The following is a 458,571-nucleotide window of genomic DNA, read 5'->3' as shown; positions in this document are numbered from 1 at the left end:
TCGATGGGGGGTAGGGCGCAGACTATAGACATAATAAAGAAATATACTCAACCAGCATGTTAGAAGGTTATTCCTGCTCTGGAAAATATAACAATTAGGGCCGGGTAGGGGAATTGTGAGTGTGGGATTGAAATGGGACAGATTGCAGTATTAAATAGCAGTATTTAAACAGCTGTTCCGAGTTACAATGAGCACTAAAGGGAAGAATAAACATAAGTCATCCTAATATTTTAAATAATCAAGGTGTTGTTTCACTTCACAACCTAGAAGGGAAGTTTTTCGCTGGCACTCTTACAGGCTTGTAACAAAAATAGTTTTGAATAACTTTGTAACATCCTTCGAATCACATCACAGTGGGAGCTGTCTATAGTACTTGTTCATAGGACCAGGGACCTTTCCACTTACCTGTTTTCTACTATCCCCTAATAATCTCATGACTAAAGTGAGTTAAGATTGCAAGAGAGTAACTCCTGTAATCCCAGCACTTTAAGAGGCTGAGGTGGGAGGATCACTTAGTCCAGGAGTTCAAGACCAGCCTGGGCAACATAGCAAGACCTCGTCTCTACAAAAAAATTAACAATTATCTGGGCATGGTGGTATACACCTATGGTTCCAGCTACTCGGGAGGCTGAGGCAGGAGGACCACTTAAGCCCCAGAGTTCAAGGTTAGAATGAGCTGTGATCACTCCCCAGGACTCAGCCTGGGTGACAGAGTGGGACCTTGTCTCTCAAAAAAAAAAAAGTAAGGGTGACAGTATGTATAATGGAAAGAATAGAAAAACTCAGTAGTGATATAAATAGTCTGTGCAGTCAAGGGGCTCATAGTGTAAGTAGGAACAAGTTAACAGAATTAGAATTAGGGAGAGACAAACGAGGGTGGTCGGTAACCATGATGGCAATTCAATGTGAAAAGTGCTCTGAGAAAGGAATGCACAGGATGTTAGAGCGGCACAAAACAGGGGGTATGGCTGTCTCTACTCATGGGGGATTGGTTCTAGGACCTTCTGTGGATACCAAAATTCATGGATGTTCAAGTCCCTTATATAAAATGGTATAACATTTGCATATAATGTGCACACATCCTCTCATACACTCTAAATTTTCTCTAAGTTACTTATAATAACTAATATGATGTCTACGCGTCACTTCATTCACATGGATTCAATGGCATGCAGCAAATTCAAGTTTGCTTGTTTTCTGAATTTGAGGTTGGTTGAATTCACAGATGCAGTACCCAGGGATATGGAGGGCCAACTATATTTAACTCTACTTGAGGGTCCCCAGAGGAGGCTGTCCCTTGAAAATACAGGGCTAGGCTTGAAGTCAAAGTGGTCAGTTAACAAGGCCAGAAAGTAGGAAGGGCATTCAAGAGCACTGTAGGCAAAAAAAATAAAAAATAAAATAAATAAATAAACCTGAGCTAGTGATGACACGGTAGTTAGGGAAACGTAAGCAATTGGTATGACCTTAGTGCAAGTTAGGAACAGGGCAGTGGTGAGAAGGTGAACAGAAGGCAGAGGTCAGGTTGTACTCGTAAACTATGCTAAGGAATTTGGACTTCATTGTGAAGGCTCTAGAGAAGAATTTTTCTTTTCTGATTACAAAAGTAATACATGATCATGAAAAGGAATTTGGAAAACAAAAGTATAAAATCATACTACATACAATTCATACATTTTTAAAAGGTTTTTCATTTAAAAAAATTTGCCATTCATACTATAAATAAGAATTTATATCCAACTATTTTCACCTAACCTATAAGCCTTCTCATATTTAATTAGTAGTCTCAGAAAATATAACTTAATTATTTGTCCACACCATAATTTCTTATCTGGTCCCGTATTATTGGACATACAGGTTGTTTCCATTATTCCACTATAATAAGTAATACTGCCACTTCTGTGCACAAAACTTTTTCCACATTTCAGATAATTTCCTTGTCTGATATTATTTTTAAGCCGCTTTATTCATACTGCTGTTGTTTCAATGTGTATGTCTGCCTTCAATATGTTTCTCTTATCCCACTTACCTTATATTTTTAAAAAGTTCTTAACTAATTCAAAGGACAAAACTTTTTCATCAGTGAGACTGAATATTCTTATGTTCATTAGCTGTTTCTATTTCTTTTGTGAATTATTCATGTATCTTGCCTTTTATCCATTTGTATAAGCCATTTATTTTTCCTCAGTTTTCTTGCCTTCTAATTTTATAACTTTTAGGACACAAAAACACTTTAAATTTTTATAAATTCAAATGATCAATATTTAATTTTTTTTCCATATTTTAGGATGATTCTGATCATGAGATCTGGTCAATATACTTGTTTGTTTTATTTAATGTTTTAATCCATCTGGAATTCATTTAGGAATATGGTGTAATGCAAGGATCTCAAAATTAATTTTTTTCATATAGCTAACTATTGTCCTGGCCCATTATTTCCCTATTACTTTATGACATCACCTCAATTTGTTAAAATTTTTTAACGTAATAGTATTTGTTTCCAAGCTGCGGTTTTGCATTCGTCTGTCCTTTCATCAGTACCATAATACTCTAATGATCATAGTTGTATAATCTTTTGTAATCCAGAGGGCAATTCTCCCTCTCAATACTCTTTATTTCTCACATATATATTATTTCTAATTTTTTTTTTTTTTTTGAGACAGAGTTTCGCTCTGTCATCCAGGTCTGGGCTTGCTGCAACATCTGCCTCCCAGTTTCAAGCAATTGTCTTGGCTCAGCTTTTCGAGTAGCTGAGACTACAGGAGCGCACCACCACAGCAGGCTAATTTTTGTATTTTTTAGAGAGACAGGGTTTTGCCATGTTGGCCAGGCTGGTCTTGAACTCCTGACCTCAGGTGATCCACCTGCGTTGGCCTCCCAAAGTGCTGGGATTACTGGCGTGAGCCCGGCCTATTTCTAATGAATTTTATAATAATTTGTATAGTTATTCCACTTTCCCCTAAACCTTATATTTAATAAAAAACTAATGCATGGTTATCATAACAAACACAAGTAATGTAATACAAATGTAAACAAAATATATAGTGTTAGAATTCTTCAGCCCACCCCAATCTTTCCAGACTTAGCCACTATAGCCCAGATATTTCTTCTTGTATATATATTCTGAATTTTTCCAAATTTCTTTACTTTTCCATTGATGGAAAGGGAGGAAGCACCCTCCTTTTCAATCCCCATGAATGCAATCTGTTCTCTTAACCTGTATAACTCCAGAAATTCTTAGTCCCCTCTCTCAATATTTCTAAGTACCGAGGCGTGTTTTCTTTTCCACAAGATCATCATCACTCTCATTGCCACCTCTTGTTCCACACTGCTCTGGTGTTCTCGATCAACCACCTCAACTCATAACCACTTCTCTAGGCCACAGCCCCAGATCCTTCTGCTTTGACCCCAAACACAGACATAGTGCCTCCCTTTATCCCCCAAATCACAGCTAAGACATAGCTGTCATGTTTAACAGAAATTTAAAAGGATTGGCTGGGCGCCGTGGCTCATGCCTGTAATCCCAATACTTTGGGAGGCTGAGGTGGGCGGATCACCTGAGGTCGGGAGTTTGAGACCAGCCCCACCAACATGCAGAAACCCCATCTCTACTAAAAATCAAAAATTAGCTGGGCATGGTGGCGCATTCCTGTAATCCCAGCTACTCAGGAGGCTGAGGCAGGAGAATTGCTTGAACCCGGGAGGCAGAGGTTGCAGTGAGCCAAGATTGCACTGTTGCACTCCAGCCTGGGCAAAAAGAGTGAAACTCAGTCTCAAAATATAAATAAATAAATAAATAAATAAATAAAACAAAGGATTTAGCCTGAGAAGATACACACAGAAAACTTTTAACTTGATATGAGATAAACTTGCTCCTATGGTCCCCCAGTAGAGGTCCGTACTGGCTATCTCTTGCCTTAGGCCTTACCCCAGCCCCTTAATGACACTTCCAAGCACCTTCTCATCCCTTCCATGTGAGGGTCACTTCTTGCTGGTTCTCTTTTCTCTAGTACAGGGCCCAATGCGATCAGCCAATGAAATAAAAATTGCCCTTGAACATCTCTTAAATAGCCTAAAATACACAGTATATACGTTTTTGTATATATAATTCTGTAAAAGTATTTTTTTATTCCTCTAATTCTTACTTACTTATTTGGTAGTGATGAGCTCTCACTATGCTACCCAGACTGGTCTCGAACTCCTGACCTCAAGCGGTCCTTCCACAGCCTCCCAAAGTGCTGGGATTACAGGCGTAAGCCACTGCCCCTCTAATTCTTTACCATTAAAGTTTCTCATCAGGCTTCAGTTGTTCACTTTCTTCCTCAAGGAAACCATCTTGTCTGGTCACTTAAACAACAAATTTCACTTTTTTTTTTTTTTTTTTTTTTTTGGCGAATAGTTGGGAAACCTTAAAATCATTCAGATGTTCTTTTCAGGACTATTGGCACTCTGCCTCAGGTGGGTATATACTGCCTTAGTAATGTGTGCTATTTAAATGATTGCTTCTCTTTCTTTTTTAAGCCAATAGTTGAATTCTTTTAAATTAAATGCCTGTGATGTGACTACCATATAATCTTTGCAGAAGACAACCTTTACACTAGCAGATGGAATTATTAACATTTCAGTCTGAAAGCATCTTGACTTAGGCTTCTCCAGGAAGAGTAGGAAAATAGACACTGCCAAACTGTCCTTCAAAAATGTGCTCAAGGAAAGGAGGGAGGCCAGTGTAACAGGAACAGAGTGAGTGGTGAGGAGAATAATCGGGGATGATGTAGTCCCTACCAAGCATATGATGTAAATCATGACAAGGATTTGGGCTTTTACTCTGAAATGAAAGGGGAGTAGTTACATGGTGGGTTTTTGTTTTGTTTTTTTGAGACAGAGTCTCACTCTGTCACCTGGGCTGGAGTGCAGTGGCGCGATCTTGGCTCACTGCAACCTCTGCCTCCTGTAGCTGGGATTACAGGCGTGCGCCACCATGGCTGGCTAATTTTGTAATTTTAATAGAGATGGGGCTTTACCATGTTGGCCAGGCTGGTCTTGAACTCCTGACCTCAAGTGATCCGCCCATCCAGCTCCCAAAGTGCTGGGGTTACAGGTATGAGCCACCGCACCTGACCTACATGGTGGGTTTTAAGCAAAGGAGTGACATGATCTGACTTATATGTTAGCAGGATCACTCACATTGCTGTGTGGTGAATAGACTGGCTGGGGGTGGGGAAAATGTACCGTCTGTGTGGAGTAGCGGAGATGATGAGTGTCATTCAAGTCTTGAGAAAAGCTGCAGTAGCAAGAGCCAACCAGAAGATGGAGGAGGGATCCTGGGTGTTTCTACATGGAGTTGATCTATCTGAGGGTGCAGGGGCTGACTCTAAGATGCCGTGGTGTATCTCCCCAATTCAGGATGGAAAGTGTTTACTGCAGAGGAGTCTCAGTTGAATCTCTCTCTCTGGAAATTGCTCTTGGCTGAAGGTGGCTGCCTCATCCAAGGGTACAGCTCCCTCCCAAGAGACAACCTGCATCCAATGACTAGTTAAGGAGCGGTGTAAAGATTTGAGTAACTTTGAAGAGCCATCCCGTGGCCTCTGTTGCAACTGCATCACAGTCCAACTTCTCCCTCTGCCCAATTCTGCTTTCCTCACTCCCTTACCGGCATTCCCAAAAGCAGTCCCCAGTAAACCTGTACACAACCTGTGTTTCAGAGTATGTTTCCATGGGAATCTGACCTAAAACAGAGATTCTGGTGAATGACATAAAAGATGATGTCATTTCTCTACCTAAAACCCTGCAAATGGCTCCCCTGTTCTCTCACAGGCAGACCAGAGTCCTTACAGTGACCTGCAGGCCATTGTCATCTGCAGGCCGTTGTCATCTGCAGGCCTGAACCCTTCTAACCTCATCCTCTGTTCCCCTCTTCTCATTCAGTTTGCTGCAGAACAATCCTGGCCTCCTTTCCATCCCGTGAATAGGACAGGCACATTCTTTCCTTGGGATCTTTGCACTTTTTCTGCTCTTCTTCCAGATATTTTCATAGCTCACTCCTCCTTCTTTAAGTCAACGAAAATGTTGCCTTTTCCATGAGGCCTTCCCTGTCCCTTCCATTAAAAAACCTTTCTCCACCACTTCCAATCTCTATTACTCTATTCTGTATCATTTATCACTCTTTTTTTTTTGAGATGGAGTCTCACTCTGTCACCCAGGCTGGAGTGCTGTGGCGTGATCTCGGCTCACTGCAAGCTCCACCTACGGGTTCAGGTCATTCTCCTGCCTCAGCCTCTGGAGTAGTTGGGATTACAGGTGCATACTACCACGCCCAGCTAATTTTTGTATTTTTAGTAGAGACGGGGTTTCACCATGTTGGTCAGGCTGGTCTCAAACTCCTGACCTCATGATCCGCCCACCGCGGCCTCCCAAAGTGCTGGGATTACGGGCGTGAGCCACCACTCCCGGCCATGTGTCACTTATCACTCTTAAACATACTGTTCAATTTACCTCTTTATTTTGTTTATAGTTTATTGTCTTACTGTCTACACAGGGCAGAAAGTTTCCTTCCCCTTTTGTTCCCTGATGTATCCCAGAACCTGGAGGAGTCACTGGCATTTTGTAGGTCCTCCATAAATATTTATTGAATGAACAGTGAATGAATGAGTGAATGAATGAATTTGGGAATCTTTAGCAAGTTGACTGCAGTAGAACTCATAAGGTGAGATTACCCAGGCGTAGTCTGTAGAGCGATGATGAAGGGAGACACCAACATTTAGGGTGTGAGCAGAGGAAGAGAAAATTATAAAGGACATTGACAAGAACCCAGACTACAGGAGGAAAACAGGAGGATGTGTCACCCAAGACAAGACGTAAGATGGCAGAGAGAGTGCAGACAACAGCATACAATCTGGCCAACGTGGTGAAACACTGTCTCTAAAAAAAATCAAAAACAAAAATTAGCCAGGCGTGGTGGCGTATGCCTACTGACAACATATGAAGCAAGATCAAGGCAGCAATGTGTCTGCCGATTTGAGAGTGGGCAGGTAACTAGCAGTTTTGAGGAACAGGTAGGGCAGAAGGGACAGTACTGTGAGTTGAGTAGTGAATGAGAAGTAATGAAGTGGAAATGGTGTGTGCATTACTATTTTGAGAAGTTTGGTCATGACCATCAGAACGCGAAAGAATGGGAGCTGGGAAGAGGGCTCCGATTGAAGAAGTGTGTGTGTGCATTTAGATGGGAGAGATAAGCCTGACTTGAGTGTTTTAAATGATGTATGGAAAAAGCCAGTAACAACCACAAAATTTGTAATCCAAATCAGGACTTTGAGAGAAAAGAGGGGCAGGACACATGCTAAGATGGATAAATGTCAAGACAACAGGAACTATCTGCAAACCAGACCATATAGTCTCCCTGTCCATACTTCAAGTTTTCCATGCAAGTCATTTATCCTTACACTTAACAGGCTATTTTTTTTCTGACGGTAGGTGGCAGTAAAGAGCTTGCCTCTTTTTGCCTCTTTTGGTTTGGTTTTGTTTTTGAGAAAAATTTAATTAGAGATTTTGGATGACAACTAAGATGGTAAAGGTTAGCTCCACAGGCTTAAACTAGGCTTAAAATAGGAGATTTCAACTTAGATTTTACTTTGGGAAAATTCATACACGTTTTTGTGAAGAAGAGTATCTCTTGGTTCTCAAAGAAAAAATAATTTTTGAGTAATTATAAAATATGTTGCATTTCCACACTGAGCCATTTTATCTTTAAAATGATGAACTTCTGTCTTCTTCTTAATACGGAATAATTTCCATTAGTTTTATCACTTTTTTTTTTTTTTTTGAGACAGAGTATTGCTCTATTGCCCAGCCTGGAGTACAGTGGCACAATCTCGGTTCACTGCAACCTCCGCCTCCTAGGTTCAAGAGAGTCTCCTGCCTCAACCTCCCGAGTGGGATTATGGGTGTCCGCTACCACGCCTGGCTAATTTTTGTATTTTCTTTTTTTTAGTAGAGATGGGGTTTCACCATGTTGGCCAGGCTGGTCTCGAACTACTGACCTCAATTGATCTGCCTGCCTCGGCCTCCCAAAGTGCTCGGATTACAGGTGTGAGCCACCGTGCCTGGCCTGTCGCTTCAGTTTTAGCACATGCATTGCTATATGCACACATTTCTTATTTGTGTATATAAATTTTCAGTCAAGTCTAGTTTCAATAGACTTTGAGGGACCTTGCTATTGAAGATTACAAACATTTTAAAAAACTATAGGCTAGGCGCCATGGCTCACGCCTGTAATCCCAGCACTTTAGGAGGCTGAGGCAGGCGAATCACTTGAGATCAGGAGTTCAAGACCAGCCTGGCCAACATGGTGAAACGCCATCTCTAAAAAAATAACAAAAATTAGCCAGGCGTGGTGGCGCACACCTGTAATCCCAGCTACTCAGGAGGCTGAGGCAGGAGAACCACTTGAACCTCAGGAGGCGGAGGTTGCAGTGAGCCGAGATCACACCACTACACTCCAGCCTGCTGGGCAACAGAGTGAGACTCTGTCTCAAAAAAATACAAAACAGCCGGGCGCGGTGGCTCAAGCCTGTAATCCCAGCACTTTGGGAGGCCGAGACGGGTGGATCACGAGGTCAGGAGATCGAGACCATCCTGGCTAACACGGTGAAACCCCGTCTCTACTAAAAAAAATACAAAATCTAGCCGGGCGAGGTGGCGGGCGCCTGTAGTCCCAGCTACTCGGGAGGCTGAGGCAGGAGAATGGCATAAACCTGGGAGGCGGAGCTTGCAGTGAGCTGAGATCCGGCCACTGCACTCCAGCCTGGGCGACAGAGCGAGACTCCGTCTCAAAAAAAAAAAAAAAATACAAAACAAACAAACCAAAAACCTATGACACATAACAGCAAATTTATTGTTATCACAGATAGGACTAGAGAGGCCCAAAGATAGGAAGTTTTAGGAGTTCGGAATGGTAAAGTGAATGAGCACACCTTATTTAGGGAATCTTGGCAGAATCTAATGTCATAAAATTTAAAATTCAGAAATCTTTGCCAGAGAAAAAACAGAATTAAAATATTATCTGCAGGTCCAGCAAACAAATTTGAATTTAAAACTCAGATTTGCATTTATTAGCTGTGTGGCCTTGAGCATGGCAAGCACTTTACCTCTGGGTCTCAGATTCCTAATCTGTGAAATGAGACTCACAGGATGTACTTCAGTGGATTGTTTTGAATATTAAATGAGAAAACATATTGCTAAAATTTATACATGTTATTTTCATTCTTTTCCCTAAACATGACTATGAAGACATCCAGATTAAAATGAGGAGTATGCGGCCTTAACCTTTGGAAAATATATCCCAAATGATTAAGGAAAAATATTAATTTTAATAATTGCTTTAAAACAGCAAAACCAAAAAAGCCTTGGACATACCTTAACTCAGTAATTCTTCAACTTTATGTCTCAGATCCAATATTCTAGGCACTGCTTGACACAGAGAGCAGTTTTCCTACAAGGGAATTTGGGGACAGAGGGGGTTCTTTGCATGTTTGGATAAGTGCTAGAATTCAAATTCCTTCCCCTGAGAGTCCTCTGCCTTTTTCATTTAATGAACTCGGTTACTTTCTTTGCTTCCTCTTTCTCTCCTTGTTAGCATAAAGCAAACGCTGAAAGTAATCCACAATATCAATCATATCAAATATCATGGAATGTGGCCTCAGTCCTGGAAGAGGTCTACTCCATATAGGTGATTTGGTACATTACAGTAGATTATAGCAGCTGAAAGATATCCTTCGGCCAGCCGTTGTCAAAACTAGAGTCACTGATGAGATCACAAATGAGAAGCATTCATTGTCTCTATAAGACTTCCTAAAATGCCCTTATGACTAAGGGAAGTCCCGGCTTTCTGCCAGTATCACAGACTAATTTGTTCATTAGGTGGTTGACTCCTTGGTTCTTGTACATTTCAATGGCTAAAGTTTGCAGTGAGTTTGAGAAATATAAAGAGAGGAGTATGGGGAGGAGAGCTGACAGCAGGTGGGTGCTAGAAATGATTAAGACCTCCAGAAGTGAAAAAAATGGGTATGATATCACCATGGAAATGAGGTTTACCTATTGCAAAAATTTGCTCAAGTTGTATAGCATTCACTCATTCATTCTTTCAACAAACATTTACTCTGTGTCTATGCATGCCTGGAACCATCAAGGTTACAAACGAGAACAAAATAAGCTTGGTTCTTGTCTTCACGGAGCTTCCATTCTGGTGGGGGAAGGTACACAAAGAACGAACACAAGTAGGTTTCCTCCTGAAAAGAATAACTGGCAGGTTTGCAGGCATTACCATGTAATTTCTTTTTAAAAAGAGACCTAAAGACTTCTTCAGGTGTCCAAAGAGCTAAAATTTTAGAAGTTCAGAATGGCAAAATGAAAGAGCACACATTATTCAGGCAATCTTGGCAGAATCTCATGTCATAACATTTAAAAATCAGAAATCTTTGTAAGAGGAAACACAGAACCAAATTACTCTCTGTAGGTCCAGCAGACAAATTTGAGTTCAAAACCCAGATTTGCATTTTTACAATTATTTACTTTGGTAAATTACTTACAATTCACTAAAATTATAAATAATTATAGTAAAACAAACAAACAAAAATTAACAATGAGCTAGCCTCCCAGTGTCGCTCAGCAGACCTCATTGCTAAATAAGTAATCACTGCTATCCCTTCCTCTCCAGCAGGCTCCATCAACTTGTTCTGCATTCAGAGACTGCTCTTGGGCCCTTCCCATACGCGGCTCACGTTTGAAATGCCTGCCCCTGGTGCCTTAATGCATCTGACGGGCGGCCACACAGCCCCTCCATCTGGCTCAGTTTCGTGGGTAGATAGGGCAATGCCGATTTGTTTGCATTCTGCCCCAGGGGCTGATTACAGTAAAGGCTGTCCATAGAGCTCTTGCACACCTAACAGGAGGCTTGATGACAATAAAACCAAGAATGACCAGTGACTGTGTGTAAAATGAACTAAGATGAGGTGTATTGAAAGCAAAGAGGTCAATTCAAAGGAGCAGAAATAATCGACAGTAATCAAGGAAGAAAGCAGCCATATCACTGGGAAGGAAAACCTCTTGGGACACTCAGTATATTCAATACGATGAAGTAATTCACCCTGTGACATGGACAAAAGGAGCTTTCCATATTGGAATGGGCAGTAGGATTCCATAAAGTAAATCATGTTTAAAAGAGACACTCTTAAAAAATGAAATAGGTGGCCGTAATCCCAGCACCTTGGGAGGCTGAGGAGGGTGGATTGCAAGGTCGGGAGTTCAAGACCAGCCTGGCCAACATAGTGAAACCCTGTCACTACCAAAAATACAAAAAATTAGCCAGGTGTGGTGGTGGGTACCTGCAATCCCAGCTACTTGGGAGGCTGAGGAAGGAGAATCGCTTGAACCAAGGAGGCAGAAGTTGCAGTGAACCGAGATCACACCATTGCACTCCAACCTGGGCAACAGTGCGAGACTCTGTCTCAAAAAAAAAAAAAATTAAATAGGTTGTTCTAATGAGCCGTTGTTTAAAATCCTAAGTAAAATTTGGTCTCTTTCTCATTAATGCTTAATTGTCTTCAATCACCCCAGTCCTACTTTGAGTATATACTAACTCCCTTTTAAGGACAGATCTAGACTTTTCCACTTTGGCTCATCTGAAAGCTTTCTAAAAGGATTATTCCTTAATACTTCTTTTTCACAACTTAATAGGGTGATTTGGGTTTACGCACACGGAAAGAGATTTCTCCGTACCCTCCTCTCCTCTGATTTTTAAATCTTGTTCCCCTTGTTCATTCTGTATGTTGAGATGTGATCTTGCTTTTAGGAGATCAAAGAAAAAGAAAAACAAGTTTCTCTCACATGTTTGTCTTCTCTTTAACAATCCACATAGTTTTTATATTGGCCCAAGATACACCCTTAAAATTCCTCCAAAGCTTTTAGTCTTTGCAGAGAAGTTTTAGACTGTGTGCAGAGAAGTCTTGTGCCAAATTGCAGAGCCTGTTTTATAAGAAATTAATTTCAAATGCTATCAGAGAGGATGGCGTTATGTTTTCAAAATGATGCTACATTAATTCAGCAAGAAAAGCTTAGAGCCATTCTGAGTCAGAGGACAGGATATTTTGATCTTAAAGATAAAAGGGTAATTCCAAATAGCTGATTATGCATAGGGTTCATTATTCATATTGATATAAGTATTATGGGGCATTTCCTCTGTGATGACAGGGCTAGATTCTACTCATACACACTAATAAACAGTTTTTCCTCCTGGTTTGTGTCTCTTTCCCCTGATGAACTAGTGTTTGGAAACCAAAACTATAATTATCTTCAGTGGAGATGGCAATTGGATACCCCAGAGAATATGTCTAATCTTTATAAGGTATTTAGCAGTGAAAATGGGGTTTTGCAAAAAGCCAGAAGACTTGCTTTGGAATCCTAACTCTGTCACTTACTAAAATTTTGACTTTAGATAAGCTACCTAATTTCCCTGAGCCTTAGCTTCCTTGTCTGCAGAATGTGAAAAATAATGACTACCCCATAGGATGAAAAAAAAAATTAAATCTAACACCATATGTGAAAGTACTAAGCATTAGTCAGTCCTTAGAAAATGTTAGTCTCAGCTGAGCACGGTGGCTTATGCCTGTAATCCCAGCACTTTGGGAGGCTGAGGCAGACAGATCACGAGTCAGGAGTTTGAGATCAACCTGGCCAACATGGTGAAACCCCGTCTCTACTAAAAATACAAAAAAATTAGCCAGGCGTGGTGGCGCATGCCTGTAATCCCAGCTACTCGGGAGGCTGAGGCAGAAGAATCACTTGAACCCAGGAGGTAGAGGTTGCAGTGAGCCGAGATTGTGCCATTGCACTCCAGCCTGGGCGACAGAGCAAGACTCCATCTAGAGAAGATGTTAGTCTCCCCTCTCGTCTGTGAGCAGGAGGAATGAAGAATGTAAAGAGGGTTATTAGCTACTGCTGTGTCACAAACCACACGAAAACTCAGGGCCAACACTCAGCACTGATTTTTTTTGAGGCAGAGTCTCACTGTGCTGCCCAGGTTGGAGCGTGGAGTTCAGTGGTATGGTCATAGCTCACCACACACTTGAACTTCTGGATTTAAGTGATCTTCCCCCTTCCGCCTCCTGATTAGCTAAGACAACAGGCATGCCACCATGCCAGGCTAGTGTTTTTGTTGGTTTGTTTTAGAGACAAGGTTTCCTATGTTGCCCAGACTGGTCTGGAACTCCTGGCCTCAAATAATCCTCCCACTTCGGCCTCTCAAAGCGCTTGGATGATAGATGTGAGCCATGGGTGCTGGCCTCAGTGTTCATTCTGGATCATGCATCTGGGATTGGCTGGGGTGACTCTTGATATAGACTGCGGGTTGGCTGGGGTGCCTCGTCTTATCTCATTCTCAGGTCTATGCAGAAGGGACAGTTCCTACCTGGGGCAAGTCCTTCTCATGGGAGAGGCAGACACACAGGAGGGTTGAGCAAAAGCATATGGCCTCATAAGGCCCAGGCTCAGCAGTGGATGGTGTTACCTCCACTCATAGGCTGAGCCCAATATCGAGTGGTGCACCTCCAGCAGGAGGTGCTGCAAAATCACATGGCAAAGGGCATGGATACAGGGACTGGGAAGGATTGGGGATGACACGCAATTTCGCAGAGAAGCAGACATAACTCCCTGACCTTATGGTAGGGTACCGTGCTAGGTTAAGGCCAGGCTAATAAAATGCAAGAAACTGGCATCCTGTGAGCTGAGGGGGCAATGGAGAGGAGCATGCAGTCAGAAGGGACAGAGAACAGAGTGGATGGGACAGTAAGGGTCGACAAGTATGGCAGGCTCTGGAATGTCAGACAAAATAAATGACGATGAAAATAACTGCTCTGCTGTAACACATTTATTGCACGACATTTACAAAGAGGCAGAGGGTGCACACCTGGTTCCTGAGAACTGTGAGCTACATACATTTTTTTCTTTTTCTTTTGAGACAGTATCGCTCCGTCACTCAGGCTTGTGGTGGTGCAATCCCAGCACACTGCAGCTTTGACCTCCTGGGCTCAAGTGATCCTCCCACCTCAGCCTCCCAAGTAGCTGGTACTACAGGTGTGTGCCACCACAACTGGCTAATTTTTTATTTTTTTGTAGAGATGGGATCTTGCTTTGTTGCTCAGGCTGGTCTTTGAACTTCTGGTCTCAAGCAATCCTCCTGTCTTGGCCTCCCAAAGGCTGGGATTACAGGTGTGAGCCACCGTGCCCAGCCTTGAACTACAAATTAATAGACTCATACAGATTTTCTTGATTGGCCTCAGGGAGGACATTAAGGCCCCTCCCTGATCCCTTGTTTTACTCTCTGATATGATTCAAAGGAAAAAATGAGCTTCTGGAGGGTGTAAGCCAGGCCACTTTTGGACCAGACCGAGGGTTTGGTGGTAGGAGGGAAGGAGCCACGTCGGCATTTCTCTGCTTGAATTTCTCTTGAGCTGCCCACAGGCTTGCGGGGATAAGGCCAGGCTTGGGGGCGTCTTCTGTCTTCTGCTTAAAGGAGATTTTGGTTCTCTAAAGGCAAACAGGACCATGGTGAGGCCGAACAGAAAGAAGTCTGTAGGCCTAGGCCTGCCTCTCCCATTTCCTTGCCCACAAATGTCGCCCAGAGCATCTGCTATGCAACAGGAAAGACTAAGGAAGCCAAGACTAACAGGGGGTGGATCACAAGACAGCATGATCAGCACTATGATCAAAGTAAATCCGGGTGCTATTGGAACCCATGGGGTCTGGGAATGTAAAGGAAGGCTTTGAAGAGGACGTATGACCTGGAAGGTAAGTTTGAGAGTTGAACATAAGTTCTAGATCCTGAGAGAAAAAGGTAGAATGTTTTATGAAGATTTCAAGCCCAGCTCACCAGCACAGGCAGTGAGAAAGAAGAACATTAAGCTCTGATAGGCAAGAGGGAGGTTGAAATGATGGGTCCTAGACTAACTGGATTAGGGAGAGAAATGAGAAAAAGAAATGGCTGCGTGTGCAGGAGGAAGAAGAGGAATCAGTGTGCTGGAGGCCTTTGAGAGGATGAAGATGAGGGGTGAATAATGCAAGAGACAAGCTAGAAGGATGGAAGGTTGCAGTGGGAATGAGATATTTGAATCTGAATTCATAACCTATGTCTAAGTCTATCATATAACCTTGACGTAATTTTGCATTTGTGGTTCAGAATTGACTTAATCGCACCTCCATTATCTTTGCACTTCCGTACTCAGCACTTCATTTCATGTCCCTGAAATGGCTGAAAATCCATTATGCTAAGACGCCCTTATTTTGAACCCTGCCCCCACAACCTCGGTGACTGATCAATCACAAATAGCTAACTCATAGCTTTTCTCACATGGTTGTGCAGATTATCACATCTTTCAACATCATTATATTATGACTTTATAATATCTTGACATTCAAATTGTTTAAACATATTATTAAAATATTCTGGTTTTAAGTTTGGCTGGGCACAGTGGCTCATGCCTGTAATCCAGCACTTTGGGAGGCCGAGGTGGGCGGATCATGTGAGGTCAAGATTTCAAGATCAGCCTGGCCAACATGGTGGAACGCCATCTCTACTAAAAATACAAAAATTAGCCAGGTGTGGTGAAGGGCAGCTGTAATCCCAGCTACCTGGGAGGCTGAAGTAGGAGAATCGTTTGAACTCGGGAGGCGAGGAGGCTGCAGTGAGCTGAGATCGCGCCATTGCACTCCAGCCTGGGAGACAGAGGGAGACTCTGTCTCAACAACAACAAAAAACATTTAATTCAACGAATGATTGTTAAGTACCTGCTGGGACCAGATACTGAGGCAGGCCCTGGGATCTAATGGTGAAAAGGATACACACAATGCCTACCACGCTAAGGCAGTGGTTTGGGGGATGACAATATTAAGTGGCGTGGCAGTAGGTAACACAGATAAAGGTGGAGCTACTCAGATTCATGATAACCCCGAAGTACCACAGGGCTCCACTCACACAAGTATTAAAGCCCCTGTTCAGGGGATATTAACTTTGATGTTGTTAAGATAAATAAAATAAAGCAGATACAGCTGAAGTTTTCTTTTTCTCCTTCCCGATTCTGTTCCCTTCTCTTCCTTCCTCCCTCCGAGTTGTCTACCTTAACCATGTTTGTGCGTGTGTGTCCATTCATCGAGATGCGTAATATTACATAGCTGACAGGCTCATTAGCACTCCCAAACCTCCCAAAAGTTGCACTGAATAAAAATACGGTATATGTCGTGATTCTCAAATGGAATTTAACCACGCAAGACTAATGACATGAAAAATCGTTCATTATTGTACTTCAACTATAATGACGTTACTAACCAACATCCAAAACAGGCACCCTCTAATAAAAAATGGTAATTACTTGTTATTGAATGTATTTGTCCAATAAACCTCTTTTTTTTTTTTGAGATGAAGTTTCGCTCTTGTTGCCGAGGCTAGAGTGCAATGATATGATCTTGGCTCACTGCAACCTCCGCCTCCTGGGTTCAAGCAATTCTCCTGCCTCAGCCTCCCGAGTAGATGGGATTACAGGTCTGATCCACCACACCTGGCTAATTTTTGTGTTTTTAGTAGAGATGGGATTTCTCCATGTTGGTCAAGCTGGTCTCGAACTCCTGACCTCAGGTGATCCACCTGCCTCAGCCTCCCAAAGTGCTGGGATTACAGGGGTGAGCCACCATGCCCAGCCATAAACCTCTTTCTTTTGTAAATTGCCCAGTCTCGGGTATGTCTTTATCAGCAGCATGTTGCTGCTGATTAATACTGTAAATTGGTACCAGAAGTGGGGTGCTGCTGGAAAGATACCTGAAAAAGTGGAAGTGAGTTTGGAACTGGGTAACAGGCAGAGGTTGGAACAGTTTGGAGGGCTCAGAAGAAGACAGGAAAATATGGGAAAGTTTGAAACTCCCGAGAGACTTGTTGAATGGCTTTGACCAAAATGCTGATAATGATATGGACAATGAAATCCAGGCTGAAGTGGTGTCAGACAGAGATGAGGAAATTGTTGGAAACTGGAGCAAAGGTGACTCTAGTTACGTTTTAGCAAAGAGACTGGCAGCATTTTGCCCCTGCCCTAGAGATTTGTGGAGCTTTGAACTTGAGAGAGATGATTTGGGGTATCTGGACCCATTCACTATCATGAAAACGGCATGGGAAAGACCCGTTCCCATGATTCAGTCATCTCCCACCAGGCCCCTCCCACAACATGTGGGAATTATGGGAACTACAAGATGAGATTTGGGTGGAGACATAGAGCCAAACCATATCATTGACCTGCTGGCACCATCAAATTTTTCTGTGTGATGAAATTTCAGCTCACTTTTAGGTGTCTTTGCCTACAATCATCATGGGACCCTTTCTAACTATACATTGTACATCACATACAACACCTGCATCTTTCTCTGCCACACATATCTGCTGAGATCTGCATTATGGCTGAATTAGCCGATATTTACATGCCAACGGGGTATCGATATTTTTCATCTGCTGCTTTCTACACGCAGGACAAGGTTTATATTACAGGTCCTACACTTTCCTAGAAACCAGAAACATCAGTGTTATGTTACTATTTACAGTGATAGCAACAGCATTTATAAGTTGTGTCCTACCATGAGGACAAATATCTTTTTGAGAGGCAACAGTAATTACAAACCTATTGTCATCTGTTCCATACATTGACAACAGCCTGGTGCAATAAAACTGAGGCGGCTTTTCAGTTGACAAGGCACCCTCACACCATTCTTCACCTTCCACTTCATCTTACCTTTCATTATCTTGGACCTAGTAGCCATCTACCTTCTATTTCTTCCCGAGACAGGATCCAACTCCTGTCAGGAGTTTCATCAGATTCTGACAAAATTCCATTCCATCCCTACTACACAATCGAAAATATTTTGAGTCTAATTCTCCTTCTACTATTACTACTTATATTACTTATATTTCACCTGACCCACTAGGAGACCCAGGTAATGACACTGTGGCAAACCCCCTCAACACACCACCCCACATTAAGCCAGAATGAGACTTTTTATTTGCCTATGCAATTCTATGCTCTATTTCCAATAAACTAGGAGGGGTACCAGCCCTGGTCTTCTCTATTGTTATCCTAGCTATTGTCCCAATATCTAAACAGCAAAGCATAATATTATGGCCATCGAGCCAATACCTGTTCTCAGCATCATGCACTCTACCCATGTAACAGACCTGCATATGTATCCCTGAATCTAAAAGTTGAAATTATAAAAAGTAAAAACATATACATACATATATGTATACATGTACCTACACCTATGCAAACAATATGTAGTATCAGCTGGGCATGGTGGTTTATGCCTATAATCGCAGCACTCTGGGAGGCCGAGGCAGGCAGATCACTTGAGGTCAGGACTTCAAGATTGGCCTGGCCAACATGGTGAAACCCTGTCTCTACTAAAAATACAAAAATTAGCGGGGCATGGTGGTGGGAGCTTGTAGTCCCAGCTACTTGGGAGGCTGAGGCAGGAGAGTCACTTAAACCCGGGAGGCAGAGGTTGCAGTGAGCCAAGATCGTGCCACTGCACTCCAGCCTGGGTGACAGAGTGAGACTCTGTCTCAAAAAAATAAAAATAAATAAAAAATATATCTATCTATCTCTATATAGAGATAGATATATGTAGTATTATTATTTTTTAAATTCACCTGAATAGCATACTTTATATATATTGTTCTACATACTTGGTCTTCTCACTCATCATTATATTTCTGATGCTTGTCCTATTTGATATATGTAGACCTAATGGGTTCCTTTTAACCACCATCTAAGGTGAGATTGCACCATTGGATTAATGGGTCACAGTTGATTTTTGCATTTTTCTACTGATGAACATGTATATTTTTTATCCTCTAGGCTCAATTTAAGTGCTTTACAAATCCTCATTCATGCATCTTTATAACAGGTAGTAGTTTTGCCCTTCTTATTTTACAGATGAGGAAACAGACACAAAGAAGGTAAGTTACCCACTCAAGGTCACACAGCTAGTAAGTGGTGGAACAGGACTCCAACCCAGCTCACCTGTCACATCAGAATCTGTGTCCTAAACCTGGGCTTGCTGCTCCTTTGAGGTATTTCCACTGTTCACTGTAATAGTTCTGTATACTTATTTTCGTGTCCACTGCCATGTGCACACAAAGTTTTCTTTCCAGTTATAACTAGAAACAGCATTTCTGGATTCACATACTATCTTTCATCATGGTGAGTTTTTACAGTGTGAATTAGAGTGGGGAATAAAGTGTCATAGGAACAATGCTGTGACTTTGAAGGAATTCGGAGCAGTTAAATAGTTAGTTCAATGTTTTATCCAGCTCTTAACTTTAGGCTCTTTTCCGTTATGGTAATCATCTGAGATGAGGTTAATAGAGTATGAAACTACTTTGAGAGAAGACAGAAGACAGAATGGCCATGTCACATAAGTAACTCTTCTGAATGGTTCATCTCAATGTACTTCATTTATTTATTTTTTGTTTTGTTTTTTGAGATGGAGTCTCACTCTGTTGCCCAGGCTGGAGTGCAGTGGTGTGATTTCGGCTCACTGCAACCTCCGCTTCCCGGGTTCAAGTGATTCTCCTGCCTCAGCCTTCTAAGTAACTGAATTATAGGTGTGGGCCACCAGGCCTGGGGCTAATTTTTGTATTTGCAGTGGAGACAAGGGTTTCACCATGTTAGCCAGGCTGGTCTCGAAATCCTGACCTCAAGTGATCTGCCCTCCTCGGCCTCCCAAAGTGCTGGGATTATGGGCGTGAACCGTAGTGCCTGGCCACAAATGTACTTTAACACAGCTGCATGTTGCTGTGTGATCTATTTTGGAATTGTACATTTTTTCTGTATAATTTCAGCCCATATATCTAACTCATGAGTCTGCTAAACCACTGAGCATCATGAAAAGCAAAAAGCAGATTCTGTAGGATGGCCTAACTCAACAGTTCCAAACACACTTTTGCACTGTTACGAGCTTTTGGTTTTATAAACTTGCAGTATATTTGATGTAGGTCTCTATATGTTTGTGTAAGTCAGCTATAAATGCCAAGATACACTTAATATCTTACCGTTATGTCATTCTCATTCAGATGTAAAGTATAGCAACCTCACTTGTTTCTGCAGTAACCAAGGACACTCATTAAATTTTAAAAAGTTATCTTACATGTGAGATATCCCCAATGCCGTTACCCATCAAATGGAAATAGAATTGAAGGGCTTTCGGTTAATCCTTCCTGAAGACCTTTTTGCTTTGGCTTAGTCTAAGACAGCAAACACATAAACTATAACACGCCCCTCAGAATTGGTAAGATCCATGCTGCTCTTTCCCCATCATTGGTCCATTTCTGGGGGTTCTTCAGGGACACACGAAAGAACCTGTTTGTGTGTCTGGTTTAAAGGAATCCCGCCTGCGTGGGCTTGCGTTTGAAGGCTGGTTCTCAGGTCACTGGTTGAGCAGTTCTAATCACATCTCTGCGAGCCGTGTTTCCTCATTGTAAAATGGGGATACCGCCCACCTCATTGATGAACTCGTTCATGTATATTGATTCAGCATCTACTGAGTACCTCAAGTCCCTATTCTCAAGTCGTTCGCAGTCCAGTAGGGGAAATAGATATATTTAACGATATGGAAGAAATCTTAATTTTTAGCAGGTTGCAAGAGGCAGTTTTGTTGGATGAATGTTTTGATATTCCCTTTCTGAAGCTAGGGCTCCACAACTTGTTAAGTAATTGGTGCATTGTGCTGAAAGAAACCAATTGTACTGTGTGAATTACGAGAAAGAATGCATCTGTTCCTGGGAGGCAGGGAGGGAGGGCAAAAGGGATCCGGTCCTGTAGTGGGGTCGGGTGGAGGAACACCCTCAGTTGGTGCGGGCAGACATGTCCAAGGGAACTTATAAAACTGTGGGTGATATAAAACCCTCTTCCATCACCCTTGTAAAATCTCCAGCAAAATCTACATTGGCCACTAGTGCTTTAGGTGTAAATAAGATTCTGGAGAATTCAAAGGCAGCCAGACATCATAATCATACATTATGCAAAAGTGGTTTCCAAACTGCAGGTCAGGATTTTTCGGTGCATGTGAAAGCAATTTGGTGCGCCATGCCCGGCATTCAACAAGGGAAATAGAACAGCATAGAAACTTCAGGGCACCTTGCACATTGTAGAGGTAATGACGCTTTCTGAAACTTTTGTATGTAGGTCCTCAGTTGTGGAATAAAATGTTTTTCTTTTTGTGGGTCATGGTCAAAAAGAGAGAATCTTGGTATTATAATACATTGTGCTGATTACAATAGTAATTTTTTTTTTTTTTTTTTTTTAAGACAGAGTCTCTCTCCTGTCACCAGGCTGGAGTGCAGTGGCACGATCTCAGCTCACTACAACCTCTGCCTCCCGGGTTCAAGTGATTCTCCTGCCTCAGCCTCTTGTGTAGCTGGGACTACAGTCACCTGCCACCATGCCCAGCTAATTTTTGTATTTTTAGTAGAGATGGGGTTTCACCATGTTGGCCAGGCTGGTCTTGAACTCCTGCCTTCAGGTGATCCGCCCACCTCAGCCTCCCAAAGCGCTGGGATTACAGGCGTGAGCCACCACGCCCAGCCTATAATAGTAATCTTCATGGCTCACTTTGCTGTCACAGGTCCCTAGAATCCTTATAAAAGGGGTCTTGGTTCAACAGTTCCCTGGGTTGAAGACTAGCTTCTACCTCCTGTTTTCTCCATTTCTCTGTTTTGAAGTCCTTTGGATCTTCCTTTTGCATCCTTGCAGAGCCTCTTTGGGCTCCTGCCTTGGCCCAGCCTACCTTGCTCAGAGGGTTGCCTTTGATGTGACCAGAACTCCACTCCACTTCTGCCAGCCGAACTCCCATGTGGCAGGTGGGAAATAGCACTCTCTTGTTTTTGTGTGGATCAAGTCCTTTGCCTGCTCTCTGCTCCTACAGCTCTTTAGCCTGGCTAATTCCTACTTATTTTTCAGGTCTTAGCAGAAATGGAGAATTTACCGTGAAGCGAATGAAGTTCAAATTTCAGGGTCTGTGCCAAACCCTTACACCCAATTTAGTAATCTGGTATTCATTTTCTTAGGGTTGGATAAGTCTGAGGCCTCATGAAACCTGATTCCACTTCTGGGTGTCAGTTTAGAAAACCTCACCTCTAACTCCTTGCAGTGTGGATGCTGATCTCCTACACATGCCCACTGGTCCCCTACACCCCACTCCTAGGACAGCCCTGACCACACTCTCCCTATAGGCTTACCAGTCTTCACCCTGAAACTCACATAAAGGAATTATGCCTGTCCTTGCTGGTGAGTGCCAAGGTGCCCTCATAGTAGACAGTAAATAAAAATGTGGTAAATGTCTGAACTTCATAAGTTGATTTGGGGAAACAATGCTTTTTATGCCTCCCAAAGTATTCCATAAAACTGCTGACAGGGGCTGGGCACGGTGGCTCACGCTTGTAATCCCAGCCCTTTGGGAGGCCGAGGCAGGCGGATCACTTGAGGTCAGAAGTTCAAGACCAGCCTGGCCAACATGGTGAAACCCTGTCTCTACTAAAAATACAAAAATTAGCTGGGTGTGGTGGTGCGCACCTATAATCCCAGCTACTCAGGAAGCTGAGGCAGGAGAATCGCTTGAACCCCAGAGGTGAGATTGTGCCACTATAGTCCAGCCTAGGCAACAGAGTGAGATGCTGTCTCAAAACAAAACAAAACACCAAACCAAAACAAAAAACCCTGCTGATAGCAATGAAGAGGAATGAGGATTAGCCATGAAGAAAGTTCCAGAACACTGACTTCCCCTGCCCTGGCCTGTGTTTGCAGAGTGCTGCTGTTCCTGATTGTGCTCCATTTCTGAGAGGTTAAAGGAATTTGTGTCAATTCCACCAAGTAAAGATAGCTTAATTGTCTGCCCCACAACCTAGGGATCTCTCAGGAACAGAGTATTTTTATTAGAAAATCCGAAACAGGCCAGGCGCAGTAGCTCAAGCCTATAATACCAGCACTTTGGGAGGCCAAAGCAGGTGGATCACTTTTGGTAAGGAGTTCAAGACCAGCCTGGCCAACATGGTGAAACCCCATCTCCACTAAAAATACAAAAATTAGCTGGGGGTGGTGGTGCGTACCTGTAATCCCAGCTACTTGAGAAGCTGAGGCAGGAGAATCGCTTGAACTCGGGAGGCGGAGGTTGCAGTGAGTCACAACTGTGCCGCTGCACTCCAGCCTGGGCAACAGAGTGAGACTCCGTCTCAAAAAACAAACAAAACAAACAAACAAAAAACCAGAAACAAAAGATATAGCATCTCCTCAAACTTAAGAGCTGTAGAATTTGTCAAGTTTTCTTTTGCGTAGAGTTCATGATATTACACGATTTGCCTTTTCCTTTCCTTTTCTTACTGAAGCCTTCAGTTAAAGCAGTCCGACTCTGATCTAGCCCTGACCCAGTTACTTTTGCTCAGGTGAGCCCTGGGAGCGCTGGGGTCTCCTTTCTGTTCTTTTTCCCCTTGTGGATTATCCTTCCTAAAAATGGATGACAGTGGTTGAGAACACAGGCTCTGAATCAGACTTTCTGGGTTCAAATCAGTTTCCTCCATTTATGGATTGTGTGACTAGGAACTTGAGCAAGTGGATTGATGGGCTAGCGAATCAAGTCAACATCAGGAATGTTGCAAGCCTGCAGATGTTTTCTTGGTAGCTTGAAAGTGGCTTTGGTTGGGAGAATTTACTGATTAGCTTGAAATTGACTTTGATTGGCAGTATTTACTAATTGTGTGACTAGGAACTCGAGCAAGTGACTTGTTTGGCTAGGGAATCAAACCGACATCAGGAATGTTGCAAGCCTGCTGATGTTACATTGGTAGCTTGAAATTGGCTTTGACTGGAAGCATTTACACCATGGAAATTGGCAAATGCTGCAAATCAGTGCCTCCCCCTTTCCCCAACCTGGGCGTTACATTTACCAGCACATCAAGCTCAGTTTCCTCATCTATAAAATGGGAGCAATAATAGTACCTACCTTGTGGAGAATTTTGTGACAGTTTCATTGTGCATGGTAAATACTTCGTGCTTGTGAGCTGCTCTTAGTATTTCCCTCATTTTACAAGGTCCAGTGCCTTTCTGTTTCCTGTGCCCCATTCTGACACAGCTTCAAACACAGGACCAGCCAGATCTAGCATGTGCCTTGGCAATAAACTTGTTTTTTATTTTTTTATTTTTTGAGAGGTAGTCTTGCTCTGTTGCCCAGGCTGGAGTGCAGTGGCACAATCTCAGCTCACTGCAACCTCCACCTCCCAGGTTCAAGCGATTCTCCTGCCTCAGCCTCCCAGGTAGCCGGGATTACCGGCGTCTGCCACGATGCCCAGCTAATTTTTGTATTTTTAGTAGAGACGGGGTTTCACCATGTTGGCCAGGCTGGTCACAGACTCCTGACCTCAGGTGATCCACCCGCCTCAGCCTCCCAAAGTACCGGGATTACAGGCATGAGCCAGTAATAAAGTTAAAAAAGAAAATTACTTAGCTAGATTAATCTTCAAACAACCAGCTCATAACTGATAGGAAATGTGTGGTCTTATGTTGTTTATAAGGCAGACACTGGTGACACATGTTATAAAATTAGAATTCTTCTAAATCTAGCATTGATTACTTTTTTTATATATATGTCATTTGACTGGGTGTTAAAATTTCTTCTTTGAGATTTCTATTATTTTTCTCCCAATTAAGGCAAAGACTGTAAGGATAGTTTATTACAGCATTTGGTGGTTCAGTAAACAAATATGTTCTAAAAAATCTAAATAGCTGTGTTGAAGTAAAACATGTGTCCCAAATTCACATGAATTATAGGCAAGTTAATACCTTGGCGAGCAAATAAACTCTTGGTAATATATTGCTGTCAGCTGAGTGCTAAATATATAATATATATTATAAATATCTGACTCAATTTGATCATGAATGAATTAATCACTTATGTGTATTTAAATATAATGGCCAAGCTTAAGCTCAATATTCTCTTAAATGAGTTCATTTACTCTCAATAGGTTTGGGGGCCTTTATTTACTGACAAAATAGATTCATGATTATTGGAATATGTGTATTTTTTTGAATTTTTATTTTTTTGAGACAGGGTCTTGCTCTGGTGTCCAGGCTGGAGTGTAGTGGCACAGTCATGGCTCACTGCAGCCTCAGACTCCTGGGCTCAAGTGATCCTCCCACCTCAGCCTCCCAAGTAGCTGCAACTGTAAGCACATGCCATCATGCCTGGTTATTTTCTCCTTTTCTGAGACGGAGTCTATCTCAGTCGCCGGGACTGGAGTGCAGTGGCATCAGCTCACTGCAACTTTCACCTCCTGGGTTCAAGTGAGTCTCCTGCCTCAGCCTCCCAACTCGCTGGGATTACAGGCGGGTGCCACCATCCCTGGCTAAGTTTTGTGTTTTTAGTAGAGATGGGGTTTCACCATGTTGGCCAGACTCATCTTGAACTCCTGATCTCAAGTGATCCACCCACCTCAGCCTCCCAAAGTGCTGGTATTATAGGCGTAAACCACTGTGCCGGGTCTGTGGCTATTAAAAAATTTTTTTGTTTGAGAAGATGGTGTCTCCTTTTGTTGCCTGGGCTGTTCTTGAACTCTTGGGCTCAAATGATCCTCCCATCTTGGCTTCCCAAAGTGCTGGAGTTACAGGTATGAGCCACTGCACCTGGTCAGAATACGTATATCTTCATCTAACTTTACCAGCATTTAAAAGACAGAAAGGGAAAGTGTTATTAATGCACAATTGATCACAAAACCATCACAGGTTCTGCAGCCAGGATGAGTTTATATGAGAATTCTTCATCCGAGAAGCTTAGAAGTTCATCTCTTCAAAGGGTTGCTCTCTTCAGAAACAAGTGATAACTCTGCTTTGATGATGTTTACAAAATACCACATGTCAACATTTAAGAAGACAATGGTTTTCAAAGGAACTGGAAACTCCTTTCCTGGATTGAAAGGGCAGAACTCTATGGTCACTGAGACTCCTTCTCCCTCAAGATGCTCTGATGTCAATAAGTACCTTCTTTGCCTCTGGGAATTCTCTCCTTTGCAGTAGTAAACCTTTTCCAGGCCTTTCTCTATCAGTGGAATTGCATCTGGTCTTAGCAACAAGTTTCAGGAAAATTAATACACATAGGTCCCCCTTCTTTCTCAGGCATAGGGACATCCCCAGAGGATGCAGGACTGCTATCGTGAGAGTGGACTGGTGGCTTTTTTGTTTTTGGTTTTTTTTTGAGACAGAAAAAAAAAAAAACAGGCTGTTTTTTTTTTCTTTTTCTGTTGCCCAGGCTGGAGTGCTCTGCTTCCTGGGTTCAACCGATTCTCCTGCCTCTGCTTGCCAAATAGCTGGGATTACGGGCCCATGCCACCGCACCGAGCTAATTTTTGTATTTTTGTATTTTAGATGGGGTTTTGCCATGTTGGCCAAGCTGGTCTCAAACTCCTGACCTCAGGTAATCTGCCCACCTCAGCCTCCCAAAGTGCTGGGATTATAGGCGTGAGCCACCACGCCTGGCCGGACTGGTGGCTTTATAAGAAGAGCTTCTCCCACTCTTGCCTGCTCCTGATCCTTCAGCATGCCAGAGTTGGGCTTCTAGAGTCTCAGGTGGTCAGTAACCTTGTTACTAATCCAGCTTGTGCTCAAGTAACCTTGGCCCCACTGGAAAGGTTTGTCTCCACCACTGCTGATGAGATCAATCTAGGTGGGAGGGAGACAGTGGCTGTCACCCTGGCTAAGCATCTGCAATTTCCTTCTGACCACAGCCCACCACCTCTCCTGCTCATGAGGCTCCTGTCCTGGACCTCCCGGGCCTGAGCTCTCCTGCCCATTGTGTGTTCTGGTTTGCAGGATTAGGCTTCTGCTATGGTCTCTGCTACGATGTGTATATTTGTCCCCTTAAGAACTCATGCTGAAACCTGATACCCAGTGTGGGATTATCGAGAGACGGGGCCTTTTCAAGGTGATTGGGTCATGAGGGCTCTACCCTTGAGAATAGATTAATCCATTAATTAATAAATTAATAATTAATAAAGTAATGGGTTATAAGAGTAGGACTGGTGGCTTTATAAGAAGAGAAGAGAGACCTGAGCTAACATACTCAGCCACTCGCCATGTGATGCCCTTAGCTGTCTCAGGACTCTGGAGAGAGTCCCCACCAGCAACAAGGTCCTCACCAGATGCGGCCCCTCAACCTTGCACTTCCCAGCTTCTGGAACAGTAAGAAATACATGTAATTTCTTATAAGTAACTTAGTTCCAGATATTCTGTTATAAGCAACAGAAAATGTACTAAAACCACTATTAATAAAACAGTCTCTACTGCAAATTCTTTTCTGGAAAGTGCTAGCTCTCCAGACTCAATATAGGAACCCAGATTTTGCTCTAGCAGCAGGTCCAACATGAGGCTGGGGCCTGGCCCTGTGAGCCTTCCCAGCGGCTTTGTCCCAGCTACCTGAACATGTGTTTTCATGCTTTCCCATTTCCATGTATCCTGTCCCCAGGATGGCTGCCAACCTGCCAGGATTCTCCAGCACCACCCAACAAGATGCCCTCAAACTCTTCTGTCGTCCTCCCCAACTACTCACTGTTTTCATCTGAACCCTGAGTATCAACTATTTTCCCACCTCCTCCAAGCGGGGAGCATAGCAAAGTGGTTAAGAGCCTGTGCTCTGGCACTGGACAGCCTGGTTCCAGCTTCACCTGTTACCACTTAGGTGACTTTGGCAAGTCACTTGATCTCTCATGCCTCACTTTGCCATCCTTAAAAATGGGTTTAATTCTAGTGCTCACAGGTTCGTCATGAGCATATATAAAGTTACATTTGCAAAGTACGTAGAAGACGGATTGGCACCTGGTAAACTCTATATAAGGATTTGATCATTGTGTTAGTTTGCTAGGGCTGCCATAGCAAAGTACTATAGACTGGGTGGTTTAAACAACAGAAATAGATTTCCTTACAGTTCTGGAGGCTGGAAGTCTGAGATCAAGGTGCCCACAGGGTTGGTTCCTTTTGAGGCCTCTCTCTCCTTGGCTTGCAGACGGCTGTCTTCTCTTCATGTCCTCAAATGGTCTTCCCCCTGTGTGTGTCTGTGTCCTCATCTCCTCTTCTTATGAGGATACCAGTCATATTGGATTAAGGTCCATGCTAATAACCTCATTTTTACTTTATTATCCCTTTAAAGGCCCTATTTTCAAACACAGTAGCCTCCATTTATCTGTGGGGATACATTCCAAGAGCCCCAGTGGATGCCTGAAACCATTGATAGTACCAAACCATATATATGTGTGTGTGTATGTATATATACACACACACACACACATATATATCTACCATGTTTTTTTCTATACATGCGTACCTGTGATAAGAGATTAACAATAGTAGCTAATAATAAAATAGAACAATTTTAACGATATGCCAGCATCACTACTCTTGTGCTTTGGGGCCCTTATGAAGTAAAATAAGAATTATCTGGACACAAGCACTGTAATACCACAACAGTCAATCTGATAACTGAGACGGCTCCTAAATGACTAACAGCATGGGGTATCTACAGAGTGGCTATGCTGGATTAAGGGATGATTCACATCCTGGGTGGGACCGAGTGGGATGGCATGAGATTTAATCATGCTACTCAGAATGGAATGCAATTTAAAATGTATGAATTGTTTATTTCTGGAACTTTCCATTTAATATTTTTGGACTGCAGTTGGCCATGGGTAACGGAAACTATAGAAAGTGAAACTGCAGACAAGGGTGAACTACTATATGGTTGTATTATGAGGTATTACAGTTTAGGACTTAACATATGAATTTGGAAAGGAGGCACAATTCAGCCCAAAACAATAACTAAATGAATAATTTGTGCCTGGACACTGCCAAGCTCCTGCAGCCATTGTTACAGACTGAGGGTTTGTGTCTCCCTAAAACTCATCTCTGGAAACCCTATCCCCTAAAATTCGACGGGGCCTTTGGGAGTGATTAGGATTAGATGAGGTCAGGAAGGCAGCAATAGTGCCCTTGTAAGAGTCCCGAGGCGGTTTGCTCCCCTCTGCTCTGGGCTGCATGAGAACACAGTAAGAGGAGGGCCATCCACAGCCCAGGAGAGGCCTCACGAGAAGCTATGCTGGCACCCTCATCTCAGACTTCCAGCTTCCAGAACTGGGAGAAATACATTTCTGCTGTGTATAAGCTACTCAGTTGGCCGGGCGTGGTGGCTCATGCCTGTAATCACAGTACTTTGGGAGGCCGAGACGAGAGGATCACAAGGTCAGGAGTCCAAGACCAGCCTGACCAACGTGGTGAAACCCCGTATCTACTAAAAATACAAAAATTAGTTGGGCATGGTGGCTTGCACCTGTAATTCCAGCTATTCAGGAGGCTGAGGAAGAGAATCACTTAAACCTGGGAGGCAGAGGTTGCAGTGAGCCAAGATCGTGCCACTGAGCTCCATCCTGGGCAACAGAGTGAGACTCCATCTCAAAAAAAAAAAAAAAAAAAAAAAAATGCTACTCAGTCTATGGCATTTGTTTTTTATAGCAGTGTATACCGGCTAAGACCATGCCCTTTTGACTGTCCATGGCTGGCCCCGCGATGGCTGTCTAGAGTGATTTCTCTCCAGCATTAGCCTGGGACAGCAACTGGACATCCTTCACCAGCCCCGCCAGAGTGACAGCAGTCGGCTCTCCCCCTCTTTCCCTTCTAGGTCCCTGCGTGACCTGGCCTTGTAGAGGAGGGGCCCAGCCTTTGGTATCTTGGTCCAGTGCTTACTCATTTAAAATTGGCAGAGGTGAAAACTGGAATATAGCAGAGAAATCAGCTCACCACAAAAAGACAGCACTACTTGTTACTATAGTTGAGGTTTAAACACAGGCTTGAACTGCATGGGTCCACTTACATGTGGATTTTTCTCCACCTCTGCCGCCCCGGAGACAGCAAAGCCAACCCCTCCTCTTCCTCCTCCTCCTCAGCCTACACAACATGAAGATGAAGATGAGGATGAAGACTTTTATGATGAGCCATTTTCACTTAATGAATAGTAAATATATTTTATCTTGTTTATGACCCACCTTCCTTCCTTCCTTCCTTCCTTCCTTCCTTCCTTCCTTCCTTCCCTCCCTCCCTCCCTCCCTCCCTCCCTCCTTCCTTCCTTCCTTCCTTCCTTCCTTCCTTCCTTCCTTCCTTCCTTCCTTCCTTCCTTCCTTCCTTTCCTTTCCCTTCCTTTCGTTTCTCTCTCCTTCCTTCCTTCCTTTCCTTCTCCTCTTCCTCCTCCTCTTCTTTCTTTCTTTCTCTCCCTCCCTCCCTCCCTCCCTCCCTCCCTCCCTTCCTTCCTTCCTTCCTTCCTTCCTTTCATTCTTTCTTCCTTTCCTCTGTCACCCAGACTGGAGTGCAGTGGTGCAACCTAGCTCACTGCAGCCTCCAACTCCTGAGCTCAAGCTATCCTCCCATCTCAACCTCCCAAAGTCCTAGGATTACAGGCATGAGCCACCATGCCTGGCTCTCTTTCTTACAGTTTTCTTAATAAAATTTTATTTTCTCTGGTTTATTTTATTTTAAGAATACAGTATATGATACACAGGACATAAAAAATTTGTGTTAATTGACTGTTTATATTCTTGGCGAGACGTCTGGTCAACACTAGGCTATCCATAGTTAAGTTTTTGGAGAGTCAAAAGTTATATGTGGCCGGGTGCGGTGGCTCATGCCTGTAATCCCAGGACTGTGAGGCCAAGGCAGGCGGATCACCTGATATCAGGAATTTGAGACCAGCCTGACCAACATGGCAAAACTCTGCCTCTACTAAAAATACAAAAATTAGCTGGGCATGGTGGTGTGTGCCTGTAATCCCAGCTGCTCGGGAGGCTGAGACAGGAGAATTGCTTGAGCCCAAGAGGCGGAGGTTGCAGTGAGCTGAGATTGAACCACTGCACTCCAGCCTGGGTGACAGAGCAAGACTCCATCTTGAAAAGAAAAAAAAAAAGAAAGTTATAAGTGAATTTTTGACTGCTGGGAGGAGGGAAAGGGGCTGGTACTCCTAATCCCTGCATTGTTCAAGGGTCAATTGTGGTTAGAAACAAAGTCAAGTCCCAGCCACCAGAGAGATATTTAATGGTTAATACTGGGTTAATACTGTGGCCCCTTCCTAGACCTTGAATGTTTTACCAAATAAGTGTTTCGACCTCCAAAATGACTTTTGCCCAGGCTGGAGTGCAGTGGCACGTTCTTGGCTCACTGCAACCTCTGCCTCCTGGTTCAAGTGATTCTCCTGCCTCAGCCTCCTGAGTAGCTGGGATCATAGGTGCGCACCACCACGTCCAGCTAATTTTTGTATTTTTAGTAGAGAGTTCTGCCATGTTCGCCAGGCTGGTCTTGAACTCCTGACCTCCTTCTGCCTCAACTTCCCAAAGTGCTGGGATTACAGGTGTGCGTCATCATGCCCCGCCCTTCGAATGGCTTTTATCATCACCTCTTGAAATGGCAATTTTGAAGTTTGAGAGCTTTCATTACAGACTTGACCTGCTCTTCTGGTGCTGATTATGGGAAGGTGCTGTCTTCCCGGCATATCATGAGTTATCTTCATAATTCAGTTTCTGCAGCGAGGGGGTCTTAGCTTGTATTCCTGTATAAACAGACTGTGATGTTGATGTGTTATGAAACTGAAGTGTGATGGGCACCCAGTTACTAGCTGGTAAGCGTTGCTATCTCTCCTTCCCTCCATGCATCTTTGGTAAATGACCAAGTCTTATCTGAAATTCTGAGTCTTTGTGTGGTCTCATTCCCACAATAATTACTATTTACTATTAATTAATATTTACCTACTTACTGAGCATGTGTTATGTCCCAGGCATATGTTAAATACTTATGTTATTTCATGAATCATCAAGAGCTGCCTGTGAAATAGGTGTTATTATCCTCATTTTACTAGATGAAGAAATGAAAGCTTTGGACAGTGGCAAAGCCAGTAGACGTCAGAGCCAGGATTTCAACCCAAGCATCTCTGATTCCAAAGCCCAGGCTCCTTGCCATCCTGATTTTTGGTTTTTGGCCTTGTAAATGCCTCCTGGCTCAATTTCTATTTATCTATCAAGCAAGGTGTCTTCTTTCCTCTTGGATTTTCTTCTTCCTATGTAATTTTTTTTTTTTTTTTTGAGACAAAGTCTCACTCTGTATCTTAGGCTGGAGTGCAGTGGCATGATCTTGGCTCACTGCAACCTCCGCATCTGACGTTCAAGTGATTCTCCTGCCTCAGCCTCCCAAGTAGCTGGGACTACAAGTGTGCACCACCATGCACAGCTAATGTTTGTATTTTTAGTAGAGACAGGGTTTCACCATGTTGTCCAGGTTGGTCTCGAACTCCAGACCTCAGGTGATCCGCCTGCCTTGGCCTCCCAAAGTGCTGGGACTACAGGTGTGAGCCACTGCGCCAGGCCGTAATTTTTAACTAAAGGAAGCTGTGCCAGTGTGGATCTGCACTTCCAAATGTTACCTGTCAGTAAGGGCTAAGATGAAACAACTGATTATTTGATCAGGAGAAAGGTATTAGAAAAGCAGCATCAAAGGCCAGGCACAGTGTTTCATGCCTATAATCTTAGCACTTTGGGAGGCCAAGGCAGGAGGATCGCTTGAGCCCAGAAGTTTGAGACCAGGCTGGGCAACATCACGAGACCTTGTCTCTACAAAAAATAAAAAACTTAGCCATGGTGGCATGTGCCTGTAGTCCCAGCTATTCGAGAAGCTGAGGTGGGAGGATTGCCTGAGACTAGGAGGTACAGGCCGCAGTGAGCCACGATCCTGCCACTGCATTCCAGCCTGGGTGACACAGCAAGACCCCATCTCAAAAACACAAAACAAAGCAAAAAGAAATAAATAAAGAAGAGTGACATCAGCTGCATAGCACTGGATTTATCCAAACCAATGAATTCCTTTATTTTGCCCCAGGGATTGGTTTATATGTAAAATCAAATTGAACGAAGTCTAATTTAACTGAAAAAGAAAAAATGAAATAAAACGCACTAAATGATAAGAATTTTACCAAATGATTTGGAAAGAACAGCTAGAGAGAGAAGGAATACTTGTATGCACACCTGGCCATGGTAATAATAGGTCTCTTTTCTCATGGAAACACTTCAGATACTCCCTACCCCTAATAACAGGCCTTATGCGTGAACTAAACAGACCGCGTTACCTTCGTGTTTCATGGGACAATGTTTCTTTCCTCTTCAAGCTGTTCTTTCACTTCTTAGCAGCAGTGGCCCTCCCCTGGCCTCAATTACCACAATTAAACCAGTACACAGCTACACCGTGTGAAGGTGCACTTACAGAATGCAGGTGCTTTTTGATTTTTAAATGGCAAGAAAATATAACAATATTACGAAGTCAACAGTGTGCACATTCTAGCCTGGGAGACAGAGCAAGACCCTATCTCAAAAAAAAATAGTGTGCTTTCATGGTTTACTAGTAGCTGCTTTTTTCCCCCCTTTTCTTGAGACAGAGTCTCACTCTGTTGCCCAGGCTGGAGTGCACACTATGAGTAATTAGTGAGTAATTAATAATTTTTATTAACAAGTGTGTTTTGCGGGTATTGACCATTAGTGTTCTTCTAGTTGAAGTACAACGATGGTTTTTCATGTTATTTGTCATAGTCCGTGTGGGAATAGTGGCATATTCTATATTTCTGTTAAGTGTCCTTTTGGTTATAGGGTTTGTAGGTTTCTCTTCGAAACCTTCTCCTATTTATGGGGGCCTAGGGCTGATTGTTAGTGGTGCTGTAGGTTGTGGTATTGTGTTGACTTTTGGTGGGGCTTTTGTGGGGTAGATAGTCTTTTTGATTCACTTGGGTGGCTTGATGGTTGTTTTTGGCTATACCATGGCGATGGCTGCTGAGGAATATCCTGAAACGTGAGGGTCAAGTATTGACATCTGACGGGCTTTACTATTAGAACTATTAATGGGGTTGGTGTCGGTTTGGTGACTAGTTGAGCATGATAGGGTGGGGGTCATGATGAATTTTAATAGCGTAGAGAGTTGGATGATTTTGAGGGGGAGGGGGTGGGGTTGTTGTGTGAAGATTCTGTGGGTGTGGCTGCCTTGTATAGTTACAGGTGTTGAATAGTGGTAGTTGCTGGTGGATCACTTTGTTAGTATTTATGTTGCGATTGAAATTATTCGGGGTAATGTATTAGATAATTAGGAGTAGGGTTAAAAGGGATGGGATAAAAAAAGCAAGAAAGTAGAGTTTAATTAGGCCTTTTTGAGTAGAGATGGAACAGAGGCTGAAATTTGGGTTTGTGAAATGGTCTTTGTTATACACCTTTCTAGTCAAATTAGGTCTAATAGTAGTGAAGCCAGATTTTGGCTTGTGGATAGGTTTGAGCTGGGGGTTGTATGGTGAATTGTGACTGAATAAAATCCTAGTATATTGGAGAAGTTGAATGTCTGCAGTGGATATTTTAGTTTAAGGTTATTAGTTATGAGATTAAGCTCCATTGCTAGTAAGAAGCCTAAGGTGGTCACACCTAGGGCTGTGAGCTTCAAGTGGAGTGATATGGTTGTTTTGGGGCGATGAAGCAGGAATAATACTGTTGGTGATGAGGAATCCTGCGAAGATGCTGCTAATTGTTAGGTGTTTAATTGAGTTAATTAGGAAGGGGTTATTTTTGTTAATAATAACCAGAGTCATGAAGCAAGCTTGCCCTATTAGAGCGAAGAAAATAATACGGGTGCTGTAGACAGCTGTCAAGGACGTGGCAATAAGCATAACAGAAAGGGCTCAGGCATTGGTGTATGATGTATTTGTGGTTTCGATGATGAGGTCTTTGGAGTAAAAGCCTGTGAGGAAAGGCATACCTGTAAGTGCGAGGCTGCTGATAATAAGGGAGGAGGAAGTGAGGGGTAGAGCCTTGAATAGGCCTCCTATTTTTCGGATGTCTTGTTCATCACTGAGGTTATGGATGAGGGACCCTGAACATATAAATAATATAGGTTTGGAAAAGGCGTGGGTGCAGATGTGGAGGAATGCTAGATGCGGCTGATTAGTGCCAATCGTGACTATTATAAGTCCTAACTGGCTCGAGGTGGAGAATGCTATGATTTTTTTTTGATGTCATTCTGTGTTACAGCACAGATTGCTGTGAATAAGGTAGCAATACCCCCCAGACATAATGTAAAGGCTCGGATTGATATGTTATTTTCTACTAAAGGGTAGAAGCCGATGAGCAGGAATACTCCTGCTACAACTGCAGTGCTAGAGTGGAGTAGGGCTGGGACTGGGGCTGGGTCTTCTGTGGCAGATGGGAGTCAGGGATGGAGGCCGAATTGAGCTAACTTTCCCGCTACTGCCAAGAGAAGGCTAATTAATGGAAGGGAGTTGGGGGTAGGGTGTAGAATAAATGTTTGTTGAAATTCTCATGTGTTGGAGGACAAGAGGAATCATGCTATAGCGGAAATAAAGCCAATATTGCCGACGCGGTTGTACAGAACTGCTTGGCTGCTGTATTAGCATCTGCTTGGCCGTACCATCGGCTGATTAGTAAGAAAGACATGATTCCTACGCCTTCTCATTCAATAAAGAGCTGAAAGAGGTTGTTGGCGGTAGCCAGAATTAATATTGTGATAAGGAAAATAAGTAAGTATTTGAATAATTGATTTAATGTTAGGGTCTGAGTTTATATGTCATATTGAGAATTCTATAATAGATCAGGTAACGAATAGTGTTACTGGGACAAATATTGTGGAGAATTAGTCTAGCCTGAAGCTTAGTGAGAGTTTGAGAGTTTGGATTATCATTCAGTGTCAGTCTGAGATAATGACTTCTTGGTCTGTGCATATCAACATTGTTGTAGGGATGAGGCTAACAATGAAGGCGCATGTGATAGATGTTTTTACGTAATTTGGGTATGAACCTTTTTGGCGGGGGGTTGGGTAAGGTAATGGGAATCCGTAAGATTAAGGGGATTAGGGATGTTATAGCAGTGGAAGAACACATGTTTGTTGCTTTTATTTGGAGTTGCACCAGTGTTTTGGGCTCCGAGGACCAACGGATGACTCGAATCCTTTAAAAGTTGAGAAGTCATGTTGTTAGGCATGGGGGCATGAGTCAGCAGTTCTTGCATCCTTTCTCGGTAGGTAAGAAGTTGCAGGCTTCTATTATTAGATCTACAATCTAATGTTTTGGTTGAACTATAGCTATAGCATGCAAACCCCATAATAATTTTAGGGTTTAAGGATAATAGGAAGATAGACACAAGATGTATAAGTATTAATGTATTTTCTCATGTAAAGGAAGGTTTAATACCGTTAATATAATATGCAAGTGTCCCTCGTTGTGTTGTGATTAGCATATTTAGGGAGTAAGGGGCTGTAACTAGTATATTAAGTCCTATAAGCATAATAGTGATATTAGATCAGGAGAATGAGGCCATAGTCACAAAGAGTTCTACTAGATTAATGGTACGGGGTAAGGTAAGGTTAGTAAGATTTGCTAGAAGTCATCAAAAGGCTATTAGTGGAAGCAGTGTTTGAAGGCCTTTGGTAAGTAATAGGGTTTGCCTATGGACCCACTCGCAGTTTGAATTTGCTAGGCAGAATGGTAAGGCTGAAGCGAGTCCATGAGCAATTAGGAGGGTGACTGCACCTGTTAAGCTTCAAGAGCTCTGAATGAGGATAGCCATGATAACAAGTGCTATGTGGCTTACAGAGAAGTAAGCAAAAAGTGATTTTAGATTAGTTTGTCATAGACAAATAGAGCTTGTCAACTATCCCTCATAGGGACAGTATGAGGAAAGGGTATGCTATATGTTCTGTTAGGGAATTGAGGATAAGAGTAAGTCGTATTATACCGTAGCCACCTAGCTTTAGGAGTACTGCTCCAGGTACTATTGAGCCCGCAATAGGGGCTTCTATGTGGGCTTTGGGGAGTCATAGGTGAAATCTGTATAAAGGTATTTTTACTATAAAACCTATGATACAGGCTAGTCATATAGGATTGTCAGATCAGGAGGCTAAGAGCTCTTGGGTAGTAAGTATTATTACTAGCATGTTTAGTGAACCTGAGTTATTTTGAGTATAAACAAGTGTTACAAGTAGAGGAAGGGATCCTACTAGTGTGTAAAATAAGAACTATGAGCTTTCATTGAAGCGTTCTGGTTGGTTGCCTCAGTGGGTGATGATAATTAGGGTAGGAACTAGTGTGGCTTCAAAGGGGATATAAAATATAATTAGTTCTGTGGCTGTGAATGCTCTGATTAAAAAAGTCAGTAGGGAAATCAATATAGAAATATAGAGCTTTTTTCCTGGGGGTGATTCGTTGGACAGGTGATAGTGGCTTGCTAGAACTGTAAGAGGCGGTAGACAGGCTATTAAGATCAGAAGGGGTGACATCAGTGGGTCAGAAGAGAAAATTAATGAGAGGTTGTACAGGTTATCGTTGAATTGGTTAAAAAAAATAGTAGGCTGGGCTGGGCGCAGTGGCTCATGCCTGTAATCCCAGCACTTTGGGAGGCCAAGACGGGTGGATCACGAGGTCAGGAGATTGAGATGATCTTGGCTAACACGGTGAAACCCTGTCTCTACTAAAAATACAAAAAAATTAGCCGGGCGTGGTGGCGAACGCCTGTAGTCCCAGCTACTCAGGAGGCTGAGGCAGGAGAATGGCACGAACCTGGGAGGCTGAGCTTGCAGTGAGCCGAGATCACACCACTGCACTCCAGCCTGGGCAACTGAGCAAGACTCTGTCTCAAAAAAAAAAAAAAAATAGTAGGCTGATGAGGCTGATGAGCAGGCAGTGAATAACCATGTTGATTCAGATTACAGAATTTTTAGAGAATCATGTCATTGGTAACAGTATAATTGTTGGAATAATAATTTTTAGCATTGAAGTAAATTTAGATTTTGTATGTAATCCAGGCCCTATGTGTTGGAGATTGAAACTAGTAAGGCAAAGCCCACTGTGGCTTCGCAGGGAGCAAATACTAGGAGGACGACTGGTTTTATGGGTGCTAGAGTGAAATGTATGTTTAAAGCTATGAGAGTATTTATGATAACTATCGATAGCATTATGCCTTCTAGGCATAGCAGGGATGATACTAGGTGGGATCAATAGACTAATATCTCTGGCAGTGATATGGTGTATGCTAATAAGGGCATTTGGTAAATATGGTCTATCACAATCTAATGAGTAAAAATCATTTATTTTGACTTAAACTGTTTACTGATTCATCTCGGTCTAATCCTTTTTGGGCTCATTCGTAAGTCAAGCCTAGGATTAAAATGGTAACTAGTATAGGGACCGTGCTGATTATTAGTGTCAGGTTGGTTGTTTGAAGGGCTCATGACAGGGGTAGTAGGAGAGCGATCTGTGAGTCAAAAAGGAGGAATGCAATGGCTACTAGGAAGAATTTTACAGAAAAGAGGAGGCAGGCGGAGGCTACTGTGTCAAATCTGCATTCATAGGGACTGGATTTTTCTATGTAAGTATTACGTTGTGGGAGCCAAAATGCGATTATTATTAGTAGTAGGGCCAGTAAGGTGTTGGTTGCTAGGGCTAGTGTCAGGTTGACTACTCTCTTTTGGATATTATTGAAACTAATTGATTGGAAGTCAATGGTACTGTTTACACTAAAAGAGTAGGATCCTCATCAGTAGACAGAGATGTGTAAGAATAGTCATTCTACGTCTACAAATCAGTCAATATCAGACGGCGGCTTCAAAGCCAAAGTGGTGGCTGGATGGAAAGTGGAATTTTAATTGACTGAGGGGGCGGATAGTGAGAAATGTTGATCCAATGATAACGTGAAGTCCATGAAAGCCTGCGGTTGTAAAGAACGTTGAGCCGTAGATTCTACTGGAACAGTAAAGAGGTTGTGCAGTGGTTCAATCTCAGCTCACTACAACCTCCGCCTCCCGGGTTCAGGCAATTCTCCTGCCTCAGCCTCCCAAGTAGCTGGGATTACAAGCACGCGCCACCATGCTGGCTAATTTTTGTATTTTTCTTAGAGACAGGGTTTCACCATATTGGCCAGGATGGTCTTGAACTCCTGAACTCAAGTGATCTGCCTGCCTTGGCCTCCCAAAGTGCTGGGATTACAGGCATGAGCCACTGTGCCTGACTTTGTATTTTTTCTTTAAATGAGATATGGAGGAGATGAGAGCCTTTTGGTTCTATTTTTTTTTTTTTCTTTTTTTTTTGAGACTTTTTTGAATTTCACTCTTGTTGCCCAGGCTGGAGGGCAATGGCGCGATCTCGGCTTACCGCAACCTCCGCCTTCTGGGTTCAAGCGATTCTCGTGCCTCAGTCTCCTGAGTAGCTGGGATTACAGGCACACGCCACCATGCCTAGGTAATTTCATATTTTTAGTAGAAACGGGGTTTCTCCATGTTGGCCAGGCTGGTCTTGAATTCCCGACCTCAGGTAATCTGCCTTCCTCTGCCTCCCAAAGTGCTGGGATTACAGACGTGAGCCACTGTGCCTGGCCGAGACAACAGGCAGGGTAGTGGTGTTGTCAGGTGGACTGATTCAAATTCAAATTCAGTCACTTAGTAGTTGTCTAACATCTGGCAAGTTACTTAATTTGAATTCAGTTTCTTTTCTTTTCTCTGTTTCTCTTTCTTTGAGACAGCATCTCTCTCTGCTGCCCAGGCTGGAGTGCAGTGGCATGATCTCAGCTTACTGCAGCCTTGACCTCCTGATCCCATGTGATCCTCCTGCCTCAGCCTCCTGAGTTGCTATAACTACAGACATGCATTACCATGCCTGGCTAATTTTTAAATTTCTTGTAGAGATGGGGGTCTTGCTGTGTTGACCAGGCTGGTCTTGAACTTCTGAGCTCCAGCAATCTGCCCACCTCGGCTTTCCAGAGCACTGAGATTACAGGTGTGAGACACTGCACCCAGCCTAAACTCAGCTTCCTCATATTTATATGAGGAACATACATCTACCAAATGGGATAAAGAATATCATAATTCAATTTTGTAAGGATTAAAAAACTTAACTCCTGGCTGGGCACAGTGGCTCACGCCTGTAACCCTAGCACTTTGGGAGGCCGAGACAGGCAGATCATCTGAGGTCAGGAGTTCAAGACTGGCCTGGCCAACATGGTGAAACCCCATCTCTACTAAAAATACAAAAATTAGCCGGACATGGTGGTGCGTGCCTGTAATCCCAGCTACTTGAGAGGCTGAGGCAGGAGAATCGCTTGAACCTGGGGTGTGGAGGTTGCAATGAGCCGAGATTGTGCCACTGCACTCCAGCCTGGGTGACAGAGCGAGACTCCATCTCAGGGGGGAAAAAATAAGTTAACTCCTTTGCTCAAGACTTGGCACATGTTTGCACTCAACAAATATTGGTTCCCCTGCCCCCTTTCCTTGGTTACTATTTCAGTCTTCTAAGGGTTCATTCACACCCCTAAGGAGAAGCACTTAGTGTCAAGAAAGGACTAGTAGTAACTTTCATGCCTTTATTCAGATAATACTTTCTGATTGCTATCATGTGCCAGATGATATGTTTGGTGCTGGGAATGAGTAAAACCTATAAACCAAATGGTATCCAAGACAGGTCTCAACCAATTTAGAAAGTTTATTTTGCCAGGGTTAAGAACACACCCATGACACAGCCTCAGGAGGTCCTGATGACATATGCCCAAGGTGGTCGGGGCACAGCTTGATTTTATATGTTTTAGGGAGACATGAGACATCAGTCAATATATGTAAGATATACATTGGTTCAGTCCAGAAAGGCAGGACAACTCAAAGTGGGGAGGGGGCTTCCAGCTCCTAGGTAGATAAGAGACAGACTGTTGCATGCTTTTGAGTTTCTGATTAGCCTTTCGCTGAATAAACAGTTTACAGCAGGGGTCTCCAACTCCCAGGCCACAGACCTGTATGGATCTGTGGCCTGTTAGGAAACAGGAGGTGAGCGGCCAGTGAGCATTGCTGCCTGAGCTCTGCCTCCTGCCAGACCTGTGGCAGCATTAGATTCTAATAGGAGGGTGAACCCTATGTGAACAGTGCATGGGAGGGACCTAGGTTGCTCCTTATGGGACTCGAACGCCTGATGATCCAAGGTGGAACAGTTTCATCTGAAACCATGCCCCTCACCCCACATGCATGGAAGAATTGTCTTCCACAAAACCAGCCCCTGGTGCCAAAAAGGTTGGGGACTGCTGATTTACAGGAATAGTCACTTATGCCTACTCTGGCTTAGTGAAACAATAGGGCAGAGCAAGCAGATCGGATGTGCATTTGTCTCACACGAGTAAAGGGATGACTTTGACTTCTGCCTGTCCTTTGTCCGCAAGGAATTTCCTTGTGGGCAAATTGTGAGGGAGTGCGTGGGGGTTGGGGGACTGGTGGTGGGGGTGGTGGTGTGTATGTAACTATCTTATTTAGGAATAGAGTGGGAGACAGGTTTGCCCGAGGCAGTTCCCAGCTTGACCCTTCCCTCTGGCTTAGTGATTTTGGGGAGATTTCTTTTCCTTTCACAGCCAGAACCCCGGGCCTCAGAGGGTTTATGGCATCGTGGGGGAGACAGATCTTCTTTGAGTCATCACTTACACAGATGTCAAACTGCAACCATGACAAGGGCCTCAAAGGAGAGCCTCACAGTGAATAAGAACCTAGAGATAGATTGGACCTCGTCAGAGAGGTCAGAGAAGGCTTGAGTCTTCAGTGATGCTTGAGTCAAGATCTACCAAATCAGTCCATCTGGCAAAGAGAGGAGGGAAGAGTGTGCCAGGCAGAGGAAGCTGCAGGTGCAAAGGCCTTGTCCAGCAGGGAGCATGGCTAGTAGGTGGGCTTGAATCATGGCCGGTGGGGATGGAGCACAGGGTTCTCCGGGGAGTGAGGTGTGAAAGGGATGCTGGAGAGTAAGTAGGAGTCAGGGCAGGCAGGGCCTTGGAGGCCACCCTGGGTCACTAGGGAATCTTTGAAGTAAGTGGTTACAATACCAGCATGCGGTTAATGATCGTATGTGGGTTTGAACATTTACAAGTTAGTACATTATGTATAGCTGAAACTGAATCAAGTTGTGAGGGTTTGCCTAGAAACCAGATGGAGTGCAGGATGGTACTAATGTGTCGCTGGCTTGTCCACACATCAACAAAAGCATTAAAACTGGGCAGACGCCCAGCTCATCCTCTACCTTTGCTGCTCTGGGCCTACATCCTGAGGATGGCAGAGCACATCCTGTGCCACCCAGGAGATGCGGCTGGAAGCTGGGGGTTAGAGGGCATCCTCTGATCTTTCATGAAAACAGCCCATGGCAGGGCATGGTGGCTCCCACCTGTAATCCCAGTGCTTAGGAGGCAGAGGTGGGCCAGGAGTTCAAGACTAACCCAGGCAATATAGTGAGACCCTGTCTCTACAAAAAAATAAAAATAAATTAGCCTGGCATGGTGGCGTGCACCTGTAGTCCCAGCTACTCAGGAGGCTGAGGCCGGAGGATCGCTTGAGCCCAGGGACTCAAGGCTGCAGTGAGCTGTGATGGCGTCACTGTACTCTGGTCTGCACAACAGAATGAGATCCCGTCTCAAGAAAAAAACAACAAAACAAAAAACCTCGCCCATGACCTGGTGTCTTACCCCCTGAAGAGCTGAGGAGAAGTAAGTGTGAGTAATTCTGTCTAATGGATTGCTATCATCCATGTTCTTCTCAGTGTTACAGAACAGGGATCCTGATCCAGACCTCGGGAGAGGGTTCTTGGATCTCACGCAAGAGAGAATTCAGGGCGAGTCTGCAGTGCAAAGAGAAAGCAAGTTTATTAAGAAAGTAAAGGAATAAGAGAATGGCTACTCCGTAGACAGAGCAGCCCCGCGGGCTGCTGGTTGCCCATTTTTATGGTTATTTCTTGATGATATGCCAAATAAGGGGTGGATTATTCATGCCTCCTCTTTTTAGGCCATATAGGGTAACTTCCTGATGTTGCCATGGCATTTGTAAACTGTCGTGGCGCTGATGGGAGTGTAGCAAGGAGGACAACCAGAGAGGTCACTCTTGTGGCCGTCTTGGTTTTGCTAGGATTTAGCCAGCTTCTTTACTGCAACCTGTTTTATCAGTAAGGTCTTTATGACCTGTATTTTGAGCCGACCTCCTATCTCATCCTGTGACTTAGAGTGCCTTAACCATCTGGGAATGCAGCCCAGTAGGGTTCAGCCTCATTTTACCCAGCTCCTGTTCAAGATGGAGTTGCTTTGGTTCACACACCTCTGACATCAGATCAGTGTTTCTTGTTATTACTCTTATTATTTTCATCTCAAATCTGAAGAGTCACCAGAACAAACTTCCTTCTGCCCTTTGGTTTGCTCGCTCCCCTGGCTCCCAGCAGCAGGGGGGCTGCTGACAATGGGCAGATTTGTGGTTGAGTTCCATGGGGGCTGGAGCTGAGGATCAGAGGCAAGCCCTTTTGACTCATGTCGTGGGGTCCCAGCGTGAAACTGCTCTGTGATTGCCCTGGAACTCAACACGCCAGAGCTGCCACAGGGAGATGGCAGAGGCTGCTTGGTAGCTGAGAACAAGAGAGATGCCCTAGGAGATGCTCAGAAACAATCCGAGGTTCAGAAACAGGGCCAGAGCCCCCAGGGATGTGAGCAGAGTGGCCATCGGTGTTCCAGCCCCAGTGTATTAACACCTATGGGCTGGGTGACCTGGGCATCTGAGCTTGCATTCAGAGGTGTCATAGATGAGCCCCCTGGGGCCTGTGCTGCAGCTCCCTCCTCAACGGTGGTGTCTGATGACAGGGTTTTGCAGCAGGCCATCTCCTCCATCCATTCCTGATGGTCAGAAGGCAGGAGAGCCTGAGAGGACAGCATCTCCATCATCACATGGGAACTCCCAGGGGGATCCCTCACTGTCTCCCCGAAAGACACAAATTCCACAGAGTTTGCGCATCTTGTTCACAGGGCCCCACCTGCGTGGTGCTGATGGCCTATTCTCCATCCAGATAGCTGAGGATCATAGTTTGTACTTTAAAATGATGTCAAGCATGCTCTTAAAATGCCCCACTAGCGATGCTAGTTATCATTAATGTAATGTTAATGGTATTTAAAGAGGAGTAAAAATTTGAGCAAAGTGCCAAAAAAAAAAAAAAAAAAAAGGTAGGATTCCTGATTGCAAGTCACAAAACCCAACTTTTTATTAAAGTATAACATACACACAGAAAAGTGCCCAAATCAAAAGTGTACAGCTCCAAGAATGTTCACAAACGGAACGCACCCAGGTAACCGGCAACCAGATCAAGAAACAGAACATCCCAGAAGCACCCAGCACCTCATGTCCCTCTTCTGGTTACTCTCTTCTTAGGACTGATCTCTACTTGCAACCACAAGGATGAGTTTTGGGTTTTATACTTTATATAAATGGAATCCTATGGTGCATTTTTGCCTTATCTTGTTCACCACTAGGTTGGTGAATACACTCCAAGCTGGGGGTGGAGTTGCAGCTCATTCTCATTGCAGTCTGGGATTCCATTGTGTGAATATACCCTAATGTGCTTATCCAACCAACATGGGCATTTGGGTGCTTTCCCGTTTGGGGTTATTATGGAGAGAGATTTTGTGAAGATTTAGGGCGTTTCTCTGGATGAACACATGTACGCACTTCTGTTGGGTATACACCTAGGGGTGGGATTGTTAGGTCATATATATTTACATCCAACTCAGGCTATTTCATGAAAGAATAAGGAATGTACTGGAAGGAGTTTGCTGGCTTAAAGAATTGACAGAAAACTAGAAGGGAGATCTGTAGGAAGATAGGTGGAGGCAGAGACAGCTCAGCAAGTCCAGTGAGTGGAGCAGAAATGACATTCCCAGGACCCTGCCATCCCTGGACATTGCTACCAGTGGACACACCATCCCTTCAGCCTGCCAGCCCTAGACAACTGCCTTACTGGATGACTACCAACCCCGGACCACGGTGACTTCCTTGAAATGAGTCTCAGCATCCCTTCATTTCTGTGTCACATTCTCCAGGCTCATAGCCCCAAGCAAGGGTCCAGGTAGTCCACCCCAGGTCAATGACCACTTCCCGACTGGTATGGGGCTGGAAGCAGGGTGTGCCTGAGAGACAGGGAATACCTCCCTTCTTCAGCTTCCACGGTGGGTACTACACACCACTAAGGTTATATCTAAGGCATGATGTCCCTGCTATAGGAAGGGAGGGGAGATGCTGGACGGTTAAGCTGAAAACACAAAAATGACAACTGTCCTCACAGCTGCACTCCATAATGCAAGCAGGCTTTATTCCATTCATCTTCCACTGACAGAGTGGGGGAGCTCAGTGACATGTCTGTGGATCTCATAGCTCATGTGCAGAAATCTGCATCTAAGAAGAGGGAGCTAGGCCAGGTGCGGTGGCTCACGCCTGTAATCCCAGCACTTCGGGAGGCCAAGGCGGGCGGACCACTTGAGGTCAAGGGTTAGAGACGAGCGTGGCCAACATGGTGAAACTCTGTCTCTACTAAAAATACAAAAATTAGCCAGGTGTGGTGGTGGGTGCCTGTAATCCCAGCTCCTCGGGAGGCTGAGACACGAGAATCGCTTGAACCCAGGAGGTGGAGGTTGCAGTGAGCCGAGATGGCGCCACTGCACTCCAGCCTGGACGACAGAGCAAGACTGTCTCAAAAACAAAAAAAAGAAGTGGAAGCTGGGTTCACGACCACTCTAGGAAGGGTGACCCATCTCAAAATGACATAGGTCTGGAAGAGGTGCAATAAAAGGACAGAAAAGCATCTCATAGGGGGAGGTAAGGAAGAGAGGAGGAAAAGGAAAAGGAGAGAGAACAAAAGGGAGCCTGAATCTGGAGGGACGGGACATGTAAAAACAACGCAGAGAAAGTTTGGTGGAAGAGGAAAGCAGCATTTTTTTGACCTGATTTTGATGCTCTCTGTGCTGTCCTACTTTCTCAGCTTCTCTGATGTGCTTTTGTGACTTGTGCTTTGCTTCATCGGGTTAATGATGTTGGCGTGAACCACAGAATAAAGAGATCCTGGTCATAAACTGCACTATCAAAGGATCTGAGGTCTTAGCGTCACATCCAGCATACAATTCTGCTCTAGTTTGAGCATCTTAACAACACTGATACTATCAGTGAGCTGATAATGAAACTCAGAATGGGTTTTAACAAAAGAAGCAAGGAATAAAAATGTCCTAAATCCATTTACGAGGGCAGCAAGTCATTAATTGATCTGAAAATTATATGTGCCTCTTTGCAGGCAATTTTATTCATCTAACAGAACCATGGTCTCTTTGAAGTCATCCATTCTTCCCTATATTATACCATGGCATTTAGTACATTTATTTGTTTTAAATGATAATCAGAGCTTTCATCTATGTCGCATCTCTGTTTCCTCTCAGACAGAAAGGCAGGATAATTACCATTAAGCCCAATTTGCAGGTTAGAACATTTCATGCACACAATGGCCTGCTCTGTATCACACAGCAAGTCTTGGTCAGAACTAGGGAGACAGGCAGTTTCCAAATAAACAGAATAGAACAAACTTAGGCAAAGAGCTCTGCTCCCACAGTGTATTCTCCTCTTTCATCGGGGTCATATGAGTTTGGTTTAGGTAGGGCCTTCAGGTTGATCTTAGACAATCCAAGAGCTAATTCATCAATGTCTAGCCTTTCCTTGGGGCATCCATGAATCACCTTCCTTAAACTGCCAGAATTCGGCTTCCTCCTGGTGAACGTGGGAAGTGAAGTGTGCCATGGGTTGGTGCAAAAAAGGTGTTTGCTTCACGGTGTGCAGTTAAGATAGTTTGCAGGTCTCCCTACCTGCAAACAGGTAGACCTGGAAGGTAGCACAGTTCAGGGGGCTAAGGGAACTCTGGGGCCGGGTGCCTGCCCTCAAACCCCAGTTTTTCTGCTTACCATGGGTAACCTTGGGCAAACTACATAAACTTTTTGTGCCTCAGTTTCCCCTCACTCTAAAACAGACATATGGCCGGGTGCACTGACTCACACCTATAATCCCAGCACTTTGGGAGGCCGAGGTGGGCAGATCACTTGAGGCCAGGAGTTGGAGACCAGCCTGGCCAACATGGTGAAAGCCCGTCTCTACTAAAAATACAAAAATGAGCCAGATGTGCTGGCCTGCGCTTGTCATCCCAGCTACTAGGGAGGCTGAGACATGAGGATCATTTGAACCTGGGAGTGGAGGTTGCAGTGAGCTGAGATTGTGCCATTGCATTCCAGCCTGGGCAACAGAGCAAGACTCTGTCTCAAAAAGATGAATAAAATAAAACAAAACAGACATGCACTTATGGTATTTATTGTTGGAAGATTAAGTACCTTAATGCACACCAATGCTCAGATGACTAGGGGGCACACAGGGGGCTGCTGTCACCATGACTCACTCCTGCAGAGGAGGGACTGCCCTAGTAAAACCCCAGCGGGCCCAGCGCTGTGTCCAGAACAGGTGCTTATATTACTGCAGCCCACAATGGAACTACTAAGTAGGAGCCAAAAGAGGAGGGAGCAGGAAGAGGTGGCATTTGGAGAGGGGAGACCGCACCCACAGGTCTGCTACAGATATCAACGGCATGGGGTACTTTTACAGTCAAGTTGACTTCAGTGTCTGCCCACCATCTATCTTTGCAGGACCACTGAAACAAGGGACATCCACCATGGCCCCGGGAGGATACGTTAAGAAAACCATTCCACGGCTGGGCGCGGTGGCTCACGCCTGTAACCCCAGCGCTTTGGGAGGCTGAGGCGGGTGGATCACAAAGTCAGGCATTTGAGACCAGCCTGACCAACATGGTGAAACCCTGTCTCTATTAAAAATACAAAAAATTAGCTGGGCATGGTGGTGCATGCCTGTAATCCCAGCTACTCAGGAGGCTGAGGCAGGAGAATCGCTTGAACCCAGGAGGTGGAGGTCGCAGTGAGCTGAGGTCGCACCACTGCACTCCAGCCTGGGCAACGGAGCAAGACTCTGTCTCAACACCACCACCACCACCACAACAACAACAACAAACAAAAGAAAACCATTCCAATCCTGTGGGTCGTCTTTTCACTAGGATGATGGAAATGCAGGAACTAGAGAACCTCTGCAGCTGCTTTCTCCAGGAAAGGAGATGAGAACGTTATATGTTTCAGTTGGCCAAAATGCTCTAATTTGATACTGAATATTGCAAATAAAAGATATTTAGGCATGTTTTTTTTTTAAATAAGTTATCCCCTGAAATGTATTCATATGATATAAACTTGGAAATTGATGTTTAAAAATTTTAAACTCTTAACTCCAGACTTATTTTTACATGGCACATTTGTTATTTGGCTATAAAAATTTTGATTTTCTTTGCCAATAATGAAAATAACATGAAAATGAAAAGGAAAAAAATGAAATTGAATGCCACGAAGTAAACAGATGAAAACATAAGACAAGCCCTGGCCACCATTGGCTGGGCAGGGATGGGTGCTGGTCTCACTCCCTAAGGCTTAGAGCATGCATGGTCTCTACAGGGGACTTCGAAGGTCAGAAAAGGAGGCGTTTTCATCACACATGAAGTTAGAGAATGGTACAAAAGAACTTCTTCTCGCGAAAGGGGTTTTCTGACGCAGGCACTGGAATGATGAGAGGGTCTTCCCGCACGTGAGCTTCACAGTAGGCCAGGAGGTCCGCAGCTGCCTGGGAGACCTATGAGGGCACAGAGCACAGGCATTTGGTTAAAGGCCCCTTCGCAGGGTGGGTCCAGGGAAGAGGTGTCCACGTAGAGTGAGGATAAGCCCTAGGATAGGCTTTATAGTGCGCACAGCCTATGACAAGGTCATGCCCAGGCTGGAGGGAGGGTTCGTGCAAACCCAGGAGACTGGTTCGAAGTGTGCCTCCAAGAAAGGGAGGCTGCCCTTGCAAGGCAGGTCAGCATGGAGACAGGAATAAGGGATGGCAGGAGGCTCAAACAGCCTTGCTATACTTTTGAGTAGGTGAGGAGTGGAGGCTCCAGGACAGTAGTCTCACAATGACTTTGCTAAACCGTTTCTGGAAGAAGAAAGCAGAACGCAGCCCCTGGCCAAGCCAGTGTGATCATATTTATTATCATTATTAGTGGTTTTATTGCAATCCACTCTTGTGACCAACACAGAGAGACACTTCATCCTCCTCAACAGAACTCATATTTAGCTATGTTTTAGAAGCATACATGTTTTATTTTTATTTATTTTTAATTTTTATTTATTTATTTTTTGAGGCAGAGTCTCACTCTGTTGCCCAGGCTAGAGTGCGGTGGCACGACCCCCGCTCACTGCAACCTCCATCTCCCAAGTTCAAGTGATTCTCCTGCCTCAGCCTCCCAAGTAGCTGAGATTACAGGCACCCACCATGTCCAGCTAATTTTTGTATTTTTTGTAGAGATGGGGTTTCACTATGTTGGCCAGGCTAGTCTCAAACTCCTGACCTCAGGTGATCTGCCCTCCTCAGCCTCCCAAAGTGCTGGGATTACAGGCGTGAACCACCGTGCCCTGCCAGCACACATGTTTTCACTTGGGGTGGCCGCTCCCCTGCGGCGAGAGGTTCTCCTGACCAGAAAGTTCTTTCCCCTGCATTTCTTTCCAGGCTCATCTGAAGCCTGCTGGTGCATGGCAGTTGTACATCAAACTGTCCCCAAGCTCAAGCCCAGAGGAAGAGCAGGTTGCGAGAGGGCGGAGTGCAGACAAGCATTTGCTAACAGGGAGAGGCAGTTCGAGCTTATTTTGTTCATGGTCTGTGTCATGTGCTTGGCAAATAAATGGCCTGTGCATTAATTCATCCTGCCAATTAGGCTGTTCTGCCTGCGAGTGTTTATTAGAGGATTACAGGCAGGGGTAAGTACATAGCAGTCAAATGAAATCCTTTTAGTACATTCGATGTCTACATCTTCCCTAGAATGATAAAAATGTTCCACAGATGAAGAAAAAAAATGTTTAGAAAACTCCAGCTACACAGGCCATACACATTCCCTTCTGGGTTTTAAAAAATTGGCTCATCTTTCAACATTTTACAGAGATTCTTCTGATTTTCAGCCCAGACCTAACCGCTTTAGCAATGGCTAGGAATAATTTCAGCAGAGATATACAATGAATCAACTAAACACATCACTCAAATAAATCAACTTGAAATTTAGCAGATGAATCAATGTAAATCCTTACAAAGCCTACATTTGTTAAGAATGTGGCATGGAGAAATGAGTTCCTATAAACATCAGGCTTCTAGTTCTACCCCCTCCCCTGAGCCAGCTGTGTGTCCTCGGGTAAGTAGCTCAACCTTTCTGAGCTTCACTTCCTTCATTTGTAAAATTCAGGAGCGTTGGAGAGCTCTAAGGTCCCAATTTACTCTAAAATGTCTATGATTCTACCTTTAATAGCATGGTCAGTATTTAAGATCCTAAAAATGTGTATGTTGGGTTTAATAGGAGTGTTTGAAGTTTGCAGTGGTTTATAGGACGCCCATATAGGAATTTCCCAGATGGGTGAGGCCCAGGGGAAAACTGAATCTGTGGGAGGGGGGGTCTGTGAAGCCATCACAAGGAGCTAGAGCGCAGGCTTAGGGAAACAGACTCTGAGGCCCACAGGGCTGTGATGGACACAAGAGAATGGAATCACATGGTGAGTGTGCAAACTCAGAGCCGTTGGGCTTGGGAGATTGAGCCCTCCCTTGCTGCCACCTTCTAAGGAAAACCGAGTGCCCTCCCCAGCTGCTGGAGTCATGACCTTCTTAGTTTCCACTCCTGGCTTCTCACCATGCCCAGAGATGCAGAAGCTGCTGAGGTCTGGGGTCTCCCTCATGGCCACCATGTTAGGACAGCGACTAAATTCATCCAGTGGCCCTTCTGGCAACCCCTGGGCAGCACATACAAGGGCTGCAGTGTTGGAACAACCACATTGCTCCTCTAGGAGCCACTGTCCTCTTGGGTTTGCTAGGTCTGGACCCCTGACTCCAGTGAGCTCTTCTGGGAGCTCCGTTTATGAATGGCTCGGCTGGACACAGTGGCTCACCTGTAATCCCGGCACTTTGGGAGGCAAGGCGGGTGCATCGCCTGAAGTCAGGAGTTCAAGACCAGCCTGGCCAACATGGTGCAACCCCGTCTCTACTAAAAATACAAAAAATTAACGGCGTGGTGGTGGGCACCTGTAATCCCAGCTACTCAGGAGGCTGAGGCAGGAGAATTGCTTGAACCTGGGAGTTGGAAGTTGCAATGAGCTGAGATTGCACCACTGCACTCCTGTCTGGGCAATAAGAATGAAACTCCATCTCAAAAAAAGAAAAAAATAAATAATGTCTTGCCTGACCATCATGCCCTCTCCAGTTTTCTAGTTTTCACTCTTCCCATTTACTTCATTTTTTCTGGGCATGCTCCAGTTTCATCTGAATTCTCTATAATCCTCTTTATGTCATTCAGGAAGGAAGTATTCACTATTTACCCTTTAGCTAATGGAAAGGATGCAAGGGAAAGCACAAGGCCCTCTAGAAGATCTCACTGTGATCTCAAACATGATGTAGTCACTATAATAATCCATGTGTGCTGAAATGTCACAAAAGAACACTTGCACGCCACTGTGGATCCATGATGAGAGGCCAGGAGACGGGCATCTGATAACCTGTCCAGTCCCACACAGTAGCGGACACCTTGGTGAATCTGCCCCCGTTCTCCAGAGGGCAATCACTGGACTTCTGGGCCCAGAAACATGATTTCCTGGCACACTCAGAATGGATCATCTCTTGTGGCTGGCTCATATTAAACAAGCTCAGGAGGCAGCTGGATAAAACCATAATACAAATAGAAGCTAACATTTACATTTACTGATCGCTTCTCAGGTGCCAGCACTGTGTTACATGCAACAGATGTACTATGCCATTTAATTCTTCTGATAAGTACGATTCTAGCCTGGGCAACATAACAAGACTCTACCACAAAATGAAAAAAATAGCCAGCCACTCCAGCCTGGGTGGCAGAGCAAGATCCTGTCTCTTAAAAAAAAAAAAAAAAAAAAAAAAAAGCACAATTCTTTATTTATAATTGACAAATAAAAATGGAATATATTTATGGTATACAACATGATGTTTTGATACATGTATACATTATAGAATGGTTAAATCAAGCTAGCTGACACATCCATTACCTCATATACTTTTCTTTGTGGTTAAAAACATGTAAAATTTACTCTTTTAGCAATTTTCTTTTTTCTTTTGAGATGGAGTCTCTCTGTCATCCAGACTGGAGTGCAGTAAGGCTATCTCAGCTCACTGTAACCTCCACCTCCTGGGTTCAAAGAGTTTTCCTGCCTCAGCCTTCTGAGTAGCTGGGATTACAGGCTCCTGCTACCATGCCTGGCTAATTTTTAATTTTTGGTAGAGATGGGAGTTTCACCATGTTGCTCAGGCTGGTCTCAAACTCCTGACCTCAGGTGATCTGCCCGCCTCGGCCTCTCTATAATCTGTGCTGGGATTACAGGCATGAGCCACTGAGTCTGGAAAGCCATTTCAAGTATACATTAAGATAAGTATACTTAAAGTATACTTTAAGATAAGTACTATTCTTAAAGCCACTTTACAGATGAGGAGACTGAGGCACAAAGGTTAAGAAGGTCACCCATCTATTAAGAGAGGAAACCAGGGCCGGGCATGGTGGCTCATGACTGTAATCCCAACAGTTTGGGAGGCCGAAGCGGGCAGATCACGAGGTCAGGAGCTTGAGATCATCCCGGCCAACATGGTGAAACCCCATCTCTACTAAAAATACAAAAATTAGCTGGGCGTGGTGGCCCATGCCTGTAATCCCAGCTACTCGGGAAGCTGAGGCAGGAGAATCGCTTGAACCAGGGAGTCAGAGGTTGCCGTGAGCCCAGATCACGCCAGTGCACTCCAGCCTGGGGACAGAGAGAGACTCCATCTCAAAAAAAAAAAAAAAAGAGAGCGAGAGGGAGAAAGCAGCAGAATTTGAAGCTAAGCTATACTATACTACAGCCGTCCCCAACCTTTTTGGCACCAGGGAGTGGTTTCATGGAAGACAGTTTTTCCACTAACTGGGGATGGGGGGACGGTCTCAGGATGATTCAAGCGCATTACATTTATTGTACACTTTATTTCTATCACTATTACATTGTTATACATGATGAAATAATTATATACAATTCACCATAATGTAGAATCAATGGGAGACCTGAGCTTGTCTTCCCGCAACTAGATGGTCCCATTTGGAGGTGATGGGAGACAGTGACAGGTAGTCAGACACAGGATTCTCATAAGGAGCTTGCAACCTAGATCCCTCACACACACAGTTCACAATTGGGTTTGTGCTCCTGTAAGAATCTAATGCGGCTGCTGATCTGACAGGAGGCAGAGCTCAAGCGGTAATGCAAGCAATGGGAGCACCTGTAAATACAGATGAAGCTTTGCTTGCTCACCTGCTGCTCACCTGCTGCTGTGCGGCCCGGTTCCTAACAGGCCACAGACTAGTACTGGTCCATGGCCTGGGGGTTGGGGACCCCTTTTCTACTCCACAGAATCTACACTTGATACGGAATCTATAATCTACACTGTATGCAGAATCTATACTCAGCCGCCATACTACAGCGGTTGCTTTGTTAATTGACAATGAGACCCGTAATTCTCAAGTGGCCTGGAACGTTCTCACCTGCCCAGCCAGCGCACAAGAGGAGAGATCCTTGTGGAACAACTACCTGGGAGCTCACAGGACCAGAAGAAGGAGCGTCTTCCACCTAGAGTGTCTTAGGTCGTTTCATTTAACTTAGAGACAGGAAGTGTCTTCAGCTGGGACTCACCCACTGTCCCCGCACCCTGAGAAGTGCGGGATGGACACGGTCACTGTGGTCTCCAAGACACCCCTTCCTCTAGGCTGTGACCTGCCAATCCCCTTCTGTCTACACATACAATCCAGCTAATCAGAAGTTGGCTGGTTAAACTGTCACGACAGCTTTCTTCCCCTTGATCAGTTTACCTGTCCAGGTGGTTATCAACATCCAACATGGGCCAATTCGACTCTTTCAATTCTCTGGGAGCAACCTCAAGGGGGCGCCTCACTGTGGAAGCTGCATTATCAACCAGTACATCAAGTACATCATGACCAAACATTAAAGGAGTGGGCTCAAAAAATGTTGGGGCTTTGGGGAACAGCTCAGTCAAGGGGAGGTCAGCTTGGGCCCACGTTCCACTCCACAGCGGAGTAACTTCTTCCCTTACAGCCCAGTGTCTGCAACACCCTAACAATTATGCTGTTAATAGTCTGGCCTTGCCAGGTCTAAGCAGGTCTAATCTAGGAATTTTTCTGTCACCTCCCAAAGGTGATGCTGTACTTGATGCCACAATTTTTCTTGCAAGAAAATGAGTTGTTCTTAGGTTGCTTCCTTTTGTTGCTTTAAGATCACAGTTGCGTTTGCTGTCTGTGCATCCATGCAACAGAAATGCACACATAATGAAGCCAGTATTAGTGCCGATCAAGAAGTGCTCAGTTTAAGCGCGAATGTGTGGATCCGGGTTGGTTCCATGCAACATTAATTTCCTAGGTGCACACAGAATTACTGAAATGTAACACTATGAAGAATGGCCCACTTACGCACAGGTGCATCTAATAGAGCATAAGTCATCTTACAGCAAAATAGTCAAGGGAGTTTTCTGCCTTCATCACCCCCTCTTTTCACATAGTGTCCAGAGTCCTATATAACCTGTATAACCAAAGTATCTTGGGTAACCCCTGAAGTTTATTGTTAATGTGATCTGAAAAGATAAATATAGGTAATGACCATCTTAATGAGCCTGATACATGAAAGATGGCGTCCCAACAAATAGCTCAGCATCCAGGTATTAATTAACCTAAGCCTGCTCCTTCCGCTGAGAGGGAGATTTTCTTAATCAGCCCTAGATTGATGTTTATGGTTGGAGGTTTCCTTCAACACGCACCAAATAGGGGTTGCAGACACCGCCAGATCCCATTAAACATCTGCCATCTTTGGAACATAAAGTAGACAATTTTCTTTCAAGGAGAAAATCTTATTCTGGTAGAAAATTGAAAATTCCTTTACTGTGTATGCTTTCTCATCAAGCCTGAATTCGGCTTTCCCTCAAGTTTGCTGTGATGAAATGCCTGGAGCATCTCCGTGCCTCCCCGTCTTAGTATTGAACTGTTAGAGTTACAAGACAACAGATGTTGAAAAGAATCGGTAGCTTGGGAACAACTGTGGAATTTTACCATCACATTTCAGAGTAAAAGAGGTGATTAAAGCAGCCCAAGTTAGCACATAATCCTGTTAGTTGCACTATAATTACAAGCTTCAATGATGGGAGAAAATGCCGCAATTACCATAGTCACATTCCGTGACAAGACAGATGACATAATTATTATTCTGGCTGTGACACCCACTGCATTTATCCTTTGCATCTGAAGTAGACAGACCCACACCTATTTCTAAGCTGGTCTAGTTAACAGCACTACTGGGGATCAGTTAAAAGCACCTAGGTTGGCTTTGCCTGTTTCTCCTTCTACTCCAAAAAACAAAGCAGGATTACAGTTAATGGCACAGCCAGGTTGCAGCCAGCATGGTGTAATGGTATATTTTACAAGGTCAAATTTGGTGCACACACTACTAGAAGATATCATATACTGCTTATCCTCAGTGGGATCCTCGGGACATTACAGGTATATACCCCACCTCTAAATTCTCAGCAAGCACTGCCGGGTGATTTCTTGTGCTTTTTTTTTTTTCCTCCTAACATTGGGAAATATTTGAGACCCACACACCAGTTCCTAAGGGCAATCTCTAGATACTTTCATATTATAGCTTTCAGTGGATCCCAGTAACTACTTCATATTATTCCTGCTCAACGTGGGCAATTCTTACTTGTTGGTGGATGCCTGTCTGGGGAGAGGCTTCCGCCCAGTGGTTGGGTCCTAGGCCACAGGCAACATCTAGTTGAGAGTGGGTTAGGTTATATCTGAAGGTGGAAACCAGAGAGGGGAGAGTGGGTGATATGTATGAATAAAAGAATAATTCAACAGAGTCCGTCTCTGAATCCTTAAGTCAAATGTCCGTAACAGTGGACTAGCCACTGTTAACTACTTTCAGCATAGGCTTTTTTTTTCCACATCAAAAGTTGATTGCACATTGGGAGCTAAATCTAAGATGCTTGAAAGAGAGTTGTAATATTACCAAATTAACTTAAGTAAGAGTTGTTCTCACATGGCCTTCAGCACAGGAATATTAGAGTCAGAGGTTGCAGTGAGCTGAGATCACGCCATTGCACTCCAGCCTGGGCAATAGAGCAAGACTCTGTCTCAAAAAAAAAAAGAAAAGGAAGAGAATTTGCTGGGATTTTGACTGGGATCACATTGAATCTATAGATCAAGTTGGGAAAAATTGCTGTTTTAACTATATTGAGTCTTCTTATCCATGAACATGGACTATCTCTCCATTTTATTTAGATGTTCGATTTTTTTCCCTCAGAGTTTTATAGTTTTCCTCATACAGATCTTGTGCATATTGAATATATCTGGTATATTTTTGCTCATCTTTTTACATTCAACCTGAGTCACTTTATTTTAGGTCTATGTGTAATGTGAAATATATTATTTTTAAAGGTTAAATCTGATAATCTAAATTAGTTTTCCCACTTAACACTTATTATTAAGATAGACATATTTGGTGTTGTTTCTGCTGTCTTATTTTGTTTTTTGAAACTTTTACGTTCTCTTTTGTTTTCTAGTTTATGTGCCATGGTCTTTATTTCTTGTTCTCCAGTAATTAAGAAGTGTAGGCTGGGCACGATGGCTCACACCTGTAATCCCAGCACTTTGGGAGGCCGAGGTGGGCGGATCACTTGAGGTTGGGAGTTTGAGACCAGCCTGGCCAACATAGTGAAACCCCATCTCTACTAAAATTACAAAAAATAGCCGGGCATAGTGGTGCGCACCTGTAGTCCCAGCTACTTGGGATTGCTTGAACCCCGGAGGCAGAGGTTGCAGTGAGCAGAGATTGCTCCATGGCATTCCAGCCTGGGCGACAGAGTGAAACTCTATCTCAAAAAAAAAAAAAAAGCATTTAATCTTTATAGCCTTAATATGTTTATAATGTTAATCAATTTCAGAAATGAAGTTATATTGATTGATTCACATCTATGAAATATGAAGAAATTGGCTATACTGGACAGTTATCATGCATGTTTTCCCCTAGCAACTGAACCCCTTCACTGGTTGGAGGAGTTATCTACTTTATGAGTCCTTGTGTGGGGAAACAATTCTTTCTCTTAATAGATCTGAAAATGTCAAATACTCACCTTCCCAGAATCTCTTGCATCTTCGCACATATGACTCTGTTTCTATCTGACACACATGTGCCAGACTTCGACTTATGATCTGAGGGGGAAGACATTAGGAGCTTTTGTTCTGGTGGCAGTGGCACTGGCTAGAAGGTTGAGTTCCTGGCTCAGAGTGACAGTGGTACAAACTGTAGCATGTAGTGCTGGGTGGTGATTGCCGCAGTTCCCTCCTCAGACTGTTCTGCAGTGTGTTTTTGAGTGCTGTTCCCAGAATATGAATCTTAAGCCCACTTCTCTAGACTTCCTAACAATTTTATAAGCTCTTCAAAATCCCTTTAATAAATTCCTTTTATAATCAACTTAGATGCTTATCAACAGTGGACTGGATAAAGAAAATGTAGCATATATACACCATGAAATACAATGCAGCTATAAAAATTAGTGGAATTGTGTCCTTAGCAGCAATATGAATATAGCTGGCAGCCATTATCCTAATTGAATTAATGCAGGCACAGAAAACCAAATACCACATGTTCTCATTTATAATCGGGAGCTAAACATTGAGTACACATGGTCACAAAGATGGGAATGAGAGACACCAGGACCTACTTGAGGGGTGATTGAGGAGGAAGGTAAGGGCTGAGAAACTACCTATTGGGTACTATGCTCACTGCCTGGGGGATGAAATCACTTCTACACCAAACCCTACTGACATGCAATTTACCCACATAACAAACTTGCACATGTACCCCTTGAACCTAAAGTTAAAGTTGAAACTAACCAACTAACTAAATTCCTTTTATATTTACTCAGCCAGGGTAACCTTCTGTTATTTGTAATAAAGACCCTTGGACTGACAGGTGGCCATATTTACACTCTCCTCTCTTCTCCCTCCCCCATTTTAATGTAAGTATTTTCTAGGATTGTCATAGTCTACTGCCGACAAATGTTTATTTTTACATCGTATGGATTTCTGAGAAGAATGATAAAAATTACATTTTGTAAGAGCGGTCACCATAGTTATTATTATTTTTTTAAGACATAGTCTCGCTCTGTCGCCAGGCTGGAGTGTAGTGGCGCAATCTCAGCTCACTGCAACCTCTGCCTCCCGGATTCAAGCGATTCTCCTGCTCAGCCCCCCGAGTAGCTGGGACCACAGGCGTGCACCACCATGCTCAGCTTATTTTTGTATTTTTAGTAGAGACCAGGTTTCACCGTGTTGGCCAGGATGGTCTTGATCTCTTGACCTATGATCTGCCTGCGTCGGCCTCCCAAAGTGCTGGGATTACAGGCATGAGCCACCACGCCCGGCCAGTTATTCTTAATTCTAAGTTTACATTGATTGAATAACCCTGCAACTTCTTTCCTACCATGCCATCCCTGTGTGGAAGTTATTTCGATTCAGTCAGCTGGCTGGATCCCATGTTACACACATGTATGTGCAGAGTCCAGAGGAGGCAGGAGACCACCCGGGCCATGGTGCTGGCAAGAAACCTGAACAGAAGGTCATCTCTGAGCAAGTCAGAGTCTAAAGAAACAGTGTGGCAGTTGGCCCGGCACAGTGGTGTGCCTGTAATCCCAGCACTTTGGGAGGCCGAGGTGGGCAGATCACCTGAGGTCAGAAGTTCGAAACCAGCCTGGCCAATACGGTGAAACCCCATCTCTACTAAAAATACAAAAATTAGCCGGGCATGGTGGTGGCAGGCGCCTGTAATCCCAACTACTCAGGAGGTTGAGGCAGGAGAATCACTTGAACCCGGGAGGTGGAGGTTTCAGTGAGCTGAGATCGTGCCACTGCACTCCAGCCTAGGCTTGTGACAGAGTGAGACTCTGTTTCAAAAACAAACCAACAAGCAACAACAACAAAAAAACACTGTGGCAGTGACTAGAAGAACCCCAAAGGTCCTGGGAATAAAGAACAACCACAATGGGCTGGTGCAAGCTCTTCGTCAGGCTCCCAAGGTGAGAGAATTGATTGAGCTCAGGAGTTTGAGACCAGTCTGGGAAACATAGCGAGACCCCCATCTCTACTAAATTTTTTTTTAATTAGCTGGACATGGTGGTATATGCCTACTTAGGTTCGCTTAGGTTTGACAGCCTCTCAGGGTGGAACTTTTGAAATACGAGGCAGTACACTGCCTAGTCGTTCCTATGGAGTTCGACATCAGCCTCACTGGTGACCTAGTGTTCTTTTTGCTGCTGCTACTGATGTTTGTGCATTCCATAAGCTGACACAGATGGACAGAGGTCCCTTATTTGGTACCTTCAGTCCATGGAGTAAGAAAGTTGTCTGATACCCAGATCTGAAGGCTATTAAGAGTAAGAATTGAGAAGACTGACTCTATCACACTGATAAAGAATTAAACAGAATTCTGACCCAGAAACTATAACTTGGCAAAGACCATTTGGATCCCAGTGATGGATATTGGAGGCAGATCACCTTTGGGAGGTAGAGGCAGGTGGATCACTTGAGGTCAGGAGGTATCAGACTGATGTCTCCATGATGAGTGAAATCATGAGTGTTCTGTCTTTCAACAGTGCTCTAAAACAGGGGTCCCTAACCCCCTGCCAGGGACCAGTACCAGTCCATGGCCTGTTAGGAAACGGGCTGCACAGCAGGAGGTGAGCGGCGAGCGAGCAAGTGAGCATTACTGCACGATCTCCGCCTCCTGTCAGATCAGCGGAGTCCTTAGATTCCCATAGGAGCGTGAACCCTATTGTCAACGGTGCATGCAAGGAATCTAGCTTGCATGCTCCTTATGAGAATCTAATGCCTGATGATCTGTCACTGTCTCCCAATACCTGTCCTGTCTAGTTGCAGGAAAACAAGCTTAGGGCTTCCACTGATTCTACATTATGGTGAGTATGTAATAATAATAGCAATAAAGTGCACAATAAATGTAATGCTTGAGTCATCCCCAAACCGTCCCCCACTGCCTGTGGAAAAACTGTCTCTGATGAAACCAGTTCCCAGTGCCGAAAAGATTGGGAACCGCCGCTCTAAAAGATAGGAGAGACTGGGGAAAATGGCTGTGCTATCTAATGAGAACGGGGATGCTACCAGTGCTGAAGATCTGGGCGTGAGTGGTGCCTTGACAATGCTATGAAGGGTGCCTCAAGCCCAATCTCATACAGACTCAGAGGGAATGCTGATATTTATCTGATGGACATGAAGCCCTCCAGCACAGCAGGTCCAACAGCACGAAGACTTGTTGATTCTGAATGCTCTATAGTGATGGAAGCTGGATTTGGAGATAACTTTGTCTTGAAAGCGTTTTCTTAAAAGTATTATTATTATTATTATTACTGAAATAAAGTCTTGCTCTGTTGCCCTGGCTAGAGTGCAGTGGTGAGATCATAACTCAAAGCAGCCTCTGTCTTCTGGGCTCAAATGATCCTCCCGCCTCAGCCTCCTGAGTAGGCACATACCACCACGTCCAGTTAATTAACAAAAAAAAAAATTTGGTAGAGATGTGGTCTCGCTTTGTTTCCCAGACTTGTCTCAAACTCCTGAGTTCAAGCAATTCTCCCACCTTGGCCTCCCAAAGTGCCGGGATTACAGACGTGAGCCACTGCACCCAGCATAAAAAAATGTTTAATTGGCCGGGCGCGGTGGCTCAAGTCTGTAATCCCGGCACTTTGGGAGGCCGAGACGGGCGGATCACGAGGTCAGGAGATAGAGACCATCCTGGCTAACCCGGTGAAACCCCGTCTCTACTAAAAAATACAAAAAAACTAGCTGGGCGAGGTGGTGGGCGCCTGTAGTCCCAGCTACTCGGGAGGCTGAGGCAGGAGAATGGCGTAAACCCGGGAGGCGGAGCTTGCAGTGAGCTGAGATCCGGCCACTGCACTCCAGCCTGGGCCACAGAGTGAGGCTCCGTCTCAAAAAAAAAAAAAAAAAGTTTAATTATAGGACTATATGTTTATACAAATATATGTGTACATATATATACATATAGGTGTATTTCTATAAAACATATATGACATAAAATGCATCGTCTTAACTATTTTTAAGTATACAGTTCAGTAGTATTAAGTATATTCACATTCTTGTGCAACTATCAGTACCATCCCTCTCCAGAACTTGCAAAACTGAAACTCTGTTTCCATTAAACAACTCTCCATTCTCTCCTTCCCCCAGCCCCTGGAGACCACCATTCTCCTATCTGTTTCTATGAATTTGACTACTCCAGGTACCTCTTATAGGTGGAATACAATATTTTGTCTTTTTGTGCCTGGCTTACTTCTGTTAGCACAGTATCCTCAAGGTTCATTCATGTTGTCACATGTGTCTGAGTTTCCTTCCTGTTTAAGGCTGAACCATATTCTGTTTTAAGTATATACTACATTTTGTTTATCTATTCATCTATTGATAGACATTTAGGTAGCTTCTATGCCTTGGCTATCGTGAGTAAGCTGCTATTAATATGGATGTACAGATTTCTCTTCAAGACCCTACTTCCAATTCTTTTGAGTCTATTCGTAGGTGATACATGGATTGTCTCACCTGATCCCATTTCTATAACATTGATTTGGGCCCAGAAATCTTCATAAGTAGGCAACAATGAGGAAGGGGTCCCAGGTTGGGGAGAACAATTGTTCTGAGAGACGGCTAACCACAAACAGCCCCTTGCACAACATCCTGTTCCCTCACTTTGCACGTAGCCCCAGCAGCAGGACTGTAACTGCACGAAACCCCTCCAGCATGACCCTGTAAAGCCTCCTTCCAGCCCTTGCCTTTTTGAAGACAGTCCCTTTTCTGCTGTGCTGCCCGTTGATTCCTTGCAATGTACTTTCCCTCTAATAAATCTGCTATTTTTTTTTTTTAAACCTATGACTGCCTTGGCAAATTCCTTTAGCACTCATGATCCTGACTGTAGTCATCACACCTGCAACAGGCCCTGCATCAAAACAGGTGACTGAGCTGTTCCATGTACATCAAGCCCATCCTTCAGTGCCTCCTATGACTCAGATCGTGTGTGGATCCAGCCACGTGCAAGACCCTCAGCCCCTGCTCGGGAGGACCTTTTGACTGAGCAGGAATTTTCTCAGAAGCTTTCTTATGGTCTTAATGTATATTATCATGTGTAAATTAACATACTTATGCACATCTGTAATGTGCATAATTATCTCCTATAATGAAATATAGGAGATAGAAATATAGAAATAAAAATCTCCTATAATGAAATTCAATTGAATAAAATGAAATAAGTTTGCTAAAGAAAAGCAGCACATATTTGCATTACATTTAAACTTCTGCATAATTGAGAATATATATATGTTGCCATGGACATAAATGGCCACTTGGTTGGGTAGAGAATTCACTGTAGATGCTGTTTCTCCTTGGGCTGACATCTTCAGAACTGTGGTGAAGTGTTGTCCAGACTGAGATTTTCCTCCTTTGTGGGTGAGGCACTGTAGTGTAGTGATAGCACCCAAGGTTCTGGGTTTGTATCCTTCCTTCATCAAATGGCAACTCTGGACCTCTTTTCTTTTCTTTTCTCTTTTCTCTTTTGTCTTTTCTCTTTTCTCTTCTCTTCTCTCTTCTTTTCTCTTCTTTTTTTCATTTCTCTTTTTTGAGATAGAGTCTTGCTCTGTTGTCCAGGCTGGAGTGCAGTGACATGATCCTGGCTCACTGAAACCTTCTTCTCCTAAGTTCAAGCAATTCTCCTGCCTCAGACTCCCAAGTAGCTGGGACTACAGGTGCTCGCCATGACACCTGGCTAATTTTTGTATTTTTAGTAGAGATGGAGTTTCACCATGTTGGCCAGGCTGGTCTTAAACTTCTGACCTCAAGTGATCCTCTCTCCTTGGCTTCCCAAAGTGCTGGGACAACAGGCGTGAGCCACTGCACCTGGCCTGGGCCTGTTTTCTTGTCTGTGAAATGGGTATTCATAGCACCAACGTCTCAGGGCTGGTGTGAAAATTCAAGCTCCTAACACATATTAAGAATGTACCCAGGTTGGGTGTGGTAGCTCACGCCTGTAATCCCAGCACTCTGGGAGGCCAAGGTAGGAGGATTGTTTGAGCTCAGGAGTTAGAGACCAGCCTGGGCAACATGGCAAAACCTAGTTCCAGTTACTTGGGAGGCTGAAGTGGGAGGATTGCTTGAGCTGGGGAGGCGGAGGCTGCAGTGAGCCAAGATCACGACACTGCACTCCAGCCTGGGTGACAGAGTGAGACCCTGTCTCAAAAAAAAAAAAAAAAAAAAAAAAAAAAAGAATGTAATCAAGGTTAGGGGTATTTGTCCTAACTGACTGCTTCTTCTGCCTATATTCTTTTCTTTTTTTCTTTTTTTTAGATGGAGTTTTGCTCTTGTTGCCCAGGCTGGAGTGCAATGGCACGATCTTGGCTCATTAGATTCCTCATGACCTCCTTCCTTGTTTACTGAAGCAGTGTTTGAACGCCTCCCAGGTTCAAGCAATTCTCCCACCTCAGCCTCCTGAGTAGCTGGGATTACAGGCGCCCGCCACTACGCCCAGCTTATTTTTGTATTTTCAGTAGAGATGGGGTTTCACCATGTTGGCCAGGCTGGTCTCGAACTCCTGACCTCCGGTGATCCGCCTCCCCCTCGGCCTCCCAAAGTGCTGGGATTACAGGTGTGAGCCACTGCGCCCTGGCCTCTTCTGCCTATATTCTTAACGGGCTCTTTATTAGTAGTATTGTTTTTGTTTTGCTTTTTGCTGTTGACTTATTTGTTGATGGGGAGATCACTCTTTCCTTTTGAGATTAAGACCCTCAGCAGTATTTGTGTCTCAGTGTCGATCATTTCTCTCACACTCTTTTCTGGAATATGGCAAGCAGTTCGGACCTGCAGATTCAGGTCTTCCTTTATTTAATGAAGTCGTTTCATGTTATATCCTTAAGAGTATTTTCTATTCCATTTACTCTCTCTGCCAGGAACATTCGCATACAAATGTGGGAATGCTGTTGTCAGTCTGGATTTCTATCAGCTTCTAATTGCTTCGATCTGACATTCCATCTGTTTCTTTTGTTTCCTGTGCACCTTTCTGAAGCCTGTCTCCAGGTCATCACTGCGGTTTTCCACAGTATGTGTGACACGCTCCGCTCTTTCCAGCGGTCCTCCTACCTCCCTCCAATTCTTTCCTTAGCTTTTCCACCTTCCTTTCCAACTCATTAGTTTCATCTCTTCTGTTTCTTTTTTTTTCTTTTTGAGATGGAGTTTTACTCTGTCACTTAGGCTGGAGTGCAATGGCGCAATCTTGGCTCACTGCAACCTCTGCCTCCTAGGTTCAAGCAATTCTCCTGCCTCAGCCTCCCGAGTAGCTGGGATTACAGGTGCCCGCCATCATGCCCAGCTAATTTTTGTATTTTTAGTAGAGACGGGGTTTCACCATGTTGGTCAGGCTGGTCTCGAACTCCTGACCTCAGGTGATCCGCCCGCCTCAGCCTCCCAAAGTGCTGGGATTACAAGTGTGAGCACCGTTCCCGGGCTAAATAAATTTTTAAAAGACAGGGTCTCACTCTGTGACCCAGGTTGGAGTGCAGTGGTGCAATCTTGGCTCTCTGCAACCTCGACCTCCCAGGTTTAGGTGATCCTACCACATTAGCCTCTAGCTAGGACTACAGGTACATGCCACCACACCCGGCTAATTTTATCTATATCTATATCTTTTATTTTTTTGTAGAGATGGGTTTTTGCCATGTTGCCTAGGCTGGTTTTGAGCTCCTGTGCTCAGGCAAACCTGCCTTGGCCTCCCGAAGTGCTGGAATTACAGGCGTGAGCCACTGTGCCAGCCTTAAAATACTATATAATACTACAATAGAAAATTGGGTAAAGGGTAGGAATAGCCAATTAGCAAAAGAAGAATTTAACATACAAAATTAGTTTAATTCCAGTAACAGTCAATGAAATGTATGTTAAAATAACGAGGCGTCAGCAATCAAGAGATGGTATGACATAAAGGTTAAGAGCGAAGGCTCTGGAGACGCACTCCCTAGTTTCCTATCCCTGGGCTCTCACCACTTGCCAGCTGCTGAATTTTAGGATAGTTAATTAATCTTTATAGACCTCAGTTTCCTCCTTTATATAATGGAGTACCCACTTCATTGGACTGCTATGAGAATTGAGTGAATTTAATGTGACTTGTTCAGAACAGCACACAGTAAGCACTCAGTAAGTGTTGGCTACTATTATTATTATCTTTTAAATTGGTATGGCATAATGAATGGCGTTTTGGGCGAGAATGTGGGAAAACAGCCATACATGACTGATAAAAATATAAATTGGTATCCCTTTCCATAGGGAAATTTGATATTGATTCAAACACTTTCTTGTGTATACAGTCATGTGTTGCTTAATGACGGGGCTATGTTCTGAGAAACGCCTTGTTAGGTGATTTCATCATTGTAAGAACACCACAGAGTGTACTTCCGCAAACCTAGATGGTCTATCCGATTACACACTAGGGTATAGCCTATAGATTACAGGGTATAGCCTACTGCTCCTAAGCTACAAACTTTGGAAATGTTAATTAATTAATTATTTTGAGACAGGGTCTCACTCTCATCCAGGCTGGAGTGCAGTGGCATGATCAGGGCTCACTGCAGCCTCAAACTCCTGGGCTCAAGCAATCCTCCCGCCTCAGCCTCCCAAGCAGCTGGGACTACAGGTGTGCACCACATCCAGCTTACTTTTTTGAATTTTTAGTAGAGACAGGGCCTCACTCTGTTGCCCACCCTGGTCTCAGACTCCTGAACTCAAGTGATCCTCCTGCCTTGGTCTCCCAAAGTGCTGGGATTACAGGAATGTGACTATACTGAATACTGTAGGCAACTGTCACACAATGGTAAGTATCTGTGTATCTAAACATATCTAAACATAGAAAAGGTACGGTAAAAATACAGTACTAGAATATCTTTTTTGTTTGTTTGTTTCTTTTGTTTTGAGACGGAGTCTTGCTCTGTCGCCCAGGCTGGAGTGCAGTGGCGCCATCTCGGCTCACTGTAACCTCTGCCTCCCTGGTTCAAGCAATTCTCCTGCCTCAGCCTCCCGAGTAGCTGGAATTACAAGCCTATGCCACCACGCCCGGCCAATTTTTGTATTTCTAGGAGAGACAGGGTTTCACCATGTTGTCCAGGCTAGCCTTGAACTCCTGACCTCAGGTGATCCTCCCATCTTGGCCTCTCAAAGTGTTAAGATTAGGTACTTGCTTATTTTTTAAATTTTTGAAAAATGCTGACAAATATAAAGAGGATAATTGGAATGATCTATAACCACTACCTTTTGATGTTTTTCCATCTATATTTGTTTTACATTTATTATAAAACTGGGGCCATAATGTACATTTATTGTTTTTTTATAACCTGGTTTATCACTGAACAGTATATTGTGATCATATATCCAGGCCAGGAAATATTCTCCTAAAATGTCATTTTTAATATCTATTTTCCCCCGATGTACAGTAATTTATTTAACCCGTCTCCTATCCTTAGACATTTCAGTTATTTCCAAGTGTGAGTCTTTTTTTTTCCTTTTTTTTTTTTTTGAGACGGAGTCTCAACCTGTGGGCGTGGGAGATCGCACCACTGCACTCTGGCCTGGGCAACAGAGAGAGAGAGAGACTCCATCTCAAAAAACAGCAAGAACAACAACAAAAACAAGTGCCATTGTAATGAACAGAGAAGTAGTAGTATTTTCAAAACAAGCATTAAAGGCCTCTGAAAAGGATATGACTTTTTTACATTCTCACTTCAACCCACCAGATGTCCTGCTTCTTTGTTGGAAGCGCTTTAAGTAAGCTGCATGCTTAGAGATGTGCTCAGCTCACTCTTGTTAATTTATGGTTTGAAAGAAATTATCAACAGAATAAGGAGAGTATATACAAGAAATATCTTGAAGACTCGTAAATTCAACTTTTGTGTCCTTGCATTTCCTGACTATTTTTTTGATTATTTGTTCTCCTTTCTTTTAAGCATCAGATGATACCCTTTTTAAAAATAGCTCTTTCTCTTCTTCTGTTTTCTCCAAATTTCTCTTAGTTTTTATGAAGGAAGATTGTTAATAACTGCCAGTATCTGTCATGACACAATCCTTTCTTTCTTTTCTTTTTTGAGATGGAGTCTCACGCTGTTGCCCAGGCTGGAGTGCAGTGGTGCGATCTCAGCTTACTGCAACCTCCACCTCCTGGGTTCCAGTGATTCTCCTGCCTCAGCTTCCCGAGTAGCTGGGATTACAGGTGCCCACCACCATACTTGGCTAATTTTTGTATTTTTAGTAGAGATGGGATTTCACCACGTTGACCAAGCTGGTCTCAGACTCCCAAAGTGGTGGAATTACAGGCTTGAGCCACTGCGCCCCGCCACAATCTCTTTTCTTTGATGTCAGTATCTTTCTGCACTATTTCACTCTAAATGCAGAGGGTCCCTGACGTCCGATGGTCTGGCTGAATGATTTTTTCAAATTGACAGTGGCAGAAAGCAATATGCATTCAGTACGCTCCTCCACTTACCAGGGGAGATCACATCCACATAAACCCATCGCTAAGTTGAAAATATCATAAGTTGAACTTTCAATTTATAATAGGTTTATTGAGAGGTAGCCCCATTGTAAGTCAAGGGCCATCTGTAGCCAGTTCTCCTGCATTTCTTGGGCTTCAACTTTGAGTGCATCCATCGCCTGAAATTCCTCTCTTCTTGCACTCATGTTTTCACTAGTCTATAGAACACAGGCCCAACAATATACAGATCTGTCAACACTCAGCAAATAAAGCTTGCGCTTGCAAAGTTAATCTCAGCTTAAGGGCAGCCCTTGTAGGAATTGTGAGCACACCCACCCCATGGATGTTGAAATTATCTGCCAGGGCAAACGAGACTGGGTAGAATGTTCCTTGGCCAGTTTTCCTTGGCCATTCCATCAGTTCCTCCCAGTCCCTGGCTGAGAGTTGGGCTTGCTCGAGGGTGTCTGTCCACCCCAGAGCCGCTTGAGTCACAGACGTAGGATTGATCCAATGTCAGCAACTTCCCTTTCCTCTGGGGCAGGAGAATCAGGGCACCCTGAGGGATGGCACGTGGAAGGCAGCGTGGAAGCCCGCCTGGGAGCCTGTGTCCCGGCTCTGCCTGGGAGCGCTGCGCTTCACCCTTGGGAGAACGACTTCTCAGTGGCTGAACTCTGCATTGTGGCTGTGCAGGCTGGCTTCAGGAACTGTTTTCTCCAGCGAGGCCTCTTACACTCTGCTCAGCTCTGACCTGCCACAATCACTTGTCAGATTTTCTCTATTTAGTGATCACTGTCATATATGTACTTTTTTTTTTTTTTTGAGACGGAGTCTCACTCTGTTGCCAGGCTGGGGTGCAGTGGCATGATCTGGGCTCACTGAAACCTGTGCCTCTCGGGTTCAAGCGATTCCCCTGCCTCAGCCTCCCAAGTAGCTGGGACTACAGACGTGTGCCACCAAGCCTGGCTAATGTTTTTTTGTATTTTAGTAGAGAGAGGTTTCACCATGTTGGCCAGGCTGGTCTCGATCTCCTGACCTCATGATCTGCCCGCCTCGGCCTCCCAAAGTGCTGGGATTACAGGCGTGAGCCACTGTGCCCGACCATATACGTACTTTTCTAATAGAGTTTTAGATTGTTTGAACTTCTGATGGGTGAGAAAAAGAATAAGGCTATGATGGTATTCTTTCCCTGGGAACCCATATAGTTTCCAAAATTCATCTTTCATGTGCTCTTTCTTTTTTAGAAACCTGGGTATTATTTTCCAAGCTTTGTGCTTTTTGTGAGGCAATACAGGTTCCATGGTGAATCCTCCTCATGCTGGTGACAACCTGGAGAACATTACTTGTTTTTAGCTGCTGCTAAGAGTTTGCAAAGAACACATATGTTTGTTGAGAAATGCTTTGATGTGCTTCTAGGCAAGATGGAGAAGAGTCCCACGGATTGGGGGTGGTAATTTGGGAGAAGGGCCAAGCAGCAGGGGGTTCTCGATAAACATTAAATGAATGGAGGCAGGGAGGAGGTCTCTGAACCACACTGTTTGTGGGTTTAAGGTCTTGCTATGGGCTTTGTGGTGTAAAGCCTCAATCTATATCCCCTACTAAAAAAAAGTCTATATTTGCACTTGAGCTTTTGTGCAAATGGGGACAAAGAGAACTTCAAGACGATAATGAATATTTCAGCTACGTTTTTCCTCCACGAATCGTGCAGACCTCTCTGAATTGGCACTATTACTCTTTCTTTCTTTTGCAACCCCAGAACTGCTTAATGCAGTTATATTTTCCTTTCTCTTCCCAATGACAGATCTCCCCTTTATTTTCCTAGGCGGCAAATGCCTTCTTTTCCTTCCTTCCTCCTTAGAAACTCTTCTGAGCACAGTAAGCTACAGAGCCTGGTGATGGGCCCTACGGTTGGCTACACACTGTGCCATCCCGGGGGCTCCCTTTTGGTTTCCTGCTGGTACCTGCCCTTGCCTGGGATGTCCTCTCTGGGTTCCCATCTGCCGTGCTCTCACCTGGGAGCCAGCTCTGTGGGCCTAGGCGTTGCCATGATTCCTCCCATGGACCCTCCAGCTGGTTCCCATGCAGCCTGCCCCCCCATCGTGTGCACATTCACCCACTCCGCATTCTCACCATGCGGTCAGTATGGGCCTAGCCTTCTCTTCTTCCCTGGAAAATCCATCTCAGTGTTTTCTTTCTTTTTTTTTTTTTTTTTTTTGGATGCAGTCTTGCTGTCTTGCCCAGGCTGGAGTGCAGTGGTGCAATCTCGGCTCACTGCAACGCCCGCCTCCCGGATTCGAGCAATTCTCCTGCCTCAGCCTCCCGAGTAGCTGGGGCTACAGGCGCGTGCCAGCACGCCCGGTTAAGTTTTGTATTTTCAGTAGAGATGGGGTTTCCCTATGTTGGTCAGGCTGGTCTCAAACACCAGCTGGGTGTGGTGGCTCACGCCTGTAATCCAGCACTTTGGGATGCCAGGGCGGGTGGATCATGAGGTCAGGAGTTTGAGACCAGCCTGACCAACATAGTGAAACCCCATCTCAGTGTTGTCATCTGTCCCTGGTATTTCTGACATGTGTGTGCAAATTCAGTGGATTCTAAAAACTGCTCCTCTCCTCCTTCCCCAGGGTTGCCTTCTGTCATTTCCTGTCCAGGCTCCCTCTTTCCTTCCTCCTCTCTGGCAGTTAACCTTGCACCCATCCCAGAAAGGCCACTGCCTTTCCCTGGTGACTTCCTCTTTCTTCCCTCCTCAAGGCCCTTGACAGCTCCCCTTTCTTTCCACATTCTTATAGTCTGGCTGATACCAAGATGCACCTTTTTTTTTTTTTTTTTTTTTTGTCAAGCGTTGCATCACATAGATTTTTCTGCAAAGTCACACTGTGCCCGGAAACCAGGGATGTCTAGGGCTGAAAACCATGTGTGAGCTTCACACTCATTAGGGTGACTATTAATAAAAAAACAGACATCACTAGATCATCAGGGAAATACAAATTAAAGCTACAGCAAGATATCACGTCAAACCTGTTAGGATGGCCATTATCAAAAATACACAAGATAACAAGTGTTGCTGAGTTTGGAGAAAAGGGAACGCTGGTATGCCATTGGTGGGAATTAAATTAGTACAGCCATTTTGGAAAACAGTGTGGATGTTTTTCAAAAATTAAAAATAGAACTACCATACGATCCAGCAATCCCACTACTAGGTATATAACCCGAGGATATGAAATCAGTATGTCAAAGAAAGATCTGTGCTTCTGTGTTCATTGCAGCATTAGTCAAAACAACCAAGTTATGGAATCAGCCTGTCTAACAACGAGTGAATGGATAAAGAAAATGTGGTGTATTTACACAATGGAATACTACTGAGCCCCAAAAAAGGAGGAAATCTTGTTATTTGAGAAAATATGGGTAACCCTGAAGGATATTATATTAAATGAAATAAGCCATGCACAGGACAAATCCTGCATGATCTCACTTATATGTGGAGTGTAAAAGAGTCAACCTTATAGAAATAGAGAGTACAATGGTGGCTACCTGATGCTGTGGAGCGGTGAGATTAGAGAGACGTTGGTCAAAGGACACAAACTTTCAGGGCTGGCTGCTGTGGCTTAGGCCTGTAATCCCAGCACTTTGGGAGGCTGAGGCGGGAGGATCACCCGAGAGGAGGAGTTTGAGACCAGCCTGGCCAACATGGCGAAACCCCGTCTCTACTAATAATACAACAATTAGCTGGATGTGGTGGTGTACACTTGTAATCCCAGCTACTCAGGAGGCTGAGGCAGGAGAATTGCTTGAACCCGGGATGCAGGGCTTGCAGTGAGCCGAGATTGCGCCATTGCACTCCAGCCTGGGTGACAGAGCAAGACTCCATCACAAAAAAAAAAAAAAAAAAAAAAAAAAAGGAAAATTCAGCTAGAAGAAATAAAAGAGATTTATTGCACATCGTGGTGACTACAATTAATAACAAGGTATTGTATACTTGAAAGTTGCTAAGAGAATAGGTTTGAAGGGTCCTCACCACAAAAAACTAAGTATGTGAGAGAATACATATGTTAAATGGCTTGACTTAGCCATTCCACAATGTATGCCTATGTCAAAAACTTCATGTTGTACACCATAAATATACACCATCCCCCTTGGTACTGTCGTTGTGATAGTGAGTGACTTTAATTTTTACTTGTCAATTAAAGTAAATACATTAATTAAAAAAAAACAACAAAAAACAAGTACTGGTCAGGACGTGGAGAAACTGGAATTCCTATGCATTGCTGGTAATGATGTGAAGTGATGAAGCCTCTGTGCAAACAGTGCGACAGTTCCTCCAAAGGTTGAACATAAGGCCGGGCGCAGTTGCTCTCGCCTGTAATCCCAGCACTTTGGAAGGCCAAGGCAGGCGGATCACCTGAGGTCAGGAGTTCGAGACCAGCCTGGCCAACATTTGGTAAAACCCTGTCTCTACTACAAACAAAAATTAGCTGGGTGTAGTGGTGCACGCCTGTAATCCCAGCTACTCGGGAGGCTGAGGGAGGAGAACCGCTTGAACTCAGGAGGCAAAGGTTGCAGTGAGCTGAAATCATGCCGCTGCACTCCAGCCTGGGCGACGGAGTGAGACTCTGTCTCTCAAAAAAAAAAAAAAAAAAAAAGTAAAAAGGTTGAACATAGAGTTACCATATGATCCAGCAATTCCACTTGTGGGTACCCACAAGAACCAAAGTAAAGACTCCAGGCCGGGAGTGGTGGCTCACGCCTGTAATCCCAGCATTTTGGGAGGCCAAGGTGGGTGGATCACAAGGTGAGGAGATCGAGACCACCATCCTGGCTAACACGGGGAAACTTCGTCTCTACTAAAAATACAAAAACAAAATTAGTCAGGTGTGGTGGCGGGTGCCTGTAGTCCCAGCTACTGGGAAGGCTGAGGCAGGAGAATGGTGTGAACCTGGGAGGCGGAGCTTGCAGTGAACCGAGATCACGCCACTGCACTCCAGCCTGGGTGAAAGAGTGAGACTCCATCTCAAACAACAACAACAACAACAACAACAATAAACAAAGACTCCAACAGATACTTGCATACCCATGTTCATAACAGCATTATTTACAATAGTCCAAAGGTGGAGATAACCCAAGTGTCCATCAATGGATGAATGGATAAACAAAATGTGGTCTATCCATGCAGTGGAATACAACTCAGCCCTGAAAAGGAATGATGTTCTGATACAGGCTACAACATAGATGGATCTTGAGGACAATAAGTTGAGTGAAATAAGACAGGAACAAAAGGACAAATACTGTATGATCCCACTTATATGAGATACCTAGCGCAGTCAAATTCATAGAGGAAAAAAGTAGAATGGTGGTCACCAGGGATGGGCAGGGCAAATGGGGAGTTGGCACTGAATGGGTACAGAGTTTCTGTGTGGGAACATGAGAAGGTTCTGGAGATGGATGGTGGTGATGGTTGCACAATATTGTGAATGCACCTAATACTGCTGAATTGAATTGTACATTTAAAAATGGTTAAAATGATAAATTGTATGTTATATATTAATGTTCAAGGTTGTCCAAGCAAGAAAAACAACAACAACAACAAAAACCACCCATATGTGCTCATGCATCTCTGGCACAGATGCAGTTCCTAGGTTCAGCTCTCTCCTCAGGTGGCCATGGCATTCTCTCTTCAATGACAACATTCTGTTTCCACCAACTCTGCTTCTGAACCGAATCTGACACAGCTGTCACTGGCCTACTCCCTGGAATTACCACAGGATCTGAATTAGCCTCTGGCAGGCCCTCTGAGGAATCTTGCATCCATGCTTCCATTACAGTCAGCACAGCAATATGGTGACCTATCCCGTTTTTTTTGTTTTTTTTGTTTTTTTTTTTTTTTTTGAGATGGGGTCTTGCTCTGTTGCCCAGGCTGAAGTGCAGTGGCACAATCTTGGCTCACTTCAACCTCCACCTCCTGGGTTTAAGTGATTCTTCTGCCTCAGCCTCCTGAGTAGCTGGGATTATAGGTACGCGCCACCACACCTGGCTAATTTTTGTATTTTTTAGTAGAGATGGGGTTTCACCATGTTGTCTAGGCTAGTCTCGAATTTCTGACCTCAGGTGATTCGCCTGCCTCGACCTTCCAAAGTGCTGGGATTACAGGCGTGAGCCACCGTGTCTGGGCTGCCTATCCCTTTGATTGAATACCACCTGAGTAACTGATACGGTTTGGATCGTGTCCCTGCCCAAATCTTAAGTCGAATTGTAATCCCCAGTGTTGAAGGTAGGGCGTGGTGGGAAGTGATTGGACACGGGGGTGGTTCCTCATGAAGGGTTTAAAACCATCCCCCTTGGTACTGTTGTCGTAATAGTGAGTGAGTTCTCAAGAGATCTGGTTGTTTAAAAGTGTGTAGCACTTTGGGAGGCCGAGGCGGGCGGATCACGAGGACAGGAGATCAAGACCATCCTGGCTAACATGGTGAAACCCCGTCTCTACCAAAAATACAAAAAATTGGCCGGGCGTGGTGGCAGGTGCCTGTAGGCCCAGCTACTGGGGAGGCTGAGGCAGGAGAATGGCATGAACCCGGGAGGCGGAGGTTGCAGTGAGCTGAGATCGCGCCACTGCACTCCAGCCTGGGCGACAGAGCGAGACTCCGTCTCAGAAAAAAAAAAGAAAGAAAGAAAGAAAAAAAAGTGTGTAGCGCCCCCCCGCTTCTCTCTCTTTCTCCTGCTATGTAAGATGTGCCTGCTCACCCTTCACCTTCTGCCATGATTGTAAGTTTCCTGAGGCCTCCCCGCCCTCCGCCCCAAGAAGCCAAGCAGATGCCGGCATCGTGCCTGCTGGACCACCTGTGGAACCACGGGCCAGTCACACTTCTTCATAAATCCCCCAGTCTCAGGTATGTCTTCACGGCAATGTGAGAATGAACTCATACAGTAGTAACTCATTTGTCTTTAACTTTCCTCCGTCTTTCAGTGACAGCGTGTGTGCCTAAGTGACTCTTGAAGAAGCGTTCATTCGTGAGGACACCCGGTCCCCGCAGGGGCTCCTGGGGTGGTGTTTGTGGCAGGTGAAGATGCTATTGCAGAATTTATCTTCCTTGCCGGAAGAGAACGCCCGGGCAAAACAGAATTGCCTTATAGCCCAAACTGGGACCCACGGTCTTTTCAGGCCTCTGGCCGTGGGGCTTGACAGTTGGATTCTAACTTCTCTCTCCCTAGTGCCTCCCACGTTTACTCTCCATGTTCTGTTGCTTTTCTTGGTGTGTTTGCCTCCCTGATCCCATCTTTGCTGTCTGCTCCACACTGTACCCGATTTCTGCCCCTCCTTGCCTCTCCTGATTACTCAGAGCTTCAACTACCTCCTCGCCTCTGACAACTCCATCTATTGCTGACAGGTTGGTGCACCTCAAACACCTGTCACCTCATGGCTCCGGCTTCTGCACCTGTGTGCATGGCACCCTCCTCCCATAGCTCTCTTCCCAGCACAACCTGCAGCTCTTCCAGCTGCCCAGCTGCTCCACACGAACCGTGATTAGCTCACACTGGCCTTTCCTCCTCCACTATCAGCTCAGAGCCAGCCACAGCTCACAACTCCGAGAAGTCTTCCCTGATCCACACGGAGGAGACTGTCGCCTTCACATGTCTCTCCCAGGACCCTGCAAGTATAGATTAGGTGCCCAGCAACGGCTTTCACCACAGTCCTCATCCTTTTCCTGTCTGCACTGCTGGAGCACGGGATGCCTGCAACATTCATTTGAAACCTCTTTCTACACTATTGGGACCCGCTCTGTCTTAGAATTGTTTCTGGGTGCTAACCTTGCTCCCTCCTCTAGCCTGGAGACCAAGGACTGACATCTAATTTGCAGTTGGTATCGGTATGTATGAGATGTAGATGCTCTAGTAACATGGGTCCAGTGATACCGACTTACATCACGCTGGATTCCTTCCTTGCTTCTTATACCCTCATGTCACTTTCTGTGCATATTTTCTGCCTCCTTAGAGAGGTTGTACCCCCAGAGCTCCAGGGGAAAAAATAACTGTCCACACAGAGGCTCGTGTGTCTGTGGCCTTGGGGAACACAAATCAGGGGTCTCAGTTGGGCATCTGGGATTCAAAAAACACAGAATCCATGGCAACGGGCGACTCCTGAGGGCGGGGTCAGGGAGGCTGGGCCGATAGAAGGCTTCAGGAGTCGCCCATTGCCATGAATTCTGTGTTTTTTGAATCCCAGATGCCCAAGTGAGACCCCTGATTTGTGTTCCCCAAGACCACAGACACAGGGAGCCTCCTGGCATCAGGCTCCTGACACCAGAGTTGGGGTTCCTTTCAACTCTATTACAGTGAATGAGTGCCATGCTCACGCACTCATTCAGAGCCACATGCTTTGCCTGGCCTCCTGCTCACCTCTGAGTGGCATCTGGAGAAGACGTGGCCTCATCTTGCTTCAATCCTCCGAGCGTGAAGAGACCTGCACTCATCAGTGAAATGAATACAACGGGAGGTGTCTGGAGCCTTTCTTCACTTTCCCCAAAGGAATATTTGACAAACCCAGGCAAGGTTCAGAGCTCCACCCTCAACAATAATCCTGTCAAAATATCCGATGTTGTTGAACCTCAGAGGCACTGTATCACAGCAGAAAAGCGATTGATCTCATGGCTAAACTCTCTTTCTTGCTTATTGGCACGACAACAGAGCTAAATAGAGCCGAGATGAATTATGAGTCTATTTTTGGTGACTCCTTGTGGAATTCATGCACACTGTGTGTTTTGCATCCTTTGAATCCTTGGGCACACTTAGAACTCTGAAGCAAACACTCATTTGTAAATGTTACAGCTGCCAAGGTTGGCTGGATGCTGTGCTGGGTGACGTGTTAACTCTCACAGGGCTGCTCTGGAAGCAGGAAGAATGTTTTGAGCTGAGCTTCGGGCGGAGGGTGGGGCTGACGCACGCATGCTTACCTTGACCCTGTCCATACAGGCTTCCATCTTTAGCTGTTCCACAGCTTTCCTGGCTTGGGAGATGCTAGTGGTGCTGTTATTAGACATGCCCTCTTTTATTCTACTGCCCCTAGAAGTAACCAAATAGAAGAGTTAGAAGAGCTGCTTTTCCAAGGGTAGGGGACCCACCTCCCACCACCTACAGCTTCTCTGTCCAAGCCGGGGGGCATCTGGGAGCACGGGCAGCATTCGGTAGAAAACCCTCCTGGGACAAGAGAAAGGAATGCCTCATTCGAGTAAGAGGAGCAAGACATGATGCTTTTGTTTGGAAAAACTTTCTCAATCCCGGGGAGAGTAAGAACAGAAGGTTCCAGAGCAACTTCTCCATCACCCCCACCGCTGCCACCACCATCACCCCCATGACCATAAGTAATGCTTGACATTTGTGTAGTGCTTTGTGAATCATCAATCACTTTCACACACATTTGGTCATTCATTCCTCTAGCGGCCCATAGAGTTGGTAGGACGATATTAATTTCTGTTTTGCAAAGGAACAAAGTGCAAAAATCAGAGAAATTAAACCAATAGCCAAAGGTCCTACAGCCAACATTTGTGGATCCAGAACCCGGACTTAAAGCTTCGAAGCCTAGCTGAGTGTCTCAAATGGCCTCTTCTAACAATCTATGACTCAAAACACACATTTCTAATGAATAAAATTGCTTTATTAATTTTAATTTGTTGTCCTTCCAAAAAGTTTACAGACTTTGTGTTGGGAGTTTGTTTGCAACAATAAACACACACACACACGCACACACACACACACACACACTCTCTCTCTCTCTCTCTGTCACCCCTATCCCAAGCATGTATTTGTTTTCTAGAGGGAGGCGGAAGAAATTCTCCCTAACCCAACACACATGGATGCCCGTGACTAAGACCACCGTAGTGCTACCTGTTTCACAGAAAGCATGTGCTACACACATCACAGTTGCCCCGTCTAATAAGAATCTGCTTCAAAGGAAGCCTAACAACTAAAGCCTGAGAGCTGGGGGACAGGTCACTGTGAGCAGAAACACAAGTGACACTGGTTCCCAAAGGTACAGATGAGGTGGGAGGAGGCCCTGGCCATCATCTTTTGTTTCTGTTTATATTTTATTTCGGTTTTAGGTTTTTTTTCCCACCTCACAATTGTTGGACTTTATTGTATTAATTTACTTCAGTATGTAAACCATCAATCATACTTTCAAAGTTAAAATGATGCTAATTGATATTCTCACAGGCATCACTTTCACTGCCCATTCCAATCCTTTTCTCCCCTCCCACCTACCTCTTATGGGCAACCAATCATATTGGACTCCGGTCTATTCTTTCCTATGCTTCTTTTTTCCTTCCTTCCTTCCTTCCTTCCTTCCTTCCTTCCTTCCTTCCTTCCTTCCTCCCTCCCTCCCTCCCTCCCTCCTTCCTTCCTTCCTTCATTCCCTCCCTCCCTCCCTCCCTCCTTCCCTCCCTCCCTTCTTCCCTCCCTCCCTTCCTTCCTCCCCATCACATTGGTCTACTTTCCTATGCTTCTTTTTTCTTTTTTCTTCTTCCTTCCCTCCCTCCCTCCCTCTCCGTCTCTCTTTCTTCTCTCTCTCTCTCTTTCTGTCTTTCTCTCTCTCTCTTTCTTTCTTTCTTTTTTCTTTCTTTCTTTCTGATGGGGTCTCACTCTGTCACCCAAGCTGTAATGCAGTGGCGCAATCACAGCTCACTGCAGCCTCAAACTCCTGGGCTCGAGTGATCCTCCTGCCTCAGCCTCCTGAGTAGCTGAGACTACAGGTGTGTGCCGCCATGCCTGGCTAATTAAAAACAATTTTTTTTTTTTTTTGTAGACTGGGCCTCACTATGTTTCCCAGGCTGGTCCTGTGTTTATTTTCATAGAAAGTAAGCAGTTACATGTGTATTTTATTCTTTCTCCTTTCTTACACAAAAAGATAACGTGTGTGTGTGCTTTTAAACTTTGTTTTTATATTTAACAATACATTTTAGAAAGCACCACATATTAGTTCATTGATATGCAAAAAAGATCTTTCTTATAACTACATAGTACTCATTCTTTCTTATAACTACATAATACAGTACAGTACTCCATCGTGTGGATATACTGTATATTTTTCAATCCATATATTTATGGGCATTTACATATTCTCATATTGTTGTGGGTGTATCTTCAAGGTACATTTCTGGAATTACTGGGTCAAAGGTAAATGCATATTTACTTTTGTGATATATTGCCAAATTCTTTTTTTTTTTTTGAAACAGAGTCTCGCTCTGTCACCCAGGCTGGAGTGCACTGGCCCAGTCTCGGGGAGGGCTCTGCACTGTGTGTGAGGGAGTGTGTTGGTGAGTAGGAGTGTGTGAGTGTGGGGTGGGGGTGAGTGTGTGTGAGAGTGTGTGGGGTGTGAGTGTGGGACAGAAAGTATGTGTGAGGGTGTGGGTGTGGGTAAGTGTGACTGTGTGAGGGTGTGGGGTGGGGTGCGTGTGATGACAGAGTGTGTGTTAGCGCGTGTGAGGGTGTGAGTTGGGGTGAGTGTGTGTGTGAGGGTGAGGGGTGGGTGTGTGTGTGTGTGAGACAGTGTGTGTGTGAGCATGTATGAGGGAGAGAGGTGGGGGTGAGTGTGTGTGTGAGGGTGGGTGAGCGTGAGGGTATAGGGTGGGGGTGAGTGTGAGTCTGTGTGAGAAAGTGTGTGGGTGAGGGGGTGGGGGTGTGTGAATGTGAGGGGTATGTGTGTGGGTGTCAGGGTGTGGGGTGGGGGTGTGAGTGTGGGAGGGTGTGGGGTGGGGTGAGCGTGAGCGTAGGACGGTGTGGGGTGGGGGTGAGCGTGAGTGTGGGAAGGCATGGGGTCGGGTGTGTGAATGTGGGGTGGGTGTGTGTGAGTGTGCATGTATGTGTGAGAGTGTGGGTGTGTGTGGGTGTGTGTCAGGGTGTGGGGTGGGGTGAGCATGAGTGTGGGAGGGTGTGGGATGGAGCGAGCATGAGTGTGGGAGGGTGTGGGGTGGGGGTGAGCGTGAGTGTGGGAGGGTGTGGGGTGTGGGTGAGCGTGTGTGGGAGGCTGTGGGGTGGGGGTGAGCGTGAGTGTGGGAGGGTGTGGGGTGGGGGTGAGAGTGTGGGAGGGTGTGGGGTGGGGGTGAGCGTGCATGTGGGAGGGTGTGGGGTGGGGGTGAGCGTGAGTGTGGGAGGGTGTGGGGTGGGGGTGAGCATGAGTGTGAGAGGGTGTGGGGTGGGGGTGAGAGTGTGAGAGGGTGTGGGGTGGGGGTGAGAGTGTGGGAGGGTGTGGGGTGGGGGTGAGTGTGTGGGAGGGTGTGGGGTGGGGTGAGAGTGTGGGAGGGTGTGGGGTGGTGTGAGAGTGTGGGAGGGTGTGGGGTAGGGGTGAGCGTGTGGGAGGGTGTGGGGTGGGGGTGAGCGTGAGTGTGGGAGGGTGTGGGGTGGGGGTGAGCGTGAGTGTGGGAGGATGTGGGGTGGGGGTGAGCGTGTGGGAGGGTGTGGGGTGGGGGTGAGCGTGAGTGTGGGAGGGTGTGGGGTGGGGGTGAGCGTGAGTGTGGGAGGGTGTGGGGTAGGGGTGAGTGTGTGGGAGGGTGTGGGGTGGTGTGAGAGTGTGGGAGGGTGTGGGGTAGGGGTGAGCGTGTGGGAGGGTGTGGGGTGGGGGTGAGCGTGAGTGTGGAAGGGTGTGGGGTGGGGGTGAGCGTGAGTGTGGGAGGGTGTGGGGTGGGGGTGAGCGTGTGGGAGGGTGTGGGGTGGGGGTGAGTGAGTGTGGGAGGGTGTGGGGTGGGGGTGAGTGAGTGTGGGAGGGTGTGGGGTGGGGGTGAGCATGAGTGTGGGAGGGTGTAGGGTGGGGGTGAGCGTGAGTGTGAGAGGGTGTGGGTGGGGTGAGCATGAGTGTGGGAGGTTGTAGGGTGGGGGTGTGAGTGTGGGAGGGTGTGAGGTAGGGGTGAGTGTGGGAGGGTGTGAGGTGGGTTGTGTGAATGTGTGCATTGGATGTGTGCTGTGAGTGTGGGTGTGTGGGTGTGTGTCAGGGTTTGTGGTGGGGGTGTGAGTGTGGGAGGGTGTGGGGTGGGTGTGACTGTGGGGTGTGTGTAAGAGTGGTGGGTGTCTGTGTGTGTGAGGGTGTGTGTCAGGGTTTGGGGTGGGGTGAGGGTGAGTGTGGGAGAGTGTGGGGTGGCGGGGTGTGTGTGTGTGTGAGGGTTAGGGTGTGTGTGAATACAGGCATATCTGAGAGCATGTGGGATGAATGTGTGTGTGAGTGTATGGAGTGTGAGTGTGAGAGTGTGTGGGTGAGTGTGTGTGTGTGTCTGGAGTGTGTGTGGGTATAAGTGTGAATGTGTGAGTCCTTGAGGACGTGTGCGCGGGTGCACAGGTGGGGCATGTGGCAGGGAGGGTACAGCTAATGTTACCAGCGAAGCAGCAGAGCCGACCCTCAGCCCCGTCAGGCCCCTGCAGCTGCCGTCTCCTCTCTCCCTCCCAGGCACTGTCAAGATGGCCCTGATCCCCCAGCCCTTCCTCATTCTTCCGCTGTTCAACAAGAAGGGCTCGTTTTCTACAGGCCCTACCCTCTCCGCCCAGGAGACTTCTGGCTGGAGGCTTCCTGTGGGAAGGTCCCGCCAGCGCGCTATGCTTTCCTTGTTGTGTCCAGGAGATGAAATAAGAGGGTGGGGGACCCTCTGGGGGTTCCATCCCTCCATGGCCTCCCTCTCAGGCCCTCCCTCTGAGGCCACCCTCCAACCCGTGTCTGCCACCCACAGCCCGGGCCCCTGGACCTGGCCCCCAGCGGGGGCTGTGCTCTCGGACTCCAGCCTCTCCCTTGGCCCCTTCTCTGCTGCTTCCTCCTCCCCTGGCTCCATATTTAGCCTCAATAGCATGATCCAACGCCTCCACCACTGTCTCCCAAGAGCTGTCTGCTTATCTGGCCCTTCCCTCTGTCCCTAAAACCTGCTTCGGTGTGGACCCAACTCCTCCCCTCTCCACACTCACTGAGGGGCTGCTCAGCACTGCTGGAGAGACCCCCACTAAAGTCTGCCCTTCAGACAGCCACACTCCAGCCTTTGCGAGGCCCTCAGAGCTACCTGGCAATAGGACCCCTTGCTCCAAATCATCTCCCCTCTCTTCATCCTCCTCTTCCAGTCTTCATAACTTCCTCATCACTTCTGACCTTTGCTCCTCAGCAGAGGACCTCAGCCCCTCTGTCTACACAGAATGGCCATTAGGACAGGACCCTCCTTAATGTTCCCCACCCCACCTACTCCACTCCACACCCACATCCATCTTTGTTTCCACTCAGGGCAGCAGCTCTTCCTCCACAGCAGGGGCTGTAGGACACCACCCACAGTTGCCCCCACTGGCTGCCCTGCCGGCAGGGCCGTCTTTCCTCTCCAGGGGCTAACAATGGCAGACTCACTTTCTCGTCTCCCTTGCTGTCGGGCCAGAGCACGTGTGTCAGGAACATGGCTGTGCTTTGGTCAAGGATAGGCTGAGGTAAACATCCAGAGTGACTCAGCAAGTTTAGAGCGCAGGCGTATAACTCCACTTGTTATCACAGCCATATTGCCGTTACATGGGAAGGCCCATCATTTGGCTGTAAGCCACTATTGTTTGTAAAAGGTATTACTGCCCTGCTGACATTGTACAGGCATGCTGGTGCCCAGAGAAAGAGAGCCAAAGCTGTCCATTTTGCAGCAGACGGGGGGAGCCAGGGCATAGCACAGCTCAGCTCGTGCCCAGAGAGAGAAAGAGTTAAGCTGCTGACCCTGAAGGCAGGGGAGAGCCGGCCATGCAGCTGTGTGTGGGAGCTGGCTGCTGAGATGAGCCACAGAGCCAGAACAGACAGCCGAGTCAAGGGGGACAGTGTGAGAGAGCTAGTGTGAGTCAGCTGCTGATGAGAGACCTGCTGGATAAAACTACATTTCGCCTGCTTATAGCCCCACGAGTGTTCTTTCAGCTGTCTGCCCATCTGCCCACTCTCCTCGAACCTCAGCATGGGCTGGAACCTGACCCCAAGCAGGGCATTTGGTATAGTCGTGAGCCTGACAATGTGACCTTGTCCTCCTCAGTGGGACACTAGGGGAAATCTGCAGGGACTCATAGGGAGGGTTCTCCTCCCTGATGGAGGGACAAGGGGAGAAAGCTCTGTGTTTGACCACCTTGACTGAGTTGTGTTTGCAGCTGCCAGAGCCATATAACCACTGGGGAATCAACCAAGGACAGGGTCAGGAGGCTAGTGGAGAAAATGACCTGGATCCTTGAGCTGGGTGGTCCTCGGAGGTCTATTCCTGATCCTTGAAATGAGAAAACGTACTCCTCATGGTTCAGGCCATATTTGTTGGGTCATCTGTCATTTGCATCTTCTCAGCCAAGGCTAACACTTCACAGGGGGGTAGACCAACCCCTTCCTGAGGGATCTGCCCTACACTCACCCCTCCGTCCTGTAATGTCCACGTCTCTGGGCTCTTCCTCCTCGGAATATGCAAATATATTTACGCAGTTTGCACCTGACCATCTTAAAACAAGCAACAACATCAACAGTCTTACCTCCCTGCGATCTTCTGCATTCTTGCCTAAGAAGGTGGAGAGGCCGGGCACAGTGGCTCACGCCTGTAATTCCAGCACTTTGGGAGGCAGAGGCGGGGTGGATCACTTGAGGTTAGGAGTTTGAGACCAGCCTGACCAATATGTTGAAACCCCCTGTCTACTAAAAATACAAAAATTAGTCAGGCATGGTGGTGGGTGCCTGTAGTCCCAGCTACTTGGGAGGTTGAGACAGGAGAATTGCTTGAACCTAGAAGGCAGAGGTTGCAGTGATCCGAGATTGCAGCACTGCACTCCAGCCTGGGTGACAGAGTGAGACTCTGTCTCAAAAAAAAAAAAAAAAAAAAAAAAGAAGAAGAAGGTGGAGAGGTAACAACAGATTCCCATGAGAGGCCCCTCAGTAACTAAAGGAAGAGATTCTAATGTAAGGATGAAAAGCCCTCTTTCGAGAGCACTGAATAAATAGGCCTGCTCCACAGTCTGCTCTGCCGCCCTCAGCTCACCCTGATACTGTTTCTAGGACAGTCACTCTTGTTGCCCTCAGTGATCCTTAAGTGATTTCGTGTGTGGGTGTTTGTGTTTTCTCTTCCCAAGGGGCTGCTCTGGCTTCTCCCAGCACTGTGGCCCTGCACGCCTGGATGTCCGTATTTTACAATCTCCCAGGCTGATTCTGGCCTGTACCGAAGGTGGAGCACCCCTGCTGGCCGTGAGCCGCTTCCACTTCGTGATTCTTTGGTATCCACCAAATTACCTTGCACGAGACACGCAGGGTGTCTCATGTACCTTAGGGGCTATCTCAACCAGTCCTTTTTGAATTTTAATGTGCATATGTATCACCTGAGGATTTTCAAATGCAGATTTTGATCGAGGGGCTCTGGGGTAGGGGCTGAGATCCTGCGTTTCTAACGAGCTTCGTGAGGCTGTGGTCCACGGACCACACTTTGAGTAGCAAGGCTCCTAATCACCGACTGTTGGTATTGCAGGGGAACATGGAGGTCCAGTTCCAGTCCTCTTATTTTTCAGATGAGGAAACATATTCAAGGAGGTTAGATAACATAGTTTCCCAGAGCTCCTCAGCAGGAGAGGAAGGAAGCACTGCTCCGCCACTGCTCCCGGCTCATTACACCTTGGCCTAGTGGCGCTTAGGATTTCATTCCCCACACTTGGTCTGTCCTGCTGTCCTGGAACAGACTCATCCTCTGGGTGATCCTAACCTTGCTTAATCTGGGAGTGAGATGGCAGGAAGGAGCCCCTTCCCTGAGGTGGGCAAAAAACTGAGGAAATCCCTGGTGGGGGAGAAGGAAATGGCTTTTGCCAATGGCGCTCAGACAACCACATGCTTTAAAGATAGAGCCCTGTGAGAAGGTTTCGGAGGCCCTGCTTCTCCTACCTGGCCAGGTGCCCTTGAGGCTTGACCTGAATAACACCCCTGCCTTTCTGAGACTGTCTGGACGCCGTACTTCCATGGGGACTCAGGTACGTCTCCCTGCACAGACATTCATGAGCTTGCACATCTCACCTGGACCCAAGAAGAAAAATGGAAGTAGGGACAGAGAAGAGCTGCAACAAATCTCCACAGGCACACTGACTACCGGCGACGCCGGCTGCCGGCGACGCGGGCTGCCGGCGACGCGGGCTGCCGGGGACGCTGACTACCGGGGACGCTGACTACCGGAGACGCTGACTACCGGCGACACTGACTACCGGCCACACTAGCTACTGGCCACACTGACTACCGGAGACACTGACTACCGGCCACACTGTCTACCGGTGATGCTGGCTACCGGTGACACTGGCTACTGGAGACACTGACTACCAGAGACACTGACTACCGGCGACACTGACTACCAGCCACACTAGCTACTGGCCACACTGACTACCGGAGACACTGACTACCGGCGACACTGACTGCTGGCCACACTGGCTACCGGCCACACTGACTGGGCTCTTGCTTTCTAGAAGATGAGGCAAGGGGGAAAAGGGACCACTTGCTTAGGGTTGGCCCCTGGGGCCACGTGCTCACACAGCTCTTTCTTTCCAGGTACACAGGAATGTGCTTATGCACACAGGTTGCACCAGGGGTTTCTTGAGATGCAGCAGGGAACCCGTTGTAGGGGTCTGTGGTACCCCCACCAGGGAAATAAAGGAAAATCTTGAGTTCCTTCAAGGGAAATTCCAAGCTAGCCATGAGAAGTAAATAAATGACTTGATAAGCAAGAAGGTAATAGTAGCTTAAAACAATAGCCAAAGAAGCTAGAATTACGAGATGTTTGGTTTCCCTATGGAAACTAAAGATAACATCTTAACATATGTGTCTGAGTTGTTTTTCAGAAACCTGGCCCCCTACTGAATGAATCTGCTGGCACAGATACCTCAGATGAGGGGGAACTGAGGACTCAACTCTGACCGCCGCTCTTGGTTCTAAATTTCTTCATGGGCCAGGTGCGGTGACTCACGCTTGTAATCCCAGCACTTTGGGAGGCAGAGGTGGGTGGATTACTTGAGATCAGGAGTTTGAGGCCAGCCTGGCCAACATGGTGAAACCCCATCTCTACTAAAAATGCAAAAAAAATTAGCCGGGTGGGATGGCGTGCGCCTGTAATCCCAGCTACTCAGGAGGCTGAGGCAGGAGAATTGCTTGAACCCGGGAGGCACAGGTTGCAGTGAGCCGGGATCATGCCACTGCACTCCAGCCTGGGTGACAGAATGAGACGCTATCTCTAAATTAATTAATTAATTAATTAATTTCTTCCTGAGGGGCCTGGAGGGAGTCCTGCCCACAAACCAGAGCTAACATTGTTTTTTGCTGACTCCAACACTTAAAACAAAGCTTCTTTTCCTTAACTAATTGCAAATCAGAAGATCTTTAAATCTATCCATGACCTCTATGCGCTGGCTTCAAGATACCCGCCCTTTTCAGCCAAAATCAGTGTGTAACCGCCATGTGTTGATTTTACAATCTTACTTGTAACTTCTGCTTTCCTGAAATGTACCCCCGACTTAAAAAACCCTTACCTGCAAGCCACTGGTCAGGATTTGAGCATGAGCCGCCGAGTCCTCCTTGCTTGGTGCCCAGCAATTAAACACCCTCCTTTCTTCCACTGCAAAACCTCGGTGGTCTTACCACACTGGGCAAGCAGACCCCGGTTTGCTCTGTAACATTCTTTTTTTTTGAGATGGAGTCTTGCTCTTTTACCCAGGCTGCGAGTGCAGTGGTGCGATCTGGGCTCACTACAACCTCCACCTCCTGGGTTCAAGCGATTCTCCTGCCTCAGCCTCCCGAGTAGCTGGGATTACCGGTGCGTACCACCATGCCTGGCTAATTTTTGTATTTTTAGTAGAGACGGGTTTCACCATGTTGGCCAGGCTGGTCTCAAACTCCTGACCTCAGGGGATCCACCCGTCTTGGCCGCCCAAAATGCTGGGATTACAGGTGTGAACCCCTGCGTACGATCATGCCCTGTAATATTCTGATGGGCTGCATCTTGCAGCACACAACTCAGTAAATGCAAAGTTGGGGCTGGGAGACCAATGAAAGGTGGTTCCATCCCCAGTGCTTCTGATCTGACTTGACTTGGGGCACAGTATTTAGAATTTCTGGAAGACGGATGGCATTGTGCCTCTGTAGCCATCCTCCCTAACTATGACTTCTGTCCATGAGCAGTTGATAAGTATCTGTCAGTAGAATACTGCAGCCAGCCTACAGCTATCCCTGAGCCTGAAGGGACCCAGCAGCTTAAACTGAGGATGGGGAGGGAGTGAGTGGTCGACCTCCTTTCATCCTTGCTCAACAAGGAGGCTCACCGCGATAGCGTCTCTTTTCCCACAGGGAAGCATACAGCACAGTTCCCCAGCCAAGGCCCAGCAGCCCTCGGCGATGGCTCGGTTCTCCTCCTCTGCTCCCCCAACAGGGGCGCATCCACTCACATAGGGGATAACAGGAGGTGGTAAAAGGTTTCTAAGGGCTCCATGTCTGCCATGGAGGGTGGGAGAAGGGGACAGGACAGTGATGGCTGCTAGAAGAAAATGACGCTGTGAGGACCTGGCCACCATCAAGGATCCTGAGAACTGAGTCTCACCCTGGCCCCCACACACGCTCCTGGCGAAGACACCTGCTGTCCCCCTGCCCCTGCACAGGTAAGTCACTCTCCTTACCTGCTGAGAGGCAGCCGTGTGACAGGCCCGGGAAGGGGACAGAGGCTGGCGGCGGCAGCAGCGGTCAGTCGTCAGATGAGAGGTGAATTCAGAGCTGCTGCTTTGAGGTCACCTGAAAGCACAACCAGAGATGTGTCTGGAGATGTGGGGACCCCCTGACATTGTTCCCAGCGTCCCCATCCACCCCATCCCATGGTTCCCCTCTCCTCAAGCTCAGCAGCCTTCCCCCAAAGCCTGGGGACTCCATATCAGACCTTGGGGAGATGGGGAGCTCAAGGCAGACAGAGAACCCTCAGATCTGACCCAGAGCAGACTGGAAACACAACTTCGGGGCCACAGGCCACCCCAGGCCTCACCAGACTGCTCCCCTGGCCCCCGCAAACCTGCATGCCCAGTCGCTCTGCCACCCCCAACACGAGCAGCCCCAGCTCCAGCCAAACCTCTGTCAAATGTGTTTTCTTCTTATAAAAATATACACCTGGCCGGGCACAGCGGCTCATGCCTGTAATCTCAGCATTTTGGGAGGCCCAGGTGGGCAGATCAATGAGTTCATTCCCCAAGGGTTTACCGAGTGCTCTGCCCTACAGCATCCATCTCCGAGGGATCCTAATGAACTTGGAGCAAAGCTAAAAGCCCGGCAAGAATAAGCTGACAGACCTGTTTGCTCCCCTGGCTAAAATGGAATCCAAATTCATTTTGGCTTCAACTTCAGGGGAGATGGTTTGAAGTTATATTTGGTGCATTTTTCTCAGCCTGTGCTATGGTCTGAATGTTTCTGTCCCCCCGCCCCCCAGATTCCTATTTTGAAATCCAAAGCCCCAAAGTGATGCTATTAGGAGGTGGGACCTCTGAGAGGTGGTTAAGTCATGAGGACGGAGCTCTTATGAATGGGACTTGTGACCTTGTAAAGAGCTCTGACAGAGATCCAGGAATGCTTCATGTTTTAGTTTAGTTGTTTTTTTTTTAATTTGTTTGATTTGTGTGTGTGTGTGTGTGTGTGTGTGTGTGTGTGTATATATATATATATATATTTTTTTTTTTTTTTTTCCTGTTGCCCAGGCTGGAGTGCAGTGGTGTGATCTCAGCTCACTGCAACTTCCGCCTCCCAGATTCAAGTGATTCTCCTGTCTCAGCCTCCCAAGTAGGTGGGATTACAGGTGCCCGCCAACACGCCTGGCTAATGTTTTTTTTCTGTTTTTGTAGAGACAGGGTTTCACCATGTTGGCCAGGCTAACCTTGAACTCCTGACCTCAGGTGGTGATCCACCCACCTCCCAAAGTGCTGGGACTACAGGCGTGAACCACCGCACCCGGCCTTGGTTTTGTATTTTAATATAACAGTGCTTCTTATACTTTTCCACCACATTCTGGGGAAAACAGACCCACTGAGGCAACTGGCTCCACTGACTCTGGCTACCCAAGGCCCCACCCAGAGGGCTGAGGTGCTGGATCCAGGCAGAGCACCTGTAGGCTGCACCCACACTCCCCAGCCCACTGTGGGGAAGCCGTTCTCTACCATCGTTTCCCCAAATTTGGTTGGGATCAGAATCCTCTGGGAATGTAATGAGACTAAGGCCCTGCTCTACCCACCTCCATGACCTTAGAGTGCTGTCTTAGCTCTCTTGGGGATTCTGATAAAACCACTGCTCTATCGGCAACCAGAGCTTCTCAGACTTTGCTGTACATCTGAACCACTGTGGGGGACTTTCAAGGATCCTGATTCCAGCTGGATGGAGTGACTCATGCCTGTAAGCCCAGTGCTTTGGGAGGCTGCAGCAGAAGGATTGTTTGAGCCCAGGAGTTCAAGACCAGCCTGGGCAACACAGTCAGACCCCATCTTTACAAAAAATTAAAAAATTATCTGGGTGTGGTGGCACATGCCTGTGATCCCAGCTATTGAGGAGGCTGAGGCAGGAGGATTGCCTGAGCCTGGAAGTTTGAGGCTGCAGTGAGCTATAATCATGCTACTGCATTCCAGCCTGGGCAACAGAGACCCTGTCTCAAAAAATCCCAAAAATATAAAATTAAAAAAATAAAGATCTTGATGCTCAAGTCAAACCCCAGGCCTTTTAAGCCACAATCTCTGGGGGAGGACTGAGGAATCAGTGGATGTTGAAGCTTCCCAGGTGATTTTTTTATTTTTATTTTTTGAGACAGGCTCACTCTGTTGCCCAGGCTGGAGTGCAGTGGTGTGATCTCGGCTCACTGCAACCTCCGACTCCCAGGTTCAAGTGACTCTCCTGCCTTAGCCTCCCAAGTACCTGGGATTACAGGTGCATGCCACCATGCCTAGCTTAATTTTTGTATTTTTAGTAGAAATGGGGTTTCACCATGTTGGTCAGGCTGCTCTTGAACCCCTGACCTCAAGTGATCCCCTTGCCTTGGCCTCCCGAAGTTCTGGGATTATAGGAGTGAGCCACCACACTCGGCCTTCCCAGGTGATTTTAATGTGCAGCCGTGTTTGAGACACGCTGCTCAAGTGTGCATCTAGCTGGAGCGTCCCACACTTTGGTGTCCCATCAGATGTCGTGTCACCCGGATCTCAGGCTCTCACTCAACAGGACTGGCTGGGGGAGGCTGGGGAGGCTGGGTGCTGCTACTCACAGCCTGGTGGGAGGCATCAGCTGCAGTATCCCCGGGAGCTCATTAGCAATGCAGAATCTCAGGTCCTACCCAAACCTATGAAGTCAAATCTACAGGTTTGTTGTTGTTGTTGTTGTTGTTGTTGTTGTTGTTGTTTTTGAGACAGAGTTTCCCTCTGTTGCCCAGGCTGGAGTGCAGTGACGCCATCTTGGTTCACTGCAAGCTCCGTCTCCCAGGTTCAAGTGATTCTCCTGCCTCAGCCTCCCGAGTAGCTGGGATCACAGGCGTGAGCCAACATGCTCGGCTAATTTTTGTATTTTTAGTAGAGACGGGGTTTCACCATGTTGGCCAGGCTAATGACAAACTCCTGACCTCAAGGGATCCACCCGCCTTGGCCTCCCAAAGCGCTGGGATTACATGTGTGAGGCATTGCACCCGGCCGAATCTGCATTTTAACCCAGGTGATTCAGGTTTGCGTTAGAGTTTGAGAAGTTCTGAGCTAGACCAGCAGGGCCCAGTCCTGCCTTATGCAGTGTCCAAGATGAAGAGCCTGGCTGAAGACACGTGAGTCAGTCGTAACAGTGGTGGGCAGCAGAGTTGCTGTTCTCCTGACCCTTAGTGTTATTCACAGCCCCGTCAGCTTTTTAGATTCCTCTTTTAGATGATTTACTAACTCTAGAAGCTCTTTGAGAGGCCACACATCAGAAAAGACACTATCAATTTATCCTTGTCCTTCTGGCATTTGCATAGCATCTTCCATCCAATGCTTGAAACGTATTTCAGATGTCAACCCACCAGCCTACCCCGGGAAGTGGTTGTAGACACCTTCCCTGTATCATTGCTAGTTCTCAAAATAACACAGGTTGTTGGAGTTGATGGGAATTTAGCTCTTGACTGGATTCCTTTGTCCGGTTGCGGGAGAAAGCTGTTTTTTTGTTTTGTTTTGTTTTTGTTTTTGTTTTTGTTTTTTTTGAGACAGGCAGAGTCTCACTCTGTCACACAGGCTGGAGCGCAGTGGCACGATCTTGGCACACCACAACCTCCACCTCCTGGGTTCAAGAAATTGTCCTGCCTCAGCCACTCAAATAGCTGAGATTACAGGCATGTGCCACCATACCTAGCTAATCTTTATATTTTTAGTAGATATGGAGTTTCAACATGTTGGCTAGGCTGGTCTTGAACTCCTGACCTCAAGTGATCTGCCCACCTTGGCCACCCAAAGTGTTGGGATTACAGGCATGAGTCATGGCGCCTGGCTTTTGTGTGTGTGTGTGTGTGTGTGTGTGTGTGTGTGTGTGTGTGTAAGAAAGAGAGAGGGTCTTGCTCTGTCACCCAGGCTGGAGTGCAGTGGTACAATCACAGCTCACTGCAGCCTTAATCTCCTGGGCTCAAGTGATCCTCCAACCTCAGCGTCTGGAGTAGTTAGGACTACACCCAGCTAATTTTAAAACTTTTTGTAGAGACAGGATCTCACTTTATTGCCCAGGCTGGTTTTGAACTCCTGGTTCAAAGGATCCTCCCACCTTGGCATCCCAAAGCACTGGGATTACAGGCATGAGCCACCTCTCCTGGCTGAAAGCTGCTTTTTAATAGCACTAAATTTTACCGTGATGTTTTCAAAAGCTTTTCTTCCCTCTCAAAAGAAGAAAACATATTCGTCTTTGAATAAATTGCTGTGTTTCATTGTGAGGTGGTGGGAAGACCCACTGGCTGGCCGTGAGCGAACTGGGAGCCCTCAAGGCCAGAGGCCTTGTTTTTTTGGCTTCTGTGCCCCAATTGCCAAGATAGGGCAGGCATGCCGTAGCCAGTCCATACAAACGTGACTCTCATAGGCATGAAAGAATAAACTGAGGCTTCAACAGTGACTTTAATTCCCCATGGCTGCTGCTGTTTCAGTTCTTAAATGGAGCGAAATTAGCTCTGGGTTGTGACGGGTAATGACCCAGAGTCACACAGATGTACTGATGGCTCCAACAACTTCCTTATTTTGAGAAATAGTGATGATACAGGGAAGGTGTCTAAAACCCCTTCTTAGAGTATGGGATAGGTTGGTGGTCTGACATCTGAAATCCATTCCAAGCAATGGATGAAAGATGGAGCTACTAGAATTAATTAAATCATCTAAAAGAGGAGCCCCCTAGTGGTGCTCGGCTTTGAGGCACAGGTGTGAGGTCTCTGCTCTCACAGAGCTTACTGTCTGGTGAGGGGTGCCATGGACTACTGGAATCACCATGCTGACTGATGAAAATTCTTATGAGAGAGGCGCCCGGCTCTCAGTGTATAACCAAAGCACTTGACCTGGACCGTAGCATCTACGTTGCTTTCTATGATAGATTCTGAAGCCGTAAGATGGAATGAGACTTGCCTGCCCTCAAAGAGCTCAGGTGCTGAGGGGGAGATGTATAAATAAGCAATGATCGTATTGTCATGGGTGTATGTGGGCTGGCTGTCCACAGAATCCGTGCTCCTCTTCCTCTCACAAGAATGTCATGGTGGCAGGGCAGGTGGCCCCTGGCTAGATTTTCCCCAGGGTCGCTTGCAGCTATGTGTGGCTTTGTGACTCACGTCTTGCCAGTGGAGATGCCGATGACGAATGAGTGGAAATGATGGGTGCGACTTCCAGGCCTGGGCTTTCACATCCTATTTGGGGACTTCTGAGCTCTTTCCCATCACACGTGGATGTGTCTGCAGCTTAACTTCAACAAGGGCAGGCAAGGACAGTGGCCTGAGTGGTGCCTCCAGGTGTGGTCCCTGGACTGGAGGCATCAATGTCCCCTGGGAGCATGTCAGAAATGCAAATGCTTGGGCCCACTCAGACCTACTGAATAGAAGCTCTGGGGCTGGGCGCGGTGGCTCATGCCTGTAATCCTAACACTTTGGGAGGCCAAGGTAGGTGGATCACCTGAGGTCAGGAGTTTGAGACCAGGCTGGCCAACATGGTAAAACCGCTTCTCTACTAAAAATACAAAAGTTAGCCGGGCGTGGTAGCAGGTGCCTGTAATCCCAGCTACTTGGGAGGCAGAGGCAGGAGAATTGCTTGAACCTGGGAGGCGGAGGTTGCAGTGAGCTGAGATGGCGCCATTGCACTCCAGCCTAGGCAGCAGAGTGAGACTCTGTCTCAACAACAAAAAAGGAGCTCTGGGCGTGGGAAGGGGCTTAACAAGGCCTCCAGGTGGTTCCGATGCTCAAGAGAATCTGAGAAGCACAGTCCTGGGAGATGAGAGAGAAACAAAACAGAAGGAGCCCGTGTCCCCAAATCTCCCCTGGAGCTGAGCGGCCCCGTTAGCCTGGCTTCTTACTTCTGGGCTTGTATGAGAAAGTGAAATACGTTTCCCCACTCTTTAAGTCACTATGCTTCTGGGTTTCTTTGTCACAGCAGCTTTACATCTCACTAACCGATACAGTATTTCAACAGACGTTAGTATACTGGATGACCGCCTTGAAAATGCTTTTAAACCTGAGACAGAAGTACTCATTTAAGAGCTTCTATTTGGGAAACTCAATACAACGAGGCACTCAGGTCTAACAAGGATTCCACCTAGTGAAACTGTGTTTATTTCTAGGGTCTAACATTTTACCCTAAAATTCTGTTAGATACCAGGCCCACAAGATAGCACTGCTTTTGCTCCAATGTTCAGGCTGGGTTCTCCTAGCATTCAGCGTGAGCACTGATAAGATTCCACCCTTTCAGCTGTAAGATAAATTGGCTTTGACTTGTCACAAGAATTTCACTAACTGAGTTGACATCTTGGCGTTCCTCCAAGAATGGAGGTCACGTTCGCTTCCACACCGGGATCTAAAAGGGAGGGGAGGGGAGGGCCGGGCGCGGTGGCTCACGACTGTAATCCCAGCACTTTGGGAGACGGGTGACTCGTTTGAGGTCAGGAGTTCCAGATTAGCCTGGCCAACATAGTGAAACCTTGTCTCTACTGAAAATACAAAAATTGGCCAGGTGTGGTGGCAGGTGCCTGTAGTCCCAGCTACTTAGGAGGCTGAGGCAGGAGAATTGCTTGAGTCCAGGAGGTGGAGGTTGCAGTGAGCTGAGATCGCTCCGCTTGCACTCCAGCCTGGGCAACAGAGCGAGACTCTGTCTTAGTAATAATAATAATAATAATAATAATAGGCAGGGGAAGTCCTAATTCACCTTGACGTGATAATCGCTGCGTCAGCAAAGGGCACAGGCTTTCTCTCTGTGCACATGGATGTGTAAGGTGGCATTTTAGCACCACATGACCAATTCTGCTGTTTCTCAGTCATCCTAGGCTGGAGCTGAATGTCCTGACCCCTGAAGGGAGTGCCCTCCCACCCAGACACCCAGGGCTCTATGTCTGCAGTAGGAACACGGTCCCCCTCGCAGGGGGATGACTCTTCCCCACTCCGACTTCAACCACTTTGCAAATTAAATACTGTGATAGGCAAGCTTGATGCATTTTACAGTATGGATCTCAATTACTTAATTTACATCTTGAGTGCCTGATAGCATCCAGCTGATCTAATAACACCTAATCACACAGATGCTAAACACGTCCAGGGATTGGAAGCTTTGGGCATGGCACGGGTTGTAATGGACTTGAGAGACAACCACAGTTTCTTAGGAAGAGAATGTGGGATCTGAACGACGCTGGGGCCTGCTGGACACCTGTCACCTTATCTGGTTCTTTTTAAGGTCAAGAAAATTAGAGAAGGTTGGCAGACCGCGGTTACACTTAAGGGACATTTGACAAATTAGTGCAGAATAAACAGCAGAAAGAGAAACTAGATCCACCTTCCGTGGGACCGTTCACGCCACCCACTCCCTCACCCAGCTGGCCCCCCAGACACTCCCTGACCATTGCTTCGGCCTTGCAGGTAGAAAACAAAAATCTTAATCGATAGAAGATGTTAGAAGTCTACTCATGGCCTGAGGCTTTTAATCAGCCCTCACTGACTGCGATGTTAATTCTTTCTGACTTTGGGGTTATTCAGGTTACTTAAACTGGACCACGGTGTTGACCGGCATGTACGGAGGAACATAAATCCATGTCCTGTGTGTTTGTACAGTCTGTAAACCTTACAGTCTAGAATGAATTCATTTTCATTCGAGTCTTATCGCAGCTCTACCGAAGTGGACAGTTCACTGCAAGGGGGCCGAAAAGGCAGTTGAGAGATGGCGTGGCTGGGCCATGTCTCAGCTTCCTAGAGCTGCAGGAACAAATTACTATAAACCGTGTGGTTCTAAGCAACAAAAATGTATTCTCTCACAGCTCTGGAGGCTGGAAGTCCAAAATCAAGGTGTTGGCAGGGTCATGCTCCCTCTGAAGGCTCTAGGGGAAAATCCTTCTTCCTCATCTTTTCCTATCAACTGGTAACCTCTGATAGCACTTGGCATTTATTCCTTGATTTGTTGACATCATTCCAATCTCTGCCCCCATCTTCACATAACCCACTTTTCTGTGTCTCACTGTGTCACCTTTGCTTCTTTTTTTTTTTTTTTTTTTTTTTTTGAGACGGAGTCTCGCTCTGTCACCCAGGCTGGAGTGCAATGGTGCAATCTCAGCTTACTGCAAGCTCCACCTCCTGGGTTCACGCCATTCTCCTGCCTCAGCCTCCCAAGTAGCTGGGACTATAGGTGCCTGCCACCACGCCCAGCTAATTTTTTGTATTTTTAGTAGAGACGGGGTTTCACCATGTTAACTAGGATGGTCTCGATCTCCTGACCTCGTGATCTGCCACCTTGGCCTCCCAAAGTGCTGGGATTACAGGCGTGAGCCACCACGCCCGGCCCCATCTTCACTTCTTATAAAGATACCAGCCATTGGTCTTAGGTCCCACTCTAATCTAATCCAGTATGACCTCAACTTAATCATATCTGCAAAGACCCACTTTCCAAATAAAGTCATATTCCAAAGTTCTGGGTATATATGAATTCTGGGGGCAAACTCTGAACTCAGTATAGTCAGGAACCCAGAAATGTGGCTACAGGTCTGTGCTCACTGCTACAAAGAATCGGATTTTGTTGTTGTTGTTCTTTGTAATACCTACAAGAAATGCCTCTCTGAGAATTGTATGGTGTTTCATGGCTGTGGGAGAGGAATATCTTACAGTGATGGGTGCATGAACTGAGAAGCAGAATTTACAACCTATACTCACCTCAATTTTTTTATTTATAAAATGAGAAAATTGATATCCAGCCAGCTAAGTCATTTGTCCAGAGCCATTAAATAGCTAATAAGTATGAAAATAAGATGAGAACCCCATATCATTCATTCATTCATTCATTCAACACATACTATGTCAGGCATCACACTGAAGAAATGAGGAAGTGGGTGGAGCTGGAATATGATTCCTGCTTTTTATTTATTTGTTTTTGAGATGGAGTCTGGCTATATCACCCAGGCTGGAGTACGGTGGCATGATCCTGGTTCACCACAACCTCTGCCTCCCAGGTTCAAGCGATTCTCCTGCCTCAGCCTCCCCAGTAGCTGGGATTACAGGCATGCGCCACCACACCCAGCTAATATTTGTATTTTTAGTCGAGATAGTGTTTCACTATGTTGGCCAGGCTGATCTCAAACTCCTGACCTCACGATCTGCCCGCCTCAGCCTCCCAAAGTGCTGAGATTACAGGCGTGAGCGTCTGAGCCCGGCCCGTGATTCCTGCCTTCTATTTATTTGGAGATAAAACTAACAGCAGCAAACTCAACGATCAAATCAAGGTGCCACCACGGACGTCGGTAAAGGGTAGAGGAGCCAAGAAGGAGAAGATGATCAATTCTTCTTGGGGAGGGAGGTAAGGATAAGGTTAGGAAGGGCTTTATACTTAATTTGAGCCTGGGAAGATGAATGGGACCCACTAGGCGCTGTCAGCAGAGAGGGCGAGTTCGAGGCAGAACTCCCACGCAAGTGTGGTGGTACAGAATGGGCAAAGACGGAGCAACTGAAAACCAGGCTGGCACTTTCTGGAAACCCTGGGTGGTCCCTTATTCCTGGAGCCCAGGAGGACAGGGAGCAGACCAGGAAGGGCCTTGAGTGCTACAAGAGTGTGGGGCTAGTATCATGTAGGCAGGTGTCATCAAATGAAGGGTTATTTAACAGAGAATTAAAAAGATTGCTGTTACATTTTATTTTTTTGATTGACAGTTAGGGGTGGGGGGGTCTCACTATGTTGCCTGGGCTGGTCTTGAACTCCTGGGCTTAAGCGATCCTCTGGCCTCAGCCTTCCAAGTAGCTGGGATTGTAGGTGCGCCACCATGCTCTGCTGTTACATTCTAGAAAGATCACTTCAACCTAGTGTGGAGAATGGATCAGAGGTGAACAAAATAAGCAGACCAAGGTGGGAGGATCATGAAGTCAGGAGTTCGAGACCAGCCTGGCCTGAATATAGTGAAACCGCGTCTCTACTAAAAAATACAAAAAGTTAGTCAGGCCTGGTGGCATGTGCCTATAACCCCAGCTACTCCGGAGGCTGAGGAAGAGGAATCGCTTGAACATGGGAGGCAGAGGTTGCAGTGAGCTGAGATTGTGCCACTGAACTTCAGCCTGGATGACAGAGTGAGACTCCGTCTGAAAAATAAAAAGTAAAAAATTAATAAAAATCAAGCAGACCAATGAGGGAACCACGGGAGTCTAGATGCTGATGCTCTGGTAGGGAGACGGGGTGGAGGGCCAGGTGGTGAGGAGGGTGGAAGAGCCAGGGGATGTGGTTACGATCTGGATGCTGGGGAGGTGGGAAAGGAAGGCACACCTGGGCTGACCACCAGGGAGATGGTGCTGTGCTGTTCAGCACACTTAGAAAAAAGCAAGTGGAATGGGGTGACCGTGAGTTCACATGGGGCCAGGCTGAACTTAGGAGGCCTTTAGGAAACTGAGAAGCACATGACCAGCAGACGGGAGGACTGATAGAGATGGAGTTCACAGGGAGTTAGAGCAACTCATGACTTGCAGGGGTAGCGGAAGTCCTGGCTGTGGGAGGCTCATGGGCAAGGGGGAGCATGGGTCAGAAGGCTGGGCCCTGTGCAGACCCTTGGCCCAAAGCAGCATGCGGGGGCGGGGCGGGCAGAGGAAGGAAGCCCCATGCTCATCCGTTCTTCCTTCCCTCCTTCCCTCCTTCTTTCCTTTCTTTTCTTTCTTTCCTTTTTTTTTTTTTTTTTTTGAAACGGAGTCTCACTCCATCACCCAGGCTGGAGTGCAGTGGCGTGATCTTGGCTCACTGCAAGCTCCACCTTCCAGGTTGAAGCAATTCTCCTGCCTCAGCCTCCTGAGTAGCTGGGATTACAGGTGCGTACCACCACGCCCAGCTATTTTTTTTTTTTTTTTTTGTATTTTTAGTAGAAATGGGTTTCACGATGTTGGCCAGGCTGGTCTTGAACTCCTGACCTCAAATGATCTGTGCACCTCGGCCTCCCACAGTGCTGGGATGACAGGCGTGAGTCACCGTGCCTGGCCCTGAAGGTTTCTTTCTATGTTCTTCAATCTGCACTTTTCAGATTTTAGTGCCAATAAAACTAATAAATTATTCTTTCTAGACCAAATAGTGAAATGGTGCTAAATGGAGAAGTGACAGATGAGCTATGGTGTCACCACCGACATCAGATTACGCAGCACGGATGGACAGTGTGGTGTTCAATGAGGTTGGCCATCGCTGCTGGGTGCAACATGGGGCCTACTCTCGGGAGGCAGCCGTCTACAGCGGAAACCATGCAGACAAGCGGTTCTGTGAATTATCTGAAGCAAATGCATTGTACTTCGCAGACTCTGTAGTAGAAAACCACCAGCACGAATTTAGTGGGTCACGCGCTTTGATCAGGGAGAATGAGTTCTCGGCAGTTCATCCATTCACTCCTCCCAGCCTGACTCTCTTTCATGCCATCCCATCAGCATGGTTTTTCAGTCATCTTGCTAGGGTTAGGGTGCCGCCTCCAACTTCAGAGCAGAGCCACACGAGCAGCTGTCATGAGGCCAGCCTCCCTGCCTGGGTCCTGGAGGCTTTCTCCTGCCCAGCACAGTGCCCAGCCCCCTCCCCTCACTTTGGTCCATTCTGATGTGGGACTTCAAGACTGTCCAAGAAAGATGAGGCGACTCCATCCTCTAGGACCAGCTATAGGAAATACTGTTTCTTTCTTTCTTTTTCTTTTCTTTTCTTTTTTTTTTTTTTTGAGGCAGAGTCTCGCTCTGTCACCCAGGCTGGAGTGCAGTGGTACGATCTCGGCTCACTGCAACCTCTGCCTCCTGGGTTCAAGCGATTCTCCTGCCTCAGCCTCCTGAGTTGCACCCACCACCATGCCCAGCTAATTTTTGTATTTTTAGTAGAGACAGGGTTTGACCATGTCAGGATGGTCTCGAACTCCTGACCTCGTGATCTGTCCACCTTGGCCTCCCAAAGTGCTGGGATTACAGGTGTGAGCCACCGCGCCCGGCTAGGAAATGCTGTTTCTAAAGGCTGCTGCCAGCTGCTGCCAACTATGTTTTATCACTTCCCATTTCCTTTTTAAAAAATACCAAATTCACATCAAAATGCTTGAATTAAAAAAGTATTGAGGTTAAATTCACTTACAATAAAATTAATCATTTTTAAATGAACAACTCAGTGACATTTAGTACATTCACAATGTTTTGCAAACACCACCACTATTTAGTTCCAAAGCACTTCCACACCTTCAGAATAAAACCTCATTCCATTAAGCAGTTCTGTCCACTTACCGTTCCTCCCAGATCCTAGCAACCAACAGTCTGCTTTCTGTCTCTACAGATTTACCTATTCTGGACATTTCACACAAATAAAATCACAAAATATGCAGTCTTTTGTGACTAGATCCTTCCTTTGTTTTCTTTTTCACTTGATTTTTTTTTTTTTTTGAGATGGAGTCTTGCTCTGTTGCCCAGGCTGGAGTGCAGTGGTGCCATCTCAGCTCACTACAACCTCCGCCTCCCAGGTTCAAGTGATTCTCCTGCCTCAGCCTCCCGAGTAGCTGGGATTACAGGCACCTGCCACCCCACCTAGCTAATTTTGGTATTTTTAGTAGAAATGGGGGTTTTGCCATGTTGACCAGGCTGATCTCGAACTCCTGACCTCAGATGATCCAATCACCTCGGCCTCTGAAAGTGCTGGGATTACAGGTGTGAGTCACTGTGTCTGGCCTCTCAATTTTTTGTTGTTGTTCTTGTTAAATAGAGACAGGAATCTCACATTGCTGTCTAGGCTTGTCTCGAACACCTGGCTCCAAGTGATCTTCTTACCTTGGCCTCCCAAAGTGCTGAGATTATAGGCATGAACCACCATGCCTGGCCAGCTTTTTTCACTCAGCGTAATGTTTTCAGAATTCATGCATGTTGTAGCATGTATCAGTATTTCATTCCCTTTTATGGCTGAAGAGTATTCCGTGATGCAGGTGCACCACATTTAGTTTATCCGCCCATCTGCTGATAGACACTTGGGCCGTTTCCATCTTTTGGCTATTGTGAATAATGCCACCATGAACATGTATTTGAGTACCTGTTTGGAACCATTTTACATTCTCATCAGCAATAGCTCCAATTTCTTCACATCCTTGCCAGCATTTGTTATTTTCCACTTTTTGGGTTATAGCCGTCCTCGTGGGTGTGAAGCGGTACCCTCTTTTAGTTGTGATTTGCATTTGCCAAATGACTAATGATGTGGAGCATCTTTTCATATGCTTGTTGGCATCATTTACTTTAAAAAAAGAGTCTTAACATTAAATGTTTTGAATTTTGTAACAATTCAAGTTTTCAGAAAGGTTGCAAGTACGGCATAAAGAAAAGTTTCCTGGCCAGGCGCAGTGGCTCACACCTGTAATCCCAGCACTCTGAGAGGCCAACGCAGGCAGATCACTTGAGCTCAGGAGTTTGAGACTAGCCTGGACAACATGGTGAAACCCCATCTCTAGAAAAAAATTAGCCGGGCGTGGTGGCACACACTTGTAGTCCCGGCTACTCGGGAGGCTGAGGCATGAGAATTGCTTGAACCAGGAGGCGGAGGCAACAGTGAGCCGAGATCACGCCATTGCACTCCAGCCTGAATGACAGAGCGAGACCCTGTCTCAAAAAAAGGAAAAAAAAAGTTTCTTGAACCACTTGAATTGGAGATGTCAACCTAACTCCCTGTCAGCCCTGAATACTTTTTATTTCCTACACAGAAAGACATTCTCTTACGTAACCATGATACAGCCATCAAAGTCAGGAAACTATTATTGATACGTTACCATCATCTAACCCTCTAACCCTATTCAGGTTTCATCAAATGTACCAGTAATGCCCTTCATAGCAGTAGAAGTCAGCTGAGAATCACACGCCACATGTAGTTCTTATGTCTCTTTAGTTCCCTCCAGCCCTTCCTTGACTTTGATGACCCACAGCACCTTCCAAGATGGCGGCCGTTATTTTGTAGAACACCCCTCAATTTGGGCTTCTTTTCTGTCTCCTCATTAGATGCAGGTATTATCTTTTGGCAGGAATATCACAGAAGACAAACTGCATTCTTCTCATTGCATCCTATCCAGTAGCCCAAGATGTCACCTTGTCCCATTAATGATGTTCATTGTCATCACGTGATTAAGGTGGTGTCTACCAAGTTTCTTCACTGTAGAGTTACTTTTTATTTTTGTGGTGAATAAGAATTTGTGGAAAGGTACCTTGAAACTGTCTAAACTTGTTCCTTATCAAACTTTCAATATATCCAATTATTGGCTGCTATTAGGACGCCCTCAGGGTTTTCTGGTTTATTCAGTAGGCTACAATTCATTACTATCAGTATTTATTTTGATGCATAAATTGTCCTGGATTTGGCCAGTGGGAGCCCCTTCAAGCTGGTTCCTGTGTCTTTCTCGAATGTCTTTATCATCTTTGACTAATTTCTGGCTTTCCTACTGTTGCCTATTCAAGGTGCTAGAATAAGCCTCCTGTTTCAAATTCCTACCAAACTGCTGGTTTCCTCTTTCTCTCACCCTGGCCATGTGTCTCTGTCAAGATAAAAAAGCACTGCCAGAGGCCGGGTGCGGTGGCTCATGCCTGTAATCCCAATACTTTGGGAGGCTGAGGAGGGCAGGTCACCTGAGGTCAGGAGTTCAAGACTAGCCTGGTTAACATGGTGAAACCCCATCTCTACTAAAAAAAAATACAAAAATTAGCTGGGTGTGGTGGCCCATCCTGTAGTCCCAGCTACTCGGGAGGCTGAGGTAGGAGAATCACTTGAACCTGGAAGGTGTAGTTTGCAGTGAGCTGAAATAGCGCCACTACACTCCAGCCTGGGTGGCAGAGTGAGAATTTGTCTCACAAAAAAAAAAGAAGAACTGCAAGAGAGATAAAATGTAGTTACCCACAGGGCAGAGATTCTCTCTCTCTCTCTCTCTCTTTTTTAAAACAGGGTTTCACTGTGTCACCCAGGCTAGAGTGAAGTGGCACCATCACGCCATCATGGCTCGCTGCAGCCTCCGACTTCCTGGGCTTAAGTGATCCTCCCACCTCAGCCTCCTGAGTAGCTGGGACTACAGGTGTGTGCCACCATGCTGGACTAATTTTTATTATTTTTTATTTTTTTGTAGGACAGGGTCTTGCTATGTTGCCCTGGGTGGTCTGGAACTCCTGGGCTCAAGTAGTCCTCCCACTTGGCCTACCAATGTGCTGGGATTATAGGTGTGAGCTATTGCGTCCTCCCTGGACAGAGATTCTTGAATATGTAGTGCCCAGCACCAGCAGGAAGTCAGTGAGTAGATTTGTTCATTGGTTGGATGTATATCTGTGACTTAGGGTCCATAAAGATCTTTTGAAGAACTGGGCACTAATCCCAACTTCGCATTAGACAATGTTGCCAAGCAGGTGGGTTGTTTTTTAGCATATTTGAGAAGGGGGAAGAGCCCACTAACTTCCTGGGCAAATGTGGGCAAATTACCAACCATTCTGGGTCTCAGTTTCAACTGAGGTTGCCTGAGCATTGCCAGTATATATGAAGAGATGATAACAAGATGAAGTATTGGCCAGGTGTGGTGGCTCTTGCCTGTAATCCCAGCACTTTGGGAGGTTGAGGTGGGAGGATCGCTTGAGTCCAGGAGTTCAAGAGCAACCTAGGCAACATAGTATGACCTCGTCTCTATAAAAAATAAATAAAATTAGTCAGGTATGGTGGCGCATGCCTGTAGTCCCAGATACTCAGGAAGCTGAGGCATGAGAATCGCTTGAGCCTGGGAGGTTGAGGTTACAATGAGGTGAGATTGTGCCACTTGACTCCAGCCTGGGCGACAGAGTGAGACTTCGTCTCAAAAAAAAAAAAAAAAAAAAAAAAAAAAACGGAGAGAGAGAGATAGAAAAAGAAAATGAAGTATTTACAAATATAAGGGTTGGCGCCTCATTGGTTATTAGATGGAAGACAGCCCCTCTTTAGCCCAGGACGATGTCGAAGATTGACTAGACATTCAGACACACAAGACGATGACAGAATGTGCTCTGATCTCTTCAGAAGGACAGGGACAGAGGCCCCGGCTTGCCAGCAGAACAGTGCCAGGCTGCCTTGTGTGAGGAGTCCTGGAGAAGTTCTCACAACAGAGTATGTAGCATCCAGGAGTTATCTTAGCCCTATGTGATGGTCACGGTGCAAGCAGATGGGGCCTTCACAGGGAGGGGCAGGGTCCGTGTGGGAAGATGCCCACCACAGGGGCAGTATCTCTTGTAACAGTTCGCAGGGGATGTGCCTTCACAAGCATCACTGTCTTGGTTCGCTGGGCCGCGACAACAAAATACCATAAATTGGGTAGGTTTTTTTTGAGACGGGGTCTCACTGTCACCCAGGCTGGAGTGCAGCGGCACAATCGTGACTCACTGCAGCCTTGACCTCCCAGGCTCAAGTGATCCTCCTGCCCCAGCCTCCCAAGTATCTGGAACTACAGGTGCACACCACTGCACCTGGCTAATTTTTGTATTTTTAGTAAAGGTGGGGTTTTGTTGTGTTACCCAGCCTGGTCTTGAACCCCTGGGCTCAAGTGATCCACCCACCTTGGCCTCTCAAAGTGCTGGGATCACAGACGTGAGCCATCATGCCTGTCCTGGGTAGCTTTTAAACCACAAAAATGTATTCTCACAGTTCCCTGAGCTTAGAAATTCAGGCTCAGGGTGCCAGCATGGTCAGCTTGTGATGACGGTCCTTTTCTGGGTGGCAGACTGTTCACCTCTCACTGTGTCCTCACCTGGGGGAAGGGGTAAAAAAGCTCCTCAGGCTTCTTTTATAAGGGCACAAATCCCATTCGTGAGGACTCTGCCCCCATGATCTAATCACCTCCTAAAGCCCCAGTACTACTGCACTGGGGATTAGGTTTCAACACAGAATTTTTTGGGGGGCAGGTCACAAACATTCAGACCATAGCAGTCACCAAAATGCTGAGAAGTTCAAAGCATGGTGTCTACATCAGATATTTAAATTCCATTCCTAGCTACTCCCAGTCCATATGTAATTCACCAGTCAGGGGCCATTTTTACCGTAAGCAACGTTGCCTGGCAATGTAGTTGACATGTAGCATCTTAACTGGTTTACAAGGTGAGGCAGGCAGAATAACGGCTTCCCAAAGTTATCTGTGTCCTACTCCCCAGAACCTGTGAACATGTTATGTTACATGATAATGGGGGTTTTCGGTTGCAGATGCAATAATTAAAGTTGCTAACTAGCTGGCCTTAAGACAGGCAGGTTATCATGGATTATCCTAGTGGACCCTATGCAATCGCAAGGGGCCTTGTAAGTGAAAGAGGGAGGCAGGAGAGTTGGTGTCAGTCAGAGAGAGAGATGAAGATGCTACACTGTTGGCTTTGAAGGTGGAACGGGGCCACCAGTGAAGGGAAGTGTCCAGCCTCTAGAAGCTGGAAAGGGCAAGAAGGATTTTCTCCTGGTGTTTCCTGAAGGAACACAGCTCTGCCAACATCTTGGTTTTAGCCCACTGAGATCCATTTTGGACTTCTGACCTCTAGAACTATAATATAATAAACTGGTGTTAAGTCACTAAGTATGTGGTAATTTGTTACAGCAGCAATACATGGTAACAGAGCTAGGTGGTTGCCAAGGTTGGGTTCTCATGCAGTAGAGGAAAAAGTTTTGTGAACCTTTCAAGCAGTCCTGACATACAAGGCTGGCCTCTTGCTCCTCCTCCAGCCTCATGTCTGGCTCTCCCCATCTTTCATCCTGTTTCATGCACATAGAACTCCTGTAGCTCCCCAAACTCATGTGCCCCCTATTTCCTCACCTTTCTTTTGTAAGATAAACCCCCATGTTGTCACAATGTACCTTTTTACACACAACTGAGTCCAGTTAACATTTTTTGAGGATTTCTGTGTCTGTGTTCATGAGGAACATTGATCTGCAGTTTTCTTACAATGCTGGGATTGCAGGCACCCACCACCATGCCTGGCTAATTTTTGTAATTTTTTTTTTTTTTTTTAGTAGAGATGGGGTTTCACCATGTTGGCCAGGCTGGTCTTGAACTCCTGACCTCAGGTGATACGTCTGTCTCAGCCTCCAAAGTGCTGCCATTACAGGCATGAGCCACTGCACCCTGCCCAGTGCCGAAAGATTTTTGAATCCTTTACCTGACAATGCAAAAAATAGAGCCAGTGGTTATAACTTGGTTAGAAATATTGAGAGGTGAATCCATAGTTCGGGGCTCATGACTCTGGCTGGACATCCTGGACCTCCTACTGGCCAGTTTTGAAACAGGTTCACCTGTTCTTACAGAGAAGATGCAGGAATCCCTCCCATTTTTTCGAAGTCTGCTCAGTTGCCTATTACCTCTCTCAGAGAGAACCGGAAGTGAGAACAGATAACAGGGTGAGAAGGGCGGCAGGGCTCATCTGGAGTGGGAGAGGAAGTGGAACGGATGCTGTGTCTTGTCATGATGCTCATCTGCTCCTAGTGGACTGCTGGGTATTAATTTGGAGGCAGTGCCTGGTGTTTCCTGGCTGTCCAGGTGAGATAATGTGGAGGTTATGTAGCTGCCTGGACCTCCTCTTTCAGATCAACACTGACAGAATCGAGGGTCAGAGAGTCTACGAGGAAACAATATGTTTTGCTCTGATTCCCACTTCCCTTCCCAACTCCTATCTTCTAAGAGACTTGCAGGCCGGGTGCAGTGGTTCATGCCTGTTATCCCAGCACTTTGGGAGGCTGAGGTGTGCGGATCACCTGAGGCCAGGAGTTCAAGACCAGCCTGACCAACATGGTGAAACTCCGTCTCTACTAAAAATACAAAAATTAGCCAGGTGTGTTGGTGTGCACCTGTAGTTACAGCTATTTGGGAGGCTGAGGCATGAGAATCTTTTGAATCCGTGAGGTGGAGGTTGCAGTGAGCTGAGATCATGCCACCACACTCCACCCTGGGCGACAGAGTGAGACTCTGTCTCTGTCTAAAAAAAAGAAAAAAAGAAAAAGACTTGAGAGCTGCCTCCCTACAAACACATTCTGAGCATATCTCAGACGTCTCTGTTAGAAGGGAGGCCACACAACTATCCTCCCCTAGTGGAGACGTCTGCACAGTGGCAAGCTGACTGGTAGAACTGGAATGCAGTTTATGCTCTGCTTGAACAAGGGTAATCAGAAATGGAATCAGTGCAAGCAAAATTTAGGATTCGCTACTTCCGTAAATAAAAGCATGAATAACAGGGGTCTCTGAAATGTAAGGTCACAAACTTAGTTTGGGGCACTGCAGGTGTTTGCAGAATGGCAGCCCTAATGATTATGCTACAAATGGGCTTTCAACCACCTGTCTGGGTTACCGCTTCCTCCCTTGCAAAAAAAAAAAAAAAAAAAAAAAAAAAGTTGAATCCTATGTTGAATTGAATATGAATATGAATTGCTCTAATTCTGCGCAGAAAATGGACAGATATACTTGTCTGTAAAATTGTGGGCCAGCCTCAGGTACTCTGGAGCCCTTGCCTCAGAACCCTGACTTCAAGGAAAGCTAATCTGCAGGGTTCACTGGGTGAATTGATTTATTACTATCATATGGATAATGTGAGATTCTTTAGCCACTTTGGGGAGCCAGCCTCTCCAGAAGCCTTTCTCAGTGGTGCCCACAGTTACAGCCCAAGGGCTGTGTTCACAAACTGATTCGTGTGCATAAGAGTACTGCTTCATTGCCATTGCCTAACTTTTTAATCTTTTTTTTTCTTTTTGACAGAGTCTCACTCTGTCACCCAGGCTGGAGTGTAGTGGCGTGATCTCGGCTCACTGCAACCTCTGCCTCCTGGGTTCAAGCAATTCTTCTGCCTCAACCTCATGAGTAGCTAGGATTACAGGCATGTGCCACCACACCTGGCTGATTTTTGTATTTTTAGGAGAGATGGTGGTTCACCATGTTGGCCAGTCTGGTTTCGAACTCCCGAGTCCAAGTGATCCTCCCACCTTGGCTTCCCAAACTGTTGGGATTACAGGCGTGAGCCACTGCGCGCCACCAGTGAGTTTTTAATCTTCTTAGACAGAAAAACTGTCCACTCTTATCATTAAAAGCAGCATCAGCTGGGTGTGGTGACTCACACCTGTAATCCCAGCGCTTTGGGAGGCTGAGGTGGGAGGATCACTTGGGCTCAGGAGTTCAAGACTACCCTGGGAAACATGGCAAAACACGGTACCCCCCCCAAAAAAAATATGCTGGGTGTGGTGGTGTGCGCCTGTAGTCCCAGCTACTTGGGGGGCTGAGGTGGGAGGATCACTTGAGCCTGGGAGGTCGAGGCTGCAGTGAGCCAAGATAGCGCCACTGTACTCCAGCCTAGGTGATAGAGCAAGACTCTCTCAGAAAAAAACAAAAAGGCAAAAGTTTTGTTTTCCCTTCTTGGGAGACATCTCTCAAACCAGGGATATTCTTGAAAAGAGCATGAGCAAGGAAACTGCTGGTGATACAAGTTTCTCTCTTATCTTGCCTGTTAACTTCAATAGATTTGAGAACAGGCTGAAGAGGGAGGAAAACTTCAGTGATTGGGATTCTAGATGAAATATCAGGACTGACTCCTGATAGGATTATGGTCCAGGTTAACCAAAGAACCAATTCCTTGAATGTTGGAATCTAACTTTTTATATTATCTTTATTATTGTTGTTATAAAACAATTCTTCATCTTTTCTGTTGTATTTTTCTCAGATTGCTTTCAGGAGCTGCCAGAAAATAACACTCAAAGTTTAAGACTCTGGAAGATTTTGCTTTCCCTAACTCACATTGATGCATTAAGTGCGTAATTTTAGCATTCCCTATAGATCTTGTTATACCTTTAAAATAATACCCTTTGTTTTGGAGAACACTAAGTTAGAGTTAGCAGGTTTCTTGTTTAGGAGAGGAGTTCAAAAATATAACCTTTAACAAGTTGAAAAATAAAATATGAAATAATAGGTGCTTTCTCTTTTTGTGCACACCTATATTAAGAAATTTCCTTTCACAGACAGCTACCTTAATCCTTTTAAAACTCTTGTTGAAGGTCGGGCGCGGTGGCTCACGCCTGTAATCCCAACACTTTGGGAGGCTGAGGTGAGTCACCTGAGGTCGGGAGTTCGAGACCAGCCTGACCGACATGGAGAAACCCTGTCTCTACTAAAAATATAAGCAATTATCCGGGTGTGGTGATGCATGCCTGTAATCCCAGCTACTTGGGTGGCTGAGGCAGGAGAATCGCTTGAAGCTGGGAGGTGGAAGTTGTGGTGAGCTGAGATCATGCCATTGCATTCCAGCCTGGGCAACAAGAGTGAAACTCCATCTCAACAAAACAAAACAAAACAAAACTCTTTTGGTGCAGAGGTTGGTCCTAGTCGGAACTTAGTGGGGCTGGAGACAGTTATCATCTGCTGATGGTAAGCTGCCGTTGGCAACAGCTTTGCCTCGTGAGCTGGACTTCTGGGTGCTGAATGTGCTGTTTTAAGCATTTGTACATGTAGAAGTCTAAGGAGTTGCCGGTTGTTCTAAAGACTTTTCACCCCTGGCATTAGTAGCTTCAACCTCTTTCTGGATGGACCAGCCCCAGTTAATGTTAGCAAGGAAAGTACACGTCACACGCAGGAATAGTAAGCCAGTACCAGGTGTCTGCTCCTTCTCACCTAGTCACTGGCAGGCAGGCTGCCCCTGTCCTTGCTCCTACAGGTATTTTGTGTCTAGTGTTAATTTGGGGGGCTATTCCTCATTGGTCCATCACCTTGGGTTTAAAAAAGGAGGCTCTGTTTGGGTCACCTAAGACCTGGTCTTAGTAAGTCCCCTTCTGACAAGATGGTAATATGCTGAGGATTAGCTAAAAAAACAAGTCTATATATGCATATTTTTTCTTTTTTTCGAGACAGAGTCTTGCGCTGTCACCCAGGCTGGAGTACAGTGGTGCAATCTTGGCTCACTGCAACCTTTGCCTCCTGGGTTTAAGTGATCCTCTCACCTCAGCTTCCTGAGTATCTGGGACTACAGGTGTGTGCCACCATACCTCGCGAATTTTTTTTTGTATTTCTAGTAGAGATGGAGTTTCATCATTTTGGCCAGGCTGGTCTCAAACTCCTGACCTCAAGTGATCTGCCTGCCTCAGTCTCCCAACGTACTGGGATTACAGGTGTGAGCCACTGCACCCGGCAAAAAAAAGTTGTCTGATATTTGTGTGAGAAGTTAGGATTTTATTGTTCTTATTTCCCTTTGCAGTTCTGCAATTCCACTGCAGTATTTTTTTTCTTTTTTCTTTTTTTTTTTTTTTGGAAACAGGGTTTGCTCTGTCACCCAGGCTGGAGTGCAGAGGCATGATCACGGCTCACTGCAGCCTCAACCTCCGGGGCTTAAGTGTGCCTCCTGCCTCAGCCTCCTGAATAGCTGGGACTACAGGCATGCACCATCGCATCTGGCTAATTTTTGTATTTTTAGTAGAGATGGGGTTTTGCCATGTTGCCCAGGCTGGTCTCGAACTCCAAGGCTCAAGCGATCCTCCCACCTTGGCCTCCCAGAGTGCTGGGATTACAGACATGAGCCACTGCACTTGGCCTCCAGCACATTGTTTTAAAAAATAACTCAGCTGTTATGAAAAGAAATTAGAAAATAAAATGAACTTTTGTGGCCTGTAAATGATGTGTAAGATTCTATAAATAAAGCTATATTCTATAAAAAATAAAATGAAATAAAATCAGCATTTAATGGTACGAATTTCCCTTTAATCACTGAGTCCCATCCATTTTTACATAAATTCAAAATATTTTCTAATTTCTCTTTTGATTTCCTTTTTGACCCACGGGCTATTTAGAAGTGTGTTGTTAGATTAGGTGAGGTTAGATTCTGATCTCAGCTTAATTTTTAGTCTTTGCAACTCCAAGAGACGTGAGCAGTGGTATGAATCCTAATTCTGTTCTCAAAGCTTTTGCTATGTTATTTTCATGCTGTCCTAAGCATGTGCAGTTAAGGGGTGAGGCCGGAACTTCTGTGGTTCATAGAAAGAGTTAGATGAGGCTGGGCACGGTGGCTCGTGCCTGTAATCCCAGCATTTTGGGAGGCTGAGGTGGGCAGATCACTTGAGGCCAGGAGTTTGAGACCAGCTGGGCCAACATGGTAAAACCCCGTCTCTACTAAAAATGCAAAAATTCGGCCAGGCGCTGTGGCTCACCTGAGGTCAGGTGGCTCACCCAGCACTTTGGGAAGCGGTGGCTGGTGGATGACTTGAGGTCAGCAGTTCGAGACAAGCCTGGCCAACATGGTGAAACCCTATCTCTACTAAAAATACAAAAATTAGCCAGGCGTAGTGGCTGGTGCCTGTAATCCCAGCTACTCAGGAGGCTGAGGCAGAAGAATCGCTTGAACCTAGGAGGCAGAGGTGGCAGTGAGCCAAGATCGCACCATTGTACTCCAGACTGGTAACAGAGTGAAACTCCATCTCAAAAAAAAAAAAAGAAAAAACAATTAGCCGGGCGTGGTGGTGCATGCCTGTAATCCCAGCTACTTGGGAGGTTGAGGCAGGAGAATCACTTGAACCCGGGAGGCGGAGGTTGCAGTGAGCCGAGATTGCGCCACTGCACTCCATCCTGGGCAACAGAGCAAGGCTCTGTCTCAAGAAAAAAAAAAAAAAGAATGAGATGATCCACTTCTCCCACTCTCTCCTCTCCAGGGTTTCTGCCACACCCTCCAGTTCAAAAGGGCACCTTTTCCTGTTTCCCTGACCAGAAAGACAGGGTTTATCTTGGAGATTTAGCCTGTATGCAGCCACCACTGCACAACTCTGAACTGGGGCCCGTTCTTGGGGCAAAGCTGTGAGAGAAAGGAGAAAAAGAAAAAAAAAGGATCACAGGGTTCCCTTTCCCCAGTTCCTCTGGCCAGCCGTGTGGGGTTTCCATCAGAACATTCGCTACCGGCCTGGCCACCACTGCAGCCCCGCTCCTGGGCCCACTCAGGGCAAAGTCGAAAGAATAAGGAGTAAACAAATGTAAGGGACATTCCCATCCACACAGGTCACTTCGTGGCTTCTGCCTGTCCTCCGCAATCCACATGCTCTTGTGTGATTCTTGAGTCCTCAGGGAGTTGCTTTTTATGTTTTTTCCAGTGTTTTTGCTGCAGTCTGCAGGAGAGACAGACTGTTGTGGGCTTGCTCCATCCTAGGCTCTCTGTGTGCTACTCCCTCTGCTGAGAACGCTCGTCGTTTCTTGTCTGGTGAGCACCCATTCCACTCCCATACCTTGCATCAGCTGTCCTGACCTCCAGGGCTTCTTTCCCGACCACTTTCTCCTTTTAAATTCAGAGCGGAGGATGCCTCCGCCACAGCAGCCCCCCTCATCGTGCTGTCTGTCTGTCTCCCCAGCAACTAGCAGCTGGGGTAGGAGAAAGACCTCCTCTTCCATGCACATCTCTGTATTCCCAGCTCACAAAAAGCTGATGGAACAATGATTATTTCTATTATCTATCTGATTCTCTACTAAAGAGACAGAATGGACATCTAAAAATAATAATCACAATAACACAAAAACTCCACAATGTTTAAAAGCTGTGAGCCGAAGACAGAGGGCCCTCCAAGCCTTTGCCTGGCCAGAGTACAGGTGAAAAGAACGTGCCTGAAAAGCGTGGCTCTAGCAGTCCCTTTGAAGATCATCTAGTAGTTCAGTCTGTGTGGCCAATTCATTTTTTTTTTTTTTTTTTTTTTTGAGACGGAGTCTCGCTCTGTCACCCAGGCTGGAGTGCAGTGGCATGATCTTGGCTCACTGCAACCTCTGCCTCCTGGATTCAAGCGATTCTCCTGCCTCAGCCTCCCAAGTAGCTAGGATTACAGGTATACACCACCATGCCTGGCTAATTTTTGTATATATATATATTTTTTTTAGTAGAGACAGGGTTTCACCATGTTGGCCAGGCTAGTCTCAAACACTTGACCTCAAGTGACCCATCCGCCTCAACCTCCCAAAGTGTTGAGACTGTAGACGTGAGCCCCCGCGCCCGGCTGCCGGTTCCATTTTGACATGATGTTGTTTCAATAGAAAGGCTATTTTTACAAAGTAGAAAGTGACAGAGGAAAATTATACTTTTCAGTTTTCCATTTCATTTTTTAACTGAAGAAAAGACAAAAGCTGTCACATTCCAGCTTCTAGCATTATTCAAGAAGAATGAACTTTCTATAAACATTCCTCAGGCAAACCATTCATTTTCACATTCCTGAAGAATTAACTTTTTTAAGAAACAGGGTGACTTTGTTCCAAAGTATCAAGGTTTTGCTTTACATAGTGTGTAATTTTACTTCTCATTTCATTTGCTTCTATGAGATTTTTTTAGCACCAAGACAGATCAAAGAAGGTTTCCTTGTTGTCTTTGGCTCCACTACCATTTCCTCTCCCAGCTCCTCGGCCAACTGGTTATTTGCTTGACCAGGAGTGCTATTTGCAAACAGGCTCCTGAATGCTGGGAGAAGATGGTTGCTGGTAAATTGCAGCTTGTGGGAAAATCTGCAACACACAGCTGACTTTCTGGAATGTGGGGAACAGCTGACCTGTAGGTCCAAGGAGGAACCAAAGCCTGCTGAGGACCCCCACTGAGGTGCTGGTGGATGCGGGCAGCTGCCAAGCTGAGGAGGAAGGGGTTTGCAAGAAGCAGGTCAGAGCCCCAGCATGGCAAAGGGGCTCTGGGGCCTTAGGGGAGGGAACGAAGATTGATGTCTTTTGCAGGCCGACCCTGTGACAAAGCCACAAGAATGATATCCCTTTCTCTTGCTTTCCCCGTTTGCCCTGGAACAGTACTTTTCTTCCCCATTTTCCCAGCCTTCTTTTGCAAACTTCCCGGCATTAAAACACAACAACCACCACCAAAAAAACTTTATTTTTTAGAGCAGTTTTAGGTACATAGCAAAGGTGAGCAGAAAGTACAGAGTTCCCATATAACTCCTGTCCCCAAACAGGCACAGCCTCCCCCCGTGAACATCCTGCACCAGAGTGGTCCGTTTGTGACCATCAATGACCCAACGCTGACACATCATTATCCCCTAAAGTCCATAGTTTACGACAGGGCTCACTCTTGGCCCTGTACATTCTACGGGCTTTGACAGACGTCTAATGACATGTGCTCACTATTATGGTGTTACACAGAGGAGTTTCCTGCTCCACCTACTCATCCCTCCCCGACTCCAAATTCAGAGCGGGGGTTGCCTCCGCCACAGCAACCACTGACCTTTATTCCGTCTCCATACTTCTGCCTTTTCCGGGATGTCATATAGTACGTAACCTTTTCAGGCTGATTTCTTTCACTCAGCAATACATACGTAAGTCTCCTCTATGTGTGTCATGACTGGATAGCTCATTTCTTTTTTAGTACTGAATACTATTCCATTGTCTGGACGTTTCACTGCTTATTTATCCATTCACCTACTGAAACACATCTTGGTTGCTTCCGAGTTTGGGCAATTATGAATAAAGCTGCTATAAACATCTGTGTGCAGGTTTTCGTGTGAACATAAGTTTTCAACTCAGGAAAATTCCAAGGAGTGCAGTTGCTGGAGCATATGGGAAGAGGAGGTGTCGTTTTGTAAGAAACTGCCAAACTGTCTTCCAAAGTGGCTGTTGCATTTTGCATTCCCCACAGCAATGAACAAGAGTGTCTCTTTCTCCAGGTCCTGGCCCGCTTTGTGTATTCTCAGGGTTGTGGATTTTGGCCATTCTAAATGGTGTGTAGTGGTTTCTCCTCCTTTTTATTTGCATTTCCCTAATGACATGTGATGTTGAGTTTCTCTTCAAACGCCATCTTTGTATCTTTGGTGAGGTGTCTTTTCAAAACTTTTGCTCATCTTTAATAGGATTTTGTTTTGTTTTGTTTTGTTTTCTGTTGAGTTTTAAGAGTTCTTTTGTATTCTGAGTAACAGCATTTATCAGATATGTCTTGCAAATGTTTTCTCCCTATCTGTGGCTTGTCTGCTCATTTTCTTGACTTTCCCAAGCTTTTCAAAGCTCATAGGCAGGGCCTGGACTAGAGGGAGGCTAGTGAGGGACCCAGAACACAGAATTTAAAGAGGTGATCTATCTCAGGGCCTTGCAAGTGTGATGCGAAACGGCCGAGTGCCTCTTTACATTCTCACCTAATTCTGGCCCTGCCAATGTGGTCAGACCTCAGCAGCACTAATGTCCAGCCCCACCGTCTACTGAGCAAACTCGTCACTCTCTGATAGGACCTTTTCCTTGACCATTGCTGCCAAGACAGCAGCTTCATAAAGAACAGCAGGCCAGGTGCAGTGGCTCATGCCTGTAATCCCAGCACTTTGAGAGGCCAAGGCAGTTGGATCACTTGAGGTCAGGAGTTAGCGACCAGCCTGGCTAACATGGTAAAACCCTGTCTCTACTAAAAATACAAAATACAAAAATTAGCTGGGTATGGTGGCGCACGCCTGTAATCCTAGCTACTGGGGAGGCTGAGGCAGGAGAATAGCTTGAACCCAGGAGGTGGAGGTTGCACCATTGCGCTCCAGCCTGGGTAACAGAGTGAGACTCTATCTCAAAAAGAAAGAACTTAGAACCCAAATTAGAGACTGTCTTTGGGACTGGGAGACTTTCTCATGACAAGAGGAGGAGAAATGCACCATCACTACGCACAGACCTGAGGGAGGCTCTGTCACTTTGCAGCATGACTTTCTGAAAGCTGCCTTCTCTCTCCTAGCCTGGAGTTTTCACACCGTGGAAGAGGTAAAATGCGCTTATCCCATGATATAGTTTTTTCGTTTTGGGTTTTTTTTTTTTGTTTTGTTTTTTTTGAGACAGAGTCTCGCTCTGTCTCCCAGGCTGGAGTGCAGTGGCGCTATCTCGGCTCACTACAACTTCCGCCTCCTGGGTTCAAGCAATTCTCCTGCCTCAGCCTCCCGAGTAGCAGGACTACAGGTGTCCACCACCATGCCTGGCTAATTTTTGTATTTTTAGTAGAGACAGGGTTTCACCATATAGGTCAGGCTGGTCTCAAACTTCTGACCCTGTGATCCATTTGCCTTGGCCTCCCAAAGTGTTGGGATTACAGGCGTGAGCCACTGAGCCCGGCTGACATAGTTTTAGATGAAATGAGATCATATGAGTGAAGGGTTTGGAAAACTGTCTAGTATGGCTCAGGGGCCATAAGGAAGTGGCAGCTCTGACCACCACGGATGCACGCAGGAACCAGCTGCCGCAGTGAATCTGCGCTTTAGACTTGTGCTAAGACCGTTTACAACAGCCTCTCCCCAGGACACTGTTGGAAACTGCAAGTCTTCTGGGGATGTTAACTTCATCAGAGAGGAAGACTGGAGTATACTGAACTCTTTGAAAGGAAAACCAAGTTCCTTAGTTTCAACCATGAGACTGGATAGTATTTTGTGATATCAACCAATATTTCCCCATTCAAGGAAGGGATGGGTGTGATGGGTTAAAAAAACAGACATGGGGTCGGGCGCGGTGGCTCACGCCTGGAATCCCAGCACTTTGGGAGGCTGAGGTGGGCAGATCACCTGAGGTCGGGAGTTCGAGACCAGCCTGATGAACATGGAGAAACCCCGACTCTACTACAAATACAAAATTAGCCGGGTATGGTGGCGGGTGCCTGTAGTCCCAGCTACTCGGGAGGCTGAGGTAGGAGAATGGCTTGAACCCTGGAGGTGGAGGTTGCAGTGAGCCGAGATCGCGCCACTGCACTCCAGCCTGGGCGACAAGAGCGAAACTCTGTCTCAACAACAACAACAAAAACAGACATGGCCCAAGGGTCTTTCCGGTTTTTGTTTCCAAAAGCCTAAACCCCAGAGATGAGAAAGAATTCAGAGAATAGGAGGACAATGTCTTGGCCAGAAGCAGGAGGAAGAAGAGCGTTGCCCCCAGGACCCGAGAGTGACCCTCTCTGCAAGCTGGGGTGGTTGGGGGCCACAAAGCCTTGTTAGGAGATGGGGGAGGGGGATTACAAGACCCTAGAACAAAATGGCCATTGGGTGCCCTGAAGTGGAGGAGGTCATGGGCAGTCTCGTGGAGAGTTTTGTGCCCCCAGGCAGGACCCGAGACCACCAACAGCAACCAGCCTGAAGAGTCCACACCCAGATGATGGTGGCCTAGGGGTCACTCAGCAGACAGATACCTGGTCCTGTGAAAGTTCTGGGGAAACGCTGAGGCAACCCCAAGCAAGCCAACCAGGCAGAATGCATGCTTCCATTTGAGTTTTTAAAAATGTAGAAAAGTCACTTTTCCCACATATCCGAATGTGTGGATTGAGACTCGCATCAGCCCTATTCACTTTGATCCATGGGTGCTAGCCGTGGCCCTTTTTAACCGCAGCGTCCCTGCAGCAAGTCCAGCCTCCTTTCTCTGTGTGGCTCCTCTCTCGGTTTGCCATTCCCTTCACTTTTGTATTTGTAGAGTCTTTAGCTTCCTTCGGTTCTGAGCACGACCCAGGAGACGGACACGCATTTCCTCTCCGACAAAACTGGCACTTGTTCTCCTTGGAAACGATAAAGTCAAACACTTGCTTGATTTTTTTTTTTTTTTTTTTTTTTTTGCTTTTTTGTTTGTTTTTAGAGATGGGGTCTCACTCTGTTGCCTAGGATGGAGTGCAATGGTGCAATCACAGCTCACTACAGTCTCAAACTCTTGGGTTCAAGAGATCCTCCCGCTTCAGTCTCCTGGGTAGATGAGACCCTAGAAGCGTGCCACCATGCCCCTCCAATTAAAATTTTTTTTTTTTTTTTTTTTTTTTTTTTAAGACAGGGACTTGCTTTGTTGCCCAGGCTGGTCTTAAACACCTGGCTTCAAGCCATCCTCCCACCTTGACCTCCCAAAGTGCTGGGATTACAGGTGTGAGCCACCACACCAAGTTGGGATAATTTTTCTGAAATGTCAAATGCAATTACAAGAAACAAAAAAATTGGTCCCAACTTCTCCTGTATGGTGTGAAAAATTAAAGAATTTCAATGCAGTTGCCTTTACTCTCAGGGACCTAGGCCTCTTCCACTTGTATGCTTTTGCTTCCCCTATTTTATTTACTCTACGCCTCCTTGACTCAGCACCCACATCTTCTTGTGAAAAGCCATCTCTGCCTATCTTCAAGGGTTCATTCTGAGGCTACCAGCCTCTCAAAGCCTTCTTTCTTTCTTTCTTTCTTTCTTTCTTTCTTTCTTTCTTTCTTTCTTTCTTTCTTTCTCTCTCTCTCTCTCTTTCTCTCTCTCTTTCTTTCTTTCTTTCTTTCTTTCTTTCTTTCTTTCTTTCTTTCTTTCTTTCTTTCTTTCTTTCTTTTCTTTTCTTTCTTTCTTTCTTTCTTAGATGGAGTCTTGCTCTGTTGCCCAGGCTGGAGTGCAATGGCACAATCTCGGCTCACTGCAAACTCCACCTCCCAGGTTCCAGCGATTCTTCTGCCTCGGTGTCCTGAGTAGCTGGGACTAGCATGCCCACATGCCCGGCTGATTTTCATATTTTTAGTAGAGACAGGGTTTCACCATATCGGCCAGGCTGATCTCGAACTCCTGACCTCAGGTCATCTGCCCGCCTAGGCCTCCCAAAGTGCTGGGATTACAGGCATGAGCCACCGTGCCCAGCTCAAAGCTTTCTTGAGCTGGCTAGCCACCTTGGCCCGTAGACTTGAGCACTTCCCTTCATTTCTATGACACTTCTGGGTTTTTATTGTCCTCATCACATTATTCACCTCTACTTATCCTTTCTCATGTTGGCTGAAATGAGTTATTTCCAATATTTTGTCTTGTACAATGATGTTATGAGCATGTCTCTTGCACGAGAATTGTTCCAGGGTAGATACTACAATAGGATTAGAGTTGGTGAGTAGAGATGCCACACATCTTCACTTTTACCCTTCCCTGTCTGTTAAAATAGAATGAGAGTAGCCTCCATTCCCCATAACTTCACACACACTAAACACACACTCACGAAAGAGGCTGGTCATCTTTACTCAAGATATTCAAGAATTCTCTTGTGGGGCTGTTTCAGAAAGATCCCCAAATTGTCAGCACCTTAAAACTGCCAGATACACATCTTCAAATGCCGTAAGTACTTAATGTTTGCTGCTGAAAGCAGCAGTCTGTGATTCAACTACTTGAATAATCAAGACCAACAGCCTGATGATGCCACGGTCTCATCGCTTATCAGATGCTGTCATCAAGGCCGAGCAGCCAAAGCCGGGTGTTTTGTTTGTCCTGGGAATTCTGATGAGAGCCCACAGTTTGCAAAGCGCCAGCCAGCACAGCCTGAGACAGCAATTCAAGGAGGCCCCTGGAGCAGGCTCGCCTGTCATACACGAGGCCTGTCCAATGGCTCAGGCTGCCCCAGGAATGACCAGAAAGTCACCATGGGAGTGTGGACGCAGCTCAGAATGACCGAGACAAGGGCCTGTAGGCTCGAGGGACACGGGCTGTGGGAGAGGAACTCTGAAATACTACTGTAGCTGGTGTTAGAAAAAAATTAATTGGGTGGCCAGAGGCTGAGAGGGCTGTTTTGCCTAGGATTCTAACCTAAGCAGACTAAACCCAACTCAGTGTCAACGGTAAAATGAAACGTAAGTCTAACCAATCACAAACCACCGGCTAACTTCTAATGAGAGACTCTCCTTTTTTTTTTTTTTTTTTGAGACAGAGTCTTGCTCTATCACCCTGGCTGGAATGCAGTGGTGTGATCTCAGCTCACTGCAAGTTCCGCCTCCCAGGTTCAAGCGATTCTCCTGCCTCAGCCGCCTAAGTAGCTGGAATTACAGGAACACACCACCACACCCAGCTAATTTTTGTATGTTTAGTAGAGATGGGGTTTCACCATGTTGGTCAGGTCTCCAGCTCCTGACCTCAGCAAAGGAAGTATTTATTTATTTTTGTTTTGTTTTTTGTTTTTTGAGATGGAGTTTCGCTCTTGTTGCCCAGGCTGGAGTGCAATGGCACCATCTTGGCTCACTGCAACCTCTGCCTCCTGAGTTCAAGCTATTCTCCTGCCTCAGCCTCCTGCGTAGCTGGGATTACAGGAATGTGCCACCACGCCTGGCTAATTTTCTATTTTTCAGTAGAAATGGGGTTTCTCCATGTTGGTCAGGCTGATCTCAAACTCCCAACCTCAGGTGATCCACCCTCCTCGGCCTCCTGAAGTGCTGGGATTACAGGTGTGAGCCACTGTGCCCGGCCGAGACTCTCCACTTTAACTGATCAAATATTTTTCCTTTGTCTCGCTTCCAAGAAAACCTTATAAATGTTTACGCCTCACACCCCCTTAGTGGAGCCCTGAACCTCTTACAGTTCGATGCTCTCCAATTAATGAATCACCCTCTGCTCGGATAAATTCTCTAAAATTGTAATGTGTCTAGGTTGATCTTTCCACACCGGTTACACACTGTTCCACCAGCTGAGAACCTCTGGGAAGCGCCGCCCTGGAGCATGCAGCCCTGAGGGCTGATGGGCATCGAAGCCTTGAGAGGAGGCCCGGTGCCTGGACCCCAAAGTGACTTCTGTATTAACACTGTTTGCATGCCCAGTATAGCTTACTTTTTTCTTTTCTTTCTTTTTTCTTTTTCTTTTTCTTTTTTTTTTTTTCAGATGGAGTCTCACTGTGTCACCCAGGCTGCAGTGCAGTGGTGCTATCTTGGCTCGCTGCAATCTCCTCCTGGGTTCAGCGATTCTCCTGCCTCAGCCTCCCAAGTAGCTGGGATTGCAGGTGTACGCCACCACGCCTGGCCAATTTTTGTATTTTTAGTAGAGATGGGGTTTCACCATGTTGGCCAGCCTGGTCTCGAACTCGGGTGATCCACCCGCCTCGGCCTCCCAAAGTGCTGGGATTACAGGTGTGAGCCACCACTCCTGGCCACTTTTTTCTAATTCCTACGAGTGGCAATACGTGGATGAGTTCTCAGTTAGCCAAAAGATGGCAAGAATACTTCCTTATGTGCACACCTCAAACAGCAGAGTTTAAGTGAAGCCTGGGAGGGCCTGGAGGTCACCAGCAGAGGGCGGTGTGCCGAGGCTTGCTGCTTCCCAGCTGAACAGCACCTCATACAGAGCGAGGCTTAGTTGACATGCCTCCCTCCCTCCCTCCCTCCCTCCCTCCCTCCCTCCCTCCCTCCCTCCCTCCCTCCCTCCCTCCCTCCCTCCCTCCCTCCCTCCCTCCCTCCCTCCCTTCCTTCCTTCCTTCCTTCCTTCCTTCCTTCCTTCCTTCCTTCCTTCCTTCCTTCCTTCCTTCCTTTCTCTCTTTGACAGGGTCTTGCTCTGTCAACCAGGCTGGGGTGCAGTGGCACCATCATGGCTCATTGCAACCTTAAAATCCTCCTGGGCTCAAGTCATCCTCCTGGCTCCTTCCCGAGGAGCTGGGATTACAGGCGCACACCACCATGCCCAGCTAGTTATTTTATTTTTTGTAGAGACAGGGTCTCGCTAGATTGCTTAGGCTGGTCTCCAACTCCTGGGCTCAAGTGATCTTCCCACCCTGGCCTCCCAAAGTGCTAGGATTACAGGCATGAGCCACTGCACCCAGCCACTGCACCCAGCCACTGCAACTAGCCACTGCACCCAGCCACTGCACCCAGCCAACATGTTTTTCATCTGTGTGCAAAGACTGAATACCCAGGCTGCAAAATGAGCTCCCAGAATTGAATTAGAAAATTCTGCCTTACAAGTACAAACAGAGAAGTGGTTCTGGAGATGTGGTTTAACCGACTGGAAAAAGTATTTTTCAGACTGGAAGAGTGGATGAGGAGCCGCGAGACTTGCTTTTAATCATATTTCTATTTAAAAGAATTATTTTTATGACTTTGAACAAGGTTTTTTCTCTCTGCGTTTTAGTGTTCCCTTTTGTAACTGTCTGTCATCTTCCTGCTCTAAAACGATTAGAATTAAGTAAAATGCCTCAGCTGCGAATAAAACCAAGATGACAACTTGGTACATTCATAGAATATTAGAGATTGTCATCGGCCTTTGTTGAGATTAAGTAACAACTTAATGGCTCGATTCTGAAAAAAACAAAAGAAAAAAGAAAAAGAAAAAACGTAGTTATGTAGTTTTCATTCCAGATTAGAAGCATGGATGAGACCGACTAACTATTCAAAGACAATTGTTTTTAAAAGAGGAAGGAAGAACTGATCTTGAAGGCTGTCACCCACAGACACTGCTGACCATTCAAAGGATCTCTCTACGGTGGTTATTCGGACTTTGCAGACAGGCTGATGTCTGTGGCTCAAGTACGCCATGCATGGAAGAGAGTATTTTGGCAGCAGTGGGAAAAAAAAAAAAAAAAAAAAAAAAGGGCTCATTTAAAAAGCCTGGAAATAATCTGGATACTTTCCAGGAAAAATGACACAGAGTCTGACGCAGTTGCTGTTGTTGTTTTAATGAATGACAGCCTGCTGCTGGTCCCTGCGATATGGTTGTTCATGGAGACTTGTCCCTGAGCAGCAGAGCTGGCAGTATGAATGGCAGGCTGGGGATGGAGACAAGCAGGGATAAGTTCCACTTCTTCCCAGCAGCCAAAAAAAGCCACAGATGACAAGATCTGCCCTCCGTGCCAGCACCCCTTCACCTGAAATGATAGAACTTCTCATGTACCATATGGCGGGACAGTGCTGGCAACCCTCTGAGCAAGACAGTCTGCCAGGGAGGCTGGCTCTGGTTATTTCTCTTTTTATTTTACTTTAAAACTTAAAATTTTTTTAATTTTTGAGATAGGGTCTTGCTCTGTTGCCCAGGCTGGAGTGCAGTGGTGCAATCATAGCTCACTGCACCCTTGAACTCCTGGGCTCAGCGATCTCAGCCTCTCAAGCAGCTGGGACTACAGGTGCATGCCACTGTGCCCAGCTAATTTTTAAAATTTTTTGTAGAGACAGAAGTTCACTTTGTTGCCCAGGCTGGCCTCAAACCCTTGGCATCTTGCAATCCTCCCACCTCGGCCTCCCAGAGTGCTGGGATTATAGGTATAAGCCACTGCGTTTAGCCTGTTTCTCCTCTCAACCAGAAGTCACCCGGTGGTGGGTGAAGAAGCACCTGGATGGGAAAACTCCAACCAGGATAAGGCCATAAAAAGCAAGAAAAATGTACACCTGGCCCAGCTCATGGACAGTCTTTATAAGCAAATAGGGAAGGATAAAAAGACCAGTATCTAAATGTAAGAAGCAGAAAAATAAAGCTCTGGTCCTAGGAAAGGTTCGTGGTGGGAGATGGGAGGATTCAGGGTGGCATAGTTAGTCCCACTGGTCACTAACTAGTCCCCACTCCTCCAGGGAGGGTGAGGGATCAACCAGTCTCAAAATTACCCTCCACCCCTGCACCAGGAAGACTCACCCACTCTAAAGCTTCCCAGTCAATGCCCTTGTGTCACAGGTGGTTACTGTCTGGGGCCAGTGGCATGGGCAGTAAAAAGAATTTACCAAGACAGTCAGAGGTAAAGAAATGCAGATTTATTAGCAAAAGCATGGAAATATGTTGCAAGAAAGCAACAGGCAAGTCAGCAAGAGAGGAGCTGACTGGAGGAGACAAAGGCTTGCTGGGGATTTATAGGACGGAACTTGTTCTGTGTGCTGGAGAGGGCTAAGTGCAGTACTGATGATGTCAAAGCGGCAGTGAACTAATTTGCATTTTGCTATCAGCCGAGGGTCTGGTGATATCTGGGTACAGGAAGATCGTGAGTTATTTGCGCAGATGGGCTATGTGTCCTGGACCACGAAGAAATGCAGACTGATAGCTTATCTGTATTTTCTTTCTGCTTTCCCTTGCTCCCACCAGCCTGGCTCCTTGTTCCTAATTAGGACTGCATAGTAAGGCTGCCTTTCTTTGCTGGCTGGGTGCGGTGGCTCACGCCTGTAATCTCAGCACTTTGGGAGGCCGAGGCAGGCGGATCACCTGAGGTTGGGAGTTTGAGATAAGCCTGACCAACATGGAGAAACCCCATTTCTACTAAAAAATACAAAATTATCCAGGCGTGGTGGCACATGCCGTAGTCCCAGCTACTCGGGAGGCTGAGGCAGGAGAATAGCTCGAACCCAGGAGGCAGAGGTTGCAGTGAGCCGAGGTGGTGCCATTGCACTCCAGCCTGGGCAACAAGAGTGAAACTGTCTCAAAAAACAAACAACATCAACAACAACAACAACAACAACAACAAATAAATACTTCCTTTGCTGAAGTTAGCAGCTGATAGACGAAGGCAATACAAAGCAAGGTATAGACAGTGAATAAATTTAGAAAATGTAGCAGAACATGGCATTGTTAATGAATCATGGAGTACCAGAAATGGAAGGATTTTGCAAACCATGGTTCCAACGGTTTTAAAGCACAAAATTTAAACATTTAGAAGTCAGGTCCCTTCTAAAGTCAGTCAGACAAATGCAGTCTCTTACAGCCTCGTATGGTTTGGATATTTGTCCCCTCCAAATCTCATATTAAAATGTGATTCCTTTGGGAGGCTGAGGGAGGCGGATCACCTGAGGTCAGGAGTTCAAGACCAGCCTGACCAACATGAAGAAACCCTGTCTCTACTAAAAATACAAAATCAGCCAGGCATGGTGGTATGCACCTGTACTCTCAGCTACTTGGGGGGCTGAGGCAGGAGAATCGCTTAAGCCTGGGAGGTGGAGGCTGCGGTGAGCAGAGATCATGCCACTGCACACCAGCCTGGGCAACAAGAGCAAAACTTCGTCTCGGAGGGAAAATGTGATTCCCAGTGTATGGAGGTGAGGCCTGGTGGGGGGCATTTTGGGTCATGGAGGTGGATCCCCCATGAATGATTTGGTGCCCTCCCATGGTAACAAATGAGTTTTCCCTTTATTAGTTCACAGGAGAGCTGGTTGTTTAAAAAGAGCCCGATACCTCTTCCCAACTCTCTTGCTCCCTCTCACCATGTGAGATGTCTGCTCCCCCTTCACCTTCTGCTGTGAGTGAAACCTTCCTGAGGTCTCCCCAGAAGCAGATGCTGGTGCCACACTTCTTCAACCTGCAGAACTGTGAGCTAAATAAACCTCTTTTCTTTATCAATCACTGAGCCTCACGTATTTCTTTATAGCAACACAAAACTGACTAATACACGGCTGTATTTTCAGTATCTGTTGCCTCAGAAGATACATAATGACGAAGCTGTGATTAATTCAGTAACACACTTAAATTCATTTTTATTAATCCCAAAGGCGTCTATGCACACTTGCAAATTAATTAGCAGGACACAAACACGTGGCGGTCTGCAGTTGCTCTACACAGGTTTGTGCACCTGTATTCAGAGACCCCTTGCAGTGGCTCTGAAGCCCCAGCTTCCACCTTGAGGAAGCTGAAGGGCAGAAGATGGAAGGCAACTTAACCTCCGTAACCAACCAGTTAGTGTTTGAGAACCTGGTATTGCTGCACTGCCAGGGGACACCCAGGTAGTGGCCAGGAACCTTCCTCTCGCTGGACAGGTGAGCCCAGACTAGTGTGGGGAGGAACTGGCTCTCTCTCTGCAGAGGGAGAATATCCTGAGAGACGGGGCTGGGCTGTTTTCACCGTGCTTCCTCGTGCCTGCCCCTCCTCTGACCAGCCAGAGTTATCCACACTGCCTCATGGGGAATGAGGATGATTAAATAGAAGTGCAAAGAGGAATTTTGCTTTTTACTTCCAAAGTGGGTTCTGAAAGCCTTCCTCAGGAACAAGTTTTAGATGCCAAAGCTTTTGATTTGTTTGAGGAAGGCTCTTTGGGGACTCAGAAAAAAGGAACCCCAAAGGCACCAGAGTCCTGCGGTGAGGCCTGGGGCAAGGTCTAGGGGAGCCCCGTGTAGAGGAGGGCAGCTGGCGCTGAGCAGCAGGCCTGCATTCCCTCCTCTCTGTGACATGGGGAGCAGTGCCTGCAGGAAGCCATGGCCACGCAGGGGCATGGCGCCCACGCTGAGGCCTCCCGTCAGAGACCTGCATATCTCCACGGGTCCTCCAGCAGGGCACTTGCCTGTGCCCTGAGATGTTGTTCAGCCTCAACCAAATTACTCCATACAACAATCTCATGTTAAGACCAGAGATCCGATGAACCCTCAAAGGAGGGTGGGGTCCCCAATACTGACAGGTGATGGTATGCAGATGCCCCAGCGTTGTGCTTCTGTACCTGGGAGGGACACATCGGAACTGGATTCTGGGACCCTATTTCCTTGTAAGTGCATTTTGGGTGTTTCCCTGCTAGCCCAGCCGTGCTTAAGAGGCAAGAGGATGCCCTAGGAATGGTGTGGAGTTCGAGTGGAAGCCCTGGGTGCCATCCTTGCTCTGCTAGGCACCTAGTCCTGATGGTGACTCTCCTTTGAACCACAGTCTCCTCATTCAAGAATGGGGATAAAGATCCCGCCTCCTGGCATTTCTGTAAAGATCAAGTGGACAGGGTACATGAATGCTTTTAGCCAACTGCAAAATGCTAATCAAATGCTAGTGATTACTCCTTTGAAAATCCAAGCACAGCCTGCAAAATACTTGGAATATAAATTGAGCAGACATATCGGGAGTAGTTTCAGGTTATGCTTACGTGTCCTTTATTTAAAAAAACGATACTTAAAACACCACCTAAAAATTCCTCTGACCACTTATTTCAGTCAAACGCTGGAAGATGGGGGATTCTTTACATTAAAGAATTAGAACGAGGCTGGGCACAGTGGCTCACACCTGTAATCCCAGCACTTTGGTAGGCCAAGGTGGGGGGATCACTTGAGGCCAGGAGTTCAAGACCAGCCTGGGCAACGTGGCGAAACCCCCTCTCTACAAAAAATGCAAAAATTAACTGGGCGCGTTGGCGCGTGCCTGTAATACCAGCTACTAGGAAAGGCTGAAGCATGAGAACCTCTTGAACCTGTGTGGTGGAGGTTGCAGTGAGCCGAGATTGCGCCACTGCACTCCAGCCTGGGCGACATAGCAAGACCTTGTCTCAAAAAAAAAAAAAAAAAAAAAAAAAATCAGAATGAGGAAAACAATGGTGAGGTGGAAACAGATGTTTGAACCCAGGAGAATTTTCACTGCATAAGGATGCTGTGGGCACTTACACCAGATGTCTGCCCTTCACTGCCTGGCCAGGGTGGCACTTTTAAACCATCTGATAATGGAGAGAGGCGGCACAGTCTGTATGGGCACACAGCTCAGTCTGCAGCTGACGCCACGTGTGGGCGCACAGGGCCCGAGGAGCTGACCTCTGCTCTTGTGGCACTCCCAGTCTGGCACAGACTTGAAGAGACCACCGAAAAGGAGCCCAGGCCAATGGCCTGCAAAGCCACTTCCCTCCACTTGGCCAAGAAGAGCTTCCCGGAGCCTAGCTCCTGCCTGCTCATCTGGCCAGCTTCATCTTCCAATGCTCCTGTCTCCCCATAAGCCCCAGCTGCTGGACTGCTGTTTTTAAATCCCTCCCAGGCAGGAGGAACAGAACAGAGGTGAGTAGGCAGGTGCAGGCCCTGGAGCCCGAATCTGCTCCTTTCTAGCTCCTGAACTTTGGGCAATTCCCTTCACCTCCTGCTTTCCTCCCTTCAAAATAGAGGAATGGCTGTATTGGTTTCCTATTGCTGCTACAACACATTAAACTTATGGCTTAACACAATGCAGTTTTATTATGCTATAGTTCTGGAGTTCAAAAGTCTGAAATGGGTCTCAATGGACTAAAATCGAGGTGCCAAGAGAGTTGTGGGTGGAAGCTCTGGGGAGCATTTGTATTTCTGCCTTTTCCAGTGTCTATGGCCATCTGCAATCCTTAGCTTGTAGCTCCTCCTGCATTTTATTTTAAATTTTACTTTAAGTTCTGGGATACATGTGCAGAACGTGCAGGTTTGTTACACAGGTATACATGTGCCGTGGTGGTTTGCCGCACTTATCAACCCGTCATCTAGGTTTTAAGACCTGCATGCATTAGGTATTGGTCCTAATGCTCTCCCTCCCCTTGCCCCCCACTCCCTGACAGGCCTCGGTGTGTGATGTTTCCCTCCCTGGGTCCATGTGTTCTCATTGTTCAGCTCCCACTTATGAGTGAGAATATGCAGTGTTTGGTTTTCTGTGCCTGTGTTTGCTGAGAATGATGGTTTCCAGCTTCATCCATGCAAAGGACAAGAACTCATTCTTTTTTATGGCTGCAGAGTATTCCATGGTGTATATGTGCCACATTTTTTTTTTTATCCAGTCTATCATTGATGGGTCTTTGAGTTGGTTCCAAGTCTTTGCTATCATAAATAGTCCTGCAATAAACATACGCGTGCATGTGTCTTTATAGTAGAATCATTTATAATCCTTTGGGTATATACCCAGTAATGGGTCCTCCTGCATTTTTAAAGCCAGCCCAGCAGCATCCCCCATCTTTCTCTCAGACGCTCCTATCTTCCTCTTACGAGAACCTTTGTGATGACATTGGGCCCTCCAGGTGTTCCAGGATCACCTCCCCATCTCAGGATCTTTCCCTTAATCACGTTTGCAAAATCTTTTTTGCTGTGTAAGATTCACAGATTCACAAGTTCCAAGGATTAGAGGGTGACCATCTTTGGGGACCATGATTCTACCTACCACAGTAGTCTTCAGGAATAAGTAGTTCATACAACATAAGACACTTAGAGCCTGGTCTGCAGGAAGCACTTCATAAATGTGAGCCAGAATCATCCTCACTTGCTCAAACAGAGTCCCCAGCCTGGAAGGCTTTCGCTTTGCACTGGCTGTGCCCTGATGCTTCCATCTGGCCAAACCATGAGACCTCCTTCCAGAGGCCATCCCTGTCCTTCTGGGCCGGGCTTGGTGTCCTGCTGTGTTAAGGTGGGAGCTGTTCTTAATTCCACGTTGTGTGCTTTTAAAATTTTTATTTGAGAAAGGGTCTTACTCTGTTGCCCAGGCTGGAGTGCAGTGGCACGATCTTGGCTCACTGCAACCTCTGCCTCCTGGGTTCAAACGATTCTCCTGCCTCAGCCTCCTGAGTAGCTGGGATTACAGGCCTGCGCCACCATACCCAGTCAATTTTTGTATTTTTAGTAGAGACGGGGTTTCACCCATGTTGGCCAGGCTGGTCTTGAACTCACTATCTCAGGTGATCTGCCTGCCTTGGTCTCCCAAAGTGCTGGGATTACAGGCATGAGCCACCGTGCCCTGCCCCGTGTTGTGTCATAATCGTCTGTCTCCCTCACTGGATTGTAAATGCCTCAGGAGCAGGGATAACCTCTGACTTATCTTTGCATTCCTACCCCGAGGATATGGCACACAGTCGCTGTCAAATGTCTCCTGGATGGTTCACGGGTGAAGGTAGGTCTGTGTCCTTTGGGGATGCCCAGAACCTCAGAGCTGCCATTGCTGCCTGTGGGAGGGGAGCAGTGGGGGGGAGCAGTGGGGGGGAGCAGTGGGAGGGGAGCAGTGGGAGGGGAGCAGTGGGGGGGAGCAGTGGGAGGGGAGCAGTGGGAGGGGAGCAGTGGGAGGGGAGCAGTGGGGGGGAGCAGTGGGAGGGGAGCAGTGGGAGGGGAGCAGTGGGGGGGAGCAGTGGGAGGGGAGCAGTGGGTGGGGAGCAGTGGGGAGGGGAGCAGTGGGGGGGGAGCAGTGGGGGGGGAGCAGTCGGGGGTAGTCTCTAGGTGGGGGTCTTGTGCTCCGGCAGAGGCAGCTCTTCAGGGTGGTAGCTGGTTTTCCCACAGAGAAAGCTGTCTTTCACCCCAAGCAGGGGAGGACAGATCCACGCGTTCAGCCTGGGGGGAGACCTGGTGTTGCAGGCACATCGTGCTTACGATGGTCAAACCCTCACAGCCCCACGAGGAGAGGGAGAGGGGGCACAGGACACAGGAGCCTGGGGATGCTTAGGAAGGTTGGGGGGAATCAGATATCAGGAAGAAGGACCCACAGAAATCACCTGGTTCAATGTCTCTCAGATCTGGTGGCTGCAAAACTCAAAGACTCATTCCCGGACCCTAGCCCAGACCCACTACATCAGAATGTCCAGGGGGTGACGCCCACAAGGGGTATCTTAAGAACTGCCCAAAATGTATGCAGCCAGGTGTGGGAACCACTGCCGCATCTACCTTAGACTGTATACACAGACTGTGCTACAAGTAAATGGTTCTCAAAGCAGGTGTGTAAAACAGAAGGAAGGATACACACATCATTCAATAGACTCATTGTGAAGCTGCCAGACCACACATCAAGGCGAATACATAAGACAGTCCTTGCCAAGCTGAGACTTCGAGCCTGCCTGAATCCCCGCAGGGTGGAGTTGAAGGCGGCCTCTCTACTTCATCAGCCCCCAGGCCTTCGGACCTGAGGGTCTCTGATCCAGTCTCTTGGGGCCACCACACGCTGTACGGCTCCAGGAAGGGTCAAACTGCCCGGGGGGTCAGAGCTCTCCCTCCCTTTTGTTGCTGTTTGGTGCCTGGCGGGTCAGAGGTCACTGGGCCCAGAAGCCCTAGTCCCTGGATGGGTGGAGCACCCACAAAACAGCCAGGCTGTGAAGAGGCCCACTTTGGAGTGAGAAGGGGATACCGCTCGCGTGTCATTTTGCAAAAAGAATCTCTGTCTCTTCCTCTACCTTGAGTTACACTAGCTCCTTTTGGTTAATGTAGCTTTCTTATATGCCAGGGGTGAGGGGAGGGGAGAGCCAAAAACTTATTCTGTCAGGAAGGCAGTTGGGCATAAATTAATCTATAGGCTGAGTGCAGTGGCTCATGCCTGTAATTACAGCACTTTGGGAGGCTGAAGTGGGAGGATCACTTGAGGCCAGGAGTTCCAGACCAGCCTGGGCAACATAGTGAGACCCCATCTCTACAAAACAATTTTAAAAGAATTTAGCTGGGCATGGTGGTGGGCAACAGTCGTCCCAGCTACTTAGGAGACTGAAGTGGAAGTTTCACTTGAGCTGGGGAGCTGAAGATTGCAACGAAATACCATCACATCACTGCACTCCACCTGGGCAACAGAGAGAGACCCTGCCTCTAAAAGTAAACAAATAAATAATTGGCCTGGCGTGGTGGCTCACGCCTGTAATCCCAGCACTTTGGGAGGCCAAGGTGGGTGGATCACCTGAGGTCAGGAGTTCTAGACCAGCTTCGCCAACATGGTGAAACCCTGTCTCTACTACAAATACAAAAAATTAGCTGGTGTGGTGGTGGGTACCTGTAATCCCAGCCACTAGGGAGGCTGAGATGGTGCCACTGCATTCCAACCTGGGTAACAGAGCAAGACTCCACCTAAAAATATAAATAAATAATCTGTGACTCCACCAACACGCTCACCTGCTGGCTCCACGTGCATCAGATGAGCTCATTTGGGAGGTCACCTTAACCTCGAATCAACACAGCAGGTCCTCCCACAAGCAGCCTATTTAAAGTGCGAGCCACCCCTTCCCCGGAATTCCCTACCTCCCAGCCTTGTTTTATTTTTCTGTCATGCACTTACTATATCTTAAATGCGTATTTATTCATGTACTTGTTTAAACTACTTTTGATTTTCTGACTTCTTATCTTTGGTCTGATTCCTCCACCAGAACTTCTACGAGGGCGGGGATTTTTCACTCCCCCCGCCCCGCCCGCAACTGCCTGCGTTTTCGTAGCCCTAGAGCTTCGAAAGTACGGTGCGGAAAAGCAACGAAACACAGTAAGAACTGTGCGGAAAAGGAGAGAAAACCAGACCGCAGGGGGATTTCACAGCTAACCACAGAGGTCCGAGGAGAACGCGGGGTGGAAGAACCCAAGGGAGGCCGGGCAGGGGCGGGGTGAGCCCTGGCCCCCTTCCCGTGCAGGTGTCGTGGGTAAGCTGTCAGTTAGTTACTGTGAAGCAGGGCCAGGGCCAGCCCTCCTGCCTCGAGGCCACTGTCATTTGGGGGTGGGAAAAAAGTGACCGGGGGCAACTGAGCAAAGCACAGAACAGAAACTCCCTCTCAGTAGAGACCCATGCACGGAAGGACGATACACTGCGATTCCCCGACGTGGGCCTGCAGCGAGACACGGTGCTAACAGCATCCCAGCCAATCTGTAAGCATCAGGGGGACGAAGGAATCGTCAACAAGAGGCAGAACCGCAACTGCTCCAATGCAGAAAGAATGAGTCATCCAGGAAGGCAAGGTGGTGGCGGGTTGGCTGTGGTTTTGCAGACGCTGGCAGGAGGGGCAGGGGGCCGGGGAGAAGGCAGGGTGGGGGAGGGGTCTCCTTTAAGGAAATCAGTGCATGAAAGTCTGTGTAAGAAAGGGTGTGCCTCTTACAGAAGGATATTTGTTTTGTCCTAAACTTGCTGTGTGTTCTTTGAGGCGCAGGCCTCCCTGCTTTGTCATCACACCTTGGATCACTCCGGGCAATCTCACCCGTGTAGCTTAGCCTGGGTCCAGCCAGACCTCTGCTCAGCTCTGCACGTACACGCCCCCTGGATGTCACCTCCTGACTTGGCAAGTCACACACCCTCTCTCTACTTGCCTAGCTTCATTCACAAAACCAGGTTACATTACCCCTCGTCCATCCATGCTCAGTCTGGAAACCCTGGTTTCCCAGACACCAGCCTCTCCCTGCCCCTCCGTTTCTGATCAGACAGCCGCCCCTACTGACACTAGGGCAGGGGCACCCTCGGATGTTAGCCAGCCTCCCTGTCCTTCCCCTCCTGCCCCACGCCTCCGGCCTTCCCCACACAGCAGTCACAGCCAGAGGGCCGAGGCGGGCCTGCTGCCTGCTGCCTCTGCCAGACAAACGCCCTGGATTCCCCATTCTTCATGGTCAGTCCCACCTTCACACCCGGGCTCTGATCAACCTTTCTGCTCTCTCCACTCCTCTTTCATGACCCTGGGCCCATGCTGGGTCCCCCCCCCCCCGAAAGCCCTTTCTCATTTGCCTGGCTTGAAAACCCCGCCTCAGCTCACCAGGGCCAGCTCAAGACACCCTCTGTTGTCACACCCTCTCTGCACTGCTCTCGGGAAGAACTAACGCTCTCCCTGTCTGTGCACTAACCCAGGGTAGGTGGGCTGTTTTCACACACGCACCCCCTCTGGGTTCTGACTTCTCTGGAGTGTGTGACATATCTTATTTGTTTCTCTGTCGCCAGTGCCTAAACCACCTGATGCATGTATTTATTGCGGGTGCTTATCACACATGCAGTCAACGAACGCCTCACAAATGTATGGTTTACATAGTCTTTGATGAACGCATCTATTGCTGGATGTTTCACATACAGTCTTTGATGAACACATCTATCGCATCCAGCAGCATATCTGTATTGAAAAAGTCCTTCCATAGCATCCAGTAATGAAAAGGAAGGTGGCAGGGAGCAGTAATGGACAGTAAAACTAAAAACACCAGGAAGATCCACAGTGAGATCAGCAGAACCCTAGGATGGCAAATCCACGACAAAATTTCTGTTGAATAAAAACGTGCTTGGGTCCAGCCAGCCATCAGCTTCTTTCAGACACTATTGACTGCAACAAACTCTAGCACAAGGAGAGAGTCTAAAGAGAAACTTGTTCAGAGGATGCTGGACCATCCATCAGTGAGCACAGCAAACCCGAAAAGGCGGGGACATGGCAGAACAGGGGCTGCAGGCACACTTGCTGCGTTGTTGATGGAGCACACACAGAAAGGTCTGCCCAAGACAGTCCCAAAAGGCACAATTCTACAGAATCAACCAAGTGGAGGGGAATGGCAGTGAAATGCCAAACTCCTGCTGAAAGGTTGACGGGTACAGCCTTCCAGAGACAGCAGTGGGTGATGGGGACCCGGGCACCCAGAGGTCCAGATCAGCAAAAGAGGCCAGTGACTCTGTCTCCATCAGATAAATTCAGCCACAGTGGGAGGGAGCGTGTGAGACCGACGAAGGCCTCGCCCTGGATCTGCACTTCACCCTGGTCCAGAGAGAATTCAGTGGCCAGCAACACTGCCAGTTCCCCTTTATTTCCCTTGAGGTCAACATGTTGGAATTCTCTACTCACATCCACCAAGACGCCCTCCTCGGCCACCTCCACACTCACACTCCAGGCCCACCACTGCCCTTGGGCATGAGCAAGCCTGACGGTGTCTCTACGTCCTGGTAACACCTTCTTCCCCCGCACACCCCGTCAAACACATGCACGTTGTAGACTGAAGTCATCGGGTCTCCTTAACCAGGCTGCAGCCCCCTAGCACCCTGCCATGTGGCCTCACAGCTGACGGGGGAACAAACAAGCACCTTCAGACTGGGGCAGCTTCTGAGTGATATGCAGAGTTAACTGGGGCACAGAGAAAACAGAATTTTCCCAAGATTTCTGAAGGAAAACTAAAACCAAATAAGGACTGACTCATGCTGGTTTAGTCGGCCACAGGCTAGGGGCAGCGGAAAGGCCCTGCTGGAAATTTCCATGCAGGGTCTGTGCAGGGCGGGTACCCCAGCGCCACAGGGCAGGGCAGATGGCTCCCCAGATAGGGCTGGAGAGACATCCAGGAGCCTCCTCACCCAGTTGTTGGGTGTAGCTGGACCTTCCTATGGACAGGGAGCTGTGGGAAGACAGAGACCACTGATGAGGACGACCCTGCCAGAGACCCCAGGGCCCACGTGGACGTGTGGGTGTGGAAGGGTAACACATGGCCCTTTCCAAGGTGTGTTGATGACTTGGCTCAGCCATAAAGCCAGGATGCCTGTCCTGCTGCCCGACCTCTGGCCTCTGGCCTCCGAGAGCCTGACCCTCTGGGAAGACAGAGTCCCAGCATGGGGCATGACCACCCCATCTGCTCTTCCTGTCCATCAGTGTCTGGACCTGAGCCACAGAGGCCTACTGGACCATCGTGGAGAAGAGCCTGCTTTCAGCCCTCAGCAGCCTTCATGCCCTGCCCTGCCTCCCACCCCAATCTCAACAGTCTCTTGCTGTTTTCTTCCTGCCACCTAAGCTCATTTCTCCTCTTTAGCTTTCATACATGGGCACTGCTTTGCTAGAAATCTCTCAATTTTACCTCTTTGTGTGGTGGGACACCAGAAGAAACAAGGTTGAGTTTGGGTGCTGGAATTTGGGGGAACATGTGAACAGTTTTTCTGCTGTAGTTGTGGAGGTGCTTGAATAAGAATGTTTAGGCTGGGTGCGGTGACTCACGCCTGTAATCCCAGCACTCTGGGAGGCTGAGGCGGGCAGATCACCTGAGGTCAGGAGTTCGAGACCAGCCTGACCAACATGGAGAAACCCAGTCTCTACTAAAAATACAAAATTAGCCAGGCGTGGTGGCACATGCCTGGAATCCCAGCTACTTGGGAGACTGAGGCAGAAGAATCGCTTGAGCCTAGGAGGCAGAGGTTGGAGTGAGCCAAGATCATGCCATTGCTCTTCAGCCTGGATGACAAGAGTGAAACTCCATCTCAAAAAAAAGAAAAAAGAATGTTCAAAAGAGTTAAAAATGTTTTCCTTCTTCCTATTTCATCGCCCTGCCTCTCTTTCTTTGTTGGAGCCCAAAGGGAGGGCACAGAAGACAAGGCCTTACAGCTGTCCATTAGGCAGGGGCACCGGGAGGAGGTCCAGGCACTGATGAGAAAGGCATAAAGGCACAGTTAGTGCCAGCTCATATGATCCAGCGTGGCTGTTGCCCCGCCTCGTGCACAGAGGGTGTCGGTGGAGAAACAATCTATCTGGCCCAGAGGGATATTTAAAGTGCTTCCTCCATCTCTAGGGCCTTCCGTGGCCTCAGAGCACACGTGTCACACCACAGACAGCCAGCCCAGCAACTCAAAGAGAAATGGTTTTAGAAATCTAAGAAGCAAGAGAAACAAATCCTCCTGGGAAAGGAGCCCGTGTGCAGTGCCTGAGTGAGGGTCTCTCCACATTTCCTGAGTGTGGGTCTCTCCACATTTCCTGAGTGTGAGTCTCTCGACATTTCTCTGCCTTCTTCTCTTCCACACATCTCTGTCGCTTTCACTTGTCATTTGTGCATGCTTTTCCTCCATCAGTTAAAAAAGGTTCCCATCACCCACCACACCCGCTGCCAGGACACTCCTGGACGGAGAGGATACAAGAACAGAACACTCCTGGATGGAGAAGACACAAGCCATCACTGCTGTTGTTTTGCAAATTAGAAACTTGGCAGGTAGCCTGTGACTATCAAAGGAGATCATCCACATGACACATCCAGCCCAAGCATCACCCTTCTTTCCCCTTGTTGCCCACTAACTTGGGCTCCTTGCCCTATCTGATCCTTGGAGACTGGGCCTTTGGTGGCCCACAAACCTCAGGGCCGTGGAGATGAACAGTTCCTCCATAGTTCCCTATACTTCCTCACTCCTTCTGGGCACCCAGGGCTCATTCCACAATGAGCACCGCGTCTTCCACACAGCCGGCTTTCCCTTACCTGCATGGCACCTGTCATTCTGTCTACCAAGTTCCGGCAGGGAACCTGATTGCCCACCAGCCACCCTTCAGCCTAACAAAAACTCCTTGGCAATTAGGGGAAATTGGAACGCTCCAGCAACCTCACTGAACTGATCTCTTTTTAAGCATCCATTGTTTTCTCTGCAGTGATTTTTTCTTTCAGCAGCTTTTCTCGCCTCTATTTCTTAACATTTCCTAAAATGAAAATTTCATTTGTGTTTTTACTTTTGATCATTTATTAACTGTCTTTGGCTTATTCTTAGAGGTTTTTAACCAGCTTCTTTCAATCTTTCAGTAGTATTACCCTGCAATCTCCTTTTCTTTCCTGATACTCATTTAGCTCTTCTGACTTTCAATTAAAATATGCTTGCCATCCACTGTTGATAAGATATTTATGTAGTACTTACACTGTATTCAAGGAGTTAAATTTTGGTTTCTGGTTTTAAAAAAGAAACAAATAATCTCTCTACCTTGAATAATACAAATCTGTATGCCTGAGTATATCTAGAATGAATAAAAATACCAAATTTTAAAAAAGGAAACCCAGCAAGATTAGATAGCAGTATATCCTCAAAAGGTGCTTCAAGAACAAAAATCAGGTAATATTGTAAAGTAACCGCTTCAAAATTCCATGAAGAAAGGGGCAATCTTCTGATATACATTATTAGGCATTCTCCCCCGTCCATGAAGAAACTGAGACCAACTAAGAAAAATGTGATAGTGACATAGTGAGATGCAGCTATAAATAAAGGAACAAATTGTTGGTTACAGACCTTAGTCTTTGCTTTCTGCATAAGCAGTAGTTTTGTGGCAAGGGTGGGTATGGGCGTGTAGGTCTGGGGGGGAGGGGGCATTGTACACATTTTACAGTGTTCCTGCCCTCCCGAGACAGCTGTGGCTCTTGCTTCCCCAGGGGTCAGAGTCCACGTTCCCACCTCATGTTGTTTATTTATTTTGAGACAGAGTCTCGCTCTGCCACTCAGGCTGGAGCGCAGTGGCACGATCTCAGCTCACTGCAACCTCTGCCTCCTGGGTTCAAGCGATTCTCGTGCTTCAGCCTCCCAAGTAGCTGGGATTACAGGCATGCACCACCACACCCGCCTAATTTTTTGCATTTTTAGTAGATACGGGGTTTCACCATGCTGGCCAGGACTGTATTGGACTCCTGACCTCAAGCGATCCGCCCGCCTCGTCCTCTCAAAGTGCTGGGATTACAGGCGATGTTCCTACCTGATGTTCTACCATTTCAAAGAATGCACTGACTATTGGGGGACTTCAGGGACTGTCGCTTTTGCTTTAAAAACTGTAAAGTGAATCTAGGAAAAGCTTTTTTTTTTTTTTTTTTTCTTTCTGGTTTCTCCACCATCAGTTTGCATGAGAAATGCCAACCACGGGACTGCTGGGAATGACCCCTTTGCTGTGCTGTTTCTGAGCCAGCCCTACATCCTCCACTGGCTTCCTTGGGCAATTTTATTTTAAGGCGCATATGAGGACCGGAGTTGTGCATGGGGATGGGTGCCAACAGGAAGTCCATTGTCCTAAATAATCATTTCAGCCTAACTAACCCCATGGAGAGGCTGCTCATTAACAAGCAAGGCATCACAGTAAACCTTGCATTTGCATTAACACCTACCATTTATTAAGTGCCACAGTCATCTCTTATGATGACTGGTCACTGAGCAAACCCTACATTTAAAAAACAATCCAGTTTTCAGGTACTCTGTCTGTTTCTCTGGGCTGGAAAAGGCTTTCCACTTATCAACTTAAGTGGTCTCCCCAGTCGCCTCTTGCAGGGAACAGGGCCAGATCAGATGGCGGCTGGTTCCCCTCCCCCGCCTCATACAAAAATCAGGAAAAGGAGTTGCGGGAGGAATCCAGAAGCCGGCCGCAGAGCCCAGGTCTCCCATGGCTACTGTGAGGCATTCGCCGCTGCGAATTTCCCGTCCACTGTGGGAAGCGGCACACCTCACTCATGAGCAGACGACAGGACTGGCACGTTTTAATGGAGAACACCGGCGCAGCCTAGGCGGCCTTTTGCTCCAACTGAGAGGCACGGGCCTGGTGCCAGCATTTGACAGTCCTGGGAGGCGACGGGCAGAGGAGAGACGCGGCAGCCGCGGGAGCCGGGGAGACGGTGGGAGGCCCGGCGTCCATCATCCACTTTATCACTTGATCAAACTTTAACATTTTTGGGTTTCCTAACACCTTAGCCCCAAATACTCGAAATGAAGCAAATCTTACATTAAGGAGTCTTTCCCGACCACGCTCTGTCCTCCTTCTCACCTCACCCTCCCGCCGTTTCGCGTTATTTCCAAGGCAATTTTAAAAATCAAGCCAAACAAAGCTCCCCGGGTGCTGCCGGGCGCGCGCGGCGAGCGAAGCACATTTCAGCACCAGCCTCGGGGACAGACGCCATCAAGGAGGGGAGGAAAACCACCTCGGCTGCGGTGGCTCCACCGTCACCCCGAGTGCTCCCGAGGCGGCGTCCGGGCTGCTGGGGAGCCGGGAGGGCTTCCTCAGGCACTCGCCAGAAACATTTCCCCAAAGAAAACGCCCAACCGGCCACGCCATCTCCTGCCACTGTGGTCCTTTTCCCCGGGGGACGTCCCCGCTGGGAGAACAACAAACGCTCTGTGACCTACAAATGGAAGAGGGGACCTCCGAGCCCCCGCCTGCCTCATGCCGGAGGGACTGGGCGCCCCCAGTCCCGGGAGCCCCAGGACGCGCTCCGAGGGGGCTGTCCACACCCACGCGCGGGCTTCTCCGGGGCCCAGCGGGAGGTCCCGGGAGAGGAGGCCGAGAGATCCACAGGTCTTTGTGTCGCGTGCAGCAGCTGGTGGCGTGAGGACCCCACCGGGCCAGAGCCGTCTCCCTGGCCGGAGACTTTCTCCCCGAGTTTCCCTTCCGCGTCTGGCTGCACCGGGGCTGGGCTCTCCCCGCGGACACCCGGGGCTCCGGCCGGGCGCCCACTTACCCGGAGCGGGGTCACGCGCGGGCTTCGTCTCCAGCGCGGTGCTCGCGGGGGGCTGCCAGGCCGAGCGGCATCGCTCCGCAGCGGGGCGCGGGCCGGGCTCGGGTGCAAACGCGCGCCTCGCGCCCCTCCCGCCGCCCGCGGGGTCTCCGCGTCCCGTCACCGGCCCCGCCCCGCGCCGCGCCTCCCGCCCTGCAGGGCCGGACCACGCGGGCCCGGGGGTGCAGGCGGACCCTCCCCCGGCCCTGGACGCTGGGGGCTTCTGTTCGGCCCCCTGTGCCGTGGGGGCCCCGGCGGGGGAAGGGGGAGCCGGCGACCCTGCGACCCTCGTCGCCCCCGTTCCACGCTGGCCGCGCCCACTCCGCCGCGGGGTCTCGCCCGGGAAATCCCGCCCGCTGCCACCAACGTCACTGCTGCGTCACCGGGGCTCCCGCGCTCCCCGCCCCCGCCCCAGCCCGGGCCTGCGCCCCCCGCCCGCTACTCGGACCCCCGCCCCCTACTCGGACCCCCGCCCCCTGACCCAGCAAAGGGCCGCGCGCCCGCCCCACCCGTCCGGAGCCCGTGTGGCCGGGGGACCACTGGAGGGGCCTTGGGATGCGGGGCCGGGTCCGTTGGGGGGGGTGGGGGCCGGGGCCGGGGCCGGGGGGGGGGAAATCACTGGAGGGGCGTGGGGGTCGGGGCCGTGGGGGAATCACTGGAGGGGCCTGGGGGGCGGGGCCGGGGGGGAAAAATCACTGGAGGGATCTGGGGGCGGGACCGGGGTCGCGGGGGGGGGTGTCTGGGGACCGGGCCGCGGTCAGCGTGGTCTCCCCGAAGCCTCAGGTACCGCCCTCGCCCAGGTGAGCTCCAGCGCCTGGGCCTTTGCGGCGCGGGCCTCTTCCCGCCCTGCACCAAGGGACTCCTCGGGCGCCTCCCGCCAAGGCGGGGAACGGCGGAGAAACGCGGAACACCTGTGCGAATTCGCGCGGCCGCGTTGCCACTAACCGGGCGAAGACTGCCTAGACGTTGCTGAGTGACGGGCATCGGGGCGGGAGAGGCCCCCACTCCCGGGGGAGCGAGGCCGGGAGGGCGGGGGGCGCGTGCTGGAGGCGGGGGGCGCCCTTCGCGCCCCGGTTCTGGGAGCCACTGCTCTCCAGGCCTCGTCCCTGGCACCGCAGGCTTTTGCGCTGGAGATTTTAAAACATCTTAGTGATCACAGCTCTCGTCCTTTCAGGGAAAAACCAGTTTAAGCACCGTCCATTTTCCGACTTGGTAAAATAATACAAAACCTTGGGAATAGAGAAGCAACGAAAACATTTCACGCCAGTGTTGGCAAGATTTGTAGAAAAGGAGGCCAATATTAATTCCGTTTGTGAAAACAACAACATAACATCATGATGAACGATTAGGAAATATTTCAAGAAGATCTGGGCGCCTCATCCTCATCCGCCGTCCGCAAGCGGTCCCTGCCACAAAGGACACAGCGCTTGTTGCTCAGATCCTGGCCCCACTGGTTGGATCTTTGCCCTACACACACGTGTACCTTCTCGGAGCCCAAGTGCCAGATTGGATGCAAACGCGCAGATCACAAAGGCCCGTATGGGGCCAGCAAACACATTAATTTTTACAAAGCTCCCAAGTGCCCATTTAAGGCACAAAATTAAACCTTGGCAAAATGACTAAGCCAGTCAATGTCCACCGCACAGACTTTTAAAAATGAGAAAGATATATGAGTACTGCATTGAAAATTCAGTAAACTCAAACCTGAGCTCATTGTTTTCACCCCAAAATCTGTTTCTCCTGCATTTCCTGCCCACCTCCTGACCCGGGCTGGTTGGCTAAGGCAGAATCCTAGGTTTCCTTTTATCCCAAATCCCAATCTCAATTAATCAATCACAAGGAAAATCAGTGTCTACACTTTCAAGAGCCTCATTTCCTTATTTTATCTTTCGAATTGTTACACTATCATTCAAGATAGGATTATGTCCATTTTAAACAGGAGAGAGGTCAGTCAACCAGTGGTTCCAGAGTGAATTCCAAAACCAGTAGAATCAGCGTGTCACCTGGGAACTTTTTTTTTTTTTTTTTTTTTTTTTTTTTTTGAGACGGAGTCTCGCTCTGTCGCCCAGGCTGGAGTGCAGTGGCCGGATCTCGGCTCACTGCAAGCTCCGCCTCCCGGGTTCACGCCATTCTCCTGCCTCAGCCTCCGGAGTAGCTGGGACTACAGGCGCCCGCCACCTCGCCCGGCTAGTTTTTTGTATCTTTTAGTAGAGACGGGGTTTCATCGTGTTAGCCAGGATGGTCTCGATCTCCTGACCTCGTGATCCGCCCGTCTCGGCCTCCCAAAGTGCTGGGATTACAGGCTTGAGCCACCGCGCCCGGCCACCTGGGAACTTTTTAGAGATGCAGACTCCCAGGCCCCACCCAGACCTAAGGAATCAGCAACTCTGGGGGTGGGGCCCAGCAACCTGTGATTCCCCAAGCCCTCCAGGTAATTCTGATTCCGTTCATCTCTGGACATCACCCAGGACTGCTGCAGTAGTGTAAAGTCTGGCACCAGGACCCTGGGTATTCGTTTTCCCTCTCCTTCTTTTTTTTGGGGCGGGGCGGGGGGGCGGAGGAGGAGGGAGCCTTCCTCTGTCGCCAGGCTGGAGTGTAGTGGCGCGATCTTGGCTCACTGCAACCTCCTCCTCCCGAGTTCAAGCGATTCTCCTGCCTCAGCCTCCAGAGTGGCTGGGACTACAGGCGCCCACCACCACGCCCAGCTACTTTTTGTCTTTTTAGTAGAGACGGGGTTTCACCATGTTGACCAGTATTGTCTCGATCTTTTGACCTCGTGATCTGCCCGTCTCGGCCTCCCAAGGTTTTCCTTCTTTATTCCTAGTCATATTCTTTGTTCTGAAGTCTTCTTTGTTTGTATCTATATAACCACTGCAGATTTCTTACTATTAGTGTTTACTTGATATGTGTTTATATCCTTTTAATTTTTAAATCCATCTGTATCTTTTTTTTTTTTTTGAGATGGACTCTCACTCTTGTCGCGCAGGTTGGAGTGCAATGCTGCCATCTCAGCTCAGTGAAACCTCTGCCTCCCAGGTTCAAGTGATTCTCCTGCCTCAGCCTCCCGAGTAGCTGTGATTACAGGCATCCGCCACCACGCTCAGCTAATTTTTGCCTTTTTACTAGAGACCGGATTTCACCATGTTGTCCAGGCTGGTCTCAAACTCCTAACCTCAGGTGATCCTCCCGCCTCAGCCTCTCAAAGTACTGGGATTACAAGCGTGAGTCACCGTGCCCGGCCTGTATCTTTATTCTTAAAAGTGGGATTCTCCATCTTTGTAGGCAGCACAGAGTTGGATCTGCTTTTTAAAATTCAGCTTGACAATCTGTCAGCTTGACAACTAATAGTAAGAAATCTGCAGTGGTTATATAGATACAAACAAAGAAGACTTCAGAACAAAGAATATGACTAGGGATAAAGAAGGAAAACCTTGGGAGGTCGAGGCGGGAGGATCACGAGGTCAAGAAATCGAGACTGTCCTGGCTAACATGGTGAAACCCCATCTCTACTTTTTTTTATTTTTATTTTTTTGAGACGGAGTCTCGCTCTGTCGCCCAGGCTGGAGTGCAGTGGCGCAATCTCGGCTCACTGCAAACTCCGCCTCCCGGGTTCACGCCATTCTCCTGCCTCAGCCTCCTGAGTAGCTGGTGCCCCGTCACGACACCCAGCTAACTTTTGTATTTTTAGTAGAGACGGGGTTTCACCATGTTAGCCAGGATGGTCTTGATGTCCTGACCTCGTGATCCACCCGCCTCGGCCTCCCGAAGTGCTGGGATTACAGGCGTGAGCCGCCGCGCCCAGCCCCATCTCTACTTTTAATTGGAATGTTTAGATCATTTACTTCTTATGTAATTATCATGTGGTTGGGTTTAAAACTACTAACTTGTTATTTGTTTTCTATTTGTCCTATTCTTCATTCCTTTTTTTTCTTGCCTGAGTATACTTTAGTATTCCATTTTATCTCAAGTATTGACCTTCATTTTCTTCCTGTTTCTTTGTTCTAGGGTTTATAAAATGCATCTTTAATTTTCCATCGACTACGTTCAAGTAACATCAGACCACTTCTTCACTATTAGATTCTTTTCAGTGCGTGCTTCCATTTCCCCTCTTCCATCCTTTGTATTATTTTTGTTATATCTCGCTTTTACATATGTAATAACCCCGCAGAACATTAATTTACTTTAAGCTGTCAATTTTCTTTTGAAACATTTAGAAATTATTTTGAAAAGTCTTTTATTTTTATCATTTCTGATGCTCTTCGTTTATTTTTGAAGATCCAGATTTCTGTCTGATATCATTTCCTTCTACCTGCAGAACATCTTTTAACCTTTTTTTAGTAATACAGATTGGCTGGTGATCGTCTGTTTTTGTTTTTCTGAATATAAGTATTTTGCTTTTGGTTTTGACGGAGTTTTTTTAGATTGACACCTTGAAGAAGTTTAAAGATGTCATTCATTGTGCTTGCATACTTTCTCTGAAGAAATCTTCAGACGGGGCGCGGTGGTTCACACTTGTAATACCAGCACTTTGGGAGGCTGAGGTGGGTGGATCACCTGAGGTCAGGAGTTTGAGACCAGCCTGGCCAACATGGTGAAACCACATCTTTACTAAGAAATACAAAAAATTAGCTGAGCATGGTTGTGGGCGCCTGTAATCCCAGCTACCCAGGAGGCTGAGGCAGGAGAATTGTTTGAACCCGAGAGGTGGAGGTTGCAGTGAGCAGAAATCGCACCATTGCACTCCAGCCTGGGCAACAAGAGTGAGACTCTGTCTTTAAAAAAAAAAAAAAAAAGGAAATCTGCAGATCTTTATCCTGTTCCTGGGTATGTAATGCATCTATTTTTTCTATAGACCATCTGATTTTGTACCGTAAGTCACTGAAGCTCTGTTCATTAGGAATTTCTTTATTCTCTGTTTCAGTTTGGACAGTTTCTGCTGCAATGTCAAGTTCACTGATCCTTTTTTTTGAAGTGTCTAATCTGCTGTTAAGCCTAGCCAGTAAAATTTTCTTTATTCACATGCTTGGTGTGACAGAAAAATCATTTCAGATATTCAATGTTTATTTCTAGAAGTTCTGTTTAGTTTTTTGAATTTTCCATTTTTTCTCATTAAATTTATTGTTTCCTTTTTAAACCTTTGAATATATTGAGGGCATTTAATAACTATTTTAATATGCTTGTATGTGAATTCTTTCATTTCCTTCCTTCTTGTTCTGTTTTTATCAACAGTTTTCACCTATTTTGTGTCACATTTTTGGGTCACATTTCCTATTTATTTATATATCTCAATTTTTGATTGGATGCTAGACATTGTAAATATACACCGTTGTGTGCCTAGGTTTTTTTTTTTTTTTTGAGACGGAGTCTCGCTCTGTCACCCAGGCTGGAGTGCAGTGGCGCAATCTCAGCTCACTGCAACCTCCGCCTCCCAGTTCAAGCGATTCTTCTTCCTCAGCCTCCAGAGTAGCTGGAACTACAGGCGTGCACCACCACACCCAGCTAATTTTCGTATTTCTAGTAGATGCTCTCTTCTTTTAAAGAATAGGGACTTTGTTTTGGAAGGTACTTACAGATGTTTGATCCTTTTGATGGTTGTCTTAAAGGCTCATAGCCATTATTATAGGATTAGTTTATTCTAGGACTAGTTTAGCCTTCCTACTAGGGTGTGATTCTTCTGGGGTCACAGTTGAATGCCTGTGTGTTCAATGAACTCTTCCCTTTGGTGGGTTGGAACTCAGATGTATCTCAATCCCCTGTGAGCTCCGAGAATTGCTCAGCTTACAGCTGCCTGTACATTCTTTGCTCAGACCCATGGAGCTTTGTGTTATGCACATACAGCTTAGTATTTAGCCAGAGCCTCCATGGGACCCACAGGCATTACCCTCTACGGGAAGATAATCAGATGTGGGCTTCGTTTTTGTGAAAGACGTTATCCAAAGACAAAGAAAAGCAACCAGGACTTGGTGGTTTATTTGGGGTTGGAAAGTTTTCCTAAAAACTATTAAGAAACAATGAGACATAGTATCTGTCCATCCGGCCTGTGATGCTTGCTTCCTTTCTTCCTTCGTTTCTTCCAAGTATGTACCTAATCTACCCTATTCCAATGACACTGTACGTTGCTCAAAATATTTTAAAAATTCCTCTTTTGGAATTACTTGCAGAATCACAATTTTTTTTTCAGTACCTCATAACCATAACTTGTTTTTGACTAAAACAGTTCTGGTTTTCGATTCAGCTCTGATGATTTCTGTTTGTTTTCAATCTGGATCTCCTTGCTGCTGAGCAGCAACCTACTGTATGGTATTCTGTGCCCCACATATTCCAGTTTCTCAGAGTTTCCCCCAAGCTCTGGTCTCCATTTCCTCATCTCAGCATGATTTCTGTGCTCTTGTTTGGATCTTTCTGCACTGTAGCTACCTTTTAAGTACAGAAAACCGAGAAAACAATACGATTTACTCAGTTCATTTCCCTTCTTTCAGGCATCATATCTTGTGCTGTCTGCCTTCCACAATGAAAATCATTGCCTCATAGATCATCGCGTTTCCCAGTTGTTTTTGATAGCAGGGTAAGTCTGATCTCAGTTTTCCCCAAGTGGACAGAGGCAGAAGTTCCCATTATAGTTTAACACTCATTTCCCCCGATCGCCTCTTCCACCTCTGTCCCTGAGACACTGAGCACTTCCACTCCCTGCCTTCTTATACCTTTTGAGCCTTGGCACTACTGGTTTCCTTCTACCTTGACCAAATCTGGTAAATTGTTGTCTTCAAGATTTTGCTGTATCTTTTTTTTTGACAGAGTTTCGCTCTTGTAGCCCAGGCTGGAGTGCAATGGTGTGATCTTGGCTCACTGCAACCTCTGCCTCCTGGGTTCAAGTGATTCTCCTGCCTCAGCCTCCCGAGTAGCTGAGATTACAGGCACACACCACCATGCCCAGCTAAATTTTGTATTTTTAGTAGAGATGGGGTTTCTCCATGTTGGTCAGGCTGGTCTCAAACTCCCAACCTCAGGTGATCCACCTGCCTCGGCCTCCTAAAGTGCTGGGATTACAGGTGTGAGCCACCGCGCCCGGCCAAGATTTTCCTATATCTTTAATATCTTTGGGAAACCTAATCTGACTGCCACCTCTTCCCATTTTAGTCACCCTGATACGTAGCTGCTTCTATTATAAAATTTACTTGGTTGTGTCACAGTTCTCCTTTTACATTTCCTTTCTCATGGAGTTCTTTTGAGAGCAGATTCTCTGTTATAAATCTTTGTATCTGGTATGTTGTAGAAGCCCAAAAATGTTAAAAGAATGAGCAACCATGCCTCCATGTTTAATGGGACATCAAGGAAAACCATGTACTCATTGACTTGCTTAAATTTAATTTTTTTTTGAAGATTTGGCAAAGGTAGTTTGGTATATGAGTGGCATCACTTAGGAAGGAAATTACTAAAAGAACAGCCTTAGCTTTTGAATGTTATTCCTCGATAAAAAGTTCCCAAGCATCAGTTGATAGCAGGATAATAAAAACTGCAAAATATTGTCTAATACGGAGTGATTTAATGCACAGAGAAAATATAAAAATTACCAGATTGAAAGAGAGACGGGTTGCTTCTGGCACAATTTGTCCCTGAATGATAATGAACTGTTGGTCTTAAATAGGGCTCTAAACAAGCCTTTCTCAGTGGATCTAAAAGGAACGCTTGTCATTTCTGGCAGGACATGTGTACACAACTCTGTCATTTTCACTCTTGTTTTAATATTTGTATAAGGGACTATCCTGAGATAAATAAGGAAGAACTGTAATCTACTAAAACGGAGGACAAGAAAAGAGTTAAGAGAACCTTTGGGGGAGTGAAATAAGTTCACGCCAAGGAAAGTGTGTAACTGCAGATCATCCAGTGTGGCTTCACTTTGTGAAGGACGTTATCCAAACACAAAGAAAAGCAAGCAGGACTTGGTCGTTTATTTGGGGTTGGGAAGTTTTTCTAAAAATGATCAAGAAGGCTGGGTGCGGTGGCTCATGCCTATAATCCCAGCACTTTGGGAGGCCGAGGCCAGCAAATCACCTGACGTCAGAAGTTTGAGACAAAGCCTGACCAATATGGTGAAACCCTATCTCTACTAAAAACACAAAAATTATCCAGGCATGGTGGCACGCACCTGTAATCCCAGCTACTTGGGAGGCTGAGGCAGGAGAATCTCTTGAACCTGGGAGGTGGAGGTTGCAGTGAGCCAAGATCACACTACTGCACTCCAGGCTGGGCAACAGAGCAAGACTCTGTCTCGAAAACAAACAAACAAACAAACAAACAAAAAATCAAGAAAAGAAACAATGAGACAGGTACCTGTCCATTCGTCCTGTGACGCTTGCTTGCTTTCTTCCTTCGTTTCTCCTAAGTACCTAATCTACCTTATTCCAGTGATATTACACATTGCTCAAAATCTTTAAAAAATTCCTCTTTTGGAATTACTTGCCGAATCACACATTTTTTCAGTACCTCGTAATCGTAACTTGTTTTTGACTAAAACAGTTCTATTTCTCAGATTCAGCTCTGATGATTTTTGTTTTTGAAACTCATAGATGTTCACAAGAGAAAGATTGTCCAACATTAAGTATATTCCAAATAATTGATTGTAATAACTGAGGAAATTTAAAGTTCAGGAGAACACAGAGTTCAGGCAGAGACTACCAGTTAAACATAAAGCAGTGAGCAGCACCACTGAGCACATGTATCCATGAGGTGGGGCTGAAGCTGGCTTTGAAATGCCTGCAGCAGGGAACAGAGAACAATGCTTGGGTCTAAAAATGCACATGGTGGAAAGGGTGGTGGAAAACAGCTGTTCTTCCGGTCTCCACCTCAGGCTGTGAGGCATTTTACCTCCTCACCCTGTTCTCCAGACCATTGTGGAAAACAAAATGGAATGTCTAATTCATATCCACGTAGGAACACATGTAAGTAGCTCTTACTTTGTTGTAATAAACTACTACTGTGTGGAAAATTGTGTATGGAAACTACATAATGAAGTTACCTAATGACTCATTTGTATTTAGATTATATCAACTACTATGAAAATTATAGGTTAATTTTTACTAAAAGTCTCAGAAAAGACAGTCTTTTCTATTTACTCTTGGAACTGGATTCCAAGGACTTTTATAGCTATTTTAACAAAATAAAAATCTGAGAATGAAAGACTAGTTCATTATTATCAGTCTTCAGAAGTTTTGGCAAGAGCAGTTGAATTTACTTTGGAAATGAGCCAAACTTTGCCACAAGACAATCTTTTCCAAACTCATCTCTCATTAACTTCGCTCATGGGGGAAGAACGAGCTCAGCTCTTGAGCAGGAATATTGTAGCCTAGTCTCAAATGATCTTCTAGTCATTTTGGCCTCAAAGGACACACTGTATTATTTAATTTCTCTCAAACAACTGAGTTGCAACCCAAAGTGGCAAGTGTCCCAAACCCAGTGTCCCAAAGTGGCAAGATATAGTTTTCTGTTGTCACATGACACACGGTATTGCTGGCACCTCTTTCTCAACTCAATGTACATATATGTGTATGTTTGGTATTGGCAAATGTAGCTGCCTTAATTGTGCAGTGGAAAACGACATGACCCCGGGGGAAATCCTGCATGCAACATGAAGCTTTTGCAATACTCCGCAATACCAGTTTGTGCTCAACTTAAAAGCTCTTTTGCTTCCTTTGACCTCAATTGTAAATTGTTCTCTCCAGTGGCAGTTCTTCTGTTTCCTACCTGTCTCCCCGCAACCGCTAATGCTTTTCAGTTGGTCTTTCTGGTTCAAGGTTTTAAGCTCGTTAGGTTTTAAAGTGCTTTGGCTTCACAGTACATGGAGTGTTATCTCGAGAAGGAGTACAATGAAAAAATAATATAGCTGTCCAAGATGGGAGACAGTTTGGGACAAACTGGGGACACCTGAAGGGTAATCAGCAAAGAAAGAGGGCCTGCAACACGGATGATCCGAGAACCCCCACTGTTCTGCGATTATTGATAAAAAACGTTCACTTGCTGAGTTTGTTTCCTCCATACTCATTTTTATAAACATTGGCCTTGCCGGGCACGGTGGCTCACACCTGTAATCCCAGCACTTTGGGAGGCCGAGGCAGGTGGATCACCTGAGGTCAGGAGATCAAGACCAGCCTGGCCAGTATGGTGAAACTTCCTCCCTACTAAAAATACAAAATTAGTTGGGCATGGTGGCGGGCACCTGTATTCCAAGCTACTGGGGAGGCCGAGGCAAGAGAATCGCTTGAACCCAGGAGGCGGAGGTTGCAGTGAACCGAGATTGCGCCCTTGCACTCCAGCCTGGGAAAAAAAGTAAAACTGTCTCCAAAAAAAAAAAAAAAAAAAAAAGTTGGCCTTGTAGCTCTTTTTTTGTTTTGTTTTTTGCTTTTCCCCTCAGAACATAAACAAGTCATCCAAAATTGTGAGAAGCAGGTCACCAGGCATGAGGTTTTTTTGTTTTTTGTTTTTTTTTTGGAGACTGAGTCTTGCTCTGTCACCCAGGCTGGAGTGCAGTGGCGCAATCTCAGCTCACTGCAACCTCCGCCTTCCAGGTTCAAGCGATTCTTGTGCCTCAGCCTCCCCAGTAGCTGGGATTACAGGTGCGTGCCACCATGCCCGCCTAATTTTTGTATTTTTTAGTAGAGACGGGGTTTCACAATGTTGGCCAGGCTGGTGGTGGAGCCCCTGAGCTCATAATCCACCCACCTCAGCCTCCCTAAGTGCTGGGATTACAGAGGTAAGCCACCGTGCCCGCCTGCATGAGCTCTTTTGAGCTGGAAAGAATCCCCCTCCTCTCCCTTCCCACCCAGCCTCTAGCCTCGGGCTTGCACAGAACTGGCATTCAGTGAGCACTGTGGAAAGGGCAAGTCCAACTGAGACTAGCAGGTAAAGAGGGGACATCTGGGCTGGCAGGCTTACACTGACAAAATGCTACTGCTCAGTTCTCTTTGGGACAGACACCTAGAAACAGGAATGCTGTAGTCTCGAGAATCTTAAAATACCACAGATGCAAGGCAGAAAGAAGGGCAGAACTCGGGTCCTTGGACTGCTGTTGTTGACGTCACCCACCGTTTTCACCCCTACCCCCACCCACCAAGAAGCTGAGACATGGACAGGATGCTCTTTCCTTCCCTGGGCCTTTGCTGATGTTCCTGCCCCAGTTACTGGACATGTATTACCTGGAACACATCTGCCCACATCTTCACCAGATTTCTAATCATTCATTAGGTTTCAACAAAAATTTCAATTTTTCTTTTTTGAGACCAAGTCTCGCTCTGTTGCCCAGGCTGGAGTGCAGTGTCAAAATCTCAGTCACTGCAACCTCTGCCTCCCAGGTTCAAGCAATTCTCCTGCCTCAGCCTCCCAAGTAGCTGGGACTACAGGCGCACACCACCACACCTGGCTAATTTTTGTATTTTTAGTAGAGACGGCATTTCACCATGTTGGCCAGGCTGGTCTCCAACTCCTGACCTCAAGTGATCCGCCTACCTCGCCCTCCCAAAGTGCTGGGATTACAGGCGTGAGCCACCGCGCCTGGCCAAAAATGTCAAATTTTCAAGAGGCTTTCTAGATCTCCTCAATCTAAATAAAGTCCTTCCTCTTACATTCTTTCAGAGTACCCTATATTTTACCTGACACTTACCATGGTTTGTAAGTGTACATGTTGTGTGTTATCTATGGTGGTTTCTCCACCAGCCTGTAACCTCCAGGAGTGCAGGGACCACTGTGCTTCGTGCAGCAAGTATCCTCAGCACTTGGTACAGTGACTGGCACCTGGCAAGGGCTCAATATAGATCTGCTGTGGGGATGGGGGTGAGCAGATGGTCTTTTCCTTAAAATGAGCGGTTTGATCTTGGGACTAATGTCCACACCATTTAAGGGTAGTAAAGGTTGAAACATAAAATTTTAGTACAAAAACCACAATAAGAAATGAAAGTTAGGCCGGGCATGGTGGCTCACGCCTGTAATCCTAGCGCTTTGGGAGGCCAAGGCAGGTGGATCACGAGGTCAGGAGATCACGACCATCTTGGCTAACATGGTGAAACCCTGTCTCTACTAAAAATACAAAAAAAATCAGCCGGGCTTGGTGGCACACTCCTGTAGTCCCAGCTACTCGGGAGGCTAAGGCAGAAGAATCGCTTGAACCTCAGTGAGCTGAGATCGCGCCACTGCACTCCAGCCTGGGTGACAGAGCAAAACTCCATCTCAAAAAAAAAGAAAAGAAAAGAAAGTTATCTTTATCTAGTGATGTAAACGCATAGTGGAGCTAAAGACAAAACCTATGTGGGTTACAAAAAAAGCCATTGATTTGAGATCTGCTCATAATATTTAAATAGCTTAAAGAAAAGGTGTTTAAGTCTATTTTTATGAAATTTATTTCCAAATTGAAGTGGCAGTGTATATAAAGGTAACAGAGCTTGTGATAATTTACAGAAATGTTTGCTACAACATGCACATTATGAAGTATTTCAAACATATACATATTAGGTTTCATGCTGAATAAATAATCCCCCCAAATTAATTTTTATTTGTACATAAAAATATAATATTGCACTCTTAACAAGACCAGTTATTTTGCATATTTTCTGTTTAGATAAATGATGAAATTCGGTTTTTAAAAAAAGACTGAGTAGCAACCCTATTCTAATAGGGGACTAATTTAAAGTTCTCAGTAAAAAAATGAAAGCTAGACAATAGCTGCAATTTTTTGTTAACAAAGCAAATCACTTCAACGTGAATAGGAGTAATCTCATCTCTGCACCTCCATGGACCTCAGGATTAACACCTGGCCTGAGCACATGGTGATCTAAATGCAGCCTAGGTATCACTACATGTGTACGCAGTTTGAGGTTAAAGCATACATGGCCACTTGCTTTCTCTCGAATCTATCTTGACAGCAGAGACTTCGGAATTATATTTTATATGGTTTTTAAGCAGAATGTTTTAGAAAGTCTGGAAGTTACAAAAGTAGTACTGTAAACACCATATGAATTAAATTTCCATAACAAATGCACAAGTTATTCTTAGGCAGGGATACATATTTTTATCCCATGGTAACATATTACTGAGCTTATTTGACAGTGTTTTCAAAGCCAATAAAGCACCACCCCAAGTAAAAATATACAGACAGCCATCATATGGGAGAGACAGACGGTTCCAAGATATTTAGGAATTCTGTCTGTATGGTATGTAAGTTTGCTGTGGAATACACTAGAGTTTATTCTTCTTCCTAGAATTCTCAGATGATATAGGTTAGTAGAAACAGAATGAAAATGGTTTCCTAAAAGAATTATTCTGCCTCCTGTTTAAAATAAAGTAAGCTGTCTCCTTTTCTTTTCTAATTCTGTTTTGGGGAAGAAAATTCTTCCTGCAGATTAGATTAAATGGCTTATTTAGGCTGTATTCTTAATACCCATGCAAACTTCTTGCATACTGGAGGCTTTCTATTGCAATTTGGTACAGATTCAATGCTCTATAAATAGCAGACTTTAAGACTTACCACTGTGTTTAAACCTTAGTGACTCAACTAAGGATATTTAATATCTAGTGTTACACATTTTAAGTAAAATTTTTATGAAGAAACAGAATGTGTCTGAAATCCAAGATACCTGTATTCTTGTTTGTGGCTGTCAAAAAAATTCTGGTTCTCCTTTGAGCTAAGAAGGAAACTGGCAAAAACTGCCTAACTTTGAGATTCATTCATAGTTTATTTTTAGTATTCAGATACTCCATAAAATATTTGGTACAGAGGCACCTACTGAATAATTTGCTTCTCAAATAAAGCAATTATCAAGTCCTAAAAATTATCATTTTTTCTTTCCTCTTTTGGAGCATGTGTGTGTGGTGGGAGGAGTATTTCATGGCAGAAAACTTTTAAAATATAATTTTAGTGTGTTTTATATAAACAATTAGCTAACCAATTTAAATTCTACTGGTTCTTTTGGAATCATAGAAAAAGGAGAGACCTTAATATTTTCTTTGGAATACCTTGGTGGGAAAAAATTTTAAGAATATCATTTTAATATACCATGCAAGGCTTAAAACTTGTTAGCTAGTGCATATTGACACAATCTTCCAGATTATCATTAAAACAGAACAGAACTTTCCTCTTAGGATCATGTACATCTTTAGAATTTTGTGCAGATGAATAGACTTTATCATTATTTGGATGGTTTGTTCAGTCATCCATTTCTTTAGGTTCAACCTCCTAAAACTGGTGAAGTCAACAAATCTAGTTTGGAGTTAAAGTGCTTTGGAGAACGCAAAGTTTATTTGCATTCACCCGGCTGCATAGCTGCTAAGGAAGGAATAGAACATTGGCTGTTTCAAGCGCTGCTGGTCCTTCCGACACCAGGCAATCACGGTCCCATCACTGTTTGCTGTGTACAAATGGTGGCCATCACAAGAAAATGTAAGGCTGTAAAAAAAAAAATTCCTGTTTGTATATTATATTTCTTAAAATGGTATTCGCATATTGGTCATCACACTGAGGTTAGTGTAAAGAAGTTATCTTCAGTGGCGCAGAGAGACATAAACTAAATGACTGCCTACAACTCGTTGGTTTTGACTGTAATTCTAATATAGTCACTCTGCTGACAAGTTTGAGATGCTCGTAAATGAGGTGATATAGAATAAAATCAGGATCACAAAGCTCAGTACATTCTGTTCTTCTTTGCATATCTTCTTTTGCCTCCTTGTTTATGCTTTATTACATAAACAACAAATATTTGGGTGTACAAAACTTAAAAAAAAGTAACAGTACTATATTTTCTCCTTATAAAGATAAATAAGTATTTTATGGCTATATATTATTTCCCTGAAAGAGAAAAGGAAAAAAAATGTAACATTAATAATATAGGTTCCTTCAACTTTAAATTTGGTACACTGAAAATACATTTAATTTAATAAAGTAGAATTTGAATCACTTTATTTCTAATTATTTAAAGTCAAATTTGTTAACTAAGCAAAGAGTAACTGATTATTTATCTATCCTGTCAAGCACCCCTGCAGCTATCAATCACCATTATGGTCTTGTCAAATATGAAAGGAAAAAATATAGTCTCTATGATTCCAGAGACATGCTACAAGCATGTCTTTCCATTAGACTTTGAGTCACTGACTCAGATTTTAAGATCCATGAAGACACAGGAGTGTGGTCTCTCTTGCTGCTGGATCATGGACAACACACTGTGTGTTAAATGGTTGGCTTTTCATGATGACTTCAATCACACATTTCTTTAAGTCTGCGTGCTTAAATACCTCTCTACAAAAAATACAATCACAAATTATATTCTCAAGCATAAAGGGGAGAAGATCTTACCTGATGATGGGCTTATTTGATTTGGGAAATGTAATTTCTCTCACAGGCTTTAAGTCCCATGTACTCCATAACCTAGAAGGGAAAAAAATCATCTAATTATGCAAACTAAAATTACTCTCCCTAAAAAGTCCTCCATATTTGTTTATTTGTTAAAAATCATTTGGAAGGAAATGTAACAAATAATTAACAGTAATTCCCTCTAGGAAGTTTGCAGGGGGTAGATGTGGGAATAAGGGAACTTTTAACTTTGTATACTTTCATATTGTTAATCTTTTATAGTTAACATAAAACTTCAAAACTGTACTAAAGCTATCTTTATTATTTAGAAATAAAACAGGAATAACTAAAGAGCCTGTATCCCAAGGTGAGTTTAAATCTCTAAATACTGAATATTAATATGCCTAGTATTAAAAATTAATTTCTGAAACTCCTATGTCCTTATGAAATCAATAAAAGAGAATCCAAATTCCTCTTACCTTACAATTCCATTTTCTAATCCCCCAGCAATTACATTGATAGATACTCCCTCGGGCTGGTTGGAGAAAGCCACAGAACAGATGATCTCCCTGCAGTGGACGTGTCCAACGAGATCCCCGTTCACCGTCCAGAGTCTGAGGTCACTGCCTCCACCAGCTAAAACACCCAAATCATCCTGCAGGTTACCAGAATGTGGCTGTCCCAGACTCCACCACATTTGACCCCAGAAGGGCAACCCTGAAGGGCAAGCTCATTTGTTTATTGATGAAGTTTGTAGACAACCCATGACTGAAGACTGTATAAATGAAATTACTACACAAGTTGCACAGATCTTCCTTTTTCATTTTCTTTTGAGACAGAGTCTAACTCTGTCGCCCAGGCTGGAGTGCAGTGGTGTGATCTTGGCTCACTGTAACTGCCTCCTGAGTTCAAGAGATTCTTCTGCCTCAGCCTTCCAAGTTGCTGGGACAACAGGTGCTTGCTACCACACCTGGCTAATTTTTATATTTTTAGTAGAAATGGCTCTTTGTCATGTTGGCTAGGCTGGTCTTGAACTCCTGACCTCAAGTGATCAGCCCACTTGGGCCTCCCAAAGTGCTGGGATTATAGGCGTGAGCCACTGCACCAGGCCAAGTTGCATAGATCTTTATGTATTAATCAAAAGACAATAACCAGTGAAAAAATAAAAACGAAAAGACGCAATCTATGATGTACAGTAACAAGGTAAAATAATCATATTTGTGTAACTGTAATATTTCACATATGAACCACCAAATATGAGTTATGATTGAAAATACTGGGAAAGCTAAACAGTCTGCAAAAAGTGAAGGAAATATTCTGTGAAACCATCTATAAGAAGTGACTTGGCTGGGCGCGGTGTCTCATGCCTGTAATCGCAGCACTTTGGGAGGCTGAGGCAGGTGGATCATCCGAAGTCGGGAGTTCGAGACCAGCCTACTCAACATGGTAAATCCCCATCTCTACTAAAAATACAAAACAATTAGCCAGGTGTGGTGGTGGGCGCCTGTAGTCCTAGCTACTCGGGAGGTTGAGGCAGAAGAATCACTTGAACCCAGGAGGTAGAGGTTGCAGTGAGCTGAGATGGCGCCACTGCGCTCCAGCCTGGGCAACAGAGCAGAGACTGTCTCAAAACAAAAACAAAAACAAAAACAAAAACAAAAAAACAGTGACATACGACTTTTGAAGAGGAAAAAATAAAAGGTGTAGTAAAAATTACCTGAGTTAAAACTTAATTCTTAAAAAAAAAGTATTCTTCAGAACATCTAAGATTAAATCTTATAAAGCAATACCTTATTAAACTAATTTTTTCTTTTCAAAGATTACAGAGTAACCAAAAGTTTTTCTTTTAGTTTTCTGGGGTTGGGGGAAGCATGATTGCCTGCCATGCTTTATAAACAGGGTGGTTTGGGGCCTGATGATGCGTCCAGCCTTCTCTGGGGAAATATTCTCATACTGATGAAGTGGTTAGCAGGCACGATAAAGTTTGATGGCATAGTCTCACTATATTTAATTTTTCTTTTCATTAACATATAAGTAGAGACTTTGCTTCTCTCTTTTATTAAGACAATGAAAAGATTTCATATTTTATAGCAAATAAACATATAAACAATGCCTTATTTAAAAATATGCCAAAGAACATCAAAAACCACATATCAAAATGCCCAGTGTGTTGCAGCATTATTCACAATAGCCAAGAAGAGGAAACAACCTAAATGTCTATCAACAGACGAATGCATAAACAAAATGTAGTATGTACACACACACACACACACACACACACACACACGCACACAAATTTTCTTTAGCTGTAAAAATGAATGAAGCATGCGACAACACAGATGAACCCTGAAAACATCATGCTAAGTGAAATAAGCCAGACACAAAAAGACAGGTACTATGTGATTCCACTTACATAAAATATTTTCCACGAGTAGGCTACATTTCAAGCTTTCTTTTGAATTAAATGTTGGCTAAAATATTTTTTTAAAAGATAAAGTAATTAGATGAGTACTAGTAAGGCTAGAAGGCTCATTGAAGTCACTGGAAACATAGCCATAAAATATATTGAGGTAGGGGTTTGTCACTGTAACCCATGGCTACCACTACCACATGGCTTAATCCTTCAAAATAAAAAATCTAAATGTGGGCCTGGACTCTGAAGTATGGCATGGAACTTAGTAGCCAAAGAATTATCCTAGCAGCTCACTCAGTATCTTGGGCTACCACAAAACCAAATAACTACTCATCTGCCTACTTCTGTAAGTATCAAAATTTGACACTGTTACCCAATACCAGATTGCTTGCATGTATGATTTAACACATCAACTAAAAGTCAGAAACTTAGGCATTCCTGAAAAGCATCTCTATCCTTCGTATACATAGTCATGGAAATCAAAATAAATTAAAGAACCACCCCACTCTGAATCTTAGAATATTTTACTAACTCTATCTTGCCATTGGCAACAGAGGACCAGGCTATGGATGTCTCACCCTAGTTCAAGGCATATATTTTGATCCAGTGATAGAATGGTAAACACATCCCTCCCCCAATCATTGATTACATTTTCACAGTTTAATACATTTCACATCTTATCACTATAAAAACCATATCCCATCATAAGAACTGAGAAATTATGATCAGGAGGAATGAGCCTGTCAATGTAACTTTTGAGAAGATGTTACACATACAGCACAGACACATAATATAGAGTTGTCCCTAGGCATCTGAGAGGGATTGGTTCCCGGACCCCCGAGGATATCAAAATCCATGGATGCTCAAGTTCTTGATATAAAATGATGTAGTATTTGCATACCTATGCACATCCTCCTGTATTGTTATTTTTTTCTTTTGAGATAGTCTCTCACTCTGTTGCCCAGGCTGGAGTGCAGTGGTACGATCTCAGCTCACTGCAACCTCTGCCTCTTGGGTTCAAGCGATTCTCCTGCCTCAGCCTCCTGGGTAGCTGGGACTACAGGCAGGTGCCACCACGTATGGCTAAATTTTTGTATTTTTAGTAGAGACGGGGTTTCACTGTGTTAGCCTGGATGGTTTCGATCTCCTGACCTCGTGATCCATCCACCTTGGCCTCCCAAAGTGCTAGGATTACAGGTGTCAGCCACCGTGCCCGGCCTCCTCCTGTATTCTTTAAATCATCTCTAGATTACTTATAATACCTAATACAATATAAATGCTATATAAATAGTTGTTATGCTGTATTGCTTAGAGAATAATAAGAAAAAAAGTCTGTACATACTAAATACAGATGCAACCATCCATTTTCCTCCCCTGATATTTTCAATCTGAGGTTGGCTGAATCCACGGATGTGAAACTCACAGACACAAAGGGTTGACTGTAGGTATATACATACACACACACACACACACACACACACACATTTAATTTTAAGATTACTTGGATGGTATCCAATAAATAGTCAAAATTTTTGATAGGTTAAATCTGGTAACTTTCTTTCCTTCTTGGTCTATAAGAAAATAGGAGGATAAACTCTAGTCTAGGTCCCTAGAGATAAGTTTGACCTCTCTTTAAAAAAGTAATTTAAAAAATTATGTTCTCTATATACCAAGTGCTCTTTATGACTTCTTTTATATATGTATCAAGAGACCTTTAAAAAGTTGACAAGGCCTTTTTGTTCAAATTGGAAAAAAGTTTTACCCACTACTCTATTACATTGTGTGCTACCCAGGGACACCTGAATACCCTACTAGTGAGTTGGTAATTGCAGAAAAGTAATTTTGTTTCTCATTCCCATATGACTAGCTGATATAATATCACAGATATAAATCAGTACTGGCAGCAGGAAAGTAATTAACTTTACAAAATTCAACTCCCTCAGGATCAGTCCTAACTTTCAAATATTGCCAAAATAAGAAAACAGAGAACTCCATATAAATAATCATTATTTTATTTCCCCAGCATTCCTCTTGATATGACACACTAAAAGTTGCTAATGCACAAATCAAGGAAAAACAATTAGCAAAATCATCAATCATTTGCATACACTTGTACTATCAAAATCAACTCTTTAAGATCTTTTCCCTTAGTTATAATCATTAGGGAATAAAAATGTTTTCATGACATTATTTTATGACTGGGGGCTAAGACTAGCAAAAATTCTTTCATATCTGAAATCTAATCATGACTGAAGATATTACTTCTCTTGAATACAAGAATAAATGAATGTTTTGTAGAAACAACAATAACAAAACCCTAACAGGTATCTGTGGTATAATGAAAAATAAGTATTTGATCTTTGTCCCTGGTTCCTGGCACAGAGTCCCTAAAGCCCTTGGAATTGACTGTCTTCTGTATGCTAATGAGATGACTCACAGTGGGGAGGACTACATAGCTTCAGTCTACAGGCTGGCCACCAGAAAACCAACCACATGATTGAGGACTAAAACTTCCAGATACCCCCCAACTCTCATGCCCACCTCCTGGTGAGGCAGGAGAATAGGGTCTGGAGGCAGGGAACATAAGGCCATTTCACACTGACTTCCTAGAACTAAATTGAAAGGAAAACCCTAACTTTCCACACCTAAAGAACAAAAGGCTACTCCCTTCGCAAAACCCCATGTCTTCTGCTGACAGATGGGAAATTGGCTGTCTGCAATCAATCAAACTGATTGTTGGTGGAGTCTTCGTTTGCTACTTTGTAACTTCACCTTAGCCTCTGATTGGTTGCAAAAAGCAATCAGATTTTTGCACAGGAGTGTGACCTTTGTAACTCCATTTCAGCCTCTGATTGGTGGTTTTAGGCAACCCATCAGACTGATTGTGGGATACCACTTCATTCACATGAGGTGAGCATAAAGTGGCCAATGGGAAACCTCTGAAGGGTATTTGGACCCAAGAAGATTCTATATCCAGGCCCTTGAGCCGCTGCTTGGGTCCACTTCCACACTGTCGAGTGTACTTTCATTTTCAATAAATTCCTGCTTTTGTTCTTTCTTTGCTTCATTCTTTCTTTGCTTTGCTGGGCGTTTGTCCAATTCTTTGTTCAAAACACCAAGAACCTGGACAACTTGCAGTCAAGACACTCTACAGTGACACTGGGAGGCAGAGTGGGGCTGGAGATTGGCCTATGTAACAAAACTTCCATAAAGTCCCTAAATGACAAGGTTAGGAGCACTTCTGGGTTGGTGAACACAACTATGTCAGAAATAATTTCTCTTCAAAGCTCCCTTGGTCTTTCTTGCTCTGTACACAGCTCCCAACCCTTGCTTAATTTGTAATTAGCAAACCTCTACATGCCCAGACATGCCCAGACTTGTTCTGTAAACTACCCTTCCTGCCTTAGCAACAGTCTCTTCCTCCCTTCCTCTCACAAACTGCACATTTACCATATTTAGAAAAGTTAAGTCCTAGTCAAATGGGTTAGATTGTGCAGTCCAACTCCAGCCAATGGGGAGAGGACACAGCAACAGGAGCTGTGTTAGGGATAAAAATCCTTCTCTCCTTTGTTTGGTATGCTCTTGCAATGGGACAGATGCAGGCAGCACCCTTCTGCAGAAGTAAATGTGCCTTGCTGAGAGATGTTCTAAGTGCTGGTTTTTCTTTGAGACACTGAGCACTTGTTTCTAACAAAATGGGGGCTCATCCGGGATCCCATTCTCCTCTGGAGAAGGGTCTCCAATTACCTCTTGTGAGGAGACGTGTCTCATTGCAGCAGCCTCAAGAGTGAGGGATTGAGACCCACCCAGCGTGATGAATATACCCAGACTCTCAGTAACATGGGAGGAAAAGGCCTACATGGCGACCAAGTAATTCTGTGCATAGACCAAGGTAAGAAAAGCCACAGGGGCACTGAAGTACTTCCTTGGTAGTCGGGACATCCTGGAGGTTGGAAGTGTGTGAATGAGATGCACAATTAAGTGCAAAGTGAATGTGGAGTAAAGTAAAGGAGTACCAGAAACCTCCAGTGGGGAGGGGGGTTAAGCCTCCAGGGAAAGGGTGCAAGAAATCTCTAGTAAGAGAGGTTGAGCCCCACACACTCAGGAAACTCAGGGACACATCTAAAACTTCCAGGATGGGAAATAACCCTAGTAAAACAAAAACTACAAAGAGCAAAGCAGATAATAGGATTCCCTCTGATAGCCCTCTAAGTCTCATGTTAAACTACTGGAAAGATAATGAAAAGACAGTAAACCTGAGCTCTGTTCGGGGAAAGAAATGGAGCTAGTATTTAAACTATTTATTTTCACAAGGATTATAGGCACCTGCCACCACGCCCAACTAATTTTTGTATTTTTAGTAGAGACAGGGTTTTGTCATGTTGGCCAAGCTGGTCTCAAACTCTTGACCTGAAGTGATCCACCCGCCTCAGCCTCCCAAAGTGTTGGGATTACAGGTGTGAGCCACTGCACCCAGCTCAAAGTACCTGTTTTAATGGAGTTTACATTCCAATGGAGAAGACAAACAATAACAATATAAGCAAATATAACATATTAACTGCTATAAAGAAAAGGCAGGGAATAGGGATAGAATGTGTTGAATTTTGTCAAATGTTTTTTCCTGTATCTTTTGAGATTATGATATGGCTTTTGTCTTTCATTCTGTTAACATGATATATCACATTTACTGATTTGTATATGTTGAATCATCTTTGCATCCAAGGATGAATCCCACTGGGACAGAATGTGGAGAGGGTTACTTTAGATAAGATGGCTTGGGGAAGGCTGTTTGAAGAGATGACATATGCAGAGGCCCCAATGAGGTAAGCATATGAGCCATATAAATATTTGGGGAAAGAGCATTCTGGACAAAGGTAAAAGCAAGTGAAAAGGCCCTAAAATGTAACTTACTTGGCATGTTTAAGGAATAACAAGAGGTCAGTGAGGTTATAGCATAGTGATTAAGAGAGAAGAATAGTAAGAAGTGACATAAGGAAGAAAGCCAGGTCCTTATAGTCTGGCATAGATATGTAAATGGGAAGCAATTAGATTAAGAAGAGGATGACATAATTTGATTTACCTTTATGAAATATAGAGCTACAGTGTGAAAGTTAGACTGAAAAAGATTAAAGAGGAAAGCAAAGACCAGTTAGGTTATTATAGTGTTCTAGGTAACAGTTTTGGACTAGTGTGATAGATGTTAGGGTAGGAGAAGTTAGAGGTTAGATTCAGATTCTATTTTGTAAGTAGAGAAGATAATGTCTGCTAATAGCTTGGATATAAGGAGGAAGAAGGAGAGGAGTAAAGGATGACTCAGGTTTTTTACCTGTCAACTGGATGAATTCTGAAATTCAGAGATGAGGCGTACTGGAGAAGCAACAGGTTTGGAGGAATGTAGAATCGAGTTTTGTTTTGGCTATGTTAGGTTGGAAATGCTGTGTAGGCAATTTAGATATCTAACTCTGGATTTCAGGGTACAATTTGGAACTGGAAAAATAAATCCGGGAGTCATTAGGGAATAAGCATGACTTTGGATAAGATCACCCAGTACAGCTAGAGAAGAGAAGGCAGCGAAAGACAGAGACCTAAGATATGCCATCATTAAGAAGTAGACAAAAAGAAGAAGAACCAGCAAAAGACTGAGAAGGACCCACTAGTGACCCAGAAGAAAAATCAGGAGACTAGTATTCTGAAAGCCACCAGAAGAAAGTGATTCACAAAAGGGAGGGAGTATTGAATGGTGTGGAATGTTGCCTGTATACCTAGAAAAAAGCAACTTCGGCTGCTTTTTAAGTAAATGTGATAGAGTTTGTACTGCAAATAACTTTCCATATTGTTTTTCAAATCATGATATTTTAGTTCTTAAGATCATGTAGAACTTTCCATTGTGAAAAGGGATTTGATTATTTTTATCACTAAAGAAACTTTTCTAAACTTAATTAAAAAATAAAAAACCACCAAACCAAATTAATTCTAGAAACTCGGTTACCATGGACTAAATGTCTTCCCACTACCCTGTTAAGAGTCTGAACTGCTCATTAGAAAGATATTGGCTTATCCTCTTATAAAATGTTTTATAGGTTGCCTTATTTAAATTCCACTACTGACCTCCCAACATTTGAGACAAAGGATCAGTTTCTTAGAAACTATGTATTTAGTCTGTCTTTCACCCTTTACTCCCTGAAGACTCAAAGCCTCCTAGCACAAACTCCACCCCTCAAATTCCCAGTTCACCGACACCAACCCAGAGATCACATCCTTATCAGAAGTTGGAAAGAGGGAAAGCTTGAGCCCATCTGGGAAGGACCTTACCTGCTGCTCTTAACAACTGAAACAGTAATCCCAACTGCTGAAAAAGGGTAGACCCATTAAACCCAAGTCAAGAAAGCATTGCCCTCTTCAAAGCCATAGACTGTTGTCCCAGGGCCAACTCCCACCAAAGTCATGTTAAAAAGAAAAGTCTAATCAGTCTGTCTCTTTTTTTTTTTTTTCCTCTTCTCTTTCCCTTAACCACCTCCCCTCATTTTACTATTAATGTAACTAAGTCAAGCTCACCCCAAACTATGACTTTTAATGCTTGTTTTGTTATACCCTGCAGGAACCTTCAATGCCAAAGAGAAATAGCATCAGAAAAATACCTCTGCCCCTCCAGGGAAGCCGCTACTGCCCCCTTATCCTGCCTATGGTGGGGGGATCAGCACTGTCTCCCCAGTTTACATTCTCAATGGGCATATGTTGTTTAGATCACCAAAAATCAAGGTTAGACATCCTCAGATGATTGCGCCACCCTAAAGCCTTACCTCCATTTCACCAAAGGAGTCACCCCCACTGCCCACAACTGTCAAACCCACCAGTGCAACCCGCTATTCGTCTCTATTACTATCCCTACCTCTAGTAACTCTAACCCCACCTTAGGCGCTTCTATGGTCTAGGAGAAAATGTCGTTAGAAAGGACTCTATAGGCTTCTTTGAAAAGCGCTTTGTTTCTTCCCCTCTATCCTCTATTGTTACCCCTTCCCCAAGCCCATCCAATCAAACCATCTCCCATTTCTTGCCCAATGACAAAATCAAGGTTGTTGTAATAAAAGTCAAGGATTTAAAACAAACTTTAGCCATAAAAACTGGGTACCAAGATATAAATGCCTGGCTGAAATGGATTAAATATTCCATTCACACCTTAAGTAAAAGCAATTGTTACGCTTGTACAACAGGCAGACTAGAGACTCAAGTCATCCGCTTTCCACTTGGATGGTCCTCTGACCAACAGAATATGAACTGCATAGTAGCTCTCTTCCAAGACCCCACAGCCTGGGGCAATAAGGCCTGCCAGTCTCTCTTGTTACTATTCCCAGAAGTTAAAGGCTCTATGGGTCAGCCCTTGAGAGCTATTTGGCCTCCAATTAACACTGTCAATTTTACCTTGTGTCTCTCACGACAGGGGGAAAATTTGGAATTCCTTGGAAGCCTAACAGGATGCAGTGAATCTAAGCCTTTTCAAGAGTTAACCAGCCAATCTGCCCTTGTTCATCCCCAATCGGATGTATGGTAGTACTGCAGTGGACCACTATTAAGTACTCTGCCAAGTAAGTGGAGCGGCACTTGCGCTGTAATCCAATTAGCCATCCCTTTCACCCTGGCATTTCATCAACCAAATAGAAAGAACAATTGTAAAAAAAAAAGTGCCCCCCTCAGGTCTTTTGATCCTCACAATGCCATCAAAGTTCCACAAGAGGTGCTAAATGAATTTAAAGCCAGGAATCAAACAGCTGCAGGATTTGAATCTATATTGTTCTCATGGGTAACTGCAAACAAAAATGTAGACTGGATAAATTACCTTTATTGTAATCAACAGAAGTTTGCTAACTATACTAGGGATGCCATTAAAGGAATAGCTGAACAATTAGGTCCTACCAGTCAGATGGCTTAGGAAAATAGAATAGCCCTTAACATAATATTGGCCAAAAAGGGCGGGGTCTGTGTCATGATCGGAGTCCAATGTTGTACTTTTATCCCTAACAACACAGTCCCCAATAGAACAATCACAAAAGCCTTACAGGGCCTTACCACCCTAGCACATAAATTAGCCGAAAATTCATAGAAAAATGGTTTAGAAAATAGAAAGGACTCATAGCATCAGTCTTTATCCCCCTTGCAATTGTTATCAGTGTACTCATTCTTGTAAGTTGCTGCATCATACCTCGTATTCGTGGATTAAGGCAAAGGCTTATAGAAAAAGCCCTTACCAAAACCTCTCTCTATTCTCCCCAACCTTACTCAAATAAGTTCCTATTCTTAAACAACCAAAAGGAACTACAAAGCCAAGAGATGTTAGAAAAATTTAAGAAATCTGAAGAGGAAGAACTATAAAAGCAAAAGGGGGAAAGGTGTCAGAAATAGTAAGTTCCAAGCTCCCTTGGTCTTTCTTGCTCTGTACACAGCCCCCATTCTTGCTTAATTTGTAACTAGCAAACCTCTACACGCCCAGACATGCCCAGACTTGTTCTGTAAACTACCCTTTCTGCCTTAGCAACAGTCTCTTCCTCCCCTCCTCTGGCAAACTGCATGTTTACCATATTTAGAAAAGTTTAAGTCTTAGCCAACTGGGTTAGTTTAGATTGTGCAGTCCGACTCCAGCCAATGAGGAGAGGACACAGCAACAGGAGCTGCGTTAGGGATAAAAACCTTTCTCTCCTTTGTTCGGTGTGCTCTTACGATTGGTCGGACACAGGCAGCACCTTTCTGCAGAAGTAAATGTGCCTTCCTGAGAAATTTTCTAAGTGCTAGTTTTTCTTTATGGTACCAAGCACTTGTTTCTAACAACTATGTGCCAGAAAGTGGTGCACCCTAACTCCACAACCCTGACTCCAGGAGGACAGACAATCCAGCACTCAGGACACTTCCAGACCTGGCCCTGTGCACCTCTTCAGCTGGTGTTCATTTCTATCATTTATAATACATGATAGTTGTTAAGTATAAACAGTGTTTTACTGAATTCTGTGAGTCATTCTAGCAAATTATTGAACCTGAGGGTGGGGCTCATGGCATCCTCCAAATTTGCAAACTTTTAGTGTCACAGTTGAACTACACAGTTGGACACCCAGTTGGTGTCAGAGAATTGGTTGGTGTCTGGAAAAACACCATACGTTTTGTGTTAGAAGAAAAGAATGTAAAAAATGCAAGCAAAGGATAGAGGACTACCCACTATAGGTATGTCCAACACTGAATGGACAGAAGAAAGAAGCAGTTTTTCAAAGGATCCTTTGCATCTTAAGACCCTTAAAAACAGAAATGCAAACAGACAATTCATGAATTTTCCAACTATTCTTTTCTGCTGGATGCATTGGTTTCTTAACATGTATATATGAAACAACAACAACAAAAGACTCTTCATTAGGTGATATATTTTTGTCATGTAATTTTTAAGGCAAATTATACTTCCATTTACTGTTCTATACTATTGCTCTCTCTCCAAAACTGGAAGACATATATTCAAGCTGGGCATCTGCTGAGGCTTTTCATTTAGTCAGAAGTGTTAAATAAAATTTATGGTAGGCCAATGTTTTGGACTGAGCTCCTGCACTAGGCCCTAACATACCAGATTAAACCAGAATGGAGTAGTCACTTGTGCGAGGTGACACCTAATCAAACTGAACTTGGAAATGGGCCAGTTTTCCAAAAAACAGGAGATTCACAGCAATCGATGATAAGGGATCACTGAGTTGAGCTGGTATGATAAGGAAGTCCCTTCTGCTTTAATCCTCTAAGGAAGGTAACTGTGGAAGGATCAATCTGAGTTTTGTTCCTTATTTCTGCTTTCTTCAGCTTTTTCTGCCTATAAAGCCTACCCCCTCTGCTCAGCTCACTGGGGTACCTTTCTACTTCATAGATGGAATGCTGCCTGATTCATTAATCATTAATAAAAGCTAATTCAATTTTTCAACTCAATTTGTTAAAATTTTGTTCTTTCACAGGAGGAGGGTAACAAAGGTAATAGTTATAAAGCAGAAGCAAAAAAGGGGAGAAAAGTCAAAACCAAGAACACTCAAAAAATTATGTAACAATAATTTGCTTAGCTTAACATGTACTCAAAGGTAATTTTACATATATCAGGAAAACAGTTAAATTATGACAGTACTAACTTCTGCATAAGCTGAGGCCTAAATTGATGAACTCAATCTCAGACCATATTGTACTTCTACACATGTACATGCTACTACCAAAGTATTTAGATCTGGCAGGGACCTGAGAGAACGGCTTGACCTAGGAGGTAACCACTGGCCGAATGCGCTGTTAGAGCACCAGCCAGCCCTGTGCTTTGGGTTGGAGCAAGCTCACCTGAATCACACACAGTAGCAATGTCACCTGAGGTTTCACTGGCAGAGACAGCCGTGACAGGGCTTTTGTGTCCCGCCAGACTTTGTACATAGCATAACCTGAAAGACAAAAGACATGATTTTGTATATGATCATTAAATATAATTACATTCTCTTATTTTGTAATTCTTTTTCTCAGTCTATGTTTGTACATAGCATAACCTGAAAGACAAAAGACATGAATTTGTATATGATCATTAAATATAATTACATTCTCTTATTTTGTGATTCTTTTTCTCAGTCTATGTACCTATTGTACATAAGGCATACATGTTTTCCTGATTGTTTGACTTCAATAAAATATAAAGGTAATCTTACTACCTTTAAGCATGTGTTTCATGGTTAAAATGATTATAATGTAAAGATATTATTTTGGTTTATTTCATATAGCAAAAATGGATATATTAAAAATGCTGTGTTTGATTTGGAGACCTTCTTCTGTACCTGTTTAAATCCCATATGATGCAGGTTCCGTCTCTGCTCACACTTATCAGTATACTGTATGGTTTGCAAACAAATAAGCTGGTTATCTCTTCTGTGTGACCATAGAGATGTATCTGAGTCTCCATTTCTATCTCTGATGGCTGAAATTTTAAAATTAAGTATAAGATAAAAACCACAACAAAAAGTATTCTAGTATAGTATCTCAAAAATAAAACAACCAAAGTGACTCAAATGGTCTTCTCAAACATATCATTCTTCAATCCTATTCAGAGTAAAACAAAGAAAGAAATTTAAAAATTTTTAATTCCTCATAATTTCAACTTATCTGCTTTTTGTTTTTATCTATTCTTGTCCAATCTTTGTTCAAATATACATGTATTTTTATAGTTGTAATATTGCCACATAAAAAATGTCCTATTTTATATTTTACATACTCTCCTACAAGCATTTTCCAGTTTTGACATTGTCTTCAAAATAATTTTTAATGATGTTATAATATTCTATACAGTTAGTACACCATAATTTACAAGTATTCTTCATTGACAGACATTTAAAATTATTTCTATTTTTTTCAAATTATAGATAATACCATAAATTCTTCATGTCTAAAAGGTTTTTAGTAGATTAGAGGGCAGACCTTTGGGAAATAAATAATTAAATTAAAGTTTTTTAAGAAGAAATGCTTCTGTAAAAAAAAATTCTGGGTGCAGTGGCTCACGCCTGTAATCCCAGCACTTTGGGAGGCCGAGGTGGGTGGATCATGAGGTCAGGAGTTCGAGACCAGCCTGGCCAATATGGTGAAACCCTGTCTCTGCTAAAATTTCCAAAATTTTCCTAGTGGGTCCATGAATATCAATAATTTTATAGTTCTTGACAGTATACTTTCAGAACGTGTCATACCAATTGGTGCTGTTACCAATGGTGATGGGGCCTAATGCTACCGATACTCAACAGTTATGGCTTCACTTTCTAAATCAAAGCTTGCAAACTGGTGCTCTGAGGGCCACATTGGCTCACGGATACCAGATGTCCACACAGGGTTTGACTCTTGCTCTGTTAGGTTAACTATGTGTTATCATAAAGCATTTCATTATTTCACCTTCAAAATTATAGAAAAGTAGAAAGAGTAAGTATAATAAAGACCTATATACTAACTACCCAGTTTAACAAATCTTAACATTTCATATTATCAATTTATTTTTTAAATAAAGCATTAAACATTGTACATATAATTTTGTACTGTTCTATATCCTATTTCTTCTCTCTTGTCAGAAGTCACTACTATCCTACATTTTGTATTTATGTTCCTATGTAAGCTTTTATACTTCTATTATGTTACTATAGCCATAAACAACATACTGTATAATACATACATGCATTATATTGTATTTCATGTTTATGAATTCTAAATACATGGTATTATTTTTTAGGTATCTTCTGCATCTTGCCTTTTCTCAAAAACACCATTGTTTCTGAAATATATCTGTGTTGATATATTAGGTATAGCCATCTATCTTATCTGCTCTGTAGTCCAGTTACATATTTTTATATACATAAAAATACATATTTTACACTTAAAGAATCAAAAGACCAGGCAATACCAGGCTCACATTATTCCTTAGAACAACTGGCTTGAGCTGTTTAGCAACTGCCTGTTTATCTAGGGCATGTGACCTTCAACTGAAAACCGTCACAGCGACCAGATCAGCTTTTAACAAGAGCAAGAGTCGGAGGCCTGGACCCCCGGGCCTTCCCTTTAGAGCCATTCTGGCTCTTGGATTGTGACCCTCTCCACAGCCAGGAGTTTGCAGAGCCACTGGGATATGCCCATAACCCATTTCAGATCACGCTTTGAGGTATGTAGGACCAAGGAATTCCCTGCTCTAAAGGACCTGAGCCCCTTCCTTTTCTGCTTGGGTTGCAGCATTGAGTTTGTGATTCGGCCCCACTCTAAATCTTTGAAAATTTCCTAAGTTTCAAGTGGCAATCAAGGTTGCTTTAAATGATATTTATTTTTATAATAAAATAAATTATAAAAGTTATAATACTTTTAACTTTTTCATAAATTATTTTCTTAACTGCATTTTTTTTGTGTGTGCCTGGTTTTGTGTATTTGTCACTACATTAAAACATTTATTTGTGGGAATTCCTCTATTTGTGGAACAGAATGCAAGTAACTTCCTTGTTTCTGCCAGATGACATGACCACCACACCAGCCTGGGGCCACCTTAATGCAAAGTGAAGTCTCTGAGGATCCTAGACAACCCAGGGAATTCCAGCCCAGGATATAACTCCATGCAAGGGTTCTCCCATGCAACTCATTTTCATTCTGAGAGCACAGCCCGTTAGGGACCAGCCTTTTGGAGGCGCACTCTCTTGGCACTCCCCAGCTTGCTTAGTTCCTGGATTCTGTTTTCCATTTCTTCCACAGAGGCTGTCCAAGGACAGTGTCAGTGTTTCAGGATTGACAGTGTCCTCAGGGCTAAAGTTCCTTCCTGCTTATTTACCTCTCTGGCTTGGTAGTTTCTTACTAGCTTGTCAGATCTTCAATGCTTTTAAGGCCATATATATATACACACACACACACACACACACACACACACACACACACACACACACATATACACACACACACACACAAACTAAGACTGAATAAAAATATATTTTATTAGTATATATTTACATTATATTAAAATATATACTTATAGGTTATATGAAAACATGAATATATTTTATAAAGATATATTTTTGTATATATATTTTATCCCATCTTCATTGTTTCAGGGGAGGATTATTCTGAACAACTTTTTTAAGAAACAGGAAATCTCTTGTTGGCCATTGGCCATGATCATAATTTTGTTTATTTGTTTTTGCTTTTTGAGACAGGGTCTCACTCTGTCATCCAGGCTGTAGTGTAGAGGTGTGATTATAGCTCACTGTAGCCTCAGACTCCTGGGCTTAAGTGATCCTCTCATCTCAGCCACCTGAATAAAAGGACTATAGACGTGCACTACCATGCCCAACTACTTTTTAATTTTTTTTTGTGGAGATGGGGTCTTGCTATGCTGCCTAGGCTGGTCTCAAAACTCTTGGCTTCAAGTGGTCCGCCCACCTGGGAAGGCCTCCCAAAGTGCTGTGCTGGGATTACAGGCATGAACCACTTGACTGGCCTACAAATATTTTAAATAAGGACAAACAAATGATTTTCTTTTTTTTTTTTTTTTTTTTTTTTGAGACGAAGTCTCGCTCTTGTCATCCAGGCTGGAGCACAGTGGCGTAATCTTGGCCCACTGCAACCTCCACTTCCCGGGTTCAAGTGATTCTCCTGCCTCAGCTTCCCAAGTAGCTGGGATTACAGGCACCTGCCACCATGCCCGGCTAATTTTTGTATTTTTAGTAGAGAAGAGGTTCCCCCATGTTGGGCAGGCTGGTACAGAACTCCTGACCTCAGGCAATCCGCCCGCCTCAGCCTCCCAAAGTGCTGGGATTATAGGCGTGAGCCACCGTGCCCGGCCTACAAGTGATTTTCATATTACAGAGAGAGAGAGGGGTAATGTGGAATGCAACCCATACATTTATTCATTCAACAAACATTGCTGAGTATCCCTTACTGTGTGCCTGTCACTAAACCAGGAGCTGGGGATACACATGTGCTTCCCCTCCAGGAGCTCCATGGCAGTAAGGAGTGAGGGCTACCAAAGATGATTTTCACAGAGAACTCCGGGGACCTACAGATAAGTCGCTTCCTCAGACTGGGGACAGGGAGTGAAAGCAGGATTCCCTGGGAGACGGCCTATGAACTGAAGTTTTGAAGAACTGGCAGAATTTACTCAAAGAAAAATGGCTGTCAAAGGGCACTCTGGGCTAAGAAGACAGCATGTGTGAGGGAAAGGAGATATGAGAGAAAGTGGCACTGCCAATGTTACTGGGAGCAGGGTAGGTAGGGAGCAGGAAGAAATGGGGTGGTGAAGTAGAGGGGGCAGTAAGGCAGAGAGGGGTCAGATCACGGAGCCTGGTGTGTGATGCCTAGCAACCTACATTTTATCCTCCAAGTAATAAACAGTCACTGAAGTGTCTGGGGCAGAAGTAATGTGATGCAGTCGGCATTTTAGGAAGGCCATCACAGAGCCTGCAAGGAGACTCAACTTCCAGGGACATGAGACTGGGGGCCAGGACACCAGTGAGAAGGTCAACATAGGGACCCGGGCAGGATGCAAAGGGCTGAGCTGGGGCAATGGTCAGGGGGACACCTGAAGGAGAGAGGTTTGACTCGTTTCTATTTCTCCTGCGAAGAATTGCTGTGATTCTTTAACCCAAAATTCAAGTTTTAATTGTGGGAAAATCTCAGTCATCATCTCTTCACACTGGGCCTTTCTCCCATTCTCTCATCCTATAACTACTCACCACATTTGCATGCTCTCATTCTAGCCCTCATACCCCCTCTTTCCTCATTTTTTTCTTTATCTTTCTATTTTATATTCTGTGTAATTCTTTTCAGTTCATTAATTCTGTAATCTGCTGCTTAACTAGCTGTTCCAATGAATTGGCTGTGACACCTTGGGCAGGTTACAAGAAGGATTAACTGTATGTTTCAGTGGTCTCACGTAAAAATGGAGATAATGACAAAACCTACATCAAAGGGTTATTGCGAAGATTTAATGTGTAGCTCACATGTGTAATCTCAGCACTTTGGGAGGCTGAGGCAGGAGGATTGGTGAGCCCTGGAGCTCGAGAACAGCTTGGGCAGCATAGTGGGAACCCGTCTCTAGAAAAAAAATTAAAAAGTAGTAGGGCATGGTGGTGTGTGCCTGTAGCCCCAGTTACTGGTGGGGGGTTGGGGATGGGGCTGAGGTAGGAGGATCACTTGAGCCTGGGAGGTTGAGGCTGCAGTAAGCCGTGATGGTGCCACTGTACTCTAGCATGGGCGACAGGGCAAGACCCTGTATGCCCAAGAGGAAAGTGGAGAAAGAGAAGAGCAACAAGGAAAGGGAAGGTGCCTTAGCTCAGCAGGCTGCTGGTGCACACAGAAAGGAAGCCCCAGAGAAGCATGTGGCAGACAAGCAGTGAGAAGCATGCTGTGCAGCCTCAGGAAGCCCACAGCAGGCACCACTGATGCGGGAGAGGCCACGAGCCAGGTGGGAGATGAGAAAGGAAAGTACCAGACAACCTGGGGCTGGAATACAATGCACAGCACTTAGAATAAGATCATCCTCACATCTGTTTTATGCTTAGGGCCAATAGTTAAAACCATAGAAATGTAATCAGATGAAAGAATATAGAGAAAAATAAAGATACTTGAGCCCAAAATTAATACATCAGAATATGTAAAGAGTTTAGAACAATGCCTAATACAAAGTAAGCACTCAGTAAATATTAACTATTATTTTTATGTCATTTCTAGAAGTTCTGTTTTATTTTTTTCCACACATACTTTGTTTTTCTCCAGTGTCCCAATTTTAAACAGAACAACTATCTCCAATTCACTGAGTACAGATTAGTGAGTTACTTTGACATTAAAACTAAAGTGAGGCTAAGGTTCTACTTGGTAAGTTACAAGTCTGGTCTCCTTGGGCCAATATTTTCCTAAAGTTTTAGGCCATTCTCCTACTGACCATAGCCAATCCCATTCATTATTGTAAAAAATATGTCAGAAGAAACAGAGAGTACAGATTTATTGACCTATTCTCCACCTTTTACTCTGTAAAATGAGTAACAGTTATGGGTAAACACAACACAGGGCTCCTAATAGTAGTATTTGATAATTGTTTAATAAACTCTGCACTTTGAAATGATTGCAAAGGCTAATATTACTAGACAATTCACTGACGGGTCAGAAAATAACTTCCGGTGAGTAGAGCAGGTCTCTTGTGCTGGCGCCTTCTTTTAAATATTGTTCTTGAACAAAGTAATACTACCTTGTATAAGCTGCATACATATTCTTCTACCACCCTCAAGTTAGAGAACAGATATATAGGTGTTCACTTATATGAAGATGACACGGCCACGTTACTTAGTGACAGAATAACCCGACAGCAACTATTTGTTGTGATCAGTGTGATCACATTTAGAAGATATTCTCCTCTAACATTTAAATGTTATCAGTGATCACATTTAGAAGATATTCTCCTCTAACATTTAAATGGCTTATAGGTAACAATCCCATATCACAAGTCAACTAATTCATCATTACCTAGAATGCATTTTAGAAGACTTTATCTTGGGTGCTCCAACAGAAACTTATGGTGCTCAAAGTTAGATATGCTTACTAGCTAAGGAAAGTATTTCATAAGATCCCCTTGAAAGTATTTTCAAACAAGGATTTGGCCACATCCCATGTGGCACTGGGTTGTGGGGGGCCATCTTTTGTTTGTGTGGAAGACAATCCAAAGGAGGACAGGAACACTTTTAAAACCATGGCATTCAGTGGGTCAGGAAAGCTGAAGAACAGAAACCAGTGAACATGAGGTGTCTCCTGCTAATCTCACAGGCTCAGGGTCAGAATCACAACCTTAGAGATGCCAGAATAGCAACATGATCCCTGGGAAAAAGCAACAACAATGCCTACAAATACCCAAGTAATTTCCCCTCAAAACAAACTGATAAAACTACACTACTAAGTTAGATTTTTTGGCACTGTTTAATAGTAACTATTAATCTCATGATTTGATTACCTAATAGGTGGAAAAAATCCTATAAAAATTAGCTGAAAAATCAGCTTTAAGGCAAATATACAACTGAGGAAAGCTAAGCAACATAAACCTTAACAAGTGTGTCATGACCTCAAAACTAAAAGAAGTATATGTCTTGCGGTTTTTAAATTGTAATAGCTATGCTCTTGATCTGCTTCCTCAAAGCTATCCTGTGCACAAATACTCCTATAGTGACAGCTTAACCTCTTTTCTAAAACCCGTACTGCACACTGTGTTAGCGTACAATTAAAAATGGAGAAGTAGGGAAAACTAAGAACAAGGCTGTTCAAAGTGTTGGCGAAAGCAAAAGGAAATAAAAAGCAAAAGATAAAGCCAGTTTTAAAAAAAGGTGTCCATGTCATGATGCAAAATGATCCAAGTGCACAAGCAGACAACTGCCCTAGAAGCAGGGTTTAGATTTGTGGGAGAAAGTCAGAAAGGGGAGCTCAGAAGATCAAAGGCAACGGCAGCATGATTATTACAGATGTTATAAAATTAACATTCATTTTAAGCCTTTGGGAATCAAAAGGTGATAAAAGGAGACATTCAAAAAGTTATGACACTTATATTCTCTGCTTATATCCTTTTTAAAAAACAATTTGTCAGGTCTCTCTCTGCCGCCCAGGCTGGAGTGCGGTGGTGTGATCACGGCTTACTGCTGTGATCTCGACCTTCTGGGCTCAAGTGATATTCCCACCTCAGCCTCCCTTGTAGCTGGGACCACAGGCGCGTACCACCATGCCTGACCAATTTTTTTATTTTTGTTTTTTGGTAGAGACAAGATCTTGCTATGTTGTCCAGGCTGGTCTCAAATTTCTGGGCTCAAGCAATCTTCTTGTCTTGGCCTCCCAAAGTGCTGGGGCCACAGGTGTGAGCCACCACACCCTGCTTATATTCTTTAGCATTCTTTTTATCATGACACGTAAAAACCTCATCACTGGCCTCAATCTTTTCCTGCCCTGCTTCTGTCATTCTTCCCCAACACATTACACTCTAAACTACACAGAAAAGTATTTGCCACCCCCCAAAAACCCAAGTCTTTGATTCCAGGTCTTGTGTAAACTATTTCCTCTGCCTGAAATGTTCTTTCTCTTTCCTTCACTTATAGTAGATTGATCCTTTAGGATCCAGCTCAAGTGTAACTTATCAGGCTCCCTGATGTCTGGATGTCCTTCTTCTGTGGTCCTTTATCCTGGGTGTGAGCCTTTCTCAGAGCACACACTCCACTGTTCTGGCTCCTAAACCTGCCCTTCTTTGCTTTCTGCCTGGATCACTGCAGTGGCCTTCTCGCTGGTGTCCTGGCTCCCAGTCTCATGCCCTTGGAAGTGCTTCCCCTTGCAGGCTCTACAGTGGTCTCCCTAAAATGCTGATTGGATCATATAACTCCTGCTTAAACCATTTTAATGGCTCCTTAGACTAACAGACAGAAACAAAATATGGTCACATTTATACCTCAGGGACCATGCAAAGAAACTTAACAAGAGTTCAAAAGGGAATAAGCTTGGAAAAAAAGGTAAGAACCTGGCTGGGCATGGTGGCTCACATTTGTAATCTCAGCACTTTGGGAGGCCGAGGTGGGTGGATCACCTGAGGTCAGGAGCTCGAGATCAGTCTGACCAACATGGTGAAACCCCGTCTCTACTAAAAATACAAAAATAAGCCAGGTGTGGTGGTGGGCACCTGCAATCCCAACTACTCTGGAGGCTGAGGCAGGAGAATCGCTTGAACCCGGGAGGCAGAGGTTGCAGTGAGCCGAGATCACACTATTGCACTCAGGCCTGGGCGACAGAGTAAGACTCTGTCTCAAAAAAAAAAAGAAAGAAAGAAAAGGAAGAACCTGGGAGTCACCCTATGCTAGAAATACAGGTTTCACCCAGTAGAAGAGATTTAATACTATAAAGAAAATTATAATGGGAAAAAATGCACAGTGAAAATTCTGGATCAGAATGATGATTACTGAGTTATCAACCTAAACTTGCCACATATCCTCAACTGCACCACAGGCAGATTGAAGAAACAAAAACAGGCTGGGCATGATGGCTCATGCCTATAATCCCACCACTTTGGGAGGCTGAGGTGGGAGGATCACTTGAAGCCAGGAGTTCAAGACCAGCCTGGCCAACATGGCAAAACCCCACCAACTCTACTAAAATTACAAAAATTGGCCGGGCGTGGTGGCGCATGCCTGTAGTCCTAGCTACTTGGGAGGCTGAGACACGAGAATTGATTGAACCTGGGAGGCAGAGGTTGCAGTGAGCCAAGATTGTGCCATTGCATTCCAGCTTAGGCAACAGAGGGAGGCTCTGTCTCAAAAAACAAACAAAAACAAAACAAAACAATCACCCCAAAACAGTAAATTAAAAGAAGCATTGCATAATCTGTCTTATTTTCTTCCCTGTTTTATGATTCAACTCTAAAATCCTGGGAGTTCAGTGAATGGCTAAAAAATAATAAAATTTCTTCCAGTAAGTGGTACAAATCCAGACAGACTACTTAGATTTTGCTGTCATTTAGTTTACTCAGAGGGTATGGGAATGTTGGACATTAGGGTTTCTAAGCTTTCAAACTGATAGACTCTTACAGTATACTCCTAAGCATTCAGGTTGATATCGCAAATACAGGTAAGCACCAAATGTCATTTAAAAGCCTAAATACAAAACAGATCATAACTCAAAATACTGTCTCTGAAAAAAAATAGGACTACTACAATTGTTTTCAAGATTTTTCATGATTCTAATAAACCCTAAAGATTTTTAAGACCTAATGTAGGGAGAAGATTAAGGTATAAACATTTTAAGTTAATCTTATGCAAAATGAATTATACTTCATAAAGGTTTTCTTCCCTTCATTGACAAAGTCCCATACTACCCATACAGAAAGCCCAGAACCTACCGTGCTGCTTGTAAATCTGTTTGTGTAGGCTGTGACGACACCGCATTTGCTTCCAGTAAACAGCTGGCAACTGTCAGGCACCCAAGCACAACTAGTAACCTTTGAAAAAGGACAAATCAAAGATTATCATGTTTTAAAAGAATGAAAAATACTTCTACTTTTCTGACAACTATTTTTTTTTAATCTCAAAAATGTTAGGTAAACATTTCTTGAAACAGTTAGAAACATGTCAGATATAATAATATTCTGTAACTTTGAGCCAAATGTCGAAATGTTGTTTCCCAATTAAAATATATTAGAATGTGTATACGCGCCTGTGTGTAGATATATGTGTATATATGTATATATATTTAGATAAATTTAACAATGATTCAGGATTGATTAAATCCAAGCTTGAGTGTGAATGTGTGTGTACTTCACACATTTATTTGCTTTTTGCTTTTATTTTCCTCATTTTATGTCTTTGGTGGGGAAACAGGGTACATATAAATAGAGGGATTGCTTCTAATAGTTCTAAAGATTGTTAAGCAGGAGAAGAAAGATAGATAAATGTGAATGTAAAAGATGGGATTATGCCTTTGGTACAAAATCCCTCAGTCCTAACCACAGAGGCACCATTCAGGTTTGAGTTAATTTTCTGTGTGGCCTGACAGGTCCTTTCCACACCAGCTGACCCCCACCCTATGTTGTATTCTTGAAATTTGCTAAGATAGTGGATCTTAAATATTCTCATCACACACATAAAAATGCTAACTATGTGAGGTGATGGATGTGTTAATTAGCCTGACCGTAGTAATCATTTCACAATGTATGTATACATATATTAAAACATCACACTGTATACCTTAAATATATACAATTTCATTTGTCAATTATATTCCAATAAAGCTAGAAAAAAATAAAAAGAATTTTAAACAACTTTATTCAAGCTTTGGATCTGCTAAACTAATAGTCAATTTACTTGGCAAAAACAATTTGACTAAATGCTTGTCTTTGCACTGGTGAAAATATATTAGTGAATTGGAAAGCTTCTTCAAAGTTATGTCTATCTTTGTCCTCTCTTCCCAACACATCAATCTAATGTAACAGTACCCAACTCTTAAATAGAAGGAATGCCTAGTAATTAAAGGTGGAAAGAATTTGATTGAAAGCTTGTATCTTTAACATTGCATTGAAAACATTCAGTTAATACTGATGATGATTTCATTTATTTTTCTTCACTTTTCATTGGAAAGTCAAGATGTTTGTAAATCCAGATTATTGATGACAGCAATAAATCTGCTCACAAATTTATGTCAGTGTATTTTGACAGGTAGAATGTATTGTATATCTAACTCCCACTGTACATATTTCTGTTTTTCCTAATTTACAATAATCCCAAAAAGGGTGCAGTAAGGGACATACTGATTCTATAATACGTTTTTGTGTTTTCATTTATTTTGTAGATTCATTTCCAATTTAGTTTTATTACCAGCTTTGCCATGATTTATGGTTATAACTTGTTTGTGTTTGCATATATATATTTCTATCTGCATAAAAAGGCTCTGATTAATGCAGCCTGATATGTTTCAAAACTAAAAAAAAAAAAAAAAACTTATTAAAGTTCCTAGTAAAGTTGTTTTTCACTGTCTCTTTATTCTTACTTCCGTCAGTTTCCTGGTAAGCTATAATCAAATGGTGGTGATATTTTGGTCAGGGATATTGAGGGTTATGCAAACAAGTCACTGCTCCTCTTGCTTTCACTGCTAAAAATTCCCCTAAGTAGCTTCCTCCATTTCTAAAGAGCTCAGGGAATGGGATACATTTTAGGACAGATGATAAGGCAGCAGGTGTTATGTAGGTAATGGAAATCAGAGGATGGTAAGAGAACTTCCCATGGAAAGAGAGTCAAAAAAGAAGGCTGTCCATACAATTAAGAGTCAGTAACAGTTCAGCAGCAGTACTGTATATTTACATGGTATTCTACAGTTTACAAGTTTCTTTCACAAACACTGGAAACACTTTACAGCAGCTTTCTGAGAAAGTAGTATGAGTACTATTATCTTGGTTGTAATGAGGAGGAAAGAAACTCAAGTTTGGAGAGGTTAAGTTACTAGTCAATGGCTCTAGTTAGTATATAACAAAGCTGGGACACTAACAAAGATCACAGGGCTACAGGCCCAGTGATCATGATGCCTGAATATCCAGTCCATTTAGGAAAAATCAGGTATAAAAGATGGCACTATGGTTACAGAAAATGACTTAATGACAAAGGTGAGTGAACACTGAGAAGAAGGCAATGCTGATTTGGTTCAAACACTATGCCCTTTACTGATATTGAGTAGGAGATTATGATTATACTCTCTCAATGAGAAAATGGGTAGAAAACAAATTTGGGGGACACAAATAGTGGTAGTTAGGAAGTCTGTAAGTACTATAAACATCAGCTTCTCTCTTTTTTTTTTTTGAGACGGAGTTTTGCTCTTGTTGCCGAGGCTGGAATGCTATGGCACGATCTCAGCTCATTGCAACCTCTGCCTCCCAGGTTCAAGCGACTGCCCCAGCCTCCCGAGTAGCTGGGATTTACAGGTGTCCACCACCACGCGTGGCTAATTTTTGTATTTTTTAGTAGAGATGAGGTTTCACCATATTGGCCAGGCTGGTCTCAAACTCCTGACCTCAGATGATCTGCCCGCCTTGGCCTCCCAAAGCGCTAGGATTACAGGTGTGAGCCACCACGCCCAGCTTAACATCAGCTTCTTGACTGGACAAGTTGCAGGATATTAAAAACTGGCTGCTTGGCTGGGCACAGTGGCTCATGCATGTAATCCCAGCACTTTGGGAGGCTGAGGCGGGAGATTAACCTGAGATCAGGAGTTTGAGACCAACCTGGCTAATGTGGTGAAACCCCATCCCTACTAAAAATACAAAAATTAGCCAAGCGTGGTGGCACATGCCTGTAGTCCCAGCTACTTGGGAGGCTGAGGCAAGAGAATCGCTTGAATCTGGGAGGCAGAGGTTAAAGTGAGCGCAGATCACACCACTGCACTCCAGCCTGGGTGATGGAGTGAGACTTCATCTCAAAACCAACCAACCAACCAACCAACCAACCAACCAAGCTAGCTGCTATCAGTGTTTTTTTTTTTTTTTTTTTTTTTTTTGAGACGGAGTCTCGCTCTTGTTGCCCAGACTGGAATGCTATGGCGTGATCTTGGCTCACTGCAACTTCTGCCTCCTGGGTTCAAGCGATTCTCCTGCCTCAGCCTCCCGAGTAGCTGGGATTACAGGAATGCGCCACCACGCCTGGCTAATTTTTTTTTTGTATTTTTAGTAGAGAAGGGGTTTCCCCATGTTGGCCAGGCTGGTCTTGAACTCCTGACCTCAGGTGATCTGTCCACCTCGGCCTCCCAAAGTGCTGGGATTACAGGCGTGAGCCACAGTGCCCGGCCAGTCTGACTCATTTTTATGCATTGTATTTAACTATTATAAAGATTCCATAAAAACATTTACAAAAGCCAGGCACAGTGGCTCACACCTGTAATCCCAGCACTTTGGGAGGCCAAGGCGGGTGAATCATTTGAGCCCAGGAGTTTGAGGCCAGCCTGGGCAATATGGAGAAACCCTATCTCCACAGATAATATAAACATAATCCAGGCTTGGTGGCACACACCTGTAGTCCCAGCTACTTGGGAAGTTGAGGGAGGAGGATCATTTGAGCCTGGGAGGCAGAAGTTGCAGTCAGCTGAGATTGTGCTATTGCACTCTAGCCTGGGCAACAGAGCAACACTCTGTCTAAAATTAAAAAAAAAAAAAATGTTGACCAGGCACAGTGGCTCACAGCTGTAATCCCAACACTTTGGGAGGCCAAGGTGGGCAGATGATGAGGTCAGGAGATCGAGACCATCCTGGCTAATAAAGTGAAACCCCGACTCTACTAAAAATATACAAAAAATCAGCTGGGCATGGTGGCGCGTGCCTGTAGGCTCAACTACCCGGGAGGCTGAGGCAGGAGAATGGCGTGAACCCAGGAGGCGGAGTTTGCAGTGAGCCGAGATACGCCACTGCACTCCAGCCTGGGCGACAGAGCAAGACTCTGTCTCCAAAAAAAATAAATAAAAATAAAAATGTTTACCTGGTACTGTTGTGAACTTTGAATGAAGTTTACTGGAGGCTCACTTTGTTTACTCTTCAACCTTAAAATATTATCAGCATATCCCCAGCTCAGGATGGCTGACCACTGAATGTCCGTACTGTTCATGCTTCTCACACCTCAAGGAGAAGGAGAAAGAAAAGTATCAGATCGTTACCGCTCCCTTGTTACATGAAAGCCCCAAACTGGCAGATTAAAGGGTGAAGTTTACATAGCAGAACATATCATTTGGTACAAAACCATCTTTATATCTCTAAAATGGAACAATTTTTTAGTTTTATTCCTTTAATGCTAACAGGATTCTGAGGGTGGGATTACATTTTTTCACTTGTGTTGTTTTGTCTGGGATTTATTTGATTCAGAACGAAAATTTCTGTTAAGAAATTATTATAAAAGACAATGATAGTCAAGCTTACTCTATTCATGTTCTGAGACACCTTTTCTTTTAAAAATAAATATGAACTAGATACTATTTAACTTTCTAGATACCCAGGATAGACAACTGTTAGTAGCAGGAAGACACTACTGCTAGAGTGGAAGCAACACCTACCCTGAGAAGGGATAATTTAATCCTGTCAACTGCAGGACTGTGTATGGCAGACTTTCATTCAAGGAGGCTCTGTTCTTCTCTCTCTCTCTCTTGTTTTTTTGAGACAGAGTCTCACTCTGTCACCCAGGCTGGAGTGCAGTGGCGCAATCTCGGCTCACTGCAACCTCTGCCTCCTGGGTTCAAGTGATTCTTGTACCTCAGCCTCCCCAGCAGCTGGAACTACAGGCACTCGCCACCACGCCCAGCTAAATTTTTTTGTATTTTTAGTAGAGACAGGGTTTCACCATGTTGGCCAGGCTGGTCTCGAACTCCTGACCTCAAGTGATCTGCCTGCCTTGGCCTCCCAAAACGCTGGGATTACAGGCTTGAGCCACTGCACCCAGCCCTCTCTCTCTTTTACAACATAGTATTATGTTCTCTTGGCATACAAATTTGGAAATTTTGATATCATTTCCCAGTACCATTAACTATCTATGCTTTGTTGGTATGCTGGATATAGCTAAATGTAGCATAGATGCTGTAAATGGTACTGCCCTTGAAACTTGCAATGTTTTAAGTTCCTAAAGGAAACAGAATATGCTTTCTTTATTCCAGTAGAATACCCAGCATGTAGATGAGTATAACAAATAAATATTTCTTGAATGAATCAACAGCATATTGAAAATAGGCAATTCACAGCTTTTTGTTTTGTTGAGTAAAATAAGAAATGTTGACAACATTTTGCAACAAAGGAATTGGAATCTACTCACTAAATAGAAACTGCTCTAAATATAAGCTGCTAGGGAAAGGAACCACATGAGTCTTGAGTCCTCTCAAAACCTACCATAATGCCTGGCATGCAGCAAGTGCTCCATAAACCAAGGTTTCTCATTCCAGTAACCACAAGAGGCATCATCTTTTTTTTTTTTTTTCTTTCAGAAGAAGAAACTTCTCCTTTACCTACTAAGACAGTGTATCTTAAATAGGATCTACTAAAATTGAATCTAAAATTGATTTTCAGCGTGTATAAGCTTGGACTCAAGCGCCAGAGATTCTGATGCAATGTGTCTCTTGTGTTAACAAGTGACCTAACTTTCATCTGTAAGCTACACTGTTCAGTCAGTGCCTCTCTAGAATGTCTACGTGGACTGTTCCTTGCTGGGTCTAGTGTTGGGTGTATCTAGTAAACACTGACCCCTTCCAGACCCTAGGGTGTTTACAGACCAATAAACATTTATTAAGCACTTAGAATGAACCAGGCACTGTGCTCATCATCCTCATACATTATTGTATTGAATCCTTACAGAAAAGTACCCTGTGAGGTAAATTATTTTGTTATTCCTGCTTTATAGATCAAAAGCCAGGATTTGCAAAGCACGAAGTTAACTTCCCCAAGGCCACATAGCTAGTAAGCAGCTGGGCAAGGATGCAAAACTCAGGAACTGTGACTGTCGGGGCCACGGGGGAAACTGTTCTATTACACTACTGCCCTGGACATACCCAGGTTCTGACAAATTCCAAATACATTGTGCGAGGAAATTAAGTGTAATTTGAATGAACATAGCTATTAGGGGCACACTAAGGGTTCATGACTGTAGTGGCACAAAGAAGATAGGCTTAGAATATGTCTGACATGTTTAAGTCCCATAATGCTAAGTGATAATACCCGCTCTTTCTCTTTTGCTCAACAGAGAGAAATTTTACTGTACTCTAATTTTTGAAAGGTAAATAATTCACCCATGTTGGTACTTTGGTATTATTAGTAAATTACTTGTAAATTACCTCATAACTAATTGTAACATACTAGTAAGAATAAACCATTGATATCACAATAATTATGATTAAACAGATCTACCTTATCCTATTAACTCACTAAATGTAGATAAAATGGTATGCATCCTCTCTTATTTCTAACAACTATAAAAACAATCATTCATTTCATGACAGAGATAAGAGTGAGCCTAAAAGAACTACGGCCCAGCTAGCATGCCTAATTTCAATACAATAATGTATGAGGATGATGTTTTCTCTGGGTGCTGGCCCCTTTGTATTGCAGTTCGGGTGGAAGGCTATATACGGCTCCCAAGGAGCACAGTGCACAGAAGGTAATGGTAATTGTCAGCAGTGCTGGCTGCTAATGGCATCTAGTCCACATACTGGCTTTTAGGCAAGTCTGCAAATAACCTGATAGAAACAGATGAGTGCCCTAGGTCATTCATTTTGGTGCCCCACGTCCATGCCTAGCAAGTAGGAAGAATTCTTTTGTTTCTAGTGAAACGGTTAATTTGGAATGGCTGAGGGACTGCTCAAATGCAAAACGTCCCTAGTTTTCCAGTGTCTGGTTGACATCTAGAAACATGAAGAGGCCTCTAGTGCACAGCACTTGCCCACATGTTGCTTTCAGTGAGTCAGTATGTGGGGAGTCAGAAAAGGACTGGTTTTCAGGAATACGTGTTTTAAACATATATAACAAACCCAAATGTTGTGCACATGTGCCCTAGAACTTAAAGTATAATAAGAAATAAAAAAAATTTAAAAAATAAAAATAAAAACAATAAACTACTGATATACACAAGAAAAAAAAACCCTATTTTCAAGGTTATCTTGACATCCTTGTTATGTTTGTTGCTTAAACCCATGACTATATCTTCTGAGGTGGTAGATGTGTCAGTCAAATATGTCTGTCTATTCTGGGGCTCAACAGCCTCAAAGTGTACATTTCTGTCAAATTGATAACACCTTCATTTTGTGAACATAACCATTTATTCTTGTTCCCTTAAAGTTCCTCCTCTCATTTCAAATGGCACTGCATTTAACTCTCAGTTTTTTCACGTAGTATGTTTTCATTCCCACTTTGTACTAAATAACCACAGATTTGAGCTGAGTTTTTTCCACCAAGGACTCAAAGTAGCAGCACAGATGAGCTAGAAATACTCAAATCTCATGAAAGATATATCCAGAATGATCTTCATTACATTTTATTTTACCTTGTTCCTTGCTATATGTCATCAGAAGACAGAAATTCCGTGACAAACCACAGATTGCTCTGGTGGGCAGAGCCTGGAGAGAGCCAAATCTTTCTCCGTGGGGCTGGCTGAAGCAGACCACAGGTACTGGAGCACTGGGGGAACCCACGTATTCCCCCCATTTCAAGCCTTTTATCCATGACAAAGGACTCTAAAACCAAGACAAATAAAAAGTATGGCTTTTTAAAAGGTAGTAAGTATAGAATTATTTCTAATTTAAGCGCTAAACAAAGTAAGAGAAAGTAATATGGATTGTAAGGTCTGTAAGGGCAAGAATTATTTTACTCATATTTTTTACTTCCCATACTTAGCATATAGAAATATTTGTTCCTTATTTGAGTTTTACTCTGTGGTTCTGGCCTAATTTGCATGAAAATATGTGGTTAATAATTCAAAATTCCTTGAAATTTGAGCAGAGAAAAAAATGTAGTACATTTCTTGTTTCTAGTTGAAATACCTAAAGTTGATACTTACTGGAAGACTGTAATTTGGTAGTATGACAAGCCATATGTACATATGGCAATAGAAATCAAGACCACATGTAGCACAGGAAACCTCACTCAGCTATGAGCTCCTTGAAGAGAGGGGACACCTCTGTGATTCATCTTTGTGCTTGGACATAGCAGGTTCTCATCTCAAATAGGTATGTGATGAGTGAAAGGGGAAGAGTTTATCTATGGAACATATTGAGAGGATTAGAGAATCTCTAGCCAGTACTAGAGAATAAAAGAGATGAGAAAGAATTGTCAGTGAAAAATAGAAGGTAGAGCTCGAGGAACAAGAGGATTTGGGGAAAGAAAGATGAGTGAAGACTCTAGAGAGATACCCATGTGGCTGCTCATGAACAGTAATGAAAAGGTTTCCTTGACTTCAAGCAAAACCAACTATTAAAAAGTTTCAAAATCAAGAAGAAAAGACATGATGCCCTTTTAAAGAGTTTCCCCCAATAGTTCTATCTTTTTGTTCTTGTTATGACTGTTTTATCCTCTACTGAACTTTTTTTTAATGGATTCCCTCCTTTTAGACATTTAAGAGTTTAACCCATTATTTTACTTTCAACTCTTCAGAGGAAATGCTACATAAAATAAAAATAATATATTAAGCAATTTTCAGTCATTTCTGTAAAAAACCTAAGATTTTTTAGTGAAACTTGCTTATGTCATTTTCCAAATAAATGAAAAAAAAAGGCATCATTGACCTATATACTATCTTTTAAAAAAATCATGCCTGTTTAGGAGCTCTAATAATTCTGTCAGACTATTTAGGAGACATGTTAATATACAGTTTTAAATGATATCATAGTGGTCTAAAAAATGAATATCTCTGGAAAAGCTTAAGAGCTTCAGGAATGCTCATGTGGGAACAGAGAGGTTAGGATCAGGCATTTTAAAAACAAGCTTCTAAAATTTTGTCTATCAGTGTTTTTTTGTGGCTCCCCTGTGGGATACAAATCTATCAATATTAAAGTTGAGAAAAATTTGTGTGTTAAATTTTATAGTTATCATTTATCATTCACAGTTCCCTGCCAGGAAATTACTTTTATATGAGTTGCAGAATTTAAACTTCTAGTTTTTCAATGACACAGAAAGATACAATGGCAACTATTTTATATCATAGTATATTTATTATCATTGTTATTATCAGTATTATTTTTTAAGTTGTGGGATACATGCGCAGAATGTGCAGGTTTGTTACATAGGTATACATGTGCCATGGTGGTTTGCTGCACCTATCAACCTGTCATCTAGGTTTTAAGCCCTGCATGTATTAGCTATTTGTCCTGATGCTCTCCCTCCCCTCCCCACCAACCCTCCTGTATGGCCCCAGTGTGTGTTTTTCCCCTCCCTGTGTCCATGTGTTCTCACTGTTCAACTCCCACTTATGAGTGAGAACAGGCGGTGTCTGGTTTTCTGTTCTTGTGTTAGTTTGCTGAGGATGATGGCTCCCAGCTTCATCCATGTCCCTGCAAATTACATGATCTCATTCTTTTTTATGGCTGCATAGTATTTCATGGTATATATTTTCTTTATCTAGTCTATCATTGATGGGCATTTGTGTTGGTTCCATGTCTTTGCTATAGTAAATAGTGCTACAATAAACCATACATGTGCATGTGTCTTTAGAGTACAATGATTTATATTCCTTTGAGTATATACCCAGTAATGGGATTGCTGGGTCAAATAGTACTTCTGGTTCTAGATCCTTGAAGAATCGCCACACTGTCTTCCACAAGGGTTGAACTAATTTACATTCCCACCACCAGTGTAAAAGCATTCCTATTTCTCCACAGGCTCACCAGCATCTACTGTTTCTTGACTTTTTAATAATCGCCATTCTGATTGGTGTGAGATGGTATCTCATTGTGGTTTTGATTTGCATTTCTCTAATGATCAGTGATCTTGAGCTTCTTTTTCAACAGTAACCAAAACAGTATGATACTGGTACCAACGCAGACATATAGACCAATGGAATAGAACAGAGACTTCAGAAATAACACCACACATCTACAACCATCTGATCTTCAACAAACCTGATAAAGAACAAGCAATGGGGAAATGATTCCCTATTTAATAAGTGGTGCTGGGAAAACTGGCTAGCCACATGCAGAAAACTGAAACTGGACCTCTTTCTTACACCTTATGCAAAAATTAACTCAAGATTAATTAAAGACAAATGTAAAACCCCAAACCATAAAAACCTTAGAAGAAAACCTAGGCAATACCATTCAGGACATGAGCAAAGGTTTCATGAAGAAAAGGTCAAAAGCAATTGCAACAAGAGCTAAAATTGACAACTGGGATCTAATTAAACTAAACAGCTTCTGCACGTCAAAATAAACTACTATCAGAGTGAACACGCAACCTACAGAATGGGAGAAAATTTTTGCAATCTACCCATCTGACAAAGGTCTAATACCCAGAATCTACAAGGAACTTGCACAAATTTACAAGAAAAAAACAAACGACCTCATGAAAAAGAAGGCAAAGGATATGAACAGCCACTTCTCATAGAATATTTAAAGAGGAGTGCTTTGTTGAAATGCTTTTTATACAGCTCTGATTGTTTTGAACTTCAATGGCGAACTGAAGTTCACACAAGCATATCTGGGTCATCCAGATGACCCCCTTATAAATGAGTACTGTTGCTTGGTTTCAAGGCTTGTGTTTGCATTTTGTGTAGATGTCAAGTGAAGGCCCAAGGAGTCAAGAAGCAGTATGGTGTGGAAGGCTTCACCGTGGTTCAAATAAAGAAAAGCAGTGGCATAAATGTCATTACACATCACACAGAAGTGCAGCAAACCAAACCTTAAAGAACTTGCATCAGAGAAGACATTAATTTTAAAAATAGTGAGTGTCTATTATATGCCCAGCACCTTCCTAGGAACTGGGGACACAGTGATGAACAAGAACAGACAAAGTCCTTGTGTTTATGGAGTTACATTCTATTTGGGAGGGGAGTATAGACAAATAAATAAACTAATACATATACAATATGTCAGGTGATGGAAGTGCTATACACAAAAACAAAGAAGGGGAAGGGGTCTGAGGATGACGGAACACCTGTTTGAGACATAATTAGACTTAGATATAATCAGAGCTTATGGAAAGCATTTAAATGGGGGTCGGGGAAGACTCCGAGGAAGAGATGTCTGAGCAGAGACTTGAATGAGATGAGGGAACAAACTGGGGATATATCTGGGGAGTGGTTATTCCAGGTGAAGGAAACAGTCATCACAAAGGTCCTGAGGTGGGAATGAAGTAGGTTGGTACCATGTTCCCACTGCAAGCAGCCATACTGCTCAGATCCAACTTTAACAGCTAATGAGCAGTAAGTATAGTAGTAAATTAAATGGCATTTATTAATTTTCAGGGATATATTGTAAAATTATGTTGACATGTTAAAGTGACAGATTGGGCTGGGTGTGGTGGCTCACATCTGTAATCCTAGCACTTTGGGAGGCCGAGGCAGGCGGACCACGAGGCCAGGAGTTCGAGACCAGCCTGGCCGATATGGTGAAACCCCATCTCTACTAAAAATACAAAAATTAGCTGGGTGTGGCGGCGGGCACCTGTAATCCCAGATACTCAGGAGGCTGAGGCAGGAGAACTGTTTGAACCTGGGAGGCGGAGGTTGCAGTGAGCTGAGATTGTGCCACTGCACTCCAGCCTGGGTGACAGAGCAAGACTCGTCTCAATCAATCTATCAATCAATCAAGTGACAGATCGTAGTTAAAAATAGTGATGCTGGTAATTACAGTGACTAAAGTGATTTGTGAAGCTTCAAGAACAGAAAACAAAAAATGTAGTTTTCTATTATGAAGCTCAACACTCGCAATTTAGTTTTAGCAAAACAACATTGTCTACCATATTAATGCTTTAAAATTGAATTTCACTGGTGGAATAAGTTTTGTTTGTATTTAACATGAACATTTGACATATGTGAGCTATAAGCACAAATAATTTATATCCAGTGTTCTGTCTTACATAAAGTAATATTATTATAAGGAATAATAGTCAAACAAGGTGTAGGTGTGTAAAAACCTTTTCCTCTTAAAATAGGTCACAGATTACTGCACTTTGAGATACACTGAGTTATTTCATCTTTAAGGTCCTTTACAACTTCTTTCCCTTACCTTTTCGTTTTCTGTGATTTCCTTCTGCAAACCCTTATAGTGTTTACAATTCACATTCTACTATCTTATGCTGTTTTTATATGAAGAATTTAGTTGAAGATTAAAATCCACTTTAGCTTTAAGGCTTGCTTGCTTGATTTTTCTATTTTGAAGTAAAAATTATACCTACTTCCTATTTTTGGACGCAGTACTATTTATCATTACAACCTGGGGAGGCCAAAGAAATATGTAAAGTTCCCCCTTAAGTATAAACCAAAACATCCGCATCACTGGTCAATCCTTTTGATTGTGGATGGTAAGTGTACACTGGCATACCAATGCTCAAACTATTCTCTAGTCCTTCTTTTCTTGTTTGCAAAATCCTATTATGTCACTGCCCTGGGAGGCTTTCCCTGGGAATAACCATTCTCTCTGCTTTCTGAGGGAGGTTACTGTCTGAAACAATCAATTCTTCTTTCCTCTGAGCTCCCCAAAGCACTGTCTCATATCCCTAACACAGCATTTACCTTGCACAGGATTCTGCTTTCGCTGCTGCACCTGTCTTGCACTGACTGGCACACAGCTTTAGGACAGGACCATGCTATTCATTACTGTATCCCTGGCACCTGGGAGAGTGCCTGGCATCATCTGCATTCAATTGAAATCCAAATTACATACCGGATAGGTGATTTCTTTGACTTGTTCTCGGGTCTCCCTGAAAGCAAACTGCACTAGCAACCCCACAGCAGCTGGAAGCTCTCCTTCAATATTGAGCTTGGCTCCAGGTCTGCTCACATGGGCTGTGTGGAACAGCTGACGGGGAGTCTGCCCATAGGTTTTTATCATGGTTTCTAGCGCTCTTCTCTGAACCGGATCTTCAACTGCAGAGACATCCATTCCAAAATATGTCTGCAGAGTGAAAGAATAAAGGAACAAGACATATGTAGTAAAAAGAAAGACTTGGCAATAATATAACACCAAAGGGAAAAACAACACTTTGTTTTATATTCTAGGTTATGGAAAAAATGCTTTTGTTCAGGTTAACAATCACGCATGGTCTCACTGAGATCAGAAGTATCAATGTTTCTGAATAGGTGAACAAAAACAATGTATCTTGACTGGTTATAATTAGGTATGTTTATAAAATCAGTTTTTAATTTAAGACCTGAGAATATCATATAATACTTGATATTAAATTACTGAAGAAGTTGCTTGTCCAAAGCAATATATAGGAAGAGGCAAAAATGAAGTTAAAACACAATGCTGGTAGATAAAGACAGCATTATTTAGGTTCTAATAAATATTGTAGATAAAACCAAAAGAGCAGCAATGAAAATTCAAAGCTCTTAAATGTAAAGGGTATTATTGTACTAATAAAATTATTGCACTAAGAAGGATATTTTTTCTTATTTATTTATTTGTTTGAGATGGAGTCTCACTCTGTCGCCCAGGCTGGAGTGCAATGGCACGATCTTGGCTCACTGCGACCTCTGCCTCCCGGGTTGAAGTGGTTCTTCTGCCTCAGTCTCCCGAGTAGCTGGGACTACAGGCGTGTGCCACCATGCCCAGCTAATTTTTTTGTATTTTTAGTAAAGATGGGGTTTCACCATGTTAGCCAGGCTGGTCTCGAACTCCTGACCTTAGGCAATCCACTCGCCTTGGCCTCCCAAAGTGCTGGGATTACAGGCATGAGCCACCGCGCGCCTGGCCAAGAAGAATATTATTTCTTAGTGTCATTATCCTGTAGAGTCAGATGGAGAGCAATGTGCATTTACTTCTTTATTTCTAAAGCTGGTGATCAGTAATTGAGTATAGATCAGCTATATTTCGTACATATCCACTTGGATGGCTTAGCTTTTAGTATAATATTTAATCAGTCGTAGTGGCTTTCATTACATATCTAAACATAAAATTTCTATAAATGCCAAAATAAAATTCCAAAGACTACTTGGGGTCTTATTTCCATGTGAAGCTTCCCGTGCCACATAAAACTTTCATTAAATAAATTTATATGATTTGCTCTTGTTAATCTGGTTTTTTGTTTCTCTTTGTTTTTGTTATTTTGCAGAGACTCCAGTTAACCTGAGGAAAAGAAGGTGTTTTTCCTCCCTTATATATTAATATTATATGTGAAGTTGTTATTCACCAAACTACATTATTCTCCTTTTTTAGAATGAACTTTTCCATAGCATTTATCTTCTATTAGAATAATCAGGAAACCTATATTATTCTCTTTTGTAGATTATAAATCTCTTAAGAAATTTAATTTTACATGACTTCGGATGTACTCAAAATAATTATGGAACAAAATAAACGAATGAGCTTTTTATTTTAAAGCTACTTTCGGGGAATGGACTACTGGCCTAAAAAGCTCAGATACGGAGTGGTCTACTGTAGGTTCTGTGTATGCATTTTACCTATATTTGTTATAAACTCTTGTAGATTTGTTACAATCAACACAGAAAATTACAGTTAGTGGGGAGGTCCTTTAGATATTTCCTTTTGAAAGGAAGTATCTTTCTTTTCAGAATCTGCTTTTTCACCTCCCACTCCTCAAGGGATTTCCTTTCAGCGGCCGCATTTGGAGTCTCCACTATATCCAGGCAGGCCCATCTACCTTGGAAAGGAAAGTTGGCTTTCCTCCTAACCCCCTTCACCCTCTTTGAGTCTTATTTACTTTTGCATCCCCAGAGCCTAGCAAAATAGATGTTTCCTGAAGAGGTAAGATTATTTTTTCTAAAGTTAGTCTACCCAACAACCTCAAAAAGTATACTTGAAAATGTAGGCCGGGCGTGGTGGCTCACGCCTGTAATCTCAGCACTTTGAGAGGCCGAGGTGGTGAATCACGAGGTCAGCCTGGCCAAGATGGTGAAACCCTGTCTCACTAAAAATACAAAAATTAGCCAGGCGTGGTGGTGGGCACCTGTAATCCCAACCACTTGGGAGGCTGAGGCAGGAGAATTGCTTGAACCTGAGAGGCAGAGGTTGCAGTGAGCTGAGATCACACCACCGCACTCTAGCCTGGGTGACAGAGCAAGACTCCATCTCAAAAATAAATAAATAAATAAAAAATAAAAATGTAACAATTCTACTTCTAGGAATTTATCTTAAGGAGGTAAAGATGTACCTAAAAATAACCATAGAAATATTAATTTTAATAGCAAACAAATCCTAACTAAATATCCAACAATAGAAGACTGCTAAATAAATTATTCTATAGCTATACTTGAGAATATATGTTGAGTATCCCTTATACAAACATTTGGAACCAGAATTGTTTTGGATTTCAGGGTTTTTTGCGGGGGGAGGATTTTGGAATATTAGCATTATTTACTTAGCAGTTCAGTATTCTTAATCCAAAAATCGGAAATCTGATATGGTCCAATGAGCATTTCCTTTGATTATCATGTTGGCACTCGAAAAGTTTCTGATTTTGAAGCATTTTGAATTCTGGATTTTTGGATTAAGAACACTCTACCTATACTAAGAAGCCATTAAAAATAATGTAGAATGATACCTAATGACTTGAATAAATTTAAGATTATCTTATTTAGGGAGAAGAAAAGGTTACCAAATAGCACTAATATTATTATTATATAAATGGAATGATACACATCTATAGAAAGAAGTCTAAAGGTGCTTTTACTATTTATCTCTGGATGGTGATATTAAAGTGGACTTTAAAATTTCTCCCTGTTGCTAGTCTGTATTTTACACATTTTTCTAACAAAGCACAAGTACTTTTTCTGTAATAAGAAAACATGGTGCCATTTTAAAGTAGACCATGTATGTCGGGTAGTGTGCAGAAAAGAGTTAACATAGCAAGATTGACTGCTATCTTTGGAAAGGCCTGCTTGCAAAGTTGGCCCTTGGCTGTTGTCCGGAACTCGAATTTCAGGAGAGGTCCTACCATTCCCTAATTGGTAAGAGTGACTTACTGTGCCTAAACTGTACAAACAACACGGTTTATACAGAACAACTGCTTTCCTTCTGAAAGGCTGGAATTTCAGTATGTGCGAGGCAGAGGGTGCCTACATTGCCAACCTCAATAAAAATCTTGTACACTGAGTCTCTAATGAGATTCCCTGGCAGACAACATATCACATGTGTCATATGACTCGTTGCTGGAGGAGGTTGAGTATGCTCTTTGTGCTTTACCAGGGGTAGATTCTTGGATGTTTGTGCCTGATTTCTCCCAGACTTTGCCCCACGCTGATTCTACTTTGTATCATTTACTGTAATAAACCTGAACTAGAAGGATGACTATATGCTGAATCCTCAAATCCACCTAGTGAATCATCAAACCTGGGGATGGTTTTGGGGAACCTCTGAAAAAGATAGTATCTTGTTTTTAATGAGAGGAAATATAAAACCTGAAAAATCTTAGGTGATGGTTTAATGCTACTACCAATTCTCTTTGGTAACTTGGGTGTTTTAAAGGAACAGTTGAACAACTAACCTTAAAATATTCAGGTTCTATCTTATATAAATACAGATTATTTTAAAAGAGTCACTTACAGCAGGATGAAAAACATTGATTGCTTGAACAGAAGCCTTCCCCTTTTGCTTATAACCAAACACCAAGTCAATCCACTGACAGATGTTCTGGGACACGTAGTCAGACTCTAGAGCCTGCCGATGGATGAGGATAAAAAGACGAGGATCATTACGTGCCCAAGGCGGAAGGTTGACGTGATTAACCCGTTCACCATTCTGACGCACACCAAAATCAAAACCTAAAAGAGAAGATTAATATTAATATTCAACTTCCCCAAAGCAGGTTTCATTCAGTTACAGAGCAGTTCTTAAGAGTTCACAAAAATGGCTGTTTGTGTGCTACAACCGAAAAAGGGAATAGGAAGGAAGATTTACATTTTAAATAAGAAACACCACGGCTCATCTACTTATTTACCTACTAATAGGGTTATGTCAGCTAATGCTATCATAATTAAATTTGAGATCTTTCAACTTTATCTTTCTACCACTTTATAACATATTGAAGAAAAGGAGAAAACCATTGCCTACTAATTCCAATATTCTCACTATTCGCTTCTTCAAGGGCATTAAGTACTTAAATATCTATTCAATTGTAAACCTGATTAGAATCAAACTAAGGCTTTGTAGAAGCATTTCTGAACTACTGGCATTAACATTTTAATAAATTTAAGATTATATTTAGTAAATATTTACTAAATATATTAGTATTCTATAGTTTAAAAACTCAACTAATACAAAGTATATACATTCTTAGAATGAATTGCCACAGTCTATTAATTTTATAAGTCTATAGGTCTGTTCTGACTTCCTTTCTACTAAGCATTCCTGTAGATAACAAAATTATCCCAACACAGGAAATAAGAGGGTTCTTCTGTGACGTAAATGAGCTAATATCTAATTGTCTCATCAGTCTGCTAGTATAAACAAAAATCTCAGAAGTGCTTATTTAAAAAAATTATCCTAAAGGAAATGTTACCTTTAAACAGAAATGGCTTTTTGTGCTACATTTTCTAGTTTGCTGAACACCACAACATAATACCAATTTAAAAGGACCTTTTAAAAGCTGATTAAGCTTCATATAAAATTAAGTTTTGATCTTGGAAAAACAGAAGGCTCTTCACCAAAATACTTGGGAAGTATTTTGAAATGATATGATATGGAATATAAATCAAGGGCGTATATAAGTTCACATGGGATGGGGATGGGAGCATCTCAGAAAGCTCAGCAGTCATCGTACGGAGGAGCTGCACGGTTGATTTAGGATGGACTGGCTGAGCACCTGCAGAACTCTATGTGTGTGGCTTCAGGAGAGGCAGCAGCAGGAACTTATTTAACAGTGAATGAGGCACCTGGGAATGGGCTGGGAATGGGGTGCATAACAGGGTATTTGTATAAACTCAAGCTTTCCCAACTTTCAGGTGTTCTGGGGGAACATCACAGAGGCAGACACTCCTGATCCAAAGCAGACAACTGACGTATGAGAGTCCCAGAGGAACACTGATAGGAAATGATGTGATATACGCTGTAGAAAATTGTATTTTCCAAAAATGGCTATAACAGCATTTCCTGTCTTGCATGCCCTTCCAGAATCTTGCTACTCTCCATCACAAGGCAAAGTCTATCTTCCTTTCTTTTGAATCTGGGAAGGCACTTGTGACTGCCTCAACGAATAGGAAGAATACAGTGGAAGTGATGCTGCGTGGCTGCTAAGAACAGGCTGGAAAAGGCCATGCAGCCTCTGTTCGTCTCCCTCTTGGAACACTTGTCTTTGGAACCCTGAGTTGCCAAGTAGGACATTCAGGGCTGCCGTGCTGTGGGGAAGCCCAAAACTAGCCCACACAAAGAGACCACATGAAAAAGCACTAACACTGCATGAAGAGAGGGTGATGTGCTCCCGCTACCTAAGGCTTCATCCTCTGCCTGTTCCACCTCCAGAAATCTGAAGGCAACAGCATGAGAGACCCTGAGCTAAAACCACCTGGCTGAGCTGTTTCTGAATTTCTGACCTTTTTTTTTTATTTCTGACCAATAAAAAATAATTTTATTATCCATGATTAATAATAAATTTATTATTGTTTCAAGCCACTAAGTGTTGAGATTATTTGTTATACAGCCATAGATAGCTAAAACATACATATAGGAGACCATGGACAGAAAAAACAAGGAGTAGATTTAAACAGGAGTCCTAAATGAAAAGCTTCAAGGCAGGCACCCCAAATTGCAGGTGCTGATGTTTGACTGAGGCATTTCTCACTTGAGCAACACTGTGAAACAAGCGCCAGGGTGGCATGAATCTACTGATGATTCAATAATCAATCAAACAACTTCAGAGACACAGATACTATACAACAAAATTCTAACATAATTTGCCCAACACCAACTTCTTAAAGCTCAGTTTCATGTGCTCTTAAGGATCACATAAAATTATAGAATTAAGTAATGTAAGAAACGACCCAAAGACATCCCTTAAAGGGTTAGCTGCTCTTCTATTTAAGAATAGCTAAGGTTGGCAGCCAAGACTGTTGGTTGGCATCATAGAAAATTTAATTTTATACTTCAGTATTCCTTTTGGCTATTAGATAATTCTGGGCAGAGTATTTTATTTTTATTTTGGTCATTCCTCATAAAATAATTGAGATTTCAGTTAATTTACATTTTGCTTTCAATAAAGTCATACCTCTTAATTTTAAAGTAATTAGCACATTATAACTTTTGTATTCAGAAAAAAGAATAAAGTAATTTCTATAATAAAATAAAAATACATATTTACAAATAATTTTATTAGTTAAAAGTTACAGTTTTCCAAACATACTTAATCCTATAAAATACTTAAAATTCTCAAGCTTATTTGAAAATAGAATTATATACTTAATAAAAACATTTTCTCTTATTTGGGGACTCAAATTTTTAGGACTTAAAAAAGCTATTTTCATTTTTGGAAAATTACAAAATAACCACAAGCCCTCAGAAATATAAATAAGAAATAATTTATTGCTATACCTTCACGGTTAACTAGGAACTCTGGAAGATAGAAGAACTCTGGAATAAGTTCTTTCACGTCAGTCATAGATTCAAAAGATGAGAGTCGCCAAGTTGTATTCGTAGAATGAAAAGTTCTGTCTGGAATGTCAAAACTTTGATCTATGAAAAAATACAAATAATAAAATTAAGACACAAAGACCTAATTCTATTTGAGGCCTACCATAATTAATTTACTTTTGCTACTTCAAAAAGATTAAAATAATGCTCAGTTTGTTTGCCCATAGTTTAAAAGAAGTTATTCATGTTCTTGAAAATAAATATTTCTATAAACTTGAGATATTATATTTTTCATCTGTTCTATGCTTTTGTAATACATATAATTAGATTAGTTTATACCATTTATTTGTTGAACTATCATCTATCAAAGTAGAATGAAAGTTCCACAAAAACAGGGCCCTGGGATATCATCCACACCTTGCACATAATGGGTACTCAATAATGGTTGGTTTATTGAATGAATGAATAATGAAGAAGGAAAATTGAAGTTCAAGTAGGTAAACAGTTTTTTTCCCCATCAGGGAGAAAAATGATTCCTTCACTTTGAATTGTTAAGACTACTTTTTCTCCTTTCTTTGTTTTCTTTATTTTTTTTCCTAGTAGGGGGCGGGGGTTGGCGTATGTTACGGTGCATTGTTTTTTGGATGTTCTAACTCTGAGCTAAAGAATTGAGTAAACTTTCCTATGAATGAAAATAAAACTAAGCATAGTCACTCTTTTGTTCATTTTTTTTTTCCCAGGGTAGACTATTAATAATCAAGAATTAAGTTTGGACTCTCTTTTCTGCCAACAATGATCAGACTTTCTAGCCATAGAGAAAGGCCTAGAATATTAAATGATATCCAAAAGCTGGCCCCTGAAAACAGTAGCAGTTTACATGTTTCTTAGGAACCATATTGCATCATCTAAAACGTCTGTGAACGTGCTGAAATTTGAACACATCTTTTCATTTGGAGACTGCCACAAACACATCGCAGCATCGGGTTTCTTAGTTGCTCTGCTGAGCAACATCTTCTGTCACTTGTATTACTTTCTCATCTATTCTGTTGAGTCAGTTGGCATTGGCTGGCCACTAAATAAAATCTGGGAAGAAATAAGGTTTAGGAACATTTACTTTTTCTCAGAAAGGAAGGAAGGCCATTTAAAGAAATACCTACTAACTCTGTAGAAAAAGTTATCAATCAAAATGGAATTCAGAAAAATTAAGGTAATTCTCAAAAACAAACAAAAAAACTAAAAAGAAAAATTAAGGTAATTTTGTAATGCTATGGTGAGGTCAAAGTATCTAGAGTTAAGACTAAAGAAATATGGAACAAGAGAAGCACATTGGGTAGGTTCTGTTCAGATTTTAAGATTCTCTGTATTTTCCTACATTTTATTAAACAGTACTACTACAAATTCCTATTACCTAGAATATGCATATATTAAACCTGTGGTTCTCAACCAGTAGCACTTTTGCCCTCCAGGGTTTATTTGGCAATGTCTGACAACATTTCTGATTCTCACAACTGGGGGGATGAGGTGTGGGCAGTGGTGGTACCACTGGCACTAGCAGGGAGATACCAGGGGTACTGCTAAATGTCCTGCAAGCACAGAGCAGCTCCCATGACAAACAAATTATGCAGCTCGAAATGACTAAAGTGCCAAGGTGGAGAATCCCTGTACTAAACCAAAGCAAAGAAATAAATTCAAAAGCCGAGAGATATCACTTGAAACTAATAAGATGAAAGTGAATGGAGACTGAGGTAGTCCTAGGTTTTAAACAAAATATATTCATAAATACATAATGAAGAAAACATATTATATATGAATACATCCATAATAGTAACATGAATAAAAATATTGATAAATTTTAGTTGATTGGTAGTTTTATATTAATGGATTCTTGGGCTACATTAAATGAAATGTAGTCTTGGATGGAGGGAGGTAACAGTTCTGTTAAACACTGTAGGGGCGCAAGCACATCTGAATTATTCTTTTTTATTTTGACTGCCTTTTTCTTTTCGTCAAGAGCATTCACAAATCAGAACATGTCCAGAAAGATCTTCAGAATAGTGACAGGCTTGGAAACCACAGCAAACAAGGATGGCTTAAACACTGGTTTTAAAAACACTTTATTTAGTACAAAACTGTCCTATTTATTTTTTGGTATTCCTTGCAGCAGCTGGGATAGGACCATGCATCCATGAGGCCCTCAATCTGCTGTCAAATTAACCAAGGATAATTAGCCAGGGGAAAAACAAGACAGAGAGAGAAAGGGGACAGGCCAACAATTTTCAAATATTTGAACAGCTGTCATATAGAACATTTGTTCTGTTTACTTACAGAGAGACAAACATAGGAAAGCCCCTTCTGTAGACCAATAAGAGTGAATACAAATTCATTCCTCCAATAGGTTGTACATGAGTAAAAGGCATGAAGTAGTTCAAGAATGGTTGAGTAAAAGAATGGATAATGATTCCTCAAAGTATTCTGGATTCCACGAGAAAGAGCTATAGAACTAATATCACAGTTCTCGTTAGAAACTACAGGTGAGTGTGTCCCAACTTGCATAAAAATATAAATTCACTCTTATCTAAGTCATGTTCAGGCCTCCAGGCTGTCACTTAAAATGCTGAGGTAGAAGATTATTAACTAGAAAGCTACCACAGTGAAGTTGCCGGTGTGCCTCTTTTATTAACTAGTTAGTTAGAATAAACCTCAATAATGTACTTGCCTTTATAATAAACTACAATAATGTACATAGGCTCCAAAGGTAACTTACTGGATCTGAAATAAGTATTAGGTAGAATGTCTTTAAAAAGTGAACTGCATAAACTTTAAAAGGGTGAATTTCATGGTTTGTGAATTATATCTTAATTTTTTAAAAGTGAATTGCATTTTTATAAACTTAGACATTTAATTTGAAGCTAAAATTTGAGGCATTAGCAAGATGATCTGTCTTACTACAGCTTTTTTGAGGAGAATTTTGGGGAAGGAATAAATAGCATTCTTTTTCCTGTAGTTTGATTAGTCTCAATAGTTCTTAGAAAGTCAGTCCTAAGTTTTTTGTTTTTTGGTTTTTGGTTTTTTTCTTCCTGATGACTCAACATGATTTCTACGCAGTTATTAAAAAAATTCTTACCTTGATAGGCTAAAAACATTTTAGTGAAAGGAGGCATCCTGACCAGGAAGTGAAGCACAGTCCCGCTGTTGGAATAGTGGGAGCCATAGTGATAGGGCTGCACGGGAGGCATGGGGTCATCTTCCCTGGCTCCTTTGCGGTACTCTTCCTCCAAGTACTGAAAGAAACAGTGAATACAGAGAATTCGTGATTGTGGGCTCCAGGCAACACTAGAAAAGTGCTGGATGGTTTTTATTCTCTCCTTCTCTACTACCCCTTTGAGGCCATTCTCCACGGCTGGCCCTCCCACTCTTGCCCCGGAGACTTCAGCCTCCTTGAGTGTCTGGGAGTCTTCTCCTTGGTGCCTCACTAAGACCTAAACACTCGGAAGCATTTCCCATCTCCACACTCACTCCTTCATCCCCTCATAGGAAACCTACCCAACTTTGAGCACTCCACCTCCTAATTAATGGCTCATAATGTCTAAGCTGATCAAGCACCCAACAAATGAGAGGTGCTTCTGTCACTAGAGATGTCTTCATTTCAAAAGAGTTTCAAGATGTAATGCTATGTTGTTTAGAGAACTGCTTCTCTAGAAGTAGAAATGCAATAGAAATGTAAAAACTATGTCACATTATTGGTAATAATATAACATTTTAAGTCTGTTTTACAGTGCAGTTACCAGAGATTAAAAAAAAAAAAAAAAGAATATGGTGATTTTTCACTACTCCTGTCTTCCCATCATAAAGTAGGAAGTTCAACCAAACATTTAATATCTGTCACTATTCTTGTCTCCCATAGCTTCTGTCTGATTCTGATAACAAAGTCAGGTATAGTGAATTAAGAGTTACTTCTTGATTCCCACAGCAATGACGCATTTTCAACTGCTGAAGAATCAAGTAGTGACAGTCGTAAGATGCTTAGAGGGACGTTTCAGGAACTGTGGCATAAAATAATGTGATGAATATGAGAAAAGTGTTTCAGTTGCTCCTGTCTTGATACTCCTGTGAAGAATGTAATGTGTAGCTACTGCATTTTTTTGAATTTCCAATAGAATTTCATTAATGTTAACTTCACAGAAAAAGGTAATTCATTTTCTTTTTAAAATGTTAAAATCTAATAAATTTTTGTTTAATAAACCAATGAATAATTTCCTGAATATGACTAATGGTTATGGTACATTATAAAAATGTTAACACTATTATATAAATAACACTAGGGGATATGAATAGCAGGTCCCTGGAAATCTTTGTGATTTTTATAAGGAATGTGACTACTGTATACTTGAATAAACAATAAGTTATTGGTTTTCAATTTGTGCCAAAATAAATGTATCCTTTTTCTGGGCGAAGTGTTCTCAGAAAATCAGGATAGAAGATGATATTTCATTTCACATAATGATTTCTAGCTGTCCGTCAATCCTAATACAAGAAAGTAAAAAATCAGTAGTATAAATTTAAAATTAGGTAAAACACAAGTCTGTAAAACAAAACACAATTTTTCATTTAATAAAGTATGAGTAAAAACAAAAGCTACCTTGTATGTGTCCACATAACGATCTTCTTTTTCTTTATACTGAACAGCTATAGGTTTAGAGAGATTTCTACGAGAAAAGGATAATTTTAAAAATTAAATATTTTGATACTGTCAAGATTAAGCTCCCTAGATGTCTGCATCTTGAAAGTTGGTAAGTGGTCAACAAAATGCTCCGCCTTTATTTCTCTGCTTAAACATGTTGTTTTGCAACTAACAGTCACCATTCAAAATTATGATTTCAGAAATTAAGGTAGAATTTTCCCCACAGAGCCAGGTCAGTATTAGGAATTCTTGACTTACAAGTAGCCTAAATAAGAAGGGCTACTACTATCCTTCTTTCCCTTCTGCAGCTTCCTCTAGAATCGTAACTGATGCTGCTCGTGGGAGCAGATTCCTAGACCAAGCCCTGAAAGTTAGTGTTCCATTTTCCAGACTCTACATCCAGTTAGGCAGTGTAGAGTGAAGGACAGTTTCGACAGAACTTAGGAACAGAGGAAGATGCTGTGTAATTACTAGCCTAGTTAGTAAAAACTGAAGAAACAACACGTGCTCAAAATGACCAAGCTGAGATTTGGAGAGTGAGAACTGAAATAAATATTTTGCTACCTAGTTAGTAGATGGTGAGTGATACACTGTGCATAGTGCAGAGTATGTATGCACGCGTACAAAGGTGTCAGTGCTGGTGTTCAGAGAATGTGAACCACACGACACCATTCCTTGAAGCAGGAGAATGAATTCTCATCCCTCCAGGAATGAATCCTCACTTTTACAAGCTACAGAATCATGTGTCAGATTCTGTGTCAGAATCAGAATCTGTGTCCCTGCGTGGCACTTGAAGGTGCAAAAGAAAAAGCTCTGATGAAGAAGGGCAGGGCTTTTTGCCTGAGGAACCATCTGGTCTGGCACAGGCATGGACCACCTGGATTTCAACCTGCAGCACCATAACTAGACCGACAGCAAGATTTACCTAAATTTCAGTGAGTCAAACCAGGTCTGCTTAACCACATGTTGATACATCTTTTTTTTTTTTTTTTTAAATATAAATTACTATTTTCTAGGAATGTTGAAATTAGTGGTATTAAGTGCACTAATTTTGTCTTTGAGATTTTTCTAATCATAAAAACTTTGTTAAAAAGTAAAAACAGTTTTATAGAATAGATTCAAATTAACATCTAAAAATAGAGCAAAATCACTTAAGATGGCTGCCTACTTTTTTTTTTTTTTTTTTTTTTCTGAGACAGAGTCTCTCACTCTGCTGCCCAGGCCGGAGTGAAGTGGCGCGATCTCACCTCACTGCAACCTCTGCCTCCCGGGTTCAAGCCATTCTCTTGCCTCAGCCTCCCAAGTAGCTAGGACTACAGGCATGCACCATCATGCCTGGCTCATTTTTGTATTTTTAGTAGTAGAGTAGGATGGTCTCGATCTCTTGACCTTGTGATCCACCTGCCTCGACCTCCCAAAGTGCTGAGATGACAGGCGTGAGCCACTGCGCCCAGCCAGCCATTATTTTTTACGTGTATTTTTTCTCTTTATTTTCTCTTGACACTGACTTGTTGGAAAAACCAGGTCATTTATTCTGCTGGAGGCTTCACATTCTGTATTTTCTGATTGCTTCCCGTGACATCATTTAGTTTGTTCCCATAACCCCTGTATTTCCTAGAGACTGGAAAAGTCTTGCTTAGGTTCAGGTTCAACTCTTTATTTGTCAAGAATCCTTTATAGGTGCTGATGTGAGCTTTATATATATTTTCCTTTTTTTTTTTTTTTTTTTTTTTTATCATTCTGCATGGTTGAGAGGAGTGAGCTTTATATTGTATCGTATCAGGAAGCCTATGATATTCCACTCTAATGATGCTCAGTTTGATCTGCGGGCTCAGGCTCCCATTGAATTTGTACCTAATGGTTTAATCCATTGATGATTATTGCTTGAATCACTTATTTCACTAGAGGTTGCAAAATGTTGATTTCCCATTCTCTCATTTCTTCTAAATTTATTAGAAGAAAACAGACAAGGTGAGCCTTGGATGTTTTGTTGTGTCAGAAAGCAAGGAAACTAATATGGTCTTGTCAAAAAGACTCAGAAATTGGCCAGGCGTGATGGCTCACACCTGTAATCCCAGCACTTTGGGAGGCTGAGATGGGTGGATCACCTGAGATCAGGAGTTTGAGACCAGCGTGGCCAACATGGTGAAACCCTGTCTCTACTAAAAATACAAAAATTAGTTGGGCGTGGTGGCACGCGCCTGTAGTCCCAGCTATGTGGCAGGCTGAGGCAGGAGAATCGCTTGAACCCAGGAGGCAGAGGTTGCAGTGAGCCAAGATCGTGCCACTGCACTCTAGCCTGGTGACAGAGCAAGACACTGTCTCAAAAAAAAAAAAAAAAAGGCGATTCTAGGTATATGTTCAGACATATAGCAACCAAACATGATAATGGACCTGATTCAAGAAAACCAACTATAAAAAACTATCTTTGAGAGAATCAGGGGACATTTGGAAATGGACTAGATATTAGATGATACCATGGAATTACTGTCAATTTTCTTACATGTGATAATAGCACTGTGGTTAAGGTGTTCTATTTTTTAAAAAGATGTATACTGCAGAACAAAGAAGTGACATAACAAGATGTCTGTGATTTGCCTTAAATAAGAAAAAAAGATAATGTAAGTTTGGCAAAAATCTTCATAATTCACAACTGTTGAACTGGGGTGATAGGTATTTGGGTTCTTATATAATTCTTCTATTCTATGCATGTTTGAAATTTTTCCTAATGAAAACTTTAATAAAGAAATACAACATATGAATAGATGAACCCTAAAGGTTCTTTTAACTTACCTGTATATCAACGGATCATTGAGGTCAAGTGTCTCACTAATATAGTCAGCAAGTATAAATGGGAACACAGGATACTGCATGAGATCATTGAAGGATCGGCCAGCATGTTTGTTTAAGTGAGTCAAATATTCAAAATTAGTAATTTGTCCAGTATACCATAAATTTGTCAGAGCAGTGATGTTACCATATTCCAGAAGATTAGGGAGGTTATTTGTGAGTATATTGTGGTATACATCATCACGAACCTAAAAGGGAAGTAGAAAAAAAAACCCAGATATTATTTTTAGTCTTATAGGCACTTTTCTGCAAAGAATCCATGACATTATAGACATGTTACAAATCTCATGTCCTTCAAGAAATTATTTTTTTCTCAGTAACATTAATGGGTAGAAAACTGAGATTCAAGTCCAGGTCATCCTCCAAAGGCTGGGCTCTTCACCACTATGCTTTGCTGCTGGAGAAATATGTTAATAAAAAACTTCTAAGAAAAAGTTTGTATAGAAAAGTCACTTAAGACACTAAAAAAAAAAAAATAAGGAAAAAAGAAGAGTCTCATTCTAAATAAATGCAATATGGTATAGTAGAAACAGCATGGTCTTCTGAATTGGACAGATCTGGTCTATTTACCTGCTAACCTTCAGTGCTACAGTTACCATGTCTATAATATGGGAGTGATAATATTTCTCTCATAAGAATTAAATAAAGTAGCCTATGTAAATAGGATATTTGATTTTCACTACTGATTGAAAACATAAACTCTTTTTTAGAGATTCACAATAGTTTTGTCACAGAAGAAGGGTATTGGTTCTTTTAAAGCAATTAAATAATGATTGCTAATAAATGAAAAAAACAGACAAGACAACTTTGCTAAAAACAGATATGAAATACCCATTCTAAGCAGGCATATGCTTCAAACATAGGAAGAAGAGCCACAGATATGGATAATGAGAGTGTGAACTTAATGAGGAAATGTACTGGTAGTTATGGAACAGGCAAAACCACAGAAAGTAGACCATCCTAAACCTGTAGCCTAAATCTGAAGGTTGCCAATTGTTGATGCTAAGGTCCACAGAAGGGAATTTATGACAGACTATAAGCCAAGCCCTGGAAGGAAAAGGAGGCATTCATTTATTCAACAAATATGAACTGAATACCTACATACCAGTAGTGTTCAAAATTCTGAAGAACTGGAACTTAACAAAGCAAAGACTTGGCATTCTACTGGGGAGAGGCAGAAAATGCTGGATGCTAATACATTCTATGGAGAAAAACAGACCAAAGTAAAGGAGGTAAGGGATGCTTGGTGGAGAGGGAGGGGTGGTTATTTTATAGAGTCAGGGAGGGTCTCTCTGATAGGAAGATATTTGATCAGGAAACTTGAAAAAGTGACAAAGCAAATCATTTGGATTTCTAAGGAGAAAAACATTCCAGGCAACAGTGAATGCAAAGTCCCCAAGGCACTGGTGTGCCTGACATTCAAGGCATGGATGGAGGAAACAGTGAGGGAGAGAATGGTAGACAATGATGTCAGAGAGGTAACAAGGTATGAGATTATCCAGGGCTTTATCAGGTTATTGGAAGGACGATGCCTTCAAGTGAATGTGACATGAAAGTGACTGAAGGACTCTGAGCAGAGAAAATATATGGTCCAACATACTTTAGCTGCTGTGTTGAGAACAATCTGAAGGGGGGCTAAGGGGCTTTCTATAAAGGAGAGCAGAGAAATGGTAGTGAAGGGACTGGAGGTCAAGAAAGGGTTTGTCAAAGTCATTGTAGCTGAAAGTCACTACAGCAATGAGCAAGGTTTTTCTTTTTTGTTTTTGTTTGTTTGTTTTGTTTTGTTTTGTTTTTTTGTGATGGAGTCTCACTCTGTTGCCCAGGCTGGAGTGTAATGGCATGATTTTGGCTCACTGCAACCTCCGCCTCCCAGGTTCAAGTGATTCTCCTGCCCCGGCCTCCCAAGTAGCTGGGACTACAGGCATGTGCCACCATGCCCCGCTAATTTTTGTATTTTTAGTAGAGATGGGGGTTTCACCATGTTGCCCAGGCTGGTCTTGAACTCCTGACTTCATGATCTGACTGCCTCGGCCTCCCAAAACAAAATGCTGGAATTACAGGCATGAGCCACTGTGCCTGGCCCTGAGCAAGTGTAAACTACTTCATTTCGGTCATTTTGGGGAATCGAAATTTAACACAATTTTGGAGGTCAAAAATAATCATATAACCAAGGCTTTACTTTAATTAGAACTAAGAAATATGGCAATTTTTATTGGATTTCAGAAACAGTATGGATGCAAGAAAGCCAGTTAGGAGGCTATTGTAAATGATTCTGGCAAGAAATGATGGTGGCTTAAACCAGGATGGTAGCAGTGGAAGCAGTCAGACTCTGGACGTATTCTGACGACAGAGCCAACAGGACCTATTAATAGAGTGTATGCAGGGGATGAGAGAAGAACAAGAGTCTTGGATAATCTCAAGAGTTTTGGCCCGGGCACTGGAAAGATGGAGTTGTCATTTACTGAGATAGAGAAAACTGGAAGGAAATTTTGGGGGGAAGATTAGAAGTTCAGTTTTGTACAGGTTAAGCTTGAGATGCAAATTAGTGACTTCTAAATGGAGACACCAGTCGGGAGTTAAATTAGTGTGGCATTCAGGAGAGGTTTGGGTACTGACATAAATTTGTAAATTGTTAGAATACAGATGGTATTTTAAAGTCGTAAGACTGGATGAGAAGACAAGAGGTCTGAAGAATGAGCCCTGCAACACACCAAGGAGGTGTCTGCAACCAAGACTGAGAAGCAATGGCTGGGGTAAGATATAAGAACTAAGAGAAAATGGTAACCCAGAAGCCCAGGGAGGAAGGTTTTATTTAAGGAGAGAAAAATCAGCTGGGTCAAACACTGCCGATAGGTCAAGTAAAATGGGGACAAAGAAAGATTACGACATTAGGGGTTTAGCAACATAGAGGTTACCGATGACCCTGACGAGAGTGGTGAGAAGAAAGTCTGCCTGAAGCATTTCAAAAGAAAACTGGAGGCGGCAAGCATATGCAACTTTCCCCAACAGGTTTTCTATAAAGGAGAGCAGAGAAATGGTGGCCGACAGGATTAGAGGTCAAGAGAGTTTGTCAAAGATGGACTCCGCTACAGCACTGAGCAAGTTTAAATTACTCCTTTCAGTCATTTGGGGGAATCAGAATTTACCTCATTTTGGAGGTAAAAGACAATCCTCATATAACAAAGGCTTCACTTTAATCAGGACTAAGAAATATGGCAATTTTTATTCAATTTCAGTAAACCTTCATGTAATCAGTATGAGCATAGTTACATTGGCCCATGAGCACTTAAACAATATATATCAATTAATGAGGGTGAATTTACCTTGGTGTTATCAAATGCCAACAGGAGTGTTCTGCCATTTGTTAGAAAGATTTCTACAGCATTATCTCTCAATTGCCACCAACGCTTGTGAACTTCTTTAATTTCTTCATATGTCCAGGAAAATGATGCTGGTTCTAACTCTCCCTGAAGGCTCTAAGACAAAGAAATAGGCAAAAATATTTGTTTTGCCAGAAATATAAATAATTAATTTTAATTTTAGATTTTAAAAAGCATCAAAACATAACAGAAAATCTTTTTGTGGCAGATAGCAGATAAGATTACCTGAAAACTCTCCCAATGCAAACACCTCAAAATGTTTGATAAAATTTAGAAATTAAAAAAAATTAATAGGCTTTATTTTTTAGACTAGTTTTAGGTTTACAGAAAATTGAGCAGATAATACAGAATTTCCATGTATCCTCCCCTCCCTTGGCCCTGCACTCACAGTTTCTCTATTATTAAATCTTGCATTTGGTATGGGACATAAATTACAATTGATGAACCAATATTGCTACCATTTTTCTTACATAAAGTACACAGTTTATAGTGGGTTCACTCTTTGTGTTGTACATTCCATGGGCTTTGACAAATGTATAATGACATGTATCCACCATCACGATATCATACAAAATAGCTCTATTGCCTCCTTGGGACTCCACCCACTCATCCCTCGTTTCCTCTCCCCAACCTCTGGCAACCACTAATTTATTTACTGTCCCTATAGAGTTTTGCCTTTTCCATAATGTCATATAGTTCAAATCATACAGTAGATAGCCTTTTCAGGTTGGCTTCTTTTACTAAGCAAATATCCTTTTAAATACATAGCTGAGCTTGCAAGAAAACAAGGGAAATGACATCCCCAGGGGTCGAAAATATAGAGGAACTGGAAAATCAGCACTAAGCAGGGAGTGATACTCTGGTTGCTCTGTTGTATATGTCTGCATACACATGCATGTATGCACATACCCCAGTTTCAGAAATGAACTGATGTAGGTTCACAGCAACTTGAGGACAGAAGATGAGGCCCTGGCCCCCTAGAATCGGGGTGTGGAATTGAGATTGCTTCAGAAAGCTAAAACCTAGGAAGGGATGCCTAATGAAAGATTAGACAAACAAATGTGCGCATCAATAAAGGGGAATAGGCCGGGCGCAGTGGCTCATGCCTATAATCGCAGCACTTTGGGAGGCTCAGGCAGACAGATCACTTGAGGTCAGAAGTTCAAGACCATCTTGGCCAACATGGTGAAATCCCATCTCTACTAAAAATGCAAAAATTAGTCGGGAGTGGTGACAGGCACCTGTAGTTCCAGCTACTCAGGAGGCTGAGGCAGGAGAATCACTTGAACCCAGGAGACGGAGGTTTTGGTGAGCCGAAATCACGCCACTGCACTCCAACCTGGGTGACAGAGTGAGACTCTGTCTTAAAAAAATAAAAATAAAAATAATGAAAATAAAGGGGAATAACCAGGACGCAAGCTTGTCTCTTTTGGCCTGGAACCTAGAGAACAGAAAAAAAGCCTTTCTCTGAGAATTCATAATTGTGGGCCTGCCATCATATAGATTTAGGGTAAATCCACATCTGGATGGCCTGAAAACGCCCGAGCTTTGAAACAGTTCTCATGCTTCCAAGTCATCCAGCAAAGGGAAAGCGGAATCTCTGGAGGAGCATTCCTAGAACTAATGGGGCATTTCTGCAAATAAAGCCCCACCGAATGTAAGCTGACAGATCAACACATACCAAATAGATACATTCCCCTGCTAGGTGGTCAACAGAAGAAAAGAAGATGAGAAAACAATCACTGGAAGGTTGAATCTGCTTAAGAGTATTAATCCTAGCGTACTCAGACAAATCCCCACATTCTGAAATGAAGAGGTAGGGACCACAGGGCCTACACATCCTGCCATCACTAGGTCCCTCCCAAAGTACAAAATCAAGAAAAACTTTTTTAAAAGTGCATCTAAGTCTTTGTAACTGAATACATAAGTTATGTATTCAGTTACAATTAAGTCATGCTTTTAATAGTGAAATAATGAAAGAAGTTTCTACTAAAGTTTAAAACTAGCTAGAATTTATCTCCTCATATCAACCTGCATCCTAGTTTTCTTTTTTTTTAATCAGTTTTTTTTCCTTTTTAAAAAATTTCACTTACTTACTCTTCTGTGTTGACTAACAGGAAGCTCACAGCAAATTTAGGACTCAATTGCCAAGAACTATTTTATCCCAGGCTCTTTAACTTTCCAAAACCTTAATTTTTTTTTAGATTCAAATTATCCTACTCGATGTGTGTTTTACTATTGTTCTTGGTCCAAAATAATTTTTATAAGTAAAAGCAGGGAATATATCAAGAATAAAATAAGACATCTTAATGAAAATGTAATATTTTCATACTTAAAACTGAATTCCTCCTTTGTTTAGTTTCAACATTCATTCAACATACATTAATAACCATCTATGCACAAGGTACTCTGCTAAGTGCTCTGCATGAAATAAATCTGTATAGGTCAAAAAGGGGGCATGAAATATTTGTACACACATTTGCATACACAATGCAAGATACGAAATGTTATATAAGAAGAACCAACACTACAAAAGTAGAACCAACACTACAAAAGTACATAGGAAGGAAGGATTTTTCTGTCTATTAAGAATAATAATTATCATTTTTAGATTTTTTAAAAAAATTTTCCTCTTTATTTAAACATAAGATACATTTATAACATGCAAGTTAACTTAAAATTAAATGGTGTCATCCCAGACCAAGTATTTGTGAATGTATCCTCAAGCACTGAAAATAAACCAACATATTCAACAGGTGGACTCAGACTCTTCTGTCACCTCACGTCAAATGGAGTTAAACACAAATTGAGCAGAATTTTTAAGGTGAAAAACTGTCATCTTTTGGACACACAAAAAAGTTGTCTCATACATCAACTATTACATTCCTTGGCTGATAAAAGGATACATCTTAAAAATTAACATAACTATATTTTACTATCTGGGACAAACCCTGTGGTAATTGCTATATAAGTCAGAAAAGAATGCTGTTCATATATCTGACTACTTTAAATATGTTCATGTTTTTTTTACATTATTTATTTTATAACCAAACCTCATGTTTTCACTCATTACTTTCTTTTTTTTTTTTTGAGACGGAGTCTTGCTCTGTTGCCCAGGCTGGAGTGCAGTGGCATGATCTCGGCTCACTGCAACCTCTGCCTCCCGGGTTCAAGCAATTCTCCTGCCTCAGCCTCCTGAGTAGCTAGGATTATAGGTGCTGCCACCACACTCGACTAATTTTTTTGTATTTTTAGTAGAGATGGGGTTTCACCATGTTGGCCAGGCTAGTCTCAAACTCCTGACCTCAGGTGATCCACTTGCCTCAGCTTCCCAAAATGCTAGGATTACAGGCGTGAGCCACTGTGCCTGGCCTAATTTATTTAAAATAAAATATATATTGATAATTAAACCACACATAATCTCATTTAGTATATCCTTAGGAATTCCTGGCTTTAGAACTTCTCTGAAACAAAAAGCTTATTTCTATTACAGGAATCTCAAAAAATATTTTAATGGCATAAAAGATAATTCAAATAAAAGGTTTATTATACAAAAAATATAAGAATCTTTATTTTCTGATTAATACCAGTCTGTCTAGAATAATAACAATTATCATTAAGCTATGTGAATATCAGAATTACTTAAGTTATTCAATTATTTAATATTTTTCCTTTCTTTCTGAAGGCAAAGGTACTTGATAGTGAACTGGGAGTGGCAAGGAGTAGATATTTGTTGCAACAGAGGATAGTAATAAGAAGAAAAGAACATAAATTGATATAATAGGAGCATTTAGAATATGACTTACGTTAACTGCTATGAGACTTGGGCCATGAGCCAGAGGAGATGGCGCAGTCTTCTTTTTAAAATTATATTTTACAAAATGTTTGGAACTCAGACCAATCTATACATAGAGTGACAAATAATTAACTCTAATAGCTCTTCCTTCTCTCTAGTTATACTGAATTGATACAGTTTTGGAATCTGTCTAGATTTATGTAAATACAGACTTAAGCTTCTACTCACCGAACTTTCAACTGTATCAGAAGCATTATCTTCCACAAAATACATTCCACATTTACCTGAAGAAAGTAATTGGATATAAGGGTTTAAAAATGTATGTGCACACTACCATTCATGGTTTAATGCATGGTCTCTGGAGTCCTTTGGTCTGAATTTGAGTCTCACTACCTAGACACAGTTCCCAGCACTCAATAAATATTTTTGAATAGTATCCATGAAGTCCTGGGCAAGTTGCTTTACCTCTTTGTGTCTTAATTTCTTTATTTAAAAAAAAAAAAGTTTGCAGGGAGCTCTATTTCACTGAGCTACTATGGGAATCAAATTAGAATATATGCAAACTGCTTATGTGCTCAGTGTTAAATAAATGTTGGCTATTTATTATTACCATTACTCTTACATTACAAGGATATTGATTTGCTTTATTTTGTTACACACTAATTGAAGTCAAGTGGTAAACCAAATTATCTAGCAAAAGGGAAATCCTTAATTATTTTGCAGACTGAGACACTCAATAGGGTAGAGTAGGCCCTAAACATAGCCCACAACTTTTTCCTGTTTCGTAAGCTGGCTGTTGCTAACCCACGTCCCTACATCGCGTTTTAAAATATTGGGAACTTCTCTGAAGTTCTGCCCCCTGCATGCTCATCACCCTTGAGTACTGAGTGGACTCTGAACTAGTGGCATGGCTAGCTCAGAGAAGGGTACTGCCTCCATCCTTGTGAAGGTGGGGCTCAGTCCCACCAGGCTTGAAGCTCCACATCTTGGACCTTGGAGGCTGTAGCTTACAACATTCATTCTCAAATTTTAAGGTACATCAAATCACTGGAGGGCTCATCAGAACATAGACTGCTGGGTCCCACCCTCAGAATTTTAGATGCATCAAGTCTGGACTGAGGCGTGAGAATGTGCAATTCTAAGAAGCTCCCATGAGATGCTGATGCTACTAATTCAGAGTTCTCACACTTTGAGAACCTAGCCTACAGCATACAAATTGGTTCTTTAAGGGAATAGAGACCAAGTGGTATAACTGTTTTCCTTCATACTTTGAGAATAAAATTTCCAACCAAATATAACTATATAGGTATCCATGGACTAACAATCTTGGCCTTTCTCTCAGAAGTACAATAGAGAATATAAATTATGAACAATCTTAAAGTAGACATATTTCTTATGGACAGTTATATCTAATAAAATAGTAGGTAAGTATACCAATAATTTTTCACTTTAAAAAATCTAAACTGGCATATAATAAAAGAAATGGCTAAATATAAAATTGCATATTCATGAAGAAATTTAATTTTATAAAAATTAAAATGCTATTCATGTGCTTTTCAGAACATAAGATATCATTTCTACACATTCATGAGTCATATGCAATCACATATAATGTTAAGACAAACTAGCCTATATGATACTACAGAAAGTTTATCCAATTTAATGGTATGGTGTCAAAAAAACACTTTAAATAATCTAAGAATAAATAAGGCAGGGTGAATATGTGCAAAATTCTTCAAAATTTGACTTACCTAGTAACAATTCACCAGCTGTCTCTCTAGATGGTGCAACACTGATACATCTTCGATTTATTCTGTCAAAACATATTTAAAATTACTATGACTAAATGCTTTGACCAATTTCAGAGAGTATATGCTTTATTTTACCTAGTAAAAGATTTCTGCAAAGCAGACTAGATAGAGCTCCAATAGCATGAGGTATCTTGTTGAAACCCACATGAAAATATTAGCTCCTTTTTTAACATTCTAGTTGAAGAGAAATGACTGAAACACCTAGAAAAGGCTAATAATCCCTATAACCTGTAGACAGAATATATAAATTAAGTTATTTAAAAGATATATCAATATTTTATATTTTCTAGTAAATAAGCAAACATTGTTTCACACCTCTGATACTTCAAATACATTTTTTTAAAAAAACCTAGTATTCTAGGAAAAACAGGATTTGGAATCAGAAAGTTCCTTTGTGTTTTTAGCCAATTTTCTTCTTTGCGTCTCAGTTTTTTATCTATGAAATCGGTATAACAACCACAATGAGAATATTATCAATAGTTAATATATAATAACATACTTAATACTCAACAATGCTATGGTACCTATTATTATTTCTTCATTTAATAGATGAGGTAACTGAGACAGACAGGTTAAGTAATTTGCCTAAGATTAAAGAGCTAGTAAGAGCAGGAACTGGAATCCGAACCTTTAATCACTACATTATATCGCCTCTTGATGATACCACCGGCAGCTCTATCTACTTTACAGAGATGTTAAACAGTCAATTACAAAATATGTGTGTGTGTGTGTACATGTATATGTGTGTGTCTGTATGTGTGTGTGTATGTGTATATATATATGTATACTAACAAGGGCCAGAACATGATGACTGAAATCCCATGAACCCTTGCTATCAGAAATGTCATTTCCTTTTAGATTTTGGCCATATAACCTTGTCCTCCCTTGAGCCTTTCCTGTTTAGGATTTTTCTGAAAATGATGGCATTATCTAAAATAAATATTACATAAACACTACAATAAACTGTCGTATATTCATGAAAGAGTGAAGGTCTATGGATTTAAAATTACCTTATAGATTCACTTGCAGCTTTGTCTTTGACAGTAGAAGAGAAAGAAGAATGAGTTTTGTCTTCAAATAGGTAAGAGAGTGGTGGTTTGACAACATCTGTTGAGGAGAAAAGTAAACATTATCTTTATCTAATGACCATAGTTCTCTGCTATATTTATATGTTGAGTTAAGAAGCCACTATTACCTTCTGATTTTTGTCTATCCCTAAGGAGATACTTATTTGGAATAGTTAAATAACACCTCTGTAAACGTCTCCTCTCTCGATTTGGTCCTTCTGTTGGATCCAACTGCCATGAAGTTGGATAGTAGATGGGGTCATACCATACTGCTCTGCAAGTAAAAAGATTAAAGGGTGTTTTAAGTGATCATTCAGGACTTGTAGCTATAAAAAAATCATTACAGAGATTGAATAAGTCACAACTGATCTGCTCATTTTAAAACTCCAAATATTTATACATTTGATCAGGGAATGCATATACGAGCACAGTTAATAAAATCTAAGTGTCTTTTTGCTCCTGAATCCCAGTCTCCCAGTTCCTCGCCTGAAGGCAAGATCTGCTTCCAGTTTCTTTCAACTATTAAATTTTTAAAAAGATATATAATGACTACTATGAACACTTTAGTAATACAACATGCTGCATTTAATATGGTTAGATAAAATTTTTTTTCCAAATTAATTTTTAACATTTCCCATTTTGCCTACTTTTTTTTTTTTTTTTTGAGACAGAGTCTGGCTCTGTCACCCAGGCTGGAGTGCAGTGGCACAATCTCGGCTCAGTGTAACTTCTGCCTCTTAGGCTCAAGTGATTCTCCTGCCTCAGCCTCCCAAGTAGCTGGGATTACAGGCTCCCACCATGCCCGGCTAATTTTTGTATTCTTTTAGTAGAGATGGGGTTTCATCATGTTGGCCAGGCTTGTCTCAAACTCCTAGCCTCAAGTGATCCACCCACCTGGGCCTCCCAAAGTGTTGGGATTATAGGCATGAGCCACCTCACCTGGCCTCATTTTGCCTACTCTCTAATGAAACAAATAAAATCAGTTTCTTTCTGTGGTATGAATCACATTTTAAAAAAGATTTTAAAATAAATTTGTATCTTAGATGAAATAAGACAGGAAAAACATATTAAATACAATTTTAGAAATAAATAAGAGAAAAAAACCACCCTTATTCATATCCTAAACATACCAAAATACTGGTAGTGGTTGTTGTCTTTTTTAAAAAAACACGCATCTGTTTTTAATTTGTAGTTATGATCATTATGATCATTTTTCTATAATTTGCCTTATTTTACAGAAACAGTATTATCTTTATATCATTATTCTGAATGGCTGCCCAATATGAAGGCAGATGCACTGTAATGTATTTAACCATATTACTGCTAATATATAACTTGTTTCTAATTCATTCACTAGCATAAATAATGCAGAGATGGAAACTTTTATTTTCTTTTTCTTTTTCTTTTTTGACAGGGTCTCACTCTGTTGCCCAAGCCAAGGTGCAGTGGCATGTTCATGGCTCACTGTGGCCTTGAACTCCTGGGCTCAAGTGATCCTCCTGCCTCAGCCTCCCAAAGTCCTAGGCTACAGGTGTGAGCCACTGTGCCTGGCCTGCCTTCCATATTTTGAATATTTTCCTTAGGACAGAATCACTAAAATAGGATAACTGAAGCTAGAAGTAAAACGTTTTTAGGATTACTAATATATATTGTCAAAATGTACAATGCCACCAAAGTTCTGAGTAAGGACAGCTAATACCCTGCTGTGAATATTAGCAGCCAAAATTTTTTTTAACATAGAAAGTAAAATGTGGTATCTAAAGGTTCTAGAAAACCAAATTAGCCTCTAGCAATATTGAATATTTTCCCATGTGTTTAGTAACTCAGTTTGTCGTATGTGAGGAATGTGTTCATGCCTTTTGCTCATTCAAACTTCTGGGATCATAATATTTTACTTTAGAATCTATATACGTTTTTCAAACAATAAAAATAACTCTTTATTTGCTGAAAATATATTTCCAGGCTTTTTTGTTGTTGTTATGTTTGTTAAACACACTGGAAAAAATTAAGGTTAAAATCTATTGATTTATTTGCAGTTTCTTCTAGAAAGTCATCTATCCTTCAAAGAGCTGACAAATATCCTACTATCTTCTACTTTATAAACTTTTTGAGTAATTCTTTTAACCATTTGGAATTTACTTTAATGTCTAATATTTAGTGTATTTTAGTACACCAAAGTCACATGAATCAGTTATCTTAACCAAATTTGGAGAATAATACCCAATTTCCCTCTTTTTGTTATTTGTAATACATATTTTAAATTAGTTAGAAAAATATATTTTTCTCAATCATCCTGTTTCAGTGATTTCTCTATTCTTTTACAAAGACCGTATTTTTAAATTAAGCCAATTTTACCATCTAGACAAGCTAATGAGTCTCTCATTACTTTTCTTCCCCAGAATTAAAAAAAAACTCGTATGATTATTCTTTAAGATGAAAAAAAATCACAAATGATTAAACAAAAAAAGTTTAATGAAATGATTTTATGAGTCTGAATTCTGGAATACAAATTCAGTTTAACATCAATCTCTTACATCTTCATGGAAGACAATTTTAACCGTCCTCCCGCAGCTTACCTATCATGTGTCAGTTGCTGAATAAGTTCCTGCCAGTGTCTGCTGGCACTCAAATCTACTTTATACATTCCTCTAATATGCTGGATCACCTTTTTTCTCTCAATTCCTTGAGAGAGAGACACTGCCTGGGTGATATCTGCAGCTATTTTAGATATATCCTTTGATTTTGAATCCAGACGCTGAAAGAGACTAAACAAATAATAAGATTGTCCATAGTTAAGAATACATGGAACGTATTTATCAAAACATGATACTTTAAAACTAAAAGTATATGTGAAATCTAATAGATTCCTAAAAGACATGCCTTTGGAACATACAAAATCTTACCTTTGTTGATTATTATTAACCGTTTTCTGCCAAGTAGCTTTATTCACTCCTTCTTCAGTTTCATATTTCTTTTGTTCCTAAAATATTTAGATAATATACTATATAAAATTTATTATTTCTCACCTAACATTGGCACAGAGCCCAACAAACTCATTTTAAAACCCAGTTAACAAAGGAAAAACGATTGTCCCTAGGAGACCAGAATATTAAAATAAATGAACCATCTAAACAATGTTATAATGTTATAATTCTGTGTCTATACAATTTAGGTCACATAAATTAGAGTAGAATGGTTAACCAGGGTTGCCAAACCTGATGAGTTTACATAGTCGCTTGCCTCCTTACTCTGCTTTTTCATTAAAAACCTCTAACTCAAGGTATGTTTCAGCTTGCTTGTCACTTTAAAAGTCTTCCCTTCACTGAAGGCTAATGATAATGGATACTGATGACCACAGAGAACAAAGTGCTCCTTAAAATAAGCCTATTTTTCTTCTCTCATAGAAAAAAGCAATACAGTATATAGGAAAAATAAAATAAAATAATCACTTCAAGTTCATCATCAATGATACTCTGTTCTTAAAAAAGTAATGTCAATCATTCTTTATCTATGATGGAATCTCCTAAGAAAGTACTATGGTTTCATTGACTCACCTCTTTGATCATTTTAATAAGGTCTGCTTTTGTTGATGCACTGGGAGGGATGCACTTGTGACCACATAACTTCAAAGCATTCATAAGTAGCTCTGCTGTGTCTAGCTCTTCTTCAGTCAATTCATCTTGGTGATTATGTATCAACTCTGACAAATACAAAACTAACTTGGCTCCATGCTTTAAAAAAAGTAATAATTTTTTAGTCATTTAGAATTTTAATTCTTACATTTAAATTACTTAATAGTAATTAAATTATATTGCTAGATTTATTTGGTTGCATCTGATTTGAATAAAGCACCTACAAAAGACATTCTGAGGATAATTACAGAAATCTGATTATGCACTGAATATCTTATGACAGAGGATTAATGCTAATTTTGTTAGATGTTAACAATGTTATGGTTACATAGGAAAATATTTTAAAAAAAGAATTTAGAGGTAAAATATCATAATTTCCATATATATGTTAAAATAGTTCAGAAAAAGTAGAAATGATGTCAATATAATAAAAATAGTAACTGTTAAATTTAGGTGATCGTTCCATGGTATTTATTATACTATTCTTTCTACTCTCTGTATGTTTGAAATTTTTTCTTATAAACTATATTTTAAAAAGCAATCAAGCTAGCCAGCTAGCTTTTGGGGAAAGAATTTTGGAAAGGACTTGCTAAAGGAATACAGGAAATAAAGTGGGATAAAGGAAAATAATTTTTAGTTTTTCTCACAGAAAAACTGAACTAGAAGGGAAAGCTTCCTTTAGACCTTAAAACTTATTTACTCTTCTTCCTTTGATTTCTGCTTAGTAGAAGAGAAGTTGGTGAAATTTCTAGAACTAAAACCTATCTTAGCTTGTAAGCATTCACTACTCCCTAGGACAAAAGGTGAAAAACTCTCAAACTGGTGAGATCTATGCAGACAGTTCTATATGTATATCCATGGAAGCGTTGTTTTAGCCAATCTTTTATTAACAGGCCCTAAAACCAAAATTTACAGTGTTACTTAAGATAATGACAATTGTCCTTTGCAGCACAAACCGAAACCAAATGTCGATTCGTGACTTTTTAAGTGGCCCTTACATGCTGTAGCTATTACACCTGACTCTAATGTGTACAGCATGTATTATTTAGACAATAATTTTGTCAACAAGTTAAACATATATGTTTTACTTTAAAAATAAGCACTGACACGAATATCGCTGTATTTAGTTTTATGACATTTTTAACTGTGAATAGTATTAAATGTCAGAAAATGGATCTGGAAATGATTACATTTTGGGTGATATTTAAATTATCATGCTGAATCATATCATGTCATTTCCCAAAAACAAAAGATGAACATATGCAGTAGTGAAAATAGCACAGCTCATTTTAATGCAACATTTTAAATTAGTCAGAGACAGCTGCTACCTGACCAAAAGAGAAAAATGAACAGAAGCTCTGTGAGTAAAAGGCCCAAAGAGTTGGCAAATAAATAAAAATGGTAAACGACTGGAAGATTTTCCTAAGTGTGTCTTAAAAGTAATGTTCTTGATATAACTTTAAAAATATTTCAGTTTAGCATTCAGTGACACTCTAAAATTATCTTGAAAAACTATCCGAAATGTTTTTATTCATTGTGAATATCTAAAGAAACACATGATTTTCTTAAACACTGAAGTTGTTCCTAATCTCTCATTTTAATACCCTCTGATCACTTACGATGATCATTTCAGGGACTATAAAAGTGGTCATTGTTTTGGAACAGATACCAAAAAAATCTTATTTTCGGCCCTTAAAAAACTGATTTAAGGAACTGAATCTGTTAAACATGAATCCTTAGAAAATAATAAAGTGCTAAAATATGTAAAATATTTCTTTTCAAAGAAGATTCTAATAAGGAAGAGTTCTGAGTGGACTACAGAAAGGGAGAAAGGTTTTGAAGAAGATATAGAGTGATCTGGGTCATGGCCAAATGAAAGGATAGAATAGGGATATGGATAGACAAAGGAGAGAAAGGTGTTCTGTGCTGGTGGACAATATGAATAAAACAGCATGACAGTAAAAATAAACAGGATGTGAAGAGGTTGCAAGACACAAAGATATGATTATCTTGAAAAGAAGAGGGTCAGCAGGCTGGAGTGTTAATCAGAATCAAGTTGCGATGGCAGAAAAGAAGCCTGGGGCTTAAAAAACCCAGGCAGATTCCAAATGAAATACAAATTAAATGTATGCAGCTGTGAAAAGGCATAAAGAAGATCACTCTACACTACTATGTAATAATGATCTCTAGGATATATTAAGTGAAGAAAGTAAGGTGCAGAAGAGTGTGTATACTTTGCTATCTTTCTTTGTGTTATGAAGTAGGGGAGAGAATATTTACATGTGTAAATACATGTATACATAGATTTGCCTGTATCTTCAACAGAAAAAAAAGTCAGTTACCTACCCAGAGTGGGAAAGAATATGAGGAGAAGAAAGGGATAAAAGCTAGAACCTCTCTGAATGTGCTGTTTCACAACGTTGCTTTTAGAACCATGTAGACATTTCATGATTAAAAACAAAATTAAGCAAACAAACAAAACCCCAAAGGAATCCCAAAAAACTATAAAACAAACTGGAAAAAAAAGCCTGCCTACCTACCTACCTAATTGGTTGAAATTGGCAGCCTGACCAAATAAACTATTTAAGTGCTTTTATAATACAGTATTTTCACTGTATATAACCGTAACAGTATGCTAGGAACAAAAAGAACCACAAAGACATCTTCAACTGCACTCAGCAGGATTGTTATTAGTGATCATGTTGGTCATCTTATTTTGAAAATGTTATATATGTAGAAAGACAAAGCAAATAGGTGATTATGTTAATATTAGGAACCAAGATATCAACATTAATAAGAAATACAAATAAAAAAATCCAAGAAAAAGTGAAAGCATCAGTATAAACTCATGACTTCTTCATCTTTCTAAAAAAATACATATTTCCTAGCTTTGTCCACTAAAAAGCCTGAGAAGAAACAACAACCCAGTAGAAATAAACATACGTAGTCCTTAGATTTGTAGTCTCTAAATGCTATCATCTCCTTAAAAGGAAATAAGGCCTTCTTGGGAGGGAAGTTGGGTTCTAGGTTTGGGGAAGGAATTGTATAAGGTGGGCCTGGGACATTCTTCTGTGCCAGAAAACAAGAAGTTTAATCATATTAACTTGTTAAAATGAAAAAGGCCATGTCGACTCAACAACTTGAATCTACAGAGGTGTTAATTTTAATATCAAACCAAATAATGATTGCAAAAGACTAAAACACATAACATTTATTTTAAAATACCCGAGTTCCTAATGATACTCCAAAAATAAAAACAAATACAAAAATTAGAGGCCACTAGGGGCATGAACTCATCATTCTAAAAATTAATAAACAGGGAAGGAAACAGCATTTATCCTGCCTTTCCTTGACTGACTGTACTTAAAGGCAGCCAAGGTGCTGGAGCCGCTGCCCAAGAGTCCAAATCTCACTGCCACGTGCCCGGACACCTGCTGGACATGCATTCCCGATTCCTTTTGTTTCCAAGTCCAATATGGAAACTCTCGAGGATCAGCCGATTCATAATCTTCTAAAGGAAGAACAGATTCCCCAGAATAAGATTACCATTGTTGGGGTTGATGCTGTTGGCACAGCTTTTGCCATCAGTATCTTAATGAAGGACTTGGCAGGTGTACTTGCTCTTGTTGATGTCATGGAAGACAAATTGAAGGGCGAGATGATGGATCTCCAACATGGCAGCCTTTTCCTTAGAACATCAAAAGTTGTCTCTGGCAAAGACTATATGTAACTGCAAACTCCAAGTTGGTCATTATCACAGCTGAGGCACATCAGCAAGAGGGAGAAAGCCGTTTTAATTTGGTCCAATGTAATGTGAACTTCTTTAAATTCATCATTCCTAATGCTGTAAAATACAGCCTGAACTGCAAGTTGCTTACTGTTTCAAATCCAGTGGATATCTTTGACCTATTGTGGCTTGGAATATAAGTGGCTTTCCCAAAAACCGTGTTATTGGAAGTGGCTGCAATCTCGGCTCAGCCCAATTCCGTTACCCAATGCAGGAAAGGCTGGGAGTTCACCCATTAAGCTGTCATGGGTAGGGTCCTTGGGGAACATGGAGATTCTAGTGTGCCTGTATGGAGCGGAGTGAATGTTACTGGTGTCTCCCTCAAGACTCTGCACCCAGATTTAGGGACTGATATAGATAAGGAACAGTGGAAAGAGGTTCACAAGCAGGTGGCTGAGAGTGCTTACAAGGTGATCAAACTCAAAGGCTACCCATCGTGGGCCACTGGACTCTCTGTGGCAGATTTGGCAGACAGTATAATGAAGAATCTTGGGTGGGTGCACCCAATTTCCACCATGATTAAGGGTCTCTATGGAATAAAGGATGATGTCTTCCTTAGTGTTCCTTGCATCTTGGGACAGAACAGAATCTCAGACCCTGTGAAGGTGACTCTGACTCCTAAGGGGCCGTTTGAAGAAGAGTGCAGTTCCACTTTGGGGGATACAAAAAGAGCTGCAATTTTAAAGTCTTCTGATGGCATACCATTTCACTGTCTAGGCTACAACAGGATTTTAGTTGGAGGTTGTGCATATTGTCCTTTTTATCTGATCTGTGATTAAAGCAGTAATGTTAAGATGGACTGGGAAAAACGTCAGTTCCTAAAGTTAGAAATAGGAATGGTTTGTAAAATCCTACAGCTATATTCTGTAGGTACTATATCCTGTGGGTAGCTATATCCTATAGTACCATCCTGTAGGCTGGATGGTACTAATCTTGTGTAGTCCTAAACTGGTTGGTGTGAAATAGTTCTGCCACCTCTGAGGCACCACTGCCAACGCTGCACATGCTGCAGTTGCCCCTTGAGCCAGATGGATGTTTACCACGTGTTATATAAATAACTTCCTGGCTCCTTCACTGAACATGCCTGGTCCAACATTTTTTCCCAATCAGTCACATTCTGGATCCAGTGTATAAATCCAATATTGCATGTATGGTGCATAATTGTTCCAAACAATCTTATTTTGTGAACTAAATATATCAGTAGTGTACATTATCGTATTATGCAAAGAGATCTACATATAAACAATGCAACCAACTATCCAAGTGTCATACTAACTAAAACCCACAATAAATCTTGTACAGTGAAAAAAAAAGAAAAAAAAAGGTAGCCAAATAGTTGACAAGGGAAAGTTCTTCCCTATAGAAAAGTCAGAGCTTATAGATGTTGATGGAATGAGAGGCTTAGAGATATCACTATTTTGTAACTCTAATGAAAAAGTGGATCTTGGCAATTATCAGTGGTTGCTAAAACTATTAGGTTAAAGACAATATCCTCAGTCTTCGTGGGTGAATAAACAACTGGCCTTGGTGATGAAATAGATTGAGAGAGAGAAGAAAAAGTCAACAACAACAACAGTTAAAATTTTCAAGCTGAAATTCAATAATGATTGACAGACATGAAGTAGTGGGAAGACATGACAGATATGAAGTAGTGGGGAAGGGAAGATGGTATGAGAAAAAGTGGACTGTTAACACTGAGGTTGAATTTTGATGGATAGCAACTTTGCTGAGTATAAAGGAAAGAAAAAAACACCATTTCAAATTCTCCACAGAAGGAAAATACAGGCTAAATATGCTTCTGTCTTGGGAAAAGGAAGACAGTGCCCTCAGTGTACTTGAAAGTGTGTTAATACTGGAAAAATCACCTAAAAGTATCCCTTCCAATAGTTTTGACTCCTAATATGAGTTTTCCATGTATTAAAAGGGGATACCTATCCTTTTTAATATACCCTCTCTCATCTCTATTGAGGTATAACTTACATATAATAAAGCATACATATATTAAGTGTTTCTATGAGTTTTGACAATTGCATACATCCATTTAACCACTACTCAAAATAAGATCTTATTTTTATCACCCCAGAAAGTTCCCTTAAACCTCTTTCCAGTCAATTCCCTTTCTCACCATCCCCCTTCCACAGAGACAACTACTGTCCTGAATTCTAGCATCATATCTTGGTTTTGCTTGTTCTTTCAGATGAACAGAATCACAGATTGTACTCCTTTGTGTTTGGCTGTCTCTTTCCCCGCTCAGTGTTCCTGAGATTCATCCATAATGGTAAGTGTATCAGTAGTCTGTTCCTTTTTAAAGCTGTATAATAGTCTATACAGTGCTGTAGAATAGTCTATATAGATTTCTCTCTACAGGTATAAAGAAATCACAATTTGTACATTCTTCTGTTGGTGAGCGTTTGAATATTTCTAGTTTTTGGTTATTATGAAAAAAGGCTGCCATGGATATTCTTAAACAAGTCTTTCAATGAATATATGCTTTAATTTCTCTTTTAGGTAAATATCTAAAAATGGAGTAACATGGTCACAAGTTAAATATGTTTAGGCCGGGCGTGGTGGCTCAAGCCTGTAATCCCAGCACTTTGGGAGGCTGAGACAGGCGGATCACGAGGTCAGGAGATGGAGACCATCCTGGCTAACTCGGTGAAATCCCATCTCTACTAAAAAATACAAAAAACTAGCCGGGCGAGGTGGCGGGCGCCTGTAGTCCCAGCTACTCAGGAGGCTGAGGCAGGAGAATGGCGTAAACCCGGGAGGCGGAGCTTGCAGTGAGCTGAGATCCGGCCACTGCAGCCTGGGTGACAGAGCGAGACTGTCTCAAAATAAATAAATATATATATATATATATATATATATATGTTTAATTTTATAAGAAACTGTTAAACAGCCCTCCAATATGGTTTAATGTACCTTTTAAACTTTCCAACTACCACTTTTGAAGTGGTAAACTTTATACACTCTGAAATTCTTTTAGGTATTTTGGGTTTGATTATTCCAAATGATTAATAATTTTTTTCTATTTTAACTGACCACACATATTTTTGAAATATGTTATATGTATTGTTGTTTGAGCTATTCAATATAGATGTTTCACAGGTAATATAATGCTTTTTAAAAAGCCTCCAAACAATCCTTAAAGAAAACACTTCAAGATATGTTAACACATTACAAAGTATCTGACAGTAACTCTGAAACAGAACTTCTTAATTTAGGCACTAGAAAAAAGATTGGGAAATAAACACAGAGGTTAAATTGTGCCTGTGTAAAAGCACCTAAGGAAAGGCCTTAGGTTAAATTTGCTTGGTAAGAAAATTATAAATTAGGCATGAAAATTCAATTTAATTTCAGTTCTTGTTTTATTCAGACTTTATATTTCACCAAAAGTTGTACTTATCAAAGCTGAGACACTTACTTGTAGGGATGGGCTGAGACAGTCTCGCAGTATTTCCTGATGATTTGGTTCATGAAGTATTTCAAAAATTTGCTTTCTCTCTTGTGCAGTGTGGGCTGGTGACAAAATATGCACTAGGAGTCTCCCAAGCTGCATTCGGAAGGTCTCCTTACAAGACCACAGAATTTTAGTCCATTGCTGCTTGGAACCACTGGCTTTACTTGAACCCTAAAATCAATCAAGATAGGAATGAATTAGGATCAGACTGCTTAAGCAATACCATGCTAGCCTCAACACAGCCCTAAAGAAGATTATAGAACATGTTTTATTCCAGATTGGTTTTCACAGTCAAAATTAGAAAGATATATACATAACCATACACACAGGAGTTTAAAAGCGATGGGCATACAACGTTCATAGCAGCATCACTCAAAATAGCCAAAAGGTGGAAACAGTCTGAACGTCCATCAGTGGACGAACAGATAAACAAAATGTGGTATATACATACAATGGAATATTATTCATCCTTAAAAAGGAAGGAAATTCTGACACATGCTACAACATGGATGACCCTTGAGGACAGAATGCTAAATAAAATAAGCCATATACAAAAGGACAAATAGTGTATGCTTCTATTTATATGAGATATCTAGAACAGTCAAACTCACAGAGACAGGAAAGTAGAATAGTGATTACTGGGTAATGGGGGAAGGGGTGGTAAAAGTTATTATTTATTAGGTACGGAGTTTCATTTGGGATAATTAAAAAGTTCTGGCCAGGTGCAGTGGCTCACACCTGTAATCCCAGCACTCTGGGAGGCCGAGGCAGGTGGGTCACCTGAGGTCAGGAATTCGAGACCAGCCTGGACAACATGGTGAAACCCTGTCTCTACTAAAAATACAAAAATTAGCTGGGTGTGGTGGCGGGTGCCTGTAATCCGAGCTACTCAGGAGGTTGAGCTAGGAGAATCGCTTGAACCTGGGAGGTGGAGGTTGCAGTGAGCCGAGATCGGGCCAGTGCACTCCAGCTGGGGAGGCAGACTGAGACTCCATCTCAGAGAAAAAAAAAAAGTTCCTAGAGATGGATGGTGGCAATGGCTGCACAATAATATGAATATACTTAGTGCCACTGAATTGCATCCTTAAAAATGGTTAAAATGGTAAATTTTATGTTAGGTATACCTTACCACAGTTTAAAAGAAGAGATGGATAAAGAAGCTAAAGTCCTAAGCCATGAAAAAATTACCAAATGCTCAAAAATTATAAATTAAAAAAAAAACTATCAAAGAGCAATGATAAATAAGCCTACACTGATTTTGCAATAAAAAAGAGAAAGGATTCATAAATAATAAAGACTCGAATTGTGCTACATTATTGAGTATTAGTCACAAATTAAGCACTGCATATAGCAGTACCCCTTACCTGTGGTTTTGCTTTCCACAGTCAACCATGGTCTGAAAATAGTTAAGTACCGTACAATAAGATACTTACTCACTGTAAAAAGAGACTACATTTATATAACTTTTATTAAAGTATATTGTTATAACTGTTCTGTTTTATTATTATTGTTAATCTCTTACTGTGCCTAATTCACAAATTAGACTTTATCATAGGTATGTATGCATGTGAAAAAACATAGTATATATAGGTTTCAGTACCATCTGTGGTTTCAGGAATTCACCAGGGGTCCTGCAAAGTATGCCCTGAAGATAAGGGGAAACTACTCTATGGGTTTACCATAGAGTATTCCCTAACAATTAACCAATTGTTTTAACAATGGTCCCACTAAGCCTAGCCAAATGCTGATCAAATCACCTGTACGTGGTTTAAAACTGGAAGCAGTATATTCAGAATTCATTCTGAGTTTTAGAAACAGCTCCTCTCTAATTACGTCTAGTCCTAAGGACTCTGTGAGCGAATCTGCACTTGGTTTTGCTGTTCAGAGCTAAAACACCAAAATCTAGTTTAGATTTAGAGACTGGCATGTCATGATTTATGAGTGCTGCTAGAATTAGATTGGCTTTTGCTATCTATGTAGTAAACTGACCAACTTGTTCCATTGTGTCAACTGTAAAGTGACCCACAGAAACCCAAGTGAGATGATGATAAATGAACTGTGACACTTATCAGTATTCTCTACGTAATTTTAAAGGTGTTAGATACACTTAGGCCAAGATCTAAAATTCATAATAATTCAGAAAACTGAGAGTAAGGAGCCATAAATACAGTCCTGTAAAAACAATTAATGTAAACTCTCATAGTAGTCATCAATGACGACGATCTACTCTTTTCTGATGCTGATCTTACTAAACTACAATACTAGAAAATAGCTTCTAGGGTTACAGGCTTAAAAAGTAATGCTGCATGAGTGGAGTCATTTTGGAAAGGGTGAATTAGCAATATATATTGTTCTCTAATTAAAAATTCAAGTTGTCCGAGTTTTAAAAAGCTCTCTGAAAGAGCACAAAGAAATACGATTGTGAAAACGTATAATACAGTCAACATAAAACCTCTATTTCCTTTGTGTGAATGAACATTTCACATGTAATTAATTTACTTACAATAGATACTTTGAATCCTTCTACCAGATATGTAAAAATTTCTTTCTGAAATGGATTGAAAACAGAAGACTGTTCATGATGCATATTTTCCTCAGAAATTTCAGTCTGGAAAACTGAGGTCTTGCTTTGAGTTACATTTTCTGGAGTTCTCAAAATGTCAATAATGTCTGAATTAAACTCTTTGAATTGAAAAAAAGAATACAAGGTTAGTCATATCACTACTATCTAGCCATTATAAATAGTAATAATACTGGTAAAAATATTGTTTTTAATTACTAATTCAGTTATCACAATTTAAAAGTTTATCAGGTGTATTAGATGTAGTAGATACACTGTAGTAGAAAGTGAATTCATGTAAAATAACAGAAATTTCAAAATGCATGTCATACAATTCCAAATTAAATATTTATTGGCTAATGAAGCTAAGTTAAACTGCAAAATGATTCAAACCATGAGATTATTATACAAATCGAACATAAAGACCATGTCATATTTACAGGAGTGGATCTACAGAGCTGTTTCTCTGCATGTGCTATCCATTTACATGCTGTATATGTAATAATCATGGTTCAAGAGTTTAGTCTGGGAGTCTGTTGCACAGAATGTACATTAGAAAAGTTAAAAAAAAAAAAAAGCTGGGGACAATGGCTCACGCCTGTAATCCCAGTACTGTGGGAGGTGAAGGCAGACAGATCGATCACCTGAGTCAAGGAGTTTGAGATCAGCCTGGGCGACATGGTGGAACCCCATCTCTACAAAAAAATACAAAAATTAGCCGGGCATGGGGTACACACCTGAAGTCCCAGCTACTTAGGAGGCTGAGATGGGAGGATTGCTTGAGCCCAGGAGGTAGAGGTTGCAGTGAGCTGAGATCATACCACTGCAATCTAGCCTCGGTGACAGTGAGAACCCATCTCAAGAAAAAAGAAAAAAAAAAGACAGAGAGAAAGAAAAGTAAAAAAAGCTAAAAAAAGAAAAAAAAACTTGAGTTTATCATGTTTTTCTAGTGATTAACAATTACTGTTTTCTTTTTCCTGTCTTCCTGGGGTTACCTGAACATTTTTTTAGAATTCCATTTTGACTTATCTATAGTGTTTTTTTAAAAACAATTTTCAGCTTTATTGTAATATAATTGACAAACAGAAATTGTATATAATTAAGATGTTTTGATATATGAATACATTGTCAAATAATCACCATAATGAAGCTAGCTAACATATCTAACACCTCACATAGTTACCATTTTTTTGGGTGTGTGGTGAGAACATTATTTATAGTGTTTTGGAGTGTATTTCTTTCAATAGCTTTTTTTAGTGGCTGCTCTAAGTATTACAATTTAAGTATGTACATATATATTCATTAGCCAATATGGAAATGCAAATTAAAACCACAATGAGATATCACTACACATCTGTCAGAATGGCAGTTCTGCAAGATTCATTGAGGGAAACTGGGTAAAGGATATACAGGGTCTCTCTCTGTATTATCTCTTAACTGCATGTGAATCTACAACGATCTCAAAAGATCATACTGGAAGTGCCATACGGTTTTAAACTGGTCAATCTGGGCTAGCATTGAACACATTGAAAGTGGACTTTTATTTAAGACTTACCAGTTCCAAATAAGAAACTCTTAATAATATGGATGTTAAGAACTGAAAAATAATGTTGCTTAAACATCTGAAAACTAACCAGTTTCCTCTTAGATTACTTCTCTTTCATTTTAAAAGCTGAAGAAAACAAACTAATCCTATAGTCTTACCTTGATAAATAATCCTGTTGACTGCTAAAACGGTGAGCCTCTGTAGTCTCTGTGCAAGTTCCGTTTCAGTCGCCTGGCTAGGGTTCTCCTGGCTCATTCTCCGTTGCATCATCACATGAAGCTCATCATTTGCCACTGAACGCATTTTCATCAGAAGCGATTCAGTTTGAGCTAGCGGAAATTTTCGAGGACCTTCAAAAGTATATAAATTAAAACATCAAATGCCAGTGTTAATAAGGATCAAGGAAACTATTTTTGCTGAAACTTTTTGATTACCAGACCGTGAAAACAACCTTATTTACTACAAAGTCAATTTATACAAAGGAGAGAGTGATTAAGAGAAAATGATGTTTCTCCCTCTTTCAAGAAGTGCAACAGTACTTTTGGTTTCAAAGTCCTAAATCACAATGTTGAAGCTAGTGACATAGCTTAGTAAAACAGATGTCATTTGGCAAAGTTCAAGTTAAAAAGTATTAAATGGGCTTAACTAGTTTAGAACATTTTGATAAAATAGTTTCAAATACTGTTTCACTTCTTTGTATTCCAAAATCAAGTTTTAATGCACATCATTTTTTAGTAAGAATATTACTATTTCTGGATAATTACTGTTGTTGAATTTCATAAAGTAGTTTTAAAAATTGTATATAGTGACAAAGTAGAAATCAGTCAATGACAGTGAAGAGATCAGAAAGGTGAATATAATTCCAGTGATTTGTTATTAAAATGATTTAGAACACATGCATCATTTGGAATTCAATGCTACAAAGGCATTTCCTGAGAAAGGTTTCCTCAGACTGAACACAGAGAAGTGGCATTCCTGCGCCATTACTGCACCTGCTCCAGGAGGTACAACACAGGTAGTGCATCCAGGAGAAAACTGGGGGGATGAGTCTTGATTTAATGAACTGAAGGAGAAGGGCATCGGAAGTTGACCATAGGAACCAAAATGATGTCTTGGTAGATGAGGAATAATAGAACCCTTCATTGGAATTGAACCTTTGTTTTAAATTATGAAAATATATATCAATTTCTATAAATAACCTCTATAAAAATTACATATGACTAAATTATAACAGGTTTTAATGACTTATCCTGTAAGCTATTTAAATATTTTAATACTATTTTAGATTGCTTACTATTTTGGGTAATTAGTATTCTTAATCAGTTAATATATTTTGGTAGACAGTCACTTTTGAGGCAAAAAAAAAAAAAATACAAAAATTCATATCCTGTATATATTCAAGTTATACTGTCAAACAATATACTGAGTTTAAGCAGATTCTTCCTAATGTCTACATCTGATAGCTTTCATGCTGTATGTGCAGCTGATGATTGTAATTCAGAGGTATGACAATACACTGAATAAGGAAATGTTAAGTAGGTCTTTTTTAATACTATGTATTAATACTAGAAAAAGTGGGAGGGTATTTCAGCACTCCTGCTGTGAAGCCACACAGAGCTAGTGTGGCCTTAAGCACATTTCTTTCTAAACCTCAGTTTTCTCATACATAAGATGCAGATCAGAAAGAAAACAGAGCTTACTTCACAGGTGGATATTTATCACTATCTGACACTGTATTAAATATATTTGTTTATATGCTTATTCATCATTTCCCCCAGTACAAGTTCCATGAAGACAGGTAATATAGTAACTGGTACATGGTTGGTACTCAAGAAATATTTGATGTTTGATGGTTGAATAAGCGGATAAAGAAAGAGTCATTTTGTTGATAAAATAAAATAATGAATGTAAAACGTAATGCCTGTCTAATTTTCACAAATAATAAAATACTTTTAATGTTAATATTATTATTGGTTGAAATATAAAGTTCATTTGTATGTGAATTACTAATATAACTGTGTGTGTATGTGAGTGTATGACAATTTAAATATATGTCTAGCATTCTAAATAATATCCTGATGCTGACTACTTCTACCTTCATGCATGAAGAGTGATGTGTAAAGCTTTTCATATTAATAAGCAGACAAGTAAAAAAATACATTTAAAAGTGTATATTGCTACCTTATTTATACTAGCAAAAATCAAGCAAAAAAACCTTTGTTTATCTATAAAAGTTAGATTATCCACATCAAAATAACAGATTATTTTGCAATCATTAAAAATAAAAGAATATTTATGTTTCTTAACATGGAAAAATATCTATAATAAATGACTAAAAATAGAAATCAATTTATAAACAGTAGGTAGAGCATGATACCATTTAGGTAAAATTACATATAAAGGTATGTATAGATACAGATATCTAGACCAAAAACAGATATAGAGGCTAAGGAATCAGAGCTTTGCTCACTGGGGTGGCAGGCAACTCAGAGTTGCTGAGCAGAAGAATGGTAAACCTGAGTGAGGTTGTAAGAAGATTAATCTGACAATATAATAGTGTCTAACTCCGTTAGCAACGCAAGAACTTAAGGTCTAGATGTAATGAGAGTATTGCTGAAGAAACTTTGGTCCCAAGTCATGGATATCCTGGGGTTCAAGGTTTGAGTAAATGTGTCTATTATCAGAGTCTGGTGTGTGGCCACAGTGGAAGCTGCAGCTGCTGGCAATTCCCACAACTTCTGCTGAAGGAGGAGAGGGTGGCAGTGGGGTTGGAGGTGTCACTCATCTCAGTAGTTTTCAACAAATGCTAAATGAATCTATTTAGGAATCCCCCCCACCACACCTAAACATTTATCAGTAAAGAGAACAGCTTAAGTCTTTGAAGGAACAATTCATTACCTAATTGATAGACATGACAGAAATAGAAATTCCTCTATGTCACTTTAGTATCATGGACAAATGGCCTTGAATTAGTTTTTGTAACCACACTGCTCAGAAACAGAAGAGCCTTAGTATTCTGCAGTTTTTGTACCTGTAGCATACAAAGCCAATATACTTTCAATGATACTTTTAAGTAATAGTGAAGAAACAAAAAGCACAATCTTCCCTAAGCATATGTGTAAAAAAACAACTTAGAAACAATTACAAAGCAACAACCGAACACATATAAAGTAGTATTTTGCAAACTAGATTCACAAAGATAGAATTTAAATAAGGGCAGTATTTAAAACAGGGAGGATTCTTGAGAGAGACTTCAGAGAGAGAGAGATGGTTCCTAAGAGATATGACAGACCTGGAATGAGTAGATGTGGTGTAGGACACAAAGGGGTGAGTATAGGGGTGCATGTGCCAGCAGTCCCTAGTTCTAGGATGCAGTGGGTCTTAAGATGAAGAAGCTGGACTGGATGACTTTTAAGGTCTTTTATTAAGCTAAAAACTTGTAGGATTCTGTAAGTCTCCTACAGCTCACAGCAATCACATTTACTTAGAGCAAAAAACACAAGGCCAAGTATAAGAAGAAGCTAAGAAGTCAGAAAAAAGGAGAGCCATCTAGTGAAAAGACTAAAAGTTCATTATCTGTTTTAAAATGACTCAAACTAAAAAAAAAAAAAAAAAAAAAAAAAAAAAAGATAAACTTGAAGCTATGTAGGGCTCTAAGGCTCAAGGTGACAAAAATGCTAGTATCTAAAGAGATTAAAGACTCCTAGAGAAATCATTGACCAAACGGGAAATAGCAAGAGGACTATTGCGTTAGCCCAGGCACAAGGTGATAATTAACTAAAACCAGAGATCTAGGGATGGAAGCAGAGGAGGAACAGATATGAAAATGAGAAGTATCAATACGAAAGAAACAGCAGGGGTAGCAAAGGTACACTTTCTGATATCAATAGAGGGTGAATTCCATCTAAGCAGTCACTGACTATATAAGGAGTCCTGCAAAGGAAAGGTGTCCAGCAATCATATTTTGGCACATAGGAAGCTGAGCATTAATGCTAGAACTGATAAAGAATCTATTTCTACTCAGGGCAAAAGAGATGTACAACTGGAAGGGCAGCTCAAGAAGAGAGTGCATTCAGATATTAAATAAGGAATAATGTAGCTGGGCAGTAGGTTTAGTTACATAGATGTTTTAGAAGTTTTATTTATATAAGTTTGATTTAGCATCATTTAAACATACTACTGCAAAACAATGTGTACTTGGAAGCTTTTCTTTACAAGTGAGTTTTTCACATGGTTTAAAATTTTTGCATAGCATTGAACACAGAAGTAGCTTAACACAGGTGAAAGAGATTTGAACTTAAGTGAATTTGAGACAGTAAGACTGATTAAACTTCAAACAATTTACCAAATACTCTGTTTGGAGATGGTGTGTGTATGTGCATGTGCATATGCATATTTATCCACTATGTATATATACGTATGCGTGTATATCCTGTGTATGTGGTGTTCATGTTATCTTTCTGGGTTGTATTCAGATAAAGGTCATAGCAGATTTTGTAGAAAAAATAAGGAAGCCTAACAATATTAATGTTTATTATTTGATGACATGTACTAATGTATACCAAGCCCTGACATCATGTGCATTTTAACCATGTGCAAGCCACCATCATCTGCCCTGACTACTGTAATAGCCTCCTACCTGGACTCCCCACTACCTCTCTTCTCTTCCTCTCCCCTAACCCACTTTCCACACAGAAGACACAGTGATCTTTATAAAACAGAAAGCTGTTTATAGTATGACACCTACTTAAAATCTTTGATGACTTCCCACTAGGATAAAATCTAAGCTCCTTAACAAGGCCTGCATGATTAAAAAATGACTTTGGCCCATACCATACTGTACAGCCTCTTCTGGTGTCCCAGTCTTATCAAGTGACACATTCTAGCTAAATGGCTTTATTTCTCTGAACAAGCTCAGCTTTTCCCTGCCTTGGAAGCTTCACATAAGCCATCCATTCTGCCTGTAATACTCTTTTTCTGACTCTCCACCTTGCTAACTCCTTTCTCATCCTTTACATCTATATTGAAATCCCACTTTCTCAGAGACTTCCCTAACTCCTGATGTAGATTGCCCTGTTATAATCTCTATTCCTACCCTCTACATTTCCCTACTATTTTACAATCTCTGCAGGGGCAGAATCTGTGTCTGGTTTTTTTTCGTCATTGTATCTCCAATATTTTAGCACAATGCTCAGCACATGGTAGGCAGGTGCTCAAGAAATAACTGGATGAGAAAAGCACTAAAAGTAAGCAGTAGAATAGTTTCCTCCAGGAAAAAATCTTTCTTAAATTTTATGTAAAACAAGAAATATTTTAAAAATGTGAATTGCATAAGAACATAGGAAAGTCAAGCTAGCCTCAATTTATGGTTATTAAAATATGATTTCAATACTCGCCAGCAATACTTTTCCGCTTTTGAACTATTGCATGATGGGGAGCAGAAGGTGACTGGAGTGAATCTGTGAGGTTTTCAGAGTCATGATTTGCGGTGGTCCTTATAAATTCCATAGCAGCCTGGAGAACTCTAAGCTGTAGTGCAACAGCCATATCTAAAAACAGAAGATACTAGAATGTTTTCAAGCTATGTGATTATTAATTTTTTAATTGAACTGATTTTATGTATCATGACAATAATGTTTTGTTAGATATCAATTTTAAAATTTTGGTCAGCATGGGGGTGATAGTCGTAGACATTTTAAAATTCTTGTTAAAGGCAATTTTAAAGCAAATTTACAAATGGTCACTAAAAAACCTTCAATGGAAAAATATTAGCTCACAAATTTATTTCATTTTAAAAATTGTTTCAAAGAAGAGGGTTTTTTTCTATATAAGGCAAAAGTTTAACCAGCAATTATCATACTTTTTGTTTCATATTCACTTTAATAATTACCATTAAAGAAAACAAAAGGGTATTACTATGCAACATATGCTTTTAAATTCTACTTGGTAAGAAAAATCAGTGACATCTTTCAATTATGTATTGCCAACTACTAACTACACGGTAGAATCACTTTTTCTGTTTTTGCCACTTTTTCAAGCCTTTTTAGGCTTCTTTTTAAAAACTGATACATATTATCACAAAATTAATGTTAAACTTTTAGTAAAAGAGTTTCTAAGAAGAAAGATATTGTACTCAAATAACAGGTTTGTCTATTATACAACTCCCTCCCCAAATTCGTAAAAATTAAATCTTACTTTGTGTCCTCTTGTTTTTGCTATTTTGAAGATATCCAAGCATTACAATAAGGTCTTCAATAACCCTAAAATATTGTGAGCCCGAGGAACTGCAAGCATGAATTGTAACTGCTATGAAAAGTTGCTGTATATCACACGCAAGCAATTTATATTCACTGACGGGAATGCTAAAGATAACAACACAAGAAGAAAACAGAACATTTATAAGAAAAAGAACAAATAATTTAAGACACAGCTAACCAGTTTAAAAGGTTTAAATTCCTGTTTGACCAGCTTGCACTCATTCATGCAGTCATTTGATATTTATTCACACTTATTCTATGGCAAGTAATATGTAGTGTGTATGCTAGAAGTAGAAATAAGATACACTTTGACACCTGTCAAAAATACATAGTTTTTCAGAAAACCGGACAAGTAAACAGATCACTATAAATAGTAAATGGTTGTAAGTGCAACACTAGAGATTAATACAAGATACTATAAGAACACACAGACAGGTTTCTAGTCCACACTAAGGATGAAGATTGTGTGGGTATGAACAGGAACATTCTGCAAAGGCTTTTCAGAGAAGGTGAATTTGACTAAATTAATTAACCTCTCTGAATCTCACTTGTATAAATTAGAGTTGTCTTTAGGACTAAAAGAGGTAATAGATTTGCATTTATATTAATCACTTATAAATACCCAATAAATATGAATTAGTTACTTTTGGTCTTCAATCTTAATCTTGATAATCTACCTCAATGTATGATATTAGGCCTATAATGCTTCTTTCCATCTGGGTTTTCCAAATCAAGCAAGGGGTGGAAACTAACTCAGGCCAGTTAATAAAGTAGCATACAGGGACATTCAGTAAATACAATTTCTTGCTTTTTTTTTTTCTTTCTTTCTGTTATTATTATTATTTTTTACTTTTATTTTAGGTTCAGAGGTACACAGGAAGGCTTCTTACATAGGTAAACTCGTGTATTAAAGTACACTAATACTTAAGTTTTCCTGTTCTAAAGTATTTATCAGATGTAATTTTAAATAATAATTTTAAACTTACTTCTTTTCTAATCCATTCAGGGCTGCTACTGTATTACATAACACATAGAGTAGACCATTATCCAGCAACATATCTGCTACCTTAGAACAGGAGTTTAAAATTTGGAGAAGAAGTAAAAGAGCATTATGCAAGAGTATGTTGTCATACAGAGAGGTCTCGATTAGTCCTAGAATAGGAATGACAGACCACTTCTGAAACAGTCCCGTATTTCTCACATCTTCCAGATCAAATCTATAATAAATAATACAGTTAAGAGCATGTTAGAAACAATTAGTCACAAAACAAGTAAATATGATAGCAACTATGGGTCATTTTGTTAACTTGATTTTGAAGTCATAAAAAAAATTGAGTGAGTAAGGATTCTTAACCTGTTGTTAAGATTATAAAGTCCCTTCAATAATAGGGTAAAAGTTGTTGCTAGAAGTCCATCCCAAGATAAATACACAAACGTTCACGTGAAATATGCATGCAATTTTATGGTTTTAACTGATTTATTTTAATTTATCCATGAGCCCCTTATGTCCAAAGAAACTGTTTTGGAAACAGTTTTCCAAAGCAGTTTGGAAACTGCACAGGAAAATTATTATTATTATTTTACATAGTATTTGAGAGACAGTGAACTAGTAAAAAGAAGTCTAGCAAAAGGGAATGATTCTTGAGTTCTTATCCCAATACAACTTGCCTCTGAGATGGAATGAAATTAGCTAAGTATTTTGTGCCTCATTTTCCTTATCTGTCAAAAATATGTGGTGATATATGTCCTCTTTTCTTCTCAAGGCTATTGTGAGAATCAAATAAGGTAATGCAGAACTGTTTCGTGAAAGTCAAAAGTTGTATATAAATGAAAAGTAGCATTGAAACTATCATAATAATTTAGTAAATTCTTTAAGGTCTGAATTTGTCTATCACAATAAGGAGACACACATTTCTCTCTATTCTATCACAAGCAGAAATTACAATTTAATTTCTGCCAAACTTTTGGTTTGGGAGAAAAATATTCTTTTATTTTTACACTTATTTGCTAATCCATCAGCATTCTACTAGGGTCAAAACTCGATAATCAGTGTATCCAGGAATTCTAGGTGAGGGATTTACTCCTCTCCCAGATAACCTGAAAGCTCTGAGGAGAGTAATGAGTTCCTATATGGATCCTTTATGTAATCTGTCACTGAGAATACACCAGCTATCTTTCGTTTTTCCTTTTCTTTTTTTTTTTTTTTTTGAGACGGAGTTTCACTCTTGTTGCCCAGGCTGAAGTGCAATTGTGCAATCTTGGCTCACTGTAACCTCCGCCTCCCAGGTTCAAGCGATTCTCCTGCCTCAGCCTCCCAAGTAGATGGGATTACATGAATGTGCCACCGTGCCTGGCTAATTTTGTATTTTTAGTGCAGACAGAATTTCATCATGTTGGTCAGGCTGGTCTTGAACTCCTGACCTCAGGTGATCCACCCGTCTCTGCCTCCCAAAGTGTTGGGATTACAGGCAAGAGCCACCTGTCCAGCCTCACCTGTCTTTTCAGTTAATCTCCTCATGTTAATACTATATGCCAAATCTTAGCTATCACTTTCATCTGATGCAGCTTTTATTTGTTTCTAGTTTCTAACTAGTGAATGAACTATGAAGGATGAAGTTATATTAGAAAGAATATCATATGGCAAATAATACATTGATTTACCTGGAAAATTACTTTTAGCAGATTTTTTTTCTAAAGGTGACTAAAAGATTTTGTTAAGAGTGAGTTCACTAAATTTTACATTTAAGACAAAAGATCTTGCTGGGTGTGTTGGTCCACACCTATAATCCCAGCACTCTGGGAGACCAAGGCAGGAGGATGGCTTGAGGTCAGGAGTTAGAGACCAGCATGGGAAACACAGCAAGACCCATCTCCACTAAAAGTAAAAAAAATTAGCCAAGTGTGGTGGTGCATGCCTGTAATCCTAGCTACTCGAGAGGCTGAGGTAGGAGGATCCCTTTGAATCTAGGGGTTCAAGGCTGCAATGAGCTGAGGCATGACTGTGTCTCTCCGCACTCCAGCCTGGGGGACAGAGTGAGACACTGTCTCCAAAAAAAAAAAAAAAAAAAAAAAAAAGCTGGGCATAATGGCTCACGCCTGTAATCTCACACCTGTAATCCCAGCACTTTGGGAGGCTGAGGCAGGCAGATCATGAGGTCAGGAATTTGAGAACAGCCTGGTCAACATGGTGAAAACCTGCCTCTACTAAAGATACAAACAATTAGCTGGGCATGGTGGTGCGTGCCTGTAATCCCAGCTACTTGGGAGGCTGAGGCAGGAGAATCGCTTGAACTCGTGAGGCAGAGGTTGCAGTGAGCTGAGATTGCACCACTGCACTCCAGCCTGGGCAACAGGCCGAGAAAAAAAAAAAAAAAAGACAAGATTCCCAATTATAGTGGAGGGAAGAACATACTTACTCTTCATCAAGGCCAATATGTCGACCAAAGAACATTTCAATGAAGCATTCTAACAATTCTTGAGTTCCTCGATGAAGATACAACTGGTTGGCTAGCAAGGAAAATCCACGATTCTTGAGAAATTTATCCTTTTGTTCCTTAGATGCTCTAGCAAAATATGCATCTAATAGCTAAAGAAAAACTTTAAGTCAATTTAGACAATGCATTAAAATTAATGTATACAAATCAGTGTAACACAACTGCATTTGTAAATTATTAAGTTCATATGTACAGAAGAACATAGAAAGCTTAAAAAAATGCCATCACCACAGCAAAGCAAAAATGAATTTGTCTCTGGCTACTGCAGAATGCTAATGATGACTCTATCTTGGAGATCTTAATGATTCTCTCATGGGGAAACTGGCATTTTTAGTTGAACATGGACACCTAGTAAACTGGCAACCTTAGTTGAGTATAAGTAGAATATTTGTTCCTAATGCTGAGGGGGGGAAATCCGTAAACTATGCTCTGTCTGCAAATCTATGTATATCTGTATCTATATCTACATCTATATCTATATCTATATCTATGTCTATATCTATATCTATATCTATATCTATATCTATATCTATATCTATATCTATGTCTATCCTAGAGCTCCACTTCTAGGCTTCTTGACAGATTATTTATCCTGAGCACAGGCCCGAATTTCCACCCTTCTCTAACATCTTAAATGCAACACATGTGATACCAAATTAATCCTTCCATTTAATGATTCTCTCACAGTAGCAATAGACTCCTTTCCCTCAGACACACATCTATTTATTCCCCTACTAAAAAAACTTTCTAAGTTTACAGCATAACACTTTGTAAATACTATGTATTTATTAATACTGCCACTGCAGCACTCATCACAGAATTCCTTACATTTTACTTAGTTAAGTATGAGACTCTCCCTTCTAGACCGTGAAATTCTTGAATGTAGGAGCTTATATTATTTCCCTCTATATACTATATTGCAACTAGCTCAGGGACTTACACATGAAATGGGAGCTCAATACTAGGTTGTATTGCAAGTGATTAAACAATACCTACATCCAAACAAACTAAAGAAAATGAGAATCTTTACAAGATTATTTTAATATTGGGTTGTTTTCTAATGGAAACTATTCATATCAAGCATTTACTCATTCAATAATATACTTAGTACCTATTACACAAGATGCCCACCCTCATGAAGCTTATATTTGTGAGAAATTTAAAAAACAAGCACACAGATTAAAAAGATAATTACAAGACATAAATAGGATGCTATGATAGAATAAACAGTAAGATCAGAGGGAAGTGATTTTGATAAGATAAACAGGGAAGGTCTTTTGAAAAGGTGTCATCTAAGCTGAGACCTGAAGTAAATGTCTAACATTTGATAGTACACTGAAGAAGAGATTTCCAATGAACCATATGTTCCTTGTAATTTTTAACAAAACAGATTTACTAAGTGTTCAGATATGGGGATTTATTGGTAGATTTAAAAAACGTACTGATATGAACCAATATATGGAGAGGGACTTAAAACTGGATGATGCAAAAACATGACCATGTAACCAAAAACCCCTATATCCCTAAAGCTATCAAAATAAAAAAATTAAAAAACAATGTGAGTAATAAGTAACAAACTATATTAGTTCATTATTCTAAAATATAAAAGAAAGATTCAGGTCTACTTTAATGTATATACTCAAAATTTTAAATTACATACATCTTTATTTTTCTGAATTAAAATAACATATCCAGTATTTGCCCTTACTTTAATAACACCTTGTTGTATAGCTGGTGACGGGTGGTTAATGAGGACCAAAAGTGTATCTGCTTGAATAAGCTTGTCCATCACATCTTCAAGCATAACATCAGGCAGGATAAGAAGAACCCCACTTAGGAGTTCATATAATCCACAGCATATAGGTACCAAACAGTCTTCAGTTACACTAAAATAGAGACCAAAAAAGTCTTACTAACATGATGAGAAAAGTACATGATTACCACCTCAGGAACTGTGACAAGTAGTAGCATTCTTTGACAGGTGAAACAAATGTTCATAATGTTTAAGAAATGTTTCCTAATTTAACTGTCATTAACAAATTTACCATCACTTTTTATCATTGATTTTTTTGGCCATATAGTCTACTAACACTATTCGATTCTACATCTCTGATGTCTAATACAGTAGTCACTGTTACCTATGCTATTTATTTAAAGTTAAACTAAAAATTCAGTCCCTCAGTTGCATCAGCCACATTTCAAGTGCTCAATAGGCATATGTGGCTAGCGCCGACTGTATTAGACAGCATGAATACAACATGTCCATCACTGGAGAAAGTTTCACTGGACATTGCTACTTGAGATGCTATTGGAAATGTTTTTTCCACCAAGGAAGAAACAGTTTTATTAGGAGTGTAGGCATGTCAGAAAAACCCAGTTCAGTCACAGAGCAGAGAGGCAAATATTGGTACAGGGGAAGAATCTAGCATTACAGAATATCCTCTCAAGAATCAAGTGTGAAAATAAAACCTCGATCTAAATATCCTAACAAATGCTGCTGGGTTTAGCCCAGGTGAAACTTCTGGAAGCTCCTGGTGAAACGAGATTTTTTCATGAAGGAATGCTCTCTAGCACTGCTGCATCTGAGCTCCACGTAAAGTCATGGGGCAGCGATAGCAGAAGTAGAGGAAAAGATAAGTGGGATATCTCATCACCAAAGCAAGGTCATCTGTGTCCAGGTGAGAGAGGAACCTTAAGTGTTTGGAGAGAGAACAAACTGGAGTAGCAGAAGAAAAATGGCCGAAGAAATACAACGTCTAGGCAATGTCTGTCATGACGTGGAGGACTCTGTGCAGTCTGATGTGAGCCTGTCCTGGGAAACACCGGCATTTCTTTCTGAGGCCATTTTAGCTCTCTTCTGACTTCATCCAGAGAACTGCCAATGTTCGGCACCAAGACCTGCATTATAATTACCTGAGTGGAATGGAGTGACCACCCTATGACACCCGTTCCTCTTCCCTTCTGGAGCAGTCACTTGTCTCAAATAAAGTGAGATGTTACCCAGGACAGGCCCAATCTAGAAACCACTCCCACCTTCACATGAACACCAAGTGGATAGAATCATTCTCATGAGTCAAAGCTTTAGAGAAATCCTATCGTTTCTCTGTCCTGAAGAATTTTTCCTTAATAACTATAAGGAATTAAACCACAATATATACATATTTTAAATGCTACTTATGGTTTAGATTTTGGTTAAATATGGAATTCAATATTATCTAGCATTAAAATAAGGAAAAATATATCTTTCTGTTTGTTATTATTACATATATAAAGAAATAAACTTTTCTGTTTGTTATATTATAAGAAGTGGCATAATGAAGACATTTCCAGATGGGTAGAGAGTCTTTAAAGAATAGTAAAATAAAGGTGGAAGGAGTGCAGAAAAACACATAAGTACCTGTGAGCACTTGCAGTTCGGATGTAATTTGGCTCATAACCAAGAGAATAGGCAAAGTTTTCCCAGTCATCAGTGTTTCTATCAACAAGACTTGGCCAACGGCCAACAGCTGCAGATCCATTCTGTGAAGGAAAGGCTAGCCCAAGGCTTGCAACAGTGCTGTGGCTTTGCTGGAAGGAGGCCAACCCCTTTAGGTGATCAGGTCGGCGTGGGCAGGACTCATCCCCAGGACTGTCATCTTCTGACCTGGGTTCTGCTCCCAACTCTTTATGATCTGCTTTGACCACTGGAAATCCCAGCACTCCTTTTGGGACATCACTGACAGAGACTTGGGCTGAGAGAACAGCTTCCATTTCACAAACAGTTTTTGCAGACTCACAGCTACTGATGAATGCATCCTCTTTGCCTTTTTTCAGTGTGTCGGAACTCCCCAAAGAATTTTGTTTCTCTGATTGGATGGCAACATAAGTATCTGCAATATTTTGTAACCTGTCAATACTACAACCCAAACTTCCAGTCAGTTTTTGTGATTGCATTAGTAGTGAAGAAGTAGGGAATGCTGGTAGGCTTCTAGAACGCAGCATATGGGCGGCCATCTGTTGTGGAATAATATTAGAGGAATTCTCTCCTGGTAAGAGTAGATACAAAAATACTACTTAAAAACCTATTAAGTGGGACCACCTCTCTTTTGCATTATAAATTGCAACCAGAGCAAAAGCCCATTTATCTAGCACTGTTAAAATCCATATAGGTTAATTTTACAAGTAACTAATGCTTAAAATTCCTTTACTCTTTCTTTTTGTAAGAGACAGTGTCTTGCTCTCTTACCCTGACTGAAGTGCAGTGGCACTATCACAGCTTACTGCAGCCTCTAACTCCTGGGCTCCAGATAGCCTCCCACCTCAGCCTCCAAGCAGCTGGGACTATAGGCATGCACCCCTACACCTGGCTTAATGCTTAAAATTCTTAAATGCCAAAGCTATTTTTATTTTAACCACTTTTTATTAATATATTCCCAAAACATATGTCTTTTTCTGTCTTAATAAAATACAGTATTGACTGAATGATTCAGTCATTAGGATTAATGGTTCTACTGTGCTGAAATTAAGTGAATTAAGTGAAACTCAATTTACCTCAGGCTAGCAGTTACCAGGATGTAGTGGAAAGAGTGTGGGCTTTGCAACTAGATATAATTGGATTCAAATGATAGTGAGGTGGTCCAAGGTAAATCACTTAATTGTACTACAGTTTCTACAAATGTAAAACGAGGGTTCAGAATATCTACTTTGCAGGGTTGCTTTAAAGATTGAGATTATATTCGTGATGCACCTAGCATACAGGTCAACACATAATAGGTGCTCAAAAAATGGTAGTACTTGTTGTTACTTGCCTAAACAGCCCTAGACAGTTCTCTCTCTCCTCCATTTTTGCAGTCACTTCTTGCTGCTATTAGTGAGAAGTAATAGTTTCTTTTCTTGTCACAGCTCTCTAATTTACTGCTTCTAATATTCTATGTAGGAAGACACCAGAAAAATTATTCTCATTGTAATGCATGGGATATAAGTGCATGCCATTCAAGGTGTGGTCTGTGAACAAGCAGCATGGGCATCAACACCACCTGTGGGATTGTTGGAAATTCACATTCTCAGGCTCCACCCTAGATCTACTGATACAGAATTTATGAGGGAGGGGCCCAGGAATCAGTGTCAACAAGCTCTCCAGGAGATTCTTTTGCAGGTTAAAATTTGAGACCACGAATACAGAGTAAATAGGCATTAAGTGAACTGCTTTAGAGCATAGACTTTGTGGCAATAAAATAGCTCCATAGCTCAGAATTTTTTTCTAGTTATTTCTGGATTTTGGCTAGAGAGCTAAAGTTGCCAAAGGATTCTGTTCAAAAGATCTGGAAAAAATGGAGGTATGATTGTATTTGAAAATGTTTCAAAATGACACAGATGATTTAAAAAACAAATATGTCCCGTAAAATTCCAAATAAAACTAATTTGAAAAGGCCAGGTGCAGTGGCTCGAGCCTGTAATCCCAGCACTTTGTGAGGCCGAGGTGGGTGGATCGCTTGAGCCCAAGAGTTCGAGACCAGCCTAGGCAAAAAGACAAAACCCTATCTCATTTATTTAAAAAAAATTTTTTTTAAAAAAAAGAAAAAAAACTAATAAAAACATAGCCTTAAAATATTATTATAAAAGGGCATAAAAAGTGCTAGAGAATAACTGAAACACTTTGGGAGGAAAACAAAACTAGAGACTAATACCTACATACCTAGTTCTATCTACCTCTATTACTATCTCACCCGCACTATTTGATAATTAGGATTGAAGCTAAAGACAAGACTAGGACTGACAATAAGAGCAATGTCCCAGTATGGAAAAGGACGGTAGTCAGGTAAGGAAAAGATGTATGGTCAGTTTGCAACTAGAAAACCTGCACCTATTCTTTTTTTCTATAAAGTAGCGATGAGACTCTGTTAAGAGTAAATTAGGAAGACAGAAAAGTACCGCAGGCTTAAAGACTTGAATATACTTACTATGGAAATAGAAGACGGTATTGATTCTGAACATACCTAAAAATTACAGGGCAGCATTTAAAGCTCTACTACAACTTTCAGCAGTACGACAGCAGTTAGACTGAGGCCAGTTAGCATTTTTCAGTTCAAGAATACCAACAGGCCAAGGGGACAAGGAAACTGAGATAGTTTCCAACTGAGTAACTGCTGAAGTTATTGGCTAATGTGACCTAGGCTGGACAGGGAAAGCGAGATAAGGGGAACTTTGGAGTGTGATTAAAAACAAAAAACAAAAAACAAAAAACAAAAAACAAAGATGGGAGGTTGTCAGTTACAGAGGATGACTGCATCCCCTTTGCCTTTTTTCAGCATGTCAGAACTCCCCCAAAGGATTCCGTTTCTCTGGTTGGCTGGAGGGCTAATGATACAGAAAGATTCTGTTCAAACGACCTGGAAAAAAAATGGAGCCACGTACAGTATTTGAAAATGTTTCAGAGTGATGCATGTGATTGAAAAATAGATCACATAGAATAGAGTGGGATACTGGAGTTTCACAGGTGCTTGAAAGCACTCTTGATGATGATAAAGTCCAAGACAGATGCATGCAGAGTGGTAAGACAAAGTAGAGAAAGGGTACCCTGAGTCAAAAAATGTGAAGCTGGAGTATTGGGTGGCCATTTATCTGGCAAGTGAAGTTGTCTAGAATCATGGTTTTAGGTAGAGAGAAGAGAATAAAAGTTTTTAAAAAGCTTCTGAAGAAAATGGTAAAATAAATCAGAAGCTTGATGAAAGACAAATGACTATGATAAGAGAGGTCAGAGAATGCCAGAACAAGATAGCATGAGCCTTATCCATTTTCTCAGTTCTCTTGAGGACCTGTGCTGGGTGTCTCTTGTTAGATTGAATGAGGTTGTACTATATACACTTCTAAAATATGTACAATTTAATTCTCTAAGAATATTCAGAACTAAAGTGAGAAGGCTATACTTCCATTATTGCTATTTTTACCTTCATATGGTGAAGCAGTAAAACCAGATGGGCTTATTACCATAAATCCAGGGCTCATAAGGGACCTTCCTCCACTGCTGGAATGCCTCAGGTACATGATTGACTGTACTTTCTCCTGAAAGATCTTGCCATCTAGAATCCAAATTTTTTTTTGAGAGAGCAAAATTTTTAAAAAGGATAAAACAAAAATACAACTTTAAAAGCAGATTATTAAATTCAAATTTTGACAAAAAGATGTTTAAAGAGAACAATATATGGCATACTTTATACTAAGGCACATTTGATATGTGAATACGTACTCTTCACAATTTTTTAGTACAGATTTTGCTATTGTTTATTATTTCTGGCCACATTAACTTCTATTTTCTTAATTCCAACTGTACTTACAGTTATTTCTATGGTTTAACATTTAACTGTTCATTTTTTATATGTTATTATCACCTCTCAAGGGAGACTGTTCATCTGTTCATTCCTTGAGGAAAGGACTGTGTCTTTTATTTTTATAAATCCCCATCAGTGTCTAATTGTAAAAACTAATCATTTCTGAGCTTCATACTTATAAATTCGACTGCTTGGTTTCTTAAATGAATCACAAATGCAACAAATCTAAATCTGAATCATATTTTTGCCCCAAATTTACTCCTTCTGTTTTGTTCTTTGGGAAGTTCCCATGTGGAAACCTGGAGCCACCCTTGACTACTACCTTTCCTTTATCCATGGCAAATCAGTCACCAAGTTCTGCTGACTTTTTCTCTTTTTTTGAGACAGCCTTGCTCTGTTGCCCAGGCTGGAGTGTGGTGGCGTGATCTTTGCTCACTGCAACCTCCACCTCCCTGGTTCAAGCAATTCTCATGCCTCAGCCTCTCGAGTGGCTAGGATTACAGGCATGTGCCACCACGCCCAGCTAACTTTTTCTTCTTTTTTTTTTTTTTAAGGAGAGACGAGGTTTCGCTATGTTGGCCAGGCTGGAGTTGAACTCCTGGCCTCAAGTGATCCGCCCACCGTGGCCTCTCAAAGTGCTGGGATTACAGGCATGAACCAGCATGCCTAGCGTGACTTTATTTTTTGTTTCTTGAACTCTTCTTTTCCCTACTATAGTGCTATAATTCAGGCTTTATCATCTCTCAACTGGATTACTATTAGATTTCTAAATGATATCCTTGATGAATATCTCGTTACTCTCAAATCCTCACAGCTACCAGAATTCGCTCTCTCTCGAATGTCAACTCTTGCTTAAAACCTTCCAGTGGCTTTCTATGCCTCCTTATCACCTTGGATAAAATCAAAGCTTCTTGTCCACAAGAATTACCACTATTTGTCCCTAGGCCCCTCCCCAGCCTTGTTTCATAAATTACATTTCAGCAACACCACTTTCACCTAGTTCCCTGTCAAGCTGTTTCCTTTGCCTGGAAGGCCTTTCTCTTTGATTCCCACTCATCCTTTAAGATTCAGGGCAGGCAACACCTCCTCTGGGAAATCCCCCTCAGTCTTCATATGCTCTATGCTACCAGAAAACAAAAATGTTGACTTCCTTATCACTGTGCTTTCCATGTGGCATGATATAATCATTTCTTTATGCTCTTTCCCTTAACTAAGCTGTAAGCATCTTAAGAGAGGGGGCCATATTTTACCCATCTTTGTAACTAACCCACTTCCAGAATCTTTATAATGTGCTGAGACTACCATAAAGTCATGCTATCTAATTTCATTTGGACCTTTACTACTGCTCATTTTATTCATTTACTACGTTTTTTTTCTTTTTTCTTCTTCTTCTTTTTTTTTTTTGAGATAGCCTGGCTCTTGTCGCCCAGGCTGGAGTGCAATGGCACGCTCTTGGCTAACTGCAACCCTCGTCTCCCAGGTTCAAGCCATTCTCCTGCCTCAGCCTCCCAAGTAGCTGGGATTACAGGCATGTGCCACCAAGCTAGGCTAATTTTTTTGTATTTTTAGTAGAGATGGGGTTTCGCCATGTTGGTCAGGCTGGTCTTGAACTCCTGACCTCAGGTGATCTGCCTGTCTCGGCTTCCCAAAGTGCTGGGATTACAGGTGTGAGCCACCGTGCCCGGCCCCATTTACTATATCTCTTAAAATGGCTATTGTACAACTAGTCTTACAATGTAAATTTATGACTCAGCTTTCTTATAGGTACGTTCTTGCTTTCTTTCTTACCACATTACATTTCCCTGGTTCTTAAAAAAAACTGATTATTCCATCTTTCTCTTTTACTGATTCTTCGTTCTTGTCTTACCCTCCAACTAGTAATATTACCAGCAGTTCTTTCCTTAGCTTTCTCTTTCCTTCTCTCTCTCTACTTTTCTTCAGTGGTCTCATCTGTTCTCAGAGCTTCACCTCACTTCTGTGTGGACTGCTCCTCATAACCTACCCTTCCTTCTTCATGCTGTAACCCTCATTCCCAATTGCCTACTAGAAAATCATATTATAAATAACTGTAGGGAACCTCAAATACAACATATATTATACAATCAAAGCCATTCTCCTTTTTCCTTAACACCCCCAGAGTCATTCCATCCTAAACTTCCTACTTCTCAATTTATCCCTCCTTTCCAGTTCCACTATTACTATGCCCAGATTCTGTTATCTTGTCTCTCATGGACTACTATAATTGGGCTCACTGCCCCTAGTTCCTTATTTCTGAATCCTGCTGCAATAATTTACTTATATCATAGCCTTTGCTCAAAACAAACAAACAAAATCCTTTCAATGACCAATAACTAAAATACAAGTTCAAATTCTCTGGCCTTACATTCAAGGACCTATTTGATATGACTTTCGGGTAAAAATAAGTAAATGGTGGTCTTAAACTATATTTATGGCATTATTTGTCACTATTTCTTTACAGATTCCCTATATATAGGTAAAACTCATTAGTCCTTATTTTTTCTTTCCATTTTTCCTCCCTTTAAAGTCACTGTCTTTACCTGGAACAGTAACTCTCCAATCTACCTATCAAATTCTACTAAAAATCTTCAGTGTCCACATCAGATGTCATGTAACCCATTAAATATTCTCTCCACAGTGGTCGGATGAAACCCTCTGTCCTCTGAAATCTCATTAGTTCTTCTTTTGTGTCTCTTCGATACTTACCAAATATATATATATATATATATATTTTTTTTACTGTAGTTATTTGAGTCTACGTCCCCTTTCTCTACTTGGCATTTAGACTCCTTGAGGGCAGAGGCCACGTCTAGTTCATTCTATAACTCTCTGCCCTATCCCAACCCCAATATGTAATTAGAGTAGCAGAGAGGCCATTCAAATATCAAACAAATGTGAATCAAGTGGGAAGAATAAAACAAAAGTAGAAATAGACATGATCTAACAAAAATGACTATACCTACCTATGTGCAAAGAAAAGTAGAAGTTCGTGGGATTGTGACAAACGTAAGTATTAGTAGGAGGGTGAACTGCTAAAAGGAAATTGAAGATAATTGTCAATAATTCCAAATCTGGAGGAGATCCAAGGACTTCTGCTATAATTTTCACAAATGATCTACAAACCTCTCGGGGCATGGGTGTGAGTTGCCCCTCTTTGTGTTCCTGAAAAAATAAAAATCAAACTCTCTTTAGATTTAAAGAATTGTCAACCTAACTAAGATTGTTCATTTAGGCAAAATATTCTTTTTAAGGTAGAATTCTGTTGGTTTACTAGTCTAGTCTGACCGTATTTACCATTACCATAACAACTCATTAAATTATTTCCTAATTCAAGCAATCTTGTTATTAAAAATTCATTAACACAGATGGCAACTTAATTCTAGCCCATTTATCTTAATTAACTGAGGCAAACTTACACTACCACTCTCACAAGCATGGACTCAAAAGCCAGACTGCCTAGGTTTGCATTCTGGTTTCTCCACTCACTAGCCATGTGATCTTAGGTACGTTATTTAACATCTGCATTCTTCACTTTCTTTGTCTATGTGAGTAATACTAGTGCTACTTTACAGAGTTGTTATGAGGACTAAATAACATAAACTCTTAGAATAGTGCCTTGCATATAGGTAAGCCCCATATAAATGTTAGTGATAAACTACAGTCACTACTATTACTACTGCTACTACCTTTTCTTCTTCTTTTACTACTATTACTATTTATTACTATTAGTAATATTAGTATGGGATTAGGACATAAAACTTTTGATAGACAAAACTCATTACACTAACACAATATGCTCCAGTTTACGAAGCTCTTTTTCACAACAGCTCTAGGAGAGGTTTTAGCCCTAATTTCTAGAATATGAGGCACAAAGTGGTTATTTGACTAGTGTAAACCACACATAAAATATGTAGGTAGTATAATTATAACTCAAACTTAGGCCTCTGAACTCTTTCTACTGCACCATTTACTGTCTGGAATAATGAGACTTGGCAAAATGCCAAGAAATTACTAAAAATAAAGCTATATATAAATAAATTGCTTATATCCTCCAATTCCATCTCCCCAGTGGGTAGCAGCTGGTCTTCAGATTAAGGGCATGGGAGGTAAACTTCCTCATCTTTCATCTTCCTATGTCCAAATATATATCTCTACATCTACTCTTCTCACTTACTCTTGTGTATTACTGAATTGGAGTACTTAAAATGTAGATGTTAATTCTGAAACAATTAAGTTTGACTATCTCAGATATAAGAAGAGAACACTGAGTCTACAGAAGAAAACACAAAGCTCCTTTGCCAAGATCTCATAGATGTCAAGTGGCAAAGCTAAGACAGGAACATAGATCTCATGACTTCCAATTCAGAACTATTTCTGCTACGACCATCTGCATTTCTTCTAAATCATACTCCATGTATCTTCTTAACTTTCTTGGTTGCAGCATCAGTGATTCATTCCCAAGTCCAGCCCAGGTTACTTCTATCCTGCCCTCTCCACTGACTCTGTCAATAGTCACTGGTATTCTATTTTACTATTTTTTAATCCCTTAACTTTACCTTCTGTGAACATTCTGTTTCTGTCTTTGCTTTTGCTGCTGGACTTTTTAATAATCATTTATTCTCACTGCCTTCAGTGATCCGCCACACATGCTATCCAAAGTCCCTGAAATCTGACTCTTGCTTTATCCATGCTATTGAAATCTTGTAAGTCATTAAGAATTTCTGAGTCAATGGCCCTTTATCTGCCTACATTTTCTCTGAACTTTCTATATCATTGGTTCAAGGTATCACCTCCTTCTCTACATGTTCTTCCCCCTCTGCCCATCTCTGGTTTTCACTTTACTGAGTTTCCTCTTAGCTTTTCAATTACTCTTTCTATATCTCTTTCAGTAGCCCCTTTTACTTGTTTCACATCCTGAAAATGGGTATCTCCTGAGGTGTAAACCTCAGCCCTCTGATTCTCTCACTACATTTCTCTGTCTTGGAGTGTTTCTCTATTCTGATGGCTTCACTATTACTAGTTCACTGTTGCTGAATGTCCTGCTGTAATTTCAAACGTAGAATACAAAAACTACGAAACTTACAAGTTTGCTTCTTTTTTTTTCTGATAAAATTACTGTTTTTCTGGTCTCCCGCCTAGAAATTTTTATGTTATATCTGACTCCTCCTGAAGCTCCATTTAAACAGAATCAAGTCCTATGAATTCTATCCTCATAATCTCTCTCATATTTGCTCCCTACCTAAACACTCCCATTCTAATCACCAGGGTTCAGGTTCTTTATACTGTACTCACAAACAAATGAAACTGCCTTACATCCAATACACTACCAATTTATTAATCTTCCTGAAGTGCATAAACACTCTGAGGTATCTTAAAGGCAAAGACTAAGTTCATTTCTTTATAAACTTCCCACAATACCTGACATAAAGCTATGCTTAATAAATAGCTGTTAATTTGATAAGTGGGCTCTTTGAACAAACAAGGGTAAAAAACCATACATGTAAGGAAAAAAAAAATTTGTACCTAGATTTTTTTCTAGAATTTTTGTAAATAATACAAAAGTGAAAAAACATATGGAAATCTCCAAGTTTGTAAGTGCCACTTTTCTGACATGCAAAGACTGAATATCACATTGTCATATGAACTTAATGAAAATTGGCCAATACATTTCAAAATGGATACGCAAAGGAAAAAATCTTGAGGAAAACTGATATATAAATGACACATAAAACACTCAGTAAGCAAGGGTCCTGAAAGGTCAATCAAGATATTCTATTCCCTACAACAACAGTCTAATTTACCACAGGGGCCAAGAAAGGCAATAAAATGTTTTTGTGCTTTTGGAATTCATTCATTTAACAAATACTTATCAGATGCTCAGGTGTGTCAAGTACTGACATTACAGTGTGATTTAAAACAAAACAAAACAAAAACCATATCCTTGCTTTCAGGAGACTTACAGAAGGAAATAAACCATAATTCCATAAATAATTAACAAACTATGTACATAGTGTATAAAGGGGAAAAGACTAATTTATATGGAAAGGGCAGGGAAGGTATCTCTCAGGAAGTAAGTCTTAAGTTGCCACATGGAGGATAAGTAGGATCTGGCCAGATGAAAAGAATGGGATCAATAATTGTTAAAGCAAAAAGAATACCATGTACTCTGAGACAGAAAAAAGTCTTACTTGTTTAAGGAAGGGAAAGAAATCCAAGGAGGCTGAGTACCATAAGATGAAGCTAGAATGGTAGCTAGATCATATAAGCCTTCTCATATTAACACTTCTTATAGATGTTATCACAGATTTTGAATTTTAGCCCAACTATAATGAAAAGCCCTTAGTGCCACTGAAGCAAGGGCACTCAAAATATAAAATATTACTGATCTCATGGAATATCTGTACTTATCTAACTTGACAAAGTTCTAATAGATGCCTCAGACATTAAAAAAAAACTTGGAAAATTGTCTAATATACCCACCAAGCAGATATGTATTGATGCCTTTTATCTGCTTGGTTGGTATACTAGATGATATCAATAAAGGCAGAGAAAAAAAATTAACTAAAAGGGCCACAGCATAGACATTACAATGTAACTGATAAAATTAGTGTCACTTTTCAATAAAAATTTTGGATACAGTTTAAAATGCTAATTCTAGCATATAAAATAGACGTTTAGCAAGTTTATAGTTATTAAATCAATGCATATTTATAAATTTTTATTTAAAGAATATGGAACAAGTTAAAATTCATTAACTATTCTTGCTGTTCAAGGCACTACAAAACTATTGTTCTATCCCAACATAAAGAAACATCTAAGAAATTTAGTAATTGTACTTTTGTAATTGAGTTAGGAATTATGACAGTGTGATGATCAAGTTGTAAGATGCAGCAGTTGAAAAACTCCTATACTATTTATTGAAAGAAGAGAATCTGGAGAGAAGAGAAGATGGGGGAAAAAAACGTCCCATTGAAAGTGTCACAAAAATTTGATGTTCATAGTATTATTAAACAACTGTGGAAAATATTTCCAAAAGTAAAGTTACATAAAAAGTACCTGCAAAACCTGACAAGTCAGTAGAAAGTGATGAACCACTTGAGCTTTCAATAACTGCTTAATATTAAACATCTGCTGGTGGTGATCTGCTCTGATGAGGACTTCTAGAGCCGCTAACAAAGTTTCCCAAACACCTTGCTGAGGAGACAAACACACACCAATAAGCACATATGTACTGAAAAATATGCAGCATGCTTTTTGGAAGACACACAATGTGCAACAATTTAACATTGTATATATATTCAGTATCAAAGACTACATGTCTGCAAAAAGCCAATGTCAAAATTTATTCCCTATTATTTTTTGTTGCCAATAGGCTATTTCTAAATAGCTATGTTGAATGCAATATTGTATTAGGTGCTTTCCTACATTACCCTTTCTGTGGCATTAAATGTATTTTCAAAAGATGAATTATCAAGAGGGATTGTTCAAATTAGAGAAGCACACCCATTACCAATGTTATTGTTTTTAAACAATTTATGTTCAAAGAGTGTTGTTAAAAATGTATACATTTCAATACCAATCTGCATATGCAGCATTTAACCAAATAATTTTAGAGCAAATCATACTAAATCAAAAAGTCATGGACAATGTGAAAATTCTGCATTTTAAATTTACTTTCAAGTTCAAATAATAGAATTCTCTGCATGATTACAAACTATGCACTTCAAAGAGTAGTTAGCATCCTTTGACAGTGTCTTAAAATGCTTCTCCCATATTGAATCAATCTTAACTTGTCCATAATACTAGAGAAAAAAAGAGATCTTATACTGATAACTAATATTGAAAGATAACCTTCCCTTCATCTTATCATCCTAAGTGACCTTTCAATAAACCTTTTAACAAAAAGCAAAATTAACTGGCTTGGGTTGCAGAGCCTACTATTTCTCCTGCCATTATCTGGCAAGAATGAACCAAGATATTGATAGACTTAATCATACTCTTCTACCCAGGGTCTCTCTCTTTCTAAGATAGAGCCAAGATGTTCTAAAAGAAAAAGCCACATGAAAACCAGAAGACAAGGCAGCCAAAGTATGAAAACATGATTCAATCTGAAAAGTAGTACCAAGATAAAATAGTGCCAACGTAAACAAATAGCAACAACAAAAAAAGAAAAACCAGACTTATTTCAAAAATAATTAATTACATAAGAAAACCTTATTTCAAATCCATAGAAGTAATATGTGTCTTATCACTTTCAAATTCAATTTAAAAATGTTTCTTTTAAAATCAAACAACCCCACATTTGCCTGCTCTTTGAAGCACTTGGTCCAACTTTGTCCAAGTTAGATTTTCCAACTTGCAACTGAGCATATTCTTTATTACACATTTATACTGCTTTTGATCCAATTTGTTTACATATGCTATCCCCATAATTATTTGCTTTCCCTTGCAATATTACACATATTTTAATCTATCTATCTTATCTATCTTTTGTTTTTTTAGATCTGAAACTAAATATTTATTCAGAGTGAGAAAAGGAATCACAACAAATCACAAAGTTTAAAAACTGAAAAGTACTATAAATATCACAAAATCCAGGAACATGGTAATAGTTAGTTGGCTGTTGGACATGCCTTTCAAAATACTTTTCTCTGTTTTGTGGCTGCATACTCTTTAATTGCCTCTTCATATAACAATTTTGTAATATAATTTTCTATAGGAAGAATAGAAAATTCTCTTTCCTCTAGCATATCTGAACTAAATTTATTTTTATTACTAATAGATTAGAAAAGGTTTTTTTTTTTTTTTCCTTTTGCCAGGTGTGGGGGCTCACGCCTGTATCCCAGCACTTTGGGAGGCCAAGGCAGGAGGATTGCTTGAGCCCAGGAGTTTGAGACCAGCCTGGGCAATATAGTGAGACTTCATCTCTACAAAAAAATAAATAAATAAATAAAAAATAGCCAGGCATGGTGGTGCACACATGTAGTCCTAGCTACTTGGGAGGCTGAGGTAGGAGGACTGCTTGAGCCTGAGAGGCAGAGGTTGCAATGAGCCAAGACGGCACCACTGCACTTTAGCCTGGGTGACAGTGTGAGATCCTGTTTCCAAAAAAAAAAAAGGAGTCTTTTTTCAACCTCACAACTCATTACTGGTAATGTGTAAATTTTTAGGGACTGTTGGCAAGTTGGGAAAAACCATTTTTTAAAAAATTCTAAAGGTATATATATTCTGAATTGCTCCATAATAATATTTGATGATAATCTTGTTATATTCTAATTAGTTCTAGACAATCTAGTTTTCTTTTTCTTGCAAAAATCACCAATACCTACTAGAACCCTGCCACACTTAGAGCAAACAGTCTACACTAGAACTAAGAAGGCTGTATGAACCTATACCATTACGACTGCTTAAAACTGGGGCAGAAAGGAAACAACCTTATACTCATTCCCTGACTGGGTCCTTGTGAAGACCAGACCAGCCATTCTAGGTGCTGAGATGTAGTGTCTACATCTAAGATCAATCTATGTTGCTTACTTTATACTTACGATGAAGCCTTCCCCTGGCCAGCGTGGCTCCCCTAGTTAGAAGTGTATCCATTTCCCTCTCCTGGACCTGACTCCCCTGACTCTTAGCAGGCTCCCCTTTCAGAGTTTATGGTAAATGCAAGCCTTCGACTAATCCAAATAAGCCCATATGCTCCTGCCTGACTGCAGTATTCTTAGCCAGCCCAAGTTTGATTTTGACTCTCCAGCTCAGCGTTCCCCATGGCTGTTCAAAACTTTGCATGGAAAATAAGTGCCAGATTTCCATTTATAATTAACATTACATTAAAGTAATTAATTATTTCCTTCAGAATAATGATTAGATAAATATTTAAAAGAATATGCTGGCTGGGGGTGGTGGCTCATGTGTGTAATCCCAGCATTTTGGGAAGCCAAGGCAGGCAGATCACTTGAGCTCAGGAGTTCAAGACCAGCCTGACCAACATGTGTGAAACCCTGTCTATACCCAAAATACAAAAACTTAGCCAGGCATGGTGGCACACATCTGTGGTCCCAGCTACTTGGAAGGCTAAGGTAGGAGTATCATCTGAGCCTGGGGGTAGAGGTTGCAGTGAGCCAAGATCACACCACTGCACTCCAGCCTGGGCGAAAGAGTAACACTCCATTTCAAACAAAAACAAAAACAAACAAAAAAACGAGTACACGCTTCTATTCACAGTAGCTAAAATGTGGAAACAATCTAAGTATCTCTAAACTGATGAATGGATGAGCAAAATGTGGTAAATACATAGAATGGAATATTATTCATTCTTAAAAAGGAAATTTGGACATATGCTACAACACAGATGAGCCGTGAAGACATTATGCTGAGTGAAATAAGCTAATCACAAAAAGACAAATACTATATGATCCTACTTATATGAGATCCTTAGTCAAAAGCAGAATGGTGGTTTCCAGGGGCTAGAGGAAGAGGGGGAACAGGGAATTACTGTTTAAAGGGTACAAAGTTTTGGTTTTACAAAACAAAAAAGATTTACAGAGATGGATGGTGGTGATGGTTGGACAACACTGTAAATGCACTTAATGCCACCGAACCGAAACTTAAAAAATGCTTAAGATGGTAAATTTTGTGTTATATGCATGTTATCACAATAAAAAATAGAAAAGGTACATATTACATGCCTCTGCTTTATTCCATATCTTCCAGTCAAGCAATAGTTCCTCTAACAGCTTAACATCTTGGATTATAGCATTAGAGTCTACATCCAACTTAAACTCTCCATTCTCATTCATATAAATAATATCTTCACCACAGCATCCTTCGAGAAGGGTCTATAGAAAATTAGCATTAATATAAGATGCATTAGTAATTGGTTAATCAAAAAGTTCAACAGAAACATTAAGCTTTCAATTTTAGCAATCATTAAATTCAAAGGAAAGCTAGTAAATAATTCACTTCACAAAATATCTTTAACTTGTTTTGTAAAACAATTCAGATAAATAGAAAATTCCAAACTTACAAATATTTTTAAGCGAGTACTTAGGTTCAAACATGGAGCAAAACAAACAGCACTCATTTTTTATGTTTTAAATTGAATTAATCTTCTATTAGGCTTTAAAACCTTTTCAAAAAAGTAGTAAGGATTCATGCCACAAATGTATGGATCTTGCAGTTTAAAGAGGTAGGGGTGGGGGCAAGGGTAAAGCAATCATCTTTTCCCTTAGTACTAGAAATCTCAGAGAGAAATATTTTCACAATGTTACCAAATGCTTTTATCTAGAAAAGTATTTAAATATATGATGATAGTGGGATAATAAAAATGAGCACGAATATCTGTGACTTTAAAAACTAACTTGTAGCAGCAGTGCCTAATGGAATGGTATGCCTCTAGGTGTCTAGAGAACTGGGTTCTCTGCCATAATGGTGGGGGCTAAAGCAAAGATCTTATTAATCTATGGAATGAGGGGACAGCATGGGAGATATCTATGGCCCACCCAGATCTAAAATTCAATGAGTTTATTTTTTCTTACTTTTAAAAAATGCTTTAAAGAAAAGAAAAATGTAATTATTTAAATGATGAAAAGAACTAGAAGAATACCTTAGTTTTATTAACTATACACTAATAAGTTTCCTCCATTTTCTTCAGGAATAACTGAAACACAAAACTATTATTGGAAGACTCTGATGATGAGATGAGTATCATTGCATATGAAACTATAAAAATAAATTTTATGAAGACATACCTTCAAAATGTAAAACCCAACAATGCATTTTTGTTTGATCAACACCTGATGAATCATAGAAAGTCCATTACAATTTTCTAATTCATGTACTCTTTGTTGGTTGTATTTAATTAATGAGAGTATAACTCGCAGTGCTAATGCTTGAGTTTCTTCACAGCTACTGAGTTCAATGACCTAAAAAAAAATGGGTGGATATAGTTTTCTCCCAATTTGCTGAGAGTAAAAATGTAACGTTTATAATCTTCCACTATGTAACATCAATCCAGTAGTTTCTACAAAGTATTTTTTTAATGCTCATACTCTACCTATTTAAGGATTGTGAATAAACAAAACTGAGAGTAAGGCATAAATTCCATGTTCTATAGTCTCTTACATATGCTCTAGTATACAATTCACATGAACAACCTTAGCGGTCAGTAGCATTTTATAACTAGTGATCTGAAGTGTCATAAGTTTTTGATAAATTAGCCAACAGACAAACAGGCTCTGCATTATGTGGTAAGGGAGATAAAAAGAAGTAAAATACATGATACTTGTTCCCAATGGGGTCTACTTTTCTGTCAAAGAGGTAAGAGGCTAAAAACCACGTTGTGCCTTGTACTTCAATTTACTTCAACCAACACTTTCTGACAACTACTATATACATAAGAAACACATACTTATTATCACGCTAAAGGCCAAAGAAGAATGAGACAATAGGTATGCCAGGAGAGCACAGAAACCATTTTGACCCCTCTCTGCTTGGTTTAGGGGAAGGCTACACAGAGATAAGATGGCCTAGGAGAGCCAAATCCTGGAAGCAGGAATAAAGGGGTGGCTGGGGGCAAGGCACAGCCAGGGGAAGGGTAAAGCCCTAAATTAGAAGTTCAGAGTACATCTAGGAAGCTGCAGGTTGCCTCTTTGGCTGGATTGTAGAGACCAGGCTCACAAGGCAGGTTATGCATGTAAGGATTTTAAGGACACTGAATTTTATTTTTGTAGGGGAGGAGGAAGGATACTGAACAAGGTTTCTAAGTTTTAGACTTAGAAACATACTTTAAAAGTCTTACTGGCAAGATATTAAACATATAAAGATAAAAATGTAAACATTTTATCTAAGATCCAATCTTTATGTAACTAACAAAATTATATTCAATACCTTGATGAAAGAGAAGAAAACAAGGATATACATTTTGAAACTATACAGTGGTACAAAAGATCACAAAATATTGGTGAGGAGTTAAAGGGCTTTTGATTTTAAAACACTAGGAGAGAATCTATTCAACTAGACAGTAGATTTAAAAAATATGAAAAAAGAAGAGGTGAAGAAGAAAAGACAGATTACAGAGAATGGGGGATCAAATGCTAACAAAATATTTGTAAGAACCCTAACAACAACAAATGCTCATATGCTTCTTATTGCAAAATTAATCAAAGATGCTTCCATTAAAGAAAGCTAGATAGGGAGACTATGAAAACCTGATAATGTTGCAGAAGTTATACTTCGGGATAAAATGAAGATGGCATTCCGAGGATGAAGGAAGATCAAAGCTGCTTTAATTAAACAGGGATGTGGACCCAGAGAAAGTAGAAATGATTTTTACCAAAGTGAGACTATTTGTGCTCCCTAATATAGGTTTCAGCAATCCCTGAAATAGTCTATAATTACTGTCTACTCTGTATCAGGACAGATAATTAAATGATTTATTCTAAAATGGTACGTATGGCCTGAGGCAAACTTTGTATTTCTCCTTTTTGAAAAAACTCCAAACCCAAACAAATTAAAGTTTTGTTTTTTTTAAAAAAAAAAAAACATACTTGCTGACCCTTAGTTTTTTCCTACGCATTGGAAACATTTAAGGAATAAAAGCTTCATAAATTTTATTTTTAAAAGTATCCTCCTTTCAAATTAAAATCTTGTACATTTAACATTTAATTGTACTAATTGCATTTTTGGTTAATAGAAAACTTCTAAAATATTCATAAATTAGAAGAAACCTGAATCATCTATGGCTGAAAGCTTAATAACATATTTAATATGTAATTTTTTATCTTAAAAGTTTAATATAGTTGAGTGTAGCTTTTTCGTGTGGTCCAAAAGAAATCCTTTATCAATAATAAATAAGTCATTTCTCTTTAGACAAAACTATAACCAGTGATTCTTACCCTAGCAAAGAGAAAAACAAATACACCAGTTCCACCAATTTCGTGCAGAATGCCTTGAATGGTTTTATATTCAGTAGGTTGGAGATTCTTTAGATGATGAGGTTCTAATAAGATGCTCTGAACTTCTTTTGAGCTGAAGGGTCTTTGAGAGAGTTGAGTTTTCATTTGACCTTTAAGTCTAATCACTGGCTCATAGATGGTGTACTGAGCAGGACAGTAAGTTGTATAAACAACTGAAAGACTTTCCTGAAACACAAATATTTTCATTCAGTAATGACACAAAGTTTAAAATGCAAGCTATCAACTAGCAAGTAAGTATTTCAAAGTGAAAACACACTCAACTGATCCTTTTCTTTGTTTAAAAAACAACAGCTACTACACTAAACAAAGATAAACATTAGAAGCAAGGCTGCTTCCCACAAAGCAAATGATCAGTGATTTATTTAGCAGTGATCAATTGTATAGATCACACCAAGGTTGAGAAGGATTCCAGCTTTGTTTGGTTTGGAATAAATATTAAATTATACTATTACTACTAATATCAACTAAGTCTTAAACCACACTTACTACATACCAGGCACTATTCTAAGCACTTAAAAATATTGGGAACTCAGGGTCAGGTCAACTTTTCTGAAATTTTTGCTCTGCATTTGCTCATGGGCTGACTATTTATTTAAAAGCAACTCTAAACTAGATCTTTCTTTCTACTGGAATAAAATTTCGGATTGTCAACAGTCAGCACACCGAACTAAAATAAAATAGAACTTCAAATATTTCTCCCAGGCAAAGGATAGTTTCCATCAGTGTGTGGCTCCCTGTCAAGACTCCCTAAACTATTTTAAAAATTAAAGTTAATTTTAAATGCAGAATGTATGTTTTTCTTAGAGACAGGGTCTCGCTCTGGCACCCAGGCTGGAGTGCAGTGGCATGACCATAGCTCACTGTAGCCTTGAACTCCTAGGCTCAAGGGCTTCTCCCACCTCAGTCTCCCAAGCAGCCAGGACTACAGGCACCTGCCACCACACCAATTTTTTTTTTTTTTTTTTTTTTTTGGTAGAGACATGGTCTTGTTATGTTGCAGGCTAGTCTCAAACCCTTGGCCTAAAGTGATCCTCCTGCCTGTGCCTCCCAGAGTGCTGGGATTATAGGTATGAGATTATAGGTATGAACCTTGGTGTCTGGTCCATAGTGTACTTTAAGGTGGTTTTAGTGGTAGTGGATGCCAAATTCAGGCTCAGGAAATCATATAGATTCAGTGTCTTCTCTCAGAACTAGATGGGGGCCTTGTGCTTTGATATTTCTTTCTCTCTCTCTCTCTCTCTCTCTCTCTCTCTCTCTCTCCCTTTCTTTCTTTCCAAGACGGAGTCTTGCTCTGTTGCCCAGGCTGGAGTACAGTTGCATGATCTCAGCTCACCGCAGCCTCTGCCTCCTGGGTTCAAGCAATTCTCCTGCTTCAGCCTCCTGTGTAGCTGGGATTACAGGTGCATGCCACCACACCCAGCTAATTTTTTATTTTTAGTGGAGACGGGGTTTCACCATGTTGGCCACACTGGTCTCAAACTGGCTGGTCTTGAACTTCTCACCTCGGGATCTGCCTGCCTCAGCCTCCCAAAGTGCTGGGATTACAAACAGGAGCCTGGCCTGAGGTTTATTTATGACCCACAGCAATCAGACGTGCCATCCAGTGTATCTGTGCACCAGCTAAACCAATTATACTCTCTGTTGTGTATGATTATGCTGGAAAAGCAAAGTTTCAAACCTACAGTAGTTTCAATCAGAAATCTGACACCACACTCTGACATGAGGGTACCATTTCTTTTTTTTTCTTTCTTTCTTTCTTTTTTTGAGATGGAGTTTCACTCTTGTTGCCCAGGCTGGAGTGCAATGGTGCATTCTCGGCTCACTGCAATCTCCGCCTCCTAGGTTCAAGCGATTCTCCTGCCTCAGCCTCCTGAGTAGCTGGGATTACAGGTGCCTGCCACCATGCCCGGCTAGTTTTTGTATTTTCAGTAGAGACAGGGTTTCACCATGTTGGCCAGACTGGTCTCAAACTCCTGACCCGAGGTGATCCGCCTGCCTCGGCCTCCCAAAGTGCTGGGATTACAGGCGTGAGCCACTGCGCCCGGCCGAGGGTACCCCTTCTCCCTGACCATTCTCTCACAAACTTGTAACTCCCAAATTACTAAATCGGGCTTAAAGAATTTGCTCTCTAAAAATAGTTTTCACATAAAACCCTCAGAATTTTCATTCATGATAATTTATGTTGAGTTTTGTAACTTATATGACCTATATACCGTTCAGGAAAAATAAAAGGATTAGGGAAATTTTTTTATGAAAACTAATGCATTAACTGAAAACTACTGAGTTAAAGTTACTATTTGAACAAACATCTGTGTGAGCTCCTCAATCTCCCTAAGGCAGAGGTTCTCAAAGTGTGATCCTCAACCAGCATCAGCATCACCTAGGAACTTATTAAAAATGTAAATTCCAGGGTCACACTTCAGACCTACTACATCAGAAGCTCTGGACCAGCAATCTATATTTTAACAAGCCCTCTGGATGATTCTGGTGCACACTCAGGTTTGAGGAACCATTTCCCTAAACGATGTTTTCTTAATGGTGAGACATTTAGGATAGGATCATTCTTTGTTGTATAATAGTGTTCATGTACTGTAGAACATTTAGCATCTCTGGCCCTTACTACCCAATAATTACTGACAACCACATCTACCCTCCCCACAACTCAACAACAACAACAACAAAATACATTCCAAAACAGTAGTCTCCTTCAAGTAGGAAATATCTGTACTTCTCACAAGAAGCAAGAGAAAGAGGAACCCAGTTTCATGGCCAGATCTACCAGATTTTAGTAGATTTTCTAAGACTATGAAGGCTCAGTTTTCTAGTTGCTATAACGAAAAACCTCACCACTAGCTCCTAAATTGTATACCAGTAGAACAAAATATTGGAATAATATAGAAAAATCAATAGAGTCTCATGTAAGCAGAATTAGCAATACTTTGAAAGCAAAATTCCTATCTGTACTGATATTAAACAATACGTTTTTTAGGCCAGGCATGGTGGCTCATGCCTGTAATCTCACCATTTGAGGGGTTGAGATGGGAGGATCGCTTGAGGCCAGGGGTTTGAGATTCGTCTGGGCAACATAGCGAGATTCCATCTCTACAAAAATTTAAAATTAGCCTGGTGTGGTGGTGCCTGACTGTAGACCCGGCCACCTGGGAGGCTGAGGTGGGAGGATCATTTGAGCCCAGGAGTTCAAGGCTGCAGTGAGCTATGATCACACCATTACACCCAAGCCTGGGTGACAGAATGAAATCCTGTCTCTTAAAAAAAAAAAATAAATAAAAAATAAAAAAGAGTAGGTTTTCTAAGACCTGAATATACGTAACTAAAACTAACATTATAAATGGATATTATTTATTTATAAGTACGGAAAGAAAATATAAAGAGCAACATTTTTTAGGAGTATGTCAAACTAACAAGTGTTATTTTCACTGTATCATAAACATTTTTCCTGAATAATTAGTAGGTATAAAATAAAATAAACTGATAAACTTTTTATGGAAATATAATTTCAAGGAAATGGAGACATAAATATAAAACCTGAAACAAATTTTGAAAGAAGGTCAAAGTGTTTCAACTTTTTTCAGAAAAAAACATAATTCTAAGATAAGAAAATGTTAAGGAACCACATGAAAATCTTTAGAAATCTAATTCATAACTATACATTTCAATAAATACACCTAAATACAGTTGTTACTATAAAATTAAAACTTATAAAATTAAAACTTACAATTAAGAGACCAATATCCACATCTTTCTTGGTCATAAAAAGTTCTCTGATTTGTTCACATCGCAAAATTTCTTTAGTAATATATTTGGAGTAGTCATTCACTGGCTTGCCATACTTACATGGCATTACAGATGTATGGTTGGGCCCACAAGCATACAGATAAAAGGCCTCTTGTGAACCAACCTTAGCTCCTGAATAGCAGAAAAATAAAGTTAGTGATTTAAAACACTCTAACCAGAATTTTTCATAAAAAGCAAGAAACCAGGAGTTTTTTTTTTTTTTGGCCAGATTCTTTCAGCTGTTCACTATATTTTATGAAATTGATAAAGCCTCAATTTCCAAATTGGTGTAATGAGAAAATAACCTATGCCAACTATGATGGAAGATGAATTAATGTATATAAAGTTAATCATGAAGCTTTTAATTAAATCATAATATTTCTATTTACTCCTTAGCCAGAAAACAGGTTTTCTGATTTATTTTACTTTTTTTCTTTTTTTTTTAAATAATGGAAGCTGTATCTTGGTAAATTCCATTTCTAACTAAAATTTGAATCAATATCTTTATTCCTTCCTATTTAGTCAATAAACACTGTCTGAATGCTATTATGTATCAGGTTTAAGGACATATTTTTAAAAATCATATATCTCATTTTTCCCTAAAATTTGATATTTGTATAAGAAATAATAAAATTATAAAGGAGACAACCAAGATAAGTTTACTAGTCACGATACTACATTATCCAGTATAAAAAAACACTAATTTAATATGAGATTTTCTTTTTTGAGGGTGGAGGAAATACATTTTTATATTAAATGTATGTATCAATTGTAAGACACAACTAGATTACAAAAATGTTAAAATATTTTAAAAGTGTATCTTAGAGTCTTGGAAATACAGTACTTATTAAACACAAGTAAAGGAACAGAGATACATATTTTAGCCAGGTTAATTTACTTAGTTTAATACTTGTTAACTGAGAAAAAAAACTGGAAATGTTTCAAAGGAAAAAATCTCACTCTGTTGCCCAGGTTGAAGTGCAGTGGTGCAATCATGGCTCACTCACCATTGAAGAGAAGCAAATTTCCCAGGTCCCATTTTCCAGCTAACTGCAAAAACTCTTCTTGGGATGATAAACAATGGCCAATCATGCAAAATGTTTTATTGCTATCAGATGACAAACTTGTTTTTCTTGGAAGCATAAAATCCAAAGTAACATCAGGCTTCCTACATTAAAAACAAAGTTAAAGCAACGACTTTAGGAAGTACTAGTACTAAGTATTTTTAAAGCATGAATATTTAACAATGGAGAATTCTTCAACAATTTTCTTGGGTCATTACCAGCTGGCACTGGGGCACAAGAGGAGGGCTAATTGTTTGTCTCTTGGTCAAAGGTACTGCAGAAAGAGGGGAGCCAAACAGAGATACCTGATGATCCCACAGCAGGCCATGGGAAATGTGATGAGACATTTGTTGCAAGTTTTCTCTGCCATTTGACTTCCGCATATGCACCTTCCTGGTTTACAGATACAAACCAACCACCTCCCCTTAATTTTGCCAAGAAGTCTCCCATCTTGACAAACAATTCCAAAAATTGGAATCCATGACATTCCAAAAATGTTATGTCATCTATGAGGCCTCTGAAAACTAATCAGTAAAAACATAACTTCTTCAAAATTTCTTCTGTCTAGCCACTGAAATGTCAATGCTTTCTGCATTTTCTGTTTTCTTAATGCTAAGTGATTACACAGCTTTTGATTAGTCTCTTTTGCTTCATGGATAACGGTGAAGGAATGCTTACAAAAGACAGAGTTCTGGCAAAGGCAAAATAAAGCTTTCTCACAGAAAGACACACAAAGCAGGGAGGACTTCATCAACTAGTGAAACCACAGAGCTCTACCCCTAGTTTAGGAATGTTTTAAACTCTATTTTAAGATAATAAGGGTAATCTATAAAGGCAAAGTCTAAATAAAATTTGTAAGATGAAGACAGGATAAGCTAACATGGGTAGCTCTTAATGAGAAATCCAACTTTGTATATACTTATTTTAAAAGTTTTGCCTAAGGCTCTCTGTTTCACATATAACAGACAAACTTAACTATTTTAATTTTTTTTTTTTTAATAAAGGAAAGATGTGAGATATGTTCAATGACATACTTCTCCTTGACCAAATAAATGGCTGTGACTGAAACTCCTCTATCGCCATCTAGTGGCATTATGACTTAAAATAGTTTTAAATTTTTTTATTTTAAAAAATAAGAGTGTTTCAATGAGAACACATGGACACAGGGAGGGGAACATCACACACCAGCGCCTGTCAGCAGGTGTTGGGGCAAGAGAAGGAAGAGCATCAGGACAAATACCTAATGCATGTGGGGCTTAAAACCTAGATGATGGGTTGATAGGTGCAGCAAACCACCATGGCACATGTATACCTATGTAACAAACCTGCATGTTCTGACATGTATCCCAGAACTAAAGTAAAATGAAAATATAACAATAAAATAAAAATAAAATAGTGTTTTTAAGGGTGAAAGAAAACCTACTGCAGGATGAATGCAAAATGAATTAAACAAATATTAAGTATCTACCATGTGCCAAATATTTCTGCCATATTTGTAAGCTGTTAATAACAACTAAGAAAGTATTAACTCATTTTCAGTATTGTTACCTTATTTTAAAAGGCCTTTTCAAATGTACTCTTTTAGAAATTATTATTATTTTTTTTAATTGAGACAAGGTCTCGCTCTGTCACCCAGGCTGAAGTGCAAGGGTGCAATCATGGCTCACTGTAGCCTTGACTTACTGGGCTCAGGTGATTCTCCTGCCTCAGCCTCCTGAGTAGCTGGGACTATACAGGTACGCATCACCATGCCCAGCTAATTTTTTATGTTTAGTAGAGACAGGGTTTTTCCATGTTGCCCAGGTTGGTCTTCAATTCCCGGGCTCAAGCAATCCTTCTGTCTCAGCCTCTCAAAATGCTGGGATTACAGGCATGAAGCACCATGCCTGGCCTAGAAATTATTCTATAGCTTATAAGGTGATGAAGATATTATAGCACCAAGTTTAAGTCAACAGAATAAAATATTTGTTCTTGGTCACTTGCTCTGTTAACCAATGAAATTAACTTGTGCCAAATGGCAAACAATTCTCTCAAAGGAATGTAGACCTAAGTGGGTGGGTAAAAAAACAGAGTGATGTGTGAATCAAGTGACTATGTTTACTAATTTCAGACTGTCCACAATAAAAATCTAATTTCTCATTCTGAACATGTCTAATAGTTTATGGTTCCTATACCTGTCAGTTGACATAATTCAGAAAAAGGCTGCAGGGGCAGTAAAGGATAGGGTTTTAAAACATGGGCCCTCCTTAGGGTCAGAGTTTAGGTTAAAGTTTCAGCTCTACCCCTTACTTGTGGCAAGAGTTTGGGCAAGTCACTCTAGGTCTCAGTTGCCTCATCTGTAAAATTTGGATAATAATATACCTACTTCATAGTATTGCTGGGAGGATTAAATTAGGTAATCTGTATAAAGTGTCTAATGCAGTGCCTGGCATATGTTGAAAGCTCAAGAAATGGAGAGGAGAGTGTCTAGGAGGAGACAGGGGCTCTCTACTTACAACTCCAGACCCAGCTCTATCTGATTTAACTATAGGTTCTGGAAACAAATTTGCTGATTGGCTACAGCTGCCACAGCAGGTGTGAAGATCGAGACTGTCACAGACTGTATTTTATTTGGATATGGAACATGGAAATTAGGCTTCAATTATGTATTTTTACGATTTTTTAAAATGAATACAAAACTGAACTCTTATTTCCAAAGCATGTTCTTGCTTGTGGTAGACACCATGGACTGTAAAGCGATTCACAAGCCCCTGTTCCCTGTCTCCCTCTATTATTGAGGCTGGAGGGCTATAAGCAATCAATTGCTGCAGCCTCCTGCAGCGATGCCCAGTCCTCCACTTCAAACTGTCCTCCTCTCACCTGCACAGGGCAAGTTCCATCTCCTCTTTCAGGTCTCAGCTTTAATACCCTGTTCTTAGATAGGCCTTCCCTGATCCATCCATCATTAGTGTCAAACTTGATATTTTCTGTCTCAGGGTTTTAAAGCATGGACCTCACAGTATTTGTCATCATTTGCAAATATTCATTTAATTGTGTTTGCTTGTTGTCTGATTCCTCACCAGACTGTGACTCCAGGAAGGCAGGGAATGTGTCCATCTTGTTTACCACTGTCCCCCAGGCCTTATTAATACATCAAGTGCTCAAAACACTGTGATTCTTCAATAAATGTGATGAATGAACAAATGAATGAATAAAAATAGGTTAATCTGTGTTAAGGGTATATGTTATTTCCATGGTCTAATCTACTTTGAGGGATTTTTGAGAGAATTAGATCATGTATATAAAGCATCCAGCAAAAGATCTGCAACATAATAAGTATGCAATATATTATGTTCCCTTTGATTAAATCTAGACTTCTCAGCTTGGCATTCAAAGCCTGCTAAGTAGTCTCACCACGCCCATTCTTTTGTATTGCTCATTATTCAACTTAAACTCATCCAACCAGCTTAATCCTCTACCATGCCACATTACAGTTTCAAATTCTCATCTTCTTTCATGCTACTTCATTCAATACAATACTTCCCAATGCTTACAAATCGAAGATACCTTATAATTCCTACAGGCTAAAATTTTACATTACGATATTCCACAAGACGTTTCTTATTAACTTGGCTCACAATTCTCCTATGTGGTAAAAATCATACAGTACTCTCCCTGAATCTATCACTTGCTACATTTCTAGCACTCTATCTGAATCTATCACCTTATACATAGACTAGTCATTCTAATTTCTTTTGAAAGTCTAATTTAATTTAGGTATTAACCTTATTAGCCACTTAATTTAAATAATTATCATGGCTTCAGTTTTACAATATATGGACTTGCGGGATGAAATTATAGATTCTGTTCTTTCATATATAGTTATACATAAATGTCTAAATTTCTAGGTATCTGCATGCTCCCCAAACCCAAATATTAATTTTTAACAGTCACTTCTACAGAAGGCTTATTCTGCATGAAAATGACCAATAGGAAAAAAAAGTCCAACTCTGACAGATTTGTAAGTATAGTAAATTTTATTGTAGTAAAAACCTAGAATTTTCTGTAATCTGTTTCAGAAGTTATAATAGACTAATGAAACATAACAGTGTAACTGAGATTGACATGCATTTCCTCAAAATGCTTCCTACCTCTGTCCAGAGACCCATATGGAGATTTTCCCACGAATCTTCTTTTTCCCTTGGGGCTGCTGTAAGTAGGTGAGTACTAAATGTTGCCATTTGCTTGGGAAGAAAATATTCTCCTGTGATTCAACCTGTGCTAGTAAAACAGCTTTCACGTCATCATTTGAATCCATGCACACACTATAAAAAAAGAGAAAAGGCATAGGCTGAAAAGATAAAAATTCTGACCTCAGTATTTAACACATATATAGTAACTATAATTCTAAATATTTAAGTAAGATTAAAAATCAGTTCTATTTTTTTTAAAGTGCTTGAAAAGTCAGTAGGTCTTCGTTTTATACCATAAGCTACTTAGTTATTCTATTATTACCTCAATTCATGAACTGAAATAGATTGGGCTCATTGGCTGGTAGTCATAATTTAGGCAATAATTTTCAGAATTCAGTTTGTAAAAATATATATATTATTACTATTTATATAGTCATCGCTCATTTAGAAATTACAATGTATTATTTGGTTCATAGAAAAATTAATATAAATGTCTAAATACCAGACTGTATTGGAGGTCTAATCTACTTTGTGGAATTACTAAAAGAATGAGGAGATAACGTACATAAGGCATCTAGTAATGTTTGTAACATTTACAAGGTAGGTATTTCTAAATAACATACTGGTTTGTTTAGATTTGAGTTTTAGACAAATAGTATCATACTATTCATACCCAATACAAATAAAAGACCTGTATCTATACCACTTAATAAATGAGACATTATAAAAGGACAAGATAACAAGGAGAACCCAAGCTTATCAGGTAATGCCTATTAAATATATAACCCACGTGGAAAACATGTTTGTTAATAACACCTTAAGACCATTACAATCTGATAGAATATTTCCATAGAACAAGACTTCAATAAGTATTTGATCTAAAATCTAACAGAGAATTATTGTATTTTATTTATTTATTTATTTTTATTTTTATTTTTTGAGACAGTCTCACTCTGTCACCCAGACCGGAGCGCAGTGGCATGCGATCTGGGCTCTGCCTCCCGGGTTCAAGCGATTCTCCTGCTTCAGCCTCCCGAACAGCTGGGACTACAGGCATGCACCATCATGCCTGGCTAATTTTTGCAGTTTTTGTTTGTTTGTTTGTTTTGTAGAGATCGGGTTTCACTATGTTGGCCAGGCTGGTCTCAAACTCCTGACCTCAGCTGATATGACTGCGTTGGCTTCCCGAAGTGCTGGGATTACAGGTGTGACACCACGCCCAGCCGAGAATTAATGTATTTTAGATTTTATGGATTTTTGGATAGAATAATACACTATTACAAAAGTGATATTAATAGCTGTTAGAATGTATATATTTTTAAATGAGACTTTTTGTTTCGCTATAATGAAATTTTATTAGCAGATTTCACATTAATGTCTCTTACATAAATTATTTAAATACATTATCTATTCATGGGAGGCTGAGGATAATCAATACCGAAAGATAAAACTGGCATTGTGGGGATCAGCCCACACTTGGATCATCAACGCTTTGGATCCCAGTGAAATTATATGAATACATCCTTCTTCTATGAGTCTTTCACCAGGATTTATGTACTCTGCACCTTCCGGTCTGTCGCTCCCTATAAGAAAAAGATGTTAAAATGATCAGTAAAATGGTTCATAACAATTGAGTAGAAAAGTGAATTTACAAGAATACAAAGCACGTTTGTTCATTTGTAGTAGGTTACCTACCCAGAATGTCTGAGCCTGATCTGTTCTAAACAACCATATTTCCAGAGTATAGATGTTAACTCCAAAAAAGCACAAGGGATGAAAAATGGTAATTCAGTACTTTAAAAGTTATTAAATGTTTAAAAATGTATAATAACTGAGGACAACTGTGGGCATAACCAGACTGCTATGTGACAACCTATTACAATGTGTACCAAGCTTCTTTCTTCAGCTGGATTGGGTCACTATGACTTCCCTGACCCTGGTCCAGGGAGCACACATCACTGTCAATGTGTGTCATTGTCTCACACTACCAAAAATCATTCTAGAATTATCACATGGCATGATTTTTAAAAATTTTCATATTACAAATTTTAAGGAAAAACTCTAGTGTTTGAATATATTCATAATTTATATTCCCTGGTGAGTGGTCTTTGAATATAATTGCTAAGTGATTCAGAATCTCTAGTGTTTCTTTAAGGCAAGCTAGGGTAAATGCTTACAGGTTTGGGCTATCTGGTTATTCATCTTGACTCCTCTTTCTCATCTTTTAAAACACAGCACTACCTGAAGATGTATGGTGATCTACTTGTCATTATAATACTTGTGACTTTATATAAAGCTATGTTATATCATAATACAAAATGCATGTCCAAAGGTTCAGACTTTTAAAGAACACTACTGCTTATTAGACTGCATACGTATTAGTTGCTATTTTTCAACAGGTAAAACCATGACCGATATTAAAAAAAAAATACTCCCCGTAGTGATGACAATAGTTTTAAAAAAGAAGAGTTAAAGTAACTGATTATTTTGAGGCTACTGACCAAGATATAAGATGTATAGAGAACTCATATCTGACATGAAATTTTAAAAATGTTCCATACCAAATATGAACTTGTACAAATAAAAGAGTAGGACAAAACCAGTGTGTACCTAGGAATTATAGAGTACGAATATTACAAATATTTAACTTAATGCTCACAACCATCTTATAAGGTAAATATACATAGGGTGACAGAATTGAGGCGCTGAGAGGTTAATTTGTCCAAAGGCATCAGTTAGAGGTAAAAGATGTGGTATCACAGCAAAATATTCTTTATCTCTCTTCAAAAATTTATACATGTCTACTATTTTTAAGTGTTTATACAAAATCATCTTTCTAAAATATGTTTTCTAATATATTCTTAAAATAAAAAATTAAGACAAAACTTTCTAATATTTACTTTTCTCAGGTCACTATGTACATTTATTCATTTTATAAGAGACTGTTTACATTGAGATTGCCTCCATTAAAACATGAGAAGGCAATCTGCATAGCTTATAGTATAGTAGCAATGTCAAGGCTCTGGAATTAAAAACAGGTGGGTTTCAATTCCTTTTCCTCACTTACCAGCTATATAATTTGGTCATGCTACTTAACTTCCTCTAAATATACAGATAGTATGAGCACTTACTAACTTGTTAATATTAAAAATGTATATAGAAACAGCTGAGCAAAGTGACATATATACAGAAAGCACTCAACGCACATTAGATAGCATCATAATAAATATTATCACATGTAGAGCTATCAGTTCTTAGGTGGCAAAATTCAATCCACAACAGAAAATTCTAGTGAAGGCATAGTGTCCTAAAACAGAGGTTCCACTGGGTGAGAAAGATTTGTGGAATGAAGAGCTAATAATAATGAATAATGAAAGATTTGTGGAATTGAGGGCTGCATCTCCATGTACATATAAAGCCCTAAACATCTGTCTCATCCAGTCATTTCATTCATTCCATAGGCCCTAAGAATTATCCCACCTACTTCACTTTCCATCACCATAAACTGTTTTTCAATGAACAGTTTTTTTCTGCCCTAGTCATATGAGAAACAAGGTGCAGTATAATAGCAATTCTTCAGTTAAAGAAGGAACTGGAATGAAATTTATTCTAATGTTGGAGAATGGCTGATGCATTTAAACATTCTGTGACAGGAACTAGGGGAGGGTCACTGAGGTAAGACACGGCATGAGAAGGAGAACTTGAAATAAAAGAGAGAAGGACGTTCACAGGCCGGGTGCAGTGCCTCACGCCTGTAATCCCAGCACTTTGAGAGACTGAGGCGGGCGGATCGCAAGGTCAGCAGACTGAGACCATCCTGGCTAACACGGTGAAACCCGTCTCTACTAAAAACACAAAAAATTAGCCGGGCGTGGTGGCACACGCCCGTAGTCCCAGCTACTTGGGAGGCTGAGGCAGGAGCATCACTCGAACCTGGGAGGCAGAGGTTGCAATGAGCCTCAAAAAAAAAATAAAAACAAAAACAAAAACAAAAAAGCAGGTGGCTCACACCTGCAACCCTAACACTTTGGGAGGCTGAGGCAGGCAGATCATTTGAGGTCAGGAGTTTGAGACCAGCCTGGCCAACATAGTGAAACCCCATCTTTACTAAAAATATAAAATTAGCCAGGCATGGTGGCCAGCGCCTGAATCCCAGCTACTCGGGAGGCTGAGGCAGTAGAATTGCTTGAACCTGGGAGGCGGAGGTTGCAATGAGCCAAGATCGCACCATTGCACTCCAGCCTGGGCGAAACTCTGCCTCAAAAAAAAAAAGAAAGAAAATGAAATGCGGACTGTCTAACAGAGGCTGGGAAATAACAGAAAGAAAAGCAGCTATAGGGTTTATCCTTTTCTAACATCAGGAGCCACCCTAATCCAGTAATGGGACCAGGAAAGAAGTTCCATAAAGAACTCTAGGGGCTGATGACCCCAGAAAAAGTTGTATTTGTGGTGTCCCCTTCACCCCTATAAAAAACTAAAGTATCTGTAATGGATATTCAAGGCTATATGACAACTCAGGCTTTGATAAGTCAGGACCTACCATCACTAAGGCATTTAAGGTGAAGAACATGTTAACAGTGTTAAGAACACTACTACATTTTTACTGCTCAAGGAAAATTACAGTCTGAAAACTCTTCGTGTACAAATCAGATAATCCGGTCATCATACCTGTACCATCAAAGCTGCTATCTGGTAAAATTAATGATTTGTTTCTTTTCTTTATGTTCTTTCCTTTTTCTGCGGTACTCTCAGCTTCATGGATACATTCCACATTAAACCACAGTGAAACACTGAAACCTTCTGATAGGTGTGGCCAGCAGTTTTGCCCCAGCAACGGCAGGTGGACTGGGGCTATGTGCCAAGATGAAAGCAGCCGATGGGGAAAACTCTCTCTATCAGCCTCTTTCTTGCTCCGTGAAACTCGTGCTCTTCTCAATAAACCCATGGCCTTACTGTTTAAAATCCCAGGATACTTTTGTGATGAAACACCGTTGCTTAAATTTGGAGTGTGCAGTAAAGGGAAGGTTAGATACTGTGAAGGGCTCATAGTAGTATCACTTTCAATAATTTTCAGAATACCTAGGAGAAGAATTTTCTAGAGAAAAGGAAAAACAAATGAAACTTTCTAATCATGTAATAAAGTACATAATAATCTTGAAATTTACATTATACATGAAAATACAAACATACCCATACATATCAGTATTCCTATATAAATACCTTCCTATCTCCCACATCTTTAAAATTTTCATTTTTTCATAGCTGAGATAAAATATGAAACAGATTTCATTCTTTTTTTTTTTTTTTTTTTTTTTTTTTTTTTAAGACAGAGTCTCACTCTGTTGCCCAGGCTAGAGTGTAGTGGCGTGATCTCGGCTCACTGCAACCTCTGCCTCCCAGGTTCAGGCTATTCTCCTGCCTCAGCCTCCGGAGTAGCTGGGATTACAGCTGGGATTACCCCCACCACCCCCAGCTAATTTTTGTACTTTTAGTAGAAACAAGGTTTCATCATGTTGGCCAGGCTAGTCTCGCACTCCTGACCTCAGGTGATCCACCCATCTTGGCCTCCCAAAGTGCTGGGATTACAGGCGTGAGCCACCATGCCCAGCCTTCATTCTTAAAATATGTAATCTTTTGTGGTTAATTTGTTTCATTTTTAGATTTTTTTTTTTTTTAGACTGAGTTTAGCTCTTATTGCCCAGGCAGAGTGCAATGGCACGATCTCAGCTCACTGCAACCTCTGCCACCCAGGTTCAAGTGATTCTCCTGCCTCAGCCTCCTGAGTAGCTGGGATTACAGGTGCATGCCACCACGCCCAGCTAATTTTTGTATTTTTAGTAGAGACGGGGTTTCATCATATTGGTCAGGCTGGTCTCGAACTCCTGACCTCAGGTGATCTGCCCGCCTCGGCCTCCCAAAATGCTGGGATTACAGGCGTGAGCCATGGTGCCCTGCCTTAGATGTTTTTTTGTTAAAATTTTTTATTTTTAATTTTTGTGGATACATGGTAAGTACATCTATTTATGGGGTACCTAGATTTTTTGATACATATTTAGATTTAATAGTTATGATTTGGTTTTAAATTTTAAATTAAAAATAATACTTATATCAAGAATCATTTCTACTAACGAAAAATGTTTATTTCTAAGTAAACTATGGTTCTTCTCCCAATTATTTTTAAATCAGAGATATAACCAGAGACATTACATATTCTCCAGATTTCTGACTTTGGAGCATGACTGTCTTCATAAAACTGAGTATTCAATTGCTTTCCAATTTATTTCACATGATTTTTTTCATATCAAGTAAATTTTCTTTCATCTGTGTTTGGCAAACTGAAACAAGGTTTTAAACTTTTATTTATATTACAAGTTTTTGGTTAAACTGAAATGTAGAATTTATAGAAAATACAAGAGGAAATGCACATTTAATTAAAGGCAAGAACAATGACTAAGGAGAGAGAAGGAAAAAAATAAAAAAGATTAACCTAGTACAATGTCCTATTCATGCTTAAAATAACACCTGATGTTGATTATGATAATGACAAATATACTTAGAAGAAGTAATAAAAAAGCATTCCACAAATATAGCAGCCAGTTTTCAATGATCTACACTAGTGGTTTTTAACCCATGTTCCACAGAGCTCCCTTAGGAACCTTGGGACTGGAGCAGGGTGATAAAGTGGGCAGGGCTCTGGAACATCCAAATCCCACTACGAAGTAGCTCCAAAGTTTTCTGTCTTATTTGCTTATGCTTCTAGTCAAGGTTTCATTATAAAAAATGGGTTTCCTAGCAAATAATAGTTTAAAAGACACTAAGCCACACCAATGGAAAGGGGAAGTGTAGACAATAACTGAAGAGTATAGTGGATAATAACCTTTTGAGAAGGATAATCCCTAAGATGGTTATAACTATTCACAATTAAGCTCTCTTTAGTAATTAAAATTATTCAGCTTTTCTAAGCACAAAAATTGGAGATGGGGTGGGTAAAGAAAAGATAATCTAAGTGATATGTCTGGTTAATCAAAATTGAAGTGAAATGGTTAAAATATATGCAAATAATTGAGCATTTCACACATAATAATAAGAAATTGACTATACCAATTGTCACATCAAAAGAGCTTAGTAACATTTCTAAATAATTAAAAATACATTCTATTAAAAATTATAAGTGAAAGAATTTATCAGTGAAAAATGTAAAGATTATAGCATATTTACTGTGCAAGGAGATTTCTCTAGAAATATTCTCAAAAGAAGGGTTAGCTCTTCTGAACATGTTCTTGAACTCATCAAAGATACCAAAAGATCCACCAATACTTTCTGGCATGCTAAATTAAAGAAAGAGGAAAAAAATTAAGGCTAGTACACAATTAGAGGAACAAATGAGCAATTTCACCAAAAGAGCTAAAATACTATTGTCACTTTTTGAATGGATTATAAAAAATCTAGTATAGCAATCACAAAATTTGCTGAAGAAATAGCCATATAACTAAATGTAAATCAACCAACCAACCGTCAAAAACAACAAAAACCACTTTTCTTTTTAATATTATTATTTTTTTAGACAGAGTCTCATTCTGTCACCCAGGCTGGAGTGCAATGGCATGATCTCAGCTCACTGCAACCTCCACCTCCCAGGTACAAGTGATTCTCCTGCCTCAGCCTCTCGAGGAGCTGGGACTACAGGCACGTGTTACCATGCCCAGCTGATTTTTGTATTTTTAGTAGAGACGGGGTTTTGCCATGTTGGCCACGCTGGTCTCAAACTCCTGACCTCAGGTGATCCACCCGCCTCGGCCTCCCAAAGTGCTGGGATTACAGGCGTGAGCCACCGTGCCCGGCTGGCATGAGCTCACTTTTCTTAAAGATTAATTAGCTACAAATAAACTAAGGGCATTCTTTAAAGAAGCATAAATCAACATAATATTTGTTAAGCTAATACTTCTATATAATAAAATAGTCTGCTAACTTCTAATCTTGAAAATGTTTAAATTATATCTATCACTTTTTAAGTACAAAATTAGATGACAAGTAGTGGAAATATTAAAGATGATTTAAATACTTAAATATCACCAACTATTTAGTTTGAACATTTTCTTTATTCCATCATAGGTTTAGCACAAAACATAAATGGTGATACACAAATTCATAGAATTCTTTAGAGCAAAATAATAACTAATATTTGTAGAGCAAATTATAGTGTTCAAAGTATTTTTACATGCTTTATTTCAGCTGATCCTCACCAAAAACAAAAAAACCCTACAAAATAAATATTATCTCCACTTTGACCTGAAAGAAATAATCTTGATTTAAAACCTGAGATAAGTTTTAAAAGATTGGTAGTTTTGGAAGACCTGGAGGTTAGAGAATAGAAGCTGTATTTAAGCAACATATTTTGCAGAAGCAATGAGCTTGACACAGTAGTAAAATAGTACATACATCTGGAGAGACTACTTGCAATGAGACCATAAAATAGCATGGACTTTGTCTTGTACATAACATGAATCCATTAAAGGTTTTTAAGTAGGAAAATAATATGATCAAAGTGTGTGTGCTTAGTTTTTTTATTTTTCCAGTTCAAAACTAACAGATTCCAGTTAAAAATGGGGGAATGGATATATACACTTGCTTCTGTGTACTACTGAAAACTCACAGCATTAAAGTACAGAATTATAAGAAGGAAGAAACCCATAACAGCAAAAATATGTGGGGGCAGTGGGCATTGGGGCACATCTAGTGAAAGATTTAAAAATATTTCTTGAAGATGGAAAAGCAGATGGATAAAAGACAAAGCTGCAACCTAGAATTCCTTTGAATTAAAAAGAGGTTCAGAGCAGTAGGAAGCCGAGCTGTCCATCTAAGGTCTGGAGAGAAAGTGAGAGTGCGGCTGACAATACAGGGATTAATGAAAGGTCTCTCTGTGAATATCCACCTCTCTCCGGTTTCTCAGTACACAGCACAGATAGTTCAGTATTCACTTTTAGGTCCCAAACCTGATAACTCGTCTCTAAAGAAACGAAGTGGATTACCAGGCAAAAGCTCAGGTGTATATAGGCTTTTAGCATCATGGCTACCGAGTATAACTGTCCAGTCTGCAGACTGAACAAACTGCCTAACCAGAGGGAAAAGCAGAGACTAAAATAAAGCATGAATGCTGTATGCCAAGCCATGTATCCTAGTTTTGGGCTGTGATGCCTGGATCAAGAAAGGGATGCCTTTTTTCTCAGCACAAAGACACTATAAGCCAGCCAAGCCCTATATGTGAAAGATGCATTTTTCTAAGGTATGCAAACTGCCATGCAGGGTAATAGTATCCCTAATGGTCCCCCAAAGTAAAGCTCTCTTCATTACAGTGTTTGGGAAGCCCCTAATCATCCAACGGCACATTCACACAGAGCTCTTCAACATATTACCCACTCAGGAAAGAGGCCAAAATAGAAAATAAATTCACTTTCACAGTATTAGAGGAAATCTCCAACAGTTTTGCTAAATATAAATAGGCTAAAAAGGTTCATAAAAATATTAGAGAATTAGCAACCTAAAGCAGTAAAAACAATACTTAAAAAACAAGAAACAGACAAAACTGACCCCAGAGGAAAATGAGATAATTTGGGGACAGAAGAAACTTTAAGATGTTTGTTACTATAATCAGATATATACGAGGAGATATTATATCCTTATATGAAAAAGAAATAACCAGAAAACAGTCAAGCAAAAAAGAGTTCTTAAATATTAAAATTACCAAAATGAAAAATTAAATAAAAGGTTGGGATTGAAAAAATGTCTCAAGATGTAGCATAAAAACAGTGACATAGTCAATATGACAGGAAAGATAATCTTATCTTTGCAAGATCAATTGGGAAGGCTCAAGATTACAATTAGAATACAAGAAAAAAAAGAGAAGGGAATATGGAGAGGAGAAAATTATTTTTTAAAATAATAACGCTTCATGATCCTGTATTAGATCTAAGATATGACACTAAAAGCAAGGCAATGAAAGTCAAAATAGACAAATAGGACTTCATAAAAATCTTTTAAAACGTGCTATCAAAGTAAACCATCAAGAAAGTGAACAGACAGCACAAATAATGGGAGAAAATATTTGCAAACCACATATCTGATGAGGACCTTCCATCTAGAATATATAAAAAAACTCTTAATATTCAATAATCAAAACACAAATCACCAGTATAAAAATGGCTGAAGGATTTGGATAGACATTTCTCTGAAGAAATCCAAAGAAAATATGCAAATAGCTAATAAGCACACTGCTATGGTGTAAATATCTGTCCCCTCCAAAACTCAAGTTGAAATTTGGTTTCCATTGTGGTAGTGTTAAGAGATGGGATATTTGGGAGGTGACTGGGTCATGAGGAGTCTGCCCTCATGGGTGGGATTCATGCCCTTATGAAAGGGAGAGTTCAGCCCCCTTTTGCCTCTTTTCCTTTCTGCCTTTTGCCATGTGAGGATGTAGCAAGAAGGCCCTTGCAAGATGCTGGCACTTTGATCTTGGACTTTCAGTCTCTAGAACTATGAGAAAATAAAAATCTGTTCATTATAAATCACTCAGTCTGTGGTATTCCATTATAGTAGCACAAAAGGGACTAAGGCACACACAAAGATATACTTAATACATTAGCCTTCAGAGAAATACAAATCAAAACCACAGCAAGATACGACTTCATATCCACTAGGAGAGATATAATTAAAAAGGCATATAATAACAAGTGTTGGCAAGAATGTGAAGAAATTAGAACCCTTATACACTGATGGTAAGAATGTAAAATGGTATAGCCATTTTGGGCAATCGTCTGTCAATTTCTCAAATGATTAAACACAGAGTTACCATATGACCCAAAAGAAATGACTCAAGAGAAATGAAAACATATGTTCACACAAGAAAACTGTACATGAGTGTTCATAGCAGCATTATTCATAGTAGCAAAAAAGTAGGACAACCCAAATGTCCATCAACTGAAGAATGGAAAAATCAAATGCAGTATACCCACACAGTGGAATGTTATTTCAGCCAAAAAAGAAAAGAAGCAGAGAAGGGGAAAAGTAACTTTATAGTGGAGAGACCTGACAAACACTACTTAATGCAAGTGATCAGGGTCAACATCAGCAATTATAAATCATGTTGACAATATGTACCCTTGATATGATTTAATGACAATGGCACTTTGCTTCTATGATCTTCCTCTCAAAAGTCCATACCCCTAGTGTAATCATGACTTTTGACCAAGGTGCCAAAACTTTCATTCAATGGGGGAGGAACAGCCTCTTCAACAAATGGTGCTAAGAAAACTGGATATTCACATGCAAAAAAATAATAATAAAGTTGGCTCCTTACCTAACACCATATACAAAGTTTAACTCAAAATGAATTCAGGACCTAAATGTAAAACTATATATCGCTCAGAATAAAACTTACGGGGAACACTCCATAATATTGGATTTGTCAATGATTTCTTAGATATGACACCAAAGGTACAGCCAACTAAATAAAAAAATAGATAAACTGGACTTCAAAATGAAAAACTTTTGTGCATCAAAGGATACTATCAACAGAGTAAAAAGACAACCCACAGAATAGGAGAAAATATTAACATATCACATATCTGATAAGGAATCAATATCCAGAATATATAGAGAACTCTTAAACCTCAACAACAAAAAAAGAAACAACCCAATTCGAACATAAGCAGAGGACTTGAATAGACATTTCTTCAAACAAGATATACAAATGGCCAATAAGTACATGAAAAGAGGTTCAACATCACTAATCATTAGGGAAATACAAATCAAAATCACAAGATAGCACAATGAGAAAAATGTCAAACAAATTCTAATACAGGGACATTCTTCAAAATACCTGACCAGTGCCCCTCAAAACTGTCAAGGCCAACAAAAACAAGGAAAGTCTGAGAAACTGTTACAGTCAAGAGGTACCTAAGAAGACATGACAACTAACTATTATGTAGTATTATCCTGGATAAAATCCTCGAACAGAAAAAGGACATTATGTAAAAATTTAAGAAATCTGAATTATGGACTTTAGTTAATAATAACATATCAATATAAGTTCATTAATTATAATACATACATCACAAAAAGTTAGATGTTAATAATAAGGGAAACTGGCAGGGAAGGGTGTAATGAGGGAACTCTATAATAGCTGTTCAATTTCTCTGTAAATCTAAAGGTGTTCTAAAAAATAAAGTCTATTAATAAAAACTGAAGGAGAATTGCTTAACCTGGGAGGCAGAGGTTGCAGTGAACTGAGATCGCACCACTGCACTCCAGCCTGGGCGACAAGAGCAAAACTCTGTCTACAAGAAAAAAACAAAAACCAAAAAAAACCTGAAAAAAAGGAATCCATACAAAGTAAGAAATTTAAAACATGATTAGAGAACTAAAGTGCTGAAACATGCTACCACATGAATGAAGGTTGAAAGCATCATGCTATGTGAAAGAAACCAGTCACAAAAGACCACATATTCCATGTATATGGAAAAACATCCAGAAGAGAAAGTAGATGAGTAATTGCAGAAGAATCCGTGTAGAGGACGGTTAAGAGGCAATGGGCAATGACTGCTAAAGGGTACAGGGTTTCTTTTGGAGGTGATGAAAATGTTCTAAAATTAATTGTGGTGATGGTTGCACAGCTCTGTAAATAAACTGCCTACTACAAAACACTGAACTCTACACTTTAAATAGGTGAAAGTTATGGTATGGGAATTATATCCCAATAAAGCTGTTATTAAATAATGGAACGTAATTTCTCAGAGTTAAAATGGAAACACATATTCAGAACACAAGGGTTCACTAAGTGCCTAGCGTAATAAATAAAAATACACCCATATACTAAATAAGTAAATGAATGAGAAGAGAAAGCTTTTCCTTAAAGTACAATCTCAGTGAATAAATGCAGAAGGAATGATGGAAATAGAAAATCACTATTTGGCAGATACCACAGAATTAACTGTCTCACTCAAGAATCATCATACTTTCATATTTTTTCATAATACTAAAATTAGTGGATAAAAGAATGAGAAAATGTACATTTACATAGTCTCAAGTTATCTTCCCACAAGATACTTACTAATTATAAAGGGATAATAGTAACTTTATAATAGAGAAACAGCAAACACCTCCTTAACCACATGATCAAAGTTAACATCACCAGTAGTAAGATCCATATATCATAAATCCTTTTGATTTGATGCACTCAGAAGGACCCAGTATCACTTCTGAGTACTCCTGCCAAAAATGTATAACCTGAATTTAATCATGAGAAAACATCACACAAACCAAAATTAACGTCTCGTGTAGGCTAGCCTTAAGTTCTCCAATTAAAATGTAGATTTATTGTGATTAGCAATCATATTATACATTCATTATGACTTCCTCAAATGTCTGAGGAAGTACCAAGTACAGAGTAATCAATATCAGATATGGCAACAACATAGCGTTAGACTGGGTTTACAGTCCCCACAATGCTACTTCTATGTATATGACCCTGAACAAGTCAACCCCTTGGAATCTAGATTTTCCTCTCTATAAACATACTTGCACTCTGTCTATTTCATTGTGTGGATCTGAGGAACAAATGGGATAATGCACATAAAGACGCTTTTTTGAAATCACAGAGCACTATGCCAATAGAAGACTTTTTTTTTTTTGAGACAGGGTCTTGCTCTGTCACCCAGACTGGAGTGCAGTGGCACGATCACGGCTCACTGCAGCCTTGGCCTCCTGGGCCTAAGTGATCCTCCCACCTCAGCCTCCCGAGTAGCTAGGACCACAGGCATGCGCCACCAAACCTGGCTGATTTTTATAGATGGGGTCTCTTTATATTGCCCAGGCTGGTCTTGAACTCCCAGGCTCAAGTGATCCGCCTACCACCTCAGCCTCCCAAAGTGCTAAGATCACAGACATGAGCCACCACATCCGGCCAGAAGCCATTATTATCAACTTTTCACAAAAAATAATTTCAGAGCTATTGTTAAAACAGTTTCAACTTACCTTGAAAATCAGAATCGGCCTGTGTTAAAATACTCAAGAACCCTCCTAAAAGATTTTTCACAGTTCCCTGAAGATTACAAAAAAAAATACAAAATTAAATTACTTACCTCACAGAAGCATGAAACAACTGTAATGTCATAATAAATTATATGATAGGGTATCTACTATATGTGTATATATGTATTTTAAAATGACTAAAAAGACTACTATGTGTAGGATTATACTAATTTTCATTTTCTTTTTATACTGTTTTTAAATTTTCTGATTTTTCAAAACAGTGAGCATATATTCAAATTAAATGCATTTTAAAAAATATTACCCATTCTCAGAAATAGATGAGAATTTACTACTGGCTAGCAAAGGACATTAACTTTTTATGCTACTTTTAAAAAAATATGGAATTAGAAGATTTTGGAATACCACTTGTAGGTAAAAACACACCTGAGGTACCAGCAAAGATAAGTAATCATCTCGAATAATTTTCAGAAAAGTTGGGTTATACATTAAGGAGATGTTATTGGGTGATGAGTCTGATAAATATTGATCACATTTAACTAAATGAATCTTTTACCTGTTGCATGAGCAGAAAAATATTCTTTTCTTTCTGCCTAATAATTCTCAAAAAACTCTCAAATACATGGGCAAGCACATCAAGTTTGGCTTTACTAGCAGAAAGCAAATTTAATTCTAGCATACAAATCTCAGGATATATTATTTCCCCTTGAGTGAGGTTTTCGAGTAAGTCATTTGGACTGCTTGATGCACTGAAACCTTCTGTTTCAGACTTTAAGTCTACCCCTGAAAAGAGAAAAACAAAAGATTATTTTTATTCCCTAAACACTAAATATTTCAAACTTTATTAATCATTTAGAAGATCTAGTGGCAAAAGTACTATTCAGAGGATGCTTACAAAACCTTTTCCAATCTTTTCCTACAACACAACTTATGACAATGATATGGGTATTCTGAAGATTAATGAGTTGCCTTAAAAGCAATTTTCATCTTCAGTAGAACCACAAATTTTACAAATAAACAAGAATTTTTATAGACATATGATACAGATTTAACATATCCCATGGACACAACTTTAAAAAAAAAAACCTATTCAAACTTTCTGACCCCCCAAATACCTAAATCACAGAGCAGTTCAATTTGCCTACCCAAATCTTTGTGAAAATAGCAGGCTTGGCTATTGGTTGGATGAATTATCAATTTTGCCGACTTCATAACTGAGAAACAATCCTGTCTTATTGAATATTGCATTTTGGAAAAATTGACTTATAAGATCTTTTAAGACTGCTGTGCTCTTAATAAAACGTTGATATAGTTAAGAAATTTATAAATTTCACCACCCAGTTACGATTACAACATCACCCAGGTTATCTATTTCTATTTTATTATCTATTTCTAGTATTTATTGTCTTTCACACTAGAATATACATGAAATTGGGGAAGCTGTCCTTCACTCCATGTTCTTAGGCACTCAGACGATGTTTGTGATAACAAACTATATCACATTGTTGCATATATGAATGCCAGACTGTTGGGAAGATCAATAAAATGATAATGCAACACATTTGTTAAACTGTAAGGCAATACAAAATTCTAAAGTGGTATTATTATGAACCATTTTGCTATTCAATGATATGGCTTGCAGATCTAATCACAAGCACTTCAATGATATTTTACCATCATCTTGGGTTTTGCCATCTTCAGGATTGCTTTCACTATCTGCTTCATAACCTTCTTCTTCAACTAAAAGCTTAAAACTACAACACTGAGAATCCTCAGCTTCTTCTGAAAAATCACGAGGCTGGGATGACAATTCTTCTGCAGATTGACGACTCTATAAATCAGTGTAATTCAAAGGTAAAAGTTGTAATATTTGCTTGTTTTTAGTTATAGAATACTTATTATTCAAAAGTCATGTTAAGGACAGTTTCAATATTTTCTTAAAGAAAAAAACTTAGCAATATGAATTATTATAAATTATGAAATTCACTCAGCAAAATTTCCCAGATGCTTTCAGACAACTTAATACCTCAAAAAAGAGGGTTTCTAACAAAGTAAGTTACAGGTCATTTATTTATTATTTATTAATAAATAAATATATGTAAGAAATTTCATTCTAGTTATACAATAGGAAATGACTAAAAACCACAATGTGGTGAAATTTTACTTCATACAATTTAATACTAATATATATTATTTGTGCACATTTGTTAATAAAAAGATTTTTTCATAAGGATTTTTATAAATGCCTCATAAATTAGGTACTAGAGCAGACAAGACATTTTTTTCAAAGGGATTAATTAAAATATCTCAGAATGCAATTGTCTACATAACAAGCATCTCAGAAATCAAGAGTTCCAGTATTAACTTCCTTTGTAAGAAATTTTCCTTTTCTTATAAAAATGTCACTAATACCTTCATTTCAGAAAACATTTTCACCTAAAGAAGCTCAGAATACTTCATCATTGTAACAACAATAAAAGGTAGAATAAAGTAGGTATTTTAACATTTTACAGTTAATCAATTAATTCAGTAATATGATGAACATTAATAGCTATTTCAGCATGTTTTTAAGTTATGCCAAATAGTAACATACAATGTTATTTCAAAACCTTATAAAACATCATATACATGGCTAGATCAAGGAATTAAAAGAGAAGTTACATAAAAAATAAAGGACAGAAGGCAACTAAAGGTAAAATAAACATAAAATGAGAGGGAAATGAGCTAATTATGCACCATATAATTTTAGGAAAGAAAATTAAAATAGTTGCTTTAGGAAAAAACATTAAACAACTAAAACATTGTGATTGTTATTTTCTATGTAAATACTAGTCATTTTTATGTTGAACGATTTAAAATTAATGTGAGTAGAGAGTTCTGGAAATATTAGCTGTACCACCAAAGAACCAGATAGGATAGGTAAATCATCACCATTCCTGAATTAGCATTTAATAAACTATCAGGTATATGTAAAATATACCAAATCAAGTAATATATTTCTGTCTTAACTGGAAGTAATTCTCAGTAAATTTCCAGATTAGATAAGGAAAAGCATATCATACTGCTCTCCTGTTATGTATAAGACAGGGCAATGACAAAATACTGTTCATCCCATCATATATCCATCACGTGGTAATAAGATCCACTGAACTCATCTGACCAAGTCCTAGTCCATATGCTCTAATGACATTCATCAGCATCCTAGTCTCATCCCAACTTCCGCCTCTGCTGGTCATACCCAAAGAACACAACTATATGTTGTTATTCATACCTTCTCAGTCACAGCATCACTACGTTCAAAATCTGCTGAATAATTCCCAAGGGCAACTCGAAGCAGGGCATCAAATAAAGGCTTTGCTAGTTGTGTTTCAATCACCTTTGACTGGGAAAGATGGTCCCTCATTTCAAATAATATATTTTCCACAGACAAGTTCTAAGGTAAAATAAAAGAGACTAAGCATATTAATAACTATTTAAAAAACTAAATGATGAAAAAATATTTACCTAACTATAAAGCTAATCCATTTACTTGCAGGTGATATGAAAGTAAAATGACTATATAAATATCTAGCTCTATACAAACATCCTGTTAAAATTAATAACATTTTTATTGATAAAATACTTAGTTCATCTTATTTGGTTTTTATTGCAGCATGGTAAAGAATGACAAGAAATGAAGCTAAGCAAAGAAGTCAAAGCAAGACTGAAGAGTTTTGTGTGCTGTGTTAAAGCGTGTGAATTTCAATTGTGGAAATTCAGTGTGGAAGCATCAGGATTTTTTAGAGATAAGGCAACATGGAGGCTGGAACTGAAGTAGGAAGAGCCTGTTGGCTGGCTGAACAGTTAGGGGTAAGTTAGTGAGGACAGAAGAGGTCTGCCATATTCCCAGTCCCTGGATTCCTTTTTAGTCGAGAAATGATCTCAGGAGAAAACTTGTAAGAATGTGAGGGAAAGCAGAAAAGATTAGGGGAAGAATCTGGACAAAGATGTGGTTTTAGGAGAAGTCTAGTCCCAGCCTCATTTCCTGGGAAGCTCTGGAGCCTGAAGTGCCCCACAGTGATTGTCGCCACTTCTTAGAGCCACATCTATCAGCATTAGCTATGAGCATCCTTCCCGGGCAACTCCCTGTGAGGCATGTCCCATCAGCCAAGGGCGATTCCTGGAAGACGGGTGCTGATGTGCAGATGGTGAATGGGTGATCAGTTTGGTAAAGGAGATCTGGGCAGGGCAGCCAAAGATCTAAATCACACAAAGATTTAGATCTTTCAACTTTGAAACACAATATCCATTATTATTCATCTGACACTTAAAAAATGTGTGTGTGTATGTCTGTGTATGTGTGTGTATATATATATAAAAAACGTAATATATATAAAACCTAATATATATTACATTATATATCTATTTATGTATATATATTACATAACAGCTGAACTAAGGACACAGTATTACCTGACTAGGTAACTCCAATTCCATCTTCTGTTGACTAGTTCTGGCACCATGAAGACAAATGGCCAGAAGGGCTTCCAAAAGTCGTATACTCTGAAGTGAGGTCTCACTTTCTTGACTTGTAAATATCTTTGCTTCCTCGGGAGCAGCTTCACTAGCTGAAATTTGTTCCACATTCATGGAAGAAATATGCTGTAACTCTAATTTACCTAAACTGTCAGCACTCTTTTTTAGACTACCTAGTTCTGATGGTATGGGGTCACTTTTTATAGTCAAAGATAATAAATCTTCCTTCATAGTTATCTCAGGTTGAGAAATTCTGTTTAAATCCTGGTTTTCATTTACAGTTGTATCTCCCTCCTTTTTTCCTTGCTCCTCTTTGTGACTTCTGAACAGTTTCTGTATTATCATAAATATTAACTTATGGCATACTTGGAAACCACCAAACCTATAAAACTGTTTCTGGAAGACTGAACTCAACATGTAGATCCAACGACACATAGACCAAATGTCTGCTGCTTGGTGCATATGTTCAGGAGAAGGCAAGGCAAGGCTCTCGAGAGATAAACATGGCAGCATGTGACTTAAAGGCTCGCTGGCTGTGCTGTCATAGCCAGAAGTATCTTCTGAGTCATTGGCCAACTCCCTATCAGACTCTGCTTCTTTACTTATGCATAAAAATGCCACACAGAGGAATAGGTTTATTGTGTTGATATGAACATCCTGGTTAACAGTCTTCCGCCTCTTTGGATAAGCTTCTTTGAGGCCAGCATAAAATCTGCTGAGACTCTGAGGAGAATCTGAATAAGCTTGCTGATGATGAAAAGAAGTACCTACATGTACAGAGGACAACTCCTTCTGTTCATTGTCTATCCCATCAATACCTGGAACTGAGGCATCTTTCTGTTGCTCCTCTAGGCTGATTATCAGAGTTTCAAATGCTTTTAGAGAATGACTTCGAATACCATTTAAGTAATTTAATTCGATTATTTGATTTACTCCATTACAACTCAAAAACAAATCTCTTATTACCCTGCGAAAGAAAAAAGCATGTAAAAAGTTTTAAATAAAGAAACATCATTTATAAATAAGTACATATAGTATTTAATATATTGGTATTGCATGTGGGATACACTAACCACTACCTAATTTTATCCATCAATTATCGGGCTAAAGTTCTTAGATATAATCAGGACCTCAAGTTACTTTCTAATTACTCTGATATCCTTCTTCAAACATTTGTATATATGGCTCCAGCAGTGTCTAGAAACAAAAGATTACCTGTCCCACATTAAATGAAGCAATTCAGGGAATAGTATTTTTCTCCAAATGGCAAATTCTGTATAAATTCTGAACATCACAGCCACCACCACACTCGCGATAGACACTCTGAGGGCAGGTAAGCATGTGTTTGTTCATTAGTTTTTCTGCCTGATGGTTCATTTGGGAATTTTTGTTTATTTTAAATCTATGCCTTATGAAGAGAAAGAATCACACTACAGAGCTGAAAATCTTCAGAAGGTTCGGCATCACATGAATTTCCCTTCTAACTGGGCTAGTTGCACAGAGTCAATAGTACAAATACCATAAAAAGGTTTTCAGCTCTGTCTCAGGTGAGACTTGTGTCTAGATCATTGGAATCCTACTAATAACTTTAACATAAGCCAGCTAGGTGATTCTCAGCCCTTCCATCACAAAGATCCAGGTTGTCCACAAATATGCCAAAGAGTTACAAAACTTTCTAATCAGTCAGTTCTATTTAAACGATGCTGAAACGTCAGAAAAATTTTTAAATGACTGTAAGGCAATGATTTAATGTCAATAATAGTTTTAAAGTAGTTGTACTAAGATGGACCAAAAAATGCCACACATGAAGATATTAATGATAGGATATATTTGTATAAGTTTCTAAAATGGTATATGCATTAATTTGAAAGGCCAGTCTACCTATCAGAAGCAAGCTTTATTTATACAATTATTTTTAAATGCACCAGATTTGGCAATCACAAAGTCTGGAAAACTCACTGATATGATTAAAAGTAATTTTAATTTTCTTATTTTTGCTTATCTATATTTTCTAATTTTTCTGTATATATTGCAGAGGTTACAAATGTAAATTTAATATTTTAAAATTAACAATCCCATTAATACCACTGCCTCAATAATCATTTTATGTATTTTACATATACTACATATTTTACATAGTTGTAAATAAGTGAACACTTTTTTTTTTTTTTGAGACGGAGTCTTATTCTGTCACCCAGGCTGGAGTGCAGTGGCCAGATCTCAGCTCACTGCAAGCTCCGCCTCCCGGGTTTACATCATTCTCTTGCCTCAGCCTCCCGAGTAGCTGGGACTACAGGCGCCCGCCACCTCGCCCAGCTAGTTTTTTGTATTTTTTAGTAGAGACGGGGTTTCACCGGGTTAGCTAGGATGGTCTCGATCTCCTGACCTCGTGATCCGTCCGTCTCGGCCTCCGAAAGTGCTGGGATTACAGGTTTGAGCCACCTTGCCCGGCCTAATACTATTTTAATTGTTTATATTTTACCCATAAGATAGTATAATCATTTTCTCATATTCCAATATGATCTTTGTAAACATTTTCAATGGCCAATAATATTGTATCAAAGAAATATAAAGTAATTAAACTTGCCCTGCTCTTGGATATCTGTGTTTCATCTACGTTTTTCTCAGAAGTATATCTAAAACTTTTCTTTTTGTTGAGAAATTAAAATCAATGGCTCTATCCTCTTCTCTGTAAACAGCTCAGTAAAAATACATACATACATAAACAAATGGTTAAAACAAATCTGATGTGGAAGGAGAACATTTTTTGTTGGCAAATTGAAATTAAATCCTAGGAAAGAATAAACAGTAAATATGATCACACTACTGCCAAGGCCCTGGAGGTATCAGTGTCAGAAGTTTAAATGCATACATTTCATCACTCACTTGAAAGCATCCAATGAAAAAGATCCAGACATGCACACCCCACCCGCCCCCACCACCCTAACATATACAAACCTGGATTTAAGCAGGATAGGCAGAGTTTTTACATAAATCTGAAGCACGTCCTGAGGCAAGCACTGGTTACGATGACTACATACATGACTCTGAGCTGAAGTAATACTTAGGTGTTGACAATGATGTGCTAATTCAACTCCTCTTTGGAGCACAGGATTAAATATGTAATTATATAGCTTCCACTGAACAACTATATTGCCTTTCTGGATTAAACTGCAAATGTGATTTGCAATCTGTATACTATGTAATCTGTCTTCTTCAAAAACAAAGTTCTGATAAGCCTTTAAAGCATCCCATTTCCACAACAAATCTTCAGATCCACTGCTAGGCAGGATCCCTTGAAATCTGTAAGAAGGAGTGGATGAACTTGAGGAGGGTTCAGCATCACGTAAGTTTCCCTGCAGTGTCTCTTCTAATTGGGCTAGTTGGTCAGAGTCAACAGTGCAAATATTACAAGCTGCTTTTTTAATTTTTGGTGATATCTCTGCTCCTCCTAACTGATCCAAAATAAGTTTGTTAAGGATATTCAATATATGCTGCTGAAAATTTTTCAGTGCTGGCAACTTAAAAGCATGGAGCAAAGGAATGATTACAGATTTGGGATCCATACAACAGCATATTCCAATGTTATGAACACCCGAGAGGATCTGGACACAAGTGCTGCTCAAGGAAGCCTGCTGTAGTAAGCGCAAGCACTGATGGGCACACACCGCAATGCAACAGCACCGCTCAGGATAATAAACATCTCCATCTGCAGTCTCTTCAAATGGGTTTTTGGAAACCTGGTTTTTAAAAGCTGAAACCAGAAGACCTGAGAGATCTCGGTGATGATGCATAAAATGAGAATATTCACATCGTCTGTGCCTTTTTCTTGTACACATCGAATGATGAAGTTGCTCTGATTTCACCTTTTTGACAGTGCTCATTATTTTCATCACACTATTTATTAGGGCTTTCAAATGCTCTGAGGCCTCAGGAGGAACTCCATCTCTTAAAACCAGCCATTCCATTTGAAGAACTGCTGTTTCAAATAAATTAAATCCATGATGCTGAATGAATTCTTGAACCAAATCCACAGCTTGACTGAAGTAGAAGGGATTTGAAGCTGCACTCTGAAGACAACAGATCAGAATCCGAAGAACTCCTTCCAAAAGCTCAGGTAAAAGAAGGGCTCTATGACGATACTTTGAAAACACAAAATCTTCCTGAACCTCCTGCAGTGTTTTCTTTTGTCTTGGTGCAAAAGGGTCAGGCTGCTTTTCTAGGCATGTTCTAATTTTTAAAGCTGCTCTAAGCAATTCAGTTAAATTTTTCCTAAGATTTTCTGGCATCATCTCTGCAGTACTAACATCTACTGACAGAAGATGCAACACTGTTCGAAAGAGCATCCTTTGAATCAAAGCCACTGGTTCTTCAGTCCAACCTGCAGAAACTACTCGACTCTCCAAGTTGTCACTCAGACTACAGCAGTCCCCAAAGCCTGCTAGGAATTCAGTTAGTGTGGGCACTACACTGGCTGCTAAAGGAGAATTATGATTCAAGGTAATGTCAAACTTACAAACTTTTTCTAATAAAGATAACAAAACATGACATAAGTCAAACGGAGAATTGTTCATGTTACTGATAACAGACAAGGCAGCTGGCTCACTTAAAATGTCAGTGTTTGACTCCTGTCTTGGAATAATCTCTCTGGAATTTTCCAAAGCCATAGTATCTGGAGGAGTCTGTTCTTCTTTGGTTGTTAAGTGGTCAAGTTTAGCTTTAGGGTGGTCTTCTTTAGGAAACGATGTTACAAAATGCTGCAGCAGATGGGGCCTTCTATGCTTATTCATTGTTATGCCTTTTTCATCTGAATTGGCTTCTGAATCTGAGGTGGACAGCTGTGTCTTTCTTGCATCTCTTATAGAATAGCGATGGGTAATTTTACGCTGTCGTCTGCTTTTTCGAAAAACATTTACTTTTGCAGAAACCTGACTAGACAGGGCACTTCCTTCTAAATGTAATTTTTCCTGAGTGGATCTTTGTGAGCTTGAGTTCTTTTCTTTGGTCAGGATTATATCAGCTGAGAGCGGTAGATTAAAATCTAACAGAATGAAGAAAGAAGACTTAGAATACCTCAATATGTTTTAAAACTCAATTTTAAGGTGACAGCCCTCTTATTTATCACCCACTAAAGGAGTTTATCCTCAATGTATTTTGCAGCAGGGCTGATTTCCTTCATTTATGTCATATCTCTGGGTTACTTCCTCTCACACTTGTCCTTACTCTAAACACTAGCTGACATTAGTTCAAAGGATACAAATTGATTTTTAAAACAGCAAAACAGAGGCACACCTATCCTTACTCTAAACACTAGCTGACATTACTTCAAAGGATACAAACTGATTTTTGAAACATCAAAAGAGAGGCTGGGTGAGGTGGCTCATGCCTGTAATCCCAGCACTTTGGGAGGCTGAGGCAGGTGGATCACTTGAGGTCAAGAGTTTGAGACGAGCCTGGCCAATGTGGTGAAACCCTGTCTCTAGCTAAAATATAAAAATTAGCCAGATGTGGTGGCACCTGCCTGTAATCCCAGCTACTTGGGAGGCTGAGGCAGGAGAATCACTTGAACCTGAGAGGCGGAGGTTGCAGTGAGATGAGATCGTGCCACTGCTCTCCAGCCCAGGTGACAGAGTGAGACTCTATCTCAAAACAGCAACAACAAACAAAAGAGAACAAAGTTAAGAAAGTAAATCTGATTTAAAACTATATATTATATTCTAACTTCAACATAAGAGATGCTGTAGATTATCTGGTATTTAGTGCTGTTGTTCATACTGTTTACAAATCTCCTCCCATAGTCCCCTAATTAAGATATAAGGATGTATTATATTCTCAAAAATAGTATTCATAGACCTGATAGAACTTAACTACTTTAAGATTTTCCTAAAATTATTTCAAAATCATACACTATATGCCAAATGTTCTCCAAAACTGAGGTTTAAAGAATTCTTTATTCAAATTATTTCTTAAATGTTTCAGCATTTGAGAAACTAGGCACCGGGTATAGACATCATTATTTCATCCCCAGTGCCTAGATAGGGCCTGGCATATGGTCAACACTCAGTAACTATTTCTTAGGGGAAATGAATGAATTCTCCTTTTAACTAAAAAGATAATTAAATCAGTCTTTCTCTTTGCAGTATGTAATAAGAGCTATATAAAAAAGTATTTGTAATTTAGAGTGAGTAAATTAAAATCCGTAAATAAAAAATCTGTGCTTTACTAAGACAGGGAAAGCAAACCAGATGGGAAGAGGAGAAATTAAAAGGAGTCTGACAAATTCCACCCAAGTAAAAGATGCAGACAATGAAGACAACTTCCCCCAAAGAGCATTAATCAGATTTCTTAAGTGATTAACAATGTGTGAATTCTGCAAACTCAGAAAAAAATAAAAGCAGAGAGTTAGTGAATCAATAAATAAGCAGAATAACAGTATTACAAGACCTTAGATACTTCCTTTAAAAAACCTCCATGAAATTCACTAAAAATACAGGAATTAAAATAGAATAGATTTTTTTTTTAACCTGAGAGATCTTCAAACATCTCACAAGTCACATGTCACAAGAAAGGGTCAAGAGGAAAACTATTAATCTCACCAATGAAACATTTAAAGTTTCATGTACTTTATAGACATATGAATTCTTCAAAATCATAAATTAAAAATATCTATTGACCTTATGCATAATAATTCTACCCAAGCTTGAAACAAAATATTATATTAAATTTATCCTTTAGGCTGGGCACAGTGGCTCATGCCTGTAATCCCAGCACTTTGGGAGGCTGTGGTGGGCAGACTACTTGAGGTCAGGAGTTTGAGACCAGCCCGGCCAACATGGTGAAACCCCATCTGTACTAAAAGGCGAAAATTAGTCTGGCATGGTTGTGCACTCCTGTAATCCCATCTACTCAGGAGGCTGAGGCACAAGTATTGCTTGAACTCGGGAGGCTGAGGTTGCAGTAAGCCGAGATCACTCCACTGCACTCCAACCTGGGTGACAGAGTGAGACTCTGTCTAAAAATAAAATAAAATAAAAATTATCCTTTAGAGGCAACACTAGAAAAACTAAGCTAAAACAAATACTGCAAAAGTCACTTAAAGAATACTGGTAATAGAAAGCAGTCTTTAAAATAAGCAAAGAAACTTTAATTGCTTTATTCAGATTTTTCACTTCCAACTTTTCACTATCCATTTTTCTGATGTATGCTACACACCTAGATTCACTCCTTCTGATAAGTGTTCTGCTTCTTCATACATTTTCTAATCATCAGTACATTCAAGTACTTCCCTCAGGAAGCACCATGGTTTTTGTATTATTGAAAGAAAAATGTGTTTGCCTAAATAATTTTTCATATTTAGTATATAATAAATCACTATAACATATACTGTTCTGAATCTGAATCAGAATCAAACATTCAGGCAGAAGTAACTTTTCTATGAGATTTTGATAACACAAGTGATATGATAAGGGGAAAAAGCATACCTGTTGCCTTTTCTTCTTGGACAGGTATCTTCCATACCAGTGGAAGGAGAGACAGAAGAAGAGTCAGGAGTTCTTCTCTACATGTCAATGCCTGTGTCAGTTAACAAAAGAATCCTTCATGTTCTAAGGCAATAAGACACATCAATTCCTAATATCTTATCTTAAACTGACCAAAAAATCCTTTTTCTTGAAAGGCTGCATTTAAAAAGCTAAGAATCAAATTAACCTATCTTCAATCCAATTAAAGCTGTGATACTTTTAAGTTTATAAGCCATTCTAATCATAGAAGAATCTAACAGTATTTGACAGTATTTAGCACACTCTTGCTGATATTTCCAAAAATAGCTATTATTACCACCATGCACATTGCAAGAATTCCTCACCTATGAAGAAACAGATTTGCTAGGTGAAAATGAAAAGTTAAGTCCTATTAATTAGCAAACCAGTGCCACAAAGTTACTTAAAAAATGTGAAGCCTTCATGCAGTTAAATGTAAAACTCAGAGACAATTTTAAAGAGAAACTGACATTATTAATAAATAATATATAAGGAGAGAAAGACTTATTAGTGAATGTAATCCAATAAATATTTATTGACTGCACACTATGTCCACAAAAATACTGTCTTACCCTTTCTGGAGGAAATGGTCCAAGCCCTGGAGAAGGTCCCCTCATTTGGTCCATAAAATACATACACATAAACAGTTAAAGAACAGCAGAAAGCATGTAGTATAAGTAAGTATCCGGGGTGGTACAAGCATTCAGTTTAGGAGTTCAGAAAAAGGAGCAGTCATTATCAGAAGTATGGAAGTAGAATGGGAGCTAGAGAGCTAGACCTGGGACACCTGGGACATGGGTAGTAAAGGATTTAACAACTCAAGCTTGAGTTCTTGCCTTACACCAATCAGTGAGAGAGGGGGTCGGCATGATGACACAATCAGATTTGCTGAACGGAATTAGGTGGAAGGGGAAGCAGTGTTAGAGGCCGGGAAACAATAATCCAGATGAGAGAGATGATGACTTTCTGAAGTACTCCAACAACAGAAGGGAAAGGAGACATATTTGAGAAACTGTAAGGTAGAACTAAAATAATTTGCAGTTGATTATCTGTGGCACATAAGGGATAAAAAAAAAAGATCTAAAAGGACCCACAGGTTTCTGGTTTCGGCAACTAGGTAGCTGATAATGTATTCACCAAGACAGGAAATTTACAAGCAGTATTAGGTTGGGATTCACTTTTTAGACATACTGAGTCAGATGTCTATGGGCTATCCTAATGAAGGCAGCTTTTTAGTAGACAGTAAATATATAGATCTGGAACTTTAAAAAAAATATGAAGGAAAGAACAAGATTTGGAAGTCATTGGGGTGGAAGGCAAGAACATATATGAGTTTTCCCAGGGTGAGAATATAGAATAATAGGAGACCACCAAGAATGAAACTCTGGACTTTAAAGACTTAAAGATGGGCAATGCTAAAGAAACGCCTGAAAAGGCTTCTACTGAAAAGTAGAAGTACAACCAGAAAAGAGAAGTACAACCAGAGAAACCAAGGAAGAGACCAGTTCAGGAAAGAAAGGAGTCAGCAGGGCCAAAGCTGTTGCCCTTTCACTGTGTGACATGATGGCTGAAAAGCATTTAGCAACTGGAATGCCCCTTAACTAACACAGTTTTAATGGAGTGATTTGGGTGCAAGTCCAATTACAATAGGCTGAAGAGTCAAAGGAAGTGAGAAAGTAAAGACAGGACATTCGGACTATTCCTTCTGGTGTCCTGGTTGTGAAAAGGCCAGAATTCTTCAAAAAAGGGGTTTAGCAAAATCTAAACCCCTTTTTAGGCATAGAAAACCCTTCATAGCAATGATTCCTGTTGACCTGTCCAGTTTCAGCTCCCTCCGCCACACATGAGCCGTCCTCACACATCTAGCTGGTAAGGGTTTCCTCTGAAAACTACTGGTCTCCGTGCTCCCAGTAGGTCTTCCTCACATACACTGTTTCTGCAGTTCTCTATCCCCATCCTCCCATCTGCCAAACTGCAACTCATTCTCTAGGTTTTTATTTCCTCTGTGGGGAGACTTCTCTAACACCCTACCTGCTTCCCTTAGTAAACTTAGCTTTCATGTTCCTGATTTGCTACCATTCCAGCAAACACCCTGCTGAAGTGTTACTGTCTGAATGCCCATTTTCCTCTTTTATCCATTAAACAAATGTTTCTTGACCCCCTACTAAACAGGCCAGGCACTGTGTCAGGTACTTCAAATGCTGTGGTGAACACACAATATCCATATCCTCATGAAGCCTACTTTCTAGCACAAGAGACAGAAAATAATGGGTAAAAATAAGAAAATTTCAGATATAATGCTGTACTATGAAGGAAATTATCTAGGAAAGAGATTACAGAGTGACAAAAAGGGTAACATTTTAGACAGGCTATTTAGGACGGGCTATTTGAGCAGATACTTCATTGATGAGAAGAAGGAATCTATGCAAAGATTTGGAGGAAAAGGGCTCCTAGCAAGTATATGAAGTATTGGGAATGGGTTTGGCTTTTTCATAGAAAGCGAGAAAGCCCAGGAGCTCCCAGATCTGATAAATAACTTCAGCAAAGTCTTAGGCTACAAAATCACAAATCAGTGGCATTTCTATACATCGACAACACCCAAGCTGAGGGCCAAACCAAGAACACAATCTCATTCACAACAGTCACAAAAAGAATAAAATACCTAGGAATACAGCTAACCAGGAAGGTGAAAGATTTCTACAATGAGAATTATAAAACATTGCTGAAAGAAATTAGAGATGACACAAACAAATGGAAAAACATTCCACGTTCATGAATAGAAAGAAACTATATTGTTAAAATGAGGCCAGGCACGGTGGCTCACGCCTGTAATCCCAGCACTTTGGGAGGCCAAGGCAGGTAGATCACAAGGTCAGGCGATCGAGACCTTCCTGGCTAACACAGTGAAACTCCGACTCTACTAAAAATACAAAAAATTAGCTAGACATGGTGCCATGAGCCTGTAGTCCCAGCTACTCGGGAGCTGAGGTAGGAGAATCACTTGAACCTGGGAGGTGGAGGTTGCAGTGAGCCGAGATCACACCACTGCACTCCAGCCTGGGTGAGAGACTCCGTCTCAAAAAAAAAAAAAAAAAGCCATACTGCCCAAAGCAATTTACAGATTCAATGCTATTCCAAACTACCAATGACATTCTTCAAAGAATTAGAAAAAGCTATTTTAAAATCCATATGGAATAAGAAAAGACTCTGAAGAGCCAAAGCAATCCTATACAAAAAGAACAAAGCTAGTGGCATCATTACTTGATTTCGAACTACTCTAGAAGGCCATAGTAACTAAAACAGTATGGTACTGGTACAAAAACAGACAGAGAGACCAGCGGAACAGAAATAAAGCTGCACACCTACAACCATCTGGAATATAACCTAAGAAATACCATCCTGGACATAGGCCCTGGCAAAGGTTTCATGGACGCCAAAAGCAATCACGATGAAAACAAAAATTGACAAATGGGACTTAATTAAACTAAAGAGCTTCTGCACAGCAAAGGAAACTATCAACAGAGTAAACAGCTTACAGAATGGGAGAAAGTATTTGCAAACCATGTATCTGACAAAGGTCTAATATACAGAATCTATAATGAACTTCAACTTTATAAGTAAAAGACAAATGACCCTATTAAAAAGTGGCCAAAGGACACGAACAGACACTTTTCAAAAGAAGACATACATGCACCAACAAGCATATGAAAAAATGCTCAACATCACTAACCATTAGAGGAATGCAAATCAAAACCACAATGAGATACCATTTCACATCAGTCAGGATGGCTATTAAAAATGGAAAAAAAAACACACATGCTGGTGAGGTTGTGGAGAAAAGAGAACACTCATACAATGCTGGTGGGAACATAAGTTAGGTCAGTTATTGTGGAAAGCAATTTGGCAATTTCTCGAAGAACTTAAAACAGAACAACTATTCAACCCAGCAATCCCATTATTGGGTATATACCCAAAGGAATATAAATCATTCTACCATAAAGACAAATGCATGCTTATGTTCATCACAGCACTATTCACGATAGCAAATCAACCTAAATACCCATCAACAGTAGACTGGATAAAGAAAATATGGCACATACACATCATGAAATACTGTGCAGCCACAAAAAAGAAGGACATCATGTCCTCTGTAGCAATACGGATGGAGGCTGAGGCCATCATCCTAGGTGAACTAACACAGAAACAGAAAACCAAATACTGCATGTTCTCACTTCATAAGTGGGAGCTAAACCTTGGGTACACATGGACACAAAGAAGGGAAGAGACACTGGGGCCTCTTTCAGGATGGAGGGTGGGAGAAGGGTGAGGATCAAAAAACTATCCATTGGGTACCATGCTTATTACCTGGGTGATGAAACAGTCTGTACACCAAACCCTGTAACATGCAATCTACCTATATAACAAACCTGCACATGCACCCCGAACTTAAAATAAAAGTTAAAAAAACATATTTGTTACCACAAAAATGATCTATTCATAAAGAGTCTGAAGGAATCCACTGGCAAGAGAATTGTCCCTTAAGCCCTTGAAGGAGAAAATATGTAAGTTTTACAATATTTTCTGTGATGACTATTTGAGATTTATACACACCTGTCAATTTTGCGATGTACATTTTTCTAGAAATTTGTCATTTCATATTTTTAATTTGTCACTTCATGATTATAATTAACTTTAATCATTTTATGATTACTTTCATGATTATTTTAACTTAGGAATTATATATTACATCCTATTTTTAAAAAAGAAAGAAAGAAGGAGAGTGGCTAAAACATACATAGCAAGGGGGAGAGGGCTAGGAGACAAGGCTGGAAGGTGTAGGTTGGATGGGCAGGCAGCCTCAGATCTAATGGGCCCTTCAGGACCACACAAAGGAGTTCAGGTTTATCTCCAAATATGATGGGAAACTTTCCCAAACACACTTCTCAGTCTTCTCTCAGGGCATGTACTCCAGGGCCCAGGCCCTAGTCCTTAGCAATCACCCCCTTTTCTGCCACCCAGTGCCTAACATGGAGTTTGGTATTCAATAACCATTCACTGCATGAATGACTTTAAATTTTAGATGCAAAATAAAACATATAAAAGGGCCCCATTTCCATGTGCTTTACTTCCAAATAATAAAACTAAAGATGTACAGATAACATTTCCATATATAGCTCATACTCAGTATACCTCAACATTTTTAAAGATGCCAATAAAAATGTACATGGTCTTTAAAAAAAAAAAAAAAGATAAACCAATTTTTGGCACATCTTTCCTATATGGTCCTCTTATATGAGTCTTTATCTTTGGCAGGTGAACTAATAGCATTCTAATGGAGCTTGCAGAAACCTCAAGGGTCTGAGAAAGTGCTGCAGACATGTTGTACTGATAATTTGGCCCTTGCTCCCCTAGAGTATACTGGCAAATCATCACTGCTGCGTGAATAGGCATTCCTGACTCCTGGCAGAGCTCTGCATGACACAAGGTCCTTCCCACTCAGCTGAGGGCTTCTCAGCTACCTTTAAGGCTCAGACCCAGCAATACCTCTTCTGTGGAGCTTCTCCTCCCACACGAACCCAAGATTGTTGTTCTTCCCCTCAAGAGAAAGGGAGAACATTCCTGTTGCCCCCATTTCACCAAGTGAGTTAGCTCTTGCAAACCATGGGCCTTGAAATAATGAGACTGAGGCAAGTGCAGATTTTTGGGTTTTGGCCCCTCTGCTGGAATTGTAGTCCTGAAGAGGGCATTCCGCACCACCCTGTTGCCCAATATAGCACTGGGGGAAATGAGTCTTTGCTTCACATTTGATTACCACAATTTCAAACACAATTCATCATTGGGGAAGTTCTCTTCAATCCTCTGGGTGTATTACTTTTTTATTAGTATTCGGGCACCATTTATTCCCAGATTTATCCTTTCTGGTTCCAAAGAAAGCACATTTGTAAATCTGTCCTTTTAGAAGTGATATAATCCTTTACTCTTAATTTGTGGGCACCCTGGCAAATTAGAATTTGCAGCCCTCTATTTCAAACCAAGATCTTATCTCCCAAGTTTTATCTCCCAAGGTCCTATGTACACACAATAGTCACAGAATCCAGGGGAATTAGGTGTTCCCTCATGACATCCAACTGGGAAGTTCCCAATGTGCCATATTAGACAATATATGCCATGAACAGGTCCATTCCCTGCTATTTCTAGACCACCCAATCAAGAGAAATCAGCCAATAACATACCACTCATATTTAATATTTACTTTATTTATTTATTTTTTTGAGACGGAGTCTGGCTCTGTCGCCCAGCTGGAGTGCAGTGGCGCCATCTCGGCTCACTGCAAGCTCCGCCTCCCGGGTTCACGCCATTCTCCTGCCTCAGCCTCCCGAGTAGCTGGGACTACAGGTGCCCGCGACCATGCCCGGCTAATTTTTTTGTAATTTTAGTAGCTACAGGGTTTCACCATGTTAGCCAGGATGGTCTCGATCACCTGACCTCATGATCCGCCTGCCTCGGCCTCCCAGAGTGCTGGGATTACAGGCATGAGCCACTGCGCCCGGCCAATACTTATATTTTTATGTCTTCCTTTCTACAGGGAAAATAACTGTGTAACAGCTTTATAAAATTCCCCATAGAAACAAACAGTAAAGTAACTTTCATTGAGGCAATTTTTCCATTCAAGAAACATATTTCAAGTACCAACAAGGTGCCAGGCACTGGCCCTTTTCGTAACTACTGTTTAGACTGGGTTTTAAACTAATTGCCTATCCCAGCCATTCAGAAATAGAAGTGGCAGGATGGGAGAGAATGGGCAAGTGAGTCAAAGGGGAAAGGACTGAGATCACAAACTGGACTAGGAAGCTGCACAGGCAGATGGGCACCAGATGGCTAGTGTTCAGGGACTTCTGGATGACATGATAAGGAACTTGGACTCTATCCAGAATGTGATGGAAAGCTAATAGATATTTCTTTTCTTTTTTTTCTTTTTTTCTTTTTTTTTTTGAGACAGGGTTTCACTCTGTTACCCAGGCTGGAGTTCAGTGGCACAATCATGGTTCACTGCAACCTCCCACTGCCCAGGGTCAGGTGATCCTCCCACCCCAGCCTCTCAAGTAGCTGGGACTACAGGCACATGCCACCACACCTGGTTAACTTTTGTATTTTTTTGTAGATATGGGGTTTTGCCATGTTGCCTAGGCTGGTCTTGAACTCCTGGGCTCAAGCAATCTGTCTACCTTGGCCTCCCAAAGTGCTAGTGCTAGGATTACAGGGGTAAGCCACCACACCCAGCCTAATAGGTATTTCTGATATTACATTAAATCTGTATCTTGACATGCTAATTAAATTTTATTTTCCATGCATAAGCAGGAATATATGTGTATGGACTATTTAAGTCCTTTATTTCTTCTATCACAATTTTATAATTACTTCTAATATATGTGTGTATATACATATCTGAAAGTTTCTACATTAGTACTACAAATGGGATCTTTCTCTTTCCTTTTCTTTTCTAGCTGTATAGCTGCAGCTAAAAACAAACATCTTTGCCTTTTACTCTATAATTTTGTTGAATAATTTTCTGAATGAGTTCTTGGATTTTTCTGTACACATTACTTTAAAAAATAGTATTTTTATTTCTCCTTCTTTCCCACATTTAGCTTTCATATTCCACTTTACCACTACATGTATTTAAAACATAATATCAAATGGAAATAGTAATAAAGAATGATGCTTGTATTGGTCCCACGTAGAACTTCTTATTAAAAATGTTATTGGCAGCTGGGCATGGTGACTCATGCCTACAATCCCAGCACTTTGGGAGGCCAAGGAGGGTGGATTGCTTGAGCTCAGGAGCTCGAAAACAGTCTGGGCAACACGGTGAAACCCCATCTGTACAAAAAATACAAAAATTAGCTGGGCATAGTGATGCATGCCTGTAATCCTAGCTATCTGGGACGCTGAGGTGGGAGGATTGCTTGAGCCTGGGAGGCAGAGGTTATAGACAGCTGAGATTGTGCCAATGCACTCCAGCCTGGGTGACAGAGTCATTTTTTCTGAGACCCTGTCTCAAAAACAAAAACAACAACAAAAAAAATTGGTTCTTCTAATCTTTGTATATGAAAGAAATCCTCTATTCTAAGCTTAATTTGTTTTTAGACCTTTTGTCAAATGTTTTGATGAGTCAGGATAGTTATGTTATATGCACTGTTTTTCCTAGTGATAAACATTATGCTAACAGTTTTTCTTGAATTAGACCAGGAATTGCAACCTCTTTATGTAAAGAACCAGATAGTAAATATTTCAGAGTTGGTGAGTCATATATGGTCTCTGTTGCATATTCTTCTGTTTAACAATCCTTTAAAAATGCAAAAACTATTCTTAAGTTGTACATTGTATAAAAACAAGTCAATGGCAACAGGATTGGCCTGTAGGCTGTAGTTTGCTCAACCAGCTCCCATTCTGCCCCACCTCCCCTGCAGGCAAAGAGTGGTTATTAAATGGCCATAATACTCTTTGTTAAGACTCCAGAAAGACTTAGGTGGTACCTAGTAGACCCTATCACCTAGACAAAAGTACTACTAGGAATCTTCAGGGGATTGTTCTATACAAAGCAGAGAGGGCTGTCTCAAAGACTATTATAGATGTGGCTTTTGAGGCATAGAGTGAACCCCATTAAGATTTGCAGGAAACTCACATTTTAAAGAAAGTTGGTTATTAAAAAATACTAACAGCTTGGCCTAAAAGGGATAGGATAGAGAGTTCAAAATGAAAAAAAGGCCTCTGGGCCCCCACTCTTCAACAGGCAGGAAGGAGGGTGAGAAAGCTGTATATTATGGGTGATCTGTTATAGAAAAGAGAAGAGACTTCATAGGGTGGAACCAAGAGTCCTGGAGAAACATGGATTAGGGAACCACTCCCACAGAAGAAAAATATATTCCCAGACCCTAGAACAGGGGCCATGACAACATGTGCTGACTGGATTTCAGGACTGCTATGGCCGAGAGATCACTATGTTCCTCTCCTGTCCCTCTTCTTACTAAAATTAACTTATTCCTATCTCATTATTGTATATAGGGCATATGCAAAGCAGATAACCTAATTCACAAGTTTCTCAATCAAGAAGAGCTGAAACAAAATCACTATATGTGAAAGCCTCATGTATATCCAGAACTGATGTAAACCATGAGATCATCAATTCAAGCCTGAGGCCATGATGGAATAATATTTCAAGAGGCCTAGAGGGGAGTGAGTGTAGAAGGAATACTAATAATTTTGGTCAGAGAAGAGACCATGGTAGGTTAAACACAGCCAAAATTAATTGCAGTTCCTTCTATCAAGTGATAGAGTCTTATTTCCCCATCCCTTAAATCTGAGCTGACCTTGGATTAGCTTTGACCAATAGAATGTGATCAACATGTTGTTATGTGACTTCTTGCAGCTTCCGCACCCTGTTGGAACATTTCCACTATCATGTAAAGAAGCTGAGTCTAGCCTACTGAAAGATGAGAGGCCATGTGGATGAGAACTGAGGCAGTCTGGCCAACAGCCCCACGCAAAAGCCCTCAGTTAATCTGCTAACTGACTGCAAACTCAGATGTAAGACCAGCTGATATCTTAAGGAGCCAAAGTGGCTATTCCAGCTGAGCCATGCCAGAACTGCCAACTCACAGAATCACGAGCAAATAAATCATTGTTCTATGCCACTAAGTTTTAGAACATGGTCTGTTACACCACAATCAACTGATATATTCATTGCTTCAATGAGTCTGGGTGTGAAAGGGGGATAATTCAATGATTATCTACTCTCTATGGATAGCACCACTGTGGAGTGGTTAAGATTTCCACTGCGATCATACTTTCACTACTCCAAGAAGTAGGAATGGCAGCATCCCCCACACCCTCTCATTCCTGTCAGACCAATCATGCATAGATAGATCTAGGTTTGTGTGTGAACAGAAACTGTAGAACTAGATATAGTAAATTAATATTCACTTATTATTACCTTTACTACATTTAAAAGTTTGCATTATTCTCCTATTGAAACAACTCTTGCCAATTTTACCATTAACTCACTTGTCAAATGTGAAGAATAATTCTCATTGCCTATTCCCTTGCTTAAAAATTTTCCCAATGTTTTCAGAATAAAATTAAGACTTCTTAACATGGTATACAAGGCTTGCCATGTCATGGCCTCTGCCCTTCAGGTCTTCTCACTAGCCAATCCCCGTTTCACCAAAAGCAAAGCAAAATACAGCCTTTGCTGGCACTTCACTAAACTACTTGTAGTTCATTGAATGTGCTGTGTTTTCTCTAGCCCCCGTGTTTTTTCATGTGCAATTCCTCTGGTCTGGTGTTTCCTGCCTCTTCACATTGCCAATTCCTACTTAGTGATGTCAATATCTAAAAAGCAGTTCCTGATGACCCCTCTCCACTACATTCACCAAATACTTTTTACACTGTTTTGTCATCATTTATTTATCTGTCTATCTCTTCAAAAGTGAAGAGCTCCTGGTAAAGACAGTCGCTGTTCTTTCATCTCTGCATCTAAGAGGTGCTGGGCCATAGTAGGTACTCAATGGTCTGCTGAGTAAAGCAGTGAATAAACTGTAGTCACACTTTTAAAGGTCTGATGTTTTTCTATTTATTTTATATATCACTATAGGTAGGCCATTTCTGCAGTACTATACATTAAAGTGATAATACTACAAAAATGTAGGAAGAATAAAGTACTCTCCTACATAGAAAATAGTCAAAGATTTTAAAAAACCTATTATAATGTTTGAATTATATTTTGTTCAGAAATGTACAACCCCCTTTGATAAAACTTCATATTTTACTCACAAAATAAATAACAACTTTATAAAACATCCACAGAGTGCAGCAGGTATGGAAATTATGTATCACTGAAATTTTTAAAAGTAGTATTTATAACACATGGTCATGTATACTAGTCCAATTTTGATATATATGTTGGCAATAGGACATAGAAGAAACCAGAAACCATTATTTTCAAATATTACACAGAGACCATTCTTATATTGGAAGGATCCCTTAAGTCATCCAGCTGAACGTCCTGTTACTGATGAGGAGCAATCAAGTGATTAACTAAAGTCATTCATCTAGTTGATACAGGTGCCGAGATTAAAAGCAAAGATAGGCTGGGCATGGTGGTGTGGTGGAAATATTCAACTTTGTCATCTTTAACCATTAAAAAGAATGTTTTTGATATTTAAAAAGAGTATTTTTCCCTAAGAATAGATTTAAATTTCTGTGTATAATAAATTATGAACAAAGTGGAGTTTATTCCAGGAATGCAAACATTTAAAAACTATCGCCGGGCGTGGTGGCTCACGCCTGTAATCCCAGCACTTTGGGTGGCTGAGATGGGTGGATCATGAGGTCAGGAGGTCAAGACCAGCCTGGCCAAGATGGTGAAATCCATCTCTACTAAAACTACAAAAATTAGCCAGGCGCGATGACAGGCACCTGTAATCCCAGCTACCTGGGAGGCTGAGGCAGAAGAATTGCTTGAACCTGGATGGCAGAGGTTGCGGTGAGCCAAGGTCACGCCACTGTACTCCAGCCTGGGCGACCGAGTTGAGACTCCGTCTCAAAAAAAAAAAAAAAAACCAAAACACAAACAAACAAACAAACAAAACTATCAAGATAACTCACCTACATTACAGAATAAAAAAGAAAAGTCATATGTTAGTTTCAACAGATGGAGAAAAGGCATTTAACAAAATTCAATATCCATTCTGTATAAAAACTCTCAATGAATTGGGAATGGGAGAAAATTTCCTCATTCTGATAAAACACGTCTAAGAAAAATTGAGAGTTCATATCACACTTAATGGTGAAATACCTCATGCTTCTCCTTGGGTCAGACACTAAACCAGGATGTCTACTTTCACTACTTCCATCTGCCTTTGTACTAGAAGCCAGCGCAAAAGTCAAGAAAGCAAAATAAAAGGCATGCAAATTGGGAAAAAAGTAAAATTGTCATTATTCACAGATGACATCATTATTTACATATAAAATCCTAGGGAATCTACAGAAAAGTTTCAAGATCTAATGAATGAATTTAGCAAAGGCACAGGATGCAAGGTCAACATACGAAAAGCAATTGTATTTCTATGAGCAACAAACAACAGGAAAATAAAAAAATTCAAATACCATTTATAATAGCATCAAAAAGGAATAAAATATTTACAATAAATTTAACCAAACAACAGGCAGGACCTCTACAATGAAAACCACTCAATAGTGCAGAGAAACAAACTAAAGAAGACGTAAATAGAGTTTGACATCATGTTCATGCATTGGAAAACTCAACATCGTTAAGTGTCAATTCTCTCTAAATTGATTTATAGATTCAACATCATCTCAACTGAAATCCTGGTGTGCATTTTGTAGAAATAACAAGTTGATTCTAAAATTTATATGGAAATATGAAGGATCTAGAATGGCCAAACTTTCTTTAAAAACAAGAACAAAATTAGACAACTTACAACACCTAATTTCCAAACTTATTTTTATAAAAGCTACAGTAATCTAGGCAGGGTACTGATAAAAGACTACATCAAAGATCAGTGGAACACAATGCAGTCTAGAAAGACCCATAAATATAGAAAAAGAAAAAGTGTTCAACATCATTAATTGCCAGAGAAATGCAAATTAAACCTACAATGAGACACTACTTCATATTCACTTAGAACGACTAACACTAAAAAGACTGGCAATATCAAATATTAGAGAGGATATAGAACTGGAATTCTCATACACTGCTGGTAAGAATGAAACATGGTACAACTAGTTTGCAAAACAGTTGGGCAGTTTCTTACAAAATTAAACAAACATTACCCTTTGCCCACAAATTGTATGCCTACATATTTACCCAGGAGAAATAAAAACATATCCAAGGACTTTTATAGGAATGTGCAAAGCAGCTTTATTCATAATGGCCAAATGCATACAGCTCAAAAGATTAAACAGCAGATGAATGGTTAAACAAATTACAGTATTCCCTTACAATGAAATACTAATCAGAAATTAAAAAGTAGTGAACTACTAAATTATGCAAGAACATGGATGAATTTCAGAGACATGAGAGTACATACCACATGATTCCAAAGCTACACTTAGATGCTAAAAGTCACAACAGTGGTGGTCTTGCAGTAAGTGAAGGGGTGGGACTGACTGAAAAAAGGCATGACAAAACTTTCTAAGGTGACGGAAATATTCTAAACAATGATCTTGGTGGTGATGACACAGGTGTAAATATTTGGATTTTGTTTTGTTTTTCAAGACAGGGTTTCACTCTGTCACCAAAACCAGAGTGCAGTGGCACGATCATGGCTCACTGCAGCCTTGATTCCCCCAGGCTCAAGCAATCCTCTCACCTCAGCCTCCCGAGTAGCTGGGACTATAGACACACACCAACACACCTGGCTAATTTTTGTATTTTTTTGTAGAGATGGGGTTTTGCCATGTTGCCCAGGCTGGTCTCAAACTCCTGGCCTCAAGTAATCCACCTATCTCGGCCCCTCAAAGGGGATTGGGACTACTGATATGAGGTGTATTTGTCAATATTCATCTAACTATATGCATAATATCTGTGCATTTACTGTATGTAAATTATACCTCAATAAAGTCTATTTAGTTCTTTATATTAAATGTCTATTAATAGGCCAGGCACAGGGGCTTACACCTGTAATCCTAGCACTTTGGGAGGCCAAGATGGGAGGATCACTTGGGTCCAGGAGTTTGAGACCGGCCTGACCAACATGGCAAAATCCAGTCTCTACTAAAAATATTTTAAAAAATTAGCCCAGGCGTGGTGGCTCATGCCTGTAATCCCAGCTACTTAGGTGGCTGAGACATGACAACCTCTTGAACCCTGAAGGCTGAGGTTACAGTGAGCCAAGATTGTGCCACTGCACCCCAGCCTGGGTGAAAAAGTGAGACTCTGTATCAAAAATAAATAAATAAATATTAATAAAGCAAAAGGACTCCAGTGGGTGAGAAAGGTTTAAATCACTCCAGAGTACCCAAGAAGTGCTCCTATTCATGAGAAGCAGAGATAGAAAAACTAAATTTCCTCCTAAAACATACAACTATGTGCCTAGTGTTATGATTCCATCTTAAATGATAAAATCTCATTCAATTAATTCCCCTTAAAAACTCAAACATTCATTCTCCATTTCCTAATTGAAAGAACTGAATGTTGATAAAGGCCTATGTTTTAAACAGCTATTTATTTTCACTCCAAAGGCACATCTACTGTTCCTACTATTATTGACACAGATATTCCAAAAAGTTACTAGGTGGAAAGAAGGGATTAAAAAATACCACCACAGTAAAAAAATTATTTAATTTATGACCTAAATAATTGTCATTTAATACCTTAAAATATATTTTAGGACTTAAAACAGAAAGTATTCTCTTTACCATATATACAAAGAAAATACTGTATTTGTAATCCAATAGACTTGTATCCAGAATACATAAAGAACTGCTACAACTGATGATAAATAAATAACCTGACCTTAAAAATGGTGTAAAACTTTTAAACAGACATTCATAAACGAAGATACACAAATGGCCAATAAGGTAATGAAAAAATGATCAACATCATTAGTTGTTAAAGAAGAATGTGAACTAAAACTACAATAAGATACTACTTCATATTCTTTTAGAATGGCTAACACTACAGACTGGCAAAATACTCCCAAAAGAAAAATTATTGCTGCTGTTATGACATGAATTATTTCAGTCATTCAGTAATACATTAAAAGACATTTCATGACATAAAAGAGAAAGCATAAAATCTAGAGCAATAGAAAGTAGATTAGTGTTTGCTTAGGGGTAGGGGAACGGAAGGCATAGGGGAATGAGAGTTAAAGGGTATGGAGTTTCTTTTGGAGGTGATGAAAATATTCTAAAATTAACTGTGGTGACAGATGCACGTATCTGTGACTACACTAAAGGCATTGAATTGTACACATAAAATGGGTGAATTTTATGATATGTGAATATCTCAATAATGTTATTTTTAATAATGCTGTTATTAACATTTTGATTGGGATTAAATTGGGATCTACAGATTTGGAGAAAAGATGTATGATTATAATATTGATTCTTTCAATACATGAACATTATATAATGCTCCAATTATTTGGGTCTTCTTTAGTTTCTCTCAATAATCTTTTATAGAATTCCATGCAGAAGTAGTGTACATATTTTATTAGAGTCATTCCTGGATATTTACTATTTCTGATGCTATTTATATGGTGTATTTTAAAAAAGACAAAGCACTGAATTTTTTTAACATGGGGAAGAAGAAGAACAGAGCATGGTGTACATATTAAATAATCAAAATTTCAAAATAAAAAATCACTACACACGGTCTAACATAATTTTTTCTGATTTTAAATTTTATTTATAGAAAAGTCATACAAATACATAGAAATCAAATTATATTTAATCACTCATTTAACAAATCACATGAAAAAGAATAAAAATACATAAACTTGGCTGGGTACAGTGGCTCACACCTGTAATCTCAGCACTTTGGGAGGCCAACAGGGGTAGATTGCTTGAGGTCAGGAGTTTAAGACCAGCTGGCCAACACAGTGAAACCGCGTCTCTACTAAAAATACAAAAATTAGCTGGGTGTGGTGGTACACGCTTGTAGTCTCAGCTACTTAGGTGGCTGAGACACGAGAATCACTTGAACTTGGAGGTGGAGGTTGCAGTGAGCCAAGATCGCACCACTGCACTCCAGCCTGGGCGGCAGAACGAGACTCTGTCTCAGAAAAAAAAACATAAACCTACAAAAGTCCTGAAAAATTCCATGACAAGTAAATGCTTTCTAATTTGTATTTGCTATGTTCCTTAGCTTATAGTGAAAACAGAGGTACTGTTTTAGTGTCCATATTTACTCAATATATGTATTTATTAGCAAAGTGCTTTCATAGCAAAGAAATTTTATTTAATGATGGTCAATTTTACATTTAAAGCTGGTAACATTCAAAGTGTTAAAAAAAAACCCCATCATATTGGTGTTACAAACACTTTATTTTTTCAACTAACTATATTAATTAGTTCCCTGAAAGCAGATTGTAGAGTTTTACATTCACAAAATAATTATTCATTTTCTACTAAAAGGAAATAAACATATAAATCACATTTGGCCTTAAAATTAATTTATGTGAGTATTTAATGTTTCTAGATCTGTTTTCTCATCTGTAAAAGAAGGTTAGATGAAAACATCTAGTCTCAACTAGTTTTAAAACTCTGTTAATTTTATAATAAGAAAACAGCAAAACCATATGGTCATACCATACATTAAGCCAAAAACAACATTTGAAAAATTAGACGTATACAAGCTAAAAGACTCAGTAATTATTAGTTCACATAAAAAGACTCTCTGCTTTCACTCCAGAATTAGCAGCCTCCAAAACTTTTTCAAAAACATACTTGACATTCATTGAAAATGAAAATTCATCATGTTTCTGACGTAAGATGCAGGGATATAAGATTATATCTTATATTTCTACTAACAACCATAGTTATCTCACTGATATTAGGATAAAAAGCATAGTATATATGAAACCATTTAGTTCTTAGGCCATTCATAATTCTAAGATATTTCAGATATTTTGAAAGTATTCAAATAAACAATATGGTTATAAATAGGTCCACTTTTTTTTTTTTTTAGTGGAATAATGTGAAAGACTAGACTTTATCTCAAGGAGGATTCAGAAAGTATGTAATCCAAAACCATGTAGCTATAGTTAACTATCATATATTGATGAAAATAAGTATTTGATATAAACATGTTACCTGATCAATGATAGAATTTAGCTTGGTAAGTAATAGAAATCCTCGACCACGGACAAGGTACTGTCCGAGGGTTGCCATGTGTGTCTCCTCCTCTTCTTCCTCCCTGGCCTCCACCCTCTGGACCACTGCATTGCAAAGCCGGTTGACATCAGTCAGAAATTCACGTGCCAATGAGTTACTGTCGGTGCTCATGACCGAGCTATAAAATAAATATTACAAAAAAAAAGATTAGGAAAACAAATACAAATTTACTTTTAAAACTATGTGTTTTTGTTGTTTGTTTCTAACTGAAGATTGGCTTAAAATTATTGGGAATTGGTACTTAACCCTATAATATTTTCAGGCATAGTTCTAACCTAGTCGGGTGCTTCTTAAGTAATTCCTGCCATGGCAGAAATGAGTCCCAGGTTTGAAATACCTGAGCATAGCTGAGAATGGGTAAGTGACAGCACCTGGAAGACATTTTTCTCTTTTTAAGAGAGAAGACTTTCTTTCTTAAATACAATAAAAATAAACCCATTACTTATAAAATGTTCTTGCTTTGCATATTTTATAATAAATTGGCATTTTAAAATTATAACCCATTTTTCACTTGATAAGAGCCCACAATCACTGCCCCATCCTCCCCAAACACCAAAGTTCAGTTAATAAGAGGATTTCCAGTCAGGCGAATAAAAATTGAATAATTCTAACAGTTAAAGTTATGCCACTTCACTTCTTATAACATTTAAATCAAATAAAGGGTAATGTGACATTTTAAGATTAAGGGAAATAAGGTACAGCAAACAGAATGGGGGAACATAAATACAGAGAAAAATGTACAAATTTTCAGAAGGGAAAAACCATGAACAACAAAATCCCCAAAGAGTTTCAAAATAGTTTCATCTCTGGGCCAAAAGTAATTTTGAGGTATCTAATAACCTTTAAAAGATGTTTAACATAGAGATGTTAAGTTAAATAAGACATGTATTGTTTCCCCTCCCTTCACCCGCTTCAGGGGGAAGCCCTCCCTACAACCCCTGCTGAGAGGGCAGTGGGCATATGATTATGCCTCTTGCCAAGAGGCACAGTCAGGCTCTGGGCCCCAATTTAGCTACAATGCATGCTCATCACAAGATGTGACTTGTATAGTGTGGGTTGCAAAGAGGAACTGGACTAATCAGGTTTTCTTTCTCTCTCGGGAATTTAAACTAAAGGGATATAGTTGATATGCTGAAAGGTCACATACAGATGGGGCTATGGTAGTCATTATGAGGTAGCTGAGGGTCAGAAGAAGCCAACTAGGTAAAAATGAACCAATGGGATACAAAGAGAAGTAGATAAACATGAAGGGGAAATACCAGAGAAATTCCTAATACTAACTTAGTTCCTGTTCATTCTGGGACCTCATAGTTTAATTCTTTGATTCCCATCAGAATTCTAGGTGTTACAATAACTCTCTCTTAGTATAACAAACATCATTATTTTTAATATTTTTGAATATTAGAAAGAAGACAGAAAAGTATAAAGTACATCTCTCATTATTCTAAAATGCGGCAATAACCTCTATTATATAAAATATTGGTTCTTTATATACTTTCAGAAAGTAAAATTATTCAATAAATCCAATAACCTCATTTATATTCAGTTCATATTTATCCAATTTTAATATATTTCACTGAATCTGTTAATAATTTTAGGATACATAATTATTTAGTACACCACTAAAAAAGAATTAAACTATGACACAATGTTTCTTATCACATAAAATTTCCCTACAATATCACCTTCTGGGTTGTCAAGACCATTCATGACACAGCATTTAAGAGTACTGCACTATTGTTTCCGGGATTTTCCTTCAAAGCTACCAATGTCATTCTATAAGTTTATATGCTGGTGCTTTCTTGATCTTACCAAATGGTATCAGCAGAAAGTTTCAGAAAACAACCAGGAAGACACTTAAAACTCAACAGGTACAGTACCAGCAATGCACCGAAGTCTGCTGAAGTGCTGACAATGTGAAAGTCTATGATCAAGTGCACTCGTGTGCAGACCACGTCAACTACTTCACAAGTGCTTATACGGCATCATCCATTGCAAGATACACTGCAACTTTAGAAATATTAAAAATGTGAAAAACTGAAAAATTATGGGAATAATTAAGTCTATCTTCTAGAAATTAAGATAATGGAAATCAATATAAATTTTTAGATATAACAGTTAATGCCATATCAGTAAAAGGCATTATAATCTCAACAGAAATGTATGCTTTTTCTTGATTTAAAAATGTACATAAAATATATACATGTTTATATGAATAGGCTAGTGTATATACATGATCTATTACTTGCTTTTATTTCATTTAGATATACTGAAAAACATTTCACATGAGCTGTCACTCTTTAATAGCTGTATGGCACACTGCTACATGTAAATATTACATATATTGCATTATATTATAGTCTACTATGCAGCCAATCTCTTATTTTTGAATAGATTGTTTCTAGTCTTTTATTATCATAAACAAAGCTACAATTAACACCCTTATACTACTTGTACCTTTGTCTTATTATTTCCTTGAAGTAGAAATTGCTGTTATTTCATAGGATAGGTTTTACATATTTCTTCTTAGGTTTACTCCAAGGTGCTTTATATTTTTGCCATTATTATGAATGGGATTTTGTTTTCCATTATATATTCTAGGATTTAAAACTGGTATATAGTAGGCACATAGGAAGTGGATTTCTTTTGATATAATAATCATATATCTAAACTTCTTTCTGAGCTTTTTTATTATTTTGTTTTGAATTTCCCAGATTTAATACTCTATAATCTACAAATAACAAAAATTCTGAATTATCTTATCCAATATTCATATAATTTCCATTATTCTATCTAATTGTATTAGTTTGCATTAACAGAACAACATCAGTTGTGGTGATGGTGACACTTTTGCTTTGTACATTAGGAAGCATTCACCTCTTTCTAACAGAAATATTGAATTTAATTGAATGACTTTTAGCCATTTTGAATGTCAACTGAAAAGATGATTGCATGGTATTTTCTTTAAATTTTTTTCTAATATTTAAAGTAACCAGAAACAAAGAATATATAACATGAGGTTATAGCCAACAACCAGATATAAATAGTACACTGTATATATTCTTTGGTAACTTTGCTTTCTCCTCTTAATGTTATGTTCATTCCATTAAACCATCATGCAATATACCATTGTATGGATAAACCACAAACTATACATCCATCTCTACTAAGAAAAGTTTAGCTGTTTTAACTTTGGGGTTTAACGAATGTCACATAATTATGTAGTTTCAAGCCTTCAAAAACAAGTATGTTGATGGTTAATATTTATTACATTATATACTTACCAGTCTTTCACCACTGCTATAACATTTAGAGTCTATATCATTTGGGCTTATAAACTAGATGAAACAAATATTCTTAGAACAAAGCTTCACCTACAAAAAAAAAAAAAAAAGACAAACATATTAATGACAATAGTAAACCACAAATAATTTTAACAAATAAAGTTGTGACGTAATCAGTGGCCATTCTTCATACACGATGTATGAAACAACCAATGAAATTTTTAAATCTTAGGAGCACACTAAAAAAATGCCTACTTCAAGAATTCCTCTTGAGAGGGAATCTTGGAACACAGTGGTCTGAAAAAGCAACTCAATAATAGCTCTCTACTTTTCCTCTTCCAGTTCTTAACTTAAAACCTCCAGGTAAATCACAAGTTAAATGCAAAGGAGAATTAGACCAGTCTTCTTAACACTAGAATCTAGGAGGCAGTGGAATATCTAAATACTATCGAGAAAAAAAGGTCTTCAAAGTTCCTGGGTACAGCCATTACTTTCCTGTTAGGATGAAAGGTATTTGAGGATACATAAGAACTCAGACAATACTAAAACCAAACATCAATTTATTAATCATCATCAAATTTCATATCTTTACTGAAGTTTTTAAATGAATTAATCTTTTGTATACAATATAATGAAGGTTATTTCTAGAAGACTAAAGGATAAATTTCTATTTCTGGGATAGCAACAGGATATTTCTCTTTAGTTACCTGTTCTCCCCTTCTCTATAGTTTTTACCAGGAAGAAGCATGAAAAATGTTTCCTTACAGTTATGCAGCAAACAGGAGGATATTTTGAATTACAAGTTTTTAAATCAGACTTTTTAAAAGTTATTTTTATTTTAAAAAAAAAAAAAGGAGACAGGGTCTCACTGTGTTGCCCAGGCTAGTCTTGAACTCCTGAGCTCAAGTGATCTGCCCGCCTCAGCCTCCCAAAGTACTGGGATTAAAGGCAGGAGCCACTGTACCTGGCCCAGAGTGATCTTTAATTACTTCGAAATGCTCAAATCTGGAAAACTGTCTTGAGTTTCTTTCAGCTTGCCAAACAGTTCTTGTACCACACATTATTCTAGGCACTCGAAGATAAACCAGGCAGAAAACAACTGTGTTAGACTACGCAGCGCTTTCTGCGAATTAGGAAAAAACATCCCTTCCTGATGGGAGCAGCTTCACAGCAGGGCACACAGCTGTCAAAGCACAGGGTATATTTCAGTCTCACCCCCTCACTCCTCTGGCAGAGCACCAGAAAGCAGTATATCAACTGCTCAACCAAGTGGAATCGCCCTGGAATAGAGTCCTAACACACCTTCCATACCTGTTCCTGCTGCCTCCTGAGCTGATCAATATCATGCAATTTTTTTTTTTTTTTTTTTTTTTTTTTTTTTGAGAAGGAGTTTCACTCTTTCACCCAGGCTTGAGTGCAGTGGCGCGATTTTGGGCCTCACTGCAACCTCCGCCACCTGGGTTCAAGTGATTCTCTTGCCTCAAACTCCCGAGTAGCTGGGATTACAAGCACCCGCCATCATGCACGGCTAATTTTTGTATTTTTAATAGAGAGGGGGTTTCGCCATGTTGGCCAGGCTGGTCTCAAACTCCTGACCTCAGGTGATCCATCCACCTCGGCCTCCCAAAGTGCTAGGATTACAGATGTGAGCCACTGGGCCCAGCCCATGCAGATATTTTTAACTTTAAAATTATGGAAGGGGAAAAATAAAATTATGGGAGGGAAATTATGGGTCAAATTGTGAGCCTAAAGATGGTATTACATTAGTTGCTCTGACTACTACCACCCTCCAGCTTGGACTACCACAAGGTAGAGCCATCCATCTTGCGATGCTAAAATGATTCCAGCTAACTCAGCGTGGCGGTAAGAAGTGAAAGCTGGCAGCTGGTCAGCTAGATCTGTCTGTTTCTCTTATTGAGGGACATTTTCTAGGCCAAGCTGAGGGATTTATCTAATGCTCTTAAACTGGCATGGCTTCTTTATCTCCGTATTTTACAAAGCCTCACTTGGATATCTATGCAGTTTCATTTCATCCAAGATCCTAATTCTAACCACCAGCACAGTCACATGTGTCCTCCTTGAGTCTGCCAGCACTGTTTACACACACCTGTATTCTAATTTTTATCATCCTGTATCATTCTAGGTGTCCAGAACCTCTGGAAGTAGATACATTTTTAATAACGATGCCCTTAGGCCATTATATATTTGCCTCTGCTTCCAAAATACATAGACACATCCTGTAGTTACTTATCTATAACTGTTTTACCCTCTAGGTCACAAGTTACTTAAGGCCAGGGACCCTGTCTTATTACTTTTTACCTTTTATAGCTATAATGCCCAATTTTAAATCTAACTTTATTAGTATAATTTCAATTTCTAATACAATTGTTATGTCATAATAAAGCTTGCCCCAACAATATTCCTAGAATTTTTATATCCTTAACATTTATCATAAATGAAAGACATAGTAACAAATGCCTATAATCATATAAATGACCTTCTCAGTAAAATAATGTTTCACTTTTTCTCATATAGCAACTGGTAAAATGTAAAATATGAACAAGCAAAAACAAAAGATACATAAACAAATGCTAATTTAATGTATTAGCTACATTGCCTCATTTTATGTCATCAGAAATTTCATCAATATGTCACTTAATTCAACAAATGTCATTGAACATTTACTATATGTGAGCTACTAATTTATGTACTGAGTTTAGAGCAGAATCAAAATCCTTACCATCATGTATTATAGTGGGGTAGAGACAGATGCAGAGCAAACATACACTGTGTCACATCATGTTAATTCGATGAAAAAGTAAAACAAAGTAAGGGTATAGAGTGATAGGAATGCTGCTTCAGATAGAATGGACAAAGAAGGTCTGAAGCAGTAATATTTGAGCAAAAACTTGAATGAGTAAATGGACTATGTGGGTATCTGGTAAATGTATGTTCCAAGTCACTGAGATAAATGCATGCTGGATGCACTGGATATTGAGTGCAAGAGGAAAAGAGGTAAAAAATAATTGCAAAGGAAAAAGAGAAAAGTCAATCCATTCTTGCTTCTCAGGAACTAAAGTAAGGCATGAAAAGAAGAAATAGAAGTGTTCCCCTGAAACCATTTCTCCCCAAGAATGGAAGTCCCTCCCCATGTCCACCCACAAAAGACTATAAGGTGTTTTAGCCTGTGTGAAGAATAGTACTGTTTACTGATAGGTAAGACTGACATAAGAGCAGTTGGGAAGGAAAACAATGTTCAGTTGTAGCTATGTAAGGTGTGACAGCTTTCTTAGAAATTAAGTAATCAAGCAGGCAGCTGAAGATCGAAACAGGCAGGGAAGCTGGAACTAGTGAATCAATCTGGGAATCATCAGCATGTCATCGATAAATTTTTCAAGCCATGGGACTAGACAGATGAAATAACCCAGAGCAGTGCTGCTCACCAGAGCTTTCTGAGATGATGAGCCTGTTCTATAATTTCAGCCACACAATGTAGCAGACAAAAGCCACATGTGGCTAGGGGCTACTATAATGAACAATGGGGACCTGGAGAATGAGTGTAAGGGAGCAGAGAAGAAGTGTTACGACTGAGCCCTGGGCTTAGCATGGCTGAGTCAAGGGAGAGGGTAAACATCCAACACAGGAGACTAAGAAGTAACAGCAAGTGAGGCGGGAGAAAAATCAGGTGAGTGGTATCTCCCAGAAACCAGGTGAAGAAAGCTTGAAACAGAAAAGGGTAATCAATGGTATCAAAATTCTGAGAGAAAGCTGGCAGGTGCAGTGGCTCAAGCCTGTAATCTGAGCACTTTGGGAGGCTGAGGTAGGCTAATCACTTGAGGCCAGGAGTTCAAGAACAGCCTGGGCAACATGGCGAAATTCCATCTCTACTAAAAATACAAAAATTAGCCGGGCATGGTGCTGTGCATCTGTAATCCTAGCTACTTGGGAGGATGAAGTATGAGAATTGCTTGAACCTGAAAGGCAGAGGTTGCAGTGAACTGAGATTGCACCACTGCACACCAGCCTGGGTGAGAGTGAGATCCTGTTTCAAAAAAAAAAAAAAAAGAGAATTCTGAGAAGTTAAGTAAGATGAAGACTGGGAATTGACCGATGGATTTAGCAACATGGAAGTTACTGACAACCTTTTCAAAGAACGGTCTTTACGGAGTGGGAAAGAATGGTGAGGAAATGAAGGCAAGCAATTTAGACAGCTCTTTTGAGAAGTTCTGCCACAAAGCATGCAAGGGAATGGGAGGTGGCTTGAGGGGTACATGAGATAAGTGAGGTTAAAAAAAAAAAACACCTGATTAATATTATAGCTTGTTTCTAAGCTGAAATATAGCATGTTTCTCTAACAGAGAAAAGAAAATAGATGAAAAACTAGAATGAGAAGAGAAAATTCTAGGAACAATGAGTAGGCAAAATGAAGAGGACCAATGTACAAGTGGAAGGAACAGTGGCAGTTCATCCAATTGAATTAGAAGCATGTCAGAGAATATGAGTATAGACGTAGGAAGATTAGTATATTTGGCAATAGGAGGACCAAGAAGTTTTTTTCAGGTGCTTCTATTTTCTTGGTGCAATAAACAGCAAGATTGCCAGCTGAGAGTGAGAAGCGGGGAGGAGGTGTTAAACCGATGAGTGTAACAGGGTCAAAAAACAGCAGCCCATAAGAGACTTCCTGCCAGGCTGCCAATGAGTAACTAAATTAAGATTGAGTTCCACTGTTCAATAACTATACCCATACTATAATCCAATTCTCCTTCATGTTCCCAAGTATAGAATGGTAGACTGTCAAATACCCAATGGGAATCCAGACATATTACAGCTGCAGCATCCTCCTAAACTGTAAATGTAGAATCTATGGGTAGAAACTGGGTAATCTGGAATGAATTCTCAGAGAGCCCACATAACTTTTATTGCTTATCTTTCAAGTATAATATTTGAAAATCTTTAAAAATGATCTCTAGAGTCTTTTGTGGAAGTAACATCAAGTTTACAAAAATCTATGGAATCTACATTATTATTTTAGAACATTATTCCTCCACAGGCTTCTACACATTTTCACATTTCACCATAATTACTCAAAGATTATTAGTTCAGCAATGACATTAACAACTGTTCTCGGAATCTAACCCTGAGATGTGAATTCATTTTAGAGCATCCAGAGTTCTGATACAATCTCCTCCCCAATCTTGGGCTTCAATTTTCTCCTCTTATTTTTCTCACTTCTACCCTTATTAGTCTGTGTATAGCTCATTCTCCATGTCAGAGAAGACAAGAAAGCTAAGAAGTTTCATTTGTTCTCTGTATCTGATTATTGGGTCCATTTGTTGGTAAGAATCTATTATTTATTTGACATATTCATTCTCTCTCTCTCTCCCCCCCTGCTGCCCCACACCCCACCCCCACACCCTTTCTGTCTTTCTTTTTGTAGAGACAGGGTCTCACCATGTTGTCCAGGCTGGTCTCAAACTCCTGGGCTCAAGTGAACCTCCCGCCTTGGCTCCCAAAGTGTTGGGATTATAGGCATGAGCCACTGCACCTGGCCTCATTTTCGTTCTCTACATATAAAATGTAAAAGGTCAGCCCAACCTTTTTCAAAATTTTAGCTCATTATTCCACCAGGATTGTGTTCCTGGTGGAATATATATATATATATATATATAATTTTTTTTTTTTTTTTTGAGACAGAATCTCGCTCTGTTGCCCAGGCTGGAGTGCAGTGGCATGATCTTGGCTCGCTGCAACCTCCACCTCCCAGGTTCAAGTTGGCCAGGCTGATCTCAAACTCCTGAGCTCAGGTGATCCGCCCACTTCCACCCTCCCAAAGTGCTGGGATTACAGGCATGATCCACTGCACCCAGCCATTTGGTTTCGTATCCTTCTTTCTTTCTTGTGCATATTATTTAAAAATCAGTTCATGCCTGGCACAGTGGCTCATGCATGTAATCTCAGCACTTTGGGAGGCCGAGGTGGGTGGATCACCTAAGGTCAGGAGTTCGAGACCAGCCTGGCCAACACAGAGAACCCCCGTCTCTACTAAAAATACAAAAATTAGCCATGTGCGGTGGCACATGCCTATAGTCTCAGCAACTCAGAAGGCTGAGGCAGAAGAATCGCTTGAACCTGGGAGAGGAGGTTGCAGTGAGCTGAGATCGCACCACTGCACTCCAGCCTAGGTGACAGAGCGAGACTCTGTCTCAAAAATAAATAAATAAATAAATAAATAATCAGTTCATATGGCCACTTTTCCTATCCCTTTCCTTCACATATTACTTCCATTGTTTAGTACAGATACTGCCTATGATCACTTTACAACAACTTTCCCTTTAAGAGACTATCTCTGGCATCTTACGTACCTTTTCTTTGAATTTTAGGAACTCTGTATTCCAATTCTCTATATTCCGGCTTTGTTCCATATTCCTCTTCCTGTTTATTAGTCTGCCAGTTATCATTTACAAAACAACCACTTTGAATCAAACACTAAGAACATAAAGTAATTCCAGTCTCTGCCCTCAAGAAGATTACATTATGGTGGCAAAGGCAAATCAATATATAGGGTACTAGGTACTGCTAAGGGACACTTAACCCAATTTGAGTGGCCAGGGAAGCTTCATGAAGAGTAAACTGAAGTTGTACAGGTAAAGGGAGAAAAGAAGGGAAGAAAAGCATTAGAGATGGAAGGAGCAGCTCAAGTTAAGTCACTGAGGAAATTACAGTAAGTTTGGTATCACAACTACAAAATGAGAAACAGGAAAAGTGAGGATGGAGGGAGTGGCTGGCAAAGACCAGATGGTGAAAGGCTTTGTACACTATGCTAAGAACCTTGGGCTTTAATCTATTGGCTAGTAAGTCTTACCAGAATCACCTATAGAATTTGTCTAGGCCCCATCATCAGAGACCCTAATCCGCTAAACCCACAGCAAGACCTAAACACTGGTATTTTTAACAAGCTTCATAGGTGATTCTAATGAACAGTCAGGGCTGAGACCCACTGCTACAGGTGACAGGAAGCCCATGAATTATTTTGAACATGTGAGTGACATGGTCAATCTTGAACACATAGGTCATTCTAGTGGCAATGTGGAAGACACATTTTATGGAGAAGACTCCAGCTGCATGAAAACCAATTTGGAGACTGGTGTAATACTCCAAGAAAATGGTAAGGAGATCTTTTTCTAAAGCAACAGTAGAGAAATATAATTTTGATAAATATCCAAGAGTCAAAATGAGCACAATTTTGGTGATTAATTGGATGGAGAAGTGAGTGGTAAGGGAGGGATCACGACAACTCTCTGAATACTAGCTTGGTTAACTGGCTAAATGGTACTGCCACCTGCGAAGCACACATAAGAAGAACTACGGAATGTGTGCAGAGTCTGCTGTCAGGACAAAACCACTCCACACCAGGTGAGCTGAGTCCTCGGTATGTTAGGCCAGTGACCAACTTCTTTACAGTGACTACTAAGACTAAATCCAGCATGCCTTTCATTCCAATTTTAGCAATGCTCAAAACATATACCTTCTCAACAACCATCCTTAACTCCATCTCACGGTTTCCAATGCCAGACCGAATAAGGAAATAGGCAAGTATAGACTCTTCTGAGAAGGCAGGATTAGAAAAGAAAAACAGAAAAGAGAGAGGAGCTGGAGAAAGAGGCATAGGTCAAGGAAGGTTTTTTTTTTAAGTATTTGTTTTTTGTTTTTTTTTTTTTAAGGAATTGGAAGAACCGTATTTTTAGGCTATAAGAAATAAGAGGTGGTGTGGCGTTGGCAGCCATCCCTTATCAGCTCTGATTGTGTGTACTTCTTCCCAGCATCACTGGCACCATGTTGGTAACTTAAAATCACCATGGTGCGAGTATTTACACCACGGAAATGGGCAAATGCTACATATTAGGGTCTTTTGTGTTTCTTTCTCCAGGGGAGCCAATTTACTAGCATACCACTGCAGCCAGCACAAGGGAAGTTACTGAAGACAGGGGCAAGAGAATGAATGAATGAAGGACAAAATTCATAGAGAAAATAAGTGTGGATTGGATCAAGGGCATAGGTGAAGAGGTTAGGCTGGGGTGGGAGAAGCAGGAGGGGACACATCATTCTCTGAGGCTGAGGGAAAGGAGGTAGGGAGAGTTGCAGATATAGAAAACAGGTGGAAGACCAGAAACTGAGGGAGCTCAAGAATGACAGCCTCAATTTTTTTCATTCAAGTAATAGGCAAAGTCGTCTGCTTAAAGAAGGGGGCCTAGACCATCCCGGCTAACACGGTGAAACTCCGTCTCTACTAAAAAAAAAAGACACAAAAAATTAGCCGGGTATGGTGGCGGGTGCCTGTAGTCCCAGCTACTCGGGAAGCTGGGGCAGGAGAATGGCGTGAACCTGGGAGGCGGAGCTTGCAGTAAGCCTAGAACGGGCCACTGCACTCCAGCCTGGACGACAGAGGGAGACTCTGTCTCAAAAAAAAAAAAAAAAAAAAAAAAAAAAAAAGAAAGAAAGAAAGAAAGAAAGAAAGAAAGAAGGAAAGGAAAAAAAAGGGGGTGTCTAGAGATTGGCGGCTAAAGGCTAAGTAATTTAGAATAATTACTGGAAGAATAGTCAAATGGGGGAAAGTAGTGATGACAGACAAAAGGATTTACTGGTTGGCTACTAGCTTGGCAGAGATGGAAAACCACGAATTTCTGGTGGTATGGATTTTTTCAGATATTTCAGATTCACCAGCAGGATCCAGCTGCTTGGGTCTAATAGTAGACAATGCAGACTGTTATCACTGATCTGGAAATGGGAGTTTTGGTGGGTGGAGGCAGCAGAAGCATAAGTGAAAGGGACCCAAGGGCATGGGTGGAAGACCAGTCCTTATGGCCAAAAACGAGACACAGACTGTGTGGGAAAAAGAAAGAGGCCAGGAAAATAAGTGTTGATAGACAAGGAGAAAATCCAGGCAACCAAGGAAGTGTGGATCTCTACAAGACTGAAGAGTACACAATGTGGGAATTAAGATGTTAGAATTTTTAGATTTCTGAAACAAGCAGTCCCAGATGACAACAACATCCAGAGTGTGGCCCTGCAAGCAGATGTCTAAAGTGAAGTGAAAGTTAAGGTCCCTGCAATTAAGTAACCATGAAGCTAGTATTTTTGGACAACAGATCACTGTAAGTTTTTAAAATGAAAGCTCTATAATGACAGAGATTTTGTCTGTTGTATTCACTGCTAAATCTCTAGCATCTAGAACAGAACACAGCTAATAGAAGGTATTCAATGCTACTCATTTGTTGAATGAATGGCATGGCCTTTCTCTCAGGATTTTCATTAGGTTAACTTGTCTAATTAAGCCCCTCGTAGTCAAATTAGGCCAAAGATAGACTCAGAGTACTGGCTCCCTGGATCATTTCCTTTACCTTCTGGAAATGAAATGGTCACTAAAGTAAGTCAACAGTGGCTCTGCTTTCATTGAGTAAGACTTCCTGCAGACATGTGGATAGTTAACTTTGATATCTTAGCTCTGTTCTGGTTCTGTGATTAATTTCCACAACTTATTATCCACATAAAAGATTACAGAATTAAGCTATCACCCTCAGTCTTGTGGATTTTCACACATTTATCTACTTGACATAGAGAACTACTATACCCGCCCCTCACATCAAGTCATGATCACATATATTCTTCACTTTTAGGGCTGCTCCTCATATAATGGCATTTTTAGATGCCTTGTCATGTCTGTGTTCTAGGCAGTGCTACCAAGGACATTACATGTACCACTGAAAATACAATCTCAAGCTCAACAACAGGGCAAGAAATGGTCCCTAGGTGGCTGAGTTTCCTTTTCAATAAATATCAAATAGCCAGTGGCCACAGTGATAAGGGAAAGAGGTCCATTGTGCTACAGTTCCCTTTTTCACAAATTCATTAATTCCAATATTTATTTCTTGAATATTTTAATATTTATTAATATGCTCCAGCTCATTTTATTTTCACTATTTATGAATCTGTTCTGAATAGTGGGATATACATACAGTAGGCATCATAACAGTAGTGAAATAGGACCCAGAAGCAGCAGATCAGGAATCTAGCAATATCTAGCTAGTCACACAGAGCTGTGTGAAGTTTGGCTTCTTCTTCCATAAACTACCCCACAGAGTTGCTATGTGGGAGCCCAAGAAATTACATAACCTCAGTAAACATTGTTGACAAATTTTACAGCTCTATGTAAATGCTCAGTACTAGCTGCACACCTTATGACAGACAGTGCCATCTGAAGGAAGAAAAAGATCACTGCAAGCTTTCCTCAGATGAGTGTAAGGAAAATGATGTTCTGCTTCATCACGCGGTTTCCAAGGAAGCACTGAAAAAAAAAAATAGGGAGTCCCTGTATTTTCTGCTTTTTCCCTGTCTTGCGGCTTCCACAAGCAAAAAAAAGAAGAAGAAGTAAAAGGAAAAAACAGCAAAAAAGGTTATAATAATGATATTTATTCTTACAGCTTGATTAGAAAGCATACTTTTTCCTCATCAAACAGTAACACCCAAAAGACTTGATTGTTAGTCTTTCACCAAATGCCAAAAATCCTGGAAAATTCCCTTTTAAAATAACACTATGTGCTTGCCTAATTTTCTTAATTCAATAGCATTAGAGAAATTGCCATTGGAAAGACTTTTTTCCAAAAATGTTATGTGCCAAAGAGGAGACTGCGATAAATCAGTTATGGTAAGAATTAGGCAAAATAATGTACAGAATAATAAATGCCCAACAAATTCTGTTAAATCAAAATCTGCCATGATTTGAAGCAGCCTTCTTGAAAATAAAAGGTTAGTTTATATGGATTTAACTATTCTAAATCCCATCTCTCCAGAGTTTAATATAAATTGATGACAGATTGATTAACAACTTTCTCAAAGATCTCATACAGTCTTTACAACGCATTAGGAGAAAAAGGAAAACACCATTTATGCCATTTCATAAATGACATGAATAAAGGAATAAACATGAATAACTTAGAATCATATGTTGTCATAATGTCAGAAATTTTAGATATCATATTCTCTAACCCCACATTCTACAGTTGACAAAAACTGAGGCCTACAGGTCCACGGTCAGAGAAATGATTAGTCACTGGACTCCCCCATCCCAGTTGTCTCGGAGTTACATATGTTTTTGGAGCTAATTAACTAGAACTGAAATAAGCAAGTTTAGAATATACATAGCCTTTCTTCTTCTGTCAGGTCAATTAGAAATTAGACAACAGGCAAAGGTGTTTCCCTAACACTAAATACTACCTCTAAATGGTACCCAGAGCCTTTACTCAAGTCCACTGGATTGTAATACATACACCTGGAAACAAGATTTTTAAACCTCTCTCTACAAACTTTTTAAACTACAACACAGAACTATACGTCTGAAATGCAGGACACTCGTGGGCGGAAGGGGACCAAAGCGGGCAGGGAAACTGCATTTGTTCAGATTATTATAATTCTCTTTAAAGAATAAGCCAGTTGAAGCATATCAGTTGAACTGTACAATATTTAAGCAAGAAAATATCTGTTAATCTAAGCTTTACTGTGTAACTTTTTAAAATACTAGATGTGCTAAGCAACAACCATCAGAATGATTCCTAACTAAAGAGAGGAGCTCCTGGGATAATGGCGGATGGGAGGCAGGACTAGACTGCAGCTCTGGACAGAGCAGCATGCGGGGGCTCTCATTGTGAATTTTAGCTCCAGATCGACTGCAAGACCCAACCAGCAATCCCGAGAGGACCCACAGACCCTCTGAAGGAAGCAGATTGCTCCTGCAGGCCCTGGGAAACCCCCAAATACTGTGAGTACCCCAACTGCGCAAGTGGGAAAGGAAGACCCTCCTCTCCCGAACACACACCCCCACTGGAGAAGCTGAAGGTCTGTTTGCTGGAGAAGTTTCTGACCTCACCTGGAGCTGAGTCAAGTTAGAGAGCCAAGCTGAGCGAAATACAGGGGTAGAGAATGCAGCAGAAAGGCCCTAGGAGCTCCCTGGGTCCCTAAGCAGCCCATTCCTGCCTGGCACAAGGATCCATTGGGAGGGTGGCCAGAGGAGCAGGGGGTAAAACTCCACAGGGAGAAGAATTCTCTAGCCTAACTTTATAACAATTTGAACTGGGTGAGAAGCCTGCTGGTCAGAACTCTGGGGAGGGTGCAAATCCAGCCAGCAGACTTCACAGGTGGAGGGAAGAACTAAAGCCCTTTTCTTTCCCAGCTGAGAGGCGGATAGCCTTGGGGAAGTTTTCAAGCTCATCTAAGTTTTCAAGCCCATCTAGCCCTCTAGGGAGTTTTAGGGCCCTGCCCACTGCAGATCTTTCTCTGTACTACTACAGCTGATGCTTTCTGGAAAGCGCCACCTCCTAGCAGGAGGCCAACCAGCACAAAAACAGCATTAAACCATGGCCAACCAGCACAAAAATAGAGCATTAAACCACCAAAGCTAAGGACCCTCACAGAGTCCATTGCACCCTCCACCACCTGCACCAGAACAGGCCCTGGTATCCATGGCTGAGAGACCCACAGACGGTTCACATCACAGGACTCTGTGTGGACAACCCCCAATACCAGCCTGGAGCCAGGTAGACTTGCTGGGTGGCTAGACCCAGAAGAGAGACAACAATCACTGCAGTTCGACTCAAAGGAAGCCACATCCATAGAAAAAGGAGGAGCATACTACATCAAGGGAACACCCTGTGGGATAAAAGAATCTGAACAACAGTCTTCAGCCCTAGACCTTCCCTCTGACAGAGGCTACCCAAATGAGAAGGAACCAGAAAACCAACCCTGGTAATATGACAAAACAAGGCTCTTCAACACCCCCCAAAAATTTCTCTAGCTCACTAGCAATAGATCCAAACCAAGAAGAAATCCCTGATTTACCTGAAAAAGAATTCGGGGGGTAGATATTAAGCTAATCAGGGAGGGACCAGAAAAAGGCAAAGTCCAATGCAAGGAAATCCAAAAAATGTTACAAGAGGTGAAGGGAGAAATATTCAAGGGAATAGATAGCATAAAGAAAAAATAAAAAATAAAAAATTCAGGAAACTTTGGACACACTTTTAGAAATGCAAAATGCTCTGGAAAGTCTCAGCAATAGAACTAAACAAGTAGAAGAAAGAAATTCAGAGCTCGAAGACAAGGTCTTTGAATTAACCCAATCCAAAAAAGACAAAGAAAAAAGAATAAGAAAACATGAACAAAGCCTCCAAGAAATCTGGGATTCTGTTAAATGACCACACCTAAGAATAATCAGTGTTCCTGAGGAAGAAGAGAATTCTAAAAGCTTCAAAAACATATTGGGGGAAACTTCCCTGGCCTTGCTAGAGACATGGACATCCAAATACAGAAGCATAAAGATCACCTGGGAAATTCATCGCAAAAAGGTCTTCGAATAGGCACATTGTCATCAGGTTATCCAAAGTTAAGATGAAGGAAAGAGGCTGGGCACGGTGGCTGAAGCCTGTAATCCCAGCACTTTGGGAGGCCGAGACAGGCGGATCATGAGGTCAGGAGATCGAGACCATCCTAGCTAACACAGTGAAACCCCGTCTCTACTAAAAAATACAAAAAAAAAAACTAGCTGGGCGAGGTGGCGGGCGCCTGTAGTCCCAGCTACTTGGGAGGCTGAGGCAGGAGAATGGCATAAACCTGGGGAGCGGAGCTTGCAGTGAGCTGAGATCCGGCCACTGCACTCCAGCCTGGGTGACAGAGTGAGACTCCATCTCAAAAAAAAAAAAAAAAAAAAAAGACAAAGGAAAGAATTTTAAGAGCTGTGAAACAGAAGCACCAGGTAGCCTATAAAGGAAAACCTATGAGATTAACAGCAGATTTCTCAGCAGAAACCCTATAAGCTAGAAGAGATTGGGGCCCTATCTCCAGCCTCTTCAAACAAAACAATTATCAGCTAAGAATTTTGTATCCAGCAAAATTAAGCATCATATATGAAGGAAAGATACAGTCGTTTTCAGACAAACAAATGCTGAGAGACTTCGTCATCACCAAGCCACCACTAGAAGAACTGCTAAAAGGAGCTCCAAGTCTTGAAACAAATCCTGGAAACACATCAAAGCAGAACCTCTTTAAAGCATAAATCACACAGGACCTATAAAACAAAAATGCAAGTTAAAAAGCAAAAACAAAACAACAACAACAACAACAAAAAGTACACAGGCAGCAAGGAGCATGATGAATGCAAACATACCTCACATTTCAATGCTAACATTGAATGTAAATGGCCTAAATGCTCCACTTAAAAGATACAGAACCACAGAATGGATAAGAATTCACCAACCATCTATTGCCTTCAGGAGACTCACCTAACACATAAGGACTCACATAAGGTAAAGGGGTGGGAAAAGGCATTTCATGCAAATGGACACCAAAAGCTAGCAGGGTATTCTTATATTAGACAAAACAAATTTTAAAGCAACAGCAGTTAAAAGAGACAAACAGGGACATTATATAATGGTAAAAGGCCTTGTCCAACAGGAAGATATCACAATCCTAAACATTTATGCACCTAACACTGGAGCTCCCAAATTTATAAAACAATTACTAATAGACCTAAGAAATGAGATAGACAGCAACACAATAATAGTGGGGGACTTCAATACTCCACTGACAGCACCAGACAGGTCATCAAGACAGAAAGTCAACAAAGAAACAATGAATTTAAACTATACCTTGGAACAAATGGACTTGACAGATATATACAGACATTTCATACAACAACTGCAGAATATACATTCTATTCAACAGTACATGGAACTTTCTCCAAGATAGATCATATGACAGGCAACAAAGCGAGTCTCGATAAATTTAAGAAAATTGAAATTATATCAAGCACTCTCTCAGACCACAGCAGCATAAAACTGGAAATCAACTCCAAAAGGAAGCTTCAAAACCATGCAAATACATGGAAATTAAATAACTTGCTCCTGAATGAGCATTGGGTCAAAAACGAAATCAAGACGGAAATTTAAAAATTCTTCAAACTGAATGACGATAATGACAAAACCTATCAAAACCTCTGTGATAGAGGAAAAGTGGTGCTAAGAGGAAAGTTCACAGTTCTAAATGCCTACATCAAAAAGTCTGAATGAGCACAATCTAAGGTCACACCTCAAGGAACTAGAGAAACTAGAACAAAGCAAATCCAAACCCAGCAGAGGAAAGGAAATAACCGAGATCAGAGCAGAACTAAATCAAATTGAAACAAACAAACAAAAAATACAAAAGATAAATGAAACAAAAAGCTGGTTCTTTGAGAAGATAAATAAAATTGATAGACCATTAGCAAGATTAACCAAGAAAAGAAGAGAGAAAATCCAAATAACTTCATTAAGAAATGAAACGGGAGATATTATAACTGATACCACTGAAATACAAAGGATCATTCGAGGCTACTGTGAATACATTTACAGACATAAACTAGAAAGTCTAGAAGAGATGGATACATTCCTGGAAAACTACAACCCTCCTAGCTTAAATCAGGAAGAATTAGATACCCTGAACAGACCCAGCTAGATTGAAATGGTAATTTAATAATTACCACTAAAAAAAAAAGTCCAGGACCAGACAGATTCAAGGCAGAATTCTACCAGACATTTAAAGAAGAATTGGTACCAATCCTTTTGACACTATTCCACAAGACAGAGAAAGAGGGAATCCTCCCTAATTCATTATATGAAGCCAGCATCACCTTAATACCAAAACCAGGAAAGGACATAACCAAAAAAGAAAAGTACAGACCAATATCCTTGATGAACACAGATGCTAAAATCTTTAACAAAATACTAGCTAACAGAATCCAACAATATATCAAAAAGATAATCCACCATGATCAAGTGGGTTTCACACCAGGGATGCAGGAATGGTTTAACATACGTAAGTCAATAAATGTGATACACCACATAAACAGAATTAAAAACAAAAATCACATGATCATCTCAATAGATGCAGAAAAAGCATTCAACAAAATCCAGCATCCTTTATGAAAATTCTCAGCAAAATCGGCATACAAGGGTCGTACCTTAATGTAATAAAAGCCATCTTTAAAAGCCATCTATGACAAACCCACAGCCAACATAATACTGTATGGGGAAAAGTTGAAAGCATTCCCTCTGAGAATTAAAACAAGACAGGGATGCCCACTTTCACCATTCCTCCTTAACACAGTACTGGAAGTCCTAGCCAGAGCAGCAGGAAAAGAGAAAGAAATAACGAGCATCAAAATCAGTAAAGAGGCAGTCAAACTTTCACTGTTTGCTGACAATATGATTGTTTACCTTGAAAACCCTAAGGACTCTTCTAGAAAGCTCATGCAACCAATAAAAGAATTCAACAAAGTTTCTGGATACAAGATTAATGTACACAAGTCAGTAGCTCTTCTATACACCAACAGCAAACAAGTGGAGAATCAAATAAAGAACTCAACCCCTTTTACAATAGCTCAAAAAAAAAAAAAAAATACTTAGGAATACACCTAAACAAAGGAATTGAAAGACCTCTACAAGGAAAACTACAAAACACTGCTCAAAGAAATCACAGATGACACAAACAAATGGAAACACATCCCATGCTCATGGAAGGGTAGAATCAATATTGTGAAAATGACTATACTATTGCCAAAAGCAATCTACAAATTCAATACAATCCCCATCAAAATACCACTACCATTCTTCACAGAATTAGAAAAAAAATTCTAAAATTCATATGGAACCAAAAAAGAGCCCACATAGCCAAAGCAAGACTAAGCAAAAAGAACAAATCTGAAGGCATCACATTACCTGATTTCAAACTATACTGTAAGGCCATAGTCACCAAAATAGTGTGGTAATGATATAAAAATAGGCACATAGACCAATGGAACACAATAGAGAACCCAGAAATAAACCCAAATACTTACAGCTAACTGATCTTTGACAAAGCCAACAAAAACATAAAGTGGGGAAAGGACATTCTTTTCAACAAATGGGAATAATTGGCTAGCCACCCGTAGGAGAATGACACTGGATCCTCATCTCTCACCTTACACAAAAATCAACTACACATGTACTAAGGACTTAAACCTAAGACCTGAAAGTGTAAAAATTCTAGAAGATAACATTGGAAAAACTCTTCTAGACATTGGCTTAGGCAAGGATTTCATAATCAAGAACCCAAAAGTAAATGCAATAACAACAAAGATAAATAGCTGGGACCTAATTAAACTAAAGAGCTTTTGCATGGCAAAAGGAACAGTCAGCAGAGTAAACAAGCCACAGAATTGGGAGAAAATCTTCAAAATCTATACATCTGACAAAGGACTAATATCCAGAATCTACAACAAACTCAAACAAATCAGTAAGAAAAAAATAATCCCATCAAGAAGTGGGCTAAGGACATGAATAGACAGTTCTCAAAAGAAGATATATAAATGGCCAACAAACACATGAAAAAATGCTCAACATCACTAATGATCAGGGAAATACAAATCAAAACCACAATGTGATACCATCTCACTCCTGCAAGAATGGCCATAATCAAAAAATCCAAAAACAGTAGATGTTGGCGTGGATGTGGTGAACAGGGAACACTTTTGCACTGCTGGTGGGAATGTAAACTAGTATGGCCTCTATGGAAAACAATATGGAGATTCCTTAAAGAACTAAAAGTAGAACTACCATTGGATCCAGCAATCCTACTACTGGGTATCTACTCAGAGGAAAAGAAGTCATTATTCAAAAAAGATACTTACACATTTACAGCTGCACAATTCACAATTGCAAAATCATGGAACCAACCCAAATGCCCATCGATCAACAAGTGGATAAAGAAACTGTGGTAGGTATATATATGTATGTGTGTGTGTATGTATGTATGTACATATATGTATGATGGAATACTACGCAGCCATAAAAAGGAATGAATTAACAGCATTTGCAGTGACCTGGATGAGACTGGAGACTATTATTCTAAGTGAAGTAACTTGGGAATGGAAAACCAAACATCGTATGTTCTCACTGATATGTGGGAGCTAAGCTATGAGGACGCCAAGGCACAGAATGACACAATGGACTTTGAGGACTTGGGGGGAAGAAAGGGAGGGGAGCAAGGGATTAAAAGACTACAAATATGGTACAGTGTATACTGCTTGGGTGATAGGTACACCCAAATCTCACAAATCACCACTAAATAACTTATTCATGTAACCAAATACCACCTGTACCCCAATAACTTATGGAAAAACTAAAAATAATAAAAATTAAAAATAAAATGTTTATTGGAAAAAAAAGAATGATTCCTAACTAAAGACAAAACAGAAAGTTCATTAGGAATTTATTTTTATATGTTTACTTTTATTAATATAAAAATCTTTATAATCTATTTTGTAGTGTATAATAAATACACTCTCAAGAATACTGAAGCAAAAGCTGGTACTCACTAAATAAGGGAAATTAAAATATGTAATGGGCTTTGTGTGATCAAATTCCTCTTGGAATTTAAAATGCAGATCAGGGAAAGATATGACACTTAAAGTTCTAAATTAAATAACTGCATAAGAAAATTCATGAAAACCACTTTAACAATAATACGAATGGTTTCACAAACTGAAATCTTCCATAAGACAAATCATGATCCCATATTTACTGACTATTCATTCACCATACTTGGGGGTATGTTCAACTTTCACTGAATCTATTAACTTTAAAAGAAGTGACAGCAGTTGTTTACAGCCCAGGCCCTTCTTGACAACCACTGAACTTGCTTCTCTGAATAGTGCATTAAGGAGCATCTGACTAGAAGTTAAGATGTCATGTATTCTTAGGAAGTTAGGATTGTGGTCTCCAGTTCCGTAGATACTAACATTGGGACAGCTTCAGGAAGGAAATGCTATTAAGGCTTTAACTACAGACCCTACAGAATCTTAGTAACAACTCATACCTCAATTGGAAAATGAATTCAGAGTTCCAACTTGAATTGCTAGCGATATATTTTGCCCCGTTCTCCCCCAGCACCCTGCCTGTCAGGGAGGGAGAAGAGATTCCTGTACCTCCAAGCCATTTGTGGTAGCTCCAACGATCTGGGGAAAGGGCTCCAAAAGTAGGATAGCAGCACGTAAGGCAAACAGTAAGCCAGTTACACTTGTTGAGGTAATCTCAGCACTTTGCCAGACCTTTTTCCCGGGGAAGTCTCACAATGCAACACTCAGGTATACTGTAGTTTATTTTGTCTGTAAGGGCAAATCTTATGCATTCTAAACATTCTAAACAACCATCTTAGAAATGAGCCTCTGGAACACAGACATATGTAAGATGTAACTGCCATACTCAAAACAAATTTTTTCAACTAAGACTGAGGTAAGTGACAAGCTGACTGACAATAAAGGAAACTGCCAGAGTTCGCATGTAATAAATTATTTTAAAATGAGAATCCATTCTACAATCAACATTCAGAGAGTTAAACGACCTCTGGGTTAATGACCATATCACCTCCCTCAAAATTTTACAGATAAACTAAGGCAGACAGAGGTTAAGAGATTTCCCAAAAGTCAGAGGACTTAACAGCTACGTCTGCAGATTCCTATCCAATGTTTTTCCTAATATTGCATGCAATTTTTGACAGACTACTCACAACCAAACTATATCTTTCAGAATTCTATCTTTCAGAGCATTTTAGTGATTAGGTCTGGCACAACTTACAACTGTAATTAGACAGTTTTCCCTGTGGACAGGACTAATTACAGCTGTACTTAGTGCCAACTCCCAAGCAGGCCTCCAAGCACCACAAACTTCTTGCCCCTCCCCAAACTTCTCCAGGTGTTTTACAGCTTTGTTATCTTTTTCCATGTTTCTACACTGTACATTTATACCAAAAAGTAAATGACTTGGAAAAAAAAAATGTTGTTCCTCTTGAAAAGAAGTATTTACATTTTAACAAAAAGTAACACCTTCAGCTCTAAACAGCATCAGAAATTTCAGCGTCAGAGGGGTAAGAGTTGGCTCTGAACTAGATGTTCTGTATTTAAAATGTGGGAATATAATAATCCTTAACTAGTGAATATGGAAATAAATGGTTGTGCTGTTCCTATATTTATTCTGTATTATGCATTTAGGCTAAGTTAAAGTAGAAAAATGTGTTTAATGAAATATTTCCAATTTATGTAGAATTTTGTAAAGAAAACTAAAAAAAAAAAAAAAAAAAAAAAAAAAAACATGTACAGCAGCAGTGGAGCAGCAGTTCTGGGGGAAGAATGGAAATCTAAGAAAGCAATGGCCCAGAAAAGTGTACCTATTATTTTTCCGTATTTCAGGGTGTCAAGAAACAACACTGCCTATTTCCCTATTTCCCTGCCCCTCTCCCCAAGCCCGTGAAATCTTGGTTAACACGCCATTCCAGCTGCCTTGAAACCTGGGGCTGACCTAGGGAGGAGAGGTTACTCTGGCTCGTTGCAGGACAAGCTGGGCAGGAAATAACGGAAACTCAGGCACAGGGCAGCCAGGCAAAATTTTAATAGAAATTCAGAGGAAGTCACACTAAAATGCACCAAACTTAAACCTTTCAACAGGTAGTTCATTTTTCCTAAAAACAAATTCGGCAACCAGGTATAGAACTCAGGAAGAACCTGTGTTCGGCCCTGAGCACCAAAAAAGGGTGGAAATTCTGAGACATTGTAGTTACAGAGAGAGAGACAGCATTTAAAGGAACTATGAAGGTTCATCCAGGTAAATCATCTCCCCGGCTTTCTATCCCTGTTAGAAGGAATGTGCTAAATGTTTTACGCTGACTACTTCATCCCTCCTCAAAACAGACCTTTGGATTTTTATAGCATGATGATGATGATAACCTGGCTAACACCTACAGTGATTTATTACTACACATCAGGCACTACTGTAAGCATTCTAGGTAAGTAGTTAGTTTACTCCTCCAAACAATCTCCTAAGTAATTATTACCCCTGGGTGACACATATTGGAAACCGAAGCACAGTAAGGTTAGGTCATTGCTCAAAGTCGCAGAGTTACTAAGTGTCAGAGCCAGGATTCAGACTCATGCAATCCCTTTGTATTCTATATACAAATTTCTATTCTCCAAAGCAAACATTGATTTTTCTCTCCAATAAGCCAGCTCTTCCTTCTTCATTCCTCTTTCAGTTAATGGTCTCTACCCAGTCACTGAGGTGAGAAACCAGAACAGCACTTCATCTAGCGCCTAGTCAATTCTCCCACTTGACTGCTTACTGGTTCACCTCTGCATCTGCTGCTCTATGACCTTGCGTACTTGACTTCCTCTAAGCTTCAGTTTCTCATCTATACAACTGAGTTCATAAGAGTACCTGCAGTTGTTGTGAATATCAACATTAAATGAGATAACTTATGTAAAATGCATAGCACAGTGCCTGCAGATTGCAGGAAGATCAATAGTTATTTGATATTATCATCATCACCTTGAATCTGGTCCTTCCCTTCTAATCTTACACCTAAGCATCCTTAGACCTTCAACTCCTCTCTTACTTGCAATACTAACAACCTCCTACTTGATCACCTTGTCTGGTCTACTTTTTGTCTAATCTAAATATACAACCACTAAAAATGTCACTCATATCCCTTGGAATGACAAACGTCACTCCAATTCATAGGGAAGAAGATCCCAACTGCGTATTATCAAAGTACGCAATACCTGCCACAATTTAGCCTCTCCAAACTCCCAACACATAACGTGTTGTACCACCCTGGACTTCCTTCAAAGGGTATACACTTTCTCAATTAATTTATCATGTTGCTATGGAAATTCCCATTAATTCTCAATTAATTACTTTTCCACATGCCTCTATCTTATCACTCATCACACTGTATTGTATTGTTTCTTTTAAAACTAGATTATACTTTTCTTAAGAAAGGAAACCAGATCTTATTTGATCAGAAAAATATTAGCATCTAACGCAGTACCACAGATATAAGAGTTCAATAAATAAACACCAATTCATTTAATACTAACTTTGATAGAAAACATTTTAGTATTCAAATACCTTTAGGAAATCTTCCCACAGCTAAGGCTGTGAGAAACGAATAGACACATTTACAAAAGCCTTTCTCTATTCCACAATAAGCATTTAAGGCACTACTGAAACACCGAAAAACCTCACCAAACATTTTTCATATTAAAACCAAAACCTTCAGCAATAAAATTTTAGATGCTTATTCATACTATGTTAAAGATTATAATTTAGAGCACACAGTTTAAACGTTCTTGAAAATCAATTATAAGCATAATGGTTTTCCACACCTCCTGAGGAATGCCAAAACCACAGCTTGGAGCCTTATCCTAAATGTGAAATGAAAATAATGAAAATCATTTATGTAGCTGTACTACAATAATAAACTTTTTTCATAAATATTTTGCATAAGGTTAAAGATTCTGCAAAATAAGTTTTAGAAGATTCTGCAAAATAAGTTTTAGACATACTGAACACAGATATTTATAAGCTTTAAATATACCTTGCATGTATAGATAGCACGTTCCCTCTTATTTCACAATTCTTAAGACACACAAAAAATTAGTTTCCCTTCAAAAGAAAGAAAAATAATAATTGAGGCAGTCAATTACAGAAAAATGTGTTTACTGTTGTAAAACGTTTCACACCAAGAAAGATAACCACAAGTTCAAACTGAGATCCGGTGGCTGAATGTATTGTTCTATAATCATGTGTGGAGATGGATAGTTAGGGGAGCAGGGCACAGAACACAAATAAGAAAGGAATACATATAAATATTTTCTGAGCAAGGGCATTTCAAATTCCACCCACATAATTTTTTTTCCTACCACACTGGGTAGTTTCTATCAGTAAATACTGGGTAATTTCTATCACTGTGGTCTAAATGTAGACTTGTGTGAAGAAAAAAAGGTTAAAGTTAAAGGGTTAAAATAAGCAAATTACATACTGAAAACCAAACACTTTGGGTTTCTATGATGCACAGGCATCTTTTGGTTATGAGATCACTTTCTTAAAATACATTAAAATTTTCAAAAGGTTGGTAGTATAACAGAAAGAATAGTAGACTAAAAGTCAAGAGATTCTCAGTTTTCTGTTTTGCCTTGTTCTCTTTAGGATCTCAGGCAAGGTGCTTAACCTTTCTGATGCCCATTATTCTTACAGAGATTTAAAAAACAAAAACTAGATGATCTCTAAAGACCTCTTTGGGTTGTGAACTTTTATGAGAATACAACATTCAGAAAATGTAGTAAGTATCAAGATTAATTTAAGATTAAAATTATACATCTTGAATGTTTCCTTAAACTGTGCATAATCAGGTTTTATCAAAACTGCCTTACTGGGTTCTATTTTTAAAAAAATAAGGTGAAGAGAAAATAAATATATTTCAGTAATGTGGAACAAATGACTTTAGAAACAGTCTCCAAAATGTTTAAATAAGGCTAATAGAGAAATATTTCAAGAATAATTATCAGTATTACTGTCTTTGGAAGCATCATTAAGCAGAAATTCAGGAAATGGCAAAAGATTTTAATCTTGAACAAACTCTAAGTCATAATACAGTAAACGTGCCATGAAGTCTAGACACTCAAATATGAAAAGTAGGATAAAAGTGAGCTAATGGATATAAGCAGCTCTTACAAGTCACACAGGATACACTGATTTTTTTTTTTTTTTTTTTTTTTTGAGATGTAATCTCACTCTTGTTGCCCAGGCTGGAGTGCAGTGGTGCAATCTCGGCTCACTGCAGCCTCCACCTCCTAGGTTCAAGCGATTCTTGCGCCTCCGCCTCCTCAGTACCTGGGATTACAGGTATGCATCACCACACCTAGCTAATTTTTTGTATTTTTAGTAGAGACAGGGTTTCACCAAGTTGGCCAGGTTGGTCTCGAACAATAAGCATAAACCAGACCCATCTTAGGCAAATCAAGATGTTTGGTCATACCAGTGATAAGTAACCAGAGAAGCTATCACCTTAGAAATGGGTTGTGGATGTTCAGAATAAGTGAACTGAGCCCTGAACTAGATGGGCATGAGTGGAGATTACTAGCCTAAGATGTTTTTTTCTAGTCACATGATATTGCCCTGAAATATCATGGGCTATTTCTTCTGGGTACATCTTCCTATATAAGGATCTTGGGATTTGAAGAAAGTTCTAGATTCATCTCTAGATGAACATTCAAAAGACATTAACATATAGATGGTATATGAAACCTTAGAAATAGATGAGATCATCAAAGGAAAGCACAAAGGAAGAGAAGTGAGGAGGAGGAGAGAATCTAGAGGCTCACCAACATGAAGGAGCTGGCAAAGAAGAATCCAGCCAAGGAGACTCAGAAGGAGTGGTTAGAGGGGTAGGAGGAAAACCAAAAAAGAGGTGTGTGTGTGTGTGTGTGCGCGGCACACACGCGTGCACGTGCCCACAGGTATATATATATACACACACACATGTAAATATATATACACAAATAAACATGTAATTATACACATACACACATATATATACATAAAATTTCACAAGTCAAGAGAGAACAGAGGGTTAAGAAATGAATGGTTAATATTTTCATATGCATCACATTGGGGGCCAGGAAGACAAGTCAGTATTCTCCTAGTTTCCCAAGATGACTTGTAAGTCATTATTATTTGATTTTATCTACTTTTAAGATTATATTATAGCTATATTTATAGTTGTCACCTACTGACCTTTGAGTCAGCCATCTCCATTTACTGGGAATGTTGTCATATTACTATCTTCCTTTCCATACAGGAGCTATATATTCTGAAGACTTCATTATCCATAAGAACAATTAATCCCGACACACAGGACTTAAAGCTCTTTGCCTTTTTCTTCTTCAATGACCCCTACTTTGCAGAAGGCTAGCCTGGTTTAGTAGTCAGGCATAAGTGCTTCAAAGCTAGAAGGACTCAGAAAGACACAGGTACTTCCTAGCTGTGTGCCTTGGGAAAAGTTATTTAATCTCACTGACCCCCAGTTTCCTCATCTGTAAAATGTTGATACTAATATGTGAAACAGAAGCATAATAACCTATGGAAAATATTTAGTATAGTGACTACTACACAGTGTTCAATGAATAGTAGCTTTTATTAATATTGTTATAATTAGCACTATTAATCTTGGCTATCCACCCATCACTGGTCATTCTTTGGCCCTTATCATCACCTGAAACTGTTCTAACTCCAGAATCTTAAATTGAGAATTCTCACATCATATGTGCCAATTTTTCCATCTCTAGTACTCTTTTATTTCCATTAATCCTGCCCTTTACTCATTTAGATTCTTCATCCTCTTCATTATCCACGTTTACCAGCCTTGTCTTGGCTTGGCTTTGTTCTTTAATAAGTAGGATTCCCTTCAATTAGCAGCCTCATTACCACTCTCTATTCCTTGACTTCCCACTACCCCCTACTCAAGTTTTCCATTACATCTTCCCTTCCAATCTCAAACCAGGTTCAGTCTCCTTGTTTTCTGCATTGTTATGGGGGGTGGGGAAGGGGAGTGGTCCAGGTTCAGTCTATTTGTTTTCTGCATTGTTATGGGGGACAGGGAAGGGGAGTGGGAGCAGGCAGGCTGCTGGAGAACACTGCTTCACCATCCTGTTGGCCTCTGTACATTTGTGATTTCAAGCCTTGGAAGGGTATTCATCATGATTCAGCAAGGAGGTCACATGCCCCTAGTTAAGTCCCTTTTCCAATCTCAATAGTAACTTTTCTTTTGCCCTCAAGCATACTCCAACCCATGTTCTTCCTTCTCAATCTCAGCAGATAATCTTACTTCACAGAGAAAAGAGATGCCATCCTGGATACTAACTTATATCTATATCTACCCACTATTTCCTTTTCGTTTTTAAACAAAAAGATACATCATTCCTCTTCTTCAGGGTAACTCTTTCATTTGTCCTCTTGGACCTGACTCTTCCATTTCCTCTGGTTACATTTGATCAATTATCTTCTATCTCTTGTGACTTCAATTTTCTTCCTCTTCAATGGTCCGTTTCCCTCAATCCACTAAAGTGTTCTTGGCTTCTCCATCCTTAAAACAAACTAACCTTTCCAATGATCACATCTACTTCCTCAAGCTCCACCCACTAACCTCCCTACATTACCGAAAGGATTTGAAAGAATATATTTACTGAATAAATGAAAATTGTTTTATTGGGTTTTAGGCTTCTCTCCTGAACACCAGGCCTTTTTTTTCTTAATGTATTTATATCTGACTCAGTTTCAATAAAGGAAATAAAACAGCTAATTCCACCAAATTGAAGAAAACCGATGGATTTCACATCTCCAAATCCACTCCTCCACCCGTATTTCTTAAATTATGAGTAATTATCTGCATCACCATTCACCCTCAGACAATCTAGAATCCTTAAAGCCTGCTTTGATTCCTCCCTCTCCTTTATCCATAACTACACGAGGCCTTTCTAAAATCTCTCACATCTGCCCCCTTTGTGCCTTCCTGGGATTATTACTGTTGAGGTCTTTCTCATCTTACACTAATTGAAAGGGATGTTGTGAGGGTTAAATAAAATAATAAATGGGAATGTACTCTGTAAGTTATAAAGTACTATACAAAGATTATCATAAAAATACTATTATATATTTGGCATAAGTAAGCATGAAGTTACCTTAATATGACTTGTTCTTAAACAAATTCTGGGTCTTAGCAACCAGTGCTTTCTTTTCTAATTACAAATCACTAAGCACTTGGCAAGCTGGTCTATAGCTTTTCTAGGAATCAATCAGTGTCAAGATTTTCAATATACAGTTTCTTGACTTTACCCTCCTCTCCCCCCATTTTAAAATGTAAAATATGCAATTCTTCAGGTTTCTGGAAAAAATCTTCTATCCTCTTTTTTAAAAAAGACTTTATTTTTTAGAAGAGTTTTAGGTTCACAGCAAAATAGAGTGGGAAGTACAGAGTTTCCATGTATACCCTGCTCTCACACATGTACAGCCTCCCCAACTATGGACAGCACTCCTAAACTGGTACATTTGTTATAATCAATGAACCTACACTGACAGGTCATTATCACCCAAAGTCCACAGTTTACATTAGGATTCACTCTTGATGTTGTATATTCTATGGGTTTCGACAAATGTATAATGACATGTAGCCACCACTGTGGTATCTATAGAATAGTTTCACTGCCCGAAAAATCTTCAGTGCTCTGCCTATTCATCCCTCCTTCTCTTCACCACTAATCTTTTTACTGTCTCCATAGTTTTGCCTTTCCCAGAATGCCATATACTTATAATCATAAAGTATGCAGACTTTTCAGGTTGCCTTTTTTCACTTAGTGATATGCACTGAAGATTTCTCCATGTCTTTTCATGGTCAAGCCACTTTTAAACACGACTTTACTAAGGTATAACTGACATGTAACAAACCACATATTTAAAGTGCATAATTTGATACGTTTCAACATATGTGTACACCCATGAAACCATCATCAAATCAAGATAGCAAACATATCTAGTACCCCCTGAAGATTCCTAGTACTCTACTGTTCTCCCTCTTTCCCGCCCCTTCCCTCTGTACCTGATCTCCAGGCCAGCACTGATCTGCCTTCTGCCATTATAGATTAATAGGCATTTTCTAGAATTTTATAGATGCAACAATGCAGTACGTACTTTTTTTTTTTTCTTTTTGGTCTGGCTTTTTTCATGCTGTGTAATTATTTAGAGATTTATCCATGTTGTTGTGTGATCTAAAGTTCATTCTTTGTTATTGCTAAGTAGTAATGTTACATAAACACTGCTTTTTAAAGATGAGTGGCATTAGTTTTATAAACATTTCTAATATGTGTAGTACTCTACCTTAGTGTTCATTTATTTCTTCCATTCAGTTAAAATAGTGAAAAGCTCTCCTGTGTCCTCATCCATTTTGTGTTTTAATTTCAAAGAATCATATTTGAATGGAACAAATGACTAGCCTTTTGAAAATTATTTGATTCCTTTCTTGATTAAGATGATCAATTTTAAGCATTAATCTTTCATGTTATTAGGTAAGACTTTTGTTTTTCAGCAGTTACACCTGGAAAGCCTTCAACATTTCCAAACATATCGGACCTCTCTCATTACTGTAAATAAAGCCAGGGGATTAAGAGGTACAAAGCCAAATACTGGTGAGATGCAGCAGCAAAAGAAAGCAATATCAAAGACAATACAGTGTCCTCAAAGACTCCAAGATCAGTTTATAATTAGCTATTAATCTGACAGATTTTTACGCATTTTTAAGATATATTTAGGTTGAAAATCCATTTTTAAAAATGAGCTTATTTCCTGGTTCTTAAAGTGCAGACTTTAAATTCCAGGAGACTGATATATACATACATATGTTTTGTTTGTTTAGAGATGACATGTTGGCCGGGCACAGTGGCTCACGCCTTTAATCCCAGCACTTCGGGAGGCTAAGAGGGGCGGATCACAAGGTCAAGAGATTGAGATCATCCTGGCTAACATGGTGAAACCCCATCTCTACTAAAAACACAAAAAATTAGCCAGGCGTGGTGGTGATGGGCACCTGTAGTCCCAGCTACTCGGGAGGCTGAGGCAGGAGAATGGCGTGAACCCAGGAGGCAGAGCTTGCAGTGAGCCGAGATTGGGCCACTGCACTCCAGCCTGGGCAACAGAGTGAGACTCCATCTCAAAAAAAAAAAAGAGAGATGACGTGTTGCTGTGTTGCCCAGGCTGGACTCGAATGGGCTCAAACGATCCTCCCACCTCAGTCTCCCAAGTAACTGGGACTATAGGCACAAGCCACAGCACCTGGCTTCGGAGACTGATAGACTTTTTAATCCATGTTTTACGGGGCAAATTCTATTGCTACAAATACTATATAATTTGATTTAAAAGATCTCCATTTAACATGTGATGGCCCATTTATTTCAAGCCATCTTTACTGAAACAAAAGAATTAGGCTAATCCCTGCATATTACTAACTTATCAGTGTTAAATGAAATTTATAGGAGGTCATTGGTTTAGACTGAGCTCCTCCTGCACTAGGGCCAACAGATCAAATAAAAATGGAGTCACTCATGCTGAAATTCCACGTCACCAAGCCAAAACTAAATTGTTTATCTGACCTTCCAAGCAATCAGGAGAGATGGAGTTAGTAGTTAAATTCCAAACATGCCAGTTGATATGATATGATATGATCTGATAAGACTGACATAAGGAAGTCCCATCTGCTTTAACCTTAATTAGACATATGACCAATTTGCTTTTTCTTTTCTGTTTCTGCTTTCCTCACCCCTTTTCAGTCTATATGGTAGTACTCCTTTATCCACAGATTCATTTTCCAAGGTTTCAGTTATCTGAGGTCAAGTGCGGTCTGAAAATATTAAATGGAAAATTCCAGAAATAATTCAAAATTTCAAATTGCACCCTGTTCGGAGTAGCATGATGAAGTCTCATACCATCCTGCTCTATAGTGTATATAGGATTCAGTACTATCCACCATTTCAGGCTTCCACTGGGGATCTTAGAACATATCCCCCCAAGGCTGGGTGCGGTGGCTCAGGCCTGTAATCCCAGCACTTTGGGAGGCCAAGGTGGACAGATGAGTTGAGGTCAGGAGTTTGAGACCAGCCTGGGCAACGTGGTGAAACCACATCTCCACTAAAATTACAAAAATTAGCCTGGCATGGTGGCAGGCACCTGTAGTCCCAGCTACTTGGGAGGCTAAGGCAGGAGAATCGCTTGACCTGGGAGCCAGAGTTTGCAGTGAGCTGAGATCACACCACCGCACTCTGGCCTGGGCAACACAGCAAGACTCCATCTCAAAACACACACACACACACACACACACACACACACACACACATCCCTTCAAGATAAGGTAAGACTACCATAAAACCAACCACTTCTGCTCGGCTCATCAGAACACTTGTTCTATTTTATAGAATGAGGTGTTGCCTGATTCTAGAATGCAAATAAAAGTGAAGTAAGATCTTTAAGCTAAATTTGTTGTAATTTTGTCTTTTGACATTACAAAGTATTAAAAATGAGTCATTTCCATTGTAATTTTGCAAATGGCCAAGTAAAGCCACACCTGATAACATTTTAGGGCTTAAAAATCTTGAACTTGGTCCAGCACAGTGGCTCATGCCTGTAATCCCAGCACAGTGGGCGGCCGAGGAGGGCAGATCACGAAGTCAGGAGATTGAGACCATCCAGGCTAACACAATGAAACCCCACCTCTACTAAAAATACAAAAAATTAGCCGGGCGTGGTGGCACACGCCTGTAGTCTCAGCTACTCTGGAAGCTGAGGCAGGAGAATTGGCTGAACCCGGGAGGTGGAGGTTGCAGTGAGCCAAGATCTCGCCTCTGTACTCCAGCCTAGGTGACACAGCAGGACTCTGTCTCCACAGAAATCTTTAGTAAAAGGTGAAAGATTTATACAATATGAAGAGAAACCAGAGAATGACTCTGTCTCAAAAAAAAAAATATTGAACTTAAGCCGGCAACTAAAGATAATTCAGGAAAAGATTAATCAGATGAAGGTGTTCAAGTTAAATACAGCAACAGACCAAAAAGGTACTCTGAAATTCTGGACTATATGGCTTTCTCTACAACTGAAACTAACAAAGACATTATGTGAGTGCAATCAAACAAAAATAAAATTACACTTGGGAAAAGAATGACTAAGTTGGTCCAAAAGAACTAAGAAGAAAATAATCATGAAACCAAAGTTGGCTGTTTATGGGTGAAAATTTTAACCCCCTGGTATAGTCAAGGTAATGTAAAATGTTTCTTCAAAACAAAGCGCGTTTACTACTAATAATCTCGGCTCTGACAAAAATTCTTTGCTTGGCCGAACTTACTTAGGCTTTTGAATTTTCTGTGAGGCCCATCTATGCACTTCCCTGCAAAATCCAGTATTAGCAAAGAACCCTGCTAAGTCTGTTTAGCATAACATCCTGGATATCTAATCATCCTAAATATCTGATCAGGTTCCTCATCCTCCACCATTCCCCAGGTAATGTCTGATCACCCTGGCCTGTCTTCAGCAAGAATCTCGTTAGGTCAGCTTAGCCAGAATCCCCCTTATCCCTGTTGTTTCCTTTTAGCAATTTTCCATCCACGGATCCCCACACTGCTCTTTGGCTATAAATTCCCATTTTCCCATGCTGTATTCGGAGTTGAGCCCAGTCTCTCTCCCCTACTGCAGGGACCCACTCTGCAGAGGTCTCTATATCTACTGAGATGGTCCTGAATAAAGTCTTACTTACCATTCTTAAACAAGTATCACTGAATAATTTTTTTCTTTAAAAACTTGGATGTCTAATTTTATTGTCTTCTAACCAACTCCCAACCTTCTCCCCACTAAACCCACTCCTCTTATAAACCTAATCCAGTACACAAGTACCCCATCTTTCTACTCGCTCGGAACTACATTTTGGAGTCTTTTATCCTCTACCCTCAATTTACCCTGAAATCAATGACCTCTCATCACCTCCACCAATTCCACTCTGGTCCAAGCTACATTATCTCTGGCCTGGATCACGGCAACAGTTCCGGACTGGTATCCCAGCTTCTGCTCCTGCTCAACCCTTACCCTACAACAAAGTCTATTCTCCATCCAGCCACCAGAATGATCATTTTTAAAAGGCAAGCCTGGGGCCGAGTGCAGTAGCTCATGCCTATAATCCCAGAATGTTGACACACCAAGGTGGATGGATCACTTGAACTCAGGAGTTTGAGACCAGCCTGGGCAACATGGCGAAACCCCATCTTTACAAAAAATTAGCCGGGCACAGTGGGTGATATGTGCCTGAAGTCCCAGTTACTTCAGAGGCTGAGGTGAGATCACCTGAGCCTGGGAAGTCAGGGCTGCAGTAGGCTGTGATCATGCCACTGCACTGCAGCCTGGGAAACAAAGTGAGATCCTGTCTCGAAAATAAAATAAAATAAAAGGTAAGTTTAGTTAGATCCCATTTGTCAATTTTGGCATTTGTTGCCATTGCTTTTGGTGTTTTAGACATGAAGTCCTTGCCCATGCCTATTTCCTGAATGGTATTGCCTAGGTTTTCTTCTAGGGTTTTTACGGTTTTAGGTCTAACATTTAAGTCTCTAATCCATCTTGAATTAATTTTTGTATAAGGTGTAAGGTAGGGATCCAGCTTCAGCTTTCTACTTATGACTAGCCAGTTTTCCCAACACCATTTATTAAATAGGGAATCCTTTCCCCATTTCTTGTTTTTGTCAGGTTTGTCAAAGATCAGATGGTTGTAGATGTGTGGTACTATTTCTGAGGGCTCTGTTCTGTTCCATTGGTCTATATCTCTGTTTTGGTCCCAGTACCATGCTGTTTTGGTTACTGTAGCCTTATAGTATAGTTTGAAGTCAGGTAGCATGATGCCTCCAGCTTTGTTCTTTTGGCTTAGGATTGTCTCGGCAATGCGGGCTCTTTTTTGGTTCCATATGAACTTTAAAGTGGTTTTTTCCAATTCTGTGAAGAAAGTCATTGATAGCTTAATGGGGATGGCATTGAATCTATAAACTACCTTGGGCAGTAGTGAACAATCTACAGAATGGGAGAAAATTTTTGCAATCTACTCATCTGACAAAGGGCTAATATCCAGAACCTACAAAGAACTCAACAAATTTACAAGAAAAAAACAACCCCATCAAAAAGTGGGCAAAGGACATGAACAGACACTTCTCAAAAGACATTTATGCAGCCAACAGACACATGAAAAAATGCTCATCATCACTAGCCATCAGAGAAATGCATATCAAAACCACAATGGGATTCCATCTCACACCAGTTAGAATGGCGATCATTAAAAAGTCAGGAAATAACAGGTGCTGGAGAGGATGTGGAGAAATAGGAACTTATACACTGTTGGTGGGGCTGTAAACTAGTTCAACCATTGTGGAAGACAGTGTGGCGATTCCTCAAGGATCTAGAACTAGAAATACCATTTGACCCAGCCATCCCATTACTGGGTATATACCCAAAGGATTATAAATCATGCTGCTGTAAAGACACATGCACACATATGTTTATTGTGGCACTATTCACAATAGCAAAGACTTGGAACCAACCCAAATGTCCATCAATGACAGACTGGATTAAGAAAATGTGGCACATGTATACCACGGAATACTCTGCAGCCATAAAAAAGGAAGAGTTCATGTCCTTTGTAGGGACATGGATGCAGCTGGAAACCATCATTCTCAGCAAACTATTGCAAGAACAGAAAACCAAACACCGCATGTTCTCACTCATAGGTGGGAACTGAATAATGAGAACACTTGTACACAGGAAGAGGAACATCACACACTGGGGCCTGTTGTGAGGTGGGGTGGGGAGGGATAGCATTAGGAGATATATCTAATGTAAATGACGAGTTAATGGGTGCAGCACACCAACATGGCACATGTATACATATGTAACAAACCTGCACATTGTGCACATGTACCCTAGAACATAAAGTATAAAAAATAAAATAAAATAAACACATCAAAATAAATAAATAAATAAATAAATAAATAAATAAAAGGTAAGGTTCTTTACTCAAAGGGTTGACTCCCTTTTCACTGAGAGTAGAAACTCAAGTCCTTAAAAGGGGCTTCAAGGCCTTACACAGTCTAATCTCCCACCACACTAACCTCTTTGACTTTATTTCTACTCCTCTTTGCTTTCTCCACCACAGCCAAATCAGCCTCTCTGCTGTCCTCAAACATGCCCAGCACACAGGGCTTCTGCGAGCCCTTCTGCCTTCCTCTCTGCTAGCACATCCTTCCCTCAGAGAGGTGCATGGATTACCTCTCACTTACTTCTGGTCTTGGCTCAAATGTCATCTTCTCTAGGAAGCCTTCCCTGACTGCCTCTAGTTAAAATTCCAACCTCTCCCCGTTCCCTGTCCTCCCTCTTCCCTGCTTTTTCTCTGTAGTACTTAACACCATCTGACACAGCACGTTTTTTATTTGTTTATTATCTGAGGTCCCCACTAGAATACAAGCTCCATGAAGGAGAGGATATTTATATTTTCTTAGAAAAGTAACACGCAGTAGGTGCTCAATAAATATTTACTAAATACATATATGTAATTATATAGTTTATGAAGTATTTTCATGTAAATTAAATTACAGCAATTCATTTTTCCTTATGCCCTCTCTTCTCCAAATTCTCCAATCTTTGTAGTAACAATATGGATGACAGCAAAGAGCTATCAGAAAAAGAGTTGTTGGCTACTTAACAAAGCTCTTTAAAACAGATACCCCATATTAATCAACTACATCTATAAATTGAAAGCTTAAAGTCAACATCTTTATTAGCACAGGGTAGGCATGGAATTTTAAAGTGATAGCGCAGAAGAGCCAAGAATCATCAGGAAGAAAAGTCTAATTCAGTTTGTCCTATTAATCTGTTAAACAAACAATAGGAAAATGCAACCTGCATTTGATCTTCAAGGAAACACTGGCCCAAATTCAACACGAACGCATTCAACACAGAATTCGACTCCCTTAAAATTTTCTATCTGCTTCAAACAAACCCCATTAACTATCAAGGGCTGTCGCTGGGTGTGTATGGTCTACTGAGCGTATCGGGGATGTTTTGTTGTTTTGTTTAACCAGATAAAAAGTAGCGTTAAGGAAATGTTTCTTAAAGCCTCTGTATCCCCTGGACCATTAAGCAACCCCTTCGTTGGGCTTTACACCGGGGTCTTCTTGGGTAATTTCCCAGTTTATTTAACCCATCAGAAGCGAAGGGGCATCTCAGTCAGGCTCCGGTGATGCCGGAGACAGACGGCAGATGTCTCAGGGGATCCCCTGGGAAGAGAGGCTCTCGCCCAGTCGAAGGGTGTCGCGGACAGGAGGAAAGCGCGGACCGAGGCGCACGGTGGAGGTGACAGGTGGGCGAGCACCGCAGTGCAAGAGCGCGGGGAATGACCGGCTGGGTGGTGGCGCGGAAACCGTCCACTCCCATCGTCAACCTGACAGCCGGGCCCAGCTGGGCTGAGTAGTGCAGCGGCACAGGATCAAAAAATAAAATAAAGGTAGCAACACAGTGCCGTCAGCCTGCTCGACCTCGCCCCCCGCGCGCTGCGAAATAAAGTTAGTGCCCAGTAGCCGCTGCAATGGCCCGGAGGGGCCCAGCCGAGCTCCCGCCCCCGGCTCGGCGGCTGTCAAAGGCGGCCCGGCGCCGCGAGGAGAAGTCCCAGAGCCCAGAAGCCAGAGAGGACGCCCTGAGCTGGCGCGTCAGGCCAAGTGCCCTCGCGCCCTCAGCCCGGCGGCCCCGGCCCTCAGCCCAGGCTGACTGCCACCAGCCCCAAACCGCCTCCCCTCCAAGCCCCGCAGAGGGGCCGGGACCCGGAACCCTCTGCCGGCAGCGTCGGCGCCCGGCGGCGGCCTTTACCTGTTCTGTGGCAGCTGCGGCCGCCGCGCACTCCCCCTGTCCAGGAGAACCCCGAGCCGACGCCGCTGCTGCCGCCGCCGCGCACACCCCACCCCCGCCCGCTCAGGTAACCCAGGAAACCGAGAACACCACCCCCTCCCTCCCCTCGTCCGGACCCAGACCCGCTCGTCTGCGCGTGCGCTCTTGGCTCGGCCTCGCGCGTGTAAGCCCCGCCTCCTCTGGGAGGACAGCGCCGGCGTCGCAGGCGTGACGCGTGGAACCGCCGAGCCAATAGGGAAGGCAGAGGGGCGGGACGACCCTCAAGGCTGCGACCGCGGCAGGGTCTGGGTTTCTCAGCGGTGGGGGGTTATACCCTGTGTTCGCACTACCACCGAGGGCTCTGCGTAGTGGGCAGTGTCAGACCCTGGGGAGAGCGAGCGCCGTTGGAGAAGCACCAAACACAAGCGCGGCGTCCGCCTCTTCCATTCAACACAGACTGTCAACCTGTCGCATTGTGTAGGTCTAGAGGATGAGGATAAAAGAAATAACGGAAGGAGTCAGGAGAGGGAGAAAGGGTTACCCACAAGGCACCACTAGCCTTCCTCTGGGACCTGGAAAAAGCTATATTTTAATGGTTACCGTCGGCTTCTTTCAAGAAACAAAAAGTGCTTTGCAAAGCCACTGCAGAAGTAATTCAGTGCAGTGGTGTATTTTCCAACCGACTCCTGTTCAAACACGGTTTGTATACAGTGCGCACTGTCAGTGTCATATGCCCTAATAGACCAGTCCCTCCAGAGAGTGGCAGCTGTAGGTTAAACCCAGGATGTTTTGGCTGCATCCCTGGCTCTGCGCCCAGCACGCGACTGGCAGACTGCTGCGGTAGGCGGTTTGGCATTTCAAGGGCCACCCGCCTCACCTTCTAGTCACTGAGACAGCAACGCCAGAGGTACTGGGAAAAAGCCTGAACTGTAATCGTTCGGTAGTTTTCAAGTTCTACCAAACAATGCAAACTATTAATAAGCAGATAATCTACAAATTGACAGGAATTGCTGTAGAATCAACAACTCCCATAATTTTTTGCACAAGAATTATGAAATAGAAATAATTCAAGGTATTATGTCCCAAGTCTATATACCAAATGTTACTCTCAATTCCTCAAACTCCCATCTGACCCAATGACAAGCAAAGTGCGTTAAGTTGCCCACTGATGTGGTTTACAGAGTGCTCTTGGAGAAAACTCCCCGGTTTAAAATATGTCTTCTCTGAGGTCTGATGTTTAACCATTAGCACTTCATATCTTTAGGCGAAGATTGCCCACTTCCTCTGGCAAGCAGTCTTTTATTTTTATTTTTTATCTTTTTTTTTTGAGACACATTCTCGCTCTGTCGCCCAGGCTGGAGGGCAGTGGCGGGATCTCGGCTCACTGAACCCTAACAAGTGCAGGAAATAAATGCCTCAGGGAACTTATCACTCATTTAACCAGTATATAATGAGCACCTACAATGCGCTAAGTATTGTGCTAGGTGCATGTGCCTGAACTGAGACAAAAAGAGGAAGCCAAACTTAACCTGTTTCATAGTTTTACCTAAAGTTGTGTCTACTTTTATTTATACATTAACTTTCACACACTAATCTTAAAAACACCCCCCTTTTTTAATGGACAAAAGAAGTCAAAGAAATATTAAGTAACAAGCTAATTTCTGTTAACCTTGAGTAGAAAATAATAGATTATCATGATTTCATTAAAGCGAAGAAAATGAAACAGACTTTAGATGATAATGGTATACAATTGGCCCTCAAAGTTATTAATTGTTCGTAAAAGGCACAAAGTAATGTCATTTGTGACTATTATTTTTTCGGTACCAGTATTTTTTATTTTATTTTATTTTTGAGATGGAGCTTCGCTCTTTTTTCCCTGACTGGAGTGCAGTGGCACAGTCTGGGCTCACTGTAACCTCTGCCTCCTGGGTTCAAGTGATTCTCCTTCCTCAGCCTCCCAAGTAGCTGGGATTACAGGAATGTGCTACCACACCTGGCTAATTTTGTATTTTTAGTAGAGGCAGAATTTCATCACGTTGGTCAGGCTGGTCTCGAACTCCTGACCTCAGGTGATCCACCCACCTCTGCCTCCCAAAGTGCTGGGATTACAGGCGTGAGCCACCACGCCTGGCCCTGGTTCTAGTATTTTAACTAAGCTACCGCAGTGTGTATTTTATTCAATAGTATTTTAGAACATCGATACTAAATATACATATCAAATAAAACTTAGTTTAAAAGATTTCCTAGGAACACACACAAAATGTGTAGTGAAGAACATGAAAAAGAAGAAAAAAGTAAAGTAATAAGTATATAGAAGAAAGCTCTACTTACGCATGTATCACATACTGGAAAACTTTTTAAGCCGGAAAGTCTTCAGCTAATTTGACTCCAGAATTATAATCTTAAATGAGATTGTAACATCCCAGCTTAAAACAACTCAGCCAATGTAAATGTGCGTAATTTCACATTTAATTATTCTCCAAAATACCTTTAAAAAGTATTATGACTAAATGGATATATAAATCAAATCATGTCACATCTCTGTATTGGCTCTCCACTTCTCTCAGAAAAAAGTCAAAGTCCTTACAATGGCCTACAGAGCTCTATACCATCTGGCTCCTCATAACTTCGTCTCTTTCTACTCTCCCATCACTACCTACATACCTGCTTCTTTACTGTTTACCAGACATGCCAGATACAGTCTTGCTTTAAGAACTTTGCACTGACTGGCGCCTCTGCTTGAAATTTGTTTTCTCCACATTGGCTGCAGTTGTAACTCCTTTATCTCCTCCATGTTTTTGCTCAAATTTCACCTCTCAATGAGGTCTACCCTCAATACTGCCCTTAAAGTAGGTAAGAGGGGCCTCTGCCCTGGACCCCACACATGAATGGACCTCATCTCACAAATGTTCCCTAAAATAATTGTATTTAAAAACATTGTCACTTCTTGGGGGAGGGCATGGTGGCATTGGTGAGAGTTGACACAGTTGTTGAATCAAGTTTAGCCTAAAACTGCCTCCTTGCATGTTTTAAGTTCAGCCTAAAGGTTTTTCTGTATATCCTGAACTATAACAAATGAAGGTGTAAACAGGCCGTAGCCCACAACTGTGTCAATTCCTGAGTTTTGGCCAATCAAATGTAGCCAACTGTTTGAACTGTGTTCTAATAGGGCAAATGCTGAGCTGCAACCAATCCAGTTGTTTCTGTACCTCACTTCCATTTTCTGTACATCACTTTCCTTTTTCTGTCCATAAATCTCCCACCGCGTGGCTGCACTGGAGCCTCCCTTGGCTCAAAAGGCTGCCTGATTCACGAATCATTTGTTGCTCGGTTGAACTTTAAATTTAATTCAGTTGAAGTGTTTCTTTTATCACAGTGTAACCTGTAACTCTAAACATCAGCTCTTTCATAGCACCCATCAGCTTCTGACATACTATATAATGTGTCTATTTCTTATGCTTATTTTCATTGTCACCCCCGTTTAGACTATGGGTTCCACAAGGGCAACAATCTTTGTTCTATTTCTGTTGTATCCCAAGGACCAGAACAGTGCCTGGCACTTAGTAGGCACTCAGTAAATATTTGGATAAATAGTTAAATTAAGAAAATTTTGTTGAAAATTCAAATGAATATCCAAACAGTAAGTTGACCATAATTTTGGAGCTGGACAATCTCACTGTCTACTACAATGCATGGGAACAGAAATGGATTTGTGAAGTGGTAGAGGAATACAAGACTGTGATTTCAGCAATAGCAAGAAGGTCGGAATTATACAGATGAATAAAATTATGCATTTGACTAAAGACCTGCATCAATTTAATTTTGAGTATCACTTTAATTTAATTTTGAAGTGCTTTACCTTATTAGGATGCATATACGTCTTTTAAAATGGTGCATCTTGGTAGCCACCTTGAAACTTTATTGAAGAGGTCAATTCGTAATTAATGTCTTCATTAAGTTGTTACCAACATCCACTTCATTTTGCAAAAGTTATCAGATTTGGTTGTATTATGATTCTTTCATGTAATTTTCTCTACTAAATCACTGATAGCATTTGAAATCCCTAAAAGTATTGTCAGAGGTGTCCTAACTAGAGTGACTCCATCTTGAATAAAGGCCAGATTAAGCCAAACCTGCTGTGTTACATTGCCAAGGGCTTGGGCACGGTTGGTCACAAGATGTTTATGGTTGAGGGAATGAGTTAATGATGCTAATAACTAATTAAAGACCCAGAATTTATGGAACTGTCCTAGTACTTTAAGAACAAAAAGTATTCTTAGTTTAAGACTAGGTTTTGCTTTAAAGATTATAATATAATACACTCATTAATTCTTGCTGAATTCAATAGTAACATAGGAAAATAACAATACTAATAGCATGTCACAAGCTGATCACAAGCCTTTGTAATAAAGTACACTATTCTTAACAACCTATATAAGCAAGCACTACGTTTAAGGTAGTGAGTTCTTCCTTTTGCTTTCTGAGGACACCCTACTCTGTAATTGAGTAGTCTCTAATAAACTATCTTAACTTCACTATACTCTGCAGCTCACCCTGAATTCTTTCCTGTGCAAGATCCAAAAACCTGCTCTTGAGGTCTGGGACAAGACTCCTTTTCTGGTGACAGTATCTATACTTTACTCAAAAACTCTCATGTCCTTGGATTAAGAGATTTATACACGTGGGGGAGGAAAAGTTCCCTCGACCCTCCTAGGGTTCCTGGCTGGCTCTGAAATAAAACAAAGACAGATTAACAGGGGAAAAAATATATAAATTTATTTAATCAAAGTTTTACATAACATGGGGCCAAGCACAGTGGCTCACGCCTGTAATTCCAGCACTTTGGGAGGCCAAGGTGGGTAAATCACCTGAAGTCAGGAGTTTGTGACCAGCCTGGCCGATGTGGTGAAACCCAGTCTCTACTAAAAATGCAAAAATTAGCCAGGCGTAGTTGCACGTGTGTGTAGTCTCAGCTGCTCGGGAGGCTGAAGCAGGAAAATCACTTAAACTGGGAGGCAGAGATTGCAGTGAGCCAGGATCACACCACTGCACCCCAGCCTGAGCGACGGAGTGAGATTCTGTCTCAAAAAAAAAAAAAAAAAAAGTTTTATGTAACCTGAAAGACTTTAGAAATGAAGACCAGAAGACCCAAGGATAACTGCCCGTTTTTCTGCTTAGAATCAATGAAGAATTGACAGCACTATAGAAATGTGATTGGACAAAGGAGTTTGATCTCATGGTAACAGACTGAGGGGGAATCCAGCAATGCCTGTCTGTTCCGATTCTTCTTGGCACCTCTATGCAGCATTCCTTCTTCCCGGATACAGGGCAGGATGCCTCTGGAATGAAGGTCTTATGACCTAGAATCATCCAACAGGGGAGGTCAGAGAATTTTTTTATGGCCAGCTTTTATACAGAAAGTTGGGGAGAAAGAGTGGCTCACACCTGTAATCCCGGCTCTTTGGGAGGCGGGCAGATCACTTGAGTTCAGGAGTTCAAGAGCAGCCTGGCCAACACGGTGAAACCCTATCTCTACTAAAAATATAAAAAATTAGCCAGGTGTGATGGTGCACGCCTGTAGTCCCGGCTACTTAGGAGGCTGAAGCAGGAGAATCCCTTGAACCTGGGAAGCAGAGGTTACAGTGAGCCGAGATCCCACCACTGCACTCCAGCCTGGGTGACAGAGCGAGACTCCATCTCAAAAAACAAAAAGAAAGTTGGGAAGAAAAAGAATAATATGCCGGGCGCGGTGGCTCAAGCCTGTAATCCCAGCACTTTGGGAGGCCGAGACGGGTGGATCACGAGGTCAGGAGATCGGGACCATCCTGGCTAACACGGTGAAACCCCGTCTCTACTAAAAAATACAAAAAACTAGCCGGGCGAGGTGGCAGGCGCCTGTAGTCCCAGCTACTCGGGAGGCTGAGGCAGGAGAATGGCATGAACCAGGGAGGCAGAGCTTGCAGTGAGCTGAGATCCGGCCACTGCACTCCAGCCTGGGCAACACAGCGAGACTCCGTCTCAAAAAAAAAAAAAAGAAAAAGAAAAAGAATAATATTTTCAGGTTTATGGCTTGCTTTGTGGTGGAGGAGTTCTACTTTCTATGGCTTGCCTTAGAGTTTCCACGGCCTATCTTGAAGGAGAAAGAGAAGCAGGAGAAAGGAGGGGGAGAGAAGGTGAAACAGATCTTGCTTCTGAGGCTCTCTTGGTTTCCTGCAGTTCATTCAAAGTACTCAGCATGCCAAGGCACCAAACTTTGGGGTATTGCGTTGAGTCTTGACATAAACATCAAAAATTATTTCCTTGAGGTGACCTTTCCAACCAACCAAAAGTGTTAACACAACTGAAACTTCCCCTCTCCTGTGGAAACCTCAGGCCGAATGTGTCTTAGTGTTCTAGTTTCATATGTAGAAAGACTGTACTTGTGGGTAACAGTGTCGTTAATTCTCATACAAGTTTTTTTTTCCCCATTTAAAAATTCTGACCTGTTTTTCTGCTTACAACAGAAAATATATGCTATAGTAATAAACTCAAACACTAGAGAAATATACAATATACAATGTAGGAAATGGAAGTATTCCATGATCTCACCCTGGAGACAATCATTGGTAATTGACGGACATGCCCACAGGTGTTTTAGTAGACACACACACACAAATACACAGAGTTGTGGTTATTATTGTGCTATTATTACTATCACCACCACTATCATTGAAAAAAGAGGAATTTGGGTCCATTATTGAGCATAATTCTTAGCCAAGTGGTTTACTTGGCATTACTAACTTTAACAGCCAATATTTATCTATCTTAATTCCCAATATATTCCTGCAGTCTACACATTTCTGAGTAACTTTCACCTGAAACCACACTAGCTGTTTATTTTGGAAGAGCAAACTCAATCTGTCCTACACAATAGACAGGCTAAGAAGTGCAAGGAAATTAAGAAACATTATCATTTGAAATACAGGTTTCCTATTCATTCCTGTTTATAAAGCCAAGAGCCCAGGTTATCTGAGCAGATTAAAAATTACAAGGACTCTCTAAAACTTGGTTACTCATTCAGAAGGAAATGGAAAAACACAGATAGTATAAGTTCTCAGCAGATGCACAGAACAGAGTATCACTTGACCACTTCAAAACAGCAGTTGAAAAGGGTGAGTCAGAGTCAAGGTAAGGAACAGGTAAAGATATATATGTGTGTTTCACTGCCTTCTCGAAAAATGGTACTACATAAAAAGTTTCTGAGTATGTACACTTCACCATTCTATAAACACCACAATTTTGCACCATTTCAAAAAATGTCTCCAACTCTACCTAGTCCTACATGCAGAATCCACTACAGTAGTAAGATTGCAAGATTGATCTGTTATTTCAGACCTTCATTTAGTTATTGGGTATTTTCTGTATACTTGCAATGTTCAAGGCTTTGGAATGAAAGACATTCTGGGTCTGCTTGGACTCCAGACGAGTAAACAAGCAATTATAGTAGAGGGAGATGAAGGTTATGGCAACATTGTACGTAGGATTCTCTGGAGCAACACGGAGGAACATCCAACCCCCATCCCGGGATCATAAAAAGCTTCTTGGAAAGGCAACCTCTAAACTTGAGATGCAAACACTCAGCGGGCTTTGAGCAGACCAGTTTTTCCTAATGTTTTAAGCACTTCCAGTCTAGGATAAATTTTTTAAAATAAGAGTAATGCAGTGGGTTTTTCATAAAGCTAATTTTATCCAAAGGACTGTCCTTTATTCTGAAACTAAGCCCTTCCTACTTTTGGAGAATTTAAATAATCTTCCTTTTATGATACAGAAATAAGTTTGGATATCTCAAATAGCCTTTCTGGACCAATCAGTTGACAATTAAGAGTTGGACATTTGATTGGTCCCTGAAAGGGTTTGTTGTTTTGTTGGTGGTGTTGATATGGTTGTTATTTGTATGTGCGTGTGTATGCATAGACGTGTGTGCATAAAATCTATGTGTCCAGAAACAACTGACAGCTGAGCTAGGATGGACAGCAAGGATGTTCCAAACCCAGGCTCCTCCTCCAACCAGCAGCATCAGCATTACCTGGGAGCTTGAGAGAAACACAGAATCTCAGGCCATGCCCCAGACTTATTGAGTCAGGCTTGGCATTTTAACATGATCCCTGGGTGATTTACATGCACGTTAAAGTGCATTTTGTTCGCTCTATTCCTAAAATAGAGGGAACAGCAGGGGAAAGCCTGGTGGGAAAGATCACGGTGGTTTGAAGATCTTTTCCAAAGTGAAAGAGTCAAGGCCACAATTCAGGGAGGCTGAGAGTGATGCTGGCAAGGCAGGCAGGAGGGTGGAGGAAGATGATTTGTGTTTTCCCCCTGCTCCCACTGTAGCTGCATAGATCACTGTTCCCTATTTCCTACAGTCATTTTTAACTAAGGCATGTTCTATGTCGCTTACAATGTCCAATCACTTATTGAAAAACCTCAAAGCACATGTTAAATATCCTGGGACAAATATCTTGGGCCTATTGTGTGGCAATTAGTGGGATGCTGATTAAGCATTTCATAACTATAATAACAAGTTATTCTGATTCTCCAGAGTGGCTGGTGGAGAGTCTGTTTTAATAAGGACCAGACACCAAAGGATAAAAATTTACCCTAAGCCATGGGGCAGCCACGTCATGCTGATGGAAGGAGTCCTGCCCCACACAATTGCTTGGTTGTCTAAATTAGTTTTCATCCTATACCTGCATAAGAACTGTGCTGCAGCCTGGGCAACATGGCGAGACTCTATCTCTACAAAAGTAAAAAATTAGCCAGGCATGGTGGCACACGCCTGTGGTCCCAGCTACATGGGAGGCTGAGGCAGGAGGATGGCTTGAGCCCAGGAGTTTGAGGCTTGTAGTGAGGTATGATATTCAAATCTGGGCGACAGAGTAAGACTTTGTTTCAAACAAACAAACAAACAAAAACAAACAAACTGCATTGAATGTACTAAAGGCATGATCTTTCCCTATTTATGAGTTAGGATTTAAATTAAAATATGCTTTTTCTAGGCCGGGCATGGTGGCTCATGCTTGTAATCCCAGTACTTTGGGAGGCTGAGGCAGGTGGTTCACTAGAGTCCAGTAGTTTGAGACCAGCCTGGCCAACATGGTGAAATCCCAACTCTACTAAAAATACAAACATTAGCCAGGCATGGTGGCAGCATTTTCTTTTTTATCTGCTAAAAGGCAAAGAACATCCCACGTGGCCAAAAAACCAAAACACAATCCAATATAGTTTTCCCTCCCTCTCTTGCTTCCCACAGTATTACTATTGTTATTTTCTTTAAAAAAAAAAAAAAACAGTTTGTCTTCTCAAATACACTTTGAGTTTATTAAGTGTGGGAACTGCATTTTGACTTTTTGTGTTCCCAAGTGCCCAAGATAGCAGTTGCTCAATTAATTTTTTAGATAAACGAGGAAGCTGATGACACAGAAGAATACAAATAGTTGAATGAATTCTCTATGATCTGTAGTCACATGGCCAACAGTTGCTAGAGCTGATTCTCATATTTGGGGAGATTTTATTTAAATTCTGATTTTTTGTTCCTGGGAGATCGGAGTATTTGACTTCTGTGTGCACTATGATGTGACATCCTGTTTGTTCGGAAAGTGCTGTTTTCTGCAAAGAGAAACTAAACTAGTAAAAATGACACAATCATTTGCCCAGCTCACTACATAAGCTAATTTGAGAGGCACAGGCCTGTCATATTTGGAATCGAAACTGAATATTAGTGTAGCATGGTCCACTTTAAGCTTAACCTATGTTTACCACTAGAATTTAGATGGTCTGAGTTGTAGGGGTCCTGGTGGGGCAACCCCAGGCATTGGTTCAGATGAGTGACTGAAGAACTCTCATTCAGACCTTCCCAGGTACAAAAGCTTATCTGATAATAAAAGTTGGGTTGCAGAATGGAGCAGGTGATTGTAAGCACGACAGAGGGTCTGGCATCCAGATTTGCTCCTTACCTGTTTCCTAGATATTTCTATGTCCAGTCCTGGACAAAAGCATCTGAGATTTAAAACAGAAAGGCTTATTTTCCCTAAAATGTCTGTGGGATCCCTGGTCGAAGTCAGCACTGATATGCTATCCATATAACAGGGTGGTTACACCAGAGAAAAGAGAATGGCCCTGTCCTGCTATCCAGAGGGGCCAGCACCACACACCAGCCATGAGAGAGAGAGGTCACTCAGTCTATCAGGTGTTTGCTGGAGCCTCTGATGGAAGAAAAATCCTTCTCCCTCCCCAGATTGTGCTGACATCAGAGGAGGAAATATGGGAATCATGGGAACACAGAATTCAGTTTGTAAACAGTTCACTTATGGTCAACTTTTTGTTGTTGTTGTTTTTGGAAATGGGGTTTCACTCTTCTTGCCCAGGCTGGAGTGCAATGGCACAATCTCCACTCACCGTAAACTCCGCCTCCCAGGTTCAAGCAATTCCCCTGCCTCAGCCTCCTGAGTAGCTGGGATTACAGGCATGCACCACCACATCCGGCTGATTTTGTATTTTTAGTTAGACATGGGGATTCTCCATGTTGATCAGGCTGATCTCAAACTCCCAACTTCGGGTAATCCGCCCACCTTGGCCTCACAAAGTGCTGGGATTACAGGCGTGAGCCACCGCGCCTGGCTGGTCAACTTTTTTTTTTTTTTTAATGTTTCTATTCCGTGAGTACAGTTCTGAGACAATTGTATCGCTTAGCAGTGTAGATGTAGCCCAGGTGGGTCATCTTATGGAAAATAAAATGTGTGATCTATTCTGAAGTATCTGACAATGTCTGCCACAAAATAATAATAATAATAAATCTAAAACCCACATTGATATTGGAGCAAATGCAGACATTAGGTTGGAAAACCAATCACTGAAATATAATATCAAGACGACAGGGCAACAGGGTGTTACTAGATTCTAGAAATCTGAGGAAGACCATTGACTCAGATAAGATGTATCAAATCACCTTTGTGAATTGGGAAGGGCCTCAAATATGTAAGGCATTTAAACATGTCTGGGCCCACTTAATAATGTAATCTTCTGGATCTTTATAGTTTTAAAAATCATCCTGTCACTTCGCACATGTTGGCAAGGTAGGATAGCGTAATCAGCAAAGCCCCAAGGCCACATCCCCAGGGGCGGGTGAACTCCGCCTTCAGCTGCACGGGGGACTCCAGGCCAGGAGGTAGTCTTGGCAAATTGCATTCCCACTCTGAGCAATGAGGGAGTGGCTTGTGGCAGAGCAACTCTAGCTCTGCAAGTGGACTCTGTGGCGGGTGTGCAAGCTGCCATTGAACTCAGCTTCTCCTGAATTCTGTGTGATTTCAAGAGGATACTCTCCCTTCTATCCCACTCTCCCTGATTCCACCTCCTTGGACACATGTTCCCTAATAGTCAGATACTAGCAACCTGAAGTAAAAATAATGATGGCTGCCCTGCTTCTGCCATTGTGGCTCCTACTGCCCAAGTTCCTCCTCCAGACACAAAAGCACCAGCCAAGATTTTGAGGTCACCAAATCACAGTAATAGCTGACCAGGAAATGTATTGTAAAACACCGTCACAGGACCTCTCACCCAGCAGGATAACCTCTCCTGATTTGTTTCCTGCCAAACCCATAGCACCATTTTTGGAACTCAGCTGCTGACTGATAATTAGGTCTAATAGGAGAGCAAGGGTTTCCTGATGGGATACAGACAACACCATATTTACTGGCAGCTGTGCCTTTGCTAATTGTTGGAAACTTGGCTTTTAACCCGTGCTTGCCGCCCACCATGCTGGGCTTAGGCAATCCAATTAACACAGTTCTTCGCACATTAATATTTTTAAAAAATTTTTTTATAGATTTAGAGGTGCAAGTGCAATTGTATTACATGGATATAGTGAGTAGTGGTGAGGTCAGGGCTGTTAGTGTACCCATCACCTGAGTAGTGAACATTGTACCCAATAGGTAACACATTTTTTTAAGAGACAGGGTCTTGTTCTATAGCTCTGTCTGGAGTTTTGGGTGCAATCATAGCTCACTGTAACTTCAAACCCCTGGGCTCAAGCAGTCCTCCCATCTCAGCCTCCCAAAGCACTGGGATTACAGGTGTAAACCACCACTATCAGCCATTCTTCACACATTGAAGACAACTATGAGGTGAGTATCCCTACCCACTTGTGGCTGACTTTTAATACGCAGAAATGATATTAGAGCATTTATCACTGGGGAGAATACATTTGCAGGTATGGGGGTGAATTCTGACCAAGGCGGGCATATAATAGATATCTGAAGGCAAGACAAATCTTTGGCCACTGGGGACTGGTTTTGCAAAAGGAGGGAGCATATGGCAGGAATGGTTGCCTGCCAACAATATTCACCTCAAGAACTGCTGAGTAGCATCCCAGGTGCTACCTGTGTTAACTGGTTCCCTAACCAGACACCTGACAACGTTTGTGGAGGACACTGTTTGAAGGGAAAGAGAACAGGGAAAAATATTTTCCTCCAGATACATAGTCTGTTCCTTTAACCCATTCATTATACTCATCTTTTCCCCTCTAATCAGAAATGCCACTTTTATTACATACTGACTGCCTTTCAGTTTTCCAGGCTATTTCTGAGCATTCTAAAACAGAGAAATATGGAACCATAAACTGAAAGCTCTGAGAATGGATCTAGCTTTTTTTCTTTCTTTTTTTTTTTTTCTTTTGAGACAGACTCTCACTCTGTCACCCAGGCTGGAGTGCAGTGGCACGATTTCGGCTCACTGCCACCTCTGCCTCCTGGGTTCAAGTCATTCTCCTGCCTCAGCCTCCCAAGTAGCTGGGATTACAGGCACGCGCCACCACGCCTGGCTAATTTCTGTATTTTTAGTAGAGACGGGGTTTCACCATGTTAACCGGGGTGATCTCGAACTCCTGACCTCAGGAGATCTGCCCACCTCGGCCTCCCAAAGTGCTGGGATTACAGGTGTGAGCCACCATGCCCAGACTGAGAATGGATCTAAGTTTCTCAGAAGAGCAAACTCTTGTCTCGTTTTTTCTTCGAGTTATCAGCAATTACGTGCACAGCACTATACCTTTTATGTCTTGTATTTATAAGTCATTAGTTAGGCCATCTGAATTCTCTAATTGTCTCAAACATGTTTTGTTTTTTTTTTTTGTATTGACCACTTCCTCAATTTCAGAGAAGAAGGAAGACTATATCTCACTCAATATTAGTTTAGCAATATATGTGAAAAAAACTCAGTAGACTTGCCTTATACTGCCTTCCCTTGTGGCGAATCAATAGCATAGACATTCTGAAAACACGGACGGTAAGAATGGAGGTGGTACAAGTAAGAATGGAAGATGTACAAGTAAGTTGATTAGTCAGTTATTCTAAGTCAAGGATCCCGTGTTGATTTATTACTCAGTAAAAGTGTCATCATTTGACACCATCATAACAGTGACTATACACACGTCTTTGCCACACCTGATATGTACAGCAAACCAGAAAGAATCATGGGAAGTGGGTTAGGGTATTTATTCTAATGCTATAACCGATACTGCCTAGATGGAATGTACACATACCATGTAGGACTTTCTGTCTGTTTTTACCAAGAGTATTTTTTCTATTCTTGCCTCAGGGCTTTCCTTCTCTGTGCCTATTCCTTTTTCATGGAAAACTGTCTCCTCAATTGCGATGTTTTAAAATCCCACCAGCACTTATCTTATCACCCTAAATGTCCCCACGATTCTACTTCATCTTCAAAGATTTTTCTTACGCAAATGGGAAGATCAAGTATTGCTGCATTTTGTCCCTTAAAGAATTCCATTTAGCGGCCGGGCACGGTGGCTCACACCTGTAATCCCCGCACTTTGGGAGGCTGAGGTGGGTGGATCACCAGAGGTCAGGAGTTCAAGAACAGCCTTACCAACATGGTGAAACCCCATCTCCACTAAAAATACAAAAATTAGCTGGGCATGATGTCAGGCGCCTGTAATTCCAGCTGCTTGGGAGGCTGAGGCAGGAGAATCGCTTAAACCCGGGAGGTGGAGATTGCAGTGAGCTGAGATCGTACCACTGCACTCCAGCCTGGGTGACAGAGCCTGTCTCAAAAAAAAAAAAAAAAAAAGAATTCAATTTAGCTTCCTTTGAGAGAGGACCATGAGTCCAATTTACTGCCATTTGAGTCTGCAATAAAAGGAAAGGATCCCTAGCATTACATGGGATGCTGGTCATTGTGATAATTCAGATGATCTCACTTTTTTGAGGTTACCAGAATGCTTTCACTTGGGTTGCCTTATTATCATGAATGTAAAGGGGTGCTTGTTATTTTACTGAAGGTAAAATCAGCCTAGAAAATTAAGTGACTTGCTAAACATGATGTGCAGGGCAGGGCTGGAACTGGGGTTCCTAACTCCAAATTCCCAAGCAGGTCATAACAAAGTGATAACTACAAAACTTACCCACTGGTATTCTTAAAAGGATTTTCTCCTTAGAAGTATTTTGCCAGAGTTTAATTTTAGATTGCAAGTGTTATTCACACTGTCACGTTTCAACAGGTTTGCAAGTTCTTCTGTGTGGAAAACATACTTTTACCACAGGGAAGAGTCAGATGTTCTTTGCAGAGTCTTTGTTGTACTTTAATTATCTAAAATTACTCCTTGGGAATTTGTATATAGCTACATTACCACATTGAAGATGCATATTTAACATGCACAATCAGCTTTGAGGAAAAATAATAGGGGTTTGAATTACCATACCATCCAACAATTACACTTTTGGTACATATCAAAGAGTGAAAGCAGGATCCCAAAGAGATATTGGTACACCCATGTTCATAGCAGCATTATTCACAAAAGCCAAAGGGGAAGCAATGCAAGTGTCCATTGATAGATGAATAAAGAAAATGTGATACGTGTTATATAGATATACACACACACATATATATATCACTGTGTGTGTGTATATATATATTTACATATACGTACATATATACATATATGCAATGGAATATTATTCAATGTTAAAAAGAAAAGAAATTCTGACACGTGCTGCAACATGGATGAATCTTGAAGGCATGATGCTAAGTGAAAAAAACCTATCACAAAAGGACAAACCCTACATATAACGTATATAGAGTAGTCAAATTCACATAGACAGAAAATAGAATGGTGGTTGCCAGAAGCTGGAGGATAGAAGGAAATGAGGAGTTAGTGTTTAATGGGTATAAAATTTCAGCTGGGGAAGTTTAAAATGTCCTGGAAATGGATAGTAGTGATGGTTACACAAGAATGTGAATGTAGTTAATGTCACTAAACTGTACATTTAAAAATTGTTAAAATGATACATTTTATGTTATGTATATTTAAACACACACACTCTCACACACACACACTGTCTCTCTTTCACTCACACACACGCACACACACACACACACATGCACACACACACATACACACATGCACACACACACACACACACACGAATAGGAGGCAGAATACTTAATCCAGATCTGGAGGAAGGAGGATGGGGAAGGCTTTACAAAGGAGGTGGTTTTGTCTTGAAAAAAGAGGAGGAGTTTGTCAGGCAGGACAAGAGAAAGATATTCCAGGCTGAGGGAATAGCATAGGAAGTAAGGAGGCAATTCCAAGGTCATGTTAGGAGAACAGCAGGTAATCCAGGTGATGACAGTCCTGGACTCTTGCTGGAGATAAAGCTGTGATGGCAGAGGGAGCCGATCTTGAAAGCTCCTGCGTGCCATGCAGAAGCTTTGGACTTCATTGCATAGGTACTGGGAAGCTCCTGGAGTCCATTAAGCTGGAGATATGACCAAGCTTGCATTTCAGAAAGAGAATGTGGGCAGTTGCATGAAGAGAGGATTGGAGGTGAAAGGGACTAGAGGCAGAAACAATGGTGAGGAGACTCTTGCAAGAGCCCAAGAGAAAGATGATGAGGGCCCCAGCTGAGGGTATGTGGAAACTGAGAGAGGCGTTAAGAGGGTGTAGGAACCTACGAGAGGTGGCAAGTGAAACCTAAGAGTGTGAGATAGCCTTAGCATAGATCAGAAATATAACAGAGGCTGAAGGGTTCGGGAGGGCTAGCAGTGAGAAGTGAGAAGGAGAGAAAGAGTAAGTCCATGTTGGATATGTTCAGTTTCATGTGCCTTGTCTAAAAACATCCCACATGAGTCCATCTGCACACGTGTACTGAGTGAGTCCTTATAACTATGCCATGACCCAGACAAATAATCTCGATTTTACTGGCACCCGAGAATCAGATTGGAATCTCTCTAATGAATGTCTTTGGCTCACCCCACTCCAGAAAAGTATCCATATTCTCCCTCCTCAAATACTCTCCCCTACGGTTTCTCTGCAGTCCTGGCCACTCTCTGAGCAAGTAGTCTGCAGGGGCCAGCTCCTGGAGGCAACAGGACTGCCAGGAATTCATCCACCAGTCACCTTTTTCTGTGGTACTTAAAGCTCCCAGTCTGCACCCAGCCTGCCCTCCTAAGCCGCCCATGCCCTCGGCTGGCACTGAAAAGTCTCAGAAACACTTTAACCTACCTGAACAGTGATTACCTTCTTTAGATGAGCAAGGAACTCTTTGTTGCAGGCTAATTAGCAACCATCTTCCCAGGTAGCTGCAATGAAACTGGTCTCTTCCATGCCGTTAGGCAAGCCGGGTCTCTTGTTTGCATTTAGATCCTGGCTTCTGCTCAGCTGACTTAGGGTAGGATTATTCTCCTGGCATTAAGGAACATGCACGGTTGAGTCAAACAGCCCAAAACCCCATTAGATGGCAAGGGAAATTTCTGCTGTACTCTGATGTCACCCAGGGAAGACACAGGAACAGATGGTGAAGGCAAAAGCTTCATGCACCACAGAAACCTCAGAATACAACTTTCCCATGTAAGAACGAATAAACTGCTGAAAGAGGCCAAAACTCCAAACCCTCTGCTGTGAAGACTGCTCTTCTCAAAGTCAAAAGGTCATTGGGATGGCTTCTTAGAAGCCCTTGCGTTGCTTTTTCATTTGGTAACAGGGCTAGGAAATCTCTGTGTCACCAGGAAGGCGAGTGGCCCTCTCTCCCTCTGGCTCTTTGGCAGGTGGCCACGCTTGTATCACATGGGGAATTTGGCAAATCAAGTCCGATTCTTTTGCAGTGTAGCTGCAGCAAGGATTTCCAGTTAGTGATTTTGTGGTGGCTCCTATGAGTCATAATTCCCTGATTCTTCTGCAGAGGGGGCGGACCTAAGTTTGTCCTTGTGAGGACCATCATTACTCTTGGTTTGAGAACGCTGCAGTCCTTGGAGGACATAGAACTAAACCCCAAAATCTGAGTTCTTTTTTCAGAGACAAGGTTTCGCTCTGTCATCCAGGCCAGAGTGCAGTGGCACAATCATGGCTCACTGCAGCCTAGATCTCCTGGGCTCAAGAGATCCTCCTGCATCAGCCTCCCAAGTAGTTGGGACTACAGGCATGAGCCAACATGCCCAGCTAATTTTTTAACGTTGCCCAGGCTGATCTTGAACTCCTGGCCTCAGGCATCCTCTTGCCTCAGTCTCCCAAAGCCATGGTTTACAGACATGAATCACTGTACCTGGCCCAGAAAATGAGTTTGAAGCTTAGATATTGCCACTAGCCTTCTGGTGGCAAACTTTCACCAAACTCCTAGTGTCTTTTTTTTTGCCCGTGCTTTGTGCTAAAATATACCTTTCTTTTTTTTTTTTTTTTCTCCTGCTGTTGTTACCTTTAAAATATTTTAATTAAAAACTACTGTCATATTTTTATTTATTTTATTTTATTTTATTTTATTTTTGAGAAGGAGTCTCGCTCTGTCACCCAGGCTGGAATGCAGTGGTGCGATCTTGGCTCACTGCAAGCTCCACCTCCCAAGTCCACACCATTCTCCTGCCTCAGCCTCCCGAGTGGACTACAGGTGCCTGCCACCATGCCCGGCTAAATTTTTTGTATTTTTAGTAGAGACGGGGTTTCACTGTGTTAGCCAGGATGGTCTCGATCTCCTGACCTTGCAATCCACCCACCTCGGCCTCCCAAAGTGCTGGGATTACAGGCATGAGCCACCGTGCCTGGCCTACTGTCATCTTTTTAATACCATGCCTGTTATGGGTTTCTGAATTAATATTTTTATTTAGAAACTTTTGTACATATATATATAAACAATGTCACCATTTTTTTTTTTTTTCATTTGAGACAGGGTCTTGCTCTGAAGCCCAGGCCAGAGCACAGTTGTGTGACCTTAGCTCACTGCAGCCTCAAACACCTGGGCTCAAGTGATCCTCCTGCCTCAGCCTCCCGAGTAGCTGGGACTACAGGCAAACACCACCGTGCCTAGCTAATTATTTTTATTTTTTAGAGGCAGGGTCTTGCTATTTTGCCCAGGCTGGTCTTGAACGCCTAGGCTCAAGCAATCTTCCCGCCTTGGCCTCCCAACTAGCACTTTGCCAAGTTGCTCTTTTCAAATTAGCAATTATGCCAGGTCCTGGGCTAGTATTTCATCAGTGTTATTATGTTTAATCCTCACAACAATTCTTCCAGATAGGTACTTTTATTCCCATTTTACTGAAAAGAGATCTAAGACTTGTTCAATGTCTCACTGCTTTTAAATGGTGGCACTGGTGCTTGAACCCAGGCCTCTTTAACATCCAATTCCATCCTCCTAAACTACTGACTAGACTGCTCTTTGCACATGTGTTATGTATATGTATATACAGACTACATAGTGGGCAGGCAATAAATATTTGTTGAATGACTATTCTGTAGTGTATGTATTCACTCAGAACTATCAAGTTTATTACTGTGCTTAGAAATTGATGCTAATCATGTGATCTTCTGGACGCAGCGTATAGCTGAAAAGATTCATATCCTAACATCAGGTGGAGCCTAGAACAATGAGTATTAAAGTGAGTGCTTAGGTAATATGGTAATATCTCTTACAAGCACCCACTTATAATAGGTATTACTTATAATAGGTTATGGCTGAACCCTAAAGCACGTGGCATAGTCTTTATAATTAGTTCCTCAACAAATATTTATAAATGTGTTCTAGCATATTATGTACCATGTAGGTATTAGGTTCTTGATAAACATTTCTTCAATACATCATTATTGCAGTCCCTTTTTATCACTGTTCAGGCCATGTTGATGTATTCCCCCAGCTGCACTCAGTGTAATGAATGTGGGTTTGACTGTATTTACTGTTCTCATATCAGCTGAGTTTAACTCACACCCAGCAGAGATGTTAAGGGTCAAAGGTACTGAGAGAAAGTTCTTTATCTATCCAACATGAAAACTGGCTGAATGCTGTGGATAATAAAGTCACTGTGAATGTATACCTTTAGGAGAAAAAGGCCTGCTTTCCTTTGAAATGTCAGTTAGCTGTGTTTCATGCTGTAACACATATTATTAAAAAGCCCCTGAAGCATTTTGAAGAGCTGTGAAGGCTTTGCCTCTCTAAGTGTTACTTGCATTTCTCATAGCACTTCCTGCCTCGTTTAATTCTACTAATGTTAGATCACCTATCATCACTCGATGTACTGAATTAATGTTTTCCTCTTGAAGATGTTTTGGAAAAAAATACATCTTGGCCTTATTATGAACTTAGAGTCCCTTGTTAATGAACAGGATGCAAATGATTAATTTGGAAGACAGAAATCCTTTCTGGGTGGCTACCGTTTACTTAAACATTCTTCTGATGTGCAGAGTAATACTAACTGGCTTGAGAAAGTTGATACCGATTCCAAAACTAGGGTAATTTAAGATTAAAAATACAGTAGGGGCTCTGTAAATGGGGTGAATATAACCAATTGCCTGCAATGAGCTGATTATCTGGGCTCTGAATTTGGCCTAGATTACTGGTAATCAAGGTAAAAAGAAAAATAAGATGGATAATATAGGTCTGACTGCCACCACCATGTTTATTTGATAAAGAAACATTTATAGGCCAGGCACGGTGGCTCATGCCTGTAATTCCAGCATTTGGGAGGCCCAGGCAGGCAGATCACCTGAGATTGGGAGTTCGAGACCAGCCTGACCAACATGGAGACACCCCCGTCTCTACTAACAATACAAAATTAGCTGGGTGCAGTGGCGCATGCCTGTAATTCCAGCTACTCTGGAGGCTGAGGCAGGAGAATTGCTTGAACCTGAGAAGCAGAGGTTGTGGTGAGCAGAGATCATGCCATTGCACCCTAGCCTGGGCAACAAGAGTGAAACTCCATCTCAAAAAAAAAAAAAAAAAAAGAAATATTTATAAATTTACCCAAATTTTACTTGGCATTCAATGCAAGGAGGAAAAAAGCATTTGTCTCCTAAAGAGTTACTGTATTCCTTTAAAAATACCCACAGAAAAACATAGTAACTCATTAAATATTACAGCCTACTCACAGGTTGTCTGCCATTCTTATTAGAGAAGAGAGAGAGAATGGCATATTAAAAATATGTCCGAAGTTACGGGAAGTTGTGAAGTGTAAGACAGATTTCAAGTTGTGATCCTTCACAAGGCTTCATTCTATGCCTGGCTGTTTGGGAGAGTTCAGAGATCAGCTGAATATGAAAGATATAAGAGCAACTGTCCAGCTGAGGTGGTACATACCACACTACTTTATGGAGAGGACTCAAAAAGTCAATTAAGCTCCTAAAATTCCTTCATCATTGCTAAGCATTCCTTCATCGTTGACAAGCTAAGACATAAAGTTGGGAGATGGACTAAATACACAGGATGGCAGAATAAGACTAGACACATCTTGAAGGGTTAAAGAGATGAGATCATTCTAACATGGCATTTAGTAGAGGTCACTGCCATGTCGGGCTCTGCCATTGAATCAAAAACATCAATGGTTTGAGTAAAGAATAGGTGGGAGGTATTTTGCAGCATTTGTGGGAAAAAGTGTTCAGGGTTTTAGTTGAAAGCAAGCTCTGTATGAGGCCACATTGTGATGGTTGGAGTCCTTCATCCGTCTTTTACCTACCTATCAAAAAATAAAGGAGACAACAGGCTGGATGGTTTGTCCTTGGCATAAATCCTGTCTTTGGTTGGGGCTGCTGTTGTTGTCCAGGTAAATACCTTTGCAAGCCAGCATGCTTCCCATTTAACCCTGGGTTTTACCAATCCCAGCTGTCTCACAGAGGCCTGACTTGTACCTGTCTGTTCCCTGCCCTGCCCTGCCCAAGCAGTCATTTGGTGCCCTGATTTAGAATAAAGGAAGTGATAAACTCTCTCTAGGCCATGCTGCTTGGACTTTGCCAGGGGTATTTCATTCCGCTGAGACTACCACTCTTATAAGTATTGTACAGAAATTAACTCATTCAGAGAGTACCTAGGATAAGGATAAAACTGAGTCATAGGAGGAACAGTTAAAAACCAGCAGGCTGGCCATGGTGGCTCATGCCAGTAATCTCAGCACTTTGGGAAGCTGAAGCATGAGAATCACTTGAGGCCTTGAGTTTGAGACCAGCCTGAGCAACATAGCAAGACCTCATCTCTACCAAAAATAAAAATAAAAAAAAGTAAAGCACAAAGCTTTCTCTAGAAGACAAAAGACAGGGAGACAAGAAAGCTGTCTTCCGAGGCCTGAGGGCTGTCACAAAGCAGACAGATTCACGTTATCTCTGTGGCCATGAGAGGTAAAGGCAGCAGAGGGAGACCTCAGAGCATTTCAGCCCTAGAAGGAACACCTCATAGAAGCGAGTCTGTACGTGTTAGAAGGCAGCTGTGCTGCATTAACTTTCAGATCCCTCCAACCTACCATCCTTGAGGTTCTTACGAATGTTGAAGTAATCTCGATTCTCAGAACTACCATCCCTCCTCCTCACCACCCCCCACACCGCAGAACCCTTTCTTGCTATAAAAAGGCCATTCCTTAGAAAGTTAAACATAGAATTATCATATGATCCAGTAATTCTACTTCTGGGTATGTACTCAAAAGAATTGAAAGTAGAATCTCAAATAGATACTTGTACAGTAATGTCTAAAGCAGCATTATTCACAGTAATCAAAAGGTGGAAGAAACCCCAGTGTCCCTCAATGGATTAATTGACAACAAAATGTGATATATCCATATCATAGAATATTATCCAACCTGAAAAAGGGAAGAGATTCTGAGACATGCTGCAACATGAATAAACACTGAGGACGTTATGATAAAACATGCCTGTCACAAAAGGATGAATATTGTATGATTATACTATATGAGGTACCTGGAGTAGTCAAATTAATAGAGACATAAAGTAGAATGGTGGTTGACAGGGGCTGCTGGGAGAGGGGGATGGGGAGTTGTTTAGTGGGTACAAAGTTTGGGAAGATGAAAAGTCTGGAGATGGACAGTGGTGAGGTTGCCACAAGAATGTGAATGTACTTAATGACACTGAACTGTACACTTAAAAATGGTTACATTGTGGCCAGGCTTGGCGGCTCACGCCTATAATCCCAGCACTTTGGGAGGTCAAGGCAGATGAATCACCTGAGGTCAGGAGTTCGAGACCAGCCTGACCAACATGGTAAAACCTCGTCTCTATTAAAAATACAAAAATTAGCGGGGCATGGTGGTATGTGCCTGTAATCCCAGCTGTTTGGGAGGCTAAGACAGGAGAATTGTTTTTACCCAGGAGGCAGAGGTTGCAGTGAGCTGAGATTGCACCATTGCACTCCAGCCTGGGCAGCAGAGTGAGACTCCATCTCACAAAACAACAACAACAAAAGGCTGGGAGCGGTGGCTCACACCTGTAATCCCAACACTTTGGGAGGCCAAGGCGGGTGGATCACCTAAGGTCAGGAGTTCGAGACCAGCCTGGCCAACATCATGAAACCCCATCTCTACTAAAAATACAACCATTAGCTGGGCATGGTGGTGGGCACCTGTAATCCCAGTTACTTGGGAGGCTGAGATGGGAGAATCACTTGATCCCAGGAGGCAGAGGTTGCAGTGAGCCAAGACTGCACGATTGCACTCCAGCCTGAGTGAAAGGGCAAAATTCCAGCTCAGAACAGAAAACAAACAAACAAACAACAACAAAACAAAAACAAAAAAACAGCAAAAAACAAACAAGAAAGGTTACATTGTTAAAAAAAAAAAAAAAAAATGGGGTGGTTCCCCTCCAGTGGCTCATACCTGTAATCCCAGCACTTTGAAAGGCCGAGGCAGGCAGAATGCTTGAGCCCAGGAGTTCGACACCAGCCTGAGCAACTTGGTGAAACCTGTCTTTACAAAAAAATACAAAAATTAGCCTGGCATGGTAGCCCATGCCTGCAGTTCCAGCTACTTGGAAGGCTGAGGTGGGAGGATCACCTGAGCCTGGGGAGGTCGAAGCTACAGTGAGCCGTGATGGCACACCGCTGCACTCCATCCTGGGCAACAGAGTGAGACCTTGTTTCAAAAAAATAAATAAAAGATTGGACCTGGTGGCTCAGGCCTGTGATCCCAGCACTTTGGGAGGCCGAGGTGGGAGAATCACCTGAGGTCAGGAGTTTGAGATCAGCCTGGCCAGCATGATGAAACCCCGCCTCTACTAAAAATACAAAAATTAGCCAGGTGTGGTGGTGTATGCCTGTAATCCCATCTACTCGGGAGGCTGAGGCAGGAGAATCACTTGAACCCAGGAGATGGAGGTTGCAGTGAGCCGAGATCAGGACACTGCACTCAAGCCTGAGCGACAGAATGAGACTCCATCTCAATCAAGCAATAAAGAAAGAAAGAAAGAAAAGGTGAAGTGTAGGAGGGGTTGCTCGGTACTCAGCATCAAGGATGAAAGCTGACTGCAGCCATTGTCCCAGATGAATTCAGTGGAATGTTCAGTTCAGCCCTGGGGATGAAAAGTTCTTCCAGGCTCCTGTACGGTGCATGCTCTTAAGGACAGAAAGCGTTTTATTTGCATCTAGACCCACTTACCCCCTGCCCCTCTGCTCAGTGCTTGTAGCTCTCTCTACAATGTTATTTCATCTTCTCATCCCTGCTAAATCTTTGCCCTGAAACATGCAGCTCCCTTGATCTGCACAAATGCTGTGCCCCACTCTGGCCCCGAGTCCCCCATTAGAGCATCTGGAGGAGATACCTACCCACTTTCCATGTTTTCTTTCTTCCTTCATACTAAACACACTTTCCTCCTGTATATGCCTGGCTGTGCAAAGTGGAGTTCATTGTTAAAGACAGATATAGAAACAAATAGTTACAATACTGTTAAAGACAGATACAGAAACAAATAGTTACCATATTGTTAGATATAGAAACAAATAGTTACAATAGTATTAAAAACAGATACAGAAACAAATAGTTACCATACTGTTAAAGACAGATACAGAAATACATAGTTACAATACAATGTAACAAGTTTTATAATGGGGAATAGATATACAATGAAGATTGTGGTTTCTATTAAAATGAACTCCAGAGACTCTCAAAGGAGCTATTTTTAGGAAAATTGTATTGTGAATTACATATGCAATTAATAATAATAGCTAACATTTCTTGAGCGCTATTCTAGTTGCCTTGTGTGACTTAATCCATGTAAACCTCAGAGTAAGCCTAAGTGGTACATACTGTTATCTTCCTTATTTTTGAGTTGAGGAAATTTAGGCTCAGAGAGATTAAGCACACAGCTAGAGTGCTTGAGCCAGAAGCTGAAGCTGGATTGCTTGTCTTATCTCCAGAGCCTCCCTCATAAGCACTATAAGTTCTCTCCAATAATGGCCAGAAAGCAATATGATGAAGTTTCTGTTTTTACCAGAAAGTTTCATCATATCTTAATATTTTGCCATCATTTTTTCAAACTTTTCAAACATAAAACAATATGGCTGTGCTAAGTGTAATGTCGGGTCCTGGATTGGATCCTGAAAAGGAAAAAGGGCATTTGTAAAAAAAACTGGTGAAATCAGAATAAAAGCTAATGTTTAGCTGTACCAGTGTTAATTTCTGAGTTATGTTCATTTCTGTACCATGGTTATATAAGATGTCAACACTGGGGGGAACTGGATGGAGGGGTATATGGGAACTCTTTGGACTACATTTGCAATTTTTCTATAAATTATCCCAAAATAAGACTTGTATTAAAAATGACAATGTTATGGATATAAAACTTCATTGATATGTTTCTCCCATGGCCTTTTCCTAGAGATCATCCTCATCCAGAATGTGGTGTTTATCATTCAAAGGGCCTAACACAACTATTATTATATTAAATGTTAGTCATGAGCAATGCAGAGGATTTCTCAAGGCGCTTGGGTTTCAGTGAGGGATCAGGATCATGGGTGTTCCGAGAGACCTTGCCCCCCTTTCAGACAGGGGCACTGCCATGAGTCCCTCTCCCAATCAACCCAGTTTCACTCTCACCAACTACCCAGCCCAGACTTGGGCCCACCGTTGACCCCATAAAGGAGGCCACGCCTTCCCTGCAGCTCCTGTCGCTCAACCTTCCCTAAGCTGTGCACCACCCACTCACCCACATGAAGGCAGCTGGCTCTGAAGTTCTCTGGGCTTGAGGACAAAAAAAGACCTCTGTGAGGCTCTGTTACAGTCTAGGCCAGCAGACAAGAGTCCCAGGGCTCAGCCATCTTCTCTAGGAGAGCAAATATTCATGCCATATAGCGTGTTCTAAGAGTTCCCACAGGAAGCCCAGAAAGTTGTGTATTTACTCAGCATTCAAGGTGTGTACCCAGACCACAAACCTACCCTAGGGGGCCCAGATCTAGGACAGGGGATGGCCCAGAGCTCTGAAATTTGAGGTATTTCCCAGTGTCTAACAGTCATTAGAAGGGCAACAGCTCTGAGACCTTATTCAACTATTTATTGAAATATTTGTTTTTCCCTATTGTCTATTTATAAAGGTAACTGGGAGAACAGAGGTTCACAAAGGCTGTCAAAGAAGAAGCCTAGAAAGCCCACCAGGGAGGGTGGGGAGGGAGGCCCTGGGACCTGATCAAGGCCGTGCAAGCCCGACCTGCCCCATGACCTGAGGCTGACCCGCAACCTGAGGACAAGCAAAGAGAAGACAGTAGGGCCTGGCCAAGGTCTCTGGGAAAATAAATAGGCTTATCTGTTGTCCTTTGACCTGCACATACTGTTCTTTTGCAGGGTAAAACAGACCCTCCATTTTTGGGATTCCTGAAAGGTGACCAGGTGAGAGCAAAGCCCAACGTCCTGGGGAAAAGCTCTCAGCGCAGTGAATTCTGCATTCAGAGGTAGGAAGACTCCGGATGTGAACTATTTCATGGTTGTTTTTTTTTTTCTAAAATTACGGAAAACAGAGGAATCTCCGCAGAAGCGGAAGTAGGAATGGGGAAGGCGGGGACGAGTTTAGACTAAGCTCTTCTGTGACCTCACTTCTGCTTTTGAAGTCCCACAGCTCTATAAGGTAAGGTTACTTCTGTTAGCGCTTAAGTCAGTATTTGAGGTGATAAGTTCATGTTTTCTCTGCTAATTTGCCTAATTTCTTCCGAAATTCCTATGAAGTGTACTGGATTATGAAATTAGTTTCTTCATAGGGACACCTGAATCATGTTTCAAAGAAGGATCATTATCTTAGGGTACAATATCATGATTTTATGATAACATAAAACTAGGTCATGCAGCCCTACTGTCTTGGGGAAAAAAAAACTTTCACAGTTTTAATAACAATTAGGATTATCATTGTTTATGTTTCCAAGTAGAAACAAAGTTTCTCATTCTATGTAGTCATGTGTGCTCCAAAGAGTTGTGGCCTGGAAGCCTGAAGACCTGAATTTTGCTCCAGTTCTGCTGTAACCATCTATTTGATAGTGGGCCTGAATTTCCTCATCTGTGAAGGAGAAGTGACACTCCTTTGTTGCTAAGAGGCTGCAATCATTGATACTCATTAAGCTGGAGAGGAAAGTGGGCATATGCAAATGTAAAATCCACATGATATGTAAACATATACTACATATGCAATGTATTCATCAAGGCATTGTGATTAATAGTATTAAATGAGAAATGTTGATATCATAGTATTAGCAGAAGAAATTCTCTCTGGAGATAATTAATATTGAAGCTGGATGAATATTTATGGGACATTTGCCTTCCCAATTTTTCACAATGATTTTCAGGAAAGAAGTTTAGACAACTTTCCCTGGTAACTTTGTCTCAATGTCTAAAGGGTCTAATGGTGAGCAAAACATTCCTTTCATTTCAGCCACTGCTACCTTTGCTCTTAATCCAATGGGGTGGGGCAGAAAGGGCATGGATTAGATAAGAGCCAGTCCTGGCTTGGCCACCTGTGCAAGGCAAATTACCCTTTAATCCCAGGCCCCTTTTCTATTAAATGAGGATAATGATAATGCCTAGAGCTAGTCTCGATGGAAAGTGCTTCATCAGGTGACAAAATGCTTATGATATCACAGATTCTGCAGTGTCATATTTATAAAAGACAAGGTGTGACCATTCTAAGATTTTAATCAATCAATTAACTTGCTACAATTAAATACAGCTACATGAAAGAATCAATCACATAAACATATTTTTTTTTTTTTTTTTTTTTTTTTGAGATGGAGCTTTGCTCTTGTCGCCCGGGCTGGAGTGCAATGGTGCGATCTTGGCTCACTGTAACCTCCGCCTCCCTGGTTCAAGTGATCAGCCTCCCTAGGAGCTGGGATTACAGGCATGTGCTACCACACCTGGCTAATTTTGTATTTTTAGTAGAGATGGGATTTCTTCATGTTGGTCAGTCTGGTCTGGAACTCCCGACCTCAGGTGATCCGCCCACCTTGGCCTTCCAAAGTGCTAGAATTGCAGGTGTGAGCCACTGTACCTGGCTAACATAATCTTTTTTAAAAGTTATATTTATATATACATATACATGTAGATATATACATACACACATACACACACACACATAAAATTTTTTTTTTTTTTTTTTGAGGCGGAATTTCCCTCTTATTGCCCAGGCTGGAGTGCAATGGCGCCATCTTGGCTCACTGCAACCTCCACCTCCGAGGTTCGAGTGATTCTGCCACCTCAGCCTCCAGAGTAGCTGGGACTACAGGCATGCACCACCACACCCAGCTCATTTTAGTATTTTTAGTGGAGATGGGGTTTCACCATGTTGGTCAGGCTGGTCTCGAACTCCTGACCTCAGCTGATCCGCCCACCTCAGCCTCCCAAAGTACTGGGACTACAGTGTGAGCCACCGTGCCAGCTTATATTTTAACTTTTATTCTAGGTTCAGGGGTTCAGGTGCAGATTTGCTATATAGGTAAATTGCGAGCCACGGAGGTTTGGTGTACAGATTATTTCATCACTCAGGTAATAAACAACGTACTAAATAGGTAGTTTTTTCATCCTCATACATATCCCATCCTCCACACGCAAGTAGGCCCCGTGTTTATTGCTCCCTTCTTTGTGTCCATGTGCACTCAATGTACATAAACATAATCTGGAATGAAAGAAGCCAGACACAGCAAAGTAGATGCAATCTGATTTTATGAAGAGAGCTTCTAGGAGTCTGGTCATGTTCTATTTCTTGATCAATATCTTGTTCATGAGTGTGTTCAGTTTGTGATCATTCATCAGATTGTGAACATAGATGTGTGCTGTTTTCTATGTACGTATGTTATACTTCAGTGAAAAGTTAACTTTTTTTGTGTTTGAAATGATGGATATACTGATACTGTGATCTGATCATTATATATTATAAATATCAAAACATCACTATATACCTCACGGATATGTACAATTATTATTTATTAATTTTAAAATGTTAACATCTTTTGATTTAGAAACATTAGACATGACAGATTTTTAAAAAAACAGCAACAGGCCAGGCGCGGTGGCTCACACCTATAATCCCAGCACTTTGGTAGGCCAAGATGGGCGGATCACAAGGTCAGGAGATCAAGACCATCCTGGCTAACAAGGTGAAACCCCGTCTCTACTAAAAATACAAAAAAAAAAAATTAGCTGGGTGTGGTGGCAGGCGCCTGTAGTCCCAGCTACTTGGCAGGCTGAGGCAGGAGAATGGTGTAAACCCGGGAGGCAGAGCTTGCAGTGAGCCGAGATCACGCCACTGCACTCCAGCCTGGGTGACAGAGCAAGATTCTATCTCAAAAATGGATAAATAAATTAATTTAATTTAATTTAATTTAAAAAACAGCAACAACAAAATCTCCAGATATGCCAATATCTGGAAATAACTCCTCTTAATATTTTGGCATAGATTCTTCCAGAATTTTTTCTATAGGTATAAACATACGTTTTACAAAATGGGATCATACCATGCATCTTTGGGTAACCCAATTTTCTCACTGGATCCTATTTCACTCTTACAAATACTGACACACAAGAGTTTTTCAAACATCTTGGCTAAGTAGACAGTTTATTTATTTATTTATTTTTAGAGTTCCTAAAACTGGACATGGTGGCTCTAGGAGGATGCGCCTCTTCCAGTCATCGGGTTTCCCCTGGAAAGACAGAACAAATTCACATTCCCACCTGCAGTGGGTGAGAAGTTCCCTTTCCCCCACATCCTTGCCAAAAATGGATATTATCATTTCTTTTCATCTTTGCCAGTCTGGAAGTTATGTGCAACCCAACACAAGAATTACAGAAGAGGCCAGGAGTGGTGGCTCGTGCCTGTAATCCCAACACCTTGGGAGACTGAAGTGGGCAGATCACTTGAGGCCAGGAGTTTGAAACCAGTCTGGGCAACATGATGAAACCCTATCTCTACCAAAACACACACACACACCAATTAGCCAGACATGGTGACACACACCTGTGGTCCCAGCTACTTGGGAGGCTGAAGTGGGAGGATCACTGGAGCCCAGGAGGTTGAGGCTGTAGTGAGCCGTGATTGCACCTCTGCACTGCACTCCAGCCTGAGCAACAGAGTGAGACACTGTCTAAAAAAAAAGAAGACAGCTGGGTTTTAAGAACCAATTCAGAGATAGAACAGAATTGGGGCTCCATCCCAGCTCTGAATGAATAAATAAAAGACAGTTTCTTCAGCTGTAAAATGGGGTAAATAATAATCTTTCCCAAAGAGAAAAGCTCAATAGCTTAACCCTAGTCCTACCCACCCACAATGGCTCTCCCTTCTTCCCAAACTCCTTTTCAATCTTGTCTCCTCCCAGCAGCCTGAGTATCCCCATATGAATGTAAATCACATGACATGGTTTGTATCTGTGTCCCCATCCAAATCTCATGTCAAATTGTAACCTCAGTGTTGGAGGTAGGGACTGATGGGAGGTGACTGGATCATGGAGGCAGAGTTCTTATGAATGGTTTAGCACAATCTCCCCTTGGTACTGTGTAGGGAGTAAGTTCTCATGAGATTTGGTTGTCTAACAGTGTCCGGCACCTCCCCTCTCTCTCTTCTCCTTCTGCTCTGACCTTGTGAGATTCATTACTCCCCTTTGCCTTCCACCATGATTATAAGTTTCCTGAGGCTTCCCCAGAAACTGATGCTGCCATGCTTCCTGTACAGCCTGCAGAACTGTGAGCCAATTAAACCTCTTTTCTTTATAAATTACCCAGTATCAGGTATTTCATTACAGCAGTGCAAGAACTGCACTGATTAATACATCATACCACACCATCTCCGTCTTAAAACTCTTCTTCAGCCAGCTGTAGCACATAGAACAAAATCTAAACTTATCCTGGCTGACTTGGGTCCACCTGCTCTCCCTTTGCCTGCCCCACTGTAGATATGGTCAGGCCTTGATGTCTTTTGCCCATCTTTAAAAAATTATTATTGTGATTTACTTTTCAAATTTCTTTTTTTTTTTTAATTTTTATCTTTTTAGAGATGAGATCTTGCTCTCTTGCCCAGGCTGGAGTGCAGTGGTGCGATCATAGCTCACTATAGCCTCAAACTCCAGGGCTCAAGCAATCCTCCTGCCTCAGCCTCCCAAGTAGCCCAGTTAATTTTTTTTTTTTGAGATGGAGTTTTGCCCTTGTTGCCCAGGCTGGAGTGCAATGGCACAATCTTGGCTCACTGTAACCTCCACCTCCCCAGTTCAAGTGATTCTCCTGCCTCAGCCTCCCAAGTAGCTAGGATTACAGGCAGGCGCCACCACACCCAGCTAATTTTGTACTTTTAGTAGAGATGGGGTTTCTCCATGTCAGTCAGGCTGGTCTTGAACTCCTGACCTCAGGTGGTCTGCCCACCTTGGCCTCCCAAAGTGCTGGGATTACAGGTGTAAGCCACCGCGCCCAGCCACTAATTTTTATTTTTTACTTTTTGTAGAGACAGTCTCATTATGTTGGCCAGTCTGGTCTCGAACTCCTGACCTCAAGCAATTCTCCTGCCTCAGCCTCCCAGAGTGCTGGGATTACGTTGTGAGCCACTGTGCCCTGTCAGCCCACATTTTTGAGGCTGCACTGGCCTCTGGGTTTCTTGAATGGGCAGTCCCTCAGGCCTGTGTCTTGGGATGCTCCTCCTCCCTCTCTTTCCTGTCCTTGCCAACTTCAGTTTAAAACCACATCCTCAGGGAGACCTTCCCAGTCCTCCTGCTATTTTCTCTCCCACCATCCTGTTTAGTCCCTTCACAGTTCTTATTACTATGTGTAATGACATGTTTCTTTGCTTACTTTTGTGTTTTCTCTCCCCACCACCTGGTAAGCTCAATGAGAGCAGAGATAAGGCCTTCTGAGTTTGCTGCTATATCCCCCAGCACCTAGGCCTGTGCCTTATTGTACATGTTCAACAAATATTTGTTGAATGTGTGAAAATAAGTATTTCAAAATAAAGGCTGTTGGAACTTTAAAATATTATGAACTTTGAAGGAGTGTGATTACGGGACTCAAGTTACATAAACAGGCAGCTGTAACCTTTGTCTCTCTGATTATAGATTAGCCTTCTTTCTTACCACATTGTTTTGTAAAATGTTGTAAATGACTGAAGGGGGCCAGGGAAGATCCCTTCCACCTTCACTATTGATCTTCATTATAGATTCACTTCCTTCTTAACTTTCTGACACAAAGACTTTACAACCATCTCATTGTCTAAGATGGAATGTTTTAATCCTACTAAATTTCTTTGTTTTCTGCCTATATAAGAAAGACTTTAATTTTTCTTTTTTTTATTTTGAGACAGAGTCTTGCTCTGTCGCCCAGGCTGGAGTGCAGTGGTGCGATCTAGGCTCACTGCAAGCTCTGCCTCCTGGGTTCATGCCATTTTCCTGCCTCAGCCTCTTGAGTAGCTGGGACTATAGGCGCCCGCCACCGCGCCCGGCTAATTTTTTGTATTTTTAATAGAGACGGGGTTTCACCTTGTTAGCCAGGATGGTCTCGATCTTCTGACCTCGTGATCCGCCCGCCTCACCCTCCCAAAGTGCTGGGATTACAGGCATGAGCCACTGCGCCCGGCTGACTTTAACTTTTTTACTTTAGATCACTGGCTCCATTTCTCTGAAGTCCATGTTTCCTGGATGGCTATTCCTGGCTTTGAGCTCCAATGAACTCTACACATAATCATATGTTCTAAATCATGTTACTTAAGGTTGACAAATGAATCAATAACTATTTCACTTTTCCTCCAGTTTGGTGGTGGGTAAACCCACACCCCGTAACAGGGTGAGATAGCTGCCAATTCTTTGTAACTCGTCCTTCTGGGCTGCTCTCTTCCTGATCTGAACTCTCCCCAGACCATTTCTGATCTCTCTCATCCCACATCCCCAAGTTGTTGACTGTATCACCTTCTGCAGCTCTGAAATGAAATATATACTGTCTTGTACTGTTCTTTTAGTGTTGGAAGTGCCTCCTGCCACCTTAGGGAACCATATATCAGTTTACACTAATCTAGTTTCTTCAAATGGCAAACTGTCTCAAGAGGGTGGGAGGGCTCAAGAAATATTCATCCATTCCGCATGCATTTATTAAGCACCTACGAAGTACCAGTTATTATATTAAACACCTAGGATACAAATACGAATAAGGCACAGCATTTCCTAACTTCAGGGAACTCACAGTCTAGGGAAGGGGGCACATAATTGTAAGATTATGTAGCAATTGCAGTGGCTTGCTATGTAAAAGACAAAGGGGGCCAGGCGCCGTGGCTCATGCCTGTAATCCCAAGACTTTGGGAGGCCAAGGTGGGCAGATCACTTGAGTCCATGAGTTCGAGACCAGTCTGGCCAACAGCCCGGGGGTTTAGTAGAAACCCCATCTCTACTAAAAATACAAAAATTAGCCAGGCATGGTGGTGCGTGCCTATAGTACCAGTTACTCAGGGGTCTGAGGCAGGAGAATCGCTTGAACCCAGGAGGCAGAGGTTACAGTGAGCCAAGATCGCACCACTGTACTCCAGCCTGGGTGATGAAGTGACTCTGTCTCAAAAAACAAACAAACAAAAAAGACAAAAAACCACACAGGGGAAGGATACTGAACCCAGTCTGAGGAAAAGGAGAAGAGCAGGCTTCCTGGAGAGGTGCCATCTGATCCAAGTGAGCCAGATAAAGAGGACAAAGGCATTACCAGAAGAGGGAACAGTATCAGCCCAGGCCTGGGTGGAGAACAGCACTCTGTGGGCAAGGCAACAGTCAGCAGTTTAGTGTGGTTAGAAAATAAAGTGCAAGTCAGAAAGTGCTGAAAAATAAGTCACCGAGATGGGCTGGTGCCTGTTCAGGGAAGCTGCTGGAAGTTAAGGTCGGCAGCTTGGACATTGCTATAGAAAGAGGTCACTGAACATTTTAGCCAGGAATGGAGTGGGAGGTGTTGGATTTGGGGAGGACGCGTTTGGAGGCAGGGAGATCTGGTGAGATATGACCAGGATCTGCCCTGGGTCAGTGGTAACGAAGAGGGAGAGTCAGGTATAGGTTTAAGAACCTTTAAGAAGTAAAACTGGTAGGACTTCGTTATTGATTAAATGTGGAACAGATTAGAGAGAGAGAGAGAGAGAATCAGTAGCTTGAATGACCTCATTTTGATGGAATCCCATCGACAAAGAGAATACCAGGGAAGCAGTTTGGTGAGATGAGGGACGTGAGGTGACACTTAGGTTTGGGATATGTTGAATCTGAGGTGCTTGGGGGACGTACAAACAGCTTTAATTTTGAGTTACTTATTTTTGTAATATAATGGCAAGATGTGTGGTTTGCGGATTAGCATCTCCCTTCACTGAGCTCACTTGTATTCAGCGGTTAGGATATTTCACCATGGTAGGTGCTGGGGTACCCCATCCAGGTCCCTTTTACCCCCAGCTGCTGTGAGGGCTGACTGATGACAACTCACAGCCCCTCCTTCTCCTGGGAGTCAGGCTCCCAAAAGGCAGTCTGGCCCAAACATACAAAAGCTCGGCCCCCAGTATCACGGGGGCATTACCTTTGCGGTGCACTTTGGGCTTCCCGAGCTCCCTGGAGGGATCAGCCTGAAGCTGGTCTCCAGCTGAGACCACATCCTTGCTTGCCTTTCCCCACCCTGTGCCCTCTTGCCTCCTCATTCCCCTCCTCCTGAGACCACTGCCCCAGTGAATCACTTGCTCAAGAATCCTCCTGCTTCTTGGGAACCCCACCAGAGACACAGGAGAAATTGGGCAGTTGGGAGTTGGTTGGCCACAGTTTCAGGAATCCACAGACGTAAAGAGGGGGCTGAAGGTGAACTTTATTCCTCTGGACAGAGCTGGTAGTGAAATGAACGATAGTGGAATTGCCTTTATCCACAGTACAAGGTCATTTGTGTCATTTTTATTAGTTTTTAGTTTATTGGTTTTATTAAACCACAATTCTCAATCTCTGAGTCAAAAGCATTTGTCAAAATTCCTGCTTACAGACTATTAAGGTTCCTGAGTTTGGAAGGAGTTCTTTTTTCCTAAATTCCATGTTGCCCTTCCCTTCTTTACTCTCCATGTTTGAAATGATGTCACTGAAAGCAGGTGCTCTTTGGTGGTTGAGATGGACCCACCCGTCACCCCAAGACTGGATCCATTTTCTCCCTTGAGCTCTTGTAGTATCTTTTTGCTTCTCTAAAGTAGCGATTCTGGACACTGTCCATGGAATTGCCCATGTGTTGCCTATTTAGTCAAAGAAGACTCAAGAACTGAGCATAATTCAGAGTTAACATGGCCTTCTTCTTTGTTATCTCATCAAACGTGCTTACAAACTATGTATTGAATGATAAAAATGAAAGATTAAATGAATGAATGATCATTATTGCCAAACCAGGCAAGTTCCATATAAACGCAAATTGGTTTTCACTGTGCAATGTCCTTTCGCTGTATGTCTCTTTAATCCGTTTGCTCCATTGCCTCCGATTGGTGGCAAAGACTACATCTTCTATTTCCCTCTTATCCCTGCAATAGACTACAGAAATCGTGTTTGACGGAGTAACATTAGTCAGTCAACACTTATTGATCACAAACTATTTTAAGGGTATTTTAAAGATGGAGATTTAAAAATAAATAAAACACAGTGGTCTTTAAGGAGCTCATGATGGCCTGAGTATACAATTTGTTCTTAAATAGAGTGACTTGTAAAATACATAACTACATTTGGTTTAATATTTGTTCCTTTGTAAACTTCTCATAGAAATAAATTCACAAATAATTAAAACATTCTTTGCAGACCATGTGACTTAATTTTGTCAGCAATTATGGCTGGTATGCCAATCGGGCTCTGGCTCTAAGTGCAATCAATACATTACTGCTTAGCCAAAAAGGCAAAGTTGCTGGTTCAAGTCCTACTGTGTGTACCTGTAGGGGAACTAAGGTCTTCACTGTGGGATGTGTGTGAATCTGAATTTAAATTGCAGGCTGGAAAGGCTTACTTTCAACAGCATGCTTCTTTAAAGTTCCGACACTAGGTTCCTTGCTTCAGGCTTTGAAATGAAATCAAAGCTGGCTTTGACCTTGGCTTTAGCTTTGGTCTAGTAATAGCCTGATAGGTACATCTATGGTAGCTTTTTTTCTTTTTTTTTATAACTCTTTCCCTTGAAAGACAGGAACACTTTGAATTTCTCGGCATCTGTGAGGTGAGTCATGCATTTTATAGGCGCAGAAATTGAAAGAGGAGTGACTTGCGTATGGTCAGATAGCAAGTCCAAGAATCTGATGAGTCCAGCACCACAGGGCCACCCAGAACTACTTGGCCTGCTGCCTATCCTCTTGTCCCTCCACTGCACTAGGCATAAATGTCAGTAAAGAAAGGAAGTGTGGCCCATTGAGAGAAAATGTGGCACAAGCCAAGAGTTCACAGCACTGGAAGAGGTAAAGGCAGATCCAGGTGGAGGCTCTGTTCTGCCCAGTTGATGATGAAATACTGATAGTGGATTTCTTCCTTTTCACCTGTTCCTGCCCCACTTGCCTCTGAAAGTCAGCCAGCACACTTTCCTCAGCAAATGGGTGGTGGGTTCTGGGCCAAACAATGTTATAATAAAAGCAAAAAAGCTAAACTATGCCATTGGCTCTGACTGCCTTAAAGGGTTTTTGTCTCTAAGCTAGAAGATATGCTTTCTTGTACTTTCCCTGTGGGGATGGAGGCATTTTACTTGTCATCTATAGAAATTCTCCTACTTTCGGGAGTGTAAATTAGTCCAACCTTTGTGGAAGACAGTGTGCCGATTCCTTAAGGATCTAGAACCAGAAATACCATTTGACCCAGCAATCCTATTGCTGCATATATACCCAAAGGATTATAAATCATTCTGTTATAAAGACACATGTGCATGTATGTTTATGGCAGGACTATTTACGATAGCAAAGACTTGGAACCAACCCAAATGCCCATCAGTGATAGACTGGATAAAGAAAATGTGGCACATATATACCATGGAATACTATGCAACCATAAAAAAGGATGAGTTTATGTCCTTTGCAGAACATGGATGAAGCTGGAAGCCATCTTTCTTAGCAGACTAACACAGGAACAGAAAACCAAGCACCGCATGTTCTCACTCATAAGTGGGAGTTGAACAATGAGAACAAATGGACAAAGGGAGAGGAATATCACACACCAGGGCCTGTCAGGGAATGGGGGGCAAGGGGAGGGAGAGCGTTAGGACAAATATCTAATGCATGCAGGGCTTAAAACCTAGATGATGGGTTGATAAGTGCAGCAAACCACCATGGCACAGGTATACCTATGTAACAAACCTGCACAGTCTGCACATGTATCCCAGAACTTAAAGTAAAATAAAAAGAAGAAAAAAAACTCCTACTTTTTTGGCAATAATGGGTGTTAGCAAAATGATTCACCATCTATTGAATACCTATTTGAGCCAAGTACCATTGGGCATTTTTTTTGTTTTGTTTTTTTGAGATGGAGTTTTGCTCTAATTGCCCAGGCTGGAATGCAATGGGGTAATGTCAGCTCACTGCAACCTCCACCTCCTAGGTTCAAACGATTCTCCTGCCTCAGCCTCCCAAGTAGCTGAGATTACAGGCACCTGCCAGCACGCCTGGTTAATTTTTGTATTTTTAGTAGAGATGAGATTTCATCAGGTTGGCCAGACTGGTCTCGAACTCCTGACCTCAGGTGATCTGCCCGCCTCAGCCTCCCAAAGTGCTGGGATTACAGGCATGAGCAACCGTGCCTGCCCCCATTGGGCATTTTACTTGGTCTTTTTAAATCCTCATGACAACAGATATTTATTAAGCAACTACCAAGTGCCAGACACCATGTTGGGGGCAGGAGACACAAAAATAAATAAGGCACAGTCCCTACTCTCTGGAGTTATATAGACTAGTGTGGAAGATGTAATCGTAATCAAGTAACTGTAACACAGCTTTATAAGGACGCCAGTAAGAGGTGACCCCGGAAGGTGACGGGAACACATAGGAGGAGCCCCTAACCTGATTTTGGGGTCCCAAGAAAGTCTTCTTAAAAGAAGTGATGTCCAAGCACTATTAGACGGGAGGGAATTCTTTTTAGAGACAGGCTCTTGCTCAGCCGTCTAGGCTGGAGGGCAGCGGCGCAATCATAGCTCACTGCAGCCTCGACCTCCTGAGCTCAAGGGATCCTCCTGCCTCAGCCTCCCAAGTAACTGGGACCACAGGTGTGCACGTCACACCCAGCTACTTTTTAATTTTTTTTTTTTTTTTGCAGAGATAGAGTCTCACTATGTTGCCCAGGCTGGTTTCGAACTCCTGAACTCAAGCGATCCTCTTGCCTCAACATCTCAAAGTATGGGGATTACAGGTGTGAGCCAATGCACTCAGCCCTAGATGGGAATTGTCGGCTCCAGACTTATCTCTGAGCCTCACAGAGTTTGTGGAAGATAGAATAATGACCCCCAAAGATGTCCATATCCTTATCACCAGGACCTGTGAACATACATGGCAAAAAAAAAAAAAAAAACTTTGTCAATGTGATTAAGCTAAACATCTTGAGATGGGGAGCTTATTTATACTGAATTAGCTGGGTGGGTCCACTGTAATCACATGTAATCCCTTATAAAAGGAGTCAAGGCCGGGCGTGGTGGCTCACCCCTGTAATCCTAGGGTCGCCTGAGGTCAGGAGTTTGAGGTCAGCCTGACCAACATGGCGAAAACCCGTGTCCACTAAAAATACAAAAGTTAGCCAGGTGTGGTGGCACATGCCTGTAGTCCCAGCTACATGGGAGGCTGAGGCAAGAGAATTGCTTGAACCCAGGAAGTGGAGGTTGCAGTGAGTCGAGATTGGGCCACTGCACTCCAGTCTGGGTGACAGAGCAAGACTCCATCTCAAAAAAAAAAAGAAGGAGTCAAGGTCCGGTGTGGTGGCTCATGCCTGTAATCTCAGCACTGTGGGAGGCCAAGGCAGGAGGATCACTTGAGCTCAGGCTGCAGTGAGCTATGACTGCACCACTGCACTCCAGCTTGGGTAACAGAGTGAGACTGTGTTTCTAAAAGAATTTGTGTGTGTGTGTGTGTGTGTGTGTGTGTTTTAAGTAAATAAATGAAGAGGGAATCAAGAAGGTCAAAGTCAGTAGCGGGAGATGTGACAACAGAAGCAAGAGATTAGAGTGATGTGAGGCAGGGGCCATGAGCCCAGGAATGCATGTGACCTTCAGAAGCTGGAAAAGGCAGGAAAACAATTTATCCTTAGAGATACCTGAAGGAGCCTGCCCTGCTGACACCTTGGTGTAGCCTGCAAGACACATTTTGGACCTCTTCCACAATTGTAAGAGAATAAATTTGTGATGTTTTAAGCCACTAGGTTTGTGGTAATTTGATACAGCAGCAATAGAAAACTAATACAGAGTTTAAGATATAACTTGCCCGGTGTCACAAATTAGACAATGATGAAGCCAGGATTAAAACCTAGAGTGAATAATTCCAAAGCCCAAGTGGTCTTTCCTCAGAGCTCATGTTGCCTCTTAGGAAACCCTCTGGGTCTTCATTCAATATAATTTGAAGAACTTGTCTATCAGTCTCCCTTCTCTCTTGCCTGAGGCACAAATATATGCTCACGGAGACAGTAAGTGGCATTAGATGCAAAAATGCTGGAACGCGAGAGGACGAACATCTGCAGATCAATGAATGTTTGTTTTCTGAATAGTATTGTGGAAAAGGAACTGGATTAAATGTTAAGAGACTTAGTTCTAGTCCTAGTACTGGTATTAACTAGCTCTGAGACTAGAGCAAAGCCCTTAACATTTCTAAGCCTCTGTTTTGCTCATCTGCAAAATGAGGGCTTAAGCTAGATAGTTTTTGATATTCTTTTAGTTTCAACTTTCTACAATCCCTCAAGACTACCAGTATGTCCTGCCTCTTCTCTCCAGGACACACACTTTGAGGCCATTTGAGCCTCTAATGGGAGTTCAATCTTAGCAACTGAGATGCCAGTTCATCTATTATTTAGCCAAGGACAAGGAAAGAGACCTCTCCTTTTCCAGTGTCAGCAGAGATCATCTTAAAGTCCCTGAGTTTTAGAACCTCTCCAGATCAGCTGAAAGGTCACTTAGCAACTGGCAAAGTGGAAGAGAATGATCTGAGTTTGTAAATTCTGATATGGCAGTAAAGTCTTATTTGAATGGTCCTAGATGAAAAATAGTTCCAGCTAGTTCTGGAAATGGCCATACTCCAGGTCATCTGGTGCTTGAAAGAGGAGCTTGAAATAAGATCTGGACCATTGGCAAATGATCTCAGGGGCCACGGTATACTAGATTCAAGGCTGTTTCAGGTTGTGAGTTCAAGCCAAAAGCAATACTGAGGCTTGAGCTAAGCGGGAGTGATCCCTGTGGGTTTCAAACAACGTTAATGTTTATACTTGCCATGTCACAGCCTGGCATATTTGAAGCGTGGAAACCACAGCACAAATTTCCCTCTGTCTCTCTGTGCTGCTTCGAGGTATAATCCTACCTATTCTGCTAATGTTACCCAAGTTGGGTCCTCGACATTTCTCTGTTTTCTGCACTGTAGATGCCCTAGAATATTAAGGAGGCAAACATACTGATTACTAGCCTGATCAATCGACAAAAAATAAATAATAAACACACCCATGGCCTTAGAGGACTTTTCCTTCTTGACATCTCTCCGCAGCAGGTGACACTCATCACTTTCTCCTAAAACCTGTTTCCATCCTATTCTGGGATGCTTCACCCACTTCCTCTTCCGGGCTGCCCCTGCTTACTTTCTACCTCTGGCTCCTCTTCTTCCCTTTGCCTGCTCACTCTTAGTCTTCCATTTCTATACATGGTTTTTAACTTTCCTCTGCACATTATCTCCCTTGACAACCTCGTCCCATCTCAGTGCTTTAACTTCCTAATGCGGACCACACTGAAGTCTGTAGAGAGCTCTAAGCTGTCTCTCGAGCCTCAGTCCCACATACTGAAGACACTGGGTCACGCAGCCTGGGCTGAATCCCATCTCTGCCACTCAGAACAGCTGTATGAATGTGATCACGTGACTTCAACCTCTGTTTCCTTATCCATAGAATAGGGAGAATCATAGAATCCACCTCTTAGTGTTGTAGTAAGCATTTAGATGTTAATTCTGTGAAACGATTGGTTCGGAGTATTCATTTCATAAATGATCTCTCTCTCTTTTTTTTTTTTTTTTTTGAGATGGAGCCTTGCTCTGTCACCCAGGCTGGAGTGCAGTGGCACAGTTTCTGCTCACTGCCACCTCTGCCTCTCGGGTTCCAGGAATTCTCCTGCCTCAGCCTCCTCCCAGGCAGCTGGGATTACAGGCACACACCACCACACCTGGCTAATTTTTGTGTTTTTAGTAGAGATGGGGTTTCACCATATTGGCCAAGCTGGTCTCAAACTCCTGACCTCAGTGATCCGCCCGCCTTGGCCTCCCAAAATGTTAGGATTACAGGCATGAGCCACTATGCCTGGTCATAAATGATATCTCTAATTGTATTTTAATAATTGATCTTTAGAACTTGAAAACTTTGCTAGCACATCAACACATTCCTCTTCTCTCCAAATAAGCAAAACCAAGCACTTCACACAATCCATCCAGTGATCTCTACTTCTGTTAGTGGCGTCACCTACCTTCTCGCTTTCCAGACCTAAGAGTTTGAAATCAACATTGAGCCTCTTTCTTTTGCCCCCACATGTAGTCAATTGCCAAGTCCTGCCTCTCAGTTCAAATCTGGTCCCTCCTCTCCATTCTTTCCCTAGTAGCCTAATTTACATTGCTCAGGGTCACAGTTCCCTAACCAGTCTCTCTTCCTCTCACAATCTATTCTGCACCTCACAGAAACATTCATGTTGGCTGTAATTGCACACTCCCTGGTCCTAAACAAACTTCCACTGACTCACCCTTCTTGTTGAGTAAAATCCAACCCCTCAATGCGGCATTCAAGTTCTAGCATGGTATGATGGAGGCTTGGCTCAGAGTGTGTGTTGAAGGGCTGGGAGGGTGGGGACTGCCCTCTGGATGGCATGAGTAGGCATCAGCTTGGAGTGGGAGAAACTATGAGTCACTTGGTTGTTTTCAGTAAGTGGCAGAGAGTTTAAAAAGAGAATGGATAGCTACATTCTAAATCGCAAAAAATGTAAAAAATCATATGGGCATGAATAACATTCAGCCACAAATGTTTATGAAGCTTCTGCTGTGTGCCAGACAAAATGGCTGGGTATTAGGACTATGACAGTGAAGATAACACAGCCCTTGCTCTCAAAGATTTACAGTTGATGAGAAAGGCAGACAAATCCAGGGGCCATTATAATCCACCATGACAGCTGCCGCACTCTTCTGTGGGGATGTGCAGGAGTGGCGCCCACATACGCGGGCATTTGGAGAAAGCGGGGAAACCTTCCAGGAGGAAATGATGTCTTCGCTGGGACAGAAGTAAGAAGAGTCAGCCAGGTAAGGGTGGACAGGTCGGGGTCGGGAGAGGGTGTTTCAAGGCCAAGCGGATGGCCTGGGACCACCAAGAGACAGAGAGAGCTTGGTGGGTTGGTGCCATTTGGCTAAGACTTACCTGGGGACAGAGGTGAGTGATGTTGAAAGATATATTTCAAAACATCATGCTAGCCTGTAATCCCAGCACTCTGGGAGGCCGAGGCGGGCAGATCACGAGGTCAGGAGATCGAGACCATCCTGGCTAACATGGTGAAACCCCATCTCTACTAAAAATACAAAAACTTAGCCGGGCGAGGTGGCGGCGCCTGTAGTCCCAGCTACCCGGGAGGCTGAGGCAGGAGAATGGCGGGAACCCAGGAGGCGGAGCTTGCAGTGAGCTGAGATCCGGCCACTGCACTCCAGCCCGGGCGACAGAGCGAGACTCCGTCTCAAAAAAAACAAAACGAAAAACAAAAACAAAAACCAAAAACATCATGCTGTACATGATAAATATGTCCAATATTATCTGTCAATTAAAAAATCGTATTAAAAGGTAAGGTTAAAGAGGTAGGCAGCGAATGGATAATGAAGGACTGTTCCATGAAAAAAGGATTGGCTTTCACCCTGGAGGTGAAGAGACTGGCGAGTTCTCAGCAGGGGAGTGCGTCAGATTTTCTTTATTCTCAGAAGCTGGGGAAAGGGCTGGCATTTTAGTTGGGAAGAGGTTAAATACCCCAACAATTAGAACTCAAAAGAATTTCAGTTAGTGACAAGATAATTGTTCTTGGCTCTGTATCTCTGACCCTTGTGAGGTTTAACAAACAAGGGAAGTCATCAACTAATTTATGTGTTGTTGTCTAAATAATGTTTCTCAGGATGGTAATTATAGGATGTCAAAGTCAGAAATGGCCTCAGACAGTGTCTGCTTTAAAATAAAAGCATTGGTGTATTCAATGGTGGGACCTTGCTTTTTTTTCTTTTTTTTTTTTTTTCTGGTTTGTTGCCTTAATGTAGCACCATCCACCTTCTGTGGCCCCTGAGTAACTGTAAAACCCAGGGTGGAGGCTCTGCCTGGGAGGGCACTGAGAGGGCCCTGGCCCAGCCCAACCCCCTGCTCAGGATGATGAGGTCATGCTGGCTCCCACAATACAGGCACAGCCGGTTCACTAAGAAAGAGGTGGGAATGGGCCGGAGAGGTCAGGCATCCTAGGAGGAGGGAAACTAGAGCCTTGGTATATTAATAGATACCACCCCCTTTAGCCTAATTTTCAAAGACAGTGATACAATGACTCCTCCAGATCCAGACTCGAAAAGGCTGGCTTAATAGAATTGAGTCCTGTGCAGCATATGTCATTAGGAAAAAAAATCCATCTTGATGGCTTAGTCATTACAGTGGCTTCTGCAGCAGAATGGAACAGCCCTGGCAATGGGTATTAGTCACACACTAGAGATGACTAAGATTTGATTATTTCCCACAATAGAGGTTGAAAAAATGGCTCCCCCAACTCCCAAGTGTTTTTTAAGGTCCCTGGAAATGTCAGCATCATCACCACTACCCTAAAACTGGTATCACCAATCTGGAGAATAACTCCAGACTTTGAGTTAATACTATAAAATGGGCTTGCTTTTCAGAAAATACCTGCCTTTTTATTTCATCTGCCTGTGAGAGTTCACTGGCAAGCGTTATTGTGTAGTGCAGTCTCTTGGGAGAGATCTTCCTGAATTCCTACTCTGCAACCATTACTTAGCTATATATCTTTGAGCAAGTTACTTTAACCTCTCTGTGAATCTGGGTCATCATTTCTAAAATGAGAATAATAATATCTACCTTATAGATGAATATTAAAAGAGGTAATTCATATGAGGTGCTTAACACAGTAAATGCATTTCAGGAAACCATTTTTTTTTTCATTTATGGATTTCTGTTGTTGTATTGGGATAAAGTCACACCAGGGGAAATAAGTTGACAGGGACAGACAACACTATAAATGTTAGCTCTTATTATAATTCCAACCACAATTTCAGATAATCTTGTTCACTTGTCACCAAACTGATGATGACAGTTACAACACTGTCTGGGTGATTGGTGTCAGCCTAGCATTTTACAGATTCTGGGGGAACGTATGTCTCCTGTGATTTACCTGCTCTTATCATTTGTCCAATATTCAATTAGGGGCAAGGTACCTTTTCTAATCAATCTCAATTGAAATCTATCTTCACACATACATATGATAGCAACGTCAAGGGTCTTAGACCTTGAGGTGGCCCTGGCTTGCAGATAGACACTATGTAGAATTTATAGCCCCTTTGCAGTTAGCTCATTATGGTCCTGCAGACTTCCTCTCTACAGTGTCTGTGTTTGCACAAGAACACGTAACACTTGTTTTTCTTTTTCTTAATGCTTTAGCCACTTCCTATTTTTCCTAAATACTTGGGCTCCCCAACTAAGGAGACACTGACTGTGAGATTTTGTATATAAACCACTATGGATCCCAAAGAGAAAATGGATAATCCAAGAAAAAAAAAAGCTACACCCCAATTACTTCCAAATCTTCCACTGTATGGTTGCAAATTGCATTTGTTCAGTCAGCCATTTACTATCTATTCAGCACTCACAATGTGTCAGGAAAGGCACTGGCGCTTGTCCAAAGATGGAAAGACGTGGCCCTAGGCTCAAGAAGTGCACACCAATAGAGGACCTGAAGGAAAACAGATACTGCACTTGGCCAAGTGGCTGCAGGGACCACGGGCAAGCCAAGAAAAAGGAGCTGTGTGTGCTATATAAAAAAATATGTCTGTGCTGGTGCATTTTCTGTTTTAATGTTTGTTTGCCTTTTTTTTTTTTTCCTATTAAACTTCTGTAAGCCAGAGTCATCCATGGTGCCTTCCTGGTCTCACAGAGCTCCAGGGCCTTGTCCACCCTGTGCCCTGCAAGCAGTTCTTCCCTTGCATTCCGTATATCCTGAGCTGTGTAGGGCCTGGTGAAATCAGGACACAGCTGTTTCGGCACAGCTCAAGTCTCTGTCGACGTCTTTTCCCTCCTGTGGTGGGTTCAAATTCAGACGTCATCCTAATAGAGCAACAGAAACCTATGAATGTAAAAACAGTTTTTCCAAAACGCATTTTCAGAAAGGGTGCTAAGCACGTTATACAAATTATCTCTCTCTCTCTCTCTTTTTTTTTTTTCGAGACGTCCAGGCTGGAGTGCAATGGCGTGATCTCAGCTTACTGCAACCTTTGCCTCCTGAGTTCAAGCAATTCTCCTGTCTCAGCCTCCCGAGTAGCTGAGATTACAGGCGTGTGCCACCACGTCTGGCTAATTTTTTTGTATTTTCAGTAGAGACGGGGTTTCACCATGTTGGCCAGGCTGGTCTCAAACTCCTGATCTCAGGTGATTCACCTGCCTCAGCCTCCCAAAGTGCTGGGATTGCAGGCATGAGCCACTGAGTCCCAGCCCAAGTTATCTCTTTTAATGATCATAACAAATCTATGAGGTAGATATTATTATCCTCCTTCTAGAGATGAAAAATAGAGGCACAGAGAGGCTAAGTAACTTGCTCTAAGTCACACAGGTAATAAGTGAATTTTCCAGATTATGAATCCAGGCAGGCCTCTTACCAGAGCCTGGCACCATACAGTATTGTTTATCCATGAAATTTCACTGTTATATAAATGAAATTTTTTGAAGAGGGATGGTGAATTCACTTATTAGATTGGCAAAGATTGGGGAGCCAAATTACGCGCAGGGTGAGAAGGGCCTGGGGGACGGTGTTTTCTGTCATCCATGTAGATACGTAGATAAGGTGACGAACATCCATTCCTCCACTCCTAACACAAGTCAGAATTTGTTCAGGTAGCCACCTATCTCCAGTTCCAGAGAGCAATTCGAGGATTTTAAAGCAGTGTTTTTCAAATTGTAGGTCATGATCCGCTGGTGAGTCATGAAGTCCATTTAATGGGTTACAACTAGTGCTTTTCTTAAAAAATGAAATTGAGGAGAAAATGGAGTGTATGGTAGCACCTTTCATTTGGAGTTCTGGCTTCTGTGAGAAAACAAATGTCTTTATTATGGAAGCCAATCTGTGTTGAGATTGTTGTTCCTTTGCAGCTGAAAGCCTCCTGGCTGATTCACTGGAAGTGTGAAGTGTGTGATATTTCTGGAGGGCAATCTGACTATATGTGTCAAAAATTTAACTGAACATACTCGATAACGCCGTTTCTAGGGGTATATTTCAAGGCAGGAAATGACCGGGTGGACGGTGTACAAGCATGTTCATAGAATCAATATTTTTAATTGCAAAACATTAGAAAACATGTAAATAATCATCAACAGAGATTCAACTATATCGTATTCTACATTTTATACAACAGAATGCTATGCGGTCAGTAAAATAAATTAATAAGACTTAGAAAGTAGCAAATTGGGCCAGGTGTGGTAGCTCACGCCTGTAATCCCAGCACTTTGGGAGGCTGAGGGAGGCGGATCACTTGAAGTCAGGAGTTCGAGACCAGCCTGGCCAACATGGTGAAAACCCATTTCCACTAAAAATACAAAAATTAACCAGGCGTGATGGCACGTGCCTGTAATCCCAGCTATTTGGGAGGCTGAGGCATGAGAATCGCTTGAACCCAGGAGACGAGAAGCAGAGGCGGCGCCACTACACTCCAGGCTGGACGACAGAGCGAAACTGTCAAAAAAAAAAAAAGGAGCAAATTGCTCATATCATGTATTAGCATAAAAAACTAGAATAGGAAATCAGTCAAGCCAATGAGTTAAAATGAAAAGTTAAGACATCTGTGATTTTTGCAACCACTAATATATAATTGATACAGGCAACAAGCATCATTAGATGCTAACACCACTGAGTAAGTAGGATCAGGAGGCTTTATGATTTCAAAAGACCCCCCCGATAGAGGAAAAAAGGAATCTTTACATCTGGCAGAGGCCACTTTTACCAAGTAAGAAAACTTTGCATTCCCAACAATGGGAGAAACACACAGTGAGCCCCTGATGCCAAGTCTCAACATCACTTCGATTATATCCTTGTCGGAAAGATTTAACCAGAATCTAGTCAAAAGGAAGCAAAGCCATAGTGTACAGCCTTCCACAAGATGATTGGCTTGGACTCAAAAAATGTCCATGTCACAAACAACAACAAAATGTGAGAGGGAATATTCTGAGCAGTGATGTCCAATAGAAATGTAACGCAGGCAAAAGGTGGAATTTTAATATTTTTAAAGCCACATGAAAAAGTGACGAGACAGGTGACATTAATTTTTTTTTTTTTTTTTTTTTTGAGACGGAGTCTCGCTCTGTCCCCCAGGCTGGAGTGCAGTGGCCGCATCTTAGCTCACTGCAAGCTCCGCCTCCCGGGTTTACGCCATTCTCCTGCCTCAGCCTCCCGAGTAGCTGGGACTACAGGAGCCCGCCAGAAATTAAATTTTAATAATGTATTTTAATCCAACGTAATCAATGTATTCTCATTTCAACATGCAATCAAAGTAAAATTTGAATTTAGAATATTTGAAATTGAATATTGAATTTAAAATTTGAATATTTAAAATTTGAATACTGAATATAAAATTTGAATATCTGTGTATTCGATAATATTACTGTATTGATGTTAAAGTTGTTGGTAATCATTATGAACTGAATGTTTGTGTTCTCCCACAATGCATATGTTGAAGTCCTAACACCCAATGTAATGGTATTTGGAGCTGAGGCCTTTGGGAAGGAAACATATTTAGATGAGGTCATGAGGGGCAGGACCCTCGTGATGAGATTAGTGTCCCCATAAACAGAGGAAGAGATGTCAGAGCTTTCTCTCTGTCTCCAACACGTGAGGACATAGTGAGAAGACAGCCGACTGGGTGCGTTGGCTCTTGCCTGTAATCCCAGCACTTTGGGAGGCCAAGGCAGGTGGATCACTTGGGTTGTGAGTTTGAGACCAGCCTAGCCAACATGGTGAAACCCCATCTGTACCAAAAAAACGAAAATTAGCCAAGTGTGGTGGTGCACATCTGTAATCCCAGCTACTCAGGAGGCTGAGGCAAGAGAATCGCTTGAACCCAGGAGGTGGAAGCTGCAGTGAGCCAAAATTGCACCACTGCACTCCAGCCTAGGTGACAGAGCAAGACTCCATCTCAAAAAAAAGAAAAAAAAAATATGCTCGCTTCAGCATATACTGAAATTGGAAGGATACAGAGAAGATTAGCACGACCCTTGTGCAAGGATGACACACAAATTTCTGAAGCATTCCATATTTTTAAAGTGTTCTACTATAAAGACACATGCACATGTATGTTTATTGTGGCACTGTTCACAATAGCAAAGACTTGGAACCAATCCAAATGCCCATCAATGATAGATTGAATAAAGAAAATGTGGCACATATACACCATGGAATACTATGCAGCCATAAAAAAGAATGAGTTCATGTCCTTTGCAGGAGCATGAATGAAGCTGGAAACCATCTATTCTCAGCAAACTAACACAAGAACAGAAAACCAAACACCTCATATTCTCACTCATAAGTGGGAGTTGAACAATGAGAACACATGGACACAGGGAGGGGAACATCACACACTGGGACTTGTCAGGAGGTGGGGAGCTAGGGAAGGGATAGCATTAGGAGAAATACCTAATGTAGATGATAGGTTGATGGGTGCAGCAAACCACCATGGCATGTGTATACCTATGTAACAAACCTGCATGTTCTGCACATGTACTCCAGAACTTAAAAGTATAATAATGAAGGAGAAGGTGAAGAAGAAGGAGGAAGACGGAGGAGGAGGAGTAGGAGGAGGACAGCCATTTGCAATCTGTAAGCCAGGAAGGGGGCCCTCACCAGGATCTGAGTCAGCTGACACCTTGATCTTACACCTTCGACCTCTGAAATTTTGAGAAAGAAGTGTGTGCTGTTGAGGTCACCCAGTCTATGGCATTTTGGTATAGCAGCCCAAGCCTACTAATACGGTCCTAATAGTACTTTGTTCTATAGGAGAATGCTGTTATTCTCAAGAGACACATGCTGAAGTTCTTAGGGTAGACTCATGATATCTGCAACTTGCTTTCAAATGCTTGGACCAATTATACGTAGATGATAGGTAGATAAATAGAAATAGAGATAGAGCAAGCAAAGAAGCAACTGTTAATAACTGGTGAATCTAAGAAAAGGATATTTGAGTGTTTACTATTTTTCCAACTTTTTTCAGATATGAAATTTTTATTTTATTTATTTTTTGAGACAGAGTCTCACTCTGTTGCACAGGCTGGAGTGCACAAACTTGGCTCACTGCAACCTCCATCTCCTGGGTTCAAGCGATTCTCCTGCCTCAGCCTCCCGAGTAGCTGGGACTACAGGCACGTGCCACCACGCCCAGCTAATTTTTGTGTTTTTAGTAGAGACAGGGTTTCACCATGTTGGCCAGGATGGTCTCGATCTCTTGACCTCATGATCTGCCTGCTTCGGCCTCCCAAAGTGCTGGGATTACAGGCATGAGCCACTACACCCAGCCGACATTTTCTAAATAAGAAGTTGGAAAGCGTAGAGTAAAATGATCTGAGAGAAAAAGAATCAAAATAATGACATTTCATATTGTTTTATAGTTTACAGTGTATTTTCACATATATTAATGTGATCCTTTCAAATATCCATGGAGGTTGATACATCGTGTGTTTTATCCTTATTTTGCAGTCTTCAAAAACATTTACTTAGTGCCTAACCATGTGCGAGGCATGGTACATACATCCTCTCTTTTCATTTCTACAAGAACTCCGGAAGGCAGATATCAGCTCTCCCATCCACGGAGGCTGTGGTGGGGTCCCGAAGCTAGCAATCTGCAGAGCTGGCATCTGAATGCAGCTTTGTCCGACTCTGAGGCCTGAGCTCATCCCTCTGTTGGCATCCTGTTTGTGATTCCTGTTTTACAGTTGTAGGAATGGAAACTCAGAGAAGTTAACTAACCTGTGCAGTGTCACACAGCTACTCAGGGGCAAAGCCAAAATTCAAGCCAGAACGTCAGTCTCCTATTCCAGAGCTCAGACCTCCTTCCAAAGCGCCTGTAATGAGCTCTCTGGAAACAGGTTCAGGCTCTAACCTAGTGGCTCATGTGATAAGAAGTCTCAGCACACAAGGGCCCTCAGCACAGGAAATTACTCAAGTTATTGGAGTGGAGCCAAGGAAAGGCCCCGAAGCTGAGAGCAGGCCTCACTCGGGAGACACTTTGTGAAAATAAAAGCAAGACTGCATTGACTCATTCATTTGATGCTCTGATTAAGAAGCATGAGTTGCCACTCCGTGTGATGGGGAGCTGTAAACTCCAGCCCTGGAGGCATAATCTGGCACAGATTCCCTTGGATGGGCAAATGGTATTCAGGCAGGACTACCATTTCTGGGAGGGGGAGACCAGGGCAAAGAGGTCAGGACTTGAAGCTCATAACCATGCTGCACTGATTTGTTTAAAAGTAAATATTATTTGGTTTTCATTTAATTTTAAACAAAATTTAAATTTTTAAATGAAAATTAAAATGTTCACTTAATTTGAGTTATTAAATTAAAAGGTAGTCTGCTTTACTGAAAGTCTTAGGCTGGAGAACAACCAAGTCCTTTGTGAAAATACTTAAATAAGAAGAGAACAGCAATCATACAGGAATCTAAGGGGACTGTGCATCTTGCTTTGGCACAGTTCAGTGCAGTGGAGACTTCTAAAGTGGGCTCTATGGACAGAGTCCTTCAGGGACCACCACCTGCCCCCATGCCCAACATTGAGGAGGAAACTCCAGCAGGGATCCACCAGGTGGCTCTAAAGCTAAGAAGGTGACCTCCTGGGTGTCCATCTTGAAACACAGAGCACCATTCGAACTGCCAGAGGGAGTGGACCAGCTGGCGCAGAGATCACAGAGCCCTGCGGTGATCAGCTGCCATCTGGATCTGCCCAGGTGCAAGCAAACTGCACAGCCCTGGAAGCTTCCTCAGGGCTCCAAGAGAGCATCTGCATGTTGGGAAGCCTGGGGTGTGCTGCAAGACCTTTGCTCTGACCATGGCAAAGCCTATGCATGCTAGGAGTCACATTGAACTCTTTTCTATTAATAATAACTTATCTGAGATTCTGCAGCGACTGTCGCTCTAGAATCTGCATTCAGGAATGATCAGCATCAGTGCCGAGTACCCAGGAGTGGCACATAGATTTAGGCAGAGATGTGGGAGCAGCTCTCAGTGAAGGATGATGTTGTGATTGGTGGCTGGAACCCACAAGTAGACACCAAACTGCTAACAGGGTGGTCGTGGAGGTAGATGTCTAGGCAAGCAGCCAAGATCAGTCATTCAGAGTCCATGCGGGTCTGACTTGAGACAGTGAATTCTGTAGAACTCCATACTTGTTCTGAAGTGATTTTGTTAGGCAGTCAGCTCTACCAGAGGCCTTTGTCCAGACTATCTGAAAGGCACCCGATGCAAGGGCTGCAAACCTCAACAGCAGAAGACTTGTGCTGAAACCCCTTCCAAATGCATTCTCTAGACTGGCCAGCTAATGTGTCTTCTTTGCTGTCCAGCTCGAATCTCCATCAGATTGTCTTTTTTAAACAATCCAAGTCTTTGCCGTGCCAAGCACCAGGAAAAGCATGATTTGCACATTTGAGAGCTAACAAAAAGAGTCCATCCAAGTGTCCTAGTGAATCTGTAGCCCAGCTGGGCTCACTTTTCCCTGTGTGCCCCACATGCCCACTGAGCCCCTCAGTGGTTGCCCAGACCACTTCCCCAGACCCCAGGGCCGAAAGAACCTTGTGTGGCTTAATCTCAGAGCAGAGTCCTCTGAGCTGGAGATGCTTGATTGAGAGACTGCTGGAGGGGCCTCCCCCAGTCGACCCAAAGATGTAATGCTGGTGCCACATCTTGTGACTTGCGGTATCAAAGCCTGCTGCTGGTGAAAAGGAAGCGATAGGGCTTCCACCCCTCAGAGGAGGTCAGTGGTCACTGTAATCAGAGGAGTGCTCTGTTCCATTTCAGTGACTCAATGGTCACATTATCCTTTAAAAATAAAAATAAAAAATTCACATGCTAGGCCTAATAATATTGCCTCTCTTCTCTTTCTCATTTTTCCTCTCTTCCCTCCCCCAGACTCTCCCTTACCCTTTTTTCTCTCTCTTTTTGTTGATGTGCAATGGACATACCATTAACCATTATAAAGTGCACAATTCAGTGGTGTTTAGTGCATTCGCAGTATCATGCAATCGCCACCTCTTTCTAGTTTCAAAACCTTTTCATCTCCCAGAATAACATCTGGTACCCATTAAGTAGTCACTCCCATTTCCCCCTCCCCCAGTCCCTGACAACCACAAATCTGCTTTCTACCTCTGTAGATTTGCGTGTTCTGGATATTTCATATAAAAGGAATGATGCAACATGTATTCTTTTTGTGTCCAGTTTCTTTCTCTTAGCACATTTTCCAGGTTCATCCAAGTCATAGCATGTATAATACTTCATTCCTTTTTGTGGCTACATGATATTCCATGGTGTGGGTAAACCACAACTTGCTTATCCATTCCTCTGTCGATGGTCGTTTCTTCCTTTTGACCGTTGTGAATAATGCTGCTATAAACATGAGTGCACAAGTTTCTGTGTAGATATGCGCTTTCATTTCTCTTGAGTGACAGAACTAGGAGTGGAAATGCTGGGCCGTATGTCTGGATGTTTCACATTTTGAGGAATTGCCAGACTGCTTTCCCTAGTAGCTGCACCACTTTACATTTCCACCAGCAATGTATTAGGGTCTCTCTCTCTCTTTATCTCTCTCTCTCTCTTTTCTCTAACAAAACTAAATCAACAAAACAATTTGTTCATCCTAGACTGCTGAGCGTGCCAAGGCATTTAAATGACCAGTTGTTTCACAGCAGTGATTCACAGAGCGGCCATGTTAAAAGGTAAGCCTAAGCCAAACAGGCCCCCAGTTGGTCTGCAGACTTACCCTGGAGGCCAGGAGCAAGACCATCCCTCCCTGGTATAGAGAGAAAAGACCGCACTGAAGGGGCTCTGCTCTGGAGCTGGGTCCCCTGGTCCGCTGCTCTTCTCCACACATGCTCTCAACCGCAGTGGGCAGGTCAGCTTGGCTGGACACCCACTGAGTCAAGAGGCCCCAACCCTCCGGATGATGGGAAAGTATATGGCAAAAGATGTCAGAGGTAGTTCAAGGAGCTTATTATAATGCAGAGAATTCCAAATCCACAAGCAAAGAGATGGCATTTTATGGCTGGAAAGGACCTGGAGAGCTCAAGACTCAAAATCAAGCATAGGGTTAAAGGTGAGGAAATGGAGGCCCCTCCCAGGTCCAGTGACTTGAACCTGGCTCATCAGCAGCAGAGGAGGCCGGGTGAGAAATCAGGACAGCCCTGTTCCAGGCTTGTCCAATAAAACTCACGCCAGGAGCTTGTTCAAATGCAGATCCCTCAGGCCCTACCCAGACCAAGGGAACCTGAATCCCTGGGGAGGGGATCTGTGCTTTTAAAGTGTCTGTGATGAGATGAGTTTAGGAAACATGCTGAACTAAAGATAAGGCCTATTTAACAGCAACAAAGGTGCCTCATTCTTGATTTGAGTGCTGATATACCCTTCATGTGAGTGAAAATTTGAAGTCAGCATTCGGGAATAATCGTGTTTGTTTGGTATGTGGTTTCTGTTAGAATCTGCCTGAGGCTCTGATGATCCGGACAATCACAGTGTATGGTACACACACACACACACACACGCACACTCATGGGGCGGGACTGGGTGTTAGTGGATGGAGAGTTGCCTCACCTCTTTTAACCTAGATTGCAATAACTAACCTCACTGTTCTCTACCTTGCTTTTAAAAAAACATTTTTGTGCCTTGTCTAATCTGCTAACAGTTATCAAGAAAGAAGCCTTCACAGTGGGTATTTTTAAATCCCTGTTTCATGGATGAATAAACTGATTCTATGAGGTTCAGTGACTTGCTCCAATTCACAGAATGAGTTACTTGCTCTTATGAGTTTAATTGTACCCCCCAAAGGTAAATTGAGGTCCCCCAGTACCTCAGAAAGTGCCCTTATCAAGAGACAGGGTCTTTACAGAGGTAATGAAGTTAAAACATGGTCATTAGGGTGGCCCCCCTCCAATATGTTTGGTGTCCTTATGAAAAGAGGAAATTTGGACACAGACAGGTGCACAGGGAGAATTCCATGTGAAGATGAAGGCAGAAATCAGAGTGATGCCCTCCAGGTCATCAAGGAATGCCAAGGATGACCAGCAAACCACCAGAGGCCAGGAGAGGAGTGAAGAACAAATCCCTCACTCCCTCAGAAGGAGCTCACCCCGCCCACACCTTGATCTGGGACTTCTGGCCTCCAGAACTGTGAGACATCATTCTGTAATTTAAGCCATCCAGTCGGTGGTTCTCTGTTAAGGTAGCTCTAGCAAACTCATAGACTGGCCAAAGTGAGAGTCACACCCAGATCTATTCCACATCCATCGGAGACAAGTGCACTTTCCACAGCACCCCAACCATCTCAGGGAGCACCACGTGTAGCAGGTGATGGACACATGCGCAAATGCCCACCCAGTAGTTCCATGACGGGTCTGTGCAGAATAAACAGAGTAGGCAGGGTAAGGGGGCCGGGGGATTTTAGAGGCGGGTTCCAGGAGATGCTGTCTGGATGTGCCCTTGTGCTCAAGCTGCTTCCAGGGTTATGGTTTAGGATGTGGCACACAAGGAGGACCCTCGATCTGACCCCACACACTGCAGGAGCAGTCCCATGGACGGTGGGAAGAGTGGCCTCATGGAGGTGAACTTGCAGAGTCCTGGCTGCGTTCTCTCTTGGACAGGTCACGTGGTCTCCTGGGGTCTCGGTTATTTCAACTATGAAATTGAGATAATAATACTTACCTATCTAGTGCAGGGTAATGCACCCGATGCCCATTTAAGGTACATTTATTAGTTTTGTATCTGGGTGGAGGTGGCTTGCGTTAGCCTTTCCAAATTCGGTCCAGTCTGTGGAGCTTTGGAAATATAAGGATTTCAGGCCCCTTTGCAGAGACCCAGATTCTGCAGGTCTGAGTTGCTACCATAGGAATGACATTGAAAAATGCTCCCCACCTGATTCTATTGGGCTGCTGGGTTTGGCAACCACTAGGTTACTGCACACTGCTGTGGAAAACAAGAATGGCCAAGGGCTTGGGTTCAGGTATGAGACAAGGCAGTTTGGAGATGCTGTCGTTGAGCTCATATAGTATTGAGCTGAAAGTGACATCACAGCACAGATGTCAGGTATGTGTTGATGTACAAGGCTAGTTCCTCATAATGAAATAAACACTCTCAGTAAGAGTGAAACGACCCTTGTGTACATACATGCACGTATCTGCACACACACACACAAATTCACATACACACATTCACCCATGCACATAAATACACATACATGAACACACATACGTAAACACACACACACACACACACACACATACACTCAAAGGTGTCCATTTAAAGGATTGTGCTACCAAGGAGTCTAAGAATTGGCATGAGCATGTCTAGGAAAATCACAAGAGATAACCCAGGAGACAAGGACGGTGCTGGAGGTGGCTGCAGTTCTGTCTCGGGGGGACTGTAACTGAGGTGGTGCAGGCACAGCAATAGTCAAAATAAACCTCACTGTGCAGGAGCCCAGAAAAATTCAGAGCATGGGGCACGGGGGATGCTGATGGCAGGAGAGGCACGAAAGCAGAACCCCGCAACAGAAGATGCTTAGGAAGACTTGTCACGGTTAAATGACATGGCAGGCCCGGTGGCTATCTGGGAGGGGTCATGGGGACAGAGAAGAGGATGGGACGAAGAGCCGTGAGCAGACCTGTCTGAATGGAAGCCAGGGCTGGACTGAAAGTGGGTGGACAGGGTGCCTGGGTGTTGGGATATGTGATGCAGGTAGTTGATATGGGAGTCTGAGGCTGAGCTGGTTGTGCAGGGATGTGTGAAGGATGACCGGAAGAATCATTTGGATATTTTAACTGGAGAGGGAGGTGGTTTAATATCTATAACAAACATGCTTAATTTCTGTATGTTTATTTTTTGCATCTGTTTACTTGCTGACTCAATAACTAGCATTCTACCACATTTGCCAGGTAATATGTAGGAACTATAGGGAAGCAGATGTTTGGCTCAGTGTACTTTTAACAAAAGCCCAAAATAACTCTCTGTATATGTAATCAGCTGACTAATCTCCTGGGGCTGAGGCCCATCTCTGTTAAGAATCTGGAGATCAGAGCTGAGTTGGGCTTTGAATTTATTCTAAGTGGTGACAGGTGGGAAAAACCAAGACCACAGCCCACAACCACTGAGGCGTTTGACCTTTTAGGGTCAAATTAGAGAAGCCAGGTTCAGACTTCAAATCTCAAGGGTCAAGGCAGGTTAAGTCAAATGAAGCTAGAAGCAGGTGGAAAGGCCCGGGGTTGGAAGTCAGCACCTGGAGCAGAGCAGGAAGTGAGGGCAGGGTGGGGTCTAGAGGTAGGTAATGACTGAACGTTTGTACAAACATCCTGTGTGTGGCTGATGGGTGAAGGTAGCTTTAAATGTGCTGGCAGCACCAGCTACATAATTTGTGGGGCACAGTGCAAAATGAATATGCAGGGCCCCCTTGCTCAAGAATTATTAAGAATTTCAAGACAGCAACAGCAGATCATTAAACCAAGTGTGGGAGCCTTCTGAGTGCAAGTCCTGTGCAACTGTACAGGGTGCTTGCCCAGGAGGCCAGCCCTCTGCGCTGGCCAGTGGGGAAGGAAGGCAGTGAGCTCCTGCTGTATGTATGGAAGCAGAAGCTGCTGGCCATTGGGCAAAACAGCCCTGGAAATGCCCACTACGGCCAGTCCAATGCTAAGATTCTTTCATTTTACCAGCTGAAAACACCCTGGGATTTTGTAGATGGCATTACATGGTCCGAAAAGACAGAGCAAAGGACCCTCCAGGCTCATGTCTAACAACCCAGTTACGGAGACTGCCCTCGACCTCTGCATTAAATTCTGCAGCCAGCCCTAGTCGAAGACTATTGTTCTGCTGCAATTTAAACAGGACAGCAAGTACAGTAGCAACGAATAGTACAAACAGTCCAGGGCAGGTGGGGAACAGGGGTGTGGGGAACAGGGGTATGGCTCACGGCATTCGTTACTTTTCTAAGGTTTCCAATACATTCTTGGCACCAAAGCTCACAGGCCACTTGTCTTTCTGGAAGGGTCTATTTTCTTTCTGTGACATAGAACAATGTGGACAGGAGAAAACACGAAGAGTGACAACCCGGGAATTGGATTCAGGCTTTGATGTTGCAACACTTCTGCCTGGGAAAAGATGGGGGGAAGATATACTATTCAATTACACTCAAGAATCTAAACAATTTGCTATCCCTTTTCTTTCTGGAGAGAGAAAAAAAGATGATCCAAAATGTTGAGGTTAGCAGCCCACAGGTATCAGTCTTTCAGCTACCTGCATACATGTGTATGCCTCTGTATGTGTGTATCAATATATACATATATAGACATATATGTATATGTATGTGTATAAAACACTGGTGAGAGTTGCCGTAGCTATGAAGACAACTTCAGTCAGTAAATATTTGTTTTGGAGAAGAGTAGTGCGTTAAAGACATGCTGTAATGATTTCTGAGAAGAATATAACTTAAATGAGGAAATTGATCCCCATATGTCTGCCCCAGACCAAGGGTCTAAGTCACCTAAATCAGCTTACTCCTCTCGCCTAGATTTGCCAAGTCATCAAATGCATAAAGCATATTTCTCCCTCATGCACACAGGGAGAGGAATTGGGACGCTAGGTGGGAGACCACCAATCAAGCATGCTAAGAGTGTGACCTTTCAGCACCTCCCTGACGAGCTTAAATCGGTAGTTGAAAGCTCTCTATTGGTGAAAACCCACCTAAAAGGAGGTTTTTCCATCAAGCTGTCTTGAAACCCTGCATTAACGGAGCTACAACCCAAAATTTTATTTACAATCTAGTGGGATTTTGACTTCAAAGTAAGGATCAGGGTGTCTTTAACGTTTTCTGGGCTGGGCGAGGTAGCTCGTGCCTGTAATCCCAGCAGCATTTTGGGAGGTTGAGGAGGGTGGATCACCTGAGGTCAGGAGTTTGAGACCAGCCTGGCCAACATGGCGAAACCCTGTCTCTACTAAAAATACAAAAAAGATTAGCCGGGCATGGTGGTGCATGCCCGTAATCCCAGCTACTCGAGAGGCTGAGGCACGAGAACCACTTGAACTCGGGAGGCAGAGGCTGCAGTGAGCCAAGAACATGCCACTGTACTCCAGCCTGGGCAACAGAGTAAGACTCTGTCTCCAAAAAAAAGAGTCTGTGTCTGCATGAGTCTGTCTGACAGTGAGTGCCCAGGTTAGATAAATCAGATACTGAGACAAGAGACAACTGTAGAGTGTGAAAGGGCTCTGTCAGGTTTTTGCCTTGTATTAAACAAAGGGTTATTTTATATATTGAAATGTTAATGATTTTTATAGATACAGCATCAGTAATATTTCAAGACATTTAATATTTTGTTTTTAAAAAATATTTTTTATTTCAACAGTTTTGGGGTACAAGTGGTTTTGGATTACCTGGATGAATTGTATAGTGGTGAAGTCTGATATTTTAGTGCACCTGTCTCCTGAGTAGTGTACACTGTACCCAATATGTAATTTTTAATCTTGCACTTCCCTCCCATCCTCCCCTTTTTGAGTCTCCAAAGTCCATTATACTGCTCTGTCTGCCTTTGCATACCCATAGCTTAGCTCTCACTTATGCGTGAGAACATATGGTGTTTGGTTTTCTATTCCTGAGTTACTTCACTTAGAATAATGGCCTCCAGTTCCGTCCAAGTTCCTGAAAAAGACATTATTTTATTACTTTTTATGGCTGTATTATGGAGTAGTATTCCATGATGTATATATACCATATTTTCTTTATCCACACATTGGTCGATAGGCACTTAGGTTGGTTCCATATATTTGCAATTGTGAATTGTGCTGCAATAAACATATGTGTGCAGGTGTCTTTTTCATAAAATGATTTATTTTCCTTTAGGTAGATACCCAGTAGTGGGATTGCTGGATAGAATGGTAGATCTACTTTTAGTTCTTTAAAAATCTCAGGCTGGGTGCGGTGGCTCACGCCTGTAATCCCAGCACTTTGGGAGGCCGAGGTGGGAGGACCACCTCAGGTCGGGAGTTGGAGACCAGCCTGACCAACATGGAGAAATCTCGTGTCTACTAAAAGTACAAAATTAGCTGGGAGTGGTGGTGTGCGCCTGTAATCCCAGCTGCTCAGCAGGCTGAGGCAGAAGAATCGCTTGAGCCCGTGAGGCGGAGGTTGTGGTGAGCCCAGATTGTGCCATTGCACTCCAGCCTGGGCAACAAGAGCGAAACCCCGTCTCAAAAAAGAAAAGAAAGGAAAAAAAAAGAAAAGAAAAGAAAAAGAAAAAAGGAAGAAGAAAAAAAAGAAATCTTCATACTGCTTTCCATATAGGCAGTACTAATTTACATTCCTACCAGCAGTGTATAAGTGTTCCCTTTTCACCACATCCACGCCAGCATCTATTGTTTTTTGACTTTTTAATAATGACCATTCTTGCAGGAGTAAGGTGGTGTCTCATTTTGGTTTTAATTTGCATTTCCCTGATGATTAGTAGAGTATTTTTTCATATGTTTGTTGGGCATTTGCATATCTTCTTTTGAGAAATGTCCATTCATATAATTTGTCCACTGTTTGATGGGATTATTTGTTTTTTTCTTGCTGATTTCCTTGAGTTCCTTGTAGATTCTGGATATTAGTTTTTTGTTGGATGCATAGTTCGCAAATATTTTCTTCCATTCTGTGGGCTGTCTGTTTACTCTGATTATTATTTATTTTGCTGTACAGAAGCTTTTTAGTTTAATTAGGTGCCATTTATTTATTTTTGTTTTTGTTGTGTTTGCTTTTGGAGTCTTACTCATAAACTCTTTGCCTAAGTCAATTCTCAGAAGAATTTTTCCTAGGCTATCTTCTAGAATTTTTATGGTTTCAGGTCTTAGAGTTAAGTCTTTGTTTCATCTTGAGTTGATTTTTGTATAAGGTGAGAGGAATCCAGTCTTATTCTTCTACAGATGGCTATCCAGTTTTCCCAGCACCATTTATTAAATAGGATGTCCTTTCCCCAGTTTGTGGTGTTGTTTGCTTTGTCAAAGATCAGTTGGCTGTAAGTATTTGGCTTTATTTCTGGGTTCTCTATGGTCTGTGTGTTGACTTTTATACCAGTACTATGCTGTTTTTGTAACTATGGCCTTGCAGTATAATTTAAAGTCCAGTAATCTTATGTCTCCAGATTTGTTCTTTTTGCTTAGGGTTGCTTTGGCTATTCAGGCTCTTTTTTGGTTCCATATGAATTTTAGGATTGTTTTTTCTAATTCTATGAGAAATAATGTTGGTATTTTGACAGGAATTACATTGAATTTATAGATTGCTTTGGGCAATATGGTCATTGGTATGACATTGATTCTTCCAGTCCATGAGCATGAAATGTGTTTCCATTTGTTCATGTCATCTATGATTTCTTTCAGCAGTGTTGTGTTGTTCTCCTTGTAGAGATCTTTCACCTCCTTGATTGGGTATATTCCTAGGGTGTTTTTTTTTTTCTTTTTTGCAGCTGTTGCAAATGGAATTAAGTTCTTTTTTTTTTTTTTTTTTTTTTTTTTTTTTTTTTTTTTTTTTTTTGAGACGGAGTCTTGCTCTGTCACCCAGGCTGGAGTGCAGTGGCCGGATCTCAGCTCACTGCAAGCTCCGCCTCCCGGGTTTACGCCGTTCTCCTGCCTCAGCCTCCCGAGTAGCTGGGACTACAGGCGCCCGCCACCTCACCCGGCTAGTTTTTTTGTATTTTTTAGTAGAGACGGGGTTTCACCGTGTTAGCCGGGATCGTCTCTCAATCTCCTGGCCTCGTGATCCGCCCGTCTCGGCCTCCCAAAGTGCTGGGATTACAGGCTTGAGCCACCGCGCCCGGCCAAATGGAATTAAGTTCTTAATTTGATTCTCAGCTTGGTGATTTTTGTGTATAGCAGTGCTACTGATTTGTGTACATTGATTTTTGTAACCTGAGACTTTACTGAATTGGTTTATCAAATCTAGGAGTCTTTTGGAGGAGTCTTTAAGGTTCTCTAGGTATATGGTCATATCATAAGTGAACAGCGATAGTTGGACTTCCTCTTTTCCAATTTGGACGTCCTTTATTTCCTTCTCTTGCCAGGTTGCTCTGGCTAAGGCTTCCAGTGCTACGTTGAATAGAAGTGGTGAAAGTGGGCATCCTTATGTTGTTCCTGTTCTCAAGGAAAATGCTTTCAACTTTTCCCCATTCAGTATGATGTTGGCTGTGGGTTTGTCATATGTGGCTTTTATTATTTTGAGGTAAGTCCCTTCTGTGCCTAGTTTGATGAGGATTTTTTTATCATAAAGGATGTTGATTTCATCAAATGCTTTTTCTGCATCTATTAAGATAATCATATGGTTTTTGTTTTCAATTCTGTTTGTGTGATGTATCACATTTGTTGACTTGCATATGTTAATCCATCTCTGCATCCATGGGATGAAACCCACTAGATCATAGTGGATTATCTTTTTGATGGGCTGTTGGATTTGGTTAGCTGGTATATTGTTGAAGATTTTTGCATCTACATTTATCAGTGATATTGGTCTGTAGCTTTCTTTTTTTTTTTTTTCTTATATCTTTCCCTGGTTTTGGTATCAGAGTGATATTGGCTTCATAAAATGAATTAAGAAGGATTCCTTAAAAAGAGAATAAAAAGCTCAAAGTTACTAAAGTCCATTATCACGTGAGTCAGTACCATAGTTCACAGATATACAAATGTCACAGTCAAAATCATGTCTACTCAAGGAGAAGTTGTCACTGGGAATACAACATGGTTAGCGTATAAAGCTAGTCTTACATTTGACATCAAATGAGAATAAAAAATAAACAATGAACGCATTTTTAAAAGAAATCCTCTGCATTGAAAGAGGGGATCTGAAGGGGTTAGCAAATGGTGGCCCAATGGCCAAATTTAGCTCCACACCTGTTTTAGTGTGGCCTATAGGCTGAGAATGGTTTTTATGTTTTCAATTATTTGAAAAAAAATCAAGGGAAGCATACTATATCATGACACACAAAACTGAAATGAAATTGAAATTTCAGTGCCACTGCATACACTTTTGCTAGAATACAACCATGCCTGTTCATTTAGGGATCGTCTATAGCTGCTTTAGAGCTAGAATGCCAGAGATGAGTAATAGCAGCAGAGACCATATGGCCTGCAAAGCCAAAGATATTTAATATGCGGCCCCGTCAGGAGAATTTTGCTGACCTCTGCTCTGGAGGATGGATAGTACTTATAGATGAAGTTGGACTATCCCAGGAACTCAGGGTCCAGGCTAGGACTTCTTGATAAAGCCACCCTACAGAGAGAGGTTCATCAAAGAGAGAGAATATAGTCCCACACCCCAGACGAGCCTGCTCCACTGCACTGCAAGGCCAGGAGGCCAACTGCCAGGAGAAGCCAGAGAGAATGAGGTCTGAGGGCACCTGGGACCATAGCTCCTGTGAGTGACAACACCTTTCATGTGCTCTAACCCTCACCCACATTATCCGCTTCTGTAGATACTTCTGATAAGTCAATGTTTCAGGTATATCCAAGTCACAAGAGTGGAAAGATGGAAGCATTACTGAGTTAGTATGTGCTGGATATTTAAATGTTAATCTTCCTCACGACTTTCCTATCAGGTAGGCATTATCATCTTCATCTTTCAAGTAATATTAGCTTGCCTTTTTTTTTTTTTTTTTTTTTTTTTGAGACAGAGTCTCGCTCTGTCACCCAGGCTAGAGTGCAATGGCGTGATCTAGGCTCACTGCAACCTCCGCCTCCCAGGTTCAAGCCATTCTCTGCCTCAGCCTCCCGAGTAGCTTACGCTACAGGTTCACGCCACCAAGCCCAGCTAATTTTTGTATTTTTAGTAGAGATGGGGTTTCATCATGTTGCCCAGGATGGTCTCGATCTCTTGACCTCGTGATCCACCTGCCTTGGCCTCCCCAAGAGCTGGGATTACAGGCATGAACCACCACACCCTGCCACCAGCTTGTTTTTTTGTTGTTGTTTTTTTTTTTTTTCTGAGTGATTACCATAGTCCCTGGCATTATTCTGTGAGCTTTACTTAAATGGAGTCATTCAGTCCTCATAACAATTCTACAGAGGTCATCAGGGCTAGATGGGCTAAGTAATTTGCCCAAGGTTGCTAAAATATATATATATTATATATCTATATATCTATTTATTTATATATGGGTAAACAAATTTCCTTCAAGGCCTGCTATCTGTCATGTGATGTTATACCAGAGTCAGGTTGGAATTTGATATCTTATTGTTACAAAGAGTCTATTTTATCAGTCTTAAGAGCGTTAATGGCATGTTAATACTGGTCAGCTGTGCCTAAACTCCAACGGGAGGAGGGCAAATGGGGCACGTCCAACCCTCCCTTCCCACCATGGCCTGAGCTAGTTTTGCAGGTTTGCTTGGATCCCCTTGACCAAGAGGAGGGTCCATTCAGTCATTTGTTGGGGGTAGGGGGGAGGTGGTGTTTGAATTTTTTTTTCTTTTTTTTTTTTTTTTTAGTTTATAAGAGGAATAGCCACTCAGTTACTATTTTTTGCAAGACAACGACTAAAACGACAAACTTCCTCTGATAAATGCAGTTTATTCAGAGAGAGAAACACACACAGAGAATGAACTTCTTTGGCTCCAAACTAGATAAAATATTTGGGGGAGTTTTTAAGATTAATTATCTCTGTGTAAATACATGTTTGTAATAATGTTTGATTCAGGTGGCAAACACAAGTGATCATTCTAAAGAAAGGCGTCAATGTCAAACTCAGTTTGAAAAGTTTGCTGGGGATGCAAGGCTCAGGACCTGGGCTTCATGCAACTTGTATCTGCCTAAAATGAATTGCAGCTTGTCAGCAGCTACTTGGAAGACCAAATGATCTAGAAGACCAGATGCAAAAGAGAGCAGAAGGAATCGTTCTTGTTTTGTTAAGCTTCAGAGAGTTTGACTCAGCGGGTGAAGAAAGACCGAACCCCAGGTGGCAAGAGAGAGATGGGTCCCTTCGCTCTTCTCCCTAGACAACTGAACTTTCTCACACTCTCTCTAACTCCCACCTGCAGCCTGCAGTGGAGACTAGAGATACCCCAACGACCTTGCTTTGAAGACTAGATGAAGAATGAATCGTTAGAGGCATTTTGCAGGTGTGTGAGTGCTACACCGATGCAAATAGGAACACAGTGCTAAGCTGGCAAAACGTGTGTAAATAGCATCTGGGAGGACCCTGCAGTTTACAATCCTAAAGGGAAAAAATATATATATATCAGAGGTCAGTAAGGGGCTAGTGCAGTGGCTCACACCTGTAATCCCAGCACTTTGGGAGGTCAAGGCGGGTGGATCACCTGAGGTTAGGAGTTTGACACCAACCTGGCCAACACGGTGAAACCCCATCTCTACTAAAAATACAAAAGTTAGCCAGGCATGGTGGTGGGTGCCTGTAGTCCCAGCTACTAGGGAGGCAGAGGCAGGAGAATGGCTTGAACCCGGGAGGCGGAGGTTGCAGTGAGCTGAGATCGCGCCACTGCACTCCAGCCTGGGCGGCAGAGTAAGACTCTGTCAAAAAAAAAAAAAAAAAAAAAACAAAACAATAAGGTGGCAGTGAAGAGTGCTTAAGATCTTGCGTTCATTTTAGCTGGCTGCACTGCAAAAATATGTGAAAGCTTTTATTTTATTTTATTTTATGAATACTTATTGAACAACTACTCTGGGCAGGTCCTACTGCCAGTTTCTAGGAGAAGAAGATGAATCAGGCATGGTCCCTAATTGCAAGGGGTTCACAATTTAGCATCCTGTATAGATCTCTGTGGGGACAGCCCCAGGGGTTACCCTTTTTTGCTTGTGCTTTTGAGGTAGGCATTCAAGGGTAGACACTCGCAGCTGTGCGCCCCGCTCTTCCCGGGGGCCCGTCCTCCCCTTGTTCCCCACCACACCGCGGGTGGGGCAGTTTTGGCTGCTCTGCAATCTCAAACACAAAGAGTTGCTCCACCCTTTGTCCTGGCAAAACTCTAAATTGTCCTGCAATTATTGCCACACTGCAATCCGGTGCTATCTGATAAGTACAGGTTTCAAAACTGTGCTCACAATTCCTGCCAAAGCCATCCTGCCAACATCAGGCACAAACATTGGCAAACCTACTCGGCCTGGGCTGAGTTGAGCTAAAGGCGCCAAGAAATCTGGAGATGGAAACTCAGCAACCACCTAGAATAAGATCACTTGCAACACACACACACACAATCACACACGCACACAAGTGAGCACACACCCTTTCTCCCTGGAGTTTTGACTCAGTTCCTTATGTGATTCTATCTCAAATTTGTAGAAAAAAGAAGCTGTCCTGAGCACAGCACATTGAAAAATAAACACCAGCAATTCAATGGCTTTGCAGAGAAGAGATCCATAGAACAGCACTGGGTTTCCTCTTGTTCTTGCACGGAAACATGCTCAGGTGAAGTTTGTACTACAGCATTCTGTAACCCCTGATCCTGGTGGCTGATCAGGAAGAGTCAGGTGTGGTGTGTTTAAAAAGTGAAAGCCGACCAGGTGCAGTGGCTCATGCCTGTAGTCCCAGCACTTTGGGAGGCAGAGGTGGGTGGGTTACTTGAGGTCAGGAGTTCGAAACCAGCCTGGTCAACATGGTGAAACCCCATCTCTACTAAAAATTCAAAAATTAGCCGGTGTGATAGCGGGGGCCTGTAATCCCACCTATTTGGGAGGCTGAAGGAGGAGAATCACTTGAACCCGGGAGACGGAGATTGCAGTGAGCTGAGATTGCACCACTGCACTCCAGCCTGGGCAACAGAGCAAAACTCCATCTCAGAAAGCAGGAAAAAAAAAAAATGGTGAAAACCACAGGTATCCTTTGACAAAGGTTGCCAATAGCCTGCCTGTAGTTTGCTTGGGCATGTTCTGAACAGGCAGAATGGTGTGCTGGGACTAAGTTGAGTTTGGCAGTCATTTCAGTAAAGCAAAAACTAGAAGAATGTTAATAACTAAGAATTTCCAAGAATGGGCTCTGGTTCCAGCCTTGCAATGGAGGCTTTACATGTGCTGGCCCACAGAATCCTCACGACCGCTCTGTGAAGGGCTATTATGATATTATTAGTCACATTTCACAGATGGGGAAACAGCTTTAGGGAATAAAGCAACTTGCCCAAAGGTCACATATGTAGTAGATAATGGAGCTGAACTGGGAACCAGAGCTGTGTGATCCTGAGAAGGTGGCCACAGGCTAGTGGAGGCTGCCTCATGCCTTCCCACTGCTTCTTGCCACCATGCTTGCCCCTGCTGCCCCCTGGCAGTGGCAGATGTGCAGGCCGTGCTGCCCTGAGACAGCCTCACAGGGCAGAGGGAAAAGTTTGGAGGCTCACTGGCAGACCTAGTCCCAAATGTAGGGGGGAAGGAAAAGTTAATTCATTTCCTCATTCTTGGCAGCAAAATCTCCTTCCTTCCCCATTGTGTCTAGTATCTTTCTTTTTACTTTCACATAAATAATCCTACACTTCAATTCCTGGCCCCCTATCATCCATGCAGACAAAGCTCCTCTCTTGTTTTATCCCTTATTTTTTCCCCTGTTCCCCTTCCAAACTTCCATTCTCACTTCCTTTAGGTTTACATGCTAACATGTTTCTACACATGTCCTTAGACATGTGTTTACCTGAACTATGTATAGCAGCATTTTGCATGTTTTTCAGTTCCATAGGTAATATGATGCCATCAATTTTATTTTCTGCCCTTCTTTCAATTGACTATGTATTTTTTGTCTTTGCCAAAATAAGACTTTATTTTGAAAGTCACTTGAAGGACACTGAGAAAGACAGGAGACCTTAGATTCAATGGAGGTAGATTCCAAATTTGGATTCTTGCCAGCCTCACTAATGGTCTGTGTTAGGCTGAAAAGGTGCTGTCTTTGGTCATTCCAATTTTTAGTTTCCTGGAGAAAAGATCTTTTCCCAGAAGACGTCATCTTCTTTTGTGTGTATGTGTGTGTTTGTGTGTGTGGAAATAAAACTGTGTGTGGAGTACAGTTTTATTTCCAGGAAACAGTATGTTAGTTGGAGATGGGTGTGTGTGTGTATGTATATGTGTGTGTGTGTATATATATATATATATATATATATATATATATATATATATAAAATCAAGGCAGCTCTAATACATTCAACAAAGTGGGGTGGCTCAGCCAGAGGTGAAGTGCAAAGGTTCTCTATTATTTGTTTAATATTCTGCTACAACTGGAAATCCCCATGTGGAAAGAGCACTCAGGAATATAGTTCTGTACAAAGTTGTTCTGTCTTTGCATCATAAATGCTAATCATTGGCGAATTGACTATGTTTTTAAAGTCTATTCATATCCTGTTTGTAAATCTCGTTTATGATTTCTTTTTTTTTTTTTTTTTTTTTTTTTGAGACAGGGTCTCGCTCTGTCGCCCAGGCTGGAGTGCAGTGGTGCCACCATGGCTCACAGCAGCCTAAACATCCTGGGCTCAACAACCCTTCCTCATTAGCCTCCACTACAGGTGTGCACCACCATGCCCAGCTAGTTTTTCTATTTTTTGTAAAGATGGGGTCTTGATATGTTTCCCAGGGCCAGTCTCAAATTCCTGGCCTCAAGTGATCCTCCCCTTCAGCCTCCCAAACTGCTGGGATTACAGGCATGAGCCACCGAGCCCAGCCTAGTTTATTACGTCTGACTGTGCAAAGTGTTCCCCGCCTGCTTGTCTTCCTATACCCCTTCACTTACCACCCCCTGATGGGTGTCTGTGTGTGTAGGGGGGTATATGGGGATGATATTTGTTCATTGTCTGTTAGCACTCACTATGTTCCGTGAGAACAAGGAGTTTCTTTTATTCACTGAGATCACCGCAGCTCTTAGAGTAGGAGCAGTACCAGCCCACGATAGGTTCTTGATCAATATTGAATAAGTGCCTGAGTATCTGTCCACCATATTCTACATATCGCTTTCACTAACGCGGTTGTCTTTTACTGCCTGCTGCCATACACACCCTATGGAGGAGAGTGGTGGGCTTGTGAGGTATATGCATATTTAATTCTCCTTTCTCCCTCCCTCCTCCACACCATTTCAGGGTTTATTTTTTATTTTTCATTTATTTTTATTTTTTTCAGTCTGAATTGCCCTTAGGCAGATAGAAAGAACATGTGTGCTATTTGAGGCCCCACCCTAGTGAACTACAAACAAAATCCTTGTCAAAGAAACTTCTGCTGAAGCACTTACCCTTGAAAAGATATGCAGACCTTAGATCACACATCTTTTATTCATTTCAATCTGACATTCACATGTCAATTTACGGAGTCCCTGCTGTGTGTAAACCCCTGTGATTGGTGGGGAAGGGGCACGAGAAGGAGGCCCTGTCCTGAAAGTCAGGGAGGAGTGCAGCAAAATGGGAGGAAGGACAGGAAGGGCGGGAGGGTTTGGGGCTGAGGGCGTGGGCGGCCAAACTCCAGGTGCCTGGCACCAGTGCTGTGGGGTACACAGCTTACCGATCTGTCTAGAAGTTGCTGGGTGCAGGCGTGTGAGGAACAGGATGTTTATAGTCTCAAAGTATCTCCCCACAGATAAAAATGAACATCATGTGACTATCAGCATGATGCGCTGAGGAAGACTTGTGTAGCCTTCTGTAGAAGTGCATAATCTGAACGGAATCACGAGGAGTAAATCAGACATGCCCAGATGAGCGGCATCTACACGCTCTGCATTCTTCAAAAACGGCTCAACGCGAAGGACAAAGCAAGGCTGAGGAGCTATTCCAGATTAAAGGAGACTCATGTGACCTGGCAACTGCAAGCAACATGTGATTAGGTTGGATCCCAGAACAGGGAAGAACAATTCTTTAAAAGGCATTATAGTGGAGTCAACTGGGGACATTTGAGTATGGATTGTATATGTAATCATAGTGTTGTATCAGCGGTACATTTCATGAATATGATCATTTTACTGTGGTTATGTGAGAGAACCTCCTTGTTCTTAGAGGTAAAGGGTCAAAATACCCACAACTTCACCCTTAAATAGGTTAGCAAAAATAATAATTATAATGATGGTATATATAGAGTAAGAGAAAGAAAAAGAGAGGGAGATAAAGCAAATGTGGCGAAATATTAACAATCAGTGAATCCAAAGAGTGTATGCAGTTCATTGTATTATTCTTGCAACTTTTCTGTAAGGTTAAAATTCTTTCAAAATAAGTTTTTGAAAATCTGTTTGTGTTAAAGTCAGGAGTAAAACCAAGGAGACAGGTGTCGCGTAATAAAAGCAATGGCTAACACACACAGTGCTTTGCAATGTGCCAGGCACTTGATACATTTTACAATGTGTAATCATCAAAGCCACCCTATCAGGTAGGCATTATTATTGTCATCCCCATTTTACAGATGGGGAAACTTCGGCTCCAAGAAGTTGAGTATCTTAAACCAGCAAGATCTCACAGCCAGTAAAGTGGAAGAGCTGGAATTTTTTTTCTTTTTTTTTTTTTAATGAGAGGGTCTAGTTCTGTCACTTAGGCTGGAGTCCAATGGTGCCATCTTGGTTCACTGCAACCTCCACCTCCCGGGCTCAAGCTATCTGCCTGCCTCAACCTCCCAAATAGCTGGGACTACAGGTGCATGCCACCACACCTAATTTTTGTATTTTTTGTAGAGATGGGTTTTCACTATGTTGCTCAGGCTGGTCTTGAACTCCACAGATGCACAGCCACTGCGCCTGTGCTGCGAGCCTGTAGTCCTAGTCAGTTGGGAGGCTGGGGTGAGAGGATTGCTTGAGCCCAGGAATTCGAGGCTACGGTAAGCTGTGATGGCACCACTGCACTCCAGCCTGGGTGACAGAGTGAGATTCCAACTCAGAATAACCCAAAACAGCCCATTCCTGGCTACCGTGACAAAAATCTCTTGGCACTCTCTCTGTCTTGTCTCTCTCTCTCTCCACACACCCATGCACCCACTCATGGTTCTTTCGTTGTGAATCCCCCAGAGGTATCACTATATACAACAACACAGCCTCTGAGTCGCCCCGATAACCACCCACCACTCTGAGAAGCTGCTCTGTTGGGGAAGATCTGGTTCCCGTGAGTTCCTGTGACAAGCACCCCAGAGGAGAGAACAGGAACTCTACTGTTTAAGGCAGATAGGTCCAGTGGGCTATCTTGGACCCCAATTGTTCCTTTAGGAACAGCTGAAGTTGGAAATTGTCAATGGAGTGCTGACCAGCAAGCAGTGGATGGGAAATTTAGGTCAAGGTGTTTACAAAAAGGAGAGAGCGAGGTCTGGGAAATCTGTAAACAGTTCTTGCAGCCCATCCACCCCAAACCAGTGCAAACCTGACTTAGGAACAGGTCAGAGGAAAGTGACCCAGGAATGGGGGACTTTTTGGAGCAACTGGCTTAGTTAACTGGGAATGTTTCCAGTTTCTCTTCAGAGACTGGCTGGGATGAGGACACTGAGCTTCCTGCCCAGCCTGCTGGGCGCAGGTTGCGGTTGGCTGGAGGAAGGAGAGGGGCCTAAGATATCCTGCAGAGAAGACACAATTTTGAAAAGGAGGATTCAGGCAATGAAAGTCTTAGATCCCTTTAGTGTGATTTTAAATTATTTTTAGGTGACTACGAGTGAAATGTGAAACATCCTCTGTCACTTGAGGTAATACTATTAATTTCTATTTTATTTTATTTTATTTTTAATTTTTCTTAGAGACAGGGTCTCATTCTGTCACCCAGGCTGGAGTGCTGTGGCGTAATCATAGTTCACTGCACCTTCAACCTCCTGGGCTCAAGCCATCCTCCCACTTCGGTCACTTGAGTAGCTGGGACTACAGAAGCACCCCAGTATGTCCGGCTAGTTTTAAAATATTTTTGGTAGAGACAAGGTCTCCTTGTGTTGCCCAGGCTGCTCTCAAACTCCTGGCCTCAAGAAGTCCTCCTGCTTGGACTTCCCAAAGTGCTGGATTACAGGTGTGAGCCGCCTATTTACTTCAAATCTCACAGTATATGTTTAGCTGTCCCTTGCCGCCATACTGGCCGTGAGCTGTGACCTCAACCTGTTCTGGATTTGTAAGATGATTAAAGTGGACAATGACTCACGTAAACACCACCACCAGAGTCAATAACCAGGGGCCCAGCTTCCTCCTGAAGGTGCGTTTATATGTTTATGTCAAATGCACAATCACAACCCTTGTGTATTATTGGGCTGCCTGTATTAAAAGAGAATGTTTTGCTGAGAAGGTTGAGTGCCCTGGAAGGAAGTTGCTCAATCTTAAGTGGAAACCAAACCCTAGCTTTGGTTTCCTCGGGAAATTTTGCAGTAACTACTTCTCTACAATTAGTGAGCATGCGTTTGACCAAGGTCTTAGCCTAGATCCTGCCGTGGTCCTATGTAGACATAACAGCGCTCAGACCTAGAGCCATGAGACTGGACATCTTCGCTATCCTGTAACCATGCAGGTGTTGAGTCTTAGAAGGAACCACCCAGTGTGGGAGTTTTCGGGTTTTTTTCTTAGTCTATAGTGGATTGAAAGGAAGGAGGAAGAGGAGGAGAAGGAGGGAGGAGAAGGCTGGGTTCCTAGCAGCTTGACTTGTCATGTGCTGCACACAAGCAGGTCCACATTTGAAAGGAGGTCCTATGATCAAAAAAAAAAAAAAAAAATGAAAAGGAATTAACCACCATTGATTACTCTAACTTTGCCACCTTACTGATAAGGAAATGAAGATCCAGAGAGGTGAAGTGACTGGTCTGAGGTCATGAGTTTATGATAAATGGCAGAGGCTTCGGACCAGGGACTGTTCTCAGTACTGCACACCAGTCACACTGATGGCAGCAGAGTGACAGGTACTGTTGATAAGCCTCTGGATGGACAAATTGACAATCAGTCAATATCTACTAACTCTTACTACGTAGGCAGCTTCTGTGAGACTCATGGCTTCTCTCCCACAAAGAGCTTACACTATACTGTGAGCCATGACACATGTTCAAAACATGTAAATAACAGTGCAAAACAAGCGTGGTAGAGTGTCAGGAAAGAATGCCATAGGAATCAGCAGAGGGAGAGCTTTCTATGAGGAACCCTGGTGGGAGAGGTTTCACAGGGCAGGTGAGCCTTGGAGGATGTATTTCATTCACACAGGCGGAGGAGGGCGGCCCTTGGAGACACTGTGAGGACAGAGTGTCAGCTGTGGAAATGGCAGGTTCTGTGAGGACATAATAGAGTGTTTTGGGTGGAGGTATTTCACACTAGGAAATACCGAGCGTGAAGGCTGAATAGAGGACTTGGAATGTAGCCATTAAAAGAGGATTTTGGCCAGATGTGGTTGCTTACCCCTGTAATCCCAGCATTTTGAGAGGCTGAGGCTGGAGGATCACGTGAGTCTGGGAGTTCAAGACCAATCTGGGCAACATAGCAAGACCCTATCTCTACAAAAAAATTAAAAAATTATCTGGGCATGGTGGTGAACACTGTGGTCCCAGCTACTTGGGAGGCTGAAGTGGAGGATCTCTTGAGCCCAGGAGGTCAAGGCTGCCGTGAGCCATGATTGTGTCACTGTTCTCAAGACTGTGTGACAGGGTGAGCCTCTATCTCTAAAACAAAAGATAACTTTAAAAAGGTATAAATAATTTAAATTTTTAAAAATGAAGGGGAAATTTGGCCAGGCGTAGTGGCTCATGCCTATAATCCCAGGACTTTGGGAGGCCGAGGCAGGTGGATCACGAGGTCAGGAGATAGAGACCATCCTGGCTAACATGGTGAAACCCCATCTCTACTAAAAATACAAAAAAAAAAAAAAAAATTAGCCGGATGTGGTGGTGGGCACCTGTAGTCCCACCTACTCGGGAAGTTGAGGCAGGAGAATGACGTGAACCCGCGAAACAGAGCTTGCAGTGAGCCAAGATCATGCCACTGTGCTCCAGTCTGGGCGACAGAGCAAGACTCTGTCTCAAAAAAAAAAAAAAAAAAAAAAATGAAGGGGGAATTTAACCTTTAGGCAATTATGCTCTACAAGGTGGTTGGGGAGAACAGGGATGAGATGACACTGTCTGGGGAAGGTTAGGCTGCAAGATTCTGAGTACATGAGACAGTAAACAGCTGGCGGCCAGGGAGTGGATGAGCACCCAGAACTTGATGCTGGCAGAGGGAAGAGATCGGGCCTGTTGCTTCCCCACCCTCATTCTCCTCCCAACAGACCTGCAAGTCATGTCAACACCCACTGCTGGGTACGGAGCTTAGGCTTTCACTACCCCCACACCCAGCCTGTTTTCATCATCACTCTTCTGGCCCTTGGTCCCACTTCCCTACCCTATTTCTGGCTACCAGAATTCTCTGGCTATAAAACCATGCTACTTTAAGACTCAGGCAACCCAATGTCTGTAGGATAAGTCCAGACACCTTTGTAGGGTTAGATGAGGCCCTTCAAAGCCTGGCTATGCCTACTCATGTTCCCCTCTCATGTTCCCCTCTCAGTCTGCACCCTTGGCTCCAGACTGATGACCTCACAGCTCCTCGTAAAAACAATGCGTATGACCTGCCGTGCATTTCTGGAGCTGTACCTTTGCAAACAGATTTCCTTCTTTGCAGAAAGTCTTTACCTATTTGTCTTCCTACCTTTTCTTTGGGACTCACTTCAAACATATCATCTACCATCTATCATCAAACACATCCACTACCTTCAGGAAGCCTCCCTTCCTTGATGCTCAGATTCCTGGCACTGAGAGCCTGTTGGCTATTCCATTGTTCCTGTTCTGTCTTCACTTGTTTTTTATTATTTACTTATTTTTGAGACAGAGTCTCACTCTGTTGCCCAGACTGGAGTGCAGTGGCATGGTCTCAGCTCACTGCACCCACCACCTCCTGGGTTCAAGCAATTCTCCTGCCTCAGCCTCCTGAGTAGCTGGGATTATAGGTGCCCACCACCATGCCCAGCCAATTTTTGTATTTTTAGTACAGACGGGGTTTCACCATGTAGGCCAGGCTGGTCTCGAACTCCTGATCTCAGGTGATCTGCCCACCTTGGCCTCCCAAAGTGCTGGGATTACAGGCGTGAGTTGCTGTGCCTGGCTCCATTTGTTTAAATATCTGCTTCCTCTGCAAGTGGTGAGCCCAGAACCTACCTCTCATTCTATGTATTCCCAGGGCTTGATGGGACTCATTTTTCATAGGAAGGAGTTTAATACTTGTTTGATGAATGAATGAGCAAGGGAAAAAGGAGAAAGAGGAGTGAAAAAAATGAAGCCAAGTTTTGGGGGTATTGGAGCAAATTAAGTGGGGGATACCATGTGGAGATGTGGCCCCATCAAGACCAACTCTGTCCCAAGAATGGCTCAGGTTGGCCTTGCTGGGGTCTTTGGCCCACTGTTCCAAACCCCCATCCTCTGCACTGAGCTTCAGTTTCCAGGAAAGGCACCCCTGTCCTGAGCTGACTGCAGTGGTCACAACTGCAGACAATCATGATTCTTTGAATCCCTATTTTGATGTTAAAGCCAAAAAAGAGCATTATAGAAAGTCAGGAAGAGAAAATAAATTTAGCCATCATCCCACGACCGTGGTACAATTACTATTATTTTTCCATTTTTCTTTCAGTCTTTTTCCTTATGTCTATAGTTTTAGTTACGTTTTTCCATATGAAATACAAGCAGGAAACAGAAATTTTCTAAAGGACTTCTTTTATTTACCTCCCACTTTTTTTTTTGCATACGATGGACACTTAATACATAATTTTACGCAGACTGAGGCATCTCCTGATGAAAAGCTTTTCTCAAAGACCATGTGGTTGTTGCAATGAGCCTTCCAGAGGAAGCTGGTTATAAACCTCTCTCCATCACGTCCAGCCCTCTCTTTCCTGCCTGGAAAACACACTTGCCTTCCTTTAAACAATATTTTTCATTCCTCCAATCAGTCATTTGATCAACAAGCATTTAATGGGTGTGAACTATGCCTAGGCCCTGGGCTAGGCCCTGTATTTACTGCCCTGTGGTGTTCATCGGCCCTCAGCCTGGTGCATCCACACTGGTATGAACCTGACGGCCCCAGAACCTTCTGAAAACTCATGAACTTTCCTGACGGTTTATCCCTCAGGCCTTCTCCAGCTCACACTAAGGTCTGTGTGTACCTTGGCCCCTTCTTTTGTGCCTGCTGCATCCAGAAGCAAAATAATTGTCTAGCTGTCCCAAGGATGGCCAACCGTTGAGATTGTGTCAGTGAGTCTTTGTTCAGTTCCTATAAAGGACGGCCTATTAGGTAATACATCCATTCCAGATGGAAGACAGGCCTTTCGAAAGCCTGAAATAACCTATTGCCACATCCCCCTTTGAGCCCACAAACAGTTCTTTCACTGTGAAAGAACAAACTGGAGCCTCAAAAATGTCTTTCCTAGCTTTAAGAAATGGGGACTCTGGCCTTGAGGTCACACAAGGATGGTCATACATGAGGAAAGCTCGAAGGAACAGAGTTATGCCAGAGAGGGCTGGCCTGGGCAAAGCTGGCATTGCTCTCGGAGGGAAGCCAAGTTTTTCCAATTGTTATTCTTGTGCCATAGGGCAGATCAGCTGGGGTGCGCCTGTGAACGCTGCACTGTCACATCACGATGCTTGGAAGAAGGGGTTGCTTGAATGGAGGCAAAATGCTGGTGGACTTAGGAAGAATTCATCTTAAACCCTGAGACCTGAAGAACTATGTTTAGCTGGGAAATGATGGAGCTCTTCAGCTTCTTCATAAACTCACAAACCCAAGATGAGGCTAGAAGAAAGTCAGATTTCTTATGTGCCAGAACCCTTGCTGGGAAAGATGTCACTCAAGGTATTCCCCAACATTGCCGGGCTTTCTGTAAAGCACCTCCTTCATGCTCCCGGGCTCATCACACACATGCACATACATGTACACATGCATATACATATACACACGTACACATACACGCACATGTGCACACGTATACATGTGCTGTTATGGGCTGAATCTCATCCCCCTCCCAAATGTATATGCTGAGTCTCTAATCCCTAATCCTTCAGAATGCAACCTTATTTGGAAATAGATTCTTAAAGAGGTAATTGAATCAAAATGAGATCTTGAGGGTGAGTCTTAATCCAATCTAACTGGCATCCTTATGCAAAGAGGAGATCAGGACATGAACACGCACAAAGAGAAGGCCATGTGAGGACATGGAAGACAGCCATCTGCAAGCCCAGGAGACAGGCCTCAGGAGAAACCAACCCTGCCAACACCATGATCTTTTAAAAAAATTGTTAGTCTTTTTAGTCAAGATAAAATATACATATATAACTTACCATCCTTACCATTTCAATACCATGATCTTTGCCTTCCAGCCTCCAGACTGTAAACTAATAAATTTCTGTTGTTTAAGCCACCCTGTCCATGATGCATTGTGATGATAGCCCAAGCAGACTAACATAGACACTCACACAAGCTCACATACTCACACACGTACACACCCTCACACGAAAACACTGACACACAGATGCACTCACACACACAGATGCACTTACACTCAGTTCCCACCCTCCCATGTCACCCACACAATCCTTATCTCCCCACCCCTGACACACACAAACTCCCTGAGGCCAGACATGTGGACTGTTGTGGCTCGGGACCTCTCTGAGGCCAGTTCTCTTCCTGGGCACAGCAATGGTTTACTGTCTGTTAAGCTCATTCCTCTCACTGGAACCTTGAGTCTGTCCCTGGGGCTCATTGCCCGGAGTCTGGCTTTTTGCATCCTGACATTTCCTGAATGCTATACTTTGTTCTCCTGTCTCCCAGCTTGGATCTCCTGACCTTGGCCCGGACCTGGATCTGGGAGGCTGACTCTATTGACCGTGGGGAAGGGGCTAACAGGATTGAACCTCGGGACCATCCTCTGCAAATTGAGGAATTTAGACTAGCACAGTGGTTCTCAAAGCGTGGTCCCCAGACCAGCAACCTCAGCATCACCCTGGAACTCATTAGAAATACACATTCTCAGGTCCCAACCTAGACCTACTGAACCGGTGCCTCTGGGAGTGGGTCCCAGAAATCTGTGTTTTAGCACACATGCTATCTAGGAGGTTCTGATGCAGGTCAAAGTTCGAAAACCGCTGACCTGGAAGATCTCTAAAATTCCTGCTAGGAGATAAAGCTTCAAGACTTGCTGTAAGAATTAAGTGCCATGATTATGGTGCGTATCATTTATGAAACTTATTCAATGTTCCCTGCCCTTCCTATTCATTATCTCTACAACCTCCTTCTAAAATAAGTATCAATTAAAAGTATTTTCCAAATGAGCAAAAGGAGGCCGGAAGAGGCTAAATAATTCATCAGGAGACACACAGCTGGAGATAATTAGGAGGGGGATTTGAATGGGAAGCCATCTTGAATGGGAAGTGCTCTCTTTACTACCTCCCATGAGCAGCCACAGTGAGAAGTGAGCTCCATGAATATCATTTTCCGGTGATTCTGTGACCTTTGAGTACCTGCTCCTCCTACCTTAATCAGCTTTGCCAGTCTCCTTCACTGCCCTACCCGATTGACAGCAACTTCCGGCTCTCTTCCTTCCTCCGTGCTCAGCCGGACACCCAGCCCTGGCTTTCTCACCTTCCCGGGTCCCCCTGCGTTCCACGGGAGTGAACAGAGACACATGACAGCCATTCTGTGGATCTACAGTGACTGTCCTCCTGGACACAGAGCCAATGTGGCTACTGAAGGATAGAGGCCAATCCTAAGTTCAGGACCTGTGATGGCCTAGAAGATGTACTCTGTCCCTCCACAACCTCCCGCTACAACCTCCTGCTAAAAGAAAACCTTCCTACAGGTGATGTTGAGACTGCCACAGGCTTTGGTCCTCACAGAGTGCAAATGTCCACGGGAGAAAGAATGTTTCCATAGAGGAGCGCCGAGGGGAAGGAGAGCGCCTCACCGGGATCACCTCACTGGGGTGGGATGGGAGTGGGGCGGCAGCACCGCCCAGAGGCATACACACTGGCCTCTGTCTGGTTTGGTGAGGCGGCCCTTGCTGGTAGCCTAGAGCTGTCTCCCTGGCCTGCTGAGCCACGCACTGCTCCTAGGGGCCACCACCCACTGGGAGGGCAGGGACTTTTGTCTTCTTTTTTTTTTTTTTTTTTTTTGAGACAGAGTCTCACTCTCACCCAGGCTGGAGTGCAGTGGCACGATCTCGGCTTACTGCAAGCTCTGCCTCCCGGGTTCAAGCGATTCTCCTCCCTCAGTCTCCTGAGTAGCTGGGACTACAGGCGTGTGCCACCACGCCCAGCTAATTTTTTATTTTTAGTAGAGATGGGGGTTTCACCATGTTGGTCAGGCTGGTCTCAAACTCCTGACCTCATGATCTGCCCACCTCGGCCTTCCAAAGTGCTGGGATTTCAGGCATGAGCCACTGCACCTGGCCTGATTTTTGTCTTTTTACCGTTGTATCTCTAGTCCCCCACACAGTAAGTGCCTAATCAATTGAGTTGAATAAATGAATTCTTGCCCCATCTACAGATTCTACCTCAGGAGCAGCTTCACACACACACACACACGCACGAGCACACACACTCATGCACATGCACGCACACGCACGCGCACTCAGGCACACAATTCACTCACACGTGTACTCATGTTCTGGGGCCGGCAGAGAGGCTGGGGGAGAGTAAGGAAGTGGGGAGGGGCATCCTTGGCAGAGGAAGGGTGCTGTTGGGACAAGAGCAAAGCTCAGAGGGACTGAGGGGTGGTAAGAACAGATCTTCTCACAGCTGAGGCCTGTGAAAAAAATAAACCACACAGAGGCTGAAGGAAAAGTGCCCTAAATTGGAAGTCTGGCCTAAGACCTGATGATGAATGGTTTTCAAACTTTGGAGGAGATCTACTTCCAAAAACTATTGTTTGCACTGAGTGCGAAAAGGGCACTGATTTGGGCAAAGATGGCCCCACATGCTTGAACTTGCCTGTGAGTCTGGACTCAGACCCAGTTGTAGGGTTGCCTTGTGGGCGGGGCTAATTTGGTAGTGTCCAGAAGAGCGCCAAGGGAGTTTTGTGAACTGGACCGTCCACCCTAAGCGATACTAGGTTTAGTTCCATTTTCTGTCTGGAGAGAAGTCCTTTGCAGCATTTCATTTAGGGGAAGAGTTTTGCATAACGTTTCACACAGTGTTCCTTGCACAAGCTTTCATTACCCCATGGCCAGGCTAGGGACTCCCCGCCTTCTATGACCAGGTGAAGCATGAAGTCTCCTACTCCAAGTTCCCCCTGTTCGCCTGGGTTTGACGCTCCATTTCAGTGCATCATCTGGTAATTTCGTGACCAGCAATCGGCAGAGTGGGCTCAACTCATCTTCTATTTCTATGCCGCCCACTGTGTCCTTCTGAAAGGGCTGAGCCCTGGGTTTGGTCATTTTCAACTGTCTGCGATTTGGAATGAGTGTGTCACTACTGCCCTCTAGAACCAGGTCTTGGTTACTGATTGCAGCTGCCAGATGAGAGTCCTGCAAACAAAACCCTCGGTTAAAGCAGGCAGTCCATCTTCTCCTTTTCAATAATAACCTCATGTTTGAGGTTAATAAGTGGAGGTTCTTTAAAGGGCACACAATTGAGGCCCCACACTCTGCTAGCTGCTTTCCCGTGAGAACTTCCAACAGGGCTGTGGTTTGCTGTTTATAGAGAAGGGATGAAGAGCCAGGGCTGGAATGTGCATTATAAACGACAATGTAGGCCAAGCATGGTGGTTCACATCTGCAATCCCAGCACTTAGGGAGGCCGAGGTGGGAGGATTGCTTGAGCCCAGGAGTTTGAGACCAGCCTGGGCAACATGGTGAAACCCTGTCTCTACTAAATATACAAAAAATTAGCTGGGGATGGTGATGCATGCCTGTAGTCCCAGCTACCTGGGAGGCTGAGGTGAGAGGGACCATCTGAGCCTGGGAGGTTGAGAGCTGCAGTGAGCTATGATCGCACCGCTACACTCCAGCCTTGGTGACAGAGTGAGACTCTTTCTCAAACAAACAAACAAAAACAAACAAACAAAAGATGACAATGTACAGTTGCTGGACAAACTACCTCACTGGAATTCAACCTTGGAAAAGTGACGGATTTTTCTCAGTGTTGGCAGAGCCGTACGGTTAGCACGCTCCTCTGCCTCGTGTTTACATTTAAGTCCTCATGCTTTCCTCCTTGTCCTAAGTAGACAGGGACCAAGTTGCATTCTCTGCATCCTCCATGATACCTGACACAGTGTCTGGAACAGAGAGGTTGCTCAATAGGGGATTTTCTTTTTCTTTTTCTTTTTCTTTTTTTTCTTTTTTTTTTTTTGAGACAGAGTCTCACTCTGTTGCCCAGGCTAGAGTGCAATGGTTCAATCTTGGCTCACCACAACCTCTGCCTCCCGGGTTCAAGCGATTCTCCTGCCTCAGCCTCCTGAGTAGCTGGGATTACAGGCATGTGCCACCATGCCTGGATAATTTTGTATTTTTAGTAGAGACAAGATTTCACCATGTTGGTCAGGCTGATCTCGAACTCCTGACCTCATGATCCGCCCTCTTTGGCCTCCCAAAGTGCTGGGATTAAAGGCGTGAGCTACTGCACCTGGCCAAGAATTTTCTTTTTTAGAGACGGTGTCTTGCTCTGTCACCCAGGCTGGAGTGCAGTGGTGGACTCATAGCTCACTGCAGACTCGAAGTCCTGGGCTCCAGTGATCCTCCTGCTTTAGCCTCTCAAGTAGCTGGGACTACAAGCACGTGCCACCACACTTGGCTAATTAAAAAAAATTTTTTTTTTTTTAGAGACGGAATGTCTCTATGTTGCCCAGGTTTGTCTCAATTCCTTGCCTTAAGCGATCCCCCTGCCTTGGTCTCCCAAAGTGCTGGGATTACAAGTGTGAGCCACCAGCACCTAGTCCATGGAGAACTTTACAGCAAGAGATGATTGATCTTCCTCCCTGACTTTGTGAACCTTCTCACTGATGCTGTGTTTGCCAAGTAGGGGCTGTGGCTCTCCCCTAAGTGGGTCCTGTAGACCTATGGAGTCAGATTCCACCGGCTCTGCACAACGAGGACACGTGGGTGCATTCTTGTATTCTTGTAAAGTTAACAATACAACTTATGGGGAATTTAATAGCTGGAAAGTTGTGTCAGTCCTGTCTAAGCCCTGGGTGAATCTTTGAGTAGCAAATGAATAAAACAACATGGCAAAGGGAGTCTAATCACTAGTCAAGCACCTGCTAAAATTGCCAACTCACTAAGAAGGTAGTCTTTTTACATTTTTAAAGGACTTGTTAACAAGTGAGCTGATGATACATTGGCCCTGGGGGAGGATATCAGTTTCTTCTTCACTTGTGTGAAAACGTTCTATAAAAATGAAATGCAGGACTGACAACTGCTTGCTTTTTCAAATAGAGGTATTATTCTGCAGTGGTATCACTGGGGCATAGCAATGGCGGGAAGAGCCTAGGACTCGGAGTCCTAAACCACTAAGCTCGTAGCTAGGATGATCACAAAAAACAGGTAAAAAACACTGCTAAACAATGGACTTTGACACTGATGTCCAGCTTCTGGCCTGTACAGGGGGAGTTCCGTGATCTCATCTTCCTTCGGAGTCACGCAGTCCACCTGGGAGAGATGCCCAGCGCAGCCCTTCCCTCCCCAACTCTTCAGGCTCTCCAAGTCCTCTCTCTGAGTTTGTTTTGCTTAAGCCTGTTTCCTTTCATTTACCACTTTCCCTTTCAGGCCAGGGTCAAAGGAACCTAATGTGAAAATGTTTCAAACTCTTTTGGTCAAGTGTTCCAGAACACAGACCTCCTTATCATACAGAACATCAAGTTCCTTTCAGATATGGGTTGCTATCTCGAATTCATTTTGGAAAGAGGTGAGGTATACAATATTTACATTAATTAAATAGAATTATCCTAAAATAACATAAGTTGACGTACCCCTGGGCAGGAAGTCTCATTTGCAAATGAGCACACCCACCTGTTGATACCCAGGGCCATCATGTCTGCCAAGCAAAATAAACCCCTTCGTGAGCCACGCTGTTCCCTCTGTGCCCACTCACCAGAGCAAGTTCTTAAATCCAAAGATCGGTCAGACTTGCTTTCTTTCTTTCTTTCTTTCTTTTTTTTTTTTTAAGACAGAATTTTGCTTTTGTCACCCAGGTTGGAATGCAAATGGTGTGATAACAGCTCACTGTAACCTCCGCCTCCTGCGTTCAAGTGATTCTTCTGCCTCAGTGTCCCAAGTAGCAGATTACAGGTATGTGCCACCATGACCAGCTAATTTTTGTGTTTTCAGTAGAGATGGGGTTTCTCCATGTTGTCCAGACTGGTCTCAAACTCCTGCCCTCAGGTGATCCACCTGCCACGGCCTCCCAAAGTGCTGGGATTACAGGTGTAAGCCACCATGCCCGGCCTTGAGCCACTGTGCCCGGCCTCAGCCAGGCTTTCTTTCAGGCCCTCAGTGTCATTTCATTTATTTAGCTCTATTCAGTGATAATGTAGATGTGATTCAGGAACCTACCAGCAGCACTGAGGACTCTCACCCTGCTGGGTGGATACACCTAGACCTGTGGCCCATCTGCTTTCCCTTTTTCTATTTTGAGACAGTGTCTCACTCTGTCACCCAGGCTGGAGTGCAGTGGCACCATCAGCTCACTGCAGCCTTGACCTCCTGGGCTCAGGCAATCCTCCTTCCTCATCCCCCTGAGTAGTTGGGACTACAGGTGTACACCACTACGCCTGGCTAATTTTTGTGTTTTTGTTTGTTTGTTTGGTAGAAATGGGATTTTGCCATGTTGCCCAAGCTAGTCTTAAACTCCCGGGCTCAAGCGATCTGCCTGCCTCAGCCTCCCAATGTGCTGAGATTACAAGTGTGTGTCACCACTCCCAGCCTGTTTTCCTTTGAAAGAAGCCCTGGAAACAGTGGCCAACACTGCCACCACCCCTGGGTCCCCAAACTGGCTCTCGGCAGGAGTGTGAAGGCTTGATGCAGGAATGGGGTTTCTTCTCAGAGACCCACACTCACACTCACAAGGAAAATGGCTTATTCTAAGATGGCTTTTGCATGGCAGGTGTTGGCCAATTAAATCCGCAATTCCCACTGATGTACCATGCAGTCAATCACTTCAAAGCAACCGATTTACAATAGCCATTACCAACCTCCCCAGGGCTGCCCCTGGGAGCGGCTTTAGTATGTCTGTCGGGGACGCTGGCCACACTGGCCAATTGTCTGGCTGCCACGTGTTGCCCACTGTGGCCCCCTTGGCCGGAGCAGCTACGCTTTGTTCCATAACTCTCCTCCTGCTTCCCTCCCAACCCCAGCCATTGTGCAGCGGGCCAAGGGGATGGACAGCTGACTCAAGGAGGTAAGACTTGGGGCAGAAACCAGTGGGGAGCCGGGCAGTGCAGAAGAAGAGGGAAGGAGAGCTGAGTGGCAGGAGGCAGAGCGAGCCCCGCCCATTGTCGAGAGCCAGGAGCCTTCTGAGCCAGTGACCCTGAGCTCTGCAATCCTGACTTTACTGGAACTCCCACAACCCTTTTCTTGAGGTTACCAGAGAGGTTCTGTGCTCTTTGCAGTTCCCAGGATGCTGGCGACTTGGTGTTTCCTTCCCTGTAAGAGCTTCTCCCAGCAGCCGTTGGATGCTTGGGTGTTAGGGGTTGAATTACGTTGCTCCCCCACCCCAAATTCCCATATTGAAGTCCCAACCCCCAGGACCTCAGAATGTGACCTTCTTTGGAGATATGGTCTTTGTAGAGATAATCAAGTTGAAATGAACTCTTAAGGGTGGACCTTAATCCAATATGACTGGTACCCTATTTTAAAAGCGGGGGTGAAATTTGGAAACAAACAGCATACAAGGAGAATATCATGTGAAGATAAAGACGGCCATCGACCCACCAAGGACAGAGGCCTGGAAGAGATTCCCCATCACACCCTCAGGAGGAGCCGACCCTGCAGACACCTTGATTTTTGACTTCCAGCCTCACGGCTGTGGGAGAATACATTTCTGTTGTTTCAGCTTCCCAGTCAGTGGTACTTTGTTATGGCAGCCTGAGTGAACTAACATGGCTGGTGCAGTCCTCTGCATGGTCTGGGGACCCTGGGGACCAGCTCCATCCTGCTTCTTCAGTAATTCCAGCTCTTTTATCTCCAGCCCCAAAACAAAACCTTTGATTTTGTGTTTTATTTCACTGTGTTTTAAATATTTAAGGACAGTTGGCCAAGTGCAGTGGCTCATGCCTATAATCCCAGAAACTTGGGAGGCCAAGGCAGGTGGATTAGCTGAGGTCAGGAGTTTAAGACCAGCCTGACCAACATGGAGAAACCCTGTTTCTGCTAAAACATACAAAATTAGCCGGGTGTGGTGGCACAATCCTGTAATCCCAGCTACTTGAGAGGCCGAGGTAGAAGAATCACTTGAACCCAGGAGGTGGAGGTTGTGGTGAGCTGAGAAAGCGCCATTGCACTCCAGCCTGGGCGACAAGAGTGAAACTCCATCTCAAAAAAAATAAAAAAAGAGACAGTTATAAGTTATATGTGCGTAGTTTAAAAAGTCAGTTCAAGGGCTCCGGGTGGAGCAGAGTACACTCGTCCTCTGTTCACAGAGCTTCCTCACCAAGAGCAGGGCTTGACAGCCCCAGAGAAGGCGAAGGAGACACATTCAGGCGGGAGCAGGAGCTGCTGTAAACAATCACCTGGTTTGCTAAGAGATTCAAGTGCTTTTGAATGGGACTGGTAAGTCCATGGTGTTCCTGTAGCCTCCTTGTCGGGGGCAACGACAGGACCAGGAGCAGACCCCGAGCTGACCAGACTGAAGAGAGTGGGTTGGAAACGAAGGTCCCACCAGACTAACCTGCTGCATCTCTCTGCTCTCACCCCTGTGTGTCCCAGGGCACAGAGAAGACCCTTGACGTGCAAATATTTGATGCTAACAATCACAGCAGCAACATGTTATTGTGAATAACCTGATGTGTTTATAGGCCAAATAATAAGTTGGCAGGAGCTGCTCGCTCTTTCTCTTTAACAGACTTTATTTATTTATTTGTATTTATTTACTTTTTTGAGACAGAGTCTCGCTTAGCCACCCAGGCTGGAGTGCGGTGGCATGATCTCGGCCACTGAGATTTTCCTGTCTCAGCTTTCCGAGTAGCTGGGATTACAGGCACCTGCCATCATGTCCGGCTAATTTTTATATTTGAGTAGAGGTGGGGTTTCACCAATATGGCCAGGCTGGTCTTGAACTCCTGAGCTCAGGTGATCCGCCCGCCTTGGCCTCCCAAAGTGCTAGGATTACAGGCATGAGCCACCGCTCCCAGCCCAGACTTTATTTTTTGAACTATTTTGTGCTGACAGAAAAAATCAAGCAGGAAGTACAGAGTTCTCCATATACTCCTCAGCCCCTATTATTATCTTACATTTGTGTGGTATATATTTTCAAATCAATGAGCCCATATTGATACATTATTATTAACTAATGTCTGTAGTTTACATTAGGGCTCCCCCTTGGTGTTACACATTCTATGGGTTTAGACAAATGGATCATGGCATGCAGCCACCACTGAAGTATCACACAGGATCGCTTCACTGCCCGAAAAATCCCCTCTGCTTCACTAGTCATCCCTTCCCCACACCACCTCACCCCCAAACCGCAGATTTTTTTTTTAACTGTCTCTATTGTTTTGCCTTTTCCAGTGTCATAGAGTGGAATTATATAGCATGTAGCCTTTTCAGATCGGCTTCTTTCACTTAGAAATACACATGTAAGTTTCTTCCATGTCTTCTCAGAGCTCAATAGCTCATTTCGTCTTAGCCCTGAACAACATGCCATTGTCTGGGTGTTCCCTAGTTTATTTACCCATTCACCTGCTTGAAGACATCGTGGTTGTTTCCAGGTTTTGGTAATTATGAATAAAGCTGCTATAAACATCTGCATGCAGGTTTTTGTGTAGATGTAAGTTTTTAACTCATTTGAGTAAATACCAAGGAGTATGCTTGCTGGATCTTATGGCAAGATAGCATTCAGCTTTGCAGGAAATGGTCACCCTGTGCTCCAAAGCGGCTGCACCATGCTGCGTTCCCATCAGCAACGAATGAACGTTTCTGTGGCTCCCATCCTAACCAGCATGTTCTCAGGGTTCGCGCTTTCTCACATGTTCGGCATTCTCAGTGTTTTGAATTTGAGCTATTCTAATAGGTATGTAGTTGTATCTCACTGTTGACGTAATTCATAATTTCCGAATGACATTTGATGTTAAGCCTCTTTACCTATGCTTATTTGCCATCTGTACATCTTTTTTGGTGAGGCATCTGTTCAGATCTTTTACTCATTTTCTAATTAGGCCATCTCTTTTCTTATTGTTGAGTGTAAGAGGTCTTTGCATATTTTGGACATCAGTCATCAGATATATGTTTTGCAAATATTTTCTCCTGGCCTGTGGCTTGTCTTGTTCTCATAGGCTGCTATGCATTTGGATGTTTAGGAGGACCAGTGAGGACAACAGTGGTGTCTCCCACAGTGTGCTTGTGTGTGTGCAAAGGAACACACTCACTGGAAAGCAGACTGAGATGTGAGGCCACATCTAGGCAATGGGAGAGAGTCTGGGCTGGAGGAACATTTGTTTTGGGTGGAAGTATGTCAGCCTTCATTGCTTTAGCTCCATCCTTCTACTCATCCAACCGATATTTATGAGGTGCCTGCTATGTACCCAGTATGATTCTAGGTATCAGGAAAGCAAAGATCAGTGAGAAGAGTCCCTACCTTCAAAACACTCACAGGCCAGTTTGGGAGGTGGTCATTTCAATGCAGTGTGAAAATGCCCCAATCTCCAGTGTGGGCAACATAGGGAGACCCTCTCTCTACAAAAGTTAGAAAAAAAAAAAATACTTAGGCATACTGGTCTGTGCCTGTAGTCTCAGTGACTCAAGGGAATGAGGTTGGAGGATTGTTTGAGCCCAGGAATTCAAGGCTGCAGTAAGCTATGATCACGCCACTGCACTCCAGCCTGGGTAACAAAGCAAGACTCCAACTCAAAAGCAAGCACCCCAGTGGAGGGAAGGGTGGGCTGTGGAGGGGACGGGGAAAGTTGTTGGGTAAGGGACAAAAACAGGAGAAGGGAGGAGAATCAGCATGAAGATCTCACCCACTCCATGGTCTCCCCTAGGGAGCATTCTGTCTCCTGCTGAACCAATTGCATGGGTGCCCAGGAGAATCCCATTACCAGATGGCAAAGGGCAGGGGGACCCCCACACCATGCTCTCACTGTTGCAGCTACCTTCATCCCCAAACAGGAACTGCTTTGTCACTTTCACAGGCTACCTTCATCCCCAAACAGGAACTGCTGCAGGGCCTGCAGCAGTCATGGGTGAGTGGCTCTGGAGATGGGGTAAGTGGTTCCATGTACCCCAGAGGAACAGCTTGCAGCCTAGTCTTGGGCAGCAGCTCCACTCAGCCCTGGGGAATGACAGATACAGGTGTGTTTCATCAGGTGCATGTGTGCGTGTGCTCGTGTGCAACTTCCTCCTCTGCCCTCATTCCTGCACGATGCATCCTCAGGAGGATGCAGTTACTCCATAGTCACTACAGTTGTGAAGCTGAACCAAGCAACTTCCCATTTTCGAGGTTCTACAATTGGCAATATGGGGAAATCTTACCCCATTACCACCCAACTAGATTCTTTCAATGCAAGCTTGTCCAACCTGTCACCTGCAGGCCACGTGTGGCCCAGGATGGCTTTGAATGTGGCCCAATGCAAATTCATAAACTTTCTTAAAACATTATAAGATTGTTTTGCAATACATCAGTATCATTAGTGTTAGCGTATTTTATGTGTGGCCCAAGATGATTCTTCTTCCGATGTGGCCCAGGGAAGCCAAAAGATTGGATACTCCTGTGTAAAGGGGAAATGCATGCATATATATATTTTTTGTTTGTTTGTTTGTTTTCTTTTGCACCCAGGCTAGAGTGCAGTGGCACAATCATAGCTTGCTGCAGCCTCAAATTGCTAGGCTCAAGTCATTCTCCCACCTCAGCCTCTGATTAAGCCATCCTCTTACCTCAGCCTCCCTAGTAGCTAGGACTATAGACATAAGTCACCATGCCTTGCTAATTTTTAGATTTTTTGTAGAGACAGGGTCTCACTATGTTGCCCAGGCTGGTCTCAAACTCCTGGGCTCAAACGATCCTCCCGCCTCAACCTCCCAAGGTGTGGGATTACAGGCATGAGCCACCTATTTCTTGTCTGTCCAGTATTGTGTATGACCCTCACCTCCTTTAGATGACTGCCCTGTGAGGTGCTCTTCAGAAGAGGAAAGTGAGGCCGCATGAGATTAGACATGCTGCTAGGAAGTGGCCAAGTCAAGAGGCCCTGTCCAAGGCTCTCTTCATTAGATCCACGGCTGCTACTGTCAGGGCTGTAATAAAAGCCTGCTCTGACCAATTCAGTTTCCTTGGTGAAGGGTCCTCAATCTTGGGCTCTTCTTTGATGCTATTGCAAGGGGACTTGGACCTCGCATGTTCACCAAGTCTTGCCTATAATGACTGCGTCGCATGTCAGGCGGGCATAACCTTTTTGCAGTAACTCTAGAAGCTGTTCTGTTTGATAATAGGGAACTTTCTTTAGAAGAGCTATTTAATTCATAGTTACCGTTTCATTACTATCTCTCTTCTCAATGAGAATGTCCTCAAAATACAATTATTTTAAGAGGATCCTGAAACACATTTTGAAATTAAAAAGGAAATCAATGTACAGCTATTACATATTAATTAAAACGTAAAAAAGAAAGTCGACTTGAAAGTATTGGAAACCGCTGCTCTGAACTTGCCTTCCCCAGCATTTACACGGACAGTGAAGACTGAAAACCGGAAGCAAGGAAACAAAACAAAATAAACTCATTCATTATCTTCCGCTTGCCATATATATATATATATATATATATATATTTTTTTTTTTTTTTTTTTTTTTTTTTCTGAAGGATTCTTGCTCTGTCGCCCAGGCTGGAGTGCAGTGACACAATCTCAGCTCACTGCAAGCTCCGACTCCCGGGTTCACGCCATTCTCCTGCCTCAGCCTCCCAAGTAGCTGGGACTGCAGGCACCTGCCACTACGTCCAGCTAATTTTTTTTTTTGGTATTTTTAGTAGAGACAGGGTTTCACCGTGTTAGGCAGGACGGTCTCGATCTCCTGACCTCATGATCCTCCCGTCTCGGTCTCCCAAAGTGCTGGGATTACAGGCATGAGCCACCGCGCCCAGCCTGCTTGCCATTTAAACATAAGTGCTAACTGTTTTGCCTAACAGGTACCCTCTGCTTATTATGGGCCTCTGGTGGTTGACAGTGTTAGAATTTCCAGGTATTCTATTTTCATCCCAAATGTTTTCTTTAAAATTGATACACCAGGATTACATTTAGAAGAGTAGCACCATGGAGACACGGTGTCCAAGTACTATGGTGGGCTTGGAAAATCAATAATGACCTTAGATTAGAATAGAATGAAATAGAATAAAATGCTAGTGTAATGTCCAAGGGGTTCACCTTGCACACTGCCTATACAGAGCTGATTTATCAAGACAGGGAAATCCAATGGAGAAAGACTAATTCAGGCTGAGCCAGCTGTGCAGGAGACTGGGGTTTAATTATTACTCACATCAGTCTCCCCAGGCATTCGGGGATTGGAGTTTTTAAAGATGAATTTGGCGGGAAGGGGCTTGGAAGTGAGGAGTGCGGATTGCTCAGGTTGGAGATGGAATCATGGGGGGTTGAATCGAGTTTTTCTTCCTGTCTTCTGTTCCTGGGTGGGATGGCAGAACTGGTTGAGCCAGATTACAGATCTAGGTGGTGTCAGCTGGGTGATTTTGCAGGGTCTGCAAAATATCTCAAGCATTGATCTAAAGTTTTTCAATAGAGAAGTTAAAACCCCAGAAGCAATTTGGGGAGGTTCAGACTCCTGGAACCGGAGGCTGCATGACGCCTAAACCATAATTTCTACTCTTGTAGCTAATCTGTTAGTCCTGCAAAGGCAGACTAGTCCCCAGGCAAGAAGGGGATCTTATTAGGAAAAGGCTATTATCAATTTTGTTTCAGGGTCAAACCAAGAACTGAATTCATTACCAAAGTTACTTTGGTCTATGCCCAGGAATGAACAAGGACAGCATAAAGGTTAGAAGCAAGATGAAGTCGGTTAGGTCTGATCTCTCTGACAGTCATAATTTCCTCAGTTATAATTTTTCAAAGGTGGTTTCAATCAAAGTTCTTCTAAACTGCATCTATATGAATTACACCTGGAAACGTTCTGCATTTTGAACCCATTTACTAGGAACAATTAAAGAAGCAATTATCTACACTTTCTACACCTACGAACTGATTGAGACATTGATTAATCTCTCTGAGCACCCTGATAGATTTCTAAATCAGTCTTCTTGACTCAGTTGACATTACCATGTCCCAGAAGCCCCTTTGCCTTCCTTTCCACTTTATAGCAACGACTGGCATTCTTGTGTTATTTAAGAATTTGTAAAGTGCCTTCATGTGCATTTGCTCAACCTCTTGAAAATCTGTGCAGCTCCACTCTGGTCTCCTGGGGTGCCCGATCAGCTGGAGTAGGAATGGAGGGACATGAAACTGTGATGCATCTTCCTTAAGGGTCAATTTTATTGAATAGTACATTAGGCTTTTAGGGCCTCCATAACAAAGTACCACAAACTGGGTGGCTTAAACAACACAAGTTTGTTGTCTCACGGTTCTGAGACTAGAAGTCTAAGATCAAGGTGTTGGCAGGGTTGATTCCTTCCGAGGGCTGGGGGCAGAATCTATTCCATTCTCTCTCTTGGCTTCTGGTGGTTTGCTGGCAATCTTTGGTGTTCCTTGGCTTGTGATTGCATTACCCTGATCTCTGCCTTTATCATCATATGACGTTCTCTCTCTCTCTCTTTGTGTGTGTGTATGCATGTGTGTCTGTGTCCAAATTTCCCCTTTTTTTTTTTTTTTTTTCTTTTTAAAAATTAATTACTTAATTAATTAGTTTTTATTTTTTTATTTTTTTTTATTATTTTTTTTTAATTTTATTTATTATTATTATACTTTAAGTTGTAGGGTACATGTGCATAACGTGCAGGTTTGTTACATATGTATACTTGTGCCATGTTGCTGTGCTGCACCCATCAACTCATCATTTACATCAGGTATAACTCCCAATGCAATCCCTCCCCCCTCCCCCCTCCCCATGATAGGCCCCGGTGTGTGATGTTCCCCTTCCTGAGTCCGAGTGATCTCATTGTTCAGTTCCCACCTATGAGTGAGAACATGCGGTGTTTGGTTTTCTGTTCTTGTGATAGTTTGCTAAGAATGATGGATTCCAGCTGCATCCAAGTCCCTACAAAGGACTCAAACTCATCCTTTTTTATGGCTGCATAGTATTCCATGGTGTATATGTGCCACATTTTCTTAATCCAGTCTGTCACTGATGGACATTTGGGTTGATTCCAAGTCTTTGCTATTGTGAATAGTGCTGCAATAAACATACGTGTGCATGTGTCTTTATAGCAGCATAATTTATAATCCTTTGGGTATATACCCAGTAATGGGATGGCTGGGTCATATGGTACATCTAGTTCTAGATCCTTGAGGAATCGCCATACTGTTTTCCATAATGGTTGAACTAGTTTACAATCCCACCAACAGTGTAAAAGTGTTCCTATTTCTCCACATCCTCTCCAGCACCTGTTGTTTCCTGACTTTTTAATGATCGCCATTCTAACTGGTGTGAGATGGTATCTCATTGTGGTTTTGATTTGCATTTCTCTGATGGCCAGTGATGATGAGCATTTTTTCATGTGTCTGTTGGCTGTATGAATGTCTTCTTTTGAGAAATGTCTGTTCATGTCCTTTGCCCACTTTTTGATGGGGTTGTTTGTTTTTTTCTTGTAAATTTGTTTGAGTTCTTTGTAGGTTCTGGATATTAGCCCTTTGTCAGATGAGTAGATTGCAAAAATTTTCTCCCATTTTGTAGGTTGCCTGTTCACTCTGATGGTAGTGTCTTTTGCTGTGCAGAAGCTCTTTAGTTTAATGAGATCCCATTTGTCAATTTTGGCTTTTGCTGCCGTTGCTTTTGGTGTTTTAGACATGAAATCTTTGCCCATGCCTATGTCCTGAATGGTACTACCTAGGTTTTCCTCTAGGATTTTTATGGTATTAGGTCTAACATTTAAGTCTCTAATCCATCTTGAATTAATTTTCGTATAAGGAGTAAGGAAAGGATCCAGTTTCAGCTTTCTACTTATGGCTAGCCAATTTTCCCAGCACCATTTATTAAATAGGGAATCCTTTCCCCATTTCTTGTTTCTCTCAGGTTTGTCAAAGATCAAATGGCTGTAGATGTGTGGTATTATTTCTGAGGACTCTGTTCTGTTCCATTGGTCTATATCTCTGTTTTGGTACCAATACCATGCTGTTTTGGTTACTGTAGCCTTGTAGTATAGTTTGAAGTCAGGTAGCGTGATGCCTCCAGCTTTGTTCTTTTGACTTAGGATTGTCTTGGAGATGCGGGCTCTTTTTTGGTTCCATATGAACTTTAAAGCAGTTTTTTCCAATTCTGTGAAGAAACTCATTGGTAGCTTGATGGGGATGGCATTGAATCTATAAATTACCTTGGGCAGTATGGCCATTTTCACGATATTGATTCTTCCTATCCATGAGCATGGTATGTTCTTCCATTTGTTTGTGTCCTCTTTGATTTCACTGAGCAGTGGTTTGTAGTTCTCCTTGAAGAGGTCCTTTACATCCCTTGTAAGTTGGATTCCTAGGTATTTTATTCTCTTTGAAGCAATTGTGAATGGAAGTTCATTCCTGATTTGGCTCTCTGTTTGTCTGTTACTGGTGTATAAGAATGCTTGTGATTTTTGCACATTAATTTTGTATCCTGAGACTTTGCTGAAGTTGCTTATCAGCTTAAGGAGATTTTGGGCTGAGACAATGGGGTTTTCTAAATATACAATCATGTCATCTGCAAACAGGGACAATTTGACTTCTTCTTTTCCTATCTGAATACCCTTGATTTCTTTCTCTTGCCTGATTGCCCTAGCCAGAACTTCCAACACTATGTTGAATAGGAGTGGTGAGAGAGGGCATCCCTGTCTTGTGCCAGTTTTCAAAGGGAATTTTTCCAGTTTTTGCCCATTCAGTATGATATTGGCTGTGGGTTTGTCATAAATAGCTCTTATTATTTTGAGGTACGTTCCATCAATACCGAATTTATTGAGCGTTTTTAGCATGAAGGGCTGTTGAATTTTGTCAAAAGCCTTTTCTGCATCAATTGAGATAATCATGTGGTTCTTGTCTTTGGTTCCGTTTATATGCTGGATTATGTTTATTGATTTGCGAATGTTGAACCAGCCTTGCATCCCAGGGATGAAGCCCACTTGATCATGGTGGATAAGCTTTTTGATGTGTTGCTGAATCCGGTTTGCCAGTATTTTATTGAGGATTTTTGCATCGATGTTCATCAGGGATATTGGTCTAAAATTCTCTTTTTTTGTTGTGTCTCTGCCAGGCTTTGGTATCAGGATGATGTTGGCCTCATAAAATGAGTTAGGGAGGATTCCCTCTTTTTCTATTGATTGGAATAGTTTCAGAAGGAATGGTACCAACTCCTCTTTGTACCTCTGGTAGAATTCAGCTGTGAATCCATCTGGTCCTGGACTTTTTTTGGTTGGTAGGCTATTAATTGTTGCCTCAATTTCAGAGCCTGCTATTGGTCTATTCAGGGATTCAACTTCTTCCTGGTTTAGTCTTGGAAGAGTGTAAGTGTCCAGGAAATTATCCATTTCTTCTAGATTTTCCAGTTTATTTGCGTAGAGGTGTTTATAGTATTCTCTGATGGTAGTTTGTATTTCTGTGGGGTCGGTGGTGATATCCCCTTGATCATTTTTAATTGCATCGATTTGATTCTTCTCTCTTTTCTTCTTTATTAGTCTGGCTAGTGGTCTGTCAATTTTGTTGATCTTTTCAAAAAACCAACTCCTGGATTCATTGATTTTTTGGAGGGTTTTTTGTGTCTCTATCTCCTTCAGTTCTGCTCTGATCTTAGTTATTTCTTGCCTTCTGCTAGCTTTCGAATGTGTTTGCTCTTGCTTCTCTAGTTCTTTTAATTGCGATGTTAGAGTGTCAATTTTAGATCTTTCCTGCTTTCTCTTGTGGGCATTTAGTGCTATAAATTTCCCTCTACACACTGCTTTAAATGTGTCCCAGAGATTCTGGTATGTTGTATCTTTGTTCTCATTGGTTTCAAAGAACATCTTTATTTCTGCCTTCATTTCGTTATGTACCCAGTAGTCATTCAGGAGCAGGTTGTTCAGTTTCCATGTAGTTGAGCGGTTTTGAGTGAGTTTCTTAGTCCTGAGTTCTAGTTTGATTGCACTGTGGTCTGAGAGACAGTTTGTTATAATTTCTGTTCTTGTACATTTGCTGAGGAGTGCTTTACTTCCAATTACGTGGTCAATTTTGGAGTAAGTATGATGTGGTGCTGAGAAGAATGTATATTCTGTTGATTTGGGGTGGAGAGTTCTATAGATGTCTATTAGGTCTGCTTGCTGCAGAGATGAGTTCAATTCCTGGATATCCTTGTTAACTTTCTGTCTCGTTGATCTGTCTAATGTTGACAGTGGAGTGTTGAAGTCTCCCATTATTATTGTATGGGAGTCTAAGTCTCTTTGTAAGTCTCTAAGGACTTGCTTGATGAATCTGGGTGCTCCTGTATTGGGTGCATATATATTTAGGATAGTTAGCTCTTCCTGTTGAATTGATCCCTTTACCATTATGTAATGGCCTTCTTTGTCTCTTTTGATCTTTGATGGTTTAAAGTCTGTTTTATCAGAGACTAGTATTGCAACCCCTGCTTTTTTTTGTTCTCCATTTGCTTGGTAAATCTTCCTCCATCCCTTTATTTTGAGCCTATGTATGTCTCTGCGTGTGAGATGGGTCTCCTGAATACAGCAGACTGATGGGTCTTGACTCTTTATCCAGTTTGCCAGTCTGTGTCTTTTAATTGGAGCATTTAGTCCATTTACATTTAAGGTTAATATTGTTATGTGTGAACTTGATCCTGCCATTATGATATTAACTGGTTATTTTGCTCATTAGTTGATGCAGTTTCTTCCTAGCCTCAATGGTCTTTACATTTTGGCATGTTTTTGCAATGGCTGGTACCGGTTGTTCCTTTCCATGTTTAGTGCTTCCTTCAGGATCTCTTGTAAGGCAGGCCTAGTGGTGACAAAATCTCTAAGCATTTGCTTATCTGTAAAGGATTTTATTTCTCCTTCACTTATGAAACTTAGTTTGGCTGGATATGAAATTCTGGGTTTAAAATTCTTTTCTTTAAGAATGTTGAATATTGGCCCCCACTCTCTTCTGGCTTGTAGAGTTTCTGCTGAGAGATCTGCTGTTAGTCTGATGGGCTTCCCTTTGTGGGTAACCCGACCTTTCTCTCTGGCTGCCCTTAAGATTTTTTCCTTCATTTCAACTTTGGTGAATCTGGCAATTATGTGTCTTGGAGTTGCTCTTCTCGAGGAGTATCTTTGTGGCGTTCTCTGTATTTCCTGGATTTGAATGTTGGCCTGCCCTACTAGGTTGGGGAAGTTCTCCTGGATGATATCCTGAAGAGTGTTTTCCAACTTGGTTCCATTTTCCCCCTCACTTTCAGGCACCCCAATCAGACGTAGATTTGGTCTTTTTACATAATCCCATACTTCTTGCAGGCTTTGTTCATTTCTTTTTCTTCTTTTTTCTTTTGGTTTCTCTTCTCGCTTCATTTCATTCATTTGATCCTCAATCGCTGATACTCTTTCTTCCAGTTGATCGAGTCGGTTACTGAAGCTTGTGCATTTGTCACGTATTTCTCGTGTCATGGTTTTCATCTCTTTCATTTCGTTTAGGACCTTCTCTGCATTAATTACTCTAGCCATCAATTCTTCCACTTTTTTTTCAAGATTTTTAGTTTCTTTGCGCTGGGTACGTAATTCCTCCTTTAGCTCTGAGAAATTTGATGGACTGAAGCCTTCTTCTCTCATCTCATCAAAGTCATTCTCCGTCCAGCTTTGATCCGTTGCTGGCGATGAGCTGCGCTCCTTTGCCGGGGGAGATGCGCTCTTATTTTTGGAATTTCCAGCTTTTCTGCCCTGCTTTTTCCCCATCTTTGTGGTTTTATCTGCCTCTGGTCTTTGATGATGGTGATGTACTGATGGGGTTTTGGTGTAGGTGTCCTTCCTGTTTGATAGTTTTCCTTCTAACAGTCAGGACCCTCAGCTGTAGGTCTGTTGGAGATTGCTTGAGGTCCACTCCAGACCCTGTTTGCCTGGGTATCAGCAGCAGAGGCTGCAGAAGATAGAATATTTCTGAAGAGCGAGTGTACCTGTCTGATTCTTGCTTTGGAAGCTTCCTCTCAGGGGTGTACTCCACCCTGTGAGGTGTGGGGTGTCAGACTGCCCCTAGTGGGGGATGTCTCCCAGTTAGGCTACTCAGGGGTCAGGGACCCGCTTGAGCAGGGAGTCTGTCCCTTCTCAGATCTCAACCTCCGTGTTGGGAGATCCACTGCTCTCTTCAAAGCTGTCAGACAGAGTCGTTTGCGTCTGTGCAGAGGTGTCTGTGTGTCTTAGTTTACTGTGCCCTGTCCCCAGAGGTGGAGTCTACAGAGACAGGCAGGTTTCCTTGAGCTGCTGTGAGCTCCACCCAGTTCGAGCTTCCCAGCAGCTTTGTTTACCTACTTAAGCCTCAGCAATGGCGGGCGCCCCTCCCCCAGCCTCGCTGCTGCCTTGCCGGTAGATCACAGACTGCTGCGCTAGCAACGAGGGAGGCTCCGTGGGTGTGGGACCCTCCCGGCCAGGTGTGGGATATGATCTCCTGGTGTGCCTGTTTCCTAAAACGCAGTATTGGGGTGGGAGTTACCCGATTTTCCAGGTGTTGTGTGTCTCAGTTCCCCTGGCTAGGAAAAGGGACTCCCTTCCCCCTTGCGCTTCCCAGGTGAGGCAATGCCTCGCCCTGCTTCAGCTCTCGCTGGTCGGGCTGCAGCAGCTGACCAGCTCTGATCGTCCGGCACTCCCCAGTGAGATGAACCCAGTACCTCAGTTGAAAATGCAGAAATCACCGGTCTTCTGTGTCGCTCGCGCTGGGAGTTGGAGACTGGAGCTGCTCCTATTCGGCCATCTTGCTCCGCCTCCAAATTTCCCCTTTTAATAAGGACACCTGTCATATTGTATTAAGGTCCATCCTAATGACCTCATCTTAACTCAGCTACATCTGCAAACATCTTAATTCCAAATGTGACATTCTGAGGTACTGGGGTTAGGGCTTCAAAATATCTTTTTGGGGGAACACAAGTCAACCCATAACAGAGAATTAACACAAATAAATGGAAAGCTATCCCATATTCATGGATTGGAAGTATTAATATTGTTTAAATGTCCATATTACCCAGAGGTCTAGAGAGTCAATGCAATCCCTATCAAAATACCAGTGATGTTCTCCACAGAAGTGGGAGTAAACAAACTTAAAATTCATGTGGAAATGCAAAAGATCCTGGATAGCCAAAGCAATCTTCAGCAAAAGCAACAAAGCTGGAGGTTTCACCATAACAGATAGTTAAGGAGTTAAAACGGGACATCTGAAACTTTATATTACTACAGAGTTTAATGCACGATTCGTGGAGATTTTTAAAAGATAAACCACAACATGTCACAAGCATATCTAGCTTTTGATATGTCCCCACAGCTTCCACAGGTACCCTCCTACACCTCCCCTCCCCTGTCCCCTCACTAAGGGGGTACAATTCAGCTCTTCTGCCCTAAAGAGCATTTGGATGGAAAGTTTGAGATGTCCTCACAGCTGGGTGCTACTATGATGTTTATTTCATGGGGGATGAGGAGGTGGGGAAAGAGGGGTGGAAACAGGCTGGGAGGAGGGACAAGAGGGTACCTACAAAAGTTATATATTATCCTTTATTTTGCTTGACCAAAGCAACCAACAAAATGTAACTCCAGGTTTCTAAGAGCTAATCACATTTAGAATCCTTATTAAGATTCCTCCCCATTCCCTCAGCACCCTATCAAATACTAAGACTGGCACTATATTAATACAGGTGACATCAAAGGAGTATAACCCATCTATCTTTTTGACCCTTGGCCCATTTGCCTTATTCAGAACAGCAAAGTTGTGGTTATCAGACACCACCAAGTGCACCTGATGCTATGTCCCCAAAAGCTCCTCTGCAATTGCGTCTGTTGGCACCACTGGTCTTGCTGGTAATCACAGTGAGAAAAGTCCCTGATGAGTTGGATGTCACTTTATTGCTGACAACCTCTTTCTCCCCCAAATTCTTGTTTACCGCCAAAAGTGACTCTCTACAGTGGCATTGACTTTGGTAAAATGCCTTGAGCTGTAGGTACTCTTAAGAGTTGCGCGCTTTTCAGTATGTACGTTATCCTTCAAGAGATTATTTACTTTAAAAAATGTATCTATAAATGAGATATCTTTAATGTTACCGAAGACTAAACGGTGGTCATTATTTTAGAGTGTTGTGGTCGTGCTAGCCTTTTGTTTTTGCATCAATTTTTCCAATGTTCTGAGATCTTGTTACTGGTGGCGAATCCATACAGGTCGGCAGCAACCTCGATTCTTGCCTCTTCAGAAGAGAGAATTTGACCAAGGGACATAAGGCAGAAGGAGAGACCAAGGCAAGTTTAGAGCTGGAGTGAAAATTTCTTGAAAAGTTTTAGGATAGGAGTGAAGGGAAGTTAAGTACACTTGGAAGACGGCCGAGAGGGCAACTTGAGAGACCAAGTGCATTGTTTGGCCTTTGACTTGGGGTTTAATACTTCTGCATGCTTCCAGGGGCTTGTGGTCCTTCTCCCCTGATTCTTCCCTTGGTTGGGCTGTCCGCATGGGCAGTGGCCTGCCAGTGCTTGGGAGGGGCCTCATGTGCAGTGCGTTTACCAGAATTGTGCACAAGCTCACTTGAGGCCCTCTTTCCTTACCAGTCAAGTGTTTCTAGAGGAAGGTCATATACGAGTTAAACTCCACCGATTTGCCTCTTAGTGTGCAAGCTTAGCCTACTCGCCCAGTTCCTGAGATCTTATCGGGAAGCTGCTGACCCCCAGTGTCAGGTATTTGCTATCTATTGGGAGACAACATTTCCCTGGCACTGGCTACAACCAATTATTATTTTAGACAGTTAACAACTGCCTGACTATCACCCAATGCTAGCCTGACATTCCTGGTGTGTGTAGGGGGCCCTCTCCTGCCCTGCTTGTGTCTGACTAGCTACCTATTGTAACAATCTCATGAAATAACTTTGTTCAAACAAAGGAATTGTTCAAACAATTGGAACAATTTATCGCAGATGGAAATACCCATTACTGTCCACAGCTTGTCACGGATGGGTGCATATGTTTGAAACTCAGAGAGGATGTTTGACTTCAGGAGATTACCTAATGATGTATAAATCCTTTTACTCACATTGCCTGATGATATGATTTCATAGTCTAAGATTTTCGTAGTCTAAGGTTTTCAATGAGTTAAAAAAGCTGATGCATTTTATTTTGTTTTCCATGAATCCTTGCTTCTCTAGCATATAGATTTTTTTGTTGTTGTTCATGTAAGAACTGGGGCTGGGTGCAGTGGCACAAGCCTGTAATCCAAGCACTTTGGGAGGCCAAGACAGGTGGATGACCTGAGGTCAGGAGTTCGAAACCAGCCTGGCCAACATGGTGAAACCCCGTCTCTACTAAAAATATGAAAATTAGCCAGGCATGATGGTGCAGGCCTGTAATCCCAGCTATTCGGGAGGCCAAGGCAGGAGAATTGCTTGAACTTGGGAGGCGACCCAAATACTCACCAATCAAGTGGATAAAGAAACTGAGATATCTATGTATTTATGTATCTATGTATCTATGTATCTATGTATCTATCTATCTATCTATCTATCTATCTATCTATCTATCTATCTTTCTATCTCTATCTATCTATCTTTCTATCTCTATCTATCTATCTATCTATCTTTCTATCTCTATCTATCTATCTATCTATCTATCTATCTATCTATCTATCTATCTATCTATCTTTCTGTCCATCCGTCTCTCTGTCTATCTATCTATCTGACGGAATACTACTCAGCCAAAAAAAGGAATGAATTAATGGCATTCACAGTGATCTGGATGAGATTGGAGACGATTACTCTAAGTGAAGTAACTCAGGAATGTGAAACCAAACATCATATGTTCTCACTGATATGTAGGAGCTAAGCTATGAGGATTCAAAGGCGTAAGAATGATACAATGGGTGTGGGGACTTGGGAGGAAGGGTGGGAGAGGGGTGAGGGATAAGAGACTACAAATAGGGTACAGTATATACTGCTTGGGTGATGAGTGCACCAAAATCCCACAAATCACCACTAAATCACTTACTCATGTAACCAAATACCACCTGTACCCCAATTACCTATAAAAAAAAACAGCCAAAACGCTTGGAAACAGAAATGTTTTGGATTTTGGATTTTTAAAAAAATTTTGGAATATTTGCGTTGTATTCACCAGTTGAGCATCCCTGATCCAAAAATCAGAAATCCAAAATGCGCCAATATTCATTTCCTTTGAGCATGACCTTTGAGCATCACGTCAGCACTCGAAGAGTTTTGAAATGTGGAGTCTTTCAGATTTTATAAGTTTTGGATTAGGGCTGCTCAGCCTGTTTTATCTCTCATGGTCTGAAATTGACTGGGGCCTCCTGGACCGTTCTTGTGAGATTGCTGTCAGACAGTGGCTTGGGCTGGAGTCACCCAGGAGGTCTCTTTGTTTGCGTGTCTAGAGACTGATGTCTGCTGTAGGCTGAGACTACAGCTGGAGCTGCCATCCCAGGCACATGCCCTCTTCATGTGGCTTCTTCCTCCTATCACAGAACCGGAGAGAGACAATCCCAAGAAGACTGGGCGGAAGCCGTTTCACCTTGTATGACCCAGCCTCCGAACCCACATGTTATTCCCTCCGCTATAGTCATAGGCCCATCCAGATTCAAGAAGAGGGGACATAGGCCCTAGTTCTTGATGAGAGGAATGTCAACATCACATCGACATGCCATTGTAAGAATATGTGGGATGGGAGATTGTGTTGAGGCCATTTTGGAAAATACCATCTGCCACAGGGTGGAGCCTGGACATTCTCGGCCTCGTGATTTCTTGGCTGGTACTTTTGTTCTAATTCACACTGAGCAGGAATTGACTACATGTAGATTAAAACCTTCTGTACATCCCCAAATACCCCAGAACAAAAAAGCAACAAAAAAGCTGGGTGGGGTGGCTCATGCCTGTCACCAGCACTTTGGGAGGTTAAGGCAGGTGGATCATGAAGTCAGGAGTTCAAGACCAGCCTGGCTGACATGGTGAAACCCCATCTCTACTAAAAATACAAAACTTAGCCAGGTGTGGTGGCACATGCCTGTAATCCCAGCTGCTGGAGAGGCTGAGGCAGGAGAAGAGCTTGAACCCAGGAGACGGAGGTTGCAGTGAGCCAACATTGCAGTGAGCCAAGATCGTGCCACTGCACTCCAGCCTGGGCGACAGAGCAAAACCCTGTCTCAAAAAACAAACAAACAAACAACAACAAAAAACCCTTGGGGAATATTATTTGCAAAATAGACAACAAAAGGTTAATTAGCTTTAAAATGTAAAGGGCCCTTATACATCAGTAAGATTCTCCCAATTAGGAAAAAGGACAATTGACAAAAGAACTGTAAGTGGCTAGTGTGCATTTCAAAAGTTTACCACAACTTAAAGAGTGTATTTTTTTTTTTCTTTTTAGAGACTGAGCCTCACTCTGTTGCCCAGGCTGGGCCTCAAACTCCTGGCTTCAAGCAATCCTCCCATGTTGGCCTCCCAAAGTGCTGGGATTACAGGCGTGAGTCACTACAACCAGCCAATGATGTAAATTTTAATAAACAAACACCACCTATGTATTTGGCAAAAATGAAAAAAATTAACTATGCAAAGGCAAAAGTACGGGGAAACGGGCCCTCTCCAACACTCCTGCTGGTGGGAGTATAAACTGGTACAAACTTTCTGCAAGGCAGTTGGGGAGGATCTATTGAAAGTCTTAAATTTTTAAATAATTGTGAGTTGAAATTTATCCTAAAGATATTAATAAGGACACTGAGGGTCAGGCGCGGTGGCTCATGCCTGTAATCCCAGCACTTTGGGAGGCTGAGGTGGGCGAATCACAAGGTCAGGAGATGGAGACCATCCTGGCTAATGTGGTGAAACCCCGTCCGTACTAAAAATATAAAAAATTAGCTGGGCGTGGTGGCACACGCCTGTGGTCGCAGCTACTCGGGAGGCTGAGGCAGGAGAATCACTTGAATCCGGGAGGTGGAGGTTGCAGTGAGCCGAGATCATGCCGCTGCACTCCAGCCTGGGCAACAGAGCATGACTCTCAAAAAAAAAAAAAAAAGGACACTGAGACACTGATATCAGTCTGCCGGTGATTATTGTTATTTATCACATCAAAAAAACACATAGAAACACCCTAAATGTTCATGAGTAAATGAATTGGTGAGAGTTTATTGTCCATATAATAGAGTATGATACTATTATGTAGTTGTTCAAAGTAATGTTCGTATGCACATTTATTTAAATGGAAAACAAAAATACTGAAAAGTATAACAGGATCACATTTTTTGTTATATATCTCTTACAAAAATATATGTAACAGTATTTGTGTGTGTGTGTGTGTTTACAACATTTCTGGGACAAGATTGTATTGATGAGGCTATTCTTGAGTAATGAAATTACTGTTACTTTGTTTTTGTGCCTTTATTTTCCAACTTTCTAAATGCAAATGTGCTGAATACAAATAAATAATAATGTAAGATCAAGTACAAATAAATTTTTATTTAAGGTATTTCTTAAAAAGGGGGGTGAGGAAGGGTATTTAGAGTAAACCAAATCTGGAGCTGGACTTTGCTCTGACGGCGTGACCTTTGCCAAGTTACCTCACCTCCCTAACCCTCAGTTTCCTGACTTACTCAATGGGCACAAAAAATTCTATTGCGTAAGGTTATCCTGAGTTAGTTTCCCATTTCCCATTTGCATCTAGCTAATAAAAGCCTCGTGCTGCCCTGTCTCTTCTGAGCCTTCTCCCTCCTCCGATGCACTTAACAAAGTGGTTTGAAGCAGTCATTTAGCACCACCTGTTATTACTATCTGCTTAGTGACTAGACGCCCACTTCCTTGCAAAGGCCCTGCATTGTCTGGAATTAGCCTGCTATGCCGTGTTCTCCTCTTAGATTCACTCAGAACCTGGTCCATGAAGAGACGTAGGCACTTTTGCATACACAGAATACACTCAGGAATACGTCTGTGTATTCCTGCTTCGGTGTACGATGCTGAGCCCACGGCTGGGGATCTCGTGTGATCAATGTCTGCAAATGTTTACTGAGTAAGGAGATGACTTGGGGAGGAAAAGTGCTGGGCTGTTTGGTGGAAATCTGAATTTAGACGAAGAGTCTTGACTATAATTGGGAAGTTCTTTTCGTAACAGGTTAGGCAACTGACCAATATGAAGAAAGCTCTTGAGTGGGACGATGGGAAGGCCTGAGCGTGGCTTCTTTTGGGGAAGTTATCTGGGTAGCCAGGCCTGGGACACTCCCCGCGCTCCGCCCCTACTTCTCTCTTTCCCCAGAAACAGGCATTGAGAGGCTGTTACTGCCCTCACGTGGCCTCTTCTGGAACTGTCTTTGAGAAGACCCGCCCAGATTTAAACTGAATCGGTGGGGCTGGAGAGCACTTCGGCTGGCTTGCCATTTAAGCTCATCTGTCCCCACGTGAGCTTCTAGCTACCAGGAAGCCGCTCTTCGAGCCTGTTTTCAAGCCTTTGTGACCCTTGGGCTGGGCAGTGACACTGCTGGGGAGGGAACTGGAGAACCAGAGCTGGGCAGTGACACTGCTGGGGAGGGCTCTGGGCCCCGTCTTCCTCGCTTTCCAGAACTGTGGTCTTCAAATGTGTCGATAGAACACTCCCTGAAAGAATTTTTGCAAAGTCATGTTTTTCCCTGTTAAATCAAGTTTAGCCTAAAGCTGCTCGTACGTATTTTTAAGTTCAGCCTAAAGGTTTCTCTGTGCCTAGTGAACTATAACCTAAAGGGAAGTATGAACAGTCCTTCTCCCCCTTCACCCTCTCCTCTCCTGCTTTCTGTTTCTGCTTATCTCGCTGACTCTTCTGCCTCCCTCCTCTGTTTTTAAGGGCCTGCCTGGATAACCCAGGATAATTTCCCTGCTTTAAGGTCAGCTACTTAGTCATCTAAATTCCATCTGCAAAGTCCCTTCAGAGCAGTACTAAATTAGAATCCTGAAATCTTTAGAATTCAGCCAGCCACAACAAGGATCAGCATTTTGCCAACCAGGAGCATCCGAGTTTTTGTTTTTAATTACAGTGATTTTTAAAAACCAGCTTATTTGGCCGGGCGCGGTGGCTCAAGCCTGTAATCCCAGCACTTTGGGAGGCCGAGACGGGCGGATCACGAGGTCAGGAGATCGAGACCATCCTGGCTAACACGGAAACCCTGTCTCTACTACAACACAAAAAACATTAGCCGGGCGAGGTGGCAGGCGCCTGTAGTCCCAGCTACTCAGGAGGCTGAGGCAGGAGAATGGCGTGAACCCGGGAGGCGGAGCTTGCAGTGAGCCGAGATCCGGCCACTCACTCCAGCCTGGGCGGCAGAGCGAGGCTCCGTCTCAAAAAAAAAAAAAAAAAAAAAAAAACCGCTTATTTATTTGACAGAGTCCTGCTCTGTGGCCCAGGCTGGAGTACAGCGGCATGATCACAGCTCACTCTAACCTCAAACTCCTGGGCTCAAGCAATCCTCCTGCCTCAGCCTCCCGAGTAGCTGGGACTACAGGCACTTGCCACCACACTCGGCTAATTTTTAAAAGTTTTTTGTAGAGATGGGGGTCTCACTATATTACCCAGGCTGGTCTCAAATTACTGGCCTCAAGTTGTCCTCCTGCCTCAGCCTCTAAAGTGCTGAGATTGCAGATGTGAGCCACTGTGCCCACCCAAAACAGCTTTATTGAGATATTCACATGTGAGCAATTCACATGCTATGTAATTCACCCAAAGTGTACCTGCAGTGGTTTTGGGTATATTACATTATTAATTTTAAAAATTGTAAAATATGTATGTATCATGAAATTTGCCATAATTTTTTTTTTTTTTTTTTTTTTGAGACAGAATCTTGCTCTGTTGCTAGGCTGGAGTACAGTGGCACGATCTCGGCCTCCCAGGTTCAAGCGATTCCTCTACCTCAGCCTCCCGAGTAGCTGGGACTACAAGCACGTGCCACCACACCCGGCTAATTTTTTACATTTTAGTAGAGACAAGGTTTCACCATGTTGGCCAGGATGGTCTTGATCTCCTGACCTTGTGGCCTCCCAAAGTGCTGGGATTACAGGTGTAAGCCACGACACCCGGTCATTAATAATTTTTAAGTGTACAAGTCACTGACATTTATTACATTCACAATATTGTGCAACCATCACTACTATCTATTTCCAGTACTTTTCATTTTCCCAAATAAGAATTCTGTAGCCATTGAGCAGTAATTCTCCATTCCACCTCCCCACAGTCCCTGGCAACCTTTGATCTACTTTCAGTCTCTATGAATTGGTCCATTCTAGATACCTCATATACATAGAAGCATATATATTGCTTGATAGTTTGTGTCTGGCTTATTTCTCACAGCATAATGTCCTGAAGGTTCATCTATGTTGTAGCATGTATGAGGATTTCATTTGTTAGGCTCAATAATATTCCATTAAATGTACATAACATATTTTGTTGATTCATTCATCTGTTGATGGACACTTCGGTTGTTTCCGTAACTTTTGGCTATAGTGAATGACATTGCAATGAACAGCAACACACAAGCATCTGTTCTAGCCCTTGTTTTTGATTATTTTGGGTATATTCCTAGGAGTGGAACTGCTGGATCATATAGTAATTCTATATTCACACTTCTTGGGGAACCACCAAGCTGTCTTTTTTCATTCCCATCAGCAATGGACAAGGTTTCTAGGTTTCCACATGCTCTCCAGCACTTGTCTGGTTTGGTTTTTTTTGTTTTTGATAAAAGCCATCCTAATGCTGTAACGTGGTGTCAAATTGCGGTTTTTGTTTGCATTTACCTAATGACTAATGATATTGAGCATCTTTTCATATGCTTATTGGCCATTTGTATATCTTCTTCATATAAATGTTTACTCAAATCCTTTACTCATTTTGAAATTGTTTGTTTTGTTGTTGAAATATAGTTATATTCTGAATATTAATTCCTTATCACATATAGAATTTGCAAATATTTTCTCCCATTCCACGGGTTGTCTTTTTACTCTCTTGATAGTATCCTTTGAGTTAAAAATGTTAATTTTGACGAAGTCCGGCTTACCTGTTTTTTTCTTTTGTTGCTGGTGCTTTTGATATCCTATCCAAGAAATGATTGACAAACCCAGGGTCATGAAAAATGTTCCCTATATGCTAGCCCCTCAAGGATCAAAAGCAGCAATCAGTAATCAGAACCCACAGCCCTGGTTTTTGGAAAACGGGGTCTTTATCGTCCAACCTGGCTCCAGCGAGCCACACTGAGAACCTGAGCTGCTGTCCCCACAACTGACTGCCCTGGGCTGATCAAGGCGGGTGGTAGCCACCACTAAGTGAAGAGCTGAACTTGACCAAAACTTGCCAGCCTCCTCATCGAGCTTCCTCCTGGGTGCGGCAAGTGTTCCCTAAGATCCCGAATTCCAAAATAGTTGCATCAGACAGCTCTTGCCAGTCCTATTGTTTTAATGGAGGGATAGATTCCTGGAGCTTCTTATCTCCACCATGGAGCTTGATATCATCTTTGAGTAATCAGATTTTATAGCCAGAATAAAACACTAGAAGTTTTAGCCCTAACATATATAAGTTGTCTCTTTCAAGAAATTCACACTGGCAGGCTGTATATTGGCTCCATTGATGGTACCAATTCCCTTCTCTGCAGCAACTGAGCTCTGGACACCTCATTCCTGTAACTTCTGAGCTCCTTCACTCTGTCCAAGTCAGAGGCCATTCTCATCCCACCCAGGGGCCAGCATGAGTGGCACTGCCTATTGGTGGCAGCTTAGAACAGACCAGGGGTCTCACTCCATAGCCAGTGCCAGGAAAGCATCTTTCTTCCTTCCTGGAGGTAAAAAGAGAATTAAAACACAGTTTATCCCCAGAGCTGAATCAGAAAACGTTTTCTATTGCCTGCTTGTAGAATATATTTTCTCAATGAAAACAGTATCAAAAAGACTGGCTTGAAAACT

At 41.9% G+C, this 458,571-nt stretch overlaps 2 protein-coding genes, 1 long non-coding RNA gene and 3 pseudogenes across 4 annotated transcripts; 3 read left to right on the top strand and 3 right to left on the bottom strand.

Annotated features, from left to right (window-relative positions):
* Positions 1-44,180: 44,180 nt before the first annotated feature.
* GNG4 (G protein subunit gamma 4) lies at positions 44,181-138,691 on the bottom strand. The gene is made up of 4 exons (XM_028849531.2): positions 138,580-138,691; positions 87,404-87,515; positions 76,714-76,822; positions 44,181-48,710 (listed from the first exon to the last, which is right to left on the bottom strand). Exons 3-4 carry the CDS (start codon positions 76,798-76,800, stop codon positions 48,582-48,584), a joined length of 216 nt encoding a protein of 71 aa, XP_028705364.1. The 5' UTR covers positions 76,801-76,822; positions 87,404-87,515; positions 138,580-138,691; the 3' UTR covers positions 44,181-48,581.
* A 12,296-nt stretch (positions 138,692-150,987) lies between these two features.
* On the bottom strand, positions 150,988-351,098 carry LYST (lysosomal trafficking regulator). Its single transcript, XM_015126904.3, has 53 exons — positions 350,909-351,098; positions 315,537-315,626; positions 312,172-312,370; positions 295,276-295,366; positions 290,753-292,835; positions 287,732-288,761; positions 286,551-286,712; positions 284,954-285,110; positions 283,836-284,062; positions 283,265-283,331; positions 276,455-276,564; positions 273,905-274,331; positions 270,675-270,819; positions 269,195-269,368; positions 265,008-265,168; positions 263,942-264,132; positions 260,125-260,370; positions 257,980-258,153; positions 256,918-257,067; positions 253,289-253,426; positions 249,196-249,394; positions 245,834-245,965; positions 242,305-242,932; positions 240,616-240,793; positions 238,830-238,999; positions 236,400-236,630; positions 235,352-235,518; positions 234,553-234,705; positions 229,315-229,506; positions 227,554-227,732; positions 225,015-225,221; positions 217,726-217,902; positions 217,075-217,151; positions 216,748-216,936; positions 214,300-214,445; positions 214,115-214,211; positions 213,045-213,106; positions 211,522-211,577; positions 207,441-207,593; positions 204,061-204,305; positions 201,226-201,292; positions 199,711-199,867; positions 196,548-196,688; positions 193,569-193,786; positions 189,729-189,959; positions 184,400-184,589; positions 180,866-181,002; positions 176,755-176,853; positions 167,174-167,313; positions 166,692-166,789; positions 154,423-154,579; positions 153,947-154,018; positions 150,988-153,043 (listed from the first exon to the last, which is right to left on the bottom strand). The coding sequence occupies exons 3-53, from the start codon at positions 312,361-312,363 to the stop codon at positions 152,905-152,907; spliced, it is 11,409 nt and encodes a 3,802-aa protein (XP_014982390.3). The 5' UTR covers positions 312,364-312,370; positions 315,537-315,626; positions 350,909-351,098; the 3' UTR covers positions 150,988-152,904.
* LOC718069 (L-lactate dehydrogenase A chain pseudogene) lies at positions 220,824-223,832 on the top strand (annotated as a pseudogene). Its single transcript, XR_003730376.2, has one exon. The product of XR_003730376.2 is annotated as an L-lactate dehydrogenase A chain pseudogene (transcript).
* Positions 345,903-345,952, bottom strand: LOC114674786 (U5 spliceosomal RNA; annotated as a pseudogene).
* A 48,153-nt stretch (positions 351,099-399,251) lies between the features above and the next one.
* Positions 399,252-399,351, top strand: LOC114674843 (U6 spliceosomal RNA; annotated as a pseudogene).
* A 27,423-nt stretch (positions 399,352-426,774) lies between these two features.
* On the top strand, positions 426,775-429,721 carry LOC144340222 (uncharacterized). Its single transcript, XR_013416005.1, has 2 exons — positions 426,775-427,038; positions 428,014-429,721. It is a non-coding gene; the product is annotated as an uncharacterized LOC144340222 (long non-coding RNA).
* The last annotated feature ends 28,850 nt before the right edge of the window (positions 429,722-458,571 follow it).

This window comes from Macaca mulatta, chromosome 1 (assembly GCF_049350105.2).
Source record: "Macaca mulatta isolate MMU2019108-1 chromosome 1, T2T-MMU8v2.0, whole genome shotgun sequence".
NCBI lineage: Eukaryota > Metazoa > Chordata > Mammalia > Primates > Cercopithecidae > Macaca > Macaca mulatta.
Note: the sequence above shows the minus strand (reverse complement) of the source record. Positions and strands in the feature narration are given on the sequence as shown.

What these genes read in the sequence shown, in the direction of transcription:
- GNG4 (XM_028849531.2), bottom strand. Translation starts at nt 76,800, where the DNA reads ATGTCTAATAACAGCACCACTAGCATCTCCCAAGCCAGGAAAGCTGTG. An exon ending in CCTGTATGGACAGGGTCAAG is followed by an intron (nt 48,711 to 76,713) that starts GTAAGCATGCGT and finishes GTGCCCTCATAG; the next exon opens with GTCTCCCAGGCAGCTGCGGA.
- LYST (XM_015126904.3), bottom strand. Translation starts at nt 312,363, where the DNA reads ATGAGCACCGACAGTAACTCATTGGCACGTGAATTTCTGACTGATGTC. An exon ending in AATGTTTTTAGCCTATCAAG is followed by an intron (nt 196,689 to 199,710) that starts GTAAGAATTTTT and finishes ATTTTTTCATAG; the next exon opens with ATCAAAGTTTTGACATTCCA. An exon ending in TCAAATAAGCCCATCATCAG is followed by an intron (nt 153,044 to 153,946) that starts GTAAGATCTTCT and finishes TTTTTTTTACAG; the next exon opens with CCTTACATTTTCTTGTGATG.